The sequence below is a fragment of the Leuresthes tenuis genome, unplaced genomic scaffold (genome assembly GCF_036924035.1).
Source record: "Leuresthes tenuis unplaced genomic scaffold, fLeuTen1.0.hap1 SCAF_14, whole genome shotgun sequence".
In the NCBI taxonomy this organism is placed as follows: Eukaryota; Metazoa; Chordata; class Actinopteri; order Atheriniformes; family Atherinopsidae; genus Leuresthes; species Leuresthes tenuis.
Window position 1 is genome coordinate 23,478,871 of NW_027325368.1, and position 548,734 is coordinate 24,027,604.

The window sequence follows — 548,734 nt, forward strand, 5'->3', positions numbered from 1 at the left end:
ACAAAACTTCAGGAAACTTGAGGCCACTGACATTATTCTGAGCTAGAGCTCACAGACATGCTTGTGCTTTATTACTATTGAGAATTAGTTAGAAAGGATCTTTTTTTAATGGGTTTTTATGTTTCTGCTATTACACAGTTTGTTGATTACTGAATTGTATTGTTTTAAGTGCTTTAATGTGGCATCCAACATGTGTATGTATTTGTCAGTACTGTATTCTGGTGCATGTCCAAGCCCAGTCCGGAAATTTCTTAAAGTAAACACATGATGGTAATGACTGGCTTGAGTTACATATTCCTCATAAGTTTGATTCTAGAGAACAAATTAACTTTGCCTTCCCAGAATTGGATAAAGTTACTGTTCACACCACTGCAGCGCTTTGCCTGTGTAACTCACACCGCACTTTTTTTCCCCTCGACAAAGTTAAATTAAGCTTGAATTTCATGCTGAAGTCAAATGGTCATGATGTCATGGTTTGAGGACAGAATGACTCGGTTTGTCTGTTGACTGAGAAGGCCTATTCTTGCATGTTTGGGTGGGAGTGTAGCATATAATTGCAGAGCGGGATAGCATGGGGGGATGGGGGAGGGAGGAGAGTTAGCACGCAACATGAGTTTTGGCCCACAGTTGCCGGTGTGGGTGCCAATCTTGTCCAGAGGGCTGCTGTGTGTATCTGTGTGCGAGGCTAACTCTGCTGCGCCTGCAGGCTCTCACTGTTCCAAGACACATCTTTCATTTGCACACGCTGAATTGCTTAGGGGAGCCCAAGGCATTTTGGACTGGGAATGGATCTGGCTTTTTTGGACTTTTTATGGCGATGCTGGGTATTAACAGGGTTGTGCTGAGAGTTCAGATTTTTTCTGGACTCTCACTGTCAAAAAATACTTCCTTTTTTCTTCAGGTCCCTTTTAAAATGGAGCCTTTGCATTGTTTCGTTGTCAAGTCAGTTGTTAGGGAGCAACCAAACCGCTGTACACGTGTTCAAGCCATCTGAGGATTACACTGATCCAAAAATCTGACAGTAAGAGAAGAGAATGGAAAGCTTTGTCGGTCTTTTCATATCCTCTCAGTGGGAGGTAGAAAGCCAAGACCTCCAGACATGGGCCTGCACTGGTGGGTGTTAATGGGGGGGTATGTGAGCTCTCAACTGCCAACCAGATGGACAACCAAGCCCTGTGTATTTAGGGAGATCATATGGGATAACCTTGCAAAGACAGATTGACATTTTGCTGACAAAACAAACCACCCCTGTCCTGCATGCAAGTCAGCCCCCTCCCTTGTTGCCCACACACATGCACACAAACTCTCATACAAACCATTTAAGTGGTATTTGCTTAAAGAAGTTGTTTTAACCTGTGCTTCACACTGAGGAGCCATAACAATGAGAGAATTGGGACCAAAGAATCCAGGATTACAAAAATACTGCACAAACAACAGCATCATCACTGACCTGAGTAAATGACACAGCCTTGAGCTGTAAGGAGAACGACTAAACTTATTTTCTGTGTCATGCGATGGGATTTAACTTGGCCCTTTAAGGCAAAAGCTTTGGATGTATCTCCCAGAGGGTTAAGAATGTCATCATCTGTTTGACTTTACCTGACTTGACCTGATTTTCTCTGGAAATAGAATTTCCACTGAAGAGGTCACGTGTCATAAAACTAGGTCTTTAAAACTGTTAGAAAGTTATAGACTAATATAAATCTATATTACTGTGCTGACAAATCAAATGTTAGCAGATTGTTTTATGCCAATCCATTTATTGTCCTTTTGGTTTAGTCAAAATATTTCTCTCAGTTGAGGAAATAGTGATAAAAGGACAAAACATTTCTCCAACATTAAGCCAAATAAATGCAGCGGAAATTATCAAGAGTCGCAATCCTTCGCTTTGTTATTTATATAAATCCCTCTGCAATGAGAGATGAATGTGCACCAGATGATTTATGACACTAAAATCCTTCCAGCCCCCAGCATTAATTTACATTTTTAACACAGCTTGTACCCACACTGCCTGTTCCAAAATATAGATTACAATTGTTGTCATAACATGTAACGCAAATTAATATCATCTTTCCGCTTTACGTCTGCATATGTGGCCTTTTCACTACACTCTCAGTCTCAGCACAAGAGAGTCTGGGCAACAGAAGACTGTCCTGTAAAAGTGCTGACTCGGCAGGCTGAAACTGTCATGGTGACACAAGAAAAAGATGCCAAAGACTGTTTACCTAATCTCATTCTTGTGACCTGAGGAGGATTTTTTCCCCTCTTTTTTTCCCTTTTGCAGAATAAAATGTAAATCAATTTTATACTGGTATTACTACAATTAAATACAATAAAGAACAATTTAATGAGCAATTAAAGTTTATGATCTTATTATGATAAGACTCAATGTTAGAAAAATGCTTAATACATAACAATATTGGATATACACCATGCAACACTACATACAACTCTATCACTTAACCTGAACAAAATGAAAGAACAAATGTTCTCATACAAATTGTTACTTGAGGGAAATTTTATAGGTAAATTCAATAGTTTGTATACAGTTGTCACAGTGTAAAGATACAAGATAATATACATTAGATTAAACATTAGAAAATAATGAATTAATTGAATTCTGGTGCAGTTTAATGAAGGAAGTAACTTGCCTGTTTGCTAGCCTGCTTTGTTTTCAGTTGAATAAAATTCACTTTTATTTATATTGCACCGAATCACAACAAAATTTGAATCTCAAAACAATTATAATCTAATCAAATGAAATCCAAAAGAGTCCAATTAAAATAATGCCAGTAAAAAAATGTTACCTCGCGAAGGAAACCAATGTCTGGCAGTAAAACTTCTCTTTGATTCAATCCCCCATGCCGAGCTTGCATGAGGCATACAGTGAAGAAGAAAACTCCCTTTTAACAGGAAGAAACCTCCAGCAATACCAGACTAGACTCAGAAAGGATGATTGATTTAGCTCAACTAGAAAACTCTCCCGACTTTTCATTTTCATGTCGGTTATATAACTATTTAACTTCATATTAGGGTAAAATATTGTTTTCTAATACTTTGATTTACAATCTGTAAAAAAAATATTAAATAAGGACTGTTAGCCTTATTTGTACTTTGGGATTTTTTGCAAATTAGTAGATTTTTCAAGTAATGTTTCATGGAGCAAGTTCTTGGAGTACTTTACAATAAAAAACATTCATTACTGATTAAATATTGCTGTACTTACTTGCATTACAGTGGAAAATACACTGCCAGCATAGCTTGTTTCCTACTAAAGCCCTAATTTACAAGAGGAAGAGGATCATTTGATGCACATGTATCGTTCAGCTAGCAAGATGGTAGAGGGGTTGTGAAAGTAGTCAAAAGATTTAAGATTTGTTGTTTTGTAAAAAAGAATAACATCTCTGTGAAGTGTTGATTATGCCCGTGTTATAAAGAGTTTCTGTCAGCAGTATAAGGATCTAGTTCACATTTGAAGTTGCCACAGCATTAGAGGCAGGGTATTGAGAAAAATAATGAGCAGGTGCTCCAAAACAGTAACAGCTAGCTCTTAGTTTGGCTAAAGCTATCACTCTGAGGGAAATTATGCAGATTATGCTGGGAAAGAGATGCTACTTTCAGAGGTAGATGTATAATAGGTAACACTACCTCTGAACAATATTAGTGACATGGAGGAGGAACTAGAAAAAAGGGTGTTCTTTTTCTGCAACACAAAAATAATCAAGTTGCTAGTTAGCCTATCTTTCTAGGGAACTCAGACGGTAGCACTGTTACACAATTAGCTATTTTTCAATAAAATAGAGTGATCATGTTCTGTAACAAATACATTTTAAAGGTAAATTCATTGCACCACTAAACTGGAGATAACACTGAGCAGTACATCCTTTAAACGTTAGCATTGTTAGCAATGACATTAGCTCAAAGCAAACTGAGCTTCCTCACAGAGCTACTTGTGTAGCTATACCATTACACTTAAGTCTTATTTTGAACTTTGGAAATCCCCTTCAGAGAACATAATATAAAAGCTTTTTAAGGTTTGATTAGTGCTTATTTTCACAGGTGCGCCGATCTTCACATGTAAAATTTGTGATTTACTCATAAAAATTCGTAATTTGAGATAGCTGGATCTCTGCATTCATGCCAGCACACACAGTGTGAGACCAGCATGTAGCTTCAAAAAGGTCTGGTAATTGTTGCATTTTATAAGCTCAAATGAGGATTTGGTCAATGCACAAATATAATTAAATTAGTGTTATATCAGGAAGCTCAAATGTGCTTGTTGTCCCACTCCTTCTGTTAAATTCCTTTCAGTGAAGACAGAGATGAACACAGTGAATGGATTAAATTCTGTTTGGTCATTTAGTGCGGGTAGCACACTGCTTAAGGGTCTAATGCCTCCTAAACTCATATGATCACTTTTAAAATAATGCCTGTGACAGAGGGTTGGCTTTTCTCCACAATTTAAATGTCAAAAGGTAATTAGGTCACAAACTGCCTCTGCCTGGACTTCAGCTGCAGAGATGAAGTGTAATAGCATGTTCAGGGTGAAGCAGAGACGGTCAGATAAACAAAGAAACTGGCAACCAGGCGGGCTGGGAGGCAAACGCAAAGTTGTGACAGAGGAATCCTTAACATCACAAAGATAGTTTATGTTGCATGTCTAGCCCTTCTCAGTTTGATTACACTCATCATGCGCAAATTTATGTTACCCACAGAGATTCTTCCTTGTGCTATTTTGGTAAGGCTGTTGCTTGAGGGCTTGTCTCTGACAATTCAGCACTGTCTTGCCCTTTCTCTATCTAGCACACACACACACACACACGCGCACGTACACACACAAAAACACACACCTCCCTTCTTTTCTCTGTCTTTCCCTCCCTACCGCTCTAGCCACATTGCCACTCTCAGTTTTCCATGGCCTCTCATTCCTGGGTGCTCTGCAAGCTAAAGTAAATGAACAACACAATCCAGAAATAGTATTCCAGCCAGAGATGGTGGGAAGGAAAATCCCTTGACTAGTGCTGGCAGGAGGGTGGGAGAAAGGCGGAAATAGTCGAGCAGCCATTCACACTTCAAACAAAGCTTGTTCCTTCTCTTTAACTCCAAGTCTTCACGGATAATTTTTTGCTGTGAAGCCAAACTCTTTCACTTGGGAAAAAAACACAACTCTACCTCTTCAGGCTCAGCAACTGGGCATGCGCACTAACAAAAGAGACCACGTCGGTAGCTTCACAACATATTGGCGGGGGTTAACTTATCTCTAGCCCCCGTGGTCAAAGATCAGCATTAAAGAAATGACTGACGTCTCAGAGGAGCTGTGGAGGAGTTGAGCACAAGGTGCTGGGTGAATGTTGTCTGGATGCGTCCGGAATTATGAAGATGGAGCAGGGAGAGCTGGGTGAAGACAGGAGGTGCGCCAGCAGGTTAAAAGCAGGGTCAACTCTATAACCAGGGTGTTATCTGGATACCTCTCCACCGTCGCCAGTCACAATCAGGCCGCAGTGAGACCGATGATCTGTCTGGCAGTCAGACATCCCCAGGAAATGTTCTTGTGCAATGGCCTCTTGGCCAAAGTGGTAAAATGTTCCACCTTCATTTGTCAAAGGATGTGGTTAAACCTCAGCTGAGAAGCCTGAGAAACATCAGCTCTCAGTTTGGATCGGTATATTCAAGCGCAATATTTCCTAGATGAAATTGAGTTTTTGTAGACTCAGATGATAATCTCTGGCGGCCATGTCGCAGTCTAACTTTGTGCCTTTTAAACTGTCAAAAAAATGGCTTGCTCACTTTTTACAGGGAAATGATAGCCTGCGTGAGTGAGTTTCACGAGTACAGTGAGTAACATGAGACGGGGAGCCACACAACCGCTACATCAGTAAAATGGGAACCCAGAGTCACTGTAATTTGGGAGGGAGCTGGTTAACCACTCCTTATAATGGATGGTGTTTCTGTTTAGCCTAAGGCGTTGGAGCTGAGGTCATATGCAAACAAGACAAGGTCGGGTACTTGATGAGGTTCATATCTGACTTCACGATCCTCTAGAACTGAAGTCTAAATAACAGATTGTTTTATTTCTTTTCAATAAAAATGAAGTATGTTATGTAATTTTTGCCTGATTTTTTTTTTTTTTGCTTATACCAAAGTTGGAACACGATGTGAGATAGGTACAATTATTAATTACAACTACAGGTGCTACACTCCACACTATTTGCTAAAAATGACAGTTTTATGAAAGCTGACAGAGCAGGGGCTGCCTGTCCCAGCCAGTTTCTCACAAACATCCTAAATGAACTTTCTTTAGGAAGAGACATTTATACACACAGAGACCTGTAGGCTTACAATAAAACATGACAAAAATGTTTCTCACTGATTTTCAGCCCAAAGGCCCCAGTGGTTCCAGTATTGGGTTTATGCAGTACCTTGTAGCCAAAGTTTTTTGTGATAGTACCCTAATGACCTATTTTTGTTGACGAGAAAGCACAGCGTTTCTTTTCTATTGAATCCCAAAAGAAGAGCCATGACAATGTCTTGCAATTTTACTGGTTGCTGTCATGGTTTGCTCGACTGCGGGCTCTGAGTGAGCTGAGGCTCCTTGCTTGGCCTTCCTTTTACTGTCTTTGCCCCCTAGCTTGTGCAAGCTACTCCTCTAGCTTGCGCTGACTTTTCATTTTAAACATTCCTTGCAGTAAATGTTAAAATCTCCATACTGCTAGTTGACAGGATAGGCTACTCCGGTGTTCCACGTGGAAGATATGGGCTGTCTGACACCACCGTGCTGAGAATATACTTGGTGCCCTGCTGAAATCCCTAGCCATTACACTAATGACTGATTTGCCTGTGATATGTCTTGTAACACAAAAAACAGCGTTGCGCATCTTACGGACATGTTAACAAGGTCAAAAGCTCGATCTTTAGCAGACATAAATCCCCTCCTTACTACTTTTGTACATTTCATGTCTCCAGTTCAGGAGGCAGCTGCACAGCCTCACATCATAATAGAAATTCTGCCATGTTTCACTACACATAGGCTGTTCTTTTCCTTCTCGGCTTCACCTTGTCACCTGCTAACAAACTTATATGAAACTTTAATCTCCTCGATTCATAGAACATCATCCCAGAAAGCCTGTGACTGAACTGTGAAGTCTTTCCCCAACATCAACCATGCCTTCTTACGTCTTCTTCAATGGTTGTGTGCTCCTTGGCCTTTAGAAGGTACAGGCTGAAACCACCACCCCAGAATGCTCCAGCTTAGCCTGTGGTTATTTTACATATTAGCATGACCCCCCCCCCCCCCCCCCCCACACCACCACAACCACCATTTCACACCAACATTCACAGACTTCTCTCATTAAGTTATCTCTTGGCACTTGAGTAGGCAACTGAAAACAATCAGCCTCTTATTATGCAGGGAGAACATCAGCTCATGTGAACACTCAAAATTAAGCACTAATTTTGTTTGAGACACTAATTTGATTTAATCAGTTCGCCTTGCAAAATATTAACTCATCATTTTACAAAATTTCACAGAGATTAGATTCAGAATTTTGATCGAAAATTTCAGGGGTGCCAATAATTCGGGAACCACGACCAGAGAGGTCTTTACATTTTAGACTGCTAGTTGGACAAAAAACTAAATGCAAAAAATGTTGTGTTTGTTTGGGGGAAATGTGGTGACATTTCTAAACTGTTTTCGGAAATCAGAAATGATTAAGAATCACTCATTCAAACTTATGTCAATATTGCTGTAATTTTAGCTTTATCACTACCATATGTCCACTGTCATATTTACCTTTTTTTGTGAATGTCCCTTTAAATGATTACATCATCCTCTTTGCTCATTTTCTTCTCTTGGTGTTTCTCAGTGCTGAGCCTTTTCTGCCCAGAGACAATTGGTTAATTCACTGGTGTATAACACTGCCACCTCCTGATCCATAGTACCATGGCTGCCTGTAAAGCTGGGCCAACTTTCATTGGCACGTGTAGTCTGTCATATTTGATATCACACACGCTGTGTTCAGATTACAAACTCCAACTAAATAAGCAATAAGTTTAATTTCCTCAAGCCGTTTGAAGACATATTTACCCATAGCAAGAAAACATAGAGCAAACTCAGGTGCTACATGCTGATCGTCGACCTGATCTGACTTGGTTACACGTTAATATGTTGTGTGTCCATAGTGCTATTCTGCCACCTAGTGTCAAGTGTTGAGAAGAAAAATCGGACCCTCAGAGTTAAGATGTCCTCATATTTGCAGCATGAAAACTTGTTTCTCCATGCTGATTCTACAGTTTGGATCATTTAATCAAAGTCATAAGGAGTTATGCGGTGTAACAGTAGTTCTTTGTGAGACCCACTGTCTCAGCTGATGAGACACTTCCATAAATAAAGTGTCTTTGGAGACCCCATAAAAAACAGGTGCTGGAGGGGAAGAATTTTGTGCCCCAAGAGATTTTTGTTTCAAAAGGACATCTGTGTTTCTTTCTGTTTGAAAGTCTGAGACACTTGCTGGCTTGTGTATTTTCTCAGAGGTTAAAAAGAAACAGCATGAAAAAAAAAAAGAACCATAGGAGCTCTTATTGGTGTAAGATTTCGTTTCCATTCAGTCCACTTGATGTTTAGCTGCTTCAAGCAGTTTGCGGGGCTCGAGGGGAAGACTTTTATGTTTCTTATGAAGAGAGGAGTTGGTGGAACTAGTGAGAGAAAAAGTGAGAGAGTGGAGGCTGAGATGTGGTTTTAAAAACAGCATCTAACACTGAACTTCTTAAAGAATGTTACAATGTTCAATAAATATTTGCATGAATAATTTCAGACATCTCGTGTGTAAATGTTTACCTCAAATCATTGCAAACTTAAAGTGCAACATGTAAGTTAAAGTGAAAATGTGACTTTGAATTGCCTAAAGTATTTACATGTTCCATATTTAAAGTAACAAAGTGCTTCTTCGTTACACTGCTTCGTCTGACATTGTGAAGGTTTTCGGGGAGGGGACCCCCACTGCTATGCAGCCTCTTAAAGCTACCCGGCTGGAAGTAACACCTGATAGTTGGAGTAGTCTTTGACAATCAGGCACACTTGACCTCATTATATGTGAAGTAACTTGACCTTTTCTTTTCACTTTTTTCTTTGGGAAGCATTTTAATATCAGACTACTTCAAACTGATCATCCTGTTGCTGGGAGGTACACTAATGGCTCTTTTCCACCTAGTGCCTCAGTACCTACTTGACATGACTCGGTTAAGGTCGTTTTCCATTACAATTAAGTACCTCCTCAATGTGGGTGGGGTCGTTATAGCAAGGCGGCCCGAAAGTCCCGTGCTGTCATTTGTGTGTGACACAAACATGACACCCAATAGAGTCATTGGGTGTCATGTTTGTGTCACAATGGAGGACATCAAGGCGATGGTATACCTGCTGCTTGGTCTATGGCTTTGTGTCCAGGCACTGATGTTGTTGATGATCACAGAAATAATAAAATCATACGCTCGCTGTTGCTGGATTTTTAAACATGGCCAGGTTCTTTTGAAGGAGTCGCTTTTATGAGTCATTCAGTGATGTCACTCCCTGGCCAATCAATAGCCTGCAGTCTGTAGACATCACGACTCAGCTGGCTAGTAGGTGCTAAAAAAGGACCTGGTAGCAGGTGATACTACCTAATGGAAAACCCTAAAAACCAAAAGGGCCATCAGAGTTTTGTTGGGCTTGAGACCTCTTTGCAGTGGCAGAAATTGTACAGAACCTCCATCTGTGCTTCTTGAACTTCTTGCTGTAGTATCTTGCCTTGTCCCTCCTCCTGACAGAAAAATCTTCAGTAAGGACCCTAGACTCTTCCATTTACTATTAAAATACTTGGAATGAATACACAGCTTCCATGCAAACTAAGATGAAGGAACAGTTTAAACACTCCCTTTTCTCTCTGCGGTTCCCTGCTGTGAGTTGCAACTTTCATGTGTGAACTTGGCTCTGGCCATACCTGCTGGCACAGCAGCAGGGAGCCAAAGTCAACACTTTGTAAAACAAATTTCAACTGCAAGTTTCTTAGGGTATGTCTCTACAAATGAAATACATCTGGTCACTGGAAGTTTTGGTCCAGTCCTTTATACAAGACTGCTCCAGTCTGCATGGGGTACAGCAATCTTTAGGTCACACCACAGGACTGAAGTCTGGACTTTCACTATGCTGTTTAAGACATTTAAATGTTTCCCCTCAAACCACTTGAGTTGCTTCAGCTGTATACTTTGGATTATTGTCACTTTTAAAGTTGAGCTTCCATCAACTTCCATTTTCCACATTGCCACAGCATGATATTGCCACCATCATGCTTCACTGTTGGATGATGAGAGAGCTCAGGTTAGCACCGCACACTGTGTTTTTGTTGAGTTCAGTTTTCGTCTCTTCTCCCAGGACTCATTCTATTCTACAAGCTTGGGGAGTCCCCCTCATGCTCTCTTGATCTTTTTTTCCCTTCAAGTTATGATTTTTTTTCTGGCTCCTCTTCCATAGAGTCCAGCTTTGGGGAGTGTGCAGCTTAAAGTGGTCAAATGTACAGACACTCCAGTCGCTACTGTGGACAATAGCAGCTCCTTCAGGGTCACCTTTGGTGTCCTTGTTGTCTCTTTTGTTGCCTGGTCTGTGAGTTTTGGTGGTCTGCCCTGGTTTAACAGGTTAGTTATGGTGCTATGTTCTTTCCATTTTCTAATAATAGATTTAATGGTGCTCCCAGGGATAATAACAGTTTTTTAAAAATCTTTTTGTTCTATCCAACCTTAAACTGCACTTTTTCAGAACATTGCGAATGACCTGCTCAAAAGGCTCTTCATTGTCTTTCTGCCTTCTTGGACTTCAAATGAGTTTAAAAAGAGGGCAATATTTAAAAAATATTGAATTACCTTAAGAAAGCCTGGAAAACTATTGATTGAGACCACTTTAAAACTTTCTTTTTTCAGTCAATGCTAAGCAATGAGGGGTGGCTCAATACTTTTGTATTATAGTGTATATAGAGATGGTTTCCTTCCTAACATGATGAATTTTCAAAAGACTGTTAAAAAAAAGTGTTAATAAATGTATCCAGTAGAAGGCAGTATAGAAGCAACACAGAGTGAGAGGATTTGCAGTCAATCATAATCCTGCCAGTTTCCTGCAGTGAGGCTTCTGTGAGGGCCGTCCTTTCATGCTTCAGTGTTTCACTCGTTACGTTGTCACTTTCTGTAAAGCACTTTGTGACATTTGTTTGTGAAAGGTGCTTTATAAATAAACTATACTACTATTACTGCACTGAATGTAATCTGTGTGTCCTCTATCATTGGAGGCTAACCTGCCAGGGAGTGAACGTTTAGACACATCGAAAATATTTTTATTCACTTAAACAGCTGTTGTCTCAGCCATGAATTCATATTGGTTTTTGCCGCTGAGTACACCTGACTTGCTGACAGATTATAACCCAATCAGGCTTTTCAGGTCATCAGGTGTCAGTCAAAGTCACTGTAGTCTTGTCTTTGGAACAAACAACTGATTCCACAATCAAAAGCAAACACAACATGCTTAATTTCTTTTCCTGTCTTATGTACGATCCTCTGTACAGTATTGTGTGTGCCACTAACAGCAGTATTGTCCCGCTCCTCGTGCCCTCTAATCCCAGCTACCGCTACCTCTGACCCCCGGATGACATTTTACGTAAGGAGGAAAGCACACGGGAACACCCGATGGCCTCTTGTTAGGTAAGCTCATTAACAATTACTCCAGGACGCTCAGGCTAACAACAAGGACTACAAATAAACCTCAGTAGTGGAAAAACGATTAAGACGACACGTTCAGATCCTTGTTTTTGGAATCTTTCAGCTTTCAGAGTTTGAGGTGCTTTTAATTGTTTGTGTTATGGATATTAAGACTGATTTTACACAAGTTAAGCAAACAGCATGAGGTTTTTTACATGATGTATCTGCGCTGGATTACTCTCTAAGGCACACCAGTTTCTTCAATAATACATTGTATGCATGGGAAAAGAGAAACAGCAAGTTTTTTTCAACAGTTTCTTTTCATGCTTTAAAATGAAATGACCTCTTGAGCAGAAACACCTCTGCACACAAACACAAGACACATGTCCTCTAAACTGCCTCACCTTGCCTGTCCTTGCTCTATGAGTCATTCTGTCACAAATCAGACAGCCATTAAAAGCAGCTGAATATTCAAGCCACTGCTTTCATTTAAGGCACGTCAGTCTTCCTGCTTCATTGCTGCACACATGTTGTGTGGTATTAAGAATAGTTTATCCTTTGAAACTGCATCTTTCTTCTAATCTGAGGGGTTCCTCCTCCCAGGGAGCCTGTGTAATGACTATGGTTGTCATGCTGTTTTCCAGTGGGATATTGTTTGAACAACAGAAACTATCTTGAACTATCTTGTTTGCAGCCATTACATTACTATCTTCCTGTTCTTTTATGGTCCATTTGAGGACCATCATTCTTTGCTCAGGTGTTTCCGTGCACACTGCTTTGACATGTCCTTATATTTGTCCAACAAAAAAAGGATTCCACCAGGAATTCTTACTCATCTGCACCTCTTAAATTCTCCATATTACAATTTACTCAGTTTAATCATTATTCCCCAGTCATGCATATAATTCAAAATCAACATCTCTTTCCATCAATATATTATTAACGTTCAATTAAATTTTCTTTTAAAGAGGACCTATCATGGACAAAACACTTTTTCTGTGCTGCAAAGCATTTATTCTCTTGTCTGATATCACTATAAATACTCAAAAATGTGGAAAACACAACTCCAGTATTTAGTTTTGGGCCCCATATATATGAAAATATATCATTCAGCAGTTCTGCAGGGGAAACTCACGTCACTTCAAGAGGTTATCCATCCTCATTTCTTGTTATCTTATCTCCACCTACCTGCGACTCTGCATTCACTGTATCCCTGTAGTGGGAAGTTTAACATTTCTTTGCTCTTGCTTTTTGCTTTGCTGTTAACAGCAAATATTCATCAGCAGTTACATAGATAACTTAACTGAAACTCCAACAGTATTTTGTTAATTGTTTTATCTGACTTTGGCATTATTTTTTTTCTTTCTTACCAGTTGTAAGTTTGAAATTCTAATTTCCCATTTGTCTATGAATGCACCACCAGTACAATAACTGCTGTTACAAAAACAAACATTAGTAAGATATTGCCAAGAGAGGCAACAGTTCCTTAGATAAACTGCCAAAATATAAAAATTATTACATAAAAATGTGCTTGTCTGTTTTAAACAACTTGGGCTGTTCGACACACGAAATAATGCAGTGGGTCACTCCATGAACTAAATAGATATGCTGTGATGTAAGCATAAATTTATGCAAGAAAAAAAAGTTTCTAGAAAATTGTAGTGTATTTTTATTTTATTTTAGGGGTTTAACTATGTTTTAATGGAGAGAGTTCCCTGAATACAAAGTATCAATTATTATTTGTGGATATGAAGAGACTTTTAATTTGAATTAACATCATAATTACTTGAGGAGTCTCTTATTAATTTAACAATGCAATTCTAAACTAACCTGCTCTGGACTTATAGGGTGTGCATTGATCTGATTTGATTTACCTTACAACATGAGAAACCAACTTTATGACAGGTCAGTCACAGTACATTAAGAAATCAAGGTAAAAGACTGGCCCAAAAAGATACATGTGCTGTGTTGCCTAGTTGCCCTTGTTAGGTCAAAGGACCTGTGCCTTGTCTGTATCCTTCAAGAACAATCCCAAACCCCAGTGACAACATGTATGGAAACATACTGGTAAAGGAAATGCAACTTCTCGGAAGCAAAAATGAAAAATGATTACCTTTAAATTTTCAGACTGAAATCATCGGTCCATCCTTTCAACTTTTGTACCTGCTTTGTCCTAGTAAGCGTCATGGGAAATTTGGAGCCTATTCCAGCTGCCAGTTGGTGGGAGGCACGGTATACTCTGGACAGGGCGAACACAGAGACAAGCTACCATACATGTTCATGGTCAATTTAGAATGACCAGTTAAGCCAGCATGCATGATTTTTGACTGTTGTAGGAAGCTGGAGTATCTGGAGAGAACCCATGCAGGCCAGGGAGAGCATGCAAACACCACGCATAAAGCCCCAAACTGAGATTAAAACTGGGAACCTTCATGCTCTGAGATGACAGTACTGACCACTACAATACATTGCTGGCAGTGCCCATAGATAAACAGAACTAAGTACAATAATGAAGAAACAAAAAAAAATGTGTGAACAATGAAACTGTCAAAATCATTTATAAATCAAAAGGACAATGGGGCGTAGTTATAATGGCAAGTGGAAGCATTTAACACTGTTATAATGATTAAATAACAAAACTTACTCTACAATACAATATGTCCTGTTTAAGTTGAATCTTTTGAAGCTTAAAAAAAACCCAGAATAAACGTATAGATTTACCTTAATAATGATTTCAATAACATCAATAAGAATAATAATGATTATAATTATTATCATTGCTGGGATAGGATCCAGCCCCCCCGCGACCCTAAATTGGATTAAGTGGGTATAGAAAATGGATGGAATTATTATCATTATTATTAAGCTTTTCTAACCAAGTAGATAATGTGCAGCATTGGCAGGTAACACAGTTGAACTCTCAGTAGACAACACGGAAGGAAACCCATCTGTTGTTAACAAGCACTTCAGTTCCTGCTCCTTTCCTGTTCCCGTTCTGTCTGCAGTCTCTGTCTGCCAGTATAGTTTGACAGCCAATAGAGAGGACATGGGAATGGAGATGGAATATTTTCCTGCAGCTCAGTGAAACACATAACAGCACTTTTCAAAATTCCTGCTGTTCCTTTGTCAGCTCTCCAAGCCATTTATGCTGCCATAGATCTAACATTTCTTGTGACGATGAAGGAATGCTTTCCATTGTACTCCCACCCTACATCAGTGATTCTGCCTACATCTACTTCTCTTCAACTCGTCAGGGTTATATCCCAGGCATTTCTTAGGCTTTGGAAAGCTCAATTAGCTGCTCCCACATGTAAACAACATCACCACTGGCATGGTTACGCATCAGAACAGATGTTTAAAGTGGCAAAATTCCAGAAAGCAGAGCATCCAAATCAATGAAGAAAAATCTTTGAAATAATTAGTATTTTCAGAGAAAAGGACTTCCCAGACTATACCCTCACCCATAGGGCGTAAGAGTGATGGCAATTGTTTAATGAGTATGAATGAATTGATGAATAAGAAACTGATGTGACTTATATGCAAATAATGTGAATTATATACTATGGCCTTCACCATCACCAAATTTCATCTCAACTGAACATCCATTGGAGATTTTGGATCCACATCTTAGACAGCACTGTCCCCCAACACCGTAAGAACACCAAAAAATGGAATGTCCTTTGGAGGAACGATGTTGCATCCCTCCTCTAGGGTTCCAGAGACTTGGAGAATCAGTAACAAGGTAGATTGAAGCTGGTCTAGCAGCACAGTTTACAGCACCTTACCAAGGTGCTTCACTTGTTTTTTAGTCTAACCTGTCACCCCTCTGTATTTTAGTACCAACTGAGCTTTTCTGTTCAGTCTCCACTCTAACACTACACGAGTGAAGGCTGAACAGCTCCTCCACTGGGATGTTTTTAATTGTAGAATATTAAAGTATAGCACAGTCTTATTCCTGCACACAGCATGTTTTGCCTAACTCCTGTTACCCAAGTCCCTTTTATAAGGGCTTTTATGTGTCTCGCATTGAAAGACATCATATATATAAGATGTCATATGGTTCAGTAACTGACCAACAATGACAGAATACTCTTTCCTCTCTTGTTTGATTCAAAAGTCTATTCATAATATCCACAAAGTACCTAAGGACACTCTTTTGTCTTCACTCTCTAGAGCCAGTTATTATATGGGTTTGTCCCTTACAAACTGTAATTATATTGTTCATTTCTAATGAAGCAATTCAACAAAAAGTACTGAGGTGCACTGATGTAAAGGCAAAATGCCACAAAGCTCATTGTACTGTCTGAGATCTTGTACTTTATGCATGCAGTTGACTGTCTGCTCAAGGCAGGGCGAGAGGTGCTAAGGCATCAGGGGACAGCAGCCATGTGACCATGGCTGCAGGGATTGGTTTAGTGCAGATGTGACATCAGCACGCCTCCCACTCCCTCCCTCCTCTGCTGTCTCTCCAAGTCTTTCTCTGCCTCTCTATATCTCTGTAGCGCTCGTTTTTTCCCCCTCTCCTCTGCCTTTCCTCAGCATCTCCCTTCTCAGAGATGGCGTGTGTCGGTGCTGCTCAGGCGTCTGGGGCCTAGCGTCACAGAGAGGACCCCCTTCCCCCGATTTGCAGCATATTCATTCAGTGTCTCTTCTCGCCGTGTCCTCCACCACTTGTGTTGCCTTTCGGCTCTCTCCCCACCCAGCCTCCCTGTGCGGGTATCTGGAAGTTGGGGCCTCGGGGGTGGAGGAAATCAACATCGTGCTTCGCTGGGGAGCTGTGCAGAATTAGCCATGCCCTGCCCAGGCATCTTTTGACCGGCTGGATCTTTCCATTTCTATTGGCCTGCAGATCAGAGGGCAATGTAGGATGAAAATCTGCAATCATGATGCAAGGTAAATGATCTGTGCACTTCTTCTCCCCTTTTATTTTCCATGTCTTATTACTATGTGTCCTCCTCCTACCTTCTTGTGTCCTGCTGTCCTGCTGAGGCATTAAAGCTAGTGAATCCAGCGATGTGATCTGTCACGGTGTGTGGAACAACTGAGGTATTTGCAGTGTAACAATGTGGCTGTTCTGTTCAGATGCGAATGTGACATTGTGTGTGCCAGGTTAATAGAAGGTCAGGAGTAGTTATTTGGAAGGTGTTTGAGATATAAAAAGAAGAACCGACAGTATGTGTCTTATAGTTTTACATATGGCTTTGTGTGTGTTCATGCTCAGATTATTGTTCTGTCTTTAGATTTTATTCCAACAAATGTGTATCTGAGAACCAACCAAGCTGCACTCAACCAGAACTGTGCTGCTGTATGTAGCAGCTGTTCTAAAACGCTAGTAGGATGAGTGATCCTCAAACCACTGCATTTGGTTTCTGTGTCACATAAATTGTAGGATGCTGAGCAAAAACTAACAGCTGAAAGAGGTGAGGTACATTATAAAAGGTGACGGAGGAGTTTAATCATTGATATTGCCACACATGTGATATGCAGAGCTGTTATAATGTAATGGAAGGTGGCAATTATTAGCAAAAGGCCTGCAGTCAGCCTGCCATGATAGCACAAGGAGATCCACACTCAACACAGATGTCATAAACTCATCACAGCCTTTAGTAACTATACATTTATTCACTTGTACAGTTTAGGTAGTCTGATTAAGGTTCTGGCATTCAGTGTTTTTTGGGCAACACACATGGCGGCATGTAGGTTCATCTCAGTAGCATGGCTTGTAATTTAGACTATTTTGATGACAACACCATCATTTGTGGTAAAAAGTTTAATTGAACTTCATATACCTCAAGGCCCATATGGTCAGTTCAATAATTCCCATAGAATTCTTTCAGTTCAATATATTTATTTAAATAACTCCAAAACACAACAAAAGTAATCTCAAGGCCCTTTACAAAGAAAACAAACAAGTTCAATTCAGGTCAAATTAGAAGCAGTCCAGTCTCTGTGTTGGCCCTGCAGACCCATGCAGAGTGTACCTCACCTTTTGTCTGATGGCAGGACTCCCACCCCCCTGCGACCTGGAATTGGATGAAGCGATTATAGAAAATATGGATGGATTGATGGGTTAACAAAGGAAACCACCTGATTTCACTGAATATTTCATTAAATTCAATCCCCTGTCTCAAGCATGCACGGGGAGGTGGGCAACACTACAGAGGAAACAGTTTTAAACTAACACGAGAAAATCTGTACTAGATAATCTGGCAGGTCCTTTGCTCTTTGGCTCCCCCTACAGTTGTGGAATGTAACATGATGTTTGTGAAAACAAACCTCAGTCTGAGCCACGCACGTGCACAGCTATACATTTGAATTTATTGTCACGCTGAAGAGGCTGACAAATACACATTCAGAGGCCACCAATAGTGCAGTATACAGTGTCAAAGCAGAGCAATGTTACAGGACCTAACAAAAACAACCTGTATGCTTTTGATACACCATGATATTTTTAAGAAATAACCAAACTCACAGAAACACAGAGCAAACAAAAAAGGTAAAATGTTCAAGTTTATCTGTAATACAGTAATACAGCTACAGCTTTTCATGATTTACAGTTCTAAAGGATTTGAATGTGGCATATTTGTTAAATCCAGTACATGGCTTCCTCTGTGATACAGGGGAGATAGGGATACATTTATAACTTATGTTTCAGTCTCTTACAAAAAACATCACAGGGATGGACATGATGTTGCTGTAATGTTTTTGTATTTAGTCTTTTGTATATCCCAATATCATAGAAACCACTAACATAAATTTAAACACTAACATGTTTAATTAGTTTCATCATTGGAATCAACAAGAGTTTCAATCTACTCTGATTTACAACCTGCACAGAGTGGAGGGAGAAATGATCACAATTGCATTCTTTCCAAGATTAGAAACATTAATTTCTGGAGTTCCAGCTTCGGAAATGTGTGTAAAAAATGTTGGTGTACTTCAAAATGACTTAGAAGCCCATAGCTTTACGATTCAAACCCCAGTGTTGCTTCAACAGGAAGAAAACTGTAGTAGAGAAAAGGCTGGCTATCTACCTCAAACCATTTTTACACCAAAAGTAGTGCTTAAATGTGTTTTTTTTTTTGGTGCTGGTGGCCTTTATTTCAAAGTAGGCAGACAGGAAAGCGTGTGCAGGGAGTGGGGAAAACATGCACCAAAGGGCCCCAGGCCGGGAGTCAAAGCTCCAGCCTCTGTACATGGGGTGCCAGCTTTACTATATGGTGCTCCAAATTAGCTTTTTAAATGTGGGTACAACTGCCAAAACAAGCTGATCAAATCCTTTCCAATTGCCAGCAGTAGCATGTTTATCCTCAGTGTCTGAGGACTATAACGTACCAGCCCAGCATACCATTACCTCCGAGAGAACAGGCATGTCACTGTGACAATATGAGAAGATGGCGTTACACTGTAACTTACAGGCTTCGCTGATAATCAAGACCATCTCGGATAATAAAACAGTTTTCTTCTTTTTGACTGGACTGCAGACATCAGCCTAACGCTGTGGGACAGAGTCTGACTGCCATCTGTCTTGATGACAATTAAAAACTGATCAGTTTTTCGCCTCTTTATGCCAACAAGTTGTTGTTGACAGTTTCAGAGCCACTATGTGAAATTGTATGGTTGGGAAATGGGTGTTTCTGTAAAGATGAAGTGGGATGTGCCCACTTTTGTAGCCCCATTCACATCATCTTCAGTGAAAACTAGTCTGTGCAACCAGGTTGTGTTGTCATCATAAAAAACAACTAAATCTCATGACTAGTGGAAAGTCATATGACGCAGGACTAAATGCTGATTAAACATTTTCACCTTGCACTCAAAAGCCAGATGTTCGCAGGTGTTTAGTGTTTTGGGTTTTTTAAACTATGCCAGAGATACCTGTTATGGCAAAAGAAGATACAATGGAGATATGAAGGATTTCAAATGTTATGCTGTATCCAATAGGAAGCCAGTGAAGTGAAGCTAAATATTGGTGATATAATCTTCCCGTCAGAACTCTCACTGCAGCATTTTGGATCAGCTTCACACATTTCAAGAAGCTATTTGGATATCCTAATTGTAAAAAATGACAATCCCCTGCTGTTAACAAATGCATAATCTAGTTTTCTGCATGACCCTGGGACAGGATATTCTAAATTTTGGCAATATTACATAGGTGAGACTTGCATTATGTGTGAGTTAAAGGACATATCCTGGTCAAAATAACTTTAAGGTTCTTCATGATAGTACTGAAGGCCAGTGTAAGGTCATCCATCTAATTTTTAGAGCATGGTGTTAGCAGTTACACTGATTTTCTGCTTTCAAGGCAGACCCTGGTTGCAGCTAATGCTAGGGCTGTTTGAAAATCAATTTGCAGAAACTTGAGGCAATCTTGAGATAGGAATGACTATATCTTGCATTATTTGACCACAGCTGAGAGCCAGTTGAGTGGGTGAAGAGGCTCAGCATTCGAGAGAGGTCGGAATTATATCAACCAGTTTAATTCTCTGGTATAAAAGATCAGTATTTAGTGGTCATGTGTTTCTTTGTTTGCCAGCTGCTCGCACAGTGCTTCAATACCTGGCTTTGGCAAAGAATCACAAACATGTCGGAGGATGAAGTTCAGACAAAATTGAAGTACAGCATGGAGAGAAAGCATGTTCCAAGCATGGATCAGAACTGAACTAGTTGTGGTGAGGTAAATGTGTAAAGAATTACTGAGATTTACACCTCTACTGACACAGAAAAGAAGGAACCATGAGAGGTCCTCTCACCGGTGTTTTTACATTCAAAGCAAGATCTGTGTTCTTAATGAGCCGTGAGTATAAAAATTCTGCTTTTCTTGAACATTAAAACTTTGGTCAATTTTAAATACATGATGTTTGAAACCTTAATACAGCTACAAACAACTATTTTCTAAAAGGCAATATAGCAGTTGAATGATGATCATACCAGAGATCAGAGTCCCCATTCTTCTATGGACATAATTTTCCTCGCTCATGTTATCTATCAATGTGATAACATGATGTTTAAAAATGATTAAATGATTGCATTAGACTAAAATTGGACTTGTAGAACACATGTAAACATGTTAGTCTAACTAAAAAGCTGGACTAACACACCCAGACAAGAACACTAGGAGTCAAATTCCTTCTACATATTAATTAATTCGGACACAAACTGGTGAAAGGACTTCTGGATCTAAATATGAGAAGACCCAGCGTCTTGTGCTTTCAATAGGACAGGACTTCTGCAGAGCAGTGACAAATGGTGAGTGGAAATTTCCCAAGCACATACTTTTATGTGCGAACCACCATTCTGCAGAGACTAGGCCACTGCGAGTCATCTGATTTTGGGTTGGAGCTGGAGACAACTTTGGCTAAGGCTATGGATGAAGTATCAACCTCCCTAACAACCTCCATCATCACAGGGGATGAGAATGAAGTGTTCCACAGTGAATGGGACAACCAAATCACAACAAATGTTCGTGGTTCAAACATAGTCAACAGTTAGTGGGGTTACATGGCACTGTAAAGAATCAAATTAATGGCTAAATTACAATAAGACTGTGTTATTAAGTTCATGTATACACCTTGGTCTGAAATTGGACTGGATCGGGTTCCTCGCAGTTGGATTAAGACCCCGAGATAACTTGGTTGATAGTGGCACTAAACATGCTTGTATACAGTGAATTGGACTGGGACTTGGACAATGGAGGGTGTGTGTGTGTGTGGTTAATTTTTCTCTAATAAAGAGTGGTTCTACCATCTCAGTGACTTTTCCATTTGACTGCTGGTGTAAAAATCATCAGAAAAAGTGTGTTCATTTGTCTTTGTATGATGTCTTGTTTGGGAGTTATGAAAATTAGTGTTTTATTGGTGTTTTCGCCATTCGTGTGGACATAAATTCAAAATGGCTGCCAAAAAAACCTATGGACATTAGTTGACCCGGGCATCAAGCAAAAATCTTAAGTAGACACCTTAAGGGTCCTAAAAAAACATGTTTCAAAGAAGTTTGTCTCTGGGACATTGGGACCCCTCCATCCTACTAGACTACGTTGTGCACGCGCCACAATTCCTGCCTCTGTCTTTGACTCAGAAGTATCAGAATAAGGAGGCACACAGAAGAATTGGATGGTAACAACAGAGATAAATCCCAATTTGTGTTTTTGTTCATGTTTATGCATTTAGCAGACGCTTTTATCCAAAGCAACTTACAGGCAGTCAGGGTAAGGGGGTCTTGCCTAAGAACCCCTGCTGGAGGTAGTACCTTTCATGCAGGGGATTTGATCACTACTTTGTACCAATTTGCCACCAGCTAAGTTGTTTTCAATGGTGATGTAGGTAGGTCAACCGGACAAAGCCAAGAACTAACAGGCTGTAATGGGGAATATTGCCACCTACTGTGGTACAGTTAGACATAGTTCCCCATCCATATTTGTACACTGGGACAAAGACAGAAGTCCAGTGAAAAGGCTTAGTTAAGCTATAACATTGGCTTGACTTAACTGTGAATGTAAATGTAGTGTGCGTTCTACATACATGTTAAGCACATGCGAATCTCTAGCAAACTTCCAGATTTTTCTTCCCATGTTCTTGGTTAAAATGCCTCCCACAAAAGAAGAATGAGACAAGAGTCAACTCTATCTTGCTTTCTCTGGAATAAAAGAGATCTAAGAGCTGCCTGATAGGCTTCTGGTAAAGTTTCACCATGGGTTTAGGCTCTGATTGTTCTGGACCTTTTTGCTGACACTAGTAAAAAAAAAAAAAAAATTAAAAAAACAATTTGATAGGGTTTAATTGGTCAAAGTTGACAGAAGTGTTTTTCATCACCAGCTTGGCACAGCAAAAATGGGAGTACAACACCAGGTGTGCGTGCTAGTTTTCACTAAGGATGCTATGGTTGTGGGCTACAAGAGTTAGTATTTTTCTTTTTTTTCTATTAACAGAAATGTAAGTTGACTCTGCTCTGAAACTGAGAGCAACAGGTCGCAAACAAAAAACAGACCAACTGATCAATTGTGCCATCTGTGCTGTGTGAGGTTGACATCCATGGTCCCATTAGATATAACAAACTCGCCTAATTATCTCAGAGCAGTGATTATCTAAAACTGAGGTCCAACACAGCCCACAGGATACAGTGCAATAGCTACCCTTTCATGTAGTTGTAGTTATAGGCTTATCCCTTGGGAGGTAGTGACCACTTGTAGCCCTTAGAGCACTGACGGTAATTATGCTACAGCTGACAATGGGAAAGGATTTAAACGGCTTGTTTTCACCCATTTAAATACACCACTTTCTATGTAAAGACAGCCACAGACTCTGCTGCTTAATGTGACACCTTGTGATCCTCTAAGGTTGGACCTTTAAACCGTTAAGATTCACATTTCTCCACAAGCAGCATCTGCTCATGAAGGCTGTAAAGGATGAACGAATTTTCTGCTCATGGATGCTACCTGCTATAACTGAAAGACTGAAAGAACAAATTCCACAATAGACCTTGATTTAACTGAAATTTAACTAAAGCAAGATGTCATGAAAAGAATAACCATTTATAAATGTGCATGTGGCTTAGTATTAGTGTGCAGGCTTTTTCTTTTTGGGTCAGCTGAATTTAAAAAGTTGTGATTTGACAACTGTATCTTATGTCCCAGATAAGTGAAGTTCCCAAAAACATTTGGGCACTAAAAAAGAAAAAATGCCTCTTACCTCTTGTGCGTTTGGTTCACATGAATGATGGATGACATTATGCAATGCAGAAAAATGGTCAGCATCAATGTAAAGTATTCCACTTGTCGCCAGTGGTGTAAAGTAGTCACAGCAAAACCATGTCTAAAAATCTTGTATCTGTAAACTGACTTGAAAAAGATCCTAACTCAACCTTATTTACAGCTAATATAATTAATTACTATCATCCCTCTATCCCTCTGTTTAATGAGGCTCTCCTCGGGCTAACTTTGTAAATGGGTTACAAAAACAACAGTCCTGCTCAAATGCACACAGTGATCTGCTCCACTGTAAAGTCAGCCAACCGGATTTTTACACCTTTTAATAAAGGACACATATACGTTCTGACTGGTCAGATGGCTTAAGGTGCCGAATCGTCTCACTGATTAGGACCCATAATGCAATTTGTTCTTTAGTTGCCTAGCCAGCTGCTAATAAACCTAGGGCCTTAACATTTCCTTCAAAATGGAGATGCTTCATTTCAAATGATTGTATCGAGCACCAGACATCTCATCATTAGTAATTATTAGTATTACTAGGGTTTTAAGCAGAGTGCGATTAATGAATCGATATGAATTTGATTTTCAAGTACTGTATTGTAAATGGCCAAGACTATCAATTCCAAATGTCTGTTTTGGGCATATGAGCACGGCATACAGATAAAGGTCCCCGAGCAACTTCTGGGTGGTAAAAAAAACATTCATTCAACCAGGTGTCCATCACATGCCTCTGTTACACTTTTATGGATGTGACACTGTGCCTGCTTGTCTTTCAAAGGGCTGTTACGCAAACTTACCAGTTGTATGGCAGGACTGCATTGAAATGACATACAAGTATGCGTCTTCACATGTTATTCATGAACTGACTGTCAGAGGCCGTTTAGGCAAAGCCAGAATTGTGGACTTAAATGCAGAACCAGGCAGACAGTATTGTCTAAAAGCATTTATTCTTGAATAAGGTAATTGAAGCAACTGTAGTAGGCACAAGGATGATTCGAGGGAGCAGGTCAGACCGCGGGAAAGTTTTCTTTGAGGCGCTGGAGGTTCTTTCCCAAGGGAGGGGTCACTGGTATGTTCATTTGTGGGATTGGAGATTGTTGGAGGGTAAGCAGGCAAATAAGGCAGCAAGGTAAGTGTTCCGGAGATGGTTTCCAGGCGAGGTGAAGCAGCTTGACAGAGACAGGCAGGTAAGTATTCCACTGCAGATTGATACAAGTGTTCCGGAGAGGTTTTCCAGGTGGAGTGGACCAGCAGGACAGAAACACTTTGGTTATACAGATACGTACAGATAAGTATTCCATTCTTCAGCCACAGGTGAGAGATACTGGATACAAGAGAACATAAGCATTAGCACAAGGACCTGGCAAGTCCAGCAACTGGCCTGATTACCACACTGAGGAGACAAACAATCTAGCAGCGACTGAGTGCTGGAGCCGCTCCTAAATATACTGACAGGTATTTGGGACTGATGAGATGCAGATGGTCTGGCTGAAGAGCGGGAATTCTGGACTCCACCCAGGAGGTGGAGTAACGCCTGCCCACACCAACCTGAACTCAGAGTGTTAGTTAGATTCAAACAGCAAAACAAAACCAGTGCTATGACACTGATCAGGAATGACGTGCCTTTCACTCTTTGTCAAAAGTCTTATACAGTCTATACAATATATTCTGTTTAGTGATTAACTAAAATAACTTTTTTAAGATTTTGGATTAACACAAGGGCAAAGTTAGAAATATATAATAAATGCACTGACCTTAACCTCAAACAGTTTATGTCATGTTTCTTGCTTCTTAAAATGCTGAGAAATGTTGTGGAGAGTTTTAAGTTTTCTGGGAAACCTTCAGGTTTTAAAGGGTTTTTGTAAACAAAACCTTTGGTCAAAATGGGTGAAGGACCTCCTCCATGAAAGTAGAGTCCATGAAGGTGTCCCTAACTAGCCTTTAGGTGGGCATTATGCTAATTTGTTACAATGGGTTGTATACACCTGAGGGAAGAAAAAAGCGCAGAATACAGACAAAATGATTCAGGCTGTTTGGGAGCAGTGTCTGGAAGAGAAAAAATGTTTTTTAGATGCACAAAAAGCAAAAAAAAACATAATGAAAGTAAAGGGAAGAAAAGAGGCAGCTTTTAAAGATGTATTCATTTTTGTCAGTCAATTGATAGTTTTTGACAACTGATATTTTAATTTAATTAATTAATTGTATACTGTCTTTACAATGTGTCTTGATTGGTCTTACTTTTCATCTTTTAGCTGAAGTTCCACTCAGCGTGCTTATCTATGTGGCAGTGCTCTCAGCTTTCACTCAGTGTTGCAGAGTGCTTGCATACAGTTTGCGAACAGGCTGAATCTCCCTAATCAATCTTAGTTTTTGTTTCTTCTTCATTTTATACACTTAAACAGTGGACACTTAGGGGAATTACTTCAGCGCTACTTCAATTTATGTTTTAGGCTTTCTCCGAATGGCTCGGGGTTTGCTCCAAATCAATACATTCATTTAAATAAGGATATTGCTGTATTTCCCCTGTATCAACAAGGAAATATTCATCCACAGGTTAATACATTATAAATCTTTTGTGTTATTTGCTTTTAAGTGGGATTTAATGAACCGTCAGCTGACTTTAAAAAAAGGCTCTAAGGTTTTAAACAAACTCTTCGTGATCTTGTTTTCTGTCTCCTTCCTTTTAGGACTGAAAAAACGTACCAGGAAAGCCCTGGGCTTACGAAAGAAAGACAAGGACACAGACACAACGTGAGTTGGCTCTGGCACACAGTGATAGTGCAGGGACTTAAAGCTATATATACAGTCCATCTATCTATCTATCTATCTATCTATCTATCTATCTATCTATCTATCTATCTATCTATCTATCTATCTATCTATCTATCTATCTATCTATCTATCTATCTATCTATCTATCTATCTATCTATCTATCTATCTATCTATCTATCTATCTATCTATCTATCTATCTATCTATCTATCTATCTAGACCCACGAGTATTGCATACTTACTTTTTCCATCTGCCTCATATGTCCAACAGGAGCTCACCTGACAAAGAGGGAAGTGGAAGTGGAAAGAAGGGAAGCGTACGTAAATTTGAATCCTCACTAAAAGCATTTCCTCTCATTTTACACAGTGAGGTGCTGTTTAACCAGGGAACCTACTGTACAGTGGTATAATGTGACGATGCTGATGGTTTTCAATAGATTTGCTTTTCAAAGATCATTCTTTTCATTACAGCATGGGTCTTATTTGTTAGTCCTGTATATGATTTCAGCTACGGCTGGTTCTGATGACATTAGATGATTTTTGATACAGATATTGATGGCAACTCTAAGTTAATGTGTCACAAGCTTTACTTTATTCTCTTTTTATGATGTCTTTTTCATTTTTGATGCTAGAAAAAAGCCAATGGGGCTCCTAATGGTTTCTATGGGGAAATTGACTGGGACAGATATGTAAGTATCCAAAGCCTTTGCCTCATTTTTGCTTGTCCTCCTTTGTTCGTATGCCTTTAAAGGAGCTGTAACTCTGGCATGAAATACTGCCCTACTGTCAGGTTTAAAGAGACTGAGTAAATGGTGCGAACAGAGTGATAGCTGCAGTTTGTGTGAGTCAGCAGGAGCTTCAGCCAGGAAGCTAAACGTCTCAAGCAAGACATCTGTGAAACCTAATCTACTAGGACTAGCACTAAAGAGTTTTTGTGGTGCCTCTCTGACAGTGTATGGAGGGCTAGAAATGACTGTCACTGTCATCTCTTTTCTTGCAGGCTTCTCCTGATGTGGATGATGAGGGCTTCAGCCTTCGGCCCGGTGATGAAGATGATAATATCCTTTCAGCGAGAAAGAAAACAGCAGTCTTGGGGCTCATCGCCTGCAAAACTATTGACCTGTTTGGCTGAGTGACACATTGGTTGGGTGCTTCTCAGCATTAAACAGGCCAAATCAATAGTTCCTGCATGTGTGTGTCCCTGCTGTAGCAAAAATAAATAAATTAATAAAAGTGCAGCCAGACAGAGCCACAGTACATTTGGATTGGTGTCTAGTTGCTACTAAGCTGCATTTCTTATTTACCACTGACACTCAGTTCTGTGATTTTTTTTAAGTTACTGCACCCACCCATCCTGGTGTCAGCAGATACATGTTTGAATTGGATTCACAGTGGAGACTTCCTCTATGAACGATGATTTAGCTGACACAAACCAGGAGTGGAGCATTAAACTGGGACACAGCAGACAGGGACAGTTGCCTGCCTTCAATTACTGAAGATGGTTGAATTAGTCTCCATCTTCTGCATAGCTCATAGTACTTATTCCGCTTTCCCCTTGACAAGTGTTCACCAGCTTCAAAAGAAAAGCACTTTTTCTCCTCCAGCGACTCGGAGGATGACGAGGACAGCAAGAAAAAGTTCAAGATTAAGATCAAGCCGCTGGTGTCAGACAGTGCCAGGTGTGTCCCTCCATCTATGGACGAGCTAAAAGCCTCAGTGGGAGGCCTGGCACTCTCCCCTTCTCTGGTGAGTGCTGCTGATCTGAGGTCTGACAGGAACAAAACACTGACAGTGGCCCGTCTTACACACTTTAACATCTGTTTAAGTCGCTTACTGCGTTTGTCTTTTTCTTCTCACTCTTCTGCTGTCTTTTTGTAGAGGAGAAGTCCGGTAAGCCTGTCACGCATTTTCACGTGTATCACAACAAACAAGAGATTGCATGCCATGCGCTCAGTTGGTGCAAATGCATGTCATACTTCTCAGTGATTGCTTTTATGGATTTCCTCCTTTTTTCTGCATGTGTTTTTTATGTTTGTTTCTCTTGAGGCCTAAAGAAAAAGAAAAAAAGAACACTTCTTTTTGTTCATTCATTTTTCCTGTTTCGCTAAAGCTTTACTTAAACCTCTCTGGCAAAGCATCTGTCTGTTACATAATGCACATAATGCACAGTAAACATAACACAAACGCAGCTCCACACCTATTGATCTGGTCTCAGTGGAGCTTACATGCCAAGTGACCAGTGCGTGTTGACTGTAGGTGATGCTCACATTGTCCGCACAGTTCAACAAGGTGTTATGGCTCATGTTGCATTATCAAAGCTTTGCGGTTAAAGTAAAGAGATGCGGTGTGTGTCTTTTTAGTTGGTGTCCATTTGACTGATTTGTCACTCACTCTCTGACCCAGGTCTGTTCTCTCTTCCTTTTTGCTGGTCTCAGAGACGCAGTCCGGTGAGTTTCTCTCTCCACCTGCTGGCTGACAGCGTGAAAAACAGCTTTCTATTCTCCGCTGGCTGACCTGTTCTAAATTGTGCAGTGCAGAAAAGTTAAAGGCTACGCAGCAACATAATAAATCCATCTTTGTCCAATGTGATTTAGTATGGAGAATTAGAATTAAGTTTCTTGAAAAAGTGCATAAAAGACAATATGGTGGCAAAGATTATACATTTTTCAATGCAAATCAAGTTGCTGAAAGAGATTTATTTTCTAGAAACTGTATCAATGAAATGCTCTGTCATACTTTAGAAATAGAAATTGCTCTAGGAATTCTTTACATTTACAATTTCTGTCAAGGATTTGCGATGAAGTCAAAAAATATTATTTAAATCAATCAATTAATCTTTTGTTTACATTCTTTTTTTTTTTTTTTGCAGGGGCAAATGAAAAGAAATCTGTCCTGTAAGTACATCTACTTGAAAAAAGCTTTATAAAACCTTTCCTGTTTTTCCATTGCACAGCAGTATTTAGATCTAAATGAGGACATGCTAACTCATTTTTCGCAGATAAAATGTGCACCATGTTCACCACTGGTCAACATTTTTTTCTGTTTCTTACAGGTGAGGAGATTGCCAGACCCAGACGGTCCACCCCGACACCAACTCCTGCCCCTGAGACATCAAGGTCTGCCAATCTTTCACCTATCCACTGACAAAGTGAATACTTTTACTAAGGCTCTGTTCAGACCTGGTACTAACATATAAACACAGGTGTAAACACGCTCATGACACATTCAGAGGTGGTCGGGGACACTTCGACGGATTCATCTGACCAGACTAAATGAAAGCAGCAAAGCTTCCATCTGGATACTTTCTTATTCTTCTGGTCTCTGGAGAAAATTCTGTAAAAAGCAGACGTTCCAAACGTTCGGCTTGTATCAAACACAGAAAAACTCCTGCCCATCCTTTATGTAAATTTCTGAAGCCGCAGTGAACAAAGCAGCTGTGAGTGCAGTACCAGAGCCTTGATCCAAGTGTTGGGAGCTAAGATGTGCAAATGCATGCCCCGTAAAACTCGTGTTTTCATGTGACATAACACAGCACAGTTAGATGTGTCCGAGCGAGGACGGGATGTTTTGCTATGGGTTTCAAGGTGCAGCCAGTCCATGGCTGTATTGCATGCAGTGTATATATTTAGCTGTTTTTCAGTTTTTCCTTTAGAGACTGGTTCAGAACAAAAACTGTAGAGAATGGGCCACATGTTGATTTGTATACAGAGCGAGTAACTGATATCTGATCACATTGATCACTGTGGATGCATGTGGACATGCATTTTAATGCCAGATGCGAACAAACAGGTGTCCACTGGCATCAGATCACCCCAGACACATAATACCAGGTCTGAACAGGTCCTAAGACTGCCTCAGATGTGTCTATCATGAAGCTTACACAGTTTATAATCACTGGATGTCTCCTCTGACAGTGACTCGGTGTCGCAGAATGTTCCTCCCCTATTTGGGCTGCCTCCAGAGCACAGATATGCCCGATATGATGGTTTGTCATCTACTGATGAGAAACATCTTCACATATAAGAATACTCTGACTTTACCGGATGGCGCTGATTGGTTCTTTTTCTTGATTTGTTAAATGACAGTGGTCCCTAGCGATGTGTGGGGAGAATCGAGACCCCGGTCAGAATCACATCTGAGCAGAAGTTTCCCGACAGGAGGTACTTATTCTTTGTTGCACCTGTAAATGCAACAGTTGTGTATATTTTCAGTACTCCTGAACTTTTACCCCCTTGTTGCAGCTCCCCCTCCTCTTCCTCCAAAAAACATTCCATCAAGAAGTCATTATGGCTATCCTTCCGACTCGGCAGGTAAGTTTGTGTCTGAAGATGTCATCATAAGTCATCATATGTCAACCACACAGTTGAAGTAAAAGACAGCTCTGATGTCCATGCTCCAACTCCAACTCCCTTTTTTTGCAGTTGACCTACCCAGTGGAAGGGCAGCTCGCAGTTCTGCCCCCATCTACCTGAACGTTCTCTCCCCGGCGTCTTACCGAGGCTCCCCGGCCCCTGACTTGGATGACGTGTTTGGCTCTGTTGACAGCCCCCGGACGAGTGAGGGCACTGCATCTCCCAGATGGGTTATGTTCACAAATGACAGACCTCCTCCGCCTGACGAACCCGCCCCTCCACCACCACCGGACTCTCCTCCTCCAGACACGCCATCATCCACCCCCTCCACCCCTTGCCTCTCTCCAGGACCACCACCAGATGAACCGCCACCGTCACCTCCACCATTTTCTCCTGGGTCTCCTCCTTTCACGTCACTAGACTCACCCCCCTCTATTGTGCTTGGACCTCCTCCTCCAGATGAGCCAGCCCCTCCTCTGCCCCCTGATTTCTCTCCCTCTAATTCACCCCCTGTATGCCCTGAAGAGGAAGCAATTGATGAGGAGATTCTGCAGTTTGCAGTGTACGCTTCATCCCCTGTACCCATCAGCCCCGTTCCCCCGCTGCCAGCTGAGAGGAGATCCCCCCGGGCAGGAGTCACATCGCCCCTGGTTCATTATGGAGTCGGGGGAAAGAGGACTCCAGAGGGTGCATACCAGAGAGATGATTTGCCAGACATCACAGGCTCTCCCAGAGAGCTGACGCCCAGCTTCAGGGGCACGCCTCCTCCTCTTCCTCCAACCACCTACAGGTCTATTATGTCTTCCCCAGGGCCCTACTCAGGCAGCAGTGAGTACCATTTCTTTTGCCACTGTTGAGCACGATGCTGTCAACAGTAGCATGGAAAGAACTCAGAGATTCAGAAGTGCAAAACAGGGAGGATGATGGGATTGAATTTCATTTGTTACAATTAACGATCAACTTTCGCTACCGCATTTAAATATAACTCAAGGTCATTCATTCTAAAACATTCTGAAGTGGCTAAAAAGCCAAAATTATAGCTAAATTATAGCTATATTACTTAGCTTTTTGTCACCTGTGTAGCTCAGAGGAACATATGATGTAGTTTGAAGAAACTAATGTCTGTTTTGATAACTTTGAGTAAATGTGGCTTTTACTGACATCTAGAGTTATAATTGTTCAATGGAAACTTTTGGAAATGTCTGTATTCCTGCATAGATATGGCCTAAAACATCAACAGATGCTCGCAACAGTCCTCCGTATAGATCAAGAGAACCTTATTCAATCACAAAAAATTAGACAAAAAATTATTACTAGAAATTATTACTAGATTATTAGACAAAAAAGTGCTATACAAGTACAAGTCCATTTACCAATTAGTGGAGTCATAAAATGAGGTGGGAGTGGGTGCTCTTTTATATATAAAGAACAGTGTCGTGTTAACAGCACATGCTCTGGGAATGTACGGTGTTCCAAACAAAGTTGAGTTAATGCTTGTTGGGTTGGATAAGGTTAGAAATCCTCAAGAGTCTTTTTAAGTCTTTCCCAGCAAGGGTCGACCAATAAGAATCACTCCAAGAGGAAAACAGATTATAGGCCCGGGATGATTGCTAAGCATCTAAAAGCTCCTCTGTCTTTGGCTAACGTGTCCACCTTATGAGGAACACTCCTTCAGTGAACCAGCACCACCTTATGTCTTTGAACTGCTGTATCTCTACACTCCAGCCAGAAAGCTGAGATAATCCAGCTGCTCCTGGATAGGTTTAAAATTAGGCTTAATAGAAGAGGTGACAGGGCCTTTGCACCCCCCCCCCCCACCCCCCACCCCCCACACACACACACACATACACACACACTTTAAAGGGGAATTCCGGTACTTTTTAAACCTAGACCTTATTTCTGGGATGAAATACGTTTATCTACTCACAGAGAACAGTTTGGCAAAATTCCTTCAGAAGATAGTTAGATAACTCGTGATCCACATAACGGACTGAACAGGGCAAAGACGATGCAGCCTCTAAATGAGGCATTATCTGTCTTTATTTCACCAATACTTTAAGCTGAATGAATGAACGAACGCGTACTATTGCTCTGTTAGCACATAGCTACTTTTATGTGGCTACTTGCAGCTATAGGAGAGCTAATGGAGGGAATTTTACACACACCTCTACTGGGACGACTTCATCTACACGCATGGCTGCAGTACAGCTCATTCACTCCAGTAAGAACGTCCATCTTACTGAAAGTCGTCGTTCACATTGTCAAAATTTGATAAATATCCTGCCTTGTTGCACAAAACTAGCAGCAGCAAACTCCATGTGAAGTTAGTCGACTGTCACAGAGCAAGGAGTAAATAAGCTGTGCTCCAGGGGGGCGTGTGGATGAAGTGGTCCCAGTAGAGTGCCTGTGTAGAAATCCCTCCGTTAGCTCTCCTATAGCCGCAAGTAGCCACATAACAGCACCCATATCAGCGTTTGGGCCTGTTTTGATGCATGGTCAGGGTGGCTTTCCATCACATACTACAAACTCAGATACGTATCAGCAAATTCTTGAGGAAATTAGGAGAGCAATCTGTCTTTGAACTGATTCCAAAGACAAAATGGGTCAAGCAACATGACATCAAAATACTCCTAAAGCTATTCTTCTGAACAATGGCAAAAAATGATGACTAATGTTTTGGAATTATGTCAAAGTCATCATCTTAATCCAGAGGAAATGTTTTTGGACCTGACTAATGCCAGTGACCTGACACATCAGGCCAGTATTAATTCACATTCCACTTTATATGAACAGAGAATTCCAAAGGGTAATAGTGCCACATGCTGTGTTTCTTTCAAACACAGCATGGCTGAATGGTTAGAATGTGGTGGCTAACATTGAATAAATAGCTCTCCCAGTGTGATCTGAGGACAGTGTTAACCACACACTGTTATGTGCCACAGGCCCCTCGTCTCCAGCTCGTCCTGCCACGCCTCAGTCACGAGGCAGCCCAGTCCCCCCTCCTCCTCCTCCTCGTCCATCTTCACGACCAAAGCTGCCCCCGGGGAAACCAATCACAGACCTGGTAGGTTCCATGTAAAAAGTCCTTCCTTGTTTCCGAATCTGTCTGACATCTTTTGCTCCTCTGTGTTCTGTCTTTGTTCTGATATCTACATGAAATAAGTAAAAAAAAACTGGTTACTTGATTTAGTCTTGCTGCAAAGTGGGCTGCATTTTCACTTTAATCAAAGTACGTCTTGTGTTTCCATCTGCAGAGTCGGCCATTCAGTCCACCTGTTTCGGGGAGCCCCCCTCCTTTTGCCCCCTTGGCACGCGCAGAGAGCTCTTCCTCCATCTCCTCCATTACCTCATACAGCGCAGCATCCACTCCAACCTTGGGGAGAGACCTTAACATGCCCACCACAGGTACACAACCTGCATGTCGGCTCACTCTTCTTCATTCTTAAGCCGCACATCACAGTTTCAGTCCATGTGTTGTCTGTTACTCGTCATCGTGTCCTTGCCTCACCGTCTTGTCCCTCTCCATGATTCTCTCCTCATCGTGTCTCTGCTCGCTCAGAGGCCTCGCAGCCTCTGGTATGGTTTGACCACGGCAGGTTTTATTTAGCTTTTGAAGGTGAGTTGCTTCTGTAGTGCCATTAAAGCATGATCTGAAGTCACCTGCCCTGTTTTTTACATGTTGTGTTTACAAAAGTACTGCTACCCATCCGATGTTGTACTCACACAGAACCCAGAATCATAATTAATGGTTCAGTCTTAATACTGTTCAGTCTGTTTGGTTTTCTTTTTCTCACTGTCCTTTGCTTTGTGTGTAAACCACGACTTGCTGTTTTTTTTTAAATTAGGTGTAACTTAATTAAACTTAATGTAAAAGAAACGACACTGTAAGTACAGAGAATGTTTTGAGAGCTTGTCTTGTTTAATGTGTTTTTAAGGATGCTCCAGAGGACCCAGTCCGCTCACCATGGGGCACCAGGACACCTTGCCAGTTGCAGCTGCCTTCACAGAAACCATTAATGCCTACTTCAAAGGCGCTGACCCCAGCAAGTAGGCACACATTTCCAATGCACAGTCATCCTGTGAGAATGTATTGAAACAAAACCTCAAAGTTCCTGGAAAAGAGGTTCTTTTCCATTTTAAGTAGTGTTTGAGCTCTTGTATCATTGCTCGTGAGAAATTTAGGGTAGACTGAGAAGCTATCTACAAGCCCAGAAACTAATTTGGTGAATACAACCCTTAACATGTTATGTTATGATGTTAAAGGGCACCTGGAGCTGAGTGTTTTTGCTCAATCAGAATTCTCTTTCTCTACCGCAGATGTGTGGTGAAGATCACAGGAGAGATGGTGCTGTCTTTCCCTGCGGGTATAACCAGGCATTTTGCTAGTCACCCAACGCAACCCATCCTTACCTTTAGCATCAGCAACTTCAGCCGACTGGAGCAGGTCCTCCCCAACCCGCAGCTGCTGTGCTGGTAGGGTTAACATGACAAACGTATACTGGAGCCGACAGTCCTTTTTCAGTTTTACCCTCCTATTGTTCATGGTATTTCTTGATGGTGAAGTTGCCTGAATTAAACTTGTTCCTGTCATCTCACAGTGATTTATTAACAGATGGTGTAGACACCAAGGAGTTCTGGGTAAATATGCCAAACCTGATGAGCCATCTGAAGAAAGTAGCTGAACAGAAGCCTCAGGCGACATACTACAACGTGGATATGATCAAATATCAGGTATGAAATAATGTGTCTGTTTGTCCAGATGTTCACTTATAGTTCATCCAGCTGTTGAAAAGATGCATGCTTGTGACTGTAACCATGGTCTTTTCTCTTTAGGTGTCAGCAGAGGGGATTCAGTCCACTCCTCTGAACTTGGCAGTGAGTTGGCGAGGTGACACCACCACCACCACAGACCTTAGAATAGATTACAAATACAACATGGAGGCCATGGCTGCGCCGGTGCCCCTTCACAATATCCAGTTCTTGGTTCCTGTGGATGGAGGCATAGCCAAACCGCAGACCATGATCCCCCCTGCCACCTGGTAGGAATTTCTTACATTGAGTAATGGTGGTCATAAAAGGCATTCATGGATGAAACAGTTTTAGGCGCTTGCTGAAGATTATGGGGATTTAGGAACCTGCATTGTGCTTCCTTTGTCGCTTATAGGCTCAATAAAGCCCATTCCAGGGTCCATTCCTGAAGGTATCTAAAACTGTATTCTAAAAAACAACACCCAGAACCTTTTTGCCAGGGAAAAAAAATATTTCAGCCCAGGCTCTGTTGCCTTTTCACTGAAATCTGAGGTTAAAGGTAGATTTGGCTAATAAGTCCAGTCTGTTGAGTCGTGGCATGCAAAGAGCCTAAAGCTTCAAATGCAGTTGCTGTTAACTACGCATGCATGTGTTCATCATGGCTGCCTCGCGTAACCTGCGTTCGTTTGGTGCAGTGGTTGTACACATCCTCAGAAATTAGCTTCATACGTACGCAAGCTGCAATATATAGGCTGGGGCTGTGTAAGCTGACTTTTTTTTTTATGTTGGGATCTCTGTTGGGCAGTTTCTGGTCGTTATAACAGTTAAGACAACTGTTGCTGCCTCAGTTGTCCGAAATAGTCTCTAAACCAGGAAGTGCGCTACAGCTGTATTAACTCTAAATCTGTCCATGTCACACATTTTTATGACGTTTTGGGTGTTTCTATTTTTGTCTTAAAGCATAACTACTGTGAAAAGATAAAAGATTACCATTTTATTGCTGTGATTTCTTGTCGCAACTGGAGCAATCTCTCATTTGGGTGCTCGCTGTACCACCGCAGCTCAGGTGGGTGCTTTGCCTTCTCAGCTCTGTCCCACTCTGTGGTAGAAACACGAGGATGGGAGGGTGAAAATGTACGTTTGTTTTCTGTGTGGAATATTTGGAACATCTGTATGGTCTGTTCCTAAGTCCTTACAAATTCCTCCCACCATAACCTCATAACTTTTCTTCAACAAAATCAAGGAAAAGCATTGAGGAAAAGGCGGCAGGAGAACATTTTTGTGACTGTGCGACCAAACTTCCAGACTTCACTGGGCTGAGGACACATTGCCCACAATTCCACACAAAAACGTTTCACTGGATGCAAAATGAGTATATATCCATAAGTGTGGGATGAGTCATCAACATTGATGATTACATCCCAGTAAATGACTTTTACTGATAATGGCAGATACTGGCACATATGAGAACACTGCATTATTTTTCATGGCGGACTTCAAAGACAGAAAATTGACTTGTAAAGTGTAAATTAAAAAATAAGAACATGCCTATTTTGTTCTTGAGTTTCTGAATGCACTAGAAAAACCCAACAATATCACCGTGGACCAAAAAATGTGTGTATGTGAACTTTATTTTCAAGTTCCTCTGTATTAGCATGGACATGGTCAAACTGCTTTGCTATTTATTTACATTACTACATAACAGACGGCAACGTGTCTAATGTAACATGGGTTTATTTTCTTTCTTTTTTTTTGTCATAAAGGAATCCAGAGCAACAAACAATACAGTGGAAAATCCCAAGCCTGTCTCATAGGTCTGAAAACGGAGGCAAGTGTTCTGTGTCGTGTTCAGAATGTTTCTTTTTCCGTTGTTACACTTATTACCTCATTGTACAAACTCAAAATATGTCATATTTGTGTTGTGCAGGAGTAGGGGCTCTGCTGGGCCGGTTCCAGATGACAGAGGGTCCCTGTAAACCCTCTCAGCTGGCTGTCCAGTTTGCCAGCGAGGGAAGCAATCTGTCAGGGTGCGACATCCAGCTGGTCGGGACTGGCTACCGGCTATCGCTGGTGAAGAAGAGATTCGCTGCAGGTCAGTTTGAGTGTCAGAGGTGGAGAGCGGACTGTCCTCCCTTTTAAACAAAACTCATCTTTGGTTCAGAAATCTGAATGCACAGAGAACATCTCCTCTGTCTGACACATTTTGTCTTGTTTCACAGGGAAATATTTGGCAGACAACTAGGGGACTCGTTTGCGAACAGAACCAAGAAATCGGTGGCTCTGGACTGTGAAGACTTTGAATCCATCCCATATTCCCAGTTAAGAATTTGTCTTTAGCGTCCATTTGAAGTGACGGTTGAGAATTAATAGAAGAACAGATAATAACACAGAAATAATATTTGACTTTATAACACCATAATAAGTAGACTGACTGCTGCCGAGTTTATGCAAGTAAAAACAAATCATTAGTTTTGAGCACTTGGGACACATAAGAGCTTGTGTGGACTAAGATATTGGGAGACCTTGATTCTTTGTTCTTGTTCACTGTAAAAAATAATTGTTGATTTCATAAAGTGATCCAGTCTTATTTACCTGAGTTTATTTTGTCTAACTGGTTGTCACTGCAAATGCACTGTCAGCGATAATGTGAAGAGATCAGATGATACTGGAACAATCCTAAAGCAGGTGGAGAAGAATGGAAAATGTGGTAAAAAGTGTTGATTCGTTGCTGTACACCAATAACTTGTTGGTAACATGGTAATATCTGATTCCTCAAATTAGAATTCCACTGTGGGTGAGTATCTTTGTTGCTGTCCAAGCAGTACTTTTTTCTTCTGTTTAGGCAGCTTTGAAAATATCACCTGAAAAAGTGACTGATCAGTTCAAAATTACCTGAAAAACATCAGCACTTTGAATCTCGAGGTGCTTTCGATATGGAGTATTTTTGGGGGCTTTGATCCTGAACGCAGGCTTGGACTTTGTGATAATAGGTCACAATCATTATCAGAGAGCATATTAATTACATTTTGTAGATGAATTATCGTCACAAAAGGGACAATATAATCTAAGTCATCAAAAATACATTCAGTACTGAATAAATGTGTAATCACTTGTTCATATTTGCCTTGATTTAGTAAAATGTTTTCTAACAAGGTAATAAATCCCCTGAAAAGTGATAAAAGTTCCCTATATCTTACCCCAAGTGGCTCTAAAAAAATATGTAAACTGTTTTAAACAGGTTAAGAAACAATAATAATAATATATTGAACTTCTCTGTGCTCAGGATTGGCACAGATATATAATGACATACTAACCCATGCAGCCTTTAACACTACCACTACAAATAGCATTTTGCCATTAATCGATCATGTCAGCAGGGAGCCAGTGCTGGCACCAAATCAGTTAAAGCAGTCTGACCTACTGAAGAGCAAAAGCATGATATTAGTACTATCCACAACTGCAATGTTTAGATACAAAGCCCTGTTCCCAAAAAAATCCAAAGAAATGATTTCACTGTGTTCACTGACCAACTTCAGACAAGTTTCAAATTTGAAATCGCCAACATACTAAATAGTTGATGGAGGCATGTTTACCGTTGGGTTATATAACCCTTCCTTTTAATTACACATTTCGGTTGTTTGGGAACTTGGAACGCTAATTGTCCCAGTTTCTCATGAGTAATCACACCAGTTCTTTGTGCATCAAGCCCTGCTGTGGAAGGTCATGCAGAATGAGCTTTTGCATTGTTCTGCTGAAATAACCAAGAAACTCCTGGGAAAAGATTTTGCCTTGATGGTAGCATAAGTTTCTCAAAAATTGTAACACGTGCCTCTGCATCAATGTAAGTATGTCGTTCTCATCTTTGGTATGTAGAAGCGAACATCAGTTTAACGCCAAAAGCAGCTGATTCGTGGACTTATCTGACCACAGAACACATGCAGGCTGTTTTTTTCCTTCCATCTGAGATGAGCTTGTGTCCAGAGAACTCTGCAACAGTTCTGTGCAGAGTTGATATCGGGCTTCCCCCTGGTTTAACACAGTTTCGGGTTCGATACTGAATGCTTGGGCAGAAAAGGGTTTATTAAAGGTACTCCCGAGCCCATGTGACTGTACAGTTCATGGTGGCAGGATGGTTTCTGATTGAATGTCACATGCATCCAACAATGGTTTCCATCCATACCATTGTGTGATTACTGGAGACTTTCACAGTATTATGATCAGTACATGTAAAAAAACAAAGTTGTCTGTGATATGGCATACAGAAAAATGTTCAAATTTATGGATGATTCTCTGACTGAATTCGGCACAAAGTGGTGAGCCACAACACTTTCTTGCCTAAAAAGACTCGAGCGTTGAATTACTGCTCCTTTTATACCCGATTCTGACACCCTCACTTGTCTGCTGAGTGTAGAATCTTCCAGAACGCCATTATGTGAATATTCTATAAACTTTTCTTTGCCTTTCTTTGCCTCCTTCCCAATTGCTTTCGGGTGTGTTGCTTGCATCAAACTTTAAATTTGTTAATATTTTCTAAAGACAGTGAAGTTGGTCAGTAAAGACAATGGAAATAATTGAATTGGTCTTGTATCTGTTAAACATAGATTCAAACTAATGAACCTTTCTGGAAATGAGGTTTGCACCTTAAATATTTCATATTTCCGGGCTTAAATGGTATTTGTGCTGGTGTTTTATCTGTACAATTGCATTAGAAGAAGCTGAGTAAAGTGAAAAACCGAAGCTGCTACTTTCACTGGAACTGTTTGGGTTATTGTATATTTGAAAGGCCCTAAATATGTGAGACAGATCCAGAGATGGATGTGTGAGTGCCATATGCTGTTGAAAAAGGACCTTTAAGTTTCCAGAGAAAAGAAACGGGGGCTGATGATTGTTGGAGTTGCCTTTGATGCTGCTTAAATTTCTGCCAAAATTTCTTTGGCCGTGATCCTGATAGAGGTCTTGAGTAGAAGTATTGGGGACATTGCAGAGTTATGAAAAAAATCTCTATGATGACGACAACACTATTCAAGTCTCTGCTTTAGTTTCTTCCTTTTCCACCGTGTGAAATAAATGTTTTATCATTTTCTAATAGCAATATTTAAAGACTTAAGTGTAAAAAGTGTACATAAAAAAAAGCTATGTTTCAAATATTTCTCTGGGCATATGGATGTGTCTGTGATTGTCTCTTGGTTTGTTGATGTCAGCGCTCATGATGCATTTGGTTCTACGTGACAGCACACTACGCTCTCTTCATCTAGTGCTTTACATGCAGGTTTCTTGTACAAAAAAAAGTGTTACTGTTGATTAAATTGAATCCAAATGGTGAAAACTGCATTTGTACATCACTAGTTTCATCAACCAGTTTGTCCATTTCGATAAGGTCACGAATCGTATGTTGTGTAAGTGTGCTATGACGTGACTGGAGGCTTTTTACCTTCACTTAAGCCGCCACTCACTGTTCTGCTGTTGTTGCACCTTCAGATACTCATTGTCAACAAATTTGGCATGTCATTGATATACCTATTCCATGCAATGTTATTGGTGTTTTACATTGTTCTGTGTTTGACTCGCACACGAAACACACCCCTCAGTTTTAACCACAAAACAGCTCACTGCTTCATGCTAGATTTAATATGTTTGAACATCACGTTTAATGGATGTTTTCATGCACTGACTCACAGTTTGGGCGCAAGCTCATGATTTCATTTAGGTCTTTAGGAAAAGAAGCATCGTTCTTTCAGCTGAGGAAGCGCAATTCACTTTACCCCCCCCCCCACACACACACCCTTAGCAATGCTTATACATGTTATTGCCTTATTTTGAACATTCACTGATATTCAAATATCTGATGTTTACTGTAAGTTTTTTTTTTCTACAACATTTTGGTTGTAATATCTCACCGCATTAGAATCAGAATATGCAAACATCTCCTGTAAATTTGTCATCCAAAGATTTTGAAAGTAAATATATGAAAAAAAATCTATATAATGTAATATCTGTTTTACTTGGTAATAAAGAAAAGAAAATATGAGGTATATGTATCTCTCTCATTTCTTCAAATATAGATTTGGATGTACACTTGGCACATATGTAAAATGACGTTGAGGTATGGGGACACAACATTAGGAGCAACAATTGCATCGTAAGGACTGCTTTGTCTATTATTTACAAGCATGGTTGGCTTAAATAATGAAGATTAAAATTCAATATGATGAGAAGTAGTTGAGGTGCTCAGAGAAAAGGAGGCACCCACTGTTCCTCATGGAATAGGACTGAAATCTCTGATGAAGATAGTCTACAGATCTTCTGGGGAGATTGCTTCCCAACTGCTGCTTCAAAGGTCAACAATAAACTAAATCTCAATTTATTATTATTATTATTTTTAATCTTCCCTCGTTTCTTCAGGTGTTGTCAGACATATCTCACTGTCATTGTCAGCAGATGGAGTGATTAGGCATGATGTGACGATACAAATGACAACTTCAAGACTGATATGAAGACTCGAGATGTTGGATGTCTACAGTTTTTTGGTTTAGTTCATTTCCATCACACTCCCTGATGAAAACGAAGCTTAATCAACGACACGTTTATCCTACAATGATAAACATACAGAATATACAGTTTTGTACCCCGGCGTCTCCTTAACGAGAGACTTAAAGTTGTAACAAACCGCCTGAAAAGTGATTAACTCGGTGAAATGTTGGTTAAATTCAGTTAGTTCACCTCACCCCGTAAGAGGACGCCCTCGCGCCGGGAAACCCCGCCCACTGGCTACTCACTGTTGCCATGACAATAACAAACTGTTGGCTTACGTTGTTCTTCGCAGTTCAAGAGGTCCTGAAAACGGTAAGAAACATATTGAAATTGACCCAGTATTATAAATAAAAAAGTGCTCTAAAACGCTATTTTATTAAGGCCCCATCTTTATGATTTAAAGAAATAATGGTACAATTACGAGCACAGTAGGTTAAACCAGGGGAATTTGTGTAATTTTAGCGTTACCGTCTGAATAAGTCTCTGAATAAGTTTTCTCTTTCGGTAACGTTGGTATAACCTACAGAACTGTGTAGGCGTTTTTAGCTCGTTTTGATTCCGTTTTCTACGGACTGCGCGTTGTTTTAAACTCACTTCACCTTCACACAGCACCATACACCGAAGTCAGCTAGTAGAGCTTAATCCACTGGATGCAACTGTACGTGTTTAGATATTGAGATAAATGTTACCATACAGCGGTTATCAGGCAAGCTAGAGGAGGCACAAGCTGTGATGACTGACCAAGTGAAAGACAAACTCCAAAGAAAAGAGAAGAAGGTAGGCAAGGTGCCTGCTGATGGTAGCCATGGAACCAGAGGCAAAGAAACAGCTGGAAAGACAAAGGAGTGAGTAGACTGCAAATTATCCACGTTTTATATCTAGCGACTTAGTTTTTTTATGAATTAAACATGACATATGATATGCCTCCCTTTGACTACGTCCCAGATAGGCTAATATTTGGTCGACAATCTCAACTCAGCAATTTTAAGAGTAGTAATTATCTGGAGATCAGACAACAGCAGTGTGTATTTGTTTCCTTCTTCTGGCATTTCCTCAGTCTGACCATGTCTTTCAGCTCCGTAAGTACTGTGTCATACACAGATGAACTGGGGCACCATGAAGACCCCATTCAGAGGAATACAACGTTGGAGAATACCTACCAGTTGGGTGCGATAACATTCACATCAGTGCAAACACTCTGCACCGCAGCATCTTCACCATCAGCGCCGCACAGAACTTGGATGATTAACATTCTTCCATCACAAACGCACATATTTGCCACGAAATTAATCAAATTTGTTCAGTTTGATTGATTCAAATCTACGTTTTACCATCACTACAAAAATAATTAACTGTGGAATTGCTCTTGATTCTTTTGTGATCACAGGACCTCATAAACGCTTCCCCATCCCTGCTGTCACAGACATACTGACGGATGTACTTACCAGCCACCTTCAAGAAGAGAAATATGAAGTACAGCGGTCTCGAGAGCAGGCACTGACTCTTTGTGCGGTAAACAAAGGCGAATGCAACTCTTTTTAAATCCGTTTGAATATTTGCCCAATCGATAATCCTTCTTCTCTTACCCCTCCAAGATAATAAGAAGCCGCGTGAAGGAACTTATGATCCCCAGGTATAAAATTGTCGTCCTCGTCCACATTGGCCAGCTCAACGGGCAGAGCATGCAGATCAGCAGCCGCTGTCTGTGGGATGCAGCCAATGACACCTTTGCATCTTACTCTTTCAAGAACAGTTCTCTGTTTTGCGTGGCCGCTGTGTATGCTGTCTACTTTGAATGAAACGTCGAGGATGAATGCAGCAAGGACTGATTTAGGTTGTGTATTCCTCAAAGTGGCGATCAGCCCTCTGTCTTTAGCAACTTTTTCTTATGTGCTGTGGAATAATATATGTATTAGGTAATAAAGCAAAGACTTTTAAGAGAAAAAGAAAAGAAATCACTGCACTTTCAATGTTTTGCCTGTATTGAAAATGAACTCATCGTCGTCATCATCCATCACTTGCACATCTGTCATCAGGAGGTCTGGCTCTCTGTTTGCTGTCAAAAAAACTTTTGTAAACCAGAAGTCAGTTAGTTAAGAGCTGTGTTGATAACACCAAAGTTATCTGAGCAGATTTAAGTGACTTTGCCAACCATCTGGCAAAGTCTCCTTCCTGTCCGTCAGTCCTCTCCATCTGGATCCTGGACAGGTGTAAACCAGAGAAGTGCTCGACCAACATGCGGAGCAGCACAACAAGCCGTGGTGGGGATCTGTCCTGATAACCTTTATCTCCAGAGTCTCCACTAACCCTCCCTCATGCCATTCTGTTGTAAACGCCCTGTTTCATCTTTGCTAACCATCATGTGTTTTCAGTACCAACTGATGTCAATTGAGCAACCTGGGATATATGTGGGAATCTAGAAGATCACTGATTACCTATGTTTTCGAAAAGAGAATAGCTCTTTTTTTGTCTGTTATCGCCATGGATTTCGCCAGTTTGCTGCCTAATGGATTACTTGAGATAGCAGCCATATAAAAACCTGAGGTTATTGCTCTATACATAGAAAGAAAGTGGGTCTGTCTGATTAGCAGCAAGGAGGTTTCAAGGTTTTGGATCTCAGCTGGGTACTTTTGCTTTCTCCCAGTCTCCCACAGTCCTAAAACCATTTGGATTGGTATATTTGTTTTTTCGAGATTTTATCTAAACCATAATCAAATCAAGGTGCTTGAGAACAACAAACAAAATTAGGTTATTGTGGTCATAACCAGCATTGTTGTGATTTGCTACACAGATAAATATGTCAAGTTACAGTACACACAGAAGTAAACTATCATTGGCTCATTAACATGAATAATTACCTTTGAGAGATAAAACAAATAAGCTTGATACGGTATATGTCTTTTTTATTTAATGGGTAAACGAAAGCCAAAAACATTTAACATATAAGCACTCCACACTAATATGCATCTAATTCTGGTATCCAAATGTAATGAATTTTAATTCTTTCATTGCTTCTGGTTGTAATAAAAATTGTACAATGTATTGTCCGTAAAATTGCTTGTTTGTATATTCACAACGTAAAAATGGCTATTGCTAGCATAATATTACACATCCCGCATTATTTCACCCACTGCGTCCACTGATCGCTGGAAGCATTACGTTGTTGATACTGCAGGTGGGCGGGGCTCCTCATCCGGGTACTGGCACTAACCCCTGACGTGACCCTGCAGGATTGCAAACATGGCGGAGGTAAGAAAGTGAAATAAATATTCGGAAAAGAAGATAATTTATACTATGTGATAGTTAGTTCAACCGAATGTGTACATCATTTGTGCGTTGTAGGTTTTATACACAAAATTAAGTACCGGCTGTTTGCGTTGCTAGATAGTGGCCATTTCTTTACTCAAGCATGTTTAGTAAACTTCGGATTTAGCTAGCATTAGCTGCGCTAACCCCGACGGAAGGTAGCAGCGGCTAAAGCTGTATTCGCGGTTTTGTTTAAGGATGCTTATCCTCGCTTGTTAACGCTTGTATTCAGTCATGTAGTGTAAGTTTACCGATTAGGAATATTTTACGTTTCCCTTTTTCTCTTATTATTTCCCCGCTGTTGATAAGAAGTTTAACTTGAACGTCTTAGCGAAATATATGAAGGATATTTAACTAGCTTTCAACTTGTAATTTAAGTTAGCGAGTTGAGAAAATCAGCCCAGTAAGCTCTTGTCTGTTGAATATATCCGTGATTAAATGTCGATTGTAAACATCGCTATTTTTATGACGTTATCACCGTTTAGATCTCATAGATCCGCAGCATTTTTCCCCGCAGGAAGTGGTGACATTCTTTGTTTCTCCTGTTAAACGCTCAGCGTCTTGCGCGCTTTTTTCCGACCTCATACGTACGTCCCCCTGCCATAGTAAGTTTAACATGTCAAGTTGAACATCGGCGAATCGTTACCAGTTTTAGATAAGAGATCTTGGTATTTGAAGTTGTTCTTCAACTTTGTTAATGATCCTTTTCTGTTTTTTTCAGCCCTCCCTCGGGAATTCGAGCCCAGGTAACTTGTTGTTTTTGGATGGAATGGGAAGTTTGTGGTATTCTTATCAAAACCTGTATGTAATGTCTCATTGTTTGGATGTTTCAGTGAAAATCAAATGGATGTAAATGCACCAGAATGAAAGCACATAACTGGAATCTGCCGTAATTCCCCATTTCAATTTGTAGTATTTTTCCCTAAAGCAAAATAACAAATAGCTGTATGACTATTACCAACAGCGATTATTGACTGTCTCTGCTTGTTTCTTTTACACCAGCTTTTTGAATAAGCATTAGTAGAATATATTTTGACAATGACTATTAACTGAATGTTCAGTCAGATTTAAAATTGCAATTCAAACCTTTCCCCCCCCCCCCATTCTGAATTTGTGAAATGATTTTGTCAACCCTTGCTACTTCTCCAGGAGGTTCAGCAGGTTCCGTTGACCATGATTTCGATCCGTCAGCTGACATGCTTGTTCATGACTTTGATGACGAACGCACCCTGGAGGAAGAAGAAATGTTGGAGGCAGCAGATGAGACCAATTCCAACGAGATTGAAGATCTCGCGCAGGTTGGTGTCAGGCTTTTTGTTCATTTCTGGTTTCAGCGGGACTGTCCGGAAAAGAAAAGTTGTCCATTTTTGCATTTGTTTTCACTATTTTCAGCCGTTAATTTAGCTGTTAGCCCTTCCGCCTCAGCACAGTGTTTTTGACAGAATAACATGCCTTTCAGTCTTTTCCATCAAATTTAAGATTCACTGTGAACCCATTGTGCCAACATTTACAATATTTGTTAAATTGTTCTTTTTTCAGCTGATAAAACAAAATACAATCTTCTCTTTACAGGAGGCAGAGATGCCCATACACGAGCTGCTGAGTCTTTATGGTTATGGAGGCAGATCACCAGCTGAAGAAGAGGAGGAGGAGGAAGAGGAGGAACCAGAGGAAGAGGATGATGAGGAAGAGGAGGAGGAAGAAGACCTCGATAATGATGAAAGCAGCAGAAGCACTGGCGAGTTGAAAAGGAATGAGGTGTGTTGGGGTTTAATTTTTGTATACTGATATTCACATGGTAAATTAGGGGCTGCTTGGTGGTTAGCAGCGTCTCCTCACTGCCAGAGGGTCGGTGGTTCAAATCCCAGCTGGGGCCTTTCTATGTGGAGTTTGCATGTTCTCCCCATTTATGCGTGGGTTCTCTCTGGGTTCTCTGGCTTCCTCTCACCGTCCAAAAAAACCCCAAACCTTGCATGTCAGGTTAATTGGTGATTCTAAAATACCGTAAATTCCAGACTATAGAGCCGCACCCTCTAATTTTAAAAAGAAAATCCATTTTGTACTTGTATAGACCGCACCGGATTATAAACTGCAGGTGTCCACATTGTAATATGAAACATTTACACAGAGAGATGTTCCATGTGAGGATTTTTAAACTTTTGATTAAACACGTATGGTAACATAAACAAGTACAAACTGCAAATGTTTTTTTCCCGAACAGCTTGTAACACCGATGGTTTTAACTTAAATACCTATCGGTAACGTACAAATTTGTGGCGTAAATGCTTTTTTTTTTAACAGTGCCTGTAACACAGCTGGTTAAAAAGAAATAAAAGACAGTAGCCTACCAGGGAAAGTCACTGATCGCCTTCTTCATCTTCCTCCTGCGCACACTCTTCAGTGTCCGAATTGAACAGCCTCAGATCTTCATCACTCGCTCAGTCTCTTCGTTGTCGCTCTCACAATCTAATCTCAGATTGATCGTCTTTAATTTAAAAGCTGCATCATATGCATTTCTTCGTTTGTTTTCCATGTTGAGGGTGAGTACAAATGACCGATTTACAATCATTTAGTAGTGTAAGTGTGTTTGATTTATCCTACAATTTCATTGGACCACTAACTATTCGTTAATTGGTCTAATGTTACAAGGCAAAATTTTGTTGGTGGCATGAAAAAAACAAACATTTATTAGCCGCACCGTATTTTAAGCCGCGGTAGCGGCTTATCGTCCTGAATTTACGGTACCCAAGTGTGAATGTGAGCATACATGGTTGTTGGACTCACTTGTCTCTGTGATGGACTGACGACCCGTCCAGCGTGTACCCTGCCTCTCGCTCAGTGGCAGCTGGGATAGGCTCTCGGTCACCTCAGTCTGAACGTAGTGTGCCGCGCCCCCCCCCCCCCAAACGTTTAGATTTCCCTAAAGCAGACGAAGGAGTCCCGCACAACCTGAACACCTTTTCAATCCATCCTGTCTGTGTTCATATCGGTACTGAGTGCTGTCCACTTGTGATCAGTTCACCTTGGGTCTGAAAAGGCAGTTTGACTCGTACCAAAAGCCAATTTAGAATCACCAATAAACTTAAGATGTAAGTCTTTGGATAGTGAGGCAAAAAAATATGCAAATTCCTCACAGAAAAACCTCTCTGTCATGATGCTACAATTTGAGTGCCATAATCATTAAAGACCGAGGTTTTAAAAAAATATATATATATATGTGTGTGTGTGTATAAGTGTGTATGTATGTGTGTATATATATATATATATATATATATATATATTTGCAATTTTTTGTTTTAGTTTTCTCTGTGATCTAAAAATTCAGCTATGAATTGAACAATGTTTCCTCTGCGTTCACATTTATGTTATTCAGCATATTTCTCACCTTTTCTGTATGTTTGTGTGTTGTAAGAGCGAGGAATTCAAGACCTCATCAGGACAGGACAGCGAGGCCCAAGCCACGTTGGAAGGTCGCACGCGCTCGGTCAGGTCACTTGGCACAGCCGATCTTATTCGGCCCCAGAAACTCAAGTACTTTGAAAGTAGGTGCTTTCCTATTGTCCTAGTTTCTTTCTTTAGCTTCCTCTTGTTTAAACGTTATTATTTAAAATCTGTATTTGAAAACGCTGCAGTGAGCTTTTGCTGGCTGTTACAGGTAATAATGATGCAGAAGAGGAGTCGGATGAAGATGAGGACTATGTTCCATCTGAAGACTGGAAAAAGGTATGCAAGAATTTACCCTCTCCAAACTTGCTCTGTGACATTACTGCTGAACATTTGACAGATCAAATCCAGCCTGGATGTTTTAGATGATAAATATATTCAGTCTTTTTATAAGTACAAAGCTGTCCAACTTTGCCATTGCTGTAATGGATTTACTGCTTTCAAAACCTTACAGTAAACACAGAAAAATGGTAAACTTCTCAAAGCCCAGATTTTCACTGGTAAAATGTATTTAAACAGAGCTGCAAATCTGCCCAGAAAAGACTTTGGGAAGATAATGGAAATTAAAAAGTTTATCTCAACTCTGTCCGAAAAATGCTTTTCTTCTACAGGAGATCATGGTGGGCTCCATGTATCAGGCAGAGACCCCTGTTGGCCTGTGTAAATATAAAGACAATGAGAAAGGTAAGCCGGGTGGTTGGCAGTTGCGTGCTCCTTGGCTCTCCTACAGTTCTGGGATGTAACACCACTGTTATATTAAAAAAAAAAAGGAAAAAAGAAAAGGAAATCAACTTCATCTGAGCCTTGAACACACACAGCTATACATGTGAATTTGTTGTCAAGCTTTAAAGGCTGACAAAAGAAGCCACCGAAAATATCAAAGGACAAACTGTGGTAATCCCGCCCTGTCTTGCTCGCACACTCGATCTCTTCTTCCTCAACCTCTACCACAGAATCTTTATTTCTGTTATTTATTTCAGCAACAGAGCACCCTTTGAGGGTCCAGATCAACTGAAGTCAGTCTGGTAAATGCAAGGCTGTTGTGTCATCGCTCTCTTTTGCTTTAATCTGTCCTGTAGTGTATGAAAACGATGACCAGCTGTTGTGGAATCCCGAGTGTCTCCCCGAGGGCAAAGTTGTGGAGTTCTTGACAGAAGCATCGAGGCGGACAGGGGATGAGAAGGGGGTGGATGCAATCCCAGAGGGATCTCATATCAAAGACAATGAACAGGTGAGTACAACATATCTTCAGAAGCTTACTAATCTCATTGTGTCGCTGATCTAAATGTTTCATCCGTCTCCCTGTAGGCATTGTATGAGTTGGTGAAATGTGACTTTGACACAGAGGAAGCTCTAAGAAGGCTGAGGTTTAATGTGAAGGCAGCCAGAGGTAAACAGACCTTTACTTTATGTACAGTTGTGTCTCATTCTTTCCTCATGTTGACTGGCAGTTGGGTGGCAGTGCTCTTCAGGTTGGCTGCTTTTAAAAGAATATCGTAAGAAAATTGTAAGACCTGACTTTCAGTTGTTTGTCCAACTTTTGTTTTATTCAGAGTAACACAAGTAACCAGTTGCCAAAAGTGGATGTAGTGCTATTTATCACACACACACACACACACACACGTCTAGTTTATATCATCCCTTATCTTACTTTAACTCTGACTCTGACAACTGAACTCTGCCTCTTACCCTAAACCGAATGATAACCCAACTCACCCTCTTTTTAACAGAGGAGATATCTGTTTGGACTGAAGAGGAATGTAGAAATTTTGAACAAGGGCTGAAAGCTTATGGCAAAGACTTTCATTTAATACAGGCCAACAAGGTAAGAGAAGTGTTACACCGATTACCTTCTTTTATGACGACGAGTCAAATTCTGTTGCTCCTTTTTGTGTTTAAATGCCTTTTTGTTAGAGTTCCAAGTCATAATTTGATTAATTTCTTATTTGAAGTTGTACTGAAATTGCCTCCTCAGACGATGGTAATAATGGTCATTTCATGTCTGCTGAATTAAATCTTTCAGGTGAGAACTAGGTCTGTAGGAGAATGTGTGGCCTTTTATTACATGTGGAAGAAGTCTGAGCGTTATGATTTCTTTGCACAGCAAACCAGACTTGGAAAAAGGAAATACAACCTTCACCCTGGTGTCACGTAAGTCTGCTTTCACAGATATATGAAGCTCTGAAGGAGATCGCTAACGCAGAATCATGTCGATAGATTTAACTTTGGAACTTTTGTGATTCAGAACCAAAATACAGACCTGCTTGTGTAGTGTGGGAATAAGGAAGCTGCTAATGCATTTACATCCAGAAAGTGTGACTCACTAATGACTTGGGTGTACGTGTATATTTTTGGAAGGTAAATGTGGTACTTTTGAACGTTGTAGAGCTTTCTCTCGTGGACACCATATAGAAACAACTGTGACTCTGTGAATCTGAGGTTGACGAGTGCAAAGTTAAAATGATTCAATGCGGCAGGTTTAAATAAACTAGATCCATTAAAAATAAACAGTTTGGACTAATTCCTGTAGCTTGGTGTGACGGTGTAGCTGGAAACGATCAAAGGTCCACAGCAACAAGTAGCTTGTAAAAATCCATTTTAGGTTTTTACATCCTTTGTGGAACCCATCTGCATTCACCATCATATCAGGTTGTTTGTAAAGGGTGCGTGACGTTGTGTTTTATTAGAGACTACATGGACAGATTACTGGATGAGACGGAGAGCGCCACTTCCAGTCGAGCGGCATCGCCTCCTCCCACCACCTCCAGCAGCAGTGCCAGCCACTCTGAGAGAGAAGACGGCAGCAGTCAGAACGGTGAGCTCGAAATACTTCTGAGGCTGCACACGCACTTACAGGAGATGGTCTTTCGAGTTTAACCTCGCCTTATATTTCATATAAGTCCTTTTCTTTTTTCTTTTCAGGTGTTGCAAGCCACCTTGTGGACGGCTCTCAGTTGCCACCAGCAAATCAAGTCAAACCTGTGGGAGTTCAGTCCAACGGTCCCAGTCATCCAGCGGTGGAAGCGGCTCCTCCTGTTCCAGACAACAACTCCAACGGCTGCAGCCAACTCAGTGCGCCCAGCATCGATAGAAATGGCTCTCTGGAGTCTCTGCTAGACCACAAAAACACGGCAGCGGTAGCACACGACAGGCCGGCCAAGAGGTGCAGGACAGAGGCAGAGCCTTTGGGCCAAAGCGAGGTGGAACCATCCAGAACACATGAGAACTAACGGCTTCAGGTTCAGCAATGTTGACAAAAAGACACTGACAGAGGGTGGAAAGAAATCTGCCCCATCTCCTCCAACGGGTTGTTCAGCTGAACAGAGGATGATGAAGATGAACCCCTGTTGACCTGTGAGCACAGTATCTCACAAGTGCAAAAAGACAGTTCAAAGGTCCCTGGAAATCACACCTTGAAGAACACAGCCAACCAAACCGCAGCCAGTCCTGCAGGATGGACAGAAGCTGCTCCGGCCCTCCATCCCACCCCCGTTCTGTCCGTCTGCGGGGCTCACCCCAAAGTACCACAGCGACATCATGTCCTACAAAGCATCTTCTACTCATCTTCTCCATTCCTTTTTGGGAGACTGACAAAATTTTGCCAAGAATTTCCTTTTTCTATTTGTACCTAAAATAAATCGCCTGTGATATTTTTTTACACAAGAGATATTTATATTTTTTAACCAAAAAAGATCATCTTAACAATTTCTCGCTCTTCAAGCCATCAGTTTCGCTGTTGAGGATTTCAGGAAACGGGACATGTTCTGAAACGATTTCATTGCAAAGTGGTCACAGAGATGCGAATCGGGCAGAGACGAGAGCAGCAGGCTGGTGCTGCCACCAGATTGCTGTAGTTGCACTTTGATTGTATGTTTCTCATCTTCGTGGATGAGGAGTGACCCCAGCAGCAGTCCGTTCCCACTCCTTTCTCTGTCACCGCTGTTGGTTTGATTCTGATGAATGAACCCAGGGGTTCCTCCCCCGGCCGGTTTGTTTGTGAAACGCAGCTGACATCAGTGATGTCCTGTATTAGAACTCATCATGTAGATCTCTGTATTTTTGACTTTTCATAGTCTGTGCTTCGCCCAACACTTTGTTTCTACTAGACAGAATGTTTGATTTTTGTAAAATTTGTATAGATTTTCTTACAGTTGGTACATTTTTTTTTCAGAACTCTTTGTCTATATTTTCCGGTCTTCCATGTTGGCTGTGCTTTAGTTATTTTTCGTGGGGTTGAGCTGTGCTGTTTCTCAGAGATGGATGTGGTAAAATAGCCGTTCCTCTCTCTGTTTGCCAGTACTTCCAAGCCCTTGCGCCCCTGCTCTAAACGAAAGTTGGTTGCAGAAAAGCCACCTTGTGATTGCTTGTACTGCCGGCCTTTTGGTTCAAAAATAAAAAAACACCTCTTGTTCAGAGTGCTTCGTTTCAGTCCGTGTGGGCGTTCCTCAGTAAGTGGCTTCAGAACCGTGAATTTCCAACAGCCGAACAGCCTGGTTGACACGAGGGCGTGACCTGAAAGACGGAACTTGTTCCAGTACATTAAATGTTCAGCTTTAGGCTTTAATGCTTTACTTTGTTCCCCAGCTTTGGACTAAAGATTCAGAAATGAAGATAGGTTTGTTGAAAACAAGGTTGATCCATGTTCGTTTTGTCTTTTTTTAATTACGCCTTTCTTTTTCCTGTGTAAACTATGACTAAATGTATTCCAAGACTCCCCATGAATGGAATAACATTGGATTAATTTAATAAATGTATTCATGAATTTGAGTCGTCGTCACTCGCAAAGCAAATGCAGAACGAACACATAACAGCAATTTGTAATTGCTCTTTAATAAAGAAAAAAAAAAAACAAGCCGCACACAGTTACAGATGAGTTTAATGAAATAATCTATTTTTACATCAATAAGGCTTCTGACAACATTTAATCACCCAAACAATTATAAAAAAATATCAATTACAGATAGAAAAATATAGTATAGTAGTCTAAAATAACAAAGCTTGATTTGCAGACGGTATATGTGAAAAACACGAATCCAGCTGCAGAACAGATGATCGCTCAAAGTAAGCAGACGCCGTGTGCGGGGGAGCGTTGTTCAGCGTGTGGACGGGACTCCAGGAGTTACTCCTTTTCTGTTCGATGACATTCAAAACATTCCACTTTAGAGATAAGGTTACGTGAAAAAAAGACAACCTTTTTCCAAATTAAGCTTTTATATGTCAGGACATAAATCATTTGGTCCTTGACGAGTGTTACATGATGTAAATAGAACCTCAGAGGATCAACAACAACGTGAAATAATTCACTGTGGGAGAATTTCTTTCAAACTAAACCAAAATGCAGAAGCAGGGTGTGAGAATCGAGGCACACCTGTGAGTCAACGCTCTGTAAAACTTCACGCTTTCCTTCCTTTACAATGTTGCTTCAGCTCTTTGAGGTTTGGAGCCTTCCCAGACTGATGGGCAGCAACAATTGCTTCTCTAAGATCAGTGCTGATGTCTTTCCTCCTTGGCATTGTGTTGAAACACACCTGAATGCTGCAGAGCAGCAAACTGACTAAACATCTGCTTTTATAGAGGTGCTCATGATGATGATCATTTGATCAAATACATTTGATTAGCAGCTCCTGGCTGCTACTTGCCCTCATTGTTCCTGTGGAATCACAGCAAATATACAGTTTATTTTTATTAAAATAATGACTTGTTTTCCCTTCTTATGCCCCAATACATAGAAGTATTCATTAAAAAAGGTCTTTCTTACATTTCCCCACATGATCATAAGGTTGTTCTACACAAAGAAAGACCTCATACAGACAAATCCTAATAGAAACGTTAATGAGGATTTTCATCCCAGTCACTTAAACTGCTCTTACTTGTTTGCCCGCGTGTGAAGGTGATGTAGGAGTACACCAGGCTTCCAGCGATGCTGTAAGAAATACAGAGAACAAAACGCGCTCTCAATTTCAGAAACCTCTCCACCACCACAAAGGCCACATTCACACCTGGCATGAACATGCTTCTTAAGCAATCTGGGACCCTGTTTGTGTTTAACTTGTGTTTTAGCCTCTGGGATATGTAGTTAATCCAAACAGAATTACCTGATGTTCAGACCTATAAAGTTCATCCAGCTGAATATGTAGTCTCCACCAAACACCATTCCCATGTACGTGACGACAATGTTCTGGGAAGTGGCAGAGAAAGTAACGGCATATGTCAGCTTTCAACAGCGTACCAGCCCAGAGAGAGCATCGCCAACATGAAATTCCTTACCTTAATACAACCTATGATGGAGGTAGTGAGCGCAGAGTTGCACTGTGTGCACAGCATGATGGAATACATTAAAACAAAGCTGTCCAACACACAGAAGGAGAAGTCAACATGGGCTACAGTGTGGCATTTTCTACTCACACACAATGGGAGTCAAGGTTAGGCGTCGGCTTTACCCCATGATGCAGGAGAGCACAAACTGCGCAACAAACAGGTGATCAGACCAGCCACTGTGCTCCAGCCCCTGTCCACAAACACACAGACAGTGGAGCTAAGTCCAGCCGGTGGACGTTATATCATTCATGCTTACAGCACCAATTCCAAAAATCTGTAACTAAAAACCAAATTAAATGATTCGCTCATCATAGAAACCAACTTTTTATTCACGATAGAACACAGAAAACATCCCAAATGTTGTTTTTACCATTTCATAAAACCATCAGCTTCTCTTGAATTCAAAGGCAGCGACACAGGGAAAGATAAGTCTGGAAAAGTGTGTGGAACTAAAAAGACAAGTAGGTAGCTGGATAAAAAGTGCACTTCTGATGTAAAGATGGGCAGAGAGGCTCAGCAGTCTGCAATAAACTGCATTCAGTTTTGGAGCAATGTCCCTCAGTGTAAAATTACAAAGGTTTTTGCATATTTCATCATCTGCAGAACAGAATCTGGAGGGATGAGACAAAGGACAAGACCAAAAATCAGGACTGGATACCTCAGAGCTTCAGACATGCTGCATTAAAAAAACGGACACGATTCTGTCACTGAAATCACTGCAGGGTCTCGGGAACACAGTTCATCCACAAAAGCAGGTTTAAGCTCTATCATCCAAAGATGAAGCCTTTTATTCACATGATCCAGAAATGCTGCTGTCTTCTCTGGGCCAAAGCTCATTTAAAATGGACTGACACAAAGTGGGCAGATAAATCAAATGTTACAATCCCTATAAGAATGTGGGTCCTACTCCTCCTCTCCAACTAACTGGTGGTCCCTTCCAGCCAATCGTTGCTCAGGTGTGTGGAACTGCACTTGTTTGGCCACTTGTCTGCCATCACACTGTGATTTTATGAAGGCAATACGCTTTTAGTTACGTTGGCTTTGGTTGTTACACATCTGTATGTAAACCCTGTCTAACTTTAAGCATTTTCCATTGTCTTCAAGTTATTTACTCATTTGCCATTTTTGTTGCTTGTAACCAGTGCTCTCCTGTTTATGTTACCGTTAGGGAGTTCAATTGAAGGTATTGTTCGTGGTGTTGGCCATGGTTCCTCCTGAAGCCTTTTCTATTTTAAATGAAACAGAAAACAATAAACGGAAGGTAAACTGCCAAGACTGTCTCCTCATGTCCCCATTTCTAGAATTGTGTTACTCCCTTTCTCCTCCAGACAAAAGAGGAGAGGAACCACCTGCGCTCAGCTCAAAAGCCTGCGTATCTGATGGCGTTGGGATCCATTTAGTGTCTCTGGAACTGGCAATTTGCACATCTGGAAAGGCTCCATCAATGCTGAAAGGTATGTACAGGATTTAGAGCAACATCTGCTCCCATCCAGATAAACCTGTTTCAGGGAAGGCCTTGCGTATTTCAGCAAGACAATGCTAAACCAAATAATGCATCTATAACAACAGCATGGCTTTGCAGTATAACATTTCATGTTTTCTACGCCACATTGTGAATAAAATATTGGTTTATGAGTTTTGCAAATTATTTGCATTCTGTTTTTATTACATTTTACACAGCGTCTCAGGACTGCATTTGTGTTCGGAAACTTACCATCTGCAAGTCTCCTGAGTAGTAAGCGTATGCCAGCGTAGGGAAAATCATGATCAAAGCATTGTAATACAGAAGCCCATATTTGCCCAGCTCCTACAAGAACAGCAGCGACACATTACTGTCAAGGTTTGCTTGCCAAAGAGTCCTTACACTGTGTGATTTGCCGCTCTTCTTACCTTAGAGTCAAGTTTCTGCTTCACATAAGCCCCACTGGCTGCTGTCAGAACATTATTCAGCATGATGAACATGTATCCTTCAAGATCAAACGCTAAGTCAGCGCTACAAAAACAAAAGAACGACAGAACGTGACAAAGAGTGAGACACGTGCTTGTACATACAGCCTGAACAGGGTGTGTGTGTTCGTCCATGGAGCCACCTCACCTAGCAGCAACGAAAGCACCAAAGATCATGGTAAACACCGTCATCTTAATGGAAGCAGAGAAAGTCTTTCTGCGGAGCAAAGAAAATGGCCGACAGTAATTCAATTCATTCTTAAGCAACATTCTGGGTAAAAATGTGCAGACTTACTTCAACAGGAGTCCCTCAAACACCATGGTGAGGAAAATACTGAACCTTCTCAGCACTGTAAACATGGGCAAGCTAAGATGGAAAAGAAAATGCAACGATGTTTGGGGACGCACATTATGGGAGATTTTGTTCCACATCACGTACTGGGGAATGATAAAAGCTAACAAGCTCTCACTTCAGTCGCTGTGTTCCAAACAGTCCCGATATCTGATTCCCGACATACAACAGAGGCAGTGGGAACATCTGGAAGAATGGGGCACATGTCAGACGTTACAATTCGATTGGTGCTTTGTAATCTCCGCACCTTCATTAAAAAAAATGACCTCCTCACCTTGCGTGGTATACTCAAATCCATGTCTGGAAACGAGATAATGCCCAACATCTTCCCAGTCCTCAGAACGACAATCGTGGCCAACATCTGCAGTGATGAAAGCAGACGGACACTGTATAACTGGCTCTTACACTGCGTGGGAAGCAAACATTGGCTGCTCGGCTCATGAGACACTTACCTGGCCGATTCCAACACATGTCGACGATGGAAATCTATAAAACGTAGAAAGACGACTGAGTGATGAGAATGCTCACCTCGCATTTAGTCAATGTATTTTCTGAGTATTCTGTGACCTCTGGATCACTTCATATGTGATCTTTTCAGAGACAGCAGTTCACATTCTGCCATTATGCACTTTAAGACGAGTTTCTGGCATTTTCAGATCATAGAGCATCTGCAAATAAAGGTTTCTGTTCCTTAAATAACCTCTACTGTGACTAAAAAATGCCAGTGCTCACATATATAGTGATCATCCTATTTTTATTCATATTTAGCAGATGTATGAATCTTTGATTAACAGATAGATCTCAGTGTAAGTAAATGTAGTCAGAATGCAGTTGTAAAGTTGAATGAAATCAGCTGCTGACAGGAGTTCAACAGTTAAAAAAAAAAAAAAAAAAAAAAGCATTTAAAGGGGAAGTTTGTTTTTTTTAAAACCTGGACCTTATTTCTGACATAAAATACGTTCATCTTCTCACTGATAACAGTTTGGTGAAAGACGGCATCCTTTGGACACTATTTAGATCACTCGAGATCCGTCTATATCCATATAACGGGAGTGAACGGGGCATAGACAATACAGCCTCTAAATAAGGCATTTTCTGTATTTATTTCACCAATTCTTTAAGATAAATGAATGAATGAAGGTGTGCTATTGCACTGTTAGTTCAGAGCTGCCATGTTGTTGTTATTGGGGGCTAATCAGGGGCTAATCAGGGGCTTTCTACACACTCCTCTAGTGGGATGACATCATTGACTCGTGCCTGCAGCACAGCTTATTAAGTCTGTGACCGTCGGTTATCTTCACACGGAGTTTGCTACTGCTAGTTTTGTGCAACATGACAGAATATTTATTAGATTTTGACGACGTGGACGATGACCCCCCCCCCCCCCATAGCCCCCCAATAACAACAACAGGCAGCTCTGAACTGACAGTGCAATAGAACCATCCTAAAGTATTGGTGAAATAAAGACAGATAATGCCTTATTCAGAGGCTGTATTGTCTGTGCCCCTCACTCCTGTAATATGGAAATACGCGCATCTCGAGTGATCTAAATAGCATCCAAAGGACACCGACCTTTCACCAAACTGTTCTCAGTGAGTAGATGAACATATTTTATGCCAGAAATAAGTTCCAAAAAGACGAATTTCCCCCTTTACGTTCAAAGGGGACAATATTCACAAACAGAATAACATTACTTTACCTAATTTAGTTAACGTGTTATTTTATTTATTTTTTTAATAAAAAGGATTATCCGAGACTAAAGAAGAAAAACCTTTTCAGAGTGTAAAAGGCACACTGGGCAACATCACCTGTCACAAAGAAGAGATTTTTCTTCCCGAGAGATCGAAAACCCTGTTTTCACCTCATTTATTTCCCAACCCACCATTACTAAATCCGTCATTCTATCTGTTATTGAAGGTGTGCCAGAAGTCGGACTCGAGCATTAGTTTGAACTTTGCACCAACTTTACCTGTAGTTAGTAAGGACGCTTTTGTTGACGACAACAATGAGGAACGAGCTGACTCCGTAAAACCCCGCCGCTAACAGTTTCCCAAATACGGTTGTAGCGTCACCAGACGTTTCACGCGGGACAGGGAAGGATGCTCCTTTGGCCGAAGAGCTGCTGCGGCCGGGCTCACCTCGACGTTTGTGGAGCTCCGCCATCGTTGACGTAACGTTCAGACAGGAATTTGCAGCGGAAGCCTGATCCCACTTGCGCATGCGTACAATGGTGAAATCAATATGGGCGAAATCTTACAGCCAAGTTTAGTTTTTAATTCTACTGTATGTCAGCGAAAATGCCGTGCTTCACTACACTCAAAGTCTTTTTGGAGAAGTACTTTGCTTTATTTTACTGACTGATGCAAGAATGTCAACACATTAAAAAAAAAAAAAAAAGGCTATTCAAATGACAAGGGAGTACACTCTTACGAACTGTGACTATAAAGCAGTTTGCTTAAATGCTAACGGTGTTGTTTGTATGTTCAACTGTGGTCATTTGGTTAATATCTGCACTTCTGTTCATTCAAGTCATACCGTAGTCAGTTTATGTGGGCTTGACACTTCAGAATTAAAACCCAGTCAAACTGAAAATATACCTCAAACCACAACTTCCAGTCTCTCATTGTACGGTGGGATTTATTGCAGGATTGTTTTGGACTTCATTTTGCTTTGCTCGTCAAACTGCCAACAACGTGAAGCCAACGTTTAGTGATGTTTTTTAATTATTCAAATCTACATGGGATAAACTGGGCAGTCCCACTGAAACAACCCAGCAGCACAGATGTTTACAGCTCATTAAAAAAAAATCAAAATAATAATAATAATAACAAAAAGAAAGAAAGATAAAACAAAATAATAATCACAGCATTGACTTGAAACAGCCCAACAGGCATTGACAGACAAATGTAACACCTCTAGAGCAATTTATTAGAACAGGGATGTTTGCAGAAAGTTTCGTCGTCATGTGGCTCAAACAGTCCTACAAGAAAACTGCTCCAGTCATCTGTATCGGCGAATTGCCAGCGAGCCTTTGCAGAGCACAACATGTAAAGCTTTAAAATTCACTCTGTGTCATCAATAGGACCTCCCACCCCATCCCTCCCTCCCTCCCTCCCTCCCACCCATCCTAACCCCAGCGAAAAAAAATATACCCGCTTTATTAAAAGAAAATGCTCACTGGAAATGCTGACACAGGCAGCTGAAAGCACCATTAGCTTACATTACATTCTGTGGCTCATGACTGTTCCACAATGACAGCTGACATTTCTTTCAGACGAGTTATGCATCGATGCTTCTGCACTTGAAAGGAAAAAAAAGACAGCAAATACGGGTTTTAAAAGTGAAGAAAAACAATCTTCAGAGGACTGGTGCTGATAAAAACCAAGTGCTTTGAAATCTGAAAGACGGTACAGATACTGCAGAAGCAAGATATGTCCATGGTCCATCTATCGTTCTCGTCTACATTTGAACAATCACTTCTCAAAAGACAGTATGAACTACTTCAGGCGAGAACCTGCTGTACTACTGTACGAGTAGAGCAGGTTCAAAGCAGAGGAATACTTCAATTCTAAGTAACTAGCTGTCAAACCCACACATTCAGTCTCACGCTTTGCTGCAATCGCACACACAAGCACACGCATATATCATTAACAAAAGAAACACAATATTTGCTTAGTGGTCCTGAATGTACAAGTAGCAGTCTGTGTGACCTAAGAGGACCAGCCTAAAGATACACTGGGCCCAGGGACACCCCGAAAACACAGGTAGCACATCTGGATCAGGGGATACAAAGCGATACTAAACCACTGGTCCACAAAAAAAATAATAAAATAAGAATAAAAATTGGAAAAAAGAGGCATCAACTTTCACTGCACAACAAGCAGAAAAATACCAAGCTTTAGTATGAAGTCACCTTGCTGGTTACCCATCCTGAATTTGTGCCTCACTGAGGGATGGGTGGTCAGAACCCAAGTAATTACACTTTAAATTCTTGTTAAGCTGTACTTCAGACATCAAGTACTAGTTTGTTATGTAGTGTAGTGCTACCACATCAGTGTGTATTACTGTGTCTTCTCTACGAATGACCTCATAATACTGAGCTGAAGTCATGGGGGGGGGGAGCACAAAAGCTTTTGGAGGGAAGAGATGCACACACTTCAACCTAATCGCAGAAATGCATCAATTCAAGCAGCACAAAAAATAAAATAAGAATCGATGAAGTATGCATAATCTCTGAAAAAAAGAGAAAAAAAATGAAAACATCCCTGCTTTCATGTTCCTAAATACAAAACTTCAGTGTAACAAGAGGTTCTTTTTCACCTTTTTTTTTCATCTTTTGTTCTTTAAAACTGATAAAATTTTAGTCCTCGGGTGTTGTGAATGGTATGGAACGACAGTCTTTTTTTTTTTCTTTTCTCTTTGTTTTCTTATATACTTGAAGATGTGGTAAGCATGCAAGCCTCGTAGAGGAGGGGCCCGGAAGGGCACATGGGTGGGCTGGTGGTGAAAGATGGGAGCCTTCAGGCCAGGGCTGGGAAGGCCTCGGGATCATCCACGTTGGGGACCGACGCTCCGCTTGCCTGGTGGGAGCAGACACATGACAAACGGAACCACGTTAAGAAGACTTGTATCAGGAGGAGCAGCAGCAATCAGTGTTCATGCATTAATAATGGGTCAAACCGCTATTTGCACGAGACAAAACCACAGCAAGATGTAGCTGCACACAAACAAACAACGAGAGGGGGGCTGAGCCGTTCGGCGGGACATGATCATCACTGTAACTGACGATCATGTGAGAAGCGTTTCTCACGAGATTGCAACCACGGGAATCCGTCTGGCAGAGCTCCCAGCTTTCCTTCTGTGACCAAAACAAATGTTTATACTATTCGGTGTCCAATACCTCCCGCAACGCCTTGCGGAAAAAAAGAAAAAGAAAAACAGAACCAGCCTTTTCCCACTGTTTCTACAGAGGTCTCCCCAGTGGATCTGTGGTAAACCGCTGGTTAGATTTGAAGTGCTGATGGGAGAAACTTGCAGTTTAACCTGCAAGAAGTTCTCCAGGTACATGGTTAACCTCGCTGAAAAGAAAGAAAAGAAAGAAAGACGAGTCAACCAGACCCCAGGACTGCAGTTCTAGTTTAGGAAGGTTCCTGACAAAGAGGAAGTATCTAAACTCTAAATACTAAGAAAGTAAACTCTTTCTGCAAAACAAAATAAAGTCATCCATCTATTATTCAAATAAAAACCAAACACACAAAAAACCCTGCTGGGGCAGCAGCATTTAACGCTCATTCATTTTCACACAGTCCTGCACAGACCAGCAGTGAGAGTTAAATTCACGGGTGAGAATGCATTTGCTTGAACGTGGTACTGAAACATTACCCAGGAACATAGCTGTAACAGTAGCATATATCAATTACACACCTGTGGATTAGGTTGTTTCTTCATATCTGCATGTGTGTGAAGAAAACACACCTTTCCTTATCCTTTGGTCTTTTCCACACATAGGGAACCTTATAAGAACTTCAGCTAAGAGCCAAAAACTGAACAAAAGACTAGAACTGGGCTCTTCCACATAAAACCAGTGTGAAGAACCGGAGGCACCCTGATGGGTTTCCTCATGGTGCCACTGTCTGGGCAACAAAAATAGCAGAAGACCACAACGTTTAACCGCCAGCCAAGATGTACAATCTCCACCCGTAAAAGGGGACATCACTCGGGTGTGCGGGAGGGGACGTTAACGCACGCGTTACACAATAAAACAAACTGACAGACCCGAGTTAAAAAGCACACACAGCAGCGTGGACTTTGTTTTTCACTAAGGTCACACAGATCAGTTGGTCTTGTGTGTCCTCTGGCTTCTGTCATCGCTGAACGCCGCCACGAATGAGCAGGCGCCGGCTGTCTTCTACCGAGACTTTTTCTATCTTTCGGCTGGTAGAATGCAGATTTTCTACGGCATCAAAGTCCAACGGTCAGATCCTCTTTCCTCCACAGCCGAAGACATGTCCACAGACTGAGCTTCTTCACTGTGAAAAAAGCTCTTTATCCAACTGTAAAATCTTTGACCTGTGACCCCCAAACTTTGGGTCTTTAATGCGGCCCTCGCTGGTTTAAATGGGTACAACACAAAATCAACTCATTCCTTGTCACATTCAACAGAAATGAGATCGCAGTCTCTTATTATAACAACTTCGCAGCCACGCCACTGACCGGTCGTCAGTCAGCGTGTGAATGGCAGCGCTTCTGCTCCCTGCTGTTATTTCAGTGTTCCACAGCAGCTTTTCCAAGTCAGTGCTTCTGCAGCCCGTTTCACAGTCAGCAAGCTCCATCTTTTGTGAGGAACACCAAACCTTTGTTGTCGGCAGCAACGGGAGCTTTTGTTGTTACCTTTTCGGAGCGTCCTCCCCCGCGTGCCGTCCTGCTGCCTCCCCCGCCGCGGCCTCCTCCTCTGCCTCCACGAGCGCCCCCACGCCCGCGGCCAGGGCGGCCCAGGTCTCCAAAGTTAATCTCCAGCTGGGATGTGATGTCGTTGGCTGGTTTGCGGAAATGATGGTCGGCGGACTCGTCAGCGGTGCTCTGCTGAAAAAGAGGAACCGTGTTCAGACCAGCTACACCGTTTATGAAACTTTCACAAAGTGTCTGAATTCTTACAATCTTCCCAAAGCATTCAAATCTGAATTAAATCACTTAGAGATAAAAAAAGAGTTTGTCAAAGTTTTCATGGACTATTTGGATGAAAGATGAGAAATAAAGGCACCTTGGGGTACAGAGCCTGGGGTTCTGCTTCCGTCTCTGCAGCATCAATCAGAGCACCAACAGGCCTCTGAAAAAGAAAAGAAAAGTTACTGTCATAATCAGAAATGATCTTCTAACTCATAATATTGCATCGACTTAAAAGACAACATGATCAGCTCTGTGACCTGCAGGCAACTTTGTCCACATTACTCGAGCAACAAATTCCTCAGTTCCTGGTTTTAACCCCCCCCCAACCTACACATTTTAAGCTCCCAAACACTTTTCTATTGACTTGGCACTCTGCTGCACAGATCTGAAACATTAGGCGCTCACTCAAATGTGGGTCCTTTGTGCAGCTTGTGAGTCTCTACGAGGCGCCTGGAAACCAGAGCATGAAGGCTGTGTTGTTATCTTAGTGTTTGTGGAGGCCTGAGATACAGGTTCTCTGGTTAGAAAGCCTTCACAGCATCTTATCATCAAAAAGAAAACCACTGATTGCTTCTCTATTCAAGTTCTAAGTGTTGTATTTGTAATGTTTTTGAGCCCCCGCAGACAACCACTTCTCTGAGACAGAAAGCCGAACCTAAACGGATCACACAGCAAATCCAGTGAGGAATGGCCACACTTACATCTTCACTCTTGGATTTGTGAAGCACGTATCCCTTCTTCCACTGGCTGTCGGCTCCCTCGTTGGGCTTGCGGATGTTGAACTCCACCTTGGTGCGCTCCTTGTCCTGCATGGCCTTCCACTCGTCCAGGGTCATCTCTTTGGGACCTTCAGTTTTCACCTCTTCAACCTCATTCTCCCTGCAATGCAACACAGCAGTACGGAAACTCAGACCTCAGGCTGCCAACGTCCTCACCTCCATACACGCTCCCTAATCCTGAGGCCAGAAGGTCAGTTACATTGTTTATCCTATTTGCAGCGGAGCTTTGTAACGCACACGTACGCGCAGATACTCAGTTGGCGACACAGAGCCCCTTCCTAAGCGATGACACATTTGTCAGAAATTGCTTTAACAGGTGAGATTTCTTTGCTACACATTAAACTGTAACCCGACACCCAAATGCATTACAAGAAACCCAATCTTACTTGTTCTCGGAGCCGGCAGGTGCATTTTCCTCCCCCTCTGGGGTCGTCTCAGGAGCAGCAGTCTGCTCAGCTTCACTGGGAACAAAGACAGAGCCACAGAAACTGATAAATGCACTATTACACCCAACATTGTATTAGTTTCAGCTCGCATTAAGAAATAAATTAAACCAACAACACAGAGTAGGTCAGTAGAAATAATCAACGTGTCATCGACGCTGCAGCTCACCTCACTTCATCCTTCAAGTTGCCCCAGTTGTGCGGTCCGCTGCCGCTGCGCTTCTCCTCAGTTTTTGGATTGCTGCAGTAAAACAAACACCACGCCCATGAAGAGGGGCTCACCAACAAACAGACAACGCAGTATGTGCTCCTCTTCTGTCGAGGACAGCAAATAAGTTGCAGTTTTAAAAACTTTTAGTGGAAAAAGGACATTTAAGTCTGCCTATATAACAAAACACCCCCATCATACAATCAGGTAACTTAGACATTTAAATGAATAAATTTAACTACTTTTCTTCCATGTTTCCCACTGGCTACACAGATATCCTGCACAGCGGTCAAAAATATGTCTGAAATGGCCAAAACCAACAGCACCTAGAACTGGCCCAGGGCTTTTTGTTTTTTCCACAGGTGCCAAAAGATTATTTCAGCCCCGAGTCTGTTGTATTTCCACTGAGGTCAAAGGTCCAGGTTGAATTATGCAAATGAAGTCGCTGCAGTGTGTCGCTCCTCCCCATCAGCGCTCGCCGCAGAGTCGGCTCTGCGAGGCTGAGCCTACCGTCAAACCGGGAAGTGCGATTCCGATCCATCCAACTCAGAATCTGTCCATTTAGCACCCATTTATGGCTTTTGGGGACAGTGAGTTACCAGCTTTCAGAGACAACAGAAAACAAAAAAAAGCGTCACAGTGGTTCAACTGAATGATAAAGTGGGCTTTTAAAGGCGCTCATTAGAAGCTTTACACGACGTTTGAAAAACACGTCCAATTATACAGTCAGTCCGGCAAAACCCAGACTTTTAAAATAAAACGCATGTAAACATGTTAGTCCTCAAAAGCACGGCAACACAACCGGGAGAATCAGCCCTGGTCCGTGTGCTCTGTGCACGCTTCACAGTTCCTGCCCCGAGCTTCGGACCACAAGTAACAGAAGGAGCCAGAAACGAAGGGAATAGCCACAAGAGCTGGCGCGCCTTCATCTTGTTTGTGGGGGAGGGTTCACACACGTGCAACATTTATGAAATGTACATGGCTGTAAGGCTGTCTAATTTGCCATTCGACAATTTGCCACCAGCTACAAATGTTTGTTAACTGTTTTGGTCTGTGACATCATCATTAAAAACAAGGGACAAATGGAAGAGGAGCATGTTATATTCAGCAGCTCCGTCTCACTCCACCACAGTAGGTCTACCAACAGATAGATGTTCCTCCCATGCTTGCATCCTTGGACAATGACAGTAGTCCAATCACACGGCCCGTTTGAAATCTAACCAGAACTCCACTAAACTGTGCACGCAAACTCTCGTTTACGCCGTCACAACATTCTCTCAACCGCAGAAGCTCCAGCGGCATGGCGAGCAAATATCATCGCAACATTTCTGCAGAGGGCTGCACGGCTGGGTGTGTAGACTGAAAGTGTCTCACGCTGAATTTTGAGATTGTGTCCCCCCCCGCGCTGGTCTCTGCCTACCGCAGATAAGAGGCCGCTCACACGCACTTCTTCACTCAGCCCCACTCCAACTGTAACTGAACCCCCCACCCCCCGTGTCTGACTCACGATTTGTCATTGCCGCTGTGTCTGTCAAAGTCTCGTTTCCCGCGCGTGTCGAAGCCATCTCCTCGGCCCATGCCCCGTCCTCTTCCACCACGCCCGCCCCGGCCGCCACCACGCCCTCTTGGGGGCCTGTCTCCAGAGGGCCTGATGGACAAAAATATAAATACATAAATAAATAAAAACCATTTAAAAAACACAAAAGTAAAGGGTATCAACATGACGTTACATAACAGAAGACTTACCAGGCTCAATTAGGAGTAAATAAAAATTCAATTTAATGACCAGTACTCACATGTAGAATAAAGATGACAACTTAGAATCTTATTTTATCATTTTTGTGCTTTTAATGCTTTGAAATCTAAAAAGGAGCTGAGTTTTTAACACTTCTGCATAATTAATCTGATTCTTTCCCTCCAAAACACTCAATAGATGCTGCACAGATTCTGGGATAACACCAGCCAGCCGTGGGCTCACGTGCACTTTTAAATGGACCATTTCTCTTGGACAGCAGCTACTCACTTGTCTGTGGGGAACTCTCCTCCTCCTCCTCCTTCAGGCTTGTCCTCAGCAGGCTTCTCGAAACGGCGCTCTCGAGGTGGTCTCCGGTCTGGCCTCTTGTCTCCAGGTCGCCCCTCACCCTGCCCACCCTGGTGTTGAGATCCAGGCTGGCCCTGCTGGTCTGGTCTTCTGCCCACCCGCCTGATGCCTGCAAGCCACAGGAGCAAAAGTCAACCTTTGTAAGCGATGCCAGTGCGAACATTAATTGTGTGCACGTCAACACTCGTTTTGCCCCATGTGCACGCACGTGCATGCAGAATCCCATGTAAAGCAGCTCATAAACCTTCCGATGAGCGATATGTCACCGCTCCTGTTTCACTGAAACTATGAACGAGCCCGTTTACAGTTTATTTCCATCAACTCGGTTCTGACTTTGACGATTTCCTTTAAAGGGTGACATAGTTTAAAAAGCGAAGCACCCAGACAAGCGCGTTAGTCGCGTTCCGGTTCGTTTCCCCCGTGCACATGTTTACCTTCATATTCGCATTGCAAAGCGTGAGACTGCGCAGCCGGCGCGCGAGCATCACCCATCAGACAGTAACCCAACACTGCACCTTCCTCTCGGATGCTCGAGGAAACCATATCTGCGACACATTCGGCGGTTTGTTCAGCTCAGGACTTTCCTGGCGGCTTTACCGGTGCTTTTAAGCAACCGTCTCTGTTCCACGCGTGTGTTTCGAATGCAGCTACCCATGTTCATGTGGTCTTTAATGGTGTGTCCTCTAATAACAACAGGACAGGGTCCATGTTGACCTCACGCTGTTTCTCGCTCAGACCAGCAGCTAATGAAGCTAACAGAAGCGGCACATGACATTTGGAAATAAAAACAAAAAACACTCATATAAGCGGGAAAACAGGTGCCACTTTTACCCTCTTTTTTCAGGGGGACTGGGGCCTGAGACTCCTCCTTTTTGTCCAGCAGCGGGTTTTTTCTGTCCTTCTGTGACTCCTTCTTCGGCTGCTTGGCGGCTTGAGCTGCGGTCTTGGTGGAACCAGCGGCGGCCCCCTCCTTCTTCTTGTTTTCAGCAGCTTTGAGGATCTCGAACGGGTCGGACTCATCGTCCAATAACTGGTCGAACCTGTTGGTTACGACGCAGCCAAAGCCTTCTTGCAGGTGTCCGGGCATGATGGCGCCCCTTCAACGGGATTCTCCTCCGATTCTACGAGGCTTGATGCGACCAATTCGCTGGATGCTGCCACAAGATGGCTGGGAGAGCTGCCCCTTCTCTTCCGGTGCGAGCATCATCCGGGACTTCGCGCGGTTCGCACCAATCTGAGCACGCGGTGGATGCAATGTTTTTATTTACATTATATAAGGACGTGCTTTCACCCTCCCCTTTATTAATCCGGATTTTAATTTCGCACAAGTTGTCAGAATCATGGAAAGCTCTCAGCACCGTCATGTCATGCTGGTTAGTTTGTGGCAACAGGAAACTGGCAAAAATAGCTTCAGGGAGAGAAATGTAGACGACCAAATGAAATAAGTATAACAATAAGTTAGATGATGTGTTTATGATGGTTTGAGTACAAAAAAAGTAAACTCCCCCATGTACCCCATTGTATCGTATGTGGCCTTCATGCTGATGCCGCAGGGTTGGATATCCTGAGATTAAGAGGGATTTGTCTGTTTGTATAAAAGCTGAAACTGATGTGACCTGGGCTCCTGGGGGCATACTGAGTGACTATTGTTGGAAACATATTTGACAGGCCTGCACTCTGCAGAATAAACTCTTAAAGAGCAAGCTGAGAGAAACAGGTTGACGACAGGTTTGAGTTTTGATAAAACATACAAAATGTTCGGTTACTCGCCACAGTTTCCTAAAACAAAAGTCTCTGAACTGATTTTATTACCTTAAAAACAATTGAGATAATGTTCCATTAGATTTACACAAACTAGGGGGAAAATAAAACATGACGGGACTTAAATATTGGGGACAACACTGATTAATATTAGTAGGAGTTGGAATTTTACTTTCAGCTGACATAGATCAGCCTGAAACAGATCTGTAGAAGGGCTTGGTACCATAAAGACGACCAACACATGAAATGAACAATAAGCGAAAGCACGCACAGTCCGTGCTCAAGTGCAAAGATGCGTGATTTACTTAAAAAGAGACTTTGATACAAGTGTGTGCTTCCAGGTCTAAAAATGGAAAGTAACCTTTTAAAAGACAATCTCACAAGTTGTGTCGATGCAAAGTCGACTGATCCCCACTACATGATACAGGTTTAGGATTATCAAACCTTTCTGACTACAAATACAATAAAGAACAATATACTGATCATTTCTGAACATTGAAACAACCAATTCACCATAAATTATTCTCAGTCAAAAAAACCAAACAAAAAAACAGTCCATGTCACAAGTTACAAACTCCTCTCGCCACAGATCACATCGGAGTCTCCCTCTTCTGCACAGGCGTGTAAACCCTTTCTAAATGTTATTGTCTCATGCAAATGTTGGTCAAACTTGATCATTTGAGCACTGGAGCATTATCTCTGTAACTCAGAAGCAGAGCTTGAATGGAATTTTGAAAAGGAAAAAAAAGAACTGGGACCAATTTACTTAAATACAGAATGAACCACAATAAGAAAATATGTCTGAATTGGTTTCTGTTGTGGTTGGGAGTGAAAGGAAGAAGAGCTTCCAAAAACTACTTTCGAAACCTTCGAAACCTAAGTGAACAAGCCCATCATACAGAAACGTTGGAACAGGATAAGGTTTACTGCTCTGTTGCCACACTTCTCATTTGCTCCACTTTGGCACCCTGACTGAGAACTTTTCTTATAATTCATGTAGGCGGTAGTTTGATATTGTCGAGCTGAAACAATTAAGACCCTCCTGAAAAAGATATTATTTCCCAAAACCTACATACATATCATTCAGCATCAATCACATTGATTCACACGTGCAAATTATTCATGTCATAAGATCAAATGATCAGATGGAATCTATGAATGCAACCTCCACAGACTTCAGCTTTTTTTGTGAAATGTCTGTAAAAGGGTGCATTCATAAATTCCAAATAACAAAGTAGCAGTTTTTCGATGCTCCCATAAGATGTCTGGGAGTCATTTAGCTGTGTGTACGGCGTCTAACTAATTTAGAAAACCAGAAGTCGATAGCACCTTTTACAGTGGAAGTATTTCGCAGGTACCATTTAAACCAGACCAAATAAATGACATATGCTCAGAGACCACCACCAAGGCCAATTCTGCAGAATGCACTTTTCTGAAAGTGCTCCAGATCTCTTCCAACTTTGTAATGGGCTCCTATTTCCCCCAGCCTCCTCAGCTCTTCAGTAAGTTAAATTGAATTTGCCTGGTATATATTATATTAATCTATTCTGATGTGTAATTAATCTTCTTCTTGTTTGTGATTTTACAGAGTACAAAAATACATGACTAAAAGACAAAAACCCAGATGTTCCACACGACTCAGTTCAGCAAAACCCACTGAGTAGTGGCAACATTGACAAATTGTTAAGAATAAAATATTTCATATGCCACATTTGTAATCAGACAATTTTTCAATTTATGATGTTCTGTTTTGGCTATAATTCTCAGTGGACATTTTATGTCCATGTTTTAAGCATGAGAAACCTTCCATAATTCATAATTTGCAGTGAAGGAAGCTGGTGGTGGGATTAGAAGTTAAGCAATAGCCTCCAAAACCCAGACAATCATCAAACAGCAAATTGATTTTGTATGGCAGGAAACTCAATGCAGCTTTAAGGTGAGAACACTGCAGACAAAATTTAGATTGCAACACGAAAGTAGCAGCATGAACACAATGACCCTGACAACCGTTTGTTATGTAGTTGTTTTATTTTCTTTAAAGGAGACATTTGACTATTTCATGAATAATATCAGTTTATCTTGTATTAGATGGGAACAAAAGGCTGGAAAAGTAAGCGGCACTAAAAAGAAACAGCTGGGTTTCAAAGAGCACCTGCAAGAGGTTCAGCAAAAAAAGTTCCATCTGAAAAAAAAACTGCAGCTCAATTTCAGAATAACATTCCTCATAATACAATTCTAAAGACTTTGAATATTTCACCATCTCCAGTATATATGATCAGAACTGGAAGACGTTTCTGTGCAATGGATGCAGACCAGAAATCAATACTAGACGCCATACGCTCCCATCCAGTGTGTAGGGAGAGCAGGGCCTTGACACTGCTCGAATCACATATTGTTTAGGACCAGAATGAACTCTGTCTAGACAATGACGGAGATGTAGTAGCATTCTCAGACAGCAGGTGCCAGATCGAGATTGTGTTTGGGCCACATACACACAGAATGATATCAAGAGGTATAAGAAGATCTCACAAACTAAGGTCATTGGGAATTTCCGTGCTTGCTGCCATGTACATGTCTCTGTGTCGTTCTGGTCAAGAAATTCCCCATGAGAGGCTGCAAAGATGAGTCCGACTACTCTTTTCTCCACAACAATTTCAGCAAGACAATACCAAACTGCATCTATCACAACAGCATGGCTGCTTGGTAGAAGAGCCCCGGTACTGGATTGAAAACATTTGGCGTGTCTTGACACACTGAAATACAACAAAGATCCAAGACTGTTGAGCAGCTCGAATCTTGTATCAGGCAGAATGGGACAAAGTTCCTCTCCCAAAGGTCCAGTAACCGGTCTTCTCGCCTCTCAGACGTTTACAGACCGTTGTTAAAAGAAGAAGGGATGCTACAGTGTTAAACATGGCCCTGCCCCAGCTCTATGAGAAGAGATCTTTTGTTTCTCAATCTCAATAGCTGATATGTTTTTCAAGTTTATAAGATTTGCAAGTCCCTGCATTCTGTCTTTGTTTACATTTTACGCTGTTCCAACTGTTTTGGAACTGGTGTTGTAATACAAGCCAAAATTAAATGAAAATGAAAGAAGCAAATTAAGTCATGTGGACAGGTTTGTAGAGTGCTCGTTATTCTAATTAGACCTCTCAGTGTCATCTGGGTCAACTACATGGTACTGCTGGAAAGAAATTTTAGAGTTGTGTGACGCTTGCATAATTTTCCTTACAAAAAACAAACCAACAAAAACACTGCCAATTGATATGAAATGATTTATTTGCAAAATTTAGAGACTAAATTAGTCTCATACATAAGAGACTTAAAGATTACACTGATCATGTTGGGAGCACGCTGAGAAAACACATTTAGTACAACAGCAGCAGCAATAAAATCAATCTAAAGTTCCAGTATGTAACATTTAAGGCAATGTATTGGTGGAGATGGGATAAATATTCATAACAATGTTCGTATTAGTAAAGAATTGTGTAAAAATAAGACTGATTTAGTTTTCATTACCTTACAATAATCAGTATCTAAAAAAACTGCAGATCTCCTTCTCACTTTTCAGACATGTTGCCATGGTAACCACAAGGAGTGAAGCCAGACTTTGGCTCTGAGGCAGACCTTTTGCACTTTACATAACCATTGTGGTTAGGCGGAGGTTTGGTTTATTCAGAGTGATGCAATTAGTCATTTGTGCCACTAGATGTCACTACACCCATCACAATAGCCTTTAAATATAATAATTCCTTACTCTGGCATCCATGCTGAATCTTTTAAAAATGATTATTATCATTATTATAAATAATTAGTTCGATTGTACATGTCACTACTTTTAATAATAGTTTTACCAACTGGTAACCTCAGTTGTAGTCATAATTTTGTCACAGACTTAAACACTTGTGAACGGTGAAGTGGTGGCTAGACGTGGGGATACTTAATTTCTGATCTGGGTTTCTTTTTCTGAAGCAACCCATTTAGCAAAAGATATATCCACTGCGTTATAAAACCATCGCACAGTGAGTACTTTGTCATCTTCAGTCAATAGCAGTATAAACACATTGTCCTATAGCTAATGTTATTTGACATCAGGGAGAAAGCATCAGAAAGAAATATGTCCCCCAAATCTCATGCAACCCATTCAATGGAGGCAACTAGTACCAATAATATAGGGGCAGACATGGACATGTCTTTGCCTTCCCAGGAAAATAAAAAGTGACTTAAGAAGAGATCAGGTATGCCTGTGTATACCCTAAACCACAGCTCTGAGTGCATACGTCAAAGATCCCTGAACAGTCCATCAAGTAATAAACTGAGCTGTGATAATAGTTCAAACTGCACACGGTCCATTTTTAAGGAAGCAGAACTTTCTATTCAGAGACTCATTGCTACTCTACATCACTGATATACCGCTGATAGGCTTCGTTATCAGCATTGCTCTTGCTCAATTTCCTTCTGACTTCTCTCTCAAGTTCAAGAAGTTTTGAAAAGAGCTCCTCAGACAGTTCCTCGTCAATGCCCATCTGAAACATGAACACAGCACAGAAAGTTAGTTATCATTACAGAAAAGCCTGATTAGTTACTCATAGATAAAGCATGATTTCCATGCATGTGTCTCAATGCTAAGCACTCCATAGATAATGTTGAGGAAACAACACACAAAAGTAAATCTTCAGCCCCAAAATGTTTGTTGTCTGAGTATTTGACCACTCAAGTAACAAAATAAACACAACTTGAATCACAATGCAATTTCTGCCCGACACTGCAAATAATAAAAACTCGAGTGGTATGTCTGTGGAAACATTACTCACTTGTCGAGGCTCAGTGTAGTTTGTTCCAAGCCCTGATGTTAAACTGTGATACTTTGCTCTTGGATCCAGAGACTCAGGCTTCTGAAGAAACAGCCAGTACTGTGGACAACCAGAGCAGGAGTTTATTTTCATGGTGCATGAAGTATAGACATTAGAATTATTTGGAGAGATTATCATGCGGAAATTAAAGCTGATAACATACTAGTGCCTCTGCTCCATTATATGGTGTAAGTGTGAAAGTGTTGGTGAATATTCTTATCTGTTAAGAGAGATAAAAGAGACACACGAGAAGATGAGACAACTTGAGTGCTGTTAGACACAGAATTTAACAGACGTGAAATAAATGACAACTCACTATCCACATTATGGGCATGATCAGAGTCCAGAAGAAGGAGGGGAGGATACCGTAGGTCAAATTTGTCATCACCAGTCCTGGACATGTTACAGAGGAGAACAGCCCCTGTCACAAAGAAAATTTTGTGCCATCTTCTGATCTGTAAGTCTCATTGATCAAGCCCTCTCACAAAGGACTCCAGTCTCTGGATTTAAAACCTTGTGTTGTTAGTCGTTAGTGTACCAGCGCTGACAAACCTGGTTGTTCTTGTGTCTATTGAGAGCCAGGCTGAGCATGTCGGATGCATATTTGGATGAGCTGTAGGGCTCCGTCCCATTTTTGTGCTCAATGTCCTCGATGCTGAAGGCAGAGCGACTGGCGTTGCTTGAGGATGTCCACACAACCCTGGACGTGTGATCTGGCTGACACAGGAGAGGCTCCAACTCCCTGATCTGGAATATAAACACATAAATGGCAGCTTCCCAGGACAGAGAAAACATTTGCAGGTAACATATATATTTAGCACTGGCTTCAGCAGAAATCGAGGTGATGGATGTTAGAAGTGTGTTTTTTTCCTTTTCTGACAGTACATAGAGATGCTTTACAACTACAATATGTTGCTACCATACAGTAAAACATTAAGAACTACAACCCTAACTCCCAAAAAGTTGGGACACTGTAAAATAGAAATAAACACACAATACAATGACTTGCAAGTCTCCTAAACCAAGATGGGCTGCATGGTGGTGGTGTGTTGGGTGAGTGCGTGTGCAGTCTGTGCTGTACCAGAAGAAAATGACCAAACAGGTTAGTGGCAAAAACTTCTTGTAGGCCATCTGAGTTGAGACGGTCTTGCTGAGTTAAGAGACCTTGTGCTGTCGCAAACATGTTGACAACATTCCTGCAATGATGAAGGTAAGGGACGATGAGAAGGTGGAACTGCCAGTATCAAAAGGTCAATCATGACTTAGTTTCCGAAGTTTACCTGGAAAAGAGACCTTTGCAAAATGCTTTGAGGTCCACGGCTGGGTTAGGCATTATGCCTGCATTTAGATACAGAAAGTCAATTCTGCTGTATCTGTGAAAACACAAATAAGCATAAAGATCAGTGAATCTCAACACCTTTTTTTCCACAGCTTATGATCAGGTGATGAAAGTGCACAGTGAAGATAATGATCTGTGTCATGAGGTCTCTCACCTGCTCTTGATTTCTTTAACAGCATTGAGCACTGACTGCACAGAGCCCACATCGAGGTGCAGTAAATCTACACGGGCGCTGGTGTGAGAGTTCAGAAGGGCAGAGCGGGCAGCCTCAGCCCGCTGCATGTTTCTGCAGGCCAGGCACAGTCGCAGCTGAAAGTCCTTGGTGAGCAGCCTCTCACACAAAGCCAGGCCAATGCCGCTGCAGACACACACACACACATATAGATAGATGACAAGGAAACGCAACCAGTCATATCCACACGCCTTTAAGCCAACAGATTTTGGGATTAGCAAAACATAAAGAACTAGGTTAAAGAATCACGGAGAGAGAAGAGTTGTGTAAGTAGCGTTGCATGCATTAGTCATTCTGACTCTGGCTTAGTTGGCATTATTTGCTGATGCTGCACTTGGGTGCAATTTGGGATAGAGAAAATGCAGATGTTTATGGAATGCTCTCATAACTGTGTGTGAAGTTAGGAGCTGAAAGGTAACACTCAAACAACGTAAAAATAAATGAGTGTGCATTTTTACAGCTCAGAGGTGTTACGGACAGCTTATAACACATTTAGAGGCTGTTAATCTCTCAATGGGAGGGACACTCTCCCTCAGAAACTCAATAGTTTCTCATGAGTTATCCAGCTAATTAGTTGTGTTTTCATGGAGCCATGAAGTGACTAACCGAGTTTTTGTTGAGTTCTAAAACGCTTTTTCGGTGCTCACCTGTTCGCGCCGGTTACAAGAACAACTTTCTCCATGTCTGAACGGTTGTAGATAAAAAGTCGACAGTCACAAACGCTCTCAAAGCCGCTTCGTAATGTCTCTAACCGTGGACGAACAACCCATCGTCCGACTACACATCAAGGCACGTAGCCTATGTGAACGAGCAGCTGCGTGGTGTGATTGGATGTCAATAAACAGCTGGCCAATCAGCTTTCGCTACAGTGTGCGAAGAGGGACAAAACTGTAAAAGACAGCAACTACAGAATATACACATACGCATGTGCCTATGTTACAAATAGTGTTTCTTTAGCTTTTAGTGAAATGGTCTTAGTTATTATATTATTTTCTTTCTGATAGCAGAAAAAATTCCCTTTTAAACATGTTGACTTATAAAAAAAATCTTTAAAATAAAACAATTAATGTAAAGTGAAGGTAAGACTGGGATTAGCATCTGACATTAACATCACCATATTTATTGCTGTTTGCCTGGGTAATCACAGAGAATTGTTACACGTACAGCCTACATTGAATTTATTAGTGAACAGTTCAATAAACAGCTCATATTCTAACAAATACCCTCCTTTGATTATCCAATCTAAGACTGACCAAAAGCCTTTCTCTGCCCAGTCACAACAGCACAAAACCCTCTTTTACACAGAATACACTTTTATGTTTAGAAACGATTTTTCAACAGAAGAGCACCTGCTGATGGAATCTGGACAACTATGATGGTTAGTTTACAGACACATTAATGATCCCCACTTAATAGAAATCTATTCTACTACACTTATTAAAAATATATTCAGTGAAACTGAGAGTCCAGTTTATCAAAGCTGTAGTAGCTATTTCTTAACACACAATTCAGCGAAGAAAAAGACAAAGGAATTGTAACATGATTAAAGAAGTCTCTTTATTTACAAATATTTTTGTTCTGACAGGTATAAATGCTTTTTTTGTTTTGCTACTTATCAACTTTACAGATAATATGTTTCTGCAATGGTACAAAAATGTGTCTATAAAAGACGAGAGAGCTTTTGAACATTCTCATGCAGAGAACCGTCCTTATCATTCCATATGTTCATGTTTAAATAACCAAGCAAACAGAAATGTAGGGTAAGAAAATATATACACAACTGTGTTACCAGGACTGTCATGGAGCACTCTATCAGTAGCATGAGAAATGAACAGAATTAATAAATACACAGAGTTGTGAATGCTCTATAATTGCATGATATCTACAGTAGAGGGCTTTGTTCAAGTGTGTAGTGTATTCTTCATATATTCAAATATGTACAGCACCATTGGCACATGCAAGCACTGACAAATGGTGTTGCCTCTGACTCCAAATGAATTCCAAATGCATCCACATTGGAGGAGTCAAGTGAGACAGTTCATGGCCGAAAGAAGTTAGATCTCTCATCTGCTATGCCATGCTCTCCATCAGCTGAGAGTGTATCTCCTCAAAACTCGGCCTTTGCTTGGCATTTCTCTTCCAGCAGCTTAGCATAAGGTTGTTGTAGACGCTGTCAGGACAACATGGAGGCTTTGGCAGGTACACCTGGAGGCAGGAAGAAAATCAGCAAATAGGATGATCGTGATTAGCCCCATGGGCAGAATTTTTCATTTGAAAATACAAAGCAAAATTTGCAACATATCATATATCGTAGAAATAACATGAGCACCATAAACACACTATGACTAACATAGAATGTACCCCGGAGGAAAAGTATGGAACACCAAAAGTGGCATATTCATATTTCTTACACTGCAAAAAGCGCTGGGTCAATAGCGTCGTAAAAACATGCATACTTTTGACAGCATTCAGGCCTGGCACATTCAACCTGTGACTTTATACAATTTACATTTTTAAACAAAAAGCTTTTTTTATATTTTTAAAAAGACAAAAAGTGTTTTACTGCATGAAAAGCAGCAATTTAAGGTAAAATATGTGGAATAATGGCAATATATAACACTTTTGGCATTCAGTAGAGGCAGCATTGATCTGTGCGACACTCACCTGCTTGTCCTGGTCCCTGAAGAACTCGCCTGTGTTTTCGATGACCAGCTCATCAGAGAGCTGGGAGTAAGGCTGCTCCTTACACAGAGTGAGAATTTCCCACAGAGTTACTCCGAATGCCCACACATCACTGGCCATGGTGAACTTACCCTGAAAGGACAGTCGATAGGCAGCTTAATGTCTGACAGAATCTAGCACAGATTTAGGCCTAATCCCAGTTCTTCCCCTTTGACCCTATCACAAAGTCCTACCCATCAAGGTGCCCCTTTTCGTATGAGAATCAAATTGTAATTGTAATTGAGGGTCAGCTGGGGTCCAGATCCCCACTACGACTTGATCCTCAAAAGAAAAGGGAGGTCTATGCTACCTACCAGAATGCAAAACGGAGGACTGGGGTCAACCTGAGTAATTGGGATTTATACTGACTTGCACATGTTAAAAAATTATAGCTGCAATGCAGAAGTTCAGTCAAGTGGACCAGCATTACATACAATAATATTTGTCCACTTTGCTGACCTTTTATATTTCTGAATTCTTTCAGTAAAATCCAGCAATATCACCATATACAGATCTGCTGTCATCAAACTACCATTGAGTCAAATGATTTTGTATGGTCTTCTGGATTATGGATACGAGTCAGTAGCAAAAATGTCTTAAATACTTTGCAGTCTAAAGTTAGACTTGTATCTAAAACCATCAGGGTCTAACGGACAAATTGGGTAATAATGCTTTCTTGTCAGTTTGTTTCAGGCCCTCTTATCACTCACTAGGAGAATGCTCTCCCATGACATCCAGCGAATGGGCAGGACTGCTCGGCCCTGGATGCGGTAGTAGTCCCCTCTGTACAGGTTGCGACTCATGCCAAAATCAGCAATCTTTATGGTGAAGTTCTTCCCCACCAGGCAGTTGCGGGTAGCCAGATCACGATGGACAAAGTTGAGAGACGACAAGTACTTCATACCAGATGCAATCTGTGCTGCCATGCCAATCAGTTTAGTGTAACTGTGAACATGAATCACAGGAGACAGGAAATACTGATCGGTGTGTTCATACACACATATTAACTCTTTTTAGGACAGTTATTAGAACTAAGTGTTAAGCTAGGATCCTACCCGACCATGTCCTTTCCATCTTCTTTTCCTGTATTTTCTTCGTCAAGGGCCTCCTTCAGTCTGAGACTGCACAGGAACTGATTCAGGTCACCATTTTCCATGTACTCAGTGATCATGCACAGAGGATCTGTGTCCACACACACCGCCAACAGACGGACAATGTTTGGGTCCCTCAGACGGGACATGATGCGGATCTCCTTCAGGAAGTCGTTCCTGCAGCATGCCGGGGACAAACAAGTGGAATTTACCACTTGACTCACAACAAGATGAACAGAGCTGAAACAAATATTTCGCACCAGTTTGCTTTTACCTTGCATTCTTGTTTGCATCTTCCCGCAGCGTTTTAACAGCAACAAGCAGTGGTGACTCATTGTTCCCCTCAATGGACAAATCCTCATCCAAAAAGTCCTGCATGCGATCAGCCTCACATAAGTGCACCTGTGTGGAAAAGCAGTCCTTTATCCATTTGGCAACATTTGAAACCATCTATTTAATTACACTAATAACAACAAGTGTTGCTTATTTGTCAGTATATAGTGTAAAGTCACATATTTTCACAGTTTCTTGCTTTTGCCACACAACTTAATTTTTTATAAATGATAGCTTTAAAGAGACACCAACATAAAGATGGCAAGGAGAGAACGAGCTGAGAATGCGAAGCCATGCCAACAAAGATTAGAGCTACAAAACTGAACATACTTCTCCAAACTGGCCCTCTCCCAGTTTCTCCTTGAAGGTGAGCTTCTCTCTTGGAAACTCCCTCATAGATGACTCTGTGCCAGCAAAAAGGTTCAAGTTGACAGCCGTGATGGAGTGCGTGCTGCCATCTGAGGACTCCTGCAGACTGATGATGTCTGCCTCTGCATAATGCGGAGCACTGTCTGAACTGCCTGCAAGTGCTCTGCAAGAGGTGCTTGAATCTAGAAGGCAGAGAGCAGGACCTGAAGCTTAAGTTGACATCAAAGAGATTTAGGCGGTTTTCTTTTGCCAGCTTACTGTACCGAGGTGTTCAGTGGACTGCGCAAACTCGGGCAGTTTCCGGATGAGGCGGGAAGGCTCCTGGTAGTCGGCGCAGAGGGGGTAGATTCTCTCATAGGTGGAGTTTGGGGTGGAGCAGCCCTCGCTGGATAAGGAGGAGTGATGGAAAGAGAGAGCCCGGGTCTGGATGGCAAGGCGAGCTGTGAGCTCATCATCCAACAAGCGACGGGATGCCTACATGTGTGTGAGAGAGTGCAGTTTATGTCTAATAATCATCTACAGATCTGACAGGTTGTGTGGATGTAGATTCCTTTTCTGGTTATGCGTACACGTTAGACTTTGATTGCCACAAATCAAGCCAGGCCTGCTCATCATCAGACAAGAATGTGAGCTTTACAGTGATTATTTTCACATTAAATTCCAAAATAATGCTAAGGCTTCAGATAAATACTAAGAATGACTCTCATGTCTATTAAACAGACATTTCTACACAAGGGGACGTTTGAGAGCTTTGAATCTAGACAGAGGAAAAAGTGACTTCTTCAGATTACTTCATGTTCAGTACTACTTGAATCAACACCCAAATGGATCTCTGGAAGCTTAAGCGTAGAGTGTCTTGAAGGTGGTTCTATAAGAAGCCCTGTCACAGGTGATCTCCAAATTATAGAACAGTTTATTCCAGGATAAACCGGATCGACACATTGAATATCAAGGACAGTTGGGAGAAGGAAGGCCATTTGTTTTTGTTTTTTTTCTGGTGAGAGATTGAAAACATTGTGTAAATTAGAATGTGAACTGATGTTTAACTATTCAACGAGAATTTAGCTTGACGGACTTCTCTTGGTTTTTCATTACCCCACAACAAATACAATACCAAGGGTACACCGATACAATGTTATTGGAGACTGTGTGGTGTAAACAAGGCTAGTCATTTTCAGGTCTTACTGGTGGGCGATTCCCAGACATTTAGAAGCTGTATGTAAGGTTATATGACTCCCTATTCCTCGGGAATGACTCCTTCGAAAGATGGGAAAACTATGGCAGAAAATTATAACTGATACCTCTGGCAAAAGGCTATCTAAAGAAAATGGCCGTCGATAGAAATTTGATGGTCCAAATGATTTCAGTATATTAAGCCTGTTCAGTTTTGTTATAACACAAGAGATGTGGTAAACTTTAAAACATTAGCAGAGGATCATATTTAGTTTGTTCTTCAACAGGGACATTGGTATTTAATACTATTTCATAGACTCCCTATTTATGTCTGGAAGTAAATATGATGAAGTATGTGGGTGGCCCTTATTTTTTCTTGTTTACACAATGTTCCTTTTTTCAAGTTCACTCTTCAAACATGAAGAAATCTCTTTAATCAAGACATGAATATGAAATAATTGACAAAAATGAAATAAAAAGTTTTCTCACCTTCTCAAGCATCTTTTGCCAGACCTGCCGCCACAGTATGATGACTATGATAGCCAATAGGATGGCTATGATAGCCACCAGGCAGCCAATCAAGATCCTTGTATTGCTGTCATCCACTTTGTGAGTGGGATCATCCCCTGAAAAACCAGATAAGAGTTTATTAAGAGTTGATTAATTAAATTCACATTGTTATGGTATAGTCCCCAATGATCTTTTAACAGATTTTGAACAGATATCATTCTAACTGAAAATAGCATCTGATACTCCCAACAGAGGGCAATGTTTAACCAGGAAACATTTTCTTTCACCTTTCAAACTGAAAATACTTCTAAATCAAAATCCCTTTATAGTGAGGTGTATGACAAAGATTAATTAAAACTAAAAATAATTCAGATTTAAAATGACAAATGAATAGGTTATACTTTAAATATATATCTGCTTTTAAATGCTATCTGCGGTTGAATAAGAAAAATAGTTTGGCAGCCATCGTCAACCATTCTGCCCTTATTATCACCAGCATTTGCCTCCACCAGCTGACTGTCACACTGATTAAATTTCAGCGTTGAGCTTAAAAAAAAATCCAAAAAACTTACCTGACGCCGCATTGCCGTGTCCTCGTTTGCGAGGAGTCATGGATGTGTTATACACAGCAGAGCCTGAAAGCAAAGGACACAAAGGGGCAAAAAGCTGAACCATAAAAACAGCCAAATCAGAAAGGAGAAGTCTGAAGTAAACAAACTGACAGCTTATGTTGTGGAATTCTAGGGCTTTGAGGAGACACCCACACTTGATCTTTATTTACCTGACTGGAAGGCCACCTCACTGAACAGCATCCACAAGTCACTGAAGTGAAAACGGCATTTGATGGTCCTGGCTGTGCGATCCCTGAGAGGCACGGTGACAAAATGAGCGCTTTGGCCCGTGTGGTCAGCAGCGGGCCTGAAAGTCACAGGGTCAGCCTCCCATTCTGACCCTGACCGGAAGTAACAAGTGACCTGTCTGAACATCCTCACTCCACGGTTGAACATGTTGTTGCAGTGAACCTGAAAAGGAAGAAAGCTCTTTTAGAGAACAAAAACATATATGTAAGTATGAATATATATATATATATATATGTATATTATGGCATGCCGTTCAGGAAATTAATCTTTGAATATATGGAATGAAACTCTGAATATATTGAATGAACCTTGAATATATGGAATGAAACTTTGAATATATTGAATGAACCTTGAATATATGGAATGAAACTCTGAATATATTGAATGAAACTCTGAATATATGGAATGAAACTTTGAATATATTGAATGAAACTCTGAATATATTGAATGAACCTTGAATATATTGAATGAAACTCTGAATATATTGAATGAACCTTGAATATATTGAATGAAATTCTGAATATATTGAATGAACCTTGAATATATTGAATGAAACTCTGAATATATTGAATGAATATGATTATATTCAAAGTTTCATTCCATATATTCAAGGTTCATTCAATATATTCAGAGTTTCATTCCATATATTCAAGGTTCATTCAATATATTCAGAGTTTCATTCCATATATTCAAAGATTAATTTCCTGAACGGCATGCCATAATATATATATATATATATATATGTATGTACGTTTTTTTAAATTATGAGCACTATATTTTTAAACCAGGGTCTTACTAAGTTGCAGTCTTCAAGGACTATGCAGAGAAAAATCTCATTTCCATATCCTCTATAACATTTTTCTATTACATTTTGTACCCCAATAAACTGTGCAGCAGCCACGGAGGATGGGTGCTTGCCCAGAATGTCACAGCAGAGCTCCATCCTGCAGAGCGTTAGCTCAGCAAATTTAAAACCATCCCACTTTTTTCATCCCCATGTTGTTCACAGAAATACCTCAGAGTCACATGATCTGAATTCTTACCTTCATGGAAGTGAAGTTTCGCATGTGGTCAAAATCAAAGATCATCTCCACATAACCTTTTGGGAAAGTCTTGTTGCTCCAGCCCACATAGTCATATCCAGGCCACATACCGTAGATATGGCTGTGGAGAAAATCATCCAGTCCCCAAGTGCCATCTGTCAGCTGGCCAAGGCCCTTTGTCAGTCTGGCAAAGGGATGCAATTATGGATGAATAGTTGATTAAAAAAAAGAAGAAAGGAAGAAAGAAATAAAAAGAAAAGTTTTTTTTCTTATCTAAAAAATGTGCATTGATAACTGCTTTTCTTATAAAATCCCATCCTCAGTCAGCTATATAGAGTATGAATGCACTCATACCTTCTACAAGTTTAACATTAAATTCAGACCTTTCAGTTGACGCTCCATCATACACAGAATCATTAAAGAAGACATCCAGGCCCCGGTAGATCATTTGGTGTCCATCTGGAATGCTATAAGACATCAGGCCGTCTAAAAATGGGCAAGTCAAACATGAACTATTAGGACTGATTTATGTGCAGACCAATATTTTTGCATTCATTTTGTGAATGAGCAAAATGTTCAGCATGTAAAACATAAGAGAACTTCACACCCTGTAAACTGGAAGGTTTCTGAATATTATGAGGATAATTCATGGAAAGTTATGACTAACCGAGCCATTCACAGCCGTAGAGCTCCACTCTCATACACACGATCATGGAGTGGTCGGTGACGGGCATGAAGCGAACAAAACGCGCTATAATAGGAGGCTCCAGATCCTTCAGAACAATGTCATATGCATTTCTATTGCCCTCGATGACCTGGCAGAGGAGAGGCAGGGGATGCTTTTAAGACAGAGCAAAATGTCATAGATAGACAACAAATCACGTCAAAGTACGCAGACTCAAGGCTTCATCTTGGTGGACAAAATCTCTGCACTTTGTTGTGGAACCAGCAATAAAAGATTCATTGCAGGTCGACTCATCAAATAATAATCAAATAAAAGTGAAAATCTATTATAAAAGTCCAGCATAACAAATTCTGGATATTGTAAATATGACTGAAACCATTAACATCAATGCATTCAATCACATTTTTTTAATCACTTTCTTTCATTCTTTTAGTCTTTAGGACTGACATTTTTTGTCATCTTGTGAGAAATAAACCTGTGGCCTGACATCTACAGGTGTGGTATAAAAGAATTAGCACAGTCTCTCTCAACTCTGAGGTTTTATGTATCAGGACATAATGAAAAAAAAATTGGTCCATACCAGGTCTTAAAATGAGGTAAATACAACATCAGATGAACAACAACAGACAACATATTACATTGTGCCATTATTTTACAAAAACTAAGACAAAATGCACAAGTAGTTTGTGAAAAACAAAGTCCATCCTTATTGGTTCCAGTAGAACGAAAACGGTAAGCAGCAGCCAGGTGCTGCTAATCAAATGTACACAATTAATTGATCATCATCAGAGTGAGCACTTCTATAAAAGCAGAAGTTTTGTTAGTTTGCTGGTCTTCAGCATTTAGGTGTGTGTTAAGACAATGCCAATGAGGAAAGACATCAGCAATGATCTTAGAGAAGCAATTGCTGCCGTTCATCAATCTGGGAAAGGTTATAAGGCCATTTCCAAGCTATTTGAAGTCCATCATTCGACAAACAGAAAGATTATTCACAAGTGGAAAACATTCAAGACAGCTGTCAGTCTTCCCAGGAGTGGATGTCCCAGCAAGTTCACCCAATGCTCAGAGAAACTTCAAAACCCAAGAGCTAGATCCCAGACTCTACAGGCATCAGTAAGCATGTTAGATATTAAAGTTGCAATTTAAAGTTGGTTAAGTTAAAATTTAAAGAAAAAAAAAATAAAAAATGGCCAAAGTGAAGATGTTTGGTTATAATGCACAACTCCAAGTTTGGAGAAAACCAAACACAGCATATCAGCACAAACACATCATACCAACTGTCAGGCACGGTGGTGCCACTGTGGTGCCAGAGTGTCCTAGAGTCAGATGCAAGACCATCTGTCTGATAGCTAGAGCTTGGCTGAAACTGGATCATCAACAGGACAATGATCCAAACACAGCAGCAAATCTACAACAGAATGTCCGAAAAAGAAAAGAATCAAGGTGTTGATTCTGCAAATGAACTGAATCAACATTGTAAAGAGGGGGACAAAATTCCTCCATAAGGATATGAGAGACTGATGACGTGGATTACCAACGATTACTTCAAGTTATTGATGCTGAAGGTGGCTGCAATAACTTGCAGCTACTGTATTGTGGGGTGTACATAGATTTTTACGCACTGCTTCTGCATTTAGGCTCAGTTTCTGGTAAATAAATTATAACTGAGTGTAATATATCATGTCTTGTTGTTCATCTGAGATTGTATTTACCTAAATTCATGTTCCGGTAAGGATTTAAAAGGGTTTTCTTATTGCGTCTTGATACATAAAACCGTGGAATTTAAGGAGGATGTACTTTCTTTTTTAAATAATTATGCACAGTAAATACTATACCTGAGACTCTTTGTCATAGAGTGAAACTGGTTAGCCTGTTAGAAAACGGTATTGCAGAATACTGTGTTATACAAAGTCAATCCAGTCTCTAAGAATCAGGGTGTTTTTGCTCCATTTCTACTCTTTGCCCACGTCAAACTAAAATTATGACCACTATATTGTAAATTACTTCATGAAATCTGATGTGAAGGAACAGTTTCAGACATTAAGAAACAGTGATATCCAAATATGCTCACCTGCCTTCCCTTCCTGTCACGCCAACCCACCCAGTTGCTGCCGTCACGGCTGTATTTGATCCTATATTTCTGTGCAAACTCATTCCCCATGCCGTCAGCATGGCGACCTTGGGTGCCCACCAATGTGATGAAGTGCAGAGTACGCAGGTCCACCTGGAGATACTCTTTCAGGCCATCCTGCTCTGACATGATGTCAGGACACCAGGCCCCATCACCGTCTCCGTTGTCAAAGTCAAGTCTGACGACAAACATAAAAAAAAAAGAAAGAAAAAGGTGGCATTAAAGGACAGGAAGGACAAAAAGTTGAGCTACATCGCACATGCTGTCTTTTGACCTGTTAGAAGCTTTTTCATAAGAAAAATTGAATAAAACCATTTACCTTCCAAATCTTGCAGCAGTGGACTCAGACCAGTGACTGGAAGCAGAGATGTCCTCATCCTGTATTTGCCCGCTGTTCATTCCCAGAGGATAGCGACACATTTCTGTAAATATACAGGGCATCACTGACACACATGTGGCAAACATTAGGTATATGTGTTTGTGCACGTGAGGGTGACAGAGTAAATGCTGTCACATGTGAGTTTTTAGCCTTTTTATATATTTGCAGGACTTGAACAGTTGAGAGCTAAGTGGTCAGGGCCCCTTCCTCCCCCCAGTCTTCTTCCTGCAGCCTTGCAAGGCCTCTAAAGCCAAACAGAGGCATCACTGTGTAGGTGCCAGTCTAAGCAAAATGAGAAGGGAGTGTCCACCGAGCTGCCTGCTCTTCATTTTTCATGCATTTTCATGATTTCCACCACAGAGATGTAAGAGAAACATTTTAGATTTTAAGGCCTGATCAGGTTCTATTTGTAAAAGTATTCAGTAACAACAGAATGAATATTGTAACACATGGTGTTAATATAGTTTAGTGACCATTCTTGTACAGTAGCCCATTGCAGCTACCTGAGAGCCCCTGTTTATCATTACCTTTGAATTAAGGGGAAATTTCTGTTGTATTCACAGTTCCACAGAAATCCCTCTCATGCACCTTTAGGAAGCATATGAACAAGCAAGCCTTTGACTGTGAAAATATTCCAACTCGTCAAATGAGTGCATGCGTGTGAGGGAATGTGTGTGGAGGTGTCTGTGTGTGTTACCTAGAAATACACTTACAAATTTTCAACTTTATTTTCCCCCACAAATGCCCCCCTGCTTGTGAAAGCGCTGCCTGTTCTGAGGATATTTACTCTCTGACCATTAGGTAAACCACACATGCTATCACAGGCACACGTGCACACACAAACACATTATATTTCTGCATTCTGAACCCACCCACCTAAACATGCTCCAATCGAATTCTAGTTTAAATTGATTTCAGTCTTTAATATGACACTTCCATAAGTGTAGTTAATACACCCCTGCTTTGGGCACACAATAAAACTAAATATAAAGAGTCAGCAGGGTGAGGAGGCAGAGTGGAATTTTTCCTCATTAACATTAATGGTCGAAATATGTGGATAAGCGTCTACCTGGGTTGACTTGAGCCTTTACAGTTACAGTCATCAGGATAATGAAGACAGGGGGTGTCATCAGTTTAACCTCTGTGATCGTCATCTCCTCAAGAAGTTGTGCCCCTGAAAGGAAGGCTGAGGATCAGTGGGTAAGATAAACAGAACAACTTGCCATGAACACTTTTAAACATCGAGCAAATCTTTCTCAGCAAAACATTTATTTTCGGATTAAATCTTGAATGACCTACCCTACACACTAATCATGGTATTCTGGCCGTGCTTAAAGAGAGCAGTGTGCAATAAAGAATAATAAAGAGATTATAAGAAAAATATCAATTAATCGATTTGAAAAGAGGACCAAAAACCCATCAAACTGCAAACTCCTTCTGTTGCTCACCACAATACTCCGCAATAGCATTTTATTCTCCTTGGAAAAGCTTTATCAAGGTCTTGTTGACTTGTGCCTCTAACATATTGCGTTAATTTAGACTATCACTAATGTTGTGCTGATGAAAAAATTAGGGCATTTTAAGATAGCATTGTTGCTCACAAGTAAAGATAGAATTAAAAAGAATTGGTCATGAAAATGCTGACTTTTATTTTCTGCATCTATTATGCCTCATGTTTTAAATACACATTTCAGCAGTTTTAATTCCTATAGACATGTTTTGGTGATAAGTTTTCATTTATTTGTTTTTTATATGGCCTCTTTAAGTGTGAGTACAGTCTAGTCCTTCTACTTCTACATGAGATTATTTCAAATATAAAATCTCCTTTATGATGTTCATCCACAAATGTACCCCAAGCTGACACAAACTTCCTATAAAGTCAGTGATGATATTGATCTTAACAGCCACATATGAGAAAAATATGGGTTTGACTTACTTTTGCAGGCTCCTCTCGCCTTATTAAACTATCAGTCTCAAGGAATATTCCACATCTGCTGTGAGCTGATGTGTTCAGCACCACAAGCTGCTGACCTCTTCTTCTGAAGGACTTTCTGGGAATGGAAAGGAGGGACAGAGGAAGAGAGAGAAAGAGAGAGGGAGAGGGAGGAAACCACGGCTGATGTAACAGTCGTCCTGGCTGGAGGAAAGAAACTGAGAAAATAACACACTTTGAGAATCGGAGGTGAGGCCAAAATCCAAGAATTCCACCTGATCCACGAATGGTTTCAATTATGACCCAGAGAGGGAGCTGAGAGCTGCAGTATGTGTGGCTTCCAACAAGAGCTACTGACAAAAACAGACTGGGTGTCATTTCCTTATAGGAAAAGCTGTTAAATGTTGAAGCAGACATCATGTTTAAAAATAATGTGGTCACAAACGAGATGAGTCAAAGGGACTAAAAGTACAATGGGCACACAGGCTGAAGCAGAAAGGGAGCAAAAGTCTGTTGTAAACAGAAGAATCTGAGATGTTTGCTATAAGTTAAATGTTTTCTTTTTACAGTATATACTAAAAAGTGCATTATAGAAATATAAAAGAAAGAAATAGAACAACACTTTATTCATGTGTATGTTAAAAATGTTTTCCTGTATAATGAATGAGTGTGTTTGAAAGGGTGAACGTGACTTACAGTGTAAAAGTGCTTTAAGTAGTCAACAAGACAAGATAAATGCTATGTAAATGCGGTCCATTTATCATTAACTATTACACTAGACAGAATTTTGATGATCAACATTGTGTCTTGTCCACTTAGCTTCAGATGAAAGACAGGAAATAGCCAAGCAAGCTGTTTTTCTTTTCAGTCTAAAAAGAGGTTTTCTTGCTGACAAACACAACTGGATGTGCACACATCAGGGGCCAAACCACACAGCCGGCCACAAGACAGCACAAAAACTGTTTTAATAAGCAGTGAAACTGGTAAAGTTGCTCATTCAATTTTTAGATATTTTTTCAGTGTTAAGAGTTTAACAAGAATTTCTGTAAAATGTAAGTTGACTATGCTTCTTATGGATTATGCTCAGTTAGTCAAAGTGAAAAACGGAATGACATGGTATGACCTGACATGAATGACCTGCCAATCAATAGTTGTTGTAAACCGTGGAATAATGCACTAGAAATGTGTGCGCTCAGCTAGCTCAGTCATATATTTGTTAGTAAGAAGTCCAATGTTCACAAAGGAAAATCAGAATTTTTAATAGATAAAGGTTTGTGACACTGGATCAGGATTTTGTAAACTGAGACAGAAAGTGAGAACCACAAATTCTGTTGCCTTCATGACCATGGGACTTTAGTCTACCCTTTTAATGACCTCGATCCACAGTCTCCTCCTGTTCAATGGAATATGATCCTCTTTTAAAAGTCACCATCCATCCATCCATCCATCCATCCATCCATCCATCCATCCATCCATCCATCCATCCATCCATCCATCCATCCATCCATCCATCCATCCATCCATCCATCCATCCATCCATCCATCCATCCATCCATCCATCCATCCATCCATCCATCTTCTATCCCACTTTAGCCCATCAGAGGCTCCTGATGGGCAGTTTACTGCACAACAATTCCTCCTTATTCCCTCTTAATAGCTTAGTTCTGCCAGACATACTGAGAAGAACTTGATGGTGTTGGACAAAAAACATTGCTTACAGAAGCTTAACATAGTTAGCTATTTCGCATATGCTAAGAGCTTTTACTAGGCCAGAAATCTTCCAAATATACATTTGTATTGAACATACATGAGTTGCATCAACAAGTGTATTTTGTTGCTTGTCGACACAGTCACTTTGCAATTCTCACATTTTCAGAGTTCATGCTAAGCTATGCTATCTAGTTGCTAGTTCCAACTAGCCAACATATTTACTGTGGCTACAGTACAGTACAGTATATTTCCAAACTTTGGGAAGTGAATTTCACATGCACTGTTCCTTTGATAAGTTATTACTTAGTAGACCAGCAATTCAAAATGAAATTGAACTCAACTGAAGTAGTGCACTTCACCATTTCATAAACCAGTGAGAGAAAGAGAACAAATTAAAATGCTGCTGATGGCCTCAGGTATCCATCCACAGGGTCAAACTGATAGATAACAGCCCTCTTCACACTATCCATACAGATGGTGAGTATTTTATTGTTGTGAATTATGACTAATATAATCATGTACAGAGAAAGCTGGCAGATTAATCTGTCATGGCATCTGTGTAGCACCACCATGATGTAAATGATAACATGCTCACAGTGTGATAAAGGCTCTAAGGGAAGTTAATGACCTAGCAGCTTTAGGGGGCTGTTTCACCACCTAAAGTGAAAGCCATGGCGAAGACTGTGGTGTTGTCTGTTGATAAAATCATGCAAAAAGAACTAAATTGGATTTCTTTAAACTTGGTAGTGATGTGACGCATCTGAAAAAGAAGAAAACCTTGGATAATTTTAAAGTTCTGGATGATGAAAATTGCACAACAGGCCATTGGCCTTGGTCACATTCCCCTGTCTATCGTGTTATAGTCACTGATTGACAGTTAGAGGTAATACATCAAGAAACAACAAGTAGATGGGAGAACAAATACAGTCATGTGAAAAAGAAAGTACACTAATTTTTTCCCATTACTGTACACCCATTTCCAAAACGGACTTTCCAATGTTTTATTAAGAAAGAGAGCATTCGTTAGAGCTCAAGAATGTACTCAGTATATTTAATAGCTTATGAAACATCTCACTCTCAGTCACGAATGTCAGTCTCATGGTGACACATTTTAAAATGAAATTCACCAGAAAAGCACAAAGGAGGGTGATGTGGATTCATGAGGGGGGTGAATGACGCTGCAGGCTATTTTCTTTATAATCAAGCAAATAAAAGCATAGGCCAACGGCTGAAGGCTGCCCACTATTTGTGTCAACACCAGCAGCACTAGTGGAGCTGCAAGATGTCGTGGCTGGATGTAGGTGGGTAATGGCTGATATTATTCATATTTTCCAGCTTATCTGCTCACATCAAGCCACCTCTGCCTGCACTGTGCTTAATGGGAGCTGACCTTGTTTAATGAGCATAGCTATAATGACAGTATAGACCCATCACCCTAACAAAGGACTGTTCTCATCTTCTCAAGCGAAACTAACTGAAAACGGAGGAAAAAAGATTCGAAAAGGTCAACCCAAGAGCTGGTACTACTTATTGTTAACTTTGAGACATATTTAATTTCAAATCAGACCTGGATATGCTTCAGCAATTAATAAGTCACACCATGTAAACTAAACACACAAAGAGACCAGATAGCATTTGAGAGAGGACCTTTAATTCCATAGAGAGAGACATCAATGTAAGTGCACTTTCATTTTCAGCACACTTGTGAACAGACATAACCTTGGAGAGAAATGTAAGAGCTATGACAGAGAGAGTTGGAAAGAGGTGACAAGCTTTAGGGAACAGGGGAGGAGGAAGGTAAGGAGGGGAGCTAAAGGAGGAGAGAGAATGGCCAAGAAGAAATTAATCGACCCCAGAAACAGTTCAAACGTGCCTTTCCAAATTCAGCAGTTCAAATAGTTGGCTCACAGTGAGCGTCAGAATCCACAAGTCTCTGATAAACCTCCATCGTTCCCTGAATTGACATTTCAGGATTTTCCAAAACAATGCCTTTAACAACGACACAGCAGTCAATCACTGCTACACTACAACATTAACACATAATACTAAGAGTGCAAGGTGGCTACATTTTTAAGCAGCAGATACCGGAGCAGCACCCGCTCAGTATTCTCCTCTGAGACACAGATCCATGTAAACACAGCATGTTATTCAATAATACAAAGCAGGTACTAAGTATTCTAAGCAATATATGAGTTAATCAAGCTTTACAAGTCTTTTTGTGAGAGATACATGCTTAATTTTAAACCCATTTGTGATTACAGGTAAGTGTCAAAACAAGAGCAGCTAAGAAAAAGGCACACTGATCAGCCATATCATTATGACCACCCGTATAATAGTGAGGCTCTTCTCATGGTGCCAAAACAGCTTAGACCAGTCAGGGCATGGACAGAGAACATGTGAGGTTGTCCTGGAGCACCGGGATGTAAGCAATACATCCTTTGCGTCCTAAGGATTTTAGGGTGGGGTTTTAGTGGATTGGGATGGCTTCTTACAGATGCCATCAGATCTCTGTCTGGGGGGTTCTTGAGCCCTTCCTGAGCAGTTTTTGTGTGGCCCACTGCTGTCCTGCAGAGGAATGTTGTTACTGCAGCGGAGAGTGGGGGTGAAGGGACAGTGTCAAAGCAAGATTCTTGTAAATGCCAGGATGCGGGTCTTCCCAGCAGAACATTATGTTGTAACAAATGATCCCTTTACTTGTCAGTTGTCATATTGTTATGGCTAATCAGTGGATCCAGTAAGAAACTCATGACAATTTACCACAAAAATGTATCAAGGTGTGATTAAATAAATCTTATCTCAGGACAAATTTGAAGTTTGAGTTTTTCAACTTTTTGTTAAATACCTGCATGTATATGCTAAGGTATTAATTCTCATCAAATGATTATGTTGCAGTCCAGTAATGTTGAAATGTAAGCTTTGAATGCATTAATTAGTACCCCTTTCAGCATTTCCATTCTGATTCAGTTTAATGAGTTATAGTACTTACACCGGTGGAAAAGCACTGAAAGTACAAAAAAGGTGCCTGTATTGTTTGTATTCAGAGGGTCAATCATAAAAGGGTCATATGCTTATTTTTCCTCTTTTGCATATTACTTTAAATTTTTTTCTGCAAAGTTCTAGCTCCTGGAAGGCCCTGGGAACTCTAATAGCTGTGAGGAAATACTGATTTCTAATACCCAGCTGAGTTAAAGATGCACTGAAACTCAAAAGGTGGCATACAGTGTAAACAAAGCTGAGAGCGTCTAACTTTACAGTGGATGAGAACTGCAGATGGCAAAGAAGGTGGAGTATAAAAAGACTTAAGTAAAGTTGGCCACAGTTTACAGTATTACTTTGAGTCCTTCTCACAAGTACTTCAGAGAAAAAATTTTTTTTCTTTCCTCAGAAGACAATTACATTGCCTGGCAAGTCAAAAGAAAGTTATTCCAAAGGAAAAAAAAGTGACCCCAAAGGTAATAGTTTTTTCCATTAACAGGACAGTAACTCTTGATCTACAGTAAACTATTCCTATAGCTTTCTTGTTGGATGCGATAATTGTTGTTTTGGTGCATATATATATATATATATATATATATATATATAAAAAGAGCTGCCAGAAAGAGAAACCAGGTATAATTCTCTTGGGGATAGATAACTGTAGAAGATAACAGATCTGAAGGTCTAAAATACATAATCATATAAGCGATATAAAAATACATAAACATGAAATAACAATATATCACACTGAATGTGGATTGGTGAAGCCTTCAGCCAATCGGTTCAGAGTTGTGTCATCATGGAAGTGGTACCAAGCCATTACAGCAGGAAGCAGAGCTACTGCATCTGCTGTGCTCCTGTGAGAATTTTATGTCATGTGATATGGTGACATTTTCCAGCACCAAACAAAAGTCAGAAACGATTTCTGACCAGCTTGCATCGTTCCAAGACATCAACTGACATCCAAAGATTATTCACTGGACTCGAATAATTTAATATTTAAAATGAAAATTTCATGATAGCTCCTACCACTGGTTGAACAGCCAAAGTTAATGGTAACATAACTCTGATTTAACTCTCACGTAGTTAACACTTTTTACATGTTCTTGGACCATTTTACAACTTAACATAAAGACACTTAAAAAGGGGAGATTTAATGGAGGCTGTTGCCCGTTTCAGAAAATATTCAAGACATTCTTTCATTCCTAACTTCCTCTTTTGGACATCATTATACATGTACAAATCCCTGCTCAGATCCCTTTGTCTTAACTTATTTGAATGGGGTTTTGGTCAGATGTCGTCACAATTAGAATATCTGGATTTTATAAGAGCAGAGCAACAGCCTCCAAATGCTTTAACAGTGACCGGTGGTTGACACTTAGTCCTCATGGGCTGCTTTTCAGTCCCAATGTCAGACTTGAGCTGCTGTCTGACAAAAGAAACAGAAATATATATGAATGAGCTTTATTGGCTGTATTAGCATACAGCACACGTGAGCACAAGGATCAGGAGAGAAGTAAACAGATGTAAAGATCTGGCACACAGCTGAATGCAAAATGACCCCCCACCCTGTGAGCGAATTTCATGCTAAGCTGGTGTCAAAACTCGAGAGCCCCGACTATGGATTTTCCTACTGTTGCCATTAAAAACACAAGTATTCCACTGTTCAGTGAATGAAGTGTTGTGTTTGCTTGTGGAACAATCAAAAAGAACTTTTTGAGTGCTTTGCTCACAAATGAAACTTTTCAGCAGAAAAGGGAAGTTACTGTTGAAAATAGTAGTGACTCAATTACTGCTTTTTTATTCAGGTAAAGGAAACTAACCGAGTGCATATTTTCTATTGAAATAAAATGTGAAAACAATCCCCAAATAATGCTCCTAGCAGTTGTATAGAAGCAAAGCAGCTGAGGCAGCTTCTCTTTTTTTTTTTATTATTAGGCCCTGCCAAACTAGCAGCGAGGCAGAAATGATACAATTGTAGAAAAGGCTGTCTCTGGCAGGTCATGAACAGTGTTTTATGTGGGAGAGAACTTCCTCAGGTATGGACTTTTGGTTTCTTTGCAGACCTTTATCATGCACAAGAAGCTATATCACACACTGAAAGAAAATGGAAACCCTTGCAAATACATACATGTAGCTCATACCTTATACCCAGAGATGATGGAGTTTTCTGTCACACTACATAAATTCTGTGTATTGAAGTCCTTCAGACTTTGAATTTCACCTTGTTCCCATGAGATGGTGCATATGTTTAAAGTTGCTTTTAGCACCTTTCAGAGCACCACTAAACAGCCATCTCATCTCCTAAGCAGTCCGGCAAGCTTTCTGCATTCAGCACATTTAAGAGTCGTGCAGCACCATCCGCCCCCGCTCCTTCCCCCTGGCCCCAGCTGTCTCGATCGTCGCTCTCATCTGTGTTCGATTCATACTCTGAACCGATCCCTGATTCCCTAAAACGAAGTAACTCCAGGGCTCCCAGGACCTGCTCCCCCAGAATGGAGCTTTCATCACTGGGAGTCTCTTCGGTGTACTGGCCCGGTCCCTGGTTGTCAGGCCCTAGGGTTGAGAAGCGAAAGCACTCAAGTCGAACTCCGCGGCCACTCAGGCCCAGACGAGTGGTGTCTGTGGTGCCTGGAGAGCAGGGCCCTGGTAGAGCAGATACCCAAGCACCATCACTAGTGTGGAGCTGGGACTGAGCTGCTAATGGGGCTGTAGATGAAGAAGGGGTGAGTGGTGTACAGGGCACGCTGGGGGGCTTGGCACGGAAGGTTATCTCCAGAAGACTGTCCTGGGAGCCCACTAAGGATGAATACGGAAGAGATGAAAGTGTAAGACACGGATATATGGGATGAAACAGTGCTGACAGGATTTGATAAGTCATTACTACACAGCAGCATTTCACTGATGGCTGAAGACTGGGGAGGGAGAACAGAGATCAGTGCTGCACACCCTGAGAGGGCTGCCATGGGGTAATTAATTGCACAGCAGAAGCGGATGATAAAAAGGAGCTATGACAGGAAGAAAGGGCAAAAAATTGAGAGAGATGCAAACAGAAAAAACGGGAAAGCTGCGGTTTCATGTCTAATATTAGCAGAGAAAAACAGAAACGGGGAAGGACTAAGAATACACCGTCAACCGGAGGGGAAGCTAAAGGGTAAGTAAGGAAGAAAAGCTGATTTTTCACTCACTGGATGTTAACTGGCCTGCAGATTTGAGCTCAAGTTCCTGGATCTGTTTGACCAAGAGTGAAATATGTTGAAGCAGGTCAGTATTCTGCTGCAGCAGCCGTTGCACTCTGACCTGGGCTTCGGTCCGTGCACACACCTCTACTGACAGCTGCTCCTGCAGCACATGAACCTGAACACCACACGTGCATCATTAAGTTGTCCAAATTTCGGAACAGTGTGTGCACCAGAGCTGCAATTGGGAGTTTCACAAGAAAAAATACATTGCGTACCTGTGCTGAAGCTGCCAGTGCTTGCTGTTCCTGCTGCTGCAGTTGTTTCTTAAGAAGCTGGAGATGATGCTCTGCAGAGCAGGATGCCTCTGCTGCTGACTGACCCGACGCAGAGGCTCCAAGGATCGGAGAGCTCAGCAAGAGAGGGGGCTCATCGCTACCCTACAGTAAAAGATGACAGCAAATTGAGCTCTTCTGCTTCTCAAATTTTTATTTTTATTTCCTAAGGTTTTACATAGCAAGAAATAGTAAAAACAATCCTCTTGTCCTTCAGGTCTTAAAACGAGTAAATTACTTATTCAACTCAACCTAAGCCAAATTACAGAAGCAGTGTGTAAAAAACAAAGTAAATTCCACGATTCAGGAGTTTGTAGAACCACCTTTATCAGCAATGACTTGAAGTAATAGTTTTCGATATGACAGTATGAGTCTATCTTATTGTTGTGGATGCCCACTCTGTTTCATAACGTTGTTGTGGGCATTTCTTCATCCCCAGCTGTCTTAAGGTCCCACCAGAGGATTTCAATCAGGTTGAGGTCTGGACTTTGGGTCAACACCTTGATTCTTTTCTTTCTTTTCATTCTGTTGTAGATTAGCTGCTGTGTTTGGGATCCTGCGGTTGCTATGCGCCGGCCTTATCGGCAGCAAGTCTGTGTAGCTCTCAATTTTGTTTGCCGTTTATATAATTCCGTCATTTTTTGTTTTTATCTTAACTTTTTTAGTGATTTTTGACTTTCCCCCACTGGGGGATGAATAAAGTATTTTTCTATTATATTCTATTCTACTTTATTCTATTAGAATACTAGAATAGAATACTTTGGTACACAGAGGGGTTCATGGTGGACTCAATGACTGAAAGGTGTCCAGGTCCTGTGGCTGCAGAGCAAGCCCACATCATCAGCCCTCCACCACCATGCTTGACAGTTGGTATGAGGTGTTTGTGCTGATATGCAAACATCTCCACTCTGGTCTCATCTGTCCAAAGGACATTGTTCCAGAAGTCTTGTGGTTTGTACAGATGTAACTTTATAAACCTAAGCTGTACTGTCATGTTCTTTTTAGAGAGAAGAGGCTTTCTGCTGCAACCCTTCCAAAACAAGCCATACTTGTTCAGTCTTGTTCTAACTGTACTGTCACTTAACATGTGACAGTTTAACACTTAACATGAAGTCTGTAGAGTCTGAGATCTGATCTTGGGTTGAACCTGCTGGTACGTCCACTCCTGGGAAGTTTGGCAAGTGTCAACTAAATAGTTTGGAAATGCCCTTATAACTCTTCCCAGATTGATGGGGAGCAACAATTGCTTCTCTAAGATCATTGCTGATGTCCTTCCTCCTTGGCATTGTGTTAACACACACCTGAATGCTGCAGACCACCAAGTTTCTGCTTTTATAGAGGTGTTCTTTTTAGTTTTCCTATGTTATTTTGATAGTCCCTTATCTTCTGTTCACTTCCGTAAGGGATACTGCTGTGCTGTTTCACACCTGGTTTCTGTTGCTGATTGCCCTCACCTGCTGTTCATTGCTGTAATTTTCCCTTTTGTCTTTTATTCTGTCAGTTGGTAAGTTCCGTCTGCCTGTTCAGTCAATCAGTTCTTTCGTTGTTTCTTCTTCAGTTAAGTTTTCGTATCCTTCTTTTCTTAGTTTTATGCTTATTCTGCCTCTACAGTGTGTTTCAGTTTAATTACACCATCCTTTGTCTACCACCCGTCTCGCCTGCTTGTCTGGTTGTCCTCTACCTCCCGCGCCAACATGTATTGTGGCACTTCTACAATGACTAAACAGTACATTACAGGTTCATAGTGCAGCATCCTCACAATCACATTTATCAGAAGATAATTGCATGATAATAAAATGGTGCACTCAGTCACCAGTGAGGAGAGCCCCATGGCTTGAAAGCCCAATTGGTCCAGTCAGTGGTTCAGTACAGTCAGTTCACTTTGAAATTTGTCTTCAGGCATTTCTATGTACACACTTCTGAATTTGACTGCTATGTCATTCCTGAACTTCGCAGTTGAAATCCTCCACAGTAAGGGTTGATGCTGCCAAACTGCAAAAATCCTGCATATTTTCCATTCTATAAAAAGTTAACAAAAGAGAACATATGACTGAAATTATAGGGCACCATAACCAGCAACCCTAAATGATAGAGTAATGGGGGAAAGAAAAATATATGAGAGTTTGTGTGTGCGTGTGCAGAAACATGGAGACTATGTGCTGGCAGCAGTGAGCCCGTCTGCTCTCATCCTGATGCAGATTATTACTTATTACTTATTATTACTAATACTCATCACCTCTTGATGTTCAGGGCCTTAAATGTGAAGTTTTGAGAAAAACTCATAAAATGTTTTTATAATGTATATTCATTTCGTATCCCCTTTGTCTTCAGCTTCACTGTTCCATGCTACTAAAGTGCAGGCGGAGAAAAGCCTTTGGCCCTCAAAGGGTGAGACAGAGGGGTATCAATGCTTTCCAGCATGTCATGTTTCATAAATAAAGGGTAGGGATTGTATTTTGCAGCAAATGAAGATCAATGAATGTTGGAATGTTTCTGTGACAGATTGCCTGAATTATTGTAGAAAGTCAAAAATTGAACTTGGAATCTGAGGGTTGGACACCAAAACACAACACTTACTGATGATTTTCAATCCTCTCTGCTGCTGTTGTACAAGTTGAAGATTGTAATATCCTGAGGTTATCAGTCAGAAACACTATGACTAGTATTCATTTGGGGACATGTTTCAGGCAATGCTGTGTGTGTATATATCACACAACTTTAACCTCAGCTTTAATTGCTTCGCTTAGCATTTAAAGCTGTGGGAGGCTGCAGACATGCAGCAGCTGCCAGTACTCTGAGCTTTTTCCCTGTAAAAAGTAGAGCAAAAACTGTCAAGAATGAACCAAAACAAGAAAACTGGAGCATTTAAAAAAACAACAACAACAAACAGCTAAATAGTCTTGTTATAGAAACCCTGATTATAAAAACATTTAATCTTGTTTCAGTTGAGGGTTTACAACACAAACGGTAATTTTATCTCAAACTGATCTTCCTTGGTCGATGCAAACAAAAAACGTGAAATAAAACAAAATGTGAAGATGGTGCTTTGATGCAGTTTCGGTCAGTGAATCTATAAACATATCCTGTTTTATATATATAGATTAACTGCTGTCGCTGCTGTTGGGCAGCATGACTCACGATGGTACAGTGCCTCTGTGGGAAAATCCCCCATGAAGGATACAGAATACCTGCCATGTCTTACAGTGGAGATCAATAAAGGGGACTGTCCTTTTATTAATTCTTGACTTCAATGGAAGGCTGGCCTTCAATTTGATCTGACAATATGAAATGCTGCTGTTTCATTGTGGGAGAAAGAAGAATGAAGCTAATTTCCTTGTTTTCAGCTAACCATGATTGGATGTAATAAGCATTCAGTTCAAACGGATTATCTCCTTTCTAAAGAAACATCAGTTTTCTCTCGAGCATTAAAGCTGTCAGAGCCTCAGAGACGATGAACAAATACCGGAGAGCAGACAGCAGCTCGTCTTACATCGCAGGATTAGCAGAGCAGTGCTAGAAAACCTTGCTGTGGTTTCAGCAATAAACCATATGATCTCATCAATACTGAACAAACTTCTCGGAGCATGTCTTTTTCATGACAATAACTTTTCAGTATGATCCTGAGTGATCTTGAATTGTGAATTCTTAATCGGGAATCCTGTTGCCTTTTTCTTTTTTTCTTTCCATTCATAACTATTGGAAAATATGTTCAAACCTGCTCAAATACATTTAGTTGATGCTGTTCTGAAAATACAACAGGGACAAATCGTTGGCTCTAATAATTGCTTTGAGATTGAGTATGTACATCAGTGCTTATTTCTGATCATTGTGATATCCTGACTTTTATTCTTGACTATGTGTGAAGCTGCACGGATACTATCAATTATCAACATGATGACATCTTTAATGATGCCCTTCCTATCTGTAAACAACCACTTTATTCAAAGCAAATATGAAGTCTCTAAACCTGAGCAGAGATGACTTCCCCATGACAGCCAGTCCATCCTGAGCATCCATCCAAATGGTAAATGGACTTGTACTTGTATAGCGCTTTTCTAGTCTAACTGACCACTCAAAGCACTTCACTACATGCCGCATTCACCCCACTCACACACATTCATACAGCACGTCTTAAGATACACATAACTACGTGCTTTCTAATCATTCACACACATTCATACCCACAATGCTACACTGGGGGGGCAACGTGGGGTTCAGTGTCTTGCCCAAGGACGCTTCGACATGTAGCCCGGGGAAGCCAGAGTCGAACCACCGACCTTCCGATTGGTGGGCGACTGCTCTTCCTCCTGGATCCATCCAAGGATCCTCATATTCCTAGGATGGAGTAACAGCCAACTTATGAAGCAAATTCAGAAAAAAAGCAGGGACAGTATGGAAAATAAGAATAAAAAAGAAAAGGACTAGCTATTCTTGCATTTACTTTTCCTTTTATTTGAATACTGTATGAAGCGATTACGTTTAGTCTCATCAAATGCATTTATTTTGATAACGTACATCTGTCTTTGCATTTCAGGCCTGTGACACATTCCACAAAAACAGCTTGGATCGTAAAGCCTTTCCATTCCCTCATAAATTGCTTAATAGATGTTCTGGCATTAAAGACGCAAAGCAATTAAACATTTAAGACATTCTTTGTTTGGGACAGGTCAGGACTGCAGGCAGGCAGGCCAGTCCAGCACCCATACAACTCTCTGCTGCAGCCATGCCTTTGTAATGTGTGCAGAATGTGGTTTTGCATTGACTTGTTAAAGAATCCATGTACATCCCTGGAAAAGATATCCTCTTGAAGGCAACACGTGTTGCTCTAAAGTCTCAATGTACTTTTCTGCAAAAATGTTGCCATCACAGAAGTGTAAAGGAGCTTTGCTAAGAGCAATGATAAAACCACATACCACCACAGAGTCTGGCTTTTAGACTTGTTAATGTTAAAAGTCTAGATTGTGCTTTTCATTTTTGGTCCAGAGCATGTGGCTCCCATTTCTTCCAACAAAAAACCTGAATACTCATTGGTCTGACCACAACATGTTTCCACTGTGTGATGGTCCACCCCAGACGCTGCCAAGCACAGAGAATTCGACACAGGCTCTGGAAAAGGTTGACATGAGGCCTCTTTATTCTACAGTGATAAGTAGTATTTGTGACGGTGACTTTGTATAAGCAGCAGTGTTCTATCAGCTATTGATGACTGACAGTTGCTTATGCAGTTCTATCTAAGGGTTCAGAGATCACAGGTGTTTAGCTCAGACTTTCATGCTTTACACCTTCACACGTTAAACACCAACATTTCTCTGACTACTTGAATGGATTCATGATATTCTGCACTACAGAAGGAGAAATGATGCAAATCCCTTTTGATCTTCCTTGGATCAATTTCATGTTTTAACACTTGAATGATTTTCTTGCAAACCTGTCAACAGATTGGAGAACTTCTGCCCATCTTTCTCCCTCAAAGACTCAGCCTTTCACTTTACACTGCTTTTATACCAAATCTTGTAAACAACCACTTTATTCAAACGTCACTTCTTGACATCCTCTGGGTGAAATAACACCATTCTAATTTTTTATTCTTATCTCACTACTACCCCTCAATTTCACCCCTCTAAACAGTTTTTGAAAGTGTTGCAGACCTGGAATGCAAAAATCTAAATCACACTGTCTGTAATAATACATAAATATATAAATATAAAAATGTTACAACCATAGTGTTCTTTTTTATTTGGATTTTCCATACTGTCCCAACTTTTTCTGATTAGGGGCTGTATGATGATGAGAAAACTAAAGATGCTGTTTAAAGTTGGAGACCTTGTAATTTTACATCCTATAAACATTGTGAACTTGAGATATTTCTCAGCAGTTGATATTTGCTTTTGGACTTTTGAACCAATGTCTGCACAATTTATCAAACCTCCTGCCTTAATAAAGCCTGATAATTGCAGCGCTTTGTATGAGGGATGCTGAAATGATCAAGGACAACTACCTTTCCATCTGTACCCAGGGCCTCATAATTTTTGTTCTCCAGGTCTGACGAAGAGACACATTCAATGCTCTCCTCTGTCGTGGCTTCAAGGTCCGTCTCTTCTGACAACGCCAACCTCTTCTTCGCTGCAGAGAGATGCAACGGAGGGATTTTCATGCTGTTTTGATTTCATAGTTTCATAGTTCATAGTTTCATGCACCACATCTTGAGGCAGTGACAGCTGCCGCATCAACGAGCAGACAGCTGGCAGAAGCCCACACGAAAGAGGGTCTTTGATCAATGGCTTGCTCGCCTGAGCAAAACCAATTTGCAGCTTCAACGTAAAGAAAAGAAAAAAAGGTGGAGGATAATGACACATTTTTTGTGTAGCTGTCTCTGCAGGCTCTTGGGTTTTTGTTTGTGTGAGAGAGATTGAAGGAAATGCAAGAGAAGAAGGCCTGAAGAGGTGTTGTGTGTTCTGTGAAACTGAGATGGAATGTTGGTGGGAAGGAGAACCACAGGAGAGGAGTAATTTTGTAAATTTACCGTATATGTGACAGCATGTGTGTGTGTTTTGGTGTGAGTCACCTGGCGCTGCCTCTTGCTCCTCTGCCTTCCCCTCCTCATCCTCCTGCTCATCACTTTTCTTTTGCTGGGTCATTTGGTGACACACATCAAATGCCTGGCCCACCGTCCGCACAATCCTCATGGCCTGAGACTGTGGGAGAAAGCAAGAAAAGTGTGTGTGGAGTTACGAGAGCAGCGACACAAAAATGAGGGTACACAGCAGGAAAAAAGAGTTGTGTGGCAGGATAAGTAGGCAAGGGCAAACATTTGTGCACAGGTAATGAGGTATTATTATAAATATTTCAGAAACACTTTGATGGCAGGAGGAGCAAATAAGTTTATTTTGGGAGGCTTGGGTAGCATGCCATCACTAAGTCATCATTTGTTTCGTTCATCAATCCAAAAATCTGCTATTATGTCCTAAAGTCAACTCAAGATGAATCGCATGCAGTCTGAGAAACAACATAGTTTGTCAAAAGTAAAACAATGATTGAGTTTGACACTTTAAAATGTTTATCTGTGACCTGTTTTCAAAGGAAATGTCTGACTTATGTTTTGTCAGAATATTTCATGCCTTCTGGCATTGTGTTTGATGAAAATACTGAGATGAGTCTCAGCAATCAAACCAGCAGTAAAATATAATCCCGAATGAGCTCTCATCAAACTGCTCTCTCTGAGAAAACAGCCCTGTTTACTGTGTACACTGTGCAGAAGATTTGAAAGACTGAAACCCAAAAAATCCTTCATTTTCCATGCCCAGAAAATGAACTGTTTATCTTCCACAGTGGACGTGTGAAAAAAGAGTTGAATGAAATCATAGGTAGACCATGAGAAAATATTAGGAATGTTTGAACAGTCTTGGACATAGTGTAGTTGGAGTTATTAAAAAGAAGCAAGAGCAAAACACAGTATTAAGAGGAGGTAATCATTGCTTGCTGTTTTTACTAATCAATGATATCAAACAATCTAATTCTAATTGAAAATACAAAAACAGGTGAGCACAAATACGAAGCTGTCTGAGTCAGTTGACAGTAACTATATTTACATGCACAGAAATATTCTGATATTAACCTGAGTAGGACGTTACACTGAATAAGACACTGTAATGTAAGTAGTATTTTCAGATGATCTTAACCCAATTAAGGACATATTTAAAGTAAGCAGTAATAAAATTGAGTATGCTGATCTGACACACATTATGTAAAAGACCTTCATTACAAGTTCTGCTGACATACACGCCCACTCCTGCTTTACAATGCATATTTTAAGCTCTAGAGTTGTTAGGTTCACCAATCATGAGGAAATTAAATTTTTAAGTATACAGTCACTCATTTTTAGCTGTTCATAGATCACATTGATTGTTTCTTTCACAGGATCCAGTATTATTGACTCGGATGAAGTTCTGTGCAGAACATGGCTGCTGTAAAAAGAAAACATCCAAAAAAATTTTGGACCAAAGGAGATCGGCAAATGTTCCATGCTTTGAAGTAAGTGGATGTGACGGAACCTTTGGATATGCGAGAACACTGAAACATTGAAACTGAAGTATGGTGACATGATGTGGGCATGACTCATTAATCAAAGTAACATATACACGTTAATATGAATGGAATATCCTACTTGCAACCTATGTAAATGCCCTAATCATAAAGCCTAATTTTGATTTAAGTCCATAATTTGAATATCACTGTGCATGTACACACGTTGGCTCAATTTGTCTTAGGAGTGTAAAAACTAAAATCCTAACTTCCATTAACTCCATAAAATTAACAGCTCAACCTCACGTAAAGAACAGTGGCTTGTCAGACATTTTCCTGTAGCAACGAGCCTGTGTGCTGTCATCTGCTTTTTAGAGTCAATTCTGCAAATAAAGACTCGTAGCCTTCAGGAGCTTAAATTGCATACAGAACAGGTTATAGTGCAGACTCTTGATTTCTTCTAACAGTTGGAGCTAGACTGGCAAATACGGTAAGCTGTTATGTAGCTAGGCCAGCTGCAAAGCACATGGCTGGTGTTAGCTTGGAAGCTAAAGCGGGAGTGAAAAATCAAATATTTCACTGACTATAGATGAATCAAATTAAGCTTTTTGGGTTAGGGTCAGCTCTTTGTATGATTCTGTGGCAGGTGGAGTGGACAGATATTTCCATACAAGAAACTGTGATTTTGGGTAACCTATACATAGTGATGAAGTTATCTTTAAATTGAATAGGTTAGGGATTTTGAGCTATCTTGTTAAAAAAGGGAATAAAGCTGAAAAGGCCGCGTCAGAATGTAGTTTTCTCAGGTTTGACATTGAGCATTTAAATGTCGACAGCATTTTCCCCACAGGCGACAAAGGCTTAGTGTACTGTGGAAGTGGAGCCCTTTCAGATTTCAAAACAAAAGTCATCTTTTACTTATTCCTATTAATAGTTATAATCAGAGAACCTCAGCCAGCTTAGAACAATATATATATATATATATATATAGAGAGAGAGAGATAGGGGAGATATATATACATATATGACGGTCGGGGAGGGTGTTCCATAGCCTCGGAGCTGCAGAGGAAAAGGCCCGATCATCCATAGTGCGGAGCTTGGTTCTGGGGATTTTGGAGGGTGTTTTTAGTTGCAGAATGGAGGGTGCTGAGGTGGTCTGGAGGGTGAGTAGTTATTTTAGGTATTGGGGGGCATGTCTGTAAATACACTGATGAGTGAGGAGGGAGAGCTTGAACTCAATTCTGAGTGGGATGGGAGCCAGTGTAATGAGTTCAGAACGAGGGAGATGCGGTCGTATTTGCGGACTCTTAACAGGATCCTGGCAGCGCTGTTTTGAATGTGTTGCAGTCTCTGGATGTTCTTGTTAGAGATTCCGATGAGGAGAGCATTACAGTAATCCAGCCTGGAGGAGACAAAGGCGTGGACGAGCTTCTCTGCATCTGTCAGGGTGAGTGCTGAACAGAGTTTGGCGATGTTCCTGAGGTGATAGAAAGCCGTCTTGCAGAGGTGTTTGACGTCGTTGTCAAAAGTGAGTTGGGGGTCCATTTTAATGCCTAGATTGGTGACAGAAGTGGAAAGAGGGATGTTTTGACCAGAGAAGGTGATACAGGTGATGGTGGAAGAACGGAGCTGATGTTGTGTGCCAACTAGGATGGCTTCTGTTTTTGAGTTGTTTAGCTGAAGAAAACTGAGTTTCATCCACGCCTCTATCTCCTCCAGGCAGGTGATGGGTTTGGATGTTAAGAGGGAAGAAGAAGAAGTGGGGTTGTCCTCATGTAGAACTGTGTGTCATCAGCATAGCAGTGATAGGATGTAAATAAGTACCACACTGGTCATTTAAGTCATATACCGACAGGGTGAGTTCATGCTAAACAACACAGTGATTGTTAAAACAGATATTACCCCTTCCACGTGTTAAACAATTAGAGAAATTTTTTCTGACTGTAACTGATTATAATTACGTTTCTTTTGCAATTCTTCTTTACATGTTACCAGTTACTCCCAACTGTTTTTTATAAACTAATCTAAATCTGGTAGTTTTGTTGGGTATAGCTGTTTTACACTAAAGTCAAAGTAGAGTGTTAATTGTTTTCCAGTGTACATGTTGCAAGTCAATGTTCCCAGATGTGATGTCCTGCATATGCAAGGGTACACTCAGCAGCCAGTCAGTTTAAGTAAACACTAAGCCTAGAAACAGTAGAACAGAGACAGCCAGGTACTCTCTAAAGGTAATAAAAATGTTTGTACCGCAGAATGTCACAAATCTAAAACTATATTGTCATTAACACAAACAAGGTCCAGTACCAACATAGGACCATTTCCTGAGGTGTGGTTCCTGGATATCACCCCACAGAGCCCAGTCTTTCCTCCTGCAACAGCTTCTTCAGATCCCTGTGGCCATGAGACCAAGTAGCCCTCAGCTAACTGCTATACCTCGTGGTAGGGTTTCAACAATACTGTGGATAAGATTGTAAATATCATATCCAATGTAGAAGTAGGCTGAACGTTATGACAGCTACTAGAGTAAAATATTTTGTTGATAGACAACAAAACATAGTGTGTATTAGCATTTGCCAGTAAACCAAAAATTATTCAAAGATGTCATATTTACCGCTGGGATAGGCTCCAGCCCCCCCGCGACCCGACCGACGGATTAAGCGGGTATAGAAAATGGATGGATGGATGGATGGATGGATGTCATATTTAGTCAGAAGTAACTATGGCCATTTGCTGGCATTTTAAGGATTAAAAAATTAATTGAGAAAATGCATTATTAGCAGTACTATTTGTGTGCAATATGAATATGACATAAATTAAAAAATACATTTTGTTCTTGCGTACATGTAGGGGGCAGTGTTTTGAGAATGAGCACACATTCAGTGCCCTTTGAGACACCAGGATTTCCATTGTCAATTTCAGGCTCTCTCTTTTCCTAAAGCCCTCATATGTGGACCAGAGATTGCATTCGAAATCAGCTGGAATTAAACTTCATCCACCATGTCCTTCCTCAGTCCCACTAAAGGTGATGTTTTTCTTATTAAGAGCTGGCAGAAGCCATGTAAAAATAAATTTATTACCGCCTGCCTCTTGAGGATCATTCTGCCTCAAGGCATTCAATCAATATGTCAAGGTAGCTCAGGCCTGAAAATAGTTTAATCAAGTGAGATAGAAAAATAAAACAACAATAAAAACAGGAAAACGGGGAAAATCGATAATAAAGTTCCACCAACACCAAACAGAACATTGCCAAATTTGCCAATTTGTCAAGTTAAAGTGCCCCCCCTGAGGGCCAAACAAAAAAGACATCTAAGAGGTACACTGCAACATGCAGCGATGGAATATAAATCAAATTTTCTTTTATCAGCTGATCCATCTCCTCCTACTCAGCACACATGCTTGGTGTGCAACACCCAGATAAGACTGTACAGCCCCAGGGAGGTGGAGAAGCACCACTGGCTGTGTCCCTGACACCGTGGTGGGTGTTTTCGTTCAGCGGTGGTGAAAATGTCTTTAACTGTAGAGCGAGGAAAATCCCATTTCTTTTTTCTGCCCACAAGAATGATTAGTATTCAGCTTCACTAAGTCACTGTCAGCCTGGTATCCATGGTGAAGGGATGGGAGTCAACCTCACTGATGCTCTGTCTTTGTCGTGGAGGAAAAAAACTGGCTCTGCTTTACATGCAGATATGTGGAGACAAGCATGCCACCTATTTTCCTTTCAAAATTACACATATGAGGATCGGATTCTTAGATACACTGGCCATGCATGTGGTCCAACAGGACAACTAATCACTACGACAAAAGGCATGAATATTATAAATATCATAAATATGACCATGCTTGCTCAAACAAAGCTGCAGCCAAAAGCCTGTCAGCTTTGCATAAAGCCTGAGAACAATACAAAACAGTTACCCGTCTCTAACATGGGTAAAAAAATAACAATTTGAAGTACCCCGATTAAAACACTATATCTTTAAACCTTTAAAATCTTGTGGAAAGCAGCTGTTGTTACTGGCTGTGGCTTTATGATGACTGTACATAAAGTAAAGTCTCATCTGGCAGTCACCAAAACATCAGACTATTCCTTTAAAAAAAGACTCAAAGGAAAGCAGCATTATTAACAATCCTATCTCTCAAAAATTTGGCTTATATATACTACACTGAAGCAGTAAATATGTATTGAAGTTAAGGCTGTCGCAATCATGAAATTTGATTTAAGAAATACATTTTCTGTCAGTTAAATTGTCAATTTTTAGTTCTTGTTATGCCACCATCAGTTTAAGTATAAGTCAATAATACACAAACACGTCACCTTGCCTTTAAGGTTTTTAGATAAAAGAAAAAAATCACAGGACACATCTAACATGAAAAATAATTTGGGTTTATGATTGTATATCATAAGTTATGTTATTGGGTGGGCAGATGGCTCTGTGCGTGTTTTCTCAGATTAATGGTATTGCCTTTAACTGCCATCCTTTTTGTTCAAATCCAAGAAATAGCAAAGCTATTGGTCTCTTCTTTTATCTTTGATTTAAAACCAAAAAGGCATCCAAACAAAAACAGCACCGGTGTTGTTTTCTTTGACTTTGTAAATAAATACACAACGTTAATGCCCACAGATGCTCATAAAAAAAGGCAGTAGTCATACTTAAGTGCTTCAAGATAAACAGTTTGAGGTGCTAATTGTCAGGTGGTGTTAAATCAAAAGAAGGAGAATACTGAGGTGATATAAAAGAAAAGTTGTTTTTATACTGAAAAGAGAAAAAACTAATGATTATGCAAAAATGATTGAAAGAATCATAACCAGTGGATCAGGTGATATTTATGCCTTGCCTCATGAAAGGAAATACAATTTCGACCAGATTATATGCTTTGCATGATTCAAAAAACTATTTTGGCACGTTGTAGATACTTCAGTAATGATGATAACATGTACTCTCCTTAAGGTTTTCAAGTACAGTAAAGGAAGTAATGAAATACTGCAGGTCAATAGATCCTATACTCTCTGGGGCAGGGGAAGGTGTGAGGACCAGCAGAAAGTGGATAGCAGATGGTGTGTTAGAAGGAGCACAGTTTTGGCTCTACCACAGACTCACAAGGCCTCAGAATATCTCTAAGTCACTGATGTAAAAAGGCCCACGGGAGAAATGTGGCAGCTCACCCAGGACATGGATCACGCAGCTGAAAAGGAGAGATCAAGCAGAGTGGTGGGAAAGAGACAGCGTTGAGGCAAGGACAAAACTGGAACAAGTGACAGAGAAGTGAAAAAATCCTTTGTTTGGTCCTTTGGTAGGTGGAAGCTGCAAAATATCAATCTGAGGCATTTATGATGCCCTCCCCTGCCAGTCCAACTTTCATAACTGACTCTTGTCACAACAATGACCTTGTTGCCAAATGACAGGATTTCATTTGCACGTTCTGCCCGAAAGCTTTGGGAGAGAGCCGGAATCATGGTGACATGACAAGGTACTCGAACAGCGTAGGGTCACTTTTCTGTGCAAATACAAGGGCAATATCAATCAACTTGGCCTCCTATTTGGTCAAAGCAGGAGAAAAACACATGGCCTTTGAGAGGAGAGGGAATTACAAATCTCATGTATGACTGTCACAAGAAAGGCTGCAACATGAGATGCCAGTAAAGTATGGGTCTCTCTACAGACCTTACGCTGCGTCTGGCTTCATGGGACAGAAGAAGAGGACAGTCATCCAGATTACATGAAGGCCACAAAAGCAGCCTCTAGGTGGTTTTGACTTAAGAGGATGGATTTGTGGGTGGCAGCTGCTAGATCAGAGGTTGAGGTCTAGGACCCAGGAACACTTGATTCCCAGAGGAATCTCCTTGCTTAGTGCCAAAATGAAAACATCTGATCATGGAGCACATTTTTCATTTGTAGCGGGCTCAGTATGTCTGAACTTATCGGTGGACATGTTGAGACAACCCCAAAGTTGTCTTGCTGCCTTAAACCAACCACAGACAGTTTTTACACCTGTCATTTACCTGATCCACCAACTGCTGGCTCAAACTTCATAAAGATGGTGCTGAACCTGAATTCAACTACAAATTACACTAATTGTAACTGTAATTTTCTTTCTTCTTTCCTTTATCTTTCTTTCACAGTGGATAGCCATCAGAGTGCTCAGCAGTTTGGAGAGTCAGTTCCGATCAGTTCATCGTGGGTAAATCAAGCTAACCACTGCACAGAACAAGAACAAGAACACAATGAATGTCTTCCATTTAAAACAACTCAAACTCTTAAAAATGTCATAGTGGTTTGGACGAACGCTATATCGTGGATTTTAGGAGCTTTTGTATCAGACAGTTATATGCATTGGGAAAGGAAATAAAACACAGACATTCTTTGATCGAGGAAATGGAGGTGAATAAAATAAGTAACAGTCCTGCAAAGGTGATGTGTAAAAATTTGCACTCGGATGATATTTCAATGTCTGAGTTGTTTTTTTAAACTGAGACTTCTCTCCTCCGCTGTCTCCCTTTCTGAGCAGCAGCACACTGACACTAACTGACTGTCTATTGCAGGTGTGATAAATACTAAGTAAGACTGGGTTCATTCATTCATTTTTTTTGCGTGTGCATGAATCTATTTGGACTCTACAGAACTGCACATGGCTGATACATATACTTTTGGGTCACCTGAGCCAGTGCTTCCCTGCATGGACTGCATGACCTACAGTACATTGTAGATGTACATGTAGGTCCTCAAAACAAGCATCCATGCTGTTCATCTGCCCCTTGTGTTCTTTGTTTGGTTTGTTGTCTTTTGAATGGAGACAGATGCTAGTCTGTGTGGCTACACATATTTGAGCTGCATATGGTTGACTACACAGAGGGACTCTGGTGGACATGTAGGGATGACTAAATTTACATCACACCGGTCTCATGCACAAACTGTGCATTGCCTATAGCTACTTCATACAACACCACATGACAAGAAGAACAAAAAAAGAAAGAAATTTCTCCTTAACTGATTTGTTTGTATGTGGTTTTAGCGCTTGAATAAGTATACTTGGCTCTATGTAGGATATGTGGGACAGATTCAAATCTACAGAGGATCTATCAAAGGAACAGTGCAAAGATTCAGCTCATTTCTGAACTGTCAGGTACTTTTTTTTCAACCTGATGGTTTAATCACACAAAGCTGTCTGGGAAGTGGACTGAAAAAAAATCTGTGATCAAGGACGTACAAAAAAAACTAATGAGGAGGTAATTGAATGAATTATCTGTCTATACTTATCTATCCTGTTAATGTCAATCAATTAAATAAGTGAGGTGCTACAGTACCATCAGATTCCATTTGGTAAATCAGATTCATGTCAAAAAGAGAAGAGCGGCCAGTGTTGACCTTTGTTCTTCTTTCAGGTTAGAAATGACAAAATATATATGTTGCAAAATATCAGCTCTGTTTAGCATGTGGCTGCTAAATTTAATAGGCTAAAACAATCTGGGGTTATGGATACAGACATGAGAGAATCAACTCCATCAAAATGTGTTTTTTAATAACCACAAAGCAAGCGTCTTTTGGTACGTATCACAAACAGAATACATACAATGATAACTGGCAGACTGACATTTATAGGCAGCAGATATAGGTAATAATAATACCAACAATCAATAATCAATGTCAACAATCAATATCAGTAATACCAACATGTTATGTCAAATTAGAAAACCTAATGTTAACTAATGTTATTTCTTTACCTTACAGTCCTTCATAAGTAACTGGAATCGACTGCCTTACGTTGTTAGTCCAACTACCCATGCTTCATGGGGCACTTTCATGCCTCAGCATGATTAATACGAGAGCCTGTACTTTCACTGCAAGTCACTGTTGGTAAGCAGCCTAACATTGTTTTAGCCCTGGCAAACTAAACTTTAAAGGCAGCAGATTAATACGAGAGCCTGTACTTTCACTGCAAGTCACTGTTGGTAGGTAGCCTAACATTGTTTTAGCCCTGGCAAACTAAACTTTAAAGGCAGCAGATTAATACGAGAGCCTGTACTTTCACTGCAAGTCACTGTTGGTAGGTAGCCTAACATTGTTTTAGCCCTGGCAAACTAAACTTTAAAGGCAGCAGATTAATACGAGAGCAGGTACTTTCACTGCAAGTCACTGTTGGTAGGTAGCCTAACATTGTTTTAGCCCTGGCAAACTAAACTTTAAAGGCAGCAGATTAATACGAGAGCAGGTACTTTCACTGCAAGTCACTGTTGGTAGGTAGCCTAACATTGATTTAGCCCTGGCAAACTAAAATTTAAAGGCAGCAGATTAATACGAGAGCCTGTACTTTCACTGCAAGTCACTGTTGGTAGGTAGCCTAACATTGTTTTAGCCCTGGCAAACTAAACTTTAAAGGCAGCAGATTAATACGAGAGCCTGTACTTTCACTGCAAGTCACTGTTGGTAGGCAGCCTAACATTGTTTTAGCCCTGGCAAACTAAACTTTAAAGGCAACAGATTAATACGAGAGCCTGTACTTTCACTGCAAGTCACTGTTGGTAGGTAGCCTAACATTGTTTTAGCCCTGGCAAACTAAACTTTAAAGGCAGCAGATTAATACGAGAGCCTGTACTTTCACTGCAAGTCACTGTTGGTAGGTAGCCTAACATTGTTTTAGCCCTGGCAAACTAAACTTTAAAGGCAGCAGATTAATACGAGAGCCTGTACTTTCACTGCAAGTCACTGTTGGTAGGTAGCCTAACATTGTTTTAGCCCTGGCAGACTAAACTTTAAAGGCAGCAGATTAATACGAGAGCCTGTACTTTCACTGCAAGTCACTGTTGGTAGGTAGCCTAACATTGTTTTAGCCCTGGCAAACTAAACTTTAAAGGCAGCAGATTAATACGAGAGCCTGTACTTTCACTGCAAGTCACTGTTGGTAGGCAGCCTAACATTGTTTTAGCCCTGGCAAACTAAACTTTAAAGGCAGCAGATTAATACGAGAGCCTGTACTTTCACTGCAAGTCACTGTTGGTAGGCAGCCTAACATTGTTTTAGCCCTGGCAGACTAAACTTTAAAGGCAGCAGATTAATACGAGAGCCTGTACTTTCACTGCAAGTCACTGTTGGTAGGTAGCCTAACATTGTTTTAGCCCTGGCAGACTAAACTTTAAAGGCAGCAGATTAATACGAGAGCCTGTACTTTCACTGCAAGTCACTGTTGGTAGGTAGCCTAACATTGTTTTAGCCCTGGCAAACTAAACTTTAAAGGCAGCAGATTAATACGAGAGCCTGTACTTTCACTGCAAGTCACTGTTGGTAGGCAGCCTAACATTGTTTTAGCCCTGGCAAACTAAACTTTAAAGGCAGCAGATTAATACGAGAGCCTGTACTTTCACTGCAAGTCACTGTTGGTAGGTAGCCTAACATTGTTTTAGCCCTGGCAGACTAAACTTTAAAGGCAGCAGATTAATACGAGAGCCTGTACTTTCACTGCAAGTCACTGTTGGTAGGTAGCCTAACATTGTTTTAGCCCTGGCAAACTAAACTTTAAAGGCAGCAGATTAATATGAGAGCCTGTACTTTCACTGCAAGTCACTGTTGGTAGGCAGCCTAACATTGTTTTAGCCCTGGCAAACTAAACTTTAAAGGCAGCAGATTAATACGAGAGCCTGTACTTTCACTGCAAGTCACTGTTGGTAGGCAGCCTAACATTGATTTAGCCCTGGCAAACTAAACTTTAAAGGCAGCAGATTAATACGAGAGCCTGTACTTTCACTGCAAGTCACTGTTGGTAGGCAGCCTAACATTGTTTTAGCCCTGGCAAACTAAACTTTAAAGGCAGCAGATTAATACGAGAGCCTGTACTTTCACTGCAAGTCACTGTTGGTAGGTAGCCTAACATTGTTTTAGCCCTGGCAAACTAAACTTTAAAGGCAGCAGATTAATACGAGAGCCTGTACTTTCACTGCAAGTCACTGTTGGTAGGTAGCCTAACATTGTTTTAGCCCTGGTAAACTAAACTTTAAAGGCAGCAGATTAATACGAGAGCCTGTACTTTCACTGCAAGTCACTGTTGGTAGGTAGCCTAACATTGTTTTAGCCCTGGCAGACTAAACTTTAAAGGCAGCAGATTAATACGAGAGCCTGTACTTTCACTGCAAGTCACTGTTGGTAGGTAGCCTAACATTGTTTTAGCCCTGGCAGACTAAACTTTAAAGGAAGCAGATTAATACGAGAGCCTGTACTTTCACTGCAAGTCACTGTTGGTAGGTAGCCTAACATTGTTTTAGCCCTGGCAAACTAAACTTTAAAGGCAGCAGATTAATACGAGAGCCTGTACTTTCACTGCAAGTCACTGTTGGTAGGTAGCCTAACATTGTTTTAGCCCTGGCAAACTAAACTTTAAAGGCAGCAGATTAATACGAGAGCCTGTACATTCACTGCAAGTCACTGTTGGTAGGTAGCCTAACATTGTTTTAGCCCTGGCAGACTAAACTTTAAAGGAAGCAGATTAATATGAGAGCCTGTACTTTCACTGCAAGTCACTGTTGGTAGGCAGCCTAACATTGTTTTAGCCCTGGCAAACTAAACTTTAAAGGCAGCAGATTAATACGAGAGCCTGTACATTCACTGCAAGTCACTGTTGGTAGGTAGCCTAACATTGTTTTAGCCCTGGCAAACTAAACTTTAAAGGCAGCAGATTAATACGAGAGCCTGTACTTTCACTGCAAGTCACTGTTGGTAGGCAGCCTAACATTGTTTTAGCCCTGGCAAACTAAACTTTAAAGGCAGCAGATTAATACGAGAGCCTGTACATTCACTGCAAGTCACTGTTGGTAGGCAGCCTAACATTGATTTAGCCCTGGCAAACTAAACTTTAAAGGCAGCAGATTAATACGAGAGCCTGTACTTTCACTGCAAGTCACTGTTGGTAGGCAGCCTAACATTGTTTTAGCCCTGGCAAACTAAACTTTAAAGGCAGCAGATTAATACGAGAGCCTGTACTTTCACTGCAAGTCACTGTTGGTAGACAGCCACAGTAATGACAGCACTGCTAGTTACAGGAATTGTGATCTGAACCCTGTCCCTTGGTGACAAAGCACATAGTTGGAATCCCGACATGATGGACTCTGCTCTGAATGTGATCTAAAGAATCTCATAAGAATCAAGCTGCCTCACAAAATAACATGTTCTCCACATAACAAAACACAATTTTAAAAATCACAGACTACCAGACCTAAACAGTTTCACTCTTCAAGGAGTTCAACTTACCTTTCTCTTAGACTTGAACACATTGCAGCGAAAAATGTTGCTTTGGCCGTCTCTTGCTATATAACTAAAAATCTTTAGGTCTTGTGCATCGTGTGAGACATAAAAGATCCTGCAGAGGCAAGAGAACACAGGAAATCAGGTTTCTGGTTAGGATTGTGATTAAAAAGGACTATCAGCTTGCTGTTTTTTGGCTTCCGTCTTCTTGTTTTTGAACCAGGTGGACTCACCTGTGGATGGGATCCTGTGTCACCAGGATGGTGTTGTCGTCCCATGACCACCCTTTTCTCTGTCAAACCACAAAAAACACATGTTATCGCAGTGAAAAGTGTGTTTTTGACAATATTCAGGTGGTATGATAAAAAATGAACAAAAATACAAAACTGACCTTCTTCTTCTTGCGCAAGATTACTTTGACACAGTCGGTGGATACAACAATGTTGACCTTCTTTTTCTTTATGTTCTTCAGTTTGAACTCATACTGTGAAGGAAGAGTGGTTGTTAAAGTTGGCCAGAAAAATAACCCAAAAGATCATCAAACCAACGTGAATACTGTTATCTCTAAGTAAATCAAATTATCCCTGCTTAGATGGAGCTCTCTGCTCAAGAAATAAAGAGGGGGATCATGTAGACAGGAGAATATCTTTTATTCTCTCTGGGGAAATCTGGGATTGAGTTAACACAGACAAACTGTCAGTTTCTGTGAGTTGTTTAAGCTTTCAAAGGTCGACTTGTGGGAGTGAGGCGGACATGTGTGGGGCACTTTGATCCCTCAGCATGATTAATACTAGATCCTACACTTCCACTACAAGCTCAGACTCCAAATATCAGAGCTCAGAGATTTAAAAACAGCCCCGATTTGACAACACTAAAAACACATATTCCTCCATTAGATGATTAATTGATCAGACGAAGTTCTGTGAAATCAGTCAGCGAAATCTGTCATATTTTCTTTGAGTTTTGTAAAACTAACAACTCAGAACTGCCTTTTATTTTTATCAAGACCAACACTTTCTTCCCACTCTTTTATTGACAAGGCAAATGAAAACAGATTGGGAAAATTAATACTGCCAGCAATAGCGACAGTGGTGACTTTAGCCTTCAAAAAAATAATCCAAAGTGGTTTGTTTATAAGCCTGCAACCTGTGTTCTTGACATGTGCTCTCATCCAGTTAATCCATCTTGTTGTGTGGGAGTTTCAACATGCAGAATGGTCTCTGTACACTCAAGTGAAGGACACAGGTCCGTGTATGTGTGTTTCTCCAGTTAATGCAGCCTCACACAAACTGGGCCAAGAGGACCATCCATCTCCATGCACACTGCTGTCAGAAAGAGATTAAGTAGAGCACGGGGAGGGTTCACGCAACATTTCCATGCGCATCAGCCCAAAACTAACTCAGACCAATGCAGATTCCACAGGTTGAGACAGCTCACCTCTCGTCTTATCTCAAAGCCACTGTGAGCTCTTTAAGGACAACCTGCCTTTTGAATATTCAGAGTCCATCTCCTCGAGAAGTGCAGACTCTTAATTACTGCAGCATTGCAGAGCACACAGTCTCACTCTTCCAGAGATGTGCTTTTATGTTATCAGCTTTCATTTTGCCCACATTTACCACCATGCTGTTTGAAATATTTTCAACATTTATCACTCAATGAATTTTCTATATCTCCTACATTTGATCAGTCTTGCTTGAAAGCTTTAGAGGAAAAGCATTATGCAGTGTCTGTTTTCAGAGGGATGAGAGGCACATAATACCAGTATTTAATTAGGATTTGTTCATTCATGCACAGATGAAAAAAATAAACATTTAGCCAGAGAGGTCTTCAGCCTTTGGATTATCATGTGCATTGCGTGGGTTTCTTTTCCTATTCTTTTTTTTTTTTTTTCACATTTGAGCTGCCCTGTTGAATGTGTTTATCATTAAACAGCAGGAAAGAATCGTAGCCACTACAAGATGAAATATTGAAAAGCTTAAAATCTCTCTACAGACAGTTGGGATTTATGAAAAATATGAATAAGGAAATGCGAACATGTATAAAAACATTGGCCTAAGCAATAAAATGGCCATCATTCTGCCATATGCATGGGAGATCAGGATTAAGTCTGGGTGTCACAGACGGATGGGCTTGACCTCCGAGTGACACAGTAACTTGGTAGTTAGATTACTTCTAACAGCTGACAAGCTGCCAAATCCTCTCCGTTCTGTGCTTGTGTTTAACCTTGCACCAACAAGTCAGAGCAGTGGTTCCAGTGGCCTGAAAGACTGAAGGAAATGTTAATTTTTTTTCCCACAACATTTACCCTGCCGTGATTCAAGCTCGCTGAATGTGTCCAGAGTGTAGTTTTGCACTGACAGCTAATTTATGTGTAAAGAGGATGTTGAGTGAAAGGATCCTGTAAGGGCTGTGCAGAACATGAAGCACAGAACACAGGAAAGAGATGTGTTTAGTGCACGTGCAACAACTCCAATCAATGCCACTGCTTAGGAGTCAAAGCAGCTATTCTCACCGAGGTCAAGTTCAGTTTTCTGTCTCAGGGGTGTCAAATATCAATTATCTTACTCTGATTCTCCTCATTGCAGCGACTATCTCCATTCGGCTGCCGGGGCGACCCACTTCCAAACTGCCAATGTACTGCAAAAGAGAGTGGTTTAAGGTTTACTGGTTATTTGGGGAGCAGCTGGGAGGCATGTTGTTTATTTCAAATGTACAGCAAATATCTTGAGATAACTCTTTTCTTTATATATTTCCAGGAAATAAGTGCAGTGATTTCTTGAAACATGCAAGTAGAAATGGAAAGATAGTATATCAGGCAAACCGGTTCTGAGGTGTCTTCCTGTTAAAAGGGAGTTTTTTCTTTCCACAATCACCTTGTGCACGCACATGGCGGGGGACTGAATCGAATACAAGTTTTGATGCAATCTGTTGGTTTCCTTAGCGAGGCAACTTTTTATATATATTTAATTGTATAAATTGGACTACTTTGGAATTTTAAAAATTGGATTGGATTACAATTGTATTACAATGAACTGGATTTTAATTGGCCTAAATTGGACTGTATCTTTAAAGTGCCTTAAGATGATATTTGTTGTGATTTGATGCTATATAAATAAAAGTGAACAGAACTGAATTGAATAGACAAGCTTTTTGTCATTTATTTAAATAGTCTTCAGGAATAGTTCTCCAGGCTTCTTGAAGGACATCCCAAAGCTCTTCTTTGGATGTTGGCTGCCTTTTCTTCCGTTCTCTATCAAGATGATCCCACTCTATTTCAGTAATGTTGAGGCATGTTGCCACTGTTTTTAAGTCCATTTCTTGTGTCATTCAGCATACCTCAGCCTTCTCTCCCTATTTTCCTTCCTTAAGAATAGCTTCTTGACAGCCAGTATTCCATGGAGACCATTTCTGATGAGGCTTCAGTGAATAGTAGATCATACAACTGAAGGTCCAGATGCATTCAATCTTTGCTGGATTTTGTCAATTTCTTAAGGACATCACTTTCACATACTGTACATCTGCGTTTCAGGGTAACAGCTGTTTTGGAATCACTTTGTTAGTGAAAACTAAAAACAATTCTATGTCTGTCAAACTGTGTTATCTTTGTCAGTGTACATAGATGCAACTAAAGAAATGGTAACAAATGATGTGTCTTTGCAACAGACTGCTAACAAAAACTGTCTTCAGACAGTTTATAATTGCTTATAAAAGTTAGAAGCATGTTTTAGAGCTGAATAATTCATAGGTCGGTGTTAAGTGTTTTAACAGACAAAAAAACATTCTTCTGAAAATAGTCAGGTATAACAACTTGACAGAAGGTGATTGAAAAAGCAGCCAATGTCCATATAAAAAACTACAAGACAGTCTAGCTGCTTGGAAGCAAAATATAAGGAAATTAATCATTGTTGTAATTACTGTTTTATCTCATTGTATACATCTTCACTAAAAAAGTAATAGATAAATGAACGGTGGCTCATGACCTTTGCACAGTATGTCACAGCTTTTTCTGTTACGAGCATATTTCTCTCTGTGAGGAGATCTGTGCAGTCTGAACATATGTGAGTATATATATAAATATTACATATACCAAAACCTATCCGCAAGAAAATTTAGGCATCAAACAAACCATACTGATGTTTAAATTCATCTTTATCAAACTGAATACTTTTACAATAAGGGATTGTTGGTTAGAAAACTACTCATGATAGCTTCTCATGATATTTTAAATTTTTTTTGTTAGATTGTTTTGAAGACCAATAATCATTACCTTACTGAAAAAAAAATGTTGTTTGCATCCATCTTACAGCCAAACTGATTTCACTGCATGCTATAAGCCAAAGAGTTCACTCTGAATTAGCAAATAAATACAATTAAAACTGTTGTCTTGTTTTGCTAGTTGTTTTTCTTATGAGGAAATTAATCACTGTCAGCAATGATGAAGGTATCAAATAGCCCAAAGCAGAAGGCTTTTTTTCTTAACATAAACAATAATCGTACTGCCATTAAATAAAATGATGAAAACTAAGTGGGGGCTGTTTGTCGTACATGTGTCGTACAGTGACCACAGCCATATCTACCCGCCGGTCCTCAAGCCTGGAATCCACACAAAGAGTAGCCCACTATCTGTTGCAGGGGCTGCTTACCTTTGCCTCGAAGCAGACCCCATGCTGAAACACCTCCTCGTTGTGCATGGGGACCCTCAAATCGTGCGCGTCATCCACTAAATTGTACTTGGTTACTCCTGGCATGGCTTCAAAAAGAGCTGCCAGGCTCCTTACACTTGTTTTACGACCGCGCTAGAGACCTGCAGATATGCGCATCTCCTCCGTCCTCTACCCTCCTCACTTACACTCTCATCATCAAAGAGACGTGTCACTCTAAAGGTCGTGCGAGTGGAGGCGCTCTGGTCGCGACCGACTGATTGGTTGCTGAGATCAATTAACGCGTTGATCAGGGATCGACAAAATACTCATTGACCAGTTCACTTCGCTGTGGTCTGACGCACGATTGAGACGCAGTGGTCTCCGCCGCCGCCGATGACGCACGTATCTCAAAACATGGGCGCTTTTTCGTCGGAGCACAGCAGAGTCAAACTCGGAACTATTTTCTTGGAAGAGGCGATTCCTATTCAGGGGCAGCGGGAGCTTTTTATCCATTAAACTGACGTGAGGTCTGACAGATGAAGAAAGGCTCTCATTGCACGGACGCTCGGCAGCACGAGCTGGACTTTGCTTGTGTGACATCTAGTGGCATCACAGGGAACGAACCAACCCTCAAATGTATGTGACTCCAGCTGAATTCCTGGAGCCTCAAGACGACACTCTCTCTTTTACGAAATCAGCATTAGTCTTATGTTACCACTAACTTCACACAACATTTAAGGAGTTACTTACTCATCAGTGGTCCTGAAAAACACAGACAGCACAGCAGCGGTTTTAATCTGTTTACTTGGTTTCCAATTTAATCCTTACCATGATAGTGAAGTGATAAACATACGGAGCAATGAGATGGGACATTTAGAAATACATATACATTTATGTACATGTATTACTGGCAACTACAGTTACATGAATCAGGATATAATGATCATAGTAAAATGAAAACATGCTCCTTACCAGATCTTAAGATCTTGATTTAATTCAATGCTGTTGTGCAGAAATTTCAGTTTTTTAAAAAAATAATTATTTTCTTTTTCAGACATTCTGTTGTAGATTTGCTGCTGTGTTTGGGATCATTGTCCTGATTGTCCATTGATGACCCAGTTTCAGTCGAGCTTTAGCTGTCAGACAGATGGCCTCACATTTGACTGGAATATTTTATTATATGGAGGAGTTCATGGTGGAATCAAAACTGCAGAACAAGCCTAAATCATCAGCCCTCTATCAATGCTTGACAGTTGGTATGAGGTGTTCTGATATGCTGTGTTTGGTTTTCTCCAAACGTGCTGCTGTTGATAACTGAAAGTTTCCCTCTTGTGAATAATCTTCCGCAGTGTAGAATGATGGACTCCAAATAGGTTGGAAATGGCCTTATAACTCTTCCCAGATTTATGGGCAGTAGCAATTGCTTCTCTAAGATCATTGCTTGTCTTTCCTCCTTGACATTGTGTTGTTACACACCTGAATGCTCTAGACCAGCAATAGATGTGGACTTGGTTTTTCCGATCTCCTGTATTTTGTCTAACTTTTTCTTAAATGAATAAAAACAAGGTGTAATATATCACATGTTGCCTAAAGTTATATCAACCCAATCTTAAGACCTGTGTTGATGTTAATGTTATGATAAATTAAACCTTAGAATAAAAAGAGGGTTCACTTTCTTCAGTATATACTTGTAGATTTAATGTTTTTTTCCATTAACAAAATTTCCTGGTGTCATTGTCTATTTCAAGTCCACAGTCAGAGGAATTCACTCTGACGTCCCTGCCACGGCCTATGAAGCCCTGGACTTAGGTGATGCAAGCTGCCACGGATATTATGATCATTTCACAGTGCGACAATGTGAAAGGGACAGCTTGTACGACCAACAGAGAACCATCACCTGAGTCTGCAGTCCTCCTCCTTTAAACAAGTTATAAACAACTAACCAGATATTCCCCTAGAAAATAAGTATTTAACCAAAAACAGTGTGTTTACAGAGATTGTTTGCAGAAAATATTTGTCGCTGTTGAAAAGAGGGCCAATAACAGCAGTGAGCCATGATAATAAGTGAATAGTAAAGATTTGGGTCAATAAAAGAAAAGCTCCATTGAGCTGTGGGAAACTCCAGTATCAGGTGATAATCATGACTTGAGCTTTATGAGGAACACTTTTCACATTCCCTCCAGTAATTTTACATAAAACATCAATTCTGGCATTTTTAAACAAAGTCTTATAAATGTGAAGTCACTCGTTAGCCTTTCATTTGTGTCCACCAGATTGTGTGCGATCTCAGCTGGGGCCTTTCTGTGTGGACTTTGCATGTTCTCCCCGTGTATGCGTGGGTTCTCTCCGGGTTCTCCGACTTCCTCCCACCGCCCAAAAACATGCATGTTAGGTTAATTAGTGTAGGAGTGAGTGTGAGCGTGGATGGTTGTTTGTCTCTATGCAGCCCTGTGATGGACTGGTAAACTGTCCAGGGTGTACCCTGCCTCTCGCACAATGACAGCTGGGGTCCAGCCCCCTGCGACCCTGAGTTGGATATAGCGGGTCTAGAAAGAATGGATGGATGAATGCTAATAATTTCTCCAGAAGATGGCAGCAGTGCTCCTTACAATTCACTGGATGTTTCACATGTGGCAGTTAAAGTCCAAACTGTAGAACCAAAGTCAAACGTTGAAATTATACATCAAGCGTGTACCTTTTTACTCTTTTCATTCTTTTTCTCTTTATCTCTTTGAGCTGCTTTTTGACATTTCCATTAAACACATCCATTATTGTCATCTGTCTGTCTTCTCCACCTGCATCCCTCATACTTTTAAACACGCAAACTAATCTTTTGGCAAGATCAAAGCCACTACTTTCCAGGGACAAAGTGTACTCTGAGATCAAATTTAAGGATAACAGAAACATGGCACGAGGTGCTTGAGTAAATCGCCTCATTTCAAGTATTTGAGGTCTCGAATGGTGCATCCAGTTCCTGCAGCTTGAGTGGCTGCTGTCAGCACTTGCTGTCTCTCTTAGCCATTGCAGTGGCGGGTGACATGGGTGCTACGTGTTCACAGTCATGCGGTGACCATTTTTTCTGCTTTTGTGACACACTCTCTGTTTAATTGAACATAACATAACTTTGGCTGACACACTTTCAGATGCTTTTGACGATCGCTCCCCTTTACATTAAAAATGGTGCCAGCTTCCACAATGTGACCATTTGCAAATTTTTCTAATTTTTCCAGTTTTCTAATCTCAGAACTCAGCACTGGACAAATCAAAACTGGACACAGATGTTGTGTTGCTTAATCAGGCAAGTGACCAGCTGCTGATTGATGTGAGATCATCGAGACGTTCATTGCTCTTCACAGGTCACCACCCTGCACTTTTTGAGGCAGCTGAGGACATAATAAGCCTGTAACTGGGGAAGTCGCTCAGCTATTGTCAAACACATTTGTCTCTGTTGCTGTGGATGTGTCTGACAGCAACGTGACTATTGTGTCACACTACTTCCTGTGTTTTCCACAAGTAAATATGATTGCGTTATAAGCAGCACTTCTTTAGAACTTACAGTTGAGTTGATAAAAAGCCCAAAAAAGTCCCTGAGGTAAAATCATGCTTTTGAGACTTCCTAGAATTTTAGTAAATAGATGTGAACACTAGTTCAAAAAATGTTAGTGTTGATGTTAGCATTTTTCCTCATTTTTTGCTAGAAACTGGAAAAAGAATTGATAGGTTTTGGGAAATGTATGTAGTGTGATAATGTGTGAGGGTAATAAGACCCAAACGCAGGGTCAAACTCAGGAGATGGGCGTAAGATGAAAACAAATCAAATTCTATAAACAAAATTAAGGATATGGACTGACAACTTGTCCAAGCCGTACCCTGCCTTTCACCCAATGACAGCTGGGATAGGCTCCAGCCCTTCTGCGACCCTGAGTCTGATTAAGCGGTTTTAGAAAATGTATGGATGGTTTGAAACTAAAGGCGCTGGAAACCCCCAAAAAAATCAGTCCATAGCAAAAATGAACATGAACACTACTTATCTTGGCATGCCACCGAGATAAACAACAGAAAACAAAGACAAAGATGTGAAGGAAAACCTGGAGTATATCCACTGAAGGGAGGAATAACTAGGTGTGTGAGAGCAAGTCAGACTGAGCAAAAAAAGGAACAGACAAATAAATCAAGCCCTGAAAAGTAACTCGCACATATGCACCCACCTCCTTTGAAGCACTAAATTAAACTCTGTCAGCCAACTACTTCCACAAGTCAGGGTGGGTTTTAGAAACACATCGACAACTTTTAATGTGCCACTGAGCAGCATCAAATCCATCGCTGCCCTGGAAAGAATATGTAACTTAATTAATTGACTTTAAAAGCCAAGCTGTAAATATAACTTACTGAATATGAATACAAGCTGAAGTTTTAATCCCTGCTTGTGAGGCCACATCAACCTGCGGTAGAGGCTATTAACTATCTGGTGTGTGACATTGACTTTGTCCTGAAACTGACTAGTTTTTTTGCATTTCAGTTTGTTGGGCCTAAAAAAATGTTGTTGGTCAATGAAAAGTGCTTGGGAATGTAAAGGTTTAACAGCCTAAAAAGTCTATTGGAACATTTGTTCTTCTTGTGTGTAGAAGTTATAAAAACGGTTGTTTGAATAAATTTGGTGAATCAAAGAAAGTGAATACTTTAGCAATATAATATTATTATATAATATAGTATTATCTAAACAGCCAAACTATTCCTTTAATGACCAGAAACGGCTGAGCTTCATGTTTAAATTACTTTAAGTTTATATTATGATGATCTGCTTAAAAGGGGTCTTTTGAATCTCAGCTGTTTCTCCCTTTTTTGTCCAGTCTGGTTTCCATTAACACCATGATGTAAATCTGACAGCAGAGCTTCTTTTTTGTTTATGATTTTCACTATCCTCTTATACTCATCATTTGAATCCACCTAACTCATGAAAATTGCATTCGGAATAATCAACAGTCAAATAAATGGCGGGAAATGCTTTTTAAGAAGTTATCTGTCCTGCTGAGTAAGATTTACTTGTCATTTTAATGTGCACTTAATATTAGGAAAATTCTTTCCTGTCAGTGTGATTATGGGAAAGATCAAGTATTGTGTCCAAAGTCGGAAATAAACGAGAAAGATGAAACATCTGGTAGACAGGAAACAGCACAGTGACTACCTCTCTTATATGAAAGGCTCTCTTCAACAAACACTTTTAGTTTTAATTACAGTAAGCCTATTTTTTTCTGGGCCTAAGCCTGCGATATAACTCTATCTCTGTTGTGATTTTATTAAGTAGGGATGTACCCTTTTTTTTTAACATTTTAAAGTTTTGAGCATGAGAAGTAGATGCAACAATACAAAAAGGAAAAACAAAAGAGCATAAGCTCAGTTAAGAGACATCCAGCAGCCTTTCTCCCCAAATTACAGTATATAGTCATTATTTTCACATGAACCTTAAGCAAACATGTGCTTCTACTTTAATATAGTGAGTCATCGGGGTCATCATAGGCTTTGACTTGCTGCTGGCTTTGTTTGCATCATATCATGTCATGAAACAATGCACAGCAGATGTTGAAGAGTTACAGTCTTACATCTCATGTTACTGGTTGAACTGGTTGAATGTTACTGGAGTGTTTTGATGGCTATAACAAATGGACACAAAGGAGTTTATTTCCAGCTTATTTTCTCCTACTTTGCAATACAAATGAAATGGAAATGACTTTAAGCTCTAGCAATACTATTATTTTACATTGAAGGCTGGGACCGGACCACTTAGCTGTGCTGCGTTTGTTGCCTTGGTATCCTTGTAACCATGACTGCAGCTCTTTGTTTTCACTTAACTTCAAGTTTGTGCTCAGGCATTGACATTAATCACTGCTCACAGAGCAAGTATGTTTTAAAATGGGTGCGCTGACTCATTTTTACCAGTGTGCCCTGATGAGCCAGATCCACCGTTGAACAGTGCTCCACCTCTTCTGCTCTCAACAGGTTCCATCTTTCTGACATTTAAAGCGGTCTGCTTGAAACTGATCACTTCTTTGGTGTAAAAATTGCCTGGTTCAGCCCCTCCCGTGCCAGCTCATCCAGGTGTGGAGGCTGTCGGTGTTTACAGTATTCAAAGAAAAACCTGTCCATGAAAGCAAAACATGCGACCCCATCTTTGTCACATTACAGTTAAATCAAGGACCAGTCTGTCACAGAAATAGCAATCAGTCCATCTATCAACCTATCTTTGATTGACCTACATACCACCTGGCAGAGGGACTGTGGTGTCGCGTTGTGGCACAGATGATTGGGGGTTTGGGGAGGGTCTCCGTACTCGAGTGCTGATGTACAAGGGTGTGAATGTGTATTTAGGTGTGATTGTCTCACAAGGGCCTGCTGTGGGGTTGTTGTTATATAGGTTTGAATACAGTTTTCTACGTGTGTGTGTATATATGTATGTGTATATATGTATTCATTTAATTATTGAATTTTGGATAAAAGCATAGAAATCAAACAGGAAGGTTACTATAAGGGCAATTAGAGGGAGATGGGGTATAAATAAATAAATTTAGCTTCATCATACCCCTTTTTAGACAATTTGCATTAATCAATGTCATATCTGAAGGTATATATACTTGCACGTTTATTCAATTGGAAATTTTGTTTATATTATTAGTTTCTATTTATGTTCAAATTTATATATGAACATATAATGCGATGATGAGCTAATACTGGTGAATATGTGTATGTTGTTTGGGATTGTTCTTTTTGTAAATACTGTTTACCAGTCATTTTTGTGGTAATTGTCTGAAATAAATAAATAAATTAATTAATTAATTCATTCATTCATTCATTCATTCATTCATTCGACTTTGATTTATTAATATTAGAATGTGTAACCCGTCACAGTGTGTTTTCTAACCATAACCCTTTATGGGTGACAGCAACCACAGAGATAAGGAACTTCGAATGCGAGCAGAGGTGGAGAGTGACAGGACTCAGGAAAACAATGTCGGGAGGGTTTTGAAGTAGTGACTGACCAAATCAGCAATGTAATGTGTGTAAACTGTTGCTAAAAACTGTTGAACAACTTTACATAGTGAGAATATGGGTGAATGTTGAACCGACATGGAAATGTGTGTGAGAAAAGGTTTTAGTTCTGTTTTTATGAAACAGTGAAAAGAAAAGAACTGGAGATCTGAGTGGCCTCCCAGGCTCATAAAATGTACATTTCATGGAGGTGCTCAGACGGAAGGCCATGTAGGTGTTCTCTAAAGCAATAAAAGAATTTTGAAATCGATTACAAAAACCATCAGATAGCTGAGATAAAGACTAAGACTATTGGTCTTAGTCAGCACTCAAAGACCAGGTACAATTTAACAATTTAAGCAGAAATTAGCCTTTGTGTGTTGCTAGGAGGGCAATTTGTCCTAATGTTCTTGATGTTTTTCAAGTGGTGCAAAGCTGTTATGACAATAAAAAATTTGAAGATAACATGAAATGTAAGAAGAAAGAGAATAAGGGAGGATAACACATCTGTTGCTGGACTTGGACTTGCAGGTGACGTTGTGATTAGCTTCACTGATGAGTTCCAGGCTTCCAAAGATTTAAGACCCTGTCCCCTCAAAAATATATTTTCGCCAATGTTACTTCTCAGGGATGCTTCACTGTACAGAAAATGTGTGCTCAGAGTCTAATTATCTGAACTAACTTATGAAATCATTACTAGTTTGGAAGTCAGTCCTGGCCCAATAGACACCTTCCATCAGCATGATGTGCAAAATTGATGTGGAGACGGGTGTTTCTAAAATGAAAAATATGTGCATGTTTTTCTACGATCAAGGAAGTGCAGAATAATCCCAGTAGAAGTTAAACTTTCTTTACAAAGGAAAACAATGAAAAGTTAGAAAAAAAAAGGTTATATTAAAGATGTGTGGAAGGGGTAGCTCAGAGATAAAACCAGCTTGATTATTGTAACACAACACTATCTAGACAGAGAAAATGTCTTTCCTTAAGATATTTTTAAATGTTTCCCACATCATTTTCACTGTGCTATTTCAAGTGGCTGCCAAAGGCCTGCTGTGGTTTTTCCAGGTTATAGTTTGGTTTGGCAGGAGTTTTTTTTTTTTTTTTTGCCAAAGGAAACTCCAGCATTTAAAACAGGGCTAAAACCATGCTCCTTTCCAGGAGATTTCCATTTATTTGTTCAAGTTTGAGTAATATGCTCTTAAAAAGAGATTTGATGACACTGAAAAGTGTTTAAAAGAGCAATGCACAGGACACATTTAATACTATATCGCAAGAAAATGTTACATTCTCTTTATAGTTAATGCCTTTGGTAAGCAGTTTTGATTTCTTATATTTTCCCTAAGTACAATAATACATACAGTGAGGATAATGGGAGCAAGAACACATAATTATCAAGTTGAGCTGTCGAGGAGAGTTCAATCCTCCACACTGTCTTTAATAATTGTGCACTTATGAAAGTCCATTAACTCAGAATTGGACCCTAAAATTGTACCGAGGAACTACTTTATGTAACTTTATGCTTGTAGTCTGCACCTCTTCAGAGACATTAATTATACTTTTAAAAAAATCACGCCAAAGTATTTGTTAGTTTCAGATTATTATACAAAACAAAACTCAACAAATGATTTATTCATTTAAGTTAAATTGTATCTATATAGCGCCAAATTACAACAAATGTCATCTCAAGGCACTTCAAAGATATAACTGAATTCAAGACAATTAGACAGTTCATTGTAATCTAATCATAATCCAATCAAATCTAATTAATGAGATTCCAAATTAGCCCAATTCATACATACAAAGCCAATTTAAAAAGGTAGCCTATCTAAGGAAACCAACAGATTGCACAGAAACTTCTCTTCAATCCAATCTCCCATCCTGAGCATTTGGCTCAGGAGGAAGAGCAGTCGCCCACCAATCAGAAAGATGGTGGTTCATCTCTGGCTTCCCAGGGCCACATGTCAAAGCCTCCTTGGGCAAGACTCTGAACCCCACGTTGCCTACCTATGCATCCATCGGTGTGTAAATGAGTAGAACGCACATAGTTATAGTAGTTAGTTATATACTAAGACGTGCTGTACGAGTCTGAGTGTGAGTGAATGGGTGAATGTGTCATGTAGTGTTGGTCAGTTAGACTAGAAAAGCGCTTTACAAGTACAGTCCATTCACTATTTACAAGGCGACTGTGTTAAGAAAAAACTCCCTTTTAATAGGAAGAAACCTCTGGCAGAACAAGACTCAGGAAGGGTGGCCATCCGCCTCGACCAGCTGGGGTTTAAGAGGACGGAAAGCAGGGGACAACAAACACTGTAACACCAGACCAGGGATACCTGCTGCGAGAGGGAAACACAAGTTAATGACATCAATAATGTTATATGTACATAGAAAAAAAAGTTTAAGGGGCACCTAAACCATCCCTAACTATAAGCTTTGTCAAAAAGGAACATTTTAAGCCTAGTCTTAAAGGTAGAGAGAGAGTCTGCTTCCCGGACACATACTGACAGCTGTTTCCCCAAGAGAGGGGTCTGATAACTGAAGGCTCTGCCTCTCATTCTACTTTTAGAAACTCTGGGAACCACAAGTAAACCTGCAGTTTGAGAGTGAAGTGCTCTGTTAGGAAAATATTTCATTATGACATCTTTACGGTATGATGGAGCTCGGTCATTAAGAGCTTTATATGTGAGGAGAAGAATTTTAAATTCTATTCTGAATTTAACGGGGAGCCAATAAAGAGAAGCTAAAACTGGAGAGATATGCTTTCTCCTGCTAATTTTTTGGACAGCCCAATAATAAAGTACTAGTCCAATCTTGAAGCAACCGCATGGACTAATTTTTCTGCATCACTGCATCAGCATTTTGGCAATATTATGAAGGTGAAAGAAGGCAGTTCTAGAAACCTGTTTAATATGTGCTTCAAAGGTTAGATTCTGGTAAAAAATAACTCCAAGGTTCCTCACCGTAGTACTAGAAGCTAACGAAATGCCATCTAGACTAGAATAACTGTATAACTACAGTTTCTCCCTGAAGCGCTCAGATCCAAATTCTTTGTTTACAAGAACAAACTGGAATCTATCAGACAAATATGATCTAAACTGGCCTAATGGATTCCTTTAAACCCAATAACATGTTTAAGTCTCTGTAATAGAATGCTGTGATTGGTCGTATCAGATGAAGCACTGATACAACAGGACAAGCACAGACACAAGTCCGCTATCAGAGGCTAAGAGGAGATCATTGGTAACTTTTACCAGTGCTGTTTCCTTGATGCACCCTGAATCCTGACTGAAACTCCTCAAACAGATTATTTCCATAACATGCTGATGTATAACATGTTGATTAAGCAATTCAGTAGTTTAAAGCAGCTAAAATGAGCACTGCTGTTGCATACACATTAAAAGTTCCCCGCAGAAAGAAACAAACTGTCTGTTCTTTTGTGTTTCCGCTTGTACAGACACATCACGTCACAATGCATTGTGTACACGATGAGTAGAGTATTCTGTTAGATTAACTCCATACAAGCAGAAACTTGTAACTTTTATATCAAAGTACAGGAGTTTTGCTGTTGTCATTCTTCATACTATCTAGTCCGATTTCTATAGTTAAAAAATGTCATCAGGTTCTATCCACCCACATGCAGCCGTGCCTGATCATGTCCCTACATGCTTCTTTCTTTTTTAAATGTGTAATCTTGTAGTTGGAGACTAAATTAGATGTGAATCATAAACGTCTGCCCAAAAGAATGCGATTAACTAAGAGAATCCTGTAGTATTGATGGTCACTTCGGCTTGTACTGCAAAAGATGAGCAAAAAGTGAAAGTTACATCTATCTGCTCTGAGGTGAAGACTGCAGAGCTTCACTTTGCGGAGCCAAAGAAAAAGCCTCTCTGCTCTTCACTTCTGTGAGAAAATAGGATAGGGGGATAGAGCAGAGAGATGGCCTTTGCCATTTTCCATGAGTATCAGAGCTGCGTTAATGACTTCACCCACACCTCTTTAACGGCTGAGTGTTTGAACAGGGTCACTTGTTGCAGTCAGAGAGAGTAGGATGGGAAGCTCAACAAAGAGAGAGGAGATGATGGATGGGTGGATGGATGGCGGGAGAATGAGACGAAGGGTCTAGTTTACAAAAGGGAGTCGATGTTTCTGTGACTCACCAGCTGAGTGGGTGCAAAGGTAGTAAACAAACCTGCTTGTAAAGGTACACGTATGGGGCTGTAGTTTCCATGACAACCAGCCCTCACACTTGGATGCTTCCCAGCAGTATAAACTTGTTTTTGAACACACTCGTGTGCCCACACGAACACATTTTTTCACAACTTTGTACGTCAGCCTTGTGGGTTTCCCATTTACAATACTCCTTGCAAAATGAAGCTACGGCCTTGAATCTAACCTAGATCTAAATGTTTACCTAAATCTTTTTTCAGGTGCAATTCAAGATCCTGTTTAAATCAGCTAATTTAATGTTAGCTGGCTGTGAAAAGATGGCAGTGAAATGTGAATTGTTGCACCCTCCTTGCTGTCATTCCACTGTCCAATCTGGTTAAAATATACCCCACACCATTTGGCTCACTTTGCCCAGTAGCTGCTATTTTGGAAAAAACTAGCTAGCTTACAATTAAGGCTAATATTTAGCTAGCTAGTTTTGCAGGTTTTGTGCTAACAAATGACTAACATGCTCATAAATGCTTTTAGACTTGGATAAACTGGCTTTGACAGAGAAGTTACATCGGATATATTCAAACATTACATTGACAAGTCAAAATAATAGTAATAATTAATTTATGCTCATCAGTCTGGCTCATCTTACCCACTCTTACCCACTCTCTCCTACCTACCTTGAAAATACTGATTTTGTGAGTTGTGAAACCTTGAGTTTTACATTTTCTCGTTGCCATCTTTGGTTTTTTTAACCCCAAGTTACCATACTGACTGGTAAGAAATCAGCTAACCCTATTCCTTTTTTAGTGAGCGGAACACATCCAATTATATCAATTCAATATATGGTTTCTTAGGAATCAAGACTAAAATGCAGGAACACAGACACAGCTTATTGTCCAAAAATATAAAAGTTATTTTCAAAAACTAATGTCATACCAAACAGCAAGCCCTGAAAGAGAGACATGAAGCTGACACTGAAGTGACAGAAATGACCACTTGAGGCTGACTCCAAAAGAGACTTGGCTCCCATAAATCTGCCTATTAAAAGGCCCAACCACAGAAAAAAAAACATGCTCCTGTAAAGAGAGAATGGCAATCATTTGCTGGTTAAGGTAGAGCCTGGAATGAAACAGCAGATTAAATGGCTTTATCCATGCATTTAACACCACCTTATTGTCTGGCATTCAAACAATGCTGTTGTGTTTGCATCAGCCACATTATTATGTTGGGTGTATGCGCTGGTTGTACAGCTGGATCTGAGCAGGGCATCTTTGTATGCACTGAAAGACTTTTTACTGGGTGCGTCACATGTAAAAAGATTTGGGCCCTGACACACATGATTTATAATAGCAGACAACAAAGAAAGTTTAGTTATATATACAAAATAAGTGATGGCTTTGAATACATGTGTGAAATAATTGACTATAGAGCATAAGCACAGAAAGAAATGGCCAGAAACTATTTAACAGGACATAACATTTCATTTAACGCTACATAACACCTGGGACATAAAAGGGATTAAAGAGCATCAGATGTTTTACTGATGGGTGAGCTAACACTGAAAGCTACTCAGAATGGGCCATGATTTTTTTTTTTTAAATTAACAAAGCAAATGATAGAGGTGTTATTAAGTGTAATCTTTGAACAGAAACATGCAAGTTTTTCCTGTCTTTTTGATAAATTAAGATGGTGCATTTGCCCCAGTTTTACATTTTTCAGGGTTAGAGGGAAATATTTATAAAAATTGTATTAAATTGATATAATTTAATGTACAATACAACATTTTCTTAGCAGTAAGTATTAAACCAGATTAAGGGAATGATGTCTGATGGTAAGTAAATCCATCGACCAGCTCAGTATTTAACTATTCATATGATGTAGCCACTCTTAATGCTAAGCTAACTGTAGCCTAATTAGCATGACTTCACTCTCTGAGGATTGTCGATATACTCAGCTTCTTACATATTTGTCATATGTATGTATGTATGCATATATACATACTTAGTTAATCTTTTATACTTAACATCATATATGAACTTTTTTCAGACTTGTGACTCTTCTTGATACAAAAAGAAACCAAATGTTTTTATTCAAGGATGAACGAAGTTATCAATTCTAACCATAGATTTATATAACAGACTTGTGATATTAATAACACCACATGATCACACACACATGCACTCACAATTCACGTCTCCCCCTGACTGTAACCTCAGAGAAAAGGAGTCACCCAGTCACCTACCTGTGAAGTGGAATTACTGTGGCCACAGATTAGCTTGAAACTAAAACAGTACATGAGCAAGCCCTCTTCTTCTTACCATGATTTTCCTCCTCTGAGTAACAAAATCCACCTTCTCTGCAAATATTGTACATCTACCGGGAAACAAAATAGTCATCCCCCATCTCAGGATTTTCCTTTCTTTTATTCAATGCATTTCCTTTTACATACAGTACTTCGGATGGAAAATAAAAAAACAAATTTATAAAATACAAATACATTTTCAACAAGTTCACAAAATAAACATCTCAAATAAATAATGAATAAATAAACATTAATGCTACAGAAACACATCTCCCAGTGGTAGTTCTGCTGTGTCCAGCAGCTCTTGTCTGTAGTTTTCTTTCTCGTGCCACTGTCGTTCATACAGTCTGGTATGTGTAGTGCATTTTTCAACTTCTTCTCATTGTCTCATGTGTACTTAAGCTTCCCGCTTGGACCCTGATCAGTGTGGAATCTTTGTGAAATCTCTGGCTTGAATTAACTCCACAACTGATCATGCCTGAGGTATTTGTTCCATCTGAACCTTTCCAGTCTCCACTGTGCGTCAGTAATCTTTCATCCCTTTGAGGAGAAATCGTATTATGTCTGCTGCTCGCGGACTAGTGTTTTGATACATTTGTTTTAAGTCTGTTAGCCTGTCTTGGACTTTCTTGTCAGCTCCAGGTATGTTGAGGATTTGAGGAAGCGAGGGTAGCAGTCTTTCTCCATCAGGGTGTAGATTTTGGTTTGGGCCAGGTCAAAACAGGACTGGGTGGGTTGCTCCATGTTCTTCTTCGTGATTGCTTTGGTCAGGTGGTCAAGATTTACCTGCGTAAATCAAGAAATAGGTTATTATCATCATTTAACAGCAAGATAAGAGAAATCAACAGCGTGACAAAGCATTTGAGTGTGCTGACTTTAATCTCTTGATGTATACCTCTCGTGGTGCATCGGGGCAGATGAACTCCTCATAGATTTTCTTTGCTTTGGTGGCTAACTTTGAAGTTTTAGTCGCCCTGTAGTCCTCACATGCCAAGTAAAAGGCTATATTTTCTTCACTGAACTCTGACACCAGGAACGCTCTGAATAAGCACAGTCCATCTGGAGGCAGAGCAGACAAGCTGTTAACATCTGCTACTATTCTCAAAACTTCTGGACAGAACAAACCATTTGCATTAAACCTGATTAAAGCAACTTACTTTGGCAGGACAACAGTTTCTCAAATGACTCCTTCCATCTCAGAGGCTCATTGACATCATTTAACCTGCATCAACACAGAAAAAAACCCACCTCTTCATTAGGAAAAGTTCTAAAAACTTCCCGGGTCCCCTGTAATTTCTAATTGAAATTCTTAAAAAGAGATGCTGCATGAATCTCTTACCTCAGTTTGTCACTTTTCCTTGACTGCCCACTAATGCTGTGGTCTGACTTCTGTAGTAAACTTCCAAACAGAGCTCTCAATTCCTTTGCCCTGTAAAAGCAGATAAGGAAAAAGCATTACAGATAGACAGTCCGAGACTTATGAAATCCATCTGTATATTGTCTGTTCAGAAAATTTTTTTTTTCTTTTAAAAGTCTTCACTGAACTCACCTCTCTAGGCAGGTGGTGGGCAGTGAGTCAAGTCCTCTGCACATGATGATATGTTTTCTTTTTTTTTCTTCTGGATGGGTCCAGAGGTTCTGTCAAGGGATTATTTGTGGTTTCCTACGGAGCTGTCTTCCTTGTTGTGAGTAAATGAGCCTCCAGCTGGTCTGCGCTCTCTGTGGCAGAGTGGCTTTTTATAGGCAGTCCAGCTTGTGACATCATCCGTCTCTGCCAATGAAACGAGACGTGTGGGAGGATGAGGAGACTCCTTGACGGTGAATTTCCTCCACACTACTTCCTCATAACTGAATGAATTTTCAGAGAATGGATGACTTCACAGGCCTTAAATGTCCTTATGGTGTTGGGGAGTTTTTGTATGTCTGTGCATATATTTAAGTACTGGAGAGGGAACCCAGACACTCTCACAAAGACAGAATATCCATAAAAGTGTAAACATGTCAGCAGTTCTTTCTTTTAATAAAACATGTGTTTGGGGGTAATGAGTCCTCACATCCAAACAGTTAAGAGTGATTCAGCACACCTGAACTGTTTTACTCTTTACCTATGCACAAGTAGGGGTGACACCTACAGTAAAAATACCCTCTTACTGTTTAACACTATTTTTCTAAGTCACCAGCTTCATATAAGCTCAGGGCAACATGAGGTTTGGTGTCTTACACAGGGACATTTTATATCAAATATCACGATAAGGATATGATATTATAGATAATAGAGGTTTTTTTTGCATCACTGTCAATAATGAATTAACATACAATCAAAACTTGGAGGAGGAACTTATTTTAACTTTTACATTCCTACATCTGTCAGGTAGTTTGTACCAAAATATACACTTAGCAGTTTCATAGCTGTCAAATAAAGATATTGGATGAAAAAGGACATTTTCTTTTTTGTCTTTTGTGTTTCATGATGCTCCAAAAGTTTTGAGTGGGTGAAATTCTGAACTGCAGGGAGGCCAGTCCAGTAGCTTGGAGCTTTTTCTTGTAACAATATCTCAACCCTCTCTACTGTTCTGAGTCACAACAAAATTAACCTCATATAATTCATTCAACTATTACTATATTACTATATGTAATTCAACTATTTAATTGCCTCCATATGAAACCCTATTGTCTTTGTCATCTTAAACCTATGAGCCAAAGTTTCATATGTCAACAAAAAAATTCACAGCAAATTTCTGTTGACGCTGGGTTCTTTTTGTTCTTTTTACTTTGTTTTAAGTCGAGGACTATCTTATATTTTTTACACATTTGCACATTATCAAACAAAGAAACAGCTAAATCTGCACATCAGATTTCTTTGCAAAAACAGAAACATCTCAATGGTTTCATGGCTCTAAAACTCCCATGTTCACTACTTTATGTGCATACTAATATTTCTATCTATGGAGGGTAAGGAGGAAATTAGATTTAGTCCTCGCAGATATAGTAACAAACTTGTGTTAGTACTGAAGCTTTCACAGGCCCTGTCTGGGCTGCCTGTCTTTCTATCCTTCCGTTTTTTCCAATCAAGGTATGACCATGTAATCTTAGCTACACCTATATATAGCCTCATGGTTGTGAAAACTATTGTTTATTGAATCTGAGAGTCTTTATTTAGACTGCACAGGGAGGCCAACTAACAGTAAATTCTGCTAATAGCAAGAGAGGAAGAGGAAAATCAGTGAGCCGGATGAAAAGGCTGAAAACCCTCTGATAGTTCCTGAGCCAGCTTTCTCTGCCGGCAGCTACGAACAATACCTTCCCGCTAATTGGTTGTCTCGTCTGACACACAGGACGGGATGTCAACGGCTGGTCACTTCAGCCTAAAATTAAAAGCGTCTCTCCTGCTTGAGTCATCTTACTGGCAAAAAGCTCAGCGATGCGACACAACACAATGTTACAAGGTAGGAGTTCTGAGGAAGAAGACTGCACTTTTGTTCTCTCTTTCTTTGAATAATCCTTCAGGGACCACTTGGCCTCAAGTAGCTGCTGTGGTTCCAGCCAACTAAACATGCATCCTGGTTTTCTTCTTCACAAACTCAAATAACTAACTGGAGAGCCATCCCTGGACTGTAATACAGTCTTCTGCTTTTTCATGTACAATATTGGGAGCCTCAACACTCGGGCAAAGTTCAGCGCCTGAAGAGTGAACAGTTTATTCCGACTCTGGGGTCAGTGTTTTTCAGCACATCGTGGCTTGGACATGTCCTGGGCCAAAGGAGGCTTTGGCACAACATTCTTGAAATATTGTAAACATGTTTTCATAGGCCTCTGCTTTATATAAAATTTATAAAAATAAAAAATTGGATCATACATGCTGCCAAAACATGTTATTTTCCTTCCCACCACAGGCTTTTCCATTCTATCTATGCATGCAGGATTTGAATGTAGCAGATATCAGATTTTTGCCTCCATTAAGGCAGTTTCGGTTATGGAATGATGAATGATGAAATTTTCATTAAATTAACAGTTGTACACAGACTAAAAAACATTGTATTATCTAAGTGAATGTTTAGATCTTATTTATCTACACATATTTTGGTTTTGGTGTGTTTTCTTTAAAAACCTTGTGGACTAATTATAACTTTCTGATCTCCTCTTTTATAGGACAATTTACATGTGTGAATTATTCTCCTTAAACATGATGGGCAATGTTTTAATAGGATTTACTGTATATCACCAGAAATTGTATGCATGTTATCCAACAGCAGACCCAGATCCTGTGGTGCACTCTCACCTTTTTAAATCAATGGCAGATACTTCCATGATCATTGTGTTTATTGTAATCTAGGTTAGCCAACTCTGACAAATCAAATTTTCCAGGAAAATAATGGTAGAAATGGTACAAAAATGTAAAATCAGCCCACAGTGTGATAACGCAGTTCAACTCTTGTCTAAAAACTAGGACATTTTCAGAACATTAACCTGACATATTATATCATGGAACTAGTCAGTCAGTCAACAACTTTGACCCAGATGTATCTTCTTTCTGTACAATGAAAATTAATTAGGTGCGTCCCAGTATGACATACTGAGAGACAGCGGGTCCATGCAATGTTAAAGAAATATTTATTTTTTAATCTTTTTTAACCAGGATTCAAAACATTATCTGCAAGAAACAGCAGTCAGAGTGCTCTCAATTTGTAGAATTTTCAGTAGGCAGCTAAACCATGGGTTACCTGGGGGGAGGAAGGGAAAGTACAGAAAATGTTCAAGCGATCACTTGTGTAAGGATCCATAGCACCTTCAATCGCCCCCCACCTTGCCCTATGCTCAGTGCTCAGTGCTATTCTCAAGACAGCTGTCTGCTCAGGAAAGCCTGGTGGACATCATCATGAGAGACTAAACAAACTTATTCAAAAGTCCAACTTCAATTATTGGGGTGGAGTGAGGCCTTCTACACACTTAATCAGGGACAACTGCTCCCACCATCACAGTGTTTTGTGGCCAGTCCACGGAGCCCAGTTAACTAAGACAGGTCCTCTTTGTGCAACAGGTGGACCTTCTCTCTTGCTGCCAGTTAATTCCTCCATCTGCCAAATCCAGTTTTGTTTTGAAAGATTTTTCCAAAAGAATATTTATGGGGTCCGTCTTGGCTCAGATGCTGAGGCAAAAACCATGATCTCATTTGTTATATTGGGAGCCAAAACAAAAATCCTGACTTCCTGTTGTGAAGCCACATAAGGGAGAAGAAGAGCCTGACTGCAGCAGTTCCACAGACCTATTCTGTTGTACATATTGCTGCTCAATCTCAGCATACTTTTGTCTCTTGAACCAAAGAGAATATTTAATTAAATCAATTGTTTTTCTTTGACTGAGGATTTTTTATGAATATAATCTGATTTTAATTAATTTAATTGGATTATAATGAACTGGACAGAATAGGATTATAACTGAAGTAAATTGGACTGTATCTTTAAAATATGTGTAAATGACTACAAACTTATTTTACTCTGAGTTATTTCATGGTTTTATAACATTTTTCTAAATTACTGCTGTGTTGTAATAGTTATTATCGTAACACACAAGGGACAAATTTTGCTTCCTGTCCCTCTCTGACTCTGTTATGAATTTCATCCACACTTAGAGCTTGGTTCCTGGAAGTACACAGCAACATGGAATTCCCAGATAGTTTGTCCATTTCCCAGCCGAATTGACCCCAGCCTTTCTCTGGAAGACTTCCAAAAAATAGACTGTTTCCTTCCTCTCATTTCATTTTGTTGTATGCAGACTGCAGACACAGTTTCAGTTGCACCATCTGGTTTTGGACAGAGAAGCCACAATCTGCATATTCATCCAGCTACCTATCTGACTGAGCAGGTGGAGGCTTACCTAATGCATACCAATCAAGATGGCCACTGGCAACTGGCCACCACTTATGCATATGATCCTTATCAAATGTCAACTGGCCATTAAACATCTGGAGATACAGCAGCAAAGATGACAAATCAATGTTAACTAGCCTCAGGTTCAGGGGAATATCGGTGGTTGCACATGAAAAAGAAAGTCCAGTGCTCAGGGAAACACCCATCTGTCTCATTAGCTGTCTGTTCCTAACAGCTACTAAAGCCAATGTATTTTTAATTTTTGACACACTGGCATCTATTAATACATGCATAAGTTGTTTTTACCCCCATCTGGTATCAAGCTGCACAAGCGCATTTTTAATCTAGTGAAAATATTAGAGCATGTTAATGCATTCTTACTTAAGTAAACTAGGTTAGCTCAATTAGCGTATAAATGCACAAAACTGTGTGATCGCACACAGGACCACTTTATCACACGGTGAACATGTTTTTTATAACACATGCAAAGGCCCCCTTTCTTCTTGGAAACATTACAGATAAAAAAAAAAAAGGTCTGACTTTTCTGAAGAATCCTCTGCAGGAGGCTAATAAGTTTGAACTCGCTAACACTACAACAAATACGTGCAGATAACAATGCACCAGCAGGACGTTGGTAGACACACAGCTAATTGGGTACATTGCCTAAATCCAACAGCAGGCAGCATAAATCTTCTTTAAAGGAAATGATCAGCAACACTAAACTGTAATGCGCCTTGTCCTATTCTGAAGTATAGCTGCATTGTGCAAGGATAGGATGAATGGGTACGGAGGGTTAATGAGGTGCGAGTAAACAAGACAGAAATGTCATATCAGTGTGATGGGGCACACATGTCTTTTCCATATTTACTATATAATTCAGATGAACAGGGTTGACAACATGTCGGTGTATTCTTCTCAGGGTGGAACAGAAAAAAAACTTTTTTCTGCAGGGTCAATCAAAACATACACCAGCAACATCATTGCACTGGTTTCAACCAACAGCACTTTTTCTTTCTCTCACTCTCTCTTTGCCATTATTACAGTAAGTAAATGTTTACCTGCTTTCTAAGCACCATGGTACAATTTGGGTTGAAGACCACTCTGGGACATTGCCTGTTGAAAGTATCACGGAGAGGACATCACTGAGAGACATGTCTGCTTGGCAACACCTAAGAGTGGAAAAGCCAGTTGAGCTCTTCTCAGAAATGAACTGTGCATGTGTATCATTAGAGAGAGTCAGAGTCTACAACTACTGGAGGAGTTTAAGAGGCCCTTCTTCGACACAGACATAATTTCTGATTCAATCAGTAAAAGTGAGGGATTGATCTGAATCGCCAGTCTTAATTTGGGAAAACAGGATTAAGATTAAGGTTTGAAGGAAAGGGAAGCGTTTCTGTTTTCAGTCTCCTTCTTATTACTGAAATTCTTGTGGAACCAGAGGCCTGTACAACGTGCATGGTGGGCATGCTTGTTATGGATGCAGTCTGAATAATTAAAGATTTCTGGCTTGTAGGCTACTGCTGCAGAAGGACCCTCTGAAGCCTTGCAGGCTGGTGTGGATAACACACCAAAAGGAATATCGTGCATGTGCTCTTCACAAGCAGACACCAAATCTATGAATATGCCCATAAAGACCTTCTTCACTCTGGCTATGACTTCATGTTTGTTCTTTTTTTGTTTGTTTGTTTTAGGAACCATTTTACACAGCTGGGATTACAGCTAAAAGACTAGGAAAAGAAAATAATTTTGTAACACACCATAATGATACACATAATATATCTAATGAGATTCACAACCTTAACGATAGCAGATCTACTTGTGCTTTATGTTGCTGCAGTGATAGTGATGAGCTTATGAATAATTATTTCTTGTCTGACTTTGGCTGCAGAAACTGTATTGCCCTCTGCCTCAATGTCTTTAGATTCCTCATATTATGTGTGTGGCTCCAGATGCATGTTAGCAACTAGTCATCTCATGCCAACGATGCCCATTTTACAAGAATGGGCTAGCCAGAGTTTAAAAAACCTGGTTTGACTTGTTTGTAACCAGGGTCTGCATTATCAAGGAGAGAAGTTGCTGAAGTGCCAAAGATCGAAAAAGAATTGGTCTGCCCTTGGATTAGTCAGTTGTGTTCTGTGTACGAGATATTATTAAGCATGTTCTCTCATCCTTTCAGCAACCAGACTAATTAGTGCTCCAAGTGTCAACAGAATGCAAGAGGATCCAGGCTTCTGATAGGCCTTAATTGACACCCCCATGCTATCATAAATAAATAATTGTTTAGAAATTATTTCTTTGCAGCACATTATCCTATGTAAATCTTAATCAACTTGATCTATCTCATTCAAATGTTTTTTTTAATGTTAAACAAGTAAAAAAAATAAAATGGAATAAACCTCTAAAACCTTGTACAACCGCACAGGAATCCTTAGATGTTAATGTCATTTGGAAAAACATAAATAAAGTAAATGTATGCAGTGTGTCTTGATTCATTTTTAGTTATGTGTAATTACAAGGTTTCTGTCTGTGTAAAGTGTTCGACCCCTCCAAGCATTGCACAGAGAATGAATTGGGATTGGTTGCTTGACAGTTTGTGCATGTTGGAGCATCTAAGTCAAACTGCATCTACAACAGCTTGTGTGTGGCCTGCAGGGATTCCTGAAGAAGCTCAGAGAGCATTAATGAGTAGGATGATTGTTTCTTCAGCTACAACACAAAGCTGAGCTGCCAGTGCTGCTGGTAGCAAAGACAAGAGCTTGAAGGACAAAGCATGTTAGATCTTCATCATTGATATGCAATTCAGAGTCAAACAACAAAAACTTGGTTCTAAGTGGTGCTATAACCTGATTCTGTTACATAAATGGATTCGTGCAATAGTCAATAGAAATTAAGACATTCTCATTCCACAATTGTGGGTCTTTACACATGAGTTTGTTATTTTCTTTGACAGAAAAACAACTCGATTCAGTACAGACATATGAAAAATGAAATGAAATTAATCAATCAAATGAATGTCTATGAAAGATAAAACATCTGGGGTTCGAACATCTCATTAAAAAAGAGAAGCCTTTCAATATTTCTGGCAGAGCATCAGAGGCATTGTAGAGAGAAGACGGTAATGATAATACATTGCTGTTGATTCTGAATAAGCCTTTCAGATCAGAGGTGAAACAACTTCATGAATTATCTTCATGAAGTCCAGTTGCCCTTATTCAATCTCTTTGAACAGCCATAATAATAACAGATCTTTTGTGATACCTGGCTTGCTGAATGATTTAAACATGTCAAATTTCACTGGCAGCCTGACTGATCTCAGGGTCTCAAGGGCTTCAGTGGATCAATATGATCAGTTGAGTAGAATGGACACACACATTAAGGCTATGGAATGAATCAGAAATATTTTTTGCACTGTATAGTATTGCTGCTAACAGAATTGATAAATCCAAGCTGTGATGAAAAACAGTCCCCCTTCTTTTAGGAGCAGTAAAGCTGTCCAAACACTTTCTCCTTTACATTTCCCATAACGGGGATTGATATCTCACACTGTTCCTGTTTCCAGCAATTGATGTTTGAATTGTATGTGTGAGTGATAGAACAAAGCATGTGCAACATTCCTTAAAAGGTCTGTGACTATGAACCCCTCTTGATTGTGATCAAGAATTCATTTGAAAACATTCCCCTCTAAACCCATTAAAACAGTCAGCTAAAGGTGAGCTCTGATACCCTGGTGAAAACATACTTTCCATTTCTAATTTAAAGCATTTAAAGGTCCACTGTGTAGGATGTAGTGACATGTCGAGGAGCAAGGTAAAACAAACTGAACAGGAGCTAGTTTTTAGTTAGTTTTTTATGAACTAATGTAGCAACATGGCAGTGCAATGAATATGCATTACATAGTGGAGCCTTGAGAAAAACCTTCAATAGTGGCCCTGTATTATTTAGAGTAGCTATTTTAGTTGATTTTGTTTAATTGCACCCACACAGCACTTTAAGGGACATTTCTGATTTTTGCAATATATTTCAGCAAGCACTAATAAGAAGTTAGTGCTTAACTGCTTATCTGCAGCAGACAGCAGTCAGAGCACTCTCAGTTTGTAAAACCAGAAACCCAAAATGTATTATCATTATTATCATTAGTTTTCAATCAATAAGTTAACATTGTTTGTCTATGTTTGTCGCTTTTTTGTGTAGTAAACTATTCAAATATCATTAATATGCTTTTGGAGTGCGTTTACCACTGACTCATGACATTGTCAGGATCTGACAGTATTCGGCATGCCTACATGACAGCTGTTACACGCACACGCCAGATTTATAGTGAAATAGTTACAACATAGCCCTTATGGATGGATCCTGAGTGCCATCATCTTTTATTTTTATTTTTTAAATCCGAAATGACCCCATATCCACCTGATTGTCCCCTCTGACTGTAGATTTGACCCTTAAATCATCATTCAGTATCAATTTAATATCATTCAAACATCACAAGCTTGGAAGAATAACTGGCAGAGAGAGAGAGGGGGAGAGGCTTTAAAGACTGTATAACATCTGTACATGTCTTAAAACATGTAAAATGCATGAACAGAAAGAAGGTACTCACCTGTTGGTTGTTGTTGTGGTGCAACCCGATGGGGAGCTAAGCTAATGGCTAACCAGAAATAAGTAGTAAATTCTTTTGCCATCCAATAATGTTCAAACCTTGAGCAAGAGCTATGTTGTGGATTTTTATTTTGCATCAATTCTACATCAGACCGCTGTTAACTTTGTCACGTTTTTCTCACCAGCAGAGTGATCTTGCAGCACAGTTTGGGTTGCAACATAAACAGTGGCATGGCGTAAAGGTTCGTAATATAGCGTTTACTTGAATCTGGAGAAAAAATATAACTTTTTTTATGGCCCCCTTGTGAGTAGCTCTTTGCTGGGCTTACCTGTCGGAAAACTTTCTGAAACTGAGAGTGATCTGATCGCTTGCATTAAGTATTAATGTCTATGTCAGGCACATGTGAATTACTTGTTTTATATCCAACCCCATTAAACACTAGAACATGTAATGATTATGTTGTTCAAATGTGCCAAACATTCTACTATCATGGTTCAGTGTTACCTTCTTGTGCATGTTATGGCGGTTGCCCTATTCTAAACAAGCATGGGATACTGTGCGTTGCCATCTTGAATTACTTTTTTTCCCGAGAATTTGACCTATTTTTATTTTTTGTGGGTGAGACTCAACTGTTGAATCTATGTGGTCAGTAACAGGTCATTCAGGCTGTTCCTGTCAGACATCAGACAGTTTAATTGTCATCAACATGTACGAGAAGGATATAAAGTATTTTATGTGATGCTTTGAAAGATAATCCAAACAGACTGTTTGAGCGTAAAAGAAGTTGATACTACTGCATGTTTTGACTTATTAATTATTGACCAGTATTCACTGACCAGAATGTCAAAACAGTTAATGGGAGTCCCTTTTAATCTCCTCAGTGGCGGAGCACTGCATGTTTGACAGAAGCTAAAGATGCAGTGACAAAGGCATGCTGTTATTGCCACAGTGTAACATCTTCAGCTGACAGACTGCAGGGCACAGGAGCAAAGGGGGCTGTGTCAAGGTCTAGAATAAGATGAGACAGTTACAGACTGATGAAGGTCAGAGGTTAATTAATGCTCCATTATTCATTATAGATTAAACTAAGTGATCATTTACATCAACATATCTGATTTTTCTCTATCTTTGTGACTCTGAGCTCTTTCTGCATGTGTTAGAAGGTTTAATCATAGCGCAACCCTGTCATGGCTGTGTTTGCAGAGAAGCTCTTTTAAATCTTTAAAAGAAGAAAAAGACTTTCACAGTCAGAGTAGATTTAGCTTACTTATTGAGATAAATGAGTGTTCCACAGTGCGCCATCTTCGATTGAAGGTGTAGGAAGCCATGGCACAACAAGCAGCGTAAATGCTTTAAAACCGCTCTCAAGGCTGTTGAATGTCAATGTGAAGCATCCGCCCACATAGCAACCGATGTTCTGCCTATTTGAAGAGGCTCAGTGATGCTGACGGTCTGAGGCTTCAGTGAGTCATAAGTGCAGGTAAAATATTGAAATTTTTCTTGTTAAGAAAACACGTGCATACGATCAAGATGACTAAAACAGCTACAGAATTAATTACATATTGGATAGCACATGGGGACATAGTGACACAAAGTATGTATAATGTATGTACTTTAGGCTGCAAAAGATGAGCAAAATTCAGTAGTCAGGTGTCTCAAATCAGAGCTCATTCACAGAAATCTACAAGATGAGGATCCACAAGTACAGTTAGTCTAAATAATAAATTCATGAATGTAATACTGTCTTATTGTATCCTATCTAAAAATGTCTTTTTAACCATGAAGATTTACCCTGGTTGTAATAATAATAATAATAATAATAATAATAATAATAATAAAAAGGTTGTTTTTGTGGTGATTAAAATTGTTCCCAACAGTTTTCAGATTCAAATCTGTGTGGTTTGTTTGAAAAAAAGGACACATTTTTGTTGTAAAATATAATGTTTGCATGGGAAGTTGTATAAAGTTGTATAAATTAATTATTTATCAATGAAACGCTGAAATTAATCTTCTTGTTTACCACTGAATGCTTTTAGAGACTGACTGTGTTGGCTTCTAAGAGTTTTTTGTCATATTATTGAGATTGAATGTGACAGTGACGATCAACAAACTTCCCATGTTACCCCAGTCCAGGCTTCCGTGGATTTCCTTGCGATCCAACGGCAACACACAGCGTCAGTGTGGGAATTTAGCGCTCCTCACCACAGCAATACCATGCCTCATTTGATGACACAGCATTGGTCACATTGGTGACATTATTCTTGAGTAGAAAACCCCATCTGGCTTCAATCAGCAGTGACCTCTGAACGCTGGTTTCCCCTCGGAGGACGAAGCTGTCACAGCTCCAGGCCTCTTGAAACCACAGTCTTTATATTCATATCTGTCTAAAAAGAGAAAAAAAAAATTGTTGCTGACCTGCGAGGAAATAAATTACTGGAAATGAACTAAAAGCCAAAAAGGCCCCTTTTAAGTTTGTTAATCACAAAGATGCAACTGAGATCCACAATATTTTCAAACACACCCTCTGCCCTCAGCAAATGAAGCATCAAATCATGTCTTACCTTACCTTTTACCTTGCATTTTGTCACATAAAAGCCAGGCTTTTATAACATGAAATAATACCACATGAAGCAGCTTATTCAACGATGTCTTCCTCCAATGTCTTCCTCCAGGCCAGTCTTTTATCAATAAATCAACACTCTTTCAGTGAGTTACATTGCCACACACTTATCCCAGATTCTCCTGGCAAATGTGGCCCTTTCTGACACCCTTACGGCAGCAATGAAAAAAGAAGAAAGTGATGTCCCCTTTATCAGTTTCTGTAATGTTGCCGTAAAATGTGATATTCTGTATTTGTCCTGCAGATGGAAGCAGAGTTGCGTTTCTGCAGCTTATCATGTCCTCATAGCCCTGCAGCACCATTCCCTGCTTTCCATTTATGTGAACAGCAGTCTCAGGGTTATAAGTGGCTCTTTCAAGATTCAGGAGAAAATAGAGATGATCTGCTTAACAAAAGAAGTAAGCTTTTTTTTGTTCTAATTTTGAGTGTAGTGTTTGTCATGAGAAGACATAGGACATATTTATTTATTCCAAATAATCCAAATAGCGGTTTGCTTTGAGCTACAAACAAAAGTAAGAATTGAGCACAAAAAATATCATTAAACTGAAGGTCTTAGACACACAAAGTAGGCTTTGTGTCATGAGGAAAGTCTGAGTACATGCGTGAAAGCTACTGAATGTCACTTGAAAAGTGTAAATGGAAGATGTGTATCTAATTAAAACCAGCTCCATTCTATGCAGATAGGTGAGATGAACAGAAACTAGCTGGGAAATGCAGTATTTGTTGTTCCAATCAATTTTCATACCCTGCAGAAACCCCTGGATTTTTTGTATTATTTTTTCATTCGTCTCACCCCAATGGGCCACATTATCTTGCATATCTCCATAGCAGACAACAGAGAAAGTATTTATTATGCTTTCATGGGTTATCCACTGAGAGCTTGTGTATGTGTAAGCATATTTTATCATGTATGCCAGTGTTTAGCTTTAAATAAATCCAAAAATTTTCAAATATCTCTGCTGCTTCTCCTTTCTGTGTGTACGTGAACAAAAATACGAGTTAGATATTTCACACACACTGAGAGGAATTGACTTCTGTGAACATACCTAGATTGTGCTGGGGTTAAGTTTAGTACATCTTTATGGTTACCTTCTTCTAGACCTATTTTGCAGATTTGGATCAGTGGGTGTGACAAAAGCTTAATGGGAATGGATGATAGCTATAAGAGCACCTGTCTGAAGATGATGCCTTAAATCAGTATTCTCCCTTGCAGTGAAAAGTGGAAACAGGGCCTGGAATTAAGGCAGTAGTGATGTCTGTCCCCTGGTCTGTGAAATGGCTCAATCTTCTCGGCTGATTCTCTGTTTGATTGTTATAAATCGTTTGGAATCACATTATCTTTGCAAACCCATCACCAAACATTGCAACTCTGAACCAGTGAGGAGTCCAGAGCCAGGTTATATTTTCAAAACATAGTATGCATCTCTTTACATTTACTATTTGTGTAATCACACCAGAGATATCAGTTTTTTTATTAGTCTTTTCTTACCCTTTTGTATGGAGAGGGCTGTTTCATGTACGCACCTCAGGCTGAGGATTAAGAATCTACAGTTGTGGAGAAATTATTTGAGCTAATTGCCAATTTCAGCAGATGTTCAATTCAATTCAATTCAATTCAATTCAATTTTATTTATATAGCGCCAGATTACAACAATTGTCATCTCAAGGCACTTAAGTAATATAGTCCAATTCAAGCCAATTGGAATTCCATTCATTGTAATCATAATCCAATTAATTCATATAGAGCTAATTCAAAAAATTAATATCCTAGCTAAGGAAACCAACAGATTGCACCGAAACTTGTCTTCAGTCCAATCTCCCGTCCTGAGCCTGAGGCAACTGTGGAAAGGAACGACTCCCTTTTAACAGGAAGAAACCTCTGGCAGAACCAGACTCAGGAAGGGTGGCCATCCGCCTCGACCAGCTGGGGTTTGAGAAGACAGAAAAGAGGGAAAAGAGGGGGGAAAAACACCATAACGCCATTCAAAGGATATCTGTTGGAACAGGGAAACATACGTTAATAACCACAATAATGTCACATGTACATAAAATCAATTGTGAAATTAAACAGGGGGAAAAAGAGTGCAAAGTGAGGAAAGGTGTGACAGATGAGGTCCCCCAGCAGTCTAAGCCTATAGCATCTTAACTATGGGATGTTTCAGGATTACCTGAGCCATCCCTAACTATAAGCTTTATCGAAAAGGAAAGTTTTAAGCCTAATCTTAAAAGTGGAAAGGGTGTCTGCTTCCCGGACATTTACTGGCAGCTTATTCCACAAGAGAGGGGCCTGATAACTGAAGGCTCTACCTTCCATTCTACTTTTAGAAACTCTGGGAACAACAAGTAAACCTGCAGTTTGGGAGCGAAGTGCTCTGTTAGGAAAATACCTTACAATGAGATATTTAAGATATGATGGAGCTCGGTCATTAAGAACTTTATATGTGAGAAGAAGAATCTTAAATTCTATTCTGAATTTAACAGGGAGCCAATGAAGAGAAGCTAAAACTGGAGAAACATGATGTCTCCTGTTAGTTCTCATCAGAACTCTGGCTGCAGCATTTTGGATCAGCTGGAGGCTTATCAGAGAATATGTGGGACAGCCCAATAATAAGGAATTACAGTAGTCCAATCTTGAAGTAACAAATGCATGAACTAGTTTCTCTGCATCACCCTGAGACAGGATGTTCCTGATTTTAGCAATATTACGAAGGTGAAAGAAGGCAATCCTAGAAACCAGTTTTATATTTGCGTCAAATGATAAATTCTGGTAAAAAATAACTCCAAGGTTCCTCACTGTAGAACTAGAAGCCAAGGAAATACCATCTAGAGTAACTATATAACTAGACAATTTCTCCCTGAAGCGCTCAGGTCCAAAGAGAACAACTTCAGTTTTGTCTGAATTTAAAAGCAGACAGTTCTGAGTCATCCAGGTCTTTATGTCTTTAAGACAGGCTTGTAGTCTGACCAACCTGTTGGTTTCATCTGGTTTCATAGATAAGTACAGCTGAGTATCATCAGCATAACAATGGAAATTTATGCCATGCTGTCTGATAATGTTACCTAATGGAAGCATGTATAAAGTAAAAAGAATTGGCCCAAGCACAGAACCCTGAGGAACTCCATGACTTACTCCAACGTGTGAGGAAGATTCTTCATTTACAAGAACAAACTGGAATCTATCAGATAAATATGACTTAAACCAGCCTAATGCAGTTCCTTTAATCCCAATAACATGTTCAAGTCTCTGTAACAGAATGCTGTGATCGATCGTATCAAATGCAGCACTGAGATCCAACAGGACAAGCACAGAAACAAGTCCGCTATCAGAAGCTAACAGGAGATCATTGGTAACTTTCACCAGTGCTGTTTCTGTGCTATGATGCACTCTGAATCCTGACTGAAACTCTTCAAACAGATTATTTATATGTAAATGATCACAAAGTTGAACTGTAACTATTTTTTCAAGAACTTTAGACAAAAAAGGGAGATTGGATATAGGTCGATAATTAGCCAACACTTCTGAATCAAGAGTAGGTTTTTTAAGTAAAGGTTTAATTACAGCAACCTTAAAAGTCTGAGGTACATATCCTATCAACAAAGACCGATTGATCAAATCCAATATGGAAGTGTCAATTAAGGGGAAAACCTCCTTGAACAGTCTGGTTGGGATTGGGTCTAACATACAAGTTGATGGTTTAGAAGAGACTATTGCTGTTGTTAGCTCAGAAAGATCAACTGGACAGAAGCTGTCTAAATACAATTCAGGTTCGAAAGATACTTCTAAAGCTGCTCTACTTGATGATACATCAGTGATAATAATGGGAAGGATTCCATTAATCTTCTCTCTGATAGAAACAATTTTATTGATGAAGAATCTCATGAAATCATCACTGCTGAGAGTTAAAGGAAGACATGGCTCAACAGAGCTCGGACTCTTTGTCAGCCTGGCAACAGTGCTGAAAAGAAACCTGGGATTATGTTCAGAAGACATAATGTTTACCCCTTTTGTGATCATGAGCCAGGTGTCAATCTTAAAGGTGTTGTGCAGAAAAGGTGAGTAAAAAAAGTTTTAAAAAGTTTGTATGCTCACTAGAGGTCTGACTTAAATGATGTGACTCACCAGTTGTTCATAGATCTGAGCTGTCAAACAATAAGCTCACATGACTGTCCAGCATCTTTCCAGATATTCTCAGAGAATAAAGTAATTCCAGAGGAACAACTCTATCCATTGCCTTCTATGGATGTCCACCACAGTTATTGTTTTTTTCCAGTTACTATATGCTAGTGAATGGAAACCCAGGTATAGTTGAGTGTTTTTGTGTGTTGATTGGCTAATTAGCACAAACCACCATTGTTGTTTTGTTGGTACTGGATAAAGTACCAAATAAAATCTACTGAGCGCTATCTGAATTCGACTCCTTTCTTCTCTGCAGTGCCACTGTTTGACCTTCAAGTTTACATTATACATACTTCACTGCCATTGCTACAGTATCTAATGTATTTAAAGTGGCACTCAGCAAAGAAATCCAAGTAATTTTCTGGACATGTTAAAAGAGACTTACAGTCATGCAGGTTGTTGAATAAAAGGGTAAAATTCATCTTTTGTTTGAGTGAATTCATGAGAGCACTTGAGCTAAAAGGGTAATTTCATGAACTGAGGTGAAAGCCACTGAAATCATCTGTCTTTCTTCCAATGAGAAGCTGATTCACTGTCCTGCTAAATGACTATTAGCTGTAACAAAGATGATTGTTTGGCAGACGATATTGATAACATCACTAATCTCATCGTAATCATGTTGCAAAAATGAAAATATTTATGTCTTTAGAGCAGCAAAGATCATTATAAATTCCAGTGCTTTTATAAAAGTCATATCAATTACAAAGAAAATATAAAAAAAAAACATTCTGACCTTAAAGCCCTTCACCTTACATTACTCACTGGGATAATGCAAACCAGGGGGAGCAGGGAAGGATCAGATATCATATTCACAACTGTGCCATTGTTGTGGGAAGTCTGTATTTTTTCAGCATATATAATAGACTGTTTCAATTAGATATTCTATAATATAATATCAAAACATTCCTCCTGGCTCAGGCTGTAAGTGAGGACCCCCGACAGAACATTTTAAGCCAGAGGGAGTCATGTGACATAAAGGCTCACATAGCCTCTGTGATTTCATCTACATGACATATTCAAAATGTTTTAGAGCTCATCAGAGACAGAGGGCTGTTAAATTATTAGTCTCCTTCCACCCATCTTACAGCACCCCTTCCTGGAATTCTTACAGTTTGATCATTATAAGATATTCTATCATTGTTGGGGGTCATTAACCATCTGCGATAGCAGTAATAAAACCTAGATATGGTTCACCCCCTGAAATTAATTCACCCACTCCTCAGTTGCCAAGTTAGCATATGGTAACAGTACTCACGAAGGCTCAACCCAAATGTAATTCAGTTCGGAGCAACCCAGTGTAAAATGTTGGTTTCTGAGGCTGTTGGAAAATGAAAACCAGGGAGAGTATTTAACGCCAACAATCATAAAACTGCATGTTATTCCAACTCACTGGGATGTCTGTTGACGATGACCAAGGGCAGCATGAACAGAGTAGAGCTTAAAGCTAAGCATAATCCCCCCCCACACGGCATGTCAGAGCTCACTTTACCCCAGAGAGCTCCTATGGCTTATCAAGAAAAGAAGACTTAGTCTGCATTGATGTTTAATTAAGAATCTCTAGTGAATGTTCTCTGCAGATCTAATGTCTACTTAACAGAGGTAAACATATCTTCAGAGACCTGGGTCATTCTGGAAATACGTCTTATGACTGTGATACATAGATAAGATTAATTTCCTGGTGGGTTGGTAGAGGTGATATGTAGGATAATAACCATAGTCAGTAATTTAATTAGATTAGTCTGAATAAGTGAATATTAATATTTGTCTTCTTCATAATGATATAGATCCAGTCCCAGATTCTTTCTGTGTGAGGGATGTCACATAAAGAAAGTGTAATAGGTTCTCTCTGTATCTGGTGATTTTGTTGATCTAAACAAAGATGGGCATTTCATGGCATTTCATTGTGCTGTAAGAAATCTACCAAACAAGAGTACAGTATTAAACAACACCAAAAGTCTGTAGCCATGCTATAGGTTTTGTAACACTTTGCACATGCAGAGATTGTAGTCAGAAAACACCCCCAAGCCAAAAACTGATACTGTCCTCCTACCCATAATGTGCCCATGTTCAAGCAAGTATACTGTTACTGACAACAACAACAACAACAACAATAACAATAAACATCAAACTTATATAGCGCTTTTGTGGACACTCAAAGATGCTTAACACATGCAAAAACAAACAAAAAAGGAAAGCCAGTTTGTAGAGGTTGGTCTTGAGTTGGTCTTGAAATTCTGTAATGAGTCCGAGTTTCTGATGAGTTGTGGAAGTGAGTTCCAGAGGGGGGGGGGGGGGGGGGGGGGGGGGGGGGGGGCAGCGATAGCAAGTAAGCTAAGTATACAGATATGAAACAGGCATATCTTCGTTCAAGTCTACCTTAAAAAAAGAATTAGATTAAACTTGGCCAAAACATCTTAAAAAGTCAGACCAGTTTGCATTCTTTGGACAGGATAGCATAAGACCATTGTGTACTAGAATGATGGGAGGAAAAAAGTATGGGAAAGACTGGGAAAGAACGTGAAAGTGGAGATGAAAGTGAAATCAGTCATAATTAGAAGGACAGTCTTATGACGTTACTTATTTTACTTAACACACATGACTGTCACCTGGGAATTTAGCCCCTGTCCAACCCAGTACTCCACTTACTGTTTGGTTAGATTTAGGCCCTTAAACCACCTGGTTTTGGCAGGAAAAGGAGTTTATTAGGATACACTAACATCTTATGAATCTCCTTTTTAAAGCTTACAGACTTTCAAGTTTCATTCGATCGTCAAAAGAAGCAAATGTGGTATGAGCATAAATGAAAGCAACCAAACTGAAACTCCATCTGAAATACATTGCTCTGACAGTCATGAAAGGTATAATGAGAAATGTTCAGTTTGTGTCTGTTTGTATGAGTACAATGATTTTCAGATGAATTATGACGTGTACAAGGACTGTCTGTTCAGATTCAGCCTAATGAATGTATGTATGTATGTATGTATGGACATCGAACCAGAAAGCATACAGAGAGAGCAACTCAGGCAGCAAAGAAGAGGAAAATTCTGCAAAGACTGAGTCTGTCACTTTGTCTAAACCTCACTGAGCTACATTTCACCGGCTGAAGACTAAACAGAAGACAGAGGGACCCACAAACAAATTCTGAAAAAGGCTGGCAAAAGATCACAATGGAGGAAAACCACTTATTGGTAATCTCAACATTCCAGACTTCAAGGAGTCTGCACAGGATTCTCACAGTAAAGAGTATTAAAAATACATTTTAGGAAAGCACAGATATATGGGCCTAACATTGGTATTGACCAATATTCGTTGACTGCAGGCGGCCTATCGGCAAAAAGGGATAAGCCCCCTGGCTGTAGCTGATGTTTATCTGTATTTGTATAGGCTATATATTTTACTCACAAGACTATTTTGTTTGGCTAATCAAGTGCTGAAAAGTCTTTCAGTAGGTTAGATGAACAGTCTAAAAGAGCTTCTGAAACTGTTATTTTTCAAACAAAGCACTAGCTATTGGCTAAAATTATTATTTTCAACATCGATATCGGTATCGGCCCACGATTTAAAAAAATCAATACATCTCAACCAATTTTTCATTGATGGTCATGTGAATTAGTCCAACAATATCTCATCTGTGGAAACAACAGCAGTGTTTGTGGTTCCTTTCAACATTTAATATGACGTTTTTGTTTAGCCTTTGAGGTGAATCACAAAGTCTGTGTTTTAATGGCATTTATGTTGTTTCATTTCAAATCTATTTCATAATCTATTTCTTTAATTTCTATAATAATCTAATTAAAAAAATGTTAAACTATTTTGAAATTGAGGACTTCTCCTGTTAAATAAGTGACTGAATAAATAAAGTACATAAAGTAAACTACCAATCACATGTTGGTTATCTTTTTGCTGAGTTTCCTAATGCTCATTCGAAAGGAGAGGCCGACAGGGATTTGTTTACATAACTTTAGTATCTCAGGTTAGGAAAGGTGTGGAGGGGACTTGGGATAAAACAAGCACTGTACGCCAAAACCAAGTGATGGTTATTGGGAGTTTAGTTGTAGATGAAACAAATAATGGATTAAAGAACCATACATGGTGTAGAAACAGACTACAAAGACTAAAAAGAGACTGGACCACACTACCTGCCCACCACCAAGCAGCAGACTAACTGGTTAGCAGAGTTCTGAGGAGTTTGCAGAAACCCAAATGAAGTTCCAAGAACGTGAATGTTGGCTCGCGTGTCGTGTTTACATATAACTAAAAAAAGGGAAAGAGTCCATGAGGGTGATAGCTAAGTTGTAAAAACAACAGACTTATATTGTTGATTCAACAGGCTGACTTGTTGTATTGTAGGTTTAAGATGAGAGCATTGGTTACCGTATGTTAAGAAGAATCACCATTTTATCCAGTTTTTACCTTTTGTGTCATAGAATGCTTTGTCCCAATATAGAAAATCAATATTTTGAGATATTCTGTTGTAATATCTGGCGGTGCAGCTTTTTTTCCCCTAGTCAAATCAAATGTAATTGTATAATGTTATTTGATAAATTAAATGTTATTCCTGATTATCACAATACAACAATAAATCACTTGATCTTCTTTGGGAGATCTTTTGAGGACTTTAAAGAACCATGTCGTGACGTGTTGCCGACACCCTGCCCATCTTTGATGCTTTTAGATCTGTGAAATAGGTCCTGGGTAGTATTTGATTTTTTCTCTTGTCTTCTTTTCCTCTCCTGCCAGAAGATAAAAGTAGTCACATGAAGAAGATGGCAAGTGACAGATAGTGAGGAAACATGGTTATCAACTTTGTCATGTTAACTTGCGGTGCAACAGCATAAACAGCATCAGTGTCCCGGGCTCAACCACCAAGTTCACTTTTTGTAGCCTCTTTACTTTAGCTGCAACAACAGACCTACAGACAAAGAATGATGTCAGTTTTGTCATTCATTCCCTTATTCTCAACTATTTTCTAAAGAATTCCATCGATTGGGCAGTTTTACAATTCTTTTTCCTCGTCCTAGTTAGAAAATGCTTCCTTATAAGAGCCTTTTCTTAACACAGGACAAATGCGAAGTACCAGATTCTACGTTTTGATGTTTGTCCGATTTATTTATACAGTATATTGTTCACCAACAGAGCCTTTCTGCAAGCCAATATCTGTTGAAGAGTCAATAAGAAAATATAATGATAGAATTTTATGTGAAAACAAAAACAAAAATGAGAACATGGAAACAAAACAAAGCACAAAGAGAAACAGCACAACAGGCAGTCTGGCCCATTTAATTTCGCTCAATTCTTTACCCAGCATGACCATTTCAGAGCATGAGCGATGGTAAAAGAAAAATAAAAAACAGTAAACATGTTTGAATGAACACGTCCTGCAGATGTGAAATAACCTATATTGCTATATTGTAAGCATTTAAAAACACCTGACCTTCAGTTCAGTGTCATGTGTGAGTGTGAACACACAATTTGTGAAGCATCTATTTGTCCCCCAACTCTGAAGATAAGATTTACAAGAAAGAATAAAGTTAGCGCAAAGTAGTAAAATGAAGCAGCCTCTGGAATTCAGCCGATTTGTCTCAATTTGGCCATCAAAGCCCTTTGTGCATCTTGTGATCCCATTAGTGGATGTCTCTGGGTGAAGATCACTTCATTGAGCCATGGACAGGGAGACCTAATATCTGACACCCGATTGCAGGGGAGGTGGGGGTTGAATATCTATGAGTGGATGCAAGGGTGAGAATGGAATAGGTGGAAGGGAGGTATGGCAAAAGGAGTGTTTAAAAGACACCTGAATTGAGAGTAATGAATCCAGTGAGGAGCGTAGACATCTCTTTCATCTTCAGACAGGTTTAAACCACTCTTTCATCATCATCATCTGAAAAACGTGCGTGCTCATAGTAAGGTACGCATTTACCAGTGGGGAGGACAGACACATTTCACTTTCAAAGAACATCCCACTTTTACGCTTGGGATTGCTTTTTTTAGGTCTTACTGTGTTTGGCAGCAGAGCGAGGAGTTGAATTAAACACACAAAACATTCCCACTGTGAGGAACTCGGGCAGGTGACAATTATTTACTCTGAAATTAGCCTTCTTATTGTGCCTGATGAATGTGTGTGGAAATTAAAAGTGAAAGCTCAGAATGTCAGGCTTACAACGCTACATAACAAGGTCATTGGTGTGTTTGAAGAGTCCCTCATCAGGGTGACAGAAAGCAATGTGAAGAGCTACCGTTTCCTGTAGGTTTGAGACCTAAATATATTTAAGGGGTTTCATTCGTATGATCTGTTGATGAGAAAATTTAAGCCAAGTCACATAAAATCAGCTGGGTGTTTTAGGGTTCTAAAAATAAAGATGTTACTCTGTTGACTTTGTTCATTACTGAAGTAGCTCAGCGTCTATGGCGAGTTTATCAAGAGTGTTCAGAGGATGAGCTTTGCATTTAGAGATTGTGTGTGAGTTAGCACGAGACTGGTATTTGTGTGTTTATGTAAAAAATCTCTTCAATTATTGGATCATTGACTCTGATTGTCCCCAGCAAGTCAAAATTGTTATTAATCTACTTTAACATCTCGACATCTACATCCTTGTATTTCTCCAGAGATATTGGTAAGTATTTTCATATACCGTGACAACATACTCTCACTCTCAATGTATTGCAAAGTTAAACTTAGTCAGGAGCCCTTAGGCCTCCAGGGGCTACACAAACACCCTCAGACCATATATAGGCCTTTTCCCTTCTGGATTTGCAGTATTTAACTAGTTAATACAGAAATAAAAAAAGACAAAAGCTATTAGTATTTGGTGAATATCAAAATCCCAGCAGTAAAATGGGCAGCTGTGGGCAAATCCATGCGCCTCCAGATTAGGGCCCCCTAATCGAGGAAGTCAGATAAGCAAACACATCTGGGGGGCAGAAAACAATACCTGAAAAAAAAAAATCGGTGGAAAACCACTACTACAACTTCACACATAATAATAATAATAATAATAATAATAATGATAATAATAATAATAATTCAATCCGGTAATGAAAATATGGTCACACTAGCATAAATCACGACCGTCAATTTTGTTAACAGTGTGGAATTTTTTATGAATTTTTTATTTTTTTAAAGAAATGTAGACCTTGTATGATGCATGCAAACGCACTATTACAACTCCATCAGGGTCACAAGAAATTAGTTCACCAAGTAACTGCTAAAGAGAAGAAATGAAGCTGAGAGTACCAGAATACTATTACCCTCCAGTCCTGTTGTATACCAGAGCTGAGATCTACATCCATTGTCCATCAGAAGAACAAAGTGTTCAACACTCAGAGGCATGGTTAAGGTAAAAGAGGATGAAACCCAACTACCACTCTATCTAGGCAATTTCAAGACAGCCACATCCATCTGGAATACTTTTAAATAGTTTATAAACTATTCAGAGTAGGCCTATGTCAGATCTCATTTGGGGCTCAGTGGGGCTCAATTTTTTTTGTTTGTTTTTGTTTTTTGTAAAGAAATGTAGAACTTGTATGATGCATGCAACCAACAGAAAGCTATCAATAAAATCAAAGGTATACAACATACTATGGAGAGCTAGAACAGAAACATAGCCCATTGTAGTCATTATGATATTAGGCTGTGGGCCAGATGAGCTTTTGGTGCACCAGCAACCCTCCACCCCCACTCCTTCCAACAAAACTAACTTTTTTTTTTATAAAAGCCTGACTATGCTGAATGGAAATTTAATGTTGACATTGAAAATGTTGTGATACACCATCTACTGGTATTCATGAATAGCTGACCTTTGACCTGGACCATTATCTACAGTACAAGTCTGCGGTTACACTTAGCAAATTCTGAAACAAATTCATTCATGTCAAGATTTTCTGTGATTTCCTTCTCATGTGCCAGAATGTCTAAATCTTTTTTCCTTGAATGCAGCATTGTTCGGTGTAGTGGAGTGAGGATGCGGTTCAAGGTGGAGAAAGAGCTTTTGCATGCAGCTGAAGACACACCAATGACAAGTGCTGTGACATGTGACATATTGAATGCAACATGGGGAAGGCCTCTTTGTACTACTGAATGCACTTGCATGCTTCAGAGAGGCTAGCATCAGGTGGCAATTTATTGAGCAACATTGCTTTTGCCACAGAAATTTCATTTTCGAAGGTTATGCTGTTAAGCTCTGTGCCTGCAAGCACCTGAAGTGGTTTCAGGAGAGAGGGCTCAAGAAACAACTTTGAGTTTGGCAGGAGAAATGATGTGGACCTCATCAGTTCAACATTTCTCTGAGAGAATCTTGTCTCCATCTCTACAATAGCTCTGTCAAGAATGTTTAACATGGCCCTTTTAAAAGCTTGATTAGGAGCTATTTGGTCATCAGAACGTCCAAGTGTTGACAAGACAACGCTATCACCAAGCAGTGAATTAACTTTGCGTTTTCTCTTAGGTGGGGGCGAATTGGTAGGCCTACTTCCACCTGAGAGAAATACACCTGCCAAAATGAGTCACTCCTCATCTCCTTCAGAGTATCCAGTGAAGCTGTCACCACCTCCGCAGCGCATACATCCACTGCTTGGGCCTGCAGAATGGCATTAGCTGGTTTCAGTGCACCAAGAACCAGAAGGAGGAACTTTCCTGTGTTAAAGAAACACTGTCGTTTTAATTGGGTCGAAAGACCCAATGCCTCTGTGCTGATGTGAAAAGGAGCAGTGTCATCCTCTGCTACATCTGAGAGAAGCCCTCTGATTGTGTCCTCATTGGTGACAATGGACTTCGTAACATCATGACTGGTCCACCGTATCTCCAGTAGTTGAGGTGTGTTGTATGTGTGTGCATGTTACATAATGTCTGTGACAAAATGTGCTTAAAGAATTTGACCAGTCAAGGAACTTCTTTGCCAGGGGTTCTGCTTCCATTGCATGAACCACTGCCAAATGGAGCTGGTGGTTGTAGCAGTGCACGTATGGAATGTACTTCCCCACTATGTTTTGCAACAAAGCTTGGACACCACCCCTTCCCCTAGACATGACAGAAGCACCATCATAGCACTGACACACTAAATTGTCTGGTCAGTCAAATGTGAAAGAATGTGGTCTGTCACACCGTAATGAAGTGCGGGCCCCGGTGCGGTCACAGAGTCAGGAGGACAAGAACTCTTAGTTCAAACAAAAGTTTATTAGTTAACAGAAAATCTCACACAGAGGAAAAACCTGGCCTGGTGAGCAGGGAAGTCGGCCTGCAGAACCGGAACAAAAAACCAAGGTAATCCAAGAACTGAAAATAATCCACAAAACATCAAGGGTCAGGATCCAGGTCGTGAACCAAACAGGCATAACAAATACATTAACACACGAGCAAAGAAAGGCGGAGAAGACCAGGTATTTAAACTAACGGGGCAATCAAGGGAAGATGGAACACAGGTGAGTTACGAACCAGGTGTGACATGGTCGGAAATGTACTCAGCATCAAGCTGATGTAGTTAAATTTATCCAATTAGGTGTTCCTTGGGGACAGAGTTTTGGACAAATCTAATTACAACAGACACATTCTCTATGTTACAGCGATCTCTGGTACCATCACTTTTAATGCAAAGTCCAGGAGAGTCTGGATTCCCGTATCTGGCTTGGATATTGTTTAGCACCATTTTGGTGAGGGTTTCAATTATGTCATTTTGTATTCTGTTTGACGTGTATTTTGCATTGTCTGGGATATGTTTTACAATTTCTGCCAACTTCTCATCTTTTTATAATAGAGATTAGAGGAATAGAGATGCAAATAGAGATGATTTTTTTATGGAGACAGAAAAGTGTTTTTCTTACAGCACAGTTGCTAAATCTGGGAAAACTTCATGTTTTGAGGCACTTTCCCATTGAGTGCTGCTAGCTTGACCTTAAACTCAAACTAGATATTAAGGTATAGTCAGTATAAGACAAAGGACATTCACAAACTGGTTCCTAAACATGTTATTAGTGCTGTGTTAATAAAAAAAGAAAAAAACACCACAATTATTTATACAGATATCATGCGACCATGTAAGACAGATTTTGTGCAATGAGTAAAGGAGCGCTAACAGGTTCCAAGGACACAGCTGTGGAAATAGCTGTGCCAGACCATGAACAAAGGGATGAGCAGTCATTTACTGGCTGTACAATGATAACTGTATAGTTATATCCTCAAATATGCTACTGCCACAAATGTCCATGCTAGGCTGGGATAGACTCCAGCCCCCCTGTAACCCTGAGTTGGATTAAGCAGGTAGAGAAAAAGGACGATAACATTCATTGATATGGACACAGCTGCCGTTTTAACCCTTTGGCTTAATACTGAAATGTAAGATTGTCACCCCAAAAAAAATATGGCCAAGGTCTCAGGTTTCAGGAATTTTTTATTTTTTTTGCCACAAAATGGGCTCATTGAATAACTATATGCACTTTGCCCAAAGACCTCCCCAGAAAATTCTGGTCTTTCTGTTATTTTCCTCCCCTCCTCCTATATTGATTTTTTTTCTTACAGGTTCAGTTCACTGCCTCATACAACTGCAGATGCTTAAAGGAGCATATACTCGCTGGTTTGTGTTTTTTAAATGGTAAATGGACTTGTACTTGTATAGCAAAGGTCTAACTGACCACTCAAAGCGCTTCACTACATGCCGCATTCACCTTCCGATTGGTGGGCGACTGCTCTTCCTCCTGAGCTACAGCCGCCCTAAAGTGAACACAAACAATATTAAAAGAGATTAAATGCCTTCCTCAGGAGGCCTGAACCTGGTTTGTCACTGTTAGAATGTGTATCAAATCAAATCAAACTTTATTTATATAGCACCTTTTAGACAAAAGCAGCGCAAAATGCTTTACATAATAAAATCAATATATACATAAAATCACACACTCATCTAAGTTTAAGAACACACATCTGATCATACTCTGTTTTTCACACACAACATCACACTGACAACCACACTGCACACTCACAAGTGTGATTGTGAGCTGCTGAACTAAAGCTCAGTGGCCGTACTCGGTCTACAAACAATAGACATGAAGTGATTAGGACTTCCTGACTGGATTTACAGTGACCCAGATAGGCTGAACAGTTGGCTGCTGCCGCTGCAGTACAGACAACCTGGCTTTGCTCCCCTAAATTCCCTCTTAATTGAAGAGACAGTTTAGTGAGGTAGGACAAAACTTTCAAAGGGCATTTAGGTGGGTGGTTTATTTTCACTTTAGGTGGCCTTAGTCACTGGCTTAGTATCCAGTAATGTGACTTCACCTTATTTCCAGCTGCTTTAACAGCACTAGGCCTCAAACTAACATCAGCACAACGGTCACGGCACCATGACAAAAACACATTCACCTCTAATCTAAGCAATTGACAGTCAGCTAAATCTACTTATTTATTCTGCTGGTGAACTGCATTTGGAGAGATGAATGGCTTTGATTTTGAGACGTAATTACTACATCCAGCTGTCTGTAGATATGCCATTTCCTCTCAATTATTGGCTGCAAGATTCCCTGCTGTGAGATTGCTGTATGTTAGGTTATGGCAGCCTCTGTTTTCCAGCAGTCTCTGCAGACAGAAAGTGCTGATTCTGTGCGCTTTTATGGGATAACTTATTCTCTCTTAATTGCCAAACGGTCTCCTGATGCGTTTTTGTGTGTGGGAATGTGAGTGTGTGGGTGTGTGTGTGGGAGTTAGCCCCATTTTGATTAATGTGAACTGGGAGTGCTGAAAGTGCTGCCAGGCTCTGAGGTGTCACCCAACACTACTGAATAAATGAACAGAACTAATTGTTTGTTTATGATCTGAAATATTAATAACGCTGAATATATGAGGCAGTCAGTTCAAGTCACCATTTGGGACAAATATGCACTGTGGCTGCTGTAGCTTCATATAAGCATTAACAGGAGCATTGTCAGTTCTATTCTAACTGTTTAGGGTGCATAGTTGGACTTTATTATAATTAATTATTATAATGTAAAGCATCTTCTATAGTATTTTTGAGAGGTTTTTGGGGGATAAACATTTGAAGGCAAGACTGCAAGAGATTTTAGCTAAGATGGTGTCTTATTTTGATGATGAAATATTTTTCAGCAGCTTACTGCAAATTGCACATCTGTTTCACTTACTGTCTGTGTAAGTGAAGGCAAACAAAGAGAAGTGCTATCACATTTATGGTTTCATGCAAGGAACCTTGAATGCCAGTGTAAGTGGCCTTGATGATCATCATTTATTATGATTGAACTTCAAGGACCCTCATGTTCCAAACTGAGAAGTATTCCTGGGATTAAAGTGCTGATTAAAAGACTGTTACACAGTATGTTCTATTCTAGAGCTGACAAGGGGAAATATTAGTGATCGTCTGGCAACGTGACAAAGACCACAGAGTAGCATACAATGCTTGTGTATGAGCCCCGGAAAACCAAAACAAGTGGTTGTGTTCAAAAGTTGCAATTTAGAGCCCTCGTGGGCCTCATCGGGATTTCTGCTCTCTACCTCTTTAATGCTGTGAGTTTAAAGAGGATGACGCTAAATCAGGAGACTAAATCCCAATTCCCTTGTGGTGCACACCCCAGGCAAAGTTTTGTTTACGCTGTGCTTTATCAGTGATCTGGGAAGCATTGTGAAATCCTGTGCATCGCCTCTTTCATCTCCATACAGCACCTTGATCCTCACCGCACCATTAGTGTTGAGGCAGTAATGAGAGACTGAGGTGAAGAATTTCAACCTTCCGGTTACATTGCTTGGTATGTTGTGTGTGCATGTGAATGTGTGTGTGCATGCTTGTGAAGGGGAGGTACACAGCCACTTTCATTAAAAAATACTCAATGTAAGTCCAAAAGCCTCTGTTGTTGTTAATCTAGGTAACGAAGCCCTCCTCAAAATTGTTTTGTGCAGCATGCAGCTCTCAAAATGAAAAAAGGTGATGGGGTTGATTATTGCTGATAGAGGGAAGCAAACAGCCTGGTCTGAAATATTCCTCGAGCATCTAATCATTTTGTTGTATTGCAGAACAGATAATCCCCTGGAGTAAGAAAACAAACTAGTACATAGGTTTCATATATTAAAATGTTTTTTGCAGCTTTTGTCACATTTATTCACCTGTAAAATGTTTTCAGTCAGCAAAAATCTTATCATATTGTTATGTTGTTATTTGAAGTTCTCTTTTTTATTTTGGCAATCTCAGTCCAAAGTGTGATCTCAGGTGCCAACCACCGAGGCTATCACTTTACCTAACTTACATCTGTCTTGGTTGTTTTGTGTTACTTTTAGAGCCAAATGATGGTCTGCAGTTCATGCTGATTTAGCAGATTTTCCACCCTGTCAAAAAATTATTCCGTATTTGCAACTTTTGACATGAAAATAGGCACATTTTTGAGATGCATCACTGACGAAGTCACTTGAGTCTAAGAATGTCAGTGTGGCATTAAAAACCCATCAGTCAAACTCCAAAACAAAGCTGATCTGGGGTGAATTATAGGGCTGTGTTTTGAGAAGCTGTATCCAATACCCTCATCTGCCATGACACTTAATTCAAAGAGTGGTGTGTCAGATCTCATTTGGTTTGCAAGTACCATCTTACTTTGCTGGATTGGTGGCACATCATTTGATGGCTTATCATTATCCCGTTCTACATTAGGCCTCTTATTACAGCTGGCAGAGCATAACCCCACTCTTAATTTTGTAAATTAACATGCCCTTATGATAATTGAATAGAGGATAATAGCTCTTGGTAGACAGCATATATAGTGACAGGGAATAAAGAAAAAAACATCTATCGAGTACTCCCACCGTTCACACACATCCCCTGTAGATAAGAGGTCTCCTTAAAAAACACTCTGAGCACTTCTGGATGGTCGATTAGGATGCACAGCAAACAAACTACAGCACGCATCACATTGTTATTTAAAATAGAAATGTAAAACATGACCCTAAACTGAAATATGGCGATCAATAACCTGTCTCCTGCTCCTTTGTGAACAGTGTTTCTGATAAAAAGGGCTGAGGAGAATTGACATTCTACGGTTAGTTTCAGGGGAAGGGCTCCCTCTCGGCTTTTAAAGCAAGCTGTCGTAGCTGTTCTTGACATATCGTTAGCTATTATTCCTGATGCCTCCCGTGGGCTCATCCTCTCCATAAACTCTTTTCTTTTCACTGAGCCACAGCCTCCTATCACCGGCATGCTTCTTAAACAGACACATACATTAGTTTAACTCATATTTCCTCAGAGGCTCGCAAGCCCACCAACTCACAGCCCCACTTATCACTTGGCCCCCTGAATGTGGACATAGCTGCTTGGACATGTTTATTCAAATGCTCTGCCCTGAGACAAAAACCTGTTGAAGCAAGTGTGTACATTTTCTTTCTTTAAGCTTTGGTCTGAGTTGTAAAAGGTTTGACCTAGAATCCATTAGCAGAGAAGGACAAATGAAAAATCCCCACTTGCTGAATGTGGTTTAACTCATTGTTGTGACATATGTTCAAATATTTCTGCACCGAAAAGAATGCCATCGTTTAAACATTGACCTCTGCATGTAAAGAAGTCAATATCATCAACCTATCTGCATAATAGGTCAAACACATCAAAACTATTCAAAAAGATCAAATAGGAAAACTTGCCCCACGGTGAGCTATGTAACTCTGAGCAATGCTGAATCGAAACATCTGTGCAACCGCCTAAAATGGCCGAACTGGTGTGTTCTAGAATCTGTATAAGTCAGTAATGTAGCATTTTGTTTCATCCTGAACTGTTGAAACTTCAATTCAGTGTGTGTACATGAGGATTACTGCACAGCAGAAACAGGTCATCATGCAACTAACAGTGAGAAAAAAAAGAAAAGAAAACTCGTATTTGTTCTGAATAAATCTCTAATTACTTGTTGCAGCCACATCGTAGCTATTACTTGAAACTTACTCTTGCAAAGTATAGACGATTATAGATGAGTCATTAGTTCTCATATGACGCCGTACTAGTCTTAACTTCTTGCAGCTGCTTTAGATATATCGTCTCTTTATCTTCTTGAGATTTTCTACTTTTAACTTTTTTCAATCAAAAAGATTTTTGAAACATTTTCTCACTGTGTTGGATGCTCTGCTGCTTAAAAGAATTCTGTTGGCGATTCTGGCTCTTTTGAACGTCTGGTTTGAATCATAACAATTCTGACCGGAAAGTTGTTTAGATGTAGGAGGAGCTGATTGAGCTTTCCAAAGCCAAATGAATGCCTGGTACATTGACTCAAATCCAGAGTTAAAGAACATATTTATAGGATGTATATTAGGACAGAAAGAAGGAGGAAGTTTAAAGCATTTCTACGCTCGGTATTAACAAGGAATGTGAGATCACTGGCAAATAAAATGGGAGAGTGTGGAATGCTTACAATGACAGAGGGATACCAGGAATACATTATACGAATGCCAAATTCTGCAACACAATATAGATCTGTTGCCTGACAGTTTTCAGACTGTAAAGGCAACAGATGGCATAATCCTACAAATGTTACTGAGAAGGAGCATCTCTCCCCCCCTGGATGTTAAACTGTTATTAATCTGTCTACAGAGAGATTTCACCTGTGTTAACTGCATCATTTAGTTGTTGCCACAGACACAACATCCCAAGGCATTCACACCTCACATTGCTGCACTTCCATCTTACCAACAGATTTTTATTCTATTTTATTCAGTTTAATTTATTTAAGATTTTTCCTCAATAATTTATAGCAACAAATACAATTTCCCCTATTATTACTAATAAGGGAAATTATTATTATTAGAGTTGCATTCAACTGAGCAACAAGAGTTACAGCTCAAGTCCACATATTGTACCTAAATTACAATTTTTTTTTGGCAAGAAAAAAATTTTGAAGGCTATATATGGCCCACTTCAGCCTGGAATATGTAGTCCACAACAGACGTCACTTTCATGTTAAATCAGTATCATGTTTATAGCTCTATGTATTAGAAGGACCTTCTGTTCCTGGAAGTGGTGTCATTTTTATAGTATTTTGTGGATTCACATCAATCCTGTCTTTGTGTGTAAACGTGTATTGTATGTAAAAGTTGTCTTTGTCAAATTATAATAGAATGTTTAAACTTTTCCTCTAATGGATGTATAAAGTCTGTTTGCGTCTCTGGTTATGATGTTTTCTTTCTTTGTGGATAATCCTTTCGGTTTTATCTTTAAGCTCTTACAAGATTTGTTTCGAAGCTTAGTGGCAAAGCACTCAATGGTTAAAGAAAAAATCCAATAACTTTAAAGCTGGGCCCCATCTTTTAGAGTCTAAATGACTTGTTGGATGTAACTGGCAATACTGACATCGCAGGAACCTCATCCAAGGGGAAGTTGCCGTCTTGTGTTCCTTACCTTTGTTATCCTGACAACTGTAGTTGCGCTCAAGCTAATAAAAGTGCCTCCTTTTCAGGAGTGTCTTTATTCAGGTTTTCATCAAAAGTTTTTTGGTGTCAAAAGTATTCTATTATTTGACTTGTCGGGAAATACAATGTGTTGCAAGGTGCAGTGCATTCACAGAAGAGGAGCATAACTAGCTTCAACCGTTGTCTTTGCCAGAGCTCCAGAGATTTTCAGTTAGGGCTTTTCAAAGTGTGGCATTGTAGAGAGAAGGGAACACAAGCAATTTTTCAAAAACAGGTATTCCTCTGTTTTATTAGCAAGCCACACTTTACTTTCTAGTCCAACTCTGTGATGTTAGTTGAGCTTTACTACTAGCACAGCCTTCTCATCTCTCAGTCACGTTTAAAATGGTAAATGGACTTGTACTTGTATAGTGCTTTTCTAGTCTAACAGACCACTCAAAGCGCTTCACTACATGCTGCATTCACCCCACTCACACACAGCACGTCTTAAGATAAACATAACTACGTGCTTTCTAAGCATTCACACACATTCATACCCCCAATGATACACCGACCTTCCGATTGGTGGGCGACTGCTCTTCCTCCTGAGCTACAGCCGCCCCTAAAATGCTGTCGTTTTTGCAACAACTCACCTTCCATGACATTTTCCACACTTCTGCTTTGATGCACAAAATTTCCTCCTGGGTCAGACTGCAGCTGTTTCTGGCTAAATGCTTTACAAATTAGTGACTTTTTTCCCCTGAAAATATGGCAAATGTTTGAAAGTACAACTATTTTTATTTTATGTAAGCATTTCCAGTAATGGCTCATAATTTATCATCAATTAGATAAACACACTATCAAAAAAAAAGAGTGGGTGCTTAAACCATAACAACAATTCAGTAAATAATGATGCCCTTTAAGTAAGTTTGAACCAAACACATGATTACTTTTACAAACCAATCCATAGAAAGCAGTGTATATACTCAAACCAAATTCTGCCTTCTGACTCTGAGCTACTAGCAATCTCTTCGTTTGTATTTTCCCTGCGTCAGGTGCACCCTGAGGTACACTGGGCTTGCTTCCAACATGACTGCACCACCAATTCATACCCAGATGCAAAGTATTTGCTTGTTTCAACGAATTTCAAACCACACCAGATGCTCACCAATAAACCCAAAGAATTAACCCTTTACTGGGATGGGATCCAAATTCAGTATCTTTCTCACACAACCATTTCCCTGCAGTCAGATTGAACAGGCGGTGCAATTTCTTTTCTGTAAGATTTTGGCAGTTTAAATATTACTGCAACAACTACTTCCAGCACGCAAACTCTCTTCAAACTTTTTAAAAATCAGAACGTGAGAAAAAGGAGAAGGCTGGGTTGAAGGAAACTATGAAGATGTAAATAACATAATATGACGAAAGTAGACAATACTGTCATGTCTGATAACTCAGTAAAACACTTACAGCTTGGAGACAAAGCTCAGAAGCAGCCTATAGAAGTGGTGGTAAAACTTGTAATGAAAATGATACCTTGAGCACAGTTTTAAGCTTTGCCAACTGGTTCGGATTCTGCCTCATACACTGATGTAAGTATAACATTTTATCAGGATACACGATGCAGTAAAGTGCATGACTGGAGCGTGTTGGGATTGTGCTCAGCAGCTCATGTCACTATCAAAACTGTATCAGCAGACTCATTCACATTAATTCTGAATGACAGCATCTGAGAAAATTGCGTCTGCTTTTAATCTCAGGACAAACATTTCTAGTGAATCTTGATGAAGCTTCGTCTTTGGTGCCAGCCTCGCTTAGATGCTGGTCTAATCAAAGCGGCACCACGCTGCTAGCCTGTGGCTCCACTGTCGACAGCCCTTGGGGGTTTAATGTTGATTTCCCTTTTGGACTGAGTCACTCTTGAGAGGATCCAAGTGGCTCTGGTGCTGGGTGAGAGCAACATCCTTGTCACTGATACTGATGCTCACTGTTGTTTGATGCTGGGCATGTCTCTGCAGCTCCCTACCTCATCTATCACAGTAACTGTGAATGGCGTAAGGGGACGGCTGAGGAACAGAGGAGGGCTCCCTTCTCTGACTATGTACTTAGTAATCTGTGCCAACACTGTTCCCTGAAAGGAGAATGGGGACCTTGTATTCTGAGATTCCAGATGGGCAAAGCAAAAACAACATAGCACACACCACAAGGACTCTCCAGTGGGACAGAGGGTAAAAGTGGATAAGGCTCATGAGGTTATTTTTGTGGAGTGTGCTGCATAAAAAAACATTAAAAAATTATGCGGTATGTTTTATCTAATGTTAGACATTATCTTGATCAAGCAGTGTAGTGAGTTGAGTGGTGAACTATTAATGACTAAGATCTTTTTATGTAAAAGTCAGTTTTTGTCAGATGAAGTAAAGGGAACATTTGTTGAGAGCACATTTTTGGGTGTCTGAAGACACTATTAACTCAAAAACTCAAAAGCATTTTGCTTTGGATCCCCTAGGTTTGAAAATATTTAACTCAACAACCATTCAAATTTGCATTGAAGTTATGTCAAGTTCAGCCCCGACTGTTTGCATTCAGGCAGATGAAACTAGCGTTGCTTGAAGACATTTTGTTGTCAGCTGCGCTAAACAGAATGCATCCGACTACGACTACCAGCCTCAGAGGACATTAGAGCCCAGTGGATAAACTACATTTCAGTGTAATGTTTTAGCAAGAGTAAGCAAAAGACTGTATGTGCAACACCCACTTTTTTAATTTCATTGGACTGTTTTAGTCGCAGCACTTGCAACAAAACTGTACCGCAAAGAGGGATCAGTTTTTTGTTCAGCAGTTGCTAAAACACTAGCAGCTCAGGTAATGAATCATGCATAACAAATACTAAGGAATTATCGCTGTTACTTTTTGAAAAATAAACATTACTGTTATGCCATTACTTTGTTAATATAATCTTTTCTATTTTAACCATGTTATTTGGACATATAGCCGCTGCTTGGACAAGGTGTGTTTTCAGAACAACAACGGTCCTCTGCTCACTCTCATTGCTACTACTCTCAGTTACTTAACCTTGCATTACTGATATGTTTCTAATGAAGATGTAGGTCTCCAACTACAATTGTTTAATGCTTTTAATAGATACAAAATGTGTAATGCAACAGTAATTAATGGTACACATGCATTACTATGAGTTATGCTGTATGTGTTCTAGTCCATTAGTGTTGATAAAAAGGTGCGGTTTACCAGCATTTGCTGCCAACTTATAATGCTACACTGCTAAAAGTGAGGTGGTTGCTTTGTACTAGCCTGGTCTCAGAAGAGGTGTTTCAAGAGAAAGAGAAAGGGTATTGTTTCTTAGATCCTGTTTTCTACAATTAAATGAAGACAAAACTGAGATCATTCTGTTTGGTAGCAAAGAGAAGACGGTCAGCACTGGTAAATATCTTGAGACTCGGGCCCTTACAATCACTGACCAAGTTCGTAACCTTGGAGTGTTGATAGACTCAGATCTGACTTTCAGCAGCCACATCAAAGCTGTCACCAAAGCAGCTTTTTACCAACTCAGAAACATCAACAGAATTAAAGGTTTTCTCACCCAAAAAGACCAGGAGAAACTCATCCATGCATTCATCTCCAGTAGACTCGATTACTGTAATGATCTGTTAACTGAACTTCCCAAAAAGAGCACTAAACATCTGCAGCCAGAGTTTTAAGCAGCACTAAGAGATCTGAACACATCACACCAGTTTTAAAATCTTTACACTGACTTCCAGTCAGTCACAGAATAGATTTTAAAAGCCTACTGATGGTTTACAAATCCCAGAATGGTTTAGGCCCAAAAGACATCTGTCATATGTTCAGAGAATATAAACCCAGCAGAGCTCTTAGATCCAAGAACTCAGGTCAGCTGGTCCAGTCCAGAGTCCAGACTAAACATGGAGAAGCAGCATTTAGCTGTTATGCTGCAAACAAGTGGAACAAACTGCCAGTGGAGATTAAACTGTCACCAAATTTTTTTCACATTTTTAAATCCAGATTAAAAACATTTCTTTTCTCATGTGTTTATGCATGGAATTTGCACATTATCTTTTAACTTATCGAGACTGTTGCTTGTTTTTATTCATTTTAGTTCTTTTTAATTCTTTTATTTCTATTTATATTATTTTACATATTTTTAATGCTTTTTTCTGCTCTCTGCTGCAAATGCTTTAATTTTATGTGAAGCACTTTGAATTGTTTTGTACATGAAATGTGCTATACAAATAAATTGGACTTTTACTTTGACTTAAGCCAAGTGAAATTTTGAACAAATCTTGTCTCAGACATTTCAGTAAGACCTCAGAAAATTGTGCTAATTGGTAAAAAAAAAAAAAAAGGACATGTCTCCTTTGAGTCAGAAAACTACAATGCAATTATAGAAAAGACATCACATTTAATTGCACATTGTGTATGTACAGCACAGTCAAAATACCACACACTTTACACAATATAATCCATCTGAACAGAATACAAGCCGGCCTGTGTCATGTAAGAGTACAAAACATCAATTATTTGCCATTAACTACACAGTTTATTCGCCTCATACTCCGTGTAGTTTGGCTGTCTAGCGCTGAAAGCTTGCAGGGCAGTGAGTATCCTGGTAACGTCTGCGCTGGACAGTTTGAGTCTGTGGCGAAGCAGACAAGCGAACAGATCCACATGTGGGGCTCCTAGAGGCGAAAGCCGGTTCACCCTGTAGCGCAACTCAACCAGCTGCAGGAGGGCTGAATCCTGCGATCCCTGAGTGTACGGGTAGTCTATCTGCAGAATCAGGTCCTGGATCGCTTCAGGGTCAAAGTGCACACTGTATCCAAACAGCTGCATGTTGCTCACTTTCATGTAGCCAATGCTGCTGGATGTCTCTGTGTCCTCTGGAGGTTCATTATGCAGCGTCATGTTCCTGTTTCCTACTGCCACCCCCACAGAGTCCTTGCTGTGGCTCCTCAGGTAGAAATGAACCGTTTCAAAAAAGCTCTTCCACCTGTTTCCGAGTGTCAACGTCCAGTTGTAGCAGTCCAGGGGGATATCTAACTTGGTCCGCTCCCAGTCAGGATATCCATGCTGACCTATAGGCATGGTCCAGCTCTCCGAATGGCTACCTCCAAAGGGATTGACAAACAGGGACAATGTTGGCTCCAGAGTGCTGTTTCCAGTGAGGCAAAACTGCAAAGAAAGCCCAAGGAGCACATGAACACGGTTGGACTTGACCCGGTTACTCTTAAGGGTGAGCAGCATTCTTTTCCTCCAGGAGGGATCGAACCAAGTGTTTATACGCACGTCATTGCTCACAAATACAGCATGCAGAACAATGCGTGGGTCACGCCGTTGGAGGAGGTAGCGCAGCTCCAGATCCTGCAAATCTCTGTCACTCTCCATGCCGAGGTAGGGGTCTGTAGGGTCGGGCACTGCGGGCCGGCAGGCTCCCTGGTTCAGGGTGAAGCCTGGGTTACAGCTGGAGCATCGAGTCCGGTTCTCTGTGGAACAGGAGGCACAGCGGGGACCGTCGCCCACAGAGCAAGGAATCAGGCCCTGGCAAGGCGGATAAATGTAGGGGCAGGAGCAGCTGCGGCTCCTGTCACTGTAAACGCCAACCTGCTTGTTCTCACTGCAGTACAACATGGAGAGAGCGTAACTCAGCCAGAAGTGCAGGGGCCTGAGGGAAAGAAGACAAATGTTTCAGAACACATCAGGTTCAGAGACACCACACTGCTGTGTTGGCTTTTATGAAATTGTATTTGGCACTGTGTTGTTTTTTGCGGTGACACAGGAGAGGAAGGTTTGCCAAAGAAAACGTGTTATTTTGATGTGCAGTGAAAAGAGTTTGAGTCAAACTCAGCTGCAGCCCACTATGAGATGATGACACAGAGTCATACACATACAAACCCAAATACCAATGCACTATTAATGTCTTGTGACTCTATTTTGTTTTCGACTCATACAACTTTTAGGCCTTTTTCAGACATGAGGTATGAAACATTAATAGCTACATCTGTTAAAGTGACAGCCCCATTTGTCATAATGAGATCAATGTTCCTCACGGCCTCATTGGGACAGACACCCCAGATATGACAGTGAGAGCCATGGTGTGTTTTTGACATTTGCTGTTTATCGGAGATTGGACTGTTCATCAAGTGAGGTATAACACGCAAAGCATGATTAAGTTTTCTTACGGTTAGATGTCATATTGCTATAATAAAATATATATTAGCATGAAAAGTGCTCTGTCGTAAAACATACCAGCATTGGATGGGAGAAGCTGAAATATCACTTTTCTACATTTTTAAGCTTCAGCTCTCGGTTTGAACAACTACATGGGTGTTTTCACTCTTACCATGTTGTCTGTGGCACAGATAGTTACAGGGAAGCCTGATCATTTCAGAAATGATCTGAGATTTATGATCATAAAAGAGCAGTGCATGTCTGAAATTGGCTTAGATAAACATAGTCAAATAAACACAACACTGGTTAAAATATGTATCCCTGACACAGAGTCATGTGAAGAAGAAAGAGCACCTTTAATTTATATGGTTTTATGTATCTGAAATCTAAAAAAAATATCTTGTCCATACAACTTCAGATGATGAACATTTTTTTCCCAAAAACTGGACCAAAAGGCAGAGACAGTGTGTGAAAAACACAAAAAGATTCCCTTACTGTTTCCATACAGCTTAAGAGGGTAAGTCCCAGCCAGATGCTGCTAATCAAATGCACTCGATTAAATGATCATCAGGAAGTGTGAGCTCCTTTATAAAAGCAAAGGTTTTGGCAGTTTGCTGGTCTTGAGCATTCAGGTGCCAAGGAGGAAAGACATCAGCAATTATCTTTGAGAAGCAATTGTTGTTGCCCATCAATCTGGGAAGGGTATAAGGCCATTTCCAAACTATTTGGAGTCCATCATTCTACAGAGAGAAAGATTATTCACACTGAAAACATTCAAGACAGATGCCAATCTTTCCAGGAGTGGACATGTTTACATCAAAGTCAGACTGTACAATGCAGAGAACCCAGAAGTTACTTCTCAGACTGTACAGGCCTCAGTTAGCATGTTAAATGTTCATGACAGTACAGTTAGAAAAAGACTGAACAAGTATGGCTTGTTTGGAAAGGTTGCAGGAGAAAGACTCTTCTCTCTAAAACAACATGGCAGCACAGCTTAGGTTGAAAAAGATGCATCTGAGCAAACCACAAGACTTCTGGAACAATGTCTTTTGGATAGACCAAGTGGAGATGTTTGGTCATAATGCACAGCAGCATGTTTGGAGAAAACCAAACACAGCATATCAGCACAAACGCCTCATACCAACTGTCAAGCACGGTAGTGGAGGGCTGATGATCTGGGCTTGTTCTGCAGCCACAGGACCTGGACACCTTTCAGTCATTGAGTCCACCATGAACTCCTCTGTGTACCAAAGTATTCTGGAGTCAAATGTGAGGCCATCTGTCTATGAGATAAAGCTTGGCTGAAACTGGGTCATCAACAGGACAATGATCCCAAACACAGCAGCAAATCTACAACAGAATGTCTGAAATAGAAAAGAATCAAGGTGTTGGAATGATCCAAAGTCTTGACAACCTGAATGAAGTCCTGTGGTGGAAACTTAAGAGAGCAGTGCATAAATAAATACCTGCAAACATTAATGAACTGAATCAATATTGTAAGGAAGTGTGGGCCTAAAATCCTCTAAAACGATGCAAGATCATACAGAAAACGATTGATTCAAGTTGTTGCTGCTAAATGTGGTTCTACAAGCTGCTGAATTTTAAGGTGTACTTAGCTCTTCACATGCTGCTTCTGCGTTTTGCCTTAGTTTTGGTAAAATTATTGATGTCATGTGTTGTTCATCTGAGGTTGTATTTATCTTATTTTAAAGCCTGATATGGATGATTTTAAATCATGTCCTGATATGTAAAATCATATAAGTGAAAGAGTACACTTTGTATATATACTTATACTTTCTATAAATAAACAAAAAATATTTTACTAGCAGAAAAATCTTGACACAAAGGTGCTTTGTGGATTGCATTTAAGTAGCATGCTGATTGATTGTGTTATATAGTTAATTTCCCTGCCAGAAACAGCCATCTTATATGAATGTTGATAAGCTCAATCTGGCTGAAGTACACCAACTGGTGCTGCTAAAATAACAGCACTAACAGTAAAACAAACAGATCTGGTTAAAACAATAGCTCATTACTGTGCACAGCAGCTGAAACTCCTGAAAGTGTTTTCATAATATAAATGAAATATTACTTGAGAATTGATTATAATTTAGTGCAAACTTGCAGACAGTTACGTTTATGTTTCTGACTGACCAATCATTATGCACTTTGTCTTCCACTGGCTGGGGCGAAGAACCCTTGCTCCCATCAGCACTTTTCATCTCACTCAACAACTACTTTTCCCATCTAGTAAGTACCGTCTCATTCTGTTGCTTTCTCTCTCTGCTTGGCACATGAATCATTTTAATAATTATCATTTTTGGGGAGCAGCGTGGGTTAATATGCAACAGTATCAATATTCCTCCCTCTTGCGCCAGTTTTGCGTCTTACCTCGGCCTTGGCAGGATTATTTTGGGCTGTTTTCGGCACCTCTTGCTAAGGCTGAAGAGCTTGTTGGTTGTGCGGCGAGCTTTGGTGAAAAGTTGGCTGCTACTGGTTTCCAGCTGCCTGTAGCGCTGTAGCAGGCTAGCGTCCATCCTCCACAGGTACTCCACGACAGATGTGTTTACAGCGTAATAGGTTGGCAGCTTCCCAACAAAACTCTGGAACTCCTCTGGAGGGAAGAAGAAAATGAATGAGTAAATGCTGCCTGTGGCTGTGAGCCGCAGGGTATCAACATCCCCTAAATGTCAACCCCTCATTGTTTGTCACAGGAAATCAAACAGCAAAAGAATGAGAACAACAGTTCCAAAGTGCAAAGTGAGTATGTTTGTGAATATATTTAATCTTTTTTTCTGTTGTTTGCATGGTAATTTGCAGATCATGTCAGAGAGCAAACGGTAACCTTTCATATTTTGTTTCTCTGGAAAAATATACTGTATATTCACACCTGTTGTCAGTTGTGTACCTAGTCTCTAATTAGACATGATTGACACTAAAAGCAAAATTGCTGAAGTGTTTAGGAGTGTGAAATTAGGACAAGTTGCTATGGTTACAGTGGCCATGTGTCAAACTTAACAAAAGAAGTGACATGTTTTAGAAAAGTTTCTCAATTTCTTTTTGTCAGAAAAACGTAACTGTGTCGACTCTCAGACGAGCTAATTATTTGCACAAGGCCCCACAGAACAGCAGAGCACTCAAACTATTTCTATAATGTTTCTAGAAATCTAGAAACTGCTTCACAGCTTTATACCTCTTCCATTTTTTTTCTTTATACCAATCCATTTGAAAATGATTTCTTTGTCTACTCCGGCTCACATAGAATTAGAACAAAAAGTTGTACACAACTACTAACAAGCCGAAAATGCTTAAGTGTAGCTGCTTCACACAGATAATGAACCTGGCATCTGAAGGTCTGTCAAAGCTTTTCTTTAGCCGTTTTTTCCACTCATTTACAGTCTAGTTCTTGTACCTGATCCTTTAAAATGAACACTAACCTATAAATCATTAAAGCATAAAAAGGCACCCAACTCAAGGGATGAACCAGTGCTGGTCTACACATTACAGACAACTTATTAAAAAAAAAAAATTTAAATAGCATCTTTAAGCACTAGGCCTTCAGTTGATCCATCTACTGTTCACTGAAGCCTCAGCGGAAATGGTTGCCATGGAAGGGTGGCTGTGGCCATTCTTAAGAAAGAGAAACAGGGAGAAAAGACTGAGGTATGCCAAATGATCCAAGAAGATGACTGAAAATCAGCAGCAATAGCTCTTATGGAGGTATGAATCTTCCCCAGAGCCTGGACCTCAACATTATTGAAGCAGCGTGAGATTATTGCAGAGAATGGAACAAAACATCCAAAGAAGAGCTTTGGGATGTCGTTCAAGAAGCCTGGAGAACAATTCCTGAAAACTACTTACAGAAATGACAGAAAGCTTGTCTAAGAGGGTTCAAGCTGTGTTGAATAGAAAAAAGTGCTCATACCAAATATTCACTTTGAATTTTTCCTTATTTTCATTTATGTTTGCAAATGTTTCAATAAATCGCTGCACCTATTTCTTGTGAAGGATGGCTTAAGACTTTTAAACAGTACAGAATTTTCAGATATTTAGGTTTAAGCAGCAGGAAACCAGCAAACCAACGTACCTCCTGTAGCTTCTATGAGCAAATGTGTGGATAACATTTCCCACAGGGCAAATGCCAGCTCCAATTCAGAGCACGAGACACATGCAGCTGACTTCTTTGGACTCTCACAGCCAGTTTCTCTTATTCTTTGACTTGCACTGTAAATATTTTGAATATATTATTTACAGAGTTGAAATCTCAGGGTGCAGATCATTAAATGATAAAAAAAGGATGACAAAAAACAACTATGACACAGACATCTGCCAATAATTTTGCAATAGTCAAAACTAAATCAAATTCTAGCTTAAAAAATGTACAGAACAGAGGGAACAGCGATGATTACCTTTGAACCTTTTGAATATGAAATGTTTTCACTTCAGTATTATATTTAATTAGCTACTTGCATGGCATATCAAAATTAGCAGATTAATTCTTGAGTTATGGCCAAAAATGTCCTTTGTGAGATAATAGAGATTCTTGAGTCAATGTTCCTCAAAGCTTTCAAGAGATATCTGGTTCACAAGAACAAGACAGATCTTTGTGAACCACATAAATTAAAACGTAGTCATTTGTGGCCATTAGATGGTAACAGATGGCTGCTAGATACTAGCTCCAAAAAAATGTCTGGCTCCAAATCAAACCCATTCAAAAGTGCTCACTTTTCTAATTAAAGGCTACGTTGTTAAATTACTGTCATGAGCTCTACTTCTGATCAGTGTGCTGGATGTCATTTTGAAAGTATTTCCATAAAATATCCATGAAAAACCCTCATCAGGTTTTGAGGACCCCCCCCCCAACCCCATTAATTTTCTTTTTTTAAAATCGAGGTGTGTCTACGTCTAACATTTATTAAAACTGTACTTCTTCTTTACTGTTGCTTTCATCACCATGATGAATTAGTTGTGGTGCTAACAATGACTTTATATGGAAATGATCGAATCTGGCAGTGTCTGTATCCGTTTATGGCTAAAAATGCAAGCAGAAGTCAGGATTGTGCACATGTGTATAGTTTCATGATAACTGAGATTTCTAAAAGCCAACCATTCGCACACATGACTTCCCTCATCTGCAAAAAGAATGTGTATGCACATTTCTGCATTTGTGTGAACACACAGTTTTAGTTATGAAACTAAAGATAGTTTTAGTTTGACTCCACATGGCCAAAAGTGCAAAGGTGAGCTTTACACTGACATCATATCGTTCAGACAAACACATTTCTGATCATTATCACTCTGTTTTGTGGGAACAGAAGGGAAGATGGTGTTAACTGCAGTTGGACTGGTAGGTGGAGCCATGCAAAAGCAAGGTGAGAGCATCATTTTATTTTAAAAAGTCAATACATGCAGCAGTACCTTGGTACAAATTACCATAGCAGTATTGTAGTGATGGCTCTGCTTCCACTCATGTTCAGCTTGCCCTATATATTTGTTCCATCAAATCTAAGTAAACTGTTGTGTAAATACTGGTTGAGGCTATGAATCATTTCCACAATGGTCCTTTGTGTTTATGGTAATCATAACACTGTTGTGTTGTTAATAAAAAGCATAATGCATAACGTGCTTGGACTCAGGCCATGTTTTGTGTTACTGCTCGTTCTCTTATTTGTGGAAATGCTCTTTAATAGTGTGCAGAACTGAAGGAAACATCTTAAGTGCTATGAATGGGGAAACTGTGATACGGCCAGTCGCCCCTGATGTTTAAAAGTGACATTAAGCATCTCACAAAACTATAGATAATTAAACACATTTTGAGAAAATTAAACTGGTCCGAGGACAATGAGGATATAAAGACAACACAATCAAAGTAAATGTATGACGATGAACTCTGATGTGAATCCCATCAAGCATGCTGTACACGTCAGGGTAGCTATAGGAATGTGAGCTACCCTCTCATCTTCCTTTTGTGTAGACGACAACTTCACCACTCAAGTGCAGAGCGAAAGCGGACCAACACAGTAAAAAAAAATAAAAAAAATTCAGGTAAAAGAAAAAACCATGTTGTCAAAGCAAGTCTGTTAAAGTCATGTTGAGATTAAACAGATTTAAATTTAAGATTCCTGATTCAATCATTTACCACCTCATTTGTACACTTAAAGAAGGGATTTTGTTTAAACTTTAAATTCTAACTGAGCAAATAGGTAAGAGTCTCTCTTGTATAATTATTGCATGGATGATTAGGCTTCAGCTGGCAACAAGTTATTTACCCCTAACCGATGCAATGAGTTGCTTCTCATTTCTTAAATAACCATGTCAGAAGACACATCCTGTGGTTGTGGAAAAGATGATAATCTGTTTCAGAAGGGTCAAATTATTGGCATCAAACAAGGAAAACATCTAAGGAGATTGCTATTGATTGGGTTAAGAACTGTCCAACACATTATTAAAAACTGGAAGGACAATGGGGAACCGTCGTTTTTGAGGAAGAAATGTGGTTGAAAAAAAATCTGATCGTGATCGGCGATCACTTAAACGTTTGGTGGAATCAAATTGTTAATAAAACAACAGCAGAACTCACGGCTATGTTTAATAGTGAAAGAAAGGGTATTTCCACACGCAAACTGAAGGGAACTCAAGGGATTGGTACGAAACAGCTGTGGAGCCTTAAGAAAACCACTTATCAGTGAGGCTAATCGGAAAAAAAGGCTTCAATCTGGTAGGGAGTATAAAGATTGAACTCCGGAGCAATGGAAGAAGGTCATGTGGTCTGATGAGTCAAGATTTACCCTGTTCCAGAGTGATGGGCGCATCAGGGTTAGAAGAGAGGCGGATGAAGTGATGCACCCATCGTGCCTAGTGCCTACCGTACAAGCCTGTGGGGCCAGTGCTATTATCTCGGGTTTGGGGTTGCACCATAAACACAACTACCGACCAGAAGACAAGTAAGTGTACTGTTATTATGCAATGGCATTGCCCCGTTTTCTCCCACCAATTAATTTATTTTAATTGAACTGATAAGTCATAGTCAGCATCATTATATTGAGGTTTAGTACGGTTTCCCAGCCTTTTATATCTGTTTGCTTCTCTTCTACTCTCTGTGTTCACATATGCTCTCTTAATACAGTAAAACCCAATAAAACTGCTCTCATTCACATGAGAAATTGTGATTAGGACTCAGTGTTCAGCAGCGGTTTGTTTGAAAGTACTGCGAGGCTAGGGCTCTGCCCTAACAAAATCTTGATTTAAAAAAAGCACACCGTCATCTGACAAAACAGCATAATCTAAGGAGAGAGACTGTGCTGTGATTCCGGTTATATTTACATGTGCAGTGATCAGTCAAAGAGAATTTTAGAAATTGCACAATCCCTCAGATGTTTTCTTTAAATGAGAGACGTTGTCAGCGTCTATGCAAAGGCTGCTGACTTTCTTCTCTCGTGCCGTATCTCTGGGACCATAGCTGTGAGCACGAGTCTGCCTGCTATTTCCTACTTACTAGATGACACACCTCACACACAGCGGATAACTAGATCCTGTCCTTATGGAGCAATACAGAAACTTTCATCTCTACAAAGTAGTTATGGTTTGACCTATGAGTCACTTGTCACTTTTAAGAAAAACTATCCAAACTTTCCAAAACTAGCCACATTTTGCAGCCTGCCCACCGAGTTGAGAGCACTGTTGACTGTCCTCTATTATGCCAGTTCTTCAACATCTTCTACTACTATAAAGGGTATTTTCTAATCTTTATGTGGCAGGAGGGGGACCTAATAAAGGGAAATTTATGTTTTCTTTAAGCTACAATGGTACTGTTAAAGACACCACCTGGAGGTTATGTTTCCACCCCCAAGAAATCAAAAATTAGTATAAAGCACCCAGATTCGAAGCACACGGGCAGATGTGACTCCAGTGTAAAGTCTTTATTTACGTAAAATACTTTATTCTTACTATTCTACTAAAGGCAATGGTAGTTCACTGTAATAAAATGCAAAAAAGTAGTTACAAAACTTGATGCAGGGCCATCATCCAAAGAGCAGGTCACTACCCCTCCACCAACCCCAGCTACATGAACATATTGTCAGCACATGCGTCCGGAATTGGGTTAAAGAAATAAAATGTCTAAACATGCAACAAATTCTCAGAATAAAATTAAACAAATAAACCCAAATACAAGTGAACATCAATTCAGGACTTCAGTACCGAGCAATCCAAGCCAAGCTCCTCAAATCCTGTTCATAGCATATGCTTAGGTGTTAGACATGGACCAGCTTGTATGGATTGCCTGGACACAAAACCCACATTTCAAGCCTGCAGGATATCACCTACAGATGCAGTGTGGGTGGTGGTGTGCAGCAATTACAGGTGGAGACACTCCAAAACAAGAGGGAAAGATGCGCCAACAAGACAACAGCAGCTGGGACCACCAGCACCACAACATGCCTGGGAGCTGAGGCACAGCTTCTCCACACAGGGGAGGAAGGTGAAGCAGTGAGCCAGATGAAGTTCTGCCAGATGCGGAACTTTAAGCTAATTTCTGATCTGGTAAATAAAAAGCATGACTTGTTAACCATGCTGATGTAGCTAATGTTGTTCTGTAAATTTCTCAGCTGATTCTGTGACATTGGCTTGTTGAATGTATGAATGCATTCATTTAGAAACAAGCAACAGAGTCAATTAACCTGTTTGACAGAAACAGTGAAAACGAGAACATGATCTGTTACCTTCGAAGTTCACAGACTAGATTCTTTTATGAGAATAACATGTATTACAATTTGAGATAACGTGTTAGGCTTAATTTTTTTATCTTTACCCTTTGTACAGACAAACTATAATGTCCGAAATGCAGAAATGCCAAATGTCCAGAAATGCATTTGGAAGAAAAATATTTCAGCACTTAAATTCGAGTTTAAATTCATATGCTTTTCAGAGAAGAATGACCTGTGTCCTAAAAGTCTATGTTGAAGGCAGCTTTTAAAAGCCAATGTTCCACCTTATTTTCTTTGATTTTTTTTTGTGAAAGCACTATCTAAGCTGACATTTTCAAGTTCCATTTGAGAGGGTCCCAATTAATTTATGACTCACCAGATTCCTCAAACTCCTGGTTGGTCAGCCTCCAGGCATCACTGATGTGCAGCAGGCTATTTTCCAGGGTGTCCAGGTCAGAGCGAGGACAGTTACATTGTCGGAAGTCCATGCTGCACTCACACCAGCAGTCATTATTCTGGCAAACAAATTGGCCCTCAGATTTACAGCCGATGTAGTTGAGCGCTGCCTGAATGAAGCAGCTTTGTAGATAGCCTGGCAGGATGACTTGCAGCCCTGTGGCACAACAAAGACAAGAAACATATATTATAAAGCTAGTGATAGTCTGTGTTCCTAAATAAATTCTTCCACAGCAAATATTGTTTAAAATAGCCTGATACTATACATCTCGCATCATCAGCACATCACCTTATTCACAATTATTAAAGGTAGTCCTGCAACCATTAGCAATCTACTATTTTGAGATAGTTGTTGCTGTTCTACCACTCAACTGTTTTTTTATTCAAAAAAGATGAAAAGGTAAAAAAAAGAAATATTTCTGTCTTTTGTATTAAAGAATGGGCTACTATGAGCTGAGTGCCTGTAAGGCAGGAGGGAAGTCAGAACTTTGAGGCTGACATTGCTGTTGATTTTTTGTCAAGAAGAGAAGCCAGAACAATGTCAGATGTGTCCTTTAAAAAAATTGTTTTGACATTTTGGAAAATAGGCTTCTTCAATTTTTTGTAGAGTTAAGGCTAATTTTAACAGCATCCATCATGAAGAGCAAGACGACTTTACAGCAATGGCGTCAGGAAACAGAAACAGAAACAGTAATGTTGACTTTCTCACACACAAACCAGCAGTTGCTTTCCTACATTGTGCATTTAGATTCCCTGCTGTCGCGCTACATCGGACAAAAGCTGACAATTTTGAATGGCCATTTACAGTTTAATCATCCTCAAGGGCCACTGAACTGCAACATCTCCGTTAAAGGAGAATGAGACAGAAATTTTGACCCGAGTTACTTACATCCAGTGGTGACAACCTCACTGACTGCATTATTTTAATTCGCTTGCATTTATAGATGATGAATGACTTGTGTAGTGGGAAGAGGTCATTGGATGAAAAGATTGAGTGTCCTGCCTGACCAGCTGTGCAAACAGTGCAAACAGTTAGAGTGAGATGTCACTGTCCTTTTGCTAACAATACAGGAACTGGTGGTTTCCATTTACCTTGTAGTTGAACCTTGTTTTCTGGACTGTGGACCAATACAGAGCTGACAGTGTCCAGGTTGTCATAGTTGCTGCAGCCGAGAGGCCCAGTCCTGGTTTCAGTCACCTGAAATCACATGGAGTGAATTTGGTTTATTCTTTGCAGTCAAACCTTTTTGTATCAACTCATTTAACAATGCTTTAGGACTTGCTGTTGACAACAGCCTGGGTGGTTCTTTTGGTTCTATACATGGGGTATATTTCTTCTAATATAAAAAAAAAAAAGAAGAAAGAAAACAAAATCAGTCAAAAACAAAACAAAACATCTGGAACACTGATTGGTCTAATCACTGTGTGATGGTCCATCCCAGGTGCCTCCAAGCCCTGAGACATTGGCATCCCCTCTGGACAAGGTGAAGGTGAGGCTTCTTTTTTTACATTTTTTTTATACACTGTAAAGATTTAATGCAACTCTGTATTGTAGTGCATCACAAAGATTCCCCATAATAATCCTCTGCCTCAAGGATAATTTCAGCTATTGCTGAATGGCGCTTCTTGATGGAGTGCCATCTGACTGATCGAAGATCACAATTTTCCAGCTTAGACTTGTCCTTTATGCACTGAATTTCCTGCAGATTTCTTAAATGGTTTAATAATATTCTGCATTGAAGAGGGAAAAATATGAAAATCCCTTCCAATCTTTCTTCGAAGGATGTCGGTATTAATCTTTTCAATAATTTCCTAATCCATTTGTTGACAAACTGGAGATCCTCTGCCCATCTTTGCTCATACTCAGCCCTTTGTGGAGGCTGATTTAGTCCGAAATCATGAAAAACCTGTCGACATCATCTGTTTATTTGTATTATTTTGTAATATTTCTATTTCTATTTATTTGTTGACCTGTTTGTTTTTAACCATATTACTAATTCTAAATTGCTCTGATTCCAACTTCTTTTTGGCTTGTGTTACAGGCCTGTAATGCAAAGATGAAACTGAAAATGAAGTTTATGAGATAAAACATGAAATATCACGTTTAGACTGTCTGAAATAAAAGTCCAACTACATGCAAGAATTGCTACCTTTTTAAATTGTTTTTAAAAATTGTGATTATTACATAACAATCAAACTCTTTTTTTTTAAATTTAGGGTTGCACTTCATCATTTCAGGGAGGTTAAAATAACCTTAAACCTCATTAAAGCATCTTCTACCTCAAATAATTTTGCAATGAAATGATTTACTGTGAAGAAAATTGAAAACGTCTTAAATTAGAAAGCTTATCTTAATGAATCCTTTCTAACACAAATACATTTTAATATTAAAGTTAGGTATTCTGAAATACATAAACGCATAGCTCAATCTGTATTAGCATACCTTAAGAATCCTTCCTGTTTCTCACTGAATCCTGAGTAGCTACCGTATGGGAAATTAATGAATGGCCACGTATTGCAGGTGCTGCTTTACATACCTCATAAAATGTAGAATTCATCTCCCTCTCGAACCTCTAATTCTCACTGATCTTCAATCTGCCTGAACTCTGCAGCCGCTGCAAAGTGGCAAATGAATGGAAGTCGATGTGGTTGGAAATTAATGGAATGATATCTTTAATCCATCAAGCTGATACATAACCAGACTAACACGTTCTCATTTTCGGGGGGCACTTGTCTTCATCAGTGGCCACTCACTTTAGCATCTACGTTTGCCCCTCGGGCTGATTAATGTGCACACTCTAATAGCCACTTCAGATGATAAAATGGATGATTGGTGTTTTAGACTACAAGACGCACAACTGCTGCTCCATTGTGCCTCCTCACGCTTCCATTAAAATCTTGCTACAGAAGAGTAGATGTCTCAGAAGTATTGTGTCCTTGGGTTTAGTCATTTTCACTCAGTTACTGTCCTATACAGGAGGAGGTTACCTATAGAAACTCAAAAACTTGATCTTTACTGATTTTGATTAAAATCAAGTAATGTTCACATTCCTTCTGCGTTGTTGGTGGTTTGTGTGAGAAAAAAACAACGTAAAAAGAGAAAAAGTAGGAAAAACTGATTTGACAGAGTTGCTGCTCGCCTGCAGTCACGAGAGGTGACTCTCCAACAGTCTGGCCAATTCTGCAAATAAGCATTTGCTCTTAATCTACCTGATTAAATAAGCTATGGGAAGAAAGTCCCTGAGCTGGTATTAAGGGATTTTCTAGTTTAAGTTGTCCTCAAGTTAAGTTTCCAAACTTTCATAAATGAAGACTTTGCTTTATATGTATGTCAGCAGAAGACAGTAACTTTTACAATTTTGTACACTATTTCTTGATTATACTATCTCATACCTCTACTTCCCTATAATGAACAGGACAACAATGCATTTTACTCCACTACACAGTAATATGCAATCTGTTATTAGTAGCCTGGACGTCATTGCACTAATACGATTGTTCACATAATAAAATTATATAACACCAACAGGGCTTAATTTGCATAATGACTTTCTTTTTTTAGTATAAATGTTGAAGTTCACATCACATCAACACGCGAAGAAATTAAACCAGTGAGTCAACTGATGACTCCAAGTCAATTGGATGAAGCTGCTAGAAGCAACACTATAAACAATTATGAATTGAATTGAATGATTAAAGATGATCGTGTGTTCAAAAATAGTAGAAATAACTGTTTTTCTATGCTGCAAAACTGTTCTTCAATCATTGTGCAAATGATTATATGATATACCCTCATTAAACATGTTTAAATAACATTAGAAAGGAATTATTGTGTTAGTGCAAACCTCACTGCACTTTAAAAATGCATTTAAACATGTAAGTCCAAGCAAAAATATACACAAAAGTGAGCCTGTTGAAACACACCCAGATAATGGAGTTGGGGTTTGAATCACTCCTGCATGTATGCACTCGACTACACTAAAATGCAAGTGTATAATAACACAGCTGAAGTTCCAATAAAACTTAAACATTTTTCATCATGGTCACTTTAAGGTGACATAATATAGAAAAATCTCTTTTTCCTGTTCTTGGAGCATTACTCCATTGCACTTTGAAGTCACCAGCAAGTGAAAAACACCCAAAAAATACAACCCTGGCATTTTTTTTTGCCCCTATGTTTGAAAGTTCCTCATTCAACAAGCCGTTCACATTTTCTTTGCAAATTTACCTCACTCTTCAAGTTCACTCCACCTCCGATACTAAGCCAAGACATCTGAGCTCCACCTACTTGCTTTCACCCTGTTGGACCGATTAAGCCAGCTTCTGGTGGAAATGTTCTGCTGTCAGCTGTACTGAGGAGCATTCCTCTTACATCTACCACCAGCTTCAGAGGATTTAAAAACACTGTGGATAAACTATATTTGAAAGTAATGTCAGCAAGAGTTAGCAAAAGACTCTATGTGCAGCAGCCACATTTCATCAGACTGTTTTAAGAACTTGGTCCAGTTCAATGCTGGACATTGCTGGAAAAACTGAGCCACAAAGAGGGATAAGTTCCTACTCTCACTTCTTACAGGCAACAACCTTTGTTAAATGGGGCAGATGCCTCATTTGCTGGTTTGTGCAGAATTTAACAATCTTTTGATCTTTAATCTGAATCAGGTTTGCTGAAGCAGGGAAACATCTAAAACCTGCAGGACAGCGGCGCTCGAGGACCAGAGTTTGAGATCCCTGGTCTAAACTGTAGATTATCTTTTCCTTAGCATTAAAGGAAAAGTTACTGCTAAAATAAGCAACCACATCAAATTTTAAGAAGGGAAGTGTTGTTAAAATAATGATTTCACATAATATCCAAGAGACTGGCCAGTGGGGGTGCTTAGGAAAAGGCAGCAGTAGAGACTTTGAAAAATGAGGACAGTTAGTGGCAGGACTAATCTCCGTCTCAGTTTATAGGATTAGAAACTTGTTCTTCTGTTTTACTCAGGCAAGTTACTTTCCATTTTAATGTGAGGGCTGAACCCGGTCCCCATATAGAAAGCCCTGGGTGACAATTATTGTTTTCATTGTGCTATTTCTACTCCTGCTCTAAGGAAGCCGCTGCAGGTGAACAAATTCAAATTTTTCACAAAAGAAACTTCCCCTGCTAACTACTTTAGTTAAGACAATGTTGATAATTGAATTACATTCTTTGAATTATATTGTCATTAATTTCATAGTTAAAACTGATGTTTACTAAAATGTTATGTTTTACCAGATGAGGTATTCCTTATCAAAACCTATATTAATAGCTGGGACACGCTCCAGCCCCCTGTGACCATGAATGGGATGAAGTAGGAATAAATGTGCAGCAATTGGCAGATGTTTTCACGGCCGAAATCTGATCATTGCATAAAGCCAGTTTAAATATTATGATAAATTCTATAGGTTTATTTAAGTCTGAGTCATTTTTTTTACAAAATAGATAGTCGATGCCTTTATCATCATTCCAGAAATGATCAAATACTGCCAACAGTTAAAAGAAAATATCAGAATAAAATGTCTTTGAGGCTGTAAATACAAAGTGAATCAACACCTCAATAAGAACCAGGCAGATATAGAGAACTTTAACAATAAATTTCACCAGAAAATCTCTCAAGTTAAGTTTTCACATCAAGACAGTTACTTTTTGTATAATAAGTTCTCTGAAACTGTATGTTTAGAAATGCAAATGAGACCCTGTGCTATACAACATGCAGTGATTTTTCATAAATTCCCAGAAGAAAATGGGTTGATGAAGGGCACTTGTGCAGTCAAGATGCCCATTCAAATTTTTAAGGATTACATATTACAACCAAATCTCAGGACGGAGCTTAGCAACAGCGTGTAGCTAATAGCGACAGGGCTCCACAGTGCCGAATAATGCCGTTTCACAACAATGGCTGTAAAATTGTAGTTACTACATATTTTCATCAGTTTTGCATCATTTTTCACATAAAGGAATTAAGGCACAAATGGATAGAATGAGGCAGGAAGAGATGGTGGAAGCTGCTTATCCACAGAACCTCATGCGAGAGGTCACAAATGTAAGACTCTTCTTGCAAAAAGGCTTTCACGGTCATTACACTTTTGCACTTCCTTTCCCATTTGCGATTTCTTAGTTTTCTACTGCAGTGTCACCTGGGAATGGTTAAAGGCAAGTCAGCTTTTCTCCATCTGCTTGAGCACATAGCTTATATGACCCACATCCTCACCAGCATGCAAGGGTTTACTAGGTTCCTCTGTGACATTTGCAGCCCTAATATTCAATCTAATATTCTAATATTACTGTAATTATCCACACATCTAAAATGTACCATAAACCAATTATAAACTAGAAATGTGCTATACAAGTAAAGTCCATTTTCCATTGATGCCCATGCATGGAACACTTTGGTGAAGCTGAGCCAAAGTTTCATATGAATCAGCTTCAGGGTTAGGCTGTAAAGATGCATAGTTAGGGTTACAGTTAGTATACATGTTATTGATACATGTTATTGATACATGGTTGAAGAATTACAAAAATCTGCATTGTTGCAGCTTGCACATTTTACTATTAATTGGTTGCGATTGATGTCATGTGAACACTGATCTTTAGAAAAAAACTGTCTATGGATCTCTTACCCTCTTACAGAAATGGATTGTGACACTACTATGTTTTGGCATGTGGACAAATGTACCCGTTACACATTTTCTTGTGAGAGTGGGATGCAAATTATGAAAGAAAAATTACCCAAAATATAAAAAACTCACTGAGAGAGATTTTTCAATACGTTTGTGCCAATTGTCTAAATCCAAACTGGAAAACTAGTTTGCAACATCAGATATCCTTGGTTAATGCATCAGTCTACCTTTAGTTTACACGGCAAGCTAGCTGGTGATAGCCCGGTGATACCTTTGCTAACAGGGACTTTTTTTCCATGTTTGCACATAAATGCCAAGTTACTTGCCGACTCTGCAAAGTATGAAAAGCATTAGAATGCGACACTGCTACATAAAACAACACTCCGAGACCCAATCCAACCTCAACTTGGTGGGACAATTTGAAAACTGCTGAGAGAATTTTTGTCAATTCAGAACATTAATGTTGCATTTTTTTACCTGAGCTGCTTTGGCTGTACATTGAAGGACAGGAAACTGGTATGTGATCTTCTGTCAGTCCCGTCAAGACATTTGCATGCTTATGGAATTGCTAGCATTACTAGTATTTAGTATTACTAAAATACCTGAGTGGATGTAAACATGCCTACAAATCACTGAGTGAGAGAAGCAGACAATAGAAACAAACAAACAAAAAACAGGATTTCATTGTTACTATATCAACTCATATTGGGCAGTTAAAACCTTTTGATATATTATGAGGTTTATGTATTGACCAGGTCTGGGGTCATTTTCCCTCCCTGAATATTTGATTAATTTATGTTCATTAAGTTTAAGAGAACAGAAAAACCAAGGCAGCCCAGTATTGATGCTTTATATAATGCTGTTCCCTTGTGTAACTGCTGGGGGCTAACAAACCCCAGAGCAGGAGAGTAACACAGCAGAGTTTAAACACAGAGTATGTGGTGTTTCATTTCCCAAAGGGCCACTGCTGTGTTTTCCATATTTTCACATACCCGTATGGCGGTGGATGCAATCTGGAGGTGGTGCAGTCTGCGCAGGGTGCCCTCCCTGTCTGTAAAGTAGGAAGCAGCCAGCTGGTGGAGGGCTTCCAGAGTCACTGAGCCAGAAGTATTTGAGTTCCTGTAGCTGCTACGCCTGCCCTCGACCCCTGTGGATGAAGACTCCAGTCTGAGCTTCCTTTTGTCCACAAATATTGTCAGAGACTCCTCCCCTGGTGACAGTCAGGCAGAGAGGTTCATTAGCTCTGATGGAGCAGCACTAATCACCTTTCATTAGTATCTTTTCAGACAGAAAAGAGCAGCAGTGATTAAGTGCTTTGGGGGAACTGATGGCTTGGATGATTGGAGGAAAAGGCACAAGCAAGGTCTCTTCATCTGTTAAACTCCTCATGAATAAAAATAGGTTGTTGGAGATCACTGATTAAGCCGTCTTAATTATTTTCATGATCTTAATTGAAATGGCTAAAAAAGTTCATTTAAAATCAAGCAGATCTCAGGTCAGCCCTGCTTCTCTTAAAGACATAAAAAAAAATCAATACTACATTAATGAGTGTAAGTGAAAATCTACCAGTTTTCAAGATGTCTGAAGTATATGGCAGAATGAAGGCTTTGTGAGTGAAGTCACGTAGTTTACTTTTCTAGCATATTTACTCACAGTCACCCTCCTCTCAAACTAAGTAACGAGGTCAACATGCTTTCACACCAGCTCTTTTATTTTTTTTTTAAAGGCTAAAATATTGGGGGAAAAAAATCCAGTTTCTCTGGTTTCAGTCGGAGGAGGGATAAGCAAACTTGATGTACGAGTTCACAGAAGCTGCACTTCATCCTAAATCCTCCCTTCTGTTTAATGGTATGTGAAAGTCTCGTGTCCAAACACATCAATCTACTTGAACTGGCCCTATTCTCAAACTGCTTCTTCATAAGTAGCACTCATATACCCCTTTTTTAACCAAAGCAGTGTTTTTCAGTGTTTTCAGTGTTGGTCAGAACATAAATAACCGGTTCTAGTTTCGGCTCTGGAGCTGAACCAGCACAGCTATTGTTTTGAAGGAAAAAAAACAAAAAAGCTTCACTCCACACAGGGGGATATTTGTTGCTGCAGCTAAACATCTGCACTTTACTCATGGGTAAACATATCCCTCCGAAACATGTTCCAGTGAACTGACTTCTTTAAAGTTGTGATATAAAAAACAGACTTTTTACTTTCAGATGTGACTTTGTGCCAAGTTGATTTAACATGTCAAAATCTTTAATTGACTAATAATACAGAAAATATCTAATACTTTGATTATATTTCTACTAATTTCTGATTTTAAGATAAATGTTACCCTGAGCAGTTGTGACACATCGTGAGGAACAACAGTCATTAGGTAAATACACTGGCATTTGCCATTGCTTTCAAGAGCAATTCTCTTTTTTTCCATTTTTAATTTTTGTTTGCATGTAGGAAAGGTCAAAGAAAATCACTGTCATTGTCCTTTCTTTGGTACATGTGACTTGGGACATAGAGTTTATTGAGCTCTTTTAACATGAAGGAGACATATTGGGGGAAAAAAAACAACTTTTTCTTTGCTTGAGTGTATATCTTGGTGTCTGAAATCACTACTGCAAACTGAAAAACACAATTTTGTTTCAGGGGATCTAGGTCTGAAACAATCTTTTTCAGTGAGCAGTTCAGATTGCAGTGATTTCCACAGCTCAGAGAGAAAAAAATCCCAGGCCTGTCATCTATATCTCCACCCAAAATCAAGTTCAAATCATGCTGTAGTTGCTGTATCTTGGAACATGGAGGTTTAAGATCTTTTGCTCTTTTTTTTTTCTTTGATATTAACAGCAAATTCTCGTCAGCAGTTATACTTTCAACTTAAAAAGAAATACGCTTATGATGCTCTATCAGAGCTTTCTTTAATGTTTTATATTCAGACTGGTCGAAATGTAGATAGATACTATGAGCCTATTTAGATTAGATTAGATTAGATTAGATTAGATTAGATTAGATTAGATTAGATTAGATTTCCCTTTATTGTCCCACAATGGGGACATTCACAATACATTAACTGTATGCGCTATCTGTCAGTCATTGCTTTAATGGTCGTTAAGTTTATTTGTGTTCAAATTTAGAACAGATCTCTATTCAAACACACCCTGCAGATGAGAGAACTTGAGTAGAGTTGAGTGGGCGATAACACATGAAACCAACTGCTAAAAAAGAGCTGTAAATTCACGTTTAAAAGGGAAGTGCTGTATTGTATAGCTGTGGTATTTTAACCAAATCATGGCACATATATTCCATTAAGAACTCTGGAAAGTGTGTTGACTCATGAAAAATAGGTTTAATACAAGTTGTTTGGGCCTACTGTAACTCTAACAACATCTTAAAAGTCATGCTGCCCACCCCCCTCTAAGCCAACATCCTTCCTGACAGGCTGACATTTTTTGTCAAGGCTTCCTAAAATGGTTACAAGGGAAGGTTGTAAAAATAAATAACAGAGGAAACTGGAAACCAACAGCTGTGTTCTATGATTAAGGTACATGTTTTGTTGATGGATCTATCAACTATGGCCTCACATGACTTCTAACCTTTTTTTCCAGATGGAGTAAAGTCAAAATTCCAACAACTATTCAAGGTCCTGTCAAGTAAGCAGAAGCACAGGTCGAATTAAACAAATAGCACGATGAAAAGACATTTCTCTTGAAACTGAACATCCACTCAAAGCAACATTTTTCAAGATCAATATAAAGTCAGCTGTATGAGTTTCACTGTCTTACCTGAGTTATTAGTCTTTCCCTTAAATACACGGTTTGTTTCTCTGATTTCCAAAATATTTGCATTCAAACGGTATGTTACTGTTTTTATTAGTTTACACTTGATTTATAGTTTGTATTTTTTGTCATGATATTTGTGGGAATATGATGAAAGTAATTAGTATTCTGATCATCACAAGAAACTCCTTTTGATTAAATTAACAATATTTTCTCTTTCCAGCACTCTTTTAAAAACCACAACCTCTAATTAGGTGGACTTTGTAATAATGCGTAATCAAAGAAAGACATGACACTTGCCAATAAATTCATAATAATAAATTTTAAATAATACAACGGTGAAGATTTTTTTCCAGAAACCATGCTGTTTTGACAGTACAACAAAAATATTGAATCTGTCTTTTCTCTGCTTTCTCCAAATTATTTGTTGTATGCTAAATCAGAGCAATTTGATGAGCTTTGTGAGCCAAACTACACTAACCCAGAAAGAAATATTATATGCTTTGTTGCTTGGAAAGCAACAGACGGTAAAACAAGTGTCCCATATGCTAGAGAAATAGAACAAAATCACATTAGACGCTATGCGAATCAGGCTTGCTTTGAAGCTGAGCAGACTCTCTGTACCTCCCAGAGTGGCAGAGAGAAGGAGATGAGTGCCATATTTCTTGATTAGACTCTCTGTAATCATCTGGAGGGTTGGCCGCCTCCCCAGCTGGCGGATAGTGTGCATGAAGTCAGGGTCGAGGGGAAGAGCCAAGCCACCGCTGCCACCAAAACTGTCTCGCTTCTCTACCGCCAGGCTGTTGACCTTCCATCGACCAAATTCCCTGGAAACACAACAAAGCACACATACTCACACATAGGCTTTTTCAAACAAGTGTGGGGCTTCTTTTGTCTTATTCATTTGTTTCATATTGCACCAAAATGCTTTGCCATGTGTTTGGGTCAGCATGTAGATTTCTTTACAACAGTAAGCTCTGTTATAATACCTGCAGAATGTGGTTCAGCATTGTCTTGCTGAAATTAGCAAGACTTTCCCAAAATATATGTGGCCTGCATGGCACCATATGTTTCACCAAACCTTTACAAAACCTGCCATTGCATATGTGCAAAGTTTGGTGCAATAATGCAACCCCAAACCATCATGGTTGCTGGCTGTTGAGCTGCGTACTGATAACCATCTGAATAGCTCATCTTCTTTGCGGTTTCTAAAAAGAAGCCTGTTTTGTTTTTTTACCTAAATATCTGTCATCTGATGAGATTGTTCTCATTTATGCAGAGAATTGCCAGCTATAATCTTTTTTGAAGAATATGCAACCTTAAATGGTACATAAATAAGAAGAACTGTATGTAAGGTGTTAAAATAGTCTCCATTAGTGCAACTAAAGAATTATGATCCTTTTCTAACCCTAATCAAATAGTTTCATTGCCTAAACTCTACCAGGAAGTGACATAAGTGATTTAAAAGTTTGCTCTAATTTCATTATAAGACCGTAACTTCGAAAAAAAGTTTTTCTATGCATCCCGTGGTTTAAAGCATAATGGCGTAATCAAAGCCCTTACCATCTATTTTTTTAGAGGACTGATTGTCGAAGAAAATCCTTTCTACTTAAGGGTAAGCGCAAATGAGGGATACGGTCATACTGGAGGATGGACTGGATTCAGTTTATTTATATAGCTCCAAATTACAGCAAACATCTTCTAAAGGCACTTCAAAGATACAAACCAATTCAAGGCAATTTGAATCAAGTTCATTGTAATACAATCATAATTCAATTCATTAAATTCCAAATTAATTCAATTCATACACAGAGAGCCAAAAGTAGCTTAGCTAAGAAAACCAACAGATTGCACTGAAACGTCTCTTTGGTCCAGTCTCCCATCCAGAGCATGTACACATGCATGTATTCTTTCTGTGGAAAGAGAAAACTCCCTTTTAACAGGAAGAAACCTCTGGCAGAACCAGACTCAGGAAGGGTGGCCATCCGCCTCGACCAGCTGGGGTTTGAGAAAACAAGAGAGGATGACAAACACCATAACAGCAGATCAGGGATACCTGCTGAAGTATACAAGAGGACTTCAGATTCTGACTGGAAGAATTAGATACTTCATACAAGCAGTTGCAGTCTTTTTGTGTCAGGGACATAGTAATTCTGGAATCTTGAATATTGCAGCTTGGTGCTTTCTGAGTCATTTTCCTCTGTACTACTACGACTTGGATTAGCAGAAATTGGATGTATGAACTTCACTTGAATTTCAACTCCTTTCTCTTAGTGTTTTAACCTGAAGTGTTTCCCCCAGCAGCTGGTTAGCCTGCCAGTCATTTTGCTATTTTAATGAATTGAAAATGTGAGCACATTTTTGGCTTTTGAACAGAGGGAGGCTAATTGTTTCCCAATTGCCATTTTTTATCCTTAGAAAAATTATTCTGCTTCTGGCAGCAGCTCTACATTTGAGTAAAACATGAAAGGGGTATTGTTGTCAGCAAACTACCAGCACTCGTTTTAAAGATAATTATTAAATAGAATAGGAAATATAATTGAAGAGAGATTACAACTGGGAAATGGGGATGTTTTTAAATTATGCCCTGCTGAGTATGATTTCAGTCTTATAACCACTTGATCACAGGGTGTGGTATTCAGGTGTTCAGGATGGTAGAAACCATGTCAATCAGCAAAGATTTGCATCACATCACCTTGGAATCAATTTCTTTGTCATCATTCAAATGCTTTTTTTCTCTTCAGAAAAAACTATGAAGATATATACTCAACCAATTTCTACTCATCACTTGATAACTGCAGAATTCCATCTACAGAGTACTAGGGTTCCTACTAGTATGTGCAGGAATTGCTTTAAAGAAAACCCTGCAACGTATTGAGATGCGACGCTGTGAGTCCCAGAGCAACAGAAAGAAGTGAAACCAAAATAAAGTTCCACATCATCAACTGTCATCATTTGTTATCTCATGCCCTTTGGACACAAGTTTTGCTGAACTAGAGATCCTTGTAAAGCTTCTCCCTGTGTCTGTCCTCTTATACAGTACCAGTTCATGCATCTTTCCCACAGCACTGCCTGCCACTGTACCTGTACCTCTCTCTCACTCTCCTTCTGGGAGGACATCAAATCACTGCCGTGCGAAAAACGACCAGCAGAGAAATAATTGGGGAACTGGGACAGTGTGGAGTGTGTCATTACAGGCAATCATCGTAACAAGAGGACAGGCTGAGTGTCAATCTCCGCTAGACAGATGGGTGTTTAGCCAACAGCTATTCTATCAGCATGCACATGTGGAAAACAGGAGCTATGATGGGGTGGGGCTGTTGCAAGCAAGAGGGCTTACTTTATGTAAAAAAAAAAACAGGCAGTGATAAACAGGGATGGAAATAACTTTTAGGAATGAAGGACTATAAACTATAAAAGGAGCAGCCAAGGGGAGAAAACTGACAGCTTAATCACATTCTGCCACATGACTGGCAGCCATGTGTTGTTCACTGTGGTGTCACAACTATTGCAGTAGTCAGTGGGGAGGAATGGCATTTAAGGCTATTTAAAAGGACATACCTATAGAAAAGTATCTACTACACTGTGTAAACAGTGTTAAGCATAGCTGTCATACTATCCAAAAGTCCTGAGCATCCCCTTTTAATTTCTTTTATTTAAAATTATGTCCCCATAGAGCCAGACTTTCTTGTAAAGTGGTCCTGAGCATTAGTTCTCCTGACTTTCTGAAGGTCTTTCAGGGTTTTTCTTTGGACATTGGCTGCTTTTTCACTAAATTTTCAGCTCAGTTCTTGTACCTGACCATTTTCAGAGGAATGTCATTTTTTTTTTGATTATCCAATTAAAACTGATCTGTGAATCATTTAAGCATTAAAAGGCACCTAACTCAGGAGATGAACCAATGTTTTGTCAAAACATGAAAGACAACTGCAGTAAGAACACAAATGGTATATTTGCACACTTAGCTGCCTGTCACACAGACATGTATTTTGCTCCCATTTATTTCATTGGCTCTACATTAAAAAGCCTACATAAAGACAAAACAGCATTTTTCACTAAAAATATACCTAAAATCAGCCAAAAACTTGAGAAATTGAGAAAACTAGACAAGTGGGCAAAAGAAGAAATGAGGGGCCTAAAAGACTATCTCCAGCAGATGAACAGTATCTGAAAGTGAGTCCTTCAGAAACAGGAAAAGATCCAGCAAAGACCTGGCACAGGACCTGAGAGATGCATCTGGAGCTTCAGGCGATCCGAGCCTCATCAGAAATGGTCTCCATGGAAGGGTGGCTGTCAAGAAGCCACTCTTAAGGAAGGGAAACAGGGAGAAAAGGCTGAGGTATGCTGAATGACACAAGAAGTGGACTGAAAATCAGTGGCAACAGGTCTTATGGAGGGATGAATCCTCCCCAGAGCCCGGACCTCAACATTATTGAAGCAGTGTGGGATCATCTTGACAGAGAACAGAACAAAAGGCAGCCGACATCCAAAGAAGAGCTTTGGAATGTCCTTCAAGAAACCTGGAAAAATATTCCTGAAGACTTCTTAAAGAAATGACAGAAAGCTTGTCTAAGAGGGTTCAGACTGTTGAAGAATGAAGGTGGTCACACCACTATATTTTCATCAATGTTTGCACACGATTGAATAAATTGCTGCATCTATTTTCTGTTTTTTGGCAGTATATGAAGAAATCCTTATTCCCGTCTTTGTATTATCTCTAAGAAAGGACTGTTTCAAATTAAGTGTCCTGTCAGAAGGTTTCTAACGCAGCTGGATTTAATTTAAGTGTCATCTTTAACATTTTTAATACATCATCCTAAAAACAGTCACAGAGTTGAAAATGTGACCAGGCAGCTTACAGGAAACAGGAGTGATTGCCATAAGGTAAAAGACCCTCAAGAGGAGATGAGTAGAATAGATAAAACTGATATTGGTCACACTTTACAGCCCAGCTGTCTGTATCTTTCTAAGTGCCTGATTTTCTACTAGTTATAGAAAAATATAGGCCTTAAAGTTAAGGGACTCTTGGGAGGTCGGTGGAGCTGGACCACTGGAAAAAATAAATAAACACTATTCATTTGTCACTAAGAGTTAAACACCACAGCCTAATACATTACTGAGGGAGGATAATGGAGTAATTGATTTATTCGCCATAGATGCGCACTTCCACTTAAATAAATACTTGGCAATGGCCACCACAGAATAAGAATTTCTCACCAAATTTTACAAGACGGAAAGATTACACACACATTAACTACCTTACTGTATTAAATGCTGAAAGATGGAAGGTCTGACTTTACACAGTTCAATAGACTCCGTAACAGTTGCAGAGATATATATTGTGAGATTATTTACTCAAAAGCTGCCAGACGCTGCCGCAGGAAGTCAACGAAGGAATACACACCCTGTCATGATGCTTCAAAATGACTTCTGCTCCAGGGTTCATTACAGCATCAGCAATCACGTCATGAAAAATCCTGAATCAAAACTTGTGCTTGCAAAGAATAAATGCTTGCTTTTATCCTAATGGGTGATCAGTTTGCAGTCAGAATGCTTAATGTCAAGAGCAAAGGACACACTGCTCATCGCTCCAGTAGTTTTTCAAATTTGCTCATTACGTCGTATTAAATTTTGTGCAGATGTAATACCTGTGAGGGTAATCCTAAGAATGCAGGCTTTCACTGTCAACATTACAGCAGATGTTCTTACTGAGAAGTTGCTGTCTGACCTGCAGCGCCAAGGCACATTAACCTGCAGCGTACATGGTAGGGTTAAAGTCTTGAACCACCCATAATTTCTTTAAATAATTGAAGGAAAACAAGAAATCTGTGCAGTGGTTTATTGAAACGTTTAAACATGAATGGAGATACAGTATAAAAGGCAAAAGCATTGTTTGTACAATTCTAACAAGCTCGTCAATATTTGGTACGAGCACTTTTATTCTTCAACACCGCCTGAACCCACTACCCTTCTGTCATTTCTTCAAGGGGTCTTCAGGAATAGTTCTCCAGGCTTCCTGAAGGACATCCTAAAACTCTTCTTTGGATGTTGGCTGCTTTTTGTTTTGGTCTTAGTAAAGATGATTCATCATGTCTTCAATAATGTTGAGATCTAGTCTTTGGGGAGGATTCATCACTCCATAAGATCTGTTGCCACTGGCTTAAGTCCTGCTCTTATGTAAATTGGCATAGCCTACCACAGCCTTTTCTCCCTGTTTCCCATCCTTTCAGGCTGATGATTTCCGATGAGGCTTCAGTGAACAGTAGATGGATCAACAGAAGAGTCAGATGCATCTCTCAGGTCCTGTGTCAGGTCTTTGCTGGATCTTTTCTTATTTTGCTAAGTTGTCTGTTATGTGTAGACATAACATTGCTTCTTCCCTTTTTTCCTACTTGAACAACTCAACAAACAAACACCCGTTTCTCTAGAAATCCTCAGGCTGAAAATGATAAAGCAGCAAATATGCTGAAAAAGCGTCCAATGTCCAAAGAAAAAAAACTTTGAAAGACCTTCAGAAAGTCTAAAAAAAACTTCAGGACTACTTCAAAATATTTAATTTAAAAGAACATTTGGCTGCTTTGAAGCAAAATGTAAAGAAATGTGTGGGGGTTCAAGACTTTGCACAATAGTGTACATGAATCAAACGAAATTCTGCAGACGCTCATATCCCATAAAAAACTCCATAAAGACATACATACTCACAAAAATTGAATAGTAGCCTACGCACATATAGGTCTTACCTATATATCTTGTAACGGGTGCTGAAGCCCTGTTGGTACCTCTCCAGAGCCTCCGTGAACTCCAGTGACTGGTGGAAGGGCCCTTTATCCGACAGCAGCCACTCCAGGGACCCGGGGGCGCCGTCGCCTTTTCCGGCTACTGCGGCTCCAGCGACCGGTACTCTGGAGGTCCATCCCCAGCAGAGCCAAAGGCTGAGAGCCACCCCCTCCCATAGTAGAGACAGCCGCTTATGACTGATTCTCTGACAGCTCATGCTTCACCCAGCGACACCTCATTCTCTCCGGACTTAGATGAGGAAAAATATTACAGATGGAGTAAGTCGGGCGGATATGAAGGATTGTCGAACAGTATCATTTCAATCCATTCCAGAAGTAATAGTCAAATCTCACGCAAGGCGTTTCTATCTTGTAGGCTACACTGAAGAGACACTCACCTGATTTTTCAACAACAACCAAAGGCGCTTTGACTGTTAGTGAGCCCCTCTGATCCCGCAAAATGTGCGAGTAAAACCTTTACGGTGATCCGTCCAAATGAAATGATAAGTAAAGAGTCCCGTCTTTCAAGCCCCACTCCACCAACTTGTTCTCTGTTTTGACTCAACTTCAGTTCGGCAGACGGTCCTCCAGCATCCGCGCGTGCAGGCGCTCTCCGGTGAGAAGTTGCAGCAGCATAAACGCCGACACAACGGAGTTCATGCTGAGGACGTCCGCGCGCTCCGAGACATTTCCACAGCGAGAAAGATGCATTTCATCACCCTGAGTTAAATCCCTTTGCTGTCCTTAAAGTTGCTGCTTGGTAATAAAAATCTCGTCATATTCTACGAGAGGGCTCTCATTTCTCTCCTTTTGCCGTGTGAGCTGGTGAATGATTGAACGCCCGCTTCAACAAAGAGAGCTTTTCTTCCTCACTTTCTCTCTCTTTTCTCAAGTGAGATAGGAAGAGGGCGAGCAAGTGCAGCTTGATGAGGGTAACATATACAGTGAATAAGATCACCGTGTGCTGAAGTTCAGGAAAGAGGGTGGATGATGATGCATCAGGACCAGCGTTACCTTCCATAAATCCACATTATTTGCTTTCACAGCTGTCAGAGAATGTTGCTTATTTAAAGCCTTAAACGGAGTCTCCTAATGGGCTAATTATCTTCCGGTGCCCCCTCTTCTATTATTGTCCCGTGCCACTGCTTCACCGCCTGCAGCTTGCATAACAAAATGATCCAACCTCTCCTTATGACATGCACGTTTGTGTCAAAACTGCATGCCATTACCAGGGAACAGGTTCGTGTGATCCAAGTTCAGTCAGGCTGCCCTCCCCAAAGCATCGTAAATTAGGCAAATAATGCGATTTCTCCACCTAAAAGAGAGCTTAAAGTCAAAATTATGCAAAATAAATCTTTGACCTGTAACTTGTAAATAATGCAGTTTAAACCCTCAAAACATTTTCCGAGTGGATTCTTACTCATAGTGGCATTTTTTCAGGCTGTGAAGGTCGGGTCTGATGCTGATTTGGGATTTTTGTCCCCAAGCCTTCCCTGCAGCAACCTCAAAGATACTTGAGGCAATCTTACTCAAACGCAAAAGCTGGGTAATGCTAGTGGGAAGTTGTCATAAACTTTAAAATGAGTTGAGAGGAAATCAGGGACATAGAGTGTGTTTGACGGTGGAGTGAACAGGCGCATCTCTTAAGCTCTAAACTCTACAACCAGAAGTTGTTTTATGTTGGTGCTGTCAAACTTAATGTTTGCCAGGAGAGACTTTGTCTCATCTTGTCTTTATGTTTGTCATTCACTTTAAATCCTGATTGCCAAAGACCTTGCAGTGTTAAATGGGCTGCATGGAGTGCGCCTGGAAGGAGTTGAATCAATAGTCTGTTTCCATCGATTTCCCTCTTAGCTTTATTGTTATTTGGCAATGCCCTCTCAGGGTGCCGGTGGTTGTTCTTTCCAAGTTATGACGATTTGTCAGTCCAGTAATGAGGAGGTCACATCTTCAAAGCATAAGTATCTGTTGTCACTGACAGTTCTGCTGGCAGACGTCTGGATTGTCTCAGTAATCTGAAGCTCTTTGAAATTTAAAGCAGGAGGCAGTTTTCTTGTTATCTGCCAAAAGGAGGATGATTTGCTTCTCCAGGTTGCTCACTTTGACATTTGGGACATGCACAATGATAGAAAGGTCTGCATTTGCCTTTACAACAAAAGAAATGCATTAAATATTCCAGCTAGTAATTTGTGTGGATAAGGAATAGGAGATAGAAGCTAAATGAGCTTTTCCCTCTGGGCTACTGACTGTTATAGTCTCTTGAAATCTGGGTCTTTGTTGTCTGTGTGTGCTGTAATTGAAAAGTTCCATCCCCCCAATAGTTTCTTTCCTTCTTTCACTGTTTTTCTTTTGTCTTTCTATCCCAGTCCGAAATGCTCAACTTCCCTTCCACCACCTTATCCTCTCTCAAGTCTCTCTATCTTTTTCTGCTTCTTTACTTTTGCTCTCAACATATTCTCCGTTATCTCTTGACTCTCTTTCCCCACTCGGCCGCCCGCTGAGCTTTAGGATGAATGTAGGGGATTTTTGATCATCAACCTTCCGCTGAATCAACCTCCTTCAGCAGATGAGAAAGGGGCGGAGGAACTTCGAATAAGTCCAGGAAGATGATGTGAAAGAGGCTGACGTGTCAGTGGTGTTAATGTGCCTGAAAACAAATGCCTCAAGCCTGATAACGTGTGATGTGCCAAAGTAATCACAAGTCAAGAATGACGCTGTGATTTCCTCCCACAGGAAGAGAGGAGAATGAGATTCAAATGTACGTTATATGACTTGAAGGATTTGGCATGAAGAGGGACCATCTCTGTGAATGTCAAGCTTGGCACCATCTCTGTTGAAATTATTTAAAATTATTAATCTTTCTCAAGAAGCCCTGTCATATTCCAAAGAGTTCTACACACTTCTCTCTGTTTCAGCAGATAACACTCTGTAGCCTCCCACCTCAGGCGAAAAAAGAGTTGTACTGAGTAATTACTTCTTCTGAACCTTTTTTTTTTTCCTGTGAAAAAAAATTAGTTTTACATGATGGGCACAATGTAAAGCAGATCATGGCCATGCTGTGCTCATTGTTCTTTGAAAACCTCTCCAAAATGGAAAGGCAATGGAACTTGGCAGGTGGTGAATGTGAAAGTGCAAACAAAATGGGGAGAATGATTATGAGGTCTTGGCTGTGCTAATTCCATTTAAGTCGGGAATGAAGACAGCGATTGGACTGAAACCCGTCTAGTGTGGGTAATTGGACTGGCTTTGCAGGAAAGATGTTTGGAATCGACACGGTAAATACCCCCACGCTGTCAGGGGAATGTGAGGGGGCTGAGACACATTAGCAATCATCTCAGCACAGTAACTATGATCTCAATGCTGAGATTTTATCAATACCAATAAATACATTTGACTAGATCTCCTGTATAGCCTCTTGATTTTTAGTAAACTATTTTTCTCAGTTGTGACTTTTCTCTTGCTTTTCACCGTTGGAGCAGTAAAAAACTGATGAAAAGTGCATGTGACAGAAAAATTGTGTATTTTTGTGGTTTCTCAGATCTGCCTGGTTGAGCACTCCTCAGCTCTCTTGGTTATTCAGGTCAGAGAACATAAATGTCCAAGTCTTTGTCAAAGCTTTGGCTTGTGTGGCCCAGCTGCTATTTTTTCCTCCTCGCAGTACATGCCCTTTCATTCTTGAGTCACTCTGGAGCATTGGAGGGCTGACCTAGAATACTGAAAGCCTGTCACACCACAGGACATGAACATCTGCACAGAGAAAAGGTAACTAAACAGTAACACCACACAATAAGTAACTGTGCATCTCTATCATTAATCAGCCTCACGACAGCAGCACTGTTGAATGCACTTGAACATTTCACATCCAAAATGTATGTATGTGTATGTATTTCATAGCCTTACTTGATCATTATTGACTGCTGAAGTTTTATCTGTTGCTCGTGTATTTTTCATAGACCTTAATATAATTTTCCAGCATGTTTATTTGTTAAAAATCCACTTAGATGCATCCTATTTTACTAAAGCGACAATATGCATATGTTACACCGATTTTCTTTCTAAATAAATGAAATAGCCAAAGTAATCCAATTCTGAGGATTTGGAAATTGCTTGCCCATAGTACAAAGAAATGTTAAAAGCTATACTAAGCTACCCAACAGCTGGTTAGCTTAGCATAACTTTGCATCAACATGGGGCTCAATCCAAAGGGAAAGAAAAGAAAAAATCATTTGTAGTACAGGCTGCTATTAACCCAAAACCTCACAAGTTATTATCTTGTATCGCTTTCTCTTTTGCCTAAAAACTATAAGCATAAACCAAAGAATTTCTGGTTGTGGTTCTGCAAATAGCCCAAATGAAAAAATCTAACTCTATTGACATTGCAATAGCATCAGCCACGAGTACTGAAATGTTGAATAAACATTTTGATTGATATTGATTTTTTTCAACCATAAATAAAAAAATTTCAATATTCATTGAACTGTCATCTACAAAGTCAGCACGAGTTACATTTCGGTTGATTTATTGTAGAGGTTAGTGAAGCAATCATTCAATTATCATCTCAAATGCATTTTATCTCTATTTTTCTCCAATTCAAAATTCAAACAAGGTTATATTCAATTCCCTTTTGTGCTCAGCATGTAGCCCAATACAAATAATTAATAATTAATGAAATACCTTTTCAAAGAGCTTACCTGAATGAAAAAAATGAAAAGAAACAGGTCTTTAACATTTAGATTTAGATCTGGAAATGTGAAATGACATTTACAACTTTACACTATTATTGCTGTCTTTAATTGTTAAAGGTATTATCTTTGTTGTTCTCTGGTCACCTGATACCACTTCTTTTTTGCTGTTTCTCTGAAGACCTGGAAGTTGCTAATAATCCATTCAAACTGATGGGCTGCTGCTGAAAAAGACAAGATATAACAAACAAAACCAAAATAAATAATTAAGATAAAAATGAGAAGATAGTGATGATATATCAAAGTCCTAAAAGTGGCATGCTTTTTTGTTGCTGTGCTTTTCTGTTATGTTGTTGTTTTGCTTTGTTTGCTCTTAAGATCTAAAGGAAAATGTTCCACTTCACTGCCACCCTGTAACAAATAACATTTGAGGTCACTGACTCCCAGCTGGTTGAAGCAGTCTTGTTCTGCCTGAGGTTTCCTGTTGTTAAAAGGGAGTTTTTCTTTCCACCATCGCCTTGTTCATGCTCAGGAGGGTGATCGAATCCCAGCACAATTTCCATGCAATCTGTTGGTTTCTGTAGCTGAGCAACTTTAAAAAAAAATAAAACAAATTGACTTAATATGAATTGGACAAATTTGGAATTGAATTAATCTGAGTTGATTGGATTATGTAATTTGATTATATTACAGTTAAGTGGATTGTGATTGGTTTGAATTAGACTGTATCTTTGAAGTGCCTTGAGATGTATTATACACACACACACATATATATAAAAAACTGAATTGAATTGAATATTTAAACAAAGTTGTCACATATAATCACAGATGATATATAACTTTGTATCATGGACAAAGTTTACCTTCGAATGTCAGATTTAGAAAAGTGCAAGAGATGGCAAAGCAATATTTTTCCTTGTTCTCAACTGAACTCAACATAGGAGAGAGGGAAGACACTAACTCCACCTTTTCTGGTAGAGACATGATACAGACACCTTATTTAAATATCTGTAATAACCCCTCCAGGTTTGCTTAAAAATTTGCACAAAATAGATGTTTTTTCATAGAAACAGTAAAAGTAAAAGTAATTAAAGAAAAAGTCTCATTTCAAATTATCGCATCTCAAAATAGTCTTGTTTTGGCTGTAAAGCATGGTTGGTTCTTCTTTCAGTAAACAGACTACTGTAATTCCTCAATAAGTTACAAACACTGTCATAGGAACTTGTCCTTTTATGACAATGTGCATGGGCCAGTTTTCAATTAGACTAGTGATGGTTCAATTGGAAAGAAACTTCAGTTGAAAGTTTGCTAGCTCAATCTCAACTGCCCCAGTCTATATATTGAAGTATATTTGGGAAAGATAATGAAACCCCACATTGCCCCCACTTCTGAGCTGCTTTGGGTGAAAGCGTCTTTTAAATGAGTTAAAAGAGGTAGACTCCTAAAGTGCTAATTGCTTGTGGACTGTCTGTGCCACTGCTTCAATTATTGGCATCTGAAAACCAAAGTTAGCCTATTAGAAGTAAGACTTATTGAAACTTTGGTCATTTTAATTGAATGACTGAATTACAGAGAAGAGAGAGGGTGTTAATGGTGTCTATGAGCAGTGAGTCAACTTTGAAAGACAACAAAAACAGCATGTAACTACACTGGCAGATTTCTGGTTATTGTGTTAGCATAATGAGCAGCCTGTTACACTTTAGATATTTGTTCCAATGGGCATTAAATTGAGCAAAGCAATATGCTGTGTAAACATGGAGTCCCAAATGGACCAATCACAGCTGTTTTCTTCTGCGGCGCCGTAATGCCAGCACACTCAAATTTTGACATAAGGGTTGTGTGAGATTTCATGTGCGGGGATGGTAGGGTTGGATAGCCTAAGACATTATGTTGCATTTGCCTTCTGCTTTGTGCCAGGTCCCATTTGTATCTGTTTTTTTGCCTATTCTTACTACCTGCACCTATACATTGTGTATACCAATCCAGCCAAATTCCCAAAGAAGCTGCTTTCTTTCAGATATTTTCTTTTGCCAGACAGCAAAAGGAGTCTGAAACAGTGACTGAAAAATGACCTGTTAAGACAACACTCATGGTCACTTTTTCAAGCATTAACACCAGCTGCTCTTGTCTGACAAAAACCTATAGAACTGCAGCGTCTTCTGACTCCATAACAATCCAGAGATCTTAAAGATTTGATCTTGTGAGATCACCTCCAAGAGAAAAAGTTACAAGCAACAGAACGTTTCCACTGTTTTTTTGTTACACAATTCAAATTCCTAATGTACCACGAGGAAAACCATGCACATGCACTAGCAGCTCACAGGCACTGCTATCTTTAAAGGATCAGCAGGTGTCAGAATCATCTTCTTATGCTACAGTGTCATTTTATGACTTTTACAGAAAGAGAAAATGGATTTGTGGTGCGAGAGTGTGTGAAAATTGTGAATCACTTCAAAGCATAACTCGAAAGCTGTGCCCTTCAGAAGAGGAGCATGTCAGGCTTCGTAGAAGCTTCAGCAAAGGTTACAATGTAGGGTACAAGGCAACAAAGTATGTTCTGTGTTAATCTGATGCTCAGCCATTAATCCCTTTTAACACTGTGACATGGAGCATTGAGTAAACCCTGTTAAAATACAATTGCATATTTTCTATACTTTAGTTTTAAAGCCAAAACAGTTAAGTTAGAAAAAGGTAGAGCCAGGCTATTTGTTGCTCCTGTCTCAAGTTTTTATGCTAAGCTAGGCTATAACCAGCCGACACTATTTATTAGCCATTGGGGTGGAATCAGTCTCCACATTTATGTCTCCTCAAAAGAGATAGCAGAAATAGTCATAAACAATTTTATTGTGCTGGTTTATAAATTTATTTAGAAGAATTTATATGCAGAATTTATGTGCAGAGGTAACCTTTAAAACTGTATATTAGCAAAATGTGGAAATGTGAGTTTACTTTAACATTGCCATCATAGCAAAGAGAAGATTGTGAGGGAAAAGAGTAAAAAGAATCTGAACTACATAAACTGAAATTATGGAAATGAAGGTTTCTTGCCGGAATGTCAGCGCAAAACACGAGGACACCAAAGGACTACTTAGTAACTTTTAGACACTTTTAAATTCACAGGAGTCTTCTGCTCCTTATATATTTATATCATGTTATCCTTATTCAGACGTTTACTGAATTTAAAGAATAATGAAATGTTCTTTTGAAGCCATTTAAATTGCCACTTTTTTGTTTCGTAGCAAACGTTTTCATGAGGAACTGATGTAATGTAATTCACAAGTTCTCTGAAATATGCCTGCATGTTTCCTTGACCAGTTAATGAGAACAGTAACTGAGTCTCAAAATGGTCCCATTTTGTTGTAATTACATGCAAGACACCCAGATCAATGTAAGAAGAACCCTATTGGAATATTTGTTCCTGTAAAGCTTTGAAAGTTCGTTGGATTAAAAGTAAAAAAAACAAGTTTTTTTTTTCTCTTAATAGGAACATTGAGCAGTGACCTCGAACTTTGGCTGAGCATCAAGATTGATTATTTGAGTGTTTCCTTCACAATGGAAATTCAGAACTTGTCAAATATGACAAAGAAAAAAAGTATCAATCTTTTCTTGGAGATTATTCTGTATCGGAGCACTGGTGCAAAGCAGCCTTTGATGGTATTAATGATTTCCTTTCACTCTCAGGCTCTTGAGTTCTTGGCTTAGTCAAAAATGAAAGATTATTTAAAAAAGGCATAATAGCAGTAGCTTATAATTGTTGCATTCAGATTCAAAGGTATTTCCTTCACTACCACATGCCTAAAAATGTGTTTTGGTATATTGAAACTTATGAAAGAGAACAATGTGCTATTTCTTCTGCTTCTCTTTTATCTTTTACTGCAGCATTGAGAGAAACCTAAATTCAGGATTTTTGCGGTCAGGTGGCTAAAAAATAGGTCTTGTAGCTATTTTCTATGGACAGTTTTGATGCAATAGATTATCTTCAAAATACAGAGAATTTCTTATCAATCATATGCATATTCAATTATAATCAAACATGCTTGAAATATTTGTTTTATATTGACCAAACTGAACCTCTAAAATTCAAGTAAACATGTTAATCTAACTGTATTGAATGAAATCAAAGCTCTCAAAACTACACTCACAGACCCAGTTAATTGGGGTTTATATTGCTTCTGCTTGTATACACTCAACTAGACTCAAGTGGGCTTAGGCGCTCAGCACATGCTCTAAAGTGTCATCTTTTTGCATCTTTTTCTAAAAACAGTAATATGTAAATGTATACTAATACAGTCAATTCTTCTAAAGATGCTCTCGTCCAAATATTTTTCAGTGTGGACCAGCCCAATAAGACCATGGGTCAACTTGTGGTTGTTTAAAGGTGACATATTATGTAAAAATCACTTTTTCTTGGGAATATCATGGGAGCATATATTTTGGTGTCTGAAGTCAGCAGCAAGTAAAAATCTCCCCAAAACATAACTGGCATTTCGTTCGTACCACTTTGTTTGAAAGTCTTCCTCGAGTTCATCTGAACTGACTAGCATGCCCCTTCTACCACAAGCCTCAGAGAATACAAGAGCCCCGTGGATAACTTCTTAGTATGACTTAGGCTGTTTTACGGAAAGGGTGTTAAAACAGGGTTAAGAGAGTGACAACCTTGCAACCATCAGGTATTTTCACTGAAGCTTGTCTCATACATCTCAATAAGACCTCAGTGTCAAATAGTTAAATAAGGGAATAATGTGACACCTTTAAACAATTTCCAATTTCACAATTGTTGCTCTACTCGAATAAAAGCCTTTTTTATATATAACCACAGCAATATCTGACCAAATCTCCATTCAAGTAACTTACTGACAACATCTGTGCAATTAATTCAGCTACACTTGCATGTATAATGCACCAAATCTTCAACATAGAGTTAGAAGCAGCTGAATCTCTTGAATGTTTTTTTCATACACACAGCATGACAGCATCGGACATATCGCAATCAATAAACTGCCCCTGTGTGTGTATACTGGGACCAGGAGAGTCAAGTCCAATAAATTGGCCAAATTCAGCTTTAACCATAGCTAGACCTAACTGTGCAGATAACTGTGCTGTATGTTGTTGCTCTGGTAGCTGTACGTTTGATGCTGCTTAAACTTCTTTTCTGCTTTTAATGTCAACTTGAAATTTGATTGAGATCAGTAATTCACGAGAATGGATGTCCTGTGTGCATTCATACGGCAATGAAGCAATCTGTAATAACAATACATAGCTCTGTTTCGACAATAACAAAAGCACACTCTTCAGAATATGATGTTCGCAGAAATCGATTTCAGATGTGTTACAAGTGAATTTTTATACCCAAGAGAAAATTAAGGAAAAAAGAAAGAAACAAGCAACCATTTTGAGGTAGTTAAGAAGCAAAAATCATTAACTACAGCTCTCTGAAAACATGGTTGGAGGCAATGATTGAATACGTTAAATCAAGCAAAAACACCAGAATAGTTCATTAACATATTACCTAAAATATGTGAAGGTAGGTAATAAAAGTTTATTATACTCAGGGGACTTTTGAAAGTTTGAATCATTCTGAATCATTACTTTTCTAAGCTGCAACTGTGAAACAAATGAACTTGCACATTACTTGCTGGGCTGCTCTATTGATTGACACAGTTGCTCTCAGAAACAGCGTTGTGCTTGTCAAGTAGTTCAGTCAGACACATTTAGAGACACAGACTGAGCCACTAAGGATTACTGGACGGTCTGTTCAAGACACCATTGTCATATGGGAGAATAAAGTCGTCATTTGGTTGTTATATAAGATGAATGTTGGGAGTGTTCTATCTGACAGGCTCTTGATGCTCCTCATGCATCATAAATACTTATAATCTGTTTTTGTGAGAGTCTGCACTTTGCAGAGCTTGGGCGAATATGTAATGATCCCTCGGTCGGTGGCACATTACCACGTGAAAAGAAAACACGAGTGTTTTGCGAGGGCAATGCAATTCTATTACATTACATCAGGTCTAAACCAAACAGCTGCTAATATTTCTATCCTCACTGTGCACCAAGCTGTGTACACACTCTGAAACGTGTTGCATTGTTTCTAAATAAACCTGTTTGTTAATTCTCCAAAACACCTCCAAACCTTTTCCCTGTACAGGTCCCTGAAACAAAGAATGACCTTCAGCTCTCATCAGACAATGCTGTGTTGCTAATTACTTGAGACTAATTTGCCAAAATTTCCTCTGCAGGAGACACACCAAGTGGATATGGAATAATGTAGCAAGGTCAGACTCATCCTGTATCACTTTTATGTGATTTTGATGCCCTTTGGATGAAGTAGGAAAGTAAATGTTAAAAGCACTATGTAGCCATGTGAGTTAAAAGCATAGATGTTGAGTGTGCACAACCATGTGGGTGACAGCATTTGTTAGTCCACCATTCACATCAAAATGATTTATCAAGGCCACTAAAATATTTGTTGTATATACTGTGTGTGAACATTCCACCAGATGAATGGGCTTAACATAATCCCTGTGGTGATTTTCTTGTGGCACCATTAGCTTGACCTTTACAGCTTTTGGTCATGCATGTTGGCTGTATTTCTACTAAATTAGGCACACATTCATACAGTGCAAAAACAGTGCAAAAATGCACTTTGTTCTCACTGCTAATAAACAAATATTAGCATGTTAATATACTAACATGTGTACACGATGAAACCATGGGAACAGAGTGAAAACAGGTTGACAATTTCTTTACTGCACTGCACATATCTGTTTTATGTATGCATAACTACGCCCCTTCTGGTGAGGGAAAACAGAGAAAGTCTGTCCTTTGACTTGAAAAATGACTTTGTTTCTCTAGGTTTTATGCTTTTATGTTGAAGCATTTTTATGCTTCAAGAGTGACCCCCCCCCCCCTTTTATTACTTAAATTATAATTAATGTTGTTGTTATTAATAACTACTCTGCTCATGGGAGACATGCTTGTTTCCTGCCGTTTCCAAAGCGCCAGAGAAATTTATATTCTAATTTTTTTTCAGTTTGAGAAATACACTGTGGCGGGTGTACGTGACAAAAGACCGAAAAGCGTGACTGTCACGCTCAATGCGTGAGACTTGAGAGCCCTGTTTTTTAAAATGTATTTTCTTTGCCACTGTCTTCAGTAGAGGCTGACTGTAGGAACAACAAACTTTTTGGGGTGAATATTTTAAAGTTAGTGCCAAGCAGGGCTGGTTCTAGGCAGGCATATATGAGGGGGCAGTCAGAAATGTGAAGGGGGCATCATGCATTCACATCAGGCTCCAGCACTTTTGTTTCTGTGCTTACAGTAACAATATTTTCTTCATGGAATTAGGTTGTTAGCTATGTGTCCAACCCCAACCTGGAGAAGTGGATTGCACTTTGTCAGGTCACTTCTCAAACTGAACAGAAGCCATGCTTGCTGATGGTAAAAGTGTAGTTAAGCTAGCTGCTGTCTCTGATGTACTAGCAGTAGCATCATTGCTATTACTATCAGTACAGGCAGGAGCAGCACTACGCTTCCTAAAATCTCTGAAAAATGGATGCATCACACAGCATTAACTTTCTCTTTGTGCGCTGCTGGAAGCTGGAGTGGAAAATAAGTAAGCTGGCTTTGTAAAATACACTGTGGTTATATGAAACAAAACAGTGCAGAAGTACAGCCCGGGGTCTGTCACGGGTCATTTGTCCTCAGTCTGTTACCTGCACTGGATGTCGACACTCATCTCTGTGCTTGTGTGACTGAGAAACCCCCCCCCAAAATTTGGCAGAGCTTCTTCAAAGTCTTACCGCGACGTGCTGAAACCTGACACTACACAGTTATGCTACGTCTTGGCTCACTGCATACTACCAGTGTTTGGATGCATACTGGGGGCTGGGGGGAAAGGGTGTGTGCAGGGCCAGGGTGGCACTCATTTTCAGCCCTGGAGTTTCATGCCTCAGGCCGGCCCACTTTAGATCACGACCTATTATTAAAATCATGTAATTATAACCTTATATTTGATATGGAAAACACATTTTGACTTAACCAATTAAGATATTTTCAGTGGCAAAATATGCAGGTTTATTTCATATTACTTTCATCCTATTCCCTTTCAGTTGTGGGCTTTGTGTATTTACTATCTTACTTTTAATGATAAAAAATATAACAGGTCACTACTATCATTTGGGTATAGAAAGTGGTTATGTTGGAACTAATGATTGCTTGTTCACACACTCTGTTACAACAGCTGACCTGTTCCTTCCATACTGACAGAAGCAGTCCCCTCATCCCTACTGGATCCTGGTTGTGCTTCTGACACTAATTCACATTTTAAAAATGTTCACAACTCTCAGCACAAATCTCCCCGTTTTACAAAGCCTTCTGATCAATTTAGGTCAGTTTCATTAACGTAGTGCTGAATCATCGAGCATCTCAGGACACTTTTCATATAGAGCAGGTCTACACCATACTTTTCATTATATTAATTCTAATAATATTCACTCAATGAGGAATCCTACCTGCCCACTCTGGACTTGTGGGCTCATGGCTGGTGTTTGGTGCTGTATCTTCTGACAAAGTTTCCCAGTTATGTAGCGTCGCATCATACCCTTGCGGCCCCAACATCAGACCGACCCATTGGGAATTGTCCCCGGTTCTCCTGATTAGCCACTCTGGGCCTGGGTGTGTGTTTTGTGCAGCCTGTGAAGATACACATGCGGAGGGACAGAGAGATTAGAGGGAGCTGATACTGTATCTTGTCCCTTTTTCAGCGGATTTCTCTGCTACTGCAGTTAGTTTAGTCAACTTGTAATATATTATTTTGTGGTTATATTAAAATGTGCATTCTCAACTTCCAAAAATTTTGATTTGAGGGGACAATGCCCTCTGTTGCCCCTGCGTAGAGCCAGCCTTGGTGCCAACATAATAGCAAGAAATCACAACTAAACTGGAGGACACCACCGCCTGTGTACTACGCCGGTCATGGTTAGCACCTTCACAGCAAGAGGGTTCCTGCTTCGAATCCCAGCTGGGGCCTTTCTGTGTGGAGTTTGCATGTTCTCCTTGTGTATGCATGGATTCTCTCTGGGTACTCTTGCTTCCCACCGCCCAGACGGCAGTTTAATTGGTGACTCTAAACTGACCCTAGGAGCGAGTGTGAGCGTGAGTTTCCTGGAAAATTAATGTGCACATAAGTGATGGAGTCTTAAAAAGAAAAACTTATAATTAAAAGAATGATACTTTTTGAGGAGCTAAGTGATATTGGAGCTGTTGATAATGTTTGTTTCACATAATTTTTTTGCAAAACCGCTAACAGGAGTGAAGAGACGTGTGGTTTGTGCCAAATACACTTTATCCACATAGCTGCAGGTTGTCCAAATTAGTATGTAACTACTAAGCTTTAAATTAACAAAGTGATGGTGTAACGATAATGTTAATCCTTCCAAAACTATCCGCAACATCTCCTTATAGGTAGGCCATCTTCATCATCTATGCTGCTAGCATGAGCTACTGCTAAATGAAAAAAATTGACTGAAATATAAACTCTCTCAAATTATCTCTCAAATACTTACATTTTCCACGTGCAGACATTATGAGTTGGAAATGACCCGTGTTTGTTGCACAGTTTCTTTGCAAGTCCAGCGCTGAACTGAACCAAGTTGGCGAAACAGTGGGTGCTGTGGAGCGCCAGTGAGCTCAATAGGTTGAGCTGGCATCCCATATACAGAGGCTTAACCTCCTCAACACAGCTGTCCCCGGTTCGAAACTTGGCTTGGGGCCCTTTGCTGCATGTCCTTCCCCTCTCTCTCACTCTCTGTTCTATTTCCTGTCAAGCAACTTTCCAATAAAGGCCAATAGTGCTGGTAAAAAAATCCTTTAAAGAAAGGAAAGTAGGTGCTGCACAGTCTTTAGCTAACTTCTGCTGCAACATTGACCTAAAACATAGAGCCATGTTCCAGCAAGAGCTCTGTTGTCAACATTTTCATGCGAAAAGGGCTTCATCACTTGGTAAGGTTGAACAGAAGTGGTATAGGTGGGATGAACTTGACAATAAGCGCAAGTTTAAATAGAAAATCTGAAAGGCTTATTGAGTGAGATTTTTTTTAAACCTAGGGGGCCCAAAACAAAATTCCAGGGTGGCAAAAGTGATTTTTCCATTAAAAGTCCTCTTTAAATTTTACCCTTGACATGACAGTGACTGTGTGAGGAGGACAAACTACATAAGTGGAGGATGAAGGAGAGAGAATTTCTCACCTTTTATTTATTTGGAATGCCAGAGGTAGATGTTTTTTTAGAGCAGATTGATTGCCAAGAGGTGTTATTTTTAATTCACTGAGGGACATCTAAAATGACCTTGGAATACAAGGGAATACAGTTTATTTATTTTGTACTGTCACACAGAACCCTGATACAAAGGGCTTTAAAAGAAGAAAATAAAATCTGACAAGACAAATGTTAAACTTGGCATCACATAAAACCAGCTTTCTGCAACCCATCAATGTTTTGTTTTACTTTGTATCGTTTTCCTTCCTTTTTTTAAAGTTCACATTTGACCTTTTTGTGACCGATCCTGTGATCACTAATGAGAAGAGTCAAGGGATATTTACCACAAAATGGTTTTCTTATTCTTTCTATTGCATCGCATCCTATCAGTCTTGTGTGTTATCCACTGTCCAAAACCATGAAAGAAATTTGTGAAAATGTATGTGAAAGTAGATACTTAAAATGAATGGATTCATCAGTCTGTTAATTCAATGGCATTAAGTCATTCAGATATTGATCAAATTAAAGGACAACATCTCTACCTTCACTAGCTGCTAGTTGTCAGGTGAGAAGTTGCCCCACCACACAAAACGGTGAAGTTAGTTTTCTAATAATGTGTCATTTAGACATAAAATTTCACACAAAGCTGACAAACAAGTAGCACTGTAATAAATGGAGGGGGATGGGAGTTGCTGAAACAGCTGATGGTACTACAGGCAGCAGAAGGTTCAGCTGCATGTAGCGAATATGATTATAATAGATGTTGCAAGTCATCAATGTACGCTAGGTGCAACCATAGTGTAGAAATGTGTGCACAAGGTGTTATTTATTCATCTGATAAATCTCATCTGAACAGCTGATCATATGTATGAATGAACCCAGTGCTGCTCGATGTGCCCGTCCAGAGCGTGTGATGGTAAATTTTATGTCTCAGGACTGAAAGACTCTCCAATCCACATTAACCATTTGTATCACCCAGACACGCTAATTGTTTTAAACTATTTACCTCTTAATTAACACTCAGACAAGATAATTGTTTTAACCTCCTGTTTCTTAATTATCATCAAGACTGCATCCGAGCGTCACACTTGTGTTGTGTTGAAACTGATATCGTATATGTTACAATGTCTGCCCAAATCAGGTTTCTATTGCAAAATGTGACTGAAAAGCACCAATCAGGGTATTCATGACACTGATGTGTTTAGTTGGAGAGTTTATTAAAGTAGGCTGAATTAGCAATAATCCTGCCAAAATCAGAGCCAAATATAATCAACAACTTGAAAAGACGAGTTAGCAGGATCCCCATGATGCTAATGGCCCATATGTTTGTAGAACAAACAAGTGGTGCCTTTGTTGTTAGTAAATGACCTATTTGGTCATTATTGAAATGAGATGTTTGCATCACGGAAGTTCAGCGATCACTTGCCAACCCAGCCATCAGTGCTTTTTGAGACCTTTTCTGGAAAACCTCATTCTTATTTGTACTGCTGTGTAAATCGGGCCTAATGTATGCCAGCAGCCTAGAGTTCAGATACAGAGCTGAAAGCTCAGCTGTTCATTCAAATTCTTCACACTTTTGAATTCAATTGATTGAAAAAGTTCCTAATACTTCAGTAGCCATCTGCTTAGTCTGCTTGCTGTAAAATAAAGAGTTTTAGCCAGGTGTGTCAAGTGTATGGAAGAAACCTGCTCCTCTCATCACTATGGTTCTGTTGGGCAATATCAAACCCATTTTCCCAGTTTGTATCTTGCAGCATAAATTCTCATATTCTATCTTTGCAGTAATATAATATATATTTGCATTTTGAGACACGTTTCATATCCACAATAAACTAAATACAAAAGGTTGCTATCACATTGAAATTAATTGAATTAAAGGATAATATGGAAGGAAAGTCGTCCTGTCCTTGTAACACCAATCTGTAAGATCACTGTAGTTCTTTAAAAATCAAATTGGCTGAAGGGAATTGTTGTATTTTAAAGGCTGAGTTGATCTATCTGGTAATATTCTATATTAAAGAATAACTTTCTTTCTTACAGTCCAGCCATTCGATTTGGTTTTGAATATTTGTAATTGGCGTGGAAGAAGGAATATCCAAAATCTTTTTCCTAAAGATCACTTCCGTTGAAAATCAATGTTGTTTTTTTAATTTCACCTTTTCAGCGTATTCACATGGTGATTGTTTTTATATGCTATAACACACGAGTGAAAAAAGTGTCAGGTAACATGGCTGGGAAAAAGCAGCAAAGGGGACAGGCAGGATGGACATGAGGCTGTGGCAGAGTTACATGTGAGCCATTTAATTCATGAATGTTGTTGTTTCATAAGTAAGTAGTTTTTTAAATATCTCATTCAATGTCCAGAGACAAACTTTAAGTAATATTATTGTAACTAGTAATATTAGACAGTTTGAAATGGTGTCAAATCCCAAAGTCCAGTATTTAATATCAAGAAAGGGTGGTATTATTAACAATGGGCTTTTTACTTAACCTTTGTTCAAGTGAAGTTTTTAATTGTTTTATAGTACTGGAAACATTAACGAATACTTATTCATCATATTTTAGTGGTTATATTTTTTTGAGATAATGAAATAGTTTATAAAAAGAGTTGCATATCTAGATTGAAATTGAAGATTTCTCCGAATTTCAAATTCAAGTTGAATTTGAATTTATGTCACATATTAAAATTACATTGAGTTGAACCAAATCTGTTTGAAAATTAATTTACACAGACATGTACCAACTAGTCTTTTACGGAAGCAATACAAGCCCCTAATGATGAATATCAATAAGTGATGGTGGGCATTATCAATGTGTCATGAACATTTAGCACTGCTTTGCCTAACTACAACCTCTCACAGCTGTTTACAAAGCATGATTCCTCTCAGTGTCAGAGTTTTTATTTCACTGTGATAAAGTGTATGTTTTTCCTCTACAATAAAAAGCTCTTGTCTCAGAACAAAAAGCAAGACCCTTTTTTTTTTACCAGGATGTCATGTAACATTTTATGTCTGGCAGTGACTTACGACACAGTGAAGCATATTGATGTGAGGAATTGTTTGTTTTTGTACTCAAAGACAGACATGACATGACATTCACTCTGACCCTTTTGCTTTCAGGATAATCTATCCTGACAGCTTTCATAAAGAACCTCCAGACACTATAAAGAGTCCTTTGACTAAAAGTAAGCTTCTTACTTGAATTTAAAGTCTTTGCTCTTTTCATGTGCTCTTCTTCTCCCATCGCTCATCATTGTGAAAATCTGTCTGTCTACTTATCTGTTAATCTGAGGACTCCACTATCAAGCCAATATGAAATTTGTTAAGGAGGAAGCAAAGACTCCTGCTTTTATCTTCCAAGAAAGAGCTTGCATGTGCAAGCATTGGTGCAGATGCGTGTTTTCTTTCACTCAGTTCTCCTCCGCTCTGCAACACAGATCTCATTGTATGAGTTATATGAATAGAACTCCCTCACTGTCACTGTTCCCTGTGTGGAGCTGTAGGTCTGTTATTAACCGATAAAACAGTGTGTTTTTATGACAGCTACACCACCTACATACACACACCTGTGGTTTTATATACTAAATGCTTAATGTATTTAATACTGCGGGTGTCAGATAATGGTGTCCAGTGGATGATGTGCACAATCCACCACCTGGAGAAGAGATCAGGAAAGAGTGTATATGTGTGTGTGTGTCTGAGCTGCTTGTAAGTACCATTTTGAGCTTTGGAATTTTTTGGAAGAAGAGTTCTTATAATTAGTTTTGACTTTACTCGATCGATCTGGAGGCTGCGGAATAGAATCAATTTGGATCAATTCTAACACTGAATTTTGTGCATATAGTTACTTATATAGTTGTAGTCGGCAAACAAATAATTAAGTCAAAGTGATGCTGACTGATGTGCTCTTTGTTTCCTAAAAATTACTCTTGGTTAACATCATTTTGACAACAAAGTTGTGTCAAACAAGTATGAACAACCACACTGAATATGTCATAAAAAACTCACACAGAGAATTTACATGTGCAAGTTTGAGTCTTGTCTTGGTTTTAAATTCTTGGCATGGACTTCCCTAATGAAAAACAATAATCTTCATGAGTCAGGTTCCAACTTTGTTCTATAGCATTTGGCCTCATCATTATTGCTGTAAATTTGCTGGCCATTTCATTGAGAGGATGTCTTTCCTGATGGAAAGTTTAAATGTTCTGTGCTCGGTGGAAAGATGCATTATTACCTTTAAGAAATAGTTGATCATCACCTAACCTCCTGTCCATGGAGAGAATGATGAAAGAGTCCAAAATTTCAGGGTCCACTTTACGGTAATGAATGCCATCTCCCCTGGTCCTTTAACTGACATTTACCCCATATCATCAATAACTGTGGAAATGTGCTTTTTTTTCTTCAGGCAGTAATCTTTATATGTTTCACTGGACCTGCAACAAACACAAGTTCTAGCATCAGCTCCTTCCCAGTGCAGAATGGTGATTCATAAATCAATATTGCTTTCATCTAGTCATCCACAGTTCCTGACAGCTTCTCTTCAACCCACTTAGTTTTCTTTTTTCAAAGTGTTAGTGATGGCTTATGTTTGGCTTTTTTGTATGTAAATCCCCAGTTTCTCACAGTTCACTCAAAGATCCTTAATGGCTACCATTTCCAAGATGTCATGTCGTCAAATCTTGTTTCAAACTGTTTCATTTTCAGGCATCCCTCAAAGGACTTAGTCCGTTCTGTGGAATTTCATGGGTGCTTCTGTGTATCCTCCGCATTCTCAGAGCACCAAAAATCATTTGCTCGTGTCAGAGATGAGGCAGACAGAAGATGAATTGATGTCAAAGGAATAAATATTTAAATGTGACTAAGTTTTTTTTCTTTTTAAACTTTTTATATAAATGGCCACTAGGAAGCCAAGCTATTTAACAGATATGACAATCTCTGTTATGTGTGTAGTGTAGTTGACAATAGGGCTGTTGCCATGACATTTGTCGATTTGTTAGGACTGTTCTAATATGTGTTTGTCTAATACAAAGGTATCTTTACTTATCTAAGATGAATGTAACCTGCTCAGGAGGCATCCTTGACTTTTATAAACACCCACAGACTCCTATTTCCGCTCATTTGATTTGAAGTTTTTTTTCAATCAACCTGGCAAAGCCATAATGGAACACAAGCAACGTACATAACAAAAATTATTAAAAATCCCAAAATCAACAGTGAAACAATACAAAACGGCTAAAATGATACAAAAATATAAAAGACCAGAGAATAACATGTTTAACCAAGTTGTGCACAAAAGTTCAGTAAGTTCAACATAAGCTCATTAAAGAATGCAAATTTTAAGCTTAGCCTTAAAAACATAGAGGCTGTTTCGTACCCAGACTGGCAGGAGCCTGAAAACTGAAAGTGCTGCCTACGAGTTTGGACCTAGAAATTAGTAGACCTGAAGTGAAGAGTTATAGTGTGGTTTGAAGGAATTATAGAATCTTTAATCTAAAATAGAGCAAAGCCATTTAGAGCTTTATATGTGACAAGGAGGATTTTAAATTGTATTCTAAACTTGTAGAGAGGCCAAAATCGAGGAAATGTGACCTCTACCAGTTAGACTGGCAGCAGCGTTTTGGATCAGCTGAAAGGTTTTATGAGAATTATTGGGACACCCAGCTAAAATGGGATTACAGTACTCCAGCCTAGATGAGTGAAATGCATGAACCAGTTTGTCAGCATCACTTTGAGAAAGAATGTTCTTTTTTTAGAAATTTCTGAAATATTACGCAGATGAAGGTAAGCCATTCTAAAGACTTGTCTAATGATTGAATTAAAAGACAAATCCTGGTCAAAAATTACTCCAAGGTTATGTCACAAAACTGAAAGCCAAGGTAATGCTATCTAACTCTAACTGTATGGTTTCTTTTGTTTTTCTGTTTCTATTTCCAAGGCACATTGCTTTGAGTTTTGTGTCCTGATGCTTTGATGCTTTGATGCTTTTGTTGGTCGCCTGTATGTTTTCTTTTTACAACCTTTCTATTTTATTTGGGAGCAACCAACTTCTTTTGCCACACTCAGCGTTGAATTACCTCACAGAAGAGGTTTTATAGTCCCTGTCACTGATTCCGCTGACAGCTCTCTTGTTGGGGCCATATTTCCTGTCAATCAGCCAGATGAAACAGCTCATTAAGGTCTGCAAGCACTCACTTTTTACTGCAGACTCATTTGCATATTTAGACTTGTGCAGATGTTTGTTTTAGAAATGCAAATTGAATGGTTGTTCCATATTTTTTCATCTCCTTGATCTGAAAAAGCCAATAATTAAGATAATTCTACATATATTTTTTTTCAAGCTATGTTTAACAAAGACAATATGTCAAAATTTTACTGAGTTTTTGTGTTATATCTCTAAAAAACAAACAAAACACCGAATATAGCTAACAGTTGATTTGGGTGATTCTATATATTTAGGTAGGAGTTGTACTCCAGGTAACATATCAAGGTATCTCAAAACTAGGACATGGCCTTTTCAAGGTTTCTAGAAGCAGGATATGATGCTAATGTGTTCAACACAAACCAGCCTACTTAAAAAATCGAACTGATACTGGTGCGCTGTCAAAGTATTTCTTGTGTTTCTTTTATAGATATACATAGTAATGTTGCAATTTGAACACAGCAGAGAAACGAAAAAAGTCACAAGCTAGAAATCATGTTGACTAAGCCAAGAGTTTAAGTTGTCTTAACTGCGTCAGATTAGTTTGAAGACATTTTGTAGTAAAGTTTTTCTGTGTGAGTTCTGTGGCTCACATGCCTCCGAGCTGCACCCTCTGTTTTAATTAAAACATGATAGTTGAAGCAGAGGAGTGGATCTATATCAGCTGGACTGTGTGTGCATTTGCTCTGCACCAGCAGCATTTTTTCAATCCAGGTCCAACTTGCCATATATTTAACAAGCATCAGTGCACAAACTGGATACAAAGGCTAAAGAGATTTAAGAGTATTCATCAACAACTAAATTATGTTGCACAGCAGTAAGTGGGTCTGAAATGCTGGTGACACATTTCACCAGCATTGAAATGCTGTGGTTGGTTTTCCCTGTAGGACCTCCAGTTGATAGTCACTTTAAAAAAAAAAGAAAACCGATTCCCACATGAATGCACTAACCAGTAACTATACTTTTAAAGAAGTATGCAGTGTTTTGGTTTATTTTTACTTTGATATTAAAACATCTGGGCATGATGTCTTCCTCAGCGAAGGTCTCTTTGACTGCCAGTTAACATTAATTGCCACTAATGTTTATTTAACAGTGACATCGTGTAGATCAAAGTCCTGGTCCGAAGGCAATGATTCTGCAGGTGTGAGACTGCCAACGACACTTTTGCAGAGATGAAACGAGAAGCCACAGTCATCTATCATCAGGGATTACCAATCTCATTTGAAAACATAAAATTGCACATTAAAGGAGGTAGTTTTCCTCCTGAGCTGAACACTGGAATTCTAGGTCAATTAAGCGTTGAATTTCCCCTGGAAGATGAATTTTATAAAATCATCACAACAGCATGCAATAACCTGTTTACAGTAACTCTGATCAAAAGGGGTCTAATTCCCTTTGCTTTAATGATTAAGATGAACAAACTCTATGTTAAAATGTGAGGATATGAATAAAAAAGATCAAAGTGAGGTTTTTTTTGGGTGCTTTGGAAGTGATATATATATATATTAATATTAATATCCAACAAGTTATGTTCTGTTTCCCCTCTGTGTGTTTTTCACCACAGTATATGCGACGTGTTGTCCATCCAACTTTTTTCCTGTGCAGCCAAGTAAACTTACTCATTTTGGCAGAGCCTACTTCAGCTGCTCTGACAAGCTAAAACAGCCCTGAACCCGATACAATTCAGCAGCACTTTATGGTAACTTTTCTTTTGTTTAAGGTGGTGCTTTTGTAAAGATAACCTCATTTCAAGAACCTTTTGAGCTATGGAGAGCATAAATGAACAGACCTTTATTAGATCTAATTTCACAGATAGGTTTTTTTGGTGCATGTTTTCAACAGTCATTGGAGGCTGAAGGAAAGTAAAGCAAAGACTCAGACCACAGGTGAGGAGGTGCAGACACTTCATCTTCATCGATCCCATATCTGGGAACGGTGAAGTGGGAACACCTGAGAGTGGCGTGGATAGAGTTTGTATGTGCACCCAAAGCTTGAGTCCCTCTCTGTGTGTGAGTTTCACGAGGAGTAGGTGGGCGTAGCCTCGTTTGGAGAGTCTCAAAATAGAGTAAAATAAAGTGTAAGTAAGTACTTTTAGGCGGTAGTTTAACATTAGAACAACAGTGCCCTGAAGAAAATTGAGGAGACCACATATCACAGGACTTTGTAGGTTATCATTCCTAATGACATGATTTTTATCTGCATATCTAAAATGGGAAATCTCCAGCTTGAGCCCATTACGGATAACGTCCTGGTCTTTGTCATCATATTTCCGTCTCGCCTCTGAGCACCATATCTGGAATAGAAGAAACCAATTTACCGATGCCTCATTAGGACAAAGCCAAACAGCCAAAGCTAAAATACCAGCAGTGAAGCTCATCTGCATTCCAAATGTGAAATACAAATGGGAATATGAAATGAACACCGGCACAAGGCATGAGTCCCCATGCTTCACTAAGCTAAATTAAAGAAATGTTTTTTGTACACACACATCTACGCAACTGCATCTCCCATATAAACATACACACAAACACAAGATTGTATTTTGCCTGCAGATAAAAAAGAAAAGCATTGAAACATTTTTTCTTACAGTAGAAGAAGACACAATCAATATCAAACGTGGTGGAGCGTAAAAGTTTGAGAAAATAAAGAACAAAGAAACTCATGGAGGACTTGTTTTTCCTTTTTCAGCTCTATTGACAGCTTCATCTTTGGTGTGGAAGGTATCTGCATTTCAGATTGCAATGCTGAGCTGTTATGCTGTAGCTTTCATATCTTGCAAGCTCTCATCTTTTTCATTATTTAGTCCATGTGACAGAGGATACCAAGATGCAATGGATTTCTCAGCAGTGGTGGTAAATATATAATTGCATTTACTCCATACTCCAGTACAATTTTGAGGTTCTTGTGCTGTGCTTTGATGTTTCCAGACACTTTATACTTCACCTCTATTACAGTTGTGGAGCTAATGTTTTACTTTTTAACTTCATGGTCTTCTGAACGTTACAGATTTTACATTAATGGAGACAAAATGCTGTTTTACTGCAATGGTTTTGAGTTTTCGGCATCCTTTGTCAGGCTTCGAATGTGTTGGGATCGTAGACACTCAGTGGGTCTACTTGATGAGATTAACTCATTTATAGGTATAGTTGGGTTATGCTCCTTATCTGAGCAAGAGTAATTATCCTCGGATATATGGCAGCGAATGAATCGAATCACTGGCACAAAGCGTGTCATACCCCAGTATGATAGGTGGCGCTGTACCAATTTCAACTATCGCTAATAGAGCCACCGGTTCACGTCATTACCACCAACAACAAACAAAGGCATTCAAGAAAGATGGCGAACGAAGAGCAAGATGAAGCTACGTCCCTCTACATTTGTGATGAGCATGGTTATGGCACAAATGCGATGCACAACGGCGCATTCTCCATCGCGTTGTTTGTTTCTTTCCTATGGCAGCGACAACAACATTTGACTTAATCTCCTTTGACTTCCAGGTGACGATCCTGGGGGAAACAATCTTAAACATGCACAGAACGCTCAATCTGATCCACTGCCGTCTACATGCACGTTCAGTGTACATTTGGATTGAGTTATCTCAGGGCTTAATTCGATCACGAGTTACGCGATCCGATCTTAAGGTGTTTTACATGATTAAGGTGTCTACATGAACTGAATCTTATTGTAATTTAGCCATTAATCCGATCTGATGGCACGCATGTAACCGTACTGATTAAACCTAAAACGACAGAACCAACTGCACTCCTGATAGATCTGTTAAACCTTTGCCTCTCCACCACCTATTTTAAATACAATGACTGATTCTACAGACAGCAGAAGCAGGGCTGTGCCATGGGATCTCCAGTGTCCCAAATTGTGGCTAACCTTTATATAGAGGAGGTGTAAAGCAAAGCACTGACCTCATACAAAGGAACAGCACCAAGCCACTGGTTCACATATGTGGACGACACTTGGGTCAAGATCAAAACTTAAGAAGTTGAGGCTTTCACGGAGAACATCGAAAGACCACAAGTTGCCTATTTTGGACTGTGCTGTGTACATTGAAGAGGACAGAAGTCTTAACACCGAGATTTAGAGGAAACCCACACATACAGCAGTACCTGCTTTTTGACTCACATCATCCACTAGAACACAAACTGGCTGTCATCAGAACTTTACATTAGGCTACTGGACTGAGAGTGTACCTACCAAGGTTGAGGGAAAACAAAAGGCACATCAGCACTCCAAGAAAGCTCTTCAAACCTCCAGATATCCAAACTGGGCCTTTGTCAAATCAGCAAAAACAAATGGCAAACCACACTGATAGACAAAACTAACAAGAACCGGCGCAAACATACTTTAATTCTGTATGTGGCGGTAGTCTCAGAGAAACTTAGAAGGATCTTCTCCAAAGATGACATTCCAGTGCACTTCAAACCCAAGAACATCCTCGGACAGAGATCGGTTCACCCAAAGGACTAAACACTCAAACACAAACCGAGTGGCGTGTATGCAGTGCAGCTCAGTGCAGCAAAGAGCCTCTATATGGGATAGCCCAAACAACAGCTCCACAAGCGTATAGCATAACATAGGAGAGCCATCTCTTCAGGTCAACTCAGCAGTGCACTTACATCTCAAGGAAAAGGGACACTCTTTCGAGGACAGTAAAGTACAAATTCTGGATAGAGAGGACAGATGGTTTGAGAAAGGAGTCATGGAGACCATCTGTGTTAAACTGGAAAAAACATCTTTGAACAGAAGAGGTGGTATCGGGTATCACCTTCCCAGCACTGTCTCTCCTCCCCAGGCAGTTTCACAACCACTCCCTCCTTGGATCCTGTGACCAAAAGGCGCCCTTTCAGACAGGTAGACAATTCAGAGGTGATAATGTCTCAAACAACACAGACATCGGTCAAAGGGGTTCAGTGACACACGTGACATTAACGACCCTCTCTGCTTATAAGCCGATAGACCCCACCATCAGTTCAGAACTGAAGAAGCCTTTTGGATGAGAAGTGAAACGTCTTCAAGATCCAAGAAGAGGTCTACTTGCCCTTATTCAAGTTCTTATGATAAACCTAAAATACTAAGTAAAAGTTCATCTTTTGGTTTCATTGGTTTACAATAAAATCAGAGGTGACTGCTTTTATTTCTGGTATTTTAAAATTCTTTCCATCAAAAAAACTTGTTTTTAACTTTGTTAAGTGTCAGCTCTATAGCTGGGGATTTCTGTTGCTTTCTGCAGAACACCTGCTACGGTCTTAGAAAGATAAGATCAGACAGCCCATATCTCCTACATAAAAGATTGGAAGAACAAATTCTGACCACATGCTGGGTTGGTCTTTACAACTAATTTGCATTCTCTGTGAGGTACTGATGACATGATAAGGTCATGTAAGATACAGGAGAAGTTGGTAAAAGCTAAGCTACTTGGTGTGTTTGTCTTGAGGACTGCAGATCTCACATTCTCTATTAATGGCTGAGATACACAATAATCAGATTCTGTAAGCTTTCATCTATTCAGAAATTTTAATTTACAAGAGAAGTGGATTCAATTTGTTTGAAGACATTGTGTTGTTAAATTGAAAATACCAAAGAACAAAGTTCAGCTATCTTCATTTCTCTGACAGCTTCTATCACTATTTTAACCCAAAAACAATCAGGTTTTGACACTTCATTTTGTACAATATCTGTAAATAATCATTTATTTTTGTAAAGTCATTTATCTAGGAGTCACAAGTACAAACATGCATGTCAGTCAAGCAGTACATTTATTTATTCATTGTTAATTTTTAAGCATTCTTTTTTTGTCCTGCTCTTTTACAACTCATGCACTCGTGCATGACTCTCAAGTGGCAGCCGGTTGTAGGATCTCCGGTCATATTGTGTTGATCTTTGTAACTTCTTGAGATTCTCTGATAAGCTTTTTGCTTAGTTTTGAAAGATTTTCTGGTTTCGAATTTGTGCTGTTTCAAGGATTTCTGCTGGCAATCCTGGCACTTTTAACATTTTTTTAACAAAACCTTCTCTACCTTTAAGATTAGGCTTAAAACCTTTAGATAAAGCTTAGATGATCCTGAAACATCCCATAGTTACGCTGCTGTGGGCCAACACTGCCGGAGGACCTCCCATGATGCACCTCTCCTCACTCTGCTCTGTTTTACGCTCCACGTTATTGTGTTTCTATTTTTCAGTAGGCATACTTGGTCTGGGATTTTGGTGCTTGTTGATCACTCTTTCCTGTCCTCTCCACCTTAAACACAACTCTGACAGATTATACAGGCAGACAGAGGCTGCAAACAGACTGTAACAGTAATGGAAGGGTGATTGCAAAGTGTGTTAACAGATGGTGTTATTGTTTTACATGTTACTGAGAAGGAGGGGATCTCAGATATTGAACTCTGAGCTATGTATTTTCATCCATATTATGTACCTAGAAAGGCCAGCTTTGCCATTTTGGTTGCAACATAAACAGTATATCACCTAAAGCCACTGCTGATGTTGCATTTAACATCATCAGCAAAGCCATTGCGAGGTTACAAACACAACACCAGAGGGCATTCATGACAATCTCTGGAGATATGTATTTTACTTCCCTCTCAGCTACATTTATTTTGCAGGTGTTTCCTAAATGATTTTTGGTTTTAGTCTATCTATTTATCCTCAGTAATTTAAACTGTGACAATATGGTTTCCCTTTGGGAATTAATCAAGTATTATTCAGCTGAATCAATTAAAATGTCTTAGAGCTAACAATGTCAGACTAAAGAAGGCAAGCAGTGTCAGCTGCTGGTGGGCGGAGATGTGGGCGAGGCCAGATCAGCATATTCATAGATTCACCTTCTGTCTTTCGGATGAGAGGTGAGACGTCTTCAAGATCCATTAAGTCCAGTTGCCCTTATTCAAGCTCTAATGGTGCAGATGACTGAGAATCTCCATCAACATTTATGTAGTCATGAACTCAAAAAGTTGTTGTAATGAAGCTTTTTTTAGTCAATTAGGTACAGGATCTGTGGATAACCTTTATGTGTGAGGAAATCCAAGTCATTATTTTAGCCTATTGGGCCCAACTCTCTTTTGAGTCTGTCTCTCAGTGTCACAAGTCTGACACTTACAAGTTGCACAACCAGCATTAAGGTTTAAGTGTCTTAATAGGTGCACTCTTTCATTACTAATCACTTGAAACAAGGACACTGCATCCAGGTCTGCTTCTCTAAATTTTGTGACTGTTAATGCCTGCAGCAGGCAGCTTTTAGAGAGCAAACACATTGCAGATATTTTTGTCTCTCCATCCCATGTTCAGTTTCAAGTCGTTTCTATCTCCAAAACAGGCCTTGATGAAAACTGAACAGTCTATGATTTTGAAGAAACATTCTTTTTTTCTCTTTTTTGCCAATCAAAGATACAAAATTTGCCCTTGTCCGCTGGCATTTCATTTAATTGAAAAGCAATATATGGCACTCACACATTAACTATGTTTTCCTAAGCTTGAATGCAAAGGTCTATATGAGAAATTTGCAAAGTAAAAATTGTTCATGGCTTGGTTGCCTGAAGGCTAGATAGCTCTTTTCACTTTGAACAACATCTTGTTTCTTTTATGTGTCCTGAATGAATTCATGTTTGCCTGGCTAACAGACATCTAGAGTGCCCTTTGCAATTCATTACGAAACAATTGCTTGCGGGAATGAGGAAAAAAAGAATCCAGTGTCTGTTCTGGCTCAGTGCTAACAACAAGGCAGAGATAACCTGATGACAGCGATTATAAACCATGAGCTGTAAAAGGAGACAAAGAGGCTCGGCTGTAACACTGTCCAAAAAATGAGGAATAATCCTCCGCTAAGATCAATGTCAATTCCCTGTCTTTTCTACAAATAAAACTAGCTTAGCCATTAGACTTCTTTATATGATCATATCTTTTTTTTGTTTTGTGATGCACTTTGCAATCTCATTGAATGAGGCGAAGACAAAGTACGTTTTATCTAAAAGTGACAATTAGGATAAAGAATGCTAAAACACGCAATTATGTCAGTCTTGTAATTTGCATTTATTATGTATAAACACATCATAAACGCAGCTGGCGTAAAATTCTAATGACTGCAGAAGTCAGCTTTTCATGTGACTTGTGTTCTGTGGGAAGGATGAGCACACTTTTAATGTGACTGATGTTTTAGTTTCACTGTTAATTAATGGATTGTAATTTTATGGCTTCACTGGCTTAGCAACACTGTACTTCTTAAAGGCCTTATGTTCGTCTCTGAAATCTCACTATTAGTTTATGGCTATGAGAGTGGAATAACCTGAAACGATTGTTATGATATAGATAGTGGATGAACATGGAAAAGATGCTCCGTGTCAGTGGACTGATTAGATGAATTGTTGGCGCATTGTCAGAGAACGTATTTGTCTTCTTCAACTTACAGAATGATCTGCTGTTTTTTTCCCCTTTTTTTTTCTTTTGAAGGATTATATGGGGGTTGTAAAGTCACTAACACTAAACCTGAAAAGTCCACCAGAGCTTGACTGTTATCAAGTGTAGTCTAAATTAAACAAGGCTCTTGTTCTACCAGAGCAGCGTCAATCAACAAACTGAGCACTTCTCGTGTTTCACCAGCTATGCTGCTTTGTGTATTATGTCAACTCTAGTCCAAAAAGCCCAACAGCAAACCTGTGATAACTGAATTACTGACACATTTCACAATTTAAGTAAAAACAGCTGCATTGTTAACAGTTACAGCAGAAATCACACAAGGTTAGACTTCATTTGGAGGCATGTTTGTGTTCACTTGATGAATTAAACTCCAATATTCGTTTTGTTTGATCTCTGCCAAATCCTAAGGGTAAACATATGACTGCTGTATCACAGCTAAATGGTGAAATGCTGCAGGGCAGATTGGTTTACATTGTCTTTATATTGAGAGCAGCTGCCTGCTGTGGTACAAAATGCCATAGCAGTTATGTTGGGTGATGATTCTCTATAGAGTTGTCTGCAAGGGAGGTAGCCATCGTCCAAATAAAATGAAAGGATTTGTTTTTGTATAAAGAAATAAAAATGTTGCTAGTGGCTTCTGCAAAAATATACCAAGAGAAGAAATACAGTGACTCTTAGGAAATTAGGCACTTGTAGAGTTAAAGCATATTTGCAGGTTGTTTTTTTTTATTCCCTGGTATTATGTGTTTGAACTGATTTACTTGAATTAATGTTTTATCAAATGAAGACAGAATGAGTGTGCTTTGTAAAATTATTTAACCCTTTTGGCATTGCTATTTTTACCATCTTTAATTTCAATTTGATTTCTTGTTTTTTGGGGGGGATTTATTCATATGTCAATATGTGCTGGGCTGCAGAGTTGTGTGGTGGTCACAGCAAGAAAGTTCATAAATCTACCTCTCAGCTGGGGCCTTCTGTGTGGAGTTTGCATGTTCTCCTCGTGCTTGTGTGGGTTCCCTCTGAGTAATATGGCTTCCTCCCACAGTCCAAATACAAACATTTTAGTTTAACTGGTGACTGTGTGAGTGTGAGTATGAGTGTGCATGGTTGGTTCTCTGTGTTGATCCTGTGTTATGCTGGTGACCTGTCCAGAGTGTATCCCTCTTCTCTCCTAATGGTAGTTTGTATCAAACCGCCCTCAGCCCTCAACAGGATAAAGCCAGTATAGAGAATAAATAAATGCATCTTTTTTGTTTTTATGTAAGTATGTACAAAATATTACAATATATACAAAGTCTTCATTTCTGATGCACTTGAAGAAGCAAAGAGTCCGGTCACTTGGTCTGATGTTGTTCAACAGAATAGATTTCAACAGAAATGTGACTGGCTGAGATCTCCTGAGGAAATGTTGTCAGTCATTGTCCATTTTCTAAGCATAAATTTTTTTTTTGGATTTAAGGCAGAACAAACTGTCCTCATTTCTTGTTTCAGAGTTTTTTTTTTATTGATTTGATGCTCCTATTAAATTCAAATCGAAGTTATGACTGGATTTTTTCCCCCTCTCCAAGACAAAAAGTTTTATTGAGCACATTTAGTGCAACTCTGTTGCAGTTTTCTCATATTTGCCGAAGCCACAATGTATTTTGAGCATTCAAAATAATCGCATTGCGTGACAGAGATGATTTCTCCTGCTTCATTTCTACCTTAGAGTATGTTTTTGTACTTGGTACATAGAAAGATTTGCCTGCAGCTCAAGTCATTTGAAAAAACAAACTAAAAAAATTATCAATATCCTCCAACTGTATGAAATATTCAATGAGAGTCTGTGAGAGGTCAACTCCAGGATTCTGACTCCTCAGGAGCATCAGGCCAGCGTTAAAAATGCAACATGACATGGGGAAGTTACAGTCACTCAAAGCTATAGACCTTCACCAACCCACTCCCACGTCCGCTTAACCTGATGATATGACCTCTGCTTTCTATCATACTCGATTAGTCACAGCTTTGGTCAGTGCTGGTGTGAGCATGGCCAGTACGTGTGTCGAGAGAAATGGATGGTGAGTGAGAGAAAGAGAAAAGGCAGAGGTGAAATAGAGAGCATTAGAAGTGGAAAAGCCATGGAGGAAAGCACTGCTAAATGCTTACATATTACACTTAGGTGCACGAGGAGGAGATGAGGATGGTGTTTAAAAATTCAGAGTTCACACTCTCTGCATCTTTTTTTAGATAAACTCACCAGTTGACATTTGCAAAAGAAATTCACAAAAGTTATTGTATGAAATACAGCTGTCAAGCAAATAATTGACACAATTTCTTTAATTTCAATTACTTGATTATATTGATTTAATTTTGTAATATCTTAAAATTTGATCAAATCTTTGCTTAATAAATAGCATATTATTTCCAGCAGAACCTTTAAATGTTCAGATGGGCCCTGTTTCTGGAATAATGGTTTTCTACATGTTGTCCACTATGTTCATTGTACCTTGGATAAAGATAAAGATAAAGATGACCTAGTTGATGTAAAAATACATTGTCTCTGAGATGGTCCTCCTTCCTAAAAAAATGTTTCATTTGTTCATGCATGCAGATGTTAAGAGTAAAAATAGTGAATATGACAGTGATGGTCACGTTGTAAAAAGAATGTTATTTAGCCCTAATCTTGATTTTTTTTGTAACCTTTGTTTACATCTAACCGAGGCACCCAGGAAGTCCATGGGGGTGATGGTTGCATTGTGAAAAGAATGTATATTTAACCCTAACCATGATCATTTTCTAGTCGTAACCAAATCATTTTGTTGTGTTAAGCCAACCAGGAAGGGATAAAAGTTTTTTAGATTGAACGCAATACTCAACATGCCAGGTACCAAGAATACTACTGTGAATTTCGTGGAAGATGAGGCAATTTTATTTTTCCACCACGCTCCATTGATGTAGTCTGCTGTATGATACCAGGAATAAGGCCTAAATCATACTTGCTTTTAATTATTTCTTTGCATGTGTATGATTGGTACCTCACATATCCTTGGTTGGTTTAGTTTTGCTCACATCCTTATAAATTAAGGCTGTGTGAACACAAGATGTTGTAGGCAGGTGAGTGGCAGAAGCAGTGTAGGGGCAAACGTGACCAGATATCCAACCTGTTTGTTTTAGGGAGCTTAAATACCATTTTCAATACTGCAACATTAACATTAACCAAATAAAAGCCTTCTTTACTGTTTGTCATTTAAACCTTGCAAATATAAAAGTTTCGGTCACAGAACACTGGGGAAATTCTCCGGTAATAGTTGTAGTTCCCAAGTATGTGAACAATTTGATTGACAATAAAGCCAATAGCTTAATCGAGCATGATTAAAAAGAGTATATTACTGGTTTAATGATGTTGGTCTACGTTTTTTGTCTGGGTAGAGTGTGGTATTGTCAGTTGGACTGACACTAATTCACAGATTCATAGGAAATTGAGTAATTTCTTCCTCTGGAGACATATTGACTTAAAATTGTATTCAAATGAACAATAGAAAAATATATGTTAGGGGCATAAACAGTGTGGGAAAAAATATGGATTACTTAAGCTCACCTGACAGAGCTATGAAAATATACAGTGTATAACAAAAAGGGTTGGGAACCTTTGCTGTATACCACAGAAAATATTGTGTCATTACCAATTGATCTTGTGTTTCCATCCATCCATCTTCTATAACAGCTTAACCCGTCGGTGGGGTTGCGGGGGGCTGGAGCCTATCCCAGCGGTCATCGGGCAAGAGGCGGGATACACCCTGGACAGGTCGCCAGTCCTTCACAGGGCCACACAGAGACAAACAACCACACACTCACCCCCAAGGACAATTTTAGAGACACCAATTAACCTGACATGCATGTTTTTGGACAGTGGGAGGAAGCCGGAGTACAGAAAGACAAAGTAAAGGCCCCAACTGGGAGCTGAACCTGGAACCCTCTTGCTGTGAGGCAACGGTGCCAACACCACCGTGCAACCCATCCTGTGTTTCTTTTCTCTGAATTTTCAGGTTCAGCATGAAAGTCTGTTAAAATTCTGCTGTACAGAGACTTGAACGCAGTCTGTATTTTAATTGTCTGCATGAAGGTCTAAGCAGGAGTGGCTGTGAATATTAAAAAGTAGAAAAGACAGCTGAACACACACACACACACACAGTCTCACTTATAAAATCAACATCTGTCTAACCCTATATCTACCATCCCTTGACTTTAAACCAAGGCTTCACCCTAACGTTTTATACATTTTAATAATTGGGACTTGTTTTTGTTCCCACACTGGGTGCCCAGCTAATGTGACTATGTTAACATATTTATCATACCCACAGCAAAAATAACAAGAAGCTTTCTTGCTTTGCAAGACCATTTCTGCATGTTGTGTTCGCCTCCCCACTGCCACATAAAATCATGTTTTTACAGACAGTAACTCAATTAAGAAATCTCTTGTTCTCTCTTCTTGAATCCTCTTTTCCTCCTAAATGTCTTTCTTTTCAGTGCGTTTTGGCTTTGGTCTCCCTGTTACTGTACATCATACCCTGTAAAACACTGCAGTAACTTCCATTTCCTTACTTTCAGCAGCAACATGAGGCAGGATTTTTCTTCTTTCACACTCACATGCTTTCTCTTTTTCTACATGAATTATCCTCCCTTTCCTCAGAAAGCAAGGCTGACAGGGCACGCTTGGGTTTACTTTACAGCATTTGGTCAACTTTTACATGGTAGTTGCATTCAGTGTATTTTCACTTTTTGTGTGGTCCAGATCTCCTGTTAATATTGAGATCATAACTACAGATTGATGGTATCCTTGTTTCCTTAACCAGCACATTAACATCTACATTTGACTTTTAACATTGTAAATTACCTGCTGTTTTCCATGGGGCAGCGCACATGTGACAAGATGATGTACAGAAGCTGAGAGCAGCCATGCTTGAAATATCTTTATTAATGTAATTATTCAAAGATCACTAGTTAAGTATCTCATTGTTTTAATATAGATGGGGTTGTTTTGTTGTAATAATAGATGATGAAATGCCATTATCTCGAGATAACAAGTCTTGTATATTGTAATGGATTAATATATTTTGTTAGTTCGGGATTGCCTGAAGGGTCAATTCTGGCTGAAGCATTGCAGAGCTGGTTCGACTCGTGTATGCCTAAAAACGCCACTATCTCTGCTCAAGAGCAGACATTTAAACTTTAAGATCATCACAAAAAATAAATAATTGCAGGTAAGGCCTCTCTTGGCTACTGTAATGGGGAATTAGGTTGTTTTTTAATTTCTAATTCCAGATATGTAGTATTACATATTACACATGTAACCCTAACCCTGTATTTCTAAAACCTAAACAATAATGTGTGATAGTTAGGTAAATGGGGGTTGGCTGCATCTAAAACTCAAATTTGTTTCATGACTGTCCATGAGTCAGTCATTCAGTCATAGTTGTAATCACTTTACAGTTTGTGTTTTGGACCAACACAGTGATGTGTGACATGTTCTGAAGTTGGAAACATACTGTGTTGCTGTAAAAAAGCAGTCTGTTTTTATTGGGATCTTCAAATGTATAAACAGGTTGAACCACAACTGACATTTTTCTTTGTCTAATGTTGTTTACGAACTAAAACTTACTAAAATGTAAAATAAGAATCCATGTGGGATATTTCATTGCCTGTGCAAGTGATTGATATCTGCGTCAAAATGTTAAATTAACACAATGAAAAAGACAGTTTTGTCCTTCAACTACACAGTGTCATTTGTCATTTGTGACTGGCTTTACCTGCCACCATGTCTACATGTCCACGCACTATAACACTGGGGTGATACACTTTGAGAATATAAGTGTGAGACCTTGTTTTCTCGTCCTTATCCATCCATCACAACTTTTTTAGCCCTGATGCACTCAGAAGAGCACCCTCTGTATAGATGACTGGTTTCATGAGCTAACTTGACCACCAACTAGTGCACTTTATTAAAAATAATTATTCACACTCATTTCACTTTACTATCCACACGCTGCCATTTGAGTTGGATTTTAATTTCCCTCTTTTGTTGGGCATGAAATACCAACATGATGCAACTGATGAATGCACGGTCTATGTGGGCAGTGGCCTACTTTAAATTTAGTGTGTGACTGATGGCTGCATCCATCATCACGATGTCATTATTCAAAATGCATCAAGCTACTATTGAGAAAAGTGGGTCAAAAGAAGGAGAAGTTAGTGTGAACTGATTGCATATAAGGGTGGCATCGGGACATTTGAAGTTTGGTTTTGGCACTCTGCCCCGTGACAAATCACAGCAGCACTGAAGTTAATGTCAATGCAGTAACTAAATTAACATTATATGGGCGAAACCATGAGCAGAGACAGCTAAGGTGGAATTTACCCCAGGGTCTAGAAAGTTAACAACTAATCCTGCACTGAAGGAATACCTGATGAGGACATGTTTATATGTATGAGGTTTGCTGCCACTATTTTATATCCCCATGAAATGGTGTAGCAGATGGTGATAAAATTCACATGCCTACATGTTAATGCTTTGTATGGGGTAAATGTGAGTGTTAATGCATGTGTATGAGAACCCAATCTAACTTGTCATATCATTCTCTTTGAAAATACAAAATAAATAAAAACTATGAATATATTAATTGCCTGAAAACTGTTTGGCCTGATAACTATAAAAAAAAATCTTTTTATAGTTTGGTTTAGGCTGATTTTAAATTATTCCCCAGTTGGTTCAAACACTAAAACAGCAATACAAGTATCTTAGATATGCAAACCAACTCTGGAGATAATGACCACATTTACATGCACACAATAAACCATGTTACTGAGGGAAAATCCTAGTAAGGCAAGAAATCAAAAATTGCATTTACTTACACTGCAATCCCCTCGTTACCATTCCCAAACCTAAATTTTTCCTAACTTATACAGAGGCATTTTAATCACTAATGACTGCACCTTTAAGATTGTCAGTCAAGCCTTTTGAAGAGTGGCTGCCAGGAGAGGCTGTACTTCAAGTCTGATTTCACATGTACAGGGGCATAGCCCATCACTCTTTGCCAAATTCAAGGAAGCGCTGTGGTGACATGAACATTTGCAAGCAGCTACAAGAGTTAGCATGTCTAGCATTGGTAGAACTTACTATGGTAGGGTGATCAGATCTGAAATGAAAAAGAGGACACCTCAGCGACAGGGGGTGGTTGGGGTTACTGGGTAAAGAGATGTAGTGATGTTGTAGTATTGTTTAGGTTTTAGAAATACATGTTGTAAAATACTACATAGCTGGAATTAGAAATGCAAAAAAGCTACCCGATTACTCATTACAGAAGCCAAGAGAGGCCTTGCCTTCAATTCTTTATTTTGATGCCAATATCTTTAAAAAATGAGTTGATTATTCTGCCATTTCCGGATAACAAAGTCTGTGTCCGCTTCACAAGCTAATTTTGTTTTCTTGGCATCATGACATATAGTAACTCATTTTTGTCATGCGAAAACAAGCTTCTATTGCTCGAGATCACAAGGTGAGTATGGTAAGTTAAGACAATCACTAGTCACTGTTTGAATGTTATTCATTGTCACTGTCATGACCGTTTCGGATGGCCTATAACATTCATTCAAAACATGCATGTTTAAAAGTTTAAATGCCTGCTCTTGAGCAGAGATAGTGGCGTATTTAGGCTTACACGAGTCGAACCAGCTCTGCAATGCTTCAGCCAGAATTAACCCTTCAGGCAATCCCGAACTAACAGAAAATATTAATACTTTACAATATACAAGACTTGTTATTTCGAGATAATGGCAAAAAATAAAAATCTATTATTACCACAAAACAACCCCTGCTATCTTAAAATAATGAGCTACTTAACTAGTGATCTTTGAATAATTACATTAAAGATATTTCAAACATGGCTGCTCTCAGCTTCTGTACATCATGTCACATGTGCGCTGCCCCACGGAAAACAACAGGCAATTTATGTTATTATTGCACATTTTTTGAGCCTTCATTTTGACACGTTTTGCACTGTGGACAAACAGCTTTTACATTCGCTGGACTGAGACTGCACTATTTTTGCACATTTTCTTTACAGCTAAACCGTAAACTCTTTTACATTAAATAAGGTGATCAGATTAGAGTTTGTGAAAAAGAGGACACCTCAGCAGAGATGTGTGTGGGGGTTTCTGGGTAGAGAGATTTAGTGTAAGCATGTGGCACCACGACCATGTGAATGCATACAAATGTGTCCATAGTCAAGGGTTCTACAGTATGATAATGAGCTTTATTGGCCTTTAAGAAGATTGCGGCCAACAGGCCTACTTTCCACTGAACTTTGGAACTTTTCCACTGAATCTATATTGGCTTCTTTCCACAACATAAAAATAACAACTTGTCTTACTTCTTTTTCTTGGCCAAAGATTAAATAAAGTGTAACTGTGTGGAAATTTTTTTTTAAAAATCTCTTTGAGGCATTCAGTCCACTTTCAGTGTGGTGTTTTAATGTACTCTAAGAAGATAACTTTTGGCCAAGTGTTAATTATTTCTTTTCAATGTTTGTCCCTTTATAAAGCAGTGCAAGCAATCATGCACTGAGCTTTCTATGCGTCACGACCAAGACGAAAACATGGATATATTTTCTGTAGTTCTGTGAGATGAACCAGTCCTGGATGGGTAACCAAACAGCCGCTGAAAAAAAAAAAAAAAGATAAATTAATTCTTATTTTTCAGAAAGTGGACGTAAAAAAGGACTACATTAAACCCTTGGTTTTGAAGTTGAGAAATTACATATAGACTGACTGTAATACACCTACAAATTTTGTAGTGTTACAGAAAGGAAACAGGCAGCAGCCAGATGTTTAAAGTGATTGTCATGTAGTTCAAATAGACAACATCCCTCAAGCTGAATCACAGTGTAACCACCAAAGGATGTTTCTACTGCTGAACCAGGACACGTTTAATTATGCAGGACGAAGGTTACATGATGGATGGATTGCAGCAGTTAAATCTCAGTCATTCTTTTTTCGTTTTGTCTGACTCATCGGTTTTAAAAACAATGTCACATCCACAATGAACAGTTTGATTCGTGATTTATACAGTTGTTCTGCCTGTTCCAGTTCAGATGAGTTATGTGCCCATGTAAAAAGTGTCGTCTCTCAAAGCAGGGATGAACGCCTTCGCACACTGAATCATTCCGAATTTCTGAACTGCTGCTGCTCACAAGCCCTACACACACCACAATGGGTGATTTGTTCGCAAGATTACAGCTCCAGACTATCTTGGAGTTCTGCTGCATGAAGAACAAAACTACGCTCCTGACCACACAGACATTTTATTTGTATTATGGCAAAGAGAAACTCTTGAAAATAACTAATATAATTGATCATACTGAAACAAGTGGATAGATATGTTCATTTCTTCAAGAGGATTAGATATTAAATCACAAGGATTTTAGAGTCTGATACTAGGATTTGAAGACAGAAACACCATCTTGAAGTTAGAATTGAGTGCATATTCAAGTACGACTGCCTGCCTTAGAGCAGGCAAAAATACAATGCCCAAACAAACAGATTTTAACGCGTATCGCCAGAAGGACTCAAATGCCCATGAGGCCGTTTTAAAGAGATTGTACAAGATGAATGGTTGCAGCAGGATCCAAGACCAAAGGCTGAACTGCAAATACCAGCAGGAGAAAGGCCAATCTTCAGGCGAGCGTAGACACAGAAGTAAACAGTCTGACCAGGATAATAATGGATTTAATTTTTATGATAATGAAAAGGCTTGATATTCACAAGTGTAGCAAGGGGAAATCTGAAAGTGTTTAGAGGAGACCAAAAGCCGGTGAAGTATGTGGCGGAGTCTTCCCGGAATATAGGAAGCATGGGGAGTGCTGGGTAACCGAGTTTCAGAAAGAGACATGGCAAGACTACCCTACCTGGAAATAAAGGTAGATTAGTGTAGAGGAAGGAGAGGGTAGGAGGATGATCCAAACAATCCGATTTGAAACTCTTAACAAGTCTAATAGCTGGGTCATACACAGGTCCGAGGAGAGCAGGCAAACAGAACAGGTCCAAAAATCAAGACATCCAAAAGACAGAGACAGAAAGCCAGGTCCGAAATCCACAATCCAAAGAGCCAGATCAATGAACCAGAGTACTCACGATGTCAGAATCAAATCCAAAAACAGGGCAATACACAGAAGTCCAATCTTAAGACAAGTGCTGGAATGTTGCTGTGCTGTGGTTCAGTAAGCAGAAGAGTGGGGCTGACAGACCTGCTTATAAAGGGAGGAGAACAGGTGAGTGCAGTTGAGCTGATGGAAGGCTAATTAGAGGGAGCAAAAAGGGAGACAAAAAGCAAGAAACGAACCAGGCCCCAGACCAGAGAGCAGAGCCAGAGACCGTGACATAGATGTGTGGCGTTAACTTTGCATTTTCAATACTAAAACGACACAGTTAAAAAATATAATAAATTCATGACAGTGTTCAATCGAACTGCTGTGAAACTTCTGAGGTTTGAGATGTTTTTGGTCAGTGGGAAAATTTCTTGTGCAGAAGGCTTGTGCAGAATTTAACAATCTAACCCTAACCCGACTTTGGACATCCCTGCTTTAGAGGAAAAACTAAAAAAAAAAAAGAAATAAAAAGTAAATAATGCATACTTTTCTCACAAAAATGATATTGATTCAATTCAGTATTTCAGTTCAAGAATACATTGTTGATCTTCACTAACAATAAATTATATTGCTATAAAATATTAATAAAGATTTGCAATAATAGATGGGTAACAAATTCAGCAGACCAACATTTAGAAAGCTGAAACGTAGCAGAATGAGGTACGGTCGAAATCTACTGAGATCACCATGAATGGATTGGGTTGTCATTTTTGTAGCTTAGCAACAACTTTGAGTGCACACATGGACAGTGAACACATGACAGACATGTCCATGTTTTCTCATCTGTTGTTAACAAGCATTGTAATCCCTCATCTCTCACGTTTAATATAAAAATATTAATAAAAATATTAATATTTTTATTAATATTAATAAAATATTAATATTTTTACTATATTTTGTTATTAGGCTTTTGTCATCTAATTAAAAATGTTTCACTAGAACCTGAGGACTAATCTAACCTAATCTGTGACAGCTTCAATTGGCCAGTAAAAGAGATGCTATTTTTTTTATATTTGGAAGAAGTATTTTTCTGGTGTTCTGACAAAAATCTAAAAGGCTTTTTTTCTTAATGTTTAAAACATATAAGGAAGGAAGAAAAAAACAATTCCCTGGACAGATGACATTGTCACAGTTGGCTAAAAGCAGATTGGTGTCATCCAGGCAAACATTTTTAATGAGAGACAAACTAAGATGTGGTGGAGAAGTGACTAAACACTGCCTGTCTGCTGATGTAACATCAGTGTGTGTTAATGTGTTTACATGTATTCATAAAAAAGACTTTGGTGGCAATTTCAATTTTATGATTATTCTGCCATCAGATGACCAAGAGCATCCTTTAAAAGCAAACTAAAATACATATCAGCTGGTTATTTCCTAATTTGCATCTGCCAGTGTGTGTGATGTGGCATCCTTGGGAGAAGCAGCTGCTGATGATTTGACAAGTATGACATTTACAAATATATCTCTGGGGGCTGTGAGAAAGCACAGATGCATTTTCATTCCCGACTAACTTTGATGAAAGCCTAGAAGACACGATTGATGGCCTCCCGCTGCGTGTCTTAGCTTCCACGGCGACAGCTGTTTTCTGTGTCACTTTCTATCCTGTCAGTTAATGTATTGTGTAATGCTCACCTTCAGGCTGACGATCTGTGACCATGTACACTCTCCACGTACACTGTCAAAGCAGCTGAGAACAAGGTCTTGATCGCTTGTGCTCTTTCCAGACCATGTTTTACCAGATGGTTCCCTCTTCTTTTAGCTGGATCTCCCACTGCATTCCAGACCAATCTCTGTGCATCACAGTCATGACTGAATGCCGTGTGTTCAGGAAGATGTCGTGTTCAGCTCTTCTTGTATATCCTGTCAAAACGATAGGTTCTTTATTCCTCTACTTTAATATGAATATTGACATGCATGTTATGCAGTAAAGCCAAGCTTATTGGTAGCCTTCTGACTTATGGAAAAGTAAGACAACTTTTACAGTGAGTAATAAAATGAAGCCAAAAGAAAGAGGTGCTTTCATAGGAGCATTGGAACCCTCCAGGACTACTTTCCCAAAGGTAAAGAGACCTTTAAAGAACTTACTTGTTTGTAAGAGTGGCTCCAGTGCCTCCGAGCACGCTTTTACCCTGTAATTTCTCCAAAAAGCTTTTTCTTTTCACATCTCTTGTTGATCTGTGGCTGGGTTCACATAATGAAGGCAGTGGAGCGATGTCTTGAAATGATAGCCACATGATCAGCAATGCATCAAATTATTTAATCTAAGAGCTGAAATCTAAGTGAAATTATGTATCACAGCTACAGAAGAGCAGATTGTGCTTAGTTCACGCAGAGCCTCATTCATGTGTTATGATTACATACGATACGCAAAGTGAAATGTCGCTCAGCATCTGAACTATGCTTGTAGCAGAGCAAAAAACACTAAATGAAACACTATCTGAAACAAGGAACAAGGAATCTTAGAAAATCTCCTTTTGTACATTGCTATTAAGCAGAGCTTTCTCTATAACCCAAATAGGGGATTGGGCTCATTACTGATATTTGTACTTTATTTAGACAGGCATTTTCTCCTGCAATCTGTCACTGCAGACAGAAACCATACTGCCATCATCCTCACAGCGAGGGCTGCACAGAATGATGCAGTCATGTGGCCATGTCCCCTTGCCTACTGCCATCTGGAGACATTGTCAAGAGCAGGCCGATTATCAGTGATTAGAATTAGATCTGCAGCCAAACAGACATATTCATAGGAAACCGGTTGGCCATGATATTTGTACGGATGTTCAAAGTTCATGTGGAGAGCAGCCTTAATCCAATCTGCCAGTTCTACAGTCCCCATGAACAAAACATTTTCACCTTTCCTGACATGCTGTCAGCTTTGGGAATAGAACACAGCAAAACAAGTTTAAAGAACATGAAACATTCCAGGTGGCCTGCTGTTTGTTGAAAACATTTGTTTTTGCAGGTGTGAGCTTTTTCGACCTTAATGCCAAAGCTCGGTGACATGAGCCACAACTAGTCATCTGTCACAGAACTTGTGGAAGTAGAAAGGGGTTTAATTATGAGATGTGTGAGAAAAATACAAAACAGACAAAGAGAAGAATATGGTTTTTTTACATGTATGTCTCTCATATACAAATATTCAATCATTAGAACTGCAACTACAGCATAAAGCAGCTAAAGCGAACTAAACTGTAACTTCACAATTTCATTATTTCTCATGACCTTTTAATTGGTAATTTAACAAAATTAAAATATTTATCGACACCACTTAAACAAGAAAATGAAAGACTGACTCCAGTCACATTTGTAATCTAGGTTACAGACATGCTTGCAATATTGAGCAACATGTTTGCAATCATCTGCAGTGTTGCTAATTTGGTGACTTTGTTTCTAGATTTTGCGAGCACTTTCACATTCATGATCGTCAGTTGGTATGCAATGCAGTCCAAAACAATTTCTACCATATGCTTTGGTGAGATTAAGATTAAGCAGTAATAACAACCTACTTAACTTTTTCCAAAGGGGAAAATGTCATGATTTTGAAATAAGATGTACACTGTGAAGCTGTTTTACCTGTTTATTTTCCTATTTATTTTTTAACTATAATTATCAAAACCCCAACAGTCATCATTCATTCATTCTTCAATACATCTGCTCCCCTTTTATTTCTCATAACTTATATTATTGAATAATATTAAACATTCCTTGTGGTGAAGGTACTCACTGGGTATTTTATCAACCTGTTATAACAGAAATACTCACCTAAATCTCACAGAGCCATTCAGATTTTCAGTGCAACCTTAAGTAAAATAAATAAAATAAAATAAAATAAATAGCTTGTAAAAAACCTGTTGGACAGATGTTCTGTTGTCAGCTTTACTAAGGAGCATGGGTCTTTCATGTAGCCCATTCTCAGAGGAAGTAAGAGCCCAGTGGATAAACTATTGTTCCAGCAAGTGTTACCAAAAGGCTGCGCATGTGCAGCAACCGCTTTTCATCTGTCACTTTTACCAACTTGGTCCAGGTCAACACTGGACTTGTGAAAATATTTTGCCACAAAGAGAGATCACTTCCATCTTTCAGTGCCTGAACTTCAGACAAGGGAAATATAAGCATTTGAGAAATGATTAGGCACAGTTTATTTATTTATTCTTTTTCATTTTTTTGTTCAGCAGTAGCTAACACTAGCAGCTTAGGCTGTTCACCAGGGAGAGGGGTGACTACCTACTTGCCCAGACTGTGCACCTCAGTCTCTGGCCCTTATAACCGCATGGTCTAAAAAACCATTGTCAGAGCAAAAGTATGAAAACAGAGGAAGGTACAAGTGAAGGGGCGCTCAGCTCAGCTTCGCACTGTGCTTTCACAACTCCACACAGCCCCGAGGCTCAGATGATTGAGTCTTAATCGGGTAAAATTACGATAATCCTAGGGCTAAATTTGTTCGTGCAAAATTTCCTGTGTCACTAGGGTTTTAAAGTGTTACTTTTTATAGACTGAAAGAAATGTGTGCTGATGATAGGGGGATTTAAATAGCTCCCAATTGTTGTTCATGTACTATTATCAGGCAGGATTCTTTTTAGATGGCCATCTGCCTGGCACTAATTAGTGATTTTTATTTGATTTAGTTGAAGTATGAGGCCAATGAAGTCTGCTTGGGTCAAAATGTTTTTTAATGCATGTAAATATGTGTTAGGGCTGAGGAAGACTGGATCCAGAAGCGAACAGGAGACTGTAAAATAGATGTCATAAAATGACTTTATTTAGGGAGGGGGGAGATATCATACCAGGAAGCTAAAAAGGATCCAGGGTCCAGGTCGGCGGGGAAGGAGGCTCTGTGTCCGGATGCGTGATCCGTGGGGTTTGGGGTCTTGTGTCCAGGGGATTCCAAGCAGGGGCTCGTGAGGAAAGGCTCGGAGGTGGGCTGCTGGCTGGTTCGGTGGAAGGCTGGGCGTAACACTGATATCAGGCTGGGCGCTAGAGCAGGCATGCGTATAACACTGAAGAGACACAATCATCTGGCACGGGAGCACAGGAGAGTGCAGGCTTTAGATTGATAATCAGCCACAGGTGAGAATGGTGACAGAGTGCTCCTCCAAGCCGTCCAGACCAGCCTGAAAACAAAGAAAACCAGCCAGGACCAATAGAAATATATAAATTAAAAAAAGCAAAATCACAATCACCACAATATGTCTGGTGCTTCATGTTAAGACACCAGACAGCATCAAACAACAATGTCTATGTAAAGTAAATCCTTCGATGTATAATTTCCCAAAACATGTCTTCCCTGTTCCTCAACAGCAGCATGCTATTTGATTACAGTTTATTGCTGCTGCACAACCTCGTGAATATCAATTGACTGGGTTGGTTCTTTTTGTTTATGCACAGTCCACCTGCTACATAAACAGACTGCAGTAATTTGGCTCTGACATTTGATCCCTTTCGAAGCAAATTGGGTGGATGTCTGAGCTCCGGTGTTTGAGCAGTTGTAACAGTGGTATACTTTTAGACTGATAAAGCTTGCTGCTCTGGGAAGAATCGTTTCATCTCTGATGTAGTCTTCCTTGTAGCAGTAAAAAACATATGACAAAAAGACTGTGCCCTACAGTATGCAACTCCAGAGAACATGCAAACATAAAAGGCAAAAGCAACAGAAATAAACACTAATAATTTTGCCATCTGTTTACATAAGCGGTGTGAAACTGATTCATGACTTATAATGATTTGGGTTCAGTTTTATGTAATTGAATTCAACTAATTCGATTGCCAACTTGTGTAACTGTAAATAAATATTAATAAACCATTGATCTGTCAGTTGTAAACTAATCACATGATTTTATCATTCGTTAATAGTGAACCACAAGAATTCATGGTTAATCCTGCATCAATTCATGTATCAAATCATTAGGAGTGAATTGGTTCAGAGGAACACGTTTCCCATGTCCGCCAGGTTCTCACCAGGTTGCTGGAAAAAAGATTGTTTGTGAAGGCAGAGAAATGTGATTTTCACGTGGATACTGTGTCTTTCCTAGGCGATATCATTCAGAGTGGAAGCATCAAACCTGACCCTAAAAAGGTTAAAGCAGTGGAGGAGTGGCCGGTTCCCAAGTCTCACAAGTAGTTGCAGCGGTTCCTGGGGTTTGCCAATTTTTATAGAAGGTTCATCCGGGACTACAGTAAAGTTGCCTCACCACTCACTAGACTCACTTCTGTAAGCTCACTTTTTTAAGCTTAAACAACTGTTTTCTTCAGCACCCATTCTGGTGCAGCCCGACTCCAGAAAGCAGTTCATCATAGAGGTTGATGCTTCTGACGCTGAGGTCGGGGCAGTGTTATCACAGTTTGTGGGTCCCGAGAACCGGTTGCATCCCTGTGCCTTTTTCTCTCGTCGTCTATCCCCCACAGAGCGCAGTTATGATGTTGGGAACCGTGAGCTGTTAGCTGTTAAGTTGGCTCTGGAGGAGTGGCAACATTGGCTGGAAGGAGCTGAAAAACCTTTCATGGTCAGGACTGACCACAAGAACCTGGCCTACATCCAAACCACCAAGAGGCTGAACTCCCGTTAGGCCAGGTGGGCAATATTTTTCAGCTGTTTCAGCTTTGCCCTCACCTACAGACCAGGTTCTCGCAACATCAAGCCCGACGCTCTCTCTCCCCTGTACACCTCTGAGGACCACAGCTCCACTCCTGACTCCATTCTTACATCTGGACAATTCATTGCCCAGCTCTCGTAGGGGATCAAGAAGGTGGTGCGCGATGCACAACGACTGCAGACTGACCCTGATCCACCCACTCCTCATCCCAGGTAGACCCCGGTCACACATCGCTGTGGACTTTGTTCTTTGTTACTGGACTCTTGAGGTAACACTGTGATTTTCACCATTGTGGATCGTTTTTCTAAATCCACCAATTTTGTTGCTCTTTCCAAACTGCTGGGTACTGGGTACTGTTGGGTCTGTGTCTGTCTTTTGTGTTTTTCCTCTCTCCTTCCTGTTTGTCAGCTGGTCAAGGTGGGATCTTCCAGAAATTCCTACCACCTGCTGCTGATCTTTTTTGTTTGACCTCTACTCACCTCCAAACTGCAACTTCAAACTGTTGCAGGGCAATGCAACTTCAGCAAAGTATTTCTGGCTTGATAGCACATACCTGAGGTCTAAAGTTTTCAGTACACGAATAAAGCTGGGCTTTTTCACCGTATAAAAGGGCTTCATATCTTTAGCAATGTGCAACATGACTGCATCTGTGATCTCTTTCTACCGGGCCCCTTTCTTATCATACAGGATACATTGAAAAGGATTCCTCTAATGTGGGTTGTGTCTTAGCGGGAGTTTGTGGGCAACATGCCTCTGTTCGAGGTGATTAAATAAATTGGCTGTGCTACAACTTTTGGTAGCAAAAGCCTTTAAACAAATTTTGCAATGTGTCATTACTTGTTCCGAGTCTGAGATCATAAAACCAAACCAGTTCCAAATATCTGATAACATGGAAACAAACTCTTTCTTGCTAGATGCAATGTAGTTTTTTTGTGTCTCTGTGGGCTCTGGGCTGGGAAGGGTTGAGCCCACTCTGAGCAAAGGGAAAATAAAATTGAAATAAAAATAATAAAAAAGCATTTTCATAAAAACGGCATTGGTCATAAATGGCAAATTAGAATTATCGATAAAATTGATTAATCGCCCACCTCTAATAAGGGGTATCTCCCAATCATGAGGAAAACTATGTGGAATTACCAAATAATTTGCATTTCTTAAACAAATACTTGCTTAAGACAAAATATGAAAATTAGTCGCAAGTGTTTTCAGACCTCAATGAGCTGTGCCACCTGACAGGGCCCATGCCCCCAAAAAGAGAGCTGTCAATTCAAACACTGAAAAAGATTAAAACACTTTCTTTTAGAAGATAATTCAACACAACAAGTGTAAAAGAAAAATGTTGGGGAAAGTAAAAACAAGATGATAAGTTTTTAAATGGGAAACATACGTTGACCAAGAAAGATGTCAAAGCAGAAACCAATTAAAATAAAGACAATAAGATTTGAACAGCAAACTAGATGGAAAAACAAATGGGTAGAAACACGAGTCTATGTCTGTGAACAAGCTATGAGAAACTGCCTGAAGCTAATCAGATTTACATCCAGACAAGTCAAATGTAAACTATCACTAACATACGTACTAACACCAAAAAAGAAGAATACAAGGTTACAGTGGGCTGAAGAAAAGCATTCACGGACTGCAGATGGTTGGATGAAAATGATATTCGGTGATGACTCATCAATCTGCTTTGGACAAGGAGATGAGGCTGGATATAACCCAAATTCCAAAACAGATGGGAAGTTGTTTGAAACGTAAAGAATTACAAGAATTAAGAATTACAACCACTATCATTGCAGCCTATAACGTCATCCTCTGATGATACAATACAGGCTGGTTTATTTGCTTCGAACCGGTTGACGAATCACAATTTCTTTTTTTTCGCAGCTTTATAAAAAATTACCTCAGATTTCCTTTGCTAATGAATGGTAACCCAGCAAATGCAAAGATAAACATTTAAACAGAACAAATATTCAGCATGTACGCTACTTTTAGACTTTGGAAATTCACAAAACCCTGCATGCTACAGTACAGGACTGAAGCTACAGTTAGTGGGCTCCTGAAATGCTCCTGGAATGACATGCAGTCATGTAAACGATGGAAAAAAAATGTTGCAGCGGAAAGCCTGCTTCGGTGAATTCCACCGAGCACAATTGTGCCATGGTCCAGCTGCTAAGTTGTCAAAAAGGTTCTTCAAGTCCACTCCACACAGTGTTTGTAATCTTGCGAGAGGAGCTGTGGAATTTTTCATTCTCAGCCTGAAATACAACCCATTGTGTCATCCTCTCTACTACCGTCCCAACAATCAGAGGAAAATACTACTCATTTGCGCATTTCCGCATTAGAGCAAACATAATTCTCCAGTGCTTCCTGTTTGGATTTATGCAATAACATGGCTTTAATAAGGTGGTAGGTTTTAAAAAAATTCCAAGGTTATGACTAAAATACTTTTTTTGTGCTACATCACCATCGACTAAATGGATGTTATTCTTACATTTTAGAATCTTTGAAGGTATTGTAGGTCACCTCGGCTTGCTTTGTCTGCATTGTCTCTCTCAAAATGAAAGTCCATTGTTGCACTGAAAATCACAAACTTCAAGACAAAATCCTTGGACTGGTTCTTTTCCTGCAACTTAAAGTATTAGAACAAACCCGCTAAATAAAGTGATTTGAAAATGGTGATGTAGTTTTATTTCTTGTGATTGGTATACATCATATTTTAGAGTTAACAAGCAAATGTATTTAATTAGTATTCTAACCACTATCACAGAGTCAGACTGGATGCCACATTACTCCCACAGACTCTTCACCCACTCACCGTGTATTACACATTTCTAAAACTTGCACCCTTAAATAGAAGCGATGTTTGTTCCAGTGAACTGGCCAGAAGCCACCACAGCTCACTGCTGCAGTAAGGAAGGAAAATAATGGCATGTCATCTGATAATGGCTGCACTGCTGACGAACCAGGCCTTTTAATGGATTTATAATTAATGCTTGTGTGTTGGTCAATGCCACTGATGGCAGCGGAGAGGCAGGATAATGCTCTGGAACTACAAAGTCATTTTAGATCAGTGTGGATCAAACCCAGACCACAGAATCAGAGATAAGAGGTACATTTTTATTCCACAAGAGGTGCTGGGAGGGCAGTTAGAGCCCAGAGAGCTTTCTGTCCTCTTTCTGTTTCCTGTCCATCTCTCACCCATTTCAGTCAGGGCGTATGAGGCCAATGACTCACCTAAATGCTCAATACTTATCACTTTAAAGGTTGATGGGCATCATTGCTCAGGTTTTTGAGATCAATGATTTATACCTGGATGACACCGTGATTGGTCAATGCATTTGGACAAAATAAACCTCCACATCTGTATCTGTTATCATTAGTTTGGCAGGGGGAATATTGAAATTGAAGTCCAAGGTTGTATTCCAGTTTCCCAGGTATTTTAAATAAGTAGGAATAAAAGGTAGGGTCAATAAAAGAGAGGGGATTTTTTGTTGCCATCTAGTGCCCTTTGGGACAGAACACACAAAGACAGAGATGAGAGGTTGGCAGATCCTTTGATACAACAGAGACCTTTTTTGTTCTGCTGCTGAGCATGTTTAAATAAACATTAACCAAAGAGTGCAGCCATGGCTATACAAAACTGACATGAAAATGTCAAGAGGTTATATCTGGATTCAGATCCTTATTAAAGAACGTACTGACTTCATCCTGACGTTTGGCTTTAGTGAAGTGATTTACAATGTAGCACAGAATGGTTATACAAAATTGGACTGTGACACACCACTCTGTGAATCATTTTAGTAGATGGGTCCCTCTGAATTCAACAGAATAGTTTCCTTATTCACATTTCACCTACTTTGAACTCTGCACAAAAGAATGGTAGCGTTACAGACAGGTGAAAGGTTTTCAATTAAATTGAATTCAATAATACTTTCTTAATCCCTGAAGGTAAAATATATAAAATTCAAATTAAATTGACAAAGTTTTGGAAAGGGAAATTAAAGGAGCAAATAAAAATCATCTGGTCTTTGCGAGTTCATTAATTCATGTAAATAGGACCTCAGATGTATGTCAATGCATGACATATTACATCATGCCATGATTAATTTGACAAAAAAAAATCAAATGCAGAAGCATATGTGTGAAAACTAAGTACCTCTTAACAGCTTCTGTAGAAAAGTGTGGAGCACCACTGTAAAAAGTCGTGTCCGTTTGTTGGTTTGGAGCATTCAGGTGTGTGTTAACACAGTACTAAGGAGGAAAGATCTCTGCAATGATATTAGAGAAGCAATTGTTGCTGCCCACCAGTCTGGGAAGTGTTATTCATATTATTTCCAGACTATTTAAAGTCCATCATTCTACGTTTGGGCAAGTGAGCAAGTTCTCACCCCCTACTACTTCGAGATCTACATCTTGTAGGTCTACATGTTGATAATGATAATAAATAAAAAGTAATTATTTATCAAATACTTACTTTCCTCATCTGAAGTTGAGTCACTGAAAGTTGGAACTGATGCCTCTTTGTGGCACAGTTTCTTCACAAGTTGATCTAACCCAAGTTGTAAAACAGATGAAATGTGGTTATCGCACGTACGTGCTCGTAACAAACTCTCGCTGAAAAATTGCCTTTAAATATAGTTTATCCACTGGGCTCTCTCTGAGGCAAGGGGTAGATCTTAAATGAAAGGAGATGGTCTCCAAGCAAAGCTGACTTCATCATTCTAGCAATTTGGATGCGAGCAGACGGGGCCTAGAGGTTAAAGCTGAGCAGAGGGGGTGGGGTGAACATGAGAAATTATGTCATTCTAAACGGCAAGACTGACCAGCTCGTTAAGTGAGATATTTTCAAACCCAGGGTCTTAAAACAAAATGCCTGGGTTGTGTTTTTTCCTGACTTTTTTAATTGGTACTGACGTAAGACACCCAAATATTTGCTCTCAAGCAAAGAAAAAAAGATCATTTTTCCATGTCTCCTTTGAATAAGTATGACATGGTGTATAATGTCACGTGTAAAGGACCAGATGTCTTTTTTTTTATTATGCCTTGATACACAAACCTGAGAAGTTTTTATTTTCTTATTTGCTGTGTTTTTACTTTCACGTGATTATGCTCCACTTACTTCATTTCCAGGATAATTAACACATTGCGGTCAATAATTATAATCTTGTTTATAGCGGTTATAATTAATTTCGACAGCTTCTGACTTTAAATTACAGGTAAGATATAAAAACATGTTTATCATACATTAGTGAAAACACTCATCTGACTGGGAATTCAGGATTAAATGAATAATTAGAATTCTAATTGTTAGTGAAACTCTAGGATGTGAAATGGCTGCCTGAGATCAAGCATGAACAAGCATGCACTCTTATGTGATTATTTGTTATTAAATCCCAATGCACATAGTTTGATCATTTCAATTAGATATTTAGTTAATCTGTGATGCTAGAGACACAAACATCAATATATGACATTAATAGATTACAGACTTAATGATTCTTTAGTATTCTTTCATTTTCTTGTAATGTTTAATTTGCTGTTAATTAGATTAGAATTTACTGTATGTGTGTGTGTGTGTGTGCGTGTGTACTTGTTTTTTTATAATTATGATAACCAAAGAGGAGGCGCCAACTATACTTGTGGGGTCCTATGTATTTTTTGAGGGCCAAATGGTGGGCCCCAAAAGTGATTTTTGAAGGTCAAAACTTGGTTTTATGGTGAGAGTAAGTTTAGGCATTCAGCTGTTATGATTAGGATTAAGGTAAGGCTCTAGGGAATTCATTATGCCAATGGTGAATCATCACAAAGATAGAAAAACAAGTTTTTGTCTGTGCGTGAAAAAAGAAAAAGATTTTATGAATGTGTGCATTTTGATGACTTCTTCCAGTATAAACAGACACTGTTAGTCTGAGCATACAAACCCAGTCCCCCATCTCACACCCCAAATCTCAAGAATCTTCTGCTATTTTAGCATAATCTTATTTTCAGAGCTCTCACATGCTGTGCCCTCCTTTGAAGCACGACAGCAAGCTCATGCTTTTTATGACTGTCGGAGTGACAGATGTGCAAATGTTTCCCTGTCTCATCTGTGTGTGACACATCAAACTGGAATGAGGGGCGCCAGTGTCAACGCCGGTCAGCGAAAGTCGCTGAATGTTTGGAGCACATTTTAGTCTGTTTTTCCTGAATTGTCAGTAGACAACTCCACCCCCCCACCCCCACACCCCCAAAACCAAACATCTGAGAGAATATGTGTACTTCATCTACATGGCTTGCAACATTTCAAAATAGGGGATAGATGGTTGCATCACTTAACTTCCTCAAAACAGCTCAAAGGCTTCATCATTTGACTGGCAAGAAGACGCTGCTCCAGAGCACAGCAGTGACACAAGCCTGTAATGTGAAATAACGTTTTTTTTAGCAGTGATTGGTTGTCTCCTCAGTGATCGTGAGCTGAAGATGGAAAGAGTCAGACTCCTTTGCTCGGCCTGCCATCATTTTCTCATCCCGTCTGAGGGTTTGAAAAGACACCCTTTGCCTGTCTGCGCAGCTTTTCTTACCTTTAGGCTGCCATCAGTCATCTACAGCAGATTTTGCTTTTCATTTCTCACATTCCAGAGCAACACATTCAAGATGCTCCCACTGAGAACCTTTCTAGGATGCACAATCCCTCTCATAGATCAAAAAGACTTCAGCAGCGATTTGGCCCTATAGCAAGCATGAAAAGCACTTTGTTTCAGCTTTTCTCTCACAATGAACAAAGAACAAGAAACAAGCAGAGAACACATCCAATTTTAGACCTTCAAATGCTTTCTACAAAGCAAGTCTTTTATATCTGTAGTTTATTTTATCTAAACTTATTTTTTTCAAGTAACTGAGCTTTATGTGAACTTTCTTTCTTTTTAGAGGTATAAGAATGTGTGCGTAGCTATGAAATAAAAGATGACAAGATCTCTACTTTTTTCCTTACTTTAGAAATTTCAGACAAGCTCAAACTAAACAACCATTTTTTATATCGACCTTGATAGACAGAAATACTGTATTATTTTAGTACAATTTGAACTTAGTTATTTGTTTCAATGGATGTTTTTCCTTTTTATTACATTTATATGTATTGTCCCCTTTTAGAAATTTTTCTTGGACTCAAGTGCTGTTTACAAAGAAACCTTTAGTTACAGCAAATGGATGAAAACTCCCAGGAAGGATGGTGGAGTTTGTTTAATTTTCAGTTGCTTTCTGGTTAGGTGTTGAGCAGGTATTATACCTTGAAAATCAGAGTAGAACTTGATTTTTCCTTTTATCCAAATGAATCAGTCAATTTCTTGCCTATCACAGAATAGATTCAATTCAATTCAGTTTTATTTATATAGCACCAAATTAAAACAAATGTCATCTCAAGGCAGTTGAATAATATAGTCGAATTCAAGCCAATTGGAGATAAATTCATTGTAATCATAATCCAATAAAATCCAATTACCATAATTCATTTCAAAATAATCCAATTCATTCTTATAGAGCCAATTCAAAATAAATATCCTAGCTAAGGAAACCAACAGACTGCACCGAAACTTGTCTTCAGTCCAATCTCCCGTCCTGAGCGTGCCTGTGGCGACTGTGGAAAGGAACGACTCCCTTTTAACAGGAAGAAACTTCTGGTAGAACCAGACTCAGGAAGGGTGGTCATCCGCCTCGACCAGCTGGGGTTTGAGAGGACAGAAAAGAGAGGACAACAAACACCGTAACACCATTCAAAAGATATCTGTTGGAACAGGGAAACACAAGTTAATGACCACAATAATGTCACATGTACATAAAATCAATTGAGAAATTAAACAGGGGGAAAAAGAGAGCAAAGTGAGGAAAGGTGTGACAGATGAGGTCCCCCAGCAGTCTAAGCCTATAGCAGCTTAACTATGGGATGTTTCAGGATTACCTGAGCCATCCCTAACTATAAGCTTTATCAAAAAGGAAAGTTTTCAGCCTAATCTTAAAAGTGGAAAGGGTGTCTGCTTCCCGGACATTTACTGGCAGCTTATTCCACAAGAGAGGGGCCTGATAACTGAAGGCTCTGCCTCCCATTCTACTTTTAGAAACTCTGGGAACCACAAGTAAACCTGCAGTTTGGGAGCGAAGTGCTCTGTTAGGAAAATATCTTACAATGAGATCTTTAAGATATAATGGAGCTCGGTCATTAAGAACTTTATATGTGAGGAGAATAATCTTAAATTCTATTCTGAATCTAACAGGGAGCCAATGAAGAGAAGCTAAAACTGGAGAAACATGATCTCTCCTGTTAGTTCTCATCAGAACTCTCGCTGCAGCATTTTGGATCAGCTGGAGGCTTATCAGAGAATATGTGGGACAGCCCAATAATAAGGAATTACAGTAGTCCAATCTTGAAGTAACAAATGCACGGACTAGTTTTTCTGCATCACTCTGTGACATGATGTTCCTGATTTTGGCAATATTACAAAAGTGAAAGAAGGCAGTCCTAGAAACCAGTTTTATGTGTGCTTCAAATGATAAATTCTGGTCAAATATAACTCCAAGGTTCCTCACTGTAGTACGAGAAAAAGCAAAATACTGGAAAGGAATTACTGAAAAGAATTGCACAGAGTGGCTTTTTAGTTGCACCTCACTGCCAACTACAGTTTTAATTTCCAGCACCAGAGTCACAGCTGTTGCACGACACAAGCGGGAGGATAAATCATGAAGGAAGAGATTTTTCATTCAGGTAAAATTATTTGGAATGCCTGAAGAACACATTATCCGAACATATCAATTGTCAGGCCATGTTAATCCTAATTTGCAGGACAACTCAGAGAACCCGTGGAATCTCAACCTGAACGAAGCCATCCAGCAGCCGCTGCACCCTCATTCATTGATGTATTCATTTTAATGACCATTTTTATGTTTGTTTTGATTGAATGCACTCATCATAAATTATGTAGCTGTGTTAGTCTTTGCTTACATTTTCATTTGCACTGTCCCTGAGAAGAAAATATCATGAAGCGATTCAGTGATTCATTGACAGGTTTATATTCAAGTGCTTTCCATTTCTGGAATAACAGCTGTGTACAGATGTCCCTGTCATGATTTTGCCTGGAGGTGTTTTGGTGGTTTCTGAGTTGCAGGTTGGGCTAAGCAGGCTGCAGGGCTTTCCTGGGTGGAGTTTGGCAGGTTCCTGCTTCCACACCTGTTTCCCATCTAATCTCATCAGGAACCATTCTTAAGAACTTGCAGGAGCAGCCAGTCTTTGCCAGATTGTCTGTGTCTTCCGTGTGGTAATCAAGTCACCGCCAAGCTAATTCTGAGCTATGTTTAAGAAGACACTTACCTCCTTCTCCTTGTGTTCTTCAGCTTCCTCTGAGTGCTTAGAAAGCCAGTGTAACTCTTGCAATCTTGTTTTATCTGTTCTCATCGTGGCGGTTCTGGTGAACAAACTCCTGTGGACAATTTACCTCTGTAATCTACCTGCTTGGTCATCCTCCAATGGCTTAAACTCCATTCACCACAGCCAGTGCCTCCCCTCAAGGATTCAGTTGCTTCCTGTAAAAGTAAGATGAGTAGAATTACTCTTTCTGATTATTCTGGATCATTCCTTGGATTCATCAACACTCGAACAAGTGATAACTCACTTTTCCTCTTCTGTAGAGACTCTTACCTACTGCCTGGATCTCCTGTCTGCACCTCAGTTCCACTTAAGTTTCATCATCTACTTTTTTTTTTTATTTCTTTTTTTTATATACAAACCATTCTGTCTTGGTGTTCTGCTTCTGAGTCCTTCACTTGTGGCTGTGCGAGCTCTGACAATCCCTGGGTTGAACAGTCGACTGAAGTGATATCAGGCTGTTAAGTCCAAAAGGTTTCCCTTATTGTTTTTATTTGGCTACATATTAATCCTTATTGACTCTTTTATTGGTGCCCCACTTTTAACTGAACAGATATATAGGTTAATTACTTGTATGGCCTGCTTTGTAGCAGAGATAGGCTGTGTCTATTATTGGTTAATTACTCTGAAAATGGCAGGTCAACACCCTCTATATTACAGCTATTATACACCATCATTCCATCAGTTTTTACATGGATAAAAATTACATTAGAGCATAAGCCCACACAACTCAAATTCTGTCAGAATTTATTAGCTCTGCAAAGATTAGCCTTTTTCTCTCCCCACGATTTTCTGTGAGTAGAATCTAAATTTTATGTCTGTCTGTAGATGAACTTTGGAAATCCGTGGTAAAGGTTTCTTACAGTTTTGTCAAAGTAGACTTCTCTAATGAATGCATGCATATGGTCAAAGGTCTACAAGCTCAAAGTAAAACCTTCAGTCTGAGATCCAATTTTTAAATGAGTCCACCAGAGTTGACAGCATGCAGAACAGGTCTTGTTGTCAACGTCCTGGCTGGGGTGGGCAATATTCTAGACTGATTTAAGTTTTAAGCTGATCTATTGATTGCTCTCCCATCTTCTGACAGAAAATAATATGGCTGCATTTTAAAGATATCTGCAATTGATCTGTTCCTCCCTCAGATAGCAAACACCTGAATTACTTATTCATTACTCAAGTGATTGACTGGAACACAGTTTGAACTACTGACTAATTCACTTTACTAAAAAAAAAAAAACTATTGCACACAAACTGACATTTTCAGGACGAGTGGTCTGTGCAGTTTTTAACTGAATGGAATGAGGGCTGCAGGCTGTGTTTTTCCCCGCCTGTTAATTAGTTCTTACGGCAGGAATGTAGGAAAGGAAGTGTGTCCTTTATCATACCAGAGTTAATCCCTCTCAATATTAGGGAGGTTCCTAGTGGGCTCATATGGATACCAAAGATGGATGATTTTGAAGTGAAGATTGTCTTCCCTATTTAATTACCTGTTTTATGGTCTTTTTTTTTTTTTTTTTTTTGCCTTTCTAGTCTCTAATGTGCCCTTAAAATCTAGCAACTGCCAGAGTATTTGTTTGTTTTGTTGTCAGCTGTGTCGTGAAGATGGAGTCAAACCACCCTGCATGTTGTTCTTTTACCCTTGACTTAAAACAGGAAAGTGTGTGTCCTGAAGATGAATGAGGCCGACTGCTGGCACAGAATGAAAGGTATCGTTTAATCGTGGCCTCGGATAAAATCTAAGTGGGTTAATTAGGTCAAAACACGACGCCTTCCACCACAGGGAAGATGTTGTGTTGATACATCTCAACAAGGGCACAATTTGGAATGATTTGTACAGATGTGCTTGGAAAATGTGTGTGTATGAAGTGTATTCTAAAAGTGGAAGCAACAGTGTTCTAGTGCAAAAGCTGTAAACCTGGTCAATCCAACGTCTTCCCTTTTACGTGGGTGTGAACTGTAAGCCAAGTGTTCGTGATCTATAAATAGATCTATCTATAGATGTATCACAAACAGTTTTCATTTTAAACACCTTGGTGTTTACAGAGTGGAGAACCCCACCCGAGCTTTACTTCTGAGAGGGTCAGCCTCTCTGGGATGCTCTGCCTGTACCCTGTTATGTAACTAACCTATTGCCAAAAGCTGTTATAAGACATTTCACCAGGTGTTCGCTATTAACATTCAACAGCTATTCCAGTATATTATAGCCTCTGAGCCAACTTATTTAAAATGGCATTAGATTTGAGAGGAGTGAACATTAAAAAGAAAAAAAAACAGCAAATCATTGTTTGCAGTTTTTCATGTTCATTTTGTACAATTAGGCAGTTATTTGAGAAACGGGGCTTTACGAAATGTAGACATAGCACAAGAAGAGAAAAGTCAGGGCACTGAAGAAACCCAAAACAATATGAGCTGCCATGGAGGAACAAATCAGGAGGAACCTGATAAATAAGGGATTATTGATGAGTATTTCATGAAAAATCTGAACCAAGAACTATACAATAAATGAGTTATCAGAGACCAGGATATAGTAATGAACCATTGCTTAATGAATAGGATTAGGGAGGACATTTTCCATGAGGAATATGATTAACTCTAAACTTGTCAGACTAGTAGCGCCTCATTATTTGTTACTCAGTCATTAATTACCCTTTCTGTTCACCCTTGAGGAATTTCATACACAATGCCAAACAGCTTTTGTATTTTTTTTTTTTATGTTGTTAAATTTGGAATTTATTTGCCACTGCTGACATGAACAGATAGAAATCTATTTTTAAAGGTGATTTTTATTTATTTTTTCCCCTCTAGAGTTCAATTCTATTCAATTCAATTTTATTTACATAGCGCCAGATTACAACAATTGTCATCTCAAGGCACTTAAGTAATATAGGCCAATTCAAAAAATTAATATCCTAGCTAAGGAAACCAACAGATTGCACCGAAACTTGTCTTCAGTCCAATCTCCCGTCCTGAGCGTGCCTGTGGCGACTGTGGAAAGGAACAACTCCCTTTTAACAGGAAGACACCTCTGGCAGAACCAGACTCAGGAAGGGTGGCCATCCGCCTCGACCAGCTGGGGTTTGAGAAGACAGAAAAGAGGGAAAAGAGGGGGGAAAAACACCATAACACCATTCAAAGGATATCTGTTGGGACAGGGAAACATACGTTAATAACCACAATAATGTTACATGTACATAAAATCAATTGTGAAATTAAACAGGGGGAAAAAGAGAGCAAAGTGAGGAAAGGTGTGACAGATGAGGTCCCCCAGCAGTCTAAGCCTATAGCAGCTTAACTATGGGATGTTTCAGAATTACCTGAGCCATCCCTAACTATAAGCTTTATCAAAAAGGAAAGTTTTAAGCCTAATCTTAAAAGTGGAAAGGGTGTCTGCTTCCCGGACATTTACTGGCAGCTTATTCCACAAGAGAGGGGCCTGATAACTGAAGGCTCTACCTCCCATTCTACTTTTAGAAACTCTGGGAACAACAAGTAAACCTGCAGTTTGGGAGCGACGTGCTCTGTTAGGAAAATACCTTACAATTAAATCTTTAAGATATGATGGAGCTCGGTCATTAAGAGCTTTATATGTGAGAAGAAGAATCTTAAATTCTATTCTGAATTTAACAGGGAGCCAATGAAAAGAAGCTAAAACTGGAGAAACATGATCTCTCCTGTTAGTTCTCATCAGAACTCTGGCTGCAGCATTTTGGATCAGCTGGAGGCTTTTCAGAGAATATGTGGGACAGCCCAATAATAAGGAATTACAGTAGTCCAATCTTGAAGTAATAAATGCATGAACTAGTTTCTCTGCATCACCCTGAGACAGGATGTTCCTGATTTTAGCAATATTACGAAGGTGAAAGAAGGCAGTCCTAGAAACCAGTTTTATATGTGCGTCAAATGATAAATTCTGGTCAAAAATAACTCTAAGGTTCCTCACTGTAGAACTAGAAGCCAAGGAAATACCATCTAGAGTAACTATATAACTAGACAATTTCTCCCTGAAGCGCTCAGGTCCAAAGAGAACAACTTCAGTTTTGTCTGAATTTAAAAGCAGACAGTTCTGAGTCATCCAGGTCTTTATGTCTTTAAGACAGGCTTGTAGTCTGACCAACCTGTAGGTTTCATCTGGTTTCATAGATAAGTACAACTGAGTATCATCAGCATAACAATGGAAATTTATGCCATGCTGTCTGATAATGTTACCTAATGGAAGCATGTATAAAGAAAAAGAATCGGTCCAAGCACAGAACCCTGAGGAACTCCATGACTTACTTCAACGTGTGAGGAAGATTCTTCATTTACAAGAACAAACTGGAATCTATCAGATAAATATGACTTAAACCAGCCTAATGCAGTTCCTTTAATCCCAATAACATGTTCAAGTCTCTGTAACAAAATGCTGTGATCGATCGTATCAAATGCAGCACTGAGATCCAACAGGACAAGCACAGAAACAAGTCCGCTATCAGAAGCTAACAGGAGATCATTGGTAACTTTCACCAGTGCTGTTTCTGTGCTATGATGCACTCTGAATCCTGACTGAAACTCTTCAAACAGATTATTTCTATGTAAATGATCACAAAGTTGAACTGCAACTATTTTTTCAAGAACTTTAGACAAAAAAGGGAGATTGGATATAGGTCGATAATTAGCCAACACTTCTGAATCAAGAGTAGGTTTTTTAAGTAAAGGTTTAATTACAGCAACCTTAAAAGTCTGAGGTACATATCCTATCAACAAAGACCGATTGATCAAATCCAATATGGAAGTGTCAATTAAGGGGAAAACCTCCTTGAACAGTCTGGTTGGGATTGGGTCTAACATACAAGTTGATGGTTTAGAAGAGACTATTGCTGTTGTTAGCTCAGAAAGATCAACTGGACAGAAGCTGTCTAAATACAATTCAGGTTCGAAAGATACTTCTAAAGCTGCTCTACTTGATGATACATCAGTCATAATAATGGGAAGGATTCCATTAATCTTCTCTCTGATAGAAACAATTTTATTGATGAAGAATCTCATGAAATCATCACTGCTGAGAGTTAAAGGAATACACGGCTCAACAGAGCTCGGACTCTTTGTCAGCCTGGCAACAGTGCTGAAAAGAAACCTGGGATTATTCTTATTCTCTTCTATCAATAATGAATAATAAGCAGTTCTAGCTTTACGAAGTGCTTTCTTATACGTTATTAAACTATCTTTCCAGACTAATTGAGACTCTTCTAAATTAGAGGAACGCCACTGTCTCTCCAGCTTTCTTGCAGTCTGCTTTAACGCACGCAGCTGTGAATTATACCAAGGAGCCAACCTCTTCTGACTGATTACCTTCCTTTTCAGAGGGGCAACATTGTCCAGTGTTGTACGCATTGAAGCTGTAGTGCTGTCAACAAGAGAGTCAAGTTCTACTGGAGTAAAATGTAGGTAGCCGTCCTCTGTCATATCAGCACATGGCAGTGAAGAAAAGGATGATGAAATCAACTCTTTAAATCTGGTTACAGCATTCTCTGACAGACACCTTCTATATGTAGAATTCTTCTCAGAAACCGTGTAGTCAAGTAATGTAAATTCAAAAGTTATTAAAAAATGGTCAGACAAGACAGGGTTATGAGGGAACACTGTTAACTGTTCACTCTCAATGCCATAAGTCAGCACAAGGTCAATGGTATGATTAAGGCAGTGAGTAGGTCTGTGAACACTTTGAGAAAATCCAATATAGTCTAATATAGAATTAAAGTTAATATTTAGGCTGTCATTTTCAACATCTACATGAATATTAAAGTCACCCACTACAATGACTTTATCTGTACTCAGCACTAACTGGGATAAAAACTCTGAGAATTCAGATAGAAACTCAGAATAAGGGCCAGGTGGACGATATACACAACAACAAACACAAGAGGTTTTTGTGATTTCCACTTTGGGTGGGAAAAACTGAGAATCAGAGATTCAAAAGAGCTAAAACTAATCTTGGGTCTAGGACTGATTAGTAACCCTGATCTGAAGATAGCTGCCACTCCTCCTCCTCTACCTGTGGTTCGAGGAACGTGAACATTTAAATAGTCAGAGGGAGTTGATTCATTAATGCTAACATGATCCTCCTGCTGCAGCCAGGACAAAATATATCAATATGATGATCACAAATCAAATCATTCACTAACAGAGACTTCGAAGGGAGAGATCTAATATTCAGCAAACCACATTTAATAGTTTGATGTTTTTGTTCAGTTAAAGTTTTTGTTTTAAATTTTTTTTTGCACAAGAGGATTTGCTCCTTTTGTGTTTTTTTATTGAGGGGGGGGCAGCATCAGGTGGGAAGCCGCAGAGAAGTGTGTAAGACTACAACTCTGCATCCTGGTCTCAACCCTGGGATGTCATGTTTTTGGATGACTAATAAATTCGTCCATATTTCTAGAAATGAGAAGAGCTCCTTCCAAAGTGGGATGGATGCCGTCTCTCCTCATCAGACCAGGTTTTCTCCAGAAAGATTGCCAATTATCTATGTAGCCCACGTTGTTTGCTGGACACCATCTAGACAACCAGCGATTGAATGAGGACATGCGGCTAAACATGTCAGCACTGGTCAGATTTGGCAGGGGTCCAGAGAAAACTACGGAGTCAGACATTGTTTTGGCAAAATTACACACCGATGCAACATTAATTTTAGTGACCTCCGATTGGCGTAACCGGGTGTCATTACCGCCGACGTGAATTATAACTATTACTACTACTATAACTATTTTACCGTATTTACGTTTATCCTTAGCCAGCAGTTTTAAATAGGATTCTATGTCGCCCGCTCTGGCCCCTGGAATGCATTTGACTATGGTCGCTGGTGTCGCTAATGCCACGTTTCTGACTATAGAGCTGCCAATTACCAGGGTTTTGTCCTCAGCGGGTGTGTCGCTGAGTGGGGAAAATCTATTTGAAACGTGGACAGGTTGATGGTGAACCACGGGCTTGACTTTAGGACTATGACTCCTCTTCCTGACAGTCACCCAGCCACTCTTAAGTCCCGGCTGCTCGGGATCTGCTCGGGGACGACTAACAGAGCTAGCTACGCTAGGTGGCTCCGCACTGACTAAAGGGGCCTGGCTCGCTATCGGGTGGTTTTCAACAGTGCAGAGCCGAGCTTCCAATTCAGATAACCTTGCCTCCAAAACTACAAAAAGACTACATTTGTTACATGTACCATTACCACTAAAGGAGGCAGAGGAGTAACTAAACATCTGACACACGGAGCAGGTGAAAGCAGGAGATAGAGAAAGAGAACTGGTAGCCATGCTAAGCTAGAGAACCAGACACACCGCTAAAAAGTGAAAAATAAAAAATAAAGATCTGCAAGAGTGAGCGTTAGAATATAACAAGTATGAGATAGAGTTAACTATGCAAGATGTGTAAATTATAGGGAGAAATAAGGTGATTATTAGTAGTTCAAGAGGAGCGAGAACTGTCACAGTGCACACACACAAAGCAACAGGAAGTGACGCAATACGTCTTACCGCAAAGCAAAGCCGTCACTGACTCAGTCAGTGATGTGTTAAGTTTTTAGCCATGTTAGTCCAGACAAAGCTAATCTCTAACGTAGTGATAAAATGCTTTTAAAAATACCAAAAAAGTGTACAGAAAATGAAAACATTAATGCATTTTTGTTGTTGTTTTGCAGTGAGTTGTGAACATAAGTTAGTTGTCAAGAGGTTTTTTATTTTTTTAATAGATATGTATTTACTGAGTTTTTAAAGTTTACAAAATAAAAGATACAGTTTAATACATTAACAAGGCAAATAACAGTCAAACTATAAAGTAATACACTCTCCCCACTCCAAAGGAAAAATGAAGTTTCATGCACAGCTTAATATCACATGGTTAAGGTATTGATAGTTAGGGAGACACCACCCTCAAGTTAGCAGAGCTTCTACAACTAGTTGTGAAGAGAGAGTTGACTGACTGTAGTGCATGTTGAGAATCAATATCTATTAATTTTATATACTCTCTTATCATTTGCAGCTTTGCAGTGGCTTGCTGCAGCCTGCAGAAAGATTTAAGCTTCATTCTGGTATACCTCCCGCTGTTGGTAAGGCCTACACATACCAACATTTACACCCACCGGCTATTTCTTCAGTTCACTGTGTGTTTGGACCAGAAAAGAAATCGCCAAAAGTGAAACAGTCAGAGGAAGAACATGTTATGCCTACTTCAAACAGAAAGGCTCCATTTCAAAACCATTTAAAGCTGTCGACTGTGAAACCACAGCCACTGATTCATTATGGAAATGAAAAAACTGTTGAATTATCTTAATTTGATAAGCATTCAGGGATTTGTACCTTAGTCAGCTATATTATTAATATATTTTTTTTTGTGAGTATGCTTGTGTTTTATCTCTTAGATTTCAAATGTAAAGTCTCAAATAAATGAGTTACTGCATGGACTGCTACGTAGGACACGCTTAAGGGCACATTGCTTTCAACTGTGGTCTCATTCATTCACGTCTCGCATACTCTTCAGATGATCCAAATCATCATGCCTCCATTTATAAGCCTCATTCTTTAACCTCTAGGCAACTGTGGTTGCTAACAGGCCTGTACTATATTTAAAATAACGTATTTCCATCATCTTTGGCTCTTCACCAATCATGAGAACGTTTAAAGATGTTCAGTATCCTGTTTGGTCCATCAACAGAATGGAAGTGCACTCTATGATATAACCCTGCTCAAAATGAAAAAATAAGTGTTACTACACAGAGAGGAAAATTACTTTTTGTCATGTAACACAAATATTTATGTTAACATTTTTCAATGAAATATCACCAGTTAATAAACATAACACAAAAATCCCGATAATCACATACTGATTTGATTAGGAGCTCAGTCTATGAATTCCACCCACATTATATTTCTTTCTATTACTTTGACTTATTACAGTTAAGGAAGATACAGGGTAGTGAGGAAGGTTGCTTTATGTGGAATTCAATTAAAAGAGGTAAATTATAAACAAGCCACATCACCTTGATATTTCCTAGGTTTTTTTTGTGTTTTTTTTTTTTCAAGCTTTGTACACATTCTTGGCAATCCACCAGCATCAGCCTTCACTTTGATGGCGGGTGATCCTAATGATGTTCTAAATCATCATAGGTCACTACGGGAGCACATTAAGTCACTTCTTTATTCATTAAAAACCCTTTAATGAGACCCTAATGAATTGTGTTAACTAGAGCACAAGCTATTCAGAATAACTAATAAGTTTTAGTGCTGTATCGTGGGCTGGCTATGCTAAGAGGTGAAAACATTATAATGGAATCTATAACGCAATGAAGCACCTACTATGGGGTCTGTCTATAGTGTGGACATTAACTTTACCCAATAAAAGCATAAACATTGAGCTGTAAATGTCCAGTTCTATTAAATGCAAATGAAAGGAAAATCCCACATTGAAAGGGAAATGGCTTTAAATGTATTTCTTCAAATTCAGTTTGGATTTTTGACTTTGAACCAGTCTCAACTAGATCACAAAATGTGGGAGGAACTGAAGTTATTTCAGTTTTCACCAGTCACAAATGCAGCGTACAATGAGAATAACAAATAATTACTTTAATTATAAAGTGATCTATGTAAAGGTCATGGGGGGAAAAGTTTTTAGTTTTGAATGTAGAACAAGTTTATCTTATTAATATATGCCTAGACTTGCAGACTTGTAGATCTGATCAGATCTGTTCTCTGAAGTCAGTGATTTGCCTTGCTATGGGAGGTAGTTTTGCTGTGAGTCAACAGTTTTTCAAGAGAAAGTTTATCATCTGACACAGGGGACCATCTTCCTTTTACCTGTTCTGCAGCAGGTATTCTCAAGTATCTCAATGACAAGACTGTTTTGTCGACAAGGTCTTGTCTACGCTAGCACATAGGTATCTGTCTGTGTCAATCTCTCTCCACTCAAGGAGAATTTTGGATGTTCAATCAACCCAGATGGACTTGCAATCTGTCCTCTCAAAAAACCTAAATCACCCCAAGTTCTCAAATGCTGATTGGCTGGAACTTAGACAACAATAACAAAGAGGGGAGACAGAAATTGACAATCTTCATTATTCTAACACTTTGTTGCACTCCATCTCAAAGCAGATCTTTGTCCACTATGACATGTGTCCTTTCACAGCAAAGCAAAGCTAAAGTACCAATGACTTGCTAACACAACAAAGAGCAGTCCACACCTCAGGTTCCTGTAACTATATCTGAAACTGCAACAGTAAAGCCCAAAGAGAGTGGCTGCCAAAACATGTGCAAGCCATACAAGCCCACACTAAGGACTAAATTAGTCAATGAAAAAACAGTCACATTTCATTAGTAGAACCCCATGTTTAGCCCAAATATATGCATAAAACTTGTTCCATGGTTCTTGCCAAACCATTGGGCAACAAGGCAAAGTCAGGGCATAACACTAACTTTCTTTAGTCTATGGAAAACTATGACGCACACAGCTCTGTCAACAGCAGTGTGCAGCCAATTCACCCCCTTCATGAACTTCCTTATCAGGGAATGATGACCCACTTGCACATTATTGAATCCTATGTGGCCTAAATTGCAGTCAACAACTTAAAAGTCAAAAATGTCTTATCACTGCCTGGCAATTCCCACAGGAAGCGAACACATATCTGAAACAGAGCACTGAAAAGTAATGAGTGTGTGAATAGCAACGCAGTACTCCAAATGGTCCCAGTCACTCTCAAAGGGAGACCTGACTCATTCATATTCAAACATTATTCCATCTCTCTGGTGTCCCAAGCCCCTTCAGATATTTCGGGAACAAGCACCACCACTTGTCTGTGGCGCTACAGGGAGGATACATAGCTCTAGAAATCTTGAGCCCCTGTTGAGTAACAAGAATTACTGAGGCCTTGTCTTAAAAAGACAAGGCTTCTGCAATGAAATTGAGCCTTGTGACAGAGAAAATAGAAAAAAAAGGTTCTAACTCAAGGCCTAATAGAGTCGTGGTGTGATTGACACGGAAGCCAAATCCTGACAGGCTGCATGACAGTGTATGAGTGTCTGTCCCCTCTCACACCCTGCTGGGAGTGCATATTATAAAACAGTCCAAATATGGAAACACTCCAGGACCTGCCACCTCCAAAAGGCTCAGGGCTGCCTCAACAGACCCTAAGTGTGACTGGCTGCCAAAACAAGATGATCTGATATTCTGAGGCTACACACTGCAATTTGAGCCTGAACAATTTCCTATGAGCTGGCTAAGTTCTTATAAGTATTCTGTATAAGTAACTATAGACAAAGAACAAGTCACCCCTATTAAATGGATTGGAACAAAATTTTAGCATTAGCATTTTGAATTATTAATTTCAGACATAGAAAGTGATCAACCCATACTTGAAGCCAGGAAGAGAGAAGACAAAATACCTTATACCTAATAATCTATAGATCATTGCCCTCTCTTTGTGGTAACTATGAAAACTATTGTATTAACCTATTAAACTATAAAATACAGTTTTGATTATTTGTTTGCTACTATTGTCATTTATGTTTTACTGCAGCAAAAAAATCTGATCAATTCATTTAATTTAGCTCTTAAAGCTTTTTTGTCTCTTCTGCTTGATGTAAAGCATTTGCAACTTCTTGAGTACATGAGCAACCAAGCTGAGCCAGAGTCAAGGATCCAGGACATGGGGTTAGGAAAGAAGTTTAATCAGGCAGAGCAGAGAGATGCCTCCAAAAGAGAACCAATCAAAGCTAAGCAGAGGAATCAAAGAACTTATAAGGATAGGATCTTGGTGGGTGCAGAAAAGGAATGTTGGCAGGAAGAATCTGAGGAGGAAGGAAGGACAAATACCAGCTTTTGACATTTAAAAGGAGGCTTCCCTACACTGAGTCAACATTCTGGCAGCATCATGGAGAAGAAACCCAAAATATATGGTGGAAGATACTGGAGATGTGATGCACACAGGAGGAAGACATGAAGTGAAGATGAGCACTGTCAAGCTTGGACTCAAACATGAGTCACGTGGTTGTTAGTTAGACATCTATCTACCTTTAACCTCCTTATGCAGTACTTGTTAACTGTTGATAAGCCACATTTCCTGTTATAAATTAAGCCAGTGCTTCACTTACTTTGGCAGGATGGCTCACTGTAAAACAAACCATTTATTCTAACGAATAAAACTGGTTTAAGGTCTTGATTGCAAGATTTTTTTTAACACATTCTATTAAATTCTAACTAACTTTCCAACTACTACACTGTTCCTAGTGCAGTGGTTGTTAACTTTAACTTTAAAACTTGAATTGTGCAATGCACATATTATGGCTAACATTGTGTCATTCTTAACAGAGGTCATAGATGTCACTTGAAGGGGCATTTCACTGCTCCTCTGGTAGCACATTTCACTTAATAAATACAGGGATTGCCATAAATCCCTCTACTCACTGCTTCCCTGGTGTCATGCCTTCTGAGGTCTCACATCCAGGTAAATAAAATAGAACATCCATCCATCATCTGCCGCTTATCCGGGGGTCGGGTCGCGGGGGCAGCAGCTTGAGCAGAGAAACCCAGACGTCTCAGTCCCCGGCCACTTCCTCCAGCTCTTCCGGGGGGACCCCAAGGCGTTCCCAGGCCAGCCGAGAGACATAGTCTCTCCAACGTGTCCTGGGTCTCCCCTGGGGTCTCCTCCCAGTGGGACATGCCCAGAACACCTCCCCAGGGGGCATCCCAACCAGATGCCCGAGCCACCTCATCTGACTCCTCTCAATGCGGAGGAGCAGCTGTTCTACTCCGAGCCCCTCCCGGATGACTGAGCTTCTCACCCTATCTCTAAGGGAGAGCCCAGACACCCTGCGGAGGAAACCCATTTCGGCCGCTTGTATTCGCGATCTCGTTCTTTCGGTCACTACCCACAACTCGTGACCATAGGTGAGGATGGGAACGTAGATTGACCAGTAAGTAGAGAGCTTCGCCTTCTGGCTCAGCTCCCTCTTCACAACGACGGGTCGGTGCAGAGCCCGCAACACTGCAGACGCCGCACCGATCCGCCCGTCAATCTCCCGCTCCATTCGTCCCTCACTCGTGAACAAGACCCCGAGATACTTGAACTCCTCCACTTGGGGAAGGATCTCATTCCCGACCCGGAGAGAGCATTCCACCCTTTTCCGGCTGAGAACCATAGTCTCGGATTTAGAGGTGCTGATTCTCATCCCAGCCGCTTCACACTCGGCTGCGAATCGCTCCAGTGAGAGCTGAAGGTCACGGCCTGACGACGCTAACAGAACCACATCATCTGCAAAAAGCAGAGACCCGATTCTGAGGTCGCCAAATCGGACACCCTCAACGCCCTGGCTCCGCCTAGAAATTCTGTCCATAAAAGTTAGGAACAGAATCGGTGACAAAGGGCAGCCCTAACGGAGTCCAACTCTCACCGGAAACGTATCCGACTTACTGCCGGCAATGCGGACCAAACCCTGGCACCGGTCATACAGAGACCGAATGGCCCCTATCAAGGGGTCCGGCACTCCATATTCCCGGAGCACCCCCCACAGGACTCCACGAGGGACACGGTCGAATGCTTTCTCCAAGTCCACAAAACACATGTAGACTGGTTGGGCGAACTCCCACGCACCGTCCAGGATCCTGCCGAGGGTATAGAGCTGGTCCACTGTTCCACGGCCAGGACGAAAGCCACACTGCATCTCCTGAATCCAAGGCTCGATTATCCGACTGATCCTCCTCTCCAATACCCCCGAATAGACCTTACCAGGGAGGCTGAGGAGTGTGATACCCCTATAGTTGGAACACACCCTCCGGTCCCCCTTTTTAAAGAGGGGGACCACCACCCCAATCTGCCAGTCCAGAGGCACTGTCCCCGATGTCCACGCGATGCTGCAGAGGCGTGTCAGCCAAGACAGCCCTACAACATCCAGAGCCTTGAGAAACTCAGGACGGACCTCATCCACCCCCGGGGCCTTGCCACCGAGGAGCTTTTTGACCACCTCGGCAACCTCAGCCCCAGAAATGGGAGGCCCCGTCTCTGAGCTCTCCGACTCTGCCTCTTCCGAGCACGTGTTGGTAGGATTGAGGAGTTCCTCGAAGTACTCCCCCCACCGACTCACAACATCCCTAGTTGAGGTCAGCAAAGCCCCGTCCCCACTGTAAACAGTGTTGACTGTGAGCCGCTTCCCCCCCCTGAGACGCCGGCTGGTGGACCAGAATCTCTTCGAGGCCGTCCGGAAATCGTTCTCCATGGTCTCACCGAACTCCTCCCAGGCCCGAGTTTTTGCCTCAGCAACCGCCGAAGCCGCGGCCCGTCTGGCCTGTCGGTACCTATCAGCTGCTTCCAGGGTCCCACTGGCCAAAAAGGCCCGATAGGACTCCTTCTTCAGCTTGACGGCTTCCCTCACCACTGGTGTCCACCAGCAGGTTCGAGGGTTGCCGCCACGACCTGGCACCGACCACCTTACGGCCACAACTCCGATCAGCTGCCTCGGCAATGGAGTCACGGAACATGGCCCATTCGGACTCAATGTCCCCCACCTCCCCTGGGATATGGTTGAAGCTCTGCCGGAGGTGGGAGTTAAAGCTCCTTCTGACGGGGGATTCTGACAAACGCTCCCAGCAGACCCTCACAATACGTTTGGGCCTGCCAGGTCTGATCGGCATCCTCCCCCACCAGCGGAGCCAACTCACCACCAGGTGGTGATCAGTTGACAGCTCCGCCCCTCTCTTCACCCGAGTGTCCAGGACATACGGCCGCAAGTCCGATGATACAACCACAAAGTCGAACATCGAACTGCGGCCAAGGGTGTCCTGGTGCCAAGTGCACATATGGACACCCTTATGCCTGAACATGGTGTTCGTTATGGACAGTCCATGACTGGCACAGAAGTCCAACAACATAACACCACTCTGATTCAGATCGGGGGGGCCGTTCCTCCCAATCACACCCCTCCAGGTTTCACTGTCATTGCCCACGTGAGCATTGAAGTCCCCCAGCAGAACGAGGGAGTCTCCGGTAGGAGCATTCTCCAGTGCCTCCCCCAGAGACTCCAAAAAGGGTGGGTACTCTGAACTGCTGTTTGGCGCATAGGCACAAACAACAGTCAGGACTCGTCCCCCCACCCGAAGGCGGAGGGAGGCTACCCTCTCGTTCACTGGGGTAAACCCCAATGTACTGGCACACAGCCGGGGGGCAATAAGTATGCCCACACCTGCTCTGCGCCTCTCACCACGGGCAACTCCAGAGTGGAAGAGAGTCCAACCCCTCTCAAGAGGACTGGTACCAGAGCCCAAGCCGTGCGTCGAGGCGAGTCCGACTATATCTAGCCGGAACCGCTCAGCCTCGCGCACCAGCTCCGGCTCCTTCCCCAACAGAGAGGTGACATTCCACGTCCCAAGAGCTAGCTTCAGTAGCCGAGGATCAGACCGCCAAGACCTCCACCTTTGGCTGCTACCCAGCTCACATAGCACCCGATCCCCTTGGCCCCTCCCACGGGTGGTGAGCCCGTCGGAAGGGGGACCCACGTCATCATTTCGGGCTATCCCCGACCGAGCCCCATGGGCACAGGGCTGGCCACCAGGCGCCCGCTGCCGGGCCCCACCCCCGGGCCTGGCTCCGGGGGGAGGCCCCGGTGTCCCATATCCGGGCAAGGGATCACGAGGTCCAAATTTTTTGTTCATCATAAGGAGTCTTGTGAGCTGTTCTTTGTCTGGTCCCTCATCTAGGATCTGTTTGCCTTGGGTGACCCTACCAGGGGCTCGAAGCCCCGGGCAACATAGCTCCCAGACTCATTGGGGCACGCAAACTCCCCCACCACGATAAGGTGACAGCTCAGGGGGGAGAAAAAAAAAATAGAACATTATCTAAGAAAAGTTGTAAACCTAACGGAACAACATGAAGCAACCCAGTGAAACAGATCATTCCTAATATGTTAGCTTAGAACACTGCATGTAACCACTGCTGTCTGTCAGTATTTATCAGTATCATTAATTCAATTTTACTCATTCATGGGGTGAAAATGAATGTGGTTAAGAAAAACAGTGTAATTAGTATTTAACCGTTATATCTTTTACTTGCTAACTGTAGGAATAAATTACTATTTAAATTAATCTGAAAGGTTAGTATTTGCCTCCGTCCAAAATGCTCCTTTTAAGTGTTACTGGCTAAATGCGGCTGTAAAGCAATTTCTTGTGCGTTTAAAAATAAAACTAGGAGTTGATGTGAGGGGCTCTCAACCAGGAATAGGTGTGTGACAAGTTGAGAATGTTAATGTGTTGGTTATGGAGTGGATTTCAGCGATGGTCAACTGTAACAACATCACACTAAACGTTGACTAATAGAGGAACTGGCTTATTTATTGGTACACTAACTCCTGCCTAAGCCTGATGTGCCTATGCATTCTTAAGATATGTACTACCATGTATATTTCACTAAGTGTTTTGCAGGGGCTAAAAAAAAGGGATTTTCGGTAATGGCTGCTGAGTCATTTTGACTCATTCTATCTTTCAGAAACAGACAATGAATTATTTTCAAAACAGATGTTCACCACTACTGAAACAAGTGCAGTTTTAGTGGAACTATTTAAAAAAAAAAACTATTTAAAAAAAAACAAACAAAAAAAAACAACACACCTTTAAAGACCTTTAATAGAATGCCTATTCCCCTTTGATCCAACAAGATCACCTCATCCATTTGGTAATAATGACATAATGTCAGCTTTGAGGCAAATTAGCTGACAGGATCTAAAATCTAAAATACGTTGCATGAGAAATAGATGTGCTTCACTTCAATCTAAGATGCTCAGCCTGTTAGGCTGTTGATGCCCCCATCAATGTGAAACTGCGTATACAGTCGTCTGCAGTAGGAGCATTCAGTTTGACCAGTGGATGCTTTTATCTGTGACCTGCTTTCCTTGCATATTAATTATGCTTCCATCTTCATACGCTTCTAGGGAGGGGAATTTCACAGATAACACTCTGTTTATAGTACACTGATAATTGGCGCAATATGTTTCACCGAACCTCCGCCAAATAACTCGCTGTAATTAGACTTGCCTCAAAGTGAGAAGGATAAAAATGAACTTTCCGAGAATGTGATCCATTGGAGACAGGATGAGAGGCACATAGGGAGGAGTTCTTAGTGATAATCCACAAAACAGTCAAGAGAAAGAGAAAGCAGGAGGCACTATTGTAACATTTCATGATTTATGATACGTCAAAATGAAATTATGATGACGACTCTGTAATTACAGATACAATAGCAGACAGTGGGATGAATGTGAGTCACTTGCCACATGGTTAGGAACAGATGAGAGCTTTCTGCACAGCAACATTGTTTAGTCAGGACTTGGACTTTACTGATTTCCAAAGACAAAATTGCTATGGGAATGAGGAGAACATTATTTTTCTTATCAAGCGTACATTGTGACACAGACAAATAGATAAAGCTATTACCATATTTTTCATAGACTATTTAACAGATGGACAAATTCACGGAGTCTTAAGAGTGCAGCCAAGCTTCTAGACCTGCAGCATTTTTAAGACACACTAGCTGATAATTCTGTGCTCTTTCCTCTCTACTAAATATGGTTCCTTTTGGCTTCAAGCAACAAAGATGGTGACGTCAAATTGCCAAACTCATGGCTTCAAAACTGGAGGCCAAACCTCACTGTGAGATGTCAGACTGGGTACACCTACTTTCTCTCTTGTCGATAAAACCCAGTGTCACAACAAAATGTAAAATGGTAAAAATAAAATCAGGAGGAACGATTGTTTGATGTTTAATTGTGCCACCAGACACAAGATTGACTAAACAGAGGAACATAGTCTGTATATTTCGTCAAAATAGTTAAAAGATGGCAGTTGCATGACATTTAAGAGGAAAAACATTCCACGCGTGTTATGTTGGAGGGATAGAATGTTGAAGCCACACATACTGTCAAGCTGAGGAGCCATCTTCAAGTCCCACCCCAACAACTAATGTATCATTTTGAACTTGTTTGCTGTTTCCTTGCACTTTTACTCGCCGTTTTGTCACTGTTTTACAAACTATTCACTTAAAGTTAGAGATTGAGATGTGCTTGGTCAGGATCAGGTCCATATGAAGGACTAAAATGACATGGTGAAGGTTAGGCATCAAAAACTGCATGGTTAAGTTCATGAAATCATTGTGGCTTGCATCAAATCTGACCTTGCAATGACATATCGCATAAGAAAAAAATAAATAAATTCATGGATTACTGCCTGCCAAGTCCCAGCTAAACACACACAGCGTGGTGTCGTGCTGTCTGGCAGAAACAACAAATACAAATTCTTTCTCCATCAACACAAATGCAAAGTTTTCCGTTCCTTGACTATTTCACATTTACTATTTGAGTGGGCTGGTTTATCATATTTTCTGTAATGCCATTCAGTTAATGTTTAAATCAGTGGAAAAACAGATTTATACCAAACATTGCTGATATTTTAAATTCACGCTGCATGCTTAGAGGTGATTTTCCAGAGGTGACTTTGGGGCAGCAGGGTTGCATACTGAGCAGGGTTATTGACCTTTATGCCGGAAGACTCTGTAAGGAACCTTCTTACTGAAGCGACCTTGAGCTTGATGATGAAGTGTCATTTGTCGTTTCTTACTGGATCAGGTCCTGCCGGCCTGTAGCTGACTTTGATATCCAGTGTACCAACATAAGGGGGAGTGATCGTGTAAGAGAATCTTCCTGCTTTTAGGAATGATAACACCCTCTGCTTTCACCCCATATTGGCTGAGGCAAGAGCTACAAACTGATTCAGCGGGAGCAAGGAACACTTGGTCAGATTAAAAAGATATTCATTAAAAGGAGACACAAATGTGTCCATCTGCTGAGGTTATATCAACAAACATTAGTATTCATACCTAAAAAAAATCATGACAGAGAAATGTAAAAAGAAATTATAATGAATATTGAGTCAGTTTCAGGTTGAAATCTATTCACCTCACTGGTATTATATTATTATTCTATAATAAGGCTGTAAATAAGCATATCTTATTTTTAAGGGACATCATGCAAATGTAATGGGTCTGCATGTGAAATACAGTATGAAGCTTTTGACTGTAAAGTTTTAGTAGTCCTGCAGTGCCCAGGCCTGCTGCAACATCTGTCATGGCTGAAACGGGGCAACCTCCTCCTCTTCAAACCTGAGTAGCAGAGTCATTCATTTATTCCATATTCTGCTTAATCGGCCACGGAAATACTCTCAGCTAATTGATTCAAATTATCTCTGTCGTTTATAGCAATGTCATTAGTTTCCTTATAAATCTGGCAGCTGTAGCCACTGTGTGCTTACCTGCATTAGCTTTTCTTTTTTATTAATTTGTACTATTCCTGTAACAGTTTAGACTACGATTAAAGTCGAGACATGCTGATGTGTTACAAAATTTTTTGCATATGAGCACTGACAGAAAATGTATGAAAAAAAAAAGCCACACTGAGAGGTCACCCCATATAAGCTTTTTCTTATTCATCAATACAATAGTTTGATCAAATTATGAAGACAGGCGTGCAGTTTCAGTCTCTCCTCAAGAGTAAATGTTTATTGATCAAGAGAGACTTGGGCATGTAAATTCTGATTTGTATGTGCATGTTGTCTGCAGGGTAGCTGCAGTGCCGAATCCATCACTATTGGCAAGTGGACCTGATTACTGGAGAGACTCTGAAAGTCTCATAGACCTATGATAAAGAACTCTGTCCAGGCCTCTTTACAACCACATCACTCAGGGTGTCCACACAAAGGAACAGTGCAATGCAAAAAGAATACCTCAGTATTTTAAGGAAGAAAACCCACTTGAGTTGGATGAAAACTTAAACATTAAATCACATTAAAACACTTTCACAAAACAAAAAATGTGAGACGTTAAAGAAAAAATATGTAATATCCATGGTGTTGCAGTGGTTTCAGATTCCTTTTCATGTGAAATGGCTGTGAGAGGCAGCGGTAGGCCCATTTTTAGATGAAACACCATGCCAGCAACAGAAATAACAATAATGATAATAATAAAATATGAAAACTAATTTTTCTGGCAACATGTAGGATGACTAGGATGGAGTCCGTACTGTGCAGCTGTAGGCAGAATAGTTTGCCTGAGCTCCTGGTACATGAAGACAATGTCTCATATAAAAGTTTATGGTAACATTTAACATAGAAAAATCTATTTATAGTCTCCAGCCAATCTTTTAATTGACAAACATTCTTTACTGGAAGTTGCAACAAGGTTACTCGTGTCCAACTGTCCAACCTAATATGGTGATGATATTCAGCTTTTGGTTGTATTATGATTCCTACACATATTATTGGGTGGTGGCTGTGAGTGTACCTTGCCTCTTAAAGCATCTTATGTGAGGCCAATAGAGTATGTTAACTAGATCAGAGATGCATGTTATGAAATTAGTACAAATTATTACATTTTCAAGGGTAAAACTAATGAAAATCTAATTGTTTTGACTACATTTTATGAAGGATTGACAGTACTAATCCATTGTATATGGTTTAATCAGTTGATGTTGCCTCAGTTCAATCAGGTTAACACATCACGAAAGTGAAATTCCCCATATCACGGACACTTCACATAAACTAAATAAATATTTTTGCTTGGCTGTACATTCCCCATTTAGCTCAAGCTGCGAGCCAGCGGTTTGCACCCAGGCGCAGTGTTACTTTCATCTGTGGCGGGAGCACCTGTGTGACTCACTGACAGGGAAATGATGTCACCAGTCAGTAGCTAGTAGTTACTGTGCACTGTCTGCTTCTCAGACACTCATTTCAGAGCGCATTTCCTGGAAGCCCTCAACCTTCCTGTAAAGTATAATGAGGGAGATCCCAGGCCTGAAAACCTGTGAAAGCCATTCTAAACACATAGCATGCTTGAACTGATTTTATCCATCGAGCAAGCACATTACATATTTACTAACAGTTTGTACAGATAAAAAAAACAAAAAACAGTTCAATACAAGTTCTTCATGCAGTCAAAAAGAACATTTCAGATGGCTTCCATGAAAATGTTGCAATCCATATTTGTGATTTAAGATGTGCATTTATGTTTTTAAAATTCAGAAGAAATATTTTGGATGTCAGTAAATAATTCTTACCAGGGAACACTCCCATTTCAGATATCCCAAATACAGTTACTTGTCTACGAGTTTACAAGTCGAATCTTGTATGCAGGGGCGGTATTTGCTATGGGCGAAGTGGGCAGTCGCCCAGGGCGCAATCTGTGAAAGAGCGCATCATGCACGAGGGGACGAAAAAAAAGTATCTATTATTTTTATAGCTAAACTGTTAATGTTTTTCTAGTTCTAACAATATGTAGCTAGCTAAAACCGTACAGCGCATCATGCAGAAGACAGACGTGGATTACGTCAGAGGGTCAAGAGCGTGCTCAATGAAAGATGGAAAAATAAAAGGTCAAAAGCCTTCAAATGCCCAATTCAGGGAAAGAAGATGACAAATGGACAAAAATAAAGGTATGCACTATGCCGTCATAGCCGTGTCTCGCGCATGCATATTAGTGTATTACGCATGCAATGAAACAGATAGCAATAGCCTAATGTGATTTAGTGTGTTTATCAGCCTCTTGCTAATAATAATTAGAAGTAGCAACATTAACTATGCTATGCTACTACTTATATACATTGATTTCATTGTTAAGCCCTGATAAAGGCCAAAAACTATTGGCTTTATTCCATTAGTTCCACTTTGAGCTAGCTGTTTACGTTAAAATTTAAAACTATAGAAATTTTAATTATAAAAAAGAGTGCCCCTGTCTCTACCTAACGTCTAACACTTTGTAAGCTATACTTTGTGATATAGCTTTTTGAATAATTTTGGGTGTGTTATGCTTAGGTAATTGGGTGTTAACCATTGTGTTGTGTATTCTGAAAGTTCATCTACCATGTTACAAGAATGTCTAACCGGTCTTGCCATCATCAGCATTAACCCTTAACCAAGGGGGTGTTGGCCCAGGGCACACAAGAAGCCAGGACCGCCACTGCTTGTATGACTCAGATGTTGAAATAAAATGTATCCAGACACATAAACTCCTGGTTTCAGTGGGAAAAGGGCATCATTCTTTGAAGGGAGACAGACCTGTGTTCAGTTATATGTGTGACTGAAAAGTTCTGATCCTTGTCACTGAGTTGTCAGGAGTGAATCATTTCTGTGATCAGACATGTCTGCACTTATCAGAGCAGAGTATCTGACTAAGGGAAGAACAGAATTTTACATGTCCAAGTAGAGAAGATTTTTTTTATATACAACACAACATTGGCTTCACAAATCATGAAAACCCCGAGTGACTCATCTTGGACCAGCCCCACACTCAAGATCAGAGCACATCTGAGTATCTGCTGAAAGACCAAAGACATGGCTGAGGACTTGAGGAAATATAGGACACCAGTGACCAATGTTTCCATTCAGTGAGTCAGTATGGAGATGGCTGATGCTTACAAATATCTCCACGTGCACTCTGGCACTAAACTGAACTGGGCAAAAATCACTAAAGCCCTTTACAAGAAAGGCCAAAGCAGTCTTTCGACATCTGGATGAATATGTGACGTCCAGGGCTATCCTCTATGCTGATGCATGCTGGGGCAGCAGATGGAGGTTAGCGGATGCAAACAAACTCAGCAAACTGATCCGCAGGACCAGGGATGTCGTAGGGGTGGAACTAGACGGTGGTGTCAGAGAGGAGGCTGCTAAGTTAAAGACACAATTGGGCAGCCTGTACACCTGTGCCAAGACGTGCTGGTTAGTAATTTGAGGCCCATTCAGCAAAGGATTCATCCCCCCGTGATGCACATCTGATTTTGAATGCAACAAGATATATCATCACCACATATGTAACACCTCATTCTTTTACATTTGCAATAATTTATCTGTACATGATACATTTCAACTATAACAATCTGAACTTTCTAATACATGGACTATATGTAAAGCAACTTTCCGATTTACTGTTTTAGTATCCTATTTCCATCTATAATTGTATTTATAATGTTTATCTTTCAATTTATATGTTGTATTGAAGGTATTTTTTGCATGGCAAAATAGTTTATCATTGATTAAACTAATATTACTTTTCATATATTTAATGGAACGCTGCGCTACAATATCTCCCAGGGGAATAATAAAGTGTCTGAATGTGAATTTGAAAATTTACATGAATGAATTTGAAGTGTGAATTGTTGAACCAGACGTCCCTGCATTCATGTGGCAATCTGCTCCCTGGTGGCAGCAGACTCGCCTTGCAGGACAGCACACCTTAACACATAAATGGACTGAGAAAGGACTGCGGAAGTCAACAAAGCAGCATTGACCTGACCTCAAAATCAAATCAAGCATCCACAGACCTGTTCCACAGAGACTCCGCCTAAAAGATTCATTACCATTACTGGAGGAGGTTCCATAGCCATACTCTGCCAGAGGTGCTTTGAAGGCATTGATCAATTGACACTTTAAAAAAAAAAAAATTTAAAAAAACAACCCTACTTTAATCTTGTTTTGACAACAAATTTAAAAGCAAAAATCTACTTTCAACTGGTTGTTCTTTTGGAAGACACTCTGAAGGTGCCCTGTGAAACTAAAACTAACATGTCAGTGTTATTGGTCCCATTTGTACTGTGGCTTCATCATGTTAGCTGCCAAGTGTCAGGAACTGGTGGTGAGATAGGACCCAGATGCAGCTCTTTCGTTCACAAAAAAGGTTTATTCCAAAAAAAAAACAAGACAGGGAGCAAAGGCAAAAACAAAGCGCGGCAGAGCTGGATCATCAAAAATGTTTAACTATTAAAAAAAAAAAAAACAAGGCTATGAAAAAAACAAAAAACAAAACAAGGCTATGAAAAAAACACTATGACTAGATAAACAGGCTATGAGGCAGGTAACCAAACTTATCTTTTTGTGGCAGCATGAAGGGATGGTGAGGATTCTGCAGTGACTCAAAGTAAACCAGGAAGCTAAATACTGTCTAGGGAGTGATCAGTGACATGAGGAGCAGCTGTGAACAATTAACCAGGTGACTTGAGTGAACTGAACGTGACGGGAAAAACATGACTAGAACAAAACATGATTAAACATAAACTGTGACATGACAAATAATAGAACAGACTGTGACATAACATAAACTGATGGGCAGACTGTGACACCAAGTGGGACCTCTGAGCATAGACTCCAGGCTTCACATGGATGTTTTTTGTGTAAAATTAATTAAGCTCCAGAGACAAGATGGGCCCCATTTTGCCCATGTATATATATATATACACACTCACCGGCCACTTTATTAGGTACACTTTGCTAGTATAAGGTTGGATACCCTTTTGCCTTCAGAACTGCTTAATTCTTCGTGGCATACTTTCAACAAGGTGTTGGAAACATTCCTCAGAGATTTTGGTCCATATTGACATGATAGCATCACACAGTTGCTGCAGATTTGTCGGCTGCACATCTATGATGTGAATCTCCCGTTTCACCACATCCCAAAGGTGCTCTATTGGATTGAGATCTGGTGACTGTGGAGGCCACTGGTGTACAGAACTCATTGTCATGTTCAAGAAACCAGTTTGAGATGATATGAGCTTTGTGACATGGTGCATTATCCTGCTGGAATTACATTACAACACCACCAACAGCCTGAACCGTTGATACAAGGCAGGATGGATCCATGCTTTCATGTTTTTTACTCCAAATTCTGACCGTACCATCTAAATGTTGCAGCTGAAATCGAAACTCGTCAGACCAGGCAATGTTTTTCCAATCTTCTATTGTCCAATTTTGGTGGCACCCGGCATGGTCTTCTGCTGCTGTAGCCCATCTTCTTCAAGGATTGATGTGTTGTGTGTTCAGAGATGGTATTCTGTATTCCTTGGTTGTAACAAGTGGTTACTTGAGTTACCTTCCTATCATCTCAAACCTGTCTGCCCATTCTCTTCTGACCTCTCACATCAACAAGGCATTTTCGTCCACACAACTGCCGCTCACTGGATATTTTCTCTTTTTCTGACCTTTCTATGAAAACCTCAGAAATGTTTGTGCGTGAAAATCCCAATTAGCTGTTTGTATTAACAAGCAATTGAACAGATGTACCTAATAAACTGGCCTGTGAGTATATATATATATATAAACCTATAATGTGTGTATGTACATAGTATATAGTATATATATTTATATGTACATATGTATATTATGTGACCTTTAGTTTTGCATTTACCACACGAGCAACTCTGCCACCCCGTATGAGTCAGTGCAGCACAACCATCTGCACATCTACAAGTCCACCTGTGAAAAGCACTACAGCTGGGTATTGAATTCCGCAGTAGTGGGTATTTCTACCACACCACACAAGCATAAGTAAGCTGAGCACTTGTCCAAGTTATTAATATTAAACATCTTGTTATGGGAGTGGTAGGGAATTGCAAATTCAGGTTGATTTACATTTTAGATTTAACAGTACGCCAACTTGTGTTTAGCCCACATGGTAATCAAGATACATCTCTCTCACAATCCATTTTTGCTATAAGAGTCACACCTGCTTATCTTCATAAGTGGTGCACATAGGAAAGTATACATTTGGGCAGCTTGTACATTTTAATGTTTTTGCATTTAGCAGACACTTTTATCCAAAGCAACTTACACTGGTAGGCAGTCAGGCTAAGGGGGTCTTGCCTGAGGACCCCTACTGGAGGTAGTACCTTTCATGCAGGGGATTTGAATCCATGTCACCGACATGAAAGGTGACAATCTTATTACTACACTATCCAGTGTGATCAAGTTTAACAGTTTTACCAAAAAAAAACTACTTTTATCATGGCCATAATCTTCAGTTTAGACATAGATCTAATTAGATGGATAATTAAGTCACAGGTAGTGATCGTGTTGTATTGTACTTATGTACTGCATACATATGCACACTTTACTGTACATACCCTGGAGGGAGTGTATGTGAAAGGGAAACAAATATATGGGAGAACTTTTAATATATTTGTGCAATACAATACCAAGTAATGTACAGTGTCACCTAATGTTTATAGATTATTATGAACTCTGGTCTCTGGTATTAAAGTCATAAGTGATACATGCCCATCTGCTCTAAATGGCACACTGCTTTGTGCATTATCACTGAATGTTAGCACCACATATTAATCATGAGATGCATAACTGCCCAATGGTAACATGATTCTTAGGCTAGTTAGATGCAGTCCCTGTCACAGTGACTATTCTTGTCCTAATATCTACACATAATGATTTTTCATATCAGTCCTAAATGCACTCAGCCTGCTTGTTCATATCACTGCGGTAAAATTGTGCATGAGTGCACTTAGTATTCCGATCTGCACATACACTATTCCCGGAAAAAACTTTTTCTTTCCTCACTTTTTTAATCATATGATTAATAATGGAGAGGATAACACAAATTTTATATTGAAAATCTGATAGAAACATATAATAATTTAAAACTGGTGTCATTAAATGGAATGTCTAATGTGGCAGATGATGAAAAAAGCAGCAGCTCCTTAGTCATCTGCTTGATCTGACATACTTACCCTCTCGGGAAAGATCAAGGCCTTCTCAATAGTCAGCCTCTCTGCTGAACACCCAAACGTCTTTTCTTCTTCATCACACTTGCAGCATCCTATTTTTAGATGAAAGCTATCCCGTCGGGGCATATTGTTATGAATATAGGAACACAAAAAGATTGTTGCAATTTATGTGCATTTGAAAGAAATTCCAAGCCTTATCTCCATTTCTTTGTTTTCTGTGTTTGCTTGAGGTTGCCTTTGTGTGTCTGTGTGTGCACAGCAGAGTCTGTGATGCTCTGACATGACTTTTAGTTTATTTTCTGTTCTGACTTCAGTGTGTTTTCAGCTTACTTACGTGAACAGATGTTCTCAGACAGGAAGTAACAACTACCCTTCCTCACCCCTCACCCATGTCAGCAATTTACAGTTTCGACTTCATCACTTCCCCTTTTGCCAAGCAACCTCCCAAGCACACTAATAGATGTTTATTTGTATATTATCACTATTCACAGACCCACACTTCTGTTTACAGGTGGTTCTAAACAGGAACTAAATGGGTAAATTTCCCCATTGCTGGGTCACCCATATAAAGCAAGCCAATATACCTCAAACATGTGATTTCAAATAAGTGCAACTGTTGTTTGCTGATAATGCTAATCACTATATTTTAGTGACACTGCAGACAAACCGATTAGGCTGGAGCTAAATTGTTTAAATCCCAAACCTTCTCTCTAACGACGAAAAAATATGCAGAAGCTCAGTCCCCTTTCTGTTTATTCCTTCAGTCTTAAGACACCAAACCACAAGACTCTGCTGAAGTGAAATAGTTGCATAATTAGAATGGTAAGTATGAACATTATGTCAAAGTGATCAAATAAAATAGGACTAATCTTTTGTGCCCAGCTGTGTGTAGAACCCTCTTGGCACTGTGTGTGTCTTGATTTTATTCATTTTCTCATTCGGAATGTTGACAAGAGGAAAATAACATACAGCAAAGCTAAATGACTATTTAAATACCATTCAATTTGCCTTTAGTGATTCAACTGTCTGCTGTATACCTGAAGGACAAAGATAAGTTAAGGTTCATTTAATAGAACCTTTGGACATCTAAATGTCAGCATCAACAGAATTTGCATTGTAAAAAAGGTTTACAAATCTTTTACAAAATTACGACAATTTTTCACCCTTGTGCTTTGTGCCTTTGACTGCTGAAGTGCACTGCGCTAACTAGCTAGGCTATGACAGCTTAAAGCTTAACTTATCACATACTGAAGCATTTTGGATGACATGTAGTGTTTGCCAAGCTCGTAATGTCCCACTCACGGGACTAGTCATGACAATCAGACCCAGAAGTTTGTGCACCAACTATTTTGTTGAGGATCACAAATTTCTGTTTTTGCATGTTGATAACAGATAACAGCACGTCTTTCCTGCCTTTGGAAATTAGAGGTATTGTAGTGGACCTTTGCTTCTGAACCCATATGCCATGGTCCATGGTTTTTGTGTATTTATTTTCTGTCCTTTGGGTTCTTAGTCTTTTTCTCTGGTTGAATTATCTCTTAATGCCTTGGTTTATTCTCTGTTCTTAACTGCTATTTTATATGAGCTTATCGCTATGTTTTTAGTTTCAGTCGTCAGTGTAGATTCTTGTTTTTCGTCATCATCCCTAGTTGTTCTCAGTTCTCCTGTTTGGTCCTCAACTTCACACTGATCTGTTCTTTGTCAAACTGTCACAGCTGCAGTCACTTACTCATTAGTTTCATTGTTTGTCTCAATCAATGATCCTCTCCTTTCCTTTTACCATCGATCTTCTTCATAGTTCTGGTTACCCCCCTGTCTTGTTGTTCTATTATTCAATCCTTTGGTTTCCTAGTTTTGTCAATGAAGTCCTGGCTCAGCTGTGCTTTTTGTTTCTGTTAAATAAAGCCTTAAGCTCAATCATTAGTTGGCCTCTGGACTGGTAATCTTTTAATCTGGGTTCACCAAAATCTACCTCATTAACGGCATATTTCTATCTCTGTGTCTTAAGGCTCAAAAGTTCTGGAAAGAGTCAGGCCCAGACCCAAAACAGATATTTTATTGTCCGTTACATTTAATTTTTTCCATCTCTGAGGTACAAGCTCGATACAAGCTTGGTACAAGTGGAAACTCGGGAGAAATTACTCCAGGATCAGAAAACTTTTATCAACTAGTTTGATACCATTCATACAACATCAAGTGAATGATTATATGGGAATGGGAGAGTTTGCATAATCTTTTTTTTTTCTTAAAGAAAAGGAATATATAAAATTTTATTTAAAAATTTTGACGAAACAATCAATTTTTTCCTCTGATGCCTGCACTACTAACAGGTCAGATATTCTCCAGAAAAATGTGCAAAAAGATGATCAAACTATCCCATTATCTATAGAAAAACAACAACAGTAATGCTATTCTATGAATGAGCATAACCAAATTTCTAAGCAAACAGTCAGCAGGATGTCAAACCCAGACGGGGGTTTCTGTGTCACCGGTGGAGCTGTTAGCAGTAAGAAGATGCACCATTACAGGAAGTAGAGAATGTATGGGAAATGAAATGTGAGCAGGGTTTATAAAAGATGAGGTGGTACATCAAATGATGGGTTAAACAGTTTTCAGAGAGCTATTTGTGGCCTGTTGCTTTGCACGCCGGAGACAGACAGTGCAGAATGGAGACACTTCTTTTTCTATTTCCTCAATTTAACTACATGGCCCCAAAGGAGGAAGCATATTTCAAAATGTTTGGGCCAGAGGACTTGCAGGCTACAAAGATGAAGGACGACAGTAGCAGGTTGGTGTGCGAACCTCAATTATTTTTGAGCATTAATTTAAATAGTTAATTAGATAAATCTTATCTTTTTTCTTTGTAAATGTGGAAGCTTTGGGAGAAATCTAAGCAGAACAACTGCAATCGTGAGAAAAGAGATTAAGCAACAAACAAAGCTGTCTTAGTTTAATCAACAGCATTATTCTGAAACTTGGACTTTAAAATCTTTGGTTCTCTCTCATGAATATCTTTTTTTTTTTTTGTTAAAACCCGTCAACATGATTTGTCTTTCAGTTTTTACTTTACCACAAAGATGTTGTGCAATTTATTGCGTGTCATGTAAACCACTTTGAAAATGTCTTTATGGGTAAAGAGTGCGATAAGCTGCTGATGTGGTAAACAGTGCCACAATCAGCATAGAGACTGTGGAACTTGATGTATGTTCTCCCTTGTTTGCAGACAGAAAGAAAAGGAGAAAAGGAGCCGACTAAGCCTTTTTCTCACCAAGTCAGGCTCCCATGAAAACGTCAGTCCCCACAAAAAGACAAATACGACGCAGAGCAAGTGAGGCACAATCCATTAATTTCATATACAGCCACCATTATTTCAGACAAGTGATTCATTTTACTTCAGTTTCCACTACCTTCCATGTCTCATTAAACATATTCATTCTCTGTGAGAATCACAAATGTTTTTTGTCTGCATTGTTTGATGGAATCTGACCGCTTCTCTGAATCTATGTATTTATTTATTTAATTCATCTTTGTTTTTCTTGCAGCATCTCAACAGAGGCAGCCTTGCAATGGAGTGACTCGTTTGAAGAACTGCTGAAGCATTCAGGTCAGATTAGCAACCAAAAATAAAAAAAAAACGTTTCAGCCGTCAAACAATCGGTCCCGTTTGAATTGTAAACTGTAACGGAGTGCTTGAAGAAATAAATAGTTAATGTAGACAGAGGGGAGAGTTTCACTACATCTTTTCATGTTTGTTAGTGCAGACGCTAAAACAGAAACTGTGCAACTTCCTCATAATCACAGAAGTTGCACTTCAGGGCCACACTAAAACAATGTAAACCACACTGTGTGGAAATGGTTCAAGCCTGCAATGATAAAACATTATCTATAAGTTATAGGTTTGTTCTAGTTTTACTTTGAGTGATTTTCATGTAATAAAATTACACTAATGGCCCATTTTACTGAATGAAGTGAGAGCCTCCTTTACCAAACATGCTCAGTAGTTATTATTCTCATGATAGCCCCTTAACAGTGTACCTCTATTTCTGTTTTCTTTGTCAGATGGTGTAGATACGTTCTCTCAATTCCTCAGGACAGAGTTCAGTGAGGAAAACATTGAGTTCTGGTTGGCCTGCGAGGAATACAAGACCATTGACTCCAAAACAAAGCTGCTGTCCAAAGCCAAATACGTTTATTCCGTTTTCATTGAATCAGAGGCCCCTAAAGAGGTATGATGTGACCTGTTTATTTCCCATAAACTGCATAGACTTTATGCCATAATGTGGAACTACAAATGCTCTAATACCATTTAGCATTTTCTTGACTTATCTTTCACTGAGGTTTGTTAATTCATAAAAATATATACCTCTATTGTAAAAATAACAGTGAGCCAGTTCTAACACTCCCCCAAACTCATGAGCCTGCAGAAAGCTGACCTTTGTGAGCGATCACTGGATGAAGCAGCTCTGTGAGGTCATGTGCCTCGTGTACGCACTGCTGCAAAGCAGGTTGAGTTATTTCTGTGCGAGACAGTTGTGGTTTTGGTTTGGTTTTGATACGCTATACAAGGACAATGCATCTACCATCTCATCGTCTCAGGGACTGCTGCAGTTTTGACCGTTGAAGAGTTTTGCATCTGGTTTGAGGTTTTGAATTTGAAATTTGCAGTGCTCGAAAAAGCATCTCCCACACACTTTCAGTCTAAGATGCATATGTAGGCTTTAAAAAAAATATGTAGCTTTGGTAAAGACATGTACTCTAGCTGAAGTGATATGCAGAAGAGATAAACATGTAAATTACTCCCACCTTCAATTAGGGATGTCACAATACCAGACATTTAGTAAATACCAGTGAAATTCCACAATTCTTGATACCCAATTCGATACCACTGTAAAAAAGAAAAACAAAACAATAAATTCCAAAATCATTTGAACATTACAAAAAACAACAGTGATACTGGCATGTATCCTCAAAGTAATGAATAAAAAGAAAACACTTTTAACATTACAAAAAAAAAACAGTGGCATGTAGCGTTCAAGTAATAAATAAAAATAAACCACTATTTGGATGTCTGTCTTTGAGGTACTTCACTGAATTGAAAGTGTTTCCTCCTTTCGTCTAAAAAGCTCTTTGGCACCGTTTGCATATAGGTTTTTGTAAATCTATCATTAATCCCTGATTATCCACCTCAAACGCAAAAACGACTCTTACTATTTCTCTTTTCCACGAGTCGAAGCGGAGCCGTCGCTGCAGTTGCAGCTTCCGAGTTCCTTTGGCATTTAACGGCACACGAGAACACTTGTAGGTGTGTATATGGTGCCCAGGATACGTCTGGAGGAATTTCATCTCCAGTACCAACGTATGTATCGATACTGTAGAAAAACCAGTACCGTCATGTGTTTAGAATTGTGGCATCGACTTGGTACCGAAGTAGTGGTTCTCGTGATATCCCAGCCTTCAGTAGAGAAGATAGTACAAAATTATGAAACTGAACTGCCATAGTTTGAGTTCAATTGTGTAAGTTCAAGGCGAAAACAGGAAATCTCTCCTTTTAACAGCACTGAGTCTTGCTAAACATATCATTGTTTATTGTACAGTTGTCAAGCTGATGCTTGTGCTCTGCTTTATAGAGCAAAGCAGGTTGAGCAGAACTAATTTCTGTAGAGAGCAAAGTATGCTGGTCATTTTAAGTGCACTCATATGTACTGTTTTGTGAGTAATCCTTTGAAATATGAAGATGTTAGTTTTGTACTCAAACTTTATGCCTCTCTCACAGTGAAAATGGTGTTTCCCCTCTCTTTTTCTAACTCTGTGATAAAATCTCACTAACAAATCGACTTGGGTCTTGTCGAACCCATTTTCTATTGTGGTGCTTTGAACTGTAGATAAATCCAGCATGACAAACACAGTCATCACTCATGCAAACAGATCTAGTCAAAAGAGAGTAAAAGTTTTTAATGTGTACTGTTAATAATATACACCTTCAGCTGTTATTCTGTATAGTTTGTCATTATGCCCTATATATGATTTCACCTAGGTCAACATTGACTATAACACCAAAATGGCCATTCAGAAGAACATGGCACAGCCCACAAAGAGCTGTTTTGAAGCAGCCCAGATGAAAGTCTACAGTCTGATGAAAAAGGACTCCTACCCCAGGTTCCTGCACTCTGACATTTATCTGCGTCTAACCAAGAGGAAGGGCCCTGGAGCCACAATGTTTCGCAGAAGGTCACGCTCCTGTGTGTTTAACGAGAGAGGAGAGGCCACAACTGAGTCCTCAGCTTGGTAGTTGGAACATTGTAGGGGTAGTAGCTGACTTTGTGGAACTGATTCATTATTGACCAACAGATAATCCATGATTTGCAGCACGATTGTTGAAACATAAAGTATATATTCTAACATCCTCATTCTTCCACACAGTGCACACATTTTTATAATCATTTCATGGTGTATTACTTCATGTAACACACAGCACGACACAAGCTTAACAGCAGTGATCATCTAAGGGTACATTTTGGGTCTTTTTTGCCAAGAGTTCAATAAGATTTCTACAATTCCCATATGAATACAAGGAAAGTTAAGCTAGCAGTTAGCTATCTTAGCTCATAGCGTGAATGCTTCTAAGAGGTGGGAAAAAAATTAAATCAATCACTCTAACTGTGTTAATATTAGTTTCTTGATCATTTAATCCATGAAAAAGATGTACAAAGTAAAAAAAAAAGTGTCATCCATAGTAAATACCTGCAGTGGTTTCCTGGCAGCCTAAAATGATATAAGGAGGTTTATCTCATTCAGTCTGGTTTAAGGTGCAGACATGAGAGTGGGAAAAATCTTGTTGTTTAACTCGTGGCTTGAATAGACATTTTCCCACAAATTTTGAACACTTTCCTCAACAATTTTAAATCACAGCAACATGGTTATCTGAAAGTAATCGACATCCTCAGGCCAATCATTTTATTGTTGGCCGTTGTCTAAAACCAGATTACTCTGGTGTGTTTGTGTAATATCTTGCCATTCTTTTAAACGGAGGCATTTTACCGATTGTGGGGTCAAGCCTTCTGTGATGATTTTTAAAATTTCTCAAAACTTGAATGACCGTGGGGAAGTTGGAGAAAGAATCTCAGTTTAGGTGCCACCATGCTACTGACAGTATCAAGCCAGCCACACTGAGGCAAGTCTCCTGACTTCTACGTTTCACTTCAGTTGCCTTGTTCTCTAAACCAGTAGTCGCACCTTATACAACATTGATACTGTTGATATGCTACACGAGCTAATTTCACCATATCTCATTAAAATGGAATCACGATTTCATCTCTTGCACTGTCCAGCCTCCTCCAGACTAACGAGCAGTAAAAGCCTGCAGCCATAGTGACTGCAAAGTACTGCAACTGTATCTTTTTGTTTAACGAGTGTCTCCTGTTTCTGTTTTTAATTAGAGGATTCCATATTCGCTCACAGAAAATGCATGTCTTCTATGAATACTAATATTACATTATATTAATAATTATTTCTGTTTTTGAGTTGCCGTCTAATATAATTTATGTATTGCTTCATCCGCTGTAAATTGTACATATTATTATATCTGCATAAAGTCTAATAAAAGCTTTCCTGTAAAGGCAGTTTAAATGAAGCCTTTAGTGACATTAATTAGGTTGAATGGCCACTTCTAAATGTGACAAATGGAGCCATAATGGGTGCATATTACACTACTGGGGGGAAATTGTGATTGCGTGTTGCTCCCTATTCCAAATCACTGAAAATTTAATAGACCTTATCAACTCCCACCACTTTTGCACAGAATTATTCATTTTACTGTATATGTATGCACAAGCTATACTTCTTGCAAATACAAATAAGTATTCATTCAGAACTGTCACAGCAGAATTTGTGAATATTCATGCAGAAATACATCTGAGTACATAAAGGTGTAAATGCACACAATGCTGGTTTAGCTCATTAGCACAAATGTCAGGGTTTCCAGTAGCCTTCAAAAGAATAAAGTCCTTCTAAGCCCAAGTTAGTGTCAATCTCCCCAAACCTGCGTGGAATATCTCACAATTTGCATTAATTATTCATCCAATGAGACAGCGGCAGCATGCATACACCCTGCTTCATGCTGTCTTTTCACAAACAGTCAGAGAAGGGATGGGTAGGGTGAAGGTGGGGGGCAGGAGTTAGGATTTATTGTAATGGTCTGTTAACAAAGGTAGAGGCTCAGCTGGCCCACCAAATACATCAGAGCACAAGATTAGTCACTGGCTAAGACTTTGGTGGCACATTTCATGTTTCTTTTCCATTGGTATTTAAATTTGCAAGTTGGCCTGAGCTAAAAGCCTCTGAAATAATTCACCTGTCAAAGTCATATTCTGGTTTCCTGGAGGGAAACAAATGAGTAAGAAATCAGTAAGAGTGGATACAACTCCCCTGAAACAAGCCAAATACCAGTCCAAGAGGAGTTTAAAACAAAAATGATGGCTCTTAAGGTTTTTTTTCTTCAGACAAACAAGATACCTGTAACTCAGCCAAAAACACTCAGGAGTCTTATACCACTGGGCTCTGTAGTCTGCAAACTTGTATACAGGTTCATTACAAATCAGAAGTGCATTCATCTGCCTCAAAATGAGCCAAATTTAGCAAGAGATTTCCCAGACTCGGATATTGAGTTGTAATCTTTTCTTTTTTTTTTATTATGGAGTTGGCCTGCAACAATATCGACAGACCTAAGTAAATTTCAGAGCAACTGCAAAAAGAACACATTCACTTTAAAAGGCTCAAAGGGAGAGTCATGGTCTTTCTTTCTAGCTAATAAGCCTTTATGCAAGTCTTATTAAGATCACGTGGAGAAAAAATTAGGTGCAGACATGAGAGTAATAAAACTCTTGTAGAATCCCAACTAAATGCAAAGGCCTCCCAATTTTTGAAGTGAGTGAATGTTTAGCAGTGAACAGGTGGAAGGGTTGACTTTCCACCAGCTGAAGACTAAAGATCACTGAAAATGATCCAGAGCTACAGATTTAGTTGTACAGATGAGCAAAAAAAAAAAAAAGAAATCCTTGTTTTTAAGCTTTTTTTTTCGCAAATGTAAGCCATAAACAATCAGATTGTATTGCTTACACTTTCCAAGGCAAGTGCACATTAGAAGCTATACAAGATTATGGAGAAAGAGATTACACATTCTTGAACAAAACAAATGTGTGTTTACTGAATTTCTTTCAGGGGTTTGAAACCTAATTTAGTTTTAGGTTTTCGGTTGCTGCTTCACTCCACACCAACCTGCACCCTGCGACTCCTGCCTCAGCAGAAGAATGGAAACCCATTTCAAGTTCAAATAAATAAAGCAAGCAGGACCAACAACAAAGAGAGACGGAAAAATTCAGGGATGTAATTACAGTGTAAAACACATACATTAGGTAGAGATGGGCTGCAGAGGACTCTAGTGCCACCCTGTGTGTGCTAAAATAACTGCATCATCACATACATAGAAAATAAATCAGTTCTCTTTTACAAATTGAGTCTTTTCAGCAGGGAGAACCTCAGTTTTCTGATGTTATTAATGCTACCACTTTGGTACACGTGAATAACTTTTCATGGAAGAACAAATAAGAAGACTGCATCCCAATAAGACAAAACACCCTGAATACTGCGCAGGGACTGCACGCCTCACTGTTGTTCTCATATGTTTCATGGCGATGCCCTTTTTTGAAAAACAAATTCCTCGTCCTGGAGCTTCTACACACATGCAAATAGGGAGAGCCTGGGTGTTTTCCATCACCTGCTATGATTTACATTCTTGGTTTGTTTGGGCCCATATTTCAGCCGGTGGCCAGAAAGGTCAGGGAAGGTAAAAATGTTCCAGACATACATAATGCATGTATGTTTAACCTGTATACAACCAGCACACCCAAAGGGGCAGAGGGCAGTCTTCCATATTTAGCTCAGTCAGAGATCAGTCATGCTGTTCAAGTCAAAATGATCCCTCAGGTGTTTATTTTAAATCACGGAAACAGACAGTCAGGGAATCTTAAATTGAAACACTCAAGGAAAATGTGCTGTGACAAATGGGCTTTAAACATTATCAACAGAGAAAGTGAATGTCAAACGGAAGAAGTGAAAAAAGAAAAGTGTGTTGCAGACCTGATGTGAAAACTGCTGCTGACTCACCTCCAGATGTAGTTCAATAAAGCTGGGAATGTGTGGGCTGAAAAACTCATTTAATTGTTTACCTGATTACTCATTTTTTCAATTCTTTTGCTCCTGTGCACAGAGAAGTCAATGTAAAACTGCCGTTGGGGGTCGATCTCATTAACCTGGGTGCAAAATTCGCCTCAAACACGTCATTGTTTTAAGCCCATGGAATTTAGGACAGTCATGGTCTCTCATCATTCCCCATCACTTTTTTTTGTGCCAGCAGAATTGGATGGATGATATCTACTGATACCTTCAACCCCATGGAATGTTGTTCAGTGTGGGACATCCTCAAGACGAATCCTATTAAGTGAACTCTTAATTCTACCTGTAGTTCTATCAATATGTAGGTTTGTAATACTTAAAAATAAGGATTTCCATCAGCCTTGGTAGAGTATTGAGATTTCCAAAAATACTATGTTTTAGTGTTCAAACAGTGTTATTTATGTGAACATGAGAACTCGAAGTACAAAAATCAAAATCATTTCTATATCATCATACTGTACAGTACACACATTTTGAGCCATCCCTCGTTTCTTTATATTTTGCCTCCAAGGATCCAGACTTTGTTGTAATCTTTCAAAGTGGTCTTGAGCAATAGTTCTCCAAGTTTTATGAAGATCTTTCAAAGTTTTTCTTTGAACTTTGGCTGCTTCTTCACTCATTTTCAGCACAGTACTGACCATTTTCAGAGGAATGTTTTTTTCTTTGAATGTTAAGCCATTAAACACTGACCTATGAATCATTCAAGCATAAAAAAGGCATCTAACTCAACGACTGAACCAGTGTTGTGTCTACACATATCAGTCAACTGAGCAAAGACCCAGTTATAAAGTGGATCTTTAGATACTTTGTTACTAGCAGCATGCACAAAGACACATAATTTGTTCCCATTTCTTTAGTTGCATCGTCAAATAAATATCATATTTTGACCTCAAATAGCATTTTCACACCAATAAGGTGATTCCTAAAGAGCTATTCACTGGAAATTGGATAAGTAGAGGACAAGAGAAGAAGTCCCAAAAGTGCCTAAAATGCTACTTACAGCAGATGAACAGTAACTGATAGTGATAGTGATAGAAAACACATCCAGCGAAGACCTGACACAGGACCTGAGAGATGCACCTGGACCTTCAGTTGATCTATCTACTGCTCACTGATGCCTCATCAGAAATGGTCCCCATGGAAGGGTGAAGAATAGAGGTGAAGAATAAAGGTACTGATGTGTCAAAAATGTCAAAAAGAAAAAAAAGATGTATCATGTTACATGTAACATGTTACTGAATAAAGCTGCATGAAACAGAAATATTTTGAATTGTTTCAGTGAGCTAATGACTTTATGTTTATATACTAAATGTACCTTCCACACAAGTGTTTGCATTTAAGACTCTTAACTTGCTGTCAGTACAGATGAGCCCCAGAGGTCGAATAATCTGTGAAACATTAGAAATTTCTGTCATGGTGCTTGAAGGTGTCGTAAGCAGCATATTAATAAGTCAGAGCTCATTCGGGCCTTTCTCATTCCTGAGATGCAAATTGCAGCACGACGAGCCCTTTTCTTAATAGTCTATTTGTTTACAGCTATTTGCTTATGGTTAGGACCATTTCCCAGAGCTTCCTGATCACTGGTCATTGCTGTAATTAAATCCTTTCTCACATCGTGCTCCACCACAGCGAGACCTAATTTCTATCTGCCTAATTACACTTATTAAAAGAAACCCTTGGCTCTAGTTTTTCCTCATCAAGCACTGAAGAAATTGAATGTTTGATCATCTGAAATTCTTCGTGTTGGGATTGTTTTCATTAAATCATTTATTCACCACCAACACCCCCCTCCCCATAAACACATAAATGATGAACGGTGGTGTGGCCCACAAATGAGGTCAGCTTAAATCACGGCCGAGCTCTCTCTGCTCTGAGGTGCGTCAGGCATGGTAGGAAGCCCTGGTTCTCACAACAACAAACACTTTGCATACACATTTCCATATATTCCATTCATGTTGGGTGGGGGTCATTTAGATCAAGTTCAGTCACTTGACTCCTTCATCTCCACACAATCTCAACCCCATCTTCAGCCTGGCAGGAGCTTATCTCTGTCTCCCATTGTAGAAGACGAGGAGATGGCGATAAAGTGAGTTACTGCATATCTGATTATTGGGCCTTTACAATTTTCAGCAGGCAACAACTTACAGCAGCTATGTGGAAAATGCCAAGGAGTTTTTCACTTACTGTAAGTTTCTCTTTACATTGGGTTTCTTTCTGGATGGGATGGGAGGTTCATCTCAAGTGATCAATGCATTAAATGTATATATTTGAGCTTAAATGTAAAACAAAAAAATTATAAGTTGGCCTGGCAGTATGTTTTCAGCTGATGTTGAGTTCACAGATAGTTGGACTAGTGATAGATCTTGATGCTCTTTTCAAGGGTAGATTGTGTTGCTTTCCCAAGGATCCCCTGGAGGAAGTTGAGACTTGGAGTGAGTCCGTGGACAAAGTCCTCGGCTGCAAAGGTGACCCTCTCATCTGACTGTATGCTGTATACATTAGAGCGTATGTGCATGTTTCTTTCTTACTGTTATCTGTGAAATCCAGCTGGACAGATAGCTTTCCGGGAGTTCCTGAAGTCCGAGTACAGCGAGGAGAACATTCTGTTTTGGCTCGCCTGTGAGGAGTACAAAAAAATCAAGACAGTCCCAGAGATGATCTGTTCGGCCAACAGGATCTACTCAGAGTTTGTCCAGACAGAAGCGCCCAGACAGGTAAAAGGGCCTCTTTTTAAAATCTTATTTCAGATTTCAAATGTGAACAAAAAGCAGCACCACTTGTTGTTTGAATTCAATCTGTCTGCAGTCAGATAGTGAAATTCATTTGTCTAGTTAGGTTGCTTCCCTTCAGACCATGACGACGAATGATGATGAAAAGAGCTGCGGTAACGCTGCTCTGGGCTATATTGTTTGATTCCAGATCAACATAGATTGCAGTACCCGAGAAAACATTACAAATAACATCTCCCAGCCAACCCTGACTTCCTTTGAGATGGCGCAGAAGCTCATCTACAGCTTGATGGCCAGGGATTGCTACCCGCGCTTCCTAAAATCTGACATCTATCAGGGACTCCTGAAGAAAACGGAGTCAAGGTGATTGTATTATATCTGACGGCCTCTCAGATAGCAGCTCATGAAATCTTCAGTTCCAGTTTTGATCTGCTGTAGCGCTGTTTGATTATGTATGAATAACAGGTTTATGCCATACAATTCATATCTTAGTATAGTATAGTAGATGTAGTGTTTTTTTCTTAACCTGTGTGATTCAGTAGTCAGTTCTAGCTCATTAAGAAAGAAATGTAGTTCTATTTATAAACAAATGAATTCAAATGAATCCTTTAGAGACTGTACACATAACTCTGCCATTATAATCTATTTCCTCATTTCTAACTCAAAACGCTTAAAAGCTCTCATTTGCAAATAAATATCTATTTCTCTCTGCTTTGGGCTCCAGCAAAAGTTTTATTCTTTATCTGTTTAAAGTTTGTTTAGTTTGAAACATCTTAAAAACTAAATATATTCAACTGGGTGACACTTGGGTTTGGTCCTTTTGAATGCCATGCAAATCATCTTTGGTGCTGTTCATACGCTGTAATATGACCCCGAGTCACTTAAACACCAGGTGGCAACAGTGTACTTACAACTGAGGTACAACAGGGAGAAAGCAAAGCTCTTCATCTCCTTTCACTTTGTATTTCAGCAGCATCTCAGCTGCGGTTTGAACGTGTCTGTGCTCTGAGCACAATGTTAAGAAGAACTGCATGAATCAACTCTGCGTCTAGTTTAACTTGCCTGTAACAACAGACACAGGATGGTGGTTAAACTCATTTTGAAAAAGTACCTGAGTCAAAGCACAGCTTTGAATCGAATGAAAAACATACTTTTTTTTATAAGATCATTGATCTTAATGTTATTCTTTCTTCTAAATCAAATAGGGGAGTAGAGCAGAATAGTTTAGGTTAGTATTAGTTAACATGAGATAGTATCAGCTTGGTTTTTGTTTATCATTTCAGTTACAGTCTATGCAAAGAGAAATGCAAATTCAGAAGTGGCACAGCATTTCCGCCACTATTTTTACACATTGTGTACAAATGGAAAAAAAACAGGCTAAACTTTTATGGAAAATATTGAGTTGAAGAATGTTTTGTTTTCAGAGCTGCTTCACGTGTTTGGCTGACGCTGCTGTGTGCTGTGCAGACTCCCCACCGTACTTCCTCTAGTTGTGATGACTCTGGTTGCACTCACCTCTTTGTGGGAGAACAGTTAAGTTTGTTGGGTACAGTAAAAAAAAAAAAAGAAGAAAAAAAAAAGTCACATTTGACATGCCATGTGTTTGAACCACAACCTATTTTTTTTAGGTATACAAATGTGTTGGCCATCAAAGCTGCAAAAATCATGCACAGGTAGCAAAGGAGCTCTAAATATGTCAGATACTGAGCAAAGTTATGGTCGTCAGCATGACAGCAGTTGAGGGAGGAAATTCACAGATGGGTGTTGCAACTGATAAAGAAGATGCGACAACAGTTAATGTCACCACTGCAAGTCATCAACACAAAAAGCTTTCCTCTCACACGCACAAGAAGTGTGAGAATGAGACAAGCTGTGTTCATCTCTGGAGCACCATGTTGTGTTTACTTAAACACCTCATTTGTGTTTTGAGGTTATGTAAGTCATCACATCAAGCTTTTAGGTGTGCACAAAAAATTCTCTGCTTAACTATCGTTTACTGAACCTGAAGTAGAAAAAGTACTTATGAGTGGGATTCTTTAGGTTTAAGCAAATTCTTGACTTCAAATCTATATTCCTTAACCTGTCAGCAACCATTGGTTCTCAGAAGTTTTACAAGTGAACAGAAATCATGTAGGGGCAGAAGCATTTATAGAAAAACAGTGTCAGTGTAGGTAAACATCAACGTCTGATTCTACTGTCACTCAACTTATACTTTCAGTTGGAACTGCTGTTTTCGATTGAAAAACACCAGTTTATCACAGTAAAATTTGTAGATTGAAACACAAAAGCAGGACAAAGCAGAGGAATTAGATGCAGTTGGTTGAAATAAAATATTTTTAAGGATAATTAATAACATCGAGTAAAACTACCAAATAATAAAAAATAATTGATTTTCTGAAACATCTTAGAGCTGGGGTGTTTTTGTTGGCCCATCATTCCACCACTTTGTTCCTGACTAAAACATGTCCACAACGACAAAAAGTTTAATTGTATTCATGGTCCCCTGAGTTTGACTGTCAGCTTCTGTAGTGGCTGAGGATCTTGTCTTCAAATGATGCCATAGCATGGCATTTGGAGACTGTCCAAATGCATCTCCTTCGGGTGTTCATCCAGGTTGAAACAGCTCACTTTCACATCTCAAGAATATGCAACCTCTAGTGGTTGTGAATTCTAAAAATGATGAACGCACTGTTCATAACAAAACCTTTTGGTTTCTAACCCTAACCAAGAGAAGTTACAGGGTAAACCCAGCTAGGAAGTCAAACACACTGCATTTACACGTAACCATGGCAACCTTTAAAATGGCATTCAGGTGACAGTTGCTTTGTAAAAAAAATTAAATATCTCAGCCCTAACCTTGATCTTTTTTACTATGTGTAAATCCAACCAGGAAATGACAAAAGTATTTCAGTTAAGTGCGGTTGTGATATGAACACAACTCAGAAGTGAAGTAAATATGGTCATAGGTTGGTCTTGAACTTGTGTCATTAACCATTGAAAGCTATTGCATCATCCAACTCCCCCTCCAATGATGTAGTAGCTTCCTAAAGGAATCTATGATGTCTTCTCTGCAAATGCTCATATGAATCATATTTCCCTCTCCATGTTTATAGGGGCAATACTTAATACAGCCCACCAGACAGAAGAATGTGAAACAGTCACTAAACAAACTACATTCACGTTAATGAAGACTAAATCTGTTTTGTTTTTGGGGTTTTTTTGTGTTTTTTTTTTATTTTTTTTTTGGGGGGGGGGGGGGGTATCAACAACTTTTCAAGTAGCTTATTTCAATAAGATGTTTTATACATGTTTTATATTTTTTGAACTGAGGTGGGTGGGACTGAGCTGGTAGTTATGAAGAAGAAGGATTGATGGAAACACACATGAATCAAATTTCTTTTAATGTGCATTCCCAAATGATTCGAATCACTTTTGGATGGAAACATGTCTAGTGTAAGAAATGCCTGACATTCTACACAAAGCCCTTTTAGTTAGAATTCATTAATCATTCATTATATATACTGAATATATACTAAATGTGAATGGTTTATGTTGAATGGCATTTCAACAAAAAACATAAAGTCAATATTTGTAAAAAGAAAAAGAAGGGGAAAAAAGCAGAGCTTGCCCTCTAATCATTTCTGGCAAATATCTTGGAAAATTCTGATCATTGTCCTATTGTTTACATCACTGGAACTGAACTAGAGAAAAATTCAACGGAGGAACTGCAGCTGACTGGTACAAAAATGTACAAAATGGAAAACAGAAGACTGATTATGTTCCTCTGGAATTTTAGAAACAATTTAAAAGTCCTAAAAACTGCCACGGTGACAGCTGAGAGCATTATGCCGACAAAGAAACAGGAAGTGAAAAGTAAATTAGACTTAAACTTTATCACTCCCCCTTGAAACTTTTACTGTGAGAAGCAGCCACGGTGAAAGGAAGAATTAAAGATGTTTGAGCTTTACACAACTGTGCTGAGCAACCAGGCAAAAATGATAAAACGCTTCCCCCTTATATTTTAGCAGAGTTTTAAGTAGGATACATCTTACTTCAGATATAACATACAATATATTACACTCTACAAGTTTCAATCTTGTCTGAAATGGAAACATGGAGGTGGCTTGGTGGTCTAAGAATCATACCACAACGTTCTTGCTGTGGTTCCAGTGAATGACCTTTGTACATGTCATACCCCTCTGTTTCCCCCACTGTTTCCTGTCTGGCTCCACTGTTACAGATGAAAAAATGCAAACAAGGTGTTGGAAGGAAACAAAGACATTAATTCAAATCAAGCATCCTCAAGTAGCTTGAGAAACCAAAGTGAAAAAGACACAAGGTATTATTACATTATTTTAAAAAGACAATACAACTGCTCCTTTCCCCATCATGAACATCCTAACAATAACACTCCATAACAATAACACAAACAGCAAACTTAGCTCAAACTACCACACACCAAACTGAAACAGAAATGCTCTCCTGGTAAGTTTATTCTCAGAGACTTACATTTCCATCTTCTGCTGTTGGACCTTTGGATTGTTGGTATTTTTCACAACATCGTCCTTAGTCATGTGTCATTGTTGATGGTGTATTAATACACAAATACAGCATGATTAATGTTTATGTTTATGTATTTAGCAGACGCTTTTATCCAAAGCGACTTACAAATGAAGATTTAACAAGCTATATAAAGCTAACAATAAACTACATAGAAGGAACCCACTAGTCTGACTATGTCAGAGGTGACAGAGTAGAGATAGGGTGCAGGCATAGAAAGAAGTGCAGAAAGATAAAGTGCAGAGATAGAGGGGGTAGGGAAGTACAAGGTAAGTGCTAGGATAGGAGATGCTCTCTGAAGAGCTGGGTTTTCAAGAGCTTCTTGAAGATAGACAGGGGTGCCCCTGTTCTGGTAGCGCTCGGTAGGTCATTCCACCATCGTGGGACGACACATGAAAAGAGTTTGGATTGTCTTAGGCGTGGTGTAGGCACTGCTAGACGACAATCCTGGGACGAACGGTGGGACCGAGTTGTGACATAAGCCTTTGCAAGAGCATTCAAGTAGATGGGAGCCGTTCCATTAAGCACTTTGTAGGCTAACATCAGTGACTTGAATTTGATGCGGGCGGCTAAGGGTTGCCAGTGGAGTTCAATGAACAGAGGGGTGACGTGTGCTCTTTTAGGCTGATTGAAGACCAGACGCACCGCCGCGTTCTGGACCATCTGCAGAGGTTTCACAGCACAGGCTGGGAGACCAGTTAGGAGAGCGTTGCAGTAGTCAAGGCGGGAGATGACCATGGCCTGCACCAGGAACTGGGTGGCATGTTGGGTCAGGTATGGTCTGATCTTTCTTGTGTTTAGTAATGCAAAGCGGCATGAACGAGCTACAGAGGTAACGTGATCTTTGAAGGTTAGTTGGTCATCAATCATGACACCCAAGTTTCTAGCAACCTTTGATGGAGCAAGAGATAGGGATTCGGTTTGGATGCAGATGCTGTGTTGTATGGTTGGTTTGGCTGGAAAGACAAGCAGTTCAGTTTTTGGGAGGTTAAGTTGGAGATGATGGGCTTTCATCCATGCTGATATGTCTGAGAGACAGTCTGAGATTCGTGCTGAGACCGTGTGGTCATCAGGTGGGAATGACAGATAGAGCTGGGTATCATCAGCATAACATTGGTATGAGAAGCCATGTGATCGGATGATCTGTCCGAGTGAGTTGGTGTATATGGCAAAGAGAAGAGGTCCCAGTACTGAGCCTTGGGGGACCCCTGTGGCAAGGTGGTGCGCTGCAGAAGTGTGACCAAGCCAGGATACTTTGAAGGACCGACCAGTGAGGTACGATTCAAACCAGGAGTGTGCTCTCCCTGTGATGCCCATGCTTGAGAGCATGGACAAAAGAATATTGTGGTTGACAGTGTCAAATGCAGCCGATAAGTCGAGCAGGATAAGTACAGAGGACTTAGCTGTCGCTCTGGCTTCTTTTAAGGCTTCTGTCACAGCTAACAGAGCCGTCTCGGTGGAGTGTCAACTTAAAGTTGAAGGTGGGTGAAGATAGAGATCACGAGGTGGAAATTTTCTCCTCTGACACAGAAATCTACAAATTTGAAGAGCTTACTGAATATATTCAAACCTAGGATGGCCCAAACAAAATGGAGCTGTGTTTTTTTCTTTCTAATTGTATTTAATGTTGGCAGTTATTGCTATATGCTGAAGGATATGACAGACCAGTAAGTTTTTTGTTGTCCAGACATGACTCAAAGGTCATCAGCTGGGCTAAACCTGGGTTAAACCTGGGTTACCACAGGGTTTTCTGAGGCCAGATGAGGAAAGCAGACTTTGGATATATCTGGTGGAAATGGGGATAAGTATAGGCAGTTACTTCTGGTTAAAGCAAGAGGGACTGCTGAGTAACTTTGATTACAGAACAAATTCTAAGTTAAAGGACACTTTGACCAATGCACAAACAATCTGATGTTTCTCCTTGGCTCCAGGATTGTTGTGAAATTCTGCTTCACCAAATGAAATAGCACTCTGTATGTTTTATTGGAATTTGACTGCATACGTGTGCCTTGTCACATTCACAGAATGTTTCCAAACCCTGAGGCAACGCTGCCGGCTCTCAAGGCAAACTAGTTTGGACGTTAAAACATTTGCCTATCAGCTGCAGATTTTTTTTTCTACTGCCCTTTTTGCATTCATAGGCTCTAGACCAAACAATGCAGGTCTGAGTACAGTACGATCAGAGCTGTAACTGTGTTCAACGTGTTTGCTTGAATGTTTGCGTCATCCGCAACTTCCTCTTTGTCTGTGGTTAGTACAGAGTGACGCTACTCACCATCCTCATTTGAGAGTTCTGCCATAGATATATATTGTGGTGCTGCGCGGGTTCGTCAAACAGACGCAGTTGGAGATCTCTCAGCCTAACATAACATGCACAAAGTATTGTTGCCATGCCAAGTCTAGTCACATCACCATCAGTGGAGCGGCAGCACCTTGATATGGATATTGACGACAAGAAGACAGGAAGATACAGGTACACATTTAAACTATTCAGTGCTGTTTCGTATATCAACTAATCAGCCTTAATTGTCATCACTTAAGTAACCCTTGTTGGTTTGTGTTTGTTTGACACACTAGGGAAAGAAACTTGAAGTCTCGGCTGCAGCGCAAATCTTCACAAGCAACTAACAGTGAGAAGTAAGTTCAGAAAAATGTCTGGAAACTAAACCTCCTCACTGCTCACTTACTTCTTTTGTACATTATTAAACATACAACCTCCTTTAACAGCCTTCGTTTTGAAGAGATGTCTCAGTGGTCAGACTCACTGGAGAGGCTTCTCTCCTCCAAATGTAAGTTAATCTGTATGTTGTCCCTGACTTGAATTTCTTTGTCAGTATTCTTCCTAAACAAGTTGCTAATTTGCTGCTCACTTCCTCAATCTTTTTAGTGGGAACGCAAATATTCGAGGCTTTCTTGAAGTCAGAGTTCAGTGATGAAAACCTGGAGTTTTGGATTGTGTGTGAGGATTATAAGAAGATCAAGTCTTCCTTCAGGATGTCCTCCAGGGCCAAAAAGATCTTCAAACGCTACATTCAAGCTGAGGCTCCCAGAGAGGTATGTACAGAACTTGTTCCAATTCACAAAACAGATCACTGCTGCTTTGATTTTCATTAGATCTCATCAATTTTCCTCTGATTCCAGATCAACATCGATCAAAAGACCAGAGAGCTCATCAGGTGGAACTTGAAGGTTCCCTCAGCAGAGTGTTTCGATGATGCCCAAAAGACCGTCTACAGGTTAATGGAGAGGGATTCATACCCACGTTTCCTAAAGTCGGACATTTACAGGACTTTGCTGGACTCAACATCAGAATCAGTGCGGATGTAAAGAAAATACATGCCACAGACTTTGTATGTGCAGAAGATGGACTGTAAAGCTGTGTGCAGCGTTAGACTGCCTGAGTGGAGCTCCATTGCATGTTTGCTTGCCAGTGACATAGGTGATCAACACCATACTAAACCTAAATCAGTTCCAAAATACCATCTTTGAGAGTTTGAGAATACGTTGGGCTTGGCCATATGACTCATATGACTCTCTTTGAGGCAAACAGCTAGCTTCTGTCGCAAGAAAAATAGAAGTGAGATTACTCAAAATCGGTAGGTATTATAGGAAGTCATGTGTCCAGATTAAAACAGCTTTGCAAGAGCAGCGTATGTGATAGCAGCTGTAAAACAAAGGACTTTCCACAGATGTTGTGATGTGCAATGAGAATGCTGGGGACTTTCTGTGAGTGAGACCAGAAACTGCATGTGGTACAAACAGCACCTTTTGCCTAAGATGAAAGTACACAAACTACACTGGCACTTCATCAAGATCAAGATGTTGATATTTTTATGTACAGTTTTGATTTTTTTTTTGTCTTCAGTGCTGACACACTGAACTGATAGGCTACAACTGTGACAAACTGTTATAAGCTATATATTAAAAATGTAATCCCATGTGAACACGTTGTGAAGGCGAATATTAAAATGGATTTGTGGTGGTTTAATAAAAAGAAAATACTTGCACCCAAAAACAAGTGATCTTGAATGTACACTGATTGAAATATGCTCTTGTCAGACTGAAAGCCACAAATGAGGTTAGGCCTGTGCATCTTTAGATACACAGCACCTTAATGCAGGAAGCAACTTAGTCACCAAATCATTCATTTCTTTTTCTCGTTCATTCACATCCTTTCACACACTTACAGAAATTACAAGCAGGTCATTTTTATGAGTTCAGAAATGTCTACAGCGGCTCAATCTACCAGACTACCTTCCTACCCCTTCTTCTTTGAAAAAGGGAGTTTCATTACTGACCTATTTCAACATCACCTGCGAGCTAAAATGGGCCACAAACTGCAAAGGGTAATACCTTTACACAGAAGTTATGCAGAAATTGAGGGGCCTAAACAGATCCATAGGTACATATATGTATCCAAGCAAAAACTGAGACTGAGCAACATTTTATTTTAAATTTGTATAAGTTGTGGATTCTATGGCTGGAGGAAAGGTGGATATCAGTATAACAAGAGGGAATATGACTAGACTAGATTAGAAGTAAAATCTATGGTTATTAATGTTAGGTTGTTTTGGTGCATTTAATGACAAATATCACTGCACAGAACCACAATTAAATATTGGTATCAATTTCTTTTTCAATCCTTTAATGATTTTTTTTCATATTATCATGATTTCGACTCAAACTGTCGAAGGTGCTCTATACATGCTCCACAGATCCAATCTGCACTTTTGACCTGGAAGTGACGTGAGAAAAAGTGGTACACAGAAGAAAAAGAAGCCAATAACAACAAAAACAACTAAGAAATGAGTGAAATGCACAGATTAAATATACAGAGCTGTAAAGGTGTCCAATTCACCACTCGACATGGTACTAATTCCTACCAATAAAATTGGCAGACATCTCACCATCTTTTGTAGCTGAGTTAGGCAAACTGCCATCTGTATTCATGTTTTTATACTGGGAAAAGAGCAATACTCCAATTAAATGGCCTAGTTGAATTACAACTTCATTGTCAAAAAACTGCTGAAACGCTTACTCCAATTACTACAAAGCAACTACACTTCAGATATGTTGTAGTATTTTGAAAAAAAAAAACGTCTGTTTTTGAAACTGTATAATCCATACATAGCTTTACTTTTACTAAAAAGAAGCATTTTAGCTAATCCTAACCGGTAGTTATAGTTAGCCAGCTCAACACAAACGGTGAGAGAAAGGAGTTGGGGAAACTATAGTCCAGTCTATCACGATATTAGATAGATATGTTGGTCCAGTGAAGTAAAGGCTGTAGTACTGTGAGATAATTACAGCCTTTAGGAATGTGTTATTTTGGACAGGACCTGTGACATCTTGTTTACCAGTTGTTGTTTTTTTCCTACTTTTTTCGCTGCTTTGTAATCAAGAATGTATTTTCGGGTCTCTATTTGAGTATTAAGTCTTCTTCGTGTACGTTGTTGTATAGGGCCTAAAGAAAATGCAATGGTAATAGTACTTGAACATGGTGACTAACTTTCAAACAGTTCAGTGTTTGACATGAATGAGAAAGGTTTTTCAAATCTTACTTCCACCTACGCTGTAGGCCTATCTGTCCTCACATCAGTCTTGTATGTGTCACTGGTCTGTTCTGGTTTTGAAAGGGTTTTCCTCCCACCATTCATTCTGCCTTTGGTTTTCCATTCAGTCTTTCAGCTTTGAGAACAGCAAACATGCTTCAGCCTCATGGATTGTTTTTTCTTAACACAGCAGAAATAATCAAAACTGAAACAGAATTATTATGAAAAGAAAAACAAGAAGGAAGTTTATATCTGAGAACACATCAGATATCACTCTGTTAAAGGTTACAGAAATTAAAGAGGAAGTATTCAGACACAACTGCTTCACCACATCCTCTTTTTATCTCACTTGTGTACCTTTGAGTGAGCACAGACGTACACAGAGGCATATACAAGTCTCTGTGTACGCCTCTTTTGGGCATATACAGCCCAAAAGTCCTTTATATTTTTGCCAAAATAAACTTTTAGCAAAATATTAAATATACATATAACATTTAATTTCTCACCCTGGCTGTTAACATTGTGGTTTTTTTCCCATCAGATGCATGATCCAGCCTCATTGGTCATTATTTTCTTATTTACACCACTCAATCTATTACCAATAAGAGGACCCTCGCACAGATTACAAATATGGCCATGAGACTGTAAGCTCAAGTTATCACGCAATGAATGCAACACATGTCTTAAATAAACTGCAAAATATTAATTATATCCACTGTCAGATGAAAAAAAAACGTATAACAACTAAGACTAAATGTTTTTTTAAAACATACTGGTTTGGCTGTCACATGTGTCATGAGACAGTAGTCATCCTTTGGAATCACATGATCTGTATAGAGGAGGTGACTGTGATGCTGCTCAACCAGTTCAACAAAGGTGGCTTTGTTTCAGCTCTATTTTCATGGCAGGGGAAAGTTTTCCACTGTGGAAACTTTCTGCAAGATGAAAATAAAGTTTTAATAAAACGTGAAAATAGATAAGAAATAAATCTATTAATAGTATAACAATTGTAATCTAAAAAGATGCCAATAAAATGGAGAAATAAGTTGGTATCATATGGCAGCACATACAGATACAAAAAAAAAAGACTAAGAGTTTACAGCCAGCTCTGTAAGGCTGTGAGATAGATAGATAGATAGATAGATAGATAGATAGATAGATAGATAGATAGATAGATAGATAGATAGATAGATAGATAGATAGATAGATAGATAGATAGATAGATAGATAGATAGATAGATAGATAGATAGATAGATAGATAGATAGATAGATAGATAGATAGATAGATAGATAGATAGATAGATAGATAGATAGATAGATAGATAGATAGATAGATAGATAGATAGATAGATAGATGGAACCAAAAGTCAGAGGTTTACAGTTACATTCATAATTTGTAGAGAAGTAACCCCATAAAACACATTCAGGTCTACTCTGAGCTATTTTTGCCACTTATGGCTCAGTTATGGAACCCACAAGCTTTAACTTGGGTTATATCATGCGCTTTTTGATGCCAGATATAGAGCAGATTGTGCCAGATAGTAAGTGTCACAAGCCTTTTTTGACATGGGTTACAGCAACTCTTGTGAGGGCCAGGTGTGACCCAAAGGCCGAAAAAAAATGCAGATCTGGGTTGTGCTTGATAGATATATGACTGAGTTTTGGCATCCTGACTTACTGGCATCAGTCAAGGCCATGTATGGGTTTAAGAAAACTACAGATGTGGGCATAGATGGATCTGGATCAAAGGTTAACCCAACCAAGACCAAACCCAAACAGACTCATGCTAACATGATTAAAAAACAGAGGTACCTTTTTCATATTTTCAGTTTTTGTTTAAACTGAAAAAAGGGCACACTACATACTAAAGTATCCATATTGTACGACTTAGAGAACTTAAGGTTTCGAGAGTTCAGTCGTGTTAGCAATTGCACTGTCACTTTATGATGATGCATTTAATTCAGCATCATTACTCACAAAGAATCCCACTAGAGATTATCAAATCTTTCTCAGAATGCATCTGATGGGAAACCTGGAAAACTAAACTAGCACATAAGGTCATCTGTCTATCAGACCTGCGGAGAAATCCCGCCTGACTATATTCGTGTTATAGTAAACCAAAGGATAAAACCACTGGGCCATCACACTGCCCTGATGTAAATGAACACTTGTAAAACTTTTTTTCCTCTCTTTGTCTCTGCTCTCTTATTATGTACAACTAAAGTGTAGCTAAAATTATACTGATATGACCCCAATCCTTGTGCAATGCAAATGTAGGTTCTTTATTTATGTGCACACTAAGGGTTGTAAAAGTTAGAATTCAAGAGTTATAGAGTTTCATTTGGTTGAAAATTTGACTGAATAACCTGTAAGACTGCACAACACATAAGTTTATGCTGACAACTGTGATGATGGTAACCAAAACTGAGTTTAGTTCACTCAGAACAGGTTTGTTGCATATTCCGGTGCCCTGTGGACTATTTCAGTCTGACTGCTATTTAAGGAAATGTTGTAAGACTCATCTGAGAACAGAGCTAGGTGTTCTGTTTTGCTTCTCTTCTCTGCTCTGTTTGCATTTTGCACTTCCCCAGAAATCACCTTATCAAGGAATCGTGCATCACTAAGTAGCCGTACTTCCCGTCACATTTTTACTTTTAATGTCAGATGTATGATACAATTTCATATGTTCACAGACAAATAAAGAACACAATTTTTTAATTTTTTTCTAAGAAAATATATTTCTGAATTGATTGTTATTCATTCGTATTTCTCAGTTTCTGACGGTGATCAAATAAAAGCCAATTTCTACAAGTGGTGTTAAATTTTACAACATCACCAAAGTCTTCACCAAAGTCACAAGTTCAAAAAAGTTGCCCTTTTTTCCACACATAGTAAAAAATGTGTATGGTGTATGACAACATTACATTACAACATAAAGTAGGGTGAAAACTGAGGTTGTGAACTGGCGATTGTGATTTTATCAGTCAATGATTTATTTGATTTGTTCTAGCTGTTGCTCTTTTATGTTAACTACTTACAGTTTCTGCTGTGTTTCAGGCCGCAGATTTGGGTTGGAGCTACTTCCTGTGGATCCTGCCAGCTACACGCTAATTCATCAACATTCTGTTCCTGTTTCATCTTTTTGTTCGGTCAGTTTGTCTTTCTAGGGCAGCTGTCAGGGGGTAGTGTGGTCATCTCTCAATTTGAAGCGTGTTAAATTGATCCCCAACTTCCCCAGTTTAAATGTCAAAGTGTCCTTAGGTATGCACCACTGGTTTTAATCTGCAAAACCCCCTTTTCTCTAGTTGTTAAAATGGCAGACTTGACATGTTTGGTTTATAGCTGTGATTGAATTGATTCTTCATATTTCATGTAAAGATATAAAACAACAGCAGAAGGAGATTCAGTTTATATGAAATATTGTAGTGTCCCATCAAGATACCAAAGAGGACATGAGTCTGCAACCCTAAATTTTCAGAAAAAGTTCCACAGATTTGACCCTGAAGGCTTGGTTTTTTAATAAAACTAATTATAAAGTGTGATGCTGTTCCAACCATTTACCTGAGAGACACTGCGAGTACAAGCAGGTGTGTCAAATAAGTAAATTCCTTCTCATGCGTTTTCTGTTAAGTCACTGTAGATGATATACTGCCACAGCCAAGGTCTGCTGCAGCTGACCAGGAAGGAAGTAAAGTGTCTTCCCCTTGTATAAGACAAGTCAGCATTAAGAAACGGTTGAACATTCTGGTATTTTGACACTCTGATCTTCTGTCATCATTTGCTTAAAGTCTAAGTAGATCAGAAATAAACATGATATGACAAAAAATTGTATAATTCATCCCTGAGCCAAATATGAATAACTAACATTTAATTTAAATTATTTGTAATCTTTGCTCTAAGACACTGGTGGGATGTCCTCTGTGGACATGTATCTAATGGACAGTACTCATATACACATATACACATATACATTTAAATATATATATATATTTCAGGAACTTTTCAGCTTTGGACCAAGTTATCCACAACATTAAACTAAGCACACAAAGCATCTTAAAGGCAACTTCCAGTTGTTGTGTCTGCTCATGGACTTAAACTGTGTGACATCAATTTTGTCCACACGAGTCTTCACTCGTCTGCATGGTTCCTCCGCTGCATGACGTATTTGCAACTGCGCAAACGGAGTAATTTGGTTCCAATTACCAGTAGCAGTCATTTATCAAAGTTGTCTCTGTGAAAGTTTTATAAAACCTTAACATGGTCAGCACAAAGGTTTGGTTGGTAGTGATGCTCTGCTCATACAGTGACTTTCCAAAGCAAAACAAGCTCTTATTTTTGAACTTTATGAACACAGTAAAATAAAGTCCAGTTCTCTGAGCACTCGAACCTGTGCCGCCTTGTTACGTATTTTAAGGTAGAAAAATTTCACAAAAAACTAAATCTATTACAATGAAATTTTGTGTTGACATTTATTGTGTCCAGAATACACACCAAATAAGTGTGATACATCACATCGTCAACCCATCATTTCCTAACTTTTGCTCCAGTGTTTTGCGTGAAAACAGCAGCAAATGTCGGTATGCTCACGTGATAAAATATTACAAATAAGATACACAGTATCTCTTGTGGTAATGTTCTGTTGTTATTGGCTCCTTCTTTTTCATCTGTGTATGGGTGTCTTTTGCTGCATCTGGGTCAAAGACTGAGAGGAACTGTGGAGCAATCGCAGAGCAACTAGGTCAGTTTGACAGCAGTTAAACGTCTACTTTTATGAGCATTATCTGGGTGTGTTAGACCAGCTTTGAAAAACATTTATTTCTCTTCATCCCCCTTTCCCTTTTGCTTGCTCCTCCCATTCAGACTTCTAATATTGTGTCAATTTGTCTCTCTTTAGACTTACTCAGCTGTGAAATCTTGATTATAAGCCTTCAGTTTTTCAGAGATATCTGTATAAAGGCTGTCGTCTTGGTCCTATTCCACTTAAATTCAGATATTATGAAAGCATCTCCCTCCATTTCGTGGTGCAGTTGGGCTGAGCCAAGTTCGAGCTTTCTGCAACACTTCAGCTGTACTTAAAATTCTAAACACGTTTTTGTGATCAAAGCGTTTCTCCACACAGTAATTACTCTGACTCGGGACAACAACACTGGAGTATGAAAACCATGCTTTAGCTTACTTGATACAATCAATTTTAGAATTGTATCCATGGACTAATACTATGGTTAAAAAAATTAGGCCGAAACTAAAGCTTTACTGTATGAGACATTTTCATTCACACTTTCAAAAAGAGGAAAACTGAGCCTTGAAGTGTAAATATAAATTCACCCCAAGTTTCTGATGCTGATGTTGAACTGTCTATCGCACAAAACCTACAGAGAAGACATTCCCTTTAGTGTAATATTCCACTAGCAGTTATCACTTTCTTTGTCAGTTTCGAACATATCTTTTTATTTCATGAAATTTTATGGAACCCAAGAATTCAGCAACAGTAGATAGGGAAAAATCCAAAAGTGACAAAGAGGCAGAGGGAATTTTATAGGAACAGCTAAACAAACTCAAGACCACATGACTTGTGACTGAGAACAGCACAGACCTGAACGGTGGGTTAAGTGACGTAAACGCTGACAGACTTTTATCAGTTTATTTGATGCATTTAAGCATGGAGAGTATGATAGGGGTTGTGACACAGAGCTGAGTTTTGTTCTATAATTACACTATAAGAAAAAGCACATCGTATGACATACTTCAAGCATTCATGAGGCTCCTTTGGGATGAGTAAGAATGGAGGTTAAAAGAGGCAGTGCATATGGCGGTGCTGAAACCTGTAACTCAGGAAGGAGCGTCCTGTTTCTTCATTCCAGTCAGATTCCACTCTGACCCTGACAGTGACAGAGAGCAGGCACATTTAAGAGCCAGAGGTGAGGCCGCGAAGTTGGAGATCTAACTGGAATCTAAAGAAATTTCTTCAGAGAATTCAGTGGCATTGTTCATAATGAGAGATACTGTCTAATAATTCACAGTTTGGGTAACGCAATTCAGTTCTCTAAGTCATCGAAGATGGACCTTAACAGCACGAAGAGAATGTAAGCGTAGTATATTTAATTTGCAATACAATGAGGCCTGCAGAAGGCTATTCATTTCACTCTCCTGGGGCAGGTACACTGTTTAAATATTCCAACTGTTGTTCACTCGTGTAGAGATATCGCATGGAAATCCAGAATATATACCTTCATGCAGAGTCCATGCAGGAATATCAGCAGGTACCGTACTTATTCATTTCTATTTACTGCATAATGATTGCATACTTGACAGATGTTTCCCAATGTTTTCTTTTAAATATGAACAAATCCGAAAACCTTTTCCCCTGTTTACAGACAAGAAACAGATGAAACAAGCTTACAAGGAGAATCTCTTGAGACCCTCCTCTCCAAGAAATGTAATTTCTATCTGTTTTTAAGCACTGCAAATCTAATGCCTTGGTTGGTTAATGCTGTCTTTTATGATAAAGTTATGTCCTCTTGTGTAACAGGTGGACAAATAGCATTTCTGGGATTTCTGAAGTCAGAGTTCTGTGAGGAAAACCTGGATTTCTGGCTTGCTTGTCAAGAATTTCAAACTTTTGACTGTCCAGAAGAACGAACCAAGAGAGCAGCTAGAATATATGAAACATTTATCAAGGATGACTCCCCCAAACAGGTAAGAACAGTGTTTATAAAGTATAGAGTCAATTTCAAAGAGTTTAAAATACTCACTGATGCGTTTGTTTGCACATAGTGTGCACTATTTACTATAAATTGTACATAATTTGAAGCACTGGTTCACATGACTTAGAACCAACGTACACTCTTTTCAGGTAAATTTGGATTTCTACACGAGAGAAAACATCCGTCAGAGTCTCCAGCAACCAACTCCATCATGCTTTGTTGTGGCACAGAAGAAAATCTACAGCCTGATGGAGCATGGCTCCTTCCCACGCTTCATTCAATCCGAGCTATACAAAGTCCTTATTGATGCAGCTTCTGAACAGAGAGGGCTTAGGAAACGCAGTATGGCCTTGAGAATAAAGACAGCTGGGAATGATTTCAGAGTAAACAGTCTGCAGAGTGGCCTCCTTCTCTTACAGAAGGACTAACATCATGTGTGCTGTTGAGGGTGAAATGTCACAAACTGACTGAGGAAGTGCTGCCCACAGACAGTGTGCAGGCGCTTACCCTTTTCTCAAAATATAACTAAAACCTCTCTGTCAAAGCTGGACGCTGTGACAGTGAAGTGCACATGACTCACTACAGGGTGAGGTATGTGGTGCACAGTTGAAAGTGGTTGAAAGTAAACACTACCTCAATTAAAATCTCTTTTTTTAAAATTGTGTTTTAAAGTTGTGAGTTGGGTGAGACTGTCAGCATTATGAATGTATACTCGAGTTTGAATGGATCCATGCAAGTGTTTAATGTATTTTTTAAGTTTGGGCTTTGACCCTGTTTATGAACACTTTAAATGGCCTTGTTATGTATGCATCATGGAGCAATGCAATACCAAGGACTTCAGTTTGTGGTAAATTCACGTGATTTGTTTAGCTTCTGCAGGAAATGAACTAAATATAGCCTAATGGGTGTAACCAAAGTGTCTTTGTAGTTGATGCAGTATTGCCACCCAGAGGTGACCCGGAGGACTTACAGGCAAAAGAATTAAACGCAACTGGTGTTTCATGCAGATGATGATCACCACAGAAACATTATTAGGAAGTAACACTGGAATAACACTGACTGAATGGAGCTTTTCCGTTCAGCTGCAATTTACTGTACATCATGTATGCATTACAGCATTATGTATCATTGAATGTTGTGCAGATGTTTTCATCCATCAACAGTTTTACTTCCACGGATCGGTTAAACCTAATTGGTTAAAGTGGTTGGGAGCAAAATCTCTCCAGGCTTTCTGAAGATCTTTCAAAGTTTGTATTTGGACATTGGCTGCTGTTTCACTGATTTTCAGTCCAGTCTTGACCATTTTAAGAGGAATGTGTGTGTGTTTTTGCGTCTGTTATGTCACTTAATACTGACCTATGAATCACTCAAGCATAAAAAAGGCACCTGACTTAAGGAATGAACCAGTGTTGTCTCCACATATCACTGGTTCATCTGTCTGATCCCAGACAACTTAACAAAGAACATGTTCAAAATAGTATATTTTTGACACCTTTTGTATTTCCGTGTTTGTTTGCTGATCTTTCAATAAACAACTGCACTCATTGCCTGTTCTCCTGGCAATATATGAAGAAATATGTGATGCTTTGAGACTTTAACATTACTGTACTGTACTGTACAGCTCTACTTTATTTCAGACATATTCTAAAGTTTTGAGTTGCCCTGATGCAATCTGCAAGCCAAACCATCCTGAGCTTTAACTTCCCCAGACTTATCAAAATATGTTTATGACAGTAAATTAGATTTAAAACCAGGAATTACTTTTCCAGGATAGCGATTGAAGCTTTAAACATTTCCCTGAGAAAGGAAGCATTCCATCCTGTCTGCATACTTTTGAGCTCTCGTCATAATATTTCCTGTTCCCGCTAGTCCCGTGTTTTAACGCCAACCGGTTCCATTTCTAACGACATGGTGGTTAAAAAAAATGATAACAGTAAGGCAAGATGGGCAGGTACAATTCGATGGCAGAAAGCTGTATGTGACAACCAGATGATCTGGATCTCATAGGGAGTCAGTGAATGAATACTTCACGCAAAAACCCAAATTCCCAAAACGTTTGGACACGGTAAAGTATGAAAAAGACACAATTCAACTTTTTATTTATTTATCTTTTATTATGCGATCGCATTTTTAAAGAAAATGTTTTAGTTATTTAATCATGCGTAAATACAACATTTCTCGGCTCCGGATTTAATCTGGTTTTTTTTGTTTTTTTTACATCATACAGGAAGTTTAATGAAAAATTAAAACTGTTTGATAGAAACAACATATTTTGCTGAAGGTGGCTGCGGTATACATTAGTACTTTCTCAGTAACGTGATGACGCGCGCGTGCGCGTGTGTTGCCTGTTGTTCAGTGTCTGTGTGTGTGCGAGCGCGCTGGCGTGAAAGTCTGTGTGATGGTATCCCGGCATCCATCGCGTCACAGCCCCTGGATAACTCACTAATTGTCCGAGGGGAGGCCTCACCGCATCAAGCTACATCAAAACTTCACCCTTGTGCATATATAACGGGGTAAGTGCGTGTTAGTTTCGTGTAATTATTGGCAGGCGTTTGTGTTTTTTACTGTAATAAAATCAAATGTTTACGGTTAAACCGACGCTCTTTTTGTAGTGTAAGTAAGTGGACAGCTGCCTATGCTGAGCTGCATCACACCATCCAACCCTGCTCTTTGGAGTCCGGCTAGAAAAGAGCAGAGATTTGGAACTACACAGTTTGTGCGAGGAGGATGGCTAATATTACTATGCTGCAAAGTTTCAGCTGAGAAACGTTAGGAGTAGGTTGGATATGTTTTGTTACATAAACACCAAGATGCCAATTCAACCAAATATAATTTTATCAATATCTTCTTAGGTTAACTAACTTGGCACCGCACAGACTGTCCTCCTTTGCTAGCTGCACTGACTTAGTTTCTTGGCTTGAGCTAGTGATGTTAGCCTGGCACAGGTTCACTTGCTCGTTAGCAGTGAGGAATCTGGCTGCAGCTAACATTCATTGTGATTGAGGTCTCTAACGTGCTCAGGTAACGGGTCAGCGTCGCTTCCGTTTGTCTCATGTGTATCATCATGTCCCCTAATCGGCTTTAATCTATTCCTGTCTGAGGCATTGAGTAGGTTTTGTTGCTCACGATGTCAGCGTTGACTTGTGTTCATTGAGGCTCTGCACGGTTTACAGGTGCTCTAACCTACTGCTTTGTTGTAGCACCCACTAATTACTATTTGTATACATCTGTAATTCCCTGCATGGCAAGAATGGGAAATAATTCCACAAACGTTTGGTTTTTATTAACACCCAGAATCTGCGGTCATTGAGTATAAAATTGATATTCACTGTCCTCTCCTAGGCCTTCTCTTGTGTTACAATGGAGCCATCAGGAAGCACTTCAAGCAACCACACCCTGAACTCAACAGGTGGCGGTTGTCCATGGGAGATCAGTGACAAGGACAGACTGTGCCGCTTCCTCTGCTATGGCTCAGAGGGAGACGTATACACTGCCAGAGAGGAGGGCCGTGTAAGCTTGGAGAACGCCGGAGCCCTACTCTCCTTGCTTCAGGAGGGCCGAGGTTCTGAGGTAGTGGAGGAAATAAAAAGGTTCTCTCAGGATGGCCGAGCTGTCAGACTGAGCACCTCCATTTTTGCCTTGGCTCTGTGCTCGCAACACTCAGAGCTGAAGACCAGACAGGCGGCGTTCAAAGCCCTGAAGGAAATTTGTCGGGACCCTGCCCATCTCTTTTCTTTCATCCAGTACAAAAAGGAACTGAAAGAGGGAATGAATTGTGGGATATGGGGACGCGCCCTGAGGAAGGCATTGTCTGACTGGTACAACGAGCAAGATGCCATGAGTCTAGCTGCGGCTGTGACCAAATGTAAACAGAGAGGGGGCTGGTCGCACCAGGACCTGCTCAGACTCTCCCACACCAAACCAGCCAGAGATGGTGAGCCAGCACGTCAGCCCACGTTATTCAAAGCTGCTCATGTTATCATTACGCACATCAGCATCCATCCAGCATCAGTTTGTCAGAGTCTAAACTTCTTCGTTTTGGAGGGAGAAACCTGGGGACTAGTAAAGTAAAAGTTTTCGCAACCTTTTAGTTGTGCGCTGTGTTGCCTTTGGAGGAGTTTTTAAACTTAAAGCGATGGTGTCCTGTGGGGAAATGAATGTACCCTCAGTCGACAACTCAAAGAGAAAAACTGCATTGACAGAGAGACACAGTCAAAATGTAACGCTTAGAACTGCTATCAAAATGTTAGGCAACATTTCTGTAGTCTCAAAAATGACCACTGGGTCTAATAAATCTCCTTCTATTACAACTGTTTTCATTATGCTCAGCAGTGACAGACTGATACAATATGCATAGTGCTTATTTAACCTCCCGTGCTTTTGGGAAGCTTGTCCTACATTAAGATAGTGACGGTCATCTCTTTGTGTTTTCAGCTATTGCCTTGATCAGCAAATATGTAACAAAAGGATGGAAAGAGGTCCAGGTTGCCTGTGCAGACAAAGAGAACTCAGAGGAGGTGGTCAAAGTGCTTTCATACCTTGAAGTGGTGGAGAAGGTCAAGCACAGCTGTGACGAAACAGAGGTCATCAATTTGATAGAAGAACACAAGCTGGAGAGGGAGCAGCTGCTGACAGATCACCTTAAATCCAAACAGGTAAGAGAGTTCTGTTTATCAAATCCTATTAATCTACACTCCATAATCACATTAAAACTTATTGAAACTTTTAAGAAATAGAAATAACCTTGTCAAGCAAATAAATTACCTTTTTACAGAAAAACAATTCTGCAAAGTGAAAATTCATTTTGAGTTATTTTCAAGTAAATCAATGTTAGAGGGAAAAAAACTGTAAACAAACTTTGAAATAAGCAGGTTATACCAAACTAACTATAGTGAAACTAATTGTTTCGTTCCGTCATGAGATTGAACGCAGCATTTCTGATCTTTGGGATAGATCGCATTATATGCATTATATATATGCATTGAACACAGCTTTCTCAGCTGATACGATAAATTTAAAAAATAAACGCCTTGACGTGAATCTCTGAAAGTAGAGATCGAATCAGGAGGAGACGGGAAAGAGAGCTGCTTACCCGGGAGGGATGTGAACGCAGCGGCACATTATGGTTCCGAGAGGCTGGTTGAGACGGGGGACATGGTCCAACATAAGGCCTCCGTGCACTGTCCAGTCCATTGGGCCATTATCACAAGTTGCAGAATGCGCAGTCACTGAGTTGATTGGTAGGTAAAGGACGGTGGTTTGACTGTCACACATCACCCGGTCGCAGGCAAAGGCCTATAGCTGAGGGCAAGGAAAGCATGCAGAATCAGACTGCCAAACTCCTCAGAAAAGCATGCGCTTAGGCTCTGTGGAGAGTGAGGGAGTCGACCTCTGCTGTGTTTTCACAGACAACAAACCTGGCTGTAGAGATCCTCGCTGGATCCAGGATATCCAGGATCCTGCTTGCAAGCTTTACCACTTGCTATCCAATGTTTGAGCTTAATGCTGTTTATGTTTATAAAGCACTTATTTAATAATCAGTTCATACACATTGGATTCTGAAAAAAGTCAACATGGCTGTTGTGGTGGTTGCTTGGCTGTAGAGAATGCTCAAAATTCCTGATGCAGCTGCCCCCCTAATCTTTAAAGTGATTTGATTAAAGAACTATGTTTTATGTTTATCTGCAGGTATGGAGAGCATTGTTGAAGGAAATGCCCCTCCATTCGGTGCTAAAGATCCTGGGAAAGATGACGTCAAACAAAATCCTTGAATCAGGAAGCTCAGAAACACAGATTATATGTGACAGAATTCAGAGTGAGTCAGCTCTAAAGAAGGTACAGCACAGCGCTTATTCTAATTCATTTACTGCTGGTTTTGCATTGTCACGCGTCAGTATTCAAACATTTAAATGTGTTCACCAGGCAAAGATCCACCCTTTCAGCATACTCTTGGCTTCAGAAAACTACAAAAGAGGTCAAGGCTATCAGGGTAAAACAAAATGGGAACCAGACAGCAGCATCCTAAAGGCCATGGACTCTGCCTTTTACAGAAGTTTTACGGTCGGTGCTTTTTATTGTCCCAGTTTCTCACAGATTATTCGAGAAGATGCTGATCAGCATCTTGGATAACACAAACGACGTCTTGTTCTGCCCTCAGAATTTGGAGCCTGTGGGGAAACGCTTTGTCGTGGCAGTAGATGTGAGCACGTCGCTGAGCAGCGTGGTCCCAGGAACGGCCATCAGCACTGCTGTTGCTGCGGCAGCCATCGCTATGGTAACATTGTACCAGAGGTAGATGACTCAACAGTGTGAGAGGGTAACTGCAGTTACAGTTGGAACAGCTGAGTCTGTGAGCAGGGCTCAGCCACAACCCCCCTTCTTTGGAGGAAGCCTTGAAGAACTTACATTCTGTGGATTCCAGGGAAATTACTTCCAAATCCAGAGGATATTACCTGGAACAGAGGACACCACAACTATGATTCTCAGAATAGACAAGAGAATTGGAATATATGTGAAGCGCTGTGTTTGTAAGCAGGAAGCAGTAATTTTTGCATTTTTTAATTGTATTTTGTTTTTTGTTTTTCTTTTATGCTGTGTGTTTGGCGCAGATTTTTGCCCGAACGGAAGCAGATGTACATGTTCTGGCCTTCTCTGAAGGAACTGTGGTTCCGTGCTCTCTTTCTGCTCACATGACTCTTGCTGAAGCCACTGCAGAACTGGTTAAGGTGAGGCATTACATCACTCAAGAGGAAAATTATTAATGGCCACTAATCAGTTTATTTTGGGAATAAAGGAATATTACAATCATCTGTGCCCAAACTATTCTAATTAGTTTTTAGCTGTGATATTCTCATTGACCTGACTGAGTATGTTTGCTGAACTCTGACCTGTATGTTCCAGATCCCAAGTGGGAGCACTGACTGCACTCTTCCCATCACGTGGGCCTCAGATAAGGGGAAATCTGTAGATGTTTTCATCATTCTGACTAACAACCCATTGTGGACGTTTACAGCCGGTCCAGTGGAGTCTCTGAAAAAGCACAGACAGGTACGTTGTTTTTTTGTTTTTTTTTCATGTCTCCATTTGTGCTGAGAAAATGGATTGAACTTAATTTATACACAATGTGGTATAGATTGTTCTAAAATGATTGATTTTTAACACCATGTTAAGTCATTTGAATTGATGGGCAGAAACTTCATGTAGAAATATGGTACGAGTTTGCTTTTGTTATGTGGAATGTTCCATAACCGCTCCCGTAACCCAACTGCAAATGTATCTATCAAAAATAGTCCCAACTTTCTTATAAAAGTTAGTCTTCTATGAGGTTATGTAAAGTGTAATGTTTTTATCCGTAACAGAAGAAACTGTTGTGAGCATTCATTCTCAAGCTTTCTGCTGAGGAAAAGTGATCGTCTGTATTCTCAACAGACATCAGGAGCCAACTCCAAGTTGGTGATGTGTGGGCTGACTTCCATTGGACACGCCATCGCCGACACGGAAGACAGGGGTCTACTCAGCATCTCTGGCTTTGACCTCGGGGCTTTTAGCGTCATTCGTAACCTGGCTCAGGATCTGATCTGATAAAGTATAGAGGCTGTCTCTGCGGAATGTCACGAGAGTACAAAGAAAGAGGGCACATAATGGACCAATGTGGCCCAGATTCACAGTGCCCTAAAGGAGCACTAATCCAAAAGATGCTGACATTTACAGTTCCAGTTTCTCCTTTTGTATTTCACTGCTTACAGGTCAATTGACAGAGTGTCCAGCGGGCTGGACTACTCTGAAAATTTAAAAAGAAAGTGCTGAGACGGTGTATGTTGTTGCATATCATGCTGTCAAGTCTGTAAAGGGCCGGTGAGTGCTTTCGATGGTTCTTGGTAAGACACTAATGCCACTCATGTACAGCAAGATGATGGCAGACAAAATCAGAGGAATCTTGAGTCAGAATGTTAGAGGCATACGACAACTGTAGGTTTATTTCAAGGTGGTTTTCTTTAGTTTCATGTATGAATCGGAAGGACGGATGTTACGTATCCATGAATTCCAAACGTGAAAGCTGGTCCCTGTATTTTCTGAAGCGTTATTCTAAATTATTAACATGTAAAAGAAAAAAGCTAAAGGGCGCACCAAAAGTCAACAGAATGCCTTTCTGTTTGTTTGCTTTTTGTTCAATTCTTTGATTTATTTTATTAAAAAAATATTTTTTCTTTGTAACACTAACACGGGATACTTTTTACACTAACCTTGCCTTTTAAGCTTAGAAACATATGTTTTAGTTGTATTACAATTTGTTTCCCATAGGTCAGTTTTATTGTAATACAGAGTAGTTTCTTCCGCTTGAACCATAAACAAAGACCCTTAGTGCCCTTAAATGTGATTTTTCCCTTTTTATTTGTTTTGGGGTCTTATTACAAACTTTAACTCAGTTTACTTTAAGTTGGGAAAGAGGGAGTTCATATTTTGGACTCATGTTTTAGTCTGAATTCTATGCATTAGACTTGGTACAATACTGTATTAGGTTAAGACAAATCACCGCTGTTTAGTAACTGTCTGGCATGACTGAATCTGCTACAGTTATGTTGCTGTGTCTTTAAGAATGATTGTTGGTTAGAAACCAAAAAGAAAGACAATTGCTACCTTTCTGAAATAGTTGTCGAACAAAGTTGAATTTACTTTAGTAAAACATGAAATCATGTAGATTAAAAGTAACTGCTTTGTATTTGAACATGCACAAAAAATCCCACTGTGCTTACAAGCATTAGGGGCCATTTAGTGTAAATGATTACAGTGGTGCTTGTGATGTAGTCAACAAAAACTGCTGACAGCATTGACTAAACTTTTCATTTGAGTGTAATTCAGTTCTTATGAAGAAAATAAATTCCTGACCATGCAACTGTGAAGGATGTCTGCCCATACTCACTCGTACGGTCTTTTGGGCCTGCAGTTAAATTGTTAGAAATCTGAAATAATTGTGCAAAAATTAATAGTAATGTGTAGTTCTCACAAGAACAATGTAGTAGTTGGGAGGTATGGCAGTACACAGATGTTTTGCCACCATGGTTGACTTCTTTTCCATCATATTGTTACTCATGTCCATCTTTGTTTAACAAGGACTTCAACTGTAGTTGTAGTGTAATCCCATTCCAAATAAACATTTTGCTGCTCTTTGAAATGCTGTTCTTTTTTTACAAATTTTATTTTATGAAAAATTGACTTCTTTTAGGTATATGGGTTGTACTCTGCAAACATTGCGCCTCAGTGACCACCGATCCTTAGCTTTAAAAAAATTTTTGGTTCAGATCAGGCACCTTGGAAGCCACCTGATGTTGATAACTGGGGGCCTTGCTAACACACTACATCAAGGCAAGTGAAGATGGCGGATGTGTTGAGTGTTCTTCGTCAGTATAACATCCAGAAAAAAGAAATCGTCGCTAAAGGAGATGAAGTTATATTTGGGGAGTTCTCCTGGCCGAAAAATGTGAAGACCAACTACATAATCTGGGGGTATGTCAGTGCAAATAAAATGTATAAATCTGTTCTGCAGGCCCGCAGCTGACGGCGAAAAGCTCGTTAGCCGCATTAGATGCTAATATGCTAAAGTAACTCCTGTCCTCGTTGCTTTGCTTAAAACTTCAAGCACTGTTTGGTTGCTTCATCGTCATACTTAGATATTGTGTCGTCATCCCCGAGTTGATTTTGTAGCATTCACTGATGTCAGTATAAGTTTTTTTTTTTTGTAGTTCACAATGTATTTATAAAAGCTGCATTGTCAAACTTGCCCCGTAGTGATGGCAGGCTAAATAATTAGCGACGTCAGCTAGCCCCGAGTTGTGTTCCATGAAGTCGGAGATGCAGAGATTCGTGAGGAAGCTGGTGGTTTTATTCCCAACAGATGTGATTATTAAATGCTTCTTCCTAAGTCCAAAAGCAAAGTTTGTGTTTTGAAATCAAAGTTGCAACGCTTAGTAGGTTGGCTGACCGGATAACTGTTGATAGTTTCGTGTTTATGTGTCAACAAAACCAGTTCGAGTATCTTCTTCGGAACTAGCTTCATGTTTTTAGACTTGTGCAGATTGGATTAAAAGTTGTTTTTTTCTTTTTCTTATGCTTGTGTCACCAGTACTGGTAAAGAGGGGCAGCCCAAGGAGTATTACACTTTAGACTCTATCTTGTTCTTGCTCAACAATGTGCATCTGCCGCATCCTTCCTATGTGCGAAGAGCTGCGGTAAGTAGATCCACCACGTCCCTTTGTTTCTTTTTCTTTGCATTTATTGGATAAAAACAAAATCTTCCAGATTTGATCGTGATTGTCCTCAAAGCGTCTGTGACACGACTGTGTTGTTTACAGACAGAGAACATCCCTGTTGTCAGACGACCTGATCGAAAGGGATTACTATCATACCTCAATGGCGAGAGTTGTAAGTAGCACCTGCCATTGCTCATTCTGTGTGGGATGGGTTGTAGTTATCTTATTGTAGCTACACATATTTACACAATTGACCATTTTTAAAAAGTTTTGACCTGCTGTGATATTGCATAGAGCTTTAGCCTACCCCAGCTGTAGGATAGAGCCTGGGAAGCTGTCATAGGCTTCAGTCTACCTGGGCTTCAGTTGGAAGTTGACAGTGTTGCAGCTTCAAGTGTCTTGCTCAAGGCAACCTTGTTTTTTTTTTCATTTGTCTACTTATAAACTGTTTTGCAGCTACATCGACGAGCATCGACAGGAGCGCGCCCATAGAAATAGGTCTTCAAAGGCCAACACAAGGTAAGTTCACAAGCTCATAGATATATTCCATGATGTGGAATTTACAGTTGTTTTAATTTTTTTTAAATGTGTTACTTATTCCACACTAAGACTACAGTTAAATTGTCTGTTTTTTCATTTGTGGGGACTAGGGCTGGACTGAGGGGTTTTTGATGAGGGAATAATTGCCTTCAGTTTCGGGAGTTATGGCTTGTCAGACTGCTTCTTTGATCGCTCACCTTATAGATTCACGCTTTCTTTTTTTTTCTTACCCGTAACCGAAGGGCTTTGTTCAGTTGTAGAGTTTGTCTTCTGTGGTTTCTTTTTAAAAAAAATGTTTTGCTCATGTGCACAATTCAGTTCCCTAAATTTTGTGAGGCTGATGTTGCAGTATGTTCTCTCTACCCTAACTATAGCAGTGCTGGCAAAAAAAAATGCATTCTGATTGGTCAAAAAGCAAAAGGGTTGGCATCCCTTGAGTTTGTTTGTTATATTTACTGAAAATGAACTGAACTCCACTTTTTTTCCCCAACCCAATGCCTAGGCGTGTCCATTTTAACATGACAAATGTCAATTCAATTTCTAGAGCACCAAATCACGACAATGTCATCTCCAGGCACTTCAAAGATGCAGTCCAATTTATTGTAATCATAATCCAAGCAAATCCCATTAATTAAATTCAAAATTAGTGCTCATCATACATACAGAGCCAATTCAAAAACAATGTCCTTGCTAAGGAAACCAACAGATTGGATCGAAGTTTCAGTGCAATCTCCCATCCCGAGCATGCCTGAGGTGACTGTGGAGGGAAACGACTCCCTTTTAACAGGAAGAAACCTCTGGCAGAACCAGACTCAGGAAGGGTGGCATTCCGCATCGACCAGCTGGGGTTTGAGAAGACAGAAAAGAGGGGACAACAAACAGCGTAACACCAGGCCAGCGACCGGCTGAGAAAGAGAAACACAAGTTAATGACAACAATAATGTCATATGTACATGGAGAAAAAACAGAGAACAGAGTGAGGAGAGCCTAGTCTTAAAGTTAGAAAGCGTGTCTGCTTCTCATACGTTTAGTGGCAGCTGGTTCCACAGGAGAGGGGCCTGATAACTGAAGGTTCTGCCTCCCATTCTACTTTTAGAAACTCTGGGAACAACAAGTAAACCTGCAGTTTGGGAGCGAAATGCTCTGTTGGGAAAATATCCAACAATGAGATCTTTAAGAGATGATGGAGCTCGGTCATTAAGAGCTTTATTTGTGAGGAGAAGAATCTTAAAATCTATTCTGAATTTAACAGGGAGCCAATGAAAAGATATGGCCTCTCCTGTTAGTTCTCCTCAGAACTCTGGCTGCAGCATTTTGGAATAACAAAGTAACAAATGCATGGATAAGTTTTTCTGCATCACTCTGAGACAGGATGTTCTTAATTTTGGCAATATTACAAAGGTGAAAGAGGTAACTACTGGAAATGTTTTATATATGCGTCAAAGGATAGATTCAGGTAAAAAATAACTCCAAGGTTCCTCACTGTTGTGCTGGAAGCCAAGGAACATGCCCTTTATTCCAGATTACCAATCCAGCCCTAGTGAGGACCATTACTTATCAGTCACTTGTTTAAATGTATGCAGTTTTGTTAATGGAAGCTGGTAGAAAAGCAAACCGAGAACCAATAAGTAGAAACCCATCCATGTTTTTGTTTTTAGTTAAAAGAGCAGCTGATGAAGTATCTTCTGAAGCCAAAAAACCAAGGATTGAGGTAAGTTGACATGGATATTATAACATAAAACACAACTGACTTTAAATGGCATCCAAATCCACTCTGGTCAGTGTAGTTTAACCTGTTCTTTGACTAACTTAGTTTGAATTTCTAATCTAAAGAAGTACTGACTTGAGCGCAGAATAACTGGTTGTGATGTGAACAGTGAAAAATAAAAATGAAAGTCTTCAGAACTAAAGGCACTATTGGCATTGACAACTGACCATGTGTCTTGGTCCTGTGTATTTTTTAGCTATAAACCAAGATATTTACAAAAGTCTCTACAAACAATCATTCAGTTTTATATTTGGGATCATTTTATGTATTGCATTGATGATTATGTTTTGTTCGTTTTAAAGATATTCTGCTGTTGTCTGTTTGATTGGGTTTTCATAGAAATATGTGCCTATTGGGGATTCATACACCCCATAAGAAAGTACACTATATTGCCAAAAGTATTTGCTCACCCATCCAAATAATTAAACTCAGGTGTTCCAATCTTTTCCATGGCCACAGGTGTATAAATTTAAGCACCAAAGCATGCAGACTGCTTCTACAAACATTCAGGGGCCCAGTGAGGTCCAGCATGGTACCGTGAAAGGATGCCACCTGTGCAACAAGTCCAGTTGTGACTTCTTCGCTACTAAATGTTCCCACAGTCAACTGGCAGTGGTATTATAGCAAAGTGGAAGCGATTGGAAACAACAACAACTCAGCCATGAAGTGGTCGGCCACGTAAAATGACAGAGCGGGGTCAGCGGATGCTGAGGCGCATAGTGCACTGAGGTCACCATCTTTCTGCAGAGTCAATCGCTGCAGACCTCCAACCTCCATGTTGCCTTCAGATTAGCTCAACAACAGTGCATAGAGAGCTTGATGGAATGGGTTTCTATGGCCGAGCAGCTGCATCCAAGCCATACGTCACCAAGTGCAATGCAAAGGGTGTGTTTAAAGCACGCTGCCAGTGGACTCTAGAGCAGTGGAGACGCCTTCTCTGGAATGATGAATCACGCTTCTTCATCTGGCAACGTGATGGGAGAGTCTGGGTTTGGTGGTTGCCAGGGGAACGGTACTTGTCTGACTGCATCATGCCAAGTATAAAGTTTGGTGGAGAGGGGATTATGGTGTGGGGTTGTTTTCAGGAGCTGGGCTTGGCCCCTTAGTTCCAGTGAGAGGAACTCTGAATGCTTCCGGATACCAAGAGATTTTGGACAATTTCATGCTCCCAACTTTGTCCAAACAGTTTGAGGATGGCCCCTTCCTGTTCCAGCATGACTGAGCACCACTGCACAAAGCAAGGTCCATAAAGACATGGGTGAGCGAGTTTGGTGTGGAAGAACTTGACTGATCTGCACAGAGTCCTGACCTCAACCTGATAGAACACCTTTGGGTGTATCTGGAGGAATGGTCAAAAATTCTCATAAACACACTCCTAAACCCTGTGGAAAGCTTACCCAGAGGAGTTGAAGCTGTTATAGCTGCAAAGGGTGGGCCGACTATATTAAACCCTATGAAATAAGAATGGGATGTCACTTAAGTCCATATGCGAGTAAAGGCAGATCAGCGAATACTTTTGGCAATATAGTGTGGCAAGTATAGGACCAGCATGCACCTGGGTGGATGTTATGTTTTTTTCTACCAGAGCAAGAGAAGCGAAAACGTTTGATCTTCATTTGCTTGCAAAGGATAAATAAACCAGAAACCTACTGCAATTGTTTGGACTCCTTTTACCTGCGTACAGACTGTGTTCATCAGTGCTTTTTTTGGATTCAGTCGAATCTCTTTGGAATCTTTAGAATTGCCACAACATTTTGTATGTTTGAAACTGGTTTCTAATGAGAGTGATTTATTTTATTTTTTTTCTTGAATGAAAAGCTAAACTCGAGTGTATGTCATGAAGAATAATTATGTGTTTAAGGTTTCTCCTTTTTAACATGCAAGGTAATAAAGCAGTGATTAAAAGGTTAAGCAAGAAGTGCTGTAACATAGTGGAAAAATTCTTATTTTCCCCAAAACATTAAGTGTAACCTGAAATAGAAATTGATGGCTACAAAATAAAAAGTAATCGGAGTACTCTAAAGCGTTACTATGTATCACATCACACCCAACAGATTAAATTGTGTTTTATTCTGTTATAAATCAAACATTGTTGACTTTGCTTTCACCTTAAGGATGAGGAGCGAGTGCGTCTGGACAAGGAGCGCCTGGCTGCCCGTCTGGAGGGCCACAAAGAGGGCATCGTGCAGACTGATCAGATCAGGTATTGAAGATTGGAACCTTTTATATCAAGTCATGGCATTTTTTACTCCCAGAGATCATTTGGCATTTGTGTTTCTCACCCCAGTGTTCCACATTCTGATTGCTCCGAATGTCACCGTCTGTTAAATATTGAAATCCACACACTGGGCCTTCAAAGCAGTGAGCCGTTCAGAGGATCCAAACTTTTCCCCCACTTTTTTCAGATCCCTGTCCGAGGCCATGTCGGTGGAGAAAATCGCTGCCATCAAAGCCAAGATTATGGCGAAAAAACGTTCGACCATTAAAACAGATCTGGATGACGACATAACCCTGAAGCAGAGGAGCTTTGTGGACGCAGAGGTGGATGTCACAAGGGATATTGTCAGCCGTGAAAGGGTGTGGAGGACCAGGACGACCATTCTCCAGAGCACCGGGAAGGTCAGAGTCCAGTTAAAGCAGATCCCACTGATGCACTCGGTCCGTCTTTTAAATACGTGTGAGATTAGCATGACAGTCCTGGATCTTGATTTATGGACAATTCTAAAGATTCGTAATCGAACCGTATGCCAAGAAAAGATTCACAGCTTTATTCAGACTATACCATTTACAGTGTATAAGATAATTATTTGGTGTGTGGATTTTCTGGGATGGAGTTCCCATAAAATTCCCCAAAGTTCAAACAGCTTTTTGAACTTTGAAGAAAAAGTGACTGCCCCACACCGCAATGATCTCCTCAAGTTGCCACCTAAGCCTCGTTCAGACATAGGATATATAACATTTAAGTGATATTTTGATTAATCTTAATTGGGGTTGTGTGAGCAGTAAGATTTTTAGCAGACAGCATAGTGCTCTCGGTTTGGAGAATCAGGAAGGATTTCTAACAAAGGAGCTAAACTAACTGCTACTTACACTTGGGCATCAAAAGTCAACGTTTCACAGCAGTTGGAGCTTTTTATTCTGCATCACCTTTGCATCAGACAGTGGTTTACTTACACAAGCTTTCTAATGTCCTCAAACCTGATGGTCCAACATTGAGATGTGACAGTGAAACTTTTATCCACTAGATGGAGCCAAAAGAATTTTAAAAGGGCAATTAATGCTCTCACGCGGAAGCCGTTGGTGTTCATTTGACTGAATTTGTTTGTTGTTAAGACAAAGTTTTATCACACATGATAAAGATCCACATATTCGCCAACACATCCTGCACTAGTCGTTTCTGTCTTTCTTCTTTTCTTTGTTTTTTATCTTTTGCGTGTTGCCGTCAGATAAGTTCTTGCCTCGGACCTAAACAATACCACATTGTTTTCATTCACATAAGAATCTGTCAGTACTTCCCTTTCAAAATGAAAGTAAAATAGAAAAATACTCTATTTATTTGTACTTATACAGCTCTCTGAGAATACAAGTCATTTAGATTTACTGCGGTTGTTTAAGTAATACTGTAATTTATGACTTCACTGAGTTCAACTCGTTGTGTGTGTGTGTGTGTGTGTGTGTGTGTGTGTGTTGCTTTTATGCAGAATTTCTCAAAGAACATTTTTGCCATCCTTCAGTCAGTGAAAGCCAGAGAGGAAGGGCGTGCACCAGAGCAGAGACCAGCACAGAACACCACCCAAGTGGTAAAGATAAAACTCTGTATCTGTTTAACAGCCCAGAGTTGAGTTAATTGTATAAAATGTTTTGTTAGGTTTTAGACACTTATCATGTACCTAAATAGTCTATAAGGTTTACACTTAACTGTGCCTTGACAAGTGTGTGTATAGGGATGAAGTGTTTGGGCTCATGTTGTTCCAGGACCCGTCCTTAAGGAACAAACAGCCAGTGCCAGCTGCCTATAACAGATACGATCAGGAGCGATTTAAAGGAAAAGAAGGTGGGTTTTTATGTTTCTATGATGTATGTTGGTTCATTCATTCATTCATTGCTCTCACCCCTCATAGTGGAGGCTATTTAGCCAGTGCAGAGGGGCTCGTGTACAGTCGTCTAAAAGCCTAAAGCTTGGCCCTCGGAGACGATGCTACGCAGATATATATTGACTGTTTTGTAGTGTTGCTTTCTTTAGATAAAATTATGACTAAATATCATCAACAAACCTTTATCACGTGACCAAAAACGAGACGAGACGTAACAAATGTAGGTCATGTGACGATAACTATGATTAAATATATAATGCAATATTGTTGACGAATAAAAACAAATAAAAATCTGCTAAAATGTCTCTTCATTTTCGTTGACTAAAACGAGATGAAATGTTAACGTTATTTTGTCTTGTTTAGTCGCGTTGTTGTTATTATTTTGCAGTATTTCTGTTTCCTGTGTCTCACTGCACAGTCGCAGGCGACGTCACTTATATTATAATATGCAGCTGGGGTGGATAGACACACACACATATATATATATATATATATATATATATATATATATATATATGTTTGACATGTTTGGTTGGTAACATAAATATGTTGTAAATTCAAATCAGATCATCTTCCGTCTCTGGAATGGATGTATTCTTGAGTCTAAAAGGTAACAATGATATAATAATAAGACAACCTTGTTTGAATTGTGAAATGGGTTTGACTGATATAAGATTTTGGTTTCATCTATACTACTAGGTAATTATGCTATATTGACTGGGTTAAATAGAATTGCATTACTAAAAGGGACTAAAATACCATTTTCATTGACTAAAACTAGACTAAAATGTCATCAGTTTTCGTCAACTAAAACTAGTCAAAAATAGGGTAATTCTGACGAAAATAAGGCTAAAATGCTCAGACTTTTAGTCGACTGAAACTGGACTAAAAAGAGTATGAACGTGGCTAAAACTGATCAAAACTAAAATGACAGCTTGACACAAAGACTAGACTAAGACTAAAATTAAAACGTCCGTTTTGAAATTAGCTTGAACTGCAACACGTGTCCGGGTTGAGTAAGACACGTTTTCTGTTGGTCCAGTTATATTTAGCATCTGTCATCAAAAAGAAAACCTTGTGATTCACTGTCATGTCATTCAGATTGCCTCTAAAAGGGACCTGATGAAGCATAGCATCAGAGATGGTCGGATTCTGTTTGGTAGTTTCATGTAAAACCAGCAGTTTCGTTTTATGCAGCTTTGAGTCAACTCTCAACACTTTTATTGACCCAGTGATAAGATTAGAAAAAGAACAACAATGAATTCAAAACAGGTTAATTTTAAAACAACATCAGTCCCACAACAGCGTATGAGGAAAAATGTTTTTGTGGAGGTGGTTCTTCACGCCACTGTGTGTGTAAATTACACGTTGCATGTTTGATTACCTGTTATTTCATGCTTCAACGTCTGTTTCGTGTTTACACCGTGTGCATTTTAAATATGCATTCATACACATACAGTAAAACCACTGAGAGTTTCCTTTAAAAAGCCGATCATTCTGTACTGAAAAGAAATGAAAGATGGACGTGTATTTGGGCATGTATTTTTGTCTGTCATATTGAAAGAAAGCCACTTGTTTCGTCATATCCTGCAACTCATGTTTTTTTTTTCTGTTGTTTTTTCCCCTTAGAAACGGAGGGCTTCAAAATTGATACCATGGGCACCTACCACGGCATGACCCTGAAGTCGGTGACGGTGAGAATAAAGCTCGTGGTCAGCTGGTGGTGTTTGGAAGACCACAGAGTTGCTTCTACACTGAAGCACACTCACGCATTTCCAGAGAACTTTTGCGTTTTTTTTCATGGGCTTAATTCCAAGGGCTAAAAATCCTGAAAAACAAATCAGGGCCCCAGGCTTGTAGCACCTAACTGGAAGTATTATTAGAGTTATTATTCTTGTTACTATTATTATTAGAATTCTATTAGAGAAATCCATAAAAAACCAACGTTGTGTAAACCGTCACTGGACTGTGAACTTAGATGTGCTTCAAAGATTCCCAAATCAGATTCAAAATGTGGATCCAACCCTTTTATGTGTACATGAACTGTCATTTCTGTAAACAAGCCTCTGAGGCCTCTGCAGAACCACCAGTGCACCCCGTCTTTCCAAACAGTTGGGTGCATTTGTCTGTGGACAGTTTGTGTCACGCTGCAGTCGACGGGGGTCACACTCTGTCAGAAAATGTTCACATTCACGAGCCCTGCTGCTGATCTTTGCTGCATTTACAGTAGGTCTAGTTACTTAAGTAGGAATGAAACGTGTATTTTTATCAAATAAAGTGTCATTATGTTGCTGCCGCTCGCGGAGCTGAGCTTCCTTTTAAAATTTTTTTCTTTTCTCCCACTCATAGTGCAGATGTTTATCTGAACTCGACTCTGTCCACTTCAGTTTGTGAAACGCTCGCAGAAGATCTGAAATCCTACAGAAAATGTGCTTTTGCACTGCAGTGAATGCATATTATTCTTTCATAAAATAGAATTGTGTACACAAACATCCCAGTTGATTCCCTCCAATAGAAACAGATTTGATCTCGTGTAGAAAATATTGGCAATGGCAATATTTGTAAAGCGTGTTTTTTTTTGGGGGGGGGGGGGGGGGGGGGGGGGCTTGTGCGAGTTGCCATATGCAAAGGTTACCAGATGGTAACCCCTATTGATAAAGTAATGTGCTTAAGTAAATCATTTTTGTTTCACTTCAAGGCGATTGGGTTTTGTTCTTGATCAGTCAGCCGGTTTGTCCGCATTCACCGTGTTCGCTCTGCCTGCTCCGTCTTGTTGATGCAGGCATTGTGTTTGTTGTTCTGAAGGTGATGCCAGTATTTCAATAGTTCATTTGGATGAAACCCGTGTGAAGTTATCAGATGGCTGTACTTGCAGCTGGAATACGACACCCGCCAGTGGTTGAAAAGGAATCCATTTGGTGGAGGCGTGGGCTCGATGTGGAGCTTATCCAGGCATATTCCCACGTACACGTCCTCCAGGTGCAGGTGGCGGATACTTAGAGAGGCTTGGTAGACTTTTGTAGCGATGTCCCCAGAAAAGACGTAACCTGTCCCAGAGCAGAAGGTGGGGTACTTCTCTCCTGGATACAGCTCCGGGGGCATGTGCCACTTGCTGTTTTTATTTCGGTTGGGTGCAAATCCTCTCATGTTATTGCCTGTGAAATAGTTCTTCTTGGGCTTCAATTCAGGCCTGAGCAGCTTATAAATGAGGTACTCCGTGTTGACGAACATGTCGCTGTCAGTTTTCATTACGTAGCTTGCCTGTGGGCAGTACATCGCCACCCAGTTCATTCCCATCAATGTCTTTATCGTCAGGTTGTTGTAGGAATCCAGGAAGTCCTGCTGAATGATATCGTGATGCCTCTGGCTCTCCGCTTGTAGCATCCTTTGCTGTAGAAGTCCCAGCTCGCCATCCTTTTTCCCCAGCAGAAAGAGCCTGATGAATCCCAGAGCTGGGGCAACACTTTCGTTCCCCCAGGTCTGCCGTATGGCATTCCTTGCCTCCACCTGACGAGCCTCAGTGACGATTAGCATCACTAGAAATGGTGCAAGTCGTTTCTCTGCGCATTTGTCTGGCTCATTGATGATATAAGGAAAAGGCCCTTGGGTTATCGTGCCATTACGGTCTCCCTCCTCGCTTTGGCTGGTGTTTGCTACCACAGCGTTCTCAAAATGTGGGTCACCTCGAAGGGAAGAGACAACCTGCTTCTCATGAGAGCTGATGTTAGCATCAGACTTGAAACTTGGCTGAGGATCGATCACAAACCTCAACACGGAATTTTGGGCACTTAAGTTCCCTTTGGCCACGAGGGTCTGAAGTCCCCCACCTCCATTCACCACAGGGTTGCTTCTCCACCATGGCATACCAGTGAGCTTAGGTGGCCACACCTGGTGGACCAAAAAGACCACTGCACCCAACAGTGAGAGGAGATACAGAAGCTTAGCTATGTGTGTGCAGCAGTGGCGTCGTCTCCACTGCATGTTTCTGATAATGGTCACACCTACGAGGCAGGTCGTCAGCAACTTCTGACAGGATACAGATTCCTTAAGGGGAAGTGAACAGTATGTGCTGGGTTGCTGAAGGACATTTCACCATGTTTTATTTTAAGTGTCTTTACTGAGGCCCAGTGATTACCTAGAAGAGACAACAGAGTAGACATCTCTTTAATAAAACTGATAATCATCATATAAATCCAGTCAAGCTTCTGTAACAAGTGTTTAATATCGACAGTAGATGCAGTATCTGCTAACATGTTAAAGATGCTAGACACAGAGGATTAGAACTTTGGGGTGGAACTCTCCCTCCGGAAAATAATCTGATGCATATCTAGGTTTTATACAGAACGAGTCGGATGCAGTTCTGTTGTTCGTGTCAGCTGTAGTTTTATCTGGGGATTCACAGAAATCACTTGTTTGAAGCGGACCTGCTGACAACTTTGTTCAGTGTTTCACTTGGCATCTGTTAACAGCTGTACCCTAGTTATAACCCCACCCAACAGAAACATTTAATAAACTTTCCACTTCCTTCTCAGTGCTCTGTTTAGGCAGCAAAAAGCAGACAAAGTTTGGGACTGTTGGACTGTTTCTTTTGATTTGTAGAGTACATCAAATGTCTAAAAAATGTCTCTCTAAAGGGGTGATAACAGTTTGAATAGAGAGATGTTGCAGGTAGCCAACAGGCAGTTGTACATTTATCAGTCAGTAAAACTCTTAGAAGTTGCTGTCTTACTGAAACTTCTCTCAACTTGAGAGTTTTGCTTTATAACCGGATACAGTAGAATGGCTTCGGTTTGTGCCCCCCCCCCGCCCCCTAACTGAATTACACAGTATCTTTCTTAAAGGGTCCCGACAAGACAAAGCGTGGTTTGTGAGAGCTGAAAAGACTTGAACTGAAATTCAGTCAAGCACTTGCTTCAAAAAGGCACTCCCTTTATACAGGAGCGTCCGTGAAAAACAGATTTTTCCACTCTAAATAATTGTCTTGGTGTAACAGTCATATGCATCTCTATTCTCAGTGTTCATATTGTCAACTTACCCATTTTGGCATAAGCGCTCGTCTCTCTTTGGTATCCATCATTCAAACGTGATTATTTACAGTCTGCACACACTGATCAAGCTGAACTTTATGGCTCACATCCCTTTTCATTTCCTCTGCAGAGTGTAACAATTCAGCCTCTTCTCTGGCTGTTGCTCTGAAGGACTGTTTTTCATTGTCGTTATAGTCATCACAGGGAAATGTAGTTTTTTTTTTCTGTTCTTTCTTCTTGGATGAGCAAGACTGAACATGTGTCAGGAGATCCGATGTTGCAGTTTCTCGTTTTGACGCATTGTCCCAAGAGGCTTGAATCTAATAGTGCTGTGTTGCTACTTCTTATGAGCAAATTGAGAAGGGGGGCCGTAGCTGCCAGTTAGCTGCAGCCCTGGGTCATTCCACTGTCCTCGTTGTCATGTGGTGTAAATCAAATCGGCGTTGGCTAGAAGGGCTTGATTTCTGGATGTTGTGTAAGCCTTACATCTCTCCTTGAAGCTTTGTGCCCTATTTCCATTCTGAGGCTCGTTTCCTCGTCGATTCACGCACTCCATGCATCAGTGTCAGTGTTTTCTCCAATGTGCCCCCATCCTCTTTGTTTTCAGTTTCCTGTCCTCCTCATTCAGCAGCTTCTCACGCTCTGCTCGACCGTTGCTCTGTCTGTAAGAGGGGTGCAAACAGCGGGGGAGGAGGAAGAGGAACAGGAGGTAGCACCCTCAGTTGTGTGTTCGTTCTGAAAGGCAGCTCCAGGCTCGGTGGCATGACGCTCTTCAAACACGTCACGCCGTCTCTGCTGCTGTTGCTGGAGAGAGGAGAGAGGGGGGTTGGGCTACTGACCTATTTGTATTCACACCCACTCTCCAGAAAAGCGAGTGAAGTATCATAGAGATTTTGGGATGAGGGGAGGGGAGCTGAGGGGAGGAGTGAGATAATTCTTTGTGTCAGTACTTCCTCACATCTGATTTCTTAATCTCTCTGAAGGGAACATCTGGTTGCGTGCTCTTACTTGAGCAATGATGGACTGTAACTCGAACCTCCATGAAGTCACATTTAAGCGTCTCATGATAGCAGTTTGTGTTGGATGCTGATTCTAACAGAGATTACTGAAACAACGTTTCCATTGTGTGCGTTCAGTTGTTTGGCTGCAGTAACTGGGGCTACCTGTTCGAGCACAGAGAATTCAAACTTTTACAAACACAAGTGCTAATCTTCCCCCAATAACAACGCCTGTGCAGCTGCAACAGAAAATCAGCAACGAAATCTAAGTTTTTAGAATTTTTAATTTCTTTGGAGTTGACCGGGCAGATATAGGATTTTGATTTAAAATACCTGTTCTGTATTTATCTGAAGCCGTTGTATAAGTGTTACATGTCATGTTCAAAAAAACCTTTTTCCCATATCGCCCGGCCCTACTTGAACCATATTATGGAATTTGCTAAACTATCAAATTGGCAGATCTGCTGCTCCATGAGGGCTCTCCTCACACACCGCATGGAAAATTTCACGTTCTAAAATTCTATTCTAAGAATTTTTATGATTTTTACAAATATCTTGGCGCTCTTTCGTGGCAGGTTGAGCTCTGAAACCCCCCCTTTGTCCAAACATTCTTTGACGATAAAGGTGATTTTCTGTTCTGTTTATTCACTCAAATAGATAAACTCATATTTAGGAAAGATGAGATTCTCGCAGGACTTGGGTCATTTTAGGCTGTTCACTCTTCTGTGCGTCCCATTTTCAGGAATTGTCACAAATGTGTACTCTGAACCAAAAGGATGAACTGATTAGACTTTGCTTGTTACATGTCACTGTGATCTCGCAGACCAGTTCAGTATTTATAAGCTGAATAAGACATAAGTTCACAAAGATGTCTGATTCAATAGAATTATGCAACAAAGATGTTTCATTTCCAAAATGTCAAATGTTTTCTCTGACATCATATTGTTATGCAACGACTCCGTCTTGGTCATTATTCAGCACTGTTGCTCAGGAACAGAAGGGGAGACAGTGACCTTATTGGCATTTATTACACTACTGGAATTGGGGGCAATCTTTGATGCTCACCTTGAACTGTGATGATTTTACGGATCATCTGTGCTGCCGGGTTAAGGATGTGTCCGTGAGGCCTGCTCTCATCATGCTACACCTTTGTGTTCTCTTTGTTTATTGGATTTATTGGCTAAACCTGAGTTGAAAAGCCTTCACTACTTTCTGTATATTAATAGTGTGGACAGAGGCATGGGTATAAATTTAAAATGGTCTTAATTATTCGTTATTTTTTTCCTGCAGCAGTGCAGATTTTTTGTCAGGTTTGGAACTGCTTTTTTTTGTCAGAACAACACGCGTGATCCTTACTGAGCCGTTTTTGTATCGTTTGCTGTGTGTCGGACACAAAGTTCGACCTTCTGTCAGTGTCAGTGTTAGTTTGTCCCCTGGATGTTTTTCTGAGATTAGGCAGTCCAGCTGTAGGAGTGTATCTAAATTCCTGCCAGACTGTGACCTCTGGTGTGGTCACACCTTTTCCCATCTCTGCTCTCTGCACATTCTTTTGGAACGGAATCGGAACTCTATTATCATGCAGCTTTCATCACACTTAAATGTTTTAATGAAAGCTTCCATGTTTTTCATGGACAATTCTACTGAAGTAGAAAATGAGACGTGAGCTTTCAATGGAACTCTTCCCATCTTCCCATATCCAAACTCTTTGTCTATATTTTTTCCCTCTTGAAATGTTTTATACCAGTTATTAACCATTATGTTGATTACCAAAGACACACTATCAAATGCTTGTGTGTGTAACCTTGGACTGCTGTGTTTTCCAGGAAGGAGCGTCTGCTCGGAAGGCCCAGACCCCAGCACTGCAGCCCGTCCCTCGTCCAGGTTAGTGTCTGATTCTAAATGTTCAGCCATTCAGTGTGACGTGTTTCTTTAGTTATTAAACAGCCCCGACTGTCCTAAAGTGTACACGTCTTTCTGAAAAGAGAGTCAGCCGGGAGAATTTTTGTTTTTACAGACTGATGATGATAGCAGAGAGTGGTTGGTGGCTCTCGAGTCTTGCAGACGCTGGCCAGAAGACAAATACCTTAACAAAACTTGAGCATGCTTGAGGCGACTGGGGAGGGAAAGGACTCCCTTTTAACAGGAAGAAACCTCTGACAGAACCAGACTCAGGAAGGGTGGCCATCCGCCTCGACCAGCTGGGGTTTGAGAGGACAGAAAAGAGGGGATAACAAACACTACAACACCAGGGAAACAAAAGTTAATGACAACAATAATGCCAAATGTACATTATGTCATATGAGGAAATAAAAAAAGATCAGTTAGATTAGATTGTGGGAAATTGGCCCAATGTGTGACACTGACATGGGACCAAACCAAGAAAATGTGCTCCTGATGTGTGTCTGAAGCAGCGCCAGTGAAAGGACTTTTTGTGAGGAGAGAAGAATCACAGCTGTTCAGCTCCTCAACAAGTTACTCCCTCAGCTTTTTCCCTTTTTCACATGACAGAACAACAAAGCAGCATCAGTCTGGGACACATTTGCCTGACTGCGGAATATAGACGATGATGATGGTCGAATGCTGAAGTTGAGCCGTCGTTGTTGTGCATTTAGAAACTTGAAAGAAAATCATGAAAAATCTTTTTTTTTTTTTCTTTGTCGGGGGTGTGGGCAGGGCTCTGTAATTATTTAAGGTGGTAGTCCAGTGAAATGAAAAATATTCTTTTAATTTTTTTTTTTTTTAAAACATTTTAATCTGTTCTTTGTATTTCTGTATCTTGTCTTTTGTCTCTAGTTTCACAAGCCAGACCTCCACCAAATCAGAAGAAAGGTACATTTTCGTAATTATATAAAATACACTTGACGGTACATGTGGTGTGTAATGTAATACAAGCACCAATTTACAGAGCATAGTCTGATGCGTTCTCCTAATCTGCTGTTTCTTTTTTTCTCTGCAGGGTCCCGGACCCCCATTGTCATCATCCCGGCCGCCACCACCTCACTCATCACAATGCTCAATGCTAAAGATCTGCTGCAAGATCTAAAGTAAGTTTAAGTGCTTGTTGCTTTGACCATGGGAGCAGGTGGCAGTGTGATACAGGAAGTGTGCTGCCATCTCATAGCCGGTTTGTAATTTGCTCACAAACGGCACAGTCCTGTGTCGTTCCGTTAATATCGCTTATGATTTCAAGAGACTCGTGTTTGAGCTGAGAGTCTTTACTGGTTTCTCCATTTGAGTTCATTACAACTCAGAGGATTTGAGTTATTGGCTGACGCGGTTAAAACACCTCTATGGAGGACTGCAACTGCCGTAATGCGAAAAAAAAGATGCCCCCAGAAAAATATACATTGTATACACATAAATCTGTTTATGATGATAAATGCTATTGAAATTAAGTAAATTTGAATTCGATTTTGATTTAATTTGCAAAATAATCCTATAAAATGTGAAAGAATGTGTGCTTTAATTTGAAATTGCATTCATTTAAACTTGTGTTAATGTTGCTTTTTATTTAAAGATCTGCAGGCAACTCCCACGTAGTGGTTGAAAACTATAAAAGAGGTGTACTCGTCATTTTCCTGTGTTTTTTGCACAATGTGTAACTATATTGAATAAAAGCCACTGGCTTTGGTTGTAATGTTGTTTAACTCCTGTGGATATTTAGCTGGACACACTAATACTTGCAGCTAACCTGGAGCATTTTATTTCATGTCATCTATACAATGTTACTGCTGTGGGGAGCTTAAAAAAACACTTTCCCATGGAAAATCTTTACAGTGAAGACTGTTAGTGCAACTCAGTACACACTTGATCAGACAGAGAAATCCAAAGCTTAACGCACCAGCAGTGCCCACTTCTGACCGCCAAAGTTTGGCTGGGAGCTGGTGATTCTGGCAAAAGGTTTAATGTCTGAGAAACAAGTGGCACAGCCTAAAAGAAATGAGAGAATTAGAAGGTAGAAAATCAAGAGAGAATGGGGAATATTAAAGGTAAAACTTTGTTTGGGTTGCACCAGGTTCGTCACTTCAGAAGAGAAAAAGAAGCAGGGCATCCAGCGTGACAATGAGGTTCTGCTTCAGAGGCGCAAAGATCAGATTCAGCCCGGTGGTACCACATTAAGCGTCACTGTTCCGTATCGTATCATCGACCAGCCGCTCAAACTGGCTCCACAGGACTGGTGAGCAGATTTTGAAGATTGCTTTTTTCCCACACATGAGCTGTCTGTGAAGAGAACAAGACTTTGTCACAGTATGAAACGACAGTTTGAAAGCTCCTCTGACGGCTCAGTTGGTGACAAGAATTTTAGATATGTGACAAATGTGAGTCAGGATGCTACTGGCAGCAGCTAACATGCCCGTTTGTGCACCACAGTGGCATTCAGTTGTTTTTTGTGGCAGAATTTGATTTCTGACTCAGAAAGCAGAGCAGCCAAGCAGGTGCAGTTCAGCAATAACATTTAATGTCACAGGGCTCCAGAATGCCACAATTTAGTCACGTTTTAATTCACAGTATCATATTTATTCATTTGTTTTTATGCCACATCTGTGCTGTTAAAAGTTGGTAGGATTGATACTCATAACAGAAACTAATGTGTAATATTTAGCTACATTCTAAAGTTCCACCAGTGAGAGTTTAGCAGTTCTGATGTTTGCAAACAGTAGAAATTAGGAGTTCTTCAGCTGTCAGTGCTGCTGCTGCTGGGAATTGGAGCAGCTTCATGTATCCAAGGATACACTCAAGCCATCAGTCTCACACTGTCAAGCCTTCGCGCTGCTCTTTCAGCTACGTTGATAAGTGGATGTGTGTTTTTGCAGGGATCGAGTGGTGGCCGTGTTCGTGCAGGGACCTGCCTGGCAGTTTAAAGGCTGGCCGTGGCTGTTGCCCGACGGATCTCCTGTCGACATTTTCGCCAAGAGTGAGTGACTCATACTGTCAGGTTTATTGAGAAATGGTTAGCACCGTTTCAGCAAAGCAGCTGCAGCTGTAGGTAACTAATGCTGATAAAGTATCAGCAACATTCAGATTTAGTTTATAATGTGATGAGCCTTTGTGTCAGTGTCTTGAGTCTCTGCCCAGCTGAAGTTACATTGATATCAGCAAAAAGAGCCTGAACAGGAATCTAAACGGAGCCTATCTTTAAATTTTTTCCCCAACGTGATCCGATTCCACCCAGTTCTCCTGTTTATATTATTGGCTTTAGAAATTCTTTGCAGTCTCATTGGTCAGGTTCAAACCGAAGTTGTGAATACATTTTTCCCTCCAGTTCGAGCTTTTCATTTGAAGTACGATGAGGCAAAGACGGACCCCAACGTACAGAAGTGGGATGTGACCGTCCTGGAGCTGAGCCGCCACAGGCGCCATCTCGACCGACCTGTCTTCCTGCGCTTTTGGGAAACCCTTGACAGGTTTGGTTTTTTTTCCCCCCTTTTTATTCACCTCCTCTTTTGTCCACACACCTGATCCTTTATTGTGTACATTGTAATTTATCTGGCACATACTCACGTTGATTTTTCCTCTCTCTGGTTTATCAGATACATGGTGAAACATAAATCTCACCTCAGGTTCTGAGCCCAGATCAGAGTTCATCTCTGAAAATCCCACAGATTGATTCAACAGCCTTCCAACTCTGCTCAGTCCACCTCCAGTATCCAAGCTGCCAACCCATCCTCCAACATGATCCCTGTTTTACTATGAAGAAGAAGAAGAGGAGTGAAGGTCAACAGTGGACTCCTCATGCAATGTGCTTCGATGCTCTTGACGTTAGAGCAGAGATTTTTATTTTAATTGTTTCCTCATGTTTTCAGGTAGTTCAACAAAAATACCAAAACGTGTTTGATACAAAAAGATTGTGGGAACAATTTATTAAGCGACATGAGGTCGGAGGGAGAAATTTTCCTTTTTGTCAGTGAGGAAATTTGTGGTTTCAAGTCAAAACTGTTCAGACTGAGGAAAACGTGAAAATAATTTGAGGCACATACAAAGCAGCCATTGAGTTTGAGGGACGAGACTTTCTTACGTTTTTTATTTAGCGTGTTTGTGATCTGAATGTACATATATGATGAAACCTGTGAGAGCCAAAGCTCTTTGAGCAGAGACGAGGGTTCGCAGATAAGTGATTTCTTCATATGTTAGAAAATTTCTCTGCTCTGGCTCAATGAACAATCTCAGTCAAGCAGTATGTTCATAGTGGAGTTTCTGACAGATCAGGACATTTATTGGTCATGCAATGACTCTGTTAAAGTCTTCTTTTTTGTTGGTGTTGTGCTAGGTGAGAGAAATGATTGAAAGTATTGCTTTAAGTCATCACATGGACATAGACAATAAAGCCTCTGAGACAAATACTGTGTGTTGTCTGCTGTCAGACTGGTTAGACTGCTAAGTTTATTCATATTTATATATTATTTATATATTGGTAACATTATGCAAAGATATGAGTAGCACTCTTAAAAAGGAAAGTTATACCTGAAGTCTGGAAAAAGGATTTAGAAAGATCACCAAAGAATTTCATCTTCCATTGACTGGAATGTATCTACAAGTGACATGGATTTCATTTACGTGTTAACTTATCAGTGAAAATGCACATCCTCGCCAAAGAAAAGTCACCATTCCGATTCAACTATGGAAATATCTGAGAGTCTCGCATTGGAAAAGTACTTACAGTGCATGTTCACATGGCAACAAGTTATGTAACCCTTAGTTATGCAGTGAGTGGATTCATTCCTTTAACAGCCATGGAAAAGATGTTACTCTGTTTCTGAAGTTTGAAATTATTAGTCTGCGTCAAGCAACAAAATAACTGAGGATGTTATTAAAAAAAAATACAAAAATTGGGTAAGGACTCATGGAGTCTGTTATCTGGACGGATAGCAGTGAATGATCATTTTTGAGGAAGAACTGTGGTCTAAAGGAAGTCTTGAATGATTGCGACGGGAAATCATTTAAATGTTTGAAATAATTTTAAAAAGCAATTGAACTCACAGCAATGCTTAATGCTGAAAGTAAGAGCATTTCCCCAGGAACATTTAGAAGATACCTCAAGATCATTTAAAAAAAAGGCTTGAATTTGCCCAAGCGTCATCATTGGACTCTGGACCATTATGTCCAGACGTACGGTATCGTGTTCCAAAGTGATGGGCACATCAGGGTGAGAAGAGCACCAGATCCTGCTCCCATCATGTCTAATGCCTACTGTACTAGTATATGGGTGCAACATTATGGTCTGGGGCTGCTTCAGTTGGTCAGGTCTGGGTTCAACAAAGTTATGTCTAATGAAATTTAGGTCCATTGACACCTTGAATATACGGAACGACCAAGATTTTCTTTCCTGATGGCATGGGCATATTCCAAAATGGGAATGGCAGGAATTATCAGGCTCAAATTGTGAAAGAGTGGTTCAGGGAACATGAGATATTTTCACCCCACTGAGAATCTTTTGAAAGTGCTGTAGATAGCTTTAAAAAAAAAAGAGGCCCGACCCTCCCAACAACGACTCCCTTTTAACAGGAAGAAACCTCTGGCAGAACCAGACTCAGGAAGGGTGGCCATCCACCGCGACCAGCTGGGGTTTGAGAAGACGGAAAACACTAAACACCCGTTTGTGCACCACAGTGGCATTCAGTTGTTTTTTGTGGCAGAATTTGATTTCTGACTCAGAAAGCAGAGCAGCCAAGCAGCTGCAGTTCAGCAATAACATTTAATGTCACAGGGCTCCAGAATGCCACAATTTAGTCACGTTTTAATTCACAGTATCATATTTATTCATTTGTTTTTATGCCACATCTTATGCTTATAATATAATGTCAACACACTATGATTAGTACATGGCATTCAACGTGTAGAAAGAGCCAGTGTTGTGCCGGAAACACACCTTACAGCTGAACATTCATGTTCCTTAGTACAGCTGACAACTGAACCTATTCAAGCAAAGCTGGCTTCATCATTCTAGCAGAATGCATGCACGCAGGCGAGCATAGAGGTCGAGACTCAGCAGAGGAGGTGGAATGGATTTGAGGAGTGGCATAAGGTTACACTGAAAATCTGAATGGCTCGTTGAATTAGGGTTGTGTTTTTTCTGTGTTTTTGGATTGGTAGTGACATCAAACACCCAAATAAAAAAATAAGTTATTTTTCCATCATTTATCCCCTTCAAGAGTTTTTTAACCAAAAAGTTTTAGGAAGTTTTTTTCAGTATCCCTTTCTAATCTTCATTTATGTGACTTTATCATCACTTTGAATTCAGAGGACTTTAGAGGTTATTTTATTATGACAAATAGTATATCTTAGGGCAGTGTTATATTTATTTAAACCTGGGAGAATAATTGGCTTGAAACTACCAAACACACCCCTCTAAGTGTCTGTTGAACAATCGGATAAATCCTATTGGTTTGTTTGTGTTTTTTATTTCATACTCATATTTACATTGATTTTGCCGGTTATTGGATGTTTTACAATGATCCTGATCATGCTTACAAGCAGAAATGCACTGGTCAAAAAGAAAAAAAAGTAAAAAGCTCATTTAAAATGGACTGAGGAAAAGTGGAACACTGGTCAGAGGTCAGAAGGTCAAGGTCAAATCTATTCATATAGCACATTTAAAAACAACCAAGGTGTTTTACAGATTAAAATATCAAAACAGTCCAAAACAAATGCTCCTGAAAACAAATGCCGTGAAACACAACTAAAGTCAAATCAAATCTTTAAATTCTGTTTGTCTCCCTTTTACCATTTGATATGTTTTCTATGTTCTGTTGTGAAGAAATATATTGATTCATAAGATCAGCAAATCACTGGAATCAAATTTTTATTCACATTTTTACATAGGGGCTGCACGGTGGTGTGGTGGTTAGCACCGTCGCCTCGCAGCAAGAGGGTTCCAGGGGCCTTTCTGTGTGGAGTTTGCATGTTCTCCCCGTGTATGCGTGGGTTCTCTCCGGGTTCTCCGGCTTCCTCCCACCATCCAAAAACATGCATGTTAGGTTAATTGGTGACTCTAAATTGTCCTTAGGAGTGAGTGTGCATGGTTGTTTGTCTCGTTTGTCTCTATGTGTGGCCCTGTGATGGACTGGCGACCTGTCCAGGGTGTACCCCGCCTTTCGCCCGATGACTGCTGGGATAGGCTCCAGCCCACCCGCTACCCGATTAACAGATTGACGGTATAGAAAATAGATGGATGGATTTTTACATAATGTCCCAACTTTTTGTGAATTTGACTTTCTAATGACAGGATTTGATATCAAAGGGCTCATTCTTAAAAGTTTTCTGTGTGACTGGTAACCTGAATCTGTTTTTCAATTTATTTTCCCAAGACGAAAGCTCCTGCCTTCCATCAACTATACCTGATGGTAAATATAAAGAAACCCAAAATGGCTGGTATGAAGAAAATCACATAATTACAGTAGCATGTCACAAAGGATATGACACTGTATAAATGGGAAATGGTCTCCTCTGCCTGTATGTGAGAGTAAGTTTGTCCAAACATCAGGTTAATTTAAAGCAGACTCAACCACATAAACATTCAAACATTCTTATCAATGCGTCTTGATCTTTTTTTTTCATAAACTTTGATAAAGATTGTGCTTCTCTTTTCTTTTACAGAAAGAACTGATGCATGTGGTGTTCCTCCTAAATTTCCCCATGCTGTAATCATTCCTCAGGGACCCCAGGACATGTTTGCTTCAGATTCTGAGCTGCAATATGAATGTGAGAATGGATATGTGGAAGACAGAGCAGACACCAAAAAATCCATAATTTGCAGGTCCGGAATCTGGATTGGTGCCCCATCATGCAGTAAGTGGACAAAGTGTTCAACAGTGCAGTAAAACAATATTATAGTACAAAAGAATGACACGGTGGATCTTCAGTGAGGGGAACAGGTGGAGCATAAATCACTGTTTTGCAGCCAGCAGATGAAACTGTTTGCTGCTTTTCTTTCACTCTTCAGTCCAACTAACCCTGAATGTTCTCAGTAAGGGTTCAATTTGTAGGATTGTGAAGACCATGTTACTGATGCTACACTCTACCTCATGGCCAAATATGGCCTGCTGGTGTGCTCTGAAAATTCTTTGAATTCACTTCAAGTTTATTCATACAGTTAGAAAAGATACAGAAAAAGTACAGTGGGAAGATAAAAACAATAAACCTCAGTTGGAACTAGACTCAAGGCGGACAGCCGCTGCTTTGACTGCGTGGTGGTTGGAGACTGGGTGGTGAGAAGAAACAATAAACATGAGCATCCTTGTCTGTTGGACGGACCAGTAACGGCAGGTCACAAAGATATGGCTGTGGAGCCAAAGATGCCTGCAGGTAGAGAAAAGCACTGACTACGGGGAAAAGACAAAAGTGGATCAGACTGAGCCGAGTCAACTTTATCTATAAGCTTTAGGGGAAACAAATATCATTAATCTAATTATGAAGGTGGAAAGTGTCTATCTCCAGAACCCAAGCTCTGAGCTGGTTCCGCCAGAGAGGAGCTTGATAACTAAAAAGGTTCCAAAGGAATTTGGAAAATATGAAGTTATGAGGAATATAAGAGATAATGGATCTTGGACATTTAGGATTTAATATGTGAGGCAAAGTCTTTAAATTCTCTTCTGAATTTCAGAGCAAGCCAATGAAGAGAAGTTAAAACTGAAGAAATATCTTTTCATCTTTTGGACAGATGGCCTAACATTTGACTTTGGAGGCCAAAGGACATTGTTCCAGAAGACTTGTGAGTTGTTTACATGCAAATTTACAAATCTAAGCCGTGCTGCCATGTTTTATTTAGAGAGAAGAGGCTTTCTCTTGCAACCTACTTAAACAAACTTGTTCAGTCTTTTTCAGACAAACACACCAGATAATGTGGTTGGGAGTTTAGGCACATGTGTGAAAGTAACATTTTTTGGGATATTTTTGTAAAAACAGTAAAACAAAAGTGTATGTTTTTCTGTTTCTTTTGTCACTGCAAATTAACCAAATAAAACTACATATCAACACACGGTCACTAAAAGCATGTTGATTCTGTCACTCTGCTCTAATAAAATCCTGATTTTATAACTGCAGCGTCATCTGACAAAATCACCAATCAAGTGACTTAAAGATGATGTCTGTGCAGTGAATCTGGCAATACAGAGACTGACAAAATCACAGACAAAATGAGGTGTGGCACAATGTTTTGAACTGTTTTGAGCAGAGTCCACAGCGTCATAGCATCAGATGTACTTCGCCCCAAAAACTCCATTCTGCTCCTGAGCATGTGTAATAGGTTGTGGTCCAGCTGTGCATGTGACTGTGCTGTGTGATGGTGTATGATCATAGTTAACCATCTACAAAGTTATGAATATGGCAGTGCTGGTTTTCAATCATAATGTCTATCAATGATATAATCTGAATAATTATCTGGTCTGTTTCTGCTTATCATGTCAAGATCCATCCTGTGTGATAAACCCTGGGAGGTATCCTCGTTACAATTTACTCCTATCTTCAGCTATGTATTTAAATGAGGATGAGACAAAGTATCTGCTCACTTCATCAAACTGCTTTCTCTCGGTGCAAATACAGAACAGTGCAACTGGGTTGGTGTAAGTATAAAGACAACATTTTAAATTGCCACAATGCTTCAGTTCCAGTGCCTTTTTCAGCCAAAAGCATGTCTACGTGATTATACGGAATGACCAGCTTTTTCCATCAATAGATCTTCTGTATTCCCAGATAACAATGGCAGGATTAATTGGGGTGAGGTTTATGGAGCATGAGAGATCATTTTAAGCTCATGGACTGGCAGGTAGCATATGTACACAAAGACTTAGGCTGACTGAGACTAAGTCCGAGACTAAGACTGATTCACTCAACGTTGCTCCCTTTATGTTTTTTCCCTATTGTCAGCAATAATCCAATGGAAACAATCAACTCAAGTTGGACTGAAAAATGAGAACATTTGGTCAGATTGGCCTGAGATAATCATAAACATCCAATCAGGTCCCCACCCTCCGATCGATTCCTTCATGATTGTCACCAAGCAGATAATTTGGTTACAGGAATTCCCTTGGCCGATCAGTATAAATTCCCAATTATATATCTATATCTGTATCTTTATTGCAAAATAAGGGGACTGTCCAAACTCCACTCACCCTTGTTAGGCAAATGTAACTGCAGAAATATTCTTTAGATTTTGTTAGGGTTTGAGTATTTTTTTATTTGTTTGTCTTGTCTCGGCTTTTCTGTGTTGGTTTTATTCCATATTTTTAAACTATTTATTCCTGATTTACTTTTTAGTGTATTGTTCCTCTCATTGTTTGTCTTTGTTGTTGTTTTGTTTTTGTCTGTACTCTTAGTTCTGTCTTGCCTCAGTTCTGTTTGATTTCTAGTTTACGCTTCGTTATCCAGTGGCTGTCCTCAGTTCCCCTGTTTGGTCCTCAGCTCCACACTCACCTGTTGCTAATTAGTCTCAGCTGCAGTATTTATGCTTCTTGGTCTTTGTCATTGTCAGATCCTCGCAGTTGCTGTTTTCATGGTTATTCTCTGGTACACTGTGTAATTTAGCTTTTGTTTTCACAGTTTAGTTTATGATTTCAGTTTTTCAGTTTTCCTTGAGCCTTCAGTTTTCTGTCTGCATTTTGGTCCTCTTCTCACCACCACCAAACCGTAACAGATTTATATCAGAAGCTATATCGGAGAAGAAAAAAAAACAACTAAAAGAAAAGAAAAAAAACCTTGTGTAACCTTGTTAATGACAACAGAGAGTTCTGCTGACACTTCACCTGAGTGTCCAAAACATAAGGCTGTAGGTCCGATAACACAAATACAAAGTCAATCATCGACCTTTAGCCTAAGGTGGCCTGGTAACGGGTACATTTACACCTTATGTTTGAACATGGTGTTTGTAATGGACGATCTATGACAAGCACATAAGTCCAAAAAACAAAATACCCCTCTGATTCAGATCAGGGAAGCTGTTCCTCCCAATCACCCCTCTCTAGGTCACTCCATCATTGTCAACACGGACATTAAAGTCCCCCAGAAGAACAAGGGAATCCCCAGGTGCCACCCCCTCCAGGACACCACCTGGAGACTCCAAGAATGCTGGGTAATCTGAACTTCTGTCTGGTGCACAAACAACAGCCACCAAGCCTGGCTCCAGTGAAGTGCCCCGGTTTCCCTTTTCTGGGTAAGGTGACTTTAATATTCTGGTGCCGCTCCATTGAGATCTTTGAATCACTCTTAGTGGGGAACTGCCATGGGAAACCCTACCAGGGGCTAATGCCACAGACAACACAGCTCTCAGGATCATGGGAATACTCAAACCCCTCCACCACATTAACAGTCCAAACAGTTCATATAGCAATTAAAACATAATAGTTGTCAGTGGCCCAGTAAGAAATGCTTCGCTCTCATAATTAACTTCACACTAATGCAAGTAAATTTCAAAACTCACAGCAGCAAGTAGTACAGCTAATAGAACAGGCCAGCAGCTGTGAGATAAAATCTGGTGTGTGAGCAGACAGTTACTGTCACGCTTGCTTTCTGCCATGGGATTGTTGCTGCATAGAGACTGAAATGGAACTCAAAAGACACTCAACAAGGATGGACATCCCAAGAAAAAATGTTCACACTAAAGACAGCTAGGTGTGTATTTTGGATTTATAGTTGACCGAAAGTCTTTGCTTTAATGATACTGAGAGACATCTGAATTTGTTTGAAATTCATAGATATAATGTTGACACAATGTTGTCCGCTGTGTTTTTATAAAAAAAATTTTTTTAATTCTTATAGTACTTTAGCTCAACGTACCAGATAGGCCTGTAATGCTCCAACTCTGAATGGTGGTTACTTTCTCCCTGAGATGGAATCTTTTCCTCATGAAACAAAGATCAGTTATTCCTATGATAATGGACTTAAACCAGTAGTGAAAGGCTGGTGGGCAACAAGCACATGTCAAAATGGCAAATGGTCTCATGAACCACAATGTATAGGCAAGTTTTTGATAAGGTAAGGTAAGTTGATATAAAATGTTTTCTAGAGGGGATTAGAGAGCTCATCTTGGCAGTATTAGTGGTGTATATACATGTAATAAGATACTCAATAAGACAATGCAAGAAATCATTTAAGAAAGAAATAAACTGCTATACTGTCTACAATTTATGGATCATTCAAAATAGTCATCAAGTAACTAAAATGTTATAAAGGAGCAGCCTCATATTTCAATACACTTACAGAGCAAGTCATATGTGGTCGTAACTTCTGTCATTTATTCATGTTAATTTATCAGAAGATGTTCAGAAACGAGGGCTCACCTCATACGTTTTTTCTACTTATTCTCTGATCTTCTCTTTTTAACTGAGATGGAATCGTCTGTTCTTTTAATCCACAGATGAAAAAACCTGCATTCCTCCAAATATTCCCAATGCAAAATACACTGAAAGCTCAAATGGTTGGTAAGAGGAGGGACATGCAATAGTAGTAACACGTAAAGAAGGATATGTAGACAAAAACCTGGATGCTACTGCATGTATAGGTGGAGCATAGTTCCCTGTGCCTGTCTGTGAGAGTTTGTGTTTTGCTTCATTTGGCCATAGATCATCTTTTCCGGTTTCCTACTTCACTTATTATTTGCATTCACAGAAAGTAACACCGCGTGCAGTGAACCACCTAATTTCCCCCCTGCAGTCATCATTCATCAGGAATACCAGGACGTTTTTGATGCAAACTCAGAAATAGTGTATAATTGTGAAGGCGGCTATGGTACGGAGGATGGAACCACTGTCAAATCTATCTTTTGCATTGGTGGAAACTGGTCTGAAGGCCCAAAGTGCAGTAAGTGGACAATAAAGACTGGCTTTTATCAGCTTTTATCAGTATGTTTGTATTAATAGTGGATAACATGAACATCAATAAATATCATAATTCAGGTTAACAGAGAGAGTTGTCACAGCAATTTTTGGACAAGGACCAAGAAATGTGCTTTTATGTATCAATAGCTGGGATGTTTTTTTCACTTTCACTCATAAAAAATCATGCTTTTTATTGCCAGAACACATGTGCACGACATTGGACAAAAACTTATTATTGTGTAAGTCCGACCAAAACTGGACTTTTGCAATAGATTTAAACATGTTAGTCCAAACGAAATCATACGAAACAAAGTTTCTGAAAAACTGGGCTAACACACCCATATAATGCAGTTGGGGACTGAATCACTCAGCTAGACTCAAATGAGCCTCGGAGCTTCATACGTGCTTCAAAGTTTCATCTTTTTACATCTATTTTTAAGGACAGTAAATTATAAGTGTATATGATTTTTTTTTTTAAATCATAGTACAACTGCTCTCATTCACATGTTTTCCTGTTTCTTCGTTTAGAAATTATGACTGAAAATAGTCTCATTAAGACAGCAAAGTCATCATTCAGGTAATTTAAAAATAATGTCTGCACAGTGTCATACATGTACAATGATCTCCAAAAAAGAATAGGCCTACTAAAGGGTTGTGTGTATGTTTACTCACAGTCTACAACAACACGGCATCAGACATGCTTCAGCCCATAACTCGATTCCCCTCCTGTGCGTGTATACTGAGACAAGTGCCAAGCCAACTTGTTACCGCTGCTACATACTACTGTGCATCTAACCATGCTGACTGTTTTGAGCTAAATCACAGCAGTAATAAAACTGTAACATCATAAATCTGAGAGCTGTTGTGTGGGCTTAATTTCTAAGTAGAGAGCAGAAAGTTCTCATTTCTAAATGGTATATCAAAACCCAGAGGGATATGATCATACTGTATCACGAAGGATAGATATAGACCGGTACAACAAGCATCACCCATGAGCTCTTTCCCATTAGCACTACTTAACAAAGGCATCAAGTTGATCAGAGAAGAGGTACAGCTCTTAAGGAAACTGCCTTTGCTCCCTCTGTTATTTAGGAAAGCTTGAACTTTTATACATATTACTTTCCTTGTTGCATTTCAACTGGAAACTCCAAAGCACCTCCACAGAATCAGTGGCAATTAATCTGTCTTTCCTTCTGTTCTGTAAAGGTTGTAAACTTTGTTACTATCAAGTTGGGCCATTTTATAATTAAAAGCATTTACCTTAAATATCTCGACACAGACACACAGCTCATTTAAGGTCAGCTGGTTTGACTACAGAGATGTGAACATCAGTTGACTTTTCATTTCCATCTAACGAGTTGCCAACCTTAGAGCTCTAGTTGCTAGCAGAGGTGTCTCACTGACCAGCTGGTCCAAAGACAGTGGGTTAGTTCAGTGAGTTAGGATGTGTGCAAATTTCTTCATTTCCTGCAGCTAGTCTGTCAGTTATCAGCGCCCATTCATAATTGTCAAAAACAATAGCTGGTTTCAGCATGCACATAGTAACCATGGCTGTAACCATCTTGTCCCTTTTGCTGTGCCATACTGGTGGTGGACACGACATCTTCCTGTCGTGGAACACAGATATGAAATAAAGGTATGTCATCGATTTTGTTGGGAATCTAACTTCTTTGGAAAACGCAAACTTACTGTCATGAATTTTTAATGCTGTGGAAGATTAAAATATAACATATCACAGGGACAACTAACTGATGAGTCTGCTGTGTATCTTACAGGATATTCTACCATGTCCGGTTCAGATGGGGAAAACACTAAACCAGTCACAACAGGTAAAGAAGCAGATTCATTTCTTATTTTACGTTACATGTGTTGGTCAGTATCTCCATTAAACAGATCCTTTGACTGGGTTAAATGTATTTTTTATGTGTTGCTGATGGTTCCAAATCAGAGTCAATAATAAAGCTCATATTATCCTCTTTGAGGAGTTTGTTTATGAAGTGGGCTTAAATGTGCTGCTGATGAAAGAATATGAGATAGAAAGTTCAGTTCATCAACCAAGTTCATCTATCTGAAATAATGATCTGTTTTATGAAATACTTTTTTTTCTTTCCAGTTGATAAATGTGGAGAATTCCCCATAGTTGCAGACGGTGTTGTTCCCCAAGACAATCTCCGTTCTTTGCGGTACGAGTGCCTACAATTTTACAGATTAGTGGGCTCAGCGGAGGTGGCGTGTTACAGCGATGGCACGTGGTCAGCAGTACCCTCCTGCAGAGGTAAGTCAACACTAAAAGCTTTCATTCCAAAGATCTGTCATAGATATGGGGAAAATCTTCATTTGTATCTCTTTTGTACAGCCAACTACTGCTCTGTGAACACAGCTGATTATGACTTAGCAAATCATGGACTTGCATATTTCACAAATGGAGAGACGAAGAGACTGGATTGTAAGGATAAGTGGAGTTTTGATCGTTTTGCTTTGGTCGAGTGCAATGATGGAATAGCAAAGATATCCAAATGTTAGTATCACTTTAAGATCTTTATATTTAAATGTGTTTGAAAGATAAGAGGAGTAAGATCAGTGTTTCAGCAAAATCGGTGATTTCCCAGAATTTTTCCTGTCCAAGCTGCTGTCAGCTTTCATGACAATTATTATCCCTCACATGGAAAGTGGAAATCTGAAAACACTTGGAAGCTAAACTTGGTTTAGTGCATGTCTGTAGACTGAAAGCAATGAGAAACATCAAGCCTGACTCTGTGCAGAGGTCTCAAAGTCCACCTGAAAAAATATTTTCATGCTAACTACATTTGACTCTAACTCAGTCTGAAGTCTTCACTGGTTGTAGACAGAATTTTTTAAACTTTTTCAGACTTAAAGCCAATGGACGCAACAATATTTACTGATTTGTTGTTGAAATAAGTTATCTCCGGACAGTATTACAAGGTTATTATTATTTAACCAAATCATTTACTTACTTACTATCAACTTACTTGTCAAAGTTAATTAGCTAGAAGAACCAGCAAATTTCAGCTCATAATGTCAAATCAACTTAATAAATTTGTGTAATTTATGATAAAAACACTGATATGAAATGATTGTTACATACTACTTATATTTTGTATTAATAAAGCCTCCAGAAGAGTCTCATTATCATTCCATGCAGCCTTGACTATGAAGAAGTAATGTTGAAAACGGACAGGTTTCTGTAGGTTATCATTCACTAAGCACCATAATGTTTACACTTCTTAGACCTTAAAAAGATTAATTGACGAAAAATAAGCAGTGGTTACTAATACTGGAGAATGTGATTACTAGAATAGGACACAACAAAAACAAAGACAAGTGGTCCTGGTGGCAGATAGTGCAAGTCTGGCCTAAAGATGGTATATGGGTCTGGAGCCTATCCCAGCGGTCATCAGGCAAGAGGCGGGGAACACCGTGGACGGGTCGCCATTCCATCACAGGGCCACACAGAGAAAACAACCACGCTCACGCTCACATTCACTCCTAAGGACAATTTTAGAGACACCAATTAACCTAACATGCATGTTTTTGGACTGTGTGAGATCAATCATCAAGTCATATATGAAAAAAGTACAAATATGTTGATGCAACATTTCATTTCTCTATTTTCCCAATGTTCGCAACACAAGACATGTAAAATGAAATGATTCCAAGGTTACAACTGAATATCATTTTGATACAGAGTCAATTTCTAAGACAGTTTAAGAAAATTCTGCATCAATTTTCTCTTCCCATTTATTCTCTAACCCAAATCGCAACAAAATCTTACGACCAAATCAGTTGATAGGAATCAAAGGTTATTTGAAAGGCCTTTCCCAATATGCCTTGTTGTTTACTGCAGAGAGTCAGCAATGATTAACTGGTTGTAAACTGGACTATAGACTGGACTTAATTATAAATCAGATATTCTGAATTTACTCCTCTGCTTTGATTTACTGTAATGTTACATGGTAAGAACAGCAAATTTAAAAAAAATCAGTGCTGTTACTGTAAACTGAAGGAGGAAGAAACGAGACAAGATGCACTAAATTCTAATGCAATTAATGTATTTCCACTAATAATGATAAAACCCATGAAAATTAATGTAAAGTTTAAAAAAATTGTTACTTTGAAAAATAAAGTTATATGAAATGTAGACACATTTCAGAGCGATCACTTTTCTGCTGTGATGGATAAGAATGTTATATCCTGAGACAATGTGGATCAGTGCATCATTTATTCTGGGAATTCTCCCTGCTTGAGGTAATAGTTCAGTTCTGGAACGAAGCTGAGGCCAAAGTCAATGTAAACTCTGTTAGCAGCAAGAAAGAAATCATTTACTGGGAGATGGTTAGCCTGCTCCCATCCACTGTAGATCAATGATTTGGCATAACTTTAGAAATATTTAGACTAAAAAGACTAACTTACTCCTTAAACATCCAAAAAAGATCAATCTTACCAGATTTGAAGCAAATGGATCATTTCATAGCACCAAAGAGAGCATACTTTATGTGATCCTACTGGCTTCCAGGCCCCTTTAGCATTTATTTTTTGTATTAAAATTCCTGATTTTGAATAATTCTCCTCTATTTTCCCTTCCTGGCAACAGCAAATAGGCAAACCTCCAATGGTTCATGTACATGGTTTCATTCTCCTGAAGTTATATTGGGGCTATAAATGTAAAATGAAATGTGAATTAATTAATACACTTAGGTACCTTAATACCAAGCACTTCATTACACCAGTGACCAAAAAAAAGATGTATGGAAACTGTTCAATACGCTGATGGGATCACATCATCAAGCTTCTCTTCATTGCCTCCCTGTTAATTCTTCAATTCAATTCAATTCAATTTTATTTATATAGCGCCAGATTACAATTGTCATCTCAAGGCACTTAAGTAATATAGTCCAATTCAAGCCAATTGGAATTCAATTCATTGTAATCATAATCCAATTAATTCATATAGAGCCAATTCAAAAAATAATATCCTAGCTAAGGAAACCAACAGATTGCACCGAAACTTGTCTTCAGTCCAATCTCCCGTCCTGAGCGTGCCTGAGGCGACTGTGGAAAGGAACGACTCCCTTTTAACAGGAAGAAACCTCTGGCAGAACCAGACTCAGGAAGGGTGGCCATCCACCGCGACCAGCTGGGGTTTGAGAAGACAGAAAAGAGGGAAAAGAGGGGGGAAAAACACCATAACGCCATTCAAAGGATATCTGCAGGACCTGATATTCTTCTCCTCACATAAAGCTCTAAATAAACTAGCTCCATCTTAAAGATCTCATTGTTAGATGAATTTATTGATTTGATTTCATGATTATATGCATCCTTTCAGATTGCATAAACATTGGTTTTCTCAATAGCATAGCAACATCTGGCTATGTAGTTACTCACCTGTATATGTCTAGATTAGTGTACATACTGTAACTGGTGGTGTTTGGACCCAATTGCAGTACAAAGGAGTCAGAAGAAAGTGGTAAAAAGTTAAAGGCTTTACTGAGACTCTGGCAGACAGACAAAACTCGGGAGAACCCGAGAACTCCCCATCCTCAGGTTGTGAGGAAGGCGAGTTCGCCAGCGGGTCCACTGCCTCCTCCTCCGACAGGGAGTCCTCCCACTGGTCCGGGGCAGTGGAATGGCCAGCAGCAGGTGTCCTATGGCGAGGGCCCCTGCCGATGTTGCTGAGGGAGGGCTGGTCCGGAAAGATTTGGATGAGACCCCGGTCCACAATGTGTTGAGCAGGAACCCAGGATCTTTCCTCCGGACCGTAGCCCTCCCAGTCGACAAGGTACTGGCAGCCCCTTCCACGTCAGCGAGAGCGAATGATGCGGCGCACTGCATATGTGAGTCCCCCCTGGACATGGTGGATATGTTCTTCACGGGACTTAGAACAAATGAGAATGTCATCCAAATAGACGAAAACATATTTGTCGATCATGTCTCTGAGTAGGTCGTTGACCAAGGCCTGGAAAACTGCCGAGGCATTGGTGAGACTGAATGGCATCACCAAATATTCATAATGTCCGGTGGGCGTGTTAAAAGCAGTCTTCCATTCATCCCCCTCTCGGATGCGGACAAGGTGGTAGGCATTACGGAGGTCGAGCTTGGTGAAGATCATGGCTCCTTGAAGCAACTCAAAGGCTGAGGAGATGAGGGGAAGAGGGTACCGGTTCTTTATAGTGATGTCATTAAGTCCCCTGTAATCAATGCAGGGGCGCAGGGTTTTGTCTTTCTTCTCTACAAAGAAAAATCCTGCCCCAGCAGGAGACGACGAAGGTCGGATAATACCGGCAGCCAGGGAGTCATTGATGTAAGACTCCATGAACTCCCGTTCAGGACCAGACAGGGAGTACAGACGCCCCTTGGGAGGTGAAGTGCCAGGCATCAGGTCAATGGAACAGTCATAAGGCCGATGAGGGGGCAATGAAGTCACCTTAGTCTTACTGAACACTTGCCGGAAGTCATGGTACTTGGCAGGAACGCTGGACAAGTCAGGGCAGGAACTGGAGTGCGTTGTCTGCTGGGGTACAGAGGCCTCTTTAAGGCAGACCTGGTGGTAGGAGTTCTTCCAACTGAGGATGCCCCCTGTGGCTCAGTCGATGTGGGGGCTGTGTCGACGTAGCCAAGGGTAGCCTAAGATCAGTGGAATGTTGGAAGATGACAGGAGGTGAAACTGGATGGTCTCATGGTGGTTACCGGAAAGTAGCATGTGGACAGGAGAAGTCTGGTGAGTGACAGTCTCCAGAAGATGGCCATCAAGGGCTTTGGCAGGAATTGGGGTGTCAAGTGGAATCTTCTTAAGTCCGAGTTGTATGGCTAAGCTCTCAGCCATAATGTTGGCATCTGCACCAGAGTCTATAAAAGTGGGCAGGGTGTGTGCACCACCAGGAAGGAGGAGCTTGACTTGGAAGAGAGGGCGTAAGCTTGAGGAGGAAGACGTTTGCTGCCGTGTGACTCACCAGGACTTCCTCACTCACTGGTGAGCCCTGTCTTTTAACGGGCAGCGGGAGATAAAATGTCCAGCTTGTCCATAGTACATACACAGATTCCCCTTATGGCGGCGCTCTCGCTCTTCGGGTGTAAGCTTGGTGCGGCCCACCTGCATGGGCTCAGACTCTACACTATTATCCATAACGGGTAAAGAGGAACCGGAAGCAGATGAGTAACCTGGCCAGCGGGCTGGGTCGAGATGACCAGGAGATCTCTGGCCCACCTGGTATTGTGGAGCTTGAGAGCGAGAGAAGGAGGTTCTGTCTCCTCTCCCTTCTCCGGGCCTGTATGCGGAGGTCCAGCCGAACAGTAAGTTCAATGAGACTGTCCAGTGTGGAAGGTAGAGGATAGGAAACCAGTTCATCCTTGATGTAGTCTGCCAAACCATGCAGAAAAGCATCGCGCAGAGCCGCAGTGTTCCAGTCGCTTCGACGGGCCCTGGTCTGGAAGTCGATGGAGAAGTCAGCCACTGACTGGTTCCCTTGGCGCAGGGAGAGCAGATCACGGGCGGCATCAGATCCGGAAGCGCCCAACCCGAACACCATGCGTAGTTCCTCAGAGAAGGCCTGGAATGATGCACAACCGGAAGTTCGCCTCTCCCACTCTGCTGTTCCCCAGAGGAGGGCTCTGCCGGTCAGGTTGCCAATTACGTATGCCACCCTGGCCTCCTCGGTGGCGAACATGTAGGACTGCAGGCCGAAGAGTAAGGAGCAGGAGGTCAGGAATGAACTGCAGAGTTCAGGGTTTCCATCATATCGCTCAGGGATTCTCTCTCTGGGTTCGGAGATCATTCTGGGCTGTGGCAGAGCTGGAGCAGGAGTTTCCAGTGTGGGGACTGGAACTGCAGGAGGGTGAGTGGACATCAGCTGTTGCAACTGGGTGGAGAGGGCTGCAAAGTCATTGGTGTTGGCCTCTGTAGCTCGTCTGGCATCAGCCTCCTCCACTCTCTGCTGATGTTGCATGAGCGCGTGCTCAATCCTCTCAAACCGATCCTGTGGTGAGGGTGGTCCTGCTAGGTCCATGTCTGGCCAGATTGTACTGTAACGGGTGGTGTATGGACCCAATTGCAGTACAAAGGAGTCAGAAGACAGTGGTAAAAAGTTCAAGGTTTTACTTAGACTCTGGCAGACAGACAAACGGTTTAGAAACCGGCAAACAGAAATCAGGAGAGGAGACGCAAAGTTCTTGGTCAGGGACAGAAGGCTGGGTCGAATTACCAGGAGGCAGACGAAGCAGGGAATCAGGGACAGGGGAGGTCGGTACCGGTAAAGCTGGCAGGAGAATGCTGGAAAGACTTGCAGGGCAAAGAACAATCTGGCAAAGGATAGAGTGTAGAGCTGGTGACTATATGCTGGGCTGATTGCATGTGACGAGAGGCAGCTGTGTGCACAGGTGAGTGGAGTTAACTGATGAGGTGTGTGTGGCTGACAGGCTAAGTGGGGCAGAAGCAGGATCAATGGAAAATTACTGATGGTTGGATGACTAAACTGTGATACATACCTTGTGATTTCTTAGTTTATTTGATGATAACTGACTCTAACATATCTAATCATCGCCAGCCACTGTCCCAGACGAAGGTAGCGTCACTCGTGTGTTATGTTAACAGCAGGAGTAATTTTGGTTAAATGCTGGCTGGTTGATGTAAATTTTTTTAATCATTGTGCTCAGGGAAATTAGTGAAATACAGCCAGTCATTATCATTATTAAAGATGATTTTTACAATTTAAAGACCAACAGTGTTTTTGTCCCCTGGCTGCACGTTAATCCAGTAATGAAACCCTTCCATGCCTATTGCCGGAGTGTTGACATAAAAAAGTCAAATTTTCATGAAATTCATTGTGAATTAATGAACACATTTTTTTTTTTCAAAGGCTTGTAAAGTATTCTTGCTGTTATTCCATTTACATGTGGCCGATTGCATCTCACAGTAATTTGTTTCCTGCTTCATAAGCTACAGTTTGTGTATTAGATCTGCTTCCACTTAACCTAAATTCTTAAACAAAGGGAGTTTAAAAGTTAAGAGTTTGGCAGAGCACCTCATTATCCATTTAATGTAACAACAGACAACAGCAGTGGTGGACAGACTACACAACTTCACTACTTGAGTAAAAGTACAGATACTCCTCGTCAAATATTACTCCAATACAAGTAAAAGTAGCTTAGTCAAAATATTACTTAAGTAAAGTACTAAAGTATTTGCTTAAAAATTTCCTTAAGTAAAATTATTTTAAAAAGTATCATACAATTACGTTCAAAATGTTCATCTGCAATTTAACAAACAGTAAGCTAGCTAACGTCAGTAGCTACTTTACATACGTGCTTTTTCAGGTTTGACGAGTTTCTGTAGGCTGTTTTATCATTTGTTTGCGGCAAGCACAACAAACATTTAAACTGAAAAGAAACCATTTTTGTCTCATAAATCTCAAATATGGGTTTCAGATAAGGCCACGGGTGCTCGGCGGGAGTTTCTCCATGTGTTTCTTCCTCCATTGTATCAGCAGAAACTGCTTTTTTTCTCAGAATTTTGAAAAAATAGAAAATAATCATCAGCTGACGTCAGCTCAAAAGTAGCGAGTAACGAGAGCATCAATAAAAAGTAAAAAATACAGTATCTGTCCTTCAAATGTAGTGGAGTGAAAGTAAAAGTACCCCCCCAAAATAATACTCAAGTAAAGTACAAATACTCAAAAACTGTATTTAAGGACAGTACTCAAGTAAATTGACTTTGTTACTGTCCACCACTGGACAACAGTGAACCAAGTAAAGTGTGTGTGTTACTGAAAACATGTAGCATGGCTCTGTGCTATTAAAGTGTCCATGGCAGTGTGTTACTGAGTCATGAGATACAATGCAAAATTTTGCTTGCCGCATTGGTCCTTGTCCACAATTTTGTCATATCCTGGTGTGCAATGACAATACAGTCTATTCTGTTCTATTGGGTGAGCAAATTGTGATGGCAACTCAGCGCCGGAACCGTTTCTACAAGCACTAAACAACAGGTCCTCACAGAAGAAGTTGTACAGGAGGTAAGATTTGCAGAAGAAAACACAACCACACAGTCTCAACTTCTCTGTTTCACTTTTAAGCCATATTTATAGTTTTTCTTTTTAACATTTACAGTAGTTGTACATCTTGGGTTTAGCCTGTAGAGACAAGCCTGCTCGTACACTCTTTCCTGCCTGCAGCTCTTCCTGCTTTTCAAATGTGGCCTGGGTTACAGAAATCAACAGGTGCACGATTGTCCAAAATGACACCCAAGTGCACAGCGACAACAACGAACATAAACAAAGTATCTATGAACCGTGATTATACGAGGTATGGCTTGAGGGAAATCACTTTGAAATCCAGACCAGAAACATTCTCTCAGGTTTTGTCCAATACATTTTCTGAACAATCAAAGGACAGATGACTACACATAGGCATTTCTTATCTGCCAGACGAAAAGTGAAAAAAGAGCTCTTTGCTTTCGTCAACCCAGTAAAAAAGGAAGAATTCACAACAAATGAAGCAACAGCTGCACAACATATTGCTCTGTGTCCTATGTTTTAATCATCAATATGAAATTGATCAACATGTAAAATGTGCCTGTTTATACAAGCTCTGCTGACTTTGCATAGTGAAAGTTCAGCAGAGTGTTTACTATTTCCTTTCTTTTAGGGGGAATTCCAACAATCATTAACTGGTCCAGATCTGAAAAGGCTCATAACTCTGCTTTCTTGTGGTGATTTGACTTCAGACAACATGTGGGTGAGGTGTCTTGGTTTTGCTCTCCTGGTTTGGATTCCTGCAGTGCTGCATGGTGAGTATATTTACATTTTGTTGTGGGAGACATCTGAAGTTGATATAATTACTAGAAGAAGAAGACTACTTGGGTTGTTCTGAAAATTCAGATGATGTCCTAAAACGGTGAATGGATTGGAACAAAACAGAACAAGACTTTTGCCATGAAACAACAACAAGTATGAAAGCGATTCATTTCTGAAAAGCATAACTGAACACAAGGAAATCATTTAGCAAGATTGATGCGGTTTTATATGAAACTATGACAGAAATTCAACATAACTATACTGCATGTTAGAAAGCAAATAATATTCACTGACAGTAAAAAAAATTCAAACCATTGTCCCCCATAAATAATCAAATGATGAAAAAAATGCTCCACGTGTGCTAATTCACGCTTGCTCTTGCACCGTTCCAGAATATTCACCACTCCACAGTTAGGGTGGACTGATTTAACCTCAGAAACATCAACATCAACTGACTTTTCAGTTCCATCCAATGGGTTGCTGACCTCAGCATTTCTAATTGCCAGCAAAGGTGTCTTAACTGCCGACCGAGTCAGGGGCTGACACGGTCGGTTGCTGAGTTGGCAATTTCTTATTTCCCACCACAAACCTATCACTTTTCAGCATCCAATTATAACTTTTCAGAACAATTACTGGCTAACATAAGGATATAGCAGCCGGGGATTCTTAATTTTGTTCCAATTACTCTTCCATACAGGTGGGGGAGACTGCATCTTCTTGTAGAGGAACACAGACTTGAAAGAAAATCTGAATACTTTATGTCATGTCATTTATTCTAAGTTTGAACTCTTCTGCCAAAGACAACTTTGGTATCATCTATTTTATGTTCATAAGCATTATAAGACAATAGTTTTCAATGTCACTGAAGAAATCAATAAGAACTACACCCAAAAGCAAGAACCAACCAGTGTCTCTGCTGTGTATCCTACAGGATCTTCTACCTGTTCCGGGTCAAATAAGATCAAACTCACTTTTACAACAGGTAAAGAAACAGATTAATTTCTTATTTTACGTTACATGGCAGTATCTCCACCAAACAAATCTTTTGACTGGGTTAAATGTATTTATCATATGTTGCTGGATGGTTCCAAATGAGAGTCAATAATAAAGCTCATATTATCCTCTTTGAGTGGTTTGTTTATGAAGTGGGCTTAAATGTGATGCTGATTAAAGAATATGAGATAGAACCAGTTCATCGACCAATATGAAACATTGATATGTCTGTTTTCTGAAAAAAAATTCTTTCCAGTTGATAGATGTGGAGAATTCCCCGTAGTTGAGAACGGTGTTGTTCACCATGACGATTGCCGTTACTTGCGGTACGAGTGCGTACAATTTTATGAATTAGTGGGCTCAGCGGTAGTGACGTGTTACATCAATGGCACATGGTCAGAGGCGCCCACCTGCAGAGGTAAGTCAACACTAAAAGCTACAATTTTAAGTAAAATTATGTTCCTGCCTATGAAAAGCAAGTACACTTTACTTAAGTTGTTTAAACAAATATACCTTGGATATATATATAAACTTGGATGTAAACAAGTAAATGTTACTTAATATTTTCACAACTGTAATGTTTTATGGAAAGTAACAATTACTTGATACTGGCAAGTGAGTGTTACTTAATATTGCAGGATTAAAGTTTACTTAAATCATTTGCATGCAAACACTTACAATATATTTTTTAAGTAAATCTTATGAGTTATTTTTTTCAGTGTGTACTTTAGACTTTAGGTAGTAGTTGCCTGCAAAGCCCTGTTTATGGTCATGGTAATCTGTCCAGTTAAACCTAAGCCCCTTAAAAAGTTCGGCACAATAAAGAGCTACAATTTTAAACTCTAATCCTCCGCTTTGGATGGGAATACCCTCAGGTCTGCACTTTTTAAAGCCAAAATGATTGAATAACTGTAACTTAAATATGTTATAGCAAACTGCTAAAGTAACAAGGTGTGCCATTGATGCAGAAAAGAGAAATCAATGAGAACAACATCCCAAAGCAACAACTAACCAATGTGTCTGCTGTGTAATTTCCAGAACTTTCCTCCTCCTCTTCCGGATCCAAGGATGACAGCAGTGTGCCATCATTCACAACAAGTAAAGACGCAGATTCATTTCTTCTTTTGCATTACATGTGTTGAGTTTCTGGACAGTTATGAATTGGAACCAATAATTAAGCTCAAATCTTCCTGAGTTGTTTGTTTTATAAAGTGAGCCGATCTGTGATGTAGAAGAAACCACATTGTTGGATGGAAAGTTAAGTTGATCATCTGGTATGAAACATTGCTACATCTGTTTTCTGGAATGTTTTTTTTCTTTCCAGTTGATAAATGTGGTGATTTCCCCGTAGTTGCAGACAGTGTTGTTCACCAAGACAATCTCCGTTTTTTGCGGTACGAGTGCGTAAACTTTTATAAATTAGTGGGCTCAGCGGAGGTGGCGTGTTACAGCGATGGCACGTGGTCAGCAGTACCCTCCTGCAGAGGTAAGTCAACACCAAAAACTTTCATTCCAAAGATCTGTCATAGATATGGGGAAAATCTTTATTTGTGTCTCTTTTGTACAGCCAACTACTGCTCTGTGAACACAGCTGATTATGTTGACTTAGTAAATCATGGACTTGCATTTGTAACAAATGGAGAGACGAAGAGACTGGATTGTAAGGATAAGTGGAGATATGAAAGTTTGGCTTTGGTCGAGTGCAATGATGGAACAGCAAAGATATCCCAATGTAAGTATCACTTTAAGAATTTAAATGTGTTTGTAAGATGAGAGGAGTAAGATCAGTGTTTCAACAAAGTCTCTAGTTATTTGGAGTTGTTATTGCCCTGTGTGTGTGTGTGTGTCTGTGTGTGTGTGTGTGTGTGTCTGTGTGTGTGCGTGTGTCTGTGTGTGCTTGTGTGTGTGTGTGTCTGTGTGTGTGTGTGTGTGTGTGCTTGTGTCTGTGTGTGTGTGTGCTTGTGTGTGTGTGTGTGTCTGTGTGTGCGTTGACATGTTTTGCAGAAAGTATCTACAGATTACTACAGTTGGTCCGTTAACAATTCAAAACAACATTAAACCTCAAGGTTTATTAAGGCAAATGAAGTATTTGGTGTGAAACCTGGTTCCAAATGATCAGATAAAAATTTTGATGATTTCCCAGAATTTTTCCTGTCCAAGCTGCTGTCAGCATTCATAACAATTATTGACCCTCACATGGAAAGTGGAAATCTGAAAACACTTGGAAGCTAAACTTGGTTTAGTGCATGTCTGTAGACTGAAAGCAATAAGAAACATTATGCAGAGGTCTCAAAGTCCACCTGAAAAAATATTTTCATGCTAACTACATTTGACTCTAACTCAGTCTGAAGTCTTCACTGGTTGTAGACGGAATTTTTTAAACTTTTTCAGACTTAAAGCCAGTGGACGCAACAATATTTACTGATTTGACCATGAGGATAGAAAGATTAGCTTTACTTCTCTTTCCCGTTAAGTGGGAGGAGGCAGTAGCTGTTCTACCTCACTGACTGTGTTGTTGTGGTGTGTTAATTACCAGCAGCAGCTTATCACCGTTCAGATCAGCAAAGATATCACCTCTGCAGGCTTTCCAGTATCCTGGATTTTGTCCTTTTTAATTGTTCCAGGTAGAGCTGTGAAACACATCTCTAATTGCTTGTTTCAGACAGAGACAGCCTGGCAGTGGGGTGAGGGTCACAAAACGTAACTGATCTCAATGTAGATAATTCAGTTGTGTGTGAATTGAAAATTAGATGGTTGTGAAATTAAAAATAGCCACAACATATAAAAAAATTATCAAAATTTCATCTTAACAAATCCGTTATGAGATGAAGAATTCTAAGCCGTGATTCATCACTTTCCGTTCATGAGTTCAGGTTTAAAGGTAACACTAAAACTGGACAAAAACAGAGAAACCTGGAGACATTTAAAGTCTTTTTCCCTCAGTGACGAGTCATTAACTTCTCTCTTGTGCCTCCTTACTTTTCACAGGTTGTAACATATACCAAATTAACTTGGTGAGTGATCATTTTACTGCATCTACAACATTGTATTAATGTTCTCGTCATTGATGCACATTCTATCTGGAAGCGTTGAATGAAGTATCACCACTCTGAACCTTATTTTTCATTTATATTTTACTTCCTATTTACAGTTGTTTATTGCTCATGAAACCTGTGTTTTATTAACAGGGTCTCTGCTGGAGTCGGGGTTTGATGACACATTGAAAACAAAGCCTGGAAGATTTTGATACAACTAATAATGATTCCACAGTCACACACTATGATTGCTTTTCCTTTTTACGTATGAATACCAATTAAATGCAGGTTTTGTTTTGTCCTAGAGCTCAGAAATGAAAGTAAATCAATTTACATGTTACAGACTTCAATAAAATTCTAACGTGGGTTTTCAACTCTACACATCCTGAAATTGTCAGCTGTGTTTTTGTGTTAAAATCTCAAACTCCATCCAGTCCTGATTGTCCTGCAGGGTCACAGGTAGCTGGAGGTGTACATCCTGGAGCTGGCAATCTGTCAGAGTCGCACACTTCGTTGTTCCCAATCATTTTATTGATGACACAACATTTGAGAGGAGTTTCATTACTGTTTCTGAATGTTACAAAGTTTCACATGTCCAGCGCTTGGTTCTAAACAAATGGCCTCCAACTGACACAAAATCAAATCCAACAGCCAAACCAGAAGTTTATTCCAACCAGTAATACAAGAATATCACAGGTGATTCTTTATATTATCAATTAACTTGGAGAAATTTGCTTATTTGATTACTAAACTGAACTTTATTCATTGGAAGTGCCAACTAGCAAACAACTATTCCTACTACTCACTTCATAATTCTTTTGCTAATCCATTAAAGAAGGAAAAAACATATTGCCTGTAAAATCTATACAAAATGGTAGACACAATGCTCATGTTTCTGTGTACAGGAAGGACCCGTCCGTCTGTCCATCCATCAATCAATCCATCCATCTTCTATACCTGCTTAATCCACTTTAGATATGCGGGGCCTCGAGCCTATCCCAGCCGTCATTGGGTGAGAGGCGGGGTACACCCCAGACAGGTCGCCAGTCTATCACACAGAGACAAATGACCACACACACACACTCCTAGGGACAATTTAGAGGCACCAATTAAACTGACATCGTGTTTTTGGATAGTGGGAGGAAGCTGGAGTACCTGGAGAGAATCCACACATACATGAGGAGAACATGCAAACTCCACACAGAAAAGGCCCCAGCTGAGAATCGAACCTGGAACCCTCTCGGTGTGAGGCGACGGTGCTAACCACCACATCACTGTGCAGCCCCAGGAAGGACCAGTCTCTGAAAAAAAAGTGTTCCCACATTTGTGTAAAATTGACAATCTAGTACTGTACATGTAGGGCTGTTCTCTAAAGGCCAGGTCTTTATTTTGCTTTGTTTTTTTGGTTGAGAAATATCAGTGAGAGTGGTCAGAGTTGGAGAGGTTCTGTACAGACGAAGCTGAAATTCAGTCCCAGCAGCGTGCCGAGGTAGGACTGCTCTCCAGGGTCCAATATCTGCTCAGGCCTCACAGGGTGGACAATGTTGGCAGGCTGAGGGGTGAGGGTATATTTCTCTAAGAAGGCCAGGTCTGTGGCAGATTGTTAGCCAGAGCGCTGCTGCTGCTCCTGAGCCTGTATGTTAACACTGTGAACAGTGAAATTGCATCTGGACTGAAAAATTGGAAGAGACATTAACAGATGTGAATTAAAACTGAAAACAAATGTATTCCGTTGAAGATGATCTCATTTCATCTAACTTTTATTGTGTATCATTCACAATACAAAATTACTAGAAAAAAGGAAGGAAACCTCAACAATGGGGCAATAAAAAAACATTAAACATTGGAATTGGTGAAATATGAATTATGTAAATGGGAAATTATATTTTGCCAGCCTTATATTTTCAAGATGATGATTCAAGATGCTTTAAATTAACTACATTGCTAATCTTTAAGTGTCTGTTGTTAATTTCAATTCTGTTTTCATCAACTCTGATCTAATTTGGTGTTACTTCCTCCTTTTGCAGTATTTATTCATAGTTTTAAGTTTCAAGTTGTCCATACTTGTTGCTAATCAAGGCTTTTAATAGTATTTAAATACCTTTTCCTACAAAGGCAAGTCATTAATATTCTTTTTGTTGTGCTTCTATATCACTTCACACAATGTAACCGGGCCCAAATAAATACGGTGAGTGTTCCTCAATCTAATTATGTTCTTCTCATACATGCAAACATTTCAAACATCACTACTTTGAACTTCTTTTTCACTGAATTCCTATTTTACTTTCTATATGAACTACAGTCGTTCATCGTTCGTGAAACCTGTGTTTTATAACCAGGGGCTGGCTGCGGGCTTTGATGATGGACTGAAAACAAATGCCAGCGCAGAAGCTTTTGAGACTTATTATGATTCCACTGTCACACACTACATTGGCTTTTTATCTTTATCTACTATGCTAATAAAGATTGTAGTAAAGGATCTACATGTGTGCTCAAAGCGTCAATAGTAAAACAAATCACAAGCATGCAATGACCTGAATGCATTTGATTTTTTCTGCTTCATTTGTTGTGTAAATTCTATATCAAAGGCAGTCCATCCATCCAGAACCTGGTTGGTTCACAAGACAATGTAGGTTCTCACAGGTGGTGAACGTGCTGGAGCAACCAGTCTGTCATACAGCTGCTGTTTGACTGAAATATCATGACTGATGCCCAAGAAACTCTACTTTACTTTTTTCTTTTGCTTTTCTTTCAGTACATAATTGAAAGCAGTTTGTATTTGCAAGCCTCATGCAAAATACAAGTTGTTGAAATAAGTTATCTCCGGACAGTATTACAAGGTTATTATTATTTAACCAAATCATTTACTTACTTACTATCAACTTACTTGTCAAAGTTAATTAGCTAGAAGAACCAGCAAATTTCAGCTCATAATGTCAAATCAACTTAATAAATTTGTGTAATTTATGATAAAAACACTGATATGAAATGATTGTTACATACTACTTATATTTTGTATTAATAAAGCCTCCAGAAGAGTCTCATTATCATTCCATGCAGCCTTGACTATGAAGAAGTAATGTTGAAAACGGGCAGGTTTCTGTAGGTTATCATTCACTAAGCACCATAATGTTTACACTTCTTAGACCAATTAAAGGTTTTCTTTGTATCAAATATTTTACAAAAATCTACTCTAATGCTGTATCAATACAATAACTGTTTTACTCCTTGAAGTACAATAAGTGACATTAAATTAATCGCTTGTATTGATTTAATGACAATATATTTGATTACTTTTAAGAGGCAATAGAAAAATACAAGAGCATGCAAGTGTAGCGGTGTGGGAAAGATTGATCAGTTGCTAGAATTAATTTGTTAACAAGGTGGAATTTCATTCAGTGGGTCTACATGATGAGATTAACTCGGTTATATCTATAGTGTGAGTTATGCTCCTTATCTGAGCGAGGCTAATTATCCTTGGATATATGGCGGCGAATGAATCGAATCACTGGCACAAAGCATGTCATACCCCAGTATGATAGGGAGCTACTGAGCTTAAAGCCCCTAACCCTATCCCTGATACGGCACCATTCTTCATCAGATAGTTTGTCAGCTTTGAGCGGTGTTCACCATACACAAAGATAAATGGGCTTTCTCTAGTGAGGTAGTGTGCGCATATTAAACCTTGATAGACTGATTGAGTCAATTAATATTAAAAAGATTAATCTTTTTAATTAATCTTAAAAAGATTAATTGACGAAAAATAAGCAGTGGTTACTAATACTGGAGAATGTGATTACTAGAATAGGACACAACAAAAACAAAGACAAGTGGTCCTGGTGGCAGATAGTGCAAGTCTGGCCTAAAGATGGTACATGGGTCTGGAGCCTATCCCAGCGGTCATCAGGCAAGAGGCGGGGAACACCCTGGACGGGTCGCCATTCCATCACAGGGCCACACAGAGAAAACAACCACGCTCACATTCACTCCTAAGGACAATTTTAGAGACACCAATTAACCTAACATGCATGTTTTTGGACTGTGTGAGATCAATCATCAAGTCATATATGAAAAAAGTACAAATATGTTGATGCAACATTTCATTTCTCTATTTTCCCAATGTTCGCAACACAAGACATGTAAAATGAAATGATTCCAAGGTTACAATTGAATATCATTTTGATACAGAGTCCATTTCTAAGACAGTTTAAGAAAATTCTGCATCAATTTTCTCTTCCCATTTATTCTCTAACCCAAATCGCAAAAAAATCGTACGACCAAATCAGTTGATAGGAATCAAAGGTTATTTGAAAGGCCTTTCCCAATATGCCTTGTTGTTTACTCCAGAGAGTCAGCAATGATTAATTGGTTGTAAACTGGACTATAGACTAGAGATAACTAAAGTTATATGAAATGTAGACACATTTCAGAGCGATCACTTTTCTGCTGTGATGGATAAGAATGTTATATCCTGAGACAATGTGGATCAGTGCATCATTTATTCTGGGAATTCTCCCTGCTTGAGGTAATAGTTCAGTTCTGGAACGAAGCTGAGGCCAAAGTCAATGTAAACTCTGTTAGCAGCAAGAAAGAAATCATTTACTGGGAGATGGTTAGCCTGCTCCCATCCACTGTAGATCAATGATTTGGCATAACTTTAGAAATATTTAGACTAAAAAGACTAACTTACTCCTTAAACATCCAAAAAGATCAATCCTACCAGATTTGAAGCAAATGGATCATTTCATAGCACCAAAGAGAGCATACTTTATGTGATCCTACTGGCTTCCAGGCCCCTTTAGCATTTATTTTTTGTATTAAAATTCCTGATTTTGAATAATTTTTCTCTATTTTCCCTTACTGGCAACAGCAAATAGGCAAACCTCCAATGGTTCATGTACATGGTTTCATTCTCCTGAAGTTATATTGGGGCTATAAATGTAAAATGAAATGTGAATGAATTAATACACTTAGGTACCTTAATACCAAGCACTTCATTACACCAGTGACCAAAAAAAAGATGTATGGAAACTGTTCAATACGCTGATGGGATCACATCATCGAGCTTCTCTTCATTGCCTCCCTGTTAATTTTTCTCCTCACATAAAGCTCTAAATAAACTAGCTCCATTATATCTTAAAGATCTCATTGTTAGATGAATTTATTGATTTGATTTCATGATTATATGCATCCTTTCAGATTGCATAAACATTGGTTTTCTCAATAGCATAGCAACATCTGGTTATGTAGTTACTCACCCGTATATGTCTAGATTAGTGTACATGCTGTAACGGGTGGTGTATGGACCCAATTGCAGCAGCAGGCACCAGTGGGCTCTCGCTGACCGGCTTGACCTTGGACACATGGAATGTCGGGTGCACCCGCATAGACCGAGGAAGTTTGAGCCGGACTGCCACAGGATAGCTACCTTCTCGATAGCTATGGGCCCGACAAACTAGGGAGCCAGCTTGTTGGATTCCACACGCAGAGGAAGGTCACGGGTGGAGAGCCAAACCCTCTGGCCCACCTGGTATTGTGGAGCTTGAGAGCGACGACGGTTGGCTGCTGAGGAGTATCGGTCTGCCGCCTTCAGGAGGGAGGCCCTAGCATGGCTCCAGGTCCGACAACAGCAACGGATGAAGGCTTGAACTGAAGGGCAAGAGGCCTCCCCTTCCAGGGCTGGGAAGAGAGGAGGCTGGTAACCGTAGGCACACTGGAAAGGAGACAAACTGGTGGCGGAGCTGGTAAGGGTGTTGTGGGCATATTCCACCCACAACAGATGCTGGGACCAAGAGGATGGGTTCTGTGACACCATACACCGGAGGGCCGTCTCCATTTCTTGGTTCTTCCTCTCAGTCTGGCCATTAGATTGCGGGTGGTACCCGGATGACAAACTGGCAGTGGCTCCCAAGAGGCTGCAGAACTCCCGCCAGAACACTGATGAAAACTGGGGCCCTCTGTCCAAGACCACATCAACAGGAATCCCATGAAGGCGCGAAAGACGTGGTTGAGGAGCAGCTGGGCTGTCTCTTTAGCTGACGGGAGCTTAGGCAAGGACACAAAGTGTGCCATCTTAGAGAAGCGGTCCACAATGGTAAGAATAGCCATCTTCTCATTTGATGGTGGCAGGCCTGTCACAAAGTCCACTGAAATGTGGGACCAGGGGCGATGTGGCACTGGGAGAGGCTGCAGGAGGCCGGATGGTGCTTAATGCGATGGTTTATTCTGATTGCAGGTCTGTCAGGCTTTGACATACTCCCGGGTGTCCTCCTGTAACGTGGCCCACCAGAAAAGTTGTAGAAGGACCTCCCGGGTTCTCTGGATCCCAGGATGGCAGGTCAACTTAGAACCATGGGCCCACTGGAGTACATCCGACCTCAGAGCTGCAGGCACAAATAATCAACCAGTAGGGCAGGCACTTGGACCAGGCTGACCCTCTGTGGCAGCTCTCACTTTCTCCTCAATTTCCCAAGTCAGGGATGCCACAACACACAGGGACGGAAGGATGGTGTCAGGAGCACTGGTGCCATCATCCTCCCTCTGGAACTGACGTGACAGAGCGTCAGGTTTGACGTTGCGGGAGCCGGGTCTGTAGGAGAGGGTGAAATTGAACCTGGTGAAGAAGAGGGCCCATCGTGCCTGTCGAGAATTGAGTCTCTTTGTGGTTCAAATGTACTCCAGGTTCTTGTGGTCCGTCCAAACCAGGAAGGGCTGCTTGGTTCCCTCCATCCAGTGCCGCCACTCCTCCAGAGCCAGTTTAACAGCTAGGAGTTCCCGGTTACCAATGTCAAAATTTTGTCATAAGACGCCGAGAGAAAAAGGCACATGGGTGGATCTTCTGGTCACTGGCTGCTCGCTGGGACAGAACAGCCCCTACACCCATGTCAGATGCATCCACCTCTACGATGAACTGCCGTTCGGCGTCAGGAACTTGGAGGATGGGTGCAGAACTGAAGTGGTCCCTCAGGGTCTGAAAGGCCATATCTGCAGAATGGGACAATCGGAAGGAAGTCTTGGAGGATGTCAGGGCTGTGAGAGGGGCAGCGATGGAGCTATAGTTCCGGATGAAGTGCCTGTAAAAATTGGCAAAGCCCAGGAACTGCTGCAGCTTCTTACTGGTTTCAGGGACTATCCAACACCTAACTGCGTCCACTTTGGCAGGATCCATCTCCAGGTGACTCTGAGTCACAATGTAACCCAGGAATGACACAGTCTGTGAGTGAAACTCACACTTTTCGGCCTTCACGAAAAGGGAGTTCTCCAGCAAGCGTTGGAGGACCGTCTGGACATGGTGGATATGTTCTTCGCGGGACTTAGAAAAAATGAGGATGTCGTCCAAATAGACAAAAACATATTTGTCGATCATGTCTCTGAGGAGGTCGTTGACCAAGGCCTGGAAAACTGCCGGGGCATTGGTGAGGCTGAATGGCATCACCAAATATTCATAATGTCCGGTGGGCGTGTTAAAAGCAGTCTTCCATTCATCCCCCTCTCGGATGCGGACAAGGTGGTAGGCATTACGGAGGTCGAGCTTGGTGAAGATCATGGCTCCTTGAAGCAACTCAAAGGCTGAGGAGATGAGGGGAAGAGGGTACCGGTTCTTTATAGTGATGTCATTAAGTCCCCTGTAATCAATGCAGGGGCGCAGGCTCTTGTCTTTCTTCTCTACAAAGAAAAATCCTGCCCCAGCAGGAGACGACAAAGGTCGGATAATACCGGCAGCCAGGGAGTCATTGATGTAAGACTCCATGAACTCCCGTTCAGGACCAGACAGGGAGTACAGACGCCCCTTGGGAGGTGAAGTGCCAGGCATCAGGTCAATGGAACAGTCATAAGGCCGATGAGGGGGCAATGAAGTCGCCTTAGTCTTACTGAACACTTGCCGGAAGTCATGGTACTCGGCAGGAACTCTGGACAAGTCAGGGCAGGAACTGGAGTGCGTTGTCTGCTGGGGTACAGAGGCCTCTTTAAGGCAGACCTGGTGGCAGGAGTTCTTCCAACCGAGGATGCCCCCTGTGGCCCAGTCGATGTGGGGGCTGTGTCGACGTAGCCAAGGGTAGCCTAAGATCTGTGGAATGTTGGAAGATGACAGGAGGTGAAACTGGATGGTCTCATGGTGATTACCGGAAAGTAGCATGTGGACAGGAGAAGTCTGGTGAGTGACAGTCTCCAGAAGATGGCCATCAAGGGCTTTGGCAGGAATTGGGGTGTCAAGTGGAATCTTCTTAAGTCCGAGTTGTATGGCTAAGCTCTTGGCGGGTGGCAACACCCATTCCGAAATCCCGCCATTCCGACATCCCACCATTCCGACATCCCACCATTCCGACATCCCGCTATTCCGACATGCAAACGTCCCACCATTCCGACAAGGCTTTCCGTATAGGGAAATGTGTGTTACTCAACAGGTGAGTCCCTTCTTTCTGTTCATGCAATTTATATGTTTAACACATGTTTACAGATAAGCGTTATTAAAAACACAAAGTCTCGGCAACTGGAGGAGAAGAAGCAGACCGTGGTGATTTTTAATCACACACTCCAATGCCACTTGTTTCAACTTCCGAAAATTTAATCCAGGAAAAAAGGCTTACAAATATGGACTGAAACAGCTCCATAATACGCACAAGAAAAAGAAACGAAAGTTAACTAAAAGAAAGCAAATAAACAGCATGAAGTGGTCAAAATTGGTTTTACGCATGCCTATGTGTGTCTGGCACATGCGTCTTCGGGCTCTCCCGCGTTGGAATGTGGATAAAAGCTATATGTTCAGCTCTAATGCCATGTAAAAACAATCTCTACATGACATTTACTCACAGGTGTGACCTGTTAGGACCTTAAGATATCAACAGGCTGTATAAAGCCTTGCGCAACGGCTGTGTGTTTGTGCCAAATGCGCAAAGCCCATCCGCGCTTCCCATAATTGGAGCGAGTACTCATAAATCACGTGAATAACATGAATAAACGTTTTTACTGCATTTTGTTGTGTTTTATACGTTCTATGCTGTCATTTCTCTCCTCTCCTATTGGCAAGGCAAGGCAGAGTGCTCGCAATCCTGTGCAGTAGCCGGGATATCTGTAATTGCAATTATTACTTTTGCATATGATGAAAGCGTGCAAAAGACGCATGGGCTCTGTGGAGAGCTCCGCTCCAGCTGGCTGCTGAGACAGGTCACTGACACTGTATTTCTGCTTAATCAGTTTCAGTCTCGCCAGAGTTACATTAATATCTGTATTTTTATATTTGACATTTCAGGGGATTTTGATAATAGATTATTAAAGTTTGCGTATTTGCGCCGGCATATCATTAGTGCAAAATGTTTTGGGTAAAACATAGGCTATTAAAAGGAACTGTCGGAATGGCGGTATGTTAAAAAAAACAAAAACATACCGCCATTCCGACCATAGGAGGAAAAAAGTGTCAGAATGGCGGGACGTTTGGTAAAAAATTATGGCAGCATGTCACCGCTCTTGGCCATAATGTTGGCATCTGCACCAGAGTCTATAAAAGTGGGCAGGGTGTAAGTAGCTTAGTCAAAATATTACTTAAGTAAAGTACTAAAGTATTTGCTTAAAAATTTACTTAAGTAAAAGTATTTTAAAAAGTATCATACAATTACGTTTAAAATGTTCATCTGCAATTTAACAAACAGTAAGCTAGCTAACGTCAGTAGTTACTTTACATACGTGCTTTTTCAGGTTTGACGAGTTTCTGTAGGCTGTTTTATCATTTGTTTGCGGCAAGCACAACAAACATTTAAACTGAAAAGAAACCATTTTTGTCTCATAAATCTCAAATATGGGTTTCAGATAAGGCCACAGGTGCTCGGCGGGAGTTTCTCCATGTGTTTCTTCCTCCATTGTATCAGCAGAAACTGCTTTTTTTCTCAGAATTTTGAAAAAATAGAAAATAATCATCAGCTGACGTCAGCTCAAAAGTAGCGAGTAACGAGAGCATCAATAAAAAGTAAAAAGTACAGTATCTGTCCTTCAAATGTAGTGGAGTGAAAGTAAAAGTACCCCCCCAAAATAATACTCAAGTAAAGTACAAATACTCAAAAACTGTATTTAAGGACAGTACTCAAGTAAATTGACTTTGTTACTGTCCACCACTGGACAACAGTGAACCAAGTAAAGCGTGTGTGTTACTGAAAACATGTAGCATGGCTCTGTGCTATTGTCCATGGCAGTGTGTTACTGAGTCATGAGATACAATGCAAAATTTTGCTTGCCGCATTGGTCCTTGTCCACAATTTTGTCATATCCTGGTGTGCAATGACAATACAGTCTATTCTGTTCTATTGTGTGAGCAAATTGTGATGGCAACTCAGCGCCGGAACCGTTTCTACAAGCACTAAACAACAGGTCCTCACAGAAGAAGTTGTACAGGAGGTAAGATTTGCAGAAGAAAACACAACCACACAGTCTCAACTTCTCTGTTTCACTTTTAAGCCATATTCATAGTTTTTCTTTTTAACATTTACAGTAGTTGTACATCTTGGGTTTAGCCTGTAGAGACAAGCCTGCTCGTACACTCTTTCCTGCCTGCAGCTCTTCCTGCTTTTCAAATGTGGCCTGGGTTACAGAAATCAACAGGTGCACGATTGTCCAAAATGACACCCAAGTGCACAGCGACAACAACGAACATAAACAAAGTATCTATGAACCGTGATTATACGAGGTATGGCTTGAGGGAAATCACTTTGAAATCCAGACCAGAAACATTCTCTCAGGTTTTGTCCAATACATTTTCTGAACAATCAAAGGACAGATGACTACACATAGGCATTTCTTATCTGCCAGACGAAAAGTGAAAAAAGGGCTCTTTGCTTTCGTCAACCCAGTAAAAAAGGAAGAATTCACAACAAATGAAGCAACAGCTGCACAACATATTGCTCTGTGTCCTATGTTTTAATCATCAATATGAAATTGATCAACATGTAAAATGTGCCTGTTTATACAAGCTCTGCTGACTTTGCATAGTGAAAGTTCAGCAGAGTGTTTACTATTTCTTCATTTCTTTTCTTTTAGGGGGAATTCCAACAATCATTAACTGGTCCAGATCTGAAAAGGCTCTTAACTCTGCTTTCTTGTGGTGATTTGACTTCAGACAACATGTCGGTGAGGTGTCTTGGTTTTGCTCTCCTGGTTTGGATTCCTGCAGTGCTGCATGGTGAGTATATTTACATTTTGTTGTGGGAGACATCTGAAGTTGATATAATTACTAGAAGAAGAAGACTACTTGGGTTGTTCTGAAAATTCAGATGATGTCCTAAAACGGTGAATGGATTGGAACAAAACAGAACAAGACTTTTGCCATGAAACAACAACAAGTATGAAAGCGATTCATTTCTGAAAAGCATAACTGAACACAAGGAAATCATTTAGCAAGATTGATGCGGTTTTATATGAAACTATGACAGAAATTCAACATAACTATACTGCATGTTAGAAAGCAAATAATATTCACTGACAGTAAAAAAAATTCAAACCATTGTCCCCCATAAATAATCAAATGATGAAAAAAATGCTCCACGTGTGCTAATTCACGCTTGCTCTTGCACCGTTCCAGAATATTCACCACTCCACAGTTAGGGTGGACTGATTTAACCTCAGAAACATCAACATCAACTGACTTTTCAGTTCCATCCAATGGGTTGCTGACCTCAGCATTTCTAATTGCCAGCAAAGGTGTCTTAACTACCGACCGAGTCAGGGGCTGACACGGTCGGTTGCTGAGTTGGCAATTTCTTATTTCCCACCACAAACCTATCACTTTTCAGCATCCAATTATAACTTTTCAGAACAATTACTGGCTAACATAAGGATATAGCAGCCGGGGATTCTTAATTTTGTTCCAATTACTCTTCCATACAGGTGGGGGAGACTGCATCTTCTTGTAGAGGAACACAGACTTGAAAGAAAATCTGAATACTTTATGTCATTGTCATTTATTCAAAGTTTGTCAATGTCAATGTAGAAATCAATAAGAACTACACCCAAAAACAACAACTAACCAGTGTCTCTGCTGTGTATCCTACAGGATCTTCAAATGAGAGAGACACCAAACTTCTTTTCACAACACGTAAAGAATCTGATTCTTTTCCTCTTTAACGCATACATGTTTTAGTCAATATCTCAACCAGACAGATCATCTGACTGGGTTATATGTATTTAAGATGTGTGGCTGGAAATTACAAATCAGAGTCAATAATAAAGCTGATGTCATTATTTCTGATTTGTTTATAAAGTGGACCTATCGGTGATGCTGAGGAAAACGTAATGAGCAATGACAAGTTAATGAACTCCGATGTGAAAGATAGATATATGTGTATTCTGAAAGATGTTTTTTTTCATTTCCGTTTTCAGTTGACAAATGTGGAAAAATGCCTCTAGTTTCACATGGTGTTTTTGAACAAATTGGACAATATGTTTTGAAGTACCAGTGCATCGATTCTTACAGACAAGAGGGTCCAGACTTAGTGGTGTGTTACAGCAATGGCACATGGTCTGAAATACCCACCTGCAGAGGTAAAAGCCAGCATTTAAAGCTTTAATCCCAAATGTCTGTCATAGATGTGGGGAAAATGGGAATTTATGCGTTTCTTTTGTACAGACAACTCCTGTTTCGTGAACACAACTGAATATGAGGATCTGGAAAAGGTTGGAATTAAATTTATAACAAATGGAGAGACGGAGACACTGCAGTGTGAGGATAAGTGGGCTTTTGCTAATTTTGCTTTGGTTGAGTGCATTGATGGAAAACCAAAGATATCCAAATGTAAGTATCACTTTAAACGTTATTTTCAAATGTGCTTGAAAATAAAGTGGAGTAAGATCACAAGGTTTTCAGCAATGTCTCTAATTGTTTGGAGTTAACATAGTGTTGTGTGGGCTGACTGACATATTTTGCTGTTTCACAACCCCAAATTACCATGAAAAAAGGGAAGAGGCCTCAACAACGGAGTCATGATTTATTTATTTTTTAAATGATGGAACTTGGGAAATGTAAATGATGTGAAGAGAAACGTAGATTTTGTCTGTCTTATATTTTCATCAAGGCAGCTTTCATCAGATCTACTTTAGACTGATTAAATCACTTGCTCATTTTTCAGTGTCTACCGTTCACATCAGTTCTGTTTTCATCATCTCTAACCTTATGAGGTGTTCCTCCTTTCACAGTATTTAGTTGTTGATATGATCCACTAATCAAGACTTTTAATGGTATTTTGATACCTTTTCTTCCAAAGACAAGTCAATAATATTCTTTTTGTTGTGCTTCTATATCACTTCACAGGTTGTAACCGGGCCCAAATAAGTACTGTGAGTGTTCTTCAAACAAATTTTGTTGTTCTCATACATGCAAACATTTCAAACATCACTACTTATTTTTCACCGAATTTCTGTTTTACTTTCAAAATAAACTACAGTTCTTTATTACTCATGTAACCTGTGTTTTATAACCAGGGTCTCTGCTGGCAGCGGGGTTTGATGACGGACTGAAAACAAATGCCAGCACAGAAGCTAATTGTGATTCCACTGTCACACATTACATTGGCTTTTTATCTTTATCTACTATGCTAATAAAGATTTGTAATAAAGAATCTGCAAGTGTTCAAATCTTCAATAGTAAAAAAACTCACAAGTATGCAATGACCTGATTGCTTTTGATTTTTTTCTGCTTCATTTTGTTTTCACCAAAAACATCTAAAATTGACACAAAATCAAATTGAACAAAAAAAATTGCCCCCAGAAAGGAGCAAAGATTACTTTACTAATAAAGTGGAGCTTTTCTTTCTATCAGTACTGAAATCTGACTTTATACCTGACAAAATGTTATTTTGTCTTCATGCAAAATATGGTTAATCAAAATAAGTTTTTTTCCCCGACAGTAAGGCAAGGCAAGGCAAGTTTATTTGTATAGCATAATTCAACGACAATGTGATTCAAAGTGCTTTACAGAGACATTATAACAGTAGAAATAAAAAGCATGATTTAAAATTTAAACAAGAAAGAAAGAAATAAGAACACTAGATTAAATGCTTGATTAAATGCTTGATTAACAATAAAGATAAGATTGAATAAAACATTTATAAATGATATATATAAAAGATAAGATGAAATAAACTATAATAAAAATTATAAAGATGCAAATGATGATAAAATCAGTAGTTAAAATATGATTACATTTTGAAACTCAAGCTTATTTGGAGCTTTATTCAAATGCAGCTGAAAATAGATGTGTCTTCAACCTGAGCACTGAGTGTTTCACCTGAGGCTTTCTGGGAGTTTGGTCCTAGACCATTCAGAGCTTTATAGACCAGCATCAGAACTTTAAAGTCTATCCTTTGATGGACAGGCAGCCAGTATAAAGCCCTCAGAGCTGGACTGATGTGGTCCACTTTTTTGGTTTTAGTGAGGACTCAAGCAGCTGAGTTCTGAATGAGCTGCAGTTGTCTGACTGACTTTTTAGGTAGACCTGTAAAGATGCTATTACAACAATCAAGCCTACTAAAGATGAATGCATGGACTAGTTTTTCCAGGTCCTGCTGAGAAAGCAGAACTTTTAACCTTGATATATTCTTCAGGTGATAGTAGGCTGACTTTGTTATTATCTTAATGTGTTTTTCCAAATTTAGGTCTAAGTTCATCACTATTCCCAGATTTCTGGCCTGGTATTAGGCCATTCTCGATTAACCAAAACTTTATTTCAATTCTCTAACTCACTGAACTTACAGCAAAATGCAGCTAAATACTTCAAATCCATTTCATAAAATTTAATAAATATGTCTCACTTGTAATAAAAAAACACTGATATAAAATGATAGATACTTATTTCTTTATAAAATATTGCAAAAAGTAATGTTAAAAACGTTCATTATTAAAGATTGCCTGATTTCTAAAAACTGTTATATAATCAACAGTTTTCTTTACATCGATTCAGTGCTTAATTACCATAATTACTGCAGCAACTGTTGATATTAAATCAATGAATTTCATGAATAATATTTTTTGAGATCAGGAAGCACTGAACTTGACACTGATCTGTATTTTTTGAAAAATTGTTTTTTTCCCCTCCAAGACACTTTAGAATAAGTGATCAAATCTGGATCTCTCCACACATTTTTTATATGGTAATACCAATAATCAGTCACAAAAATGGGGTACAAAAAAAAGGAGTGGTTAGCATCACAATGTATGAGTCATACTAGCATTTGAGGCATTCCGGGCTTTTGTCACGAGAGAAACATTCAGATATAGTCTCACATTTGTTCTGAAAGTATTTAAATGATTGTACGGTGTCACGGTTTATGTTTTAATATTCTTGTTTTCAGGTCATTTCTTATGTTTTCAGGGTTCTGGTCATGTTTTTCCCCCTGTCACTTAGTCTCACTCAAGTCACCTGTTTCTGTTCACAGCTGCACGTCATCACCAATCACCTCCTCACAGTACTTAGTTTCCAGGTTCAGTCTCACTCGTTGCAAAATCCTCACTTTACCTTCCACGCTCATGCCACGTTCGTCAAGTCAGGTTTATGCCCCATAGCCACAGTTATTTCATGTTATTTAATCCAAGTCATAGTCTTGTTTAGTATTGTTATTTATCCATAATCTTGTTTTGTTTTTGCTAATGCTAAATGCTAAATGGTAAATGGACTTGTACTTGTATAGCGCTTTTCTAACTGACCACTCAAAGCGCTTCACTACATGCCGCATTCACCCACTCACACACATTCATACAGCACGTCTTAAGATTCTTAACTATGTGCTTTTTTTTTTCTAATCATTCATACACACATTCATACCCCAGTGATACACTGGGAGGCAACGTGGGGTTCAGTGTCTTGCCCAAGGACATGTAACCGACCTTCCGATTGATGGGCGACTGCTCTTCCTCCTGAGCTACAGCCGCCCCTAATGCTGAAGTGTTTTTGATAATCCGACTCAGCCGCGTCGCCTTGCACCCTTTTTGAAATAAACCTTTGTTACCTTTTGAAGTCTGCATCTGGGTCCACCTTTCCTCGCACCATCGATCGTGACATACGGAATGAATATGTAGTCATTCAATGCCATAAAAATGTTACTTTTTTTCAAGAGGCCATAGAAAAAAATAAAAGGAGCATGAAAGTGTGATGCTAAAGGATGAATGTATAACATAAATTCAGAGTTCAGAGTCCACAGTGGGGTGAGCAGGCAGGTGAGAATGGAGGATAATGGTGGAGTCCCAATGGAATGCGGAGTCTTGGAAGCCAGAGGCAGGGAAACGACGGAGAGGATGACTGGAGACACAAGGAGGCAGGGTAAGCAAAGCAAGGATATCTTTTCAGTCTGGTTGTTCCTGCAGGTCCTGAAGAGGAAGTCTTAATAAGGCTGTCATTAGAGTAAAACTGATAGTTGAAACAGCCTGGCTAAAAGGGTTAAACTGGAGGCTTATAGAACACAAAATGTTAAATTAAGGGAATTGGAATAGGAATACCAAAAAAATAAAAAATACCCAAGGATAGGTCAGTAGATCAAGGAAACAAAAACAAAGATCAATGATCTATTTCTGGACGAAGAATACTTTTTTAAAAGAGGTTTATTGTGAGTTAGGCTCAAGAGCCACTAAAACACTGGCAAAACATATGTGCAAATAACAAACAATTAATAATCTACAAAAAAAATTAAAAATCAGGGACCCCATACAGATGAGGTAATATCTATCCCAGAGAGTATTGAAAAAACATTCCAGAAATATTATCAGGATTTATATACTCAACCTGAAGCTGCAGATAAAGATGAAATGAAAGCATTCACTGACCATGTGTGGCTCTATACAAAATGATAAATTAACAGCTGATATTACAATCGAGGAGGTTAAAGATGCAATAAATAAGGTAAAAAACAATAAAGAACTGGGGAGTGATGGATGCCCGCCAGAGTGGTTCAAGATGTGTCAAGAAGAGCTTTCACCATTACCTCTGAACTCTTGAAAACAATAAAATACCTCCATCCTGGACAGAGGCAATAATCACAGTTATACCAAAACAAGAGAAAGACAAAAAACTCTTACTGTGCAAGTAACAGACCAATTTCTATATTAAATATAAGACCATAAGATATATTTATGCATAATATCTAAAAGATTGAACTCCTTTATACCAGAAATAATAGAGGAAGATCAAACAGGATTTATTAAAGGACATCAGACTCATGATAACACTAGAAAAACACTACATGTGATAGACCAAGCCAGGAAAAATAAAAGGTGCACTGTATTAGTAAGCATCGAAAGGCCTATAGCTATCTCAATTGGGAATTTCTATACAAATTATTAGAGACAGATTCGGATTTACAATAAATCAATACAATGTATTAGGACACTCTATGAATCAATGGATTCAATGGAAGCCTGATGAACAGAGTTTAAAAGTAGAGATCAACAAGACAAGGATGCTGTCTGTCAGCCACTCTTTTTGCCCTTTTTATAGAACCTCTGGCGCAGGCTGTTAGACAGGACCAAGAGATCATAGGAGTGGAGGTGACTTTTCACGGACAACAACATAGCCTTCCTCGAACATCCAAATTACCTACATGGATGAAACTTGAAGAAACATTTGGACACCTATCAGGATATAAAATAAATATCACCAAGACACAGATATTGGCACTTTAACTATAATCCACCTAAAGAGATCCGAGAATTATTTAAGTTTAATTGGAAACTGATTGAATATTCAGGGGTCACAATCACAATCTAGCTAAACTTTACAAAACAAATTATGACAAGATAAATGAAGAGATACAAAAAGACATTGATCGACGGTCCATACTAATGCTAGATTTCAGCTCACGAATTCAAATAATCAGAATGTTTTATCAAGACTTTTGTACCTGTTCAAATCCCTACCAGTAGAGGTCCCCCAGTCCCTATTTATGAACTGAAATAGGGTAATATCAAGGTTTATTTGGGGTGGAAAAAAGCCCAGAATAAGATAAGAAACTCTTCAGCTACCAAAAGAAGGAGGGACGGGACTTCCGAAATTCATAAAATACTTTTATGTGGCCGAATTGAGATACATAGTAGGTTGGTGTAACATAGATTATTTTGCAAAGTGGAAAGAAATAGAAAAAGAGAAAAAAAAATGTAAACATATTTTCCTTTACAAATGAAAAATAAAATTGAATAACTGTCCAATAATAACATCAACCCAACCATCATGAGCACTATGGATGAGGCTTTGCCTCAAAGAGGAATTTTTCTATTTTTCTAAGTGTGGTAGAAGAAGTATAGCTTGAAATTCGACAACAGTTTGGTCAACAGAGAAAAACACATGCTGGTTCAAGATCTGCGGTTGGACTGAGTTTTGCCTGAGTCTACGGGTCCCATGCTGCTAGTGGACCTTTGGAACGCATCGCTGGATTGCAGGGTGAGAAGGTGTCTCTTTCTGAGCTCTTGATTGAAGATAAATCTGATAGCACATGGTTCTTCAAGGGACAGTTTATTAACTTTGGTGGGTGTCTACGAGACACAAGTATAAATGGACTTTATTAGAGAGAGGTGGTGAGTGCAATATAAATTTAGGTCAATTTACTGTGGCCACGCTAGAAATGTTAATTCATGAAAAAAAAAGCACTGTTTACTTTAATTAGTTTGCTAGCGGTATCTGTCTTTACGAAGTTTCCTTTCACATTACAAAGAGGCTGACCTATCCTTGTGCGTTTTCAGGTGCTTGATGAAGTTGAACATAGTTGAGTCGGTATCATTTATCCTGATACCACACACTTTGCAAATGGCGGTTCACTTGTTTGCTGTCTACATGAACAGTTCCACATGAGCTTGACGTTGCCATGGTTAGAGTAGTTTTTATATCAGGGGTTGCACGCATGTGTGACGCTATGTTGCGCTCAGCTTGCCATCAGGCTTACCATACATCGAAATGAATGAAATAAAGCTCAGAAACAATAATTTCATAAAATGAAGATTGTTTACGAGTCCCAAACCTCAAGTCCAAGTTAAGTCTCAACTCTTTGTTTGTGCTACTTAAGTGAAACTTGAGTAAAGTCCTACGACTCGAGTCCCCATCTCTGTTCCAAACCAGACACCTTCTTCTCCTTTACTATGCCTTGAGATCCTATCCATGAACACCACAAACTGGATCGGTTACATGGGGCAGCCTTAGTGGAGTTCATCTTTGTCTGTCCTTTGTTTGGGGATGACCCAAATTATGTCCTATAAACAAAGGCAGATTGATCAAATCCAATACAGAAGTGTTGATCAAGGAGGAAATCTCCAAGAACAGTCTAGTTGGGATTGGGTCTAAAATGTCAAATGGATATGCTACCACGCCAGAAAAGTAAAGTCTACAAACTAATTACAAGTTAGACTCAGATGAATTTGTCATACCAAAAGAATCAAAGGTTTGTTGAAAGGCCTTTCCCAATATGCCTTGTTGTTTACTCCAGAGAGTCAGCAATGATTAACTGGTTGTCAACTGGACTATAGACTGGACTTAAATCAGATATTTTGATTTGCTCCACTGGTTTATTGTAATGTTAAATGTTAAGAACATTGAACTTCACATGCGTTTATACTTTTTCAAAAATCAGTGATGTTACTGTAAACTAAAGGAATGCATGGAGACGAGGATCCCATGGGTGCATAAACATAAGCGCATAAATGCATAAACATAAGTACATAAGTCATGTTTTTTTTTTTTAAGAACCAAAACATAAATAGGTGTACTAAATCGTAATACAGTTAATATGTTTCAACCAATAAAGATAAAATAATTATAATAAATGTAAAGTTAAAAAAGTGTTACTTTAAAAAAACAAAGTCATATTTCCTGATTGTATCACAAATGTAGACAAACCTCAAAGTGATCACATAACTTCTACAATAAAAATAATAATGGTATAATAGCAGATTTGTCAATTTTCAATTAAGACATCAGGTAGCATCTGTGTTCAATTTACACTATACTGCCAAAAGTATTCGCTCATCTGCCTACATGCATATGAAATTAAGTGACATCCCATTCTTAATTCATAAGGTTTAACCCTTTGCAGCTATAACAGCTTCAACTCTTCTGGGCAAGCTTTCCACAAGGTTTATGGTGTGTTTATGGGAATTTTTCACCATTATTCCAGAAGCGCATTTGTGTGGTCACTGATGTTGGACGAGAAGGCCTGGCTCGCAGTCTCCGCTCTAATTCATCCCAAAGGTGTTCTATCGGGTTGAGGTCAGGACTCTGTGCAGATCAGTCAAGTTCTTCCACACCAAACTCACTCATCCATGTCTTTATGAACTTTGCTTTGTGCACTGCTGTGCAGTAATGCTGGAACAGGAAGGGGCCATCCTCAAACTGCTTCCACAAAGTTGGCAGCATGAAATTGTCCAAAATCTCTTGGTATCCGGAAGCATTCAGAGTTCCTTTCACTGGAACTAAGGGGCCAAGCCCAGCTCTTGAAAAACAACCCCACACCATAATCCCCCCTCCACCAAACTTTAATTCAATTCAATTCAATTTTATTTATATAGCGCCAGATTACAACAATTGTCATCTCAAGGCACTTAAGTAATATAGTCCAATTCAAGCCAATTGGAATTCAATTCATTGTAATCATAATCCAATTAATTCATATAGAGCTAATTAAAAAAATTAATATCCTAGCTAAGGAAACCAACAGATTGCACCGAAATGTGTCTTCAGTCCAATCTCCCGTCCTGAGCGTGCCTGAGGCAACTGTGGAAAGGAACGACTCCCTTTTAACAGGAAGAAACCTCTGGCAGAACCAGACTCAGGAAGGGTGGCCATCCGCCTCGACCAGCTGGGGTTTGAGAAGACAGAAAAGAGGGAAAAGAGGGGGGAAAAACACCATAACGCCATTCAAAGGATATCTGTTGGAACAGGGAAACATAGGTTAATAACCACAATAATGTCACATGTACATAAAATCAATTTTGAAATTAAACAGGGGGAAAAAGAGAGCAAAGTGAGGAAAGGTGTGACAGATGAGGTCCCCCAGCAGTCTAAGCCTATAGCAGCTTAACTATGGGATGTTTCAGGATTACCTGAGCCATCCCTAACTATAAGCTTTATCGAAAAGAAAAGTTTTAAGCCTAATCTTAAAAGTGGAAAGGGTGTCTGCTTCCCGGACATTTACTGGCAGCTTATTCCACAAGAGAGGGGCCTGATAACTGAAGGCTCTACCTCCCATTCTACTTTTAGAAACTCTGGGAACAACAAGTAAACCTGCAGTTTGGGAGCGAAGTGCTCTGTTAGGAAAATATCTTACAATTAAATCTTTAAGATATGATGGAGCTCGGTCATTAAGAACTTTATATGTGAGAAGAAGAATCTTAAATTCTATTCTGAATTTAACAGGGAGCCAATGAAGAGAAGCTAAAACTGGAGAAACATGATCTCTCCTGTTAGTTCTCATCAGAACTCTGGCTGCAGCATTTTGTATCAGCTGGAGGCTTTTCAGAGAATATGTGGGACAGCCCAATAATAAGGAATTACAGTAGTCCAATCTTGAAGTAACAAATGCATGAACTAGTTTCTCTGCATCACCTTGAGACAGGATGTTCCTGATTTTGGCAATATTACGAAGGTGAAAGAAGGCAGTCCTAGAAACCAGTTTTATATGTGCGTCAAATGATAAATTCTGGTCAAAAATAACTCCAAGGTTCCTCACTGTAGAACTAGAAGCCAAGGAAATACCATCTAGAGTAACTATATAACTAGACAATTTCTCCCTGAAGCGCTCAGGTCCAAAGAGAACAACTTCAGTTTTGTCTGAATTTAAAAGCAGACAGTTCTGAGTCATCCAGGTCTTTATGTCTTTAAGACAGGCTTGTAGTCTGACCAACCTGTTGGTTTCATCTGGTTTCATAGATAAGTACAGCTGAGTATCATCAGCATAACAATGGAAATTTATGCTATGCTGTCTGATAATGTTACCTAATGGAAGCATGTATAAAGTAAAAAGAATCGGTCCAAGCACAGAACCCTGAGGAACTCCATGACTTACTCCAACGTGTGAGGAAGATTCCTCATTTACAAGAACAAACTGGAATCTATCAGATAAATATGACTTAAACCAGCCTAATGCAGTTCCTTTAATCCCAATAACATGTTCAAGTCTCTGTAACAGAATGCTGTGATCGATCGTATCAAATGCAGCACTGAGATCCAACAGGACAAGCACAGAAACAAGTCCGCTATCAGAAGCTAACAGGAGATCATTGGTAACTTTCACCAGTGCCGTTTCTGTGCTATGATGCACTCTGAATCCTGACTGAAACTCTTCAAACAGATTATTTCTATGTAAATGATCACAAAGTTGAACTGCAACTATTTTTTCAAGAACTTTGGACAAAAAAGGGAGATTGGATATAGGTCGATAATTAGCCAACACTTCTGAATCAAGAGTAGGTTTTTTAAGTAAAGGTTTAATTACAGCAACCTTAAAAGTCTGAGGTACATATCCTATCAACAAAGACCGATTGATCAAATCCAATATGGAAGTGTCAATTAAGGGGAAAACCTCCTTGAACAGTCTGGTTGGGATTGGGTCTAACATACAAGTTGATGGTTTAGAAGAGACTATTGCTGTTGTTAGCTCAGAAAGATCAACTGGACAGAAGCTGTCTAAATACAATTCAGGTTCGAAAGATACTTCTAAAGCTCCTCTACTTGATGATACATCAGTGATAATAATGGGAAGGATTCCATTAATCTTCTCTCTGATAGAAACAATTTTATTGATGAAGAATCTCATGAAATCATCACTGCTGAGAGTTAAAGGAATACATGGCTCAACAGAGCTCGGACTCTTTGTCAGCCTGGCAACAGTGCTGAAAAGAAACCTGGGATTATTCTTATTCTCTTCTGTCAATAATGAATAATACGCAGTTCTAGCTTTACGAAGTGCTTTCTTATACGTTATTAAACTATCTTTCCAGACTAATTGAGACTTTTCTAAATTAGAGGAACGCTACTGTCTCTCCAGCTTTCTTGCAGTCTGCTTTAACGCACGCAGCTGTGAATTATACCAAGGAGCCAACCTCTTCTGACTGATTACCTTCCTTTTCAGAGGGGCAACATTGTCCAGTGTTGTACGCATTGAAGCTGTAGTGCTGTCAACAAGAGAGTCAAGTTCTACTGGAGTAAAATTTAGGTAGACATCCTGTATCATATCAGCACATGGCAGTGAAGAAAAGGATGATGAAATCAACTCTTTAAATCTGGTTACAGCATTCTCTGACAGACACCTTCTATATGTAGAATTCTTCTCAGAAACCGTGTAGTCAAGTAATGTAAATTCAAAAGTTATTAAAAAATGGTCAGACAAGACAGGGTTATGAGGGAACACTGTTAACTGTTCACTCTCAATGCCATAAGTCAGCACAAGGTCAAGGGTATGATTAAGGCAGTGAGTAGGTCTGTGAACACTTTGAGAAAATCCAATAGAGTCTAATATAGAATTAAAGTTAATATTTAGGCTGTCATTTTCAACATCTACATGAATATTAAAGTCACCCACTACAATGACTTTATCTGTACTCAGCACTAACTGGGATAAAAACTCTGAGAATTCAGACAGAAACTCAGAATAAGGGCCAGGTGGACGATACACAACAACAAACACAAGAGGTTTTTGTGATTTCCACTTTGGGTGGGAAAAACTGAGAATCAGAGATTCAAAAGAGCTAAAACTAATCTTGGGTCTAGGACTGATTAGTAACCCTGATCTGAAGATAGCTGCCACTCCTCCTCCTCTGCCTGTGGTTCTAGGAACATGAACATTTAAATAGTCAGAGGGAGTTGATTCATTAATGCTAACATGATCCTCCTGCTGCAGCCAGGTTTCTGTAAGACAAAATATATCAATATGATGATCACAAATCAAATCATTCACTAACAGAGACTTCAAAGGGAGAGATCTAATATTCAGCAAACCACATTTAATAGTTTGATGTTTTTGTTCAGTTAAAGTTTTTGTTTTAAATTTTTTTTGCACAAGAGGATTTGCTCCTTTTGTGTTTTTTGATTGAGGGGGGGGGGCAGCATCAGGTGGGAAGCCGCAGAGAAGTGTGTAAGACTACAACTCTGCATCCTGGTCTCAACCCTGGGATGTCATGTTTTTGGATGACTAATAAATTCGTCCATATTTCTAGAAATGAGAGCCGCTCCTTCCAAAGTGGGATGGATGCCGTCTCTCCTCATCAGACCAGGTTTTCTCCAGAAAGATAGCCAATTATCTATGTAGCCCACGTTGTTTGCTGGACACCATCTAGACAACCAGCGATTGAATGAGGACATGCGGCTAAACATGTCAGCACTGGTCAGATTTGGCAGGGGTCCAGAGAAAACTACGGAGTCCGACATTGTTTTGGCAAAATTACACACCGATGCAACATTAATTTTAGTGACCTCCGATTGGCGTAACCGGGTGTCATTACCGCCGACGTGAATAACTATTTTACCGTATTTACGTTTATCCTTAGCCAGCAGTTTTAAATAGGATTCTATGTCGCCCGCTCTGGCCCCTGGAATGCATTTGACTATGGTCGCTGGTGTCTCTAATGCCACGTTTCTGACTATAGAGCTGCCAATTACCAGGGTTTTGTCCTCAGCGGGTGTGTCGCTGAGTGGAGAAAATCTATTAGAAACGTGGACAGGTTGATGGTGAACCACGGGCTTGACTTTAGGACTATGACTCCTCTTCCTGACAGTCACCCAGCCACTCTTAAGTCCCGGCTGCTCGGGATCTGCTCGGGGACGACTAACAGAGCTAGCTACGCTTTACACTTGGCATGATGCAGTCAAACAAGTACCGTTCTCGAGAACTGCTTTACACTATGGCATTCAATGCTTTGCATTGCATTGCATTGGATGCAGCTGCTTGGCCATGTAAACCCATTCTATGAAGCTCTCTATGCACTGTTCTTGAGCTAATCTGAAGCGTCTGTGATCGGAAAAGGTCCCTGCCTCTTCAGCCCTCGATTATATACTTTCTACCTCCTCTGCACCACCCCGTTTCTGTTGCTTGTCTAACTGCAACAGAGAGATTAGTCTTTTCCTGCCTTGTGACAGGAAATGTCCAATGTTTAGGGGAAGGTCTGCACGACATTTGTCTACATCTGATCAGGCATTTTTTGTTTCTTCATTTAGAAAGTGAGGCATGGAGGGTGATAAAATATTTCCCTGCCACTGACAGAGGAGACCTATCTCAGGTGTTAGCCATTTTGCAGGAGCTATATGGCTGTTCTGAATCTTATGTCACATTGCAGGAGGCCTTTTTTCTCCAGGAGACAACAAGAGGGAGAGACTTTGCAAGAGTTCTCCTAGCTTTAATAAGCCTTTAGGTTAAACTATATGCAGCCAGTGATATGCTGACTTTAGAAACTTTGTTGAGTGATCAGTTTGTTGAACAGGTTTTAGATGGTGGCCTCCACTGTGAACTAAAACAGCTGATGTGCCGACAACCTAATCTAACATTTTATTCCTTCAACATTTAGCATTGAGTATGGAGTACAAGGAGTCTCCTAAAGTGTTCATTATGCTCAAGTGTCTGAAATCGGTGAGATGAAGGGACTGTTAAGAAGTCAGCAAGAACAGTTCGATCATTTTACTGAAAGCATTGCTCTTTTGCAAAGCGTGGATATCCCCGTAGCTCCCCTCTGACTGGCCCTTTAAGATGTAGACACTGTCAGCTGCCTGGTCATTTAGCCAGGGAGTGTGAAGGGACACAGAGTGGGAAGGGACCCCAGATGTGGGATCTCACCCTTATCCCACACCTGGGGTTTCAATGCAACTTGGTAGATAGTTTAAGTCAAGGTTGGAAAACTAGTGGCCACTAAATTGCACAGCCACAGTTCAGATGGGGCCTTGGCTGACCCAGGAATCCCTTCCAGTTATCTGGGGATGCTTCTAAGTTGATTTCTTGGGAGGGATTCAATTCCCTTGCTGGGTTAACAATAACCAAAAGCTTCTTTCACAAGCATTTTGTCATGGGGCCCCCTGATAATTTGTGGTCTTAGCACTGGCTACACCTGAGAGCAGCTAATGGTCTATCTATTCACCACACTGGTTATATGGAGCTAGTTGTTGAGCTCTGTGGTAAGCTGGTTCTCCAGTGTGGCATTTTGGTCATTTTCAAAATAACAGAAAAGGAAAAAAGGGCCACAGCAAAAGTTTGGGCACCCTGCATATCTTTGTATCCCTTTATAACTAAAATTACATTTAAAAGATGTTATATCAATTACCATTTCTAAAATCCTAGCCTGAAAATGGATATGACCTCACACCCTAAAATCAAGGGCTACCAAAAGTTACAAAATCTCAATTTAAGAGAATACAGAATTATAAGAGTAATTGTAATCTGGACTGGACTTGATTGTAAATCAGATATTTTAGATTTATTTCTCTGATTTGGTTTTCAGAGGGGTTACATGGTTGTAACACTGAATGCTTTCACATGCAACTATTTCCCTTTTTAAAAAAAAACCTCTGTTTTTTTTGAAGAGGAGTTTTCTGTCCTGACTTTTTGATGTGTATGTTTACACTTCCCAGGCAGATCATTGTAAAAGAGTATTTCTTATCAATATCTATCTAGACGGTAAACATTCTAATTTTGTCCAACACATTTTCTGAATGTTAATAGGCAGATGATTTACTGTGGGCATTTCGTATCCTCTAAAATATCATTTTAAAATTGGGAATACGCAGTTTTCATTTAGTATAAACAGCCATCCATGTATAAAGTTTTCAAAGTAAGAAAAATTACTCACAACAAATAAGGGAAAATCTGCAAAATTATTGTTCTGTGGGTTGGTGTTTTGTTTATTTTCTTTTTTTTTCATTTACCTCATTTAAGTAACATTAAAAATGTGCTGATTTGTACATTCTGTGTGTTCTGAGCAACGTCATGATGAAAGTTCAGCATAGTGTTTACTATTTCTTCACCTCTTATCTCTTAGGGGAAATCCCAACAATAATTAACTGGTCCAGATCTGAAAAGGCTCTTAACTCTGCTTTGTTGTGGTGATTTATCTCCAAACAACATGTGGCTAAGGTGTCTTAGATTTGCTCTCCTGGTTTGGATTCCTGGAATGCTGCATGGTGAGTATATTTACGTTTTGTACTGAGAGACATCTGAATTTGTTTAAATGGATATAATACTTCTTCCTTGTCATTTACCTTGTCTTTTTTTTTTTTTTGTATTTCAGCTCAAATAGCAGAGCGTTGCAGAGCTCCCAGCCAGATCGCTGGATATTTCCTACCTTTGGAGGAATTCTATGCTCATGAGGCCACCATCCATTATGCCTGTAATAACAAACATAAACCAGTAGGAGAGGGCTGGTGGGCAACCAGCACATGTCAAAATGGCAAATGGGTTCCCAAACCACAGTGTATAGGCAAGTATTTAGTTAATTCTGAAGCGCTTTGAGCCATTTCCATTGAAGACATGCTGCAAAAGCAATCTGTTGAGAAAAAAAAGGTAGATTTAAGTATAAAAAAAAATTATGACAGAAATTGTTGTGTCACCTAAATATAACACCTAAAATGGTGTTTCAGTCTCGTATCAAGTGGTGCTGCTCATTTTGGCTCAAAATGTTCAGTGTACAGATGTAATTGAAAGTGTTTGTCAACAACAAATGGATCATTCAAGAGTGTACATGTACAAGGTGGTACAACTAATAGATCAACACTGTCACCTTGCAACAAAAAAGTTCCTGGTTCGAATCCAAACTGGGGTCTTTCTGTGTGAAGTTTACATGTTTCCCCTGTGTATGTGTGAGTACTCATGCATGTTAGGTTAATTGGTGTCTCTAAATTGTCCCTAGGAATGAGCATAAATGGTTGTTTGTCTCTGTGATGGACTAAATTGGATTAAGTGTGGATAGAAAATGGATGGATGCACATTAGGTTAACTGGTGATTGACCCAAGGGGTGAGTGAGTTTACATGGTAGTTTGTGTCTGTGTTGGACCTCTGATGGACTGGCAATCCATGCAGGGTGAACTCCATCTCTCACCCAGTAGCCGCTGAGACATGCTCACCTCCCGTAACCCTGAGTTGGACGAAGCAGGTATAGAAATTGGATGGATGTTTTTGAAGAGCAACAGTAAATTTCCTCATTCTTACAGAGCAAGTCAATTTTAGATATAACTTCTGTGAGGTTGACCGTGGCAGTTGCTAACAAGGGTTTCAAACCTGGGTTCAGAAAGCCTGCAAGGGATTATCAGATCATTTTTCTTTTTTTAATTTGCTCTGTTGTTCACCTCACTTCTGAACTGAGATGGAATCTTTCAAATTCAGTGCCTAACGTCTCTTCTTTTTTTCCTCAGATGAATTTGACTGCCTGCCACTGAACATTCCCAATGCAGAAAACACTAAAAGTTTAAATGGCTGGTATGAGGTGGGGCATATATTAGATATAAAATGTGATGGTGGATATATATCCAAAAACAATGTTACTGAAATTGAATGTACAGCTGGAACATGGAGTGAAGTACCGGACTGTGAGAGTAAGTCTGTTGGATGTTTTTGTGTGGTTAGCTGAAGAGCATCTCTTCCTGTTTCTTTTCATGTTTTATCTTCTAATTTACAGAAAGTAAAACTGCTTGCAGTGTACCAACTAATTACCCCAATGCAGTCATCACTGGTCACAAATACCAGGAGGTGTTTGCTGAAAACTCAAAGGTGCAGTATCAGTGTAGAGATGGATATGCTACAGAGGATCAAACCACCACGAAATACATTATTTGCAAAAATGGACAATGGACTGAAGGCCCAAAGTGCAGTAAGTGGAAAACATGTGGATTTATACAACAAAGTTTGCTTTTAGTGATATATTTATGTTAACAGTGGATCACAATACAAAAGAAACATCTTTTCGTGTGTATTTTATTGTTGTTCTTATTGTTTTACATTAAAAATATTAAAATTATAAAACACTTACCAGTGTAAACTTTAGAAGATAAATTTAAGAGCCTCATTTCCAGAAAAGCTTGGTAATTTTCTAAAATGCTACTTAAACTTTAATTAGTTTTTAATCTAAATGATTTTCAATGTTTTTATTTGCCAGTTTAATTTTTTTTTGAAGAACATAAACAAATTTGAAAGATCATGTCACATTTTAACACTTTTAAAAGAAGCTAGGGAAGGAGGAAAAAGACAGAAATTTGTAAGATATACAAGAAACAGCATTCCAGTCTCTACAAACTAATGGACTAACTGGTCTTTATTATTTATTGTACATTAAATCAAACAGATTGTTATCATCTAGCATGTTTACGTGCAACTGTGTTTTTATTTCTTAAATTGCCCTAGTCCAAACAAAATCAGACTTTTGAAATCAATGTAAATTTGTTTGTCCGATCAAAATCATATGAAGTCAAGCTTTTACAAAGTGGATTAACATGCAGACAATACACTGGAACCCTGATTTACCTCTGCAACACTGAACTAGACCTTAGTTCTGTGTACATACTCAAAAGTTTCATCTTTTTGCATATTTTCATAAAAACAATAAAGCATGTGTATATTAATACAGCAAAACACACATATATTTCTGCTCCGTTTGTGATTGAACACGGCAGAAATTGTGATTGAAAATCAACCCCATAGGACATGTCAGGTCTTAGTCACTCAAATCATTTCCAGACTGTGGCTCTGCTCTTATAAAATCTTGTTTTGTTTTTTTTTCCCATAACCTCAGCCTCATCTGACAAAATCATCCAAGTAACTTAAAGACGTGTGTGCAGTTAATTCAGCTGTACGATGGTTTCACACAGAGTTAGAATCAGCTAAATATCTTGAACATTTTCTCACAGTCTACAGCAATGACTTCAGTGTGTAACATGCCTCAGTCAGTAACTTGATTCTGTTCCTGTTCATGTATACTGTTAGGACAGTGCTAACAGTACACACAAGTCAGCTCCTGTGACATACGGGGCAGCATCAGTATCCATGACCTGGTTGACTGTTTGATATGTTTGAAGCTACGACTGAGGCAGAAGCGCATATTGGAATTCTAAAGACGCATATGATACTGTAAAGGAGACTTTCCCCAGGAGGTTATTGGTTATTTGAGTTGTTACTTATCAATTAAGCAGTTGTGGATAAATGCAGGGGGATGAATGAATGAATGAATGAATGCCAGGAAGATAAAAACAATGCAGAGGGCATGGAATGATTTATGATCTGCAACATTCAGCCTCACCTGTAAAACACACAAAGGCAGTGATGGCACGAACATGCTTGGCTTCCAGTGGCCCAGTGCCATGAGTGTTAGATGTGTCAATGGCATAGAGTGATGGCCAACTCAATCGATTGAAATCTATACAGCTGTGTTTAAGTTGCTGAAGACAAGACGAAAGACCAAATGAACCTCAAATTGAATGGTTCAGACACAGTGGTGTGTTTCAGCGTTGGCGTGTGGTCTGAAGGACCCACCTGCAGTGGCCAAAAATTAATGCAAAAAGCCTTTTGGGGAAAATCATAAAAATGCTGTGAGACAAGGAAGGTGCTATGTGTACAAGAGTGAACTTTTTATCATTCTGTGGATCGGGTGCCAATAATGGAAGACTGAGATTATCCAGATGAATAGCAGAATACAAAACGGCTGCAGAAAAGGCCTTACACAGCGTCACAAAGGAAGTAACCTTGTTTCTGGTTATGTTGGCATACTTTAGACTAGGTAGTAGTTGCCTGCAAAGCCCTGTTTATGGTAATCTGTCCATTTAAACCTAAGCCCCTTAAAAAATTCTGCATAATAAAGAACTACCATTTTAAACTCTAATCCTCCGCTTTGGATGGGAATACCCTCAAGTCTGCACTTTTTAAAGCCAAAATGATTGAATAACTGTAACTTAAATATGTTATAGCAAACTGCTAAAGTAACAAGGTGTGCCATTGATGCAGAAAAGAGAAATCAATGAGAACAACATCCCAAAGCAACAACTAACCAATGTGTCTGCTGTGTAATTTCCAGAACTTTCCTCCTCCTCTTACGGATCCAAGGATGACAGCAGTGTGCCATCATTCACAACAAGTAAAGACGCAGATTCATTTCTTCTTTTGCATTACATGTGTTGAGTTTCTGGACAGTTATGAATTGGAACCAATAATTAAGCTCAAATCTTCCTGAGTTGTTTGTTTTATAAAGTGAGCCGATCTGTGATGTTAGAAGAAACCACATTGTTGGATGGAAAGTTAAGTTGATCATCTGGTATGAAACATTGCTACATCTGTTTTCTGGAATGTTTTTTTTCTTTCCAGTTGATAAATGTGGAGAATTCCCCGTAGTTGCAGACGGTGTTGTTCACCAAGACAATCTCCGTTTTTTGCGGTACGAGTGCGTAAACTTTTATAAATTAGTGGGCTCAGCGGAGGTGGCGTGTTACAGCGATGGCACGTGGTCAGCAGTACCCTCCTGCAGAGGTAAGTCAACACCAAAAACTTTCATTCCAAAGATCTGTCATAGATATGGGGAAAATCTTTATTTGTGTCTCTTTTGTACAGCCAACTACTGCTCTGTGAACACAGCTGATTATGTTGACTTAGTAAATCATGGACTTGCATTTGTAACAAATGGAGAGACGAAGAGACTGTATTGTAAGGATAAGTGGAGATATGAAAATTTTGCTTTGGTCGAGTGCAATGATGGAACAGCAAAGATATCCCAATGTAAGTATCACTTTAAGATCTTTATATTTAAATGTGTTTGTAAGATGAGAGGAGTAAGATCAGCGTTTCAACAAAGTCTCTAGTTATTTGGAGTTGGTATAGCCCTGTGTGTGTGTGTGTGTGTGTGTGTGTGTGTCTGTGTGTGTACGTGTGTGTGTGTGTGTCTGTGTGTGTGTGTGTGTGCGTGTGTCTGTGTGTGTGTCTGTGTGTGTGTGTGTGTGTGTGTGTGCGTGTGTCTGTGTGTGTGTCTGTGTGTGTCTGTGTGTGTGCGTGTGTGTGTGTGTGTCTGTGTGTGTGTGTGTGCTTGTGTCTGTGTGTGTGTGTGCTTGTGTGTGTCTGTGTGTGTGCGTGTGTGTGTGTGTGTGTGTCTGTGTGTGTGTGTGCGTGTGTCTGTGTGTGTGTCTGTGTGTGTCTGTGTGTGTGTGCTTGTGTCTATGTGTGTGTGTGCTTGTGTCTGTGTGTGTGTGTGTGTGCTTGGGTCTGTGTGTGTGTGTGCTTGTGTCTGTGTGTGTGTGTGCTTGTGTCTGTGTCTGTGTGTGTGTGCTTGTGTCTGTGTGTGTGTGTGTGTGTGTGCTTGTGTGTGTGTGTGTCTGTGTGTGTGCGTGTGTCTGTGTGTGTGTGTGTCTGTGTGTGTGTGTGTCTGTGTGTGTGTGTGTGCTTGTGTCTGTGTGTGTGTGTGTGTGTGTGTGCTTGTGTCTGTGTGTGTGTGTGTGTGTGTGTGTGCTTGTGTCTGTGTCTGTGTGCTTGTGTCTGTGTGTGCTTGTGTGTGTGTGTGTGTGTGCTTGTGTCTGTGTGTGTGTCTGCTTGTGTGTGTGTGTGTGTCTGTGTGTGTGTGTGTGTGTGTGTGTGCTTGTGTCTGTGTGTGTGTCTGCTTGTGTGTGTGTGTGTGTCTGTGTGTGTGCTTGTGTCTGTGTGTGTGTGTGCTTGTGTCTGTGTGTGTGTGTGTGTCTGTCTGTGTGTGTGTGTCTGTGTGTGTGTGTGCTTGTGTCTGTGTGTGTGTGTGTGTGTGTGCTTGTGTCTGTGTCTGTGTGTGTGTGTCTGTGTGCTTGTGTCTGTGTGTGTGTGTGTGTGTGCTTGTGTCTGTGTGTGTGTCTGCTTGTGTGTGTCTGCTTGTGTGTGTGTGTGTCTGTGTGTGTGTGTGTGTGTGCTTGTGTCTGTGTCTGTGTGCTTGTGTCTGTGTGTGTGTGTGTGTGTGCTTGTGTCTGTGTGTGTGTCTGCTTGTGTGTGTCTGCTTGTGTGTGTGTGTCTGCTTGTGTGTGTCTGTGTGTGTGTGTGTGTGTGCTTGTGTCTGTGTGTGTGTGCTTGTGTGTGTGCTTGTGTCTGTGTGTGTGTGTGTGCTTGTGTCTGTGTGTGTGTGTGCTTGTGTCTGTGTGTGTGTGTCTGTGTCTGTATGTGTGTGTCTGTGTGTGTGTGTGTGTCTGTGTGTGTGTGTCTGTGTCTGTGTGTGTGTGTGTCTGTGTGTGTCTGTGTGTGTCTGTGTGTGCGTTGACATGTTTTGCAGAAAGTATCTACAGATTACTACAGTTGGTCCGTTAACAATTCAAAACAACATTAAACCTCAAGGTTTATTAAGGCAAATGAAGTATTTGGTGTGAAACCTGGTTCCAAATGATCAGATAAACATTTTTGATGATTTCCCAGAATTTTTCCTGTCCAAGCTGCTGTCAGCATTCATAACAATTATTGACCCTCACATGGAAAGTGGAAATCTGAAAACACTTGGAAGCTAAACTTGGTTTAGTGCATGTCTGTAGACTGAAAGCAATAAGAAACATTATGCAGAGGTCTCAAAGTCCACCTGAAAAAATATTTTCATGCTAACTACATTTGACTCTAACTCAGTCTGAAGTCTTCACTGGTTGTAGACGGAATTTTTTAAACTTTTTCAGACTTAAAGCCAGTGGACGCAACAATATTTACTGATTTGACCATGAGGATAGAAAGATTAGCTTTACTTCTCTTTCCCGTTAAGTGGGAGGAGGCAGTAGCTGATCTACCTCACTGACTGTGTTGTTGTGGTGTGTTAATTACCAGCAGCAGCTTATCACAGTTCAGATCAGCAAAGATATCACCTCTGCAGGCTTTCCAGTATCCTGGATTTTGTCCTTTTTAATTGTTCCAGGTAGAGCTGTGAAACACATCTCTAATTGCTTGTTTCAGACAGAGACAGCCTGGCAGTGGGGTGAGGGTCACAAAACGTAACTGATCTCAATGTAGATAATTCAGTTGTGTGTGAATTGAAAATTAGATGGTTGTGAAATTAAAAATAGCCACAACATATAAAAAAATTATCAAAATTTCATCTTAACAAATCCGTTATGAGATGAAGAATTCTAAGCCGTGATTCATCACTTTCCGTTCATGAGTTCAGGTTTAAAGGTAACACTAAAACTGGACAAAAACAGAGAAACCTGGAGACATTTAAAGTCTTTTTCCCTCAGTGACGAGTCATTAACTTCTCTCTTGTGCCTCCTTACTTTTCACAGGTTGTAACATATACCAAATTAACTTGGTGAGTGATCATTTTACTGCATCTACAACATTGTATTAATGTTCTCGTCATTGATGCACATTCTATCTGGAAGCGTTGAATGAAGTATCACCACTCTGAACCTTATTTTTCATTTATATTTTACTTCCTATTTACAGTTGTTTATTGCTCATGAAACCTGTGTTTTATTAACAGGGTCTCTGCTGGAGTCTGGGTTTGATGACACATTGAAAACAAAGCCTGGAAGATTTTGATACAACTAATAATGATTCCACAGTCACACACTATGATTGCTTTTCCTTTTTACGTATGAATACCAATTAAATGCAGGTTTTGTTTTGTCCTAGAGCTCAGAAATGAAAGTAAATCAATTTACATGTTACAGACTTCAATAAAATTCTAACGTGGGTTTTCAACTCTACACATCCTGAAATTGTCAGCTGTGTTTTTGTGTTAAAATCTCAAACTCCATCCAGTCCTGATTGTCCTGCAGGGTCACAGGTAGCTGGAGGTGTACATCCTGGAGCTGGCAATCTGTCAGAGTCGCACACTTCGTTGTTCCCAATCATTTTATTGATGACACAACATTTGAGAGGAGTTTCATTACTGTTTCTGAATGTTACAAAGTTTCACATGTCCAGCGCTTGGTTCTAAACAAATGGCCTCCAACTGACACAAAATCAAATCCAACAGCCAAACCAGAAGTTTATTCCAACCAGTAATACAAGAATATCACAGGTGATTCTTTATATTATCAATTAACTTGGAGAAATTTGCTTATTTGATTACTAAACTGAACTTTATTCATTGGAAGTGCCAACTAGCAAACAACTATTCCTACTACTCACTTCATAATTCTTTTGCTAATCCATTAAAGAAGGAAAAAACATATTGCCTGTAAAATCTATACAAAATGGTAGACACAATGCTCATGTTTCTGTGTACAGGAAGGACCCGTCCGTCCGTCCATCCATCAATCAATCCATCCATCTTCTATACCTGCTTAATCCACTTTAGATATGCGGGGCCTCGAGCCTATCCCAGCCGTCATTGGGTGAGAGGCGGGGTACACCCCAGACAGGTCGCCAGTCTATCACACAGAGACAAACGACCACACACACACACTCCTAGGGACAATTTAGAGGCACCAATTAAACTGACATCGTGTTTTTGGATAGTGGGAGGAAGCTGGAGTACCTGGAGAGAATCCACACATACATGAGGAGAACATGCAAACTCCACACAGAAAAGGCCCCAGCTGAGAATCGAACCTGGAACCCTCTCGGTGTGAGGCGACGGTGCTAACCACCACATCACTGTGCAGCCCCAGGAAGGACCAGTCTCTGAAAAAAAAGTGTTCCCACATTTGTGTAAAATTGACAATCTAGTACTGTACATGTAGGGCTGTTCTCTAAAGGCCAGGTCTTTATTTTGCTTTGTTTTTTTGGTTGAGAAATATCAGTGAGAGTGGTCAGAGTTGGAGAGGTTCTGTACAGACGAAGCTGAATCCAGTCCCAGCAGCGTGCCGAGGTAGGACTGCTCTCCAGGGTCCAATATCTGCTCAGGCCTCACAGGGTGGACAATGTTGGCAGGCTGAGGGGTGAGGGTATATTTCTCTAAGAAGGCCAGGTCTGTGGCAGATTGGTAGCCAGAGCTCTGCTGCTGTTCCTGAGCCTGAATGTTAACAGTGCTGTGAGTCTGGGAGGGGAGAGATGAGGCCCTGTGGGCATGCAAGTCATCCTGCGTTCCTCCTGCCATGGAGACGGGGACTAAAGTGACAGGTATGCAGACATTTGTAGAAGGGGGGGGGCTCCGTAAAGCAAACTTGGGTTCAGTGTGGTAAGTCTTTGGGGACTCCCCAAAAGGTATTGAAACCATTTTATCCTCGCCGAGGGGCTGTTCAGTGAAACGGGCACTGTGCACGTGGTCAACGTGGTATTTGAGCTTGTCTTTTCTTTTAAAAGTGGCACTACAGTGGGGACAGTTGAAAGGTCGAGCGTCTGAGTGAATCACCATGTGCTTCGTCAAAGTCTTCTTGATCCGAAATGTCTGATGGCACTCCGGACATCTGTGGGGTTTCTCACCTGTAACACATGAGTTTTTATTTTCACAGGTAATCGTTTTTGTTGCACACTTGCATATAAAAGGTATGACAGTAATTCACTAGTCATTTTCTAGTAAGAGAAATACTCAGTATATGAAGAGAGTACAGGCTTTTCTTATCAATTTGTGTACCCGGCTCCAGCCCCCCCCTCGGGACCCTGAGTTGGTCTGAGTGGGCATAGGAAATGGATGAAGTATTTAAAGATACACTAGAGAATTTGGCATATTCTTGCTCTTTGGCTCCCTCTACAGCTGCGAGATGTAACAGCACTGTCAAAAACAGATTGAGTTCTACCAACGTACAGCCATACACATGATTTATTTAACTATTTTTATTATTATTATGTTGTTGAGGGCACAAAGACGCCATCAAAGGGTAAAAAAAATGTCAGGCAACCATCAAGCTAAACAAGGTGGTGAGGGACTGCAGCATCTCAACCCCAAGCACTCCAGGGCAGTTTCAGGCCCGGGAAAGTGCATAACAAAAGTCAGTGCACTTCAGACAAGTCGCAACCACTAGGTTTTAAGGTTCACAAACTTCTTTAACACAACTGATTGGTAACTTACAAAACAACGTAACATTTTTGGGTCTCCTTGGGCAATACAAATCGAACAGAGACAAAAAAAAAAGTGCTGACTGTATTAAGTGAGCTATACGAGTGTGTGTGAATGGCTGAGCACACAGTAAAACACTCCATGGAACCTAAAACAAGCCCCCCAGGCATTTAGAGTGGGCTATTTACCATTTAGGAAGTACAATAATGTTTCTGAGAAATCCCTAAATCAGTTCCGTCAACTGAAGCACCTCATAGATTTAGAGATTTACACAACTGTTGTATGCTGTGTATGTTCTGAACTCCTGAATCTTAATGCGACCTAAGAGCGTTTAGAACTGCACCTTCAATCAATCAATCACTCACTGAGGTGTGGCACCTTCATGTTTTTACTGAGCATCTTTTTCTTCTGAAACGCCAGTGAGCCAAGCACATTTTTTTGTATGTTTAGAAAAATAAATAAACGAACACTGTCAAAATGAAGTTGAGCGTATCTCTTGTTATCTTAACTTATAGTATCCCAGATGTCAGCTTCTGTAGGTAAAAGGCCTGTTTTGCTAGCAAACTAAATAAATGCAAACTCTAAGCAGCCCCTTACACGTGATAAGGATAATGATGTAAATTAATATGGGAAAATAACTTAACATTTCCTTGAAACTACTAGAAAGTGATTTCTTTCCTTACCTGAATGAGTCCTGAAATGCATTTCTAAACTGGACTTTCCTTTAAATTCTTTCTTGCAAACCTCACACTGATGCAGAGCAGTTTTATACCTAGGACAAAGAACGAAGACAAACAGAGCGCAGGATCATTGGCCAAGTTTTCAGGATGATCTAAAAGAGCCCAATAAGAGAAACATTGCCGTTGTGAAAAGTCCCGGCTACTACTAAGAGAAAAGGAAAATAAACCTGTTTTTTTTTTTTGTTTTGTTTTTTAAAAACATACTTCTGCCAAACTTTCTCTCCCAAATGAACACTTTTGTAGTGGACTGTCAGATGATCATGGCGCCTGAAGCACTTCCCACATTCTTCACACTGGTGTGCTTTCTCACCTGTAATATAAATGGGCTGCATTCAAGTAAACACAGATTGGAAAAGTTGATAGTGATGTCCACTCTTCTTTGACTCAAAAATCTGATTGCTGTCACAGTAATGTTAACCTGAGTGGATTTTCTGATGTTTGGTCAGGTGATCGTGGCGTATGAAGGTTTTCCCACACTCATCACACTCGTAGCGCTTGTCATCGTGGTGGACTCTGAGGTGGAGCCTGTCCAAGGAAACGGCAACTCAAGACAAGCCCAACAGTAACGCAGCCAATAAAACTGAGACACACTTTACCTGTAAGAGCTGCTATGACGAAAACTTTGACCACAAATACTACAGAGATGAGGCTTCTCTCCGCTGTGGATCCTCAAGTGCTCCTTTAAAGTCGTCCTGTTGGGAAAAAACATGATCAAACAGGTTTGTGTGGGACATTTTTCTAATTCTTAACCATTCAATACAATAATAACAGAACTTTTGAGGTCAGTACTGACAGTACTTTTTTTTTTTTAAATCCCCAAATGTACCTTTCTCGCACTGATTTTCCACAAACAAAGCAGGTCCATTTTCTTTTGCCTCCATGTGTGCACTCAATGTGCCTCTTTTTGTTGCCCGTGTCATTAAACTGACGACCACAGATTTCACACGGAAAAGGACCTGGAAACAAGACGAAATAAATACTCCAATGCATCCCTTAGTACAGCAACTATGTCACAAAATATATCAGCAGCCGTTCAAATCTGTGAAATCATCTTGTTGTTTTCGTGAAAGATTTGCCAAACAGAAACCATGATATATGACATGAATGTAAACTTTTTACAATTGTAAAAGTTAAAAAACTTACATGTTAGCTAAATTAAATGTTTTCATGATGCATTTCTCACCTAAGTGATACTTTTCTTGGTGCTTCAGCCTTGCAAACCTGGACCTGAAGTATTCGTCACAGAAGGAGCATTTAAAAGGCCGGTCTTGGGTGTGCAGGATCATGTGCTCCTGCAGATGAGGCCTGCGGCTAAAGGTCTTCGAACAGATCTTTTCCAGAAAGTTGAACAGTTGTTACAGACAGTTAAGACTGTTTTTACACAAGGTGTAACGTCTATTAGTGCCCTAACTCTCTCTACATCCTTATTCTGAGCACATCTGGAAAACCTCTGCATTATAAGGCTGAACACAAATGGTAAACAACTGAATAATATGAACTGAAATGAAACTAGGGCTTACAGCACATTTCCAGCCTTCACTTTTCCGCTTCCTCTTGGTAAAAAACTCTTGGGTGTGCTCTGGATGAAACCTGAAAGGACAGAGGAGGTTTTATGACACGAATGGATTGTGTTGGTGCTGTAGTGACCAGGTGTGGAAACTGGTACTTATGTTCTTCTGGTTGCAGAATGGTAGCAGACAGCTTCAGTAACTTGACTTCACTTTTAGGAAGCTGTCATAACATCCATTTTTACATGTAATTTATGGTACAGACATTTTCCAAAACTTCATCTTTACTTTACTGGTACTAAATTGTTTTACGTCCTTTATTCAGCCAGTAACATATTTTCTCAAGGCATGTGTAAATCAGGTGTGTACAACAATGACTGTGAGCGAGCGAGATAGTCATGTGAAGAAGGCAGTCCACCCCTTCCCCTTCTCACCCTCGGCACCCTCTCAGCAAGCAGGGGCGCCTGCAGCAGTTGCAGGGGGCGCCAATTGCCCAATTTCCCACACACAGCAAACTGTGCGCTTTGCGGAGCAGATGATTTATTTTTTTAAGTGCTCATGCCGCCGCCCACGTATCATGAATAAATGCCGCCCCGGGCGGCTGCTCGGTTCGCCCGTGCCAAAAACCGCCACTAGTAGTACATCCTCTCACAATCCCAATGTTTTATTTAACAGGACTGAATGAAAGTAATAATCTGAGCTCCTAAAATGTTGTCAATTCAACCTCAGATTAATATTACACTGTCGCTATCTATTAAACAAAAATTAAACCATTATGCAGAAGCAGTGTGTGAAAAACGTCCACCTTTACTGCTCTCACAGGAACTAAACAGGGTAAGAAGCAGCCAGGCTCTGCTAATCAATGCACTTGTTTAATTGATCATGATCAAATGTGAGCACCGCTATAAAAGCAGAAGTTTAGTCAGTTTGTTGGTCTGGAGCATTCAGGTGTGTTTTAACACAATGCCAAGGAGGAAAGACATCAACCATGATCTTAGAGAAGCAATCGTTGCTGCCCATCAGTCTGGGAAGGGTTATAAGGCCATTTCCACACTGGAGTCCATCATTCTATAGAGAGAAAGACTTTCCAGGAGTGGACGTTCCTGAAAGTTCACTCCAAGGTGAACTTTGTGTATGCAATGCCCAGAGAAACTGAAAAAAAAAAAAAAAAACAGTAGCTACATCTCAAACTCTCCAGGCCTCAGTTAGCATGTTAAATGTTAAAGTTCATGACAGTACAGTTAGAAAAAGGCTGAACAAGTATGGTTTGTTTGGAAGAGTTGCAGGAGAAAGCCTCTTCTCTCTGAAAATAACAAGTCAAGACCAAAGTGGAGATGTTTGGTCATAATGCACAGCAGCACGTTTGGAGAAAACAAAACACAGCATATCAGCACAAACACCTCATACCAACTGTCAGGCACTGGTGGAGGGCTGATGATCTGGGCTTGTTCTGCAGCCACAGGACCTGGGCACCTTGCAGTCACCATGAGCTCCTCTGTACAGCCAAATACTCTTGAGGCCATCTGTCTGACAGCTAAAGCTTGGCTGAAACAGGACGTTGATATCTGCTAAAGGTGGTTCTACAAACTGCTGTATGGTTTTCACGCACTGCTTCTGCATTTTGGGCCTCATTTTTTTTTTTGTTATACACAATAGCGACACAGTGTAACATGTCATGTTGTTCATCTGAGGTTGTGTTTAAGTTTTAGACTTTGTTAGGACCAGGTGATTTCTCATTATGTCCAGAAACATAAAACCCTAGATTTTAAAAAGGATTTTCTTTCTTTTGTCATATGATTGTTCCACAAAAAACAAACTAAGAAAGACACCAAATTCTAATTTCTGTGGGAAATGTTAAAAACACAACATTATAGATGTACCGTACATTCAGTACATTCAGGTTCACATGCTGCAGATGGATGTTTTTGCATGACCCAAATATGTAAAACAGATGTTATGAGCTCAAAACTACTGAACCTGGATTTCTTCTGGGTTCTCCAATATACTCCTGGAATGGACAGATGACCTGTCCCCTGTATACACCCAGCACCTTGCTAATGCCAGCTGTGATAGGCTCCAGTACAGGACACATCTCACCTTCTGACATGCTTCGCCAGGGTTTTCTTGCTGGCATGGAGTTTGCTGCAGAATGGACATTTGTGTTCCTTCTTCGGGAAAGGAGCATCACTGGCGTGTTTCTTCTTATGGACAGTCAGGTTAGACTTAGTGGAGTAGCACTGAAGACAAATGTCACACTGGAATGGTTTCTCTCCAGTGTGCACTCTGGTGTGACTCTCATATTTCCCTAACAAAACAAAAAAAATGCACATTAGTTAATGTAATATATATTTGCAACATATCGGAAAGATGCCTGAAACTATTAGACTATGGTACAATGACCACATTTACATTTACGGTAGATCAGGTTGCATTTCTAAATGAGACAAAACAGGACAAATGCCTCTTCACTTCCAACGTAACCTTTTCTTAAGAGGCAACAAACGATGCAGTCAGTAGGGTTACGTGCAGTTTAGTCAAACTGCGGTTAGCGTTCAATCTCGCTATTTAACTGGACCGCTGTGTTCATTCAATTACAAATGCACGGGAGAGGAAATGAGTTATTGATTGAGGTGGGTCTGACGCAGTGGAGAGAAAACGCTGGTAACATTCTGACACTTCTACCATTCACTGCAGGAGATCATGTAAGCACAGCTGGATTCGATCCACAGACATCGTCTTTTAGCTACATGAACAGGGATTTTTGTGAGATGTTGCTGCGACTAGAAAATCGGGCTTTTATTAGAGCAGAGCGACAGTCTCAAAATGTTTGAAGCGACCGCAAGCTGAAAAGTACTCTCAAACAACTAATTATCAGTCAGTTTATGACACATTTTGCCATCTGGCAAAAGAAACAGAAAACTATGTGAATGAGAGCAGCTTTATTGGGAATTTGGTGGAATGAATATATATTTTCACTTTACTTTTTAACAAAAAGATGAAACTCTGGAGTACGTGCAGAGGGCAGCTTCTCCTGTCTCCTCAATACAACAGCACAGTAAAATTCACCATTATTCATGCTATAATGCTCAGTATTAAGCATAAAAATGTATTCATTTTAAAAGTATGGTTTTGATCTGACAAACAACAATCTTTTTTCTCTTCCTAGAGTAATATAAACGCGCTCACTGAAAGAAATCCATCATCTATGAACATATGGACAAAAAAGTTCTAATCAACATCTTACCTGCTCGGTCAAAGGTCTTGTCACATTTGGGGCACTTGAGAGTCTTCTTGTTGGAGGTTTGGATGATGACTGGAGCCAAGCCCTCAGGATAAACTGGACTCTGGTTCGAGCTTCCTGCTGCTGGCACATGAACGTCCGGCTCTCCCACAGACTGGTGCTCTGTCCTCCCTGCTTGTGAACCCTGCTCACCTTCACTCCTGTCTTTACCACAAGCCTCAATGATTTTTTTCTGAACAACACTGCCAGCATTCATGTCTCCTCCCTCTCCATCCTCTCCGTCTTCATCCATTACATCATCCCCCTGAGCTGGTTTAGAGGTCTCATTCCCATCCACTTTGGGTGTCTGGCTTTTCACAACCACCTCTGCTGCTTCTTCCACACTATGTTCTTCTCCCAGCCTTGGTGATATAGTTCTTTTCTTTTCCTCGGGATTGGTGATGGAGTACTCAACGTCATCTCTCTTATACTTAGTCGGTGTCCTCCTAGTACGAGCTGATCTTCGAGTGGTAGCATTAGTCTGACCTATCGTCTTCGACTCTGCAGTTGAGGCCTCCGGCTGTACATCAGTGTGACTGTCAGCTAAATTGTCCTGCAGGGAGATTTTAGTGGTAAACTGACGGTTGAAAAGGAACTTAACATCAGACGGGATGCCGGTGTCAACCCCTGCTAACTCACTGGAAGTAACCTCTACCTCAGGGGGCCCTCTTGTCTCAGCCTTGCCATGGGTTGTGTCAACAGGGTTGGCCTCCCCTTCCTCACTTAACAGCTTCAATATATCCATCATATCCAGGAATCGGGCTGCTTCAGCCAGAGCAGGGAGATCCTTCTCTGCAACAGTGCATTCTGCTGTGTACAAAAAGCCAAGCAGATGCTGAAAAACCGAATCCTCAACATGGTCGAGTGTCACATGTGTTGTAGCAGCAGGTCGCTTGGATAGCTCAGCATGGAAGTAGCTGCTCCCATGGGCCAACACTACCTTGTGGGCACGGTAAACTTTCCCACCCACAGACACTGACACATCACATAACTTCTGACGATTCCGGTCGTCGTTTAAAAACTTGAGGAGGTTGTGACTGTGCTGTGGCATAGTCAGGTGCCTGCTTTGTGAGGTTGATTCTTGGACAGTTTCGGAATTTGCAAGCACACTGGAGCCTAGTACAGTAGATGGATCTGTAGCAGAGTCATTACTGGCACAGACTGGCCTCCCGCGCTTGGCACGCAGGATAATACTAGTTTTTTTCTTCATTACGTGTCTGTTTGGATACCACGAATCAATCCTGAAAATAAGAGGAAAAGCATTTATATTGAAAACAGGTGCTAACCCCTGGGTAAAAAAAAATCTGGCAGTATTGTGACATTCATGAGGCTGAACAAGTTTCTTTAAAGGTAAATTACTTTAATAACACAATGACCTTACTCACATACGAAGCTAATAAGAGCACGTCGTGGTGACGAGTTATAAATGTGTAGGTTGTGCATACAAAGATGCACAATGACGACTTATTGCCAACGTTCATGGCACCCCTCCCGCTATTACAAAATAGTGAATAATCTATTGTTATCAACACTGTACTCGACAGACAAGAGAAGGCTCGCGGAAATGTGAAATCAAGCTAGCTTAAAAATCAACACTATACTGAATCCTTGACAGTCTGGGCAGTTGAATTTGCAAATTCGCTATCCACCTCAAGGACCCCTAATATTTCTGCCGTACGTCTGACGGGCTGGGCACCCCTCCGAGGAGAGTGTTGACAAACGACCTTAAATGTTAGCCCGGAACCTCTCGGTTTTATCGAGACGAAACAAAAGCAGTCTTACCTACGACTTATAGGAGGCCTTCCCACAATAATTCCCACCCCAGCTACTGAAAACAAGCGAGAAAAATAAACAGAGGAAAAATAATTTCCTGAATATCTGGAACGCCCCACGAGACATGTCGGACGCCGAAACAAGCCGTTCGTCTATTGGCTGGTGCAGCTTTTGTCCAGTTCAGCGCTCATATTCAGAGGCGTAGACACACGTAGGTTATTTTTTAAGCAAGAGAAACCTGACAGTGATATCCCTTCAGATAGTTAGTTATGCATGTTACGCATAAAAATATGTTGCCAAACACAAATGTGGCATTTTGAGCGCTTCCCTGGCACCAGGGCATCATGGGTAATGTAGTTGAACGCTAATAGCTGTCAAACTACTTTGGCCTAGAGCTTTTTTTTACTTCAAGTTACTTTAACATAGATATTTCAAACGCTTACAATGGCCACGGATTGCACCATGTGTTGTTTCTCATCACAACTGAGAGCCATAAAGGGCAGCTTACAAATTAATACAGTACTAATTATTCAGTTACAGTCATAATGACATAATATGGCAGAGGCCATTTTGCCATGATGGTACTTTAAGTTTAAATTGTTGATAACGGGTAGTAAGGAAGAATATTTTGCATACAGGGCTTTTAAATTGCACACTGAAAACAGTGCTGATCAAACATGCAGTTTTATTATCATATGCAATTATTATCATACCTACTATTATTTAACATTCAGCATTCGATATCTTGAACTGAGCTTTGTTGCTTCAAATTGCTGCTTTTTATAAGATAAATGTATTATTTTGCTAGGATAAAAACAGGTATCCAGTCATTCCTAATTTTCCTTTGTTCAAAAATTAACATAGGATCATGTATAGTTTAAAAAAAACTGCAGCTTCTTAAGTAATAATAAAAATGTTTTGGGGGGGGGGGTGCTTCACATTCTGGATTAAAACCCCAATTGTCTGCTGTAAAAAACAAAAAAAAACACTGTATACCACTGTAAACCCTGTGTCCAATCAAACATATGATGAGGGGATCTAAAGGAACTGCAGTATCATTAGAATATTAGTGAATAGACAAATGTGCTTGCAGTAAAATTACTTGCAGTGATGTTTTAATTACAGAAATGCCTCTCAAATTAGAACCATTGGCCTCAGTTTACTTCTTTTAAAAGACTGAGCTTTGATCAAGCCAACCAAACAAAACCAAGGGCATAATCTGCAGCCCATATGTGTGCAGATTCACACATGCACTCATGTTATTGTCTATGATTCAGGGTGTGTATGGGTCACTGACCAGTTTGAATACAACTCTCTCCAGGAAAATTAATTTTGATTTGTGGCTCTGCTTCATCACTTGAACTACAGCTCTGGACTCCCATTGCTATCACTTATGTAACAGCGCATTAGAGTTTTGTCTGGGAACACGCTTGAAGTTGCTCAAATTAGTCTGCTGGATGCACCCCTCCCTTCCCCAACACGTTTAAGGTGTAAGACATTGTAAGTGCATTAGCTTAATCCCTTCTATCTAGCATGCGGCAGTCCAAGCACCTCAGCGAACACATACTGAGGAGCAGAAGTGAAGATGGAGCTGCACATACAAATATTCTCCAACTATCTTTGATCAAAAATGAAGATACTGCCTAATAGCTAACAATTTGAAGGACTTGTTAAGGACAATGTTGAGATTCAATGTGCATGTGTGGATTCTTGGGTTGCTCTGTGCAGGTAATCTTTGTATACTGAATTGTGTTGTGATCAGAGATGAATATCATTTGCCGTTGTTTGTATCTATAATTCTGTAGTGGTCATTTCCCCTTACATTTGGGAGAACTTGTTGAACATGTGGTTTAGAGCACAGCACTATATTCTTAATACTAAAACAAATTCATTTAACTCGCTGTCTTGTTTGCTTCTCGTCTGTTTTTTTTTAAGTATATATATATACACATATATAAAACTTCAAATTAATTATAATTGTGTCTTCAGGCACTTTGAAGAGTGAGGAAATCAACGGGTGTGAGCAGCAGCCATGCCAAAATGGTGGTGTTTGTGAGAGCCACAAAGGAGGATTCCAATGTGTTTGCTCCCAGCAGAGTCAAAATGGGCGACTATACGGCGGGGAGAACTGCACAGTTGTACTTTCAGGCTGTGAGGATAACCAGTGTGAGAATGGAGGAATATGTTCTCCCCTACTTATAAATGATCAACACACTTACACATGCACCTGCATTCCAGGCTACACAGGCCCTAAATGCCAGACTTCCACTGTCTTCTCATTTGAGTCCCAAGGCTACATGTACATAGAGTCACAGCAGCTAGACCCAGAAGTTCCTCTTAATGTGACATTCAGCTTCAGGACAGAGAGACCAGCTGGCACCCTCTTTCAGCGAAGAGTGGACGACATGCTCCTCAGCATTGAGCTGGTCAATGGACATCTCTGTCTCCTTAGCCTGAGAGGTCAAGGCTCCAGCACGCTGGTTCAAGAGCTCCCGGAGTATTTGTCCAACAAAAAGTGGCACACAGTGGAAGCATTGCTTGGCGGAGTGGTCAGTCTCATCAGGCTGCTTTGCAGTGAAGAAAATTGCACCAGAGACACTAGCACTGAAGTCCAGCAGCTTAACCAAGCCACTGCTCTCCCTGAGCCAGGTGCTGTTCGTCAAAGCCTCTTCATTGGAGCAGTTGGGGGGAACTGGGCTTTGGGCAGAGCAATGGATGAAGCAGACTATCCGCCTGCTTTTCTAGGCTGCTTCAGAGATGTCTTTGTAGACTCATATCTTGTGCTGCCTGCTACAGTGCCAGAAGATTCAGGCACCCAGGCAAACATCACGTTGCAATGCAGCGACAAAGACAAGTGTGACGACAGCCCGTGTCAGAACCGAGGGCGTTGCGTGAGTCAGGGCTGGAGGAGGTACACGTGTGAATGCCACAGGCCGTATGAAGCAAACAACTGTGCAGATGGTAAGACACAGACACATCCACAGAATCTGAGTTCTCCTGCATTATTGCCCCTACCCACAGGAAATACGTCACAATTGTTTTTCACCTCTATTTGGATATGCTTCTGCAAAAAAAACAAATAAATACAAGGCTTTTTTCATGGTTTCAATAATGAATAAGCATTTAAGGTTATGGAACAGTCATAGTTAGAAGATTTACTGGTTCTATATTGGGAAACTGAGCCCCTCTTCACAGTCTTTGCAGCCTTGTAACATTGTCGCTTCATTTAACCATTTGGTCCTATCTTAGTAACTACTAAGACCACCAGAGGACGCTGTCATGATTGAATAGAGTAAGCAGTCCTTTCTATGGGAGTGAAGTTTTGATCTAAAGCACAGATTAGAGTCAACTTTAAATAAGGTGCGGTGCCAAAAGTGCCAAAAGTAACAGCAAATTAATGTTATTCACTGTTTTACTGAAAATATTGAGGAAATGGTGACAAATAACCTGTATGCAGAAAAAAAGAAAGAATTATTATTCTTTATTATTTATTAAGCCGTTCATGTAAGTACTGCATTTAGAAACATTTCTTAATGTGAGACAGATTTAATTTAAACAGAACACTGAACTGCCAATAAATAATTTGACCATTTAAATACTATGTTTGTGAGATATTTTCAGCATGCTCATCTTGTGAAATGACACCACAGTAAGCAGAATTACATGAAAGCATGCTGTTAAAACAGGTAAAGGTCAAGTCCGGTTCAGCCACTTTTGTGTCACTGTAAAAGGCTCAATGGATCGCTTTAAAGAGAGCCACTCTGTAGGATAAAGTTAGACAGGTGACTTTAAAAGAGCTTATGGAGTTTGTAGAAATAGCCCAGTGTTCAGCCAAACAGCTTTTGAATTAGAAAGTATTCAGCAACACCTGCACCAAGGATTAACAAAACGTGGGTTTTATTTGTTGGCTAAGAATGGATTAAACAGCAAGGGACTGGTGCCATGGTGAGGTGTTTCTTTTGGCTGGAACATTTAGCATCTTTTTCTGTCAATAAACAGAGGGCGATCTTCAGTCAAATGAATCAAAAATCTGTTTTTTTTTCAACATTTTACTATTTCAATAAGAATATTACCTCATCTTCATTTGATCAAGCATTTGATGGCAGCAATTTGCCTACCAAAGATGGTATAGGGCCACGTTCACCTTTCTGTAGCATCTCCTCTGATTTTAACAACGGACCGTTTATCTCTGTTAACTGAGATGACCAGTTGCTGGATGTTTTGAGTTGGTGAAGATGTGCAAGTTGGCAGATTTTCAAGTTACCAGTTCCATCAGAGATACAGGTTTTTAAGCTGAGTGTGATAACAAACTGGATGGTCCCTCTCCTTTTTACTCCGGAGAACGCATCATCAATAATTCCAAATATTGATTAATCAGACCACAGAATAGTTTTCCACCATGCAATAAACATTAGCCAGAGAAGATGATGACATTTCTGGTTCATGTTCGCGTAAAGCTTCTTCTTTGCATTATTGCTTGAACTTGCATCCGTAGATGACTCAGCGAACTGTGTTTACGGACAGTGATTTCTGCCAGTGTTCCTAAACCAATGCATTGATTTACATGACAAAATTATGCATGTTTTTAATTCAGTATTGGCTGAGAACCTGAGGAACATGGATTTTCTATATCTAATTTCTGCCTCGTCTTTCAGAAACCAAGATGTCTGTAGCTTTTGGGAATCTTTTGATGCTATTATGTATTATAGGTGATGTATGGTTAAAGATATGAAATGATTTGCAACTTTATGTTGAAGAACATTATTCTGATATTGTTCCACAATTAGTGAACTGCTGCCCATACTTTACCACTTGTTGGCTAAGCTAATGTTATGCTAGCTGAGGTGTTTTATTCAAGAAACCATCTTTAGAGTGTTGTTATTCTTAACGTTCCAATAATGTTTCACTTTGACAAATACTCTCCTCACCTCTCCTTTTATTTGCCTTTCATAACTTTTTTTCTCTTCTCACTGAACCCTCAGAGTACATCACAGCGAGATTTGGAAACAAAGACCTTGAAAGCTATGCTGTATTCTCATTAGACGACAGCCCCGGTGATATCATGATTGTCTCCATGTTCATTCGCACCAGACAGTCCAGCGGCCTGCTCCTCATCCTGGCAAACAGCACCAGCCAGTACCTACGGTTGTGGCTGGAAAAGGGGAAGGTCAAAGTTCAGGTTAACAACTTTGAGACCCTTGTTGGTCAGAATGTGGTCAATGATGGCCATTTCCACCTGGTGACTGTGAGGCTTGAGGGAACAGCGGCTAGTTTGTACCAATCAGCCCAAAGTCAAGGCTCCATGACCATCAGGCACATCCAAGCCCATCCTGGGGATTTGGTTTTCGTTGGGGGGCTTCCAGACCCAAGAGCCTCTGCTTCATTTGGTGGCTACTTTAAAGGATGTGTCCAGGATCTGAGGATTAACAGCAAACGACTACAGTTCTATACAATAGCAACTCCAGTCGAGTCTTATAATTTGGAGAAACTCAGCGGCGTTGCAGAAGGATGCAGCAGTGACAATGCATGTGCTGTGAGTTATAAGAGTGCTGTTATGTTGATGATATTCACTGATCAGGCCACACACTCTCATCCCTTACCTGTGCTAAAATGAATGAAAGTGGACATTATAGAATACATATGGGACCCTGACTTATTTTGTTTTCTTTGAAACAGATAAACCCCTGTCTCAATGGGGGAGAGTGTTACTCCATGTGGGATGATTTCATCTGCAGCTGTCCACCCAACACTGCTGGGCAGCGCTGTGAGGAGGTGAAATGGTGTGAGCTGTCGCCCTGTCCTACCACTGCTGTTTGCCAGCTCCACTCTCAGGGATTTGAGTGTAAGTATCCTCAGATCACAGCTAGTTATTACAGCATACCTGTATTAGAAAGAATATTTCCTTGAAAATGTATGTACAGAGACTCTCTTATAGATAGTATACTATATACAGCTAGAAATGGTGTTCCTTGTCATGACTCACTAGAAAAAGAAAAAGAAAAAAATCAAAAACATGACATGATATTAAATCTGCACTGCACTCACTGATGGGGACAGACTTTTTAATTACAGTGTGGTTAATTACATGAGGGAACAGAGCTGAGGCAGGAATCCTACGTAAGATACCTCTAAAGCGTGATAATCCCTGAACGGATTAGTTCTGCTGCCACATGCCTGTGGTGGTTTATGGTGACAAGTCTTCCTGGACAGGTCACATGTTCTCGAAGAGAAGTGGCGAGGAGCCTTTGATCTGAAGTGGCTGCCAGTCCAATCATAGCAAGTCATACTATATGCACTCTAGATACATTTTATGTAGTCCATTGTATCGTGTAGCATATAAAACAAACTATTTCTTCTTTTTGCCAAAATCAGAACAGTTCAGCTACATCAAAAAAAGTTTCAATTCTTTTTTTTTGTCTTAGTTTCTGATAACTAAGTAAAAAGATACTAAGTAAAAAGTAAAAAATAAATAAAAAAACATTCTTTTTTCACAGAGTGTGGTGGTATTTATTACATATTTTTCATTATTGACTCTAATTTGCTGGATGTCTTTGAATTTTGCTTCGTTTGGAATGTTTTTGGGCTGCACCACTAAGTCTTTTCTTTTTATATACCTCAGGTTTGTCCAATGTGACATTTCGGTCTGAAAGCAGCATTCTGCATTATCGCAGCAATGGAAAGATTAAGCGTAGCATCACCAGTGTCTCCCTCAGCTTCCGCACAAGACAGTCTGCTGCTACCTTGCTTCATGCACAAAAAGACTCAGAGTACCTCACCATCTCCCTCCTGAACTCTCAACTGGTGACAGAGCTCCAGGTCGGGGCTGATAAGGACTCCCCGAAATTAACAGCTCAAAGCCTGGGTCCATTCAGTGATGGAGAGTGGCATATTGTGGAGATCAGCATTGAAATACAGACAACAACATCCCAGTGGATCATGATTGTAGATGAAGGCAAGAAGGCCATGACTATGTTCAAAACAGCTGTGGAGGACCTGAATTTTCTTAAGGACGAAGCAGATATCTTCCTGGGAGGACTAAGCCATAACTCTAGTGTGAACCTGTCAGGGTGCCTGGGTCCTGTGGAGATTGGGGGTCTTCTCCTTCCTTTCCACCTGGACACAGAGCTGAACCTCCCCAGACCTCAGGAGGAGCAGTTTGAAAGGATAAAAAACAATGCTGCTCCACGATATGGCTGCTGGGGAGCCAGCGTATGTGGACCCAACCCATGCCAGAATGGGGGTGTGTGCGAGGACCTGTTTGACCTGCATAAGTGCACATGTTCCTCTGAGTGGAAGGGCCCACTATGTGAAGACCTCGTAGACACTTGCAACTCCAGCCCATGTATCCATGGTAACTGCATCAACTTACCTGAGGGATTTCAATGTGAGTGTAAGTTGGGCTACACCGGCGAAAGGTGCGAGGCAGAAGTCGATATATGTGAAAACAGCAGTTGCAGCCATGGTGCCACATGCCTCAAAGGCTTTCAGAGCTACACATGTCTGTGCCCACGGAACATGACAGGCAATTACTGCAAGTGAGTTGATCTCAAAGCCACCAGAGATAGCTCAAATCATTTTTAAAAAGGAGGGGGGGGGGGAGTTTAACAAGCTGAACTAATTTACAATCTATTTTTCTTACAGTGAGAAAATTCCTGAAATCCCGTGGTACATTGAAATAGATCCGTAAGTGTTTGCACAGTAAAAACAAACCCATTTCCATAAAGCCAGAAGAATGGCAAGAGGGAACTGACGCTATTTTTTGTCTATCTAGACTTCCTCAGCTGCCTGTGTCTTCATGTATGGGTACGAAATGGAACTACAGCTGCTTTAATGGCGGAAACTGCTCCAAAGCAGGCAACACCTGTTACTGCCTGCCAGGGTTTACAGGACAATGGTAGGTCATCCAAGATGATATCCAATGCTTCTTGCAACACTGGAAGTGAACAACACAGGCTTAAAATCTGATGTCACTGCAGCACGTTGTTGCTCTCCCACAGTGGTCAAGAAAATGATTTACTGCCATTTTTCCACTGAATCGTTTTTCCTCACTGTTGAGTGATGGACTCCAAATAGTGTGGAAATGGCCTTATAACCCTTCCCAGACTGATGAGCAGCAACAACTGTTTCTCTTAGATGCTGATGTCTTTTCTTCTTGGCATTGTGTTAACACACACCTGAATGCTCCAGACCAGAAAAATGACAAAACTTCTACTTTTATCGAGATGCTCACACTTATTGATTATCAGTTAATCAAGTGCATTTGATTTGCTACTTACACTCTTAATTTTGCTTTTTGGCCATTTTTCTCACTAATAAACAATATTATGGTACTGTGTTTTTGTTGATCTGAGGTCGTATTTGCTTAATTCTCAAGACCCTGTGAGATGACCTTAAAATTAAACTCTATAAATGAAAGATCTGCAGAAAACTTTTACAGAACAATGCAGCAATTGTTTGCCATGACAGACCTCTGACAGACTGTTAAAAGTTCTGTTGTTCTTCTTTTTTTGTCTTTGCAGGTGTGAGAAGGATGTGGATGAATGTGCCTCAGATCCGTGTATGAATGGAGGCTTCTGCATCAACTACATGAACAGCTTTGAGTGTGTGTGTGATATGAATTACTCAGGGATCTACTGCCAAATGGATGTCAGTGACTTCTACATGTACCTCTTCCTGGGCCTGTGGCAGAACCTCTTCCAGCTGGTGTCCTATCTCGTGATACGACTTGATGACGAGCCAGAAATTGATTGGGGATTCCACGTCAACGAATAGACATGTACTCATCCTGTAGGCTCTAACTGGACAAAACGCAGTGCAGAGGGTCACTTCAAAATATGTTAATCGTGACCACAGCTCTCTGACTGGGGGAGAGCCATTTTTTTTGGGCTGCTTATAAGAGTTTGTCTTGTCCTTTCCTGTTGGCAGATAGCAGCCACACAGATGACTCTTATTTCTAATTAAGTTATACTCATGCACGTTTTTCTGATCTCAGCTCTAAACAAACCTGTTAACATGAGCTTACAGCACCAGAAGAGACGAGGAACAGGAATATAAACTGTGCGTTCATCTAATGTACTGAAAGAGTCAGCAGTAGAAATGTCTGTTGTGCACAGATTTATGTGGTAAAGAATATGAGATATTTAACCGTATTTATTACAGTAAATAATCTGGTTCTCATCCTGAAAACCAAACATTTGAGAGCTCTGTGTGTGCCTTAAATGTTCACTTTGTATCCAGAGAGTTTCTTTCTTAACGGCGTGATTTTGTAACTGTTTATGGGACACCTTCACATAATTATTATCTCAGTAAAATTCCTGTCTACTGCTAGAATGTTACATACTCACATATACTAATGAACCGTAAAATAAACTGATATAGGTTGTTCTGCATGCAGTGCATACGTGATCTGATGCTGAAGAGGAAAACGTCAAATAAATGGAAAACCGATGTTTTTTTGTTTTTTTATTCAAAACATTATACCTGCATTTCTCTGATGAAACAGATATTTAACAAAGTTCATTGTTCCATTCGGTTATCTGGGTAACGTATGAAGCAGCGCGTGTGAATGGAAATCTGTGCAAAAGGTGTAGAGACATTTGAACAGAAAATAAGCAACACCTGAACATACACAAAGGCCACGACAGATTGAGCAAAGGCTGTTCTGGTGCGCCTCAGATCTGTTTTTCTTAAATAATTATCCTCATTTATTATTGATCATATAAATACTACAATATACCAATATTACAAGAATTGGAGATTACTCTGAACAGTGCACCAAATATCAGTGGACTTCCACATACGCATTGTGCTTGTATGCACAGTGCTGCAAGGTGGTTGCAGAACTGCTAACGATGCACGACAGAGACATCTGAGACTGCACCTTTCATACTCTAATCAGAAGCAGCACCCGTCTTCACTGACCGCAGCAAACGCCTCATCAGTCCTGTATATGGAGCTTACAGTCACAGAGCTCTTTATAGATCCTCTTCCGTATCTTTGGTATGTCCCTTTGTGAAAATTGGAAAGGTCTTGACAGAGCGAGGCATCTAGAATACTGTAAAAGAGAATGAGTTCGTAAGGAGTGAGCAGCGGACCAATCATGCTTGCAGTCATGCATGTAAAGGTTGACAAAACATGATGTACCTCCAAGACAAAAACTCCACAGTCATTCTCATTGGTCTGTTGAGGAATTTTCTGTGAAGAACAGCAGGGGAAGAAAAGACGTCATGTCAGCAAGTGGCTCTGCTCACTCGTACTGTAAGTACGCCTCTGGGGGGCGATCCAAACACAAGTGGACAGCTGTCCACTTCTCCAGCATCTTGAGTTGAGTAATAAGTTGAGTGTTTGGATCTCAATCCAGACTTTTCTTCTACAGACTTTCTGAAGGTCTTTCAAAGTTTTTCCTTTCTAATACAGGTATGCTGTAACAACTTTTTTGATTCATTTTTAGTCAAATACTTTAACCTGACCATTTTCTGTAAAGCCACTAAAACTAGCTATGAATCATTCAAGCATTAAAAAAAAGACAAAAAAAAACACCTAATTCCCTGTTTTCCAGGGAAATAGGAGAAGAAATGAGGGGTGGTGTAAGGTTTTGGTTTTTCTCTATCAGAGCAAACATGCTACCATTTTTAACCAGTAGGAGGCAGCAATCTGCTTTGTTTTACTTGGATTACAGGATAGTTTAACAAAAAAAAAAAAGATGAGGAGATGGAAGTCTAATGCAGCGTTTCACTTTAATGTGACACCACTGGAGTAGATGTCAATTGAGTGAGTGCTGACTGGGACACATTCTGTGGCAACATTGACTCAGTGTACCTCATCATATGACACCGTCCAACCATCTTCAAAAGCAGTTTGCTGCTTCTCTCTTGCTTCCGTCATCAAGTATTTCAGGATGTTCTATTGTAAATAAAGCACCACGAAAAAGTCAGTTTTTCCAACCAAAGCCATTGAAATCCTATTGGTATATTATTACAAGAAATAAGAAATGTTTTTTTGTTTTTTTTTTTACCCTTGCAACTTTCAGAAGTGCATTTCCTTGAGAGTCGTAAAGGCAGATTTTCTTTGTGGCGATGTCAGCTGTCACTAAGCACCAGTGAACCTCCAGATGGATGGGGACCAGAAGAACGCTCTTGGAAAATAAATCCACCTGTGCAAGAGTGTGTGTGTGTGTGTGTGTGTGTGTGTGTGTGTGTGGGGGGGGGGCATATCTTCTGTCATTCAATTGTCTTAAAACACTGATCACATGGACTGAAAAGCTATACTTTCATTTTTGTTAGAAATTTTAACAGTGAAAGCAATCTATAGAATAATAAGTTAAAAAGCCTAACCTGCTTTGTCCATCGCTTCACACCATCATACCCTTTGGTCATGAGCTGCCGGTGGAAGAAGCTGTTCAGAAAATGGACCTTGAAGTGGAGACATAAGGAGAGAAAAGTTAGAAAACTGTGATTCAGAAACAAAGTTTGAGGTTTTTTTGTAGACAGATTATGGCGCTTGAACAGGAGATTTAGAAAAAAAACTAGTAATAAATGACTCGATGTGCATACTGCAACTAACTAAAAGAGTAAGAAAGGAAATAAAGGACATGAAATTAAATATTATTTCCACTGGTTGCATCAGTGATGCAGGGGCCAGTGTCCATGCACAGTTTGTTTTTCCATCGGGTGATTTTACATTTCACTGAACGCTGTCGGCTAAATTCTGAGATATGAGCAAAGATCTATGTGATAGACGTTTGATTTGATAACTGACAAACAGTTTATTACTTCTGCTATCACCACTTTTTACGCACAGGTCAGCCATGTTGGATTTGAAGAGATTTATTGTCGAGTGCAAAGAGAAAACTTTTTTGTCCCTTACACCTTTCACGCATAAAGAGGAGGGAAAAATCTGGGGATTTTTGATTGGTGTTGTATTCAGGAGTCCGATGGCCTGAGGGAAAAAGCTTTTTGTGAGCCTTGATTGTCCATGACTTAACACTTCTGCAACGTCTCCCCGATGATGGAAGTGGGAAGAGGCAGTGTTGTGGATGCGTGCTGTTTTGGGCCCTCTTCACGGCCCTGGTGAGGTAAGCGTCCCGTAAGTCTGGAAAGGTAGTTAAACCCATGTATTGGGCAGTCTGCTGGAGAGCCTTCCTGTCCTTAGCAGTACACTTTCCGTACCAAACTGTGATGGAGCTGGTGATGGCGCTCTCCTCTGTACTTCTGCAGAAGTTGCTGAGGATTTTGCTTGAAATGCCAAATTTCCTCAGGCTTCTCAGAAAGTAGAGTCTCTGCTCTGCCTTCTTCTGAAGCTCCACAGTGTTTTTGGCCCAAAGTAGATCCTCGCTGATATCAGTCCCAAGGAACTTGAGGGTTTTCACCCTCACCACCTCTGTCCCATTAATGTGTAATGGAGTGTGGTGCTCTTTCCTCATCCTAGGATCAAATATAATCTCCTTGGTCTTCTCTGTGTTCAAGGAGAGATTATTTTCCTGGCACGAGGCCACCAGTCCTGCCACCTCTCTTCTGTAAGCAGTCTCTCCTTGCCACTTGTCATCAGAACTATATCAGCTTTGAGCCCAAATGTGCATGATGGATTTCAGTATAGTACAAAAGAAGTTAGATGCTCTAACTTGCAAGGTTCACACACATCTACAGAGTTGCTTTAAGATGTTTTTATCCAAAGTCTAATCTGGTCTGCTTATGGTAGACTTTGATCGTGAAAAATGCTTTTTCATTTGATAAAAAGCAAAGTCATGTTCACATTGGATTACCTTGTGACGGGAAGACTCCATGATCAATTCTCCATACATGTTCATAACCTTCAGCAGAAACAAAATATATATTCAGGGTAACTCAGACAATTTTTCATCTACTAATTCTTTCATCTCAAAAATCTGCATGAAATCTGAAACTTCTGGTGTGTTTGATGATAACCTGATCGTTGAGCCAGTTCTGATCAGCCAGTGTCAACAAATCCTCCAGTGTCACTATGTGTTTCTTGTAGACAACCCGATAAGAGGGGGTGGGTTTCTCAGTGATCGCTGCTCGGTATCTGGCGACCTCCAAGGAGATTACATTTTTCCTGCACAGGTAACAAAACATCAGTTTATGCAGGAAGAAAATCAATCCAGGTGCACATCACCACATCTACTCTTACCAGTCATTAAAATCAGAGTTAAACTTCTTCTTCAGATGTCTCAACACGTCGCTCTTATGGAGAGGGATAAAGCTCCCATATGTCCTGTAGAAGCCATTGAGAAATTCTGGAGATAGTGGGAAACACCATCATCTCAAAAAGCTGTGCAAAACGGACATGTAAACCTGTAAACTGTGAGGGCTGAATTGGAGCATTGATTACAGAAACTGCACTTTTAATTCCACCTGGTTTTACATTATTGCCTCTTTTTTTTTCTGATTTCAGTAATTCAGCAACCTTTTGTGCCTCTGACAAGACAGCCGTAGTGGTCAATATATTGTCTGGCCACCCAACAAAACCAAAAGATAAAAATAAACATACCCTGGATGTCTCTGCTCAGTGCGTTCAAGCAGACATCAGTCAGAGAGGATGTGATCTTCTTTCTGCCGACTGTCCCATCAGCATCTCTGTCTGTGGTCTGCTCCTGAACTCGAGGGGCAGCGCCTTCTGGTTCCTCTCGTCTTTGTGCTCCTGGTACCTGGTACTGTGCACTCCGCTCACATGCGTTATTATCTGTACACTGCAGAGGTTTAACAGTGTGGCAAAGTTTTTCGTTAACTTCAATAAGCTGTATCGAAGTCTCTGTGTTCTCAGACAGCCCTGCGGGTGCTGGGATGGATTGACTGATGGAGCCTGCAGAAACTTTGGTGTCCATAAGCAGCGAACAACTGGAACCAACAAGCGCTTCTGAGAGTTTGTCAGATTCACTCTTCTTCAGCAGGCCATTCTGCCCTCTCAGGGCAACTTCTGAACATCCAGCGTCACATCTAAGAGGTGACCCGAAGGCTGATGTTCTTACTTGGGAGTTCTGTCTGTTCAGTGTGTGGCATGTTACAAGTTTTTTATTTTTCTGCGACTGTGTCTTTAACGCGAGGCACGGGCCTGAGCCAGAGTCGACGCCGCAAGCTCGTTTCCTACCTCTAAATATCCAAAAACGGCACTTCTCTCTCCGCTTCCTCCACATCCAAAGCTGTAATTTACAATACAACCGCCTCTTGGCCCGTCTGGACAAATGAGTCACTCCCTTTATGGAGGACATGAATCTCCTCCTCTTCCTCAGGCATTTTGCCTTCCTCCAGTGGTTCTGTGTTTGGTGCATCTTGCAGAAATTGAATGGTGAACAGTGGAGACTCACATGGAAGCATTCAGTGATGGCAGTCCTCCTTTCTGAAGCACAGGTGAGTGTGAGTTCACCCTGCAGCAGCACTGAAATTGGCGTCAATGTTTCCTTCTTTGCAACAGGCAGACACTCATTTTCCAGGCCATGGTTCACTGTCTCAGATTTCCCTTGATGCTTCTGGTCATCAGCTCCAAGCTGTGCCAGAGCAGCCTTGATAATGGGGGATGGGAATGGAAGCTGAGGTATCTGAAGGGTCATCCACCAACTGAGAGGATTTTTCACAGACTACTCGAGTGGTTTTCTGTGCACCTCATTTCCTTGTGTGTTCTCTAGCAGTCTGAACAGCTGCTGCAACAGAGAACCCATGTTCTATTAAACACTTGAAAAAACAGCAGTTTACTAAACTCAATTTGTTGACATGACACATACACCTGGGCTTTAAAGGAGTTAGAGGAATGTAACAACAATCATGTGTCCCAAAAAGCTGGGAAGCTGTCAGTTTGGTTATTTGTAAATCATTTAAACCCCATCTTTCAATGGGATCCAGAAGATTCAAAAGTAACACAGATCCAAAAGATCTGCAGATCTTTGGGATGTCTTAGGGAGCTGATAGGAAGCTCTCTAAGAAGTCTATGGCAAATATATGAGCTCTTGTGTGCCACGTCTCCAAAACATCTCTGGAAATTTTTTCAGAAATACGACTTTAATACGATGTAAGTTCAACAACTGAAAAACATTTTCGCAATTTGCACAGAATTTGGAGATTTCATCTTGGGTGGCACACAATATGAAAATATTTTCTGGAGAAAAACATGCCGCTGTGCAGATGATATCTTTGTCAGGGACCTCATTCCAGTGAGAAAATATCATATTCTCAGTGAGTCCAGATTTGTCATCCACCATTATTATTTGGTGCATTATGAACAGTAAAATACAACAAAGGAGGTCCATGAACAGTTGTTCATCCTTTGTGAAGCCAGAATGGGGAAACATTTCACATTCAGAAGTACAGAATTTAGTCTCCCAAGTTCGTAATGATTACAGTGTGGATGTTGCTGCCATTTCTATATAAGAATACATTCAATAAATCACATTTAAAGTTCTCAAGTTTCAAGACCATATGCGTCTCTGTTCCACTTTTAAATGTACAATGTAAACTGCAAATAAAAAAAACACTTAAATTATTCATATCATTCCAACTTTTACGTAGTGCCTCTACTCAAGTATTTAATTACGACTACATCACAAGTTTATTCCTTTTACTGATAACTTTTACTGATAATCGGTTAAAACTGGACAATCTCGAACCAACGCAGAGAAACACAGTTAAACTCGCTGAAGTAAAAATCTGAGTGTAGGAATTTCACTTGAAACTGGATTTTTACAATTTGCTTTCTAAAAATGAAGAGTAGAGATACTTTGTAATTCACTACTGCATGTCGCTGCTTCACAATACGATGTACGCCCGAAAAGCTACATTGTCAAAGCTCTACATGCCAGTTTAAGAGCTGTTTGTGAAGGTGAGCAGCACATGTGCAGTCCATGTAACGCACGCAAAGACCTGCGTTCACATACACACGTGTAAACACACAACAATGCGCGAGTGACTACGGGTTGTTAAAGCACACTGCATGGTATAAAAATGGATTTCCTCAAGACACGTGTAACCAAGCGAGGACTCTGGCTATTTTAGCCAGCAAGCTAGGTTTACCCACATCACAAGCTGCAGTGCATGATGGGCTACAATCTACACACACACATAGTCTTACCGTTCCTGTCTATTTTGTCTTTTTTTATCCCGTTTTTGTCTAGTAGAAGTCTCCCTTGACAAGGCAGTGGTGAATAAATGCACCTTTTTTAAACCAAAAACACAATATTCGACCCGCTGGAAGAGTAAGGAGTGTAGCAACATGGACCCAATACACTGAAAACTGAGAGTCGCATACGAAATGCGTCATTCTCACGCCGACCAATTAGATTTCACTTTCCTTGAAAACGACTGAGCTTGGCATAAACTATTATGCAGTCAAATGAAGAAAAAATGTACTCCGTTTGTATACAGGATATTATTTAAAAAAATTAATCCAGTCTTTTCAACATTTTAAAATAAGATGAACATAATTACCCTATCATTATTTATTTATAAAAGACTAGGCTAAAATGCCAAAACTGTGAAAAACAAAGTATACCCTATGACTGAATAGCTTCTGGAACTATTTTCTGTATGAATTTATTAGTTTCTCATTGTTTTAGTTCAATCTTCTTTATAACGTTGCTTCAGCCTGTTGTTCATCCACAGCTCTTTTAAATTTGAATCAACTTTGATTGGGTCATTGTGACATCTTGATTATTTTCTTTTTCAGCCATTTTGTTGCATATTTGCTGCTGTGTTTGGGATCATTGTCTTGTTGCACAACCCAGTTTCAGCCAATTGTTAGTTGTCAGACAGATGGCATCCCATTTAACTCTAGAATACTTTGGTATAAAGTGCGGCGCTCATTTCCTGTGGCTGCAAAACCAGCCCCAAATTATCACCCCATCACCACGTGATTTGTAGTTAATAAGAGAGGTTTGTGCTCATATGCTGTGTTTGGTTTTCTCAAAACATGGTGTTGTGCTTTATGACCAAACATCTCCACTTCGGTCTTATCTGTCAAAGGGAATTGTTCCAGAAGTCTTGATGCAACTTTTACAACCTAAGCTGTGCTGCCATGTTCTTTCCAGAGAGGAGAGGCTTTCTCCTGCAATCCTTCTAAACAAGCCATAGATGTTTTGTTTTAGTTGTACTCTCAAGATCTCGAGTGATCTAGTGAAAGGATGCCGACTTTCACCAAAATGTTATCGATAAGTAGATGAACGTAATTTATGCCAGAAATAAGGTCCAGGTTAAAAAAAAAACAACTTCCCCTTTAACATAGGCCTCTAGAGTCTGAGATGTAGCTCTTCGGGTTTTGCAGTTTCACTGAGCATTTAACAATCTGACCTTGAGGTGAACTTGCTAGCATGTCCACTCTTGGGGTGATTGACTGTCTTGAATGTTTTCAACTTGTGAATATTTTTTTCTCTCTGTAGAATGGTGGACTCCAAATAGTTTGGAAATGACCTAAGATCATTGCTGATGTCTTTCCTCCTTGGCATTGTGTTGACACACACCTGAATACTTCAGACCAGCAAACTGACAAAACTCCTGCTTTTATTGATGTTGGCTTACACTTGCTGATGATCAACTAATCAAGTTTATCTTATTAGCAGCACCTGGCTGCTACTTAACCTCTTAAGTATTATGGAAGCAATAGGGAGGGACTTATTTTTCACACGGTGCTTCGTAATGAGAGGGTGTTTAACCCCCCCTTTTTATTTCCTTGATACATTTTGGATATCTACAAAACCACATAGTCTTAATAATTAGATTTATCCATTGTATTTTAGAATTTCACCTAATTTGTGTCAATTTGTCACTCTTTTTTAGAGGTAGGAAATATAACATGTCTATCGTATCATCTTGATCAAAGGATTATGGAGAGATCCGAAACACATCAGAACAAATCAGAAAGTTCTTTGAAAAAGTCAAAAGTTGCTCATTTGACAAACATCGTAATCGTAATTTTCCTTAGAATAAACTCATCTGTATCTCTGTATCTCTGGAGTCTGGTCCTGACCTGGAATGACACTGGAATATTGTGCAGGTGGTCTTATACAAAACAAGCATGTTAGCAGCAGCAGTGAGTATCTATGTCCCTCCAATAGGCCCCCCAAAGACAAACATCCTCTTTTCTGAAGAGTCATTGAGTAAGTCCCCGAATCCCTGCTGACAGTGAGGCCTCAGCTTTGTAGCGCTCCACTCAATCTGACCTCTGTGGGTGGAAACAGCTGGTTATGCAATAAGAGTGTTTAAACATGAAAGTCCTTGCTAGTGCGTGTACAATTTAAAAGAAGTTCATATCAGATCAGTTATAAGAAGAAAAATGTTGACAGCAGTTGCCGACGACTCATGCAACAACTAATGGTCATTGATTTAAACTAGATGCAAGACCTTGTTTCCATTTGTTTTGGCTGTGCTTCTATTCCAGAGTGCAACCCACATGTGACGCTGGTGTCGGGAGGGGGGGGATCGTGGTGTTTAACTTGGCTCTGTTTTCATGTTTGAAGTCCAGGATAAATACACCTTGAGCTTGAGGCTTGAGCAGTTCTGACCTCTTCTTCTGACCATTATCTGCTTGGCTGTACTGGGACCGTGTTGCACCTCATACAAGAATGAATCTCCTAGGTATTACTGTGGTTCTAGGACTAGTGGTGGTGACAGGGGCTCAGGTGAATGAGCTGCGACCTCCGTGTGACTCCCCTGAAGCAGAGGAGGCTGCCTTGGTGGCTCGGGATTACCTCAATGCCCAGCACACTCATTTCTACAAGTATACACTGAACAGGATTGAAGAAATCAAGATCCTTCCTGCAGTAAGTCAGCAGACGAAGAAGCTTTTTTTTCAGCCAGCTTCCTTGCTTTTTGTCCTATACTGTCAGTAGTCCAGGTAAAAAACATATCTATTTGCACATGTAAACAGGTGGTATTGATAGCTAAAACATTTTCACAAGCAGGTCAGAACAGTACAAGAATCAACATGTCAAAAATAAGTCTTTTATGAGTTTTTCTACCTGACTTTTTAATTAGAATGATATATCATTCTAGCCTGATGGAAACAACACTTATGTCCTGGACATTGAGTTGCTGGAGACAGACTGTCACGTTTTGGACCCCACTCCTGTTGCTAACTGCACAGTCAGGCCCAAAGTATTGACGGTAAGACTACATACCATTAGTACACACATGTTGCCGTAAATGAGCTATATTAATTCAGCCAGCGTAAGGTTACAACAGACCAACTTTAACTGCTTTACTTGACTGATTCACTGTCCTTGTGCAGGCAATAGAAGGAGATTGTGACGTGGTGCTGAGGAGGGTTGCTGGCGTTCTGACTGTCACAGCATTCAAGTGTAAAACAGAAGGTAAAAGTTAGCTATCACACTTTTCACCTTACGGTTACACACATATACATATAATAGACAACTGTTTCTTTAGGTACAAAAACCTGCATGTGTCTTTTCTTGAATGATAGAGTCAACAGAAGACATGTGCATTGGCTGCTCCACTCTGCTTCCCTTGAATCACACAGCAGCGCTGGAGTTTGTCCAAGCTTCTCTGACCAAGCTCAACAACAGGACTGAAAATATAACATACACCATTCTGGAGGTTGGAAGGATGTCCTCAAAGGTGGGCCAGAGCACATTTGGGTACACTTTTCCTGGATGTCATAAAAACACCTGTTTTAACATCAATTCATTGCAATATCTTTTTCAGATTGTGACTGGCGGGCCAAGGTATGCAGCAGAGTATTTTGTCATCGAGGCCAACTGCATTAATGACACCTGCGTGCCACTGAATGACACCATGGCTGTACGTAAAAATGAAAAATAACAAAAACACTTTTAGTCGAATGTATTGTGTGATGATATATACATTTAAACTTATTGGTCAACAAATTTCTCATTGAAATAGTTGCGAATAAACAAAGGCATACTTTTCTCCAACAGGCACGTGGAATCTGTTCTGCAGAAGGCTTAGACATCGATCCAATAGTAGACTGCAAGATGTTTTCAACTCTGGTAAACTACTATATTTAACTTCTTCCCATGTCTGATAACCCCCCCCCCCCCCCAAAAAAAAAAAAAATCACAAGACATCTTTTCTTTCTTCTTGGTGTTTTTTTTCAGATGCCCCTTTTAGATGCCAACAGCACTGCAGCTGCAGAGCCTGCCTTGCCACCACTAGTTCACATTCACTTGGGCAGTATGTCACCCAAGCACGGTCTGAGACACCACAAACTCACTGCTCTCCATGACCCTCTGGTGAGTGGCCTTTTGTCTGCAGAATCAGCAGAGTCAGCAGAGGTTGTGCCTGTAGCCCCTGCTGTGACAATTGCTCCTGCGCCAGCTGATCCCGCTCCAATTGCTGCAGATTCTTCCTCAGCTTCAGATGCTTCAGCCAGCGCTGAGGTTCCTCTTGCCGTGGTCAAGAGAGAAATACCAGCCTCATTAGTTGCCAATGTAGCTCAAACAGGTCCTGTGTCTCTTGTACAACTGTGTCCGGGAAGGATCAGATTCTTCTGAGCATTCAAGCCCCAAAGACTCAATTTTTCTTCCTTCAGCAACTGTTGCATGAGTATGTGCTGTGGTAGACATAATGCAAATACACTTAAAAGAATATTAGCTTGAAATTGTGAAATTACAAGCAATGTAAAACATCTCCTGAAATGACTAGAAAATAGATAAAGATGAGTCTAAAGCTGTTGAATAAATGTCAAGTCAAGTGTTGTTTACTCCGCAATTTCATGAAAAAGGCATCAAAACAGTTCAGTTCCTGACCTTAAACAAAATGATTACAGAGTTTAATGAGGACGCTCAACCTGCGTACCATTTAAACAAGTGCTGTTTGTTGATTGTGTTGACTCCTGGAAATAACAGGTCTGTGAACCCAATGACATTTGATACATTGGGAGGGAGGGGGGGAATACACAGAAATGTTCAAGGTAGTTCAATATTTCATACATAACCTTTGCTTACAAAAAGGTATTTTACAGGATACAATACTTTGAGATCTGCAGGTGTCACATATCAACGGTACTGTGGATGAATGGGCTAATTCCAGGGTGCATTTACACAAATGGGTCAAGGTTCAGATAGTTCCAGTTCATGGTGAAGCTACATAAGACAAATATGAGGGGTAATTTAAAGCAGATTTAATACCAACAATTACCGAGTATAAATTACATTTGAAAGTCAAGAAAAGAAAATCCAACCACAGAACCACCAAGCATGGCTAGTCTTTAAACAGTTTATTCATACACTCATTTCTCCTTTTGATTTCCTTGTTCCATAAGGAGGGGTCTGTTCATTCCTGCAAGAAAGGGATTATACTTGTTAACCCAGAAGACAGACTTAGAATTGTTATTTATTTTCAAAACAATACTATACCATTTTCTGGCTGGTCAGAGCTCCATTGTTGAAACACCTTTCCAGGAATATGAAGCGGAAACTTTTGTACGGAATCCGTGGGGGTCAAAGATTTCCAGGGGTCTTCAAAGGCCTTGTTGGCCTCAGGCTTTAAATGTGTGGCACTAAAAGATTGTTCAGAGGGCAAATACATCTGATGGGGTTCATCTGTGGAAGTAGAAAACGATGGCAAACCTGATTCATCAAGCCTTTGCATGTAGTTGGCATTACCAAGTAAGGGAATGGACATTACTTCACCCAGCCATTTGATCTGTTGGCCTTTTTCCTGTAGATGCTTCAGATTCTGAGGATTAGTATGCCTTCCAAGAGTTACAGTTTCAGACTTTGCAGTATGAACTAGGTCTCTAAGAGGTACTGGGGAATCAGTGAAACTGTTGTGCTCCCTACCCGGTGGACCATACGGTAGCAGGAGATAACGTTGTGAGTCAGAATGAGAGCTCAGAGTCTGTTCGTGTTCGCTTGAGCCAGTCTCAAATTCCTGTGAGTTGTTATGGGCAACAGAATCATTCTGAGTGGGCACTGGAGCATCTTGGGGCATGTGGTAAGAAGATAAATATGTGTCAATTTCCCCTTTATAGTCACCAAATCTTTTATCCAAGGACTGATGCACATTGGCTGTAGGTTTACTTTGCTGCTCTGATGTACGCTGAATATATTGGTTGGATATCAAATTAGGCCTGGAGGGATTAGTCTCACCAATTGGCTGATTGCTTTGTTTGGGAAACCAAATATTATATGGCTCATATTGTACCACTGGCTTATCACCTGAAGCCCGAAGTTGAGATAGATTACTGTCAGCTGCAGATTTGTCTTGTTGCATGTTTAGCAGCTCAAGATATTGTGGCATATATGACAAATGTGGATGGAGGGAGTCTGTAAGAGAATATGGGTAAATTGGCATTTGCAGATTTCCAGTATTGCTGGGACCACTTCCAGGTGGTGCAACAGGGTTGCCATCTTGTGGTTGGATATATGGTTGCTCTTTATCTGCTACTAGAGGGAGCAGAGGTGTAGTTTGCGCAGAGGTGAAGGCTGTAGCAGTTTGCAATGTTGCTGCCTCAGTGAGCTTTTGAAGGAATGGAGCAAATTCCAAGCCACTTCCAAAGTCGTCATATACCACTGAAGAGAGAAATGGCAGACCAGGATAAAATTGAGCTGCATCTTTATCAAATCCAGTAGGAACAAAATTGAAATGTTGATGAAAAGCTATTTGTAGACAGCAATTAGAAAATCCAGATGGGCAAAAATGAGGGCAATACACAGAGGGCATGTGTGGTGAACTCGACTGAGGGACTTGTAGGGGAATACCAACATTACCAGTTTGTGTAATGGGAGAGTCTGGAATTTTTTGGTCATTTGCTAGAGCAGAAACCTGTTGCTGCACAGTGGAAACAGGTGTAAAATACTGTGGCTGGTGTGAGTAGTAGAACAGGTTAAAGGGGTTGTGAATGTGGCTCTGTGGAGGTTTGATAGGAGGCTGAGAACTTTGTCCTGGTTTTTCCACAGGAGTTCCAGCATTTGTTCCAGTACCAGGTATTGCGTGTAGTTGACAAGGCTGATAAACCTGTCCCTGACTATTTTCACTTGCCGGTACTGGGGCTGCAGTTGGCATGTTTGCCACCAGTTGAGAATACAAACACATTTGCTGGGGAAACTGGTCCTGATGAGTTTCAGGCTGTGCTGGTTGAGGAGCAGAGGGCTTTGAACCCTGCTGAGTTCCAGGCTTTGGTTGGGGATAGAACGGGAAGAATGTGTGGTATCCCCCTCCCTGAGAGGTTCCAGGTTTTGATGGCTGAGGGACACCAGCTGGTTTTGGGGTTGGCTCTGGTTGGTTGTAGAACGGGAAGAATGTGTGGTATCCCCCTCCCTGAGAGGTTCCAGGTTTTGATGGCTGAGGGACACCAGCTGGTTTTGGGGTTGGCTCTGGTTGGTTGTAGAACGGGAAGAATGTGTGGTATCCCCCTCCCTGAGGGGTTCCAGGTTTTGATGGCTGAGGGACACCAGCTGGTTTTGGGGTTGGCTCTGGTTGGTTGTAGAACGGGAAGAATGTGTGGTATCCCCCTCCCTGAGAGGTTCCAGGTTTTGATGGCTGAGGGACACCAGCTGGTTTTGGGGTTGGCTCTGGTTGGTTGTAGAACGGGAAGAATGTGTGGTATCCCCCTCCTTGAGAGGTTCCAGGTTTTGATGGCTGAGGGACACCCACTGGTTTTGGGGTTGGCTCTGGTTGGTTGTAGAACGGGAAGAATGTGTGGTATCCCCCTCCCTGAGAGGTTCCAGGTTTTGATGGCTGAGGGACACCCGCTGGTTTTGGGGTTGGCTCTGGTTGGTTGTAGAACGGGAAGAATGTGTGGTATCCCCCTCCCTGAGAGGTTCCAGGTTTTGGTGGCTGAGGGACACCCGCTGGTTTTGGGGTTGGCTCTGGTTGGTTGTAGAACGGGAAGAATGTGTGGTATCCCCCTCCCTGAGAGGTTCCAGATTTTGGTGGCTGAGGGACACCCGCTGGTTGTGGGGTTGGCTCTGGTTGGTTGTAGAACGGGAAGAATGTGTGGTAGAAGTCACCATGAGGGTTCTCAGAAAGTGTGGGATGCAAAAGCCCTGGTTTCTCTGGTACCATTTCAAAACAAAGTGGATGGAGATTGTGAGCTTCAGATGCTGGAGGGTGTGTGCAAAAGAGAAATGGGTGATGAGGTCTCTCTTTATCCCTTGGCTGGCTTGCAGGTGGTTTCTGAAGAAACCCAGGTGGAAGATTTAATGGATTTTGATGCAAATGTTCTTCATATTTACCTGCTGGTGATTTTGTGACAGGTGGTTGTGTAGAGGGTGCTCCAGGCAAAGGTGACTGAGAATCAAATGGAAAAGAGAAGAAACTTTGCTCTGTTCTTTCATCCATAGTTTGACTAACTGGAGGTGTAGGGGTAGGACTCATTGGCTGTGCAGTAGAAACACTATCTGGACTTGCAAGGCGACCATAAAGGAAATTTTGTAAGAAATGATAGTAAGGAAACTTTGAATAACTGACTTCTTTTGGAACCTGACTCTGTTTGTCAGGAATCTGTGGGTACATTAGAAATCCTGGACCCTGGGGAGCAGTTTGATCTAGAGCACGAGTTAAAGTAGAATCGGATGTAGCGGTGGAATACAACCCCTTGCTAGAATTTTCAGTTTGCATTTGAAAACCCTTGGCAGGTTCAGGCTGAGCCGATAAGAGCGATGGACATGAAATTTTTGTTTGTCCTTCTGCAGCCAGTTCAAGGGTGTACAGTCCGTCCTGTCAATAAATGGAAAGATTTAAAAGATTTTCCCCATTTTGGGAGGTGGTTAGAATTAATTTTAAACCGTACCTTCGTCTCCAGGCATGGTGTATAGTGTACAGAGATTACCACACCTTCAGGATGTTCCACTATGCCGAACACACATCTCTGTGAGGCCTTCAATAATGGCTCCCAATTTCCATTCACTGCGAATAAACTTAAAATTGAGTCATCCTATTCATTGCAAGAATGAATCCTCAAGATGTTCCATTCAACCAACATGACCTAAGCAAGGACATGAACAAAAGAGAAAGGCAAAAACTCACCATTTACTTTGATTTTAGAGGCAGTGTTTGTCCAGTCTATTTTCACAACCATGCCCCCAGCATGGCAGGTGACCATTGGAGGGTTGGATGACAGGTGTCTCATCAACGGACATGACATCCTCACTGGAAGCCCCCACCAACGCAATGGAAGAACGTAGCCGTCCTCCTACAGCCAACGCCAACGATGCAGTGTGATAAGAAAACGCACCGCATGCATGATTCAGATGTGCAGTGTGTTCAAAGCAAGGTTAACCTACCTCAAGTATGACAAAGCAACCATCATAAGGTGCAGTTAAGACCAAATCTGTACGAGTCGACCTGATAGTGTAACCACAGCTTGAAGGCAACTTTGACAGAGACAGGGGAGACAAATGACCTCCTGGGGAATTAAGTTGGAGGATGATGAAAACATTCACATGAAACTACTTTGTGCATCCTTCACTGGTTAATAAATGAGTGATTAACACAGGACTATAGGGGGAACAGGACACTTACCCCTGTCCACAAAGAGGAGAGATGCAGGGGTAGAAGTAGCATGGTGAACAAGAAGCTTCATGGAATCCCCTGTGCATTCAACCTTTGGATCCAATTTAAGGACATGTTGTATCGCTGCAATGTCTGGCTTCTGCTCATCACCTTGTTCATTCAGCTGCTTGTTGTGCCACCAGCCTTTGTTAAAAAGAGTTTAACACATTTAAGTAGGTAGGTATGTAGTCGTCATCCAACTGCTCCAACGCCAGTGCACACGGATTTAATCACAAACAAAATACTATCCATGTATGAGGCTTCATAGACGTCCTCAACTTTTTAAGTTCAGCCATACTTACCCATATCCGCTTGGTAATCCGTTTCAAAATCCAGTATGTCGCCCGTGGTATTGGTTCCATTGAGTTTAGCATCTTGTTGCAAGCTTTGTCCAATTAGGAGTCTTCCATGGTGCCGATGGCTTTTTTCAGTTTGACTTTGCACAAACGCTAAAAGTCCTGAACACAGTAAAATTATAATGCCCCTGCTCTCTCGACACGCCATTAGAGCAAAGAAAATGCACTGCAAACAGTAGCCTGAGCAGTGTCCTCACTCTGGTACTAATTATTGCTAATGAGGCACCTGAAGACAACAGGTGCTGACAATTGTGCTGTTGAGGGCAGGCTGAAACACATTTTGGCAGTGGTACTCAGGTTGCTTAAGTTAGATGTTTTACAGTAGAACTGTTATCCGAAGGACTATATTAACACAAGCTCAGATGTGTTTCAGAACTGATTTTACATGACGCTGTAAGATTTTTCTTATATGCTGTTGGGGGGGGGGGGGGGGGGGTAATGCAGTCTTATCCCAACACGAATGCATTTACATTATATATATATTATTACTATTAATATATATATTTTTTTGTGAATTCAAAGGTTTCAACAATAAACAGAAAAGTGGTAAGCAAGTTTTAAGACAATACAAACACTGCTAAACACTTTTTTTTACCTAGCATATAAGGCTTCCAAAGATACAGAATGTGATGACCCCTGTGGGGGAAAAGCGCCTACGGTGATGCACATTACATCCAGGATATTTTCATTGTACAGTTAGAGGAATAGTGTATTTTTCTCCCTTTTTTATGAAGATTATATATCATATAGTTTGTAAAAGTGGGAGCCAGCAGACGCACAAAATGGATGACAAAAATATATATATTTTTTTTTCAAAAAGGCATACTTTGATGTACAGGGTCTGGTTGGGTAAAAGTTGAATATTAAACAAGTTAATCCTTTTAGTCTACATAAATAGGTCTTTCACACAGTCCCATCAAGAGCTTGCGTAAAAGACAGAAACAAACATTTTTTTAGTACTTAAATCTTAATTAAATGCTGGTCAGAGGTGTGCTTCATTACAGTTGTTCTTAGCACAAAAGCCTTCTAGGTTTGCATTTCAACTTTGAAACAATGACTTTTGTAGTCGTATGGAATTCTACAAACGAGTGTAAACCGAGGCCCATCCGAGCAATTTCGTCCTTCACAGACGTGCAGCAGTTTATAAAAAATAATAAAGTGTTTATTTCATTAAGCACTGAGCAGTAAAACATTTTCATAAGCCATTTATTTTTCTAGGATTGAGAAACAGAATGACAGATCCTCACGACATAATACAAATGTAGATGATAAATAGATGATTGTGTGCAAGAACTCATGGGCTGTAATGGCTTTAAGTGAAGTCAGTTGCTACTTATCATTTCTGATGCACTGCATCACACAAACTCAAGACTCACAAGACCACAGACAGGACATACCAGCGTCACCTCTGGTTGGAATAACTTTTATTTGATCCGTCTGTAAACAAGTCATCTCAATTCATGGCAAATAGATTTTGTGGCAGAAATTACCAACTCAAAAGACAGACGAAATATTTTTAGTTTGCTTTTTTTTTGTCAGTTTAATTCCATACATATTCCACCAAGTCTGGGGATTACAGATGCCAAAATATCCCTTAGAAGCCATTTCTTGCTGGGACAGCAGATAAAAATCCAACTAACAGATGAGACATTGGTTTTATGGCACAGAATACAGTTATTCTCAAGATTTTCACAACTTACAAATGTTCTTATTCCAACCAACACCATTTTCAATACATTTAGTGTACACAGCACTTGTTTTCTTTAATATACTAAGTACCATACTATGACAATTTGAATACATTTAATGACTAAAGCACAAGGCAAATAATTCCAAGGTGTTGGAGCCTAGCAGCCTCAGTTTACAGTCAAAATGCATTCATACTGTGATAAAATGACATTGCCATTTCATTGGTTAATGAACATGAAGTTAGCAACAAAATAGTGAAGACAAGTTTAGTGTTGAAGTCTAAAGAAGCAGTTACATGTTTTAGTCACCTAAAGTTTTCTTAGTAACTTGTAATCAACAGGTGATGCCAACAATCATTCAGCTGAATTAACTTTGATAACCCTCTTCTACTGAAAATTGGTCCAAATGGGAGGGTAGTGTGTAGTGATTTACAGCTAAATTTACAAATAGCAAAAGATGACCAGCACATCTCAGCTGTCAAGAGGTGGAATGTCCATAGACTCCAAGATGTGATGAAGTTTGACAGTCTCAGTAATGCTGACAGTACATTACACTCACAACAGCCCAACACCACATCATGAACTTATGACCACATTCAGGTACAACAACAATTTTGTGGCAGCAAAAGGAAATTTTGACTGTGGGCATCAAATTAGTACACACATACAGGACTTTGTTGTTGCTTTAATGGGTGTTAGAACACTTGGAGGTGGATGCATATGAGAAGATGGTTTTGGCTGGAATAAAGGGGCAAAAACTAAAGGAACAGGGCTGGGATTTGTATGGTTGAGAATTGCATGCATGCAACCTTTTAATGTGCACATGCCAATTAAAAAAAAAAAAAAAAAAGGAAAAAAAAAGGAATTGAGACGTGATCTTATAAGTAATGCTCAAGAAGATATAACTATGCCCGTATTACATGGGTTCTTCATCTTTATCTTTATGGAATACAAGCCAACTTGCAATCGATTTTCAGATTTATTCAATTAACATTTCAAGGAACACTCCATAACTGGTGCCAAAAGCATTAGCAGTACAATGTATAAGTGGGAGAGGTTAAGAAAATAAAATAAAATGAAAAAGTAGTTAAGCAAAGGAGAGTCTGGAAATTAAAGCCAACTGGATAAGAAGTAGCACTATATGCCACCTAATCCTGGAACTAGTGTCAACACAACACGGTGAGTGGGAGTGAACTGCTGAGTTGACAAATGGGCGGTGAGATTGCTCAAAATCCAACATTTCTTTAGGTGCACAGCCAATGTATGTGTTGTTTAGTTAAGATTTCCACCAGGGACTACCTCCTTTCCCATAACTAAAACAAAACAAAAAAAATAAAAAATACAGAAAAAAAAAAACCAGAAAAAAGGATGAACAAAACAAAACTGAAGAGCCTCCCCCTGCAGGATGAAGGAGGAACAAAGGTGACACAGTATCTTACTACTCTTTATTGCTATTTAAGGTTTCCACGACAGTTGACTGCTTGACGGGGAAATCTTACAGCAATATGTTTCTCTTCGTTTTGTCCCTCAATTTTATCTAAGTGAGCTTGAAAATATTAAAATCCTGACTGCTTCAAGTATTCTGCCATCTTGAAAGCTTTCTTATTCAATCCACCACCATGGACCCCCTCTTTGCCCATCACAAGAACCAAGACTGAAAGAGAAGAGAGACAGAAAAACAAAACAAAAAACAGGACAGTTAATGAATGTAAAAAGTTAAAGTGAAGCACATTAAGCAGGAACTAGTTATATTAGCCACCTCTGGCACCCTCTTTACTTTCATTACCCCCTACCCGAACCAGAGTTTGCATTCCCACCCCGCTATGACTGGTGTGCAGTTATTGAGATGTTGGGGTAGCTGGTTGTTGTGGTGTGAAGAGAAGTGATGGCTGACATTAGGGGAGTGACTGGGACGCCAGTGATCACTGTCTAGCCTCCTGGTGGTGTCGTGGGCCCAACTCGACGAAACACTGATCAAAGGAGGTTCCCACCTGATGACCCCAATGACATGTTGGCCAGCACTGCTCACTGGTCTATATAATGGTTACAGGGAATTATTCAAAGTCTGGTCCATTATTATTATTATTATTTTTTTTACCCTTAGCACAAGTTTCTTGTGTTTACCTTGAATTATAGTATTCAACACACACATACACAAGATAGAGGTAAATAACTGTTTGCTACAATAAAAATAGCCCAACTGACACAATTGTAAAACCCACACATTTCACTTTGGACACCTGGACTTAAAGAAAGTCCCATTTACCACTTAGGTATTTTTTTTAAAGGACCTGGAGCTAGATAAAGGACAAAAACAGAAGAAAAATGCAAAACAAGTGAAGAGATGCACTGCAGAAAAATATAGCAGAAAATTATTTGCTGGAGTTTCAAAAAGTTTGAAATGTATTTTTGAAAGAAGCTGGAGCTGTATGAAGGCAGAAAAGTACAGAAAAAGAAGAAACATTCAAAAAGGACTGGCAGCTGGAAGGTACTGCTATGATTCAGAGGCTTCTAATTCAAAAAGTAAAGTCCTATGAAGTCACATTGACTGAAAGAGGACAAAATTACCTACGTTTTAATGCTAAAATTATTTCTGTGGCTTTAAGGTTTTGGAAAGTGACAGGTTAAAAACTTTTTTTCTGAAGAATCTTTCTGTATTCTTCCATTCTGCCAGTAGGAGCCTCCACTCTACACATGAACAGTCTGTGTCATTGGAATGCATTGTAAACTCAGAAATCAAAGATTTTACTAAACTTTTTTATACTGATAGTTCAAAATCAGCCAAATATTTTAAAAAGCTGCATCATTCAGTAATAGTTGAATGTCTTGTGAGCATTTTAAAGTTGGAATGGTATCTCCAGCTGAAATAATGCTGAAGTAGTTAAGTTTGAAAGAGGAGGAAGCTTTAATGATTTGGAAGGATTTACCATTACTTTTAAAAAGGGAGAAAAATTTGCACAAAAACCTTATTTTAAAAATTATAGAAGTTAGAAACGCCAAAAGATATTGCCACAATTTCCAGAAAGCTGAACGTTTTGTGCAAAAATGGTTTACAGCATTTACAATACAATTCACAATTAAGACTAAGGTGCAAAGCATCTAAATGGGCCTGATGGTAAAAGGTCAGTGGCTGTTCCACTGGTGCATATTGAAGCCCAGCATGCAGAGCACGAACAGTTTCAAGTTAAAAAAAAAAAAATTGAAGTTCAAAAGAAAGAATTTTTTTTTTTTAGTTGCCGTGATGACAAATTGTTTCCACATGAACAATTTCGATACACATTTTGTGAGGACCGTTCGTGAGGATGTTAAGTGAGAACCGAGAGTCTGTCAGAGATTTATTTGGCATTTGCATTATTAGACACCGAAGACAGGAAAGGGAAACACTGACCTGCACTGAAGTACAGTGGAACCTCAATTTTCGTGATTACTCCATTCGACAAAGTCTGACGAAAACCGAATGCAAGAAAATTCATCCGTTCCAGACACCCACAAATATTAATCTTGCCTTCTTTATCAAAGGGTTGGCACTCAGAACTTTCTTTGGCCCCATGGTGGCTTATTTAGCACTCAATCAACAAGCACAGAAAACAATGGATTATTACGAAATGCTTCGGATGAACACGCTAACTTAACGAGAAACAAAGGCAGACTGAGTCACGAATGCACGGGATGCTCTGTGTGGGCACATGATTCCGGGAAATGAGTGGCTGAGTCACAGGCTGACGAGCTTGGTACGGACCATTTTCAACTGTGCGAAAACCGAGCGGCTGTACGAAAATTGAGGCATACGAAAACCGAGGTTTGACTGTACATGTATAGCATTTTCTGTAGAACCGCTACCTATGAGCTTTGCCTGAAATCATGTTATGTTGTTTGATTTACACGCCATCTCACTGCTGCTTACATGAAGATAACTATTACATAGTCACAAAGCTGGAGCCAGCATACGTTATCTCTTAAAGAAAATTTATTTCATTTGATAATTCATCCTAACGATAGCCAAAGTAGCATTTGAGTCGATGCTAATCAGCAACCACTATGATAGTCCTCTCCAGTGTTGGTCTAGTTACATGGAAATAGTAATTAGTTACCGATTCCTTCTTCAATAAAGTAATCCAGTTACTTTGCTGATTACTTATTTTCAAAAAGTAATCGATTACTTTAATATTTACTTAGTTACTTTTCAAAAACATGATGCAAAACCTGAGTACGCTATAAAGCAATAGGCCCCAATTCTATTCTTCTGCACATTCCATCATATAGAATTGAATCAAATGAAAGTCTTTTTCAAAACACCCGTCAATCTTAAGTCTATTTTCCCCCCGTTTAGCAGGAGAGGGGCCATCGGAGGTTTGCCCGGTGGAATTGGTGGTAGCTGCAGCGGTCATGTCAGTGGGGGGGGGGGGGTGTTTCCACATTACTGTGCCGGCTTGCTAGGCGCTTGCTCAGATTTGAGGTGGAATTTTTCGTCGTAAATAAAAAATTTTCTTCCCACGCAGTGTACAGCGGACGCAAATGTTTTTGTCACTTTTTACCGAGTCAAACTCAAAGTAATGTCGGTACTTCCAAACATTAAACGCTGCATGGTCCTGCTCTCTCCCGCGCTCCACGTTATCTCTTATTGATCTGCACAGGCACTGACGTCACACCGTTCATAAATGATCTTCATTGAGCATTCGAAGTGCTGCATCGAGGGAACACATGCTCTGCAGTTCTCCATGCTGGTAGGGAGGTGTGGCTGTGTGTTTGTGTGGTTTCAGGGGTTATAGCCGAATCCTTGCTTTTTCTTGCGATCACAGTTAACAACAGTAAACGATGGCAACGAGGTGGAGCAGCTGTATTTAGAGTTGGAGCTCATCAGTATGGAAGAACAAATGCTTATATTGCAAATGTTGAAGCGCAGGAGACAGAAGATGTTTGCGGAGGTGGTCTGTACGACCGGTCGAGGCTGGGAACGGGTGAATTTACAACACTGGTTCACCCACCGAGGGACCTGAATGAACAAATGCCCTTTCAATACTTTCGAATGTCAATGGGCTGATTTGACGAGTTTCTTTGCCGTGTACAGCCATTAAGACCGGAAAAAGCAACTGCCGAAAATTACGTTCTGAGCGGACCAATCACAGCCCTTACGGTCCGTGTCTACGCGATGTGCAGTTAGAATTTCTTTGGAGGTGCATGTCAGGCTACGGCGTAGGGGTCCACGGCAACGAAATGACAGAGAAGTATAAACTACACTTTAAAGAACTCCGTATTCTGGCTGATCTATGGAGTGCATGACTCATGGATAAGTCTGTAACAGAATAATTGCCAATTATAAACTATGTGTTAACATTCCCAAACGACTGTCACGTGCATACAACAGGTACAGCTGTGCTTCATACAAGCTTCTTGTTTATTTGTCAGTGACAAACAAATTTAGTTTCTAATCTAATTTTTAATTCCCCCCCACACACACAGCGCGTTGACATCACAGCACCTGGTGTTCCCTCATACTGTCAGAAACCGCTACATCAGTGAAATCCTGCAAGAAGAAATCTGTCGGAGGACCTGCTGGGGAAGCCATGTGACCTTAAGTGCTGCAGGGACCAGGCCCCGGTGCTCCAGCTCTAGCACTGATGATGGCAACTGAAAGAGGGGGCATGTGGCCGAAGGCGGTGGGCTAAAAACAAACACTGGACAACTGAATGTCTGATTAATGACGGTCTCCAATGTTTGCTTGCTATTTTCAAGTTTACATGTTTTTCTACTTCAACGTTAAAAATATTTACAGTAGAAAAGGGAAAAACAAAACAAAAAAATATTGACCTAGACTGTTAAACATTAGACCTTTACCTTTTTCAGCTCTCCCCACAGAAACATTGTATGTAGGTTCTCCTCCTTGGCTCTTTGTCCTGATGTCCATTGTCCTGTCCCCGTCTTCATTGAGGCTGTCTCGAAGGACAGAACATTTCTTTGAGCCCAGAGTGAGACCGCTGGTGTAAAAGGTCTCTCTGTCCTTACCGACAAGGACATCTATTTCCTGAGACTGAAAGATAGAAAACACAAAACCACAAGATTTAGACCGTGTCGGAAGTTTAGATGCAGCCAACACTCAGATTACACAGTGTCGGGTACATGAAGGATATCAACACAACACTAAACTGATGCAGTAATAAGAGCGAGGAAGGCTTGCATTCAACAAATAACGGAAGTAATGTGACGTATATGCACCGTACAGGCTTTCATGCCAAGCCAATCAACGGATTAAAAAAATAAATTCATTCCTCTAAAATAAACGAATTCGAGGATTGAGCGCTAATGTTGAAAAAAGACGAGTTTCTTGAAGGCTGGCAAGACGTCTGCCGGAGCCGGTAAAGCTGCAGCTTAACGTTAGCTGTTGAAGCCGCCGGCCACACAAAGCATGCACACTCTACTGTCAGTCTACTTACTGGTTTTTAATGAGCATAGCTAATTTTTCTTCATATTTTGGTGGTTGCCCACCTGTGGGAAGTAATTTGAATCCGTGCAAGCGACAAAAATCGAAGCACTATCCACACGAGGTCTAATCCCAAAACGTTTCCTTAGCAGGAAAAAGCCAATACAGGCCTCCCACCAATAAGCTAGTTAGCACACTCCAAGCTAGCGTAGTAACATTAGCTTGCTAGTCATTTAGACCCGGCGAGGTTTGAGCGTTATACAGTCTGGAGATGCATATCACGGTCTACCAATGCAGCTGTTTTAATTCAGATTGCCTCATTTTCACTCCTTACCGTGATATTGCTGAACGTACCACCGGGAAACGCTGCCCAGACATATTTGGCTTCCAAATACCCAACAATGGCGCTATCCTGACAGCTGCCATCTTCCATTAGGTTTTCCACGTAGCTTTGCCAAGACATACTCAAGAAATTGATCCTGTATATTTTTTTTAAAAAAAAACTACAGTTCGGGGGTTGAGGATGCCAAAAAAGATACACGATTTTAGAATCTCCAATCTAACCCACACTTCGACGTTAACCAACGGAAAGGCTGGGGTAGCACAGAAGAGCCAGAGCAGTAAGGCGGCGGCTGGGTGTAGTCCGTATCAGATCACTCCGCACAATGAGCTCTCCTCAGCTTTTATGGAAGCACGCGGCGGAATAAAGAGGGCCTTACCACCTCAGATGATAGTCCATGTGCCAGACCAGAATTTGGTACCACTCAGGGTGGAAAAATCTAGAAACATTTTTTGAAAAGGTACATGTCCATAGATGATATTTTGGTATGATAACCCATCCTAAGTGGTAGCTTGATGACAGTTATCAGCACATAAAGTTATCAACCCCTTACAATAAATAGGCCTCTAAACGCAGACGGCATATCCTGTCTTGTGCTCATTTTCAGACCTTTACTCATATGTTATGAGAGCATGTTTGATAGTATTTTGTTAGCCCGGTTTTTTCATTGGAAGCTCAAGAACAAGCTGGAGAAATCGTTTATTAAAAAAGTATTTATTAGTGGTCACAAGTAGAGTATATTGCAGCGCTGGACTCGGAGTGTCAGAGCTCCCGCAGGAAATCCGTCAGGCCGAGCCCCGTTATCCGGAAACATGTTATATTTATATTCAGCTTTATCTCACAGAAGTTGTATTCACACTTGTCAGAGTATAATTGGCCAGTTTTGGGTGACATGCTCAGGCCAGCTGCTGTCCTTGTTGTGTTCTTTGGATGTGATAAACAATGTGTGTGTGTGTGAGTGCTGTTTTAGGCGTGGATCTACTGTACCAGACCTATCTGCCCTAATAGAGATGTTTTGTCTGACCCAGTTGTTTATGTCCTTCTAAGGTCTTGGACCATTTATGGTCATCTGTTGTGCAGTATGAGCAGAGTGGAAAAGTACCAGCTAGGAACATAGGTTATTTAGGAAAATACAGAATATGAATTTATAATGTCTAAGATCAAAGCCAATTATAACAACTCCCCCTTTTGACATGATTTAATCATGTCAACTAAATGAGGTAGGACTGTTATATTCTGTATTGTGTCACACCTGTTAGCGGCAGCCAACTTAGCAGGTCCCCAAACTGCAAGTGGCCACCGACCTTGAGGTGCAGCACAACCAGACAGGAGATTCTTGTTATCCCCCTTTTGATACAACTTCATTATGTGAGCTGTTATGTGTAAGCTGTTCTTCTTTGTGATTATCAGCAGCAAGCCAGTTTTGATTGCATATGCATGTGTAAAACAATTGTAATGCGTTAGCTAAACCTTTCTGTATCAGGAGTGTTTATCATGATGCTGGGAACAGAACCTCTTTCCCAGAATAGTTCAACCTTCATTACTCAACTGATCATAACTCTGCAATGAGCACATTTCATAAAAGCTATAAGTATCACGCCTGTACGTGTATGCAAGGAATAAATCAATAAATGTTTCAATATGTCTTAAAATTAGTGTGTGTATGTGGCCCCGAACCCAATCTCTGTGTAGAATCTTAGTTCATTTTGGCCCAAAACTATATGTGGTTTAAGCAGTGGCAAGACCCTGCTCACCCATAAGTACCATTACAACACATAACAATAATTAACTAAGCTACAACAATTCATAAAATATTGAAACCCAAAAAGTGCTTAAGGCAATTAACATTACCATCAGGATCGTCCACTGTTCGCAGCGAATAGGAGCGAAAAACCCGATGGCTGATATCCGGGAAAATTCTCCTATGGCCCCATTCCCCCTTGGCGACCGACCACTTAATTACCTTTCAGTGCCTAAGGTCCCGCTCCGAACAGCCGATTCACACCAATGGCAATGGACATATTTATGATTGGCTATGATTAGTACTTGGTCTACTTAAAATCATTAAAGTACATAGGAACATCACAAAACACAACACACAAAACAATACAGTACAGACATTTAAACATGATGTGAATATGAAGATATGACCCTGTTGAGAACAGATGAGTAATGATAGATGTAGTGTAAAAACTGACAATTTCTTTTGAGTGAAAATTTTATGATAACATTGTGCAGAGTGGTGCAGTGCAGCTCAGTGTCTTCTGGTCCAATCCTGTCACTGCTTGGTGTTTGGTTTTCCTTCTTGCTGAACCTCAGTTCAGCAGTCTGAGCTAACTAGGAAGGAGAGGTTACCAGCACTTCACTTCCACAAAGGGGTCTTTACCACCCGTTTTCCCTAACTAATCTTTTTCTTTGGGACAATTCAGGAGAGCATTCAGATTATTTTGTTGACAGTGGTTGAAGGTTGTGTGGTTGTTCAACCATTATCTTGGCATGATGATCATGCCTCCCAGAATTTCAGACTGACGTCTTGTCAGTCACTTGGCTGTGAGTCCTGTAGAGGTTCTGCTGCCGATGCAGTTAATTTGAGCTGTGGATGAATGTTAGCAGGAGAGAACCGAGCAGCACAACATTTCATTTTCACAATGTTCTATATTCAGGAATTCCCTTTTAACAGATTCAATCCCAGTATTCATTGGTCGACCAATTAAGTTTTCATATGAACCCCAAACAAAAACAAATGAATAAACCGAAAAAAAAAAAATAAATAAATAAATGAAATGAAAAACAAAACAACTGGCCAGTTGATAGAAACCATGTTTTAGGACAGTACCGTAATACTCACCAACCTGCTGTACAGCATTAATGAGAAATCCAGTACCATCAACTTTTTCTGTGGAAAAACTTGAAACCATTTAGAGAAAACAGCAAGACAAAGACAAAACACAAGACAACATAGAACAAAAGACAAAAGGAAGACAACGACTCACAGAATTTTGGGAAAAACTTGAGAAGTGTTAGTAAACTATGATTAATGGTTGTATCTCCACCCCCCCGATGAGACTTAGTCTCCTCCGTATGTTAGTTCTGCTGAACTCTTCCACTGCAGTTTCTGCTCCTGTGTTGCTGCTGCAGGACAGAAATGTTTGTGGTTAGATTTCATTTTGGGAGCAGCACAGCATCAAGAAAGCAGCCATTTCTTCTCAATGAGTAACTGATTAACCTTTTTGGGATAAATATTGTCTGTCCTCTTAATTCAACTCAGAGTGTTTTTGATAAAATTTCAGCACGATCTGCTTAATTCTCACTTGTTACTTTATACTAAATTCTATTTAATTCTTACCAGTGGCTGTGTTTCGTGATGCTGAGCCATCCACAGACAGTTCAGGATCAGCATTAATTTTTAATTTTTAATTTTTTAATTTTCATTTGAATTAGAAACACTTCATGTGGTACCAACAGTGTGGCATCAGAGTTTCTTATAACATCACATGATACAATAAAATATTTCCATACAAATTAGAATCAAAGACAAAGGTTTATTCTATTTTTCTATTTGTCTTAATTCCTCATTTATTTATTTTTTAGATGAGCCATGTGGCCTTGTGCTGCTAACTTTTTCCTTAGCAGTGCCACAGCATCGCACTTGTGTTGCCAGACATCAGATCTTTGGTTGGTTATTGATCACTGTTATCTTGCATGCATGCTTTGACCTAAGGGCCCAGATTCTTGATATTATTTTGTAATATTTTTCTTTGCTCGTAGCAGTTTTGGAATGTTAGCTAAATTGTTCAGGATCCTTCTTGTTTTTTCTTGACATGAATTAGACCTTTAATTGTGCAGTTCAAAGCTCTGTGCTTTACCTTACTTAGAGCAGCTCTGCCTCAGTTTATTATGTTTTACTTAATCTTTACTTCTTTCTTCCAGTATGTGTGGATGTATGTGGGTGTGTGTGTGCGTATAGATGTGTGTGTGTGTGTGTTTATGTGTGTCTGTATGTGGCCTTGGGTTTCACTGTTTTGTTATATTTTCTTCTATCTTGTGAAGCACTTTGTGTTACATTTTCTTGTATGAAAAGTGTTATGAAAATAAAGTTTGATTGATTGATTCATTGATTAAGTGCACCAGATTAAACAACTTGGGTCATCTCCCGTGTAATTTCTCGAATGGACCAGAGCACATGATTAAAACTGTTCTCACAGAACATTTTATTCATCCCATTCATATCCTTTTCTTTCGACCAACATGTCATGACTGAGCACAGATTGGATTGTACATATTGTTTCTCAATAAATTGCAATTGAAGTGGATTGTTGCCATTTTTCAGAGATCTTTTAGTCACCTGGTGTGGAGTGGTGGGAAGAGAGGGTGTGTCCAGATTACTGTTGTAGCTCTTTGTCACTTGAGCTTTTAATGTCTGACTTTCACACAGGAGAGGTGTGAAAATTAGTTATTGTAACCTTTATTGTTTCTGCTACTGCGGTTCTACAGTCTAGTCTCCACAGTAGTGTTTTCCTTTGGTTTCATAGTCAGTGGTCCGTTCAGTCTCTGATAGAGTTTTAGTCCCCGTGGTCTAGTCTTTGTCAGTAGGTGAGGTTCCTAAGTCAGTCCGGACCTCAGTTAATGTTCTTTCGGCAGGATCTTGAGCCTGAGTACAGTGATCCTTGTGGATCCAGTTACTCAGTCTATTCTCAGTCAACCATACCTTTACACAATGTGTTGTAGCTTCTTCGTCCTGTCCATATAGGAGAGGACCAGTTAAGTTTGTTCACATTCCTGGTCCTGTTCCTTGGTGAGTATTTATGTAACCTGTTGAGATATCCTCATCACCGTGTTATTCAGTTGTTTCACATTCACACAAGTTTCCATACTGTAGTACAACAAGGGGTGAGCCTGTTGGTGCAGTTGTAAATGGACAGGGTGTTTCCTCCCTGTCATGACCTCATGTGGGACAACATGACAACATTCATGGTGGCATTTGGAGTAAATCTTAGGCTAACACAATACGTAGAGCTTCAGCCCAGGTTAACTGTGTGTCTGCACAGACTTCTGTTCGGCCTTTTTGATGGTTCTATTTGCTCTTTTCACTAGTCCTTGTAAAGCTGGGTGAGAGACTGCACCGAGCTTATGTGTAATTCCAAACATCTTTTCTCTTAGTTCTTCATTAGAAAAGTGAGTGAGTACCATTGTCTGATATTATCACTTCTGGTACCCCATATCTTGGAATAATTTCTCTTGTAAGCCATTTAATGACTTCTTTTCCTTTTTCGGTTTTAGTAGGTGTGGCTTCTACAAATCTAGAAAAGGGATCCACACCCACTAGAAGATATCGTTTACCTTCAATCCTGTTTGCTGCTCCCATGTCAGTACAATCAATTACTATCTGCTTCCAAGGGGCATCAGGTACTGGGAAACTTGTCTAGTCCTGCTTTGAGATTGAACAGCTTGCAAATTTCACAAGATTGCACAAGATATTTTATCGTGTCTTTTAGGTGGGGGTGCCACCAGTGTTGTGAAATTAGCGCTGTTACTTTTGAGCTAGCACAGTGTGCTCTATTGTGTGCTTCTTGACATAGCAAATTTAGTAGTCCAGTTGGAGCTACTATTTTGCCTTCATGATTCCTCCAGAGTCTTGTTGAATCCTTTTTTATTTTTTTTTTCCGTTCCATGCTTGCTTTTCAGATGGTGCCGCTGCTTCGTGAAGTTCTTTAATGTTTTCTAAACATAATTCTCGTTGTGATTTTACCTCCAATGTTTTCTGAGACATCTGGTTAAATGCAGTATACCCTGCTTTTGTTTTTGCTGCCTTATCTGCCGCATTGTTGCCTCTCGCTACTCTCCCATCTCCCTTTTGATGTCCTCTGCACTTGACTATAGCAACTTGTTTTGGTTCAAGTATGGCATAATATAGTTCGAGTAATTGATTTAAGTGTTTAACCGGGGTGCCTGCTGAGGTCACAAAGCCTTTCCTTTTCCAGTGACACATGTCTGGTATAGAGGCATGTCTTTAACTGTAAACACTGTTTTTGTTTTCATTTCACTAATTTATTCAATGTTTATTGTTAGATTAATTAATATTTATCTGCAGGGTTAGAATTTGCTAATAGTATTAATATAGTGTTCAGATGTACAGCTCTCTGGTTGCTGTGGCTGTTTTTAAATGTGCCATGAAAACAAACCTTGACTTGACTTGTTATGAGTCAGACTTACTGCAGCGCAGCTGTCTTTAAATTTCTTTTAGAGTTTTCTTCTTTAAGAAACTCATTGGTGATATCTGACTCTCGTTGTGCCTTTTATTGCCGTGTTTTTGTTAATTTCCTAATAATCTAACTCACTTTAAACCTTTCTGTAAAGCACTTTGCTGCTCTGTTAAGATAACAGATCAATTGATTCATAGATCTGCTGCAGTTAAATAGTTAAATGGTTTAATGAGATCAAATATAAATACTGATGATGAATATTAACTCAGAATTGGTGAAAATAAGCAGAGGAGAAGTATTTAGATCAGCTAAATTTTAAGTCATGTTACTGTGAACTCTAACACAATAAAGGCTAACCTTTAATGCTTTAAGATGGTAAGAAACTGTCTGACACCTATCTGTCTGACCTTGCTGTTAAATCCTGATATTTTCTAATATGTCATATGGTCTGACTGTCCGGTCTCAGACCTGCTTCAGGTGGAAATCATAAAGTCTCAATTTGTAGAACATCTTTTGTTCAGGCAGTTTTTCCATTAAAGGATCAAAGATTTAAATGCTGTGTTTGTTTGTTTGACTTTAACTTTTTAAGAGAGCTGTTAAATCTTAATTCAACAACAAACTGGTTCTAATGTTTAGTTTTAAACAGTCTGTTCTTCCTGGATTTATTTTGGATTTTTTATTTTGTTATCTCTTCACTGTGATACGTGCATTGAAAAGCGGATTTCAGATTGTCCATTCAATTTGGTATTTCTCCCATTCATCCATCCATCCATTTTCTATACCGTTAGTCCGTTAATCGGGTAGCGGGGGGGAGAGGCTGGAGCCTATCCCAGCAGTCATCGAGCAAAAGGCGGGGTACACCCTGGACAGGTCGCCAGTCCATCACAGGGCCACACATAGAGACAAACGAGACAAACAACCATGCACACTCACACTCACTCCTAAGGACCATTTAGAGTCACCAATTAACCTAACATGCATGGTTTTGGACGGTGGGAGGAAGCTGGAGAACCCGGAGAGAACCCATGCATACACGGGGAGAACATGCAAACTCCACACAGAAAGGCCCCAGGCGGGGATTAAACCTGGAACCCTCTTGCTGTGAGGCTATGGTGCTAATCACCACACCACCGTGCAGCCCCTTCTCCCATTCAAATTTATTTTAAAATAAATTAATTGTTGAATTGATGATAAATGCTCTAGTAAAAACTTCCATTATCATTGTAAATTTTTCGACTAAATAACTATATGTAACTCTGGTACTCTTTAAGTACAGGCCAATGATCAATCAGAATCTGTCCTCACTCTCAGGGCTGAATGAGGGAAGAGGGAAGCAGGGTTGGGATGAGATAATCTTAGGGTGAGAGCATTTATGACAAAGCTAAGGATATCTAACCTTGTCTTTTCCAATTACACATGTCCACATGTACAGTCTAAGCTGTTTATGCTGAATCTGTATAAATGGTCAGTTTTTTCTTTTGCTAAATGGCATGCTTCTGTTATTGAGCATGCGCGATGTTGGGAAGAGGTGTCTTATCTTCTAGTGTAGTAGGATGTGTCCCTGGAAAAGATGACGTTGTGTCTGGCACATGCTGTGTTAGTGGTGCAGAGGACTGCGTCTGAATAGAGAATTTAACTTCTCCTAAAAATGCTGACAGTCTGCAAGAAATGTTTTTTTTTTTTTTTCGTCTTTATCTGCCCTTGCTTTCTGGAATAAACCTGCCTCCTTTAGCTTTGCTGTTGCTTGATTCCTACTGCCTGTTGCTTGTTTTAAAAACATGGAGAAATCCCTCAGTAGCGGTGGAGCACTTTCACACCCCCCAAACATTCCTCTCTCTTGCATTTCTCTCGTCCAGTTCACAACTCTCTCAGTCCCTCCTTTTTCATCTTCTCTTCGAACCTTTTTTATCCATCTAGTCAAGGTGTTAAACAATACCGACCCCAATGAGCCGGGTTTACCTGTTTTCCACTTCTCAACTATGATTTGTGACATGTTTAAATCAGTGTTAATCAGAATGGGTGAATGGCGCAATGCCCGAGTGTTGGACCCGACCAAGAAGCTTCTACACAGAATCTTTTCCTCTGTGCGCTTGATCGCTGGGGGTTCTCCCAGTCCCTTCACTCGTTTTAATTCACCAATCTCTGTAACACCCTAACTAAATTCCCCTTTATTTTCTATTCCAATGCCCCCCTTTTACAGAACCACTTGAGATCTGTGTCAGTGTAGGAATTCTCGATCAGTCTCGACTGCTCGATACACTTCCACTAACACAGTAAAATATCAACCAAGTAGCAAACCACCCCACATTTTCATGAAAAATAATAAAACTTAGCCCTGTGTCCTTATGCAGAGATAAACCCTTAGTATATCGTCTATGCACAACATCTGCAGAACCACCGCCGATTGCGGAGAGAAAAAAACAAAAACAGACACACCGCCAATTGCGGATTTTACAGTCCAACCACCAAACGTGAAGTAATACAGACCCACCGCCGATTGCAGATAGAGGTCCAAGCGCCCTTGTGCGCAGAAATGACCCACACAGTCTATTGTGAAGTAATACAGACCCACCGCCGATTGCAGATAAAGGTCCAAGCGCCCTCGTGCGCAGAAATTACTCACGCCGCCTATAGTGCAGTAATACAGACCCACCGCCGATTGCAGATAAAGGTCCAAGCGCCCTTGTGCGCAGAAATTACTCACATCCGGTCATGCAGTAATACCGAGATTACTCACACCGCGATAGCGGACTAATAGACCCCCGCCCATTGGCATCTAATTCCTATTCAATTTAGAAGACAGGATGAATTTATGTTATCTTAATTTATGTCTTTTATTTGGCCAAATTGTACTAAACTAGGACACATATGACTCTCCCTATGTGAGACTATGTGTTTATACTTTACATGTGACCACCTAGTAAACCTGCAGACACAAATTTTGTGCTTTTGATTTAGTGATCGGAGGACATCCTAATTCAGACTATTTAGTTTAGAATGACCAATGTGCAGAAATTTCACATATCCTGATACAAGAGGTTTTCTGCTCACCTTGTGTTTTAGGCGCCTTGAATTGTCTGAAGAAGAGTCCCCTCCAAGCAAGCTCCGGAAGTCCTCGATCGGACACGGTCTCAGAGTCAGCCAATCCGGGTCACGGCACCAATTGTTAGCCCGGTTTTTTCATTGGAAGCTCAAGAACAAGCTGGAGAAATCGTTTATTAAAAAAGTATTTATTAGTGGTCACAAGTAGAGTATATTGCAGCGCTGGACTCGGAGTGCCAGAGCTCCCGCAGGAAATCCGTCAGGCCGAGCCCCGTTATCCGGAAACATGTTATATTTATATTCAGCTTTATCTCACAGAAGTTGTATTCACACTTGTCAGAGTATAATTGGCCAGTTTTGGGTGACATGCTCAGGCCAGCTGCTGTCCTTGTTGTGTTCTTTGGATGTGATAAACAATGTGTGTGTATGTGTGAGTGCTGTTTTAGGCGTGGATCTAATGGACCAGACCTATCTGCCCTAATAGAGATGTTTTGTCTGACCCAGTTGTTTATGTCCTTCTAAGGTCTTGGACCATTTAAGGTCATCTGTTGTGCAGTATGAGCAGAGTGGAAAAGTACCAGCTAGGAACATAGGTTATTTAGGAAAATACAGAATATGAATTTATAATGTCTAAGATCAAAGCCAATTATAACAATTTTGAAGTGTACAGTCCTAGCTTTCATTTACACCTACTTTTGGGCCTATCTAAAAAAAAATAAAAAGGTCACATGGTCAAAGGTCAAACAGTCTCAACAACTATTTGTCCACTATTTTCACCTAAACTTTTGTCTCTTTTATAGCACTGTGAAATGTAAGAATAACACTGACACAAATAACAAAAAATTAAATACTCACAGGACTGTAACAATTCAGGAAATGTATAATCTTCCCATAATATCCTACCATGAGGAATGAATATGGGTCTTAAAGGGAAATATGGGCCCAGGTGAGAATTGACAATAACTGCTAATTATTTGGTATTTTTCAGAGAGTTTTTATTTAGTTTTGCCCTAATCATCACATCCATCATCATCATCATAGTCCACAGTGAAGGCAACTTCTTCATCCTCCTCCACCCTCTGATTTTTGGATGTTTGAAGAGAGGTTTAGGGACAACTCACCCATCACCTCTGCTGCAGTTGCTGAGGTAGTTAAACCTCAGGCTGCAAGGTCCAGGGGAGAGATGAGATTCACCCCGGTGCATGGGAGTTTGTCCCTTACAATTTTGTTGAATGGTGTTGCTTTGTGAGTTTGGGGAATCGGGCCCTTTCTTACAGGCCATGTGGTCCCAGTACAAGTGAGAGTTTGGTACGGATTACGAACGGTTAGTCACACTCATTTCAGGTGTCGCTGGACTCTGCCAGAACTTCCCTTTGTCACAGATTCTGTTCATAGCTTTTATAGATATAATTTCTAGGTCCCCAGTTCAGTCAGTTTAGGACTGCAGTCTTGTTTTTTGCAGATAATATAGAGCTCTTGGCTTCATAGAGCAGAGATCTACAGCAGGTTCTGATGTATATGAGCTGTTTTTGCTGCTGTTCTCTTTTCAGTTTCTGATTAATAAACTTGTTCAATGAGTAATATGTCAAACTAAATGCAGTCATAATATCTCCTGTTCTGCTTCACTAACATGCAACATAATACATCCATCATTCTATCAATAGCTTAGCAGTGTCCTCATCTGAAGTGAGTTACCAATCTTAAAAACTGTGAGGTTTGGGCCTTGAAAAACATCACCAAGTTAAATATTTCTCATGTGTTTGCACATAGCTGCAGCTCAAAGAAGAATTAAGTCACATATCTGATTCAGGAGATGAAACAAAACCAGGTGAATGAATTTCAAACATTTCTCAACTGTGAAGGAAAATTCATATTGCTATAGGAACATCCTAGATGGGCATAGGCTGGGTCACTCCTGTTTTATCAACAAATTGGATTTTTTTCCACCTGCAAAGCAGTTTCTCAGCTATCACTGTGTAAAGGTACAATTTACCTCTGAAGAACTGTTTTGGGAGAGCACTTATTACAGACCACATTCTCACTGTTCAGTGGCTTTTCATTTCTGTAAGTTCTAATCTTTATTTTTTTCCAGCACTAAATGACCAATATGTATACTGATTTCTTATAACCACATAAGGATCTTTACTGATCATAATGACCTGCCATGGCAAAATTTTTGTTTGTATCTATTTATATTCTTAATAAACAATCATATTCAAGAACTGGCATGAGACGTTATGGTAAAAATCAGCGTAAGCCAACTTAGATGAGGAAGAGTTCAAGAATAATTTAAACTAAAAAAAAATTAATGAAGGGAAAGAAAATATAGTACCAGCGAGAGATTCACTCTTTGGTCACTAGGGGCAATATTGTCCACAAATTCTGAATACTCATGACTGGTCTCGATAAGAGTCAATGAGCAATTTATGCAACAGTGAACAAAAGCATATAGGAAAACTGTTCATCCTTTGTGAACTAAATTGTTTTGTATGCAGTGTTTTAAGTCATGTGCCGATTCACTCACTTTTTCTTTTCACACGTGAATATGCCCAAAGTTTTTTTTTCCTCTCAAATCAAGTGCTGTATGATTCACATGATCCGTTTGGTATCGTTGATTTCTAAAGTAACCTCACATTTTGCTGTGTACTTGCTGATGTAGAGGCCGTAGAAAAAAAACTTAAGTGTAGCTAAGTAAAATAGTGTAACTGCACAGTCTGCCATGCGCTTAACACAGTCCAGTATGTGAATGTGTGAAGTCCTGTGCAAAAGGCTTCACAAATCATTCTAAACAAAGAACCCACGCTTAAGAACACGTCTTAGATTCTGTCTTCAGTTTTTATGCGGCCACTGTACAACTCACAGCAGTGTGTTTCTCGATAGGTGTTCTGATAATAACTGGACCACTGCAAAATATAGAAATGTCAACAAGAAGTGAAAGGGATAGAGAGTTGATGCCTTCAGGTGCCCTCTGAGATCGCTAGGCTGTGAGTCGTTCAGCCGTTGCTGAAGTGAGTTGATGTTTTTTTAAAAAAATACATTGCAAAACAAGGTCAAACGACAAGGAAAATTCTCAGCAACATCAATTATTCACATAGCCTGCACGCGCTCATCATAAATTCCATTTATCTTCTGTCATTACTTGCCATGACAGGCAGTTAATGACAGGTACCCTTAATTTAATTTTTGTAGAACGTGTTTCTAAGTGTTAAGTCAAATGACCACAAGTCAAATCTGGGATGATGCTGTGCTCCAGAGAGTTTAACCAGTTTTTAGAGGAACATTATCAATACATCGCTCCATTATGCTTTATCTTATTGTATTTTTAGTTAAAAAAAAAAGACAATTCTATCAAGTGACTGGCATTTGCTGTTTCATAAAAAGCTTTGAAGCTTATTTCTACGCGGATAGGCATTGCGCGATTTGTATTTTAAGTTTTCCGACGGTTCGGTGAAGGCAGCATTAAAAGGAATTCACAGACGACTCGTACGTAAACACTTCTGCGCGCACTACCTACCCACGATGCAGCGCGGCTGCACACAACATAGCCATCTTGTCAAGAGTAACTGAGAGAGGGAGGTAGCTATAGGCGCTGTGAAGATTATCATTTGTTTTAAGCGACAATTTTAACTGCATCTTTCTCTCTCGACCGCAGGGAATTCTTAAGTAAGTCTCGCCAAAGAACGACTTAAAGCTTGTTAAGTGAGAAGATATTCGGGACCGCTTTTGGGAAGATGTCTCACATACTCATACCGACGTAGGGGGAGTGTGCGGCAGTCAGTTGGTTTGAATTGTTAGCTTGTACGGAGAGTGAAGGGCTGCGGGCCCTCCTCAGCCTAAAGTAGCTCCTGCAGCTGGGCAACACTCTGCGAAAACGGCCGGTCGACAACTGGACAACCGGGATAAAAACAGGCCGGTCCGGACTGACTGAGATCTCCGTATCAGTCGTCATACAGGCGAGTTATATCACCGTCTCGAGCTTTATTGCTCGATAAGACGACACAAATTGCTCACTGCTCATGAGACGCAACAGGAGACCGAGAAAGGAAGAGGATGGCGCAGATTCATCTTGATTACAGCTAAGTAGGCTACGAAAAATAGGTGCAAGTGTGCTGTTTAATATGCTCTAAGCTTTTAAAAAGCTCTAATCTGGTCGTCTGTTTTTGACGGAATATAAACATAGCCATACGGGACCTGGAATCAGACTGTCAATATGTCGAAAATGCCGGCCAAGAAAAAGAGCTGTTTTCAGATCACAAGTGTGACTCAGGCCCAGGTGGCGGCTATAGGTGCCGCCGACGACACCGAGAGTCTGGACGACCCAGACGAATCACGGACTGAAGACGTGTCGTCGGAAATATACGACATGTCACGGGCTGACTACGAGCCTGCTTGTGACAGAAGTTCGTCAGAAGAAGCCCTGAATAATGTTGGAGAGCCTGCAGAGGCGGTCAGTGTTACGGCACCATCAAACGTACCTCAGGCCAGTCAGTTGCCTCCGCTGTTAAGCAATCCAGCTGGGGAATTACGAAAAGTGGGAGTGTCCGGCTCAAGTCAAGGTGCCCAGCCGTTGCTGGGGATTGGCATAACATCTGTTGTACCCCCTATCAATCAGCCTGGAGGAGTACAGCAACAACCCCCTCCTGCAGGGAGTGCTGGGCCTTCTGGTGTGTCAGTTAACACATCTCTTCCAGCTGCAGTGACCGGTCCGACTCCACCTCCAGCCACCTCTACAGTGAGTTGCTCTTCACGTTTCAGGGTCATTAAACTTGATCATGGTACTGGAGAACCCTTTCGAAGAGGCAGGTGGACATGTACAGAGTTTTATGAGAAAGACTCTGAGGCCTCCCTCGCTGGTCGGACTGCAGATAGCATAAGACATGCGAGTGTAACTCTGGACCCTGCTGCAGACAGAGACAGTGGGCTCGGGCTGACTGGAGGATCTGTTGTTTCCCCAGCAACGCACGCAAGTTTGGGCTTGGGCTCCACAGCAGATGCTTGTCACTCCTCCACTCGCATGATTTCAGTGGAGACACTACCGCAGCAGCAAATCCTGCATCAGAACTACAGCGCTTCGCAACACAGTGTCAGCAGCTCAGCCACGCACAGTTCTTTCTCCGGCATGAAGCCTACAGCAGTCCCAGCTCAGTCAACTATTGGAGGTTCCCAGCCACCTGCTACACAAAACGTGCTACCTGTTGGACAAAACGGCCTGCCTCAGTCTGGTGTTCACATACAGAAGTCCCCTATCATGCCTCCGTCAGCTCAGCCCATTGCGTACCCTCACCAGCAGCAGGTTCCTGTTGGCCATCAGTTGACCAGCCAGTCATCTGGATTAATGCAGAACCAGACTGAGTACTATCAGCAGCAACAGTCTACACCAATGCCTCCAGGGCATGCCACTGGCCAGTCCCTCCCTGCAGGGCCGCAGTCTGCTGGACAAGGTCCCATGCCTCCATCTTCTGGAGCAGCTTCTGTGCCAAGTCAGGTTGGAGATGCTGTTGGAGCAGGAGGGGGATCTGCATCTGCAGGACAACCGGCTCCAGCTGTTTTGCAGCAGCAGACTATGGGGCAGGGAGCTACCGGAGGCTCGATGCTGGTTGGTGGATCCACTATTACGCAGCAGACTGTGAGTCAGTATGCTGCTGCTGGGAAACCGCATCCCCATGGCCACCCTGCAACCTGTGGTGTACAAAATGTGCCTGCCATTGCAATGAGTTCCAGTGCACCCGCCAGTGTGCCCACTGCTGTGCTCAGTGCCTCCAGTGCAGCTATGCCAAATGTGACAACCTCCAGTTTTCCTCCTGGTCAGATAACTCACAGCAAGACTCCAGTGGCTTTGGGGGTGCAGGGCCTCCCAGCGACTGGATTTGGAATGATGGAAGCTGGTGGTGGAATGAAGTTGGGGGGGATGGTCAATGCACAGTCTCCGGTTGTCTCTGGGAGGGAACCGGTGAAGCCCTTCATGCCTGAGACCCTGCAGCTCACCACTCCGACTGTCAACAGCCTCTTTGGAATCCACATACCTGTCGACGGGGAGGAGGACAGGTAACATGTCTCTACATCTTTATATGAAGTGTTTGAAAACTGTCATTTCTGTTAAGCTTGACAGCGTGATCATCATTCTTTCAGTGTTTAAAACCTAACTGCCCACTTCAGTGTGCAGCTGGGGTAAGATTATTATGGTAGGCGTTAGCCATTTACCGCGATCACAGGAAGATGACAAGTCTAAATAAACTGCAGTGCTGAGTATGTTAGCATCAGTCATCTAGCTTATCAGGGGGGCAGGGGTTTCCCCCTAGCTTCAGGAGGTTTAGAGAGAGGGGGTGTGTAGAAGGAACAAGGTAGTAGAGCACAGGAAGGAAATATGTTTGTTTCTTATTAGGGCTTGAAGAAATAAGCAGAGCATAGATCACTTGAGGCGTCTGTGGCTTCCACAGCTCAAACAACTACTTGTTAAACACACACATAACCCGTGTATTACTGTGAGTGTTTGTGTAAGCCTGTGTATTTGCGTTGTGAGTGCATGGAAGTGTCACAGGTCTCGTGTTGCCAACCTGTTACTCTCACATTAGCTGTCGCCCCTCAGAACAGCATGTGAGGTGATGGCCTCTAAAGCAAACCTCAAAAGAGTGCGAGTGCACTCAATGTTGTGTTAGCCTCCTGCTCCCCGTAAATGTGACGCATGCCTGACCTTTTAATAAGTTCGTTCCTGCTCTGGAAAATACTTTCTAAAATAAACACAGTGAAGAGTCTTGGATTTTGTTTTTCTCCAGTCATAACAACATGGTTTGAACGTGCACCCCCATTAGATACTTCAACAGAAGGGTTTTTGTACATTGAAATAAATGCAATTTGTAATAATATTGCAGTGAGGTTATGCTGTTTAATAGTCTATGTAAATGTAACATGTAGCAGATTGTTTTATTTTGACTATATACAGCAATTATTCCTCCCAAAAGTAATCATCTCACAGTTGTAGTAGATGGCACACAGGTGCATGAAATCTTACAGAATGTAGAGCATATACAGGAAAGGCAGGCTGCAGAACACTGGCTGTACTTTTTTTCCCTTCACATCTGAGTTGACTCTCTCTTCAACATTATTTTTGTAGTATTTCAGTTTGTCATGTGTACTTAAAGGTGGTTTCAACAGTTCTTAACACACACGATATACTATGTATAACTGATATGAAGACCAAAGTTGGACTACCACCCTCCTGGGAAACCGTAATCCTTACAGAAATAACAAAATACAGAAATATCATTCACCTTACTTCTATCTGAGTAAAATTTAAAAACCTACCGGTCTCATCATGCTTTGGTGGGTCAAATCAGGACTATAATTTTGCCCAGAACTGACTTCTTTTCTAGTCTGATATTATTTACATTTTGGCTGACTCAATTGTTCCAGCTCCTACAGATCGGTATCGCAGGAAAAGATTGTTTTGGAGTTATAAGTTTGAGGGTTTCTATGCATTTTAATGGTCAATTGAAACTGGAGCTAATAAGCCCATGTAACGCCAAATCTTACCTTTTAAATACTGTGTTTGCTCTTGTGTCTGTGCTTTCATATCTGGTTTATTGGGACTCAGGAAGCAGAATCGTTAAACCAAAATGTTCCTGACAAACCATTAGGGTGTCCAAGTACCTTGCGCTACAGGTGTCTCTTACAACAGTTGACCCTGGTGATAATTGGGTCAACTCAGTGAGCTCACTAATAACCAACACCAGTGTGTGCACCCTGTTTCTTCTCATGTAATACCCTTCCCTCGTGACTGTCCCCTGCAACTCTCCCAGTCAGCAGTGGAGTGACATGCCTGACATGTTTAATACCTCTGATGTAGACCATAGTGGAGTTATTGCATTCTTTTTACAGCTTTCAGTTTCAGCTTTGTAAACTAACACCCTCATCCTCACATGATCTACCTTTTCCTTTTAAAAAAGAAAAATGAAAAAAGACAACTGGCCAATTATCACTGTGGACTGTCCCCTCAGTGCCAGGTAATTAGGCCCCTGGCCATTTGGAACCCTATTTGAGTTTGTTACAGTGCTACTGTTTTCATGCTGTGTGTTTTTGAAGTACCTATGTTCACTCGTGAGATGACCCAGCTCCCATGCTGATAAGAGCGAGGGGCTCTTTTGACAGCTGAGCCCTATCAGACACTGAGCAGTAGTCTTTCCACAGTGTCCTATTCTGCTGATAAGAGACCTGACAGTGGGGAGCGGGGTGTGCCAACCAACTTTGCTTGTTGTCATGATCCTTTTCTTTTGCAGCGCAGGCTTCGACTGAACTTTTATAGGCTCTATTTGATGCTAAACCTGCTCTGTAGCCAAGAAGTCATTCAGTGTCCCTGCCACGCCACACTCCACCCCTTCCTCTCTGGTGCAGCATCAGTGCAGTTTCTGCTTTGTACCATCTATCTCACTGATTGACTGGCAGACACGGCATCACAGTTGTTCATGTACAGATAAAGTGCTGAATGACATTCCTTTGCTGCAGTAACTGTGGTATGCTCAGAAGAGGTGGAGGAAGCTGCTGAGTGAAACTCAGCGTGCGTCTCTTCAGAAGGCATTTTAGCTATGCCTAACACATCTCCACCTCTCCCGCCCCCAGCTTTCTTCTTCTTTTTTTTTTTTTTTAAACTTCTTGAATTTCTACTTTTTTCACTTTACCATTGGCCATTTACTACCCCACAAGACACGCAACCAAAACACCCCTTTGCTCAAACAAACCGTCTTCTGTACGGCACAGAACAATATTACATGTATTAAATGGCACTGACTGCATGTTTTAGGAGGGTTTAACGTTGATGCAGCATTCACAGCCTGGGAAGACTGTCTGCTAGGACCAAATATATATTCTTTTTTCATACTCCCTAAAATGCAAAACTCATTTCCAGAAACAGATGCACTTAAAAATCTGTAGTAAAATTGTTTTAACCTATTTGTTTATTTTATAGATAAAGGAAATTATTTTCATTGTCTTCACTGATCAACTTGAATGTATTCAAAAAGTTTGAATGAAAAAAGGATAGAAAATGAATGAAGATGAATTAATGGCAGATGAGGGTATCAGGATTGGATATAAAGGGAGATCACCAAAGTTTTCGTGTCTTCGTGAATAGATGGGTTTCGATTCACCACTTTGTGCCAAACTCGAACTGAGAATCATCAGTACATTTAATAAAAAAAATAATAAAAAAAAAATGATTCTCAATGCGTTCTTTTCTTTGGTATTTCAGCATCTACAGATAGTTTCTGCATAAATTCAAAGACAAAAACCATGTGTGCATCCGTTTGCAAACCGTCATGTCACCATGATCGTTACAGCCACATGGAATCAGAATGACCTGAGAAGGCCTTTTTCAGTCAACACAGCCCACCACTGCATTCAAAAATGAAATCTGAAACTGTATTGCACAAAGAGGTGTAGCCATACCATCAACTCTGGTCTGTCAGATGGACAGAAAGACGGTGAACACGTGTTCTGTGGTCAGATGAGTCCAGGTCCCAGCTGCTTTTTGGAAAACATGGATGTCTGGATCTATTTGCTAAAGATGAGAAAGACCATCCGAAAGCCAGCTTCTGTGACGGCATGGGTGACTTGCATGTGCAAAGTTACCATTGTTGTGAATGACTATAATAGAATGTTGTGGAGACATATGATACCATCAAGATGACATTTTATTTCTGGGAGGTAAGTGTTTATTTGAACAGGACAATACGACAACTCATTCACCACGACTTTCGACAGCATGGCGTCGTGACACTGTGCGTGCCCGTCCAAATCCGTCTCTTTTTGAAAATGTATAGAGCCTCATCGATAGGAGAATCGGATGATTCTCAGCAGCTGAAAACTGATATTCAGCAAGAATGGGTGCATATTCCTCTGAAATATCCTCCGTTACCAAACCATTAAAATGTTAATCTAAGAGGAAGGTTGATGTAACACCGTGGTCAACATGACTTTAATCAAGTTTTTCAAGTGTGTTGCTGGCATCAAATGATGATATTGTTTATATTTTCTGAGTACCTTGAAGTTGGTCAGCGAAGACACTAAAAATCACCCAAAAGAAACTGGCAACAAAAAGAAGCAAAAACTTCGGGGTTTTGTAAATCGATAACTTAACAAGAGACTGAAAGTGTTGTCATACTTAGAATATGGTTCACTCAGCTTAAGGTTTAACAGATTCTTTTATGTCCCAAGGTGTACAATGATGGATGGTTGCTTCGTTTCTCCATAGATTTATTGCATGTGAAATCTTTGTAATTGAACTTGTGCTGAGAGGTTTTGGGTTATTGTCGTCACATAACGGGAGCTTATGTAAGATTAGGCTCCTTAGAGGGGAGGGGTGTCCAGGTCTATGATGTAGTTGCTGCCACTGAATTGAGAGGCTGCGATGTGTGGGTGGAGGGGTGTGTCTTTAAGGGGAGGCGTTTTCTTATGCATGTGCGCGAGTGTCAGTGTTGGGGGGGCAGGGGGACACTCGCTGAGGAAAGCAGCCTCGTGTGGCAATAATGGTTGGACAAATTCACCACAGCCATTAATATGTTTGTTTGTGTGTGTGTGTGTGTGTTATCATGACTCCAAGAGACAACGTGTGCAGCAGGGTTTTCCCCTCGGTGACCTCTCCTCTTAACTGCTGTATCCTGTTTTTAGTCTTTGTCCCTCACACTGCTCTCCACCTTCTATTCAGTAGATATTCCTTAGCTCACTCCCTGCTTCCGCACTGGGGCTCTCTGGTCATATCATATGACATTTAGTGGGCACATTTCATTGAGAGTGCCTCACTGAGGTGGAAGTGAACGCATTCTTTTTCCTATATCTTTGGGCCCCAGTTGTGATTAAAGTCTTTAATGAGATTGCTGCTGTGTACGCTGTGATAGCACCTCCACCTATAATTAGTAATAACCCTGCAGAGTTAGGTCCATTTAACAATGTCATTTTAACTTCTGCTTCTCTTTCTTTGATCGCTGCCTGTGGATGAGCTCTGTGTAGATGAGTCAAGTTGTTCATCCTCCTTGATCCCAGTCACCTTTCAGTCTTTGAGCCAGTGTTCTTGGTTTGACTGATTCCTCTTGTCTGTATATCCGTCATCTCTGCTTCAGTCATCACCTGCATGCCAGGTACAGAGGTCCGACGCTGTTCTGACAAGTGGAGGAACATCACCCACTCAGACAAGGTTTTAATGGCCTCTCTAACAGGGGATGTGCTGTACTGTGGTGTTGATAACAAGCATTTTCTGAGCTAAGCTTATCTTGTTTTTGGAAAGTGGAACTCGAGTTACTCAAAGGATTAACGAAACTCACTTTCAGCAGTTTTGCTCCTCTGTCTTTTTACCAACTGAGCATGATATAGAAGTTGCTCCAAATACTGTTTCACCTCAGGTTTCATTTGATAAATCATAGAACAATTTATAAAATCTTCAAATAACGACACAGCATACACGTCTTCTTGAGTCATTGTGCTTCCTTGATTGCTATGTTGCATGCTTGTTTTAGTACTAGCCTGAAAGTAAATCATGTTTACTGCCTCTGTCAGTTATTTCCACATCATTTGAACTATAGTTAGAACTATGACACCACCAGGTAAATAAAAGTAGAGGCGAGACTATTCATTTGGGCAGTTGAATGTTTTTTTTTTCACATGCCACAGCAGAAATGGTACAGTTAAATAAGTGATTGCTGCATTCCACTTGGTGGGACAGCCCTGTTGTGCATGCAGTGCAGTGTATTATGGTGCAGCCCTGTTATATGAGAAGCCGCAAATTATGGGATGTTCGACAACTTGATGTTTGTATATGTCACTTTGGACCCACTACCAGCTTTATTTTTCTTCTTTGCGTCTCTTTATAACATTTTATAATCATCTTACACTCAAGATTTGAACATCAATATGAATTAAGTGATAAGCTATGTGAAATGAAGGTTTGATTCGGTATTTCTCCATGATACATGGGGTAAGAGTATTATGATAGATTGTTTCGACTGAAAATAGCTGCTGCTCTGCTGAAAGCCGGCTAAGTGAAGGGTTGTTCCTCTTTCAGAGTAGCAGCATTATTTTAGCTTTTAAAACTCATTCGCAGTTTACGTGTACTGAAAGTTATTTTATCCCATTTGTGCTTCCTCTTTTCACCTTAAGAAGTGCAAAGATTAGCCCAAAAATAGAATGTAATGGCAACCGCTTGCTCTGAGAGATGACTTTAGTTGTGACTTGAGTACTTGAGGAGGCGGGGGTGCTGAAGGCTTTGTTTTTCTTTGTAACTTGTTGCTGGTTTCTGGTGGTAACATTTGATATTTTTTCCTGCAGTAGCGGCAAAAAACTTTTCATAAATGTCCATCTGCCAGTAAGTATAGATTGCTGGCATTGTGTTCTTCTCAGATTTTTAAAGGGAACTTAAACGGGTAGTGTTGTACACTTTTATATAACCTTTTAAGATCAAGATGGAGAGAAGTTATGGAGTAAATAATGTAGAAAATATTTTTTCTTTTTGTGTTCAAGTCTGCTTCTGTCATTATGTAAATCATTACATTCAAGCTCTAACCTGCTGCAATAAGCTGCTGCGTACAGAATGTTCTTTGCCGGTCTTACAAGACCAAATATTAGGGCTGCATGATGTATTGAAAATGCATCATTATCGCAATATCGGCATGCACAATGCCAATAAGCAATTTTTATGTCAGCTAGCTGAGCAATTCCCCTGAGGCAAGGCTTCCTGAATTTGAAGCACGGCTCTGCGCTATTGAAAACGGCTTCTTAGCCGCAGTAACTTTTCAAGCGCCAAAAGGCAGTCAGACTAGCCCAGATTGGTCCCCAGATTGGTCCCCAGCTTGTCCATCTGGTTCTAGGAAGCCAGGCAGGCCAGGTGACGGTACAAAGGAAGTAGAACTCCAAACAAAAGCCTGCAGAACAGCAACCACACCACATCTTCAAATCGGTTTTCTCCATTTAGTGATTAAACTGTATTGCGAACACACACTGAAACGGTCAGTGTTGTCAAAGAAACATACTTAAGTCACCATCAGTCTCACTTGTAAACTTTTTCAGTTGTAATTTTTCAGTTGAAAATTTCCGACAAAAACTTGTATTTTGTTTCATAATCTTTGTTCTATAATCTGCTTGGGTTTTGTCAGGTATGAATGCTTTTGCATTGTGGATTTCCTAATGAAGCAGAATTCTTCTTTGCAGTAATGTTTACATTTGTGAATCCCATTAGTGACACTGGAGCTCTTTTTTTCCAGATGTTGAAATAATTTCCTGAGGTCTTAAAGTCTTAATTTATGACATTCTTTGGTCAAAATATCACAAACATACAGTATAAAAGCTCCATGATTTTACACCATTGACAGGAAATATTATTCTCAAATACAACCTGCAGTTCAGCCACGGGCAGTTGGTACTGATTGCTCTTTTAGGCACCATCTTGTTGTGAGTCACATATCTAAGTGAATATCATAATGACCAATTGGCAGGTTCATACACTGACCCAAAAAAACCCATTTAAATCCCCCCCAACGTGTATTAGCTTAATCAACCCTCGGTTTCACTGTCAGTCCATTTCTCTTGTGTTTATTTTGGTCATTGGAGGCAAACGTCAACAACAATTACAGAAAGTTTAATGATAATACAAGTTTATTTTTGTGCTGCATTTAAATCAGGGTATCATTCGTTCGTTCCATTTTCAATTGACTATCAAAAATCAAATAATGAAAAATTGACTGGTTATTTTGTTTTTTGTTTTTCATTAAAACACCAAAAACTAAAAGATACCTGGTTTTTACTTTTAGGCTCAGATCAAAAATACGAAATGGAAAAATGGGCACCAGGACAGAATTTCATTTTAATATTTAATTGGTTGGGTTTACGTGACCTGGAAGTTTGGTAAGGCTGCTTAGTCTGGGAGGCTTCACAAGCACCCAACAACAACCAATCAGATCGCGAGCTACAGCACAATCAATCAGCTCACCGACACCTGTCGAGTGCGAGGACTATACAGTATTTTTGTAAATAAACTGGTTAGTTGAGTTGCTTGAAATTTTTTATTTTAATTGCAAGTTACTGCAAATGTTAGCTTGGCTAGTTTGTTGATACAAAAGGCATATTTTTCAGTGTTCTGTTAGCTACTTTCAAGAGTGAATGGAGAAATTAGTGCCTTGCAGGCTAATTATTGGGATAATGATGATTTCATATTGCATGTCATTATTCAGTCAGCTGCCTTCAAGGCTGACTGCAAAGATTAGTGCCTTACAAGCTGATTATTGTTATTATTATTCTGCATTCCTTTCATTCTATAGAAGTCTATGGGAGTGTCGCCACTCTCTTTTTACACCACTCTGGGCATGTATTCATAGACGGATAGATAGCTAAGAAGCTGCATTTCCTTATCAAAGTACAGATGGAGCATTGTTTTCTGACTTCTTTCATGAGTAAGTTTTATAGAATTTGCTGTAATAACAAAACAAAAAGCAAAACAGTTTTAACTTCCCACTTCTGAGGTACAGCGAATGCAGCATGATTTGAACTTGAAGTTGAGTGGAAGTAAAGATGGCAGTAAAGAGGCAGGATAAAACCTAGAGTACCTCCAACAAAGTGATAAGGTTTGTCTATTGGAAGATTTTTGAGCTTGTAGTGATTTCAGCTACTCAAATGATTGCGCTCATGCAGAAAAGGATTTCTTCTTCCATTCCAAAATTTATCCCATTTGATTATGTAATAATCAGGATAATTGCATATGATAGAATAATGCCTTTAGACCATGACTGAATCTGGATTTTGTGTTTAAAAATTTTTCTCCTAACGTTTCTCCCACTGTTTGGCCAATTCATATCCTTATGGAAAACCCTGACATAAAGTTTTATGTGAAGTCTTTTTACGGTCTTGCTAACCCAGTTTCTATCATTATCTCGGTTTTTCTTCAGAGTAATGAGTTTGGCTACATAGATGTCCACAATTCATGGTAAAATGATAAGTGGACTGTACTTGTATTGCACTTTTCTAGTTTACTTGACCACTCAAAGTGCTTGAACACTATTTGCCACATTCACCCATTCACTCACACACACGCCTTAGTGTTAAGTACTATACAGGGTTTTCATCTATGCATTCACATACGTTCATATGATGGAGACATTGGAAGGCAACGTGAGGTTCAGTGTCTTGCCCAATGACGTTTCAAACAACCGACCTTCCTATGGGTAGGCGACAGCTCTTCCTCTTCAGCTGAAATTAATGTTTTAGATTTAGAAATTCCTAAAAGCATATTGTCACTGACCCATTTCCACATCGACATAACTTGTAAATTCTCTTAAAGAAGGGAAATTTTGAGAATTTTGGCCTAGAATGAAATTGTTTTCCTGTGCTAATTTTAGTTATGGTGATAAAGTTTCTTGTTTTTCAGTTGGTGCCTCCTCTGGTGTCTACACCATGATTGTGCTGTCACTATATCCTCCTTCATTCTCAACTATAACCCAAAACTGGCTTGGGGGAATAAAAACCTGCTCAAGCACTGAAATCTGAATCATTTTGACCTACTTCACCTCCGTGGTAGATGTATGGATGAGAAACTGACACCTCATGAGCATAACAGTGAGAGGATTCAGTACCCGGTTTGAGGCTCTCACTCTTTCCTCTGTATCCACTGCGTCTATTTCCTGCCTCTCCCAATTTGGTGGTGTAATGCCTCAACCTTATCACTATTCACTAAAGCAGTTAGTAGTGCAGAATTGTGTTTGCAATAGAAATATTCCTTCCTTGTTGTTCTCATTTGATTAAATTCAATTCAGTTTTATTTATATAGCGCCAAATTACAACAAATGTCATCTCTAGGCACTTAAATAATATAGTCCAATTTTAAGCCAATTGGAATTCAGTTCATTGTAATCATAACCCAATGAAATCCAATTAAGTAATTTCAAAATAATCCAATTAATTCATATAGAGCCAATTTCAAAAACAATATATCCTAGCTAAGGAAACCAACAGATTGCACCGAAACTTGTCTTCAGTCCAATCTCCCGTCCTGAGCGTGCCTGTGGCGACTGTGGAAAGGAACGACTCCCTTTTAACAGGAAGACACCTCTGGCAGAACCAGACTCAGGAAGGATACATGTTGGAACAGGGAAACATAAGTTAATAACCGCAATAATGTCACATGTACATAATATCAGTTGAGAAATTAAACAGGAAAAAGAGAGCAAAGTGAGGAAATGCTGTAATGTTTGTAGTTGCCTTTTGTTGCGCGTCAGTGTCATGGTCGACGCTTATCCGCCACTTATACTCCACTGAGCGTAAAATAGGCCATGTGTCGACTGTCATAGCATGCATCGCTCTAACCAACGTTGCTTTTGTCTCTTGAGTCTTTGATGCCGACTTGATGTGTGAAAGCACACAGTGATGCGAAGCTGAACCGCTTCTGTTTGTAATGTGTGAATTACTGAAGAAGAGCAGCGTTTTTTTTTCTCATAAAGAAGACTCTACTTAAATGTGAAAAGAGCTGCCGTTTCTTTTTCATATGATCTTTTAGTTGGCTAACTTATTAGGAGGCCCAGCATTTTGTAACTGAACCTGTGACACAGGCACTGGTTTACAGAAGGGATAGGGAGAGTGCGAAGAGTCTCATGCTCTAAGCCAGATGTGTGACATCAACCAATAAAAATGTGCCAAAAGGTAATTTTTGTCCACAAGGTCACACAATTGCTGTGGCAGTATATGGCAAAGCCTGAGCATGTGTAACCATATTTTTTTCCAGTTTAGCTCATGCACGTTGATCCAGAGATGTAAAGGCAAAAGGGAGATTTTTCTTGTGTTGTACATATCCGGCAGGTTTTGTGTATTTGGGACTTATGGCGGAAACTGCACTTTTGCCTTTGCTGAACTCACTGGTTAACAAAGAGTGGCTTTCATAAACGGATATTGACTTGTTGTGTTTCAGACTTACAAAGGGTACCATTGAGAGGAGAGTGTTTGCTACTTGAAAACAGGGAACGATGACTCGGGTCCTTGCCTTGTTCACTAAGAAGACTTCAAGTCATCTGATTTAGTTGATTTCAGCTGACTGCAGACTTACACAGAGCTCTGCGTTTCAGCCGAGAGAAAGACTCTCTGTGGAGGTGTGCGCCCGCCACACGTGTGCATGTGGGGAGCTTTTGCACTGATGCCCACAAAGTAATATTAAGCAGAACTGTAGCAGAGAGCGAGAGTGTTTAGTCATGAGGTAATATGACAAAGGCAGTTTGTGCCAGAGATTTCTAGGAAAAGAGCCCTGGCTGCTGTGATATTCACACATATGCTGTAAATCAGCTCCTCATTCCCGTGCGTGCGTGCGTGTGTGTGTGTGTGTGTGTGTATATGGTCTTTCATTTAGATTTGTGTGAATGTGGGAGAGACCCAGTTTGTTTTGTAAAGCATGAATCGGGAATACATTAAATGTGTGTGTTTCAGGGGGGTGTGTGTGTCAACAGTGGAAGGGGGTGGGGTTGGGGGGGGGGGGTTCCTTTCCCGCCCACAACATACATCCCTTTGCATAGAACACTGTCCTTGTAGCTTACACAGGAGATAATGTTAAATACCACATTGTGGCAGTATTTTAATTTCAGGTATCACCTCAAAGTGTGCTCATATATGTAGAAAACTCCTCTGCTCTGAATAATAACTTGTGCCTGGTTTGCTCTGGTTTCTCTTCTTAAAAGTAACATTTTAACCCCCCCCCCCCCCCCCCCCCCCCCTTGTTCGTTCATTTAAAGGTACAGAATATGTCCATTTTTGTTTTTGTATCAAAATTCAAAAGCTTTCCAGCAGGAGAATTTCAAACACTTTATTTAATGTAAAGCTCTTCTCGCTCATTTTGCATAAGGTAACTTGTAGAACTACATTCTGTAGGTAAATGGCCTGCGGGAGTTGGCTCTTAAGGTTTATGAAGCTGCCCCCGCCTTTCAGCATGCATTCCTGTGTTAAGATAAAGACTCACTTTCCCAATCCAGTTCTCTTTACTGTTCTGAATGTCCCTTATGTTGTACTGAGGGCTTAACTTATAGTTTATTGCAACATTTAACGAGTCCTTGGGGGGGGGGGTGTTTGAGGGTGCATTTCTAGGAATAAAGTTTGAGTCTGTTTTGACTGTTTCAGCTCTTCACTGTCTGTCTCTTCTCTCTTCCTCGGACATGGTTGACACAGGAACCCCTCCATGGCTTTCTACCAGGCCTTCCAGTCTGGAAGCAGATTAAGAGACTCAAAGGCCCACAGTGATAGGTACAGTACTCTGCTGGATTGGACTGGGCAGGCCTGCAAGAGTTTAACATTGTGTGTGCAGTGTTCGGTAGCAGTGAGCTTTGCTTTCTACCCGTGCATGGATTGAGTTTGGAAACGAAGCCTGGCAGCGAGTGCAGGATTGGCCAATAGCCTCCGCACCGACATTTCTGTCTGTCTCTGTAATTTTCCCTAAGCCTCTCTGGTGCTTTCTGTTTTGTTTACTGCCTCATTGTTACTTTGATAAGTTTGGCCTCCATTCCTGTCATCTTATGTGCCAGCCTAATTGCTGCGATCTTGAATTTCAGAGACAAACAATAGAAGGGAGTCCAATAAGGCAAGCAGCACAAGCGGTCAGAGAGTTAATAAGATTATGAACAAGGTGAACCAGTCTTTAAAGGTAAACTCGCCATCCAACTTAAAAATGCAGCTGGGCAGTTATTCTAGGTTAAAAAAGACCAAGCACTAATCTAAAGGATCTAATCTTATATTATCAGGACATAAAAGCTGCATGTACAGAATCCAAAGTTAAATCTGATGAGAGGCTGCTTAAAAATGTGTCAGAGCTTTTTGTTTTCTTCCCTTACAATTCTACTAATAATACACATGAGCAAGGTTTCACAACACTGGCTGGGGATGCACCGATTGATTGGCCAGTTTGCAGAAGTGGCCAATTATGGCTGGCAAGCATGTCTGCAGTATGGAAAGTTTTCTTTCTGAGTAAAGAAGACCCAGAGCTAGCCATTTCTAACACCTACAAAGGGAAAAATAGGGTGTTAAGCTTGACTGGAAGTGTGGTAAATGGAAAGAACAGACGGACTACCTGGTGACAAGGAAGGGGGGCTTATTGTTTAAGAGGAAAATAGTTCATATCATTAAAGCTAAAGTCAATACACTGCACCTACACACGTGGACAAAATTGTTGGTACCCCTCAGTTAAAGAAGGAAAAACCCACAATTCTCACTGAAATCACTTAAAACTTACAAAAGTAACAATAAATGAAAATTTATTGAAAATTAAATAATCAAAATCAGCCATTACTTTTGAATTGTTGATTAACATAATTATTTAAAAAAAAACTAATGAAATAGGGCTGGACAAAAATGATGGTACCCATAACTTAATATTTTGTTGCACAACATTTTGAGGCAATCACTGCAATTAAACTATTTCTGTATTTGTCAATGAGACTTCTGCAGCTGTCAACAGGTATTTTGGCCCACTCCTCGTGTATAAACTGCTCCAGTTGTCTCAGGTTTGATGGGTGTCTTCTCCAAATGGCATGTTTCAGCTCCTTCCACAGATGTTCAATGGGATTCAGATCTGGGCTCATGGAAGGCCACTTTAGAATAGTCCAACGCTTTTCTCTCAGCCATTCTTGGCTGTTTTTGGCTGTGTGTTTTCGATCGTTGTCCTGTTGGAAGACCCATGACCTGCGACTGAGACCAAGCTTTCTGACACTAGGCAGCACATTTCTCTCCAGAATGCCTTGATAGTTGTCAGATTTCATTTGACCTTGCACACATTCAAGACTCCCTGTGCCAGATGCAGCAAAGCAGCACCAAAACATTGCTGAGCCTCCTCCATGTTTCACCGTAGGGACAGTGTTCTTTTCTTCGTATGCTTGGTTTTTGAGTCTATGAACATAGAGTTGATGTGCCTTACCAAAAAGCTCCAGTTTGGTCTAATCTGTCCAAAGGACATTCTCCCAGAAGCTTTGTGGCTTGTCAACATGCATTTTTGCAAATTCCAGTCTCGCTTTTTTATGATTTTTTTCAGCAGTGGTGTCCTCCTTGGTCGTCTCCCATGAAGTCCACTTGGGCTCAAACAACGACGAATGGTGCGATCTGACACTGATGTACCTTGGCCTTGGAGTTCACCTTTAATTTCTTTGGAGGTTGTCCTGGGCTCTTTGGATACAATTCGAACGATCTGTCTCTTCAATCTGTCATCAATTTTCCTCTTGCGGCCACGTCCAGGGAGGTTGGCTACTGTCCCGTGGGTGTTGAACTTCTGAATAATATGAGCCACTGTTGTCACAGGAACTTCAAGCTGTTTAGAGATGGTCTTATAGCCTGCACCTTTAAGATGTTTGTCTTATCATTTTTTTTCGCATGTCCTGGGACAATTCTCTCCTCCGCTTTCTGTTGTCCATGTTCAGTGTGGTACACACCTTTTCACCAAACAGCAGAGTGACTACTTGTCTCCCTTTAAATAGGCAGACTGACTGATTATGAGTTTGGAAACACCTGTGATGTCAATTAAAGGACACACCTGAGTTAATCATGTCACTCTGGTCAAATAGTTTTCAATCTTTTATAGAGGTACCATCATTTTTGTCCAGCCCTATTCATTAGTTGTTTTTTTTAAATAATTATGTTAATCAACATTTCAAAAGTAATGGCTGATTTTGATTATTTAATTTTCAATTAATTTTTATTTATTGTTACTTTTGTAGGTTTCAAGTGCTTTCATTGAGAATTGTGGGTTTTTCCTTCTTTAACTGAGGGGTACCAACAATTTTGTCTACGTGTGTATATTTATTGACACCAATCTAAAAGTACCCTGTCAAGCTTCTCAGTTATCATTACCTGTTACACTGGTTTCACTTACAGAAGCACAAATACGGCACTTTTCAGATGTTACCATGAAAAGTTTTATATTAAAGGACCAGTGTGTAATAATCGTCGTTTATTAACAGAAATGGAATATAAAACATGTAACTATGTTGTTAGTGCTATATAGTCACCCTATGAAACGAGTCGCTACGTTTTTATTACTTTAGATTTTGCTTTTTTATTTACATATATCGCGGTCCGCTCTACACAAAGGCTTACCCGGAAGGACACCACTTGCGTCGCCATATCGATTACAGTGGCCTGGAAGGGACAAAGGGTGGTGCAAGCGCGATTCGCCACTACTTTGCAGACAATGAAGCCGGATGTGACGTTGTAGAAGAAGAGGAAGAAGGCGACAAGGAAGCAGTCGAAATATATTTTGGAAGTTTTTCAGTTTTGTGAAGTTATCTGAATAGACTCACACTTACTGTTCTGCAAAACAAACCTCTAAAGAACACAAGTCTTCATCAAAGAAACGAAAACATGACTAGCCCAAAAGAATTAGAGACAGAAGACGGGGTAAAATGCGACTAAATGTCAGCGTCGCCTTTCCCAAATGGAGGTTGCTGATGGGGGAGAAAGGCTTTAAAAGTGACGCCGAAGTTGCCTCTTTTCTGCTGGAAAGGTAATTCAGCTCAGTGTTACTAATGTCCACTAGAAGCCCCTTATTTTCCACTGTGCTTATTGATAGCATGTCTTTTGCAATACAATAAGCTACTGCATTTGTAATATCACGGTGTCTCTTAGATTTTTTTGTCATACGGCATGGCCCTGGATCAAGCAAACTCTATTCTGTTGCAGCTGCACAGGCGTTGTTATTGGGGGAAGATTAGCACTTGTTCTGGGCTGTGTTTGTAAAAGTTTGCATTCTCTGTGCTCACACGGGTGGAGCTGCTTCAGGTGATGAAAAAGATTAGTGTTACTCCCTGTCTTTGTCGGAACATGAACTCGACATAATTTGCAGTGCACACTACTCTGTTTGGTTTCGTGACTTCAAAAACAAAAAAAAAAAGACCTCCAAACCTTTTCGGGCCCTTTCTTTTAATCAACAATGTTATCCCTTACGCCTTGGGTTGTGTTTTCCATCGTTTCATATTCTTTTTTTTATATTGCTGCAGCAGCACAAACAAACGCTCCACGGCTAGCTGCTGGCATGGCTCTATTCCAGCCACATGATCGGTTCAGCGCAGTGCAACTGTCGTTGTCATTGGCTATTCGTATTGTCTGTCAAAAGATGGACGAATGTAATCTATCGAAAAGTATATCGACCATGTTTCATATCTTAAAGTTATTCCTCGATAGCTATCGTTATCGTTTTATCACCCAGCCCTAAACTGCTTTGTCTTTTCCTCATCTTTCAGCTGCCTTCTTTGGTCTCCCATACATTTTTACTCAAGATTCTGTACGAGGTACATCTGTAATAACATCTTTATTAAATCAATTGCTCTAGCAAATATTTTCCAAATCGATTGTTTTATAACCCATCGAAGGTGAAACCTTTTAAGCATCTTGTGTATATCCACCTGTCCAAAACCCAAATATGTTACTAGTTTTATAAAGATGCAAAGAAAACGGGTTGGACTGATGCATGTATGTACTGAGTATATATGTTGGCTTATGATTATCAAAATATTGTAGCACAGAAACATCTGACTAGGTTTGGATTTCATACTGGAGAAAATCTCAGCTGTTGCCATTCCCAGCTGATGCATTACTCAGGTCTTATGGTGTTCTTTTCACTCTGAAGCATCAAAACCAAAACCATCCTTCTAATTAATCCAGCCATCTGCTATAGTATTAGTTAAATCGAAGTTTGACAAATAACACGAAGAATATCAGTTAATGAGATCAAAGTTGAGGGTGAGCAGCTCTGTAGCCTGTCAGGACAGGTTTACAGAGGAACTTTTCACTGGAGGTAATGTGTTTATTTGCAACCCGGCAGATTTTCTGACACTTGTTGTTTTCTGTACTGGACTCTATTCTGGAGAATGTCTCCCAGGTAAAAAGAAAATTGCAATATGATATGTTAACTAGAAGGTATTTGTTTCCGCGAATGGCCAATACTATCTAAGTAATAATATTAACACCACGGGCTTTCAGCTTTAAAGTGGATCCAAGAGGCTGAAGAGTGTGTGCATGCTGTCTGTAACAGAATTCAAAGTAAAAACAGGTTTCAGTTCAGTCTCAAAAACTGTTTGCCTCTGTCAAAAGGCTTTTATCCATTCACATTTGCATTTCAAATGTTGTGTGTGTGGACGGTGAGGGAATTCCTTGAAAAGGCCTGAACCTGATGCCATTTACAAAGAATGAAGAAGAAAAAAAGAGGCACATGAAACCATATCTGAGTGACAGGAAATGAAACTGCTTTTAGAGAAATCTACAGCTGACACACCATCACCAGCCTCTGAGGAACTCTGAACACACACACAAATCAGTCCATTTGCTGCTTTAACTGCTTTGGTTTGGATGTGAATAAATGGATAACTCTGTTTGAACTTACATGCCGTGTGTATTGTGACTTATTTCCCACCTCAGTTAACACGAGCAACAAGTATGATGGCAAGTCTTGTTGCTTCACTTCTTTTTCTTTCAGTGTTGTTGTTGTGGAGACACTGTTCAGCCAAGGCTGCTTTTGTTTCCATGGAAGCAAAGATAACTAAGGATTTGTTTGGGACTGTGTGTTTGGTAGGTTTTGGCATTGAACTTTGGTGTCATAGACCTATAATTAGTTGGTTTTATTCAGGTTTGTTTGGGATCATTTCTGAGTAAACCAGTGGTTGTGAAAGTGAAATGTCAGAAGAGGACACTGACTTTGGATGTCATACAGATCCCTTTTTAGGGTATTGTAAAGAAATAATTGTCTTCTTGACATTCCTCCACTTGAAGCAGACGAAATGGTCAGCTGTATAATAGCCTGACCAATTGGTGTGCTGCCTGACCTTTGTAGAAATGTCAGATATGCTGCAGAGGGTCATCTGCTTAGGCACACTCATGGCTTACTTGGTCCCTGTTGCTGTATTATTTATTTTTTGCAATTAATCTAAAAAAATGTCAGCTGTTTTTTTTTTCTTTTTTTAACCCCATTCTTTCTTTTCTAGTAGTGTCTTTAACTTCTTAATTGTCCATTCAACAACATTTTTTAACTATTTGGCCAGGAACTGCTGTCATGAACCCACAAAGACTCCAGGAAGTCATCAAGGCAAGAAGTAATTGGACACATGATGTAAAAATAATGATTTACTTTTTAGTATTTTGTTTTTAAAATATTGTGATAGATAACAACATAAAATATAAATCGGTGTACAAACATGTTGAAAGTTGAAATGTAGTAGAGGGGAAAGTGTGGTAGGACTCTTCAGAGGTTACACAGGTGAATTCTGTCAGTAGTTATTCATGACAGAACTCACAGCCAACAGTTCCATATCGCAGGTGCAGAGATGGTCCTTCTCGGTGTCAGGTCCATGTTTACACCATCTGTTGTTTACAAGCACCTCAATCCTCCTCCTTTACTGTTAACTCTCTGTCTGCAGTCTCTGTCTGCCTCTATAGTAAGGGTGCAACGATTAGTCGACGTTGTCGACAAAAATCGATAACATAATTAGTCGCCGACGTATTTAATTGTCGATAATTGTTTTTTGCGTCCTCACACTGTCCTTCACGCTGTCGAGCTGAATATCATTTTTCGTACAGAGTGAGTCATCACACTTCCCACCTATCTCTGCTTAGAGATTCATGCGCATTACGGTAAATAATAAAGGGAGATTACCTGTATAAACCTAATGAAATGGCTGCGGCTGAATTATCGTCCTCTCGTAACAAAAGTGTCATGGGTCTGGGAGCATTTCACCCTCGACGCCCAGGAAAAAAAAAAAGGTTCGCTACAAGTTTTGTAAAGCCGACCTCACGTATCACGGAAGCACGTCTGTCATGCATGAATATTTGAAGAGGAAGCACGTTGGAGCTCTGGGAGACGCGGTCTCACCATGGTATTTAGATATTTAGCTTGTTAGCGTTGCCTGCTAGCTAAATAAGCGGAGTTGTCTTGAATTTTAACATTAAAGTGCAACATTAAAATTGTATTATTCAACTTCACAGTCCAAAGTTACAATTACGCTGTATTCTTTTTCACTTTTTCACTTTTTGGTATTGATTTGACTGTTGGTGCATTATTGTCAGCCATCTTCTTAGCATTTTCAGTTCATGTTAAAAGTCAAGATATAATATGGCTTGAATGTATCCTTTTTCAGTTTTGGATTGTTTTAATTAGTAATTAACCATTGATTAATCATTTCAATAATCAATGACTAGTCGACTATCAAAATAGTCGTTAGTTGCAGCCCTACTGTATAGGTTTAACGCTAAACGGAGAGGTGTTGCCTCTGCAGTCATGTCTCGGTGAAAAAAAAGAATATTGCCTTCCTGATGTTCCTGCCTCGTCCTCATCAGGGGTCCAAGCTTGTCCATTGTATCTGCTCGTGAACTCACATTTTCATGACGATCAAAGGAAGAAATGGTTTAACCCTCTTTCACCTTTTTCTCCATGTTATTCTTGCTCTGCACCCGAGATGTCTCCTCTTCAAACTATCTTGATTTAGGGTTTTATTCCAGGCATTAGTTGTGCTTTGGAAAGCTCAATTAGCTGGTTAGCATTCACATTTGCCATTCACACTTACACAGTGTTAGTCTATAGTCCCAATGTTAACTACTGTTTTTCTGTTGTACACATTCACACACCGATGGCCACATTAGAGGCAATGTAAGTTCAACCAAACTTCGGATTCGGGCCGATGACCACCATTCTTCCTTAGCTACAGCCGCCCCAGTTAAGAGGTGGAGTTTAGGAAACGGACTGCCATTTCACCTTATCAGGCTCTTCTGTCTCATCATAAAGACAAGAGTAGTATCACTAACATTGGGCCTCATGCAACAACCATTCGTACAAACAGATATGTTCTTAAGTCGTGCATAAGAGTGATTGATACGAGAACTTCTGCATCCACCAATTTTTTCCTATTTTGAGTTTTCTTTCAGATAGGAACAGAATTTACAAGTGATCCAGACCTGTCATAGGAGTTACGTAAAATAGTCTGCTGTTTTTGGAATCAAGTTTGCTTGACTAATGGATTGTATATTTTATTACTTTGAAGCAATCATAAATAAATATATACATTATACCCCATAATTATGCTGACATTATTCTGTTTGATATAAATTATGCAATAATTGAAGGTTAGTTTGACTCTGGATATAACAAGGCCAATGGGAAATGTAACCAGCGGCAAACCTGCTACTTTTGGATGCCTTGGCGCATCAGGCTCTTGGTAGAGAGCGTGTGTTCCGAGACCGTGTAAATATCCTTGCGAAGACAGACGAATGGCTGACATCACGATTTAGACTGCCAAGGATTGTGCTGATGCAAATGTCCAGCTTGCTAAAGCCACAACTCCAGAGAATTGTGGCTTTAGCATACCCAATTCCACTACACCGAGAATAAGCTCCTTTTGATGAGTTATGCACAAATTCAGATTTTGCTATAAAATGAATTCCTTCACTCAAACTAAGTTAAAACTGCTTTGTCAGTCATATTTATCCACGTCTAAACAGTTTTCAAGCATAAACGTCTTTATATTGTATGAGAAAGAACCACACTTGTGCTTCAGCAATAGCTTCTCTCAAGTAGATATTAAGAAATATAGATTTTGCTATAAAATGAATTCCTTCACTCAAACCAAGCTAAAACTGCATTGTCCTTCATATTTATCCACTTCTAATAAGGTTTCAACAACTTTGTAGTATGAGAAAGAACCACACTTAATCTGGATATAACAATGTCAATGGGAAGTGTAACCAGCGTCAGGCTCTTGGAAGAGAGCGTGTATTCTGAGACCGTGTAGATATCCTTGCGGAGACAGGTCTACGGATGGATGCCGATCAAACCCAATTCCACCGCACGTCCAGAATCTCTCCACCCTTGGATTTCTGGCCACGGGAACCTTTCAGAGGGAGATTGAAGACAGATCGCGTGTGTCCCAGTCCTCTCTGAGTCATGCACTCCCCTTGGTCATCAAAGCCCTCATCAGTTTATCACCCATGGTACATCAAATTCCCATACACTGCTGTCGAACAAGTACAAATTAAGAGAAACTTTCATGCCATGGCTGGACTGCCAGACATAATCGGAGCAATAGACTGCACACATATACACATCAAAGCACCCGTGCCTTTGTGGAGCACACTATTGGTGTGCTGAAGGCCAGGTGGATGTGTCTCGATACAGCGGGTGGCAAACTGCTCTATAGCCCAGAGAATGCATGCCAGATTATTCTAGCATGCTGCGTTTTGCACAATATTGCCATGAACGAGGGTCTCTCACTTCCTGAAGCAGCCCAGGCAGACAACATGCCAGAAGACCCCTCTCTTCGACTGCCCCATCAAAGTGTCATCATGATGAGGCAACAACTGACTGCACAGCTTTAGTTGCAAGCATCGAGTGCCTAGCCATGGCGAGACGTTTTTTTAAAGCTATTTTCATATCAAACCTTTTCTTATTTATTTCGGTGACATTACAAACCACAGGTGACACGGAATTAACAGCACTCGTAATTGCTTCCCATTTTTGTTCGCTGTAGCAGATCCCATAATTCCACTGCTGACACTGCTAAAAATGACAGATTTTCCTTTTTGGATCTCTAAAAGCAGAACTTCAATCTCAGAGCCTGTAAAGTTGTTCTTTTTGCGCCTTGATGCCATTCTCATGACTCAACACTTCCTGGCACAGGAGAGAGGAAGCGTAGCCTTATATGGTATTATTTTGGGCTTGGAGTATGCAAATTTACCATCCTCGTGCACGTGCACTTAAATACGCACGGGTGGCATTCATCATTTACGCAGGTCGTTTACACACTTTTCCGAAGTTAAGAGCGTTTGTTGAATCTGACGTGGCGTGTTCGTACGAGACCTTTATACAAAAAACGTGAGAGAAATTTAGAATAAGAATACGAAAATGTTCTTGCATGAGGCCCATTTTATCTAACTTTTCTGACAAAAAAAAAACAACCAACTGTGTCGGTTACCAGGTTTTGATAAATTGTCAAAAGGTCAACTATATTGGAAGAAAAAATCGCACAGACCATTGTTGCATATTTGAGCCCACTTAACGCTGCTTCCTATTTTCGCCATACTTTGTTCTCAACACAATCTCTTCACCTCCTCTACTTTTTATATTATTACATGTTGTTCATTTAGATTAAACTTATGAAAATAAAACTCATCAGACCATTTTGGTTGACAAATAAATACAGTGACTGAGAGGTTTGTTGCCTACTTGGTTGTAGTTTTTGCACCTCTTTCATATATTTTCTGCTGACAGGCTGCCGGGGCTCGGTTACATGCACAGCTGTTTAAATTTAACAGTGGAAGCTGTCTGATTTTAAAGTGAAAGGTGACACATTTACATACCACATACCCAGATAGAAAAATAAGGCCTGCTTTGATAAAGACCACATTTTCACTCAAATATGAGCTATTTAAACATCTCGAATGACCAGGTACCAGGGTTTCCTTGGACACGTGATCAGGAGTCTCCAGCAAAGCTCTGTACATGCCTTATCATGTCTGAGCCAGGCTTCTTCTTTCTCTGTTTAAGAACACATTCTCCTCTTGAATATGTCAGCAGATCTACAAGAGGCAAAGGAATGACAACTATTTTATTCCCAAATGAGTTACTCATCCCCACTATTTCACTTGTCCATGCTCCATCAAAGGGGATACTTTCCTGCCTCTAATGGACTTTTTTTATTGGCATTCCTATTTTAAAGCTAACACTGTATAGGATGAAGCGAACCCTACGCAGAGCGTATAAATGTCAGTCTTGCTTATGGTGAAGTAGAAGTTTACAGAAGTGCTGATTGCATAATCAGAGCAGGGTAAGTTGAAACCTCCATTAGCATTCTGTTTGATTTCAGCTCAGCCCGTCAGCTTCTGAGCTTTGACTTTGCACACATCAGCTCTTAGTGCTTTATAATGCTGAAAATACTGTGCGTTCAACCAGATTTGGTTCAATGTCAGATGCTCAATTTAGTTTAATCAAAAAGCCTGAACAAGTTTACATGTGTCAGGAGTGTTGCTCTAAGCAGTACTCCAAAACGCTACTCAGTCGGGATGTTGTTTCCAAAATCCCCTCCTCCTCCCCAGTCCCAGTTGTTCTTGGAAGTTCTTCTTGGATTACCAGATGGTGTCCTAATATGGTTTTGACTTGAAGGATATTCCTGTGTGTTGCAGTCTAACTAGCACAGTTACTGCTGAAGTCATGAGTATCTGCCCAAACCATCATGACTTAACAGAATTATCTCACCCACAGCGGCTCCAGGAAGCCACAGTTCATCATTCAGGTCTTGGCTCAAGTCACTGTGAAGATCTGTCTCCTTAGGAACAATTATTCTAGTATTGATGTTTTCCTGTCTCCATAGTTACAGATCCATCGCTGGCCTGTCACATGTCCCACTGACAGCGCATGAGTGTTCTGAGTTTTCCTCATGTTTTATTCCCTGGCTCCCTCCACTGAAACCAGCTGGAGGGGGGAACCTCCAGAGGAAAAGCCTCATGCTCCTGACTTTAAGAGCAGTGAGGGCATTCAGAGTTATTAGACGAGGAACAGTACAGTGTCACTTTCAAGTTGAAACAGATTGAGAGTATGATGCCTGAAAATAAATCTGCAGCAGTTTTATAACTTTTTTTTTTTTAATTTTAGACTGAGCTCTTTCGTGGTACCAACTTATTTTATGTGAAGATTATCTTTGCAGTTTGAATAGGACAAAACAAACTATTTGAATAAGTCCAACTAAAAAATGTAGGTGGAATCTGGTTTACATAATGTTGTTGTTTTGAAAAGAGAACTGCTTCTGGAAGTTAAAGTGGGATTTGTGAGGAGCGATGCACCCTTATTCTGTGACTCAGACTCCATGTATACTACAGACAGTAGAAATGGGGGCTGTTTCTTCAATGGAGAGCATTTTCCTTGAAAACAGAACACACTGTACTCACAACATGTGAACTGTCCAGAGTAAAGGTGGCTGTTGATTTTTCTAGATATTCATTCTAGATATTCAGTTTACATAGATACACTCCTGATGAAGGCCCACCAACAGAGAGATAACCAATTGCATTAGCTTAGGGAAGCAACCAATTGCAGCAAAAGAGCGTCCTTCCAACCGATCCAGTCTGTCACTGACTGGCATGAAGCTGAAAACAACTGCACAAAAACATAAAAGACATTTATAAAAGCAGAACCGTCGTCACTCTTAACACTGCCCCTCTGCTGGACTCCTGCAATTCAGATCCAAAGTTGGAAAGTGGATCGGATTAATGTTTGTGAAGAAACGGCAAGAACTCGTGTAACAGATGCAACATTCCTGATTTGAACAGGCAGATTGAAGGTGACTGACTACCGTTTTGACATCATTAATGTCTAACCTCCCATCAATGTCGCCAACTTTACATTTTAAATTCAAGAGCTTGCCTTGTAAGCATCTACCAAACCCTGTGGTCAATGGGTCTTTATGGCTCTTTAAATGATGAATTATATTAAAAGTTGATGCGTGTGCGTCTGAGTGAGTTTAAGTACTGAAATACTGGGCCATAACAGAGACTGTACCACACTTGTATCGTGGACACATACTGCTACACAGTATGAGCCTGTTAATAATGGAGCATGTGTTTTGTTTTTTGTACTGTCTGAAGCCACTGGTGAAGCAACAAGGGTGTAACCCTGAGTCCATACGGAGTCTGTGTTTTATAGAGTGAGAGATTCCTCCAGGCTCAGGCCTGTTAAAAACTCTTGTTAGGGAGGAAAATTTTATGAGGGCCATGTGAGTGACGCCTCATCTAAATTGAACACACATTTAGTACAGGGTGAAGTTGCGGTTGATGCGTTTTTCTTTTTTACAGCTTTGGGTTACAAAACCCCTCATTGGGGGTCACATACTGTGGTCTGCGAGGGAAATACTAATGAGTTAGTACCGACTGCAGAAATGGACATTCTTGTATGTTATTTCCTGACATGATAGGCGTGTGTCACCAAGTAAATCCTAATTTTTGTGTTTGTGGGATGTTCTGGCATGTAGCTGCCATTGGACATCATTATATCTGACAGATCAGAGTCAGGGGCTGTGAGTGACAGTCTCGTAGCAGCAGAGGTATGGGGAACATTCCTTCCCAGTACAGCACACTGATAACAATCAACTGAGTGCTTCCGTCCGCCTCTCACACATAAATGGTATGGTGTAGAGGAACAGAACATCTTGTCCCCAGGGGCATATCTGCGCTTCAAGGCACCTTCCCACCACATGGTGGCATTGATCTTCAAGTCTGAAAAAAGAGGATGCCCCTCTCTAACTCTGAGGTGGTTTTAATCCTGGGTCTGACGGCTTTGCTTTGCGGTAAGACGTATTGCATCACTTCCTGTTGCTTTGTGTGTGTGCACTGTGACAGTTCTCGCTCTCCTTGAACTACTAATAATCACCTTATTTCTCCCTATAATTTACACATCTTGCATAGTTAACTCTATCCCATACTTGTTATATTCTAACGCTCACTCTTACAGATCTTTAGTCTTTATTTTTCACTTTTTAGCGGTGTATCTGGTTCTCTAGCTTAGCATGGCTACCAGTTCTCTTCCTCTATCTCCTGCTTTCACCTGCTCCGTGTGTCAGATGTTTAGTTACTCCTCTGCCTCCTTTAGTGGTAATGGTACATGTAACAAATGTAGTCTTTTTGTAGTTTTGGAGGCAAGGCTTTCTGAATTGGAAACTCGGCTCTGCACTGTTGAAAACCACCCGATAGCGAGCCAGGCCCCTTTAGTCAGTGCGGAGCCACCTAGCGTAGCTTGCTCTGTTAGTCGTCCCCGAGCAGATCCCGAGCAGCCGGGACTTAAGAGTGGCTGGGTGACTGTCAGGAAGAGGAGTCATAGTCCTAAAGTCAAGCCCGTGGTTCACCATCAACCTGTCCACGTTTCTAATAGATTTTCCCCACTCAGCGACACACCCGCTGAGGAGAAAACCCTGGTAATTGGCAGCTCTATAGTCAGAAACGTGGCATTAGAGACACCAGCGACCATAGTCAAATGCATTCCAGGGGCCAGAGCGGGCGACATAGAATCCTATTTAAAACTGCTGGCTAAGGATAAACGTAAATACGGTAAAATAGTTATTCACGTCGGCGGTAATGACACCCGGTTACGCCAATCGGAGGTCACTAAAATTAATGTTGCATCGGTGTGTAATTTTGCCAAAACAATGTCGGACTCCGTAGTTTTCTCTGGACCCCTGCCAAATCTGACCAGTGATGACATGTTTAGCCGCATGTCCTCATTCAATCGCTGGTTGTCTAGATGGTGTCCAGCAAACAACGTGGGCTACATAGATAATTGGCAATCTTTCTGGAGAAAACCTGGTCTGATGAGGAGAGACGGCATCCATCCCACTTTGGAAGGAGCGGCTCTCATTTCTAGAAATATGGACGAATTTATTAGTCATCCAAAAACATGACATCCCAGGGTTGAGACCAGGATGCAGAGTTGTAGTCTTACACACTTCTCTGCGGCTTCCCACCTGATGCTGCCCCCCCCTCAATCAAAAAACACAAAAGGAGCAAATCCTCTTGTGCAAAAAAAAATTTAAAACAAAAACTTTAACTGAACAAAAACATCAAACTATTAAATGTGGTTTGCTGAATATTAGATCTCTCCCTTTGAAGTCTCTGTTAGTGAATGATTTGATCTGTGATCATCATATTGATATATTTTGTCTTACAGAAACCTGGCTGCAGCAGGAGGATCATGTTAGCATTAATGAATCAACTCCCTCTGACTATTTAAATGTTCATGTTCCTAGAACCACAGGTAGAGGAGGAGGAGTGGCAGCTATCTTCAGATCAGGGTTACTAATCAGTCCTAGACCCAAGATTAGTTTTAGCTCTTTTGAATCTCTGATTCTCAGTTTTTCCCACCCAAAGTGGAAATCACAAAAACCTCTTGTGTTTGTTGTTGTGTATCGTCCACCTGGCCCTTATTCTGAGTTTCTGTCTGAATTCTCAGAGTTTTTATCCCAGTTAGTGCTGAGTACAGATAAAGTCATTGTAGTGGGTGACTTTAATATTCATGTAGATGTTGAAAATGACAGCCTAAATATTAACTTTAATTCTATATTAGACTCTATTGGATTTTCTCAAAGTGTTCGCAGACCTACTCACTGCCTTAATCATACCCTTGACCTTGTGCTGACTTATGGCATTGAGAGTGAACAGTTAACAGTGTTCCCTCATAACCCTGTCTTGTCTGACCATTTTTTAATAACTTTTGAATTTACATTACTTGACTACACGGTTTCTGAGAAGAATTCTACATATAGAAGGTGTCTGTCAGAGAATGCTGTAACCAGATTTAAAGAGTTGATTTCATCATCCTTTTCTTCACTGCCATGTGCTGATATGACACAGGATGGCTACCTAAATTTTACTCCAGTAGAACTTGACTCTCTTGTTGACAGCACTACAGCTTCAATGCGTACAACACTGGACAATGTTGCCCCTCTGAAAAGGAAGGTAATCAGTCAGAAGAGGTTGGCTCCTTGGTATAATTCACAGCTGCGTGCGTTAAAGCAGACTGCAAGAAAGCTGGAGAGACAGTGGCGTTCCTCTAATTTAGAAGAGTCTCAATTAGTCTGGAAAGATAGTTTAATAACGTATAAGAAAGCACTTCGTAAAGCTAGAACTGCGTATTATTCATTATTGATAGAAGAGAATAAGAATAATCCCAGGTTTCTTTTCAGCACTGTTGCCAGACTGACAAAGACTCCGAGCTCTGTTGAGCCATGTATTCCTTTAACTCTCAGCAGTGATGATTTCATGAGATTCTTCATCAATAAAATTGTTTCTATCAGAGAGAAGATTAATGGAATCCTTCCCATTATTATCACTGATGTATCATCAAGTAGAGCAGCTTTAGAAGTATCTTTCGAACCTGAATTGTATTTAGACAGCTTCTGTCCAGTTGATCTTTCTGAGCTAACAACAGCAATAGTCTCTTCTAAACCATCAACTTGTATGTTAGACCCAATCCCAACCAGACTGTTCAAGGAGGTTTTCCCCTTAATTGACACTTCCATATTGGATTTGATCAATCGGTCTTTGTTGATAGGATATGTACCTCAGACTTTTAAGGTTGCTGTAATTAAACCTTTACTTAAAAAACCTACTCTTGATTCAGAAGTGTTGGCTAATTATCGACCTATATCCAATCTCCCTTTTTTGTCCAAAGTTCTTGAAAAAATAGTTGCAGTTCAACTTTGTGATCATTTACATAGAAATAATCTGTTTGAAGAGTTTCAGTCAGGATTCAGAGTGCATCATAGCACAGAAACGGCACTGGTGAAAGTTACCAATGATCTCCTGTTAGCTTCTGATAGCGGACTTGTTTCTGTGCTTGTCCTGTTGGATCTCAGTGCTGCATTTGATACGATCGATCACAGCATTCTGTTACAGAGACTTGAACATGTTATTGGGATTAAAGGAACTGCATTAGGCTGGTTTAAGTCATATTTATCTGATAGATTCCAGTTTGTTCTTGTAAATGAGGAATCTTCCTCACACGTTGGAGTAAGTCATGGAGTTCCTCAGGGTTCTGTGCTTGGACCGATTCTTTTTACTTTATACATGCTTCCATTAGGTAACATTATCAGACAGCATGGCATAAATTTCCATTGTTATGCTGATGATACTCAGCTGTACTTATCTATGAAACCAGATGAAACCTACAGGTTGGTCAGGCTACAAGCCTGTCTTAAAGACATAAAGACCTGGATGACTCAGAACTGTCTGCTTTTAAATTCAGACAAAACTGAAGTTGTTCTCTTTGGACCTGAGCGCTTCAGGGAGAAATTGTCTAGTTATATAGTTACTCTAGATGGTATTTCCTTGGCTTCTAGTTCTACAGTGAGGAACCTTGGAGTTATTTTTGACCAGAATTTATCATTTGACGCACATATAAAACTGGTTTCTAGGACTGCCTTCTTTCACCTTCGTAATATTGCCAAAATCAGGAACATCCTGTCTCAAGGTGATGCAGAGAAACTAGTTCATGCATTTGTTACTTCAAGATTGGACTACTGTAATTCCTTATTATTGGGCTGTCCCACATATTCTCTGAAAAGCCTCCAGCTGATCCAAAATGCTGCAGCCAGAGTTCTGATGAGAACTAACAGGAGAGATCATGTTTCTCCAGTTTTAGCTTCTCTTCATTGGCTCCCTGTTAAATTCAGAATAGAATTTAAGATTCTTCTTCTCACATATAAAGCTCTTAATGACCGAGCTCCATCATATCTTAAAGATCTCATTGTACAATATTTTCCTAACAGAGCACTTCGCTCCCAAACTGCAGGTTTACTTGTTGTTCCCAGAGTTTCTAAAAGTAGAATGGGAGGTAGAGCCTTCAGTTATCAGGCCCCTCTCTTGTGGAATAGGCTGCCAGTAAATGTCCGGGAAGCAGACACCCTTTCCACTTTTAAGATTAGGCTTAAAACTTTTCTTTTCGATAAAGCTTATAGTTAGGGATGGCTCAGGTAATCCTGAAACATCCCATAGTTAAGCTGCTATAGGCTTAGACTGCTGGGGGACCTCATCTGTCACACATTTCCTCACTTTGCTCTCTTTTTCCCCCTGTTTAATTTCAAAATTGATTTTATGTACATGTGACATTATTGTGGTTATTAACCTATGTTTCCCTGTTCCAACAGATATCCTTTGAATGGCGTTAATGTGTTTTTCCCCCCTCTTTTCCCTCTTTTCTGTCTTCTCAAACCCCAGCTGGTCGAGGCGGATGGCCACCCTTCCTGAGTCTGGTTCTGCCAGAGGTTTCTTCCTGTTAAAAGGGAGTCGTTCCTTTCCACAGTTGCCACAGGCACGCTCAGGACGGGAGATTGGACTGAAGACACATTTCGGTGCAATCTGTTGGTTTCCTTAGCTAGGATATTAATTTTTTTAATTAGCTCTATATGAATTAATTGGATTATGATTACAATGAATTGAATTCCAATTGGCTTGAATTGGACTATATTACTTAAGTGCCTTGAGATGACAATTGTTGTAATCTGGCGCTATATAAATAAAATTGAATTGAATTGAATTGAATTTAATGAGGCCAAGGAATTCAGATCGTACCCATTAGTCTTTTTTTTTTCCACAGTTTATTAAAGCATTATTACCAGAGTATGCACTGTTATTTACATTCGGGGGAAATGGAGCTTGTCATGGCCCTCTGGTGGTTGAAATACTTAATGGTGACACAGTTTCTTATAACTGCTCTTATATAGCAACTTATATAGGTAACTTTAATTGTGAATGAAGCAGAAAGATATGTCCCATATAGAGAGGCTCAAACTTGTCAACACAGCTGTCCCCGGTTCGAGTCCCAGCTTGGGGCCCTTTGCTGTTCTCTGCTCTAATTTCCTGTTGAGCAACTTTCCAATAAAGACCACTTGTGCTGAAAAAAAAAAAAGAAATCACAAACGCACACACAGAGGCTCCACCTTTGTACTAAGTTGGCAGTATTAAGTTGTGCAAGGATTCATTTGAGAGCCTGTGCAGAGCGAGTAAACCAGCAGGTAGAAAGAGACATCTGGCTGTCGCCTTGCTGTCTCTGTGGATTCCAACTGTCTATGCTAAAAGTTTGTGAAACTGCCAGATGAAAATGAACTGTATCACTCTGGCTCTGCACAAGATCAATCCATCGAGCATTCCCCAACGTCATTACTCTTGCAACTTCAGTTCTCAGAGTAGTTGCACAGCAGTGTTGGCTCTTCAGAAAATAAATTTCAAGGAGTGTAACTCCAATGCATGCACCAACTGTTCCATAACAACGGATATCCTTAATTTGGACCTGCAATCCAAATCTGCGGGGGTGCTGCATTTGAGTTTCACAGCTTCCAGAATTCAAATTCTGAAATTCGGGGAAGTCTGTGATGAAGAAGGGCAAGATAGCAAGTTGTCAGATACACTACTAAATGTTGGCTAGTATGAAGCTACGGTATTGTAGTAACCCTATTTTAAACGTTACCGTGATAGGATTGGGGTTGACTTTTGCACGCTTTAAATTGTGAATCCACTGCGTCATTTATCTCAGATTTTAGACCAGCCATAAAAATCCTAAACAGCAAATTGATGAAAAACTGTTTTAACAGTCCAATTACACAGTTCATTACTACATAAATCTCTGTGAGCATGTTTATGACATTAGAAATAAACGACTAATTGTGTTAGTCCAACCACAACCAGACTTTTAAAACGCATGTAAACATAGTTTACATTTGAAATTGTACAGAACTGCGCTTTTCAAAAATGAATATGCAAATAGGGATCAAATCCTCTGCATGTAAATGCTCAGCTACACTAAGATGGACCTAGGAACCCCACACATGCTACAAAGTTCCTTTTTTTTTTGCATAGCACATATTTTTCTGTTTATTTTGTCAGACAGCTGGACACGTCAGAAATTGTGGCTGAAAATCAGCACATAAAGACTATTTTGCGACTGGTAAAGCAATTTCAGACTGGCTCTCTTCTCTTATAAAATCCTGATTTTTGTAACCGCATCATTATCTGACAAAATCATCAATCCCATAACTTAAAGATAACATCTGTACAGTGAATTCAGTTAAAGTTACAAATACCTGATCTCCCATGGAGAAAGTTGGAAGCAGTAGAATGACTTGTCTGTTTTCTCACACAGTTCCACAACAATATATGAGACGGTGCAAATCTCTGAATACGCTTTACTATGACCTTGAAAGACTGCGTGTACAGGTCATTCCATTTACACTGATCCAGACTGCAATTCTGCAATGAATATTAAATAGATTTACAGACAATGGCATGATTCATAGCCTGAGTGCATGTGGTACAAACTGACAAATGTAGAGGGTGGGGATAAAAGGAACACCAAACTCTGATTGGAACCATGACCCTGCTCTAACACTAGATGAAGGTAAAAGTTCAAGGAATAGCTTTTCATGGTGAAGTAGTCCTGTAAGTGTCATACAGCTGTTGCGTGGTCTTTTATAGAACATCATTGTTAGACTGGGATTAGTGCTCTCAGGCTGTGGAAGAAGCCTGGCTGCGTGAAGTCTGGCTCATTTATTCGGACATGGTTTTGCTGCAGGCACCCAAAGATTCATGTCACTTCTAACAGTTAGCAGTGTGTATGCAGCAGGCGGAGCCAGAAGTCATTCCAGATGTGTGTCTTTTACTTCTAAAGACTTTCTCCACCGTTCGGCTCGTGTTTCACTATTCTAAATATGGCTACCCATTTAAACCGGCTCCGGCCCCCTGTTTTCCGCTACCAGTGAAGCTTCGGCACCATGCGCTGCACACTCTCGGTCACACCCTCGGTCTGTCCCGGGGATCCAGCCCGGCTCACGCAGCAGGTAAAAGAAAGGTGGCCCCTCCGCATGCAGAGGTCTCAGAGCAGAGGTAGCTAGCAGACACGTGGAAGGTGGTGGTTTTACCAGCAGTCAAAACAAAGACCGACCTGGGTAATTATAGCTAATGTACCAATGCTGTATCTGCAGTACTATTTGTTGGGGTTTCTGTCTGTGGTTTTTGGAGAAAATATATCTATGATGAATTTTGCCTGACCTAGATTTGACCTGACCTACATACGTGTGAGGCTTTTTATATTGTTGGGTGTGCATTTTTATTGAAAATGCTTGTCCACATTCATTACTTTATTATCATTATTAATAAAGCAAGAAAGGGAGGAAAAATCTACTCTTCCTGGAGGTTTGAATCCTGAAACAAATCCTGAAACTAATGTGATTCTTTTTTTTTTGTCCCCTGCAGTGCCTCTGGAACCAACATTGTTGCCATTGACAATAAAATTGAACAGGCAATGGTGAGTAAGCCATTTACCCCATTTTTACCATGTTTTTTTTCTCAGTAATATTCTGTCACTTTTTAATTTAAATCATCTTCAGAAACCCGAGTCTGCACAAAGTATAACACATATTATTCTACTCGGTTCAAGTCTGGGATTGTTTTCTTCTTTGTCTTCTTGGACGTGTCCCCTGCATGTTACAATGATACATGAGCCTCTGTCTGAGACTATTACTGTTGGTCCAGTTGCACGTTTTATATCACATCCTCCTTTTCTTCAGGACCTGGTGAAAAGCCATCTGATGTATGCAGTGCGTGAAGAGGTGGAGGTCTTAAAGGAGCAGATCAAGGAGTTATATGAGAGGAACTCTGTACTGGAGAGGGAGAATGCCGTGCTGAAATCTCTGGCCAACAGCGAGCAGTTGTCTCAGCTGTCCGCCCAGTCGGCCGCCACCTCCGGTGCCACGCCTCCGCAGCAAGGACTCAGCCAGCCTCAGCCTCAGCCTCAGCCTCAGCAGCAGTCACACCCCCAGCTCCAGCACCACCCCAAACCCCAGCAGCTCCAGACTCAGCTCGATCCTGGCAAGCAGCTGCAACCCAACGTCACCTCTGCTTGAAGTGCATCTGCCCTGCTTTGCACAGGGCAGTAAAAAAAGAGGAGCATTCTTGTACAACTTATTATAATTAGTGTATGTGAAATTAAAAAGAAGAAAAAGAAACTTTGTCTTCTTAGCCACCAGCTTGACCACAAAGTACAGTGCTCGTGAGTGTGTGTGTCTGTGTGTGTCAGGGTGAGTTAGCAAGCGAGACTGTGAACAAGTGTTGGAATGTCTGTATGCATCTGTACTGTGGGCCTTTCCAGTGTTAATGCAATCATCGAGAACGACAGAGGGACTCGAGAGCATGCGATGGAACTTCAGGACAGGTCGAGGCGGGTTTTTCATTTTTCATCTTGTTCCCACGTTGGTTGACTGCTGGCTCTGTTCTTGTGAAAATGACGTCTTTTATTAGACCAGAGCAGAACCAACCCAACCTCATGACCTGACCTGAAACCAATGGTGCAGAAGCCAGTGGGGTTCACCACATGTAAGGGACAGACGGGGGGGGGGATGACTGTCAAGAGAGCGAATATTTTTTTAAAAGACAGAGTGGGTAAAGGGGTATTTTTAGCCTTGCTGTTTTATGTTGTATAATAAGAACTGGGAGAGTTAGTTTTTTTCGGAGCGCCACGCCGCTGCCCGTTACTTTTACATCAAGTCCAACTCTTGCATCAGTCTTTTGAGTTCTACTGTTATAAGTGTTTTATTTATTACAGGGCTGCTATTTTCATAAATGAACAATTTCACGAAACCTGTCAAACAGTAGCCCGTCAACGCGTTTCCTCTTCTCTTGTGTTTTAACAACCTCGGCCACACTTCCCAGGCACGGCTTTGTGAAAAACGTAGGCAATAAAAACAAATTCTGACAAATGTTTAACACTAACGCAGGTTTTACGCTGCAATTGCCAATTCATAGCACGAGCCCAATTGAATGTAAATTTTTGTATAGTATAAAGTATTAGGGCAACTCTGCACCTGTTAACAAGCGCTGATGTGAGCCTGTAGAGGGCAGTTGAAGAAAACTCGATTAGTCTATCTCAAAGTGAATTGGTATTGCCACACCCCCCCCCCCCCCTTATTTGCATTTTTTCTCTATTTTTTATTTTCCAGGGGGCAGGGTGGGGAGGGGAAGCTGTGAAATCATCCAACATACTTCAATGTACGTCAACCAAAGATGCAAAGCTGTGTAAATTATTTTGAAATGCACATTTTGTTTTGTTACTTTCTCTCTCACAAATTTTTTGTTGCTGTTCAGCATGTTCTGCATGACCTGTAATCTTCAAACCACTTTCTTACCTCATTTTTATTCAGCACTCTTATTGTAAGATAGTCTGTGAACAGTGTAAAAGGGGACGGGGGGGATATGCGCAGCAGAAAGTCGAAAAAAAAAAATAACCTAGTGTTACTGACACTAGTCACAGAAAAATGAAGTGAGCCATGTTTTGTTCATTTAAATGGTGTTTGAATTTCATATGCCAATAGTTTTGTTACTTTGCAAATTTTAATGTATTTAAATAAAAGCAATATTCAGATTCCAAATGATACTGTTTTGTTTAAGCTCCTGAACAGGGCCACTCTGTGGCTGTCCTGACATTTGAAGCATTACACTTGTTCAAAGGTAAAATGCCTGAAATATGTGCAAACGTCTGAAGACATACTGAACACATACTCTCTAATCCTTAGAGAAACTCATTTATTAGAAGGAATTACAAAACAATTCTCAAATGTCAAAAATGTGGAGAATACACACGTTATTCTAGCAAATACATAGCGGCCATCTCTGAAAAGAAATGCTTACAAAAAGTGTTCAGTGTTAGCGTTTCCACATCCAAATGGGGTGGGTGGGGGGGAGAAACCCTTTCCCAATATAGAGCATCCACAATACAAACAGCTGAGACAATAGGACGGACAATGGATGGGAGCGTTTTTCAGACAAACTCTTCCAACAACACTTGAGTTCTCACGGTTTCTCGGTTGAGCGTGTCTCAGAATGACGTCTCTTCCAATAATTACGTCAGCGCCGTCCCATCAGTCAGGTAGTGTTCGCTGTGCGAGTGAGCAAGACCGAGGAGCCTGCGTATCACCCGCCTCTCTTCTAGCCGGCTAACCCACAGTCACAAATCTGCTGCCTTTACTGCTTTGTGCTGCAGTCATGCGTCGGTCTTTCAAGATGCGAAACCGCTCATTCAATGTCATCGACGTTTGCTGTGGAAAGGGGAAGCCGAGGACAGCATATCAATACAAGGAACTGGAATTCTGGTCAATTAACTGCACCCGAATCTTAAAGCTGCACTCCCTCACCGGTTTCCCAACACTGTTGATATCAAACTGCAGAGGTACTCCTTTTGGGATTTTCTTCTCCAACATTTCCACTTTCACAGGAGCTGAGCTGACAGGCGGAGGATGCAGAGTCCAAGCATTGGGAGGCCTACAAACGAGTGACAACACTGTAGCTACTCTAAATAAGAATGTATATGACTATATTTAATTTATTCAGGCTTTGTGCTGAATGCTTACTCAGGCTGAGTCCTGGCTGTAGGGTTGGCAATTGAAACAGTCAAGATTCCACTGCTAGTTGTCGAAGTCCGCCATCTAGTGGACAAGCAGAGAAAGTGTCTCACATTCAAACAAATGACGGACACCGGTCCTACAATAGCAAACAATGCTCCTCTTTCCCTTCCAAATGATTCACATCCTCAGTGACGGTTCCCCTTTCTCGCACAGAGGAAGCTGAACAACTCAAACCTGAACAGCCTGAGAGAAAACTTACTGCCGTGTTTTGACTGGAGGAGTGCGGGGATCCGGCTTCTGCACCTGAGCTTGTACCTGCAAAGGACACAAAGAGTCAACGTGGTGCACCGACTGGATCAAAAGTCTCAAAGTGCAGAGATCCGATTTCACTCATACAAGCACAAACATCAAGTACCTTGATTCCCCTGTGAAAAAGAAATGTGGCTTGGCGTGCCTCCCTCTGAGTCTGCTGAACAGGTGGCAGCGGTCTGCGTGAGCACAACACAAAAAGTAATTCAGCTGCATATACAGTGCAGGTTTATCAGTCAGTGGACTGTTTGAAGCACAGTTTACCAAAGGTTGACAATAAACCCCAACTGAAATTTAACTCGCAGCACTTTAATTTTTTATTTATTTATTTTTTTCCCCTTGTCCTGTCCAGCATTATGGCAGCAGAATTGTAGTCTGAATACCTTTGATGCCAAACAGATTTGCTTTGCCAAGGGAAGTTTTATAAATTTATAAGTTTTATAAAGCTCCCCTTGATGCCCATTTATTTATTTCTGTTTACAATATATGACATGTAATAGAACTGAACCGGACCGGGGGACAAGGAAAGAAGAAGAGGAAAGAAGGGGAAACAGAACAAAAATAGAAACAAAAACCAGACAACCAGCTGCTACACCTGTAAAAAACAAAACAGACAACAATCCATGGCCTCTGAGGGGAATCCAGCCTTAGCGCCACCAGGAGCACCTGAAAGCAGACAAGCAGAGAAAAAACAAACACACAAACAAACAAAAACAAGCACAAGTAGCAGCAATCGCATACAACACAACTGTGGATATAGATGACCTGAGACGACATGATAATACATCAACTGCTTAGCGACCATGCTACTGGACTAATGAATGTGTGTGTGTGTGTGTGTGTGTGTGTGTGAGAACATGCAACACCCATGGCACAGGACCTACATGATAACCGTGCTTAGTTATGAGTGTATAAGCGTACAGGGCCACAATCCACAGCCCCCCCCAAGCAATCAGAAGCAGGCAGAGAGGGCCACAAGACCCGGGCCACCAGCAGCCCCCACGGAGCACAGAACCCAGGAAGCCCACCGCAGGGACAACCACGCATCCACCCAGAAGACTGCAGAGGAAGCCCCCGACAGAGCCCCCATAAGCATAGGGCAGAGGCCCTCCGGGAGCCAGGGGCAACAGCCCACTGACCCCGCCAGGCCCCAGCCGCCCAGGCATGGGCCGTGCACTGGACCCGGGCCCCGGGCCCCGGGAGCCCGAGCGCCCCCAAACCCCCCGGCAGAGGCCCCACCCAATACCCAGGAGGGCCAAGCGCCCCAGACAGCCACACAGTGGGTCAGCGCCTGCCCCTGGCCAAGTGCCCTGGGAGTCAAGACGTGCCCACAGGTGGGTGAAGTCGCGAGCAGCGGGGAGAGGCAACGCCGCCGCCCCATCGGGAGAAGCACAGGCAGGCCAGGCGACAGCAAGTCCCAGATCACAGCACTTTAATAACTGATCATGTGGTGTTCTGTAGGGCAAGTCATGACTAAGCGTTCTCACCTCCGTCGCAGCTGAAAAGGCCTCCTGACTGACGTTGTGTTCTGGCCTCTCAGAGGATCAGGCTGCCGGTACAGCCGCCTCTGGACCTCCGGCCTCCTGTACGGGGCCTCAGAACGCTGGATGAACGGCTTGGGTTTCTGTCTTGTTTTCTTAAGCAGGGAATGAAAATATGATCATTTATGTATGGTAAATTATCCAAATGCAAATTATCTGTAGAACCTGAACTACTTTTACATATCAAATGACAAGATATCCAGTGATCAACCGTTATGCGTTACATAGGGACCCCCACAACGCCTATTCAATAACATGGGAACGCTGTAAAATGTGCAAAAAAAAAAGGAGAAGCCATGTGTACCACTACCCTCTTCTCCTGAATGAAGCCATGTTGTTGTAAAAGATGCAGCATGTGGTTTAACATTGTCTTGTGAGAATATGCAAGGCCTTCCCAGAAAAAGATGTCACCTGGATGGGAGCTTATGTTGATCTTAAACCTGTAGAAAACATTCAGCATTGATGGTGCCTTTCCAGATGTGCAATTTGCCAGTTTTTATAGACACCAATGTACCCACATACCATCAGAGCTGCAGGCTTTTGAACCTAGTGCAAGCAGGATGATCCTTCTCCTCTTTAGTCTGAAGGATGCCGCGTCCATGATTTCTAAAAAGGATTTTTAAATGTCTGACAACAGAACGGTGTCTTGATCAAAGCATGCAGCTGGCACAGTGAACTCTGTTCCCATTCAGTGATACTTGAAAATTTTCCGGAACTCCTGCAGTGATTTCCATGACAGAATCTTGTCCATTTTTAAATCCAGGACTGCCTGAGGTCTGAAGATCACAGGATTTCAGCCACGACTCTTTATGTTCTGGAGTTGATTGAATATTTAAGGTGTTCAAACTTTTACGCTGAGGGAAATTTCTCCAGTTTGTAGATGCAGTGTTTTCATTTCAACATTTCATATTCTTATTATGTTCTACTGTAAATTAAATATTGGTTTATGAGCTAACTAAGTCACTGCATTCTGTTTGCATTTTACACGGCGTACAGCAGCATTCATGGACTTCCCACCTGTAAATTCATTGTTTTTTTTTTTAAACCACGGACAGTGTAAAATGTTGTGTGTTACTAAGAGTGCCAGGACATGATGATCATCTGTAAGATGCAATCAAGATGAAGTCTTTAACGCCTTTGTTCAATGTTAAAAAGCAAATACAGCGAGTCATTTAGATGAGGCTAACTGATGACAATTACCTTCAAATACAGTTAAATTTAAGTTTTTATATTGGTGGACAGTAATCATCTTGGGCTTCTTCACTGCTATGCATCACCAGTTAAACACTGTCTCGATTTTGCAATTTATGTTTGAATAAGTGGGTGCAGCAGGTGGGATGTAAAGCTGATCTAATACACAGACTATAATCCATAAATTGAGCTTTACCAGACGCTTCATAAATCTGGACAATTTGGGATTTTAGTGTTAACAAACCTGTGCTTCACACAAAGCATGGAACTTAAAATCACGTCACCCTCCATCTCTGTGGATCTGATGCAGACAACAAACATGATCTAGTGCAAGTAATGCACCAGATAAGACATTACAAACTAATTATAAGGATGACTTGCTCTGATACTTGACAAGCAAAGCCTTCAGAGCCTTCAGCTATCAGGCCCCTCTCTGTGGAACAGACACCCTCTCGAACTTTAAGATAAGGATAAAAACTTTCCTTTTTGATAAAGCTTATAGTTAGGGATGGCTCAGGTGACCCTGAAACTATAGGCATAGTCAGCTAGGGGCCCTCACTTTGCCCTTTGAATAGGACTGCATCACTGAAGTGCCTTGAGATGACATTTGTTGTAATTTTGTGCTCTATAAATAAAACTGAATTGAACTGTTCTCGATTACCTGGCTGGGTGCTGCTCTGATGAGTGTGCCGGCTCGTTTCAGCAGGACAGTTGGCCTCCGAGCAGCCAGTCCTGTGATGACCCCTTGACCCCGTCGTCTACCTGCGAGAGGAGGAACCCTTCTGTTTCTTAATTTAGCCGCTGCTCCTCGAGGCATGCCTCTCTCTGGTAACGATAGTTTCATGGCGTCATTTACGTACACATTTTCGCCGTTCGATGATATCATATCAAGCATACAAGCTCCGCGGAAACGTTGGGTCTCACCTCTTTGAGCTGGTCCTGCGGTCCTCTGAGAAACTCCCTTTGCTTGGTTTAAACGCCCTTTCTTCTTGAATGGTCGGCGGTTCACATTTGATTGTCTCATTTTAAACTGCTTCTCTTTTTTGTTCAACCGAATGATGTCATCTGTCAAAGTTATCACACGAGTAATGCATACAAGAGCAGCTGAATTCTCAAATGAGATATATTTATCTGGCTTAACCAGCTACTAGAGCAGTGGCTAGCATTAGCGAGACTCTCACTTATAAACAATAGTCCAAGCAAATGAGAACCTTACCCAAGGACATGTCGACTTTATCGGGAACCACTGGTCTTGTCCTTCGAACTGCTGTTGTGTTGTTCATACTTTAAGCCTTGGCTAACAATCGAAACCCTACAGAATCGCTTTAATAGCTAGCAGACGTGCTAGCTGCCCGTCCTTTTGAGGCTGCGCTAAAACAGTAAATTTTCGGGGCCGCGCATGCCCGTTACAACAAGATCAAATGCAGCATGGGAATTGTAGTTGGACTTAGCAAACCCACATCGTTACCAAACCTAAACACCACTGTGCTCATGTAAGCAGTTGTGTAAAGAGGAATAGCTTGCGTGTGTTTGACTGGGCTGCTACAACAGCAGTTGCTTCGTTTGTGCTTCTTGGTTTATCGAAATTATAGTTATTTTTCGTGTCGAACTGCAGTCAAAGCGGTTAATTTGAAGATTTATACCGTGTATGTGGGTCTGTGCGTGGACGAGGTATGTATTTACGATGTGGTACGCTACTTGAATGAAAACTCCTTCCATTGAGTATGTTGTCTACTTTCACTTGTTATCTATTTGTTTTTTAAATTTTTACTTTTGTGACTTTGGCATTTTTTTCCCATCTTTATAGCTTGTGTTGCCGACGGTTGCTAAAAGGGTTTGATAATTTCACTGTGGTTTCCTGCAGCTCATTCTTTCTCTCTGCACCAAGACTGTTAAAGATCGCCATTCACCAGAGTCCGAGGCCCAGCTCGACACTCTTACGCTTAACCAACTCATTTGTCGGTGGAACTACCATGTCAGACAAAAAGCGTAAAGCAGCTTCTCCCGCAAGAGGTAAACAACCCAGCGCCAAGCAGCCGAAGCTGGCCGCGGTGAAGGAGGAGAAGCCGAAGAAAGCTGCAGGTTGGCTGCAGAGCCTCGTGAAGCAGCAGAGGGCTGAGGAGAAGGACATGAAGTTCAAGAAGAAGCGCCAGCGTTTTATATCTGACGCTGAGAAGATCAAGCAGGGGTCAGAGGGGGTGCTTTACTGGATGTTAAGAGACCAGAGAGTGCAAGGTAAACATCTGACCAGCAACCGGTGAAAAATAAGCATACCTCTTTATGGCATTCCTTCTCTCCGTGTCTCTATTTACAGTGGGTGTGTTTTCATTTAGATAACTGGGCGCTGATCCGGGCCCAGCAGCTGGCTGTGAAGGAGAACCTCCCTCTACATGTATGTTTCTGTTTGGTTGTGCCAAAATCAGAGCTGTCCACTCTGAGACATTTTGGCTTTCTGCTGAAGGGCTTGGAAGAAGTTGCAAAGGTACAGACTTAAATATCCTTTAGGTACCTTCACTTCAGCCATGAATTTCCATTCATTTAATTGAAAGAGACACGATATACTCACAATATGGCACATTTTTGTCCCTGTCCTAGTACCTCCCTGTAGTTTGTTTCAAGCACGATGATTCACTACACTTCTTTTTCTTGTGTCATTTAAGTGGAAAGATGATCTGTTTACACTGATCAGTGAAACTTGGAGGGGAATCATATCTTTGGTCTGATGCTTTAAGGAGCAGTGTGTAACAAATGCTGACATCTGGTGGTCGAGTTTGAGGTGGCAACCATCGCAAATGAAGCCCTACCACCAAACAACAAACTGCACCTATGCCTGTCAACTGTTAGATAAAAAAGCTGACTGATAAAGTGAGGAACACAGCTGAGGTGTTGTGGCTGATTTGTGTGTGTGCAGGAAGGCTAAATTACCTGGCGAGGAGAAAAGCTTTTTGTCATCCATCCGGAAAACACCTTCTTTATTATGGATTTTCATTTGGGAAAATCCACTCCCAATGTCTCTTCCTGTTGTCTGCCTTTGCCCAATTTGGTTGTCACTTTTTTGACAAGGTAGATTTACACATCATCAGATCACCTTTGCCTCATTTTTTACTGACAAAGTGGCAGCTATAAGCAAACAGCTTACCGAACATTGTACCACAAAATCTGCATGCAGAAGTCCTACTGCATCATTTTCCTCATTCACCCATCACGCTCAGAGCAGTGTGTCTAAACTTCTCACATGTAGCCATCCTACTACATGCCCGCAGGACCCCGTTCCCACTTATCTTTTCCAATCCATTGCTCCTACTGTAACTTCAGCAGTCATGCATGTGATTAATGCTTCACTGACACCGGGCACATTTCCTACCACATTCAAGCAAGCTCAGCTTACACCGCTGCTCAAGAAACCTTCCCTCCCTCCAACTCATGTGGAGAACTATCGGCCGGTCTCTCTCCTCCCGTTTCTGTCTAAAATCATTGAAAGGGCGGTCTTTAAGCAGGTCACCGATTACCTCTCACATAACAACCTCCTTGACCCAAACCAATCTGGGTTTAAAAGTGGACACTCCACTGAAACGGCTCTGTTGGCTGTGACAGAAGCCTTAAAAGAAGCCAGAGTGACAGCTAAGTCCTCTGTACTTATCCTGCTCGACTTATCGGCTGCATGTGACACTATCAACCACAGTATCCTTTTGTCCATACTCTTGCATGGGGATCACAGGGAGAGCACACTCCTGGTTTGAATCATACCTCACTTGTTCGGTCATTCAAAGCGTCATGGCTTGGTCACATTTCTGCAGTGCACCACCTCGCCACAGGGGTCCCCCAAGCTTCAGTACTGGGACCTCACCAATTCACTGGGACAGATCATCAGATGACATGGCTTCTCATACCAATGTTATGCTGATGATACCCGGCTCTATCTGTCATTCCCACCTGACGACCACACGGTCTCAGCACGAATCTCAGACTGTCTCTCTGACATATCAACATGGATGAAAGCCCATCACCTCCAACTTAACCTTCCAAAAACTGAACTGCTTGTTTTCCCAGCCAAACCAACCATACACCACAGCATCTGCATCCAAACTGAATCCCTATCTCTTGCACCATCAAAGGTAGCTAGAAACTTGGGTGTCATGATTGATGACTAGCTAACCTTTAAAGATCACATTACCTCTGTTGCTCATTCATGCCGCTTCGCATTGCTAAACACAAGAAAGATCAGACCATACCTAACCCAACATGCCACCCAGTTCCTGGTGCAGGCCATGGTCATCTCCCGCCTTGACTACTGTAACGCTCTCCTAACTGGTCTCCCAGCCTGTGCTGTGAAACCTCTGCAGATGGTCCAGAACGCGGCGGCGCGTCTGGTCTTCAATCAGCCTAAAAGAGCACACGTCACCCCTCTGTTCATTGAACTCCACTGGCTACCCTTAGCCACCTGAATCTAATTCAAGTCACTGATGTTATCTTACAAAGTGCTTAATGGAACGGCTCCCATCAACTTGAATGCTCTTGCAAAGGCTTATGTCACAACTTGGTCCCTCTGTTTGTCGCAGGATTGTTGTCTTTGTCACCCCTGACAGAGTCTGACTAGTGGGTTCCTTCTATGTATTTTATTGTTAGCTTTTATATATAGCTTGTTATATCTTCATTTGTAAGTCGCTTTGGGTAAAAACGTCTGCTAAATGCATAAACATAAACATCATTGTTTGTTTTTGCATTGCATGATGAGTGTGATCCACAATTTCCCTAAAACTTCACAACCAGTGTTACCTCTATTTCATCTTCATCGCCCACTGAAAAGTACTCTTCTTCTATGTGCCTTTTATGGTAGTAACATCATCTGTGTAGAAGGACCTGCTGCACAAATCAATAGTTTGTTCTTTGATGATTAGAACCGTCAGATCACATTTTGCTTATAGATCTTTGTTACACACTGCAACCTTAAAGAAGCGGCGTGACAGGGGAAAAAGTAAAACTTTAAAGTGATCGCAGTTGGTTGAGCATGCATGTGAGGTTTGATCTATCAAAATGTGCCAATTTGCTTCAATTATCGAGGCGGAATTTTTACCATTGGATAAAGTCAGAATCTATTTCCATTTCGTTGCTGTACGAGAGTCAAATTTTTTCACAAAGGGCTTTTAAGATGCTGTGTTTTATCAGTCTTTAGATAATGAAATATTGTCAATAGTCAGGAAAGAAAACATAGTCCTCATTGGCTGAGCAGAATGTTCCATAAATCAGACCATTGACATGTAGACAATGCCTACTGTAAACACCTCTAAAATATCTGTAGGAATGTTGCTGGAATGTTTGCTGCATGTTGGTGCCGCTCAAGTGCAGCTTCTTGCCTCAGAATATACAAAATGATAATATGAAAACAAAAAAAAAAAAGGTCTATATTCCTCTCGTGATATTTTTTCCACTTGTCCCACCAAACAGGAATGCAAACACTTGAATATCCAGTTCCACTTGCTGCATGGTGCAGCAGGGGAAGTTCTCCCAGGCTTTGTGTCAGATCGTGGTTTTGGGGCGGTGGTGACAGACTTCTCCCCCCTCAGAGAGCCTCTGAAGGGGTTAAACGATGTCAAAAAGAGCCTTCCAAAGGACATTCCGCTCATACAGGTTTGAAAACTCATGACGATGGATGTCATTTATGGTGAGAGTGAGTTGGCAAGATATTCCATTTCCAGGTTATTTTCACACGTTTGCCTGTCCTGCTTCATGTTTTGCTCTGATCACATTCCCACAGAAAGTAATAAGGATGCAAGTGACCTTACTCTTCTTTGATGCGTGTTGCCTTTATTTCTGCAGACGGTATCCTTTTTGTCATGCCTTATTTCCCTCGCACACAGGTTGATGCCCATAACATTGTTCCGTGCTGGGTAGCATCACCTAAACAGGAGTACTCTGCCAGGACCATCAGAGGCAAAATTACCAATCTTTTGTCAGAGTTCCTCACTGATTTTCCTCTTGTAGAGAAGCACCCTCACACTGCAACAAGAACTGCCAAAGTAAGTGCTCTGGAGGTGTCGGTTCGCAGGAAAATAAGCTGTTAGGAAAAAAAAAAAAAAACGTAATCTCTGTCCTTTCTTCTCAGATTTGATTATTGATGCGTGAATAAAACTAAAAGACTTTTCTTTTGACATGCCGTTCACTGGTTTGAGCCTATTCATGAAAGTTGTTTTCTCTGTTGTTTTTTCTCCACCTCGCAGCCGGTAGACTGGGACAAAACACTGGCCTCCTTGCAGGTTGACAGAACAGTAGGAGAGCCGCAGTGGGCTAAGCCAGGTGCAGAAGCTGGGATGGCCATGTTGGAGTCCTTCATTGATGTTCGCCTCAAACTTTTCGGCACCTTGCGCAATGACCCAAACGAGGCTGCGCTCAGCCAGTTGTCCCCGTGGCTCCGCTTTGGTCAGTACTATTATGCAATGAATAGTTGAGGTCTCCAATTTAAAAAAATTCTCACATTACCTTTCACTGTGACCAGAATAGCAGTCAGCAAACTGCAAGTATATCCTTCTGCCTATGCTGTCTGTCAGACACCTGACACCTGCTTGGTAAAAATAAGCACTTCACTGCACACTGGGGGCAGCATGGGTGTGGTTCTCATCTTCAAACAACCTTCCAGACATTTCTACCAAAAAACATGTTAGTTTAGCTTCTTCATCTTGACTTGTAGTGAGAATCAAATGCCAAACAGGAACCAGTATGACATCACCTGTATGTACTAAAGTCGAGCAACCTGCCTGACCTGTGGAACAGATGAAGTTGGTACACCACAAGGCGAGGGTTTGTGGTTTCTCAGCTGAACCATTAGTCTTTCGGTGGAAATTCAGTTTCTGTGGATGTCTCAAAGGCTTTTACTGTTGTTGATAAGTTCAGGGTATTACCAGATGGTTTAAAATCGTCCATATCTATATCGAGAAAAACAAAAAAGGGTCCACAGCTTTAGTACAGGATACACTAATTAGAGAAAATGCATAGGAAATGAACATACCAGTTGACATGCCAGCCTCAGACTGCCCCCCCGTGTCCTATACTGTCTCCATATAAATTAATCATTATTTAACATGCACTGTGGCTGTACTCACTGTAGATGTTTTATTTTCAGCTAAATGTCCATTTCATATGCTGGTGGCACCATTTGTTATCATATTAGTGGTAGCCTGCTTTTAATGCTCTTCAGCCTTGATGTTTGTCTGAGGCATGATTTTAAACTGAAAAATGATACATTCAAAATATATTGTTAAACAAAAATCAAAAGTAGATGCTGCATGGTCATGTCACTGCTGGTTGAAACCCAAAAATGGGTTTCTGTAATCCCCATGTGGAAAAATAAAGTTGGCGCACAGGAATGATCCCAAAGCTAAATTGCTAGATGTGACGCATCTAATCGGGGTGTTGGCCTGATAAATCATGAAGTTGTTTTATTTCCAGACCTCTTCTTGTAAACCCTGGATGCCTTTAGGTCATTTTATGCTTTTGGTGTCCACGAGTCCTCATGATGTATATTTTCTAACGCCCCGAGTGTCCTTTATCTGGAATCCCAACAGGATGCAACTGCAAGTAAATGATGACATGCAAACATGCATCCTCCTTCGTGAACAATTACCTACCTTCACAATTCCGTATTGGCATGGCAGATTTGGTTGTATAAAAAGAATGTCACGCTTTGTCTGCGGAGTGCATGTCCATCTGCACGCTCAGAAACCGAAACCCACAATTATGGTGTTTCAAACCATAAGCTTATTAACACAACTCTAGAGAGATGTTAATTGTGTTGATCTGATCAAAACCGGACTTTAAAAATGCTCGCAACCATATCAGTCTGATCAAAATCATATGTAATTGACCTTCTCCAAACCGGACTAACACACTCAGATAATACAGTTGGTGGTCGCATCACTTTAGCATGTATATGCTGAACTAGATTGAAAAAATGTAAGGGTATATTCTGCTTTCGCATCTGCCCTGGTATTGAACATAATTAAGCTCCAAAATACACTTGTATAATTTATATATTTGTTTGCATTGCGCCTCCTCATTGCATCCATTATCAGCTGTTGTTCTCTAATCCCTCTCTACTTTTGTCTTCTCTCTCCAATCAGGCCAGATTTCAGCCCAGCGTGTGGCGCTGCAAGTTCAGCGCTGTGGGAAGCATGCAAGTCAGTCTGTCCCCGCCTTCATCGAGGAGCTGGTGGTGCGAAGGGAGCTGACAGACAACTTCTGCTTCTACAACAAGAAATATGACAGCGTGGCAGGTCAGTCGGTCTCATTAAATCTGAATCCTGTTCACTGTGTTTCGATAATTGTTTCTCACCATTCTCATGAGTCACTTCCACACAAGCTGAATAAATTATTCTGAACTCATATGAGCTGATATGCTCGAAAGAAACATGGCAACAACTTAACATCACAAGTCATGCTTCTATGTTTGTTTTAAATATATATTTATGTATTGTGTGTGTGGTTCTCAGGTGCTCATGAGTGGGCTCAGAAGACTTTGAAAGATCATGCCAAAGACACGAGGGAGTATATCTACACACGAGAGAAACTTGAGAAAGCAAAGACTCATGACCAGTTGTGGAACGCAGCTCAGGTACAACACTCAGTGTAAATGACCAGAGCTTAATGGCTCCCATAAATCCTGTCAGATTCTCTAAATTTTGAAGAAATGAGCACCAGTGCTTCCTTTAACCTCTATTGCATCAGCATAATCAAGTTAAGTCAGGGTCTATTAGCAGCGAGTTTGAGAAAAAAAGTATTTTTGAAAGGATGTGGAAGACTTTAACCTCTCACCAGATATATATTCTGCCATTGCTATTTTAAGTGTTTAAATCATCCGAGTTTTTTCAAACTGTTGTTCACCAGTCCATTTTGTGTTTTCCATTAGTACCAGATGGTAACTGAGGGGAAGATGCATGGTTTCCTGAGGATGTACTGGGCCAAGAAGATTCTGGAGTGGACTCCCTCACCAGAGGAGGCGCTCTCCATCGCTCTGTACCTAAATGATCGCTATGAGCTGGATGGTCAGGATCCTAATGGCTTTGTCGGTAAGGAAGTGGGAGTAGCATATTTCAGAAACTGTCACTGATTTACTCATTGACTCTTGTCACACATTCATGCCCTCCCCACTGTCCTGTAGGTTGTATGTGGTCTATCTGTGGCATCCATGACCAGGGCTGGGCAGAGAGACCTGTTTTTGGAAAAATCCGCTTCATGAACTACAAAGGCTGCCTTCGGAAGTTTAAAGTAGCCCAGTTTGAGAGAAAGTACTGTCCCAAAAAGCCTTGACACATTCTATTTATTTAAGGGTGTCGACATTGTTTGACAGCCCATAACCTCACACACCTTTGGCTCAGGAAGCATTTTTACATTTAAGTTTGTTTCAATTATTGCTATTTGTCAGGATTTATGGAAACTGTTAGCCATTTCCAGTAGTTTGTAACGAGCCGTTCTTTGATATCTACTTCACATGTATGAAAAACATTCTTTTTTTTTTCTTTTTTTCTTACTTTGTTTTAATGTCGGTTTTTTAAATTCTTTTTTACTGCTGTTGCTTTTTTCCTCATAAATAAAATTCAATTTTTGTTGAGTCAGACTTGATTGTGTTTTATTTGAACTGAATCAGATGAAACAGATGAAGTGATGTTGGTTTCAAGTTCAAATCTGCATTTAGAAACTTTTTAAAGACACTTAGTAGATCTGCTTAGTAGATCATGTGTTCCTCCATGCAAAAGAAACTAAAAATAAAATATGTACCGTGTTGTGTAGAGGTTGAGTTTAATTACAATGCCAAAAGTGCTTTAGTATGAGCACAGTTTAATTAAACAGAAGCAAAACCCTTTAAACTTAATTAAATGCACCCTTAGAGGAGGATAAAAGCAGTCCCTATAGATAATGATGCATTTAATACAAATGTTCTAATTACAGCATGAAAACTCCTGCGTGCGATGTGATGGGATTTTGTCTTTGTTCATTTCACAGCAAAGAGATGCATCTCCTTTAATCATGGCTTCTATGCTGTTAACTAGTTAAACCAGTTAGTATTTGGTTATAGGAAATAATAATGTTTCACTGTGGTACATACTGTAGTTTCATTTGAACCTTTTTCTACAAATCAAATTTGTTTTCTGCCACATGTAGTGGTGGAGTTAATAATTTGATTAGATGGTGGGATGAAAATTAGCACTGTGATTCACATTTGGAACAACTGTTAAGATTTCAAATGAGGTATTTCCTCAAGGAAATTACAAGTGACGTAAAGCAATCTGACCACACTTAGGAACAATCTATCAGGAAAAACAGATCTTGTATACTTGGATGCAGGCTTTAGTGTTCCTTCTGTTGCTTTGTGTATTCATGAGAATCTTCTTGCTATCCCCTAAGCACATTTTTTTCCTCTTCAATTGTGGAATGTAACATCACTGTTTTAAAAAACAAACCTCTCCATGAACCCTGAATATGCACAGCTATCAAAGCTAATTTGTTGTCATGCTTTAGATGCTGACAAAAAACACCCCCAGAAGCCACCAGATGTGTCAAAAGACAAGGTAGGGAAATATTACAAGACCTAACAAGAATAAGACTGGATATTTTTCATATTATAATAAATCTGATGAACAAACAAACAAAAAAAAGTTAATCTGTAATATAAGCTGCTTTTCTTATTTACATTTTTTAAAAATTTGAGTGTGGCCTAAGTGTAAAATCAATGCATTTGTAACGTATTGTGAATTAGATATTACAGTGTCATGTATCTCTAGACAGCACAGAATATTTTGAAAGGCTATAAACGATATTGGTGTGAAATAGAAAAAAAAATAAGTAAATAATTATAAAAAAATGTGACAAGAAATCATTTCCATGTCAATCTGAGACAGAACTGAGGTCCTTAACTGAGGCTTCATGTGTGAGGCAGAGATGTTTAAATTTCTGATAAATAACTTTACACAGATTACCATGCACAAAACTGAAGTTGGCTTCCAATTCACGAATTAAAGGGATGGGCATAAAGGGCCTTTCACTTGTATATTTCGCATCCTGATTATCGTTGACTGTATGAAAAGTTAGACTGCTCAAATCTGGACGTAATTATTGTAAAGAGGCTGAAGATTAGGATTGTTTGATGTATTTCTAACTTGATGATCCAGGGGCCTCATGTACAAAGACTTGCATGGATTTCCTACAGAAACTTGGCATATGCTCAAATCCTGAAAACGTTGTCCGCACAAAAAAATCATGTGTGTACGCATGAATCCAAGCACATTTCCTTTGTACATCCCAATCAACGTGGAATTGAGCGCACATGTTGGACTACCCGACCCCTCCCTATCCACGTCCCTACTTAAATATGCAAATCATATTTAAATTAACCCTGCATCTGAGATTCCCCTCTCTGCACAATCAAAAAAAAAAAAAAGAAGAGTAAGACCAGAAAAAAAAAAAAGAATTTCACGGAAAGTGAATTAGAGGTGCTACACTATTAAGTGGAGGCGCGTAAAAATGTGCTCTTTGGCACACTGTCCTCTGGCATAAGCAGCAAACGTAAGAGGAGTGGGTGGGAGAGCGTGTATGAAAAATTAAAAAGAAGTGGTCCGATATTAAGGTGGATGTGAAGCAGAGAATGACTGTCCATCGCCAAATTGTGGCCAAAATATGCGGGGGACAGGAGAAGAGGGGCCTGCCCTGTTTGAACAGAGAGTAGGCGCAATTATACATTATTATTATTATTATATTATATATTATTATACATTATTACATGCTCAATGCACGTCACGGGGAATAATACTAGGACAGTTACATGAATAAAGTTACTCACCAAGAAGCCACCCATCGCGCACAGTTCTAACTTGTAGTCTATTCCCATCAATGCTGTTACTCAGAATGTATGAATTGTGCATTGAACCAGGCCACTTCACCACAATGTTGGTTAATTGCATTTGCATATCACATATGATCTGTATGTAGCGACACAAGGTGTACTGTATGGGTGAGGGCAGTTTAAAGATTCTAATGTTGCCAGACAACGCCACCCTTGGACTTTCACCCAGGGAAATAATTCAAATCTTCTCAACTCAAAACAAGAAAGGGAGGCGCTCAGGTTAGTCACAAATGAGGCAGATACGCACTTTAGAATACAAAATATCATTTTATTGATTCCAATTTACTTTTTTAAAAAAAGGGTCAAATCTTCACTCACTCAGGGACAATCAAGGGAAGGGTCATTAAGGGCTGAGACTTACGATGATGGACCGTCCAAAGGGGACCCAAGGAGCACCACACATGAAACAACTAACAGTGAACCAAACCAAAACGACGTGCAAAACACAAAGGAAGAGGGACACCGCCACCGGGGACACCAATCCATCACTGTAGACTCAGCACCTGAATGGGGGGGAATGAGAGCAGCAGGTTAAAAATAGAAAACTAAATCAAAACTAATACACAAAGAAAAGAAATCAAACAATTAAATTTAAGCAAAAACTATAATAATAAAACACTGATAAATGGCTTGACCAAAGCTCTACAGAATCACAAATAAGGAATATGACAAATTGACAAAAAACAAACACGGATGAATAACAAAGGATCCAAACAAATGATGAGCACCGCCTGTCTCTCATACACACCCACAATTAAAATGTGGCTTGACCCAGTTAGGAGACCCACAGCGGAGCCCGCAAAACGCAAGCAACGCGGGGGGCAAAACAAAGCAAACCCATAAAGACAAAGCCCAAGCAAAGCCAAGAAAATCAAAGCAAACAAAGCCAAAGACAAAGCAGCAGTGGTCTCTCGCAGGTTAGCTGGTGTAGTGCTGCTGCTCGGTTATCCTTTGCCCGGTCAGGCAGTTCTAGACAACCAGCGTGGATCGGAGGGATCGACGCGACAACGAGAGCTACCAGCAGCGGACATTGAGTGCACGAGAAGGTGAAGAGCAGCAAGCAGCAATACCAAAGCGAACTTCTGTCACCACATGGAGCGGAGTGAAAGATACCAGGACGTGAAGTAACCCCAGCCTCTGGCATATGAAAGGCAGAGAAAGGTGAAAAAAAGATGAAAGGTGTTCTAAGACCTCCTTTATACAGCATTGTCATGCAGCGATTGGCTAGGATACGTACCCAGCTGAAAGTCACTTGGACCAATCACTGTATACAACAGGTGTCCATAAAACTATGAGCAGCTGGTTGGCTCACCTTGACCACGTGGCACCTCTCGCATACCTGGCACCACTGTGTCACCTCAGCCAACCAGGCCAGTAGCACCATTGGTGTAAAAGCTCCAAGGTCCTCTCTACCCCTTTATGATGGTGCCCCTGATGGACCTCAGTCTGTAGATTTTAAAGCTGCGGGCAACAACAACTGAAATACAACTTCAGCCCCGTCAGCCCCATTCCTCTCAACCAAATGATCCCACTGCCGAAGCAAGACCAAGGCTGCCTGTGATACCTGCTTCTACCTGGATGCTGTTTACATGTCCAGAAAACCAACACTTCCCAGACAACTGGATCAGTGCGCTGGAGTGTGGCAAGGTCAGAGGGGGGATGATGAGGCAAAGCTGCAACAGCGGCTTGTTTCGCATCTATCTTGTCCACCTGCAGGGCCTACTGCAAGAGACAACACTTCCCCAATACCACCATATCTGGCGTCCACCTCCAGAATGAATAGGAGGGTAAAATCAGCATATGCCAGCACAGGTGCAGAGATGAGTCTGGCTTTCAATGCCTCAACGCTGTGGTGACACTCTGCTGTCCAACAAGAGTGGTAAGAGATGGCCAGCAAGAGACCGCATTGACCTTGCTGGGGTCTGTAGAGGCACCTTGGTCGGAGATGACATGTCCCAAATAATGCACTTCCTGCTGGAAAAAGGCACAGTGTTTGAGTTTCACCTTTAACCCTTCATGCTGCCAACGCCCCAACACCACACCCAACCTCTCCAGATGCTGCTCAATAATGGAGGAGAAAACCACAATGTCGTCTAGGTAGAGCAACAAGGATTGACATTGCTGGCCATTCGCTGCATCAACCTTTGGAAGGTGATGGGCGCGTTGCAAAGTCCAAAAGGCATGCAGTTCCACTCAAAAAGGCCAAAGGGGGTACAAAAAGCCATCTTGGAATGATCACACTCTGCCATGGGGACTTGGTTGTACCCACTAGCCAGGTCCATGGTGGAGAACCAACACGCTCCAGTCAGGGCATCCAAGGACTCGTCAATGCGTGGCATTGGAAAGGCATCCTTTCGGGTCTTGCTATTCAGTAGCCTATAATCCACACACATACGCAGACTGCCGTCCTTCTTCTTAACAAGCACAATTGGAGAGACGTAGGGACTACTGCTCTCTCTAATAACCTGTGCACTGAACAGTTGATTAATGTGATCTTTAACAACCTCATAAATGAGTACCGCCTGTCTCTCATTCACACACACAGTTAAAATGTGGCTTAACCCAGTTGAGACCCACAGCGTAGCCCGTAAAACGCAAGAAACGCGGGGGGCAAAACAAAGCAAACCCACAAAGACAAGGCCCAAGCAATGCCAAGCAAAGCAAACAAAGACAAAGCAGCAGTGGTCTCTTGCAGATTAGCTGGTGTAGTGTTGCTGCTAGGTTATCCTTTGCCCGGTCAGGCTGTTCCGGACAAACGTGGATCGGAGGGATCGACGCTACAATGAGAGCTACCAGCAGCAGACATTGAGTACATGAGGAGGTGGAGAGCAGCATGCAGCAATACCAAAGCGAGTTTCTGTCACCACATGGAGCAGCGTGAAAGACGCCAGGACGTGACGTAACCCCAGCCTCTGGCAAATGAAAGGCAGTCAGGTGCTATCAGACTGCCTTTATACGGCATTATCATGCAGCGAATGGCTTTGATCCGAATCCAGCTGAAAGTCACTAGGACCAATCACTCCATACTGCCACATGAATATTGATCAAATGAAAGTGTTTCCTGTTGACATATACAAATTCATTATGTGATGGCTTTTATAGCAATGTGTGTGCAGTCGATAGCTCCGATTACATTAGGAAAACCGTCTTTCGCTGCAATTTGTGCTTTAATGGTAAACGGTAAATGGACTTGTACTTGTATAGCGCTTTTCACTACATGCCACATTCACCCCACTCACACACATTCATACAGCACGTCTTAAGATACTTAACTATGTGCTTTTTCTAATCATTCATACACATTCATACCCCAGTGATACACTGTATGGGGATATGTATTGTATGGGAATTTGATATACCTGGGTGAGATGCAGATAATAGGCTCAGGGTCGACTGGCACAGTCCCAATCGGTTGGCCAGCTCCCTCTGGAATGCCCCGGTTGCTAGGAACCCCAGTGTGGTCATCACCCATGTCACCACAGGCAGCGCATGGCTCCTTGCTATGTTGCGCTCCAACACCGGCCACAGCTCTGCGCACAGTTCCAGGACGATTTCCCTTAAAATGGCTGAGGAGCCAGTTGTCATCATGTTCCAGCTAATCCTCTCTGTCACTGAACACACGCTCTCTTCGAATTGCACCATTTACAAAGTCTTCTAAGTGCTGCAGCGACAGGCGTCAATGACGTCATCCCAGTAGACCAGTGTGTAGAAAGCCCCCTGATAGCCGCCAATAACAACAACATTGCAGCTATGAACTAACAGTGCAATAGTATGCATTCATTCATTCATTCGTCTTAAAGTATCGGTGAAATAAAGACAGATAATGGCTTATTTAGAGGCTGCATTGTTATATGGATCTCGAGGAATCTGAATATCTTCCGAAGGACGTTGACTTTCACCAAACTGTTCTCGGTGAGTAGATGAACGTATTTCATGCCAGAAATAAGGTCTAGGTTTAAAAATAGCAGAGTTCCCCTTTAAAACATACTCCTAGTTTGGATTCTGATTAGTCGGTCAAAGGGTTTTCTGGCGAAATATGTGCAGCAAGATAAATTGTCTTGCGATGATGAAATCAGAATGGGATTAAGCCAAGTCTTTCATGAAGGCCAACTTTGTCACGGGTGGAGGACAAGAGAGCCGAAGAAACCAAACAGCAGACTTGAAGCAGACTGGAGGTGAGGGAAACTAAACTAGAAAATTGCAGTCTAGTCATATCTCCAAAAACAAAACTGAGAAAACAAAACCAAAGACCAGAACAACAGGACACAAAAAAATGACGAAGTTAGGCTTTTTGTCATAACTTGAGTAATTCCGGTGCAGTTTTTGCAGTGAGGTTGAGTGCATTGTCCTGGGGAGGCTACCAGGATATATACATATAAATATCTTATATACAAAGACCGCCCTGGGATTTTCTTTTCTCTTGTGAAATAGCCTATATATGAATTGAATGTTGAGCGAATCTCATCCTGAAGTAGGAATTGAAAACTGCAAAATGGTGCCACAGTTAATTCAGTGAGCCATTGTTATTGTTTTATTTAGTCAAAACATATACATCCATCCATCCATTTCCTATGCCGTCAATCCGTCAGTTGGGTAGCGGGTGGGCTGGAGCCTATCCCAGCAGTCATTGGGCGAAAGGCGGGGTAGAAAACATATAAATTTTTTAAAAATAAGGATCTATTCAAATTACAGGTTTTAATGCAAAAAAAGGGGGGGGGGGGGGGGGGGGGCAACAGATGTGAATAATTTTGAAAGCTGCTGTATATGGGAATACCCCGCCTTTCGCCCGATGACTGCTGGGATAGGCTCCAGCCCACCCGCTACCCGATTAACGGACTGTCGGTATAGAAAATGGATGGATGTATATGGGAATATCCTAATATGTTTACTTTAATAAATTACCAAGGTCCATCTTCCCTTTTTTACTTTCTTAATCTTTTCTCCACTAAATTTGACAATTTTTAGCCAAACAAAACACAGTTTAAGCAGGCAACAATGCTTTTAAATGGAGGCCATGGGAGAGCATTCCTCACAAGATGGCTTTACCCCTCCCAGCATGTAACACTGTGAAGTATTTACACATTCACATTATAATTATTTTTGTTCTTGTGTCCTTTAAATGTGCTAATTGACCTTCAAAAAGCCATAAAATACACAAAATAGCAAAGATACTGACATATGGTTATATGAATTACATTTAATCTAGGCCCTTTCATATGTTTCAGTCCATTTCTGGATGCTGGGTTCCTGCTGAACACCCCTCTTTCCAGCAACAGCCTTTTTCTGCTTGACAGAAATTGGAATCATGCCACTGGTGCAGTAACAGTTGTTCCAGGCCTCTTCTTAACACATCAAATCAATGACATACTGATCTTCTCTTCCTTTTTTTTTTTTTTTACTAATGGTAGAGGAATCTTTGAGCAGTCAGACCGTCAACCTCAGTCTCCATCCTCCATCTTTTCTTCCATATCCGTCATATCTCTGACATGCCTGCATTTTCTCCTGTCTTGCTTATGTCTTCAATTATCACCTGTGTCGAAAGAACATTGTATGAGAGCTGGAGTTTTTTGGATTTCCAGCTCTTATCATAGGCTGCTTTTGCATAGGTGATCTATAATTTTACCACTGCGACAACTTTCACATCTAAAAAAGATAAATCAACTTTTCATTAAATTGTGAAAAGTTGAAAAAAGACATGCCACGACGATGTGTCAGATTGAGATATGTGAGGCCAAAAACATTCTAGTGCTTTAATTTTTGAAGCTCCTACTTAGCATCACATTAACTTTTTATTATTTCCTGTCCTGGGATTTTTATGGCTTTCAGCTTGTTGAAAGTTTCCAGATCTGTGCTTATTGCGTTTAGTAGAGGTGAAATGAAATGCAATAAAATTCTTATTTGGGTTGACATGTCCTTTAATTTCACAGCACCAACATTCTTTGTAGTTAAGTGACATTGTCTGCTTGAGTGAATAGCATTGCTTGGGTGATACTGTGATGTGGCCCTTTAAATAGGTCTATTTGCAGAGCCTGTGTGTGAGCAGTGTCTTCAGTAATGATGATGGAAACTGTGAATAGATTACTGTTCATTAGTACTGGTGTGGCCCACTGAGTCATTGCCGAATGTTTTGTCAGTATTCAACAGCTGGCTCATCTTTGTCTTCTGTCACATCCTGCTTCATCCCCTCATTTCTTTTCTTAATCTTTTCTATGTTATTGACCTGATGACGTCATCTTTCCCATTAGCCTCTATGCCTCATGATCATCATCTGCATTTGATTAAATTAGTTTTTCGTTTACAGTGTGACTTACCCGAAGTTGAGATGAGACATCCCAGCAGAAAGGTTCCTGACTCTTGGCATGCAGTGCCCCATAAACCAAACTGTTTAGCCAACACTTAAATTGTAATGTTTACACAAAAGATGTTAATGTCCTGGAGCTCATTAAGCTTGTTGTATTCCAAGTAAAACTAATAATAAAACTAATACAGCAGGTCTGCTGGCACACTTTAAGCAGTTATTCAAAAATGACATTCAAGAACAGGCAGCACATGTCCTCTGAAGAGCAAATTCAGAGAAAAACATACAGGCTTTCATTAAATAATGGAGAATACTGCAGTTGCTCCAGGGCATTATATAAAAAGATGATTCACATACATAAATATTATGTACACATAATTAATCTTCACTTTGTGCTGCAAGTACTTTACGTTAAAGTTTTAAATAAAACATAAAGTTACTAATATTGTACATTACAAGCAGAAGGTAAACATATATAATAACCTAATTAGTATTCATGGAAACATGGAAAGTGGATCTTAGTATCATTATGTTTTTAAAGAGGGACATGACTATGACACATGATGAGTCATGTCCCTCTTTAAAAACATAATGTCATCTTCAATGCCTCCTTTATTACAACGTTTGAATAGTCGATGGGAGTCATAGCTCAGCTCTGTGGTGTAGGCCACGCTGGTTTTCTTGGGGTAAATGATGGTGGTACTCTTGAAGTGTTGAGGGCGAAGAAAGAAAGAACCCTCAGGCTTAAAGCTACAGTTGGTAAGTAGTGATGTGTCGTTCGCGAACGATTCGTTCGATATTAACTAATCTTTTATATGACTCGGGAGTAACGAGTAGTCTCAGTGAGTGATTCGTTCGTTTTCATGCAGTACCCTCTCTCGCCACATGGCAGGCGGCAGCTGCATAAGCTCAGTCAGTTTTGATTCGTTCAGAGTCAACTGCTCGGGTTACGGCTCCTCGCACAGGAAACAGTTTTGATTCGTTCACAATTTTGGTTAACTCAGTCAGTACCGGTCGTCAATCAATTTCCACCGGTTGCGTCAACATTAATTTTGCGATTGAAATGTCAGCGACGTCTTCGATTGAAAATTAAATGTTTATTCAGTGTTGATTTCTCAATGATGGATGCTGAACCTATTATATATTTCTGCCGGATGCTGGAGCACAACGCAGCAACACGGTACAGAGCAGATCGTGCGGGACAGGAAGTCATGCGCAGACACAAAATAAAACATCCGGTTAATTTCAAAGTACTAATAATAACTAATCATTTTCTGTGGTAACTTGCCCTTGCCCATGAGTCACCTTCACGGTCCTTCAGGAAGCCTCAGAATGCCCCATTTTTACCTCAAATTTCAAAAGCTTTTTAAGATGTCCGAAAACATGATGTTGAAATGGCGTATTGTTTTCATCTCTATCAGTTTAGTATCTTTAGTACCCTGTGTTTATATTCTTCACTAAAGGGAAAACAGGATAGGGAGGAAAAAGCTGAGTCAAACCAAGCTCATCTTTGGGCCAAGCAGCAAGAAGAGGAGCAGTGAAGAGAGAGATAGAGGGAGAGCAGGCACTAAAAAAGGAAGAGACTATGCCAGACCAGTATACGTTTTAAAAGTCAGATGTATAATGCATGATAATTGAAGTATTGTGTAAGATTATGGTAGAATGTGTTCAAAAGCTGGCTTTCCTTAACAAGAGTGAACAGATTAGGCACTATCATCAACATGATAGTGTAATAGGGCTTGGGTATCTATTTTAAATACTGAGGGAAATATGAAGCATTTGTATATATTATCCCTCTGTCCCAGGACAGTTCATTCCTTTTTATTCCTAATCCATGACTTGATGAAATTCATTCTCCAGTTTTACATTGCAAATCATTTAGGATGAGGGTGATGTTCTCTGATAACAAAGAAAACAAATACCGTAAATTCCGGACGATAAGCCGCTACTTTTTTCCCAGGCTTTGAGCACCACGGCTTATAATACGGTGCGGCTAATGTATGTTTTTTTCTTTTTTTTTTCATGCCACCAAAAACATTTTGCCTCGTAACATTAGACCAATAAAATGAATGAATAGTTCACAGTGGTCCAATGAAATTGTACGATAAATCAAACACACTTACACTACTAAATCATTGTAAATTTGTCATTTGTACTCACCCTCAACATGGAAAATAAATGAAGAAAAATGCATATGATGCGGTGGGTGACGAAGTTCTAAGGCTGTTCAATTCGGACACTGAAGAAGATGACTTTGATGGTTTTAGTGGCAGGAGGAAGATGAAGAAGGTGAACAGTGACTTTTCCTGGTAGGCTACTGTCTATTTTTTTTTATCTTACCAGTCGTGTTACAGGCACTGTTTGAAAAAAAAAGCATTTAAGCCGTATTTGTCCGTTACGATTGGTATTTAAGTTAAAACCATCAATGTTACAGGCACTGTTCGGAAAAAAAAGCATTTACGCCGTATTTGTCTGTTGCCGACAGGTATTTAAGTTAAAATCATTGATGTTACAGGCACTGTTTGGGAAAAAAAAGCATTTACGCTGTATTTGTGCATTACCGATAGGTGTTTAAGTTAAAACCATCAGTGTTACAGGCACTGTTCAGAAAAAAAACATTTACGCCACATATTTGTGTGTTACCGATAGGTGTTTAAGTTAAAACCATCAATGTTACAGGCACTGTTCAGAACAAAAACATTTACGCCACATATTTGTGTGTTACTGATAGGTGTTTAAGTTAAAACCATCAATGTTACAGGCACTGTTTGGAAAAAAAGCATTTGCAGCATGTATTTGTTTATGTCACCATACACATTAAATTAAAAGTTTAAAAATCCTCACGTGTAAATATCTCTTATTAAAATGTGGACACCCGTGGCTTATGATCCGGTGCGGCTGTACAAGCACAAAAGGTTTTTTCTTTTTAAAATGAGAGGGTGCGGCTTATATTCAGGTGCGCTCTATAGTCCGGAATTTACAGTAAGCCTAAAAGCCATTATGATGTTGTTTTTGCTCCTTAAGACTCTGAAAATGGCCAGATTTAAATAACGGAATTTTAAAAAATTTCCAGGGGAGCCTCCCGAACCCGTTCTGACTCATGACCTCTGTATTTTTTGGGCCCTGCGTACGGCCCTGGCCATAGCCATAGCTTTCACCAGCCTCCTGCCGCTGCTCACAGAGCTGTTCAGACAGTGCAGCAGCAGGCAGCATGAGTGGAGGGAGGGGCTGGTGAGGAGTGATTGACAGATGTCAGACACCGTCAGGCGCTGCTCTGGCTCTGATTGGTTCTTTTTGTCTCGGTCACGGTAAATTCTTAAAAATTGCATCATTATCATTAAAAATCATTATAAATCTCATGTCTTACTGCCTGGGCATAGGGACAGTTTTAGGAAATATAACAAGAAGTTACTTTTATTCAAGTTACAACTGAAGCTTTAAGAGGGTAATTTAATAACTTTTTTAAATGTTACAAATCCATATTTTGTAAATTCACTTGATTGACTTGCATTTTCACCTCAAACTAATGTACACAAGTCTTGCTTTTTAACAGGGAGTTTGTCTATCTATGCTGTGCTGCAAGAGTACGTTAATGTTCTCACTGCACAGCTGCAAACAGGCAAGCCTGGAAATGTTACTTTTAACACTACACAAAATATACAATAAAAGCATACATCACAAACAGAAATGGTTTACATTTTAGACAGTTGGTGGGTTTCACAGTTCACTCAAACATCAATCTCAACACTGACCCTTTCAGTCTACGGTATAATTACCATTTTTTCCTCAACAGTCTGGTGAACTTTAAACTATAATAGGAAAGCGTCCTTTAGTGCATCTCTCAGGGACTGTATCATGGTCTTTGGTCAAAGGTTCTTCCTGTACTTCGTACAGTCTTATCATCTTTATGTGACACCACTCACTACCAAGATGAGGAGACAATCCCCCCTTTTGGTTGTGAATGTCTTCAGGCTGCTTAAATACAATCACTTGGGTGACAAATGACAGGAAAAACCAACATAAGTGAATACCATACCTTTGGAAATGTGGGGTGCTTTGATATTTATCATATAATAGAATATTTCCCAAGTCTCAGAGTTCTGTTGGACGGATGAAGAACATTTCATATAAAAGATATTATCTTGAGAGTATTGATGACAACGGTGGTCAGTCCACACGTTTCCCCATGATTTCAGTCTGGTTATTAAGATATGACTGAAGCTCCATTCCTTCTGTCAGTTACATTTTCACAGTCCTATATTCAGTTGTTTTTTGGGGGGTAATTTATCTCTAACTTTTTTTGCCACACACTGCCTCAGAAGGGATTAAGTCCAATTCTTACTGTTGGGCATTTTCTCGCTGAAGGTGCTGTGTTGAATAAACTTTAAACTGGAGCGAGTTTGCCAGCCTTTAAAGCAGCATGTGACATGACTGAACATTTCTCTGAACTTTGTAGACATGAGGTTGTAGAGGATGGGGTTGACTGCAGAGCTCAGATAGAAGCAGACTCCTGAGACGATGTGGACATTCTCAAAGATCATGTAGTGCTGCTTGGACCACTTGTCGATGTAGCTCCACATTAAGCGATCCACGTGGAAGGGAGCCCAGCACAGGCCAAAGACAACCACCAACACACCTGGAGCACATGGAGCAGTTACATGAGTCACTTTCAACTGGACAAAGGGATATTTTACACAGACACAGATATTTATATAAAGTTTATGCATTTGGACCCATAGTCCATATTCTAACACAGGTTTGGTAAATGAAAATTAATTGTTTTGAAATCTTAACCAGGGTTGTTTGAACGGTAATACAGAAAAAATTTACTGTCGACTCAACTCAAGAAATGTGGCCATCTATGTTAAAAAAAAGGCTAAAATAGGCTAAAAATAAATAGGCTGAGACAAATGCATTCAACAGTGCTTGAATTCATACGAGCATCCATACAGTGCTTGGACTGAGCACGGACAGAGTTTGTAATAATTTAATTAATCTATCTTTTTGCTAACCCTGGGTGAGGGTTGCTGGGGCAGCAGTTTGAGCAGAGATCCCTAGACCTCCCTCTCCCTAGCCACCTCCTTAAACTATTTTCCAGTGGGAAACTGCAGCACCAGATTATATCTCTGCATGTTCTGCCTGAAGGCCTGATCCTAGTGAACCATGCATAGAGGACCTCCAGAAAACCATCAGATCAATATGCCGTAAACATCTAAAATGGCTAGTTTTGCTGCTGAGGAGCAGCGACTTTACTCTGAGCTTCTTCTGGATGACCAAGCTGCTTACCCTAAGTGTGGGGCCATCTATACCTCAAATTAAGCTAATTTCAGCCTCTTGTATTTACAATCTCATTTCTTCTGTCACAACCTGCAGCTCATAACCATTGATGAAGAGGGAAACAGATTGACTGGTAAATCAGCAGTTTCTCTGAATGGCTCAACTCTCTCTTCAACACAACAGACCAGAATGGCATCTCCATCACTGTACTCTGACCCAACCTAGTTATGTCTTGCTTGGTTCCACTTGCTTGGCAACTCGCTCCCAACATACATTTTCCTAATAGAAGACCATGGATCATAATAGTAAAAGATGTATTTAACTAAAACAGTGATTGAAGTTCAAATCCAAGGTGTACACAGCAAGCATGAGCAAGCCCGTGCATCATCTAATCAATCATGCAATGTCACAGGGAGGCAAGTGGGCATGGGGAAGGTGCAACAGCAATCATGTTTTCAGTACTTCAGAGGACACTGAGTTGTAGCCATTACCTTTACTCTAACTGTAACCTAAATAAAAGAAAATTAATTTACTGAAATAACACTTACAGAGCATTTTTGTGACTTGCAGGTTGCGTTTACTCAGTCTCTTCTTGTGGGACCTGGAGACACTCTCTTGTCCAAAGCTACAGTTATTACCAACCACAGTCATCAGTCTCTCCCTGCGCAGTTGCAAACCAATGAGCAAGTAAAGAATGCTAATGATCAACAGGGGGAGCATGAAGAAGACCAGGGTGGAGATCAGGATGATCAGGTTGTACATCCAGATAGGCTTTACGATGTCTGAGGATGGAGATAAAACAGTGAACAACAAAATAAATTAGGATCACAATGTCATGTGTGCTCTGATTGTGACAGCATGAAAACTTTTACGAAGTTGTGCTGTCATTGAGCTAAAATCTTGATATGATCAAAATCTACAAGAAATGAATGGTTGTTTGACACGTTAGCATTTTGAAATTAGTGGTAAACCACAGACTTGAGTGCAGAGCTTCTCACAATAATCTGTAAAAATCTTCAAGATACGTACGGCAGATAGCAGATCGGGGGAACTCCCGCCCAAACCATGGAGGCAGCACGTAAATCCCATGCACGCTGGTGTTTGGCACAGCACACAGCATGGACAGCCCCCACAACATGAAGATGACCTTCCTGACGTGAGCACGTGTTGTCATAAATTTGACTTTAAGGGGGTGCATGACCGCCACGTAGCGTTCCACACTGAGTGCTGTGACATTGAGGATTGAGGCAAAGCAGACTGTCTCAAACAGGAAGATTTTGAAGTAGCAGCCCCCCTCCCCGAGCAGGAAGGGGTAGTTCTGTTGCATCTCGTAGAGCTCTAATGGCATGCCCAAAAGCAGCACTAGTAGGTCTGATACAGCCAGGCTCAGCAGATAGTAGTTGGTGGGCGTCTGCATCACCCTGTAGCGCAAAATGACTGCACAGGTCAGGGAGTTGCCAAGAACACCCACCACAAAGATGATAAGGTAGGTGATGCAGACAGGTAGAAATTTTGAAGATTTTGGAGACCCCAACCTAATGCTAATGTACTCCTCCTCACTCAAGCACATTTTCTTCACATCTTCTTCAGTAGCATTAGCCAACACCCAAGAGATATTCATTCCACATATCACAGCAGAATCAGGGCAGCCCAGGTCTCTGGAAACTGTGGCAACAGATGTGACAAGAGCGGCAAGAGAACAATTCTGCACTGGCATCTTTGCGACTGGTGGTAGGCTCCCCGGCTTGTGAATCCAAAGGAAAAAAATAGAAAAGATTTATTTCAAAGATGCAGTCATCAGATTTTACAGATTAAATGTTTTTTTTAAAGTGGGGTCGTTTTTATTTATAAACTGTCAGTTTGGAGAATCAGGGAGGAATTCTGAAAGAGGAGCTGAGCTAAGAACTAAGAGCAACTAATCTCCATGTTGATATGGCTTTTCACTACTTGTTTTTTTCTTTTGTAGAAATCATTTTGGAATAAGGTGCAATTGTTTGACAGGTGACAAGATACATTGCTGATGATGCATAACAGAACAATAGAGTAAAAGTTAAAATATTCTGCTTTTTGTAGCTTTTTTCCCTCCTTTTTCTTTTTCTTTTCATAATATTTATTTTTCTTACCCTTTAATGTATCTAAAAGGGACATATATATTACTTTGTTATCAATGGACAAAATGGTTGCATGATGAGAGAAATATAGAAGATCTGATTCAAAATGAGAACCAGAGCAAACTCTTTCATATTTATTTTCAGTTGCTGGATATTTTTGAGTTCCTTGAATCCCAGACTATCACACCAACAGTAAAATGCCAGTAAAATGAATAAATCTGTTTTCCTTAACCTCAAGGGGAAGATATGCAATGATTTTTCATTGATTGCATATTCATACCATATGTTTTATGTATATCTACAAAAGTTGTCTCTTACTGTAAGTGCTTAACCCATCATATCCCATCATAAAATAACCACTTCACTTACAGCAGACTGCTGTGTCTTCAGCAGCTGTAATTGTGCTCACAATTGCAAGCAACTCGGACGAAAGGCACATCAGTTGGATTAAAGAACAAATTAAATACTAAAAATTATCTAAACAAATTGTCAAGTTTTTGCAGCTTTAGATGTGTAAGGATGCTGATCAAATTAAGCTTTCAGATTTTCCTAAATGTGTTTATCCCTGATGAAAAATTAAATATACAGCTTACGATTAACAACGCTGTCACAATTTGTCTCGTTAAGAATGTATGTCCAGCAGAGTACAGACTCCAGGGAAGCTTTTGTTTGGATTCCAACTGTGGATTTGTATATGCATTTAATATGCAACATCCAGATTCAGATTCAAACAAGAAGGAAAGAAATAACAATAAAACTCACCTGCAGATTGAGGACTTCAGCTTCTTGTTTGTAAGATGAAGTGGATGTTGAGAGAAGGTATCATTAGGTTTCTGTGCATCCTCAACTCTTTTCTGATACTTTATCTGGCCAGTGTTGGTGCCTCAGAATGTCAAAGCTGCCTTGACTTCCCGTATTTGTCGGCTGGTGTTCACCCCTCCTCTGTCTCTCTCTCCCTTCCTCACCAAAGCTTATCATTTCTTCCTCCACCATTGGCTGATTTTGTTCCTCCATTTGGATTCAGTTTCTTTTTAACTATCTTTTCTATCTGTCACTACCAATCTGGAGCACACATATAGAGAAACTTTTATTATCTTAACCCACAAAGGCTCTCACTTGTCATCCTCCATTATTACTTTTACCCATGAAAAAGCCTTTTTTACACATTCATTGTCAGTGTCAGAGCAATGAAAATGATCCCATTTCCAGACATCTCATGTCATACACAGAAAGTCCATTTTCATTCTGTTCAGAGAATAGACAACAGTTTTGCTGCGTTCTTATGTGGACATTTAGTCCACACTTTATCACATAATTTCCTTTTGTCTTTTCCTGTAGTGGTTTTGTAATGTGACATTTGTGCTTTTATGTGCCACCCAAAGCTACATTTTAAGTCTACTAATTGATATCAGTCTAAAGCATTTTGGATTTAGAGACTATTCTGGCCACTAGAGGATAAAACTTAAGGACTTTGGAGAGCCTTTGACATTTTTTTAGCATAACTCTAATGTTGTTTAATGTGTTTTTGCCCGAAATGCGGCTGCCATGAACATTTTAGACAGATATCCCCGTCTTTCTCATGATGAATAATGATCCACTTGTCTTAACTCACTGTGGAGGTTGATGAGCTCTCCTTACACACAAAACTGTCAAGCCAATAAACAAAGTTCTAATCCTGCTCCAACCACTGAGGATTTTGGAGTAGCTTCAATTTGAAAATGCCTTTTTTGGTTTTAGTTGTCATTTCCTTGCACTGTTTCGTCTCATTTTTAAACAGTACAAACTACTTGGTTGAGTTTAGTCTTTAAATTTATATTTATGAAAGGTAAACCATTAAAAACATATTGTTTAAGATTCGGAAAATAGGGCTTGTTCTAAGAAAATACTGTGATGATGTATTGAATCAAAATGTCTTTTTCCTTGATTACTGGCTGCAGAGTTTCACCCCTCAGCTTAACAGACAAACCACATGTCCTACTAACATAGCCATCATTACTTTGGAGTGGCATGAAATAACTTATGTTTACCAGCACTTATACAGAGATTTCTGTTTCATGACTATTTCACTTTAGTTGTGGGTCCCAAAACAGACCCAAAACTGTGGTGAAGCTTTTCTTACATACACTGCAAGATAAACAGTAGTAGTAGATTGCTGTTGGGATAATAGGACAATGTGCTGCTGCAACCCTCCACTCCCACACTGTGCCAACAAACTGGCTTTCTTCCAGGAAGTGAGGACTCTGTGTCTTCTCATGCAGGGCTACCTTCCTTCTGAAAGTGTCTTCACTGAAGCGTAAGCTGTTAACAAGTTGTTACATATGCTGCAGCAACTGATCAGGAATTAAACCACTCACCCCGCATCCCTGTGGCAACCACCTCTCCCTCTCTGCTAAACCAGTTTCAAACACAACACAAACTTAATCTACCAGAAATTACCATGGCAACAGTGTTGTTGATGTAACACAGATTGTGTTGTCATTTCAAGCATAATTACTGTCAACTCCAAGAAACAGCTTGATTATTACTGTATTCTTACATCGCATTTCAACATCTTCATGTCACCAGAAACAGTAAGAATATCAGTCATGTCTCTGAGTACTCCTCCATCAAATGTGGAGCATGTGAGTCATCAGGTGTGTACTCTCATGCACCTTCAGACAGTTAGATATTTGAATCCTTAAGGCTCAGAGGAGCATTCTCCCCACTGCAAACCAAATCCAAAAAAATGTTGGAGATTGCTTTTAGAGACATGCGAGGGCATAGACAGGGACCACTGTGAACAATAAATCATCAAAAGTGTTTCTGTCAGAGCAGAAGACTCACAGTTTTGACCTGATACATGTGCTCCGATGACTGTCCTGCAGCTCCGGCCTTCCATAACTCTGCTCCCCACTGTGATTGAGTCGCATTCAATTGCAGCTTTTATCACATGCAGGGGCTCCAATAATTTCTTGGCAGGAATAGTAACATCTTCTCATTGGTGCCCCGAGTAGTCAGACATTAATTGGGTTTCTCTGGAAGGCTGAGCAGACTCGATGAACATGTCGCTAGGTCTATACTCTCATACTTAAATTTGTGCTCATGGTGAAGACATACATTTGTTTTTTGGTGAGTTTATTACAGTAATTCCCAGAAATTAAGGTAAAGTTCAAGGAGTTCTGCACCTTTTTTGAAAAGCACGACAAAAATAAACATCAGTTGTTTGATGTTGTAAATGAGTCTGTTGCTCGCATTAAAAATATTTCCTCTCACTCTTACTGGTGATGTGTTTTCATGCAGATAGTTTTAGTTTTATATGTCTTCAAGCTTGACTCTTTGGTTACTATTTCCCTGTTTGGGAGATCCTCAAACCTCCCTGTCATATGTCAAAAAGACAAAATACGTCAAAACAAACAGTGCTGTGAACTTACATCCACAGTGGTGTCAACGTGCCAACCATAACGCTGCCAGCCTGTTCTCATTCCAACATGTCATAAACTACACTTGGACTGAAGAAACGTTTTTATTAAACTATTGGATACCCTCTCTGTCACGATCATGCTTGGCTTTGTTGCCGTTGGTGGGGCTGAGCAGGTTTCCAGGAAATCTGGGGCAGAGTCTGGATTGCTCCTGCCTTCACACGTGTTCCTCTTAAAGACCTGCAGGCGCATACCAGCCTTCACCAGATGTCATCTGAGACATAAAAGTGACTGGCCCGAATAACTTGTACATCGACTGGTTGAACACATGAACACAGCCCTGTCACCTTAAAAAGACAAAAAAACTTGCTATTTAATGTGATGTGATTTTGTTTCATAACTGCTGGCTAGCTGTTGCATCACGTCCGTATCCATATATGTTGCACAGCCAGAGGAAAAAGCTCTTTAAGGTAGTTATAGAAGCCCACCCATCCCCAGTTACCATTCGCTGAGAACTATTTAGTCTTAAATTGTCTGTTTACTGCCATTTTTTTTTAGCAACCATATGATTTAACACATTAAACTTCAGCATCTGTTTTTGACATGACATGTAAAAGTCTGAAATGTGTATTTCATCATCATCATTGTCCAGTGTATTGGATTAACAACATAAATCTGTGTATTTAAGACTATGTTCACACTTAACAGGTTTAGTTCAAATAAAACAATGGTGCTGTTTTTGTGGATCATTGAAAAAAGAGTGAACGCTGTCGTGTGAACCTTGGTGCTCATAGAATAAGTGAACTTAAGTGTGGTTCAATTGAAATATGAACGCAGCATGGACCAAAGACATCCAAAAGTAACGTACTGGATTCTTTCGGGAGGCCCTTGAGTTTTTTTTGCTTCATCTTTACATTTGCAAAAGTTCTTCTTCATATCTTGATCAGTAAAAACCCTGTCACATATAGCCCCTCAATTCCAACAAGTGCAATTATATTGTTGTTGCTTTGGAAGTTTCCTCCACAACAGAAACACAAGAGAAGCTGCTTTCACAACATGCACTGGAGTCCTGAAAACGTTCAGAGATGTTCCTTTATGTGTATGTTTATGTTATGTTTGTTTATGTTTATGTATTTAGCAGATGCTTTTATCCAAAGCGACTTACAAATGAAGATATAACAAGCTATATAAAAAGTTAACAATAAACTACATAGAAGGAACCCACTAGTCTGACTATGTCAGAGGTGACAGAGTAGAGATAGGGTGCAGGCATACAAGGAAGTGCAGAAAGATAAAGTGCAAAGATAGAGGGGGTAGGTAAGTACAAGGTAAGTGCTAGGATAGGAGGTGCTCTCTGAAGAGCTTGGTTTTCAAGAGTTTCTTGAAGATAGACAGGGACGCCCCTGTTCTGGTAGCGCTCGGTAGGTCATTCCACCATCATGGGACAACGTGTGTTCTTTTAGGCTGATCGAAGACCAGACGCGCCGCCGCGTTCTGGACCATCTGCAGAGGTTTCACAGCACAGGCTGGGAGACCAGTTAGGAGAGCATTGCAGTAGTCAAGGCGAGAGATGACCATGGCCTGCACCAGGAACTGGGTAGCATGTTGGGTTAGGTATGGTCTGATCTTTCTGATGTTTAGTAATGCAAGAGAGGTAATGTGATCTTTGAAGGTTAGTTGGTCATCAATCATGACACCCAAGTTTCTAGCAACCTTTGATGGAGCAAGAGATAGGGATTCGGTTTGGATGCAGATGCTGTGGTGTATGGTTGGTGTGGCTGGGAAGATAAGCAGTTCAGTTTTTGGGAGGTTAAGTTGGAGGTGAGAGGCTTTCATCCATTTCGATGTGTCAGAGAGACAGTCTGAGATTCGTGCTGAGACCGTGTGGTCGTCAGGTGGGAATGACAGATAGAGCTGGGTATCATCAGCATAATATTGGTATGAGAAGCCATGTGATCGGCTGATCTGTCCCAGTGAGTTGGTGTATATGGCAAAGAGAAGAGGTCCCAGTACTGAGCCTTGGGGGATCCCTGTGGCGAGGTGGTGCACTGCAGAAGTGTGACTAAGCCAGGATACTTTGAAGGACCGACCAGTGAGGTATAATTCAAACCAGGAGTGTGCTCTCCCTGTGATGCCCCTTTAGTGGTGGCATGTGAGAATGCAATGTCTGCGAAATTTGCTCCAGACTTCTTGCAGAGATTTCCTACTACTACTATGTAAAATCTCCGGGAACATCAGCAGGTGAGACAATGTACGAACATATCATTAAATACTGCGGACCATTTGAGGCCACTGTGCAGGTGAGTTTGCTGCTTTCCGCTCATTCCCTGCTATTGTGGATATGGACGGATACACACAGTATGCATACTAAGACAATAAGGAGCCTCATTTGCTGCTCTCAACATGTTGTCAAGGAAACTGAGCAATTTCCACTGTCATCCCTGCATTATGTGCTTCTGTGTGCTCTTGATACCCATCTCCCTGCTCTGCCTCTCTCATATATCCAGTAGGGAAGAGCATCTCCAGCAGAGAGCCTCCCACTGTCATGTGCTTGTGTGAACAGCAACTGTGGAAAAAGACCAGATCAAACTGTCTGTACATTGTCCTGAACTTCTCCAGTTTTCGTGTGTGAAAACAGCTCAAATGTCTTTTACCAGGCATCTGTTCATTTGACATTAAAAAATAACAGTTTGAACAATAAAGGGAATAACCACTAAAACTTCTAATGTTTAAAAGTTGATGAAGTATGATGTTTTATTGTTCCCTTTTTATGATATCTACATGTATATTTGATTTTGTGTTCAGTGTATTTGTATTGTTCTGTTTATTGCTGCTGATCTGAGCTGCTGCTTTTCTTGGCCAAAACACTCTTGGAAAAGAGATTTTAAATCTCAAGGTCATTTAAGGCCTTTCTACAGTGAATGGTAGGATGGTCCGCACTGATCTAGTGACTTCATCTAGTTTATACAGATACCCATTGCAACGTGTTTATTATTCACCCATTCACTAAATTGCTCACAAAACACCTTTCTTTATACATTTGCACTCCGTGCAGCGTTTTATTCTCTTCAAGCACTCACAGATCAGTAATGTGGTGGTTCAGCTTCTTGTCCAAGAACAGTTCTGACATGTAGGGGGGCTGAACGATAAATCAAAGATCATGAAGTTGTGAGACAGCTATGCTAACATCTGAGCCATGGCCGTGTGACAAAATCCTTCAAAACCCACTAACATTTTGGTTTTTGAGTGCAATGTGTAATTCATTAATCTGCACTCAGTTCCACATCAAATGGCTGCCATAGTCATGGACATTACACTGTTTTTTCAAAGCATGTACTTGTACTTGTACTTGTTATGAAATGTATCACACAGGACTGAGTGAGGTAGCCTTTACACCAGACACTGGGTTTAGTTTTCTAAGATGAATGCTTTTTTCCTTATCTTTTTTAATGAAAACACCACCCATGTGAGTGGATATTACCCTTCCTGTCCAGTTGACAGCCATCTGGACTTTGTGACTGATGGCAACTGATTGGTTAACTGCTGGGTTTTATGCCTATAAAGGCAATTAGCCTTGGCAGTAACTGGGGTGGCAAACTGTGGTAATGTGGATGGATTGTCTTTAAGTTTCACTGCTTTCAAAATGCTTTTGTTTTTAATAAGATGCCTGCTGTGAACTTGTGGAGTGAACTTGAGTGCACAGTAAGGGAACTGTGAAATTATGTAACCAGTTCGGAGGAATCCACACTACAGGAGCAAAAATAAGAGGGAGAGCCAATGTCCAATCAGGAGGTGGCCGCCCTGTATGCAGACTTCCCCTTGCAAAAGAAAGCCTGTTTAGGTGTGTGGCATTTTTCCCCTGGTCTATGGTCTATAAACAGATGAAGATGTTGTTTTAATCTGTTATGACTGACTTACCTCTCTACATAAAAGAGGCAGGACTCTGACTGCGCCATCTGACTGCGCCATCTGACTGCGCCATGGGTCCCTGGGTGTAGGGGAGGGGGCGGAAAATGACCCCTTTGTCTGACAATTGAGCTCTTAGAAAAAAAAGAAACTGTCCTCAAAGTTGGTGTGGTGGTTTTTTAATATGGTCACTCTTCAATTTTGTTCTTGCCTTTATAAAGAAAGATACTTCTTTCTCTGTCAACACACACTAAAACATGCTGACTAAATCATTTCCCATTTCCATTAATGCATTTATCCACAGAGTCTCAGAGCCCCAACATACAACTATCGTACTGTCTTGCAGACAGCAAAAAAAGTGAGCTTTCTGTTGTTGTGACAATAGGTAAAAATCATTACTTTTTTTTTTTTCATTTTGTCTGAGTTGTTGCCATAAGTGTCAGAGCTTTGTTATGTTCAGAAAACTTGTTTCTCTAAAGAAAAATTTTTGCCGAATGCTCATTAAAAATTAGCACGGGAGTGGATTTATTTTACCGGCGTAAAAAGGGCTTTAGGACAAGATTTAAATGCCGTGTTTAAGCATGTGTATCAGCATTTGAAGAAAAACTTTAAACATGCAACTTTTACCTTAAAAAAACATTTGTCTTTGGCCAAAATGGTATATACATTTAAAATTTGACCTGATAACAAGATAAAATCAAGATATACTGTAAAACTAAAACTGCTGCAAATGCACAGAAAAGTTCACTGCCCCAGAAAGCAGCTCTGCTCTTTCGTTGCAGACTTTTAATAATAATAATAATAATAATAATAATAATAATAATAATAATAATAATAATAATAATAATAATAATAATAATAATAATAATAATAATAATAATGATAATAATAATTTTTTTTATTTGGAGGCGCCTTTCAAGTCACCCAAGGTCACCTTACAAAACAATTTTGAATTTTGAAGGAGTAGGCTCCAGCACAGCAGTCTATTGGACTCACACATTTCCTGTCATTTGAAAAACAAGAGTTTAGGCTGGTGTCCCACTGACCTGCTGAACCTCATCCAGTTCAACCCGTCCAGTTGAGCACTGATTCAGGATCAAAGGCTTAACTTCAATGGTAAATTGAAATGGCTTGAAAATGTGTGCTTGCTGTACTCAAAGCAGTGATACATACAGTTTTTGGTCTTTTTAACAAATCCTTACAGGTAAAGCAGGACCTCATGATACCACAAAAGTATCACTTGTTAGATTCTTAAGCATTTGGAAAGGACCAAGGTGTATGCATGCCAACTTTCTGTTGATTTCAGCTTAATCTACATTATGTTATTCCAAGTTGATTCAGGCAAAGCAAGGGGACCAGAGATATCACAGTTTCTGCTGTCTGTTCTGTCAGTGCTCGTTACATGTCAGGTTCAGCCATTTCTTCTCACCGACATAACAAACAGAGTTGTCTTTTGTGTTCAAGAGAGAAAACATTTAAAGCCTGGAGAGGTTTGTTACCAACATTCCGTGTCAATTGGAAAAACCTCCATGCTGAAGAATAGCAGACAAGGCGGAACAAAACAGATCTGTGTTTCTGAGATTGTTTAGGTTTTTGTGATTCACAAGAGCAGGACGAAATGTCCCTCGGCAGTGTAGTGCAAGTGCTCTGGCTCCACTCTTGTTGACAACACCCTTGTCTTAATAGAGTCGCAGAGGCCACGACTTTTTTGCAGCATCATAAAAGAGTTGATTTGAGAATTGAGAAGGATCTATCGATTCATCTTGCTACAATGGAGATGGCACGAAGATATCAGGTATGCAAAGAAGGACTCAGACATGAAACCATGAAACCAGTGCTGCCAGCATGACTTGGAATCTTTCTGATGTAAAAACATATTTTGGAGGGAAAAGCAAATATTATTCTTAGTGGAGACACTTAAATCCAGTGACAAGAGACCAAAGGTTGGTGAGACTTTAAGATTTAACTGACTTTGATTTAGCACTTAAAAAAACAAAAAACAAATGAAATGTCACAGCATCAATGGATGGAGACACAGCTGAAGGGAGTGTTGGCTTGTGTCCTTTCTCACACTGCGAAGTGGCTCCTCAGTGCCTGCTTGGTGGACCACACAGTCTTTTTCCCATCCTTCCTCCTTGTAGGACTGCTTTGGACCATTTCATTGATTGTGTAAATATACTGACTTTACATATGTAGAAAGGAGGTCCATGCAAGGGTGTCCATGCAAGGGGGGAAACCTGTCGGAAACCATACATACATGATTTTTGGGTGGTTACATGGTAAATGAACTTTTCTAGTGTAACTGCTTCACTACATGCCACATTCACCCACTCACACACACTCATACAGATGCTTAATTACGTGCTTTTTCTAATCATTCACTGGGAGGAAACGTGGAGGAAACGTGGGGTTCAGTGTCTTGCCCAAGGACGCTTCGATATGTAGCCCGGAAGCCAGAGTCGAACCACCGACCTTCCGATTGGTGGGCGACTGCTCTTCCTCCTGAGCTACAGACACCTACACCTAGGCAGACCTATGCAGACATGTAAATTCAACAGGCCGATTCCTGCTTTGCTAATAAGATGAACTGCTTTCCCTCTTTTTCTGTTTCTTCCTCTTTAAATGTTGGTGCATTGAACCTCAAATTGCTTCTGATACTAGTCGGTGTAAATGTGGAGAGAAAAAAAAGCAATGCTCAGTCATGTCAAAAGTCATGAGAAAAAGAAAAAAGAAAGTAAACTCTCTTCTGGTTTTTCAAGCATTTATGTATCAGTACTTATAAAAAATCTTCTGGTTTTACCAGGTCTTAGGTATATTGCACTGTTTTCTTATTTGTTTACCAAAAACAATGCTAAAAAAAATACAGAAGCTGTATGTGAAACATGTAAAGTATATAAAAATATAGAGTAAGTAAGAGTAAGTAGCAGCCAGGTACTGCTAATCAAACACTTATGATTTACTGATTAACATTAAGTGTGAGCATCTCTATCAAAAACAGAGGTATGTTGGTCTAAAGCATTCAGGTAAGCAATGCCAAGGAGGAAAAAGATCAGCAATGATCTTAGAGAAGCAACTGTTGCTACTCATTAATCTGGGAAGAGTTATAAAGTAAATTCCAAACTATTTTGGAGTCCATCATTCAACAGAGAGAAAGATTATTCACAAGTGGAAAAACTGAATGAATGTTAACATTCAGGACAGTGCAGTTAGAAAAAGACAAGTATGACTTGTTTGGAAGGGTTGCAGGAGAAAGCCTCTTCTCTTCTCTCTGAAAATAACATGGCAACAAGGCTTAGGTTGAAAACAGCTGGATTTGAACAAACCACAAGACTTCTGGAACAATGTCCTTTGAGCAGATGAGATAGAGGTGGAGATGTTCGCTTATAATTCACAACAGCCCATTTGTACACCTTACTGGCTGTCAGGCACGGTGGTGGAGGGCTGATGATTTGGGCTTGTTTTGCAGCCACAGGACCTGGGCGCCTTGCTGTCATTGAGTCCACCATGAACTCTGTATACAAAGTATTCTTGTGTAAAATATGCGGCCATCTGTCTGACAGCTAAAGCTTTAGTGAAACTGGGTCATCAACAGGACAATGATCCCAAACACAGCAGCTAAAAGAATCAAGGTGTCACAGTGGTCCAGTCAAAGTCCAAACCTCAACCTGATTGAAATGCTGAGAGATGTATATGAACAAGTGTTCATAAACCTCTATGAGCCCCAGCAACATTATAAAGAAGAGTGGGCTAAGATTTTTTAAAAAAAGAATTATATCCAGATACATAAAGCCCTAAAATAAAGCCTTAAAACAAGAGTTGCTCTTTGTACAATTGGGTTGAAAGTAATAACATTTTATAGATAACATTTAACTAGAATGTAACTATTTTACAGAGCTAGAAAATAACACGCAATAGTTTTGAACACAGCTTATGAAATAAATAAAGAATGGCACATTCTGTGTATTTCCTTGGATTATGTGTAACGTTCTGTTTCTGGGAGGTAATGTGTCTAAAATGAGGGACATTGGGGATTCAACGGGTTTTTTGTGTGCCACTGTATGATTTGAGAGTTCCCGTTGTTTCCTGTTGTACAGAGGTGTAGCTGTTGGTGATAGTAAATGGGCCATAAGAGGTGTGAGTAATCATTTGTCTCTTTTTGCTAGGCTTGCTATGGCACCTCTCCAGGATGTAACCTGCTCCTCTCCCATTGTGAGCGGTTATAGCCTTTACGATCCTCTATGGGATAAAGCTGGCTTGAACTCAGAAGAGGGCCCATTTTCACCAGGTGTTACTCCAAAATCAAAAACATTATGTTTGTTCTCCACAGGCACTTGGAGTTAGACAGAAAGGAAATTTGAATGTCATTACGGAAATTATCCAAACTTTTCTCAGAACGGACGTTCTTTATAACTTACACATGAAGTTTATTGTGCCTTTATGCTCAAACTCTCCTAATGGAAGAGCAGGAAAATAAAGGGTTAAATAGTTTCACTTGGTTACGTTGTGATTAATTTATATTTGGATGGTCAAATTAAACTCCCAAAATACAGTCTGAAAATCAAGCTGAAAACAACACTGAGCAACAACTCAAATAATGGCATTTCAGCTTGACAGCAACAACAGTGAGGTGAAATAAATTCATGTCTGATTTAATAATCAACTTCATTGAAGAATGTGTCTGTATCCAATAGAAGAAAACACAACATGAAAGTGAACAGGCCAATTTCAGGCTGACCTCATGTAACCTCATGTCACACAGGATGTATGCTGATGATAAACTGTGCAGCTTGGTATCCTGCTGGTGTGTTGAAATGAATGTCTGTTTCAACATTTCTAAACCACGCAATCATGTTTATCCCCTCTTTCGCACAGGCTGTGAGACTTTTTATGTTTGCTGCTGACTTTAAGGGAGGGGCAGCAGTGACACGATGTCATCCTTTAACTTCTCCAAACTTGGGTGTAGGCTTTTTTTAGCTTCCACCACAGTTTACAGTAGACTACGTAGCAAGGGTACCAGCACTATTCCTCACTTCAAACAATGTTAGGATATGTACTCATGGGCATTCTTCAGAAGGGTCTGTCAGCGATCACTCATAAAACAGACAGGAATCCAATCGATACAGCTGGCATGGATCCGCTGCTCCGGTCTGTGGTAACATAACATCACTGAAGCGTGGAATAAACAGCATGTCATGCAGTTGATATTATAAACTCACATGTCAGTTAGATATAGTCAAGAAATGGAGACTCAAAACCGTAAAAAAAAAAAAAAGTAAGCGTGAATCAGATGCATTTCCACTGGCTATTTTGAAGCAAATAAACTGTATAGGCTGTATAATGTGAAGCGGTGCAAACTACTTGTTCGTGGTTGTAATTCAGAAGAAGAAATAGTTGTCCAAACTAGAATTGAACCTTGCAGAGGAAAAACAACTACCCTGGACTTCCACAACTGGAAAATGGAGAGAGCTCTACATCGGAAATCAGTTTAATCTCTGGGAATATCCAGGACAACATATATGGGGGGAAGGCATGTGGACATGTGGGTTTATTGAAACGGGGTCCCCCTAATTGTCTGCAAAACAGTAAGTCCACATTAGGTGATTGTATGAACTTTTAAGTTTAAATTAGTTACTTTCGTGAAAGTTTTTATAATTTCCATTTACCTTAATTTATTCATATCTTCTCAAGCATATAAAATATGTCAATGGAAAGCTGATTATTGTAACAATCACTATGTAAGAAGACTGAATTGAAATAAGACCTTTTGTATATCTAACATGCTTTATAACAGAGATTCTATTTCCAGACTTGGGTTAAAATTGAGCTTTAACAAGAGCAGAAATAAGGCATTAGCTTTGTTTAAAAGCCCACTTCACATGAGACCAGACATTAAGACCCTTAATTTAAAGTCTTCACTTGTTGAAAAAGAAAACAAAATAGGTCTTTTAATTATTCTACTTTAAAATATATATATACATATTTAAAGAACCCAAACATCAACCACTTCCCATGCACATACTGAGCTGATTAAGTGTATGGTATGCAATAAACAAACTTAACTGAGAAATAGATTTAAACTCTTGAGTTTTGTGAACTGCTAACTTGTATCTGATCATTTTCAGAAATGTGACTTTTCTCTATGTTACATAGTAAGCTAAGATAATGGCCTTACTGTGCCAAGTGTCCTGACTGAATTGTGTTTTGACATTATATGCATACAATCTAAAAGAGCTAAACATTTATAATCATGAAGTTAAAGTTACATACATTAAAATTCTAAATGATGCAACAGTCTTTGGATATTATTATATTTTCATGCAAACCTGGCAACACAAAATTGTGATGCACAAAATTGTGATGAAATATTGAAAATTCTGCATTATAAAGAAAGCTTGATTTAAGCAAATTTGAGGCATTTGCAATGCTGTTGGATTTAAGATTTTTTTCTGTGGGGTAGTGTGAAGCACTTCTAGCAGTAGTTTGTCTTACCTACCGTAGACAGTGGCAGTGATCAGCAGTAGGATTCGTTCTGCATGCATAAAATGATGTGTAGCAAAACTGTTGTACTTTTGTTGAGAAAAGTATGACAAAGTAAACTGTGACACAGTGCAAAAAAATACTTGCTCGAATTGCTATGAGATTCCTGAGGTTTCATATATGTTAGGCCACCATTCTGTGTAGCTATTAGCTTAGCTCCTCCATTTGACTTCTTCCTTGCTTTTCCAAACTGACAGTATGCTGAACACTGTCTACTGTAGGTGAGACACTGACCACTCAAGTACTTTATACAACCTGACTTAAAGAAGAATCCTTCATCGTTTAACTCATTTCTCCTTAACTTGTTTCTTCAAAGGTCACAGTGCCTTGAGTTGTCTCTATCCATCAATGCAGGTACTTATTAAGTGGAACTGTGAGTGGGGGAAACATGACATTTGAAGTGAGTGTGGAGGATGTAGGAGACAAACAGTGACACTACAACGTGTGTCAACCCCACCGTGAAACGTGACCAGGAATGCATTAGCTGCTCAGGAATCAGACAGCTGCACGGAGCTGACCTGATCCCAACAAATGTGAAGTGGTGCTCCATTGTTTAGAGACATTCTCCACCGTCATTCTGGGATAACATCCTGTTTGTAAGCCAGTGCCCAAACTTAGAGTGGGTCTTGGAATTTAATGAGTTACAGGAAAGAGAGCAAAAAATAAACTAAACAAAGATATTATAAATTCAGATACAATTTTGATTGACTTTTCCCTTTCTGTTAATTGTTAAACTGAGAATATGAACTGCAGCAAAAGGGGAAAAATCCAAAATCCAAAATGATTTTGTGGCAAAAGTTGCCAGGTCCTGTGAGACTCATTTCAACTTAATGGGTTTTGACTTCCTTTTTCAATTTTGTCTCGAAAGCTCTGGTAAATATACATCTAACTATATGAAAGTACATTGTGAGTATTCATTAATTTTTAATTCATTACATTTAAAGCAAATGAACATGAGCTCAGTGTCTCTAATTGCAGCTGCAGCTTTCAACTTAGAATAAAAAAATATATTTGTGAATAAATAATGGCTCCTGTATATGTTTGCTAATAGAAGTGTTGGGTTTGGTTATTGCATTTCAACTTTCTGTCACTGGAAGGCACTCATGTTCCATTAGTGAATCATCCTTTCTTGGGGCTCAAATTGAACACTCACTGAGGCATACAGCAGGTTGCATCATGATGCACTGTTTCCTCTGTCTTTACTTTAGATAAAATCACTCAGCTCAAACTTCAATCCGGGCAACAACGAGGCTTTTCCATCTCCTAGCTCTGTGTCTGTCCGCTGTTCAGCTGAGGAGACCTTGGAGGGATCAAGCATTCACAAGTGCTCATCATCATCGTCACCACTACCTATAAATTCGGCAGTGGAGTCATTTCTGCAGAGTGTAATCCCTCCCGGGTCGTGGCTTCATCGCTCAAATATGACATAAACCTATCTCAAGGCATTTGGTTTGACTCATACGTTTACACACACGGGAGCGCAGGCCATCACCCTGACCTCATTACGAAAAAGGTTGCACAGAGATTTCAACCTACAGACAGACTCGTCTGCTTTTTTTTTCTTCTTTTTCTTACCTGAGACCTGTGAGGTTAGTCTCTGTGGGGAGCTGTTCATACACAGCTCTTACTGTTGGTTAGAATAGTTATCTTGGTGTGTCATAACAGGCACAGACAGAACTCAGGAAATTGTTGAAAAACACCTGGCATTACATTAAACATCCATCTATCTATCTATCCATCCATCCATCCATCCATTTTCTTTCACTTATCTGGGATCAGGCTGCAGGGGCAACAGTCTAAGCAGAGCTCTCCAGACTGGGAGACAAAAAAAAAGAATGGGTGAAATAATGCATATCATTTTTATACTTTCATACGTGCTTTTGATTTATTTCTGTAAAAATCTATAATATGTTTATCAAAAAAATTATAAACGCTTTGTAAAGCCCTTCTAGCTAGCATGCTAGCAAACTGTTAGCAGCTTTATTCCTTATCCAACTTAAGGTTACAGGGTAGTGTTATCATTATTGTCATCATATTGCTGTTGAACTGACGTATCTAAGAGTATCATTATCTACTCCTATGGTATATGACATTTACTGTAAGACTTGCTAAGCTAGTTGCAACTAGCAGCTATACACCAACCATTGACTGTAAATGAGGAGACAGAACCAAAAAGTAGAGAAGTACCAGAAAGCCAAAAGTTGTGGCTTAAAGAGGCTCAAACAATCAGGTAGAACTAACCAAAAACAAAGTCCTAACTGATGCAGTGAGCAGATTCTTATTTATTTTACAACCATGTTGAAAGAGACTACCTATAGTCATGGAAAAAATGTCGGTCCTTTTCTGATAGGTCAAATTATTGGTCTGCACGATAAAGATAAAAGAAGGAGGTTGCAGCAACTACTAAAATTTGATTAGAAACTGTTTAACGCTTTATCAAAACATTAAAGGATAGTGGTAAACCATCACCTATAAGGAAGAATTGAAGGAAAATCTTGAACGATCATGACAGGAGTGCACTTAACATTCGATGGATTAAACTAAAAGTCCAACAATAGAGCTTACGTCAGTGTTTAATAGTAAGAGTAAAAGCTTTTCCACTGTAGCTGCACTAAATTGTGCATGTAACCATGTAGATTGTCAAGTTTAGGGGGACAAATAATTTAGATCATGACACAGATCTCCAATCATCACAGATTTGTGTTCTTGCATAAATTACAATATGAAACCAAACCGAACTAGTTTGAATGAAACAACAATATGAACCCTGGACCTTTGTGCAGACTTTCAGGTTTGAAAAACTTGCAGCACAGTGGAATCAACTTGCAAATACAACTCTCATATATCATCATATTTAAACAGCTTAACAGGAGCTAAATGACTCAGCAAACAGCTCCATCCTGCAGATAAACAGGAATCTTTATCACATGAAATCTAGTTTGTGTGCTATAAGATCAGTATTCAGTTTGCTCTTAGCTCTGTCTCAGATCCTGAGGGAAATAAGAGGCTCTTAAGCTGCCAAACGCTCCGGCATGTTCACCAGCTAGTTTCTGTGTCTGTCTGCTGTTGGGTGTCAGACAGGTTGTGTACAGTGGGTTTTAGTGTGGTTTAGTGAGGATAGCTGCCTACAGTGGCTGAAAACATTGCTATGAAAGTAGCTGAACCAAGACATAAACAAAGGGTAAAGAAAGCTGAAAATAATATGAAACCGTCACCAAATACAGACATGAATACATATAGTTACAATCCCCGACTTTTTGGGTTTTAAGCAGGAAGTGTCAGAAAGAGCACCTTTCACATTGTTATTCAAGGCTTTTACTTGATTTTTGTGAAGGTCTGTGTTTTTTGACTCATACTTTTATTTCTTGAGCCTTTCCTGTGTTCCCGGTGCTGTGCCTTGGACTTCCTGGCAGTTGCTTTGACTTCTGACTGATTAATCAATCTATTCACCTGTGGTGGCTCCTGTGATCTTGAGTACATAATCTCTACTCTTGTGTTCTCTCATGGCCAGATCGTTTCGTTATCCATACGAGGTACAACTTCGGCCTAACTTCTGACTTTTTGAGCTTTTGTCTATCTTTTTTTTTGGATAACCCAACTTATGTGTTTTCTCTTACTTGTCAACAGAAGCTTTGCCTGTTACATTCAGTCGTGTTGGATCACTGAGCCACAGCCACCTAGAGCCACTACTGCCACTGTTACTGTACAAAGACTGTTTACTGGAAGAACCAGCCTTAGATTTTGCACAACACCGGATTGTTCAGTACGTTGAAGTTTTTTTTTGATTCCCTGGACTTACATGTGTGTCCTCCCACAGTAAACAATTAGGGTAATCCTGTTTCTTCTACTCCATAAGTTATTACTTAGCTCTATGCTGATCAACTTTTGTCTCTTGGCTTATTTGAGGGGTTTGTTTGTTGTTCCCCCTTTATTTCTGATCATATGTAAGGATACAGTTTTTCCAATCTCCTGTGTCTCTTGGTCACAAGGTATCCAAAGTGGTTGTAGAAAAGGGCATATCTTGTGCTGATTGAATACAGCCTCGGGGGAATTCAACAATCTGCTCAGCCTTTCTAATCATTCTTCTGCTTGAGTAGAGCCTGAACAGGAGGATGCTGCTGTCTGTGAAGAACTATTCTGTTAAAGTGAGGATTTTTAGCTGAAATAAGGCTGGGACACACCAGAGCACCAAACAGTTTCTACTCTTGACAAAAAGTATAAGAAATTGTCTGACATCATTTACTCCATATGGGGAGAGGATGGTGTTGCAGACGCTGTAGATCTGGAGAATAATAGATGATCAAGAAAAGCCCTCAGATTTTTTTCACGTGTAGTAGGTAGCAAGGAAACAGACCGAGAGCCAGGAGGCAAAAATGAAAAGAAACTATTTATCTTTAAACAAAGGCGGGGAAAAGCCAGAAACACATTAAACTAAAATAGGGAAAATCAAAATGCTGAGTAAAACTTGAATAGACTAGATTACCCATGACAGAAACTTGGAACAGCGCAAGAGATTGTGATGGTGGGGATCTGGCAAAGAGAATTAAACCAGGATTTTAAATACAGAGGAGGGTGATTGGTGAGTGAAGACGGCTGAGGGAAATAAAACAAGCAAAGGGAGTGGAGCTGATGACCGGACTGAAGAGAGACTGAGGAAACAAGTCAGGAAGTGAACAGAACTGAGACAAGACAGGAAAAACAAATCCTAACAACAAGAAACGGAATAGAAATACACATGGAAACAAAAAAATTAGATAAAAAAATACCAAAAAGACATAGATCATGACAGTTTTCTGATTAAACATTGGTAAGCATTAATTATAGATGGAGAAAAAGCTAAAAATGTCACATTTCTCAACATCTGAATACATCTGACTCAAAAATGCTGCATGAACAGAAAGTTCATCATCACATTTGCATTTCATGAGTAAACACAGTGAACGTTAATGACCACAAGCTCGCACAGGGACCTTCACTCTGATCTGCTTTGGCTGCAAAAAAACCTCAAACCAGTTTCTTCTTGTAAAGCTATAAGTAGGGCTGAGCATTCATTAACAACCAGCGCACAGTTAAAAACACAAATATATTTACAATATAGAAGTGCAGCAATCTCCGTCATATGTCATCTAATTTGTCTCAGTTCTGTTTGATCATGTTCCTGCTCTATCTCAGCTGTTGAGAAACAATTGTCTGTATTCATTTTCTGCCTCCCCTGTTCCCCCGCCCTCCTCCTGTGGGAGACTGCTTGGCTGCGCTCAAGGCGGGGTAAGGGGTGTAGGCGCAGAAAATTAGCAAACACACCAAAGCTAGTAATTGTTAAAATGAGGCAAATAGACCCCATGTGGACCGGGCAAATAAACTCAGAAATCAGCAAAGCCTGCTCAGACCTAGTTTATCTAAATTCCAATAGTATGCTCAGTAATGGAAAAACACTGTAAAAACGCCATTTCAAATAGACCCCAATGTAATCCCTAGCCCACCGGGGTCCATTTAATCAATGCTACAGACATGAGCATAGAGGAGGAACAGTCTGCAAATGGAAGTGGAGTTCTGAGTCAGCTCACAGGAGATTAAAAAGTAGAGGTGGATGAATAATGGAGGAGGAGAATGGTGGGAAAATTGCAGAATGTGGCAAATCATCAATAACACCTCCTCCGAATAATTCTGAAGGAAAAAGGACTTCTGCTGAAAAACTGTCTGTGCCCACTAAAATGAAATAGTCTTAATTAGTTTTCTGCTGTGTATTGCCTCACTCCCCAGATTGGCGCTCATTATTTCACAAGTGTGCGTGCCCGAGATTACCTGCAGTCCTGAAAGCTCCAGCTGAACCCCCCCATTTTGAAAGTCCTATAACATAACTGACAGCTTTCCACTCATTAGCTTGGGAAGTCAGAGGAAGTGCAGGCGGTGCTCGGTGGAGCTTTGCGCCCTAACCTGGAGCTGCTGCTGGCAGTGACAGCTTCACGAGTCGATTCAGGAGCAGCCTCAGCAAGACTAACGGAAACCAGCACCAGTTCATAATCAATCAGCAGAGCACACAGCAACACACTGACAGCAGTTTGTGAAAAGCCCAGCAGAGTCTGCAGCCTTGAGCAACAGCTAACAGCTAGCTCCTTGTCTGAGCACAATCATGTACCATTACTTCTGCAATCAATTTATTTTGGCCTTGTTAGAGTAGCAAACAAGGGGCTCAAAAAGATCATGACAGATCTACAAATATATGAGAGCCTCCTGGAAATCATTTCCTGATTGTTTTTCCCTCATTATCAGCCAGCATCATCCCACATATACTTTATTTTCTAGTTCTTGTTGGCAGATCATCTCCTGTTGAAATGTCTCACAACTAATTAGTTTAATTTGCAACAGGCCAGTTACATGATCAGACTTAAAAAGAGCCTTTCTGTGGTAAAAGTTGCCACTCTGTGAAGACTGTGGAAGCAAGAAGTTCAATAATTGAGGGATAACAGTTAGTTACAATATGAGTTATATAATAGACAGTATATAATAAGCCTACATAAGATATTCAGAGAATCAAGCGAAATCTTTGTATGCAGGGGACAAGCAGAAGACAAGCACTGCATGTCTGTTATCTTCGGGCCCTCAGGCATGCCTTAATACAGTTGTGGTTGAGGAATACTGAAAGCTATTGTCAGGGATCTATCTGTAAATAAATTTTAAAAAAAGAGTACATATATGAACAAGACCCAGACATGCTGCTGCCTTCTCTGGGCTTATTTATGATTGACTGAGTTAAAGTGTAAAGTGTCTCGTGGTAAACAGGCTTAAAAGGAGGAGTGACCATCCAGCTTGTAAATACACTTAGCTTAAACGGTTCGAAAGTAAGCATCTGTGATGATGTGAGAGGACATCACATGAATTGACTAACACGCTCAACTGTGACGGGAAATCTAATGCTGTACAATGTATACAACTTTTGAAGCAATAGTTAATCCAGGCATTTTTTTTTTAATTCAAAAGCTTACTGCATTATCCATCCTTCCATTTTTTTTAAACCTGCTTAATCCAAATTTAGGGTCACAGGGGGCTGGAGGATGTCTCAGCTGCCATTGGGTGAGAGGTGAGGTACACCCTGGACGGGCCACCAGTCCATCACAGGGTTGCTACATTATGGATCTTTAAAAAAGAAATACATTAGAAATTATGCTCCGAAACTGTTGAGCAGCTATATCAAGAAGAGGAAAACCTTTTACTTTTAAACTTAAGGCAATATTCTCCACAGTGGAGAATATGCTCCCATCACAAATGTTTGAAATTCTTATTTTTTGTACTGCACTGAAATAAATGTAGTGTAGATTATTTGTAAAACATTACAAACTGTTCTTCTGTACTTTTGCAAAGTGTCATTGATTTCTGGGGAAAAGCTTTGCATGTCACAGTGAGGATCTATAGTGCTTCCTGTCAATAAAACAGAGTTCTCACAACAACAACAACTGTGTTCTTTGCCAAACTGTAGAATATTTCCCTCACAAGGACCATTAAGTAGCTGTTCTGCAGCTTCTGTTTATATTCAGCACAGTCTTATAGAAGTTTGTGAAACTGTTAGAAACATGACTCATGTGATTTGTGTCTTGGGATATGAATTTCTTGTTGTTTTCCTGGTCCCAAGGCTTTTGTTATGGTGTATTATGGAGTTTTTGTGTTTTTTGGTGCCTTGGTTGACTTTTTGCTCTTTAATTTCCTTGCCTCCTGTTTTATTTTGTGGAGTTTACCCCACGTGTATTCTAATGTATTTAGGGTCTTCAGTTCTGATTGCCACACCTGATCTTCATTTGTTATCAAATCCCTCTGTATATATTCTCCAGGTTTTCCTTTCTTCAGTGCCAGATCATTGTTGTAATTCTGTATTCTTCTGTGAGTCTCCTGAGCTCAGTATTTCAGCCGTTACTTTGTTTTTATTCCTTCTATTTGTGGTTTTCTTGTTTTCTTTCTAAACCCTTTCATTGTTTCATTACCTGCCTAAGCTTGCTTAGCTTCTACCTTCTGCTTTACCATGAGTCATGACATTTTTTGAAATGTCTCACTACAAGTAATACAATTTTGTCTCAGGTTTCGTTCCAACAAGTCTTCCAATCAAAATGACCAAATAGGTTGTTCATACCCTTGAAAACGACCCATTGGCTGGTCCATTCTCTCGTTATTTTGTGCAGTCTTGTGTTGTGTCATGTATCAGGAGCCGTGATCAAAGTATTAATATAAACTGTGTAGTCTTCAACAATATATAGTTTTCTAACCCTAATAATGTATTTCTGTACATCCAACCCTAACCCTACTTTCAACTCTTACCTGTAGACAGAAGCAAGGGATTGAAGGGATTGAAGTAGAAAAGTGGAAGGGTTGTGGAAAAGAAGTGCAAATTGGGATTCTCATCAATCTCACACAAGGCCAAAAGGCGTGTTACCGTCAGCCAGCATCCCCTGTATGTAGAATGTTTTTGTCCTTCTAGCTGTTGACATTACTGCATGGCAAGCGTTGACATCATAAGGTCACATCAGGAGCGGAAACGCTTCATCTTTATTATCAGGTGACGGGAAGGGCTTGCGGCTTGAGTTTAGGCAGTACTGCTTGCTTAGAGTTTGAAATCAAAATAACTTTAGTTAAAAAACATCATGGTCAGGACTAACATACATTCTTTGTACTACACCACTGGGTGCAGTTGCGCTCACGACCACCAGAGGTCACATGTGCTTTGGAGGTAATTGTCAGTCGTTGTCGCCATTGTGAACAAACCTGTTTCTATCTGTCGCAGAGAAGCCAGGATGCCAGAAAAAGATGCTTTTTTTCTCTCTTTGCTTTAAATGACCAAAATGTCTGTTTTTATTGAAGCCATGACCAAATATTCACCTTAACCAATTAGTTTTTAAAGCCTAAACTAAATTCTTTAACATTCTTATTGTCAAAACTTAGTTTTTCAAATAGAATTTGTCTAATCTTTGGGTATGATGGGAGGTTAACTCAAATCTACCTGTTGATGACCATGTGTAACCCTCCTCCAAATGTTTTGTTTTGTTTCTGCCTTATGAATGTGATCATCCGTTGCATGACAGTTGATGGAGTTTCCTCATAATATTTCATGAAAGGGTGAAAATTGGGTGAAATCTGACCACAGTTGCAATCATCTTGGCCAGGTCAGTCTGCAGATGAAGAAATATGATCAAAGGCTCCATAACAGGCCAAATAGGCAATATTGCATTATTACTTTGTATTCATTTTTTTCAGTTTTTCTGTGGATTTTAAATGGAATAGATTGCTGTTAAATAAGAACTCACTGATTATTCTTTCAGGCCTGTGGACTGAAAGAGAATTTAAAGGAAAGAGCCTTTTGATTAACTTAAATAAACCATTCTCCCCCACTGTTTATCCCTGGCGACTGGCTTGCAGTTTGATATCATTGTAAATTATGCATCTGAAGTATGAATATGGCATTTTTGCTTTAATATGCTTTGCATTTTTATTATTGTGAGGTTTTTCTTTTTTGGTGCTGCATGAAAGAAACATACAGCATGCACAGCATAAGCTTAGAAGATTAGTGAGGAACTTGCTGCGTTTATGTAAAATTGATTTGGAAAAAAAACAGCTGCATGTGTCTGACATAAATCCACAAGTACTACACGCACATGTTCTGCACACTGTGTGGCGGACTGGACAGACTCCATAATTCACAAGTGGTTTGCAGGAGACATTGTAGCTTTGTGGAGATGTTCTGTCATCTCTCCTTGTCAAGTTAACACCGCTGCCTCTCAGAGCTCGTTCTCATTCCCTCCACCTCAGCCCCGGCTCTTCACAACTTCACTCCATGCTCTGTAAAATATGTATTTTTCCTCCTGAGCCTGGGAACTGATTTCTCGTCTGCAGCAGGATGGGAAGACTCTCCAGAGCAGCAATTCTTTATTCTACCTGTCACAGCAACAGAAACCCTCACTATCCCAGTCTGGCCAGCAACTATAAAGCTTTGGCTCTGACTGCCAGTTCATCATGTCTGAGCGGGTGAAAGGTTGCACTGAAACAACACCTGAATGTACAGCTCAGATTAACTTGGCAAGATTTTACGAGCTCTTTTTCTGTCGAGGTATGTATTTTTAAATGGGCTTGGCATGCCATGTAATCAGTCAAATGTGGGTTTGTTAAGATTTTGCAATCGGAGAAAGGATGGTCCTAGCAATGATATTAGATTTTTGCCCATTAATAGTAAGTATTCCATGCATTGCGTGATATCCAGGGAATTCAAGAGATGCTGCAAAGCTGAATTCAAAAGCAGATTTGTAAAATGTGTCCAAAAACAGTTTTGGTCTCCGAGGAGCTTCTTAGAAAACACACACAAACAGGCAATCTGTAGTCCACGGGGGATATCATAAAATACAAATTAAAAAGAGCTCCACTGCAACAGCAGCAAAGTCCTCCACTCTCATGTATATTTCAAATCACCTGATAATGATGGCTGTACTGGTGCAGGCAATAATGACACCATTTTTTTTTTCTCTTTTTTGTTTCAATTTGAATGTAACTGATTGAAAAGAGCTGTCCATCACTGGTCTCAGTAGCACAGGCAGACCCAAGGCTGGTGGGAACTGAACTGTAGTTAATTAGTACACAAAGCCTAACAGACAAAGAAACTTTGGGAGGTGGAGGTGATGGGGGTAGATGCTTGGAAGTGGTGGGTGTGTGTGTTCGTGTGTGGGGGTGGAAGGAGGGTCTTAAGTTTGTGGCACAGAGGCGAGACTGTGTGTGTGAGCTTGTGTGCTCCTGTGTGGGTATCAGCATAAAGAGAAGGGTGATGAAGCAGTGGGAGCAGAGGCTCACAGAGGGATGAATTAGCAATGTGAACCTCGTCCCTGAGCTGGGAGCTACCACCAGCCAGCATACACACAGTCAAACACACACACACTCGGCTGGAGCCCATCAGGGTACAAAAGACTGAGTGGGTTTGGTGAAAAAGGACCCAAAGGGAGAGACTGCGAGACAGAGACACCAAAAGGTCAAACTATGACAAGAACTAATGAGGGAAGGCAGTCTGTCAAGACACTATTTTGCTCTGAAAATATCACTTTGATAAGTTGTAAACTGTATCTTCTTTCAAATCCCCCCAGGAAAACAACTTTATGTTCCAGCACAGTGTCTGTAGGACCACAGAGAGCTAATTATGTCTGTGCTACTCAGTGTAAAAGGCTTTTATTATACATTTTTCAAATCATCTTTTTTGTTATATGTGTTCTTGTTCTTCTTATTAATATTCAATTATGTCCATAAGTGTGATTCATGCTGAGACAAAGTCAAATCTGTGTATTTGCTCTTGTTAAACCAGGTGTAGCTGAGCTAAAATCACAGGTGGTTATTATGCTGTATCAGCCTCAAATGCCACTCAATAAACTACAGGAAGGGCTGTCCATTGTTAACAAAGCTCATATTGACATTCTCCACCATTGCGACCACAGTCCATTTAACGTCACAATTGATTGGCACAGCGGTGGTGAGCAGAGCGTCCAGACTGCTGTTACCTGCTGGCAGCCTGAACAAACAGTGCAGGTTTGTGGTAGCTTCGGGTCTGCTGGCACATCAACCAGCTTCTGCCCCCTCCTCCTACTCCTCCTCCTCATCCCACCTCCTTTCATCCTGCACCCCTCAACACACACAAACACACACATTAGGCTGAACAAGTTGTGAACAGTCAGGAGATTGTTAGACAGTTTAGGGTTTTTACTTCAAAATTAAAGCTTAGAATGTACTCTTTGGAAATGTTATTTTAGCATAAATGAGAAAATGTATAAATAAAGAAATATATAGATAAGTAAATAAATAAATCTGCTACTGTCCAAAAATCTGGAGCCACACAGAACAAACAACT

The 548,734-nt window shown here is 40.2% G+C and overlaps 29 protein-coding genes and 1 long non-coding RNA gene across 43 annotated transcripts; 17 read left to right on the plus strand and 13 right to left on the minus strand.

The window, feature by feature from the left end:
- The first annotated feature begins 16,205 nt into the window (after positions 1-16,205).
- Positions 16,206-41,220, plus strand: sgip1b (SH3GL interacting endocytic adaptor 1b). The gene is made up of 23 exons (XM_072364030.1): positions 16,206-16,605; positions 26,101-26,164; positions 26,457-26,502; positions 26,818-26,874; positions 27,186-27,243; positions 27,756-27,931; positions 28,064-28,075; positions 28,621-28,632; positions 29,055-29,079; positions 29,238-29,301; positions 30,100-30,170; positions 30,271-30,345; positions 30,427-30,495; positions 30,607-31,365; positions 33,480-33,601; positions 33,792-33,942; positions 34,473-34,584; positions 34,855-35,010; positions 35,136-35,268; positions 35,371-35,576; positions 37,050-37,114; positions 37,214-37,378; positions 37,506-41,220. Exons 1-23 carry the CDS (start codon positions 16,596-16,598, stop codon positions 37,526-37,528), a joined length of 2,631 nt encoding a protein of 876 aa, XP_072220131.1. The 5' UTR covers positions 16,206-16,595; the 3' UTR covers positions 37,529-41,220.
- Positions 22,900-304,329, plus strand: LOC140269003 (regulator of G-protein signaling 21-like). 2 transcript variants are annotated; one of them, XM_072364028.1, is made up of 6 exons: positions 22,900-22,909; positions 302,665-302,778; positions 302,883-302,942; positions 303,033-303,094; positions 303,193-303,359; positions 303,447-304,329. In XM_072364028.1, the coding sequence occupies exons 2-6, from the start codon at positions 302,696-302,698 to the stop codon at positions 303,630-303,632; spliced, it is 558 nt and encodes a 185-aa protein (XP_072220129.1). In that variant the 5' UTR covers positions 22,900-22,909; positions 302,665-302,695; the 3' UTR covers positions 303,633-304,329. The 2 variants fall into 2 exon arrangements, with proteins under 2 accessions (XP_072220129.1, XP_072220128.1); XM_072364027.1 differs by lacking the exon at positions 22,900-22,909 and having other exon boundaries at positions 302,611-302,778.
- dynlt5 (dynein light chain Tctex-type family member 5) lies at positions 42,493-43,675 on the plus strand. The gene is made up of 4 exons (XM_072364051.1): positions 42,493-42,662; positions 42,893-42,984; positions 43,205-43,329; positions 43,413-43,675. The coding sequence occupies exons 1-4, from the start codon at positions 42,550-42,552 to the stop codon at positions 43,614-43,616; spliced, it is 534 nt and encodes a 177-aa protein (XP_072220152.1). The 5' UTR covers positions 42,493-42,549; the 3' UTR covers positions 43,617-43,675.
- Positions 45,013-53,329, plus strand: mier1b (mesoderm induction early response 1b, transcriptional regulator). 2 transcript variants are annotated; one of them, XM_072364023.1, is made up of 13 exons: positions 45,013-45,066; positions 45,845-45,869; positions 46,273-46,421; positions 46,696-46,881; positions 48,536-48,665; positions 48,779-48,846; positions 49,179-49,251; positions 49,647-49,798; positions 49,876-49,957; positions 50,298-50,392; positions 50,591-50,718; positions 51,255-51,382; positions 51,490-53,329. In XM_072364023.1, the coding sequence occupies exons 1-13, from the start codon at positions 45,058-45,060 to the stop codon at positions 51,795-51,797; spliced, it is 1,533 nt and encodes a 510-aa protein (XP_072220124.1). In that variant the 5' UTR covers positions 45,013-45,057; the 3' UTR covers positions 51,798-53,329. The 2 variants fall into 2 exon arrangements, with proteins under 2 accessions (XP_072220124.1, XP_072220125.1); XM_072364024.1 differs by having other exon boundaries at positions 50,672-50,718.
- Positions 53,447-59,372, minus strand: LOC140269002 (nucleotide sugar transporter SLC35D2-like). 2 transcript variants are annotated; one of them, XM_072364026.1, is made up of 13 exons: positions 59,154-59,372; positions 57,637-57,670; positions 57,459-57,545; positions 57,303-57,370; positions 57,128-57,199; positions 56,981-57,049; positions 56,776-56,878; positions 56,600-56,692; positions 55,008-55,075; positions 54,835-54,913; positions 54,663-54,745; positions 54,438-54,490; positions 53,447-53,697 (listed from the first exon to the last, which is right to left on the minus strand). In XM_072364026.1, exons 1-13 carry the CDS (start codon positions 59,345-59,347, stop codon positions 53,687-53,689), a joined length of 1,014 nt encoding a protein of 337 aa, XP_072220127.1. In that variant the 5' UTR covers positions 59,348-59,372; the 3' UTR covers positions 53,447-53,686. The 2 variants fall into 2 exon arrangements, with proteins under 2 accessions (XP_072220127.1, XP_072220126.1); XM_072364025.1 differs by lacking the exon at positions 53,447-53,697 and having other exon boundaries at positions 53,710-54,490.
- LOC140268379 (SERPINE1 mRNA-binding protein 1-like) lies at positions 61,581-68,589 on the minus strand. 2 transcript variants are annotated; one of them, XM_072363205.1, is made up of 9 exons: positions 68,213-68,589; positions 67,304-67,490; positions 66,788-66,928; positions 65,242-65,313; positions 65,016-65,090; positions 64,552-64,729; positions 63,945-64,010; positions 63,575-63,766; positions 61,581-61,764 (listed from the first exon to the last, which is right to left on the minus strand). In XM_072363205.1, exons 1-9 carry the CDS (start codon positions 68,466-68,468, stop codon positions 61,705-61,707), a joined length of 1,227 nt encoding a protein of 408 aa, XP_072219306.1. In that variant the 5' UTR covers positions 68,469-68,589; the 3' UTR covers positions 61,581-61,704. The 2 variants fall into 2 exon arrangements, with proteins under 2 accessions (XP_072219306.1, XP_072219307.1); XM_072363206.1 differs by having other exon boundaries at positions 63,575-63,763; positions 68,213-68,588.
- Positions 72,398-76,362, minus strand: LOC140269118 (3-keto-steroid reductase/17-beta-hydroxysteroid dehydrogenase 7-like). 3 transcript variants are annotated; one of them, XR_011907581.1, is made up of 10 exons: positions 76,214-76,362; positions 75,489-75,692; positions 75,276-75,368; positions 75,077-75,191; positions 74,548-74,742; positions 74,312-74,416; positions 74,159-74,215; positions 73,957-74,055; positions 73,034-73,668; positions 72,398-72,999 (listed from the first exon to the last, which is right to left on the minus strand). XR_011907581.1 is itself a non-coding variant. In XM_072364140.1 (9 exons), exons 1-9 carry the CDS (start codon positions 76,246-76,248, stop codon positions 73,534-73,536), a joined length of 1,038 nt encoding a protein of 345 aa, XP_072220241.1. In that variant the 5' UTR covers positions 76,249-76,362; the 3' UTR covers positions 72,398-73,533. The 3 variants fall into 3 exon arrangements, 2 of the variants coding, with proteins under 2 accessions (XP_072220241.1, XP_072220242.1); XM_072364140.1 differs by having other exon boundaries at positions 72,398-73,668; XM_072364141.1 differs by lacking the exons at positions 72,398-72,999; positions 73,034-73,668; positions 73,957-74,055; positions 74,159-74,215 and having other exon boundaries at positions 74,307-74,388.
- Positions 77,131-89,172, minus strand: LOC140268227 (discoidin domain-containing receptor 2-like). Its single transcript, XM_072362994.1, has 17 exons — positions 88,827-89,172; positions 87,931-88,047; positions 86,802-86,904; positions 86,423-86,660; positions 84,334-84,481; positions 84,050-84,152; positions 83,667-83,850; positions 82,545-82,785; positions 82,336-82,398; positions 81,743-81,879; positions 80,344-80,554; positions 80,042-80,262; positions 79,653-79,780; positions 79,343-79,555; positions 78,998-79,232; positions 78,231-78,380; positions 77,131-77,771 (listed from the first exon to the last, which is right to left on the minus strand). The coding sequence occupies exons 1-17, from the start codon at positions 89,170-89,172 to the stop codon at positions 77,637-77,639; spliced, it is 2,973 nt and encodes a 990-aa protein (XP_072219095.1). The 3' UTR covers positions 77,131-77,636.
- LOC140269319 (carboxyl-terminal PDZ ligand of neuronal nitric oxide synthase protein-like) lies at positions 92,134-121,483 on the minus strand. Its single transcript, XM_072364362.1, has 10 exons — positions 120,885-121,483; positions 118,807-118,878; positions 116,633-116,725; positions 116,475-116,533; positions 116,248-116,356; positions 103,560-103,689; positions 102,993-103,117; positions 96,938-97,099; positions 96,669-96,837; positions 92,134-96,279 (listed from the first exon to the last, which is right to left on the minus strand). Exons 1-10 carry the CDS (start codon positions 120,987-120,989, stop codon positions 95,765-95,767), a joined length of 1,539 nt encoding a protein of 512 aa, XP_072220463.1. The 5' UTR covers positions 120,990-121,483; the 3' UTR covers positions 92,134-95,764.
- rgs5b (regulator of G protein signaling 5b) lies at positions 134,470-136,069 on the minus strand. The gene is made up of 5 exons (XM_072363543.1): positions 135,917-136,069; positions 135,707-135,796; positions 135,525-135,589; positions 135,263-135,426; positions 134,470-135,153 (listed from the first exon to the last, which is right to left on the minus strand). The coding sequence occupies exons 1-5, from the start codon at positions 135,958-135,960 to the stop codon at positions 134,977-134,979; spliced, it is 540 nt and encodes a 179-aa protein (XP_072219644.1). The 5' UTR covers positions 135,961-136,069; the 3' UTR covers positions 134,470-134,976.
- On the minus strand, positions 172,408-201,349 carry LOC140269397 (BMP/retinoic acid-inducible neural-specific protein 3-like). Its single transcript, XM_072364461.1, has 8 exons — positions 200,910-201,349; positions 200,476-200,761; positions 194,360-194,562; positions 190,967-191,184; positions 184,428-184,533; positions 183,256-183,492; positions 176,566-176,788; positions 172,408-173,668 (listed from the first exon to the last, which is right to left on the minus strand). The coding sequence occupies exons 2-8, from the start codon at positions 200,727-200,729 to the stop codon at positions 172,534-172,536; spliced, it is 2,376 nt and encodes a 791-aa protein (XP_072220562.1). The 5' UTR covers positions 200,730-200,761; positions 200,910-201,349; the 3' UTR covers positions 172,408-172,533.
- On the plus strand, positions 285,293-290,416 carry rgs18 (regulator of G protein signaling 18). Its single transcript, XM_072364006.1, has 5 exons — positions 285,293-285,574; positions 286,010-286,114; positions 286,329-286,390; positions 286,846-287,012; positions 288,821-290,416. The coding sequence occupies exons 1-5, from the start codon at positions 285,453-285,455 to the stop codon at positions 289,073-289,075; spliced, it is 711 nt and encodes a 236-aa protein (XP_072220107.1). The 5' UTR covers positions 285,293-285,452; the 3' UTR covers positions 289,076-290,416.
- Positions 294,987-296,307, plus strand: rgs1 (regulator of G protein signaling 1). 3 transcript variants are annotated; one of them, XM_072363632.1, is made up of 4 exons: positions 294,987-295,201; positions 295,397-295,481; positions 295,564-295,730; positions 295,936-296,307. In XM_072363632.1, exons 1-4 carry the CDS (start codon positions 295,169-295,171, stop codon positions 296,110-296,112), a joined length of 462 nt encoding a protein of 153 aa, XP_072219733.1. In that variant the 5' UTR covers positions 294,987-295,168; the 3' UTR covers positions 296,113-296,307. The 3 variants fall into 3 exon arrangements, with proteins under 3 accessions (XP_072219733.1, XP_072219734.1, XP_072219732.1); XM_072363633.1 differs by having other exon boundaries at positions 295,421-295,481; XM_072363631.1 differs by having other exon boundaries at positions 294,990-295,102; positions 295,402-295,481.
- A 7,326-nt stretch (positions 304,330-311,655) lies between the features above and the next one.
- Positions 311,656-313,171, plus strand: LOC140269005 (regulator of G-protein signaling 21-like). The gene is made up of 4 exons (XM_072364029.1): positions 311,656-311,941; positions 312,233-312,294; positions 312,388-312,554; positions 312,712-313,171. The coding sequence occupies exons 1-4, from the start codon at positions 311,916-311,918 to the stop codon at positions 312,988-312,990; spliced, it is 534 nt and encodes a 177-aa protein (XP_072220130.1). The 5' UTR covers positions 311,656-311,915; the 3' UTR covers positions 312,991-313,171.
- Positions 313,172-314,951: 1,780 nt separating this feature from the next.
- On the plus strand, positions 314,952-321,734 carry ro60 (Ro60, Y RNA binding protein). The gene is made up of 9 exons (XM_072364022.1): positions 314,952-315,075; positions 315,905-316,496; positions 316,997-317,217; positions 318,251-318,397; positions 318,485-318,622; positions 318,720-318,836; positions 319,171-319,287; positions 319,463-319,609; positions 319,991-321,734. Exons 2-9 carry the CDS (start codon positions 315,923-315,925, stop codon positions 320,141-320,143), a joined length of 1,614 nt encoding a protein of 537 aa, XP_072220123.1. The 5' UTR covers positions 314,952-315,075; positions 315,905-315,922; the 3' UTR covers positions 320,144-321,734.
- A 180-nt stretch (positions 321,735-321,914) lies between these two features.
- Positions 321,915-341,573, plus strand: cdc73 (cell division cycle 73, Paf1/RNA polymerase II complex component, homolog (S. cerevisiae)). The gene is made up of 17 exons (XM_072363159.1): positions 321,915-322,066; positions 322,683-322,788; positions 322,912-322,981; positions 323,266-323,328; positions 325,008-325,060; positions 327,232-327,320; positions 327,523-327,736; positions 328,819-328,917; positions 329,093-329,171; positions 330,841-330,905; positions 337,060-337,117; positions 338,030-338,065; positions 338,193-338,280; positions 339,252-339,413; positions 340,051-340,151; positions 340,500-340,641; positions 340,768-341,573. The coding sequence occupies exons 1-17, from the start codon at positions 321,936-321,938 to the stop codon at positions 340,802-340,804; spliced, it is 1,593 nt and encodes a 530-aa protein (XP_072219260.1). The 5' UTR covers positions 321,915-321,935; the 3' UTR covers positions 340,805-341,573.
- Positions 331,807-334,991, minus strand: LOC140268349 (beta-1,3-galactosyltransferase 2). The gene is made up of 2 exons (XM_072363160.1): positions 334,247-334,991; positions 331,807-333,346 (listed from the first exon to the last, which is right to left on the minus strand). The coding sequence occupies exon 2, from the start codon at positions 333,190-333,192 to the stop codon at positions 331,954-331,956; it is 1,239 nt and encodes a 412-aa protein (XP_072219261.1). The 5' UTR covers positions 333,193-333,346; positions 334,247-334,991; the 3' UTR covers positions 331,807-331,953.
- A 3,079-nt stretch (positions 341,574-344,652) lies between the features above and the next one.
- On the plus strand, positions 344,653-346,938 carry LOC140269343 (uncharacterized). The gene is made up of 3 exons (XR_011907604.1): positions 344,653-344,696; positions 344,831-345,022; positions 346,641-346,938. It is a non-coding gene; the product is annotated as an uncharacterized lncRNA (long non-coding RNA).
- A 13,779-nt stretch (positions 346,939-360,717) lies between these two features.
- LOC140268258 (beta-2-glycoprotein 1-like) lies at positions 360,718-365,250 on the plus strand. Its single transcript, XM_072363020.1, has 8 exons — positions 360,718-360,841; positions 361,780-361,830; positions 362,098-362,259; positions 362,880-362,939; positions 363,166-363,327; positions 363,409-363,573; positions 364,830-364,855; positions 365,030-365,250. Exons 1-8 carry the CDS (start codon positions 360,784-360,786, stop codon positions 365,063-365,065), a joined length of 720 nt encoding a protein of 239 aa, XP_072219121.1. The 5' UTR covers positions 360,718-360,783; the 3' UTR covers positions 365,066-365,250.
- Positions 365,251-375,946: 10,696 nt separating this feature from the next.
- Positions 375,947-378,531, plus strand: LOC140268260 (beta-2-glycoprotein 1-like). The gene is made up of 6 exons (XM_072363021.1): positions 375,947-376,043; positions 376,914-376,955; positions 377,240-377,401; positions 377,487-377,651; positions 378,168-378,193; positions 378,338-378,531. The coding sequence occupies exons 1-6, from the start codon at positions 375,986-375,988 to the stop codon at positions 378,371-378,373; spliced, it is 489 nt and encodes a 162-aa protein (XP_072219122.1). The 5' UTR covers positions 375,947-375,985; the 3' UTR covers positions 378,374-378,531.
- Positions 378,532-391,874: 13,343 nt separating this feature from the next.
- LOC140268257 (complement factor H-related protein 1-like) lies at positions 391,875-399,456 on the plus strand. The gene is made up of 9 exons (XM_072363019.1): positions 391,875-391,985; positions 392,093-392,281; positions 393,214-393,393; positions 393,477-393,668; positions 395,862-395,921; positions 396,149-396,310; positions 396,392-396,556; positions 399,043-399,068; positions 399,243-399,456. The coding sequence occupies exons 1-9, from the start codon at positions 391,928-391,930 to the stop codon at positions 399,276-399,278; spliced, it is 1,068 nt and encodes a 355-aa protein (XP_072219120.1). The 5' UTR covers positions 391,875-391,927; the 3' UTR covers positions 399,279-399,456.
- Positions 399,457-399,602: 146 nt separating this feature from the next.
- Positions 399,603-409,255, minus strand: zbtb41 (zinc finger and BTB domain containing 41). 2 transcript variants are annotated; one of them, XM_072363014.1, is made up of 11 exons: positions 409,016-409,255; positions 407,198-408,474; positions 406,051-406,258; positions 403,966-404,035; positions 403,629-403,776; positions 403,272-403,401; positions 403,042-403,137; positions 402,864-402,970; positions 402,650-402,755; positions 402,389-402,477; positions 399,603-401,131 (listed from the first exon to the last, which is right to left on the minus strand). In XM_072363014.1, the coding sequence occupies exons 2-11, from the start codon at positions 408,441-408,443 to the stop codon at positions 400,506-400,508; spliced, it is 2,826 nt and encodes a 941-aa protein (XP_072219115.1). In that variant the 5' UTR covers positions 408,444-408,474; positions 409,016-409,255; the 3' UTR covers positions 399,603-400,505. The 2 variants fall into 2 exon arrangements, with proteins under 2 accessions (XP_072219115.1, XP_072219114.1); XM_072363013.1 differs by lacking the exon at positions 409,016-409,255 and adding an exon at positions 408,619-408,944.
- Positions 409,256-411,233: 1,978 nt separating this feature from the next.
- LOC140268228 (protein crumbs homolog 1-like) lies at positions 411,234-417,811 on the plus strand. The gene is made up of 6 exons (XM_072362995.1): positions 411,234-411,967; positions 413,989-414,539; positions 414,683-414,848; positions 415,626-416,541; positions 416,778-416,900; positions 417,526-417,811. Exons 1-6 carry the CDS (start codon positions 411,304-411,306, stop codon positions 417,776-417,778), a joined length of 2,673 nt encoding a protein of 890 aa, XP_072219096.1. The 5' UTR covers positions 411,234-411,303; the 3' UTR covers positions 417,779-417,811.
- A 642-nt stretch (positions 417,812-418,453) lies between these two features.
- LOC140269021 (uncharacterized) lies at positions 418,454-425,230 on the minus strand. Its single transcript, XM_072364048.1, has 10 exons — positions 425,081-425,230; positions 422,513-423,659; positions 422,153-422,258; positions 421,930-422,077; positions 421,767-421,814; positions 420,340-420,417; positions 420,021-420,158; positions 419,825-419,908; positions 419,150-419,200; positions 418,454-419,060 (listed from the first exon to the last, which is right to left on the minus strand). Exons 2-10 carry the CDS (start codon positions 423,567-423,569, stop codon positions 418,944-418,946), a joined length of 1,827 nt encoding a protein of 608 aa, XP_072220149.1. The 5' UTR covers positions 423,570-423,659; positions 425,081-425,230; the 3' UTR covers positions 418,454-418,943.
- Positions 425,231-427,494: 2,264 nt separating this feature from the next.
- On the plus strand, positions 427,495-429,677 carry LOC140268591 (alpha-2-HS-glycoprotein-like). Its single transcript, XM_072363518.1, has 7 exons — positions 427,495-427,763; positions 427,996-428,106; positions 428,231-428,312; positions 428,423-428,577; positions 428,665-428,760; positions 428,898-428,969; positions 429,078-429,677. Exons 1-7 carry the CDS (start codon positions 427,566-427,568, stop codon positions 429,471-429,473), a joined length of 1,110 nt encoding a protein of 369 aa, XP_072219619.1. The 5' UTR covers positions 427,495-427,565; the 3' UTR covers positions 429,474-429,677.
- Positions 429,678-436,241: 6,564 nt separating this feature from the next.
- Positions 436,242-443,593, minus strand: pfn2a (profilin 2a). The gene is made up of 3 exons (XM_072363283.1): positions 443,275-443,593; positions 442,358-442,550; positions 436,242-438,176 (listed from the first exon to the last, which is right to left on the minus strand). The coding sequence occupies exons 1-3, from the start codon at positions 443,401-443,403 to the stop codon at positions 438,079-438,081; spliced, it is 420 nt and encodes a 139-aa protein (XP_072219384.1). The 5' UTR covers positions 443,404-443,593; the 3' UTR covers positions 436,242-438,078.
- A 12,453-nt stretch (positions 443,594-456,046) lies between these two features.
- LOC140268255 (TSC22 domain family protein 2-like) lies at positions 456,047-493,437 on the plus strand. 4 transcript variants are annotated; one of them, XM_072363015.1, is made up of 4 exons: positions 456,050-458,570; positions 470,697-470,771; positions 491,274-491,325; positions 491,588-493,437. In XM_072363015.1, exons 1-4 carry the CDS (start codon positions 456,736-456,738, stop codon positions 491,921-491,923), a joined length of 2,298 nt encoding a protein of 765 aa, XP_072219116.1. In that variant the 5' UTR covers positions 456,050-456,735; the 3' UTR covers positions 491,924-493,437. The 4 variants fall into 4 exon arrangements, 3 of the variants coding, with proteins under 3 accessions (XP_072219118.1, XP_072219116.1, XP_072219117.1); XR_011907523.1 differs by lacking the exons at positions 470,697-470,771; positions 491,588-493,437 and adding an exon at positions 463,524-463,651 and having other exon boundaries at positions 456,048-458,570; positions 491,274-491,321; XM_072363016.1 differs by lacking the exon at positions 470,697-470,771.
- A 146-nt stretch (positions 493,438-493,583) lies between these two features.
- LOC140269045 (UAP56-interacting factor-like) lies at positions 493,584-498,849 on the minus strand. Of its 2 annotated transcripts, none has more exons than XM_072364072.1 (9): positions 498,674-498,849; positions 498,382-498,522; positions 498,119-498,219; positions 496,213-496,361; positions 494,832-494,904; positions 494,676-494,731; positions 494,423-494,497; positions 494,207-494,333; positions 493,584-494,110 (listed from the first exon to the last, which is right to left on the minus strand). In XM_072364072.1, the coding sequence occupies exons 1-9, from the start codon at positions 498,738-498,740 to the stop codon at positions 494,009-494,011; spliced, it is 891 nt and encodes a 296-aa protein (XP_072220173.1). In that variant the 5' UTR covers positions 498,741-498,849; the 3' UTR covers positions 493,584-494,008. The 2 variants fall into 2 exon arrangements, with proteins under 2 accessions (XP_072220173.1, XP_072220172.1); XM_072364071.1 differs by having other exon boundaries at positions 498,119-498,282.
- A 65-nt stretch (positions 498,850-498,914) lies between these two features.
- Positions 498,915-507,000, plus strand: cpdp (CPD photolyase). Its single transcript, XM_072363018.1, has 10 exons — positions 498,915-499,128; positions 499,322-499,692; positions 499,791-499,939; positions 502,903-503,085; positions 503,316-503,474; positions 503,676-503,874; positions 505,572-505,724; positions 505,941-506,062; positions 506,357-506,516; positions 506,609-507,000. Exons 1-10 carry the CDS (start codon positions 499,106-499,108, stop codon positions 506,755-506,757), a joined length of 1,668 nt encoding a protein of 555 aa, XP_072219119.1. The 5' UTR covers positions 498,915-499,105; the 3' UTR covers positions 506,758-507,000.
- A 12,746-nt stretch (positions 507,001-519,746) lies between these two features.
- Positions 519,747-523,813, minus strand: LOC140268933 (neuromedin-U receptor 1-like). The gene is made up of 4 exons (XM_072363930.1): positions 523,796-523,813; positions 521,952-522,666; positions 521,471-521,704; positions 519,747-520,281 (listed from the first exon to the last, which is right to left on the minus strand). The coding sequence occupies exons 2-4, from the start codon at positions 522,637-522,639 to the stop codon at positions 519,971-519,973; spliced, it is 1,233 nt and encodes a 410-aa protein (XP_072220031.1). The 5' UTR covers positions 522,640-522,666; positions 523,796-523,813; the 3' UTR covers positions 519,747-519,970.
- Between the last annotated feature and the right edge of the window lie 24,921 nt (positions 523,814-548,734).

Coding starts and splice junctions, on each gene's coding strand:
- sgip1b (XM_072364030.1), top strand. Junction 26,165..26,456: donor GACAAGGACACAGACACAAC/GTGAGTTGGCTC, acceptor TATGTCCAACAG/GAGCTCACCTGACAAAGAGG. Junction 30,171..30,270: donor CAGATATGCCCGATATGATG/GTTTGTCATCTA, acceptor GTTAAATGACAG/TGGTCCCTAGCGATGTGTGG.
- dynlt5 (XM_072364051.1), top strand. CDS start 42,550: ATGACTGACCAAGTGAAAGACAAACTCCAAAGAAAAGAGAAGAAGGTA. Junction 42,663..42,892: donor ACAGCTGGAAAGACAAAGGA/GTGAGTAGACTG, acceptor CATGTCTTTCAG/CTCCGTAAGTACTGTGTCAT. Junction 43,330..43,412: donor AGGCACTGACTCTTTGTGCG/GTAAACAAAGGC, acceptor TACCCCTCCAAG/ATAATAAGAAGCCGCGTGAA.
- mier1b (XM_072364023.1), top strand. Junction 50,393..50,590: donor ATTTAATACAGGCCAACAAG/GTAAGAGAAGTG, acceptor TAAATCTTTCAG/GTGAGAACTAGGTCTGTAGG. Junction 50,719..51,254: donor AACCTTCACCCTGGTGTCAC/GTAAGTCTGCTT, acceptor GTGTTTTATTAG/AGACTACATGGACAGATTAC.
- LOC140269002 (XM_072364025.1), bottom strand. CDS start 59,347: ATGGCGGAGCTCCACAAACGTCGAGGTGAGCCCGGCCGCAGCAGCTCT. Junction 57,546..57,636: donor CATGTGTTGGAATCGGCCAG/GTAAGTGTCTCA, acceptor TCATCACTGCAG/ATGTTGGCCACGATTGTCGT. Junction 55,076..56,599: donor ACTCAGGAGACTTGCAGATG/GTAAGTTTCCGA, acceptor GTTTGTGGACAG/GGGCTGGAGCACAGTGGCTG.
- LOC140268379 (XM_072363205.1), bottom strand. CDS start 68,468: ATGCCCGGACACCTGCAAGAAGGCTTTGGCTGCGTCGTAACCAACAGG. Junction 63,767..63,944: donor CCCAGGCTCTGTACCCCAAG/GTGCCTTTATTT, acceptor CCTCTTTTTCAG/CAGAGCACCGCTGACGAGTC. Junction 61,765..63,574: donor GGGGAGGACGCTCCGAAAAG/GTAACAACAAAA, acceptor TGCTCCCACCAG/GCAAGCGGAGCGTCGGTCCC.
- LOC140269118 (XM_072364140.1), bottom strand. CDS start 76,248: ATGGAGAAAGTTGTTCTTGTAACCGGCGCGAACAG. Junction 75,192..75,275: donor TGCAAAGGTCTCTTTTCCAG/GTAAACTTCGGA, acceptor TCATCATTGCAG/GAATGTTGTCAACATGTTTG. Junction 74,743..75,076: donor TGTTTGGTCATTTTCTTCTG/GTACAGCACAGA, acceptor TTTATATTCCAG/ATCAGGGAGTTGGAGCCTCT.
- LOC140268227 (XM_072362994.1), bottom strand. CDS start 89,172: ATGACACCCAGTCTGTTTTTGTCAGTAGCTCTTGTTGGAAGCCACACA. Junction 84,482..86,422: donor GTGACAGGAAGGGAAGGCAG/GTGAGCATATTT, acceptor CTCCTCTGCCAG/GTCATCGAGGGCAATAGAAA. Junction 77,772..78,230: donor TCAGGGACCAGGACAAGCAG/GTGAGTGTCGCA, acceptor TCCTGCCTCCAG/GTGTACCTGCCAAAGCCTCC.
- LOC140269319 (XM_072364362.1), bottom strand. CDS start 120,989: ATGCCAGGAGTAACCAAGTACAATTTAGTGGATGACGCGCACGATTTG. Junction 116,534..116,632: donor TCTTGCGCAAGAAGAAGAAG/GTCAGTTTTGTA, acceptor GTGGTTTGACAG/AGAAAAGGGTGGTCATGGGA. Junction 103,690..116,247: donor TGTTCAAGTCTAAGAGAAAG/GTAAGTTGAACT, acceptor TTTCTCCCACAG/TCTCAGGCCATGAGGATTGT.
- rgs5b (XM_072363543.1), bottom strand. CDS start 135,960: ATGTGCAGAGGACTTGACTCACTGCCCACCACCTGCCTAGAGAG. Junction 135,427..135,524: donor GAAACTGTTGTCCTGCCAAA/GTAAGTTGCTTT, acceptor CTCTGCCTCCAG/ATGGACTGTGCTTATTCAGA. Junction 135,154..135,262: donor GCCCCGATGCACCACGAGAG/GTATACATCAAG, acceptor TGATTTACGCAG/GTAAATCTTGACCACCTGAC.
- LOC140269397 (XM_072364461.1), bottom strand. CDS start 200,729: ATGAGCTGTCAGAGAATCAGTCATAAGCGGCTGTCTCTACTATGGGAG. Junction 191,185..194,359: donor TCTCTCTGCCACTCTGGGAG/GTACAGAGAGTC, acceptor GACTGTCACCAG/GGGAGGAGTCTCTGACAATA. Junction 183,493..184,427: donor AAACAAGGTTCAACTACAAG/GTAAATGGAAAC, acceptor GTTGTGCCACAG/GGCTGCAAGTCATCCTGCCA.
- rgs18 (XM_072364006.1), top strand. CDS start 285,453: ATGGAGACACTTCTTTTTCTATTTCCTCAATTTAACTACATGGCCCCA. Junction 285,575..286,009: donor ATGAAGGACGACAGTAGCAG/GTTGGTGTGCGA, acceptor CCTTGTTTGCAG/ACAGAAAGAAAAGGAGAAAA. Junction 286,115..286,328: donor ACAAATACGACGCAGAGCAA/GTGAGGCACAAT, acceptor TTTTTCTTGCAG/CATCTCAACAGAGGCAGCCT.
- rgs1 (XM_072363632.1), top strand. CDS start 295,169: ATGTGGAAAATGCCAAGGAGTTTTTCACTTACT. Junction 295,482..295,563: donor CAAAGTCCTCGGCTGCAAAG/GTGACCCTCTCA, acceptor TGTGAAATCCAG/CTGGACAGATAGCTTTCCGG. Junction 295,731..295,935: donor AGACAGAAGCGCCCAGACAG/GTAAAAGGGCCT, acceptor GTTTGATTCCAG/ATCAACATAGATTGCAGTAC.
- LOC140269003 (XM_072364028.1), top strand. CDS start 302,696: ATGCCAAGTCTAGTCACATCACCATCAGTGGAGCGGCAGCACCTTGAT. Junction 302,779..302,882: donor AAGAAGACAGGAAGATACAG/GTACACATTTAA, acceptor TTGACACACTAG/GGAAAGAAACTTGAAGTCTC. Junction 303,360..303,446: donor AAGCTGAGGCTCCCAGAGAG/GTATGTACAGAA, acceptor CTCTGATTCCAG/ATCAACATCGATCAAAAGAC.
- LOC140269005 (XM_072364029.1), top strand. CDS start 311,916: ATGGACCTTAACAGCACGAAGAGAAT. Junction 311,942..312,232: donor CTTAACAGCACGAAGAGAAT/GTAAGCGTAGTA, acceptor CCCTGTTTACAG/ACAAGAAACAGATGAAACAA. Junction 312,295..312,387: donor GACCCTCCTCTCCAAGAAAT/GTAATTTCTATC, acceptor CTTGTGTAACAG/GTGGACAAATAGCATTTCTG.
- ro60 (XM_072364022.1), top strand. CDS start 315,923: ATGGAGCCATCAGGAAGCACTTCAAGCAACCACACCCTGAACTCAACA. Junction 318,398..318,484: donor GTGAGTCAGCTCTAAAGAAG/GTACAGCACAGC, acceptor TGTGTTCACCAG/GCAAAGATCCACCCTTTCAG. Junction 319,288..319,462: donor CCACTGCAGAACTGGTTAAG/GTGAGGCATTAC, acceptor TGTATGTTCCAG/ATCCCAAGTGGGAGCACTGA.
- cdc73 (XM_072363159.1), top strand. CDS start 321,936: ATGGCGGATGTGTTGAGTGTTCTTCGTCAGTATAACATCCAGAAAAAA. Junction 328,918..329,092: donor CACAGAACACCACCCAAGTG/GTAAAGATAAAA, acceptor ATGTTGTTCCAG/GACCCGTCCTTAAGGAACAA. Junction 340,152..340,499: donor TGTCGACATTTTCGCCAAGA/GTGAGTGACTCA, acceptor TTTTCCCTCCAG/TTCGAGCTTTTCATTTGAAG.
- LOC140268349 (XM_072363160.1), bottom strand. CDS start 333,192: ATGCAGTGGAGACGACGCCACTGCTGCACACACATAGCTAAGCTTCTG.
- LOC140268258 (XM_072363020.1), top strand. CDS start 360,784: ATGTGGGTGAGGTGTCTTGGTTTTGCTCTCCTGGTTTGGATTCCTGCA. Junction 361,831..362,097: donor CAAACTCACTTTTACAACAG/GTAAAGAAACAG, acceptor AATTCTTTCCAG/TTGATAGATGTGGAGAATTC. Junction 363,574..364,829: donor AACAGCAAAGATATCCCAAT/GTAAGTATCACT, acceptor TACTTTTCACAG/GTTGTAACATATACCAAATT.
- LOC140268260 (XM_072363021.1), top strand. CDS start 375,986: ATGTCGGTGAGGTGTCTTGGTTTTGCTCTCCTGGTTTGGATTCCTGCA. Junction 376,044..376,913: donor GATTCCTGCAGTGCTGCATG/GTGAGTATATTT, acceptor TGTATCCTACAG/GATCTTCAAATGAGAGAGAC. Junction 377,652..378,167: donor AAAACCAAAGATATCCAAAT/GTAAGTATCACT, acceptor ATCACTTCACAG/GTTGTAACCGGGCCCAAATA.
- LOC140268257 (XM_072363019.1), top strand. CDS start 391,928: ATGTGGCTAAGGTGTCTTAGATTTGCTCTCCTGGTTTGGATTCCTGGA. Junction 392,282..393,213: donor TCCCAAACCACAGTGTATAG/GCAAGTATTTAG, acceptor TTTTTTCCTCAG/ATGAATTTGACTGCCTGCCA. Junction 399,069..399,242: donor ACATATACCAAATTAACTTG/GTGAGTGATCAT, acceptor TTTTATTAACAG/GGTCTCTGCTGGAGTCTGGG.
- zbtb41 (XM_072363013.1), bottom strand. Junction 403,138..403,271: donor GGAAAATCAGTGCGAGAAAG/GTACATTTGGGG, acceptor TTTTCCCAACAG/GACGACTTTAAAGGAGCACT. Junction 402,971..403,041: donor CGTCATAGCAGCTCTTACAG/GTAAAGTGTGTC, acceptor TTCCTTGGACAG/GCTCCACCTCAGAGTCCACC.
- LOC140268228 (XM_072362995.1), top strand. CDS start 411,304: ATGTACATAGAGTCACAGCAGCTAGACCCAGAAGTTCCTCTTAATGTG. Junction 414,540..414,682: donor GCAGTGACAATGCATGTGCT/GTGAGTTATAAG, acceptor TCTTTGAAACAG/ATAAACCCCTGTCTCAATGG. Junction 414,849..415,625: donor CCACTCTCAGGGATTTGAGT/GTAAGTATCCTC, acceptor TATATACCTCAG/GTTTGTCCAATGTGACATTT.
- LOC140269021 (XM_072364048.1), bottom strand. CDS start 423,569: ATGACCCTTCAGATACCTCAGCTTCCATTCCCATCCCCCATTATCAAG. Junction 422,078..422,152: donor AACTCTGATTTTAATGACTG/GTAAGAGTAGAT, acceptor TTACCTGTGCAG/GAAAAATGTAATCTCCTTGG. Junction 419,061..419,149: donor GTGGAGTTTTTGTCTTGGAG/GTACATCATGTT, acceptor TCTCTTTTACAG/TATTCTAGATGCCTCGCTCT.
- LOC140268591 (XM_072363518.1), top strand. CDS start 427,566: ATGAATCTCCTAGGTATTACTGTGGTTCTAGGACTAGTGGTGGTGACA. Junction 428,578..428,664: donor TTGGAAGGATGTCCTCAAAG/GTGGGCCAGAGC, acceptor TATCTTTTTCAG/ATTGTGACTGGCGGGCCAAG. Junction 428,970..429,077: donor GCAAGATGTTTTCAACTCTG/GTAAACTACTAT, acceptor GTTTTTTTTCAG/ATGCCCCTTTTAGATGCCAA.
- pfn2a (XM_072363283.1), bottom strand. CDS start 443,403: ATGTCTTGGCAAAGCTACGTGGAAAACCTAATGGAAGATGGCAGCTGT. Junction 442,551..443,274: donor GTACGTTCAGCAATATCACG/GTAAGGAGTGAA, acceptor TCTATCTTTCAG/TCTCAGGAAATAGATGTCCT. Junction 438,177..442,357: donor TGTGGGGAGAGCTGAAAAAG/GTAAAGGTCTAA, acceptor CTTCTCTTTCAG/TCTTGGTTCTTGTGATGGGC.
- LOC140268255 (XM_072363015.1), top strand. CDS start 456,736: ATGTCGAAAATGCCGGCCAAGAAAAAGAGCTGTTTTCAGATCACAAGT. Junction 458,571..470,696: donor GTCGACGGGGAGGAGGACAG/GTAACATGTCTC, acceptor TGGTTGACACAG/GAACCCCTCCATGGCTTTCT. Junction 470,772..491,273: donor TCAAAGGCCCACAGTGATAG/GTACAGTACTCT, acceptor TGTCCCCTGCAG/TGCCTCTGGAACCAACATTG.
- LOC140269045 (XM_072364071.1), bottom strand. CDS start 498,740: ATGAACAACACAACAGCAGTTCGAAGGACAAGACCAGTGGTTCCCGAT. Junction 498,523..498,673: donor TAAAGTCGACATGTCCTTGG/GTAAGGTTCTCA, acceptor TAACTTTGACAG/ATGACATCATTCGGTTGAAC. Junction 494,111..494,206: donor TCAACAGTGTTGGGAAACCG/GTGAGGGAGTGC, acceptor CCCTTTCCACAG/CAAACGTCGATGACATTGAA.
- cpdp (XM_072363018.1), top strand. CDS start 499,106: ATGTGGGTCTGTGCGTGGACGAG. Junction 503,475..503,675: donor CTGCAACAAGAACTGCCAAA/GTAAGTGCTCTG, acceptor TCCACCTCGCAG/CCGGTAGACTGGGACAAAAC. Junction 503,875..505,571: donor GTCCCCGTGGCTCCGCTTTG/GTCAGTACTATT, acceptor CTCTCCAATCAG/GCCAGATTTCAGCCCAGCGT.
- LOC140268933 (XM_072363930.1), bottom strand. CDS start 522,639: ATGCCAGTGCAGAATTGTTCTCTTGCCGCTCTTGTCACATCTGTTGCC. Junction 521,705..521,951: donor CCCCCGATCTGCTATCTGCC/GTACGTATCTTG, acceptor CTCCATCCTCAG/ACATCGTAAAGCCTATCTGG. Junction 520,282..521,470: donor GCAAGTCACAAAAATGCTCT/GTAAGTGTTATT, acceptor CATGTGCTCCAG/GTGTGTTGGTGGTTGTCTTT.